Here is a 576,716-nt window from a genome sequence, read left to right on the forward strand (position 1 = left end):
TCCCCAAAGGACAAAGAAGTCGTGATAGGGGAATAAGGCAGGAAAGACACAAACCAACAGTGCAACAACGCTGGATTTCCAATCTGGGGTACCTGTGGAACAAGGGGACCAAGTCCAAAAGTCACAAGTAAGTCGGAGATGGGCAGATGCCCAGGAAATGCCAGCTGCGGGTGCAAAGAAGCTGGACAGAAGAAGCTGCGGTTTCTGCAGGAACGCAAAGGGCTAGAGACTTCCCCTTTGGAGGACGGATCCCTCTCGCCTTGTAGAGTCGTGCAGAAGTGTTTTCCCGCCGAAAGAACGCCAACAAGCCTTGCTAGCTGCAAATCGTGCGGTTAGCGTTTTTGGACGCTGCTGTGGCCCAGGAGGGACCAGGAGGTCGCAAATTGGACCAGGAGGTAGAGGGGACGTCGAGCAAGACAAGGAGCCCTCTTAGCAGCAGGTAGCACCCAGAGAAGTGCCAGAAACAGGCACTACGAGGATGCGTGAAACGGTGCTCACCCGAAGTTACACAAAGGAGTCCCACGTCGCCGGAGACCAACTTAGAAAGTTGTGCAATGCAGGTTAGAGTGCCGTGGACCCAAGCTTGGCTGTGCACAAAGGATTTCCGCCGGAAGTGCACAGGGGCCGGAGTAGCTGCAAAAGTCGTGGTTCCCAGCAATGCAGTCTAGCGAGGTGAGGCAAGGACTTACCTCCACCAAACTTGGACTGAAGAGTCACTGGACTGTGGGGGTCACTTGGACAGAGTTGCTGGATTCGAGGGACCTCGCTCGTCGTGCTGAGAGGAGACGCAAGGGACCGGTAATGCAGCTTTTTGGTGCCTGCGGTTGCAGGGGGACGATTCCGTCGACCCACGGGAGATTTCTTCGGAGCTTCTAGTGCAGAGAGGAGGCAGACTACCCCCACAGCATGCACCACCAGGAAAACAGTCGAGAAGGCGGCAGGATCAGCGTTACAGAGTTGCAGTAGTCGTCTTAGCTACTATGTTGCAGTTTTGCAGGCTTCCAGCGCGGTCAGCAGTCAATTCCTTGGCAGAAGGTGAAGAGAGAGATGCAGAGGAACTCGGATGAGCTCTTGCATTCGTTATCTAAGGAATCCCAAGAGACAGAGACCCTAAATAGCCAGAAAAGAGGGTTTGGCTACCTAGGAGAGAGGATAGGCTAGCAACACCTGAAGGAGCCTATCACAAGGAGTCTCTGACGTCACCTGGTGGCACTGGCCACTCAGAGCAGTCCAGTGTGCCAGCAGCACCTCTGTTTCCAAGATGGCAGAGGTCTGGAGCACACTGGAGGAGCTCTGGGCACCTCCCAGGGGAGGTACAGGTCAGGGGAGTGGTCACTCCCCTTTCCTTTGTCCAGTTTCGTGCCAGAGCAGGGCTAAGGGGTCCCCTGAACCGGTGTAGACTGGCTTATGCAGAATTGGGCACATCTGTGCCCAAGAAAGCATTTCCAGAGGCTGGGGGAGGCTACTCCTCCCCTGCCTTCACACCATTTTCCAAAGGGAGAGGGTGTAACACCCTCTCTCAGAGGAAGTTCTTTGTTCTGCCATCCTGGGCCAGGCCTGGCTGGACCCCAGGAGGGCAGATGCCTGTCTGAGGGGTTGGCAGCAGCAGCAGCTGCAGTGAAACCCCGGGAAAGGCAGTTTGGCAGTACCAGGGTCTGTGCTACAGACCACTGGGATCATGGGATTGTGCCAACTATTCCAGGATGGTATAGAGGGGGCAATTCCATGATCATAGACATATTACATGGCCATATTCGGAGTTACCATGGTGAAGCTACATATAGGTAGTGACCTATATGTAGTGCACGCGTGTAATGGTGTCCCCGCACTCACAAAGTCTGGGGATTTGGCCCTGAACAATGTGGGGGCACCTTGGCTAGTGCCAAGGTGCCCTCACACTAAGTAACTTAGCACCCAACCTTTACCAGGTAAAGGTTAGACATATAGGTGACTTATAAGTTACTTAAGTGCAGTGTAAAATGGCTGTGAAATAACGTGGACGTTATTTCACTCAGGCTGCAGTGGCAGGCCTGTGTAAGAATTGTCAGAGCTCCCTATGGGTGGCAAAAGAAATGCTGCAGCCCATAGGGATCTCCTGGAACCCCAATACCCTGGGTACCTCAGTACCATATACTAGGGAATTATAAGGGTGTTCCAGTAAGCCAATGTAAATTGGTAAAATTGGTCACTAGCCTGTTAGTGACAATTTGTAAAGAGAGAGCCTAACCACTGAGGTTCTGGTTAGCAGAGCCTCAGTGAGACAGTTAGGCACCACACAGGGAACACATACATATAGGCCGCAACCTTTGAGCACTGGGGTCCTGACTAGCAGGGTCCCAGTGACACATAACAAACATACTGAAAACATAGGGTTTTCACTATGAGCACTGGGCCCTGGCTAGCAGGATCCCAGTGAGACAGTGAAAACACCCTGACATACACTCACAAATAGGCCAAAAGTGGGGGTAACAAGGCTAGAAAGAGGCTACTTTCTCACACAACCCCCCCCCCCCAAACGAAGGACAATAAGGCTAACCTTGGCCAGTTGAGACTTTATTGTCTAAGTGGTGATAAGTAGAGAGTAGCTCTGCAATAGACTGGTTACTCCCTTTATCATCCACTATATGGTTACTTCCTTGTGGGGATGTAAACCACCCTGTTTGAAGTTTTTTAGCTAAACAACAGTGTGAAGATGTATTTTCAGAGTTTCTATCAGTAAGTTTTAGTTTAGAGCAGTGGGAATTGTCCACTGAACCTATTTGTAATGATGGAAATGCCAGACAGGGATGCGGTCTCAGAAAAGCCATAGCTGGGCAAAAATGTTGTCCATATGGCTGGCAGAGAGAACAGGGATGCTGTTTCTCTTGAGTTGGAGCAGGGCAGGGATGCTGTCCTATGAGCTCCACACTAGGGCAGGGATGCTGTCCTAAGTGTTGTGAGGCAGTGCAGGTTTTCTGCACTAAAGTTTCTCTGGGAGGGTTGGAGGGATGCTCCATGTTAACTAAAATGGTGCTCTTTTTCTCACCAATGTTAGTTATCCCACAGAGAGGTACTTCTACCTCAGGGAGTACAGTTTTGCCAACTGATGATTCCCTTGGAACAGGTGCCACCCCAGGAGAGGTTTCTCCCACCACAGGAATGGTATCCTGAATGGTAGGGTGGTTAGGGGATACTGTGATACCCCTTTTACCTGTTGTTGGAGAGGGATCCTGAGTTTTCAGGCGTTCTCTCCTTTGCTTTTTCATTTCAGTAGAAATGAGAGGGAACAATTCCTCTGGGATGCCCAGCATGGCTGCATGGGCATAAAACTCTACATCAGCCCAACCTGAGGCCTCTAGGTCATTACCTAAGAGACAGTCTACAGGTAAGCTAGGTGATACCACCACCTGCTTAGGGCCAGTAACTCCACCCCAACTAAACTGAATTATAGCTAAGGGAAGAAACTTAGTGGAGTTATGGACATCAATAATCTTATATTGTTGTCCAATGATGTGTTGATCAGGGTGCACTAGGTTTTCAGTCACCAAAGTGATACTGGCACCTGTGTCCCTGTAGGCCAAGGCCTCAACACCATTTATTGAAACTGTCTGCCTGTACTTATCCATTGTAAGGGGACAAGCAGCCAGTGTGGCAAGGCCAATGCCACTAGGTGTGACAGAAACTGTCTTGGGACTGACTACCCCAGTTTCTACTATGGACCCATAAGTGAACCCAACTACACCCTTAACTTGACTGTTGCCAGCAGTCCCACCACTAGTACCACTACTGCTAGGGGCACTAGAGCTTGATGTATTAGTGGTGGTAGGCTCAGGGGGTTTACCTGGACAGGACTTATCCCCTGGCCTATGGCCTCTATTTTTACACACAAAGCACCAAGGCTTTTTAAATTGTGTAGGTTGAGAAGAAGAGGAAGAATTTGTTTTATCCCCACCCCCTGAAGAGTGTTTAAGATTTGAAGTGGGATCTTTGGTTTTACCCTTATCCCCATGCTTATCTTGAGATTTTTCACCATCTTTCTTCTTATTGTTCTCTTTGTCACCACCTGTATGAACTTTTCTGTTCACCCTTGTTCTGACCCATTTGTCTGCCTTCTTTCCCAATTCTTGGGGAGAGGTCAGATCAGAGTCCACCAAGTACTGGTGCAACAAATCAGACACATAATTATTAAGAATATGCTCTCTCAGGATCAAGTTATACAGGCTGTCATAATCAGTAACTTTACTGCCATGTAACCACCCCTCCAAGGCCTTCACTGAATGGTCAATGAAATCAACCCAGTCTTGTGAAGACTCCTTTTTGGTCTCTCTGAACTTTATCCTGTATTGTTCAGTGGTTAAGCCATAACCATCCAGGAGTGCATTCTTAAGAACTTTGTAATCATTAGCTTCATTTTCTTTTACAGTAAGGAGCCTATCCCTACCTTTTCCACTAAATGATAGCCATAGGATAGCAGCCCACTGCCTTTGAGGGACATCCTGTACAGCACAGGCCCTCTCAAGTGCAGCAAACCACTTGTTAATGTCATCCCCCTCCTTATAAGGGGGAACTATCTTATGCAGATTCCTGGAATCATGCTCTTTTGCAGGATGACTATGGGGAATACTGCTGCTGCCACCATGGGTTTCTAAACCCAGTTTCTGTCTCTCCTTCTCTACTTCTAAAGTCTGTCTATCCAAATCCAGCTGTTGCTTCTTGAGCTTCAGTCTGGTTTGTTCCACTCTCAATCTATTGAGTTCCCTTTCTAACAATCTGTCATCAGGGTGGGTGGGAGGGACATGCCTTGAAACAGAAGTATGGTGAGAATGGACAGAAGGAGACCTGTCCCTTACAGAGGGCACCCTAACAGCTTGGCTAACAGAAACATCAGTACCACTGTGGTGAAAATAAATGCTTTTGCTATGATGTGAGACAACACTATTTGTATGGTGTGGCTCTTCATCATTACCAACTATGCTAGACTGTCTAGTAATGGGCAGGCTAGGAAGTTTCTTTCCTGAATCTTTTCCTGGGGGAGTCCCTGGATCAGATTGGGAACCATTAGCTACTTTTTCTACAGATGGGGCACTTCTAGCCTTATCCTGTTCTCTAAGCATGTTAAGTAACAGTTCCAAGGAAGGATTCTTCCCTACACTCAAACCTCTCTCTATGCAGAGACTCCTTGCTCCTTTCCAGCTAAGGTGATCATATGCAAGTTTGGACAGATCAACATTTTGGCCTGTGCCAGATATTTTTAGAGAGAGTTAAAGTGATAGAAAAAGAGAAAAAAGTTTGTCAGAGCTTTTAGATAGACAGAGAAAAAAACTTTTTAAACTTTTTAGAACTTTTTAGAAAGTTAGAAGTACTTTTCAGCACTTAGAAAAGAGTGAAAAGAGGAAATGCAAAACTTTTTGGTTATGTGTATATACACTGAACTTGTTTTGTATATTTTTCTCTTATGAAAAGTACAATGACAAGAGTGGTAAGTAGTCTCAAAGCACTTATCCCACCGCTGCACAACCAATGTAGGAGGCTGGACTGGCTTGTAGTGAGTACCTAGGGGTACTTGCACCTTGCACCAGTCCCAGTTATCCCTTATTAGTGTATAGGGTGTCTAGCAGCTTAGGCTGATAGATAATGGTAGCTTAGCAGAGCAGCTCAGGCTGAACTAGGAGACGTGTGAAGCTACTACAGTACCACTTAGTGTCATATGCACAATATCATAAGAAAACACAATACACAGTTATACTAAAAATAAAGGTACTTTATTTTTATGACAATATGCCAAAGTATCTCAGAGTGTACCCTCAGTGAGAGGATAGGAAATATACACAAGATATATATACACAATACCAGAAATATGCAGTATAGTCTTAGAAAACAGTGCAAACAATGTATAGTTACAATAGGATGCAATGGGGGCACATAGGGATAGGGGCAACACAAACCATATACTCCAAAAGTGGAATGCGAACCACGAATGGACCCCAAACCTATGTGACCTTGTAGAGGGTCGCTGGGACTATTAGAAAATAGTGAGGGTTAGAAAAATAGCCCACCCCAAGACCCTGAAAAGTGAGTGCAAAGTGCACTAAAGTTCCCCAAAGGACAAAGAAGTTGTGATAGGGGAATAAGGCAGGAAAGACACAAACCAACAGTGCAACAATGCTGGATTTCCAATCTGGGGTACCTGTGGAACAAGGGGACCAAGTCCAAAAGTCACAAGTAAGTCGGAGATGGGCAGATGCCCAGGAAATGCCAGCTGCGGGTGCAAAGAAGCTTCTACTGGACAGAAGAAGCTGCGGTTTCTGCAGGAACGCAAAGGGCTAGAGACTTCCCCTTTGGAGGACGGATCCCTCTCGCCTTGTAGAGTCGTGCAGAAGTGTTTTCCCGCCGAAAGAACGCAAACAAGCCTTGCTAGCTGCAAATCGTGCGGTTAGCGTTTTTGGACGCTGCTGTGGCCCAGGAGGGACCAGGAGGTCGCAAATTGGACCAGGAGGTAGAGGGGACATCGAGCAAGACAAGGAGCCCTCTTAGCAGCAGGTAGCACCCGGAGAAGTGCCAGAAACAGGCACTACGAGAATGCGTGAAACGGTGCTCACCCGAAGTTACACAAAGGAGTCCCACGTTGCCGGAGACCACCTTAGAAAGTTGTGCAATGCAGGTTAGAGTGCCGTGGACCCAGGCTTGGCTGTGCACAAAGGATTTCCGCCGGAAGTGCACAGGGGCCGGAGTAGCTGCAAAAGTCGCGGTTCCCAGCAATGCAGTCTAGCGAGGTGAGGCAAGGACTTACCTCCACCAAACTTGGACTGAAGAGTCACTGGACTGTGGGGGTCACTTGGACAGAGTTGCTGGATTCGAGGGACCTCGCTCGTCGTGCTGAGAGGAGACCCAAGGGACTGGTAATGCAGCTTTTTGGTGCCTGCGGTTGCAGGGGGACGATTCCGTCGACCCACGGGAGATTTCTTCGGAGCTTCTAGTGCAGAGAGGAGGCAGACTACCCCCACAGCATGCACCACCAGGAAAACAGTTGAGAAGGCGGCAGGATCAGCGTTACAGAGTTGCAGTAGTCGTCTTAGCTACTATGTTGCAGTTTTGCAGGCTTCCAGCGCGGTCAGCAGTTGATTCCTTGGCAGAAGGTGAAGAGAGAGATGCAGAGGAACTCGGATGAGCTCTTGCATTCGTTATCTAAGGAATCCTAAGAGACAGAGACCCTAAATAGCCAGAAAAGAGGGTTTGGCTACCTAGGAGAGAGGATAGGCTAGCAACACCTGAAGGAGCCTATCACAAGGAGTCTCTGACGTCACCTGGTGGCACTGGCCACTCAGAGCAGTCCAGTGTGCCAGCAGCACCTCTGTTTCCAAGATGGCAGAGGTCTGGAGCACACTGGAGGAGCTCTGGGCACCTCCCAGGGGAGGTACAGGTCAGGGGAGTGGTCACTCCCCTTTCCTTTGTCCAGTTTTGCGCCAGAGCAGGGCTAAGGGGTCCCCTGAACCGGTGTAGACTGGCTTATGCAGAATTGGGCACATCTGTGCCCAAGAAAGCATTTCCAGAGGCTGGGGGAGGCTACTCCTCCCCTGCCTTCACACCATTTTCCAAAGGGAGAGGGTGTAACACCCTCTCTCAGAGGAAGTTCTTTGTTCTGCCATCCTGGGCCAGGCCTGGCTGGACCCCAGGAGGGCAGATGCCTGTCTGAGGGGTTGGCAGCAGCTGCAGTGAAACCCCGGGAAAGGCAGTTTGGCAGTACCAGGGTCTGTGCTACAGACCACTGGGATCATGGGATTGTGCCAACTATGCCAGGATGGTATAGAGGGGGTAATTCCATGATCATAGACATATTACATGGCCATATTCTGAGTTACCATGGTGAAGCTACATATAGGTAGTGACCTATATGTAGTGCACGCGTGTAATGGTGTCCCCGCACTCACAAAGTCTGGGGATTTGGCCCTGAACAATGTGGGGGCACCTTGGCTAGTGCCAGGGTGCCCTCACACTAAGTAACTTAGCACCCAACCTTTACCAGGTAAAGGTTAGACATATAGGTGACTTATAAGTTACTTAAGTGCAGTGTAAAATGGCTGTGAAATAACGTGGACGTTATTTCACTCAAGCTGCAGTGGCAGGCCTGTGTAAGAATTGTCAGAGATCCCTATGGGTGGCAAAAGAAATGCTGCAGCCCATAGGGATCTCCTGGAACCCCAATACCCTGGGTACCTCAGTACCATATACTAGGGAATTATAAGGGTGTTACAGTAAGCCAATGTAAATTGGTAAAATTGGTCACTAGCCTGTTAGTGACAATTTGTAAAGAGAGAGCATAACCACTGAGGTTCTGGTTAGCAGAGCCTCAGTGAGACAGTTAGGCACCACACAGGGAACACATACATATAGGCCACAACCTTATGAGCACTGGGGTCCTGACTAGCAGGGTCCCAGTGACACATAACAAACATACTGAAAACATAGGGTTTTCACTATGAGCACTGGGCCCTGGCTAGCAGGATCCCAGTGAGACAGTGAAAACACCCTGACATACACTCACAAACAGGCCAAAAGTGGGGGTAACAAGGCTAGAAAGAGGCTACTTTCTCACACTTTGTAAAAGTGGTATTTTCAGAATTGTAATTTAAAATCTGACTTTACCATTAAAGAAGGTTTTAAATTACAATTTCTCAGACACCAAACATGAAATGTTTACCTGTTCTCAATCAAAAGTTAGCAACCCAATGTTATCCTTTGGGAGAGATAGAACTCACAGTAGTGAAAAACAAATGTAGGAGTTTTTTATTACCAGGACTTGTAAAACGTAAAGGTACAAGCCCAAATTTTAATTACAATGCACCCTGCCCCATAGGCTACCTCAGGTCTAACTTATGGGTGACTTATATGTAATAAACGGGATGATTAAGACTTAGCAAGGGGGTTATATTGCCAACTAGAATTTGCAGTTTAAAATTGCATTCAGGCTGCAATGGCAGACCTGGGACATGTTTTAAGTATCTACTTCAGTGAGTGGCACAAAATGTTTTGCAGGCCAACTAGCAGCTTTTCATATGTATGCAAATGTATTAGGGACTTAAGTTAATTAAATATTCCAATCAGGTGAAGCTAATTGTATCATGTTTTAGAAAGTAAGCACACACACACTTTAGCACTGGTTAGCAGTGATAAAGTGCACAAATAAAAAGGAATTCAGCAAAATAGAAGAGTGAAGAGAAAAGGTTTGGGAGAAGGCCACCCTAAAGCTAACTGGTCTAATAGGAACCCATTGAGGTTCCTCTGCCCACCCATCTCTATTTCCACCTAGATAAAGTTGAAGGCTCTTTTGGTCCTCTTATCACCCTTTTTCATGACTATAAGGGATGTAGCAACAGAAGGATGAATATGGATGTTGGTCTATCCCCTGATGTCTCAGGAAGAGGTGATTCTGCCCATTTATGTTGCTCACTATTACAGAACATCTTGGACCTTCTGTGGAGCCTAGGTTAGGCTATACCCTCCACTCTGGGGAGGTGGCTGAGTTAGGCACACAGCTCAAGGGTAATTTACTGCAGTGCAGCTTACTGCTCCCTCTGCCCAAAAGCAGCACTGTTCACTGCTTGTGGCTGAAAAGAAGCCACATGACACAGATCATGATAAAGGCATAGCTGTATTCACAAAAGCAGGGAATAACTGTTGGAGGCAGACATGTTACAGTTCTGTCATCTGTCTGCTACTTATAATGATTTTGCAGTGTTTAAGCAAACAACAGCACAGGGCAGTACCGAGTGAAGCTTTTAATTTGTGCATCACAGGAGTGTACAAAGCATGCCCAGTGTCTTGAAATTGACCATTGTCATGTATTATGCACCTTCTCATTTAGTATGATTCTTCAGTCCAAGCACATAATGCTCCTTCCTTATCACATCTCTTCAGCTACAGGATGGTGACCGAGCAGCTAAAAGCCAGTCAAAGGTTTTTATGGCTTCCTTGGCATTAATTTTCTCAGCACCTTGACACCCTCACCGGTGATTTGTTGCACTTTACAAATACTGTATTTATTTACTGTAGTTCATTTAAACGTTTCTAACATTTATTGCACATACAGTATATCAGATATGTCATACAATATGTCTTACTGTAACATTCACTTTGGGTACACGTGCGTGGTTGAATAATTGGCTGATTCTAAGTATACATGTGCTCCATATAAGACAAAAAAATCAAAATAGGTGATAAAATGGTGGAGAGAGCACAACAGATGTTTGTGCATAGAAGATTCACAAAGGATGATACCCACTTATGAAGCAGCTCCATCTGTCACAATTAATGATATACACTGCTTAGAATGTTTTATGCATATGCACAAGACGCTTTACACTCCAACATGTCAAATGGGAAAATAGCTCACATTCATCACACCGGTGTCCCACTGTGCAAGAGAAAAGTGGGATGAAGCATGCACTATATGATTACGCATATTGAATGTTCAGATGGCTAAATATATGTGTGAGGGATCAGGAGTAACAGAGCAGGCAGAGGGGTCAGAGGTTGACTTACCAGACATTTATCGTTGGGCAACACCATCACCAGCACCTAAAAAAGATGCAGTTAGAATAAAAGAAAGACAAAAGCAAGAAGCAACATATGTAAAAACAAAGAAAGAACGTTTCTTCCAACAGAGGAGAGGGTCGAATTCAGAGGTGTAACAGAGGCCGGGCCACCTCAGCCCCTGCGGTGTGGGGTCCCCCAGCTTACCTATACTGGAGTGGGCCCCTCTGCCCCTAATGGTGTGAGGGTGGGGGGTCTTCAGCATATCTTGCAGGGGGTCCCTCACATATTGTTACACCACTGATCAACACCGAAAGGGAAGAAGGATGACAAGAGTAGGAGATGAGACCTTGTGAGGCGTGAGAAGAAGAAGCAACCAGCAATCAAGGAGAGGAGCGCGAGTCACCAAGGAATGCTGTCGGAAGAAGACACAACCCCAGGGCGACCACCATAATCGAACTGCAGGAGATCTCCATGAATACTGAAAGATCTCTTGAGAATGGATCCCTCAGGAGCCGCCCTCGGTCCTGACACACCTACGGAGGAGAGTGGCTAGCCCAGGTGAGTGTCCCGGGGCAAGTGCTGCAGGAACCAGGGGCACAGCTAGCATCAAATACGAAGGGAAGAGGAGGGAAACAAGGACTCCCCTCTAAAATGCAAACTACCTGAAGCTGAAGGGAAAGTTCTTTAATAGACAGGAGCCCAAAGAAAAGAGTAAGGGTTTATGATAAGAGAAAGCCCTGACGCCGCTAATTAAGCTTCTCGGGCTCCATAATTTGTGTTTTTTTATTCCAGGTTTTTTTTTTGTTTAATTTATTTTCCTTTCCTTCACTTACTGTATGTAGAAAAGGCACTCAAAGAGAGAGGACAAAAGGATACATATAAAGACTTAACGGAGAGGACAGAGAGGTGTGATGAATGCCGAAAGGGAACGAAATGCAAGAAGGAAGGAAGACAGTGCGTGAAAGAATACCCTAGCAACTGATCAGACATAGGAGTAGAATAGAGAGTCCAACTGTAGATAGATTTTGGTACAAAGTACTTACCGGTACGTCACATTTTTACTGAGGGTCTCTGGGCATATATTCTCCAACCAATTACATAAAGGAAAAGAAAAGGACAGTGAAGAAAAGTAGGCACTAGGTTGAGTGTATGATTTAAGACTGTTCTCAGATATCCACAAAATTAAGGAGATAAGAGACAGAGGGCCATACGTACGTAGCTTTTTTCGGTTGCCGTTTGCAATTAAAAAAAACTCATTTTCCTATGTACAAAACCCTATTTTGCGATTCGGTGACCTATTACTGAATCGCGAAATAGGTTTGTGACTCGCCATTAGGAAGGCGGAGTGCCAATCAATCAATCAATCAAGGAATTTATATCGCGCACTGCTCACCCGGAAGGGTCTCAAGGCGCTTGGGGGAGGGGGTCTGCTACTGCTCGAACAGCCAGGTCTTGAGCTGTTTCCTGAAGGCGAGGTGGTCCTGGGTCAGCCGTAGGTGGGCGGGCAGGGAGTTCCATGTCTTAGCCGCCAGGTAGGAGAAGGATCTTCCTCCGGCGGTGGCTCTTTTGATGCGAGGGACGACGGCGAGGGCGAGGTTCGCGGAACGTAGCTGGCGGGTGGGCGAGTAGAAGGTCAGGCGGTCGTTGAGGTACCTTGGGCCCAGGTCGTGGAGGGATTTGTGTGCGTGGGTGAGGAGTCTGAACGTGATCCTCTTGTTGACAGGGAGCCAGTGCAGGTCTCTCAGGTGGCTTGAGATGTGGCTGCGTCGGGGGACGTCCAGGACGAGTCGGGCGGAGGCGTTCTGGATACGCTGAAGTCTTTTCTGAAGCTTGGCTGTTGTACCGGCGTAGAGGGTGTTTCCGTAGTCTAGTCTGCTGGTGACGAGGGCCTGGGTGACCGTCTTCCTGGTCTCGGTCGGGATCCATCGGAAGATCTTACGGAGCATGCGGAGGTTGTGGAAGCAAGCTGAGGAGACGGCGTTGACTTGTCTGGTCATCGAGAGGGAGGAGTCCAGGATGACGCCCAAGTTGCGTGCGTGGTCCGTTGGCTTGGGAGCGGTGCCTAGGGCCGGGGGCCACCAAGAGTCGTCCCATGCGGAGGGCGACGGTCCCAGGATGAGAACTTCTGTCTTGTCCATGTTCAATTTCAGGCGGCTGATGTCCATCCATTTGGCGACGTCTTTCATCCCTTCGTGTAGGCTGGTTTTGGCGGTGTCGGGGTCTCTGGTGAGTGAGAGGATCAGCTGGGTGTCATCGGCGTAGGAGATGATGTTGAAGTTGTGTTGGCGTGCGATGGCAGCGAGGTGTTTCATGTAGATGTTGAAGAGAGTGGGGCTGAGCGATGATCCTTGCGGGACGCCGCAGATGACTTCGGTGGCCTCCGAGAGGAATGGAGGGAGGCGTACTCTCTGTGTTCTGCCGGAGAGGTATGAGATGATCCATTCCAGGGCCTTCCCTTGGATGCCGGTGTCGTTGAGGCGTTGGACTAGGGTGCGGTGGCAGACAGTGTCAAATGCTGCGGAGAGGTCTAGGAGGATGAGTGCCGCTGTTTCACCGTTGTCGAGCAGGGCTCGGATGTCGTCGGTGGCTGCGATGAGGGCGGTCTCGGTGCTGTGGTTGGCTCTGAATCCGGACTGCGATGGGTCGAGGGATCCGTTCGTCTCGAGGAAGGCGGACAGTTGCTTGTTGACGACCTTCTCGATGACTTTGGCAGGGAAGGGAAGGAGCGAGATGGGGCGGAAGTTCTTGAGGTCGGTCGGGTCCGCTGTTGGTTTCTTCAGCAGTGCGCTGAGCTCGGCGTGCTTCCAGCTCTTCGGGAAGGTGGCTGTGTCGAAGGAGGTGTTGATGATGTCTCGGAGGTGGGGTGCGATGGTAGAGGCGGCCTTGTTGAAGACATGGTGGGGGCACGGGTCTGTCGGCGATCCGGAGTGGATGGTGTTCATCATGCGTGTTGTGTCTTCGGGGGTCACCTCAGTCCATGTCTGGAGGATGGCGGCGAGGTGCGTGGGTTCGACCGATGGGTGCGGGGGTGGAACGCCAAAGCTGTTGTGGATGTTGGCGATCTTGCAGTGGAAGTACGAGGCGAGGGAGTCGCAGAGGTCCTGTGAGGGAGTGATGTAGTTGTTGCCAGTGCTGGGGTTGGAGAACTCCTTGACGATGTTGAAGAGCTCCTTGCTGTCATGGGCGTTCTTGTCCAGTCGTTCCTTCAGAGATTTCTTCTTGGTTGTGCGGATGAGCTGATGATGTCTGCGGGTGGCGAGTTTGAGGGCGGTCATGTTGTCGGCGGTCTTGTCAAGGAGCCAGGCCTTCTCGAGGGTGCGGCAGGCCTTCTTGGAGTTTTTGAGTTCGTCGGTGAACCAGGGGGCCTTCTTGCTTCTGGGCCTGGTGAGTGGGTTCTTCAGTGGGGCGAGGTCGTCGGCACAGGAGGTCAGCCACTGCGTGAGGTCGAGGGCTGCTGTGTTAGGGTCCGTTGTCCTGACAGGTGGGTTCTGGCTGAGGGAGGTGGCGAGCTGGTCGACGGTGATCTTGCTCCAGTTTCTGTGGGGAACCTGCTTCGGGTGGTGGTGGACCGTGTTCTTTTTGAAGCTGAAGTGGACGCAGCTGTGGTCAGTCCAGTGAAGTCCGGTGGAGTGGCTGAAGGTGACGTGCTTGCTGGATGAGAAGAGGGGGTCGAGCGTGTGGCCGGCGTAGTGGGTGGGGGTGTTGACCAGTTGCTTTAGTCCGAGGTTGGCGAGGTTGTCCAGCAGGGCGGTGGTGTTGCGGTCGTTGTTGTTCTCCAGGTGGAAGTTGAGGTCCCCGAGGAGGATGTAGTCGGCGGAGGGGAGGGCGTGGGGGCTGATGAAGTCTGTGATGTCTTCGCAGAACTGTGCCCGTGGTCCCGGGGGTCTGTAGATGAGGGTGCCTCTGAGGGTGGTCTTGGGGTCGGTGTGGATCTGGAAGTGCAGGTATTCGGCGGCGTTGAAAGCGTCGATGGAGTCAGTCGAGATGCGAATGGTGCTTTTGTGAACGATGGCGATGCCCCCTCCGGTCTGGTTGACGCGATCTTTCCTGATGATCTTGTAGCCGTCCGGGATGGCTATGGCGATGTCGGGGGCTGAGGAGGCGTTCATCCAGGTTTCCGTGAGGAAGGCGACGTCTGGAGATGTGGTGTCGAGGAAGTTCCAGAGTTCCACGGCGTGTCTGTGGACGGAGCGGGTGTTGATCAGGATGCACTTGAGGTGGTTGCTGTTGCCCGTCTTGATGGGTGCGGTGCCGGTTCGGAGGTAGGAGAAGTTGCAGGATCGGCAGGCGAAGGGTCCATGGGTGCGTCGCGGGGATGCTCGGTAGCACCTGGGGGCTCGGGCGGTGTTGAGTGCGATGAGTGTGGCGGCATCGTAGGTCCTGCGGGGGGGTTGGCGGACGCGGGGGCCAGGGGTTCTGGCGCTGGGCGCGGTTCAGGCGCGGACGGGCGCAGACGGGCTTACCTTTGGCGCACCTTCGGCGCTCAATCGGTGCTCCCGCTGTGCGCGTCCGCTGCGCGGTCGCTGGGTGGGCGTCATAAGTAAGGAGCCGGGAGGGAGGGTCAGCTGGGAGGCGGGAGGCTGGGTGGCCAATGGGCAGGGGGGAGAGGCGGGACTGCGGGGTCAGCGGCGGGAAACCAGGAAGGAGAGTGACCGGGGCAGCGGCGGCGGAGAGAAGGCGAGGAGAGTGGACAGCAGCAGCAGGCAGAGAGCAGCGAGCGGAGGGCGGTACCTCCGAGATGCAGAGGTCAGCGCTGGTGAGGAGGAAGCGGCGACAGCGGGATCAGCAGCGGCAGGCAGGCGTCAGGCAGCAGCAGTGAGAGAGGAGCGACCGCCTGTGGGGGCACGGCCAAGGGCATCCCTTCCTAATAGTGACTTGCAGGGGAATATTTGATTGTTTTGCAACCAGGAATACGGTTACAAAACAATTTCAGTTACCACCAATTTTAAATTAGTGGTAACTCATTTGCAGACAGAAACGGGCCCCAAGGGACTCTTTCCCATTTGTGAATGTGGGCACCAACATTTTTTCAGAGCTGCCTGCTATGAAATAGTGAAAAGGAAACTTTTCATTTATTTTTGTAATGCATCCCATACAGGCTGTATTTTTTTTTAAACTGCTTTATTTAAAAAGCAGTCACAGACATGGAGGTCTGCTGACCCCAGCAGGCTACCAGCCCTGTGAGTGCAGCCATTCCGAAATGGGTCGCAAATTGCAACCTACCTCATGAGTATTAATCAGGGCAAATTGCAAATAGTGTCTGAGACTTTTGCGACTTGCAAATTGTGAGTTGCTAGAAATCACAGTTTGCAAGTCGCAAAAGCTGACCATCGTACATCTGGCCCTTAGGGGCATAAGAACAAACACATTTTCCCTTAGACACAGAATAGGTAAAACCCTTCAATACATCTGGCCTTTTGTTCTCCCCTTCCCCCTCCCCGTTGCACCTGAAAGGAAAAGAAACAAACGCTTATTAAACCATCACAAACGGAATCCATTTTCGTGTTGTTATTTGATGACCCAGATAACCCCGCCAACACTGTGGCAACAGATTGACGCAAAAGCAGACTAAGGTGTCTAAGGATCTTACATGAGGATGGAGTGAAATCCCCCATTTGATCACTGACTCAACACTCTTTTTCTACCTTAGTACAACAATGAATCACGTGCTCAGGTAAAGGATGAAACCTCTTGCTGTTTGTACACATGCAGACTTTGACCACTCAGCACTAGCCAGCTTAGGGACCTCGATGGGACTATAGTGCTAGTTATTGCTTTATGTGTACGACCTGGCAGAAGAAACATTGTGCAACATGCAATGGTGATCCGGCACACTATTTCACAAGAGTACAGCAGCATGCCAAGGTGTGATCAAGGTATCTGAATTGTAATTTGGGGATGCAAAATGTGCACTCCACGATGCCTTTGGACACTGTGGGGGTCATTCTGACCCTGACGGGCGGCGGAGGCCGCCCGCCAGAGTTCCCCCCTCCGAAATACCGCTCCGCGGTCGAAAGACCGCGGAGGGTATTCTAAGTTTTTCCCTGGGCTGGCGGGCGGTCGCCAAAAGACCGCCCGCCAGCCCAGGGAAAAACTCCCTTCCCACGAGGATGCCGGCTCGTAATCGAGCCGGCGGAGTGGGAAGGTGCGACGGGTGCTGTTGCACCCGTCGCGTATTTCACTGTCTGCCAAGCAGACAGTGAAATACTCGTAGGGGCCCTCTTACGGGGGCCCCTGCAGTGCCCATGCCAGTGGCATGGGTACTGCAGGGGCCCCCAGGGGCCCCGCGACCCCCCCTACCGCCATCCGGTTCCCGGCGGTCCGGATGGCGGTAGGGGGGGTCAGAATCCCATCTGGGGCGCAGCGAGCTGCGCCGCCTTGGAGGATTCAAAAGGGCGGCGGTACACTGGCGGGAGACCGCCAGTGTTGCCGGTCTGACCGCGGCTTTACCGCCGCGGTCAGAATGCCCTGCGGGGCACCGCCGGCCTGTCGGCGGTGCTCCCGCCGACCCTGGCCCCGGCGGTCTAAGACCGCCGGGGTCAGAATGACCCCCTGTGTGTGCTCAGTTATATCGCTGTTGAGGTACAATGGTTAAAATGCCTGCGACAATGGCGTGGATAGTGGACAAATGGATTTGTTGCTCTTCGTTTATATTTCTTCACATTTCTCTTCCTTATATCAGTAGTCATGAAGTGAAGAATGTTGTGAGGGGGGATGGGTGAAAAAATGCTGAATTGTGAAACAAGCAGTATGTATCCTATTCTCAATCTGTTTATGGTGTGAGGTTGAGCTATAAAAAAATGTGCGAATCCGCTCTGCAGTTGAGTCAGCGAAATGTGGGGATTTGGGTGGGGGTAATTCTGTTTATGTGCTTATTCCAAGCAAAATAATGTCCAGGGCTAAACAAACGATTCACAAAAACTGCCCAGGAACTGGGCACTTCAGGGATCATCCCAGAATCAGCAATTGCCTTCCACATTATTTTCAATCTATGTAATTCGAAAGTGTATGAGCAACATTTCACATATTTGCACCAAATTCTGCTTACCATAAATGTTTTTCTTCCTGAGCCCTATTCATAAGGTATGCCATACATTATCATGCCCCAAGTGAGCGTGCACTTTCTGTCAGTGTTTTTTGTAATCAGTAAACAAATGTCTATGTAATCCCCTGCAACCACCTGATATGCAATTGCTGACTGATGTAGAATAAAGTATTCGCGTGTAGCACCAGGAAAGGTGGCACAGACTGGTATGAGGCAGTCCCTGACATCGTTGACAGCTTGCACTAGAGATGCTGATTGTACTAATGGTTCTCTGTCTGCTCAGTGGATCGAAGTGCCACATGTGTGCAGTGGATGGTTTCTAGCACACGGTGGAAATAGTCTATTGCACTGAATTCCTGTACCACCCATTGGGTGACTGGCAAGAACTGTGATGTGGTGATGGAGCTATATTTGAATGGTGATACCTGGAGCAGGAATGATCCAGTAGCCAGGAAGCCACGTGCAGTCAGCACCTCGGCATTGGCAATGATGGCATAACAACAAGTGGTTGAAGAAGTGAGCTCTTGTTCCTATACTGCATCCACATTTGGGGTCACATCTGTACTAAAGTGATAGCTCCCTAAATCCTCTTCCTCGGACATTGCAAACTGCATAATCTGCCTTCGGTATACCTCCTGTCTCCTTCTCAAGCATTTGTTTCTCAGGGAAGGAGCTGTCCAACAACAACTGATGCCAACAATGAGAAGAATATGTGTAAGTAGCTGGCATACATATGGCGCGTGTAGTCGGTAGGTTGATAACGGGCAGCTGAAGAGTGGTGTGGTGTAGGTCATGGCATTGCCTCCCTTTCCCCTTGATTGGCCAAACACGTGTAAGTAGTTTGAGATATGCATTGTCTGCTTTTTATTCTGTGTACATTTTGAAGTTTGCTTATGTGTACCAATGTTTTTTTCTGTTGTGTCTTGATATGGCCACTGCCTGTGTTAATTCCACTGCAGTTCCAGTCAGTGTTATGTGCGTGCAGTGCGTGACTTACTTCAAAACTTCAGCGGTTGTTACTTTAGGCTGGGCGGCCTGTAGTACTGCTTGAGTGATGTTGAGTCTAACTTTAGTGATTTTGCCCGACTTCAACTTGTGGTTTTGCATGTCCCTTTTTGCAGTCTTCACTAATTTCACATTTCCCACTCCCACCGTGGAGGAGCTTTGCTCTTTTTATAGGTCCTCCCTCAGCCACACTCACATTTACTCCTGAGTATTATGATTTTGTGTAAATAATATACTCCAACCAAGTGGCAGAATACACTAAATATGGTAGACATGGTAACTCAGATGGGCTTTGTGGTTTGCCATTTTGTGTACAGGGTGCACACACATCATACTATTCTTCACGTACAGAAGTATCTCTTTGAATTGAGACTATAGTATCGGTGCATAGCTATGTCTATTACTTTAACACAACTATGCCTTTTACTTTAACATATTGACATGGGCGCTGGAATCTCAAGACGCGGGGCGGAAGCGGGGTGTCTGCTGCAGCACCCCCAAAATTACCATACTCGAATTCAAAAGATGAATAGGCAACACAGATGACTTTAGCTTGTCTTTTATCTTGTCACATTTGCTGTGAGTTTTTAAGACAGTCGATCCTCAGGTTATGGATTCTGACAAATTTCAGATTGATGTTTACTTTATCTGACTGTAAAGGGAGAGGATTTTCCAAAGTGGACTAATTGGGTAAAGGTAGAGTGAAAGAAAAAGCTGCAGAATGTAAAAATGCTTCTAGCACAAAACAACATTAACTGTAAAACTATTTCAGAACATATCAGAAGTTAGAAAATCACAAATGAAACACGTTCTTGTAATTCTAAAGAGTGATGGAAACTAGCAGTTAGTAGAATCAAAACAAATCAAGATACATTACCAGGTGATGTGTCAATGATAAACATTTGCTGAAACCCAATTGCACAAATCACTGCTGTATAGTTTAATAATCAAACTGCCAGTCTGTACAAATATGGAGCCATTTCAATGGAATGTGTGCAGTCCTTAAATGACACTGCTCTACTGCCTCATGCTTTACTAATATATTTGCAGCAGTGTGCTCCATTATACACTGTCAGCTATATACCACATCCTTCCCACTCTCCTGAATAGGCGTGGCCCATTTGCTATACCTGTTCTTTGTATGATGGTTACATTTTTCACAGTCCCTCAGACTTCAGTTGTGTAACACTGATGGAAGCACCCTCACTCTACAAATTGTTCCAGCACCACTGAATTGAGTTTTCCTATTAGCTGAACAGACAAAAATCGAACTCCTTAGTGCCCTCATGGTGCAACGTAAATGAGCAATTAGCTATGAAGAAAACTAGTGACCTTTCAGAGTTCTTTATCCACTCGGGGCACTATCTTACGTCAGCCCTCATGACCTTACTGGCAATGACCCACTCAATCATCTAGGCCATGGATATCAATTTTCTCAGGTCCATGTGTGATGTGCTGCTCCAGTCCAGATTTTCTTCTTCAAATTCTGGGATGTGTGCTCCTGTTTTTAATGGAATAAACAAAAGTACAATTCCCAGAATTCAAAGAAAAAACCTGGACTGAAGTAGCACATCACGCACGGACCTGGGAAACTTGGCAGGGCTGCTAGGGCACGTGCATAATGTATCCAGTCACTGGCCGTATAGACACATAGGTCCTGATTCACAAACATATTTATAGGTAGTAAAGTTATGACTGCAGAGTCGCCGCACTCGAGCACAATCGCCGCACTGAGAACTGCAGTGCAGAGGTTTCTGTTGTATCCTTACTACACGTGAATACCTCTGTGAATCAGACCCATAGTCTCCCTGTCCAAGGTGTAAAAGACCCTCTTTTTCCAGAATCTTGTCAACTGTCTCTAAAAAGTCCCTTATGACTGCCACCCCATTGCACCTTACAGAGCAAGGAGAGGCAGGCAGCCAGTCCATTTGCCACTCCCCAAACACAATCATTCCTGCAGAGCTAGCCACCATTCAGGCCTCAAAGACGCCAGGGGCTAAATTAGTGCTGTAATCTGTCCAAACCTGCAGAAGACTTCCGTATCCAAGTTCCTTTACTAAAACAGTACTGAATCGCACAGCACCAGTGGGAAGAGGCCAAAATTCCTCAAACCGCTACCCTTAGCTAATGACACCAGTACTTAATACCTTATGACCAAGGCTAATAGAATTATGCAATTGGGCATCTACGGCGATTTTCGCTTAATTATACATTTGCCACATAATCCATCACCTGAGGCATAATCTGCAGATTTGTAACACCCTCCCCCCCCAAAAAAAACAAAATTGTCTCAATCTCAAACGGTTCAAAAGTTGCTTGATATGTAATTATACGTGTTGCAACGCATTGGAAGGCACTTTGCGAAGACTGGTCACCTTCCTATTGCTTATAGCTATTTTGGGGTTTTAAACTGATACTAATGAAAAGCAACCAATGTCCAGTCAGTATAGCAAGTTAAAAAATGACCAAATAATACAGTAATACTGTTACAAAATGCGCCGTATTATGCGCATAATTTCCTTTTCCTTGCCGCATAATTTACACAATCCTGCTGCAATATGTGATCCTCTCCGAACACATAATTCCAGTTGCCCTGTTTATGACGCGCAACTGACTCGGCCCCTCTGACATGCTAAATACAGGGCCTACTGTGCTAAATAAAACAAAAAAGGGTCCCATACAGGCCTTTCCGCATCCCTAAGGGACTACCTTACCCTATCTTTGACTCAAACCGCGCCTCTTTCCATAATACGATTATGTCACGTCTGCTCATAAATCGTAAGGTGGACAGCCCTGTTCTGCAAAAAAAGTGTGGGCAAACCTGCTCACATGTCGTGCCTTCTCCTGAGTTTGGGCACAGTCAGTGCTGTGCTTGTGCCAAGATCTGCCTGCTCATCAGCTCACACTCGATGGAGCAGCTCTGCCTGCCGAACCAAGAAAAGGGATTTAGGTTGCGGAGGTTGGGGTAGGCTGCAGGCAGCCACGAAGTGGTCAATCCTAGGTGATGACGCAGGAACCCCAAAGCCGACGAGAGGCCTGCAGCAGGCGTCGGCGTAAAATGGGGCAGACTAAAGCTTTAAAGGGATTTACCGCTTCATTCCAGCTGTTTGTCATTTATCTGGGACACCATCATAACTTCGCAGGGCGCGCTGCGCCCCAGATTACAGAGGAAGCGTAGTGCACGGCATCAGATTGATTGTTCTTGCAGCCGGCGCCGTCCCCAGAGGGTGCAGCGGCACCAGCTGGCTCGTGCACAGCTGAGGTGAGGCCGCGCTGCCAATCTCCATCTGGCGCATTAATAGAGGCTTCCGCAGGCTTCAGTTTTTATTAACACCTGGCGGCTCGCGCCAGTCCCCGTCCCATCCATCCCGGCCTACTCGCATTGTCTGCGCATAACATCGAGGACCTGCCTCTTTACAAAAAAATAGCCTTGATTTTACACCAATCCAACAGCGCAACCTAGACCCGCCCACGACAGCGACGCTACAACCCCTTCTCCGACCCGCCCACCCTAATCAACCTGTACCCCACACTCATCTCCCTCCTTCCCTACATCGCCATCCCTTAATATTTAATGTTCTTTTCCCCAAAGCTCTTAGGTTTTTTTTTATTTGCTTGCTTTGCATCTGTTACTATAAAATGTAAAACTGGTTAATATAAAATCTGTGGTGCATAAAAAAAAAAAAACATAAATACATTAAATGAAATCGTCGGTATTTCTGGTATTTTCTCGTGTGATATCGTTTATTCATTAAAGTATATTTGAAGGATGTGGCCTGGTCTAAAAGGCATTATTACTCCCTATCACTCTACTTCAATTTTTAGACCTCCTACTTTCCTCTCTAACCAATCCATTCAGAGCTGTAAAGCTCACTGACACCTACGGGCAGCGTGGCGCTATAGAAGAAAGTTAAAGAGTGAAAGAAACCAAGACAACTCAATAAGCGATCACACCAGATACACGAACAGATTCAGCAGTTAGTTCAGATGTTTTAACAGTGAATACTTCAACATGCGGGCGGAGCAGCACAAACCTTATGCTCCATAATCTTTATTAGTCATATTTGAATCTGTGTGCAAACGAGTGCTCCAATGAGGCCACAATCTATACAACAAAGTATAATCACTAACTTGTTATAAACTCATGCCAACTGATAATTTTAAGTTGTCCTGTGACTAGGCCTCTGAGTCCTAAAGATTTCGTTGCTGATTTAAAGTTGTTTTCCAAATGTGCTTTCACATTTCTCTTTCCATTGCAGGAATGTGATAACATTGAATAGCTAAGAAGAGTAGCTTTTTGTTTTGCTTGTAGGAAAGTTAGTTTAACTGATAGCCTAATGCAGTAGCGGCCGGTAATTTTAGGAGGGGGTGGCGGGCAGCACACTCACACTCATTCATTCACACACGCAGGCATATCCATTCACAACACTCATCAACATTCAAACATACACGGACGCACCAAACATTCATTCAAAAAACACACACACTTAGCTTCACACACACACACACTTACCTTCAGCCTCGGAGGTCCCAGGAGGGTTGGGACTGCTGCCTTCCCTCACTGGCTAACCTTAGGTCAGCCAATCAGGGAAGGCAACAGTCCCTACTTCGTCACAGAGTGGGATGTGGTCAGTGAGACTGCTGACCCCTCCCCGCTCTGTGACGAGGTGTCACTGATTGACACTCGCCCTGGGCGCTTCAGGGCTTAAACCTGAAGCGCCCAGGTCGAAGTCAATGGGTGACGCTTCCCCTCGTCACCAAAGGAAAGGGCCTCGAGGCACCTCTGCTGAGCTGAGGAGTCAAGCCCATAGGAGCTGTGACCTCTTCAGCCCAGCAAAGTTCCGCTCAGGCAGCCAGGATTCTGCGCAAATTGTGCATGTCTCACTCCTGGCTGCCTGATCTGAACATGAAGAGTGTCTGTCAGGCTGACCCTTGCTCAGCCTGACAGGGACTCTTCATGAGGGGCAAAAGGGTGGCTGTGGCCCCTCCACCCTAAAGGACGGGCCGTGGCTGGCCTAATCTGCTTTGCACCGTGCATATGGATGAGAAGATCCTCCTGCACTGGGCAGTCTGGGCTGTGGTTACCTCCAAGGCCGTGCAGCTGTGTGCGCCTTTGTACAATAATGGTACAGAGGGAGTTTTACTTTCACCAAGAAGACAGCACGACATGATTGGACCTATGTTTGGGGAGCACATAGGAAAGAGCTCTTAATGAATTGTATTATTTTAACTTTGTGTCTTAGTTTAGTAATATAAGATCCTAATCTGACTTCGCTGAGGGAAGAACTTTCCCCATATTCCTAAATTCTCGAGTTAAAGTCTTGAACATTTCTGCCTTTTACCCTGAACCTTAACTTGGTTCATTTCAGGCCGACACCTTCTTCTATGATTTCCCATTTGCTACTTTCAGATGTTTTATTCAAACTAGGGCAGTTCCTTTATGGAACCAATACATCCTCACTTTTACATTCTGTACTTTATAATGATTTGCAGTGTCCTTCAATTGACATATCTAGGAGGACTGATTAATAATGCTGAATTTTATGCCTAGTTGGTTGATGCATTACTGAAAGAATAAAAGCCTGTAACCTTTACTAATTTGCTAATAAATGTTTATGTTGGAAACCATCCTGTCTGTCAATCTTGTGGAGACAAATTGGTTTCACTGTAATCTGAAATTGAGGATCTGATGTTAGCTACCAGGGTACACTTTCTGCTAATAATCAATGGTCCACACGACCAATGGTGCAAACTTGTTGACAACTGCACCAGGGCTAGAAGGTATGGAAAATTGCACTGCATCAATTGGTATTGAAAAGGGATAGTATATTACTGAAGCATAGGAAGCTAGAAAATAGCCCATCAATAATTAGAATTTGCCCAATCCCAGCCCACGTCCCTGAAGTCCATGGCCCAGTTCGTAGTTTTATCTGTGTTCTGGTGTATCTGAAAGAAGTTGCAGGTTATGCATTGCTAATTGTGTGCTGTCAACCTTTGCGACGTGTGTGCTGACACTGTGTGACTTGTAGTGACTAATTGTTTTTTTTGAGTATATCCCTTTTTGGTTATCCGACTTAGGCCCTCATTCTGACCTTGGCGGGCGGCGGAGGCCGCCCGCCAAAGTCCCGCCGTCAGGTTACCGTTCCGCGGTCGAAAGACCGCGGCGGTAATTCTGACTTTCCCGCTGGGCTGGCGGGCGGTCGCCTTCAGACCGCCAGCCAGCCCAGCGGGAAAGAGGCTTCCACGATGAAGCCAGCTCGGAATCGAGCCGGCGGAGTGGAAGCTGTGCGACGGGTGCAGTTGCACCCGTCGCGTATTTCACTGTCTGCGCAGCAGACAGTGAAATACATGTAGGGGCCCTCTTACGGGGGCCCCTGCAATGCCCATGCCAGTGGCATGGGCACTGCAGGGGCCCCCAGGGGCCCCTCGACCCCCCCTACCGCCATCCGGATCTCGGCGGTCCGACCGCCGGGATCTGGATGGCGGTAGGGGGGGTCGGAATCCCCGCGGCGGTGCAGCAAGCTGCGCCGCCGCGGAGGATTCAATGGGGCGGCGGTACACTGGCGGGACCCCGCCAGTGGTGCCGGTCCGACCGCGGCTTTACCGCCGCGGTCGGAATCCCCATTGGAGCACCGCCGGCCTGTCGGCGGTGCTCCCGCGGTCCTCCGCCCTGGCGGTCAAAGACCGCCAGGGTCAGAATGACCACCTTAATGTAGTCTAAGATATTGGGATAGATAATAAGTATATTGTGGCTTAACTTCTCATTTTAGGTTTGTAGTGTTGGTCCCTGAGGTACTACTGGCAGCACAGTTAAGATAAGGAACAACTACACTACTGTTGTGAGAGTGCACTACTAGCGATTGGTGTTGGTACATCCTTTTGCACAGAGAAGCTACACTAGTCAGGGTGATTTCTAACTGGTCGAGATTTCACTTGTGTGCATGACAACATCTGGACGGCATTATTACCTGTTTATCCCCTTGTGTGATTGATAACTTTAAAATATTGCTTGTGCGAAGCTAATTTTGAAGAGCAGAGAGTCACTGTAACATCGTGCAAGCCACATAAGGTTCAACACTGGTATTGGTCACAGTGTGCATACTGCACTGGGATTGGTCAACACATCAGCAGGTGCAGCGCTGTGAGAGGTCAGTCCAGAGTGTGCAGCGCTGAGACCTTATACTGCTGCTGATATGTATTACATTGTGATTTGCTAAAAATTACTGATGGGTTTTGAGACACCAAAACAAATAATAAAAAATAAAGGCCCATATTTATACTTTTTTAGCGCCGCATTTGCGTCACTTTTTGACGCACAAACGGCACAAACTTGCAAAATACAATTGTATTTTGTAAGTTTGCGAGGTGTTTGCATAAAAAAGCGGCGCAAATGCGGGGCTAAAAATGTATAAATATGGGCCAAAATGTTTTAGCACTTTGAAATTTCTTTAAGAATAATGTAAGTTGGGCCTGTCGGTGAAAGCAAGGAAGCTCTTCCTGAGGGCACGCCAGGTCATTACATGGCCATAAATGTCAGTCTTCATACATGTATTTGGCTTCAACAATGGAACAAGCTCACAGAAAAAGAAGGGTCCTTGCAATATCCTGAATATGGTACCTTTAACCTAAATATAATAAAAGATTTGTGGCGAGTATTTTTTTACATGAAGCACCCGACTAGACCAGCACAGTTTGAGGCTTTGGATGCATGAGAGTGTGCTGCACATGCAAAACATAAAACAAATATCTGGCTTGAGCTAAAATAACAGTTCATAGTTGAATGAATGTAAAGGGGGATGCTGAATAACAGATACAGAGGAGTGATATGATTGATGGAGTTAAGATGTATCCTGTGTTAATGATGGATAAAACAGAAAATAAGGCACAAAGGGGGGTGATGCAGTCCAAGGCAAGCATTGATACCAAGTCTAGTGATCACTTCTTGGAGGATTTACTATCTTCCCCACCACCTCCGTATAATGTAGTTCAGTCAGCTGGAGGGAATCAACCAGTAGGTGGTAATAATGTGACTGCACCTACAAGTCAGATCAAACCCAAATAGGAGGAGCACCTCCTGTTGCCCCAGCCACGACAGTGAGAGCACCAGCAATCACTACCGTTATTACAGCACCTGGTTCACAAGCAGTTGTATGGGTCCCAAGTACACAAGGAGGTGCTATGCACCAGGTGCATTTGTAGTATTCGCAATGCATGGTACCTCAGGTGTTACTGGATTTATAGATATAGGAGCCTGCATGTGGGAGTGAAACCACTAAGGACGTCTTTGATAATCCGAGAATGCAAGCTCTCCCAAGGCCCCTAGATGTTGTTATATTAAGTGTAGCATTGAATGAATTTTTCAAAGGAAACCTGGATGAGGGATATGCAGATGGATATCATGCTGAGAAGCTTTGGTTCCTGGGTAAGGGGATTACCAGACATGCCGTTGAAGCCTATGCAATATTAGATAGAGCATCTGTGAATTTAATGCTGATATGACCAAGAGTTAGACCCTGCAAAAGAATGTTAGAGTACACATAATAGATGACACACTAAATGGCATGAGAACATCTGCATTGAAGGCTCATCTGAGGGCGCTAGTGCTCAGTATATGGGAATGGAGTAATATGGAGAAGATTCAGGAGAAGTGGTCTCAAAGAGCAAAGAGAAAGAAAAAGAGGCATGATTTAGGATGGACACTGACAAGGGTTAATCAGAGTGCTCTGGAGTTCGTGCTTACACCCCTGACAGAAGTGCATGGATGAGGTTATGTGCATGTGCCCTGGAGTCACAAAGATCTTGCTATATTTACAGATCAATTTCCAAATTGAGAGAGAATCCGGATTTGTGATATAAACAGGTTACGCAGTTTGTGAAGATTTCCAAGGTGTTGTGGGAAGATGTGAATACCTTTTGACAATGTGGTTCCCAGTGATTTATGGGCTTAATCTAAGGTGCCAGAACAGTGGCCAAACGCAGAACCTTGAGGATGATTATAAAATAGTTCCATCTTTGAGGGTATGTGGAAATACAAGCAGGTGATAAACATTCTGAAGACAAGGGTCCTGCAGAAAGAAATTGATTGGTTGAAGATAAATCAAACTACGCAAGAAGCTAAGAAGTCAGTGCAAAACCATTACGAATGGCTCATGCAACAAAGCAGTGACTAAAATCCAGAGAGAAGTGGATTGAGCAATTTTGGGCCTCAGTTTGTTCTTAGGTTGTGTCTGAAGTTTACTTCAATTATTCAACAAAATGTCATCTGTTGGCAGAGTAAAACATTGGATGAGATACTTTGGTACGAAAAAATACTTTAGTGATGAATTGGTGTTGAAGTATTGTCACAGACAAAGTTAGCACAGAAGGGATTCCAGGATGATCAGACATAGGAAACACTGGTTACAATCAAGATGTTAGTGGTGGACTAAAAGGAGTTGGGTTTCAAGGTGGAGGACAGGTGACAAATGGCCTTCCTCACGGTAGAGGTCGTGGTGTGTCGATTGATCTGAATACTAGAATAGATGTGACAACTCTCAAAAGGACTAGTTGTGCCATTACTGTAATAAGTTGGGCCACTGGAAGAGAGAGTATAGCCTAATTCAAACAGAATGCCCGGTGATCTGAAATGAAAATTATTAATTTGATGCCCGTACATAGCATGTAAATGCAGAGGCCTCATAACACTAACATGTCCGAAGCTCCAGAGATGCAGATATCCTGAACCCTAATGGAGCCAAAGAATCTAGCAATTACAAGGTTTAAAAATAACTCATGACAGTTTCCAACAGTTTCCAGTCTTCTATACTTACGGGAGCTATGGGTCTGATCATTCACAATGATGGTGCCTGAGAAGGGAGGGAAATTATGTACTTGCTGCAGACTTGGAGGTAGACCAGAGGGCCCTTTTGTAGATGGTTAGGTCAATAGCCACCAGATGTCATTTTTGATCGACACCTGTGCTACCTGTTGTACTGTCAGAACAGTGGAAGCCCTAAACCTACCTCTCTCGGGAAACAAAGTCCAAGTTGTAGGTGTTGCTAATAATCATATCGTAAACACTGTGTAAGAAAAGGTCCCTGTGAAGATAAGTTCCTTCAAATAGGAAAATCAATATGCGTGTGTAATTCAAGTCCTGTTAATCTGTTGGGCAGGGATTGACTATTTAAGCTAAACTGAACAATATATTGTACAACAGAGGCTCTGAGTTCCAGGTTCATGATGAAGATGTAGATTTTAAATTGGTCAAACAGGTAAACATAGTTGGGCTATTTCCCATGATGACTATAGATGATTTGCCCTTTGATTTGAATTTAAATCCAAAGTCTGGGACTTTTCTGGCGAGACAGGGTAGTCCCCAGAGTCAGTAGCTGGAATTACGCTGTGATTGAGTCCATGACAGAGCAAGGGATCTTGAAAGGGATCTTGGGGAGTCCATATAATTCCCCACTTTTGAGCTTTCAGAAAGTTAATGGGAAGTACTGCATAGTTCAGGATTTAAGAAAGATCAATAGTATTATTACTCCATGTTGTCCCGCAGTACAGAATCCTGACATCATACTGTTTCAGATACATTGAGATGTTGAGTGGGTTACAGTGATTGATTTGTGTCAAGCTTTCGTTTCCATCATACTGCACGAAGGGAGACAGTTTCTCTTCGAGGTTTGGATCCAAAATAGAAATCTGTCATGGGTCAAGTTACACGGGTGTGCACAGAAAGCCCCTCTATCTTTAATCAGATCATGAAAAAGAATCTGGAGACCCTTACTGTCTAACTGACTGTATGACATTGCAACACATGCATTTACCATGCAATGCCTTCACCATGCACATACCTTTACCACACATGCATTTACAAAGTATTGTAAGTATATATAAGGAAGATAAGCGAACCCCCCCTACTTTTTTTAAATGAATATATATATATATATATATATATATATATATATATGATTTTTTTTATTTATTTTTTTTTATTGAGAAACACCACTCAAAACCTCCAATTTTAAATTTTATAAAAAAAACTATTTATTTTTTTGGGGGGGAAACCAACCCAAGCCCCTTTTTTTGTTACCTTATAGCCTATTCCCTTGAACTACCCTTACCATCCTATCCCCCTAGCACTCCAAACCCTATAAACACCCTTACAACCCAATGCCCCTATCGACCCCATACCCTAAAAATACCCTTACCACCTTGTATTCTTACCCTCCCCAAACCATAAAAACACCCTTACCTTTCTACACCCTAAACCCTAAAAACACTCTTGCTGCCCTTTGCCCTTGTTCACCCCTAAACCGTAATTTAAATAAATCAATCAATCTATCTATCTATCTATTTACTTAAAGAAAACAAAGGTTACAGGGACGTTATAGTTAGGCTCACATTTTAAATGTACAAAATCATAGAAATTCACCTGTTATACTTAAAGTTATCTCAAGTAACTACAACATGTGCCCTAAGGTAATTTGTGGAGTAATTAGCAGTGCACAACATGTGGTTAGCTGCATGTGAGAGGGTGGCCACAGGGCTGTGCATGACCGATGGCCCTTTGCAGTGTAGGGTTGGTTGCCTTTATGCCCATGAAAAATCACAAAGGTTAAAGTTAGGTGAATTTGGCAGTGCCAACATTAACGTTTTGAACAAAAAAAAACACAGAAATTCACCAGCTATAATTAGCACAGCTAACTGTAACTTGTGCCCTTGCCATGCACTGAGTTTGACCTCACATATTACATCATTAATGACATGTTCTATGACATCATTTATGACATCACTGATGATGACATTATCAGTGATGACAAACATCACCGGACACATGCTCAACGTCATTTTGTCCACCAGCAACAACATCACCGTCAACAGCACTTCCATACTGCACTGGACTGACCACCACTGCATCCATTTCACCATCATCTCACCAACCATCCACCTCCACACACTCCGAGCCCCAAGCAGAAAGTGGAACTAGATCACTGAGGAACAGCTCTCCAACACCCTCAGCAAGTTTTCCCCACCCCTCACCGCAGACGCTAACATCTCAGCACACACCTACAGATGGTTAGAGAAAAGATGAAGGAACAGCAAGTCCCTGGAAGACTTTGAGTCTTTCCAAGCTGCCACCAAATCCTGCCACCACCTCATCAGAGTCACCAGGAAAGCTGCCCTACAGGCCTGATTAGCGTCAGTGCTCACACCACCAAAGAGCTCTTCGCTGTGGTCAAAGAGTTTGCCAAACCCCAATCAGAAAATGCAAGCATCCCTCCATCTCAAGACCTCTGCGATACGCTAGCCAACTTCTTCCACCGGAAAATCAAGGACATATACAACAGATTTGGATCCCAAGACCCTCAGAGCAGTCCAACAACCCCCAGATCTGTCCGATCAAACTACCACAAACCCTGCACCGCTGAACCACCCTCACGACAGACAAGACCCGCACCATCATGAGCAGCACCCACTCCAGAGCCCCTATGTACCCCAGACCTCACCACATTTTCAACAAGGTCAACACATCCATCGCACCCGAGCTCCGACACACCCTCATCTGTACCATAGAGACAGCCACCTTCCCAGAGGACTGGAAGCTAGCCGAGATCCACCTGCTCTAGAAGAAGCCCACAGCGACCCCCTGGACCTCAAGAATTACTGCCCCATCTCTCTGTTGCTTTTCCCAGCCAAGGTCGACGAAAAGGCCATCAACGTCCCAGCTTCATAAGCACATCGAGGACAACAACATCCTGGATACCTCTCAATCAGACTTTATGAGCAATCACAGCACGGAGTCCGCCCTCCTCACTGCAACAGAGGACATCCGCTCACTCCTCGACTGCGGTCATGCAGCAGCCCTAATCCTACTGGACCTATTGGCTGCCTTTGACAGGATCTCACACTGCAACCTCTTCTCCAGGCTCCACACAGCCGGCATCCACGGAAAGGCCCTACAATGGATACGCTCCTTCCTGTCTGGCAGAACACAGAGAGTCAGACTCCCGCCTTACCTGTAAGAACCTATGACGATCAGCTGCGGAGTTCCACAGGGCTCCTCCCTGAGCCCCACACACTTCAACGTCTACATGGCCCGCTCGCATCCTTCATCAGGGACTACAGACTGAACATCATCTCCTATGCTGATGATACCCAGCTGATCATCTTGCTGACTGAAAACCCCACTGCTGCCAAGAAGAATTTACACACCGAAATGGGAGCCGTTGCCACCTGGATGAAGGACAGCTGCCTTAAACTCAACTCTGACAAGACAGAGATCCTCTTCCTGGGACCATCCACATCAGCCTGGGATGACTCCTGGTGGCCATCGACCATCGGCAGTCTCCACAACAAACAACGCACACAACCTTGGCTTCATTCTGGACTCATCGCTTACCATGACCCGCCAAGTCAATTCAGTCACATCCTCCTGCTTTCACACACTCCGACTTCTCTGGAAGATCTACAAATGGTTCCCAAAGGACTGCTGCAAAACCATAACCCATGCCCTGGTTACCAGCAGACTCGACTATGGCAATGCCCTCTAAACTGGTATCCCACAAAAGAAACTACAGCACATCCAAAACGCATCTGCCAGGCTCATCCTGGACATTCCCCACCGTGCACATATCTCCACTCATCTAAGAGACCTCCACTGGCTTCCTAACAAGAAAAGAATTAACTTCAAGCTCCTCGTCCACACTTACAAGGCCCTGCACAACCTAGGACCCACCTACCTCAACCTCTGCTCAACAAACACTAGCCACTGTACTCCGCATATGGAAGATCTTGGTAGTGGAAGATCCTTTGCCTACCTCGCAGCAAAGAGCTGGAACACCCTTCCCCTGCATCTCAGGCAGTCACCATTGCTACCTCAATTCAGGAAGGACCTTAAAACCTTGCTCTTCAACTGAAGCTCAGAGGACAATCCCCCCTAGCACCATCAGACCCTTAGGGGTGAGTAGTTGCGCTTTATAAACCCTGATTTGATGACATCTCAAATGACATCACTAATGACATCATCCAAGCTTCTTTCGTACACATTGCCCTATAAATGTTTTTAGCATTAGAGATCTGAAAGTAAGTACAAAATAGATCAGAAGACCATGAAGCATGATTAATGCCTTCACAGAAACAACTCCCTTAGGTGTTAAAAGTATGGTTATGTACCACATTGACCCTATACAAAGGGTCCCCAACCTTTTTTGTAATGAGAGCCTCTTATGTTCAATGAATACCATCATGTGCTACTTATATTGTTAGTTTTGTAATAGTGACCACCTAAGACAAGGTTTTGTTAGTGGCCACCATATGCAGGATTACAAGCATTGGTCACCTCAGTGCATCAGACAGGGTTGCCAGCAGTAATGTAAAAATGCTTTATTAATGTGGAATACTTCCACATAGATAATTCATGAATGAATAAAAAGAAATTTAGAGAGCACATAACTACTCCAGGGAATGTCCCGGCAGTGTAATGCATTATAGCATTAGCTGCATTGCCCCAATATCAAGTAAATACCATTAGTAATAGTTCTACCCAATGTCACATGATTTATCACTCACCTATCAGCATTAAACATATTTTGGAAATTCAACCATTTTCTCTAAACATCAGGTTATGAGTTCTGAAGATACACATATTTTTGTCTCAAATACACAGTTTTTAATTTTAATGTACACATATCAATTCAACCAAGCAAAAGCTTCTAATTTAGCAGGCTGGCCTGCTACTTCCAAGTAGGTGGAGAGATACCAGTCGCTCACGGGCTACTTGTTGGAGAAGCCTTCCCCATACCATACACTTCATGGGTAGTGTAGTTCACATTAACAATCAACCACAGATATATGGGACACCTTCATGCATATGGTGTTCAATATGTATACAACTGCTCAGAGAAAGACAACTCCCTAAAACTCCCTGACAGTTACTAAATCTACATTGAGAAATGAAGTTGATATGGGTAGAGAATTGGGTACTGTAAACGGTATTCACTCTATGGAGAGAGTTTACCCTGTACCACATAGTTTGCAGACATTGAAACTCTCATGTGAAATACACGACAGAGTATTACAAAGAATCTACTATGATCAGTGCACACTTGGCAAAAAAAGATACTGTTCACTTCAAATAAGCAACATCGTAAGGAACTAAAGATTATGTTATCTGCAGCCGTCAAACTGTGACTGAAAACTTTACAGATTGCTCATCTTTTAGAGCACATAGGGGGTCATTCTAACTCTGACGGGCGGCGGAGGCCGCCCACCAGAGTTCCCCCCTCCAGAACACCGCTCCGCGGTCATAAGACCGCTGCAGTGATTCTAGGTTTCCCACTGGGCTGGCGGGCGACCGCCAAAAGGCCGCCCGCCAGCCCAGTGGGAAACACCCCTCCATGAGGATGCCGGCTCCGAATGGAGCCGGCGGAGTGGAGGATGTGCGACGGGTGCAGTTGCACCCGTCGCGAATTTCAGTGTCTGCTCAGCAGACACTGAAATTCTTTGTGGGGCCCTCTTACGGGGGCCCCTGCAGTGCCCATGCCATTGGCATGGGCACTGCAGGGGCCCCCAGGGGCCCCACGACACCCCAAACCGCCATCCTGTTCCTGGCGGGCGACCCGCCAGGAACAGGATGGCGGTATGGGGTGTCAGAATCCCCATGGCGGCGCAGCAAGCTGCGCCGCCATGGAGGATTCTGCAGGACAGCGGAAAACCGGCAGGAGACCGCCGGTTTTCCTGTTCTGACCGCGGCTGAACCGCCGCGGTCAGAATGTCCTGAGGAGCACCGCCAGCCTGTTGGCGGTGCTCCCGCCGACCCTGGCCCCGGCGGTCCGTGACCGCCGGGGTCAGAATCAGGCCCATAGTCTTCTATGAAATTGTCATGCTGAGATGACTCTGTCTAATAACTCAAGGCTGCTTACAATGCTAAGGCTCATATTTACTAGATTCTCACGAAGCACAGTGCACCTGCCAAAAAATCTTGGCTGCATGAGGAGAAAGTTGGAGAGCGCCATGTTTACAGAAATATTGTTCTATCCTACACTCTATCTAGGGCTGGCGCAGAAATCTGCTGTCATGCGCCACGCACACATAGTGCAAGGGTGTGTGTGTGTGAGTCTAGCACAGGTTTTGTACTGGAAAGGTACCCTTACAGTACAAAATAATGTGCGTAGACTCACTCGAAAACTTTTCCTACGTTGCATTTGTACTGCACAGTGCAGGGCGCATGCAAAGCTGGAAAAGAAAGGAGAAATGAAAACATTTCTCCTTTTAATACCTGCTTTCACATGACTTTAACTTTTGGTGCAAAACCCTGTCTTCTATTGTTTGTAGATACGGTTTTGCATCAAAAGGCATGGGTGGTTGCATGTGAATGCCCATGTACCACCTATGTAACACCCCCTTGGTGCTAAGTAATGCAGACCAATGCTTTGCGCTGCTTTGTATTACTTTCAGGGTAATTTCCAGCTGAAAACAAGTTTTGCACTAGAAAGTAAATAGGTAAAAAAAGATTGCACGTCGATTTGCGTCACATTTCTGTTGCAATCTCGACATAAAATCTTAGTAAATATACCCCTTAGTATGCTGTATGTAGATTCTTTGTCCTGTTGTAAATTGTTCTGCAGAGTCTAGAAACTTGTGTGGAACATAATGGACACATGTTGTCAACTGCCACCTGCACACAGGGTTATTTATAACGTGTTCTATACCCCTACACCCTTATGATGCATTAGAAGAACAGTTACACCCATTAGCTGGACACAGGCTGTACAAAATGAGGTAGAAAAGTTATATGGTAGCTACCCTCCCCTATGTAAACTGTAAAATGAACTAGCACATTCGTTGGATGATGTAATCAGTGATGTCATCAATGATGTCATTTGAGATGTCATAAATGATGTCATAGAACATGTCATGAGTGATATAATATGTAAGGTCATAAGCAGTGCATGGCAGGAGCGCTAGTTGTAGTTAGCTTTGCTAACTATAACTCGTGAATTTTTTTTTTTTTGTTAAAATCATTAAGGTAGTCACTGACAAATTCACCTAATTATAACGTTATTTTAACCTTTGGTTCTTTCAGTGACTATATAAAGCCTGCATGGTAAAGGCATATATTGGTAAATGCATATTCGTGGTTAAGGCATATTGTGGTAAAGGATGCATGGTAAAGGCATACCATTGTAAAGACCGTGTTGTAAAGGCTGTCTCCCATATAATTCTGTCCTAGTTCATTACATTGATGACCTGTTAGTGCCGTTGATGTCACCAGAAGCAAGCAAGACATTAATACCTGTTGAATTATTTGGCCGAAAGTGGACATAAAGTGTCCCCAAGCAAATTGCAATACTGTCAGAAAGAAGTCCTGTTTCTGGGACATTATATTGAGAAAGGAGCAAGAAGGTGTACGCATCTGCTTTTCTGAAAGTGAACCCTCCAACAACCACAATCTAAACCTGGCGTTGGCACCCTCTCTATGGCACCCTTGGCCAAAAAAGCCACCACTTCCTGGCAGAGTAAGAAGAGGTGGTCCTCCATGGTTGGAGGCTGAACTAATTAGGTTTGGAGGCTACAGATGCTGGGGGGAAGTTGGTTGGCTGGCCCGACCTCAGACTGCCTGACCCACAGGGTCTGGGGCTACCGTGCCCTCATCAGTGCAAAGGCTGGGGAGCTTGCATGCCCTTGGGGGCTGTATGGTAAATACGTGGCTGGATGCCCCTTCTATGGCTACAAAAGGAGCAAAAAGCAGACTGGTTTTGTTGCGGTGCTATGGAAAGGCCAAGCACCTGGCCATCACTCTGCTATTCCTAAAGTGCCCTTGGGCTGAGTCTGGGTTGCCTCCAAAGAAACAGTAGCCATCAAAGGGCATAACCATCAGCGAAGATTGTACATCCCCTGAAAAGCCAGTTGACGAAGAAAACCCTCTGCTTAGCGAGTGGGTCTTGTCCAGCCTACATCGGATTGTGAACTTAGCTGCAAGTCTCCTGTCTGCCACAGCTTGGGAGAGTATAGCCCAGGCTTTCTCTGGGACCATGGGTAGCATCTGCCCAACCGAATCCCAAAGTGCATGGAGTAACAGCCAAACAGCCATGCGGTGTTCAAGAACCACAGAGCTAGGCTAGCCGAAAAAAACATTTTCTTGCCTAAGGGTGCCCAGCCTCTTGGATTCACTATTCAGTGGGATGGTAGAGAATGCACCAAGATTTCCATGGGACATGGAGGCTTGGGCAGCAAGCTCTCCCAGGTAGGGTATTGTGTGAGAAAAATGGGGCCCCTGGGACTGGACGATGGAGGCGGGCGATTGTCTTGGTCATTGGGACCCCTTGTGCAGGGCTTAGACCAAGCCCCAATCAGGATGCCCATAAGGGCTTCATTAAAAGGGAGAAGTGGTTCTGAGGGGATAACTCGCAACTGACCCACAACGGTCGAGGCACTGGACCTCAGCTGCCCTTCTTACCATGATAGCAAAAGAGGCTCCCTCCTTGTAGGAAGGTAGACTCTTTCTAGCCTTGTTACCCCCACTTTTGGCCTGTTTGTGAGTATATATTAGGGTGTTTTTACTGTCTCACTGGGATCCTGCTAGCCTGGACCTGAGTGCTTATAGTGGAAACCCTATTTGTCAGTTTGTTTGATATGTGTCACTGGGACCATGCTAGCCAGGACCCCAGTGCTCATAGTTTGTGGCCTATATGTGTTCCCTGCGTGGTAAAGGAAGGGGACCAAGTCAAAGAGTCACGCAAGTGTCCGGGGGGGGGGCAGGAGCCCACTAAACCACAGATGAAGGTGCAAAAGGGCTGCCTCTGGGTGGAAGAAGTGGAAGATTCTGCAACAACGGAAGGTGCTAGGAACTTCTCCTTGGTCAGAAGATGTCCCACGGCGTGCTGGAGGATGCAGAGTTGTTTCCACGCAGAAAGACTGCAAACAAGCCTTGCTAGCTGCAAGAGTCACGGTTGAAGATAAAGAAGTGGGGTTAACAAGGCTAGAAAGAGGCTACCTTCCTACACTCCTCTATAGCTGCGGTAGGAGGAGAGACCATGGCAGTATCTGGGGAGGTGTCCAGTCCACTGGCATATGCAATTTCTTCACACCAGTCCATTCCAGTGGCCCCTCCCAATCTTCGCCAAGTCTCAGCCCAAAGAAATAAGGTACAGGCTCAGGTCTGAAGGGACAGACTCCAGTCAGCACCAGATGACACCCCTCTGACTTTGATGGATGGGGTGAAGTTGAAGACCTCTTTAACTTCTTACTTTTCTTCTTGTGGGGCTTACCGGTGTGGGACGACTTTGACTGAAGATGATCAATGGCTCCAGGACCTATACGGGGACCCTCCTCTCGATCAGGATCGAGACCGTTGCGGCATTGCACGTCGAGCAGCAAGGAGCTTGAAGGATCACTCTCACAAGGCCTTGAAGTGCATGGTACGACAATCGATGTAGGTCTTGGCATTGAGGTTGCGTGAAAGGCACCAGAGGCAGATGAGGAGTGGGTTTGTCATCAACATTTGCAATTGCCAGGCACCACAGGGCCTGAATCAAGCCTTCCTCGTTGACATTCCTGCCATACCAGGAGGAAACTCTTGAAAAAACTTTGACAAATGTTGAAAAAAGGCCAGTCAAAAAGTTTTTGACTGGGGGGTAGCTGTCTCGAGATCTGCGCTAACTGGCACAGAAAGAAAAGAACTGAGGCCAGCGCACTGGGGTGGTACCTATACAGGCACCTGCATGTCACTTCCAGCTCAGATGACGCAGGCAATACAAAGTGCAGCAGAATGATGACTCTTATTGGCATGTAGGGTTACTGCTCATGAAAAATTTTCCAGATCCAGTCTGACGCCCAGGGATAATTCTAATGTAAGGTATCTGCAGCAAGATGTCTCTATCAGTTATAAAGAAATTGAAGCCTTAGAAACTGAACTGGGGAGACGGGAGAGGGAGTATGTTAATGCTCCTGATCCCTTTGATGATGGGACAAATAGAGCTGATTAGAGAATGCTACAGGCAAGTGGTAGAGGACGAGGCGCAAAAACATTACCAGGCCCAGCAACACCGAATTTATGATTTCGGCAATAAGGCGGGAATAATACTAGAGTGGCTAGCAAGCAAGGATGAGGGCCAAAGACGGGTGCAAAACATTCATCAGGAGACAGGGGAGATGGTACATACTATGGAGGAAATAGCAGAGGTGTTTTTGAAGCACTACTACAGCGTCAAGTTGCAAATAGACACAGAGGGGAGGCAGGGTTTCATAAGGAATGTCCCTACCCTGTGCTTGATGGAGAGGACAGGGCACAACTAGATCAGGAGATAGAGGAAAGAGAGTTGGGACAGGCAATTGCCCAAATGAGGAGTACAAAAACCACGGTTCCCACCTTTAGTCTTCAAATGTCTGAAGGGGAAAATAACAAAGCCTATGCTAGCAATGTTTACAGATGCCGAACAAATGGGGTGTCTACCGGAAGTTCTCAAGACAGTGGCAATAGCCGTCATATATAAAGGTGGGAAACCTAGGGATGACTGCGAGTCTTCGAGGCCAATCTCCTTGGTTAAACTGGAGGTTAAGGTGTTTGCTAAGATACCAGCAAACTGTCTGAGCATGATTATCCACAAATTGGTGAACCCAGACCAGTTCAGGGTTCTGCACAAGAGAGCCACAAGACATAACCTAAGACAACTTTTAAAAAGTCTGGTCAGACACCAGGCGAAACCTGGTCAGGAACTATTTTACTTGCACTTGATGCCAACAGGGCATTTGATACCCTGGAATGGCCCTAATCACATCCTGCATAAGGTGGGGTTTGGCCCGGAATTTTTGGCCTGAGTGTGGCTATTCTGATGGCCCGAGTTAAGGCTAATGGCACTCATTCAGCCGGCTTCACACTAGGTCAGAGAACAGGATAGGGGTGCCCACTCTCCCCACTCCTCTTCGTAGTTGCCCTTAAGCTAATGGAAGAGTGGGTAAGAAGGGAGGCACTAATAGAAAGTATCTATTGGACCCCCACATTGCAAGACATAATATCCCTATATGGGGATGATATCCTAATATATTTGACAAATACAGAAAGGTCCCCCACCGTGTGCTGGAATTCCTCACCATATTTGGGAAACACAAGGGCATTCATATTACCTGGTTTAAATCAGCGATCTACCCAATCATCCCCTGGAGGACTTGGGGGAAGAGATCCCAATGGTGCGAACCCGAGGGATTCTGATATCTAAATATCTGGGTACCTATGTTACCATCGACCCACTATAATTCCATAGACACAACTTGGGGAAGAAACAGAAGGAATTTAGGAAAGATCTGTCCTGTTAGAGAAAATTGCATATATCTCTGCTAGGCAGAGCAACACTATACAAAAGGATAAAAACTTCCGAAATTCCTCTATATATTTAAAACTACTCCGTATTAGGGACGGGCTGCCTTCTTCAGGGCAGTGGAATCCACCGCATGCATGCTGCCATGGGATGGCGAGGCACTGCTATCCCAAATCCACAGTACTATTACAAGACGACCCAGCTGCTTTTGAGAATCAAATGAGCTTTTGCTTTTCAAATGGAGTCGTCACTGATGGTCAAGAGAGAGGCAATGGGTAGCTTGAGCTTCCTCAACCTATTGTACGGGGGGTGACATCCAAGTACTCCTGACACCAAAGCCAAGATCCTCAATTTATTGAGGGCGGCAGCGAGAGCCATGGGATGGGTGACGAAGCCGACGTTAGAAACTCCACTGTGGGAAACCAATATACAAGATAAGTTGCAGTGGCTTAAAGTGTTCCCCTTTGGGAGGCATAGGCCTGTCCAAAATTGGGGTTCCATGGGGGGAGGGGCGGATTATACCATTTGTTGAACTGAAAACAAGATACAAATTGGTTGACGAGCAATGCCTGAAATACCTCCAAGTGAAACAGACAATGAAAAAATACAGTCTTACTGGCAAACATGGGGGAAGAAACTCCATTGGAGTTTCGGATCATGACAGTGCCATTAAACAAGCATGCGATCTCACACATGTACCAAACACTTCTGACTTGTACTCACTAGACAAGTGGAAAACTAAGTGGGAACAAGACGTGAGAGTCTGGAGGATGCAGACTGGGCAGATGCATGTCGATACGCAAGGGGGTTTGCCTGGTACAATTTAAGATTTTACATAGAGCGTACTATAGCGCAATGCGACTGCACCAGATGGGTAGAGTCAGCGAGGACCAGTGCCTCAGGGGGTGGGGTCCCAGAGACTTTGCCCCCGATTGCAGACATTCTGGGAGGGTGTTGAATACTACCTATCATGTGTTGTGGAGGATGCGATAACACACACAACCTTTAGCACTACTAGGATTGTGGGAGATGTTACACTATCCAAGTACAATCTACTGTGTCCTAACATGGCCCTGGTGGTAGCCAAAAGGGATATTTTACGGCGATGGGGGAGCTAAAATGGTACAGAGCATGGTCAAATGGGTCACTAACATGAACTGGTGCATGTAGGAGGAAGGCACAGACTGTAAGACGAGAGAATATCCCTTGAAATTTGACAAGACATGGGCCAAAAGAAGAGCTATACAAGACAACACTCAGAGAAGCTGACGGAGGAGAGGCATGGATGGGGAATGGGAGAAACATATGAAAAAACGACAAGGGGCACAGCACACTGCAGACGACATGGCTGGGCGGGACCCCTGGGGCGACCAAAATGAATGGTAAGATGCTGCTGATCGCTATTCCCTGTAAGTGTGGAAATACTTATGGTGCACCCATAACTGTCAGCTATGATGTCACATGCTGGTGATCCCCCACCAATGGTTGTACATTTTTTGGAAAAAATAATAAAAAGAGTTACAAAAAAAGAAAATGTAAACAAGCCAAAGGGTTACTCTGCAGAAGGCAATGGATAATACCATTTGGGCAAGGCACCATTAATTTATTGCCAAAGCTGGCAGTGTTTAGGAGTGACTTCTGTCACCATTCTGACTCAGAGGCAAGAATCAAGGAATTATTAAAGTGTTTTAATGAAAAAATGAGAAACATTAAACTTGACTTTGCATTTCCCACCCAAATCTAACAGTCTGAGGCCTTAACTAGGAAATCATCATCTTAACAGCTTTCTTTTGATTAGAAAGCATCACATGGACCACTGTTGGTCTTAATCCATACAGTAAATTCACCAACCTTATTCTCTTTCATGTATTGGGCATTACATACCACCAATATGCTCACAATTCTCACCTGTATTTCAAATTCTCCTAGCAGCAGTACGTCTCTCTGCCCTTTTAAATATCTACTCCTGGATGACATTATAATCTAAATCTCAGCCCATAGCAGCGTTAATGCTCTTCCCGCCTCTCACTGCCCTGCGTTAGTTCGATTTCTTCACCATCATTGTATCCAAGCCTGTCCTCACTGTCTCCACCAAATCCCACAGGACCACCCTGGTTGTAAGGCTTAGTGCCCGTACCCATATAAACATTCTGGCCAAAAACAGTCAATTACAACATCAGGCTTCTGAGGTATAAGGAAGCCTACATCAAGGAGAGGATTTTATGACAGTGATGCAGTGCTTGGCGGAGGTGAGGTTAGATTATAGAAATTCTAATCTGATTGGGCTAACAAAGGGACATTTTATGATCCTCATGGCTGTGCTGCATGCAGCAACTGGTCTCATTTCAGGCAGCCATTGTGCCACATCACCCAGGAATGGCTATATATCCATGCAAAGTGCATCTGGATATTTGCAGAGCTGTGAGATATGTCTACTGGAGACACCAGCTTGCAAGAAGCTCTGTACACAAGGTGAATCCTTCTAAGGCTGGGGCCGTGCTGGGCTCTGAGAATCTGGAATCCTCTTCATGAGCTCAGGGTTCCATTAGAGTGCTGTGAAGACAACTGACACACACTTTGTTTGACACATTTCCTTCCTTTGGATTCTCTTAATACATTCCTAAGGTAATGTAGTCAACCAACTTCTCCCTCTCTTCTCTTTGGTTCTACTGCTCTTATCTTTTACTGTCATGCGTTTATTCACTCTATACAGGTTTTCCTTCTGAATTGAAGATGAACTCTCCCTAATAATGAGAAAAATATGAGTGTACTGTCACCTGGAAGGGTATCCTGGCACTGAGCAGGAGTGAGTCTAGCTAAATCTATGGCCTACAAGGACTGCTCGAAAAGCCAAGTTATGCGTAGCAGCAGGTTGTTCCATGCTGTAGAAGCGACGTAGCAGAAGGCTAGACCATTGGATCTGGTTTTCCTTATACATGGGATGCGTGCAAGTAGGAGCCTGGATGAGCGTAGGTGTCTGAAAGGTTTTGGGAAGCAGATGAGATTGTTGAGGTATGCTGGGCCGTGTTATGTAGAACCCTGAAAGTATGGGTGACGAGTCTGAATTGTGCTTGTTTGTGTAGGGAAGCCAGTGGAGATTCTTCAGGTGTGAAGTGAATGTGGCATGGGAGGTTGACAGTGATTCTGACCACCAAGTTCTGAATGGTCTGCAGTCATTTAGTGTCTATTTGATGCCTGTGTTGAACTTGGCACTCTCTACAGGGCACCCACAAACATGTTTTGCGTTCACCCCTCCTGTTTTGCTGAATTTGTTTTTCCCAGCCTTAGGGCTCTGTACACTTTACGGTCAAGTCAAGTCTGCTGCTGATGACTATCCCAAGGTTCTTGGCGTGGGGTTGGGTGTCAGTCCTAGCTCTGTTGGCCACTAGGTGGAGTCCCATGGTAAACCTCTCTTCCTGAGTTGATCTCAATCCAGTGGATGATTTCAGTCATGCAGGCATTGAATTTGATCATGATACGGGGTATCTTGTTCATGAGGGAGAAAATGAGCTGGGTGTCATCAGTGTAAAAGAGGACATTGATGCAGTAAAAAGCAGTTGATGATGGCTAGAGGGATCATGTATGTGTTGAAGAGGGTAGAGCTCAGGTGGGATTTTGCAGAACTCCACAGATGAGGGTGTGGGTGTCTGCAGTGTATGGTGCTGGACTAACTGACTGGTTAGGAAGAACCAGATCCATCGGATTGTGTGTCCTTGGATTCTAATGTGTAAGTGTTGGATGAGCATGGAGTGTGAGACCATGTCAAACACTGCAGAGAGGTCCAGGATTAGGAGGGCCGGCGTGTTTTCTCTGTACAGAGCCATGCAGATGTTATCCGTGGGAGGTGATGAGAGCAGTTTCCATTCTGTGTTTGGGTCTGAAACCAGACTGAGTGATGTCAAGGAGGTGTTTGTCATTGTGTTATTCGGTGAGGCGTCTGTTGGTTATTTTCTTGAAGATCTTGGCTGGGAATGGTAGCAGGGATATCAGTCTGTAGTTGCGTGTTGAAGTTCCTGTAAATGCTGGTGATATTGTTGCTGAAGAGTTGAGAGAGACTGTTGTAGAGGTCCTGTGATGAGTTGATAATTTTGGAGTCAGTCACTGGTGAGCTGAAATCTTTTGCAATGGCAAAGTTTCTTAGCTTCTGTTGATGCTGGCATTGGTGCAGTGTGCCAGAATGACACGTGTGGTGCTCCGGATCACTTTGTGGTAGCATCTCAAGGAGGATTTGAAAGTGCTCCTGCGTGCATTTTCCTGGCTTACTCTCCATTTAGACTCCGGTTGTTTGCAGTGGTGTTTCATCAGTCTGAATTCCTGGCAGGGGGTCCAGATCGTGTTGTATTGCCATGTTTCAGAGGGGCCAGGGATTCAGCACAAGAAGGGGTCCACTTGTTGAAATATTTGTTGTTTTTAGAAAAGATGTTGATGTGTTTGGGTCGGTGGGTGTTGAGAGCAGTGTTCGAGTCCTTGTCAGTGATGCTGCTCCAGTTTTGACAAGCTGGTCTGGCAGTGGGGTATGTGCACTGGATCAGGACTAGAATTCTAAACTTTGAAGGTATGGTCGGTACATGAGACTGATGTGAGCTCTTTGACTTGGATGCTGCCAAAAGTGGTGAAAATTAAGTCCAGGAGGTGTCCAGTGACATGGATAGGTCCCTTTTCTCTATGGGTGAAGCTCCAATATCTACGAGGAGTGCTTTTGAGTTGGGGTACACATATTCTTTCAGGCAGAAGTGCAAGTATCCAAGTAGGATATAATTGATAGTGTTGAGGGCGAATGGTGCGACAAAGTCTGTGATGGTTCTCCATGAACTTGCTGCACGGTCCAGGTGGTCTGTGGATGAGAATGCTAATTGAGTGAAGTTTGCTGTGTGGCTGTGGCGCTTGAATGACAGGTTTTCAAATTTGGAAATCCAGTGATGTCACTTCCTTTGCAGATAGGTGATGGGGAATCCAGTGATGTCACTTCCTGTGCAAATGGATGATGAAAATCAGCATGCAACTGGAGTTGCCTTGTGACCTCTGCAAAAGTGATTTGACACTCACCAGGCCTAGTTGGGGCCACAGAATGCTCCATAGAAATGAAAGCTGAGATTTGTTGATTTCTTTACGGTACAGTAATAGGGCACCTTAAAGCTTATGTAATACTTGTCTGCTTCTCCTGGGATTTTATTAGCCAAGACCGTAGTGGTCAGCCAGTGCTCCAGGAATAACTCCATGCTTGGAGCCTCCGTCTTCTCATGAAAGCCAATTAGGCAGCAATTTTTGTGCCAAGAGCGTTCCCACAGAGTCCTCCCCCCGCATCTTAAGCTCGCTCTCTGCCTGTAATGTCTTCATCTGTGCCTCCATGGTCACCATTGTAGGCTGCACGGACGTGAATGAGGATTCAGCGTTGTTCAGTTTTAGCTGCAGTGCTGCAATCACTCGCTCTGCCCTCTGCCTTACAATCCTGAGCTCACTGTGGCTGCTACATGGATTGGAGGCATGGCAGCACACCCTCTTTAGCGAAGGCAGTGCAGCTCAGGGGGGAGCTCCTCATTGTGTGCGTCTAGATTCCAGCACCAGGGAGTGAAGTGGGCCGTCAAATTATCAAGGGCTATGCCACAAACTAGGGTGTGGGACACTGCACACACGATCATCAGTACTGGCTCCCTCACTGTAATCTGTCCCAGGGGCGGCTCCTCCATGAGGGCGGAGGAGCCTCTACCCCCCGCCAGCAGCGACAGCTGCAAAACTTTTACCAAACAACAATATTAAACTGTGTTTCACCCCCTTGTGGTGTGTTCACCTGAGGCTTTTTCAAGGCATTGGCGTTGTACATCTGAGAGAATCCATTTCTAAATACAGATGGTCTTATTTATGGCGAGGTGTTCCTTGGTTTAGTCCTAAAGTCATTTTCACGGCGTTCTAGGCAGGCGCCATATTGAGTTGGGAAAACACGTGTCGGATGTTTCTTTTTGTATTTCCTGAACTAATTACCATATATGGGACAAAAAATGCACTTAAACTGAACACGCAGACTCAATGGATCATTGCTTGAATGTGATCTGAAATGTCATAATAACTTTGATTCTTTGAATGTGGGTTTTTGATTCTTTTTGATCTACATTTTAATGTGCTTTAGTGTTGAATCTTGCAGCTCAGAGAATAGGGCTCTCAAAAAGGAGGTTCTAAGGAGCATGTCGAATGTGCTTTTTTGTCAACATGCTACTTTTTGTAGTTTCTAATTATGTTCCTTTGGTGGATGTAAAATAATATAACAAAATAATATATTTTTATCTGTTTTCTGATGTAAAAAATTAAGGTTTTTTTCTGTATGTTCAAGTATCATTCCTAGTTGGGTCTCAGCAAAATATGAACTATGCTGCTGAAATTCACATAATTCCTGAATTTCGTGTTTTGGGAAATTTCTCAAAACGGTGCATTACGCAAAGTTGCATATTTTTTGCATGAAGCATGTAGTGGTGCTGGAACAATTTTCAGAGGGGGAGGGGTGTTGCCATTAATGTTATGTCACTGAAGTCATAGGGAGTGTGAAAAATCTAGTGTCACAAAAAAATACAATTGTAGCAAATGTTCCACACCCATTCAGCAGGAGAGTGGCAAGGATGTGGTAGATAGCTGGTGGTACCTTTTGGAGCACTGGTGTGTTTGCCACTGATATTTACAGACAGTGCATTTTCTGTTGAAATGGCCACTAAATTTGTAAAGCGGTGCAGTTTTACTGTTAAAACTATGTAGCACAAACACAATACTGTGTGGAAATCGGGTTTCAGTGAATATTTATCATTTTTGCATCACCAAGTAAAGAGTCTTGATTTGTGTTGACCAAACTAAAATCTTTGTTTCCATCACTCTTCAGAATTACAAAAAAAGTGCTTCATTTGTGCTTTCATAATTGCTGATACAATTTGAAATATGCATATAATTAATTTCCTGATATTTAAATCTTGCATGTTAGAAATTAAACTGACATCGTACAGCATTTCCATTTGTTTCCTGTACTTCAGGAGGATTGTCACCCAGATCACTTTTGCAAAATGCTCTCACTTTGCAGTCAGAGAAATGAAGGTATACTCCAGTTTCCAAATAAGCAGAAATTTGACAGAAGATATAGCCTGACATTTGACCTTTGTCTTTAAATGCAGCAAATGTGACAAGATAAACACAAAAATTAAAGGTGTCTTTATTGCTCATTCACCTTTTGAATTCCAGCATGATTATTATTCCTCGGGGTCCTGCAGCATCCCTACTTCCAGTGCCTATGGAGAGGAGACTTGTTTGTGTGGAAAATGCCTTATCTAGAGACATTTTCTACTTAAACCAGTCTCCTGCTGGTATGTCATAAGACATTTTTTATGAGAAGTGCACACTCCTCTGAAAAATGTAACGTGAGACATCAGCAAACCACATTTTGTTCCAAAAGTATACATTTTAGAATTTCCTATGGAATTTTGTTAACTTTTTGTGAAAAAAATCATGTGAATTCACAACAAAAAAACTACACGATTTCACACACACCCCTAAGTCCTTTATGTTTATATAAGTGCATTACAAACACAAATATTGTGAAATATGTTTGGTTCAATGGCAGCCAAGTGTTTCACTCGTGGTGTAGCAAGCCCTAGGAGCATTCTTACGCCTGGTATGAAGAAAAAACAGAAGAGCAATGCACAACATATATTGAGAAAGATCAAAAATAGCAATGAAAACACTAATATGTATGTTTTTTCATCTCACAAAAAATAAGGACCACCCCTTTTACTGACGGTGCAAACTGTGCCCTGTGCCAACGACTTTGTGTACATTGATGTCTACTTTATGCCTACCAGTATTGGTGCTGTATATGGCCACAGAATACAACTCGCATTGTTCCTCAGACTAAGAAGCACACATACATATTAGTTGACTCAAAATGTGGATTACTATAAATAAGACTGATATCACAAACGTAACACTTTATTCTATTTAAGGATGCAAATATGCGTTTATTCACATTTAGTTTTGCGTACTTTTAGATTGAACCTAAGAATGTGCTATGAAATCTTTGTTCTGTGGTTCCAAATTTGTTGATTATTACAAAAGCATAATATATAACTGTATTGCTGATTTGTGGCCTACATTTACTGTTGCAACTTTTAGAAATTAACATCTCAGTTGAAATTACGAAAGCTAAGAGTGTCAAAATGTAGAAGGCGGGTTGTCATTACCTTTGTGGCTGTGGGCCTTTTCCAGTATATCCTTGTTTCTAACTTGCTGCCAAAATTCTCATCCTAATATGACTGACAACATACAAGAATATTGTTTCTTGCTAGAAATAAACATATGGTGCAAGTCTCTATCAATGAGAACTATGTTGAGAGCAAAGTATTTAAAAAAGTAGTGTTAACTAGGTCTATTGAGTGTGCCCTTGCTTAAAGATTTCCTCAATAATTGTCTAATAACTCCTGGGGCAATAAGATCTATGAATATATGTCGGCGTCATTTTAATAGCTCAGTTATTCGGACTATTGTAAGGGCTTATGATTGTTTTTCACTTAATATTTTATTTCATATCCACAACAAAAGCGCACTAGTGGTCCATCTTCCCACCCACTTTTTCCCAGATTTGGAGCAACTCACTCATGTGGTCCCACAGGGTCCTTCCCTTAGTTCTTTCTCTATAATCTTTATATTTCCCTTCTCAGCAGGGCTGGACCGGACAGAACATAGGTGTGGTTAGCAAATTAAAAGTGCTCTCATTAGCAAATCAGATAACTAAAAAATGCCCCACATTTACAAACGAGGGCAGCTTTAAACTTGTAAAGGCAAGCTATATAGGTGTTTTGGAAGGTATGGAAGGCTATGCATTTCTTCTTGTTGCAGGCAATGTTTTTGATAATATCTGAGAAATCAATAGTAAAAGCAGACCCACAAGCAGAAAAAGAAAAACAGCCCACACATTGATTGGTCAGACCAGCCCTTCACGCACTGCCTGACTGCCCTATAGCCCAGTCGGACTGCCCCTGGGTCGTTTGGTTTTCACCTAATGTGTTATGCAGATAATAACTAATTCTAGTCATTCTCAATGAACAAATTGCTGCAGCCAAGGGAAAATTTCCAAAGTGTATTCACGACATCGTCCCTCAACTCAACACCGATAAAAAAAACGAGATCCTGATTGTGAATGGCCAACACAAACTCACCCTTGGCCCTTTGAATTCTGACCTTCTCAACTCAGCACCTTCTTGCTTCCAGCAACTTCCATTCACAATCTTGGGGTCCACTTTGGCCAATACCTTTCCCTTAACACCAAGGTCAACTGGATTTCCTTCTCGTGCTTTTAGGGTGAAGCCTACCAGAAAGTGCAGCTGACTGGTTGCGAAAAGACTTCTTGTGGACATTCTGAACTTTGCTTACGATTGGCTTTGCAATTTGTAACTCACATTTTCTGCCTTTCCGTTTGCTGGCTTAAATTTGTTTCAGGCTGTCCAGCATGTCTTCTTCGCAAACCTTGTCCACCATCGCTCCTTGTATTTTCCACAAATTCTATCCTTCGATAAACAGTCCTTTAAATTTTGTTTTCATCTTGTGACATTTGCTGTGCATTCAAATACAGCGGTCAAATGTCAGGCTCCGCCTTAAGCGGGAGCTTGGTGTTTACTTTTCTCTTTCTAACTTCAAAGTGAGAGGATTAATGTGACAATCTTGTTGGGTATAGGTAAAGAAAAGGTTTTCTTGTAGCACACAACAAAATTGAAATTTCTCTAAATGAACTTCAGCAATATTAATAGAATATATCCGAATTATGAAAGCACAAATAAAGCACATTTGTGTGTAATTTGTAAGTGCAGTGGAACCAAATATTTTAACACAATCAAAACAAATCAGTACCCTAGGTGCTGCCATTTCCACACAGTTTGTTTGACGTATAGTTTATCACTTAAACTATATGTGCAAATGCAATTGTCATTTCAATTGAAAATGTGTAGCCTGTAATGGCAGTGTGCTATCACAACAAGCATAATCCACACCACGCCACTCCACTCTATGACACTCTACCCCACGACATGGCACGAAACTCCACCACACTCCATGTCACTTCGCACTAGGTCACTGTACTCCACTCTATGACACTTTACTTCACTCTACGATACTTTACTCTACTCTACGTCCCTCTTCTCTGTGACTCTCAACTTAACTCCACTCTACGTCCCTCACTATATGCCCCCAACTCTATGACACTCTACTTTACTCCATTCTACTACACTCCACTCTACACCAATCCACACCATGACTCTACTCCATTCTATGCCAGTCTCCTCTTTGACTGTCTCCTCTACGCTACTAATGTTTAGCCATGTTGAACAGCAGCACTCATTGTGCCAACCACTACTATGGCAGAGTAAAGCATGTCTCTAGGCTTATCACTGTAGCCTGGCTCTGCAGGTTTTAAACTGCCAGTGCCATCTGTCAGAATAAACACTTTTAACCGGCCTAAACTTTCCTTTTAATTAAATATTTATAAGTCACCCCTAAGTAGATCTTATTTCCCATAAAGGCAGGGTGTACGGTATTTACGATAGAGCATGCAAATGTTTAATGTTAAACACGCCCTTACAGTGAAAAGGCTCAAAATGATATCTTCACTGTAGCAGGGTTAGCTGTTTCGTAGGCGAGGACTAGGGTACAATATTAAATTTAATAAATGGCATCCTTGTCTAGGAAACAGCTAGAGAAGTATTTCACTGACTCATTTTAATAGTTAAAATCCAATTTAATGGTAAAGTTGAATGTTATCTAACAATTAATTGTAATGTTCATTACCTGTTGCCTGGCTATAACATCTAAGACCTTTCAATGCCTTTCAACTGTCACCTGGCAGCTGATGGCTCCCATGTGTTGAAGTGTGAACAGTTCAGAGGAGCAAACAAATGGCAAACCTGAATGGGCACAGATGACTCATCTGAACCTGACAGAATATGCAGGGGAATCCGGGAGGATCCTCTTTGATATGAAAGCGTGAAGTCCTACTTGAAGGCCACATCCCACGTGACAGGTCTGCTGGGGTTTTTGACATGACACGTGGGGTGCTTTTCAAACATACCTCACCTGTCATAGGCAAATGTTAGCTGTTACTTCGGCAGGTACATTCTTTTGTCAAGTCAGTCAGTCAGGCCCCAATCACAGTGGGACTCTCTTGGAAATTTCAGTGGTACAGCCTGATTGACAGGTCTGCTGGGTTTACATATAACATTTGGGATGCACTTGAAAAGAGGGAAACAGAATGCAAAAACACTTTGTGTGTATCCACTGTCTTATTGCTGAAAGCTCAGCTTTGATTGTACCAGACTACTGTCTCTCTGAGTTTGTTGGGGGTTCAGGGACTGCCTAAAACTTGATTTGGTGTTCGATGTGGGAAAACAACAGGATTACTATAGTACACTCCCCGCACACAACCAACCCTCAGAGCCAAGGTTTGGTGTGATCGAATACTTTGACCACACCAAAGTGCACAGGGTCAGCCCCAGGAACCTTTACTCCATTGGTTAGGGCATCCCCAGAGGTCATTCTCAACAGCTAGCTTGTGCCAGGCACAAAAGTAAAACTTCCAAGCACCCACTGGAGAACACTCCTGGACTTGAGGAAAATCTTAAGAGGACTGAACCTGCCGTCTGCAACCTGAGCAAAGCCCTGGAGGACTCAATTGCTCTCTCTCCTGTACCCAAGACAAAGACAGGGACTCAAAGGGTGATAAAATTGACCTCTTGTTAAAGCTACAGGGACACAACAAGAGATATTTTCCTGCAACTGACCAGTGATAACTGGATCTGGACTGGACTCTCCTGCTAGACTGTGAAAAACAACCCCGTGTGTCTCCAAGTTCCTCCTCTGAGGTCCGGGGGGAGTTGTGCTTTAGAAGTGTACTCCTGGGGGGGATTGAGACTGAAAGAAGTAAAGCCAAAAGGTAAAATCTTCGACCAGGACGAGCCTGGTTAGTGTATCCGACACGCATTCCATCGTGGTCAATTGCACCTAGGTCCTACCGGAACAACTGACTATCAGTTTTTGTGTGCTTCTTGCACTCTTTCTACTTAAAACTTTAAAAATTAATATCTCCGGTCCCTCCCTTAATGGATTTTTGTAATGTTGCTGCCATTTTGTTTATTAAATGTTAGTCTATTTTTCTAATTAGTTTTGTGATTTTTATTGTTTGCACTGCAACTTTATTTCTGGTTTAGTACTGCATAAATACTTACACCTTGCCTCTAAGTTAAGCTTGTCTGATCTGTGCCAGGGGATTGAGGTCACGTTTATTTAGTGATTTTAAGGGTTCACCCTAACAAGGGTTATGATTATTACTCGAGGTGAAACTTACCCCCTCAACTAATAACCCAGTTTCTTGCAAGAATGATTGCAGCAACAGCACAACACAACAAAGTGATAACCAGGAGTGGCTTGCAGAACTTTGTAGGGGAGGGGTGGCGCGCGGGTGGGAGAGAGAGGGATTAATAAAAAATAAAAAAACACTTACCTGCATCGTCGCCACCGCCTCTGCTGCAGGCACAGGCTCCCAGCCGGCCCTGCGGCCATCATTGATGCTGCTCAGAGACCAGGGTGCTCCCAGGCAGACTGGGAGCCAGTGCCTGCTCTTTCCAGCCCAGCAACACAATGCCGGGCTGGAGAGAGCCCAGTGCACATTGTGTGTTTAGCGACCCAAGCCTGCCGGCCAAACATACATGCACACTGAAGGGAGTGCTCTTTGCACTCCCCTCCATGACTGTCATCCCCAATGCCCGCCCCTTTTACTACAAAACGATAATAAACAGCGGAAAAGCCGCGCCTGGTGATAACTACAGGGAAGAGGTTGGCTGCAGCATGCTACAGTCCTGAAAGAAGGATGAGGAAGCATCGACCATCCAGGCTGCGGAGCAATTTCAGACATTAACTTTGTGCCATTGTTTCTGCAGCGATGCCTTTTTTAAGAAAGAAAGTAGACAGCTCCTTTTTTAAGAAAGAAAGTAGACAGCTCCGGCTTTTGAGATAGCAGAATGGCAACTCCATCCAGTGACAAAACACTGTAATATGTGAAACATTTGGGTATTTGGATTATTTTCAGAGGTTGCTAACTCTGACTTCAACTCTTTGTCGTCGCAGCGTGTACGTAGTTTGAAAAAACGAATATCTAAATATAACTACTGCTCTACGTTTTAATTAGTTTCATAATGTAACATATTGCCCAGCGCTGGAAACTCCATTGTATGCACTTTACTTGAAAGAAATAAGAAGCCCGCATAACAAGTTCTGGTCAGGCGTTAGCACCGTCGGTAGGTCGAGCAGAGAGCTCCCTCTAGTGGCTACTGTTGAGGCTAACAAGAGAAGCTAGACCCACACGAGGGAGAAATACAACTAAATTTGCGTTAATTAATTTGCTTAATTGGCTCATGAAGAGCTTCCGAAAAAGCTGTACATCGGTTTCCGAGCACAATAGCAAAAATAACAAAAAGCAGAAATCTTAGAAAAGCGAATAAAAGGAAGAGAAAATAAGAGGGTGCTACTCTAAGCGTTTGCATTTCGATACAATTATCAAATATAAAGGAAACATGAGCGCGTTTATAGCTGTCACTCAATCCTGCTGTCGTAAAGCACAAACGTACTAGGGTTGACTGGTGACCACTCTAGAGTTTCAGAGGGAAGACATACAATATGCCACATAAACAAGTGATGGGACCACCTACCAAAGGTGGTTATGAAGAGTAGCAGTATTATACCCAGAAGGCCTCTTTGATTGGCTACCATGAAGGATAAGCGGTCTTTATAAAGCAGACTTTAAGATCTACAGCTTTACAAAACTAATTCTGATACTTCAGTCGTTTTAGGAGTCCTTGTTTAGAAGATCATATTTAATATTTAATGTTTTAATCATTTCCTAATTTTGCATATCTATATTGATTGGAATTTGAAAAGTATAAAAATCTGTGGTGGTTTTAATTAACTGAAACAATACATTATTCTAATGGAGTAGATACTACAAAGTTATACGGCTCTGTTAAATCACACACTTTGTTGATTTGAGTACTGGCCCTGAACTCAACAGAGTTATGAGCTTACATCATCACGAGCATGTGGAAATGGCAAAACATCTGAGTGCAGGAAGAAAAGATGAAGTGGCTAGAGAGGCTTACACCAACTTGCTATGTGGGGAGGTCTACCCCAATCGGAGAGGCCTAAGATGGTTCAGTGAAGGCTGTTAATCTCTCCGCACATGTCAATCAATCAATCAATCACATTTATAAAGCGCGCTACTCACCCATAAGGGTCTCAAGGCGCTGGGGGGGAGGGGGTCAGTGCTCGAAGAGCCAGGTCTTGAGCTGCCTTCTGAAGGGGAGGTGTTCGGGCAGGGAGTTCCAGGTCTTCGCTGCCAGAAAAGAGAAGGATTTTCCTCCGGCGGTGGTTTTGCGGATGCGGGGAACGGCTGCCAAGGCCTGACCGGTGGAGCGCAGAGTGCGCAGAGGAGTGTAGAAGGAGACGCGGGAGTTGATGAGTTTGGGTCCGAGGTTGTAGAGGGCTTTGTGTGCGTGGGTGAGGAGTCTGAAGGTGATCCTCTTGTTGACCGGTAGCCAATGGAGTTTTCTCAGGTGTCCGGAGATGTGGTGGTGGCGAGGTATGTCCAGGATGAGTCGTGCTGCGGCGTTCTGGATCCGTTGAAGTTTCCTCTGCAGCTTGGTGGTGATGCCGGCGTACAGAGTGTTCCCGTAGTCCAGGCGGCTGGTGACGAGGGCGTGGGTGACGGTCTTCCTGGTGTCGATGGGGATCCAGCGGAAGATCTTGCGGAGCATGCGGAGGGTGTTGAAGCACGCTGAGGTCACCGAGTTGACCTGTGACACCTGTGCAACAGGATAAATGCAATAAACACAGACAAATCCAGCCTGTTCTCACTGACATAAGGTCTGAAGCTGATGTGAATATACCTCATTGACACTAGAGACAGTACACCTGTGACGACGAGCATTCACAGGGTGGCATATGAGGTCTAATACTGCATTAGGGAGGAGCGAACAAGACACCTGAGTTCCAAGTCACAGTGAAAGCAGAGGGTTCATCGGTTAGTCTAGTAGTGCTTGTTGAGTAGGTACCACTAGCCTGAGGCTTTGTTCTGATCACTGTTGTCTCAAAGAGACGGACATGGTCAATGCAAGCTCAATTTTGAAGACTTTCTGAGCACTTCCAGTCTAATCACTAGCTAATGGAGTTTACGGCTACCCAGGGCAATAAGAATATGATATATCGGAACAGAATGGGATTTTAACAGATTCAGGCCATGCTGTTTGGGCTGACGTGCACCAATCACCTTTAAAAGGGTGGGAAGTGGTATAATCACTGGCCTGGAAGATATTTGTGTTGCATACTTAGATCAGATAGTGGTTTTCTACATAAGTGGGCGAGGCTATCTGAAGAGGGTTCTGCACGCACTGCAGAGAGCAAGCACAAAATCAAATCATGCATGCATGTGTCATACTGGTCAGATCTAGCTGTTCTACGCTGGGCACCAGGTAGGAGGAGAGAAGATTCCTCTAGAATATAAAGTCCAAGTTCAGTTAGACTGGGAGATCCATAAGACGCACAACCAGATGAGGGTCTTTCAAGGACTCACTGGGCATTACTGCAACTTTGCTGAGAACTATGGAGCCATAATTGCTTCACTGACTGATATTATTTTGAAGAAAACATCCAAATAGGGGCTGAACCTGAACCTCATGTTATGAGGCCTTTGACAAGCTCAAGACGGCTCTGAGTGAAGCCCCTGTACTTCAGGCTCCCAACTGTGTTAGGACATTTATAGTTTGACAGATGCTTGTAACAAAGGTGTTAGTAAATTTTTAGCACAATGGAAAAAAGTTGGCAAAATGCATCTCATTGTTTTCATTATTCGTCTCCTACCCAGAGAGGAAGACCTGGGCTCCACTGACTTGTAATAAGCACTCCACAGTAATAATCACCCTGTGTGTTGTACTTCATGGATCAGCAGTTCTTGGCTTGACGGCTTTACCATTCTTTCCAAATTCATGAGAATTGATGATCCAATGCTAATAAGATCATTGTCCATGCACCACCAAGAAAGAACACTAGCTCATGAAGATTCCCATGAAGGAGAATACAAGTAAGTAACTTTTTCTTCTGCTCCTCAATGGAAAGTTCATAGTCACAAACACTGAACAGAATAGCAAGCACATCCTTAAGAAGGTGTGGGAGACAAGTTAGGAAGAAAACACATTTCTCAAACAGCTTTCTCAACGAGATTCTCCTTCTTCAGCCCTGGAATCTGGTTCAAGACAATAGTGATATGTCAAAATATGAACAAGACTTCCAGGTGGTAACTTTATAGATGTGTGCTATGGGGATGCTTCCCAACAGAACAATACTAGTAACCTTAAAGCTAGTGGGGTGGGACCTACATGTACTGGACAAAAGCCTACTAGCATTTGGAAACAATGAAGAGGACAGAAATATATCCATCTATTTTGTGGTAGCTCATCTCATCCAAACAGGACAATAATTGGCCAAAAGGTGATTCATTTTTTGAGGTCTCTTCTCCAATGTATAAACATTTAAGTATTTTTGCAATATCTAGGGGGTGAAGAAATGTATCTGCAGCGGAAGAACAATTCTGAAATAATATATTTTTTATAAAGTAATTATATATAGTAATTGTTTGGTTAATAGGGAAGTCTGAAACAACCTTGAATAAAAGAACCAGAAAGTGTACCTATCACAATTGTAGTCTTGTAAAAAAACGTGCAAGGACTGTGATAGCACTAGGGCAGAGTTCACTAAATCGCCGTACTGGAGTAATAGCTATTAGGAAATAATTCTTTTAAGTTGAATAATGTAATGAGGTTTAGTTTTGTGAGTTTAAAAAACATAAGGGTCCTTAAGCTTAGAAAAAAAAATAGATTTAGGAGAAAAGATTTAGGGGGTCATTACGACCTCAGCAGTCTTTTCGCAAGACCGCCGAGGTACCGCCGTGCTGAAGACCGCCAGTGGTGGCGGTCTTCCGCTCTGCGTAGTATGACCGTTGGCAGCCCGCCGTCCTTGTTCCGACGGAGAGCCGCCAACAGCCATACTGGCGGGAGGTGGGGAAGTGGAGGTTGCTCCACCTCCACCGCCACACCAACAGAACACCGCCCAGCGAATCACGTCCTGTGCTTCACTGTGGCGGTGTTCTGTTGGCGGTGTGGTGTCGGCGGAGCTGCCCCCATGGCTCCCATCCCCTCCTGGAGGATTGTCGGACCAGGTAAGTCGATCGTCCGTGAGGGGAGGGGGATGGGAGGGTGTTGTGTGTTGTGTGGGTGCATGGGGGTGTGCGTGTGAGTATGTAGAGGGGGTGTGTGAGTGCCTGTATGTCTGTGGGTATGTCTGTATGGATGTGTGCGTGTATGTTTGAATGTGGGTGTGCGTGTATGACTGTGTGTGTGGATGTAGGCATGTATGTCGGCGTGTGTGCGTGTAAGTATGTAAGTATGTAGGTGGTGCCTGCGTGCGTGTCGTGTGGGTATGGGTGAAGTGATGTTGGGGGTCGGGTGGGGAGGGAGGCCCTGCCACCTTTGGGGGGTGGCAGGGGTGGTGCGGGGGTAGGGGAGGGAGTCGGGGTGGGGGTGGGGGGTGGTTGAGACCCCTATCAGTGCCAGGGAAGGAATTCCCTGGCACTGATAGTGCTTACCGCCATTGTTTTCATAGCGGTTCAGACTGCTGGAAAACCGCGGTGGTAAGCCGGGTCAAAATACCGCCGGAGGTATAGTGACGGACGCCGGGCTGGAGACCCATGTCTCCAGCCCGGCGGGCGGAACGGAGAACTGGCGGATGACCATGGCGGTAACCGCCATGGTCATAATACGCTGGGGAAAGACCGCCAGCCTGTTGGCGGTCTTACCGCCGGTTCTCCACCTTCCGCCAGGGTTGTAATGACCCCCTTAGGGTCCAGAACCTGGCTGTAAATGTGCACAAGTGACCCACTCAGCAGGACAGTCTCGTTTGAGGTTTTTCTTCCAGGTATAACAGATGAATGCACCATAAACCTCTAGATTCCTGCTAGTTATCCTCCTTAGATAGAGTGTCTCTATTGTATTGCATATAAAGTTTTAAAATTAGTCATTTCTTAACATTGATAGTAATCTATCTCTTTTTCACGGTTATCTTTAGGGCCAAAGTACCATAAAACCATAAATACTGAAAAGAGTTGAATCCAGTGCTTAATTTGTGCTTGTTGTTTCCGGTGCTGAGCACCAGCACTTATTTTTGAGGGCCGGGGCTTACTCTTCTGCCTGTAACATTTGCTGCGAGTAAAAGACACATATGGGAAAGACGGAGGAAGAGAACAACGAACAAGCGTCACAAAGGAATAAAGCACAAAGCTGCAAGAGTGAGCTTAAGGGGCAGGGAGTGGCTTTAAATAGATTGTAGAGGCCCGAGATGGCTTCGGGATTACACTGCCTCAGTATTCCCTGCTCGCACATTTAAATGCAGCAGCCACGTGTTTAAGAGGAGGGCTTTGGGCACCGGCACGTTTTTATGTACAAATTAAGCACTGGTTGAATTCACAGTGAATCCGGTTTGCAGCAGCTCGCTCGGCAGCAGCCCCCACATGGAGCGCAATTGAATTGCAATTGTGAATTGAAATTGTGACTTGCCAGCCTCCATCTAGTGATGTTATTGACCGTTCTACGGCTGACTGCCCTTGAGCAGCAGTGATGTCTCATGCCCCACCCAGCTTGTGGTAGAATCCTTTAAACTGCTTGGGAACAAGGTTTTGCGCTGGTTACACTTTAAATTGGACTTTCCCTTTCTAAACACCCAGGACATTTTAGTGGTGCGCAGGATAAGATGGGTGGGCGCGGTAGAGAAAAACATAGAAGGAGATTGTGTGATAATCAACTTTATGCATCCGAGGCTAGTCGAGATTCTTCTTTCAAAAACACGGTCAAGTTAATAAACAGAAGTGTGGCATAAAGTGATTACCTATAAGCTATTTCTACCACCATCATCAACCCACGTTTCTGAATAATTGTCATAGGAAGGATTTTATAACCACTCCGTTTCACATTTTCACTGCCAATAGGTTTGCACCACTTGCAACTCTGAATGAATGACTGACTGTCTCCTGAGGGTAGAGAATTTACCCTGGGATTTAGCTCTTGGTCTTGACTTGAATTCTTTGGTCTTGCAAAACCAAAGAATTTAAGTCAAGCACTCCACCGTTAATGAAGCGAAACTAGTTCTCCCCTTACCAGAATCTAACAACTGGGCCATAAATATTACCTGACCCTTCAATGGTCAAGCCATCTCTGCTGCTTGAGACACCTCACGTGCACAGGGTACACTGGCTGACACACCTGGCGGGGAACTGCCAACTAGTGAAGGAGGGTCAAATATTCCTTTCTCTATGACACGCAACTTGGCACCAGAGTTAGCTAGAGTTGAACCTGAGTTGGCCACTCCCATCCCCATCCAGACAAGGTCTATTCCTGATAGAGCGGTCCGTACTAATAATTTACTTGTATTCGGACGCTCTTTAGGCCAATGAATCTTTTGACTAAGTGGGACTCTCCGTACTCTATATCGGTTAATTTTAATCAAATCAATAATCAATAACGAACATAAGCAATACCTTGATCAACATAACACTTGACAATTAATCCAGAATACATTTCGGCGAACCCTGACCTTTCAGTCAGGAATAACCACACCAGTTTATTCAAAGTTAGTGAATTTATTTCCCTATATTAACAAAGCTAGCACAATATAGATGTGTCTCAACACCAAATGATAAACATAAATGAACATTAATAGCTGTCCATAACGGCGAAACAAGTGCAATCTATGTAGCATTTGAATAACAAGGCACCCGATAATAGCAATGCAAATCACTAATACGATAATCTGTAATGAACTAATTGCATACATTTAGTCAGCATAACAAGGTCTCAAATTGCATCGTGCAACAAAAGGAATCCTCATCTAACCTCAAATTAGCATCGGCATGTGGGACTTCATGCAAAAACAATTTAGCAACATTAATTTGGAAAACTCCTAACTAGGGATCTTATCAAAATCAGCAGTTGGTTACCTAAAAGAAACACAATGCAATTTTACAATTTCCTTTCATATTTACCAATTACGATCAGCATACAAGGAAGTCTTTGTCTCACAGGTACCGTTTCTCGATCAGCATGGGTACCGTTTCGATCGGCGTGGGACGGGGCAAAGGGGCACGGGTGGACGGGGCAATTGCCTCACAGCGGCAAAGTAAAACTACTACTTCATGCAAAGGGATCAAAGTTAAAGTCTCTAGGGCAAGAATCATTTAAGTCTCTTTCTCTCGATTAGAGAAAGCATCAGAGTCTCTCAAAATGGCGTCGCAGCAAAGTGGGCCATAATAGCTACGAAGTCTGCAAAATGGCGGGATGTCCAATAATGGCTACTTTCTTCTCGTGCATCTGGGTTTTATAGACAACAGTTCAAATCCAGTAGGGTCTTCCATTGGAGGGTTCATAGGTTAGCTTCAAATTGTCCAATCAAAAACGACAGTTCTCAAGCTTTTACTTAAGCATACATTATCCTTGCAGATGGGTACACAAGTTGCAACATTTTATACCAATTAGCTCACTTTCAGAGCCTCCATTGTCCGCACCTGCAGATCGACCTTGGAGTAAAGAGAAAAATGCCAAGCTGGCACGAAACTTTAAGATAAGCATGTGAACGATCTCAGTGGAAAAGTACAGCTTCAAGCAAAAATACACGTTTATTAGCACATTGGAAAAATACGAGTATCTAAACCGTGAGACCAGGCAACTAGGCCGAAGCCTGCACTAAAGTAATGCTAAGCTAAAACATTTCAAACAAGCAAATCGTAGCACACGTTTATGATTATGTTGGATTAATGCAATTCTAATACACCACGTTATATAAAGCACGCTTATAAATGTTGGTAAACTACTCTAAGGGCACATTTTGTCCCCGTACAATCTTTATTAGTTCGGTTAAAGTCACACATGATTATTGCAGCACTACGTTTAAGCGCTAATAAATGAAAACCTTCATTTTCTGCTTCATCAATCCCTCCTCTGATGACTACTTGTCATCACACCAAACCATGCCCACAAATTTTATTCCATTAAAATTCTGTCAGTTCTCTTTTCCTTTTAATTCCCCTAGTTTTCGCTTTGTATTCTTCTGCCATTCTTTTCATTCTTTTCTCTTCCTTTCTTCTTTTAATTCTTTCCATAATCATTATTATTCCCCTTTTTATTCCCCAAATTCCAAATATACAAATCAGTACAATTAATATTCCCTGTATTATTTTCAGTAATATCCCATTCCAAACTCCCCCAATCCAATTTCCCACTGAAGCAAGTCCTTTTCCAACCTTCTCCCACACTCCTGGTTCTTTCAGTTCCTTCAAATCTGCACTCTCTTTTGTTAGATTAGCAAGCATAGTTTTAATTTTCACACTATTGTCGGGAATATACGTACAACAGTGTCGTGCACCAAGCATTTTGCAAACGCCGCCATCCTTTGCTAAAAGAATGTCTAAGGCCAGCCTATTTTGAAGAGTCATAGCTCTTTCCGCTGCAAGTTCAGCATCTATCTGGATTATAGCACCTGAAAACTTTGTCAACATGTTATCCACTATAGTAGACAACTTTCTTATTTTGATGGAATTCAGCACAACTCCCAATGAAGGAATCATGGCTCCAAATATATCTCCTACTACAGCAGCTGCGGTCTCTCTTTTCTGGATACGATGGGATCCAGATGTCTTTTGAATCATCGATAGGTCATCCAGTTGATAAACCTTTGGGAACACTATACCCAAATAACATCTCCCCCACCATCCCTTTGGAAGACGATAATAGGCATTATACCCACAAATGTAATATACACCTGGAATGACAGGGTCAAGTCCGTTCATCATGAATGTCCATTTGGCCTTAAAGATAAACGTATGTTTACACTCACTCGCTCCTACAAAAATGTTATCATAATAAGATTCACCTCGATATATACAAAATTTCCCTACATGCCAAGCATCTAAAGCTATTCTCCCTTGTGTCTTTATTGCGGCAAAATCATAATTATCTACTGAAGTCCTTTTATGTAGCTCTTTTTCTAATTTCGCATTCATTTGTGCTCTTCTATCATCTGTGCGATCTAAAAAGCTTATTTCTACTGCAGAGAGCGAGCAGGTAAGGTTTTCCCTATGAGCGTGAGCCGTTTCAAAAGGTAGCATTGGCTCGAAAAATTCCCTCATTATTTTAGCATCCCAATCTTTAGCAATCTGGCTTAGCTGCGCTATTATAGGAACATATGCAAAGGTAACATCATAATTTGAGTAAAAATACTGTATGTTAGTTTGACCATAAAATCTAGACATTACTATACTACATGTGATCCCATACGTAAGAGGCATGTGGTGATAAGTCACCCCTTCCTTTACTGATGTCGGTATCTGTGTACACACATAACAATCTTTCGCATCCATAGTCTCAACATATTCTGTTAGCAAGCGATAGAAAACGTTATACGAAAGCTCTTTCTTATCATGCAAGAGTCTCTCATCCAATTCTAGTCTTTTCAATGCGGTTAGTTCAGTGACAGTAACAGAAGCAAGAGTAGAAGCATCAATTCTCTCATTCTCACCCTTTCCATGCATTGCAAGCACTATTGCCATTATTATTAGTACACATGCAATTACCAAGCCTATACACACATATTTACAATATTTCTTTCTACTGTTTTGCGTCATGATCTGTATAGAATCAGAGAGCTAGAAGCACCTATAAATGAAACTATTTAGCAATTCAGTTACAAAGCTGAACGAGCGCAATGTTCACACAGTCTTCTTCAAGAGGCCAGTCACTTATCGGTTAGCAGCATTTGTCTCAATTCGGCAATAACTCAGTCTTTATCGGTTTAGCAAATGTCTCATCCGGTTTAGCAATGTCTCAGCTGATTTTATCACTTTATATTGTAGCAGGCAATGTCATTTATCACCCTTTCAATCAACAGAGTCTATAAAACTTTTCTTTTCTATTGGTATCTCTTCTTCTTCGTTCTCGATGCTTAGAGATACAAACTCGTCAGTCCAATCGTCATTGACTACATATGCCCATTCTGGACCGGAATATCTCCTGTTTGGTATCCTTTTCCTTTTCAATTTTGCTTCTCTTTTCGATTCTGCCTCGCTGGTACTTTCCTCTTTTGTCAAGTCTTTTTCTTCATTCGGGGATGGTACCACGACAGACACTTCTTTTCTTTTCTCTTTCACTTTTGGCCTTTCTCCGTCGTTCAAACCTTCTTTAGTCCTTTCTTTTATTGGTGATATACTTAGTCTTCTCTTTGCACCGTGTCCATTTGATGGACCTGCGATCTTTTCTGTAGAAGTTTGAACTGTTTCGTTCTGTTCTGCCTTGTCCCCTCCTTCTGGGGAATCGATCACGTTCTCTTTTTCTTTTTCTGTATCGTCTGCTTCTGGGAAAGCCCTCCTCTGATCAGGCTCTCCTGCTTTTTCACCTTTTTCGAGCCCTTCGTCACCGTTACTTTCGTCAGGCTCTGTATCACTTTCAGCTGCTTCAGGTTCCTTGTCACCCTCAGCTGCTTCAGGCTTTTTGCTACCCTCAGCTGCTTCAGGTTCTTTGTCACCTTCAGCTGCTTCGTCGCTGTCTGAACTTTCTCCTTGGTCTTCCCCAAGTGAGTTAGTCTCTTCGTCCTCCAAGAATATTTCTCTCTCTTCCGTTTGTGCCTGTCCGTTTTCAGTTCGGTTTTGTTCTGTCTCAGCACTCAGCACTGTTTTATCAGGCACTGGCAGTTTTAGCGCTTCAACTTCCTCATCCGTGGGACACAACACCTTCTTTGTGTGACTGGCGTGAATCCAGTTGGGAACCCCCGCACACTTCACAGCGGTAGTTGTCGTCAGGATCACTTGGAAAGGGCCTTTCCAACGGGGTTCCAGACACGACTTCCTCACGTGCTTCTTTACCACGACCCAGTCACCTGCTTTCAGTGCGTGTCCTGGACCTTGGATCGGTGGCAAGGTGGTTGCTTCCACCTGGTGAGAGAAAGAGCGAACCACGTCAGCCAGACCCTTGCAGTAGTCTAACACCATATCATCTGTAATATTCAAAAGCGCGTTTGCGGGAACTGCAGGAAGTCTCATAGCCCTGCCCATGAGAATTTCGTGCGGAGACAATCCAGTCTTTCTATCAGGGGTGTTTCTCATTGACATTAGCACCAAGGGCAATGCGTCAGGCCATTTCAAATTTCTCGATGCACATATTTTCGCCATTCTTGATTTCAGTGTACCATTCATCTGCTCCACCAGTCCTGATGCTTCAGGGCGATAGCTACAATGCAGTTTTTGCTCAATGTTCAGCGCTTCGCAAAGTAACTTTATCACCTTGTTATTGAAGTGACTTCCCCTATCTGATTCTAAAGAGATCGGGAATCCGAAACGTGGTATTAACTCTCTCAACAATAGCTTTGCAACTGTAAGGCTGTCATTTCTACGTGTGGGGTATGCCTCAATCCAGTGACTAAAAATGCACACAATCACCAACACATACTTCAGACCTCCATGCACAGGCATCTCAATGAAGTCTATCTGCATTCGACTAAACGGGCCGCTGGCCCTGCCAATATGGCTCGCGTTCACAACTGTTCCCTTTCCTGGGTTCATCTGCTGGCAAGTGACACATCGATGGCAAACTGCTTCTGCAGCTTGACGAAATCTGGGGTTAAACCAATCAGTTTTGAACAATCTTATCATGGCATCTCTCCCTAGGTGAGCTTGCCCATGATAGAACCGCGCAAGCTGTGATAAGAGACTGTTTGGCAAAACAAATTTTCCCTCATTTGAAACCCATAACTCATCTGGTCTTTTTATACATTGTGATTTAATCCAGGAATCTCTCTCATCCTCCCTGACTTTATTCTGCAATGCTTTTAGTTCATCTATTGTATCTACGACCTTTAAGGCAAATGCTTCAGCTGGTTCGAGTTCTGGCTCGCTTATCGAATTCCATTCATCCCTGAGTAATATACAATTCAAGGCACAAAATCTTGCGACTTGATCCGCATATGCATTTCCCAGAGAAACATAGTCCTGTCCTTTTGTATGAGCACTACACTTTACCACTGCAACTTCGGCTGGCATTTGAATAGCGTGTAACAATTCCCTTATCCTTTCCCCATTTTTCACTGGGGATCCTGAAGAAGTCAGGAACCCTCTCTGTGACCATAGTTGTCCAAAGTCATGCACAATCCCAAACCCGTACTGACTATCAGTGTAAATGGTGACTTTCATCAATGCAGACAGTTGACATGCTCTTGTAAGGGCTACAAGTTCTGCTACTTGTGCAGAATAGACTCCTTGGAGCCAGCCCGCTTCCAAGACACCTGTTACAGTACATACAGCATATCCTGCTTTCAAAATCCCCATCCCATCTCTTAGACATGAACCATCAACAAAAACAATTTGGTCATTTTCATCAAGTTTAGTATTCTTAATGTCAGGTCGAGGTTTTGTGCAAAATTCAGTCACCTGAAGGCAGTCATGCTCGACGTCTTCAGCGTTCTCAACTTCAGCATTTTCACCAGGGAGCAAGGTTGCAGGATTCAACGTAGTGCACCTTTTCAGCTGCACATTCGGTGAGCCCAGAATTATCGTTTCATACCTTGTGAGTCTTGCTCCAGTCATGTGTTGCGTTCGGGAGCGGGTCAAAAGTATCTCAACTGAGTGGGGGACCATGACTGTTACTGGGTGTCCCATCACTATTCCTTCACTCTGAGTGAGGCTGATACCAACTGCTGCTACGGCGCGCAAACACCCTGGAAGTGCTGCTGCGACCGGATCCAAAGTAGCTGAAAAATACGCTACTGGTCTGTTTACGCCACCATGGGCTTGGGTCAAGACAGACAAAGAACATGCATCACGTTCATGGCAAAACAATGTGAAAGGCTTTGTGTAATCAGGCATACCTAAAGCTGGAGCCCTGCACATGCATTCTTTCAATTCAACAAAAGCGTCCATCTCATCTCCTTTCAGTTCAATTTGATCCAAGGCATCCTTCTGGGTCAGTTTCAATAAAGGCTTTGCTAGAGTCGAGAAGTTGGGAATCCACTGGCGACAGTAGCCCACCATTCCCAAAAACTTCCTCACCTCCCTCCTTGTCTTTGGTGGACTCATTTGAAGTACACTCGTTATTCTTTCCTTCATTATTTTCCTTGACCCTTTCTCTATCTGGTGACCCAAGTATTTCACTTTCTTCTGACAGAACTGTAATTTGGAAGGAGACACCTTGTGTCCATTCCTTCCCAAATGGTTCAACAGAGCAATGGTATCGGCTGTGCAGCCACTTTCTGTCTTTGATGCAACCAGTAAGTCATCAATGTACTGTACTAGGGTTGACTCGAATGGCAATTCTAATGCTTCCAAATCTTTCTTTAGAATCTGATTGAATATTGACGGTGACTCAGAAAACCCTTGAGGAATTCGACACCAACTGTACACTCTGTCTAAGAATTTTAAACAAAAGAGAAATTGGCTGTCCTCATGAAGAGGCACCGAGAAGAATGCTTGTGACAAGTCGATGACTGAGAACCACTCGGCATCGCAAGGGACTTGAAACATTATCACAGCTGGATTTGGTACGACAGGGCAACACTTGACTATGATGTCATTTATTTTCCTCAAGTCCTGCACAAGTCGGACCTTTCCACTTGGCTTTATTAGTCCCATGATTGGTGAATTACATGGACTGCTCAACACTTCTTTCAGTACCCCCTGTTTTACAAATTCGTCAATAAGTTGGGCAACTTTCATGAGGGTGTCCTGTGCCATGTGGTATTGTGGGGTCTGGGGAAAGATCGCATTGGGCTTTACAGTCACTTTCACTGGTTCCACTCCTTTCATCAATCCCACCTCTTTCCCTGTCATATCCCACACTTCCTTTCCGACTGTCTCCCGTAATTCAGCTGGAATATCTTCTTCGGTTATCATCGGGAAAAGACAAATCAGAGGATAGTCTTCATCGACAGTTTCCATCTCATCCTCCTCTACACTGTCCTCTTCTTCCCCATCACTGCTCGTCTGGATTGTTATTCCTTCGTTCGAACACATAATCGAACAACCCAATTTGCACAATAGGTCTCTCCCCAACAGTGCTATCGGGCTTGAGTCACATATCACAAACTGATGTACCCCTTGATAGTTACCGATGCTGACTGGTACTGGATCTGTTATTGGGTTCGTCAGGTGCCTGTTTGTTACTCCCACCACTTGAACTGTCCTCCGTGAGAGTGCCAAATTTGGCACTTCACTGCTCTTAACAGTTGAACGTGTGGCTCCTGTGTCAACCAAGAATGAAACACGATGACCCATTACTCTTCCCTCTACGTACGGACCCTTTTGATCAACTTCCAAGGAGGCTACAAGCACACAATCTCCTTCCTCTTCTGAGCTTTCACTCTCCCATACATTGTTTATTCCACTCTCACTGTGTAGTGGGAACTGTTGTACGGTGCCATTTGTACTCAGTACCTGAACCGAGACCTGTGGAGGAACCATCACTTGCTGCTGACTCATTGGTGCCAAGGGTATTTGCATTTGCTGATTAGGTACCATGGGTAACTGCTGTTGCATTGGCTGCATTTGCGTCATCTGCATACGAGGCATCTGCATCTGCTGCGGCTGCATAGGTTGTAATCCCTGCAACTGATTTACGGTCTGAAAATTTGGGTTTGGACCTCTCATTTTCGGTCCCCTCATTGTCTGAAATGCATTGACATCATTGTTTTGCTGACCAACACCTGCACCTGCACCTGCACCTTCCTGCACCACCATCGGGCACTCGCGTTTCCAATGACCGACAATTCCGCACACGTGACACGGAATCACCTTCTTCATTGCCTGCACACCAGTCACAACAGTGTTCAAATCCGGACCATTATTCGCAAAACCTCCTCTGCCTCTGCCTCTGGCCTGTGGCTGAAACGCCATATTTCCCTGCAACTGCGGCTGCAGTTGCGGTACCTGTTGTTGGAACCCTTGCATCCCTTGCAAACCTTGCAGACCTGTCTGAGCTGCCTTAAGCTGCATCATCATCACCTTCTCTTTCAACCTTTTCTGTTTCACTTCAATTTCGTCGCTACAGTATTTCGCATAGTTTAACACCTCATCAATAGGTTTCGACTGCCAACAAATCAAATGCGACTTTATCATCTGACTTATTTCTGGTCTCAGCCCTTCCACAAATCTAAATACAAAATGAAGCATGTCCTTCGCCTCTATTGTCTCCGTGCCACTGTAGTTCTTGAACGCCTTCAACAACCTCTCATAGTAACTATGAATCGACTCTTTAGCCTCTTGGGCCGTTCGATCGATCTTCTGCCAATCCACATTTTTCGCGGCAACTTTCGTCTTCAAATGCTCAATCACCTTGTAGTACAAGCTCATCACCATAGATGATGGTGCACCCGTCTCCCTGTCTCTCTCTGGTTCACTTGTCGGCCAACCTACAGCTCTTTTGCAATCCTCCCACAAATCTGCCGGAACCACAATCTCAAAGAGGGTGTTCAGGTCTTCCCAGAGACATTTTGCAAGCTTCACAAACCTATCAGTCTGTTGATACCATTCAATCGGCTTCTCTCTCAGTTTGGGAAAATCATCCGTGAATGACTGAATGTCGCTTCTGTGCCATGGTACATGTATTAATTTTCCCCCTGCTGTCTCCCTCATTGGTAACATAGTTACTGCCTCGCTACTCTGTGGTCTTTTCTCATTGAGCTCTGTAGCACTGTCCCTCCTCTTTTCCTTTCTCTTTACCCACCTGCTTTCCCACTTGTCTAAGCATCTCCACACTTGTGCACTCTGCAGCAATTCTCTAAGGTGCGCCTTCATGCCTGCTGACCTCATGTGCTCAAAGTCTGTGGTCCCAAAATCCAATCTGTAGCTTCTGCTCAAGTGTTTTGTCTTGTCTATATCAACCCCGTTTTTGTCAGCTATTTCCTGCAAGCTTTTATGTACCTTATTCACTTCCTTCGTAATCCTGTGACATAGATATCTCAGCTCTTCTTCCGAGTAGGACTCTAACCTATTCACACCCATAGTCCCTTCCACCAATTCTTGTGCTTCCATGTTCAACCTGACCCTATTCATATAATCTTCTCCCTTCCCACTGGCTGAGCTTTGTGTGGAATTTAGACTGTTGAACCACTGTGTCAGCTGTTGCGCATTTAACCCCATCAGTGTAGCGTTCACATCGACTGCCATTGATGGTTGCGGCAACTTTTCAGTGTTCGATGTTAGAGGTATTATCAGTGGGGGGCTCGACCTCACCAGCGTTGACTGAGCATATATGGGACTAAACCCCATCAGGGTCCCAGATCCATTTGGCTGAGCCGCTATCGGAGTTATCCCTGGAGTGTTTTCTATGCACCTTCTTTCTGTCCCATTCTGCAGCAGTGATCCTTGACTGCTCATACCTAAGTTAGGCTGGCTGTACAAAGGTACCGGTGGACCTACAGTAATGGGTAGTGATATCGCGTCTGGGTTCTGTCCATTTCCCATGTTCTGAGGCACGTTCATTCCCACACTATGGGTCATCATTGCCGGCATGCCCATCTGACTCCCCGTCATCTGAGCATGTGCTGTCCCCCCCTGCATCTGCTTCTGAGGCATCAAAAACTGAGTTGATTCAGCTTGTGCCATGGTTGGATTGTGACCATTCTGTACTCCCCTTACGGTTGGATCTAGAATCATTCCTGCACTGTGGTCACTGCTGTAGTACCCTGGGATCTGCGGCTGATAATTTTCTGCTGGTTTCAACATGGGCACATCTGGATATATTCTCCTAACCTGCTGTATCTGCGGGGTGAACAGTAAATTCGGGTCCTTAGACCCCGATGATGCTCCTGAACTCTGAGTTTCACTGTTCTGTACCGGTGCCGGAGGGGCAGAACTGGTACTTGGACCTTGTCCACTCTCCGCATAAGGTGGTGGACGGTCGTTCAGCAATTGCATGATTAACTCCTCATCCTCTAACTCCTCTTCTCTTCTCAACTTTTCCTCGTCCTCTCTATCCTTGGAACACCTTCTGTTTGTCTTACAGGTAGCTTTCTTACCTGTCTCCTCTTCTTCCTTAGTAATTGCGGGGAACAATTTTATCCCCTGCAATATATCTGACCTCCACACCTTCTGTGCATTATCCCACCTAGCGTCCGCTAGTGTCTTTTCTACCTTCCTTATCCTAGTCTCGAACTTCTTTTGCTGCTGCTGTCTAGCTATTAGTTCCCAAATCGCTAGAGCCTCAAACTGTGCTGGCCTTGGAGGTACCTTCATGTCGTACATCGTGAATCTCAAATTCTCTAAAATCCTTATATTGAACGTCCCATGGATCGGGAATGCTACGCTCCCATGTTTCTCTGTCAGCTTGTGCCATTGCTTTAGCCAAAGGCACGGAGCTACCCCCTTTTCCTCCATTACAATGTAAGCTGGTGTACCCTCGGGCGGCGTCTCCTCTCCTACGCTCGCTTTAATGTAAGACTCCCCCTTCATCGCACTCCTTAATGCTTTAAAGAATTTCATTTTCTCGTCTTTTATTTCACAAAGTTTGTAATCAATAGGTGACTTTAATTCCCGGAATACTCTTCGCTTGCCTTTCCCCTTCCAATCGAGCCCCACGGACTGCGTCCAATCCGTGCGCGACCCTTCCCTGCAACCAACCTATCCCAGCGCGGCTCCTAGTGACGTCACACTCACACACACTGCGGCTGACAAAGCCTCGCGGCTAGTCTTCCTTCACTCAGCTCCTCTCGTAACAACTTCTTGCATGTATCGCGAGCTACCAAAAAATAAAACACATCTGTCGGTTTACTACAGGAAGGGTAACACAGTCGCTTCAGGACCTTAGGGATTTTTCACTAGCCTCGGCAGTTATTCCATCTTTCTCGGTCCCCACGTTCGCAAGCAAATCTGACCCGCAGACCTACTCTCAACTTGTCAATGATCTATTCTAGTGCACTTAGAATCTTGTCAAAGCCCGAAGTCGAAGTTTCTTTCACTCCCTTTACACACGTACCGACTCGTTGACCACGCCCGATCAACCTACTAAACCGCCCAGACCACAACATAAAACAACATACTCCAGAGTCTCTTGACCTCGCAGGGCCCGTCTCAACAACAACAACCACGTGGACCTTTTTATGCACAAAGCGCCACACGCACATGAAGTTCGACGACTTCCCTACTCTCACACTCGGAGTCGCACCTCCGCTATTTTCTATGAAGTTCGACGACTTCTCTACTTCTACACTCGGAGTCGCACCTCCGCTATTCTCAAAAAAGAAAAATCCTCGCAACCTTTTCACACACCCTGCGGCAATAAGCTGTGCAAGCGCAAAACCCTATCTTCACTCATACCATCACTAGTACCGCCAACGCTGATTCCACACCTCCATTCTCTCCATTCGCAAGCTTCCGAGATCCCGGGAAAGTCGCGGTGGACCTAGCCCATCATCATTCTGTCAATCTATTTTACCCAAGAAAAATCTAATTCAACTTCTCGAATGGGGTCTCAAAGGGCGTAACCGTTAATTCAACACCATGTACTTTAAGAGTACGGGGTCCCAAAAGACGAAACCGTCCTCTGCTACCATCTACTGATAGAGCGGTCCGTACTAATAATTTACTTGTATTCGGACGCTCTTTAGGCCGATGAATCTTTTGACTAAGTGGGACTCTCCGTACTCTATATCGGTTAATTTTAATCAAATCAATAATCAATAACGAACATAAGCAATACCTTGATCAACATAACACTTGACAATTAATCCAGAATACATTTCGGCGAACCCTGACCTTTCAGTCAGGAATAACCACGCCAGTTTATTCAAAGTTAGTGAATTTATTTCCCTATATTAACAAAGCTAGCACAATATAGATGTGTCTCAACACCAAATGATAAACATAAATGAACATTAATAGCTGTCCATAACGGCGAAACAAGTGCAATCTATGTAGCATTTGAATAACAAGGCACTCGATAATAGCAATGCAAATCACTAATACGATAATCTGTAATGAACTAATTGCATACATTTAGTCAGCATAACAAGGTCTCAAATTGCATCGTGCAACAAAAGGAATCCTCATCTAACCTCAAATTAGCATCGGCATGTGGGACTTCATGCAAAAACAATTTAGCAACATTAATTTGGAAAACTCCTAACTAGGGATCTTATCAAAATCAGCAGTTGGTTACCTAAAAGAAACACAATGCAATTTTACAATTTCCTTTCATATTTACCAATTACGATCAGCATACAAGGAAGTCTTCATCTCACAGGTACCGTTTCTCGATCAGCATGGGTACCGTTTCGATCGGCATGGGACGGGGCAAAGGGGCACGGGTGGACGGGGCAATTGCCTCACGGCGGCAAAGTAAAACTACTACTTCATGCAAAGGGATCAAAGTTAAAGTCTCTAGGGCAAGAATCATTTAAGTCTCTTTCTCTCGATTAGAGAAAGCATCAGAGTCTCTCAAAATGGCGTCGCAGCAAAGTGGGCCATAATAGCTACGAAGTCTGCAAAATGGCGGGATGTCCAATAATGGCTACTTTCTTCTCGTGCACCGGGGTTTTATAGACAACAGTTCAAATCCAGTAGGGTCTTCCATTGGAGGGTTCATAGGTTAGCTTCAAATTGTCCAATCAAAAACGACAGTTCTCAAGCTTTTACTTAAGCATACATTATCCTTGGAGATGGGTACGCAAGTTGCAACATTTTATACCAATTAGCTCACTTTCAGAGCCTCCATTGTCCGCACCTGCAGATCGACCTTGGAGTAAAGAGAAAAATGCCAAGCTGGCACGAAACTTTAAGATAAGCATGTGAACGATCTCAGTGGAAAAGTACAGCTTCAAGCAAAAATACACGTTTATTAGCACATTGGAAAAATACGAGTATCTAAACCGTGAGACCAGGCAACTAGGCCAAAGCCTGCACTAAAGTAATGCTAAGCTAAAACATTTCAAACAAGCAAATCGTAGCACACGTTTATGATTATGTTGGATTAATGCAATTCTAATACACCACGTTATATAAAGCACGCTTATAAATGTTGGTAAACTACTCTAAGGGCACATTTTGTCCCCGTACAATCTTTATTAGTTCGGTTAAAGTCACACATGATTATTGCAGCACTACGTTTAAGCGCTAATAAATGAAAACCTTCATTTTCTGCTTCATCATTCCTTCCTTCCCATCTATACAAAGCACCACAAGGCCCGTAGGATCTTTCCATAATCCTTTTCCAACTAGTAATTTCGTTTCCCCCTCTGCTACACTACTACCCTTGGGATCTTATCCTAACCAGAACACGTTAACACCATTGTTAAGGTGGACCGTGGCAAGGATCAAGACCAAACTCGAGGACACTCAGAGGGGGGAAGTTTATTGATGATCACGGGGTTTGTCTCTTCCAAGAGGCATGGGCAGTGGAAAATGTTTACAGAAATGGTTAAAAGTTTTTTCACACCTGCAATTACTTCACCTTAGGGAAGTTATTTAATATTAACATTATTAACCAGTTTTATTAATTGGGTTATTACATGCTTAACATAATAAGATATATGAATTAGTTAGCCTCAGAAGCTGCTAACTTTTGTGCTTCCTGGCCGGTGTTGCTCCCGCTTTGATTATGTTTTTTATGCCACCTGCAGGAATTTTAAAACTGATGACTGAATGTGTAGTCTTTTACCATGCTTTTCTGTGTTCTGTTCTTTTATGACCTAATAAGGCTGAATAAAGATGTTTTCGAATTTGAATTAGTTCACCTGCAGGGAGATCCTCAAGGGGGGTTTATTAATACGGGTGAACAGCACACTGAAGTATTCTATCACAGAGTTGTTGATTCCTTCCCCTGACGTGCAGGGGCTTCTTATAACACAATCCACAAGGACACCCGTTCTGTGAATTACCATCTGCAACAGAAGCACGGGTGAGCAGAAAGAATCAAGAACTATTGCATTATTGCACACAATATTATCCTCTTATGCAGCCACCCACAATGTCATTATTGCATTGGACATAAATTCAACTTTGGAACCCAATCATTTAGTACAATTGTGTTTATCAGGATAATGTGACTTAGGATATACCTGAGTTAACGACCCCCTCCGAGAGCTTTTTGTCTAGGGCTGTTCTGCAAATGGTGGGCCTCACTCTTGCCCATGGACTACGTGCTTTTAATGGTCATTCAGTTTCGGTTCCAAAACCTGCTCCAACATTTAATTGAAGCAATTACTCTAGTTTCATAGACTCTATCCTCTTTGACCTACACATTTGGAGAATCATCGTGGATATGGTGGTCAGGTATAGACTCAAGAGCGACCACTACCATTTGGTATAAACAGTTTGTAACTCTTTGTCTTTTACCTTTATGGAGGGTCCAACATCTAGTGGCCAATAATCGAAGGACCGTCAAATGGAAGACAATCTGTTCCACAGAGGATATGATCACCCTGATTTATGAGAAAGTGGCTATCCACATCAGGAAGATGCTTGAGAACTGGGATTGCCCAGATTGCATCCCTAAGGAACAGTCATCTATTTTTAACCTTAAAGATTACTTCACAAAGGATTTCAAACAGGCTGTCAAGAACCCAAAATCCCAGGAGTGGTTCTCGGTTATCTGTAGGGAGGTTAGGCACAGCTTAGTAACAACACTAGAGTTAGGTAACAGTGCAGTAACCAAGGAGTCTAGAAAAGTATATAGGGAGACCATCAAACCGGCCAAAGTAATGTGGGAACCATCTATTTGTGGAGATCTTTTAGAGGCCTCACTCAAAGACTCAAAAACATTTGATCAGATAGTGAGTCAAGGAGCCAAAGACCGGATCAAACAAACCAAATCTTTTTTCAGCCAAGGTAATGGGAAAAACACTTTAAATTGTTGTACAGCAACTCTGCCCAGCTGCCCAAACAATGCCCACACTTTCCTGAGGGCCACACAGCAGCTCCGCACCTTGAAAGCCCACCACTAAGCTTTACCCTTGAGGAAACGTTGTTTGCAATTTGGTCCTAAAAATAGGAAAAGGCCCCCGGACTAGATAAAATTCTCTCTAATATATTCCGCTCAAACCTTTCAATCTGAGCGCCCTACATTAATATTGTTTCCAGCACAATAGCTGTAGGCACACTCATTCCATCTACATGGAAAGGTGCAGAAATCTCCCGAATCCAAAAAAAAGGGTATAGTAACCTCCCAAGTAACTACCTCCCCTATAAGCTTATTAGACGACCTATAGAAAACCTTCTGCAAGTAAGTCTTGGGCCATTTACCAACTTGGATGGAGGATATGAAGGCCATCAGGACAGGCAGGATTTAGCCCACAAATTGGAACTATTGACCAGGACTTCAGGTTCCTTAGGACTAAATGGAAGACAGTTGACATTTAAGGTAGTTCACTTTTCGTTGGATTCATTGATTGGCGAACAGCATTTCACTTGGTCCGTAGAGTGAAATTGTGGGAGATCTTAGTTGACATGATACTACCAGACAACTTACTGAATATAATAATGTGCTTGCATGAGGAGGATTATGCTAGGATCCAGTGGGAAACTGAGGGACCAGAAAGACATAGCAAAAGTTGTTCTCCAATGCTGCGTTTTGGCCCCTACTCTTTTTCTCTTGTGTAGAAACAAAAGTATAGATTACCGGTTAAATTGTGTCAATGACTCCATCCCCTGGCCAACAAATGGTGCTGGCTTTGTTTTTTGCCGATGACACTTTGCTGCTTTCTAAAACATGCAAGGGTCTCCAGACACTTATGGATATGTTCTTACATTTTTGTGACACATATGTGATAGTGTTAAATGCTCTAAAGACCAAATTCATGGCTTACTCTAAAGGGAAGTGAATGGGCGGCACTGATTGATCAGGTTGTGCTTCTTTCGAGACAGTATTGGCATTCAACTATTTGGGGATCAGACTGTCAAATAAGGAGTCCTGGGGACACCAAATCCAAAGGAGGCCCTCACTAATCAAGCATTTGCCAACTTGTGGTTAGCCAAAAGAACTTCATCCTACCCGATTTCCCATGTGACACTAATTTACAAAGCCCAAGTCAGGAGCACTGCATTGTACGAGCTGAGCTGTGGAGTCATTGCAACTGCTCACATCTTGGAGTGGGTGAAAACAACTTTATAAAAGTTGACGCCTATCTGGGGTGCAGGATTCCACTACTGCATCTCAGACTAGACCTCGCCCTTAAGCCAATTATGGAAGAGGAGGGATTGTTACCCGTATTGGATTGAGGTATGATCAATAGAGGTCTAAAAGCTGTACGAGAAACCCTAAGCAAGGGCATTGCCTTTAAAGGTTCACATAAAATCCCCTGGCTGGTGTATGTCAAACAGAACCTTAAAAGTCTAGAATTGGGTAGCCTGTGGAGTGCCCCCACGGCCATTAACATCAATGCTAAAGGCATTGTCAAGCAGGAATACTTGGCAAATTTCATTACACTTAGTGAGTCCTCTGACTCCACAGGTAGCAGGACTAAAGCCTTTCTCACACACAAAAATGTATTTCAACTTGAGCACTTCCCAGATTACATCAATCCGCCCCGGGCACATTACCTTCATATGCAGTTTCATGATGGTACCCTCCCACTGGCCAACTACACCTCACAATGGGCTTCATCAATCAATAAGTCAATTCCTCGCCTGGTCTGCTGTTCTATGGACAAGTTGGAGTAGAACCTAGTATTTTTTGCAGTGCATAATCCAGTCTGAGGCTTAGGTGGATTGCCCTAATGTGTCAGGCTTTTGGTCTAACTGATCGTATTAACTCACTAAGGATATGTTAACGTGACACGAGGGGGGTTGGCACCTTTGCAGTGGCTAAATTCATGAAGTCTGCATGGCAGAAGCGCCAGAAGATTTTAGATTCTATTAGAGCCTAGTGTTTGTAGCAGGAGAGGTAGCTTTTTAAGGGGCTTTGTTTGTAATTTGAGTTTTCATCAGAAGGATATTGCTGAGTTGAACCCTGCTAATATTTTATTTTTAATTGTTTTTAGCTTGATAATATATGCAGATGATTGTATTTTATGGGAATGTTTTAACTTTTGCACTTTGTTGATTATTTTTTTAATTCGTTCTGACAATAAATTTGAAACTTGAATTCAATCCAAAGTTTTAGAAAATATATAACTTTTATTTACTTTTATATAGAATAGACACCTTCAAAAATTAATAACTATGCCATATTTAATTATTGAGGTTATAAATATTCGCCCACCCATAGTCAATAATTAATTGGGACACTATCATCAATGGCGTAGTCTCATGTATTGCTGGAGTCTCACAATTCTAAAAATCACTCCCATAAAGATTTTCTTATTTCAGTTTAGGAGGACAAAAATTAATTCATCAAAATGTCCTCTGTTGCATTCTGATTAACATTTCAGGACTTCTTTGAGTTAAGAGTTTCCTTCTTCAGGAAATTTTTTTCTACCTCAAGATTGTGACAAAAGAGCCTTATTTACAAGTGGTACAAACAAAAGGAAATTCCAAATTGTAAAATCAGATAAAAACAGAATATCAATATTTACAATTGCATCTAGACTATATACATTTATTCCCCCTTTACCTTGACCACCATTGCTTCATTCAAATTCACTCTTCACACAAGCATTTTCCAGGACTGCCTTTTCATCTTTAAGTTGACCAATTTGCTTTGCAAAATGCTTGACTTTCCTGCAATCAGTTGTATAATATTCCATGTTATACCAGACTGTTTTGTTCGTTACTCCTTCTCTATGACGTATTTCTTTGGGTATATTAACAATGTCTCATAGCAAAATAATACTATATCCGGTCCAAGACTGATCAATTGATAGGGGTGCTGCCCATATTCAATTCACAGTAACAATAAATCTTCACCGTACATTGTTTCCTGTCAAACACAGTCAGGAAGGTTTCCCAAGTTCTAAAATTATTGCTTCCTCTGTGGTTATCTTGCCTATGGTTAACTTGCTTAGATAAAAAGATCACAATTAGCCTACATTTCCTGCAAGGGTAGTCCCTGGAGGCTGTAATTAAGGCGTTTGTTACATGGACATGTCATAAATGGGGAGGGGTGGGTGAGACGGTGGACATACGGCAAGCCGTATGCTGATCAATGTATGTTGCGGTGCTCTAGATGGTGTGTTGTTCTTATGTTGTATTGTGTATTATTATTGGTGTTTGTACGGTAGGGTTCGGGGCCCCACTGGCTTGTGTGGTAACAGTGCCTACCTGCTGCCTACTTTTATTATTCTGTACATCTGTCTAAAATTCAATAAAATGTTTCAGATAAAAAAAGATTCGCCATCATTTAATAAATGGTACAACCATTATTTAAGCTTCATTATCCAGGTCTAAGGGAGAAGGGTGGTATTTATTATAAATTAAGTGAAATGATGTTCACCAGAGCCTGTCAAATTGCAGAACTGGAAAAGAAGCTCACCAAAACTAAGCCTTGGGTGATGCCAAAAACTGGAAAAAAATAGAAAAAAGCTTAAGCATTAAAAACAAAACCTTGAATAAAAAGAGTGATATGCTGAATAAAGATATAAAAAACTAACAATGAAGAAGTCTTACCCTATTTAAAGCAAGAACATTATCTGAAAAAAATCAAGCAAAAGAAATACAATCCACAATGAAGAGTATTTACATTTTCACATATAGAATACTCTGGGTAAAGTGGCGAGACACTATCTACACCCTCCAGACAATTTAATACCAGTATTTAAGATCAAGGTTACAAAAAAGGTACAACACTAGGAGCTGGAGTAATCGGGTAAATACTTATAACTTTGTTCTTTACCCTGGGACGATCAGAGAGACCAAAACTGGGGATTAAGAAAAGGTACAGGGACATGGGCAAATGAGGAAGTCAGAGCTAAAATGAGTTGATAAAGAATAATAAAGACAACAATGACAAACTAGACAGTGAAGCGGTAATAAAAGATCACCATGATCCTAATAGTGTACCCATTTTCAAATTATATATTTAAAAATTAACTGTCCAAAGATAGCAGTGTTGAATAAGGGTCTAGGTTTTGTACTTTCCCCAAAAACAGATTTGTTTCAAATTGATATGGATATAGATAGACTTTTCCAGAAAATAAAATTTGAAAGATTTTTCCACAACATAGTTGAAAGACATTTGGATACAACTAGTCTTCGTGGACTATCTTACTATAATCTCTCATTAGTGCAAATGGGACCAGAATTTGCAGTCTTTGAGAAAATAATTTCAAAAGGTATGCCGATAATTAACAAAAAAAAAAATTCAAGGTCAACATGAGTGTCTCTGAAACCAGGGCACTAGAATACTGAAGAATAAATCAAACATCATAAGTAAGCCAGCAGATAAAAGGGGTGATATGCTTTGGGTCAGAAAAGTTGTTCATGTTCAGCAGTTTCTGAAACTATTCCAGGTTGAACAATACTGTACCACCCTGGACAAAGATTCAACTAATGATCTCAGAAACGTAATTACAGATCTATCAGACAGTGATCTTGAGAACAAATTGTTATCTATAAAGTAATTGTGTTTTTAAATAACTCAATACCATCAACTCCCATAATGTATGGGTTGCCAAAATAATCCACTGTGTAGGCTGACTGTCTCAGGTATCAAGATTTTATTGGAGTTGTTGTGTAAGTAAGTAGGCATTTTTTCTAAGACACATAGGGCTAGATTACGAGTCTGGATTCAAGACCGCCAGACTCGCGGTGGGGATCGGACCGCGTGGCTGTGGCAGTCCGACCATTGCGGCTGTGGCGGCCTGACTGCCATATTACAAGTCTGGCGGTTGGACTGCCAAAAGACTGCTGTGTCCACCAGGATCTCTGATCCCTATGGGCTGACGATGGTCATGGTTGTGATCATCCAGGGCGGCGCTGACAGTGCGCGTTCCGAGGGTGCTAGGGAGGCCCCCTGTGTGATGGCATTAGACTCGGTTCCATGTGGAGCCAAGTCCAAAGCCGCTGCACGTTTTCCACTGGGTTGACAAGGTTTCTGCGGTCAGCCCAGTGGAAAACTCCTAATAAAGCAGATAGGGAGACCGCCAACTCCACGGCGGTCTCCTCACCACAGGTCTGGCAGTCAGGTTTTCCGATCGCCAAACTCGAAATCAGGTCCATAGTCATTAAGACACCGTCCCATCTACAGGATACAAGTCCTATTATAAATCTGATTAAAGGGGTTTCCAACAACAGAGGTGTGGAATATCTTGTGACTTAAGATGTAGAATTTCTCTTTGCAAATATTCCCCAAGAAGACACTCTGTGAGTAGTAACTGTAACTTAGAAACAGTAGAGCATCAGTGTAAGATTCTGAGCGAGTTTATACCCTATTTACCTGTAATTGCTCTGACTTTTTCAAATCGAAAATGTTTTTCATCTGCAGAAACATGGTGCCAGTGAAGGGGTTACTTTTGCTCCAAGGTTAGCCATGCTGTATGTGGACGATTCTTGGAAGAGATTTTTTCTCAATGAGATGATGCCATATTTTGAGTCAGAATATCAGCAGCACTTCCTCATTTGGTAAAGTACAGAGCCAGAACAAATAGAATATGTCCAATGTTGTATATTGTTAACTGTGGTGGACGTTTAAGGTTTGTCACGCTGATAAAGATCAAATACCATTTTTGAATGTGTGAATTAAACAAATAGATGGGAAATTATATATATTGATTTGTAAGCAAAATAATCAGATAGAAATTTCCTATTACATTATAAAAGTGCCTGCCCAGATTTCCTCAACCGATATCCTCCCACTTTTTACACACTTTTCTGAATGACTATAATGAACACGCTATGATGTTACAAAAAAGAGGTTTGGAGACGTTGTGTCATGATTGCAGGAACATCAACACTACTGCCAAATTATGCATTAGAAGAGGAAAGGAAGAAATGTTTTGTCAAACAGTGTCACAGAGACAAATAGACAGAAATGGCATAATAATATCAGGAAAGATGGAAGGGGTGCACTAAAAATATGTTCACACCAGCATAGAGGCTGTGGCTAGGGCAGGCTTGGAAATATCAATATAGTTTCAAACCTTAAGAAGCATCTGCATTAAACAGGTAAGCAGGAATATTGCCCAGCATGTCTCCTTTTAGACGTGCTGATTACCTGTCCAGCACACGTTTAACAATTTAAGTACATCAGTCCATGAAGCATTCTCCAAGAGGTGAACACAATACCATCATTTTTTTAAATAAAAAGTCCTTTTTATTCAAGAATGTCAATAAATCTTGATTTTCATAATTTCTTAGATGTTTATAATTTCTAAACATATGTTCACACCAGCATATAGGCTGTGGCCTAGGGATAGCTTGGAAATTCCAATATAGTTTCAGACCTCAACTTACTCTCTATTTAGACAAGTAAACAAATGGAGAGTATGAGTCATCACACAGCATCCGCACAGCTCTCTGAAAATAAAACAATTTAGACATCTTCAAGAGGATAAGCAATACCCAATTTAACACTATAGGCACTTCCTGATATATAAGCACCTTGGAGACAGAAACATTGTTTACTTCCCAAAGATGCAACTGGTTCCATTTCCTGCTGTTTTTCTTCAAAATGTGAAAGTATTTCATTTTGTTTCACTTCTTTTCTAATCTGAGGAAATATGTATTTGACATGTATTCTAGAGTAAGTTGCAGAATATCTATTAAGTTATGCATGCTTAAGCAAATATTTTAAGATCTGAGGCAAGTTGTCCAATAATTCTCTTTTTCTGAGGATTTTGTTTTTAAACTTTGTCAAAGATTTACACACATACCTGGAAAATTGTATGTATAGCCACTGGAAAAAACAGAGGTTACAGTGACATTATAAGGTCATTCCAGATGTCATTAGTGATGTTAGCAATCATGTTACAGAATAAGTCATGAGTGATGTGTTATGTGAGGTCATAAGCATTGCAGTAATTTACAGTAGTTTCTTTAATGCTATGTGGCCAAACAATCTATACGTTGCAAGTGACAATGGTATCTCATGTGGCAGGCTAAGATGTATGTTAATGTTTATCTTGCAGCTTTAATAGTGATTGTAATGTCATGCCTCACTTGAAATGACTACATCAATGTACTCCCTCTAGCACAAATACTTCTTCTTTTTATGTTTAAATTATGAACGCTTTTTAGCAGTTACTGAATCAGGGAATTGGGCGATGCTCGTCATGGCACATGTTTTATGTAGTCCTGAAGCAAGGAGGTAAAATTATTATTTTATCATTTATTGATGGGGTTAATATTGCACTCTTTTTGTCTTATCCAATTAATTATGGACATGATAAAGATTTTTATGGAGGAAACAAAAATTTCAGAACTTGGGAGAACTTTAAGGGTAAGTCAAATAATATTCTCTTACTGCGTAAAATAAACTAGTTTAAGAAGTAAAGAATAGCTTTATAATTCAGCTATAATTTTCAGTGAGGGATTTGGCATTCCTAATAATAATAATAATAAGCACCACACACTATATTACCTGCAACTGATATATCACTCCAAGACAACACAAAATAGAGACAAATCAAGGAACTGTTCAAGTAAAGTCAATGACAAGGTGTCCATTTATATGTAACCACTGGACACAATAGAGGGGAGAGATCCATCGATGGTGTGATTTTGATAGATGACACTGTTATAATCTGTTGTACAACATTTAGGTTTTTTAAAGCTGAGACCTTGTTACTATACCCAAAAAGTCACAAAAAGCAGTAATGTAATGTAAAGAACAGTCTAGTATAACAGGACATAGCATATAATTGCAGGAAATGAAAATACTTTGCAAAGCAAATTGTTAAATGGCAAAATGAAAAGGCAGAAATTAAAAAAAAGCTTTTACTTGACTACAGGGCATCGAAAAGGGGGAAACTTTATCATAGGCTTCATGCTATTGTATATTTTAATGTGTTAGTTTCAAGCTTTTTAACAATTTGAATTAGCATTTTCTCGTTGAGCTTGTAAAGAAGATGCCTTTTTCATATTGGATATTTCCAAAAACATTGTGTTGTACTGAGGAAGGAGACTCTTAATTAAATGAAGTTCCAAAACGACTAGAACATCTAGTAAGGATAGATGTATTTTTGGCCTCCTCAATTGTAATATAAAATCTTTATGTGAGTAAATTGTGAGTTTAGCAATACATGACCCACTAAGGCAGTGTTAATAATGTTACTATTGTTTGTTGTGTGACTATGATTTAAAGGAAATTTACACCGTCAATAATGAACTAAAATGTCCATTTGTTTAGAACATGAATAAAGATTATTTAGTTCTACAACTCTGGTTTAAACCTTTTAATACTTGTGGTACAGTGGCCATTACATGGGCAAAAGGATCATGCTGGCTTTGGATGATCAGAGACGGACTCGTGGGACACAGATAAAAGATGTAGTGACATTTCCTGACCAACTTTTAAAAACGATATTCATTCTGTGCCTGTCTGGTAACATTGGAATGTGAAATCTGCATAGCTTTTTGTTGTTTGAGTGTGCAAAGAGCTCTATTTGCTTTCAAACTTATACACAGATTTTAATTAGAACTTTTTAATTTAAGATCCATTCATGGTTATCTTGAAATGTGCTGCTGAGGTAATCCATTTGATCATTTTGCATATGAGGAAACTGGCTGTGCTATTTGTACATTTACAGCTGTCGGATACTTCCAGACCGTTTGCGCATAAGGAAACAGTTAATTTGATTCTCATTCCAGCCATTTGTTCAGATAATATATTTTACTGTATTGTCGGTCTCAACTAAAGCAGATCTTGGCTTGAATGCTGGAATGAAAATACTTAAGACACTTGGGTAGGTCGCTTCCCCGCCACTGCAGCTCCGCCTGCCCAGGCCCCTGCCACGTTTTTCTTGCGTTTTTCCTCCATTTGGCGCTCTCCTCCTTGATTTCATTTTTCTTTGCACTTCTTTCCCGCCGCTGCCACCCGTGCGGCCCCGCCCCCCCAGCTCCCATTTGCTGTCCCTCCCTCCCGCCTCCCAGCTGACCCCTCCTCCCCCCCTTCCTTCTAATGGCCACCGCTGTGCGGCCGCGCCGCTGGCGCGCCCATCTGCGCCTGGACCGCACCCAGCGCCATAACCCTTGGCCCCCACCGTACTCAAAGCACCCGACTAAAATACGATGCCACCTCCCTCAACGCCCTCAACACCGGCCGAACAGCCTCCTGCTACCAAGCCAGCCCTAAATGAACCCATGGACCCTTCACCTGTCAAGCCTGCAAATACACATTCCTCTGATCCTGCAGACCACCCACCGACCCTCGCAACAACAACCACCTCAAGTGCATCCTCCTCAACACACCACTGAGGAAGCAAGAGGACGAGACGGCGTTGACTTGCTTGGTCATGGTGAGAAGGGGGTTCCGGATGAATCCGAGGTTGCGTGCGTGGTCTGAGGGGGTCGGTGCGGTGCCCAGGACCGTGGGCCACCAGGAATTGTCCCAGGCGGACGGGGAGTTTCCGAGGATGAGGACTTCCGTCTTGTCTGAGTTCAGCTTCAGGCGGCTGAGTTTCATCCATTCTGCGATGGAATAAGCAGCTGACCACTTTTCTCGAGGCTAACAACTCGCTCGACCCATCCCAATCTGGATTCCAAGCCAACCACAGCACAGAAACCGCCCTCATCGCAGTCACCGACGACATCAGGACTCTGATGGACAACAGAGAAACAACCGCCCTCATCCTCCTGGACCTCTCGGCTGCCTTCGACACCGTGTGCCATCGAACCCTAATAACCCGCCTCCGCACCACTGGAATCCTAGGACAGGCCCTAGACTGGATCATCTTGTTCCTCTCCGACAGAACCCAGAGAGTCCACCTCCCTCCCTTCCGCTCAGAACCCACCGAGATCATCTGCGGCGTACCCCAAGGATCCTCGCTCAGCCCAACCCTCTTCAATATCTACATGAGCCCCCTCGCCACCACCGCACGCAAACACAACATCAACATCATCTCCTACGCCAAGGACACCCCGCTGATACTCTCCCTCACCAAAGACCCAACCACCGCCAAAACCAACCTACAGGAAGGAATGAAAGAAGTCGCGGAATGGATGAAGCTCAGCCGCCTAAAACTGAACTCAGACAAGACGGAGGTCCTCATCCTTGGACAATCCCCATCCGCCTGGGACGACTCCTGGTGGCCCACGGCGCTGTGCACCGCACCAAAGCCCTCAGATCACGCACGCAACCTCGGATTCATCCTGGACCCCCTCCTCACAATGACCAAGCAAGTCAACGCCGTCTCGTCATCTTGCATCAACACCCTACGCATGCTCCGAAAAATCTTCTGATGGATCCCCGCCGAAACCAGAAAGATAGTTACCCATGCCCTCGTCACAAGCCGACTAGACTACGGAAACACCCTATACGCAGGCACCACCGCAAAGCTTCAGAAACTTCTACAACGCATACAGAACGCCTCCGTGCGCCTCATCCTCGACATCCCTCGCCACGACCACATATCCGCCCACCTGAAACACCTGCACTGGCTCCCCGTCAACAAAAGGATCACCTTCAGGCTCCTCACCGACGCACACAAAGCACTCCACAACATGGGCCCCGAATACCTCAACAGCCGCCTCTCGTTCTACACGCCCACCCGGCAGCTCCGCTCAGCCAGCCTCGCCTTCGCCACCATCCCACGGATCTGCAGAACCACCGCCGGAGGAAGATCATTCACTTATCTGGCAGCCAAAGCATGGAACTCCCTCCCTGCACACCTAAGAACTACCCAGGACCATCTCGCCTTCAGGAAACTCCTCAAGACATGGCTTTTCGAGCAGCAGTAACTCCCCCGCCCCCCTCCAGCGCCTTGAGACCCTCTCGGGTGAGTAGCGCGCTCTATAAATGTACTGATTGATTAAGAGGAATGTGGAATGCTCTGAGTTCCTGAAAACTGGTGCCAAGTTTACCCCTTCTGCATGTGACCATCTATCCTGGATCTGAAGGTGATGCATATGCACTCTCCATCCCACAACGAAAACATATGACTATCGTCTTTTCTGAATTTCCCTGGTAAAAATGAGAGCTTATCAGTGTGTCCTCAGCCACAGGAGCAATTGGATTGCAAAATTGGGAAAGGTCTATTTGTCTTCCCAATTCCTAGAGAACTGTTACCATTGGCCATCTATGTGCTGGTGTAGATGTCTCATATAAAAAGATTTGTGAGGTATTAGGAATGGTGCTAAAGAACAAACAAGAGACAACCTTTAGTATGTTGATGGCTGATTGGTTTTCAGAAGAGTGTAAAATTTCAAACAGATAGATGCGGCTCTCACATCCAGAGAACACAGTCTTACTTTTGGAGGGCTCAACACCACTCAAGGTTAATGGGTGGTTTGAGCTCAGTTGCATGTTGCAAGGTTGACATGTAGCCCTGATTACTATGGAATGCAGACTGTTAATTGGTTTAGCTGTGAGGTCTGCTGGGAAGGCAAAGCTGTGTTCAACCATTATTGGAGCTATAGACAAACATTCTGTTGCTCCTCAGACGAGAGACTACCATTGTCATACAGAAGGAAATGTCCTTGGAAAATTCTGCTCTGGGAATACATAATCTCTGCTTTGCACACTGTATCACATGAAAAACAAACTACCCCATCATTCTCCAGCGGCAGGACATCTTTACTCGTTGATTATATCTTTATTTACCGAGCAGACTGAAAGCAGTATTCAGATGCCAAGCTATTTTGCAGGTTGACGAAATCATAACTCACTGACTCTCTCACAGAGTCTGAGTCTCCTCTGCTCTGTGCAGGTCTGTCTTGGAAGCCCTACTATCCCCGAAATTCAATATAGCCTCAGAGTAAAATGAAGAACATTTGACATAGAAGGCCTAAAAGAGCGGATACATTTACCAGAACTTACCATGGTAAGAGATCAATTCCTTAGTAAAGATAAGTTAATAAACCCACAGCATCTGGAGGAAACAAAGATACAGTATTTGTCCTCTTCAAGGAATTAACAGAAACTTTCTCCCAGTAACATCAAAAACCAGGGGACAAATGAAACACAAAACAACTAATAGGCGAGCTTGGATAGTTACCACATTTGACGAAGAATTCACTCTAACAACTAAGGTAGTTTCTAATAGAACAAAAATCCGCCCAAGAGATGCTGAGCTAGAGGAAAAATATAAGTTTCTAATAGAAAAGACAAAAACTGAATTCTACCAAAGGAAGAGGGAAGAACTCCACCTAGCACCAACAACCAGTGGCTCAAAACACTTCTGAAGGGTAGTGTTGTGGGGATTTTCAGAAAAGAAATCATCTCTAGACCACAAAAATCCCAGAGTGAATGAGTCAAGTACTTTCAAAATATCTTTCAAAACAACCTGCTCCCAGAATTTCAAAACAGCACTGGTGTCTCATAAATCACACATTCAAACCACGAAGAAATTGTCAAAAAGCATGAATGCAAGGAAGAAATAAAAAACACTGGTTTTCTCATGAATAAATAGAGATAGCAGTCTCAATGCTAAAAAATGCAAAGTCTCTAAACCCAAATGTCATCCTAAATGAACTTTTCAAATAAATTCCAAACCAGTGAGAAAAAAGTTTGCACTTGACACTTTTCCACTGTTGCAATGAAACTTGCACTTTCCCAGACCCATGGCAGAACAGCATCATAGGCCTATTACAAGAAAGGCAAAATGTGTCAGACCCAAAATCATACAAGACCACCACCAACAACAAGACCACCACCACCAAGACAACCACTACAAAGACCATCACCACCAAGACCCCCACCAAGACCACCACCACAACTACCACCACCAAGAGCACCACTAATACCACCACCATCAACACTACCACCTGCACCAAGACCACAAACACCAAGACTACCACCGCCACCAAGACCACCACCAACACCAAGCCCATCACCACCAAGCCCACCAACACAAAGACCAGCACAACCAAGACCACCACCACCAAGACCACCACCACGACCAATACCACTGTCTACGTCACCCACGGTTGGTTACCTCCCCCACTCCCAGACAAAACAAGGAAGTCTGCATCTTTATTTTGACACTTGTATGACTCTCGACATACGCTCTCTACAAAAAATGCAAAGTTCTTGACTAACAGGGAGTTGTTGAAATGATCATAAGATGCATGGAATGGCCTGGAGGGCAGCAAAATATAAGAGGAAATCATGAAGCCCATCAAGAGCATGACACCTGGAACAACAGGGTAAGAATACTGCTTCAACAGTGACCATTACAAAATCGACATTTTTTTGTGAAGGTTATTCAAAGATGCAAGAACTGAGGTGCATTAACTTTAAACTCAGGCCAAACTCACTCCTGAATATGGACATAAAGGTCCTTGCCCAGGTTGTGGCCAACTGTTTACAGACTGATATCTGCTTCATCTATCATTCACAGACTGCCACTGTGGAGGGTATAGTAAGGCCACTGTACCTGTTCCCACAGTTTAGGAATAATGAAATCACAAATTAGCCAGACCTTTTGATGCAGAAAATCTACTTGGGTTGGGAGTACTGCTTCAGGATTAAGAAGAGTCACTGAGCATAATTTTAGATAAAAAGTATGCTGACTTCACTAAAACCTCATGGCATGATTGAATTGCACTGGATTTATGTCTGAACTTTGCAATGAGAAGATGTACCAGACAAGGACGTCTGCTGCCTCTGCTGCTTTTGCTCCCCATTGAAGGACCCATAGTGGCAACAATAAGGCAATCTAACCCCATGCAAGGTATTGATACACCTGTTGACTCGCAAAATCATGTTTTAAGTGGATGACATGCTACTCACCCATTCATGCCCTGAAATCCCTAATTTATTGTATCTAGTAGATTCTTGTTTTCCAAAATTAAAAAAAAAATACTAGGAAAACATCTCAGGAGTCATCCATTCACAGGGATCCTTAAAGAGGCATCTTGGTGAACCAGAGGTGACAAACATTGTGAATGATACCTTGAATCCCTAATGAGCAGAACTGTTGAGTTGCTCCACTAATTCAAATTTCACTTGTCACTTTGTAGGAGGTGGTACTGAGAGAGCGTAGCTTATATAATCTATATTACCATGAAATGTTTATGAATTAAGGTGTGACGCTGTCACATAGAAACCATAATAATAGTAATTATGCTTAGATGTGCGCTTGAATTGTGACCACGATGAGTGGCCACCAATGTACACATAGACTAATAATAATGATCAAAGTGATTATATTATGTTTAAATAAGTTTACACTAACATTTGCGTTATTAAATCTGTACTGAAAAACCTCATAGGTCTTAAGTTAGCATGAGCCGAAGCTTAGCTGCCTGGCTCTGATATTAAATGCATTTTTTTCTATTTTCCAGTGTGCTGACTCACAAGGGGCCATGACCCTGTTTATTTATTTCTTCGACTTGGAAGATGAATGTAACCATGTTAGATCCGTTCTCACCATCTCCCCTCGTCCACAGACTAAATGTTAAAAGTGAAATGAAACAATGTAGATTAATGTAATGTACAAGGTCATTCAAACCGGTGAAGACAATGGAACTGCTGACCAAAAGATGTGCAAGCAATTACAGAAGGATGAAATCACACCAGACGTAACACCTCTGAAGACGTCAATTACGAAGACCAATCAAAAACCCGTAAAATAATATGGGGTGAAGAGTTAGATTACCTAATGTGCTTTATGATAGGTTAAAGATAGTGGGGTATAGCAAATGTCCAATAGAATTTTGGGGGAATGTGCATCGAAAAAGGGATAAAAACCCATGTCACGGGAAGTCAGGAAGAATTAGGTAGGGAATGCTGTTGATTTTATCCAGAAACTCTGTCACTCTGCTTGGTGACTTGGTGGTTTGCTTAAAACCATTCTCGCCCTTAGATTGTCCATTTTTATACTTTACCTCCTTATGAGGGAAGTGCCCATTTGTCCCAGAGCTGAGTTCTGACTGATGGCGATTTGACTGATGTCCTGAAGACGAAGACTGAACCTGTGCGCTGACCTAATCCTTGGAGGGTAATTATGACAATGCAAATGTAATTTGTCTATTTGCTTTTCCTTTCTAGGTACCAACTGCTTGCTTTTGACAGAGACTTTAGCTAGGTGTTTTCCAAATTGGTGTTCTAAATTGTTTTGCATGAAGCCCAACATGCGAATGCTAATCAGTGGTTAGGATAGGTGTTCATCAAACTGACGCAAATAGACAAACGACCAAAACTATGCTTTGTTGAACTGACGTGTTATTGACACTCTGCTAAAATTGATCTATGTTCACGCTGTGTTATGTTCTGATGTTTGTGATTCTTGCCTTCATGAAAGCTTATCAAAGTTGCCATATTGTGACTATGCTATTATGTTTCTTGATGTTGAGATTAACGCATTTGCTATTAGACTGTAATTAATAGGGAATAAAACTCATAAAATTCTACTAAATAAGGTGTGGTTATTCATGGCTGAAAGGTCATGGTAGTGTCTTTGAATTGATTAATGACTCTGACTAAAGTGAAATGCATTGTCGTGATAAATATTGATGACATTATTGATGTACTGATTGATATATTGATTAGCTATCACGTCCTAAGGTGTCTCTCAACTGGGTCAAAAGATTCATTGGCCTAAAACAAGTCCTGATGTGTAATAAAATATCATATTGGGACGCGTTAACAGTACCAATGATACCATGGTTAAACTACATAGTACAAACCCATGAAATTATCCCAGATGCTTTCATCTCAAAAGTTGGAGAATCAGAATATTGCTTAGGAGGTCTGTAAAACTCAAATGAAATCCTAGAATAATATGCAATTCATGTATGGTTTGTGTGTTTGTCGCTCATGGATTCCTAATACAAAGCACATCAATTGGCATGTCACCTTTTGTTATTCCAACCAGTACGTAGAAACCCACCTGTTTAAGTCCAGAGCTGAATATTTTGTTGTCCATGAGTGATTTTGATGTTCTCCACTTCAAGGATAAATTGGTATACATCCAGATCGCTCACTCCACATCTCATGTCTCGCCCTGTATTCACAAAGATCTGGAGATTTGTAGCTATAGGCACATCAGTGTGCCATTGTGGCAGAATATGAAACTGCTTATTGGCGGCTGGGCATTTTACAGATTGGTCACAGCCTACCTGATTCAATGATTCTTGCCTATTTTCAATACTGAGGCCAATTCAGTGGGATGATAATTAAAGCATACCTTTCATAATCGACAGCTGCCTTGATTAAAGGCGGATGGCAGGAGTACCTGTCCAGACAGTCACATACAAAAAATTGTGTTATCGCCTGTTGCACCATGACAAAGTTGTCAGAGAAGCATGTCTTCGAAGGATGTGCTTCCTTGGAGGAAATGTTTCAGACACCTGCATGTCAGATACGTTTCTGATGAAACGATGAATTGTTGTCACATAACCTTCTCACATTGCCTTGTATTAGGTGGAAAGATATATATATATATACCGGATTGAAATTTGCATATTTTAGCAAACTGCTCCAACTGACCATTGTTCTAACATAAGGACTGGTCAGTGACAATGATAATTGTCTGATATTTTTCCTTTGCTGTCTGCTATTTTGCATTACACACTATTTGGACTTGGGCTTCTTTAAGTGTTGTGTTTAATTTTCTACAGATCCTGTCTTAACTTGTTACTGTGTTGTTTGCAAATCTGGTTGACCAAGAAAGTGTCATGTGGATATAATTTTGCCTCTATGGCTGCTTTGATCATTCTACCAGATGCCTGAAATATATCAGACGTGACAAATCATTGGTGGCAATCAGGGCCGGCTTTAGCGCTGGTGGCTCCCTGTGCAGCAGTTTTTTTTGGCACCCCCACCCCATGACCAACTCCTCAGATTCACTCACTACCACCCGGCAAATGTGCCCCTCATCTCTCCATAGCCCCCTTTCACATACATTCATTTGTTTTAAAGCACTTGTGAAGAATGGCTTTACAAAGCCACTCAGCTGTCCACATAACATATAGTTCTGTTCTTTGCATCAGGCATAATAACCCTCCATGCTACTGTAAGGCGAGTCAATGCTGCTGCTAGACAAAACTCCCATCTTACTCTCTCCCTAGCAAGAACATTAATCACAAGAGGTATCTTCACATTTTAATTGTTTCTTGAAGGCTGGACGCATAAGGAACTTCTCAGCAGGAGCATTTAAATCACAAGTTTTGTAAGTTATTGCTAAACTAAGCGCCCCATGAGGCCAGCGCCCCTCAATCCATAGCAGCACCACGGTGCAGCAGCACCGCTCACATCTCCCTAAAGCCGGCCCTGGTTCTCCACATCGTTGAGTCAAGAACATATGTATCCTGAGATGGATGCAGCATCATCACACTATAATTAGCTAAAAGAACTAATGACCAAAAGTAAGTTCCCGCAGTTAGAGAGTTTGTTGCTGTGTGAGTGCTGTAAAAGCTCTATCTATATTTTTTTAACTGAAATATTCCTTTCCATTTAGAGGAAGCAGACAATAGCAGTTTAGAGAAACGCTAACTGAGTTTTTGGGCCCAAGATTTGCTGTAGGCTGTGCTGCTTGGGATAGGTCGGGGGTTGATGAGAGCTGCACAGTGATTGGTTGACCTTTGCCCTGCTTGCACTGGGATTAGCAGACAGGAAGTAGAGGCTGTGTTGTGTGTGTGCATGTTGTCTTGATTGTGAGAGGCTAGCGTGAAGATTTGGGCAACTCGAGAGTTTGTTGATGATTGACAAAACATGTGAATCTTTCAATAAAAGTCTCAAATACTTTGATCAAAGAAAAGAAAGTACCTTCGGAGGGAACCCCTGCTAGGGAGATGGCAGCAAAGAAAGGGTTGTATACATGTGTCTGGCTCAAACAATGGCATCAGTATACAGATAAAGAATGTGATGTGCAATTTCAGTTATGCAGGACTTTCCCCATGGTGAAACTTAATAATCTGAGAAACAGAATGTATGAGATGAAGCCCAAACCTAGGCTCTTGCAATTTGAGGCTTTTGAACCTATGGGAACAGGTAGTGAACAAAAAGAAAAACAATAAATATAATATTCAGACCCGAAATCTGCTCATGGTTAAGATTTAGAATGATGTCAGGCAAAAGATCTGGCACGAGAATGTAGTTGAGACAGTGAGTGCTTACCACGCAATAGTGAATGAGGCCTCAAAAAAAGAAGAAATCCCCCACTAAAAAGAAGTCAGAGAATGATGGAGGCCCACAGACCTCAGTTAACACATGAATCCCTTTACTGTCCAGGATTCTGGCAGAAGAATCTACCAATTCACCTGCCACTGGAGAGGCTGCAACTCTAGAATCTCACACCCCCTACAGAAATGTCCCTCAGAAATTAAATGTCACTGAGTTAAAAACTGAGTTTGAGTAGATTGTAAGGGGAAACTTGGGACTGGAGTTTTTGAGACACAATAGCAAGCACAAAGTGACGTACATAAGCAAAGAGGCTGCACGAGTGGCACATGAGATGCATGCAAAGATGGAAATTATGACAAATTAATTTAGATTTGATTTGACACAAAGAAAAAATTTGTGAAAGAATTTCATAAACAACTGGGGCGCAAAGGAGATGAAGCTGCAAGAGTTAAAAAAAAACATGTTAGGGAATCGATAGCATTTAGCAGAGAATGGGATGATTTAGAAAAGTTTAGAGAGCAGTGGTGTAAAAAAAAGATCAAAGTTCAAAAGGAAGGTGACAGGGGGTGAAAAGAGTGAAGATAATGAGGCAGCAGCAAGGGAATACCCTTTGAGAGGGGTGCCGGGAGGAACACATCTGCATAATCCATGGACTCAAGCAGACCTTTTTCAATCCCCCAAAGTTGAGACAGAACAAAGATAAATGGTACACCCTTGTAAATCATATTGTGACTATTTCAAAGGTTATATGGGAAGATCTAGACATATTCTTTGAGGTAGTGGTTTGCAAAGATTGGTGGGCTGACTGGAAGCGAGTTGTAGTCTTGCCAACACAAGAGCCCCCAGGGTACTAAACACAAATACCCCTTCACCCGTGGTAAAACCCCCCTTATTTATACTTTTTTAGCGCGGCATTTGCGCCGCTTTTTGACGCAAAAACGGCGCATACTTACAATATACAATTGTGTTTTGTAAGTTTGTGCCGTTTTTGCGTCAAAAAGCGGCGCAAACGCGGCGCTAAAAAAGTATAAATAAGGGCAAGTATGATGCAGTTATTGCTAATTTAAAAATGAAAATTCCACAGAAGAAAGTGAATTGGTACATGATTTTCAGAACGATGCAGGAACCAAAGGAGTCAGTGCACGCTTCCTTTAAGAGACTGATGCAGGTATACAGGGAACATTGCGGTACGAATGATCCACTGGGTGCGAACATGGAAGGGTTCATTTCCTTGTTTGTCTTTGAGTTGCGTCTGGAGAGTTGTTCTCAGATACAAGAAAATGTAATTTGTTGCCAAACAAAACCACTTGACAAATTGCTCCATTACACAAAGTATCGTAGGGACACTTCTCAAGGGAACCAGAAGAGATTGAAGGAGAAGTTCATGATTGCGCAGACCAAGTTGGCATAGAATGGTGACGTGAAAGATTTGGTTATAATAGATTCAGGCTTGGATCTTGCTGTTGGCGCAGGTGTAAACATGCAGGGAATTGCCATACATCACACACAAGGAAAGAATGTGATCCATATAGGAGAGGTAGAGGAAGTATTTGTGGTACAAATATTGGTTCTCTGAAAAACATTACCTCTTTTCACAAGGTAGCACACTGGAAGAGAGAGAATACAGGTATAACCTTGAGTGAATGCAAATTGAGGCTCAAACATAGAACGTAATGACCCAAAAAGGAGTAAAGCCAATACCCCATCTTCTATGATAAACCACAAGAGTGCAAGGCCAAATGTCTCTCAGCCTTCCATGGTGCAGTCACAGATGCAGAACAGAGGTTCGGACTTCCAGGCCTGTCCAAGATTTCATCAGAACCCGCTTCCAGGTCACATGCTGCAGATTCCTATGATGTTCGAGAGCACCGTCAGACTCTATCAATCACAATCACAGTGCCTCAGGGGGAAGGAGGATTACGTAATTGGTGCAGTTCTGGAAGTGGATCATAGTGGCCAATACATGGAACATTAAGTAAATGGTCACCTCAAATGATTTTTGATTGATACCGGAACCACTCGCTCAACTGTCAGGACAGTTGAGATCCCAAACCTAGGCCTCTCAAGAAGAGAAATCCAAGTTGTAGACATCACGAATCAGCAGCGAGCAAATTAAGTTTCAGCCCTAGTTCTAGTAAAAAGAGACTCTGTTAGGGAGAATCACCAGTTTGTGAGTTGTGATTCAAGTCCTGTTAACATGTTAGGAAGGGATTTGCTTTGCAAAGTCCCAAGTGTGATCTACTGCATGCCAGAAGGTGTAGAGATGAAGAGACAGGCAGCTTATGCAGAATTCAAATTGTAGACCCAAGAACCCTTAATTGCGTTGTACGCTCTCCTTAATAAAGAAGATTTGCCCCTTGATATAAAAGAGACAGTGAAGGAGGAAGTGTGGGATTTTACAGGGAAAAATTGGTTTGATCAAAGATGCAAAACCACTCAAGGTTACCCTAAGAACAGATGCAGTTTTCCCTCAGACGCCACCTATAGAGACTCCCTCCGAAAGCAATAGCTGGCATAACATCAATCATTGAGAGTACTATAGAACAGGGCATTCTGAAAGACGTCATCAGGAGTCCATAGAACTCTTCAATTAAGACTTTGCTGAAACCAAACAAAGAATGGAGAATAGCACACAACCTTGGAAAAATTAACAAAATAGTAATTCTGTACTATCTAGTGGTACCAAACGTTGCTACAATCCATTTTAAAACTTCTTCAAAAACAGGATAGTTGACGTTTATTGACTTGTGTCAGGGATTCTTTTCTATTTCCCTCCCCAAAGAGAGCCAGTATCTCTTCACATTCAGATTTTAATTTTAGACTCTCATATGGCGTCACGTTCCTTAATAGAATACCGAAAGTCTTAATACTTTAACCTGATACTGAAAAAGAACTTGGAGACCCTAAAGTTGCCTTGCAATTTGACATTGGTGCAATACATCGATGATCTGCTAGTGGCATCTGTGACAAAAAAAGGCATGCTGACGGAACACATTCATCTTACTCAACCACTTTGTTGAGAAAGGGCACAATGTTTTCCCTGATAAATATCAGTATTGTCAGAGAGAAGTCAGGTACCTAGGATGCCAAATTGAGAAAGGGACTAGGAGAGTGTCACATGACAACAGTCTTAAAGATTAATTGCCCTATCACTTAGCAGTAAGTGCGAACGTTCTTGGGATTGGTTGCCACTACTGTCAATTGATTCCCAACTTTTGCCTTGTGGCAAAGCCCCTACAGAGGCTCATGCACAATGATGCCAATGGGCAAGTACTAATGGGATGATGAATAAGTGGAAGCATTACAAGAGCTCAAACTTTTACTCTGTAGTGCTTCCGCTCCTCGAATGCAAGACTAAAACAGAGTTCATGCTGTTTTGCCGTAACCACGATGGGTGAGTGCAGTCTGTTTTGGTTCAGCCACATGGGGAGGCAGAGTCCAGGGCCTTAGTTTTCAGCCACACTTTTTCCTTTAGCTGCTGCACTCCCTGGTTTCATCAAATTGGTTGCAGCTGATAGTTTGAGCATGCAGCAAAGTAATAGCATTGAACACCCCTTACTCTCCTGGTCCCTTATTCAAGTGAGATTCTTATGACACACGCCTGTATTACGTTGCTAACAAATACATTATGAAAACAGTCATAAGGTTGAAGTTTAAAACAATGTATTGATATCCAAAAACTGAATACATTTTCATTGACATTTGTAATAGTGAGTAGTGAGACAAACTTGATGTGGTGGTGTGCTCAGGAAACTAAAGTGATATGAGGAACTTAAAAGTGTATTATGTATGTCACAATCTAAGTAATGGCAATACAGCCCAACAAATTTCCAATATTTTTTTTACACAAAGTTAGGGTCTGCATGCAAAGTCAAGGGCGTGTCAACCCTTTGCAGATATTAGGATCATCATCAGTAGCCCCTGATAGGGGTTCCTACTACTGTTGACAAGCAGTGGGGCACCTAAAGTTAAGGAGGCAGAGGAGGCATTAGCTATTTCCAGTCTGCGACAGTACTTCAGTATGTCAATTTTTTTCCTTCTGCGCACAAAGGCGATATGCACTAGCAACGAAGAAAACAGGTTTAGGTACTGACCTCAGCACCATGACCATAAATAAGATGAAAAATGTATTTAGGAACAGAGGGGGGAGGATTTCCAGGAGTAGGGGGCAGAGAGGTCCTTTCATTTGGGACCAGTTTGAGATACTAGGTGGAAGAGGTGAGGCTGTAGTTGACTCTGGGGAGGGAACCAAAGTAAGAACCCAGGAAGAGAGCAGTGTGTACTCAGGCTCTAGCATCCCACTAACACAGATATATCCCAGACTCATGCCCAGTGTGTTCCCTAATGTCTTTTCCAGATTATCATCAAAACACTTACCAGCTTTAGTTTCTAGAATACCTTAGGTGTGTACACCACATCGAATTCCTAGGGTACCACTGTCACCAATTCCAGGTGTAAATCCCGTGGGTGGGTTGAGTCTAGGAGAGGCTGAGAACCTGGGTATCATGTACCACTGTAATTAATGTATGAAATCCTTTCTTTAGAACCCTATAAAAGAGTATGATTTCTTACCACGAGAGAGAGCGCAACTTTCCCTTACCATTGAAGGCAACTTTATGCTGGTTTTCGCACTCACTTAATGCTCTGTGTTTTACTAATCTGAACTTTACTGAGTTCTTTATTTGTCCTCTAGTTTAATTGAGCTTGTATTCTGTTAGTTGACTAAATGATTTTGACTACATTGACTTCTGTATGCCTAACATCCTTAAAACAATTTTTTTAAGGTTGAGACTTTAGTATCTGTCATTCTTGTAGGACAGAAATGCATTCTACATTTCTGGTACTTGAAATTTTAATGTTTGAATCCTTAAAATTGAGAGGAGTCCATCAGGAAGCACCAAAGTCCATCTAAGCATTCCACCTCTCCCGGATACGCACATAGCAGGCTTTCAGTGCATTCTCAAGCCTAGCACGAAATTTACACAACCCCCTGTGGATTTTCAAGGACTAGCAAGATGCTGTCAGAACTCTGGTGCTTTCCAGGGCTCAGGGAAGCACATTCCAGGGCACCCTGTCCCTAACAAAGAGAAGAGAACTCTCCCTGGGACACCCACCAGCTTCTCTGGTATCGTTTAAATTACCACACTGGATGCAGTAAGAGTGGCCACCTCCACCACTCCGGGTTCGGGGATCTGAGCCAGACTCACTTTTGACTGGCCGACGGCAACGAAGACCATTGCCCATCCCTTTCAAACAGCGCCAATCTCCTAGGACAGACTCAACCCAAGTTCAACTGCTGTTCATATCAGACCCTTCTGCAGTTCGACCATTAAAGTTCTTGTTTGAATATTTGTGATCGTCGCCAAGATCTGCACCTGTGGCATCTCCACCAGGGCTCTCACTCCAGGCCTCCAGGCACAATGCAGCGGCCTTCCTACTCATGACAGCTTAGTCCCATGGCTCTCAGCACCAGTGATGGCCAGGTATGGGCCCAACGCTCCAGAACTATCCATTTTCATGGGCTAGCTGATTAAGCAGGTGAGTTGTTACATACACCATCCTGATTCCAACTTCTAGGGCCACTGTCCTGCTGTCTACATTGACTAACACCTTTTCTGAGGTCTGATAAGTGCCAGCATTGGGTTCCTTTACCAGGCATTCGTTTCATCCTGCAGCACCTGTTCTGCTTATCAAAAGTGGCCCATTAGGCAGACTGATTCATTGGTCTGCTCCACGTCACCAAACCGTGCTTTTAACCCATTTTAAGTTTGAGAATAGGTTGAGATCTTTTCTGTCACTAGACCTTTAAGCATGCACTTTACTACCTAAAACTGGGGGTTCCAAACACCAGCCTTCCTAAGGAGAACTTCAAAGGGAACCTGCTACTGTATGGTTAGATTAGTCTTTCATCCCAATACCCCGGACGGATGACCAATTTGCACGTCAGAACCACTACTGACCTCCACCTGAGTTTCCTATGGCTGCGCCCTGTGCAGACACAGTTCACCATCTTTCAGGCCCTTTCACACACTCTCATCTACTCCTACCCAACAGGGCAGGTGAGAAAGGCTAGTGGTGTGCTTGCCATGAGCGGATTCCACCTCAGCCGGCACACATATGACTTCACGTTCATTAACGTTTTGATCAACCCTCCGACTTGTGCATATGTTAGACTCCTATGTTTGTGTTTGGAGACGTCAGGTAAGTAATCGACATTGCTGCAGACCCCTGGTGCAGGTCTCCTCGCTGGGCAGAACAACACATTCGGGGAGCACTGAATACAGTCTTCTACAGTCAACAGACATGCTGGGAGCAGGGGCCCCCTGTCCTCCTTTCCTGACACACCCTGAGAGGGGCCGGGGCTTTTGCCAGGTGAGGGCATGGAGGTGGTCAATCTCTCCCTTAACCCCACAGACAGTGAAGATGTTGCCAATGGGACTGTAACTATCTCTGCCACAGCAGAGAAACACCTGCCACCCAAAGCCTTCCCCGCCCACCCAAAGCTGGTCACGGTGCACCACCTCTGAGGAAATGCAACCTGCGGGAATGGGTGCAACCAATCAGTGGTTACATTGAGGGGAGATCTGCCCTCCCAGGTGATCAATCTTCCCACTATGTTGAATCCTTCGAGAGGACTGCAATTATACATCTGTTTCTCTCGCCGATTACAAGCCTTCATGAACTCTCTCTTCTTTTGAACTTTTCCTTAAGTAGCTTGGTGGTTATCAGTCTAGCGCCGTATTTAGACTTAGATGGAGTGCACCAACCATTCTGGGCTGTATTACCAAGCAACCCAACTCTGAGATGGCCTGAATCACAGTGCACTATGCCACTACTGATATATAATACCGTCCTTGGGGTGAGCCTAGATCAGAAGCGCTTGGGCCCACTGAGCAACACAGGGGAGTCTGTCTTCCATTCCTTATATTTCCTGTGCCTGTTGCTAGGCAGAGATTTGGCACTGGGCTCTTCCCTCTTCACTCGACATTACTGACGGAATCCGGGTAGGTTTATTTTCCTCCACTTACAAATAAGCTAAAAATAAGGGGGTCGAGGTCATAGTTGGATGCTGAAGCGTGGTGGAGCCGGACCAATACCGGCAGCACCAAAAGATCGGACCATCTCTCGTATGTAGGTGAGGGGGGCAGGTTAGTCAGCAGGAAAACCGCCCCCTGCAGGCAAGGTGGGTACGTTCCCGGCCCCAGCCACGTAAGTGGGCACCCAAGGTGGTGCACGCAGGCAACCGTGGGAGACTACAGACAGCCAAGTGCATAACACAGCCAGGCACCCTGGATTTTTCAGGCCGAATAGGACTGGACACCTACCCACCCAACCAAGGCTGCCCAGCAGGCCATGGGAATAACTGCACTGTATAGCTAGTTATTCGCATTGTTTATGGTCAGAACTACAACAGTATCTGCTAATATTCGAACCTCCGAACTTCGTTCTTGATTGATGCAAACATTCTTGGCAAATGCGCTCACTTTGGGCCGGTCTAAGAATTTAACCTCCAGCGGCACAATACAAATGCACATCGTCCCTCTTAATCATGGTCTCAGTTCTGAAAACTAATAAAATAGAACCAGTTGTATTCTATTATTCCCAGCTGAAGTATTAAAGCGACCAGTCTACTTTGAACACTCTAATTTCTTCAAAGTAAACACTTTGAATCCTCAGTACACTCAGTCAAGTGCTTCAAGGCGTCAGAGAGAGAGAGAGAGAGAGGGGCTGGAACAGTCAGTTGCTGGCCTCGTGGTGGACAGCCAGCTTGATCGCAAGATACAACTATGAGTTTTTTGGCTGCTGCAATTTTACCATAAACTACTGGAGCTGGAATTACAACAGCTGCTGGCACCAGACTCACCCTCCAATGGATCCTTGTTAAAGGATATAAAGTGTGTCCATTCCTCGGAAGAGCCCTGTATTGTTATTTTTATTCAGTACCTCCCCAAGTAGGGAGTGAGTAATTTGCGCACATGCTGCCTTCCTTGGATGTGGCAGCCATTTTTCAGTCTCCCTCTCTGGAACTGAACCCAGATTCCCCATTACCCTTGGAGACCACGGCAGGCACAGAAAGTACCACTGAAAGTTGATAGGACAGACATTGAATGTACGTCGCAGTTTCAGGGATGTGCTATCAGCTCCAGGATATCTAGGGCAACTAATGCGCCCAGATGAGCCTGGACTGGTCTTTATCTAAATAAATGCACCCATCCCGGGAGGTAAGCACTACAATTACCAGTTATCAAAGTAACAGATGGCGCGATCAAAGGAACTATAACTGATTTAATGAGCCAATCACAGTTGAACTGTGTGGGCTTGGAGAATTTAAAGATCCATCATCAGGACGTCGAGGTCAGTCCGTCCATCACACTCACAGTACAGTGCTACCTAAAATGCCCATGGCCATGCCGCCATGCACAGGGATCATATCCCTGCCTGTTCTCCAGAAAAAGCAAGCTTTGAAAGATAGGCCCATCTGCCAGGGCTGGAAAGTAGCTGCAGAGTCAGGCTCCTATGGGCCCCTCAAGGCCCTCGCAGCACACGGGTGAGAATGACCAGACAACAATGGGGTCCAAGATACCCTGTCCCTACTAATCCAGATCAAGTCTACCCACCTTTCTTGAAATCTGTGCACACCGAGTGACAGAGGAGGCAGTGGAGAGAATGCACTCAACCTCCTGGAGCCTTGCTGGGAACAAGGATGTCAAATGTGCCGTCATTCCAGGGCAGCCTGGCCATCTGTGTACAGCATAGGAATGCATGGTGCGTCACTAGATGTCCAGGACTCGGAGCAACCAGATTCCTTGACTCGAAGGATGGCCATCTGGTCAAGCCATGACTTCTAAAAAGGGATTCTGCTGGCCCTTGGAGTAAACAGGGACTCCAAGGCCTGGGTTTTTGAAACCCAAGCTGGTTATCAGGCAAGGGGCAATAGGGGGGTTACGGAGCTCTACCCCAGGGCATGGTCAAAACATCTGAACCCAGTCAAGTAGGGCAACCTTCAGTGTCTGGCAGGACCTCCTCCTGTGCACTTTATGACACGGTGGGCAGAAGAAGGAAACCCAGGTCAGTCAAGGCTCTAACCAGGGAAGGCCTCTCTTGGTTTGTGGGTCGTTATCTATGGTCTTTTAAGACTTCCAATGATTCACAATTGGTGACTGAGCCAACAGAAAAATCTGCACTTAACACTATTCCTTATTATTACAATAAAAAAGGGAAGTGATCACACAAACTGAAAGCGAGTGCACAAGTATGGGAGTCTAGTAACAATATACTCCCTAACAGGAAGTACAATCCAGATTTCCTGAATCAGTACAAAATTATCCAGCACTCAGATCAATCAAAACTTTCTCATCATACGTAATGTCAATTTGAATCAGTCCAATGTCAACCCATGCATAATGTATAATATTTATCCTTGTATAGGAAGAATACAAATTAGATCAGATTGCAAAGCATGCTCCATTCTTTATTTTTCAATCTTTTCCTGAAATAGGTAAAATCCAATTGTAGCCAAAGTAAACCGTTTTCGTCCACTTAGAACTTCTTCAGGGCTCATAGCTGCATAATATGTAATAAGTGGTACATTATCATATCACCAAAGTAGTCAGATGCTTAACAGTCAAACTGTCTCCATTCAATCCGTTAGTATCTATATGTTCAGTCTGTCAACTAGAAAACTCGGGCAGCGTGTTCTCAGCAGGCAATTCAAGACCTGGCAGGCCAGAAAACAGAGCCCACGATGAAGAGGGCTTCCACCCCAGAGCAAGACAGCGCTCTGAGAGCCGGTCAGAGTTTCTGAACCTAGAAAAGCAGGATAGACCTCCATGGGCCTGCGGACCCGATCCTGGGCTCTTTGCAACAGCAGTCAAAGCTTTGGAGTCTGGATAAGCAGGAGGGACCTCCCAAGGCCTGCAGAACCCAGGCAAAGGCACTTTGCAACAGAGTAGGTCGGAGAAGGGAGCACAGCATAAGGAGCTTCCAAACCCTGGCCAGCAGGAACTCTACCCGGGGCCTGGTCAGAGCTTCCTTAGGGCAAGCAGGGGAGGCCTCACCAGTCCTGCAGGTCTCAATCCCGGACATAGTCAGGGCTGGAAAAATCTACTGTCCACTAGCTATGCTGAGTCATTGTTTATGGGGTTGAGCTATTTGTAGAAACTACTTGACCCCTCTGGCAGTGGAAAAAGAACAGGTGTTCTGTTCAGACAGAAACTGAATTAGCAATTAAGATGTCTTTAAATATTATTCTTGTCACATTTGCTCTGTGTTCAGAGACAGAGGTCAAAAGTCAGTTTTTCTTCTTGCAATGCAAATACTTTTCCTTTTGGCTTCAGAGTTCCATGATTTTGTAAGGTGAACTGTCTTACCTGTGTGAAATGAAAGGCTGTGGGTATCAGGTCTTTCCTAACACACAACATTTGTATAACTAAGTCAACTTAACAAACATTTCAAAATATATTTCAGTAGCTGTGAAAGACCATTTTTTTGTACATGTGTGATGAAAAAAATATTTTAATAGCATGAAACAAAACTCAGAACACTTTACTTGGTGATGTGCAAATGATAAATATTTTTTCTGAAACCTAATTTTCACAGATTATTGTTAATACATTATACAGTTTTATCATTAAAGCTGCAAGTTAGTGGGAAGGGTTTTGGATATTTCTTGGAAATGTACTGACTGTAAATGACAGTGTGGTACCCCATCATGCTTTAGTAATACACTTAATAAAAGTGAGTGTTTAAACCTAAACTGAGAAATACTCCTGCCTTGATGGCAAAGCTATTAGTAAACTGAGGGGCAAGTCATGCATGGATCATGCGTACCCTATAAGTGGGCTAGATTTATTATACATAGAGCAAACGTTTAGTGTATTTAATCAAACAAAAGAGGACTTTTTACAGCAGAAGTGCTGAACTCGCATATTTAAAAGTGCACTCATATGTGAGAATGAAGAAAAAGGTGACTCTAAACTGTAAAATACAATAGTTGCATAGGATCACACAATTTGAGACCCGTTTCCGGGTCAAATACATTACAGTTAGGTAGAGTAAATTGTTCACACTACTCAACCTGCAGGTCTAGTAAAATTTTTATGATTTTTCTAGGCCTGAGTTAGTTTATGGAATCCAAGTCCCTAGGTTCCTCACCCTGGGCCCAGAGCACTTCTTTTTAAAACTGTTTTTATGAGCATTTTTCCAAACAACAAACATTGTGAGTTTACAACATGACACAAAGTAAAATCAGTATGTTTTTCCATTTTGTGTGTGTGTGTGTATATATATATATATATATATATATATATATATATATATATATATATATTCAGGAGATGGCTAGCTGGCATGATCAGAACAGGTCCCTGGGGCTCCTTCCTTATGTAAGAAAGATGGGCCCTTTCCAGTCCCAGGAATGTTTTACAGTTCCCACCTTCCCTGTGGTGATGCCACTATTCCAATCAAGTAGTAACCATAAGTGGCATTAGGGCCCCATTGCAACATTTCCGTGTGTGTGGCTTTGCTGGTCGATAAACGCCAATACTTGGTATTCTCTCCACATATCCCAACCCAAACTTCCTAGGACACCTCCTGGCTTAACATACAACTTTTCCCACCCCCATACAAGCATCCATCCCAACAAGCCACTGACTCCTAGATGGCAGTGTGGGCGACCCACAATTCTGAGCGATACCTCCCATCCCCACTACTAAACCAAGTGTGCAGAATATCAGTTCTGTCCTCTGGAGCTCAATATCCCTGGGACACCTAGAACTATGAATTGGGGATGGTGCAGTAACTCTGCCTTCAGAGCGGCACCAAGTTCCTGCATGATCATATCCCACTATCTCTGGAACTCTTGGCATCCCCACAGATTGTGACAGAACAAGCCCTCAGTGCCCCAGCATCTGAGACAGTTGGAGGAAGGGTATCATCCCCATTTTATGAAGTTTATCCCTGTCCAGGTAGACACTGTGTAGGATCTAAAGTTGAATCAGACAGAAGGCAGCCCTATAGTCACTTTCTGGGGATTCATTGGGGCGTTTTCTCAGTCCATGTCCTCCATCTCAGATGTTGTTAACGATGACCTTGTAAAGTGTGGAAACTGTCCCTTTGCTTAATAGGCCTGCAACAAGAGGTTCCCTGGTTTGGGGGGGGGGGGGTGGGACTGCCTCAGGCACGTCTTCCCAGTCAGCCCCCTGAGCATGGATAGCATTTCTGAACTGGGTGTATTTGTATAGCTGTGTATTTGAAAGGTCGTATTCTACTTGACTCTCAAATGACCAGACAGTTCCACCTTTCAGAATATCCTGCACTTTAGAGATCCAGAGTAAAACCTGTTGCCTGGGCACCTCTTTTACTAGTGACCCCACCCATAGGGGTGTTTCATTCAGGATTCTCCCTTTCCACCCTTTATGGGCACGCACCTTAAACCAGCGTAAACTGGTTCGGGGCAGACAAGATTCTCCTGTCCTTACCACCATAAAAGTAGTGCTACCATTTGGGATCGACCATGGCGTATCTGTCCAGTCGAACCACTGTGTCTTTGACTTGGGCATGGGCTCAGTCAATAAAGGTTTGTAGCCAGGCAGCCCAGTAGTACGCCCGGAGGTGTGGTAGAGCAACCCCGCCATTAAACACAGATAGACGGTTTTTAGGGCTATCCACCAGGGCTGTCCCACCCACAGCTATAGTCCCACCTCTCTATCTAACCTAAGGAAGTAGGATTTAGCAATCAGGTAATGCATATTCAGCATGACATACAGCAGTTTTGGAAGAGAGATCATTTTGAAGATGTCTTTCTGCCAAAAAGCCATGAAATGCCCACGGCCATTGCACCATCTGGATATTTTGTCTTGTAGTTCGACTAATGGCATTGCCGATTTGGCAGTCATGACCAGTTCTGGATTTGTGGTGACAAAGATCCCTAAGTATCGTAAACAGTCATCTACCACCCACAGGAAGGCCTTGACAAGGTTTTTATGATCCCAGTTCCCCAAATGATATAACACTGATTTGTGCCAGTTGATTCTATAGCCAAAGGGTCCTGAAGATCCTCAGGAGAAAGTTATTTCGCAGTTTGTGGTCTGGTATGTATCGGAGGACAACATCGGCAAATAGGAAGATTGTCTCCTCCTTCCAATCCGCTGTGGCGCCACTCCAACAGAGTCCTACTCAGCTCTGACCCAGACTACCAAGGGTTCAATGCACAAGATAGAGAAGAGGAGTAGAGGGGGCATCCCTGTTTGGTCCTTCCCACCAGTGGGAAGGTCTTGGATACTTCCCTATTTACAAGTATCACCCCGTGGGTTTTGTATATAGCAGGGCTACCCAGCTGAGGATGTGGGGTCCAAACCCAAAGCATTTTAAAACCAGGGCCAGATATGGCCAGTGGATGGAATCAAAAGCTTTCTTAACAACGGCAGAGACTATGACCAGGGGAGTTTCCATCTCTTTCACTTCATAGAGCCAGTTAAACAGCCTCTTCGAATTCAGTTAGGGTAGATTTAGGGGGCATGAAACCATTCTGGTAATAAATGATGAGCAACGTGATAACTTTATTGAGCCTATGAGTCAGCATGGCTGCTAGTAATTTAGTCTCGACATTGAGGAGCGAGATTAGAAGGCAAGGCCCACAGTCCATTCTAGGGTTTTCATCTTTCCATATTACCGCAATTAGTGAGTGTGATACATTGGGCAGTAGCTGTCCCTGCATACATGCCTCTTTAAACATTTATAGTAACTGTGGACCTACCAGCCCTGCCAGCCTCTTGAACAGCTCCACGGTTGGTCTGTTGGGCCCAGCCGCCTTACCACTCTGCATTGTGGTGAGTGCCTCTACAAGTTCCTCAAGCAAAAAGTCACCATCTAACATTTTTACTTTAACCTGTGACAGGGTCAGAAGGCACAATATTCCCAGTAATCGTTCTGATTCTTGGTTGTTTGCCTACAGCTGTACCTAGTAGGGTACACAGTAGTGTCTGGTGAATTCTCGTGCTATCTCTCTGTTGTTAGTGAGTGTCTCCCCTGTCTGGGGAATAATTTCCCCTCACCCATCTTGCCTCCTCTTCTCTATGATTCAGACAGGCAAGTAAGGGTCCAGCCTGGTCTCCTACGTTGTACAACACCCTTTGAGCTGTCAGGCAGTGACTGCAGACTGCGTCCTCTGGTGTGTTGCGGTATTGTACCCTAGCATTGTTTAAATACAGAAGGGTACTTGCCTCAGTCAGCGTTGTAGATCACTTCTCTAGTGCTATGACACAGCTTTCAAGGTTGACCAGTTGGTCAGCCCTGGCATGATTTTTTATTTTCGACCGTTTCTACTTGCAGGACTGCTTTATATGCTCCCTACATGATGGTGGGGAGTCTACTGAGTCTTTATATTCCTCAAACTACATTTCTGAGCCCAATCGTAACAGTTTGACAGTGTATGGGTCCCAGAGTTCCCAGACATTAAATTTCCACTGTCCCTTTCCTTGCCGTCCTCCACTGTATAGGGTGACCAGCAAACGGCGAGTGGTCATAAATGCCTCTTGAAAGATATTGGGCCTACTCTGAAGCCGAGTATTTTCCCATGGGGCAAATAAGTAGTCAAACCTAGGAAACGTTCCTCTAGCTCTGGAGACAAATTAATATGCCCTCGTCACAGGGTGTTTGAGTCTCCATAGTACCAAGGCAAACTGGGATAGTAGGGTGTATTGCAGGTCACTGTAAGACTGTGCCCATGCCCTTTCTAAATCTGTATCATGATGTAATTTAAGTCGCCCGCCCACTAGCAGTAATGTGCTGCCCACTTTCAAAATTATTGCGCCTATTTTCTTCTATTTATCCCACTGTAAGCTGGAGCAGCATAAACATTGTCAGGGGTATAACCCTGTGCGACTCTCGTCCACTGTATCCCAAGGATGGCCCCAGTTGGATCCGTCCAGACCTTGGTGGTTGTGAAGGGAGGGATTTATTTCCCCATTCTGGCCACTCCCCTGGATCCCCTGGAGGACCCCACATGTCCAAGGGACACATGTCCCCGACTCCTGCAGAAACATGATATCCGGGGCCACTCATTTGATATACTGCCACACCACTCCACATGTGATTTTGTTCTCCAGGCCGTTACCTTCCAAGTGAGGATTTTAAAACCACCCAATGCTTGGTCAGCTATGGTCCATGAACATTTTGCCTGCCACCCGGTATTCTCTGCTCGGTTCCCACCTTCAAATCCCCCACTTCGGCATCCACCCCATGCTCTTGCATCTACTCACTGAGTGAATAACCACTGCTGTAACTATCCCATCCCTTTTCCCACGTTTCTTGAACATAAGCAAACATTGCTTACCCTCCAACGTTAGGAAATGTCTGTCGCCCGCGACCTCAATCTCCCTAGATTCTAGGGCCTAGAAACAAGATTCAAACAAAAATGCAACAGTTAGTTATGAGTTTATTTTGAACAGGACTTAAAGTGTTTGTGGTGGAGGCTCCTGCTCCCAACTGCCAGCATGTGGTCCCTTACTTTATCGGGCCAGCCTGCAACTCCATACTCCTTAATCTGTGAGATGGGCCAGGCCAACGGCTCTGACACACGGGTAACATCTCAGCCCACCATGTCTGGTGTCATCAGAGTTACAACTGCCCCCTGTTAGAGAAGCAGTTCTGCATCAGTATCTAGTAAATCCAGATCATTGTGGGCGTGCTCTGAGTTATTGTGACTGTCTCCTGCGAATCTTCATTGTTTGCTATCTGCGTCACTAGCCATGGCCTCTCTGTTTCCACCCCGTGTTTTGGCGGTTTTCCAGACAGCTTGTTAGCAATGTGCTGTCCTTCTGCACCACTGACCAGTCGTCTGGTTCCATTCTTGGTATGCCATCTTGTTCCAGCCACTGCCAGACCTACTCCTGTGTCATGATGAAAAGAGAGGTATAGTCCTTTTTCACGTGTAGCTGTGTGGGGTAAAGAAGTGCATAGTGTTAGTCCAATTGGTGGAGCTTTGCTTTGACTTGGAGAAATGAGCTTCTCTTTCTTTGAAACAGGATTGTGAAGTCTGGTAACAGGCTGACTTGTGATCCTATATTGTCCATGGCCCATGTGCCCAGGCAGCATAAAGAATGCTTTCCCTGACTCTATAATTCAGGAGCCTCGATACCATAGGCCTAGATGGAGACCATGGAGCTGGGGGATGTGCGTTGACCCGATGCACCCTCTCGACTGTGAAAAAAGATGGGGGGTTGCCCTCGTAGATGTGTTGTATGAGGCATAGCTCAAAGAACTGTTCTGTACTTTGCCCCTCAACGTTTTCTGGAAGACCTACGATCCAAATAGTATTTAGAGAAGAGTACTTTCAGCATCCTCCACCTGCTCTCATAGATGGGTCACTGCTTCGATCAAATCTTGGAATCGTGCCTTCATGTCCTCAATAGCTAGATCCATTTGTGCAATCACCTCCACCGTGGCCACCCTGTCCATTAGTTTCCTGTGATCAATTTAGAGGAGACCCACGTCCACAGCCATTCTTTCAATCTTGGCTTCCAGATTGCATTTCAGTTCTGAGTTCGCCCCCAGTATTTTGCCAAACTATGTCATCTGTCAGTGGAGGGCAGCCTCTAGCAACCTAAGAGTAGGTTCTGCCAGGTGTCCCCTAGGTGTGGTAGGTAGCATGGTTTGGTAGACTACATGATTTCATCTGCTCTAGGCTTCCCCCTAGCCTGGTTAAAGACAGTGGCCCTGCCCAGTGCTTGGAACCTTGTCCTACAGGGATTGGGGCTCCCAGAAAAAAGCCATGGCAATAGGTTTTCAGCTCGCAGGAGACACCCCATTACAACACCAGCCTGCCCCAGAATCTCCTTTGTGGCTGGGCCTTCACATTGGGTCCTGTCTTCATTCCACACCCTGGAGGGACACAAGAGTCCTCCTAATTCAACAGTCACCATGCCGTGGGAAAGAACTATCATTCCAGTCCATCGTGTAAGGGTGCTGTGGATCGGTGCCTTCCATCTTCCTGGGGTCCAAGCCAGAGGAACTAAGGAGGGTTAAGCCCCAAGCCAACCCCCCCCCTCCCGTTGGCCCTGCCTGGAAAGTAATTTTTCCTACACAAAAGTCAGATATAGCTGCTACTGCCAGGCAGCCGGTCAGTCAATCTCTGACAGTTTATCAGGTTGGCCAGCCACAACCCAGTCACCTGGTCATGCCTGCCTAGCAACCAGATGGCTTGGGCCGACCTACTGACTAGAGTACCCACTCATCAGCCAACAACGAGGCCAGTGCTTAGAAGTCTCCTTCCTCGAGACACAGACCAGCTTCTTGCCTTCCAGGCGACTACGCTGGTGTCTGCTCCGGCCATCTGGTCACCCAGCTGACTTGTGAGGGATCATGCTTCCATCCCTGCACTCAGTGGCACAGAGTAGAAAGGGAATGCTCCTTCGCACTGAATATGGTGGAGATAGCCTCCCACTAGCCTAGCAGCAGAGGAACCACAGGCATCGGCACCCAAGGGTGGAGACAAAACCTTGGCTCAGAGGAGGACTTTAAATAGACAGCAGCAAGGTAGCTGCTCTACTACTCACGAACCCTGAAATAGAATCAGGCCATCTACAATGTCAGGTGCCCCAAACCCATGCATTATCCTAATGGTGATGGAGGAGCCCACCTTCTGTCTGAACTCCAGTTCCCAAGCGAGAGGCTCTAAGCAACGGGATGAAGGGTGGCTACCTTAGAAAAAACAAGGGTCCACAGCACTCTATCTGGTATGATTACGTTTTTTTGGGGGGGGATTTCTGACTTAGAAATGTTTTGTCGTAATCCCTTAGATGGTAGCTCAACCCCACTGGCTTTTCAGTCAAGCACACACAACCAATTTGAGCAAGAGAAAGTCACCCAACACTCAAATATGATATTGCCAAACAAGGACTGAATAAAGACGCAACACTGCATTACTGTTTTTTATAAAATGGCATAGAATTAATTAAAATTGGATAAGGACTATATGGATATCAACTAGGAACCCAGGAATGCAGCCTCACCTTCGACAATGACACTGAATATTGTGGGACTCAAATGTTCAACTGAAAGATGTGAAATTACTCTAACACTTTTGCCTATATTAATATTCGTCTTTCCACTATGGCTTCAATGGTTATGACTATTAGGTATTATGTATGCAACTTTGTTATCTGTATGTTATACTATATATATTTTGAAAACATTTAGAAATAGTAAACAACAGAGTATGCATGATGAATGGCCACAGATAAAAGAATGATTAGACCTGTCACCTAAATCATTGACAGAGGTGCCCATCCAACAAACGACTCAATGGATCACCACCAATAAATTAACATGTAAAAAAACGGAGTCTTAGATGAGAAAATCATTATTAGTCCCCACTACTTCTCTAGAAACAAATCTTTAGCTTTAAATAAGACACCACTTCATGCAGAAAAGGTTGGAGACTATATGGGGCATTGTTATAAAGTTCTCTTTCATCAAATCAGATGGAAAAAACGTTTTATAACATAGAATGTCTAACAGCTGGACATTCAAATACAGTACTTACTAACACATCTTCAGGAAATCATTTAATAATTAACACAATTTCTGCAACTGCCGTACAGTTAACAATATACCAATACAGTGCTTACTAACACATCTCCAGGAAATCCATTGGTATATAACAGCATTTCTACTATTGCCATAAAAATAGACTACCTGGTGCATGCATAACTTATTCTCACATCAAGTGACATTGCAGCCGACATTACAATATGGCGACTGCCTAGGCACATAGAAGTTAGCCTAGACATATAGGAGGGATAAAGTATTTCTCTGCGCTCTAAAATGGCGATTCCTTGGCATATAGCACTTAGCATTTAGCCTAGACATAGAAGAGAGACAACGTTTTCTCAGCATTCAAAAATGGCACCAATCGAGGACGCCACTTTACACATGATTGGGTGAGACAGAACTACGCAGGGGATTGAGCCTGATAAGGGTTAGGCTTAATGTCTGAATATATATCTTATCATAATCATTCAAATAGCTAGTGCATAGCCTTGTTACACTGTATAATTAAAATGGCACAAACTAATGTATTTATACTAATTAGACAGATGTTGGCAAAACTGGAATAATCGTATGTGTATACTATATCAGACATATTCATAAATCAACTTAACATACAAACTAATGTTCTTGTATTGATGGTATAAGTACCGAGGAGACAAGACTGAAATAACCACAGGCATATATTTATCCTATTTCGAATATAACTACTGTACCAGATTGTAATACGATAATGGCCCTCGTTCTGTCAAATCTGATGTATACAACTAAACGGTAAAGGCTTTTAGCAACAATGACGGTATCAACCAATAACTGCATGGGCTTCATGTGAGTATGAGTTGCAAGAAATGTTTGAACCACAGATTATGTATAACTGGAGGATTAAACCATATGATTATGTGAGGTAAGCCTACTACTGCTTCCCAAAAATTTTACAAATTTTCACACAATTTTACACTAATACTTGGGATAAATATGTAATATAATGCTCATATACCATTGCCTGAGAAAATTAAGGTAGACAAATCTTAACTTCTAATCTGAACATGATAACAATAGTAGTATGATAAAACACAATGATGAGATAATAAGAACGCCACATTGGTGCTGTCACTCTAAATATGTTCACTATAAGGGATATACATGAAGGGTATCAGAAAAGGTATCACAAGGAGAAAACACTCCTTCACTCGTGGAGGTGGATATATAATATAACAGATACGTTTGTATTCATGATCTCCTAAATATCTCACCCTTGAAAAAAAAAACGGCTTCATAGCCATATAGGGGGTGAAACACGAGCTGGTACAACCTGAATTTAACTGACACAACTTGCAAAACATGTCAGTGAACCAACACTGGAATTCATTGTGAAATATGTCACAAAGTCATCATTGTTCAATGAAAGTGATGTAACTTATGAGAACAATTGAGGAGCACAAAATAAATCTTTTGAAAAAAGAAAAAGGACCAACTTATCAATTTTATTCACGAAATAACCTTCTACGTGACTGCACAAGAGTTTTATTAGACTTTGAATTTTGGGTAGGTACACTCTACACTCACCTGTTAACATACACCCAATGTCTGAACCAAAGGTTCATTTCGTAGGGAGTAGGATTACTATTGCAACAATACAGCATACGTAATATAAAACTAACCTGTCTCACGAAGATTTAATCTCAGTTCACATTCCACTGCTTGGTGATGTCAGCTTATCAATGAGAGGAAGAGCCAACATCTAAGGATCAAAAAGTGATGTTGCTATGAACACTTGGCCATCTCAAGCCAGTTAGCCCTGTGGTAACCTTTTTGACACCTCCAGCTTGAAACCTGTTAGATCTGTCAGCCTTGAGATGTCTTCTCCCAAACGTTTTGCCTTCCTACATTTTTTTACCCCGTTTTTGCTGGCATTAGGACTATGAGCACTTTACCTCTGCCGACCAGTGCTAAAGTGCTTGAGGCTTCTCCTCTAAACATGATAGTATTGGCTTATCCCCATATAGCATAGTTCATTTGCTTATATGTCCCTAGAAAAGTAGTAATATGTGTACCCAAGGTCTGTAAGTTAAATGCTACTATTAGGCCTCTAGCACAGGTTGTGTCAGCCTCTTAAGGAGCCCTGTGACCATGTTTCAGGCCTGCCATTCCAGAGCCTGTGTGTGCCTTTTTAAACTGCCATTTCGGCCTGGCAAAATAAACCTTTTGCAGGCTCAAACCTTCCTTTTTAATACATATAAATCACCCCCAGGATAAGCCCTGGACAGGGTGCAATGTATTTAAAAAGTAGAAAAAGTACTTTTAAGTTTTACATGTCCTGTTGGTGACAAACCCTTAAACTCCTTTTTCACTATTTTAAGGCCTATTTCTCTCATAAGAAGACACCAGAATTGCCTTATTATATTTTATAAGCGTGATTTAAAAATGGCAAGAGATAATTCCTTTAAGTTTGGTGTCTCTGGAATCACAATTTAAAATCCTACCTTTTAGTGAAGTGAGATTTTAAATTTCTGAAACTGCCACTTTAAGAAAGTTGGCATTTTCTTGCCTTAGTCATTTAGGGCCTGCAGCCTGCTCCTGGTCCCATGACCAGGTGTACTTAGCAGCTGGACGTTGTGTATTACCCCTAGACAGCCACACACAATGGGTGTACAGATGTGACTTGATGGGCCATTCTGGGCAGGATGTGAGGGAGGAGCTGGACCCAGCTGCACTTACAGCTGAACAGGCTGTGTCCTCTACCCAAAAGGCTGCATACCCCCTGTAGGCAGTCTGGATCCAGGGCAAGGAGGACAGGACATCTGTGCATTTTAAAGGCATGTCTCTGGAGTCTTCCGCATGTTCAAGGCACCACAAGGAATAAATACTGGACCTCAGACACTACCACTTCAGTACACTTCTAAACCTGTGGACACTCGGTCAGAAAGAGGGACTGCTGCGCTACTGAAGGACTGCCACCCTGCTGAACTGCTCTCTGCTGGACTCTTGCTTGCTATGCTGACCTGCTGCCTTCTGCCTGGGTGAGAAGGACTGGACCTGCATCACTTGAACCCAGAACTGAGAATGATCCAAGGGCTTGTCCACTGGCCTCCTGATCTGAAGTCTCAGGGACATAAAATACTTCCAACCACCCAGCTCCTGCTCCTGCACCTGGATGCTGCCATCGGTGAGTCAACCCTGCCAAGCAGTTCCACCCGAGGCCTGGACCCTTGGAAGTGGGCCTAAGGTGCTTGCCAGCAGAACTGATGCATCCTCTCTGGTGAGTGACTCATACCTGAGCAGAACCAACACATCTACTTGGCTGAACGGTACATCCTCCAGCAAAACTGCTGCACTGCCGCTACTGTGTGGAGTGGGCCTGTTGCAAAACACTTGCATTGCTGCAGCAACCTGCATCCTATGACCAACGCTTCACTTTCTGAACCACCGCTGTGCAAGGTTTTCCTCGGCACAGATTCTTGCATCCCTCAACAGCAGCCTCGACAACGAAACTCCAAATCACAGCTCATTGGAACAGACACATCATCTCTACTGCGCAACGCAACCCTGGCACCTGCCTTTGCATCGCAAGTCCCATTGACTGGATCCTCAATGTCCAGGCAACAGGACTTCAGACTGCAGCCTGGCAGCATATCAGAACTGATGCTTTGCCTCAGCTGTGCAACACATCTTTGATGCTGATTGCCGCAACTTCTACAACCAGGATTTAAGGTACTTTGTTCAGTGGGCTTAACTGGATCCCTGTGGCTGGCCTGCATTCAACATCTGCCAGTCTGAACTTGTGACTTAGTCTTGGGCTGGCACTACCAAATATCCCCAATAGCAATTTGTGCTTCTTGGCGCTATTTTTACTTAAAATTATAATATCTTCGCTTCTACTATTCGATTTGTTTTGTTTTGGTCTTGTTTGTATTTATTTATTTATAAAAATCTAATACATTTTCCTGACTCAGTTATGGGCACCTTTTGTGGTGTACTTTCACAGTTTTACTGTTTGAAGGGTTGCCCAAATACTTTACACATTGCCTCTAAGTTAAGCCTGACTTCTCTGTGTCGAACTATCAGGGGCTGAGCACAGGTTAATTTGGGGTTTGCTTGTGTTTTACCCTGAAAAGGACCCTGGTTTCTGTTTGACTAGGACTCACACCCCAGTCAACCAACAACCCAATTTCTTTAAAAAAAAAAAACATTAAAGTCAGAAGGATCATGAGGCCCCGCATTTACAATCTGTATTTATAGTCAAAATCGAGATCAAGCAACCCTTCACTCTTCTGCTCTGTGGGAGGTTTCTGTCATCCCTGAGCTTGTTTTACAACATTTGCATTACTGTTTGACAGGTATAAGACTGAGGCAAACTCTCCACCTCCCACCATCCCAGAGTGGGTCACACCATGGGGCTTACCCCTGCCCACCTCAGCAGAAAAGCGGAAAAAACATTAACAGTAGTGGCATTACACAGGTGGCCCAGGGGATTCCCGCTTATCCTATACTTCTTATGTCCCTTCACAATGCCGGACTAGAGTCAAGCTCAAAGGCACTTCTTTCTCTCCTGATTCTACCATGGCTATTCACTTGGTTGTGGTTTCTCTAGGTAGTAGGTAGGACAGCAGGATTCTTGTTCATCCCATCCATGTGCATCACTAATTAGATGACAAGGCATTTGACCACCTTAAGAGAGTCATAGTTACTCCCTCCATTTATCTGCACTTCATCGAATTTCTTTACTTTAACATTTAGAGCACTGGGCAGAAATCACATCACCACCCGCATCTGGCCTTCATGATGCTTTGTTTTAATTCAACAGTCTGATTCATTTGGTCCACACTATTCTAAGTCAGCTGCTAGGCGTCGGCTGAGCCATAAAGCCACTATCATGCCCCTTAGAGAGGTACAGGGAGAGGCAAACACCACAGTTGGGATGATTCACTGGAAGCACTGGTTTGAATCCAGAGTCTCCGGTGTCCCAGAGGACGACACCAGGTCCAGCTGTGGCGCATGCCCAGGCCACCCAGCCCAGCTTCCCACCCCAGCCCTTCAAGCCCATCCTTATCCCAATGTTAAAAATATCACGCACCAACTTCCCTTCCCAACACTGTTCCAAAATGCTAGTGTCTGTTCACTTTGGATACCTGCTCCTGATATGAGAACAGCCCAGTGCGAGATTTACCTCATCTCTCCTGGATTTTCAAGCACCAGCGAAAGCTCACCAGAAGCTACCAGAACCGCAAAGCTTACTACGGGTCGGGCCCCTCTATTGGGGGGAACCCATTCCCGGGTGCCTTGCTCTACACAAAGAAAAGAGAACTTTACCTGGTGCTTCCATTTCCACCACTTTAGTTTCAGGTATCTGAACTTCACTCCCTTATGATCGGCTGAGGGCAACAGAGACAATAGCCAGTCACGCCCCCCTAGCCCACCAGCCAGCAGCAGCTGCAAATCCTTTAAAAAACGAAACAATAATAAACCATGTTTATTAATGTTTCATTTGTTTAAGGGGCGGGCATTGGGGATGACGAGATGAGGTGAGTGCACAGTGCACTGTGCACTCCCCTCACTGCGCAAGTACATGCGCAGTAGGCTCTCTCCAGCCAAGCAACTCAGTGAGCTGGTGCCTGCCTGCAGCGACTGGAGAGGAGCAGTGCGGTGGCGGAGAAGCGGGTAAGTGATTTTTTATTTTTTATTAACTCATCCCCTCCACCCCTTGTCCCCCCCACGTACCCTCCCGCGCTGTGCCACTCTGGCCCAACAAAGCCCCGCAAGCTGCTCCTGGCCATAGCCCACATCCCATTCCTTCCGAACAGCCCACGCCCATTTCTTAGGACCGCCCCACCCATGAACTGCTGTTCAAATGGAACCCTTTTCCACTTCGGCCTTCAAAGTTCTCGTTTGAATATTTGCTACCACCAAGATCTGCATCTGTGGTAGCTCCATCTAGGCCCTCGCCCAGGACTTGTGTGTGCACCTCAGTGGCCCTCCTACTCGTTTCAGCTTAGCACATGTCGCTCCCAGCACTGGGTGTAGGTCCAACACTCCAGCGCCATCCATTTGCAGGGCATGCTGATTCAGCATGTGAGTTGCTACACATTCCTTAGCGGATTCTGACTTCCATGGCCCCATTCTTGCTGTCTATATCATACAACACTTTTCTTGGGGTCTGATAAGCATCGGCATCAGGCAGCTTAACCTGGCATTCAGCCCACCCCACAGCAGCAGTTCTGATTACCAAAAGTGGCCTACTCGGCACTCTCTTTCGATGCCTGGCTCCAAATCAGCAAGACGGGCTTCTTATTCATTTAAAGTTTGAGAATAGGTTGAGATTGTTTCAGCCCCAGACCGCTATTCATTTGCTTTACCACATTAAACTGGGGTTTCCAAGTGCCAGGTACCCTAGTGGAACCTTCAGAGTAAGCCAGCTGCTGTTCTATTAGTCTTTTTCCCCTGTACACAGGAGGGATGATCGATTCGCGGGTCAGGACTGCTATAGACTTCCACCAGAGTTTCCTCTGGAATGGTGCTGCCTAGGCATAGTTCACCATTTTTTGGGTCCTATCAAATGCTCCACCTCCCTGACAGAGTGGGCTGAGTTGGTGCAGGGATTTGGTGCTGGACTCTTCCTTCTTCATTCACCATAACTGAGGGAATCCTGGTTGATTTATTTTCCTCTGAGTAGTAATGCTTATATTCTGAGGGTTGGCACATTTGATCTAAGACTGTAGTTCCATTCCAAACCAAGGGGGGCCCGGCAGAACACTCTTTCCCAGATCACTCGATCGGAGACCCCAAAAGATGCAGGAGCCAGCATGGAAACTGGCAGGCTTGGGACTTTCCCAGTCACATTGGTATGTGCCCAAGGAGGTGCATGTGGGCAGTTGTGGGGCACTACAAACTGCCACATGCAGCACACAGCCAGCTATCTTGGGGGTTTCAGGCACAAGGTGGACTGGGCACCTACTCACCGCACCAAGGAGGGGAAGGCCAGGTACACCAGCAGCATTCCTCTGTAGTAAGACTGGGGGGGTCCCTGCGGTGTGCGATCAGTGAGCTGCATTCTTCACTGACGCACAAGCCGAGTGATCCACTGTCAAGAGTCACAGGCAATTTTCACCCCTCAGCAGGCCACTGCTCAGTCACTTGAAACGCGGACAGGCCAAGATCGGGCTTGAGAGGGTCCAGGTAGCAGGGCCTTCTGGGTGTCCAAGCACAGGGAGGCACTGTAATTTGGTTATCCCCAGATGTATGTGGGGTGTGCACGGGTTCTCTCTTGGGAGAGCTATCTCTCATACTGTGCCCACCCCAGAGGGCTCACGCAAGCGCTTAGCAGCCACGGAGCATCCATCAGCTAGGACATACAAGGGGATGACCGGGTGGTGTGCCTGGTCTTCCGTCTGGGAAATGTCAAAGGGGTCAGGCTGTCACTGGCAGTTGCTCAGGACACTCCACCGTTAATGATCCTTCTGCACTCCACCATTAATGATCCTTCTGCTGGTTCACCTACGGAAAACTTGTTATGACTTTACTTCTTCTAGATATTCAAGTTTGATCGTCTTGCTGGCACTCTACCAGAGCCATTGCTGACCCTGGTGGGCCGATCCAAGGACCTCACTGAACCATCAAATAAATAGTAGTGACAGGAGTACGAAGGGCAGGGACTTAATCAATGCAAACCTATGACCCACATTTACATTTACATTTACTGGGAACTCCTTGCTTTTGGGAAATAATTGTAATTCTCAATCCAGATCACGAAGGGGGTTAGGCAGGTTACCAACACTTGTCGTCAAGTGGTAAACACATACTGATCTGTTTATTGTAGCACGCATTCAGCACCGGACAGCTAAGGACATCACAAAACAGTTTGTGCTCGACCTCCTGTGGGTGAACACCACCTGTCCCTCTAAGACGTTGAACACCAACTGCTTAGGGTCACATATCTAGTAAGCATGTAGGAGTCTCGTTCGTTATCGGAATTAACCAGAAATGTTGCTTCACCAACTAAGAATGGCCAGCACCACTGCCCACAGAATCTAGAAAGACCTATCATCTGTCAATCCTTTCTGTGTTTGGGCTGGGTCAAATTAACCCATAGGTTCCCCCTTCTGGTGGTACCTTTCCTCAACCCCTCTAAGTTTCAGCTTTGCAATCATACTCCACCCAGAACCAAAAGACTTTGGTTTTCTGGAAGCTGCTCAGCACGTCATGGGAATAATGGCTCGGGACCGCTTGTTAGCATTGTTTAAGGTCAGATCAATGACCGTATCTGATACTCTTCGAACCTCTGGCTTTCGTTCTTGATTATTGAATACAGTATTGGGGTAAAATGCTTTTACTTTGGTTTGCCTTGCGCTGGTCGAAGAATTTTACCTATAGAGGCACACCATGAACTCTCAAGGTTGTACCTTTTAATCATGGACCCAGGTCTGAAAACCAACAAAATAGAACTGGAGCCCTATTCCAGTATTCCTAGTTGAAGTATTCCTGCGACTGGCCACCTTTGAACACACTAATTATTTCATACCAAACACTTTGGACCCCCAAGACATCCAGTCAAGAGCATAAATGGGGCACTGAGAGGCATGGGCTGGGAAAAGTGGTAGGTTGCCTCGCTGCAGACTGCCACCTTAATCCCAAGATCCACATATGAGCATTTTAACTGCAGCAATTTTAATATAGGCTATAGGAGCTGGAATTACAGTGGTAGCTGGCATCAGACTTGCCCTTCAATGGATCCTTCTAAAAGTACTTAAAGTGTTAAGTACTTAAACTCATTCCAATGGCAGGGCTTCGAAGTGGGTAATTTGCAAATCTTCTGCCTTCGTTTGATGTGGTATCCGTTTATCAGGCCCCTTCTTCAGAATCAAACCCTGATTACCCATTACTCCTGCGAGGCACAGAAAGGCACCATTGCCCATGGCAGGCACAGATAATACCATCAAAAGTTGATAGGGCAGACATCCATATGTATCGTCGCAATCACAGATGTGCAATCCGACCAAGGATATCTAGAGACACCAAAGCGGCCAGGGAAGCCAGGATTGTTCTTGGTCACATAAATGCACACATCCCTGGAGGTCAGTGCTCATCAGCATGTATTACCTCTGGAATTACCAGAGTAATCCAAGAAACAGATACAGTGATTGGTGTGAAGCCTCTATGGTCTGACTCCATTTTAAGTAGGACCGGACTCCATCTTTGATAAAGCGAGTTGCAATTTTCTTAATTTTAGGCAATGGGAGTCGGCATTTTCTTCAATTTATGCAGAATCATTGTCAAGTCTGCAATTGATGCAGATGTTGTCTGACCTCATCATTTCATTACTGTGAAAGTGTCAAGTCATTCAGACAATGACACTGATATAACACAAAATGAGACACCAGTCTGGGACAAATGTCTTGTTATCCCAATGCCAAGGTCAAATAATAGTCAAAACAATGTAGTCTGAATGTGCGTCCATTTACCTTATATGATCATTAGCATATGTCTGGGACAAACACCCTGATACAAATAATCTATGTCAAAAATTCCTGAACTTTTGTCAGAAATTCCAATCCCCGATAAGAGATAGTATAAAAGGGGTGCCACTTGGCCACTTGTCAGCAGAGGTCCTTCGTCCAGATTATTACACAACATACTGCAGGAGAGGTCTTGACTACTTACAGCGCACCAAGGTGGTGCTACATTGCACTCCATGCGGATAACAAGCAGAGTCCAACAGAAAGGACACTGCTGTGATGTGGGTTTTCATTTTGCAGAACTCTGCCTTCCTGTCTGTCTGATAACCACAGCTTTTGCGGTCAACAAGGTGTGCAGTGAGTTGTTTTTATTAAGAAAGTCTAGATTGTAAGTTTTACTTTCCACACTCTCCTAGTGTAGTGCATATTTGTAGGTTCAGGTTTTTAGTTTTTAAATTACATTTTAACTATGTGAGAAATCTGCATTTTATTCTTGTTTTTATGATATCCTGCGCGGTTGTTTTAGATGTACTGAGAAACAGTTTCACCCTGTTGCTGTAAGTGCTTTTAGTTAAAAGTGTCTATTCTTCGTACCATTTGTGAGTGCGATAATGTAAAAGAGTGAAATTAGTTTGTTTCCCCTACCACAGTGCCCTAGATCCTGGTTTAGGGATTGTTAGTAATCCAAAAGCAATGACTCCACTTCAAAAATGTACTGGTTGGCGTTCTGCAGGGCTCCTATGACCTATCTTTCGCATTCAGTGCCGCTGCATTGAAGCAAGTTCACACGTATCACCCGTGGGTGGGAAAGCAAACCGTGTAGAACCACACGAGAGTTGTAGTTTATGCAGCCTGACCACAGAAGCCATAATTGATTTAATTAGCCACTTGGAGTTTCACTGTAGCATCCATGTGTACTTATACATATATGCCTTAATCTTTGAGACAAGAATATGCTACTGGCGGGATCAACCAGATAGCTGCACCTGCTGGATGGGAGGAGGCGTCGGGTGCCTGTCCTGGACGGACTATAACACCCCTCAAACGTTGTCTTTGGGAGCCTTTGCTTGCCTGCAGTGTTTTGGGGGGTTTGCATTCCAGTCACAGGGTCACAGCAGGCCCCTTTTGAGCAAGACAGGGGGGCTGTTTGGGCAGCTGCGTCTACCCCAGGGGTCAACCGTTCCGAACTGCTGCAGAAATGCACTGGATAGGGAAGAGCAAAGGACAGGAAGGTCCTGGACCACCAGGCAGCATCCGGGACCAGCACCACCTGACCCCATCCACTCTGGTCAGACTACTTCTCAAGCTACCAGACTCCTTAATCTCTGCTTTTCTGAGTGCCCTCCACAAAAGGCAGAAACCTCAAGTCGGACATTACAGGGGGATGGAAGATTTTTGCTTGAAACAGCTGAGGCCAGCCACGCAATCTGTCCCTAAAGAGACCAAGGCCCTCATTCTGACCTTGGCGGGCGGCGGAGGCCGCCCGCCAAAGTCCCGCCGTCAGATTACCGTTCCGCGGTCGAAAGACCGCCGCGGTAATTCTGACTTTCCCGCTGGGCTGGCGGGCGGTCGCCTTCAGACCGCCCGCCAGCCCAGCGGGAAAGAGGCTTCCACGATGAAGCCGGTTCGGAATCGAGCCGGCGGAGTGGAAGCTGTGCGACGGGTGCAGTTGCACCCGTCGCGTATTTCACTGTCTGCGCAGCAGACAGTGAAATACATGTAGGGGCCCTCTTACGGGGGCCCCTGCAATGCCCATGCCAGTGGCATGGGCACTGCAGGGGCCCCCAGGGGCCCCGCGACCCCCCCTACCGCCATCCGGATCCCGGCGGTCGGACCGCCGGGATCTGGATGGCGGTAGGGGGGGTCGGAATCCCCGCGGCGGTGCAGCAAGCTGCGCCGCCGTGGAGGATTCAATGGGGCGGCGGTACACTGGCGGGAGCCCGTCAGTGGTGCCGGTCCGACCGCGGCTTTACCGCCGCGGTCGGAATCCCCATTGGAGCACCGCCGGCCTGTCGGCGGTGCTCCCGCGGTCCTCCGCCCTGGCGGTCAAAGACCGCCAGGGTCAGAATGACCACCCAAGTGTGCTCAATCAGAGTACAGTGTTGGCTAAACCACCCGCCCCAACCAGGCCACCCTGCATGGGGACGTCAACTTTGCATCCTTGTATGCTCTTTGGGAAGGAAGGTTAGGATGAAAGGCAAATGGGACAGGGCTGGAATGTGGCCATAGACCCAGGCCTGCGGACCAATTTACAACACAGGTGGCTGAGGAGGAAGCCCAGGGCTTTCACTTTGAGGCCCACCGGGCCTCTGACCCAGGGCTCAGTCACATCTTCTGAACCTGGAAAAGTAGGCAACACTTCTTGGTGCCTGCAGGATCCAGTCTCGGACATATTGAGACAAAGCACAATGAAGAAGAGAGCCCACCACTGGGGGCTTCCAAACCTGGGGCAGCCAGAGCTCAGACCAGAGGCCCTGTCAGAGCTTCTTATCCCAGGGAAGCAGCAGAGGCCACTCCGGGCCTGCTAGTTTATGTCCTGGGCTCAAAGAGATACAGTGGGTGACTGAAAGAAGCCCAAACCTGGGGGATTCCACCCACCTGAAACTCTTATCCCAGGCAAGTAGGGAGGCGTACCTTGGCCTGCGGGTCCATATCCCAGGCACTTTGGAACACAGGGCACAGAAACCAAGTACCCAGGGTCATCACCCAGAGCAGGGCCCAGAGCAGTACCCATTCTTGTGATCCATGCACACTGAGTGACAGAAGGAGATATTCAAGACAATTTATATAGCCTGCTGAAGCTCTGACTGGGCTTTAAGCTTCGAACACGCCCTCACTGGGACTTCCAGTGCAGATTGGAATTCCGAACACTGAGTCATGTGAAGGAAATTACACATTTTGGTTAGTTAAGTACAAAATGTCACCAGTGATGCTGGCAAAGTCCATTTGCACCACCCATGTAGGCAGAGTAAAGGATTCCTAACTTAAATCATACCCATGCCTAGTTACAAGGCCTCATCACAAGGCCTAGCTGTAAGGTCTCCCCCAGGGCATGAGTAAATCAAAGTCAGATCTTCCTGCAGAGCTCCTCATGGGCTCCTCTTCCATGGACAGGGCCACATTCCAGCCCTGTCCCATGCAGACAGGTTTGGTGGCTTAGTGGACTAATGCGTCCACAGTAGGGGCCTGTGTTTGATCTCATGGTCACAGGTTCAAATCCCGGCGGGTCCACTTAGCCTTTCATCCAAGTTCTGAGGTTGATTAAATGAGTACCATTGAATTGGATAACAATAAACATCTGTTATTCAGCACCAAGAGGCCTATGGGTGAACATGCGCTTTAAAAATACACGCTATATTATTTGTGAAAGGGAATCTCAAGAGCCCCTCCTCAGCAGGCAGTGAGCTCTTTCCCCCAAGCTGGCCTCAAGGCAGCTCTCCCTGGCAGTTTGCAAAACTTTCAGATTCCTGATCCCAAACCTGGAGAAGTGGAGTTTGCAATCAGCAACCCTAACCCTTGAGCAAGCAAGATATTTCCCAGTTTCCCCTACTTATGGACTCCTGGCACTAGTCAATAAGAAATCCAAGCACACCAACTGGTGGTTTATGCTTCATGGATATACCAAGCTTATAAACAGGGTCTGTACAAACCATAGGTTCAGCTCCTTTAACGCAGTCCTAACTAATTGGGCCACTGTTTTTATTTTCTAGTGTCAGACAGTTTGGCATGCATAGTAGCTCCATTTCAGAGGTGGACCCCAAAAAAATTGAACAAAAAATATAAAGGTTTCCCCACTCAACTACCTCTCAATATTTTAGGGTTAACACTTATAGGCAAGAATGGAAGGGCAAAAGAGATGCCCATAAACCTTAAAGGGGATCTATGTTTCCTACCTGGCTCAATACTGAGAACATCAGGAAAGGTTTTGGGAAGCTATGCAATTCACATTGCTTTCTGGAAGGATCTTTTCAACTTCCGTCTTAAGGACCTCTTACAAAAAGGAAATCAAAAATGGATGCTGGGCTTCAACAGTCAAGCACAGCATCTGCTCCATGCTCATCCTGTTAGTTGAATTTGCAAATACATATTCATGGTTAAGTGAAAAGTCTTGAAAATCTACATCTCCGGAACCCTCTGGTGGATCCTTTTCTCTTTAGTGTTCATAAATTCATGAAAATAAAAAATATTTATATAAATTGGCATCATATTTCTTGAGAGCCGCATTTCTTTCTTTAATTCTTTTGGCACTTTTCCCAATACTGTACACTTGGCCTTTGTTGAAGTCTGGCTGATTGAAGCAACAGCTTCCCAGGGTTGAGCTAAGGTTTGACAAACAAAACCTGACTGGTCCTAGAAGGGTTGGTAGTGTATTACACAGTGATCTCGCACAACCACCCATATAATACACCCCATTTACTCACATTGGGCTTAGTGGTGGAAATCCAGAAGTGGGTTAGTCAGTACCATAAGATTAACAGAGTTTGAAACTAGCAAGAAGCCGCCCAGCGCAGACACCAAAAAAAAAGTCCTTGTGTTTTCCACAGCAGTCACATTGTGTAGCTTTCAGAGCCAGTGTCTTCAACAGTTGCTTAACTTTTAAAAAGTTTTAATAGTTGTGACAAAGTTTCCAACAAGCTTCAAAGGTTTCTGTAAAGTTTCCAGAAAGTTTGATAAGTCACTTCTAAGCAAGGAAAATATGGAGGGAGCTTGACCAAGCCAATCTGTTCTTCCTCAAAAGAGATGAGCTGAGGGCACTATTCAGGGAAAGACAGATCACTATGGGGGCTCGACCATGAAAGGATGATCTGATCAGTGCTTTTAAAGCTTGGGAGAAAGCCCACAGGTCTCCACCAATGTTGGAGAAGGAAATACCCCTAAGTAGTGGGGAAGAAGAGGAAAAGGAGGATGGCAGGACTATCATCAAAGATGGGGAATGGCTGCCTCGCACCCAACACCAGGCCAAGGGTGCCAAGCTCCTTCAGTAGTAGGAAATCGCTGGAAGAGGAGATGGCAGTCCTGGAGCTGGAAGAAAGTGTCTTGGCCCTAGAAGAAAAGCGACTGTCCTTGATGAAAGGAGGGCCAAATTGGGCCCGAGGCCCAGAGAGAATGGTGTCAGCAACAAGGTGACAGAAGTATCTGATAGGGGTGCCCAGGAGGTCAGGTTACCCACAGGATATGTTCTTAATTATGTCCAGGGGGATGACATAGATAAGTGGCTGGCATCCTATGAAAGAGCTCTTGAATGAGAAAGTAGAGAACACAGCATAGGGAGGCACTACTCTGGGAGTTAGTGCCAGTGGCTGGCAGAGATAGGTTGCTTACACTGTAAGATGGGATAGCAGAATTCTACAACTACACAAAGGCAGCAGTTACAAAACTGTTTGGTCTCACTTCTGATGAGTGCAGACAGAACCTAAGGAACACACACAAAGAAGCAACACATGCATGGGTGGACTTTAGAGATACCTCAGTAACAAGATAGGATGGCTGGCAAGCTGCAAACTGAGTGGACACTTATGAAGGGCTTTAGAATTTGACAGTCATGGAGTACATACTAACTGTTCCTCAGAGAAGTTGCACAAGCACCTAGTGGATTCCAAGCTGCCTAACCCGAGGTGACTGGGCAAAATAGCAAATAATTGGTTTTGTACCCGGGTCCCTTAAAAGCCCCAGTGTGGTGACTAGAATAAAGGAGGGCAGGACCCCTCCAGGGGCAAGAGGGGGGTAGGATAAATAGAAAGACACTCCCAACTAGTCCCTAAAAGATACCAAAGTGAAGACATAGAGCCAGATCCCATTCCAAAGGGAAGGAGTACCTCGGAAAAAGGTTTGACCATTTCAAGGCTGGGGTATGCTTTGACTGTAGTCAGCTACAACACAAGAGAGGAGAAGCAGTTTGCACCAAACAGGCATCCACTGGTCACCATTCTAAAGGCATGACTAAAATGGGATGGGGTAGAAGTTGTCCCAGCCTCTTGAAACAGATTTATCTTGGTGGTAGTGAACCATGTCACAGGATACCTGGAAGCCATTCCCCTTAGGGCACTCACTGCTCCTGCAGTGGCTAGAGTCCTCCTTGGAATCTTCACCAGGGTTGGGTTTCCTAAGTAGGTCATATGAGATAGACGGACATAACAATAGTACACCTATATGAAAGCAATGTGGAAAAATTGTGGCGTTACCTATAATTCACTACCCCCAGCTATCCCCAAGGAAACAGCCTTGTATAAAGATTCAACAAGACTATGAAGGACAGGAGCATAGGTTTGTCTGAAAAATTAAGGACGAGATGGGGTGTTCTCCTCCCATGCCTATTGTGTGCCTAAAGGGAAGTTCCTCAAAAAGGAGTAAGCTTCACTCTCTTGCGCTTCTCCTTGGACACCCTGTGAGGGATTTCTTAACTTTGGTTACACAGGGTTTGGAGATACCCCTTAAGGAGCCCAAATATAAAATTGTGGACTACATACTAGGCTTTCATTCCAGAATGGATTAGCTCACAAGAAAGGCAAACAATAATGTTGAGGCCAGCAAGGAGCTTGTAAATTACTGTTATGGCCAGAAGCCTTCAAATGTGGAATACCAACCAGGACAGTTGGTGTGGGATTTAGGGCATGTAGCTCCCGAGCACTTCAAGACAAGTGAACTGGGCCTTATCCTACCTCAGAAAACAAAGGAGAAGTCACCTATCTGGTAGACCTGGGAACCCTCATAGGGTCATCCATGTCAACAGGCTCGAAATGCACAATGCTTCTGGTGACAGATCGAGCGGAGGAAGAGAAGAGTGAGCCTCCCCCTAACCTACTGTCAAATGCCCGGTACAGGGGACAGAGTAGTTCTCTTCTCAACCCTCACAAACCAGCAACAAAGGGACTGTGATCAGTTACTGAAGCAGTTTGCTGGCTTGTTCTCACTGACCTCTTGGTGTACCCATGATGTGGACAACGGTGTCAGTTCGCCTGACAAGAGTGAGATTTACAGATTGCCAGAGGCAAGAGTTGGGGATGATAGAGCCCTCTACTAGTCCTTGGGCCAGCCCAGTGGTACTGGAGCCCAAACCAAAGCCCAAAGGAGGAAAGTGTAACATGAGGTTCTGTGTGGACTACATAGACCTCACACCCAAAGCAAAGGAGAAGTCTGCCTTTACTACATATAAAGGCCCCTTTCAATTAACATTAATGCCTTTTGGGTTCAAAAATACACCTGCCACCTTCCAGAGGTTGGTGAACAAAGTAATTTCAGGCTTGAAAAGTTTCAGTGCTGCATATGTGGATGATACTACTGTATACAGTTCACCTGGGAGGGTCACCTAGTCCACATCAAGAAGTAATTCTGGCCATGCAACAGGCAGGTCTGACTACGGCGGCATGTAACTGCCAGATAAAGCAAGGATCTGTTGTGTACTACACCATCAAGTAGGTGGAGACCCTATACATCCTCTTTGACTCAAACCCCAGACAAATCTAGTCTGGGAGGCTCCTAAGGCTCAGACCTAAGTCAGGACCTTTCTTGGCCTGACTGAGTATTATGGAAGGTTGGTTAAGGGTTATGGTACCACAGTGGCACCACTAACAGAACTGACCTTTAAGAAGCAACCAAGAAAAGTTAACTGGACTGAGCAGTGTCAAAATGCTTTCAACATCCTCAAGGAAGCTTTGTGCTCATCACCTGTCCTAAAGACACCCGATTTCAGCAAGGAGTTCATAATGCAGACAGATGTTTCATGGGGTTAGGGCAGTGTTGTCACAAATGAATGATTTGGGCCAGAATCAACCAGGTGCCTTTATCAGTAAGCGACTCATCCCCGGAGATCAGAGCTGGAGTGCCACAGAGAGGAATACCTTTGCTGAGATCTGGTGCCTGAAGAAGCCAAAACCTTACGTCTTTGGCACTTACTTCAGATTTCAAACTAACAACAGGATTCTCAGTCAGCTGATGCAGGTGCGAGAAAAGAACTCAACACTATTGACGTGGTCCATTTGCCTACAGGGTACAGTCATAACAGCGGAAAACAGACCCGGGACTGCCCAGGCCAAGGCAGATGGCCTTTCCTAGTTCTTCCACTTAGGTGATGAGAACTACCAGGATATGAGATGGTTGCCTATCACTTTTTATCTGGAGGAGGGCCATGCAAGGAAATGCTTCTTTTTGGATGGCCACTCCCAAATGTTTGGAGTGATGCAGCTGGTTTTCGACTTGTTGTAACAAAGCCTGCTAACCAGACCTCAGTGCCAGTGCCCTGACCCTTAAAAGTGTATGTTTGATTGCCCTATACCAGATTGGCATAGGCTGACTTACTTTTATGTCCCTAGTATCTGGTATCAGCGTTTGTGGTGCCACCTTGAGTTGGACATAGTAAAGCATGACTCCCAGCCTGCCACTGCTGACTGCCTGGTAGAACTGCTGGATCTACTTTGCCATTTTAAGCAATAGTAAAGCCCAAATACCATTTATAATGTGTGTAATTCACCCCTAGAGTAGGCCTATCAAGTCCTAAAGCAGCATATTGAAAAGCAGGACATTTGTTTAGTATGTTCTGACAGTAAAAACCTGCCTTTCTAATTTTTACTGTCAGAGAGACTGGTAGCCCCATTAGCATGTACAGTTACATGCTGACAACTCAGCTGTGCTAACCTCTGAAGTGGACTACCAAAGTTGGTACTTCAAGGTATCAAACAACTTCTTACATCAAGCCAGACTTGGGGCCAAAGTATAAATTAATGTAACCTGTTGCCATGTGCAACTTTCAAAAACTTGCCACACTCTTGCCCACGTTTTCCAGTGGCCATTTGCTGAGGCTGGCTACAAGACAGTCTTATGCCTGCATGGGGAGACGTGCTAACAGACCTCAGGACAGGTAACAATGGAGGTCTGCCATTGGACTAGTTACCTCCTCCTGGAAGCCACACTAGGTGCTAGCCCAAAAGTTGAGCTTCGAAGGGGAATAGCCTTTTAAGGGTAAATGATGAACACAATCAAGACGGGCTGCTCTTCTGGCAGGTTGGCATCGGAGATGGAGAGGGCGGAAACACTGACCAAACCCATTTTTCCATGGGCATGTAGCCCCCAGGAAGCTACACCTCTAGGGCAGGCTACCAAACCAAACATACTAAGAGTGGTTCGGTCATCTTGGATGTGGGCAGAAGAGAGCACTCTGGGAAAGCTAGATGCCACATTCCACATACATTTGTCGTCCGGTGGAAGGGAACGAAGTACCCTATTGGCTAGTGACAACGACCTCTTCTAAGAGCACTTTCTGGAGATAAAAAGGGAACCTCTGACACCCATAACTCAGGTCCAGCTTGGACTGGAGAAGAGAACCAAAGAAGCACTGCTCTGCTGACCCTGGAATCAGCAAAGAAGAGGTTGCACCAAAGTTGGACTGCACCTGCTGCTCCTTGGGCTAGCGAAGGAAAGGACTGTGCCTGCTGTGTCGTACTCCGGGGAAAGTCATGCCTCGAGACCAGCAGAAGTAGAGACTTCAAGAGTCAACTGGCTGTTGCTTTTTTTTTTTTTTTTTGCTCTAATAGCATTGCCTTCAAACATATAAGATCCTGTAAGATGGTTTATTATTTTATCTCTCAACTTTTTTTCATAAAAAGTCAAGCTCAATAGTATCAAATCAAGTTAAGAGGTGGTCTATCTGCATCATAGAGGTCTGATGATGGATAGAGACTGCTTGGGAAACATGGATATCAGGTGAGGACATCGGTCTTTGAAATGCCCACCCAAGACCACTGACTGATTGTTGTTAGATGTTATCATTTGCTACCCTCGTCTTAACAGTCTTTGCTCTTCACTATACTGTCTTGGGTATTGGTCATGATTCAGGTCACACAAATCTTTTGATTTAACAAGATGTTGATGGCAACCATGTTTTGCAGCCTGGGGTCCAACTCTGTCTGTAGAGCAGGGATATCCAACTGGTGGATTGCGAGCTACCAGTAGCTCACCAAGACCCCCTTAGTAGCTCACGCCAGTAGTGTCTGAATTTAGTAGCCCATTAACATATAGGTCTTTTTTCTTTAGGCGATTTTGCCTGCCCTCATCCAAACCAGCTGCTCAGATTGGCTTAACTGAGCTTATCTGGGGCGGGGAAGGCCAAAGAGGATGACATTATTACTCCTGGCATCTCCATCTCTGCGCCACCTGCCTTTCACACCCTAGCACTGCACTTTTCATCTTGTACGAGAGTGCTGGTGCGGAGTAGCAGGTGTGGAAGAAAGGAGTGGCCGGAGGAAAGTGGTGCAAGCAGTATTGAACTGTTACCAGGACCTGCGCACCTGCCCTGTTTAGTCTGCCACCGATTGGAGCAGCAGGTAAGAGCCCTGTGCTGCCCAGATCAGCGCAACATCCGTAGTGAGCCTCGGTCCTGGCCTAAAGTTTAATCTGTAGAGACAGCTCATTTCTAATTAATGCCGCTAATGCTTAGAAGAGATATAAACAATTCTGGCACGAAAAAAAACCCATTTTTTGAGGCCCTGGCATGCGGCGTTACAATAATGATTATTGTGACGCCGCATGCCAGGGCCAGAAAAAGTGTTTTTTTTTTATATATGCGTGACTCATTTATATCTCCTCTAAACATCAGCAGCAGTGGGGCCAGTATTTCACAGGGATTATTGTCACTCATGGTGTGCCAATAATTCATATGAAATACTGGCCCTACTGTTGCCGATGCTTACAGGAGATAAACACCCCTAAACATCAGCACCATTGGGGCCAGGATTTCATATGGACTGTCACACATGCCATGACAATAATTCATATGAAATACTGGCCCCACCTCTGCTGATGCTTACAGCAGATAAACTCCTGCAAGCATCAGCAGCATTGCGGTCAGTATTTCTTGTGAATTATTGTCACGTGTGCCAGTGTTACAAAGAGTGTTTGCTCCCTTGTGACCCTCACCCACCCACTCCTTCCCTCACAAACCCTCCTCGTGCCTGGCCTCTTTTGCCCTTTCCTGAAGTGCCAACACCCTGGGCTCTTAACTCCAGCCGTCACCTGCCACTCCTGTACCTCCTTCCCCCTTCTTGCAGGGGCATAGCTTGGTCAGTAAGACTCGGGGGTGTGGGCTTCAGATTTCCCAACAATCAAGCTGGGGCATAATTTTGAAATATATTCTACGATAAGCATGGTGCACAAGAGTGGCTTAGGGGCAAAGTAAAGGGAGACGAATGCAGATTGGTAGGGGCATTAAGTGAGAGAAAGCACATTACTTTGTGGGGAAAAAAAACATTTATTAAGTATTCCCAAACAGAGTGAGGTAGAGAATGTGTGTGTGGTTTTGGGTGTGTAAAATTCATGGTGAAACCCGAAAGACGCCTCACCATACCAGATGAAAAGCCCATGTACCCAACTATGTATCACAATCTACATTTGTTTTGGGGGTGTTTCACCCCCCCGAAGCTACGCCGCAGTTGTTGGGACAACTCCGGTCCCCTTCCCTCCTCCCTTCCTCGTAGAGAAATCATCACTCTGCCCGGTCTGTGTGACAGAGGCCAAGCAGAGGTGAGAGGGCCCGGGCCTGGTGCTGCTGCTAGCTGCTCAGAGGGTCTGGGTGTACTTCAGAGCCATTCTGTGCCCTGCTGGAAGTGAGGAGCCAGAGGTGTAGCTTATCTAGGGAACTTTGAGTATTTTGTTCAAATCACAGTATGGCCTCTGAAGAAATTAAAATTAAAGTCAATGAAGCTGGGCGCGGGTTGTATCTAGGAAAAATGCGCGAGTTGCTTGGCCTTTAGTAGCTCACAATGATTTTCACCTACCAGAAGTAGCTCTCACTACAGAAAAGGTTGGAGGCCTCTGCTGTAGAGATACAAATTAAGGGCCTGATTCTAACTTTGGAGGACGGTGTTAAACCGTCCCAAAAGTGGCGGATATACCACCTACCGTATTACGAGTCCATTATATCCTATGGAACTCGTAATACGGTAGGTGGTATATCCGCCACTTTTGGGACGGTTTAACACCGTCCTCCAAAGTTAGAATCAGGCCCCAAGTCTTTATCAGTACTGCTCCAATCTGTCTAAACAGTCTCTCTTGCAGTTTAGAAGTGCAGCTGCCTTGGCCAGGATGCTTGTGGCCTACGCACCTCACCATGGTGACTTTTCTGACTGATAATAGGCGGCACAGGCAGGCTGGTGGAAAATAGGAGCCAGGCACAGGAGAGCTTAGGACAGGAAGTCACTATTGATTTTCTCCTACGTGTCCCACTCGTGGACAGACCAGAAGCCGGGAACTAACTTGGCAGTGGGTTATTTTTCAGTCTTAACCAGTTACTCTTAAAAAATAAAATGCTCATGAGAGATTCAGGGGTCATACCCTATTGATAGTGAGATGAGTCTCAGTATTTCAGGTGTTTTGAATGCGACACTGTTAAACGTAGGCTTCCACGCAAATCAGCGTGTCTGATAACTAGTATCCATGTGTTGCACCGCCGGGATGTGCGGCGCCGTCGGGTCGGGTCGCGGCGGGGGCCACAGTTCATTTTACGGGCCACGGGGCCCGCCGTGCCCCCTTTTTCTGGCCTCGCATCGTCCTCGTCACTGCAGCGGGGACGGGATCCCAGACTTGGGCTTTGGTTCTCACCGCACATTTTGCAAGGCGTGCTGAAATTAAGTAAAGGCCCTCAGGCCCCCTCCCCCTCGGCCTTTCACTTACCTGGGATTCCCTCTTGGGCTTTCTCTTTCTTCTCACCTTGTGGGAAGCCATTTTTTCTGCTATCCCATCATACCTTTCCCTTCTCTGGTTCCATGCATGCACCAGTTTCCTTTCTTCCTATTGCATTTTTTCCTATTTTGGTCTATTACCCCTTACCAATCCAAGATGCCAGTTTTTCCTGTTCATCACTTCCTGTTTAGGGGTATATAAGGGCATTGATTTCTTTTCTCCTTGCGTTGCAACACTGCTCGGTGGTGGTTACGCTCCAGCTGGTCTTCTCATTTTGATGTCCAGTTCTTGCTCCTGTTTTTTCCTGTTCTCCCTGTGTTTCAAGATTTTGATTTTTCCTTGTGTCCTCCTTTCTTCCAGGGAGTTCCTGTCTAGGGGTTTTTTCCCAACTGTTTGTTTTTCCCAGGGACTCCTTCTGGAGGGCACGGACTGTAGTGGCGTATAACTGTCAACAGCACTGTGGCTACTGGAAGGGGTCGCCCCTACCTTGGCCAGAGCCGGCCCTGCAAGAACCAAGGCCGTACCCCATCTCCCTCTGGTCTGGACAGTAAGCCAAAGACAAAGTTTGACACCATGCTACTGTACTATGATGTATTATCAATCGATGCTTGATGTGTCTCAAGACTGGCATCCTGCTGTTTGAGCATGAACATTGCCACAGAAAGGAAAATGTTACTTCTTAGCATGTGCTGTAGATTCACATGCTCTGCATACTCCTGACAACTAGTGATGGGCTTATACACTTGCAATTTATTTTGCTTTGAAATAGCCTCTAGAATGACAGGATACACTGCGACTTCACCATTTTTGGGCAATGCGTGCGAGGACTGACTTCATTTTAGATTGTTTTAGCACAGTAGGCAAGATCGAGTATGAAGTGGAGAGTCAACTTAGTATGGTGCACTGTGTGTACTGTTGAAGTAAGTTTAAGTGATAAAATAACGGGGGAGGGCGATCTTCCATCTCACAGAGATGGCTGCCTACATGGGAAGCTTCTCTGGCTGTACACATATTTTAAAGGAGATCGAGATATTGGGCAACCCTGTCCGCGGATATATAATGTCGGAGGGACTGGAGAAGTGGGGCAGTGGTAAAGCACAAGTCTAGTGGCTCAAATACGCTGGGAGGTTCTGCATTGAAAGGTCTGGTGTGTGTACAAGATGATGGCCTGAGTCCTCTGCGACAGAGTAAGTCCTGGTGTGGAGCGGAAACCTGGCGCAGTGTGCTGCTGTGCGAGGCCCTTGCAGGGGCGGAGCGATGTTGGAGCACTCTGGTGAACAGCTGTGCAATGGGGCCTATTCTTGGGCCTGGCGCCTAACAGTGCTGCAGTACCACAGTGTTGGCGGCATGGCCCAGGACCTACAGTTCACAAAGATGCCCATCTGGAGCCATCAACGTTGGCACCAAACTTGTGATAGACTGCTGGCTGTGGCGCTGGGCACACCGCTAAGCTGCAGGCTGCATGGGACTTTAAGGTGGGCACCTGGGTCCCTGCTTTACGGGAGGGACTCATTTACTGGTTTGGGCCCCATCTGCTTGCTCTACGCTCACTGTGCCAAGCCTTATAAGCTGTGCTCAGAGCAGCGGCTGGACCTTCTGGGACTCTTGAACATGAACATGGGCTGTTAAGCATTCAGTGAATTCCTGGCCTACTGGGTCTAAATGTTTTGGTGCCTCTCTTGTATGCAGTGGTTCATAGTGATCTGCCAATGGATATGAGGAGATGCTAACACGGTAGTCACAGTGGGATTGAGCCCTATGACTTCTCTGCATGCCCCATCCACTCACATCGGACCATGGTCATTGCACTCACATGCAGTCTATACTGTAATACTTGGAAATAATGACAAAACACAGCCCATTGTCCTTTGACCCTAGATGGGCTATGTAGAAAAGTACCATCTTTCTTGGCATGTTACCCCCACATTTCGACCTGTTTGTCAGTATGTTTTGCCTGTCTCACTGGGATCCTGCTAGCCAGGACCCCAGTGCCCATAATTTGTGGTCTAATGTGTGGGTTGTCAGCAGTGCTTAATCGTGTCACTGAAGTTCTGCAAACCAAAACTCCAGTGCTTATGCTCTCTCCACTTCCAAGTTAGTCACTATAGTTTAGTGACGTCATATTCCAATTGGCACACTGGACCCTTCTTATAAGTCCCTAGTATATGGTACCGAGGGCATTGGGATTCCAGGAGATCCTTATGGGCTGCAGCATTTCTTTTGCCACCCTAAAGGAGCTCAGACAAACCTTTCTTCCGGTCTGCCACTGCAGCCTGAGTGAAATAGTGCCCACACTATTTCACAGCCATTTTCAGTACACATAAGTAACTTATAGGTCACCTATATGTCTAACCTTCATTTAATGAAGGATAGGTGCAAAGTTACTATGTGTGAGGGCACCCTTGCACTAGCAAAGGTGCCCCCACACTGCCCATGGCCAATTCCCCGGACGTCAGTGCGGGGATACCATTACACGCATGCAATGCATATAGGTCAATACCTATATGTAGCTTCACAATGGTAAATCTGAATATGGCCATGTGAGGTGTCTAAGATCATGGAATTGTCCTCCCATTCCAAATCTGGTAATGGGGAGCCAATCCCATGCATCCTGGGGGCTCCACCATGGACCCCCTGTATTGCCAAACCAGCTCTATGAGGGTTCCACTGCAGCTCCAGCTGCTACCACCTCACAGACGGGTTTCTGCCCTCCTGGGATCTGAGCAGCTCAGTCCCAGGAAGGCATAACAATGCATTTCCTTTGGGAGGAGGGTGTTACATCCTCTCCCTTTGGAAATAGGTGTTACAAGCTTGGGAGGGATAGCCTCCTAGAGCCTCTGGAAATGCTTTGAAGGACACAGATGGTGCCCTCTTTGCATAAGCCAGTCTACACTGGTTCAGGGACACCCAGTCCCTCCTCTGGCACAAAACTGGACAAAGGAAAGGGGAGTGACCACTCCCCTGTCCATCACCACCCTAAGGGTAGTGCCCAGAGCTTCCTCCAGTGTGTCCCTGGCGTTAGCCATCTTGTTTTCCAAGGTGTGGGGACACTCTGGAGATCTCTGAGTGACTGGTGCCAGCGGGTAACGTCAGAGACCCCTCCTGATAGGAGCATACCTGGCGTAGGTAGCCAGTCCCCCTCTCAGGGCTATTTAGGGGCTCTCCTCTGGGTGTTTCCTCAGATTCAGCTTGAAAGACTCCTCCAGGAATCGTCTGCATCAGCTTCTGACCGTCACGTCAACCCCAGACTGCTCCAGGAACCGCTGTAACTGCAACAAAGTATCCAGGACAAGAAAACAAGTCACTTACCTGTAACTACAGTTATCCAGTATTGGTATCTTTCATAAATTCACATGCTTGAATCATCCCCATCGAAGTGGGAGTCCCAGAGTACATAAAATAGCAATAATTAACAAATATATATATATTTTTTTGCCATAGGCTATAATGGAAATAGTAATTGCTCATTTAGCCTATCCATGTCCTTTTGTGAAAGGGACCCAAACCTGCCTGCTGACCAATCAGGCACCAGCACCCTCTAGAACACTCTCCAGAGAAGCTCCTTCCCTCAGATTTTCCAGCACAAGAGTGAAAGATTATAACCTGAGAGGAAATGCTAGCGTCAAAGGGGAGGAGGGTGGGTCGCATGTGAATCGCATGTGAATTTATGAAAGATACCAATACTGGATAACTGTAGTTACAGGCAAGTAACTTGTTTTCTTATCCAGTATTGGATCTTTCATAAATTCACATGCTTAAATCTGAATAGTCAGCAGTACTGTTGATAAACATTATACTCGCAGTGGATGGAGGGTGCGAGCATGAAAATCCTTTATAACCAATATAAAATAGTTAGCTCATAAATCTTGCATTATGAACTTCTGAGAAATATAGATACTTCTAAGTACATATACACATATACTGAACATTCGTGTTATAAATACACATATATATTTATATATATAACTAAATACATACTTATATAGAAGCATGTCAAAGTATATATGATGGAAATCACGGCTATTTGCATATCAAACCATTTCTATATAACCAAGGAAAGGTTTCACCTTAATGAAAGAGATGAAGTAGAACAGCTTGTCCTACTAGAGAGTCGGTTCTCTGCGATGACTCCAAACAATTGCGTAAAGGAGTGCGTAGTTTTCCATGTCGCAGCTTGACATATTTTATCCTGGGCAATACCCTGAAACAAAGCAGCCGATGTGGAGACTGCTCTCGTGGAGTGGGCTCTCGGGAGCCTAGTCAACGGTTTTCCTGCCTTGGTATGACAGAACTGGATTGTCGAGGAAATCCACTGGGCTATAGTGGCCTTGGTGACTCCTGCTCCCTGTCGTCCAAGAGAATAAGATACCAAGAGTTGATCTGATTTCCTGATTTGTTTGTTACTTTGAAGATAAAATTTGAGGCATTGTTTGATGTCCAAAGAATGTAGAGTTTTTTCTGCGATTGTAGTTGGGTTTGGAAAAAATGTTTGTAGTATCACGGGCTCATTGAGATGGAATAAAGATGGCACCTTGGGAATGTATCTGGGGTTGGTTCTGAGCATAACAAAGTCATCAGAAAAAACTAAAAAAGGTTCTTTAGTAGTGAACGCCTGTATATCACTGACTCTCCTGGTAGAAGTGAGAGCAAGCAAGGTTGCCACTTTCCATGTGATGTACTTGAGTTCCGCCCTATGAATGGGTTCGAAAGGAGCTTTCATGAGCTGAGACAGGACTATATTAAGGTGCCACTCTGGCGGAGGTAGCCGCACCGGAGGGAAAGTGCGGAAGAGTCTGTTCGTAAACTGCTTAATGATTCTGGATGAGCCGATTGAGGGCATCTCAGCCGATCGCCTATAGGAGGCTATAGCTGCTAGGTGAATCTTGACTGATGCATGGCAAAGACCAGCCTTGGAGAGTGAAAGAAGGTACGAAAGAATTTGTTCAGGCTTAATTTGTAACAGGTGGAAGTTGTTCTGAGAGCACCAAACACAAAACCTCTTTCACTTGAGTTTGTACATCTTATTTGTGCTCTCTGCTCGTGCCCTAGATAATATCAGTCTACATTCCTGATCGATGTTCATACCGTGAAACTCTCTGTACTCAGGAGCCAAGCATGCAATTGCAGAGAAGCTGGATCGGGATGAAGGATGAGACCCTGATTCTTTGTGAGAAGGTTGTGGTTGCAAGGAAGGCGGACTGGATTGGCCACGGACCGGAGTAGGAGCTCCGTGTACCAGTACTGTCTGGGCCATCTGGGAGCCATGAGAATGATCTTGCAGCATTCGGACTTCATTTTCCTGAGGAGCCTGGGAATCAGAGGGATGGGGAAAAAGCGTAGGCAAAGATCCCGGACCATCTCATCAAAAGAGCATTTCCCCACGACCCCAGGAGTGGGTATCGACTGGCGTAGAACTGGCATTTGGCGTTCAGGTTGGTGGCAAAAAAGTCTAAGATCGGCTGACCCCATCGTTGGAAGATGCCGTCGAGTATGTTCTGTTTGAGTTCCCACTCGTGGCAGTTGTTGTCCATCCTGCTGAGAGAGTCAGCTAGGGCGTTGTTGACCCCTGGCAGGTGCTGCACCCTGAGGCGAACATTGTGCAGTTTGAGCCAGTCCCATAGAGACTGAGCTTCCCTTGAGAGGGAGAGGGATCTTGTTCCTCCATGCTTGTTGATATAAAACATACTTGTTGTGTTGCCCGTCCTGACCAACACTGAGGATCCTGCGATGCGTGGAAGAAAAGCCTTGAGCGTGAGATGGATCACCTTCAGTTCTAGCAGGTTTATGTGCATTCCTTTCTGGAGATTGGACCATCTTCCCTGAATGCGCATGTCTTGCAAATGGCCTCCCCAGCCTTCCAAGGAAGCGTCTGTGGTGATGACAAAGTCCGTTATTGGTGCTAGAAATGTAAGACCTTGGGAGAGGTGGTTGGTCTGAGACCACCACTTCAACGCCTGCCGAATTTTTGGTGTGATAGTTATTAAGTCGGCAAAGGACCCTTGCGACTGGGTCCATTGGAGTTGTAGTTCTTCTTGCAATGGTCTCATTCTCAGCCTTGCTAGTCGAACTAGGACGATGGCCGGGGAAATCATGCCCAGAAGCGACTTGAACAGTCGTACTGAAACAAACTCTTTTGTGGAGATTCTGACAGCTAAGTGGGTTAGCTTCTACTGCCGTGCCAGAGTGAGATATTCTTTGTTCTGGATGGTGTCTAATTCTGCACCCAGGAAGACTTTTCTGCATGAGGGAAGTGTGACCGACTTCTGTAGATTCACTGTTAGCCCAAAACTGTGGAATAATTTTAAGCAAGCGTTTGTCGCTTTGGAGGCTAGTAGCGTAGACGGAGCTTTTATGAGCCAGTCGTCCAGGTATGGAAACACCTGGAAACCCTTGCTGCGGAGGAAACCTGCGACTGGGGCAAGGCATTTTGTGAAGATTCTTGGAGCTGATCTCAGCCCGAATGGTAGGACTTTGAACTGATAATGGGCCCCGGCTATAGTAAAGCAGAGATATTTTCGATGTTTCTGATGTATTGGTATGTGGAAATAGGCATCCTGGAGATCCAAAGTTGTCATAAAATCTCCAGGATTGAGGAGGTGCAGGATATCTGACAGTGTGATCATCCGCAAAGATTGCTTCCGAAGGAACTTGTTGAGTTTCCTGAGATCTATTCCCCTGACTTTTTCTTTATTAGGAAGAAACAGGAGTAGAATCTGAGACCTCGTAGCTGAACTGGAACTGTTTCTATAACTCCCTTGGCAAGCATAATGAATAACTCCTGTTGAAGCAGACGAAGATGGAGAGGTCTGCCTGTTCTTGGTGGATGATGTGGTGGTTTTTGTATGAATTCTAGGGTATGACCTCTTGCCACTATATTCACCACCCATTTGTCTGATGTTATTTTCTTCTACTATTGGATGTAGTTGGAAATGTTTGCTCCTATTTGTTGATGGTGTGAACATTGGGGAAGCATAGCCAGTGCCTGGAGAAGATCATTGCTTTCTGGGTTGATCTCTGCTTTGTGAACCCTGTCTTCTCTTTCCTCCCTGTCTGGCGTAGGAAGCCGTAGATGGTTGCTTGTACTGTTGTTGGTAGGAAGGCCTATATTGGGGTTGCTGGTACTGCCTGTGAAAGGAACCTTGAAATGAGGTAAAACCTCTTCCTCTAGCACCCCGAAAGGGCTGTTTCCGGTACTGCAGGGTACCTAGGGACTTGGCAGTGTCCGTGTCGGTCTTGATGGCTTGGAGCGCGTCATCTACGTGCTTTCCAAAGAGAGATTCGCCATCGTAGGGCATGTCGAGCATTCTGGACTGCACTTCCGGCCTGAAAGATGTGGCTTTGAGACAATCTTGGCGGCATAAGACAGCAGCACCAGCTAGCTGACGAAAGTCAGTGGAGGCTATATCAAGAGCGCAGTCGATTATTTCTTCCGACGTACGCTCACCTTCTTGGAGGATCTTCCGTGCCTCTGCTTGCTTGCTTTCAGGGATGAGGTCCAAGAAAGGTTGCATATCAGACCACATTTGCTGCTCTGACAGTGATTGCTGACATGGAGGAGAACTTTTGCCCACATTAACCAATCTCTTTCCTTCTCTGTCTGGAAGAGTAGAGATAGGCATCAATGGGTTATTAGAACGCCTTTGAGCAGCTTGTGAAATAACCGAGTCAGGCTTTGGGTGGCCAGTAAGACATGCCGGAGAATTTTGGGTTGCCTTGTATTTCTTGTCCAGTTTTTGCGGGACTGGTGGGACTGTTGCCGGGTTGCGCATAATCTTTGTACCCTCGCTCCATATAAAATCAATAATTGGAATGGACCGTACAGACTTCCTTGACTGCTCCTTAAAATCATGCAGGAAACATTCTGACTGGGAGACAGATGTTGGAAGATGGAAGCGTGCGGCAGCTCTGTCCATAAGATTGTGGAAACCACCTATATCCTCGGGTGGAGAATCAGAAGGGTGAGGAGGTGGTGGAGAATGAGTGGGGGCCAAGTAGTCATCCCATTCCTCAGTAGGATGTTGCGGGGTAGAAATCTCTCCTTCTTCCTCTTCTTCCCCTGAAGTGGAACCTTCATCTCTAGGGGGTGCAGCTAACACAGAGTGGGGTGTCATTCTTGGAGTAGCTGGAGGAGGAGGGACATTAGTTGGTGTAGCAGGAAAAACTGGCGGTGGTGGCTGATCTTCTGCTGCCACTGGGAACCTTCTATAATCCTGTAGCATAGATTGTAAGTCCTGGATTAAGGAGGAAGGCATCAGTATAGAGTCTCTTGGCTGAGGCTCTCTTGGTTGGTAATAGTGCTCTTGATGTGAGTAGTATGGTTGGTATTGGTCATATGCATCATCATCATCATCTTCTTGATATTTAACGTGGAGCTGTGATGGGCTGTGTGCATCTCCGAATAGACCCTCATCAGATTCCTCCCAGTCAAGTAGATGACAGGGTACTAAAGTTGACACTTTGCTTGGAGACGTGTCTATGGGATAAATGTCTGATCTGGGCAGAGATGTGATCCTGACCATGGCTCGGAGATTTGGAGACCTGGAAGAGGTAGGAGTAGCCTCTATCTGTCTGACAGGCACCAGTGATGTAGTAGATAGTGTCAGAGTTGAAGATGCCATGGTCGGTACTGTGGCCAGTGATGATTTTTCCATCAACGACGGTCTCGTCGCCGATGGTCTCGTCGACGACGGCTTCTTCGATGGTGTCATCGTCGACGGTGAGACAGCCGATGACGCTGTCGTCGGTGATATTATAGTCGACGGGGCTGTTGTCGATGGTGTTATAAGGAACGATGTCGTCGTCAATGATGTTAACGACGCACTCCGTTCTGGAGTCCTCGTAGACGGAGGTTTGATTGAGGGGATAGAAGCCCTTACCGTTGACATCAAAGTAGTCATCGCTGACGATGGTCTAGTCGACGATGTAGTGGAGACGTTAGCTGGAAATACCGCCGTCGTCGTCACGGTGGTGTCGTCCATTTGTTTTTAATAGTTACCTTTCTAGAGGTAGAAGGCTCTGAGGAAGGAGAAAGACAGTAGGACTCCTTCTTTTGAAGAGGAGACGATGGCTCAGAGGAAATTGAATTCTGTAAGCCCTTTCCATGATGTAATTTCTGCCTCTTTCTAGATTTTTCTGTCTGGCCCAGGTTCTCAGATTTGGACCTTTTGTGTGGCCTCTCTGACCCACTCTCCTCACCTGAAGTACAGGATTTTGCCTGTAACCATGTCAGGAGTCTACCCTCACGGTCTCTGAGGGTTTCTGTGGAGAAAGTACGACATATCTTGCAGTCTTTCACCTGATGTTGTGGGTAGAGACAATACAAGCAGTCTTTATGTGGATCATTCACATGGAGCCTTTTCTTTCCACAGGTCTTGCAAGGGCGGAAAAGACCTTTTCTAGAAGAATCCGACATTTTTAAAAAAAAATTGAGAGAAAAAAGCTTCTGAAGAAGTAGAAAACTGAGCAGAGCTCAGGGAGACTCCCTTCACACGACGTGCGGTAGAAAATCTGAGGGAAGGAGCTTCTCTGGAGAGTGTTCTAGAGGGTGCTGGTGCCTGATTGGTCAGCAGGCAGATTTGGGCCCTTTTCACAAAAGGACATGGACAGGCTATATGAGTGGTTACTATTTCCATTATAGCCTATGGCAAAAAAATAATGTATTTGTTAATTATTGCTATTTTATGTACCGTGGGACTCCCACTTCGACGACGGGGATGATTCAAGCATGTGAATTTATGAAAGATCCAATACTGGATAACTCCTGTGACCTGCAACTTCAGCTCCAGCCAGCATTTGCAACAGTTTCCAAGGTGTGCACGCTCTGAGGACTTCCTGTCTTCACCCTGCACCAGAAGAACCGAAGTAATCTCCCGTGGAGTGACGGAGTCACTTCCCTGCTTCAGCAGGCACCTTCTGCAACGATGACCGGTTCTCTGGGACTCCTCTCCTGATGACAAGCATACTCCCTGGAACACAGGTGGTGGACAAACACAACCCAGATTGTCCTAAGGTCCAGCTGTCTAATTTTGGTGGAGGTAAGAGCTTGAGTTCCCGGTTTGCAACAAAACCCCTGTGAACCGCGTCACCTCCAGCTTCTTAAGCTTCTGTGCACTTCTTCCAAGAATCCTTTGTGCACAGTGTAGCCCAGGTCCCCAGCACTCCATCCTGCGACGCACAACTCGCTGAGTTGTTCTCCGCAGCGTGGGACCTTCTTTTCTTGTGCTGCACCAACTGCACTTTGCATCTTCTTTCTCCCCGTGTCCTGGGACTCCTGTGGGTGCTTCCTGGTCTTCTGTGGGCTCTCTCCAGTGTTGGGAGCCCCCTCTGCCTCCTCAGTCCGAGTTGAGGCCCCCAGGTTCCTCCTGGGTCCAGGCAGCGCCATTTTGACACTAACCGCGACCTTGCTTTAACCAAGGCTTGTTGGACGAATCCAGCGACGCAAACGGCCTTGCATCCAACATCTCGACATGGGACATCTCCTGCACCACGCAGGAGCCTGCAGCCATCTTCTTTGGTGCTCTTCTGCAAACTTTTTCTAACTGGGGAATTCACTTTTGCACCATCTTCTAGTTTGGCAGGGGCTCCTGTCCTTCCTGGAATCTTCTGCGACTTCTGGACTTGGTCTCCTCTCTTCACAGGTCTTCAGGACCAGGAATCCACCATTTGTTGATTGCAGTCTTGCTTGGTTCTTGCAATATCTCTAATCACGACATGTAGTGAGCCCTGAGGAAACTTGCAGTACTTCACTCCTACTTCCCTGGGCTCTGCGGTGGGGTACTTTACTTACCTTTGGTGTTTTCTTACACTCCCAGCACCCTTCTACACACTACACTTGCCTAGGGGGGAATTTGTGATTCACATTCCACTTTCTCAGTATATGGTTTGTGTTGCCCCTAGGCCTAGTGCATTCTATTGTATTTGCTACTGTTTGCACTATTCTATGACTATTTACTTACCTGATTTTGGTCTCTAGTGTATATTGTGAATAATACCTCCAGGAGGAGTATTGCCTCTAAGATATTTTTGGCCCTGTGCCACTAAGTACCTTTATTTTTGGTAACGCGGAGTATTGTCTTTTATTGTTTATAAGTACTGTGTAACTATAGTGGTATTGCAGTAGCTTTGCATGTCTATGCTACAGCTACCTCTAGATAGCCTAAGTAGCTAGAACACTACCTACATTTCAATATTAAGGGAATATTGGACCTTGTATAAGGTGTAAGTACCTTAGGTACCCACTACAATCCAGGCCAGCCTCCTACAGTCTACCCATCAGCAACAGGACAAGTGTAATGTGTTACGGGTAGGTAGCCAATACCACATGACCAATAGAGAACATAAAACCTGTGCTTAAAGATAAGCATCACAGTCCACACACAATAGATGAAAAAATAGATGCACTAATATACCAGACTGACAGGATGACGGGAAAGCTAAATAGGAAAAAGGCCAGGAATGTCTCGATGGGTGGAGCATTTCAATCAATCAATCAGAAGATTTGTAGAGTGCTACTAGTCACCCCTGAGGGTATCCAGGTGCAGGCAGGGTCCAGTTGATTAGTCAGTCTTCAGGGACTTTCGTAGCTCTGAATGAGATGGGGAGGTCCACAGATGAAAGGGTAGCTTGTTCAATGTTTTCACTGCTGAGTAGAAGGAACGACTTCCCCATCTGCTACGCTGGATGTGGGACGTGAGGGTTAGAAAAAGGGACACAGAGCGGAGGTGTCTGGTGGGATGATAGACGTTCAGGTGGTGGTTCAAGTAGGCAGGTTCACAGTTGTGTAGGGCATTATATGCATGGGTCAGGAGCTTGAACAGGCATCTTTTCTGTAGTGGAACCCAGTGGAGTTCCCGAGGTAGGGGGTAATGTGGATTCGTCTATGGAGATGCAGGATGAGTCTGGCTGCAGCGTTCTGTATGGTCAGTTGCCGTCAGACGTGAGGTGCGATCCCTGTGTAGAGAGCATTTAGAGGATGAGATCAGTGAAGTCAAGGATAAGATCTCAGCAGTAAAGTCATGTCGGAATAAGTTGGAAAAACACTGGCTGCCATCTAAGCCAAGACTGAGCTCCGGAGGCGTGTTTACGGCAAAACAATATGGGTGTTCCTCAAACAAAATTCACAGGAAACATGAATCAGTTTGCAGAAAAAGTACAGATTGTTGAGCCAGGACACCTTCTCATGTCTTCATAGTGGAAGGAGCTCATTGGTCTCAAGCACCAAGATCGGGTCTGGGGGCAACAACAAGGACTGCAATGCAGCATTGAGGAAAGCAAGAGAAGTGAAGTCTCTACAAGCAGTGAGGCGATATTGTGGTTTCCGGACTTTATGCTGCAAATTTGGGAAGTCCAGAGATCTTTCCTGCCAGCCAAAAGGAAACTAAAGGACAGGGGGGGAAGCTACTAGACACAATTTATTTTTTTAATGAAATTGGCATAAGTGGAGTGACCCCTTTGGCAAGGGTCGCGCCCCAGGAAGTAATTCTTTTTATTAGGCCTTTTCAGCTCCTTCCCCCCCCCCGGGGGCAAATTGGCCTATATTAATTAGTACGTTCTGCCCCCAGGGGGAAGCAGGTGCCACTAGACACCAGGGATTTTTTTGTTGTTGTTTACATTGATAAGGGGAGCAACCCCTTAGGCTAGGGTCACTCCCCGGGAGAAGGGGTGCAGTGGCAAATTGTTTTTAGGCGGGCAGAAACCACTAGACATCAGGGATTTTTGTAATTTATTTTTAGGTCAGTTTCACGCCAGGGGTGCGACCCCTTAGGCAAAAGTATGGGCATGGTTATCATGGTCATGCCCCTACCCCAACTGAAGGGGATAGCTCTCCCCTGTACACTAAAACATCTTATCCACACAAAGCAAGAGGACATTTGATTATTTTGGGTTTTGGTTTTACATTTGGGCCAGGAGTGCTTGGCTAACTCTCAAAACTGTCCCATTTGGAATGGGGAGGGCTTCACTTTTTGGACTTTGGGACGCTGCCATAGAAAAATCCACAAGACCTAGACACATCTGAAAAATAAACATCTGGGTGAGTCCAGGGTGGTGAGCTTTAAATGCACCCGCACCACATTCTTACTCACAATGCCCTGCAAACCTGCAATTTTGCTGCAAATCACACATTTTCCCCACATTTTCATGATGGAACTTTCCAGAATCTGCAGGAATCCACAAAATTCCTACCACCCAGCATTGTCACATCTATACCGATTAACTTTCTGCCTCACTTGTCAGCCTAAAAATATATTTTTTTTCAAACTGCCCTTTTGGATCCGCTTTGGTTCCCCCTTAATTTCAACATGTTTTTGGCTCTTCCCGGTCACAGGCACTTGGCCCACCTACACAGGTGAGGTATAATTTTTACAGTGAGACTGAGGGGAACATTGGGTGGTAGGAAATCTGTCCCGGTGTGGTGATCCCACACAGAAATGTGGGGAAAATGTGATTTTTTTTATTTTAGTTAAATTTGAGGTTTGCTGAGGATTCTGGGTAAGAAAACCCTGGGGGATCCACGCAAGTCACACCTCCCTGGACTCCCTTGGTTGTCTAGTTTTCAGAAATGTTTGGGTTTGATAGGTTTCCCATTATGGCTGCTGAGCTCAAGACCAAAAACGCAGGTGCCACCCCCCTAAAAACAGGTAGTTTGTATTTGATAATTTTTATGTGTCCAGATAGTGTTTGAGGGCATTTCCTTCTGCGGGCACTAGGTCTAGCCACACAAGAGAGGTACCATTTTAATCGGGAGGCTTGGGGGAATGCTGGGTGGGAGGAAATTTGTGGCTCCTCTCAGATTCCAGAACTTTCTGTCACAGAAATGTGAGGAAAAGGTGTTTTTTGGCCAATTTTTGAGGTTTGCAAAGAATTCTGGGTAACTGAACATTGTGTGAGCCCCACAATTCACCCCATCTTGGATTCCCCTCGGTGTCTAGTTTTAAAAAATGCACAGGTTTGGTAGGTTTCCCTAGGTGCCCGCTGAGCTAGAGGCCAAAATTCACAGCTAGGTACTTTGCAAAAAACAGCTCTGTTTTCTTAGGGAAAATGTGATGTGTTGTGTTGGGTTTTGGGGCATTTCTTGTCGTGGGCACTAGGCCTACCCACATAACTGAGGCACCATTTTTATCAGGAGACTTTGGGGAACACAGGGTGGAAAGAAATTTGTGGCTCCTTTCTGATTCCACCACTTTCTGTCACCGAAATATGAGGAAAAAGTGGTTTTATTTGGCCAAATTTTGAGGTTTGCAAAGGATTCTGGGTAACAGAACCAGGTGAGAGACCTACAAATCACCCTATCTTGGATTCCCCTAGGTGTCTAGTTTTTTAAAATTGACAGGTTTGGTAGGTTTCCCTAGGTGCCGGCTGAGCTAAAGGCCAAAATCCACAGCTAGGCACTTGGCAAAAAAGCAGCTCTGTTTTCTTTAGGGTGTTGGAGCATTTGGAGATCCATTGGTGGGAGTTCCATGCTGATTGAGAGTTCTGTCGGTCCTCTCTGCCACGTCTCGGGTACTGATAAATCTAATGTATCAGGAGAAACTTATGTACTTCTGGCAGCAGCACCATGCTGACAGGGCGGAATACACAGCCTATCCAGCTGTACATACCACGCGCTCCTGCATAGAATACTGGTTAGCGTTGGGAGACATTGTTCTCTCTGTACAAGCATGTGAATAATCCACCATGCACATATTCTGATTAGTTCCATGCAGTTATGGAGTTGGAGACTTCTTATACACATCACATTGGCTTTGCATGGTGATTTCCCTCTGTGACTCTATTCCATGCCTAGTTTGCAACTGCACCAGAGGAGTACTTTAAGCATAATGTGAGATTGGTAGAAAGCTTTGAGAAAGTCTGCAAAGCATCTAAGGTTTATATTCGAGTGTGTCCATTTCTAAACATGCAGAGTGCTAAAAACAATAAGTAATCATTTATTTAGCTTGGAAACCGAACTGGCAGAGCTAGAATGATAACATGAAACAACGAAGTACTAAAGTATCCTGGGCAACATTCATATACATTTGGGAGAATACCAAGAGTTCACAGACAGGAAGGTGAAACATATGGGAAAATATGCAGTGACCAGGATGTTGGGAGAAGAGATAACTGGCACTACTCTGGCATATATAATGTGCCCCAGGCGGGCAGATGACTACCGCCAGTGTATGTGGGGACGATGGTGAGATACTATATGACACTCAACAAATAACAGACAAGATCTAGGTACAGTATGCAGCTATACAGTTCCAGTAGTAGCCCCACAGCCCGAGAAACAGATGACTACGTGGTTTACCTCACCATGGTGTGGCTTGAAAGCAAAAACAGATACGTTTTACAGGCTCACCTCATAGCAGCAGAGGTATCAGTGCCAGGCAGCAAAACGTCAGGCACAGTTGAGCTTACCAAAGACTTTTATGAAGAACGTTCAGCACAGCTGTTCCCTCTCATAATAATATTATTTGAGGAGGTGGTGAAGGCTGGTAGGGTGAAGGCTGGTAGCCTGCCACCCACACGGAGATAGGTCCTTATACTTAGGATTCTGAAACCTGGCAAGCCAACCAACAAGAGCTCATCGTACCTGCCTGTATCACTACTAAACACACATGCTACAATACTTCTGAAAATACTGCTGAATTGTATTGGGCCAATGATCCCTGGCCTATTAATGCTGGAAACAGCAGATTTTAAACCTGGGAGGTCAACACTTTTAATATTAGAACATTGTTTGGTGCGGTGTTCCAGCTTGACCCCACGGTGAATGACGTAGATGTGTTTCTTGATGCTGAAAAAAACATTTGATTCCGTAGAGTGGGATTTTTTGTTTGTTGTGCTGGCTAGGATTGGGGTGGAGGAAGTATTGTTTGAAGTTGGAATATCTACTATATACTTGCCCCGTTGCCCGTATTCTAATAAATGGGATAATAATGGACCCAACACAAACAGAAAGAGGATCACAGGAGGGATGTCCACTTTCGCTATTCATATACGACTTCGCTGCTGAGCCACTTGCAGGTATGCTGAATGAGTACAATGCAGACAGACACCTGAGATTCTCGGGGTATAAACTGACTCTCCCGAGGCTCTCCATAAAGGTTTTGATTACTGAAATATGGAAGAGGGAGAAGTGTTCCGCGTTTTGTATATATGCAGCAATGGCAGCTAGATGTATGTGACTAGAAATGTCAGCGAGATCTGATTTTTCTGGATGGTGAAGATAACAAATGATGTCCTAATGTTAGGCTTAAGAGGTTTCAAGTGATAGGACGTGCAATAGAGGATGACACTTTTTTTTTTTTTTACTTGGCAGCCTAGCAGGTCCATGTGGTAGGCCTACAAGATTCACGCAGATGTCCATATCCTCCTGTGTGAAACTCCGGTGGACAAAGTCTAGGATTGCAATTGTGAGTTGGCTACTATTGAGCTGCCTGAGATCTGGATGTGCACTCTGGCCTTGCTTCCATGTAAAAAGGTCCAGCTTGTTGTGGGACTGCTCGTGGTGGCTGATGGACCTCAAGAAGAGTGTTGTGTACTAGGGCTGTCGGGCACATCTGAATACTACTGGGATGAGCATTAGGGATATTTCACACATCTTCTGTACCATTTAAGGAAGCAGTGGGAAAGACAGAAAAGCATGGGCATAAATCCCAGACCAATTCATCCATGGCGCATTGCCCATACCCTCTGGGAATCTAGAAGCAATGTTTGGGCTTTTTGCAGTTTCAGGAGTAGAAAACATGTATGAGGGGAGGCCACAAGGTTTGCAGTAATTTAGTACGACTTGGTTAGAGTTCCCACTCATGGACTTTTTGACGTGTCCTGCGGACTACTTCTGCCATATAGGAAGGTACCCCATCAGAAGGTGTACACAGTGTGGGAATAGCCCAGACAGGTCTCCTGCGCTAAGGCTGAGAAGAGGGGGGGGGGGAGGAGTAGTGCAACCCGCCCTGTTCCTAAAGGTAATACACAGTGGTGATGTTGTCTCTCCTAATTAGGGCTCCCTTGCCCCGAAAGACAAAGCTCGAGGTAGTTGACGTGTCCCCACCTCCCCCCAGGGTCCAAGATTGGCCTTAGGGAGCTGCCCTTCTCGTGGAGAAGGAAGTAAAGAAACTAAATGCCCATGGCCCGGCGGTGAGGGGCATTGTTTCGCAGTCTCCCTTACAGAGGAGCACCCAGAACTCTTCTTCTAAAAGACTGATGGTCTCTGCTAAAGGTATGTGGGTGGGATGTTGCAAGAGGCAGTGAGAAGCTTTATGTAGTAGACATGGTGAACCTGGAAACACTGCAATCTACCACTCCCCATTCCCAATAGGTGACATGAAATTGGGAGGAGGTGGGGCAAGTCAGTGCCTCAAGATGGAGGCCTCTTTGCCATACCCACCCCTCCCCTTGTTGTGGTTGCCCACATGGGCACCCCTAAACCATTACTGTACACCCTACCCGTCTGCTGATGGAAAGACTTCTGCTGTCTCTGGTGTGAGTTAGTGTGATCGGGAAGTGGCCTCTGCATGTCCTCTGAGCTGCTGCCTCCGAAAGAAGCATCTGGAAGGCAGAGCATGCTGCACACCCGCTGAATATGTGATATTGGTGTTCTTTATCTTCTCTAGCATCTCATCAACCATAGGCCCGAATAGGTACTCCCCACCGAAGGGCAGGTTGAAAAGAAAATGGTGACCCTATCGCCTAAACCTTAAGGAACAAGTTACTTTTCTTCGGTAACTAATTATCTGGTAGAGACATATTCTAGGTGCAGATTCCTTACCTTAGAATACACCCCAGCACGCTGATGTCAATGTCTTCTCATGACTTTCCACACCAGAAGCGTGGAGCCATGAAGAACACGGACTCTGGGGAGTGGGCAGGTTTGGTGGGTTGGTAAGGAATCTGCAATTAGATTATGTCTCTACTAGGTACCAAAAGTATGTAACTTGTTCATCTGATAGAGACTTCTAGTTGCAGATTCCTTACCTTAGAATAGATACCATAGCAATATCATTCCCGGAGGCGGGTCTACGAACCAAGATCATTCTAGGAAGTCCTGCAGGCCCAAACTGGCAACGTACCCATCCCTTTTGATGCCCACGTTGCTGCCTGCAAGATGTCCAGGACTGGAACTCCACCTGCTAACGCAGTGGTTATAGCTGTTCCTCTGGTAGAATGAGCGCTCAAGCCCTCTGAGGGTTGATTTTTAGCCAATGCATTGGACATTTTAATGCAAAAGGACTACCCATCTAGAGATGGTTCTCTTCTGCACTGCCCAACCTTTCTTTGCACCCACATAACCCACAGAGTTGATCATCCACCTGGAACTCTTTCGTACAATCAAGATAGAATGCCAATGCCCTTTTTGTGTACACATAGTTGAGTCTCTCCTCTTCCTTAGAAGGATGTTGTGGCACATAAGAAGTAGGCAAGGTGACTGACTGGCCTAAAAGAAAGGGCATGGCCACTTGAGGCAGGAAAAAAAGGCCTAGTACAAAGCACCACCGTGTCGGGGTGCATAGTGATGAAAGGTGGCTTAGGAAAAAAAGAGCCTACAGCTCACTCACTTTGCGGGCAGAGGTGATAGCTACAAGGAAGACTGTTTTCCGAGTAAGCAGGAAACGTGGGCAGTTGTGAAGCGGCTCAAAGAAAGTGCCCATTAAAAAGGTAAAAACTAAGTTTAAATCCCATTGGGGCCTTATTAACCGGAAAGGAAGAAAGAGATGGATAAGGCCCTTAAGAAATCGTCCAAGAATGGGAGATTTGAATAAGGAGGGTTGGTCAGGCAATCGGAGGAAAGCAGAGATTGCAGACAAAATACCTTCTAGGGTGCCCAGGGCAGAGTCCTGCTGGGCCAAACAAAGAATAAACAAAAGAACCTCAGAAAGAGGGGTAGATAGTGGTCAAAAGACTTCTCTGTACACCGTGCCACAAATTTGTTCCAATGTCAGGCGTACACTGTATCAGAGGAGGGACGCTTGGCTGCCAGGATAACGTTAAAGACTTCGGGCGGGAGGTCAAAAACTGTCAGGAGACGGGACAGGTTTGGGTAGAAAACCATCCCCTGCTGCTGCGACAGATGATCCTCCCGAAGGGGCAGTGTGATCAGAGGATTGATGGCCATGTTCAAGAGCTCGGGATCCCATACTCTTCGTGTCCAGTTCAGAGCTTCAAGAATGAATCGGCCCGGTCGTTCTTGATCTTCTTGAGAACTCTGGGCAGAAGTGGTATTGGTGTAAAGGAGGCCTGAGTTCCACTTGAGAGGAAAAGAGTCAGCAAGCAAATGCCGCCTTGGAAATTCCAACGTGCAGAACAGCTGACAATGCGCATTCTCTGCAGAGGCAAACATATCTAACCAAGGCTCTCCCCACTGCTGAAAGAGACCTTGTGCCACCTCCGGATAGAGGTGCCATTTGTGATCGACCAGGCATTGACGGCTGAGTTTGCCTGCGCTGAAGCTCAGAGAGCCCTCTAGATGTTGTACCACCAGGGATATGCCCTGATGTTCCAGCCATGTCCATAGGCAGAGAGCCTCCTGACAGAGTCCACGACCCCACCCCACCTTACTTGTTGCTGTACCACATGGCGGTGATGTTGACCATGAGCACATGCACCTTTCCTTTTGGAGAGGGAAGAAATGCTTTCAATGCTAACCTGATCGCCCTGAGCTCTAAAAGGTTGATTTGGAGCTAGGACTCCGCCAGAGACCAGACACCGCTGATCTCTGCCTCTCCCATGTGGCCATCCCAGGAGTGCTGCATCTGTCAATACGATCAGATCTGGCAAGGAAAGGGATAGGGAGCTGCCTCTGACCCAATCACAGTTCAAAAGCCACCACTACAGATTTTGTGCAACCCCCTTCAAGATTTGAACCATGCCGGAAAGATTCCAGTGATGCTGTGCCCACTGGAACTTCAGGTCCCTCTGCAGAGCCCGCATAAACCATCTGGCATGTGCCACCAACAGGATGCAGGAGTCCATGAGGCCTAGCAGACTCCGAGTCATTCTCACCGAAATCAAGGATAGAGGCTGAAACATCGGTATCATAGCCTGAATATCCTGGTCTCGCCACTTGGGAGGATAGGCCCGAACTGAACTGTGTCCAGAACAGCTCAGATGAAAGGGAGCGTCTGAGAGGGAGTCAGGTGTGACTTCGGCACGTTTATAGTGAACCCCAGCAAATGCAGGAGGTCCTCCGTAGTCTGGGGGTGGGAGACGACAGCCTGGGGCTAGCCCACCTTTAACAGCCAGTTGTCGAGGTAGAAGAAGACTGAAAAACCTAACCTACGCAGATGAGCTGCTACCACCTTCAACATTTTGGTGAACACCTGAGGGACCCTGGTAAGTCCAAAGGGGAGCACAGTGAATTGAAAATGCTTGTGACGTACCACAAACAGCAAGTAACGTCTGTGGGCAGGGGGGGCAGGAATATGAAAATAAGCGTCCTGCAAGTCCAAGGCTACCATTCAGTTTCCTGGGTCCAGGGCAGATAGGACCTGAGCCAGAGTGAGCATTTTGAACTTTTTCTTGAGGAAGAGATTGAGGGTTCGGAGGTCGAGGACAGGGCGGAGAACCTAATCCTTTTAGGGCACCAGAAAGTAGCAGGAATAACTACGACCTACTTCTGACACAGGGAACATCTCTATGGCTCCCTTGGCCAAGACAGCAGTAACCTCCTCACGGGTAAGTGCCAGGTGATCCTCCAACATCAGATCATAGGATAGTTGCATGGAGGGAGAAGTAGTCTCGAAGGAGAGGAAGCAGCCCCTTCGGACTATTTGCAAAACCCACCTGTCTGACGTGATGGTGTTCTAGCAGGGCAGGTGATGGCGAATCCTGCCGCTGTCTGATTCCTGGTGGGGAAGTGCCAGACTACGAAGGTTTGTTGTCTGCAGAGGGCAGGGTGCAGGGGAGTGGCTAGACCGCTGGCTCCCTGATTTACATGGACGCTGGATCCTACGTCCCTGGCCACAGGGAGGCTAAGCAGCAAGCGCAGTAGGTGGTGGGGAATGGACGTGACAGGGGCAAAAAGCAGCCGGGGGGGATGGGGGGAATTGTGAAGGGCAGCTACAAAGCAGAGGGACCGGGCTATAGCCTGGGACTCCTTAAAGTGTTTGGGTGCAGAGTCTTCTTTGTCCCAGAAGAGATGGGTGCCATCAAAGGGTATGTCGCTCAAAGTAGATTGGACAGCCCCTGAAAAGCCAGATGTCCTTAACCCGGCGTGGCGCCTCAAGGCCACAGTTGAAGCAACCGATCTGCCCACAGAGTTGGTCGTATCCAGCCTACATCTGATTGGGAACTTGGCTGCTTCTCTCCCATCAGCAACAGCCTGGGTTAGAATGGCCTAGGCCTTCTCCTGGACCTGTGGCAGCACTTGCGCAAACATGTATCATAAGCTATGGGTGCAGCGGCCCAAAAGGCATGCAGTGTTCACGGAACAAAATGCCAGGCTAAAGGAAAAAAGAAAAAAAAGCTTCTTCCCAAGGTGGTCCTGCCTCTTTGAGCCCCGATCCAGGGGAGCAGAAGGGAACGCGCCATGGGACGTTAAGGCTTGGATGACCAAGCTTCTCGGGGGAAGGGTGATGGGTCAGGAAAGCTGTGTCGTTATGCGCAGGCCTTTGGCGGCGGGATAGTGGTCTATTAACAAGAGTCCCTCTGCTGGATTTGGACCAGGTCCCCAGCAGGACATCCGTGAGGGCTTCATTGAAGGGCAAAAGGGTTTCTGACATGGAAGGCCCAGACTGAAACACCTCAGTCAGGAGATTGGCCCCAACAGCCACCGAAGGAAGCTCGAGGCCCAAGACCTCAGCCGCTCTCCCCACCACCATGGAGTAAGAAGCCCCCTCCTCCTCCTCCTCCTCCGTAGCCACGGTAGAGGAAAAAAGCATATCCCAGCGTCATGAGAGGTATCCAGACTGCTGGCTTCCCCCAGTTCCTTAGCCCAGTCCTGGCAGCAGTTGACGGTTTTTGACCTTCCGCCCGAAGTCTGTAACGTTATCCTGGCAGCCAAGCGTCCCTCCACCGAAACAGTGTACGCCTGACATTGGAACAAATTTGTTGCACTGTGTACAGAGAAGTCTGTTGACCACTATCTACCCCTCTTTCTGAGGTTCTTTTGTTTGGCCCAGCAGGACTCTGCCCTGGGCACCCTAAAAGGTATTTTGTCTGCAATCTCGGCTTTCCTCCAATTAGCCCAGTCTTCAAGCTGGAGTTCTAAAGGGTCAAGTGACCCATCTATACTCTCACTGAACTCATGCCCTTAAGAATAAGGGTCAGGATCCCATCTAGGGACCAAGGTCCCTACCAAAGTCGGAATCTGCATTGAGCGACACCACTCCGGCTCTATAGGATTGATGGGCCCTGGCAACGTAGGGAGCGTAGATACCAGAACTGCCGTCGGGGAAGGTCGACCGATGTCAGTTCAGATGCGAAAGCAGATCCCTGGGTGCCCCTCTGAGCCGAAGCCACAAGAGTGGAACCCAAAGGGGCCCCTTCCAACCCTGCAGGGCCCAAAGGTTGCCCAACAGGGCCAGACTACCCAAAGATGTGGCACATGGCCTAGTGAAATTCCTTTAATTGGGCATGGGTGTCTTCAGCGCCTGGAAACTCAGGAAGGCCGGAGCCAACCCAAAAATAGGCTCTGAAGACAGAGACTTATTTATGGACGCTCCTTTTCCCACTTCTCGTTGTCCGACCGACAGGGTGAAGTCGAAGATTGATTCTGCTTCTTCAACTTCTTACCCAAATGTCCCGTTGATTTTGAATGGGATGAGGAGGTGTGGTGATGGCTCGGCATGCGGTCTCAGGATGTTCCTCTCAACCAAGACCAGGAGCGATGCGGAGCCAGACGCTGGGCTGCAAGTAGCTTTATGGACAGCCTTCGGGTTCATGGCCCAGCAGTCACAGCACGACTTTGGGTAATTTAGGACCTGGTGTCTATGGAAGCTTCTGCTTCGAATTGTGTCAAAGCTTGTTATGGCTTTGGGGCTTGACTGCTGGAAGGGGGCAATGCCCTTGAACAGGTCTTTTTTTTTTGGGGGGGGGGGGGGGGGGGGGGGGGAGTCAGAGCCCAAAAGTGGCAGAGGACCTGGAGGCTGTGATGTTTTGTACAAAGGGCGCAACACCGACTCAATCAGAAGAAGTGCTCTACCTCAACATGCAGTGGAGAAGTGTGGCTCAATGGTTAGAGCGGCAGACCCTGAAGCAGAGATCTGGCTCAAGACCAGGGTTCAAGTCCTGCTTCGGCAGGTCTTGGGCTCAATTCCCCTTGACCAGATAATTCTCGCCTCGGTGCCTAATCTAATTCATGGGTCCCACTCTGCAACTCTGGGCAATAGCTTGCTCAATCTCCACAATGGCCCCAACAGCGCTTGGATGCCTGGCTTCACCCTGGGGGTGCTCAGGAGTGGGCGCCTCACAGGGAAAAGCCAGGAGGGGTTCCATAGCGGTATGAGTACAGCGCCTTGAGACCCTAACGGGTGAGTAGTGCGCTATACAAGTGCTAATTTAAAAATGTTTACAGGCTTGGGTTGTGTGTCGAAGATGACAATACTTACGCTGGCTGCTGGTCTTGGTGGTCTGTGGAAGCTTCTCTTCTTCCTCAGGGATAGAGACACTGGCGCTAACGGCCTCTGAGCTGGACAACGGCAGATGCAGTGAGATGCCCGATAAAAGACAGCTTCACCACCCTCAGAGAAGGTGGTGTCTTGTTCGCAGAGAATGTTGCACTTGTTGGCAGCTTACTGTTGATGCATCTTTTGGTGCGTCCAGTGCCTCCCCCCTTTTGGTGCCGTAAGGTTTTATTCAACTGGAAGGTGAGGCAATGTTTATATAAGGCGGCATTGTCGGGGGAGAGGCAGAGGTTACAAACATTGTGGTGATCCAACCACAGGTACTTTGCAAGTCAACAGGGGCAAGTAATGAAAGGTCTGTTCAGTTATCCTGTGGAGATCTGTATTCTCCAGTGTGCAACATAAATGAAAGGGGATAGGCGCCTTAAGACTAGCATGAGAGCCGTGGAGTTTTGGGGGGGGGGGGGGGGGGGGGGGGCACACCACTTTTGGGCACTAGCCTCCAGAGAGTGTCATCTACAGAAAACAGGAATGACAAAGGTTTTTCCACCTCTGGGTGTTGAAGATCCACTGTGCGAGACCGAAGAAAATCGAAGAACATGTAGAGTCTCAAAGCCCACACCGAGTCATCATGCATATGTATTGCTCACTGACAGAGAAGCACAGTGCATCTCGTCACTCAAAGCCTTCCTCATAGAAGAAACAACATCAAATATCCAAGCTGATCACTCGATAAACATATGCAGATTATGCATATCTAATCCAACATGATACAAACATAAGATTAATATCAAACAGGAGTGAGGATGTATCTGCCGATGTTGCACAGTCTCTGACTTGCAATGTTCTCTGAATAGTTTATAGAGTTTAAGCTGATTAAAATTTCCCAAAATCAGAATTTGTTGCACCTTAAAAATGAAGAACAACTGTTTCTCTAGGTGCCAAATGAGAATTTGCCATAGCGGAGTCTCCACAATGGACAATTTGAAGCTGAAATGATCTTGCACCCACTATCCCAGGCTGAAGGACAGTATTTATTCATTACTATTGCATTATAAGAAATTAAGGCAGAATGAACGAATGTATGCATTATAGATCCGTAGCAGACAGGTTCTTTTTAAGACTGTTGTCTTAACTAGTTTTTCTGATTTTTTATGTACATTTCAACTGCACTCCATAGGATGCACTGCGTCAAGTAACGTGGGCACCAAATTATGGACAGTTATAGGGTTTTTGTTTGCCATTTATACATTGGAATATGAACATGCAAATAAAACAATACCATGTAGGTTTCATATTTTAAGTGCCTTTAATTTATTGACAGATATTTCTTGCTTAGGTTACAGATGACGTTGCATTATCCTGACAAATAATCAATCTTAACAAATAATTAAATCCTTGGGAACAAATTTTCTCTGCATGCATCAAAGTATGTGACTGCTTCTATAAAATCAGGATGTTGTCTATTTAGACCTTTGCAAGGACTAGAAGGTCATGAAATGAGTGAATAGGAAGGTGGTTAGCACATTTACATACGGTGGAGGAACACTGTCTGGAATTATCTATTTGCAAGGTCATGAGGAGGGAACCTGCTCTACTTCACTTCAGACTCTTCTCTCTGCAGACCAGGCCCAGAGGACTGCATATGCTGGTAGTGGGCAGCAGGTGATTCAACATTAGAATGCTGGTCAAAGGGAAGTGGTCGCTTCTCACCCTCTCTTGGACTCCTTCCATGTCCCTGGCCATGAGGGACTGAAGGTTCATGTTCACACCCATGGGTGCAGAGCACTGCAAAGTAGCATCAACGACTTGACAGGTCTGGGATCAGAGCAGACTGCAGTTACCAAGATTGCTACAAATTCTTTTGTCAGAAATAGGCCTTCTATTGTAAAATCTTGTACCTGTTCTCCTAGGCCTGGCTCAATGCTCTATGTTTACAGCAATAGTAGGAGGCATGATATACTGCAAAAGAATATAAATATATGAATCACCTATGTGCAGTACGACCCGCTTGATTTTACAGCTGTATTTTCCACCCAAAGGCTATAAACGACTCCTAACTCCTAAGCTAAATCCACTAAGGTGACTACCAGAAATCAAGCTGAAAGGTGATTTAAAGGTTGAGCACTCCTACTCACCTTGTGCAGGAGAAGCTAGGCTTCCTACAGCAGGGATTTATCACCAGTGCTAGAGGTACCTTACATAACATACAGCTTTCTCCCGAGGAGGGGAGCCTATTCGAAGCACTTCTAGTCATAACAAACAAGTTACCTTGTCTGGCAGAGACTGTCTAGACACAGATTCCTTACCTTAGAATTATCCCCAGACATCAGAGTGGATCCGGAAAACTTTCAAGCAGTACCCCCGCACATCGGTAGGTCGAGTCGCTTGGCTCCGTGTGGCGTCTCCCGTAACAGAAGTGGCATGCGTGGTACCTATATAGGTGACATCTCTGCACAGTGAAGTTACTTTCTAGACTTTTCACATCAAGAGCGCAGAGCCACGATGAGCACTGACCAGGGTGTGACAAACTAAGGCCCTTGAAAGGATGTTCCCTATACCGTAATTGTTTCCCTGAGCAGGGAAGATCAGTAAGAACATCTGCGACTAGATACAGTCTTGCCTAGATAAGGTGTTACTGAAGTTAAGTAACTTGTTCATCTGCTAGAGACTTCTAGCCACAGGTTTCTTACCTTAGAATAGATAAGGAAGCAAAACACCCCCAGAGGTGGGATTATGAAACCATTAGATTGGAAAATGCTGCAGAACAGGATGGGCAAAGTGCCTGTCATGACAGACCTGACTGTCCAGGCAGTAGGGTTTGGTGAAACATTTGCAAAGGAACCCACGTTGCAGCCCATGTAAAATGTCCAGAAACAAGAAGCTGCACACCAACACAGTGGTTGCAGTCTTGGCTCTGGTAGAGTAGAGGCCACAAGCCCTTAGGGGCTGTTTCTTGGCCAATGCATAGCAGAATCTAATGCACAGGACAATCCATCACGCAATGGTTCTCTTATTTACTGCCTTTCCTTTTTCTTTTTTACTCCAAATAATCCCAAAAAGGAGTTGATCGCCCACCCTGAATTTTCTTGCACGTTCAAGGTAAAACAACAATGCTCTTTTTGGATCCAGACAGTGGAATCCCTCCTACTCTTTGGAGAGCTGAGATGTAGTAAAGTAAATGGATAAGGTGATAAAATGGTCTACATGGGATGGAGTCACAACCTTCAGAAGAAAGGAGGCAGGTGAGCTCCACTCAAGATGAAAAGCATCTCCGACCGAGCGTCTTTGAAACTACAGCACGCAAAATTGCTGATATTGCGTGTTCGACTGTGGCAAGCCGATCTAACCAAGGCTCTCTTCACTGCTGAAAAAAACCTTGCATCACCTCCGGATGGAGAGGCCGTTTGTGATCGGCTAGGCATCTGTGGCTGAGTTTGACCACTTTGGCATTCAAAAAGCGTGCTAGGTGCTGAACCACCAGGGAAACGCCCAGACGCTCCAGCCATGTCCAGAGACTCAGAGTATCTTGTCAAAGTGTCCATAACCCCACCCTGCCCTTTTAATTGTAATACAACAGGGTGGTGGTGTTGTCCGTGAACACCTGAGCCAGTCTTCTCTTGATCAAAGGGAGAAAGGCTTTCAGTGCCAAGGAAATTGCCCAGCGCTCCAAAGGGTTGATGTGGGGATTGAGGCCAGAGGCCTCCAATATCCACCTTTCCCAGGTGAAGGCGCCAACTCTGGAGTGATGCATCTGTCACTACAGTCAGCTCTGGATGGGGAAGGGGGAGGTGTCTGCCACAGACCCAGTCATGGTTCATTAGCCACAGCTGAAGATGTTTTGCGGTTTCCTCCAAGATGTGAACTATGTCGGAGAGATTTCCCTGATAATGTGCCCACTGGGACTTCAGGTTCATAAAGTCACCGGGGGTAAGCACGTGGACAAGTGTGAACATTTTGAATTTCTCTTTCCTCAAAAAGAGGTTGAGAAGGAGCAGATCTAGGATAGGACAAAGACCCCCATCCACCTTTGGCACCCGAAAGTAGCGGGAATGACAAGCCACAACCTATTTCTGATGTAGGCACCCTCTCTATGGCTCCCTTGGCCAAGAGAGCATGCACCTCTTGACAGAGCTAGGGGAGATGGTCCTCCATCAGCCAATCATATGCAGGTGGCATGGATGGTCACAAAGAGGAGGGAGTAGCCCCTTTGGACGATCTGGAGAACCTAGTGGACAGGTGTCACCGACAGCCAGTTGAGCAGATGATGACATGTCTTGCCTCCCAATGGATGGTCGGCAAACTAAAGACTTTTGGACGCAGAGGTTGCCAAGGGAGTGGTGAACTGACTTGATGCTTGCCATCTGTCCCACACTGTTTGTGGGACCCGCATCCAGGGCCACGAAACGGCTGGGAAGCCTGTTGGCTGTGGTGGCTGGGAGGGTAAGGGCACAGCTGGAGATCCCTCCTGTGGCTACGAAATGAGCAGAAGGGGCCAAAGACAAGCCCAAGGACGCAGCTCTGCTGTCTTTAAAGTGCTTCACCGATAAATCTACTTTTGCTTCAAAGGGGTGAGAGCCATTGAAGGGCATGTCCAAGAGGGAGGTGTGGACATACCTTGAAAAAAATAGTTCTCAGCCAGCCATGGCACCGCTAGCCATTGACAAGGAAATCGCTCGGCCAAGTGATTCAGTCAAGCTGAGCCCACACCTTACAGTGAACTTTTCTGCATCTCGACCATTAGCAATAGCTTGCGTGAGTATGGTTTGGGCCTCCTCCAAGACCATAGGCAGCAGTTGCGCAACAGAGTCCCATATTGGATGGGAATAACAGTCCAAATGGCACACAGTAGTCACTGACCACAGTGCTAGGCTGGCAGAAGAGAACTTTCTCTTGCCAAAGGTGCCCAGCCTTTTAGATTTCTGATCTGGTAGAGTGGTAGAGAACGGGATGTGAAGCATTGGACCACCAAGGTCTCGGGGTGCTGGAGTGAGGAAACTGGGACCCCTAGGGCAGGCGAAGGCAGTGGGCAATGGCCCTATGCACACAAGCCCCTGTGCAGACCTTGTGTAGGGCCCCAAGTAGGGCAGCTGTAACAGCTTCACTGAATCGAAGAAGGGATTCAGAAGGGGAAAAAAACGCAACTTTGTCAAGATGCTTGTCTTCACTGCCACTGCAGGTTTCAAAACCAAAACTGCCCTACACACCACTATAAAATAAATAGGCCTCCTTCTCCATAGCCACAGTAGGAAGAGAGACCAAGCCAGTGTTGGGTGAGAAGTCTAACCCTCTGGCCTCCGCTAGTTCCTCGTACCAGTTGTCCTGGTCTTCTTCAGGGAACTGGTAACAATAACAATCCATAGATCGCTCTCATTCATCTCTGTCTCTCCAGGGCTATAAAGTAAATAAGGCACTGTCTCTGCTTTGGGAAGCAAGGATCTGGCGTGCGCTGGAGTCGCCCAAGGGTTGACACTGCCCATGTCAGAGTTGGGAATAACAATGGGGTGATGCCACCAGGGGCGTGGGGAAGAAATCGCCAAAGGAGTGGGTGTCAAGGAAGGTCTCGGTCTCACGGACTGCTCTGATCTGGACCTAGCAAGGCACCCATGGGGCCCGACTTGGCACCGAGAGCAAACCTGCTGGTGTTGAGCCGGTAGGGGCCTGTCCTGTGCTCATGGGACCCAAAGGTGCTTTAGAGGGACCGAGCTGCCCAAATATGAGGCACATAGCCTCATAAAACTCTTTCAGCTGGATGTGGGTCAATCCAGCTCAATTGGGGAGGCGCGGAGCAGACCCATATTCAGGTTACATCAACTCGCAGGGCCTTAAGTGCCAATGGTACTGTGCCACGTCCAGAAGACTTTGATGGACACTGAAGTCGAAGGTCTCTTTTTCTTCTTAGCCTTCTTGGGTTGTGTAACTTACCTGACTTACCTAACTATTCTGAGTGCGACAACGACTGTCTGGATGGGCTCTGCAAACAGTCCCGGGACTTTCTGAGCAAATGCAATCGAGTGTTGTGGATTCAACCAGCGTCGGGTGGGGAGGACCTTAAGGGCCCGCTCCCTCAGCACCTTTGGGTGCATGGCATGGCAGTCCTTGCAGGCCTTGGTGTCGTGGTTCTGCTCCATGCACTATAAACACACCAAATGGGGGTTGGTCACGGACATCTGTCGGTAACAGGCCCCACATGGCTTGAAACCAGCTGGTTTCTTAGATTACACGCCGACACACCAGGAGAAATCTCAGAAATGTTTTTTAAAAGTTGCAAAAAGCCACTCCGAAAGTGAACGAGGGGTAGCTCAGGCCGGATCAATGCTATCTGGTGCAGAAAGGAAAGAACTGACGTTAGCGTTACGAGGTGGCGCCTATATAGGTACCGCATGATACTTCTGGCGTGGGCGCCGCCACACAAAGCCAAACTATGCCACATACTGGCACACAGGAGTACTGCTTGCATTTCTAGATCCACTGTGATGCCCTGGGATAATTCTAAGGTAAGGAATCTGCAGCTAGAGGTCTATCAGATGCTCTATACTGAGACCCAGTGACACTGAACAAGTCAAACTTTTCTTGCATGGCAAATATTGATAGCTGCACTGCTAGCGTCTGTGGCCATCAGCTTCAGGCACAAACTGAATATTGTTGCTAAGTATAAGTACGTGAATGTGCCGACTTTAAGCACGCACAGTTGAGACTTGATGACTGCAATCTCTTCAACTAGCAGTTCAAAAGAAAATAAGTTCTCAAAGGTTCTTAGCGTAACCAATTCCTATATTGATCTGTATTTCTTTCTTACAATTTTGTGACCAAATGATTTCTCTCAAAATGTAAGAATTTAGGAAGAATGCAGTATTTGTCTAATGAAGAAGTTACTTACCTTCGGTAAGGCTTTATCTGGTAGAGAGCTAATCTAACAGCAGATTCCTTACCTTAGAATATCCCCAGACGTCACACTGGATCTGGAAATATCTGAGAAATTCCCCATGAGCACAAATAGGTGGTGTTGTCCGCACTGGTTGTGATGTGCACTGTGGCTACAGAGGCCCCACCCCGGCACAATGACCTCAGTTCTTTACTATTTTCCACACCAGAAGCATTGAGCCAAGCTAAAGATCAGTGACTGGTGTGCCAAAAGTGAGGTTCAAAAAGATCTCATAAGAGAATACAGTCCAAAAATGGTGAGAATGGGAAGGTTGGTACCCATGACTGGGAGTCCCTCTAGCTAACATACGGGCCGCAGTTTTAGTTCTGGTTTCTTGGCTACTGCGTAGCTGATTTTAATGGAGAGAATGATCAATATGAGATGGTTTTCTCTTGAAATGCCTTCCCTTTCTTTGCCCCTGCAATTCCAAAGAGTTAATAGCCCACCCGGAAATCTTTGGAACGATCAAAGTAGAACTATAACACTCTTTTTTTAAACCCTGTGGTGGAGTCTCTCTTCATCTTTAGAACACATTGGGTCATGTTCTGACAGTTGTCAAAAAAAGGTGTCACTACCATTGGTAAGAAGGATGCCCGAGGTCTTAACACCAGTTTGTCTAGGAAAAATGGCATGTAGGGATGGTAAACGAAAAGCACTTGTAATTTGCTAATCCTCTGAACATATGTTATAGCCACAAGGAAGACAGTCTTAATTGTGAGGAGCCTTTTTTTTTAGGGAGAGGCAGGGATGGGAGGGTAAGTGGGGGCTGCGGGGGGGAGGGGTGGGGGGGGGGGGGAAAGGAGCAGCTGTGTATTTGCTCCAAAGGTGGGCACATGAGAAAATTCAAGTCTCATTTGGGCACAACGAAGGGCGTGGCTAGAAATGTATGTCGCAAGCCTTTAAGGAATCTAGTCACTAATGGGGACTAAAAAAGGTATGGTTGATGCAGCAGCCATGGAAAAGCAGAAATGGTGGACAGCCTTGCTGGGCCAAGGATAAACAAAGAGAAGGACTTTAGACAAGGGTGCAGACCTAGATACAACAAATTTAGATGTGCTGCATGACACACTTGTCCCACCAGCAGACGTAGATGATGTTTGTAGAAGAATGCCTGGCTGCCAGATGATGTCACATACTTCAGGAGAGTCATCGAACACCCTCAACTGTTGCCATTCAGTCTCCATGCATGAAGGTGGAGAGTGGACAGGTTTGGTTTCAGTACAGTGCTCTGTTGCTGCAATAGTAGGTACTCCAGAAGGGTAAGCCTGATTGGAGGAGAGATGCTCATCCTCAGGAGCTTGGGATTCCATACTCTCTATGCACAGTCCGGAGCCACTAAAATGACTTGCACCCGGACAATCTTGATCTTCTTTGAGAACTTTGGACAGGAGTGGTACCAGTAGAAAGGTCTTAGGAGTTCTGAACCCCACTCGAGACAAAATGCATCTCTGAGCAACAGCCGTCTTGGAAACTCCAGCATAAGGAAGTGCTAACACTGCACGTTCTCGGCAGTGGCAAGCAGATCTAACCAAGGTTCTCCCCAATCTTGGAACAGGCTTTGCACCACCTGTGGGTGGAGATGCCATCTGTGATCTGCTAGGCATCCACAGCTGAGTTCATATGCTCTGGCGTCCAGAGAGCCCGCCAGAGGTTTTACCTCCAGGAATATGTCCTTGATGTTCCAGCCACACCAAAGCTGTAGGGTCATGACCACACCCCACCCCGTTTGCTGAAATACCACATGGCGGTTGTGTTGTCCGTGAACACCGGAACTAGCTTTCCCTTGATGGAAAGAAGAAACACTTACATTACTAGGTGGATCGCTCTTAGTTCCAACAGACTGATGTGGAGCTAAGACTCGCCTAGAGATCAGAGGCCTATGATGGCCACCTCTCCCAGGGCCAACCCAATCCAAAAGTGAAGCATCTGTCACTACTATGAGCTTTAGGTGAGGGACAGAGAAAGGTCTAACACTAAGCCCACTGAGTTCCTCGATCCACCAGTGGAGGTCTTTAGCTGTTTCCTCCAAAATCAGGACCAGGTCAGAGATATTCCTCTGATGCTGGGCCCACTGGTTATTCAAGCCCCACTCAAGAGCCCACATGTGCAAACGGGAATGTTTCACCAATACAATGCAGAGGTCACTAAGATTCAGCAGCCTCAATCAGTCTCACCGAAATCCAGGATAGAGGCTAAAACATAATCATAGCCAAGTATCCTGGACACGCTATTCTGGAGAACAAGCTAGAAACTGCACTGTTTCCAGAACAGCTCAGATGGAAGGGCACCTCTGAGATGGAGTCAGGTGTGACTTCGACACATTGATAGTGAACCCCGGCTAATGCAGGAAGTTTGTGGTACTTTGGAGGAGGGAAACAACTGTCTAGGACGAGCCGCCTTCAACAGCTAATCGATGAGGTAATGGAAGACTGGAACCCCAAACCTCAACAGCTTTGCTGCAACCACCGCCATCACCTTGGTGAACAACCGAGGGGCACCAGTAAAGTGAAAGGGGAGCCCCACAAATTGGTAATGCTCCTGGCCCCCCTTGAACTGCAAGTAAATCTGCCGGCCGGCAGGACAGTGTTGTGAAAATAAGGATACTGAAAGTCGAATCTCCAGTGTCGAGGGTAGATGAGACCTGAACCGGGTGGAGCATTTTGAAGTTTTCTTTTTTCAAAAACTAGTTGAGAGCACTGACTGAGAACATGACATAGGCCTCCATTAACCACTGGTACCAGAAAGTAGTGGGAATAGCAAGCACGTCCTGCTTCTGATGCTGGTACCTTCTCAAAGGCATTTTTGGCCAGAAGAGCAAGTACTTCCTGTCGCAAGAGTACAAGGTGGTCCTCTGTCAGCCGATCTAGGAATGGAGGGATTGGCACTGGGATTTGTTGCAATGGGAGGGAATTACCATGTTGGACAATCTGAAGCACCCATTTGTCTGATGTTATGTCCCTCTGGTGGATGTGGTGCCAGACTCTGCTGCCAGCCGAATACCCATGATGGATTGAGGGCATACAAAAGGCTTTCAGTGTGCAGCTGCTGGACAATGAGTGGGGCTTTGGGTCCAACAAGGCTTGTGGGAGCAATGTCCATGCAAGGACTGAGCATGCTGGCTGTGGTGGCTACATGGGAAAGGACAAAGCTGAGAGCCCCTTCTGTAACCACAGAAGGGGCCTGAGGCGGAATGCGGCTCCCAGCATATAAAGAGAGCCCAAATCACCTAGCAATGAACCTACTGTCATTAAATCATATCAAGGCCGAATAAGCCTGGTCTCCGAAGAGACAGGTTCCGTCAAAGGGCATGATCATAACCGAGGCTTGGGTATTCCCTGAAAAGGCAGTTTTCCACAACCAGGGGGACACCTCCGCAGCACCAAAGAAGCAACAGCACTGCCGAGCGAGTTGGACGTAATCCAATCCGCATCATATTGTGATCTTTGTAGTTTCTTGCCCATCAGCAATAGCTTGGGAAAGAACAGCCTAGGCCTTTTCAAAGACCATTGGCAGCACTTGCACACCTGTATCCCCCAGAGTCAGAATAATGGCCCAATAAGCATGCCGTATTCACCGACAACAGTGGCAAGCTAGTGGAAGAAAGTATTCTCTTTCCGAAAGTGTTCAGCCTCTTGGATTCCGTATCCAGTGGAGCAGTAGGGAATGCACCAGGATTAATCTGGGAAGTTAAGGACTGGACCACTAGGTGCTATTGGGAAGGGTGATGGTGGTGAGTAATCGTCCTGTGCACAGAAGTGCTTGTACAGGGTGTAGCCCAGGCCCCACGCAGGATATCTGCGACAGCTTCACTGAGGGGTAGTATGGGTTCTGATGGGGTTACCTCCCAGTTGAAGCACCCAAGTCAAAACGTTTGTTTAGACTTGAACGCTAGGTCCAGGACCTCAGCCACCCTCTGGACCACCATCGCGAAGGAAGCCCCTTCCTCCAAAGCCAATTTGGGAGGAGAGAGGTATCCAGACCACTGGCATCGCCTAAGTCCTCAAACCAGTTATCAGCCATGGACTCTGCTAGATGGTTGGACTAGGAAAAGGGATCATCAGATTCCCTCCATTCCTGTTCCTCAGTGAACCCTTCAATATAGTAGGGCTGTCTCCAATTCAAGTCATGTGGGCCTGGTCGATGGCGGTCCAGTTCCCTATCAGAGTCAGGAATGAAAATGGATTAGGCAGTGCTGGTAACAACGCGACTGGAACAGTACCCAGAGGAGGTCCCAGCTGATTCTGATCAACCAACAGACCCCAAGGGGTCAACTGGCACGGAGGGCGAACCCGCTGGAAGAGCTTCAGTCCAGTTGTTGCAAACCTGTGGACCCGAAGGTGCTCCATAGTGATTCGACCAAGCAAAAATGAGGCTCAGGGCTTCATAAAATTCAGCGTTGGGTGGGGTTTGCCAAGGCTCATTCAAGGAAGCACGGAAAGGACCCAGTATCTGACACCGGCTGCACAGGAATCACCTGTGAGCAGGGTCAGGACGTGTGGCGTTCCCTCACAAGATCAGAAGAGTGGGAGTGAGGCAGAGAAATAAAAGAGTGTTTTAACTACTTGGACGTGTTCCTGTGGGATTATTAGAAGTAGTCCAGGAGCAGGACGAGGAACGATGCAAGTAACTCTAGGAGCAGTCCTGAGACCTCCCACGTAAACATGACCTGGAGTCCGTGATGAATGGCCAAAAGCTTCAGGCCCGCTCTGTGATGGCCTTCAGGTTCCGGTTCTGCACTCCACAAACAATGTGGAGTCGTGGTCCTTTTCAGGGCACCACAAACAGACAAAGGGGGAATTTAGGAAACAGGCTTTTTGCAGGTTTACCCCCCCACTTGGCCTATTGGGTACGGAATCTAAAATGCCCCAGGTCCTGCTAAACAGGACTCTGTGCATGTGCTCTGACCCTTAAGATGGTGCATATTTAATTGGCTTGTCCTCAACTGGCATAGACTAACTTACTTGTAAGTCCCTAGTATTCAGTACCAGTGGCGCCCAAAGCCTGTAAGTTATAGTGTCCCCCCAGGGACTGCAGCACTTGCTGTGCCACCTTGAGTGGGACAAGGTAAAACATGGCTCCTAGTCTGTCACTCGAAGGACAGTTTTGCACTGCTTACTCGACTTTGGCATTTAAGGGTAATGGCTAAGCCTAAACTTCACTTTTTAATATATACAAGTCTCTCCAAAGGTAGGTCTAATAAGCTCTAAGGCAGGGTGTTGTATTTAAAAATGTGGAATGGGCATGTACCCCTCTTGGTAGCTAGGGAGCTATGGAGGCCGAAAGAGAGGTTAGGCCATCTTGGGAGTGGGCAGAATGGTGCATCCTGGTATAACCAGATGCCGCACTTCCCAGGAGGTGGTCATCAGGAGGTAGGGTACCTGGCAGCCCATTGGCTACCAAATGCACTCTATCCTGAGGGAATTATCTATACACAATTAGGGCATCCCTGACACCCAAAACTCAGATCTTGACAGTACTGGAAGACAGACCAAAGAAGGACCGCCCTGCTGCACTGTGAAACTCTCAAAGAGACCTACTTTGTCGTGAACTGCACCTGCTGATTAGCAAAGGAGAGGGACTGTGTCTGTCATATCCTTCTCAAGGAGAAGTCGTCTCCAGAGCCCAACCAAAGCCAAGAAACTCTAAGGGCCAGCTGACTGGTCTCCTATTCGCAGCAGAGGGACACACATCAGCTGGATACGCCTGCTGGGTCAAGTTGGTAACCTAAAGTTGTCTACCTTCCGCTAACCACTACCGTGCAGCACTAGGGACTAGGACCCAAAACACAAAGTTGCACCCAGCTTTGCAGAGCCCTGAATTGCCAGAGTGCAGTTGGGACCCCCTGTGGACAAGATATTGACCCAGGAAGGTCCGGTGACCGCGATACAGAGCAACTGAACTTCTGTTGGCACGGAGAGAAATTCAATGGACGTCAACACTGTGACCACAATATCCTCACCCCCTTCATGGACAGAGGATTAGTTGCAGCATGACCTTGGTCTACTGCACTGCATTCACTGGGTCCTTGAACATCTACAGCCTTCTTCAACCTTTCCATTAGGATCACTCACATTAGAAAACTCTAAACAGGATATAGAAGTACCTGGAAGTGACTGAAGACTGCTTCACCTGCTGGGGGTAACTGTTTCTGAGGATCTTGCTGTTCTCCCTGACTGGCTCCCCACTAGAGTTGGTCACCCAGAGTGATTAAGTGACCGCAATACAACTAGCCCAACTTTTTGGAGAAAAATAAATTGTGTCAAATTTGCAGAATTTGCCAGTGCTTGTTCACGGTTGAGTGAAATGCTTTTATTTACTATACCTTGTAAATTCTGTAACTCTGGACCCTCACATGGATCTTTTACATTTTGAGGTCTCAAAAATACACTCTATTTTTATAAATGTGTCAGATTTCTTTAGTGTCTTGTTGATTTTTTTCTTCAATTGTACTGGTACTGTTTAAATGCTTTACGCTTGTTTCTTTGGGTAAGCCTTGCTGCTCAGAGCCACAGCTAATCAGGGTTGAACTAAAGGTTTGACAAATGAAATCTAAGGGTCCTAAAGGGGTTGGTAAGTGTATTATACTGTAAAGTCACACAACCGCACTATATAATACACCCCATTTCTTCAGAGGGGGTCTGTCACCGACACCTGTCAATGTCAGGCTCCACAAAGATACTACTGTTATTAAAAAATAAAAATAAATGTTTAAGCGCACACCACTCGCCTACAAAATGGTCAAAGCCAGTCAAACAAGTACTGGCAAATGCATTAGGTTTCGCCTGTGGGATTAATAATAAATTAAGAGGTGTGGGAGCTGTGTAAGAGTGCAAGGAGAATGGTATGAGTGCTCTCTGTGCAGAGTGAGTGGTGCATGAATGAAGGTTGATAAGTGTTCTTAATGCTTCTAAAACCCTCGAAGAGTGGGCTGAATTAAGCAATGTAAAATAATTGTACACTTGCGTCCTCATTTTGTTAGGCAGACCATTACCACGGCTTTCAGTTCCACGATTACTGCCTCATTCGGCAAGGAAATGTTATGTGGGAGATAAGTGTTCCAGTGTGATCCATGCCTACAACAATGGCCAAATCACCTTCTTTGAGCAGGCAAAGTATCGGAGTCAAAAAGCCTCAGGATATTTTGGATGTTTTTAGTGTTACCCAGGTATCCAGGAAGCACAATATTCGGATATTGTGATTCTGGTGAGACCGGTAACTTGTTTTCTCAGCCCCATTGGGTACCAGGGTCAATTGAAAGGTGTGTGAAGAAGAAATAAAATGGCAGTCTTGCGCACGCAGCAGTCACATAAAACATGACTATTTCGATAATCTAGTGGCCATCACATTCTCACACGAGTTAAAGACTCCATCAAAACAGTTAAAAATGCCATATCTTTCAAAGCAACTGATTCCATATTTTAAAAATAGAGATTCTGTATTCGTTGCTTGTTACTAACTGTTGTTGGCTATTTACAAAGGCGATTACCATCATGTTGGAGTCACATTAGAGCTGCAAAGTGCTAGGGAACTTTCCTTGAAATGCTTCTGCAAAGAGAAGATGCTTGGTATTCATGTAGGTGTTGTGTGCATGTAACAGGGACAACGCACGAAAACCCCAATTTATAATTTATAAAGCACCCATCAGGTAGCAGCCAAGTTCAAAAGGCCTGCCAGTGAAATACAATATACTGAATGTTTTGCAAGTGTAATAAAGACCTACAAGCTAGCACAGGGCACTATTACTATATGACATACCTAAAGGTAGTAGGGCGTAGGGGTTCTGAAGATGTATCAATACAGTAAATATGACATACGCAACCAAATGAGAACGAAAAGAAAACCTGCAGAAAAACATTAGCGGGGAAAGTAGGAGCATGATAGTGCCAAACCAAAATAAAAAAAGATGACAATGCACGCTTTCGGAAACCAAACACTAGTATCAACTGTTATATTTTCACTTAATAAACTTATGGATAAGATCGTCGATAGGTGCGTTCAACTCCCCTCGTGTGAAGTATTCTCGGCGTCCTCTCAGTCTGCCATTGCTCAAACTTTTATAAACTCGACCCACGTGGTGCTGCATTGAACCACTAGTCCGTTCACCACATGCAGCCATTTTCATTTCCTCGATCTTAACGTCTAATTTATATGAAATGGTATGAAAAAAAAGGAGTGCTTCCCCCTAGGTGTATATGATTTAATGTCAAACTATAAAACGAGCGGTCATCTTATGTATGTGAGATAGTGGATACTGAAAAAGCAGAACTTATGCGACTGCTGCCTTACTCCAAGATGTCGGCAGTTTCACAAGGGCCAAGACAGGGATGTATTGAGATGGTTGTCATTAAAGTGTTACATGAGAGGAAGCAAAATGGGTGGGAGAACAACATGAGGGACGGAGACGAACTGGAAAGAACGCTGTGTAGACAAAAGCTTAAAAAAAAGTCCCACAAAGAGGATGAATACAGTACTAGGGACACAGGACATTGATAAGCGAAAAACACTAGGATTAACAGGAAATAGTATGCTACAGCCAACAGACACGGAGGAAAAGTAAGTGGCAAGCAACGGAACCAATGAAAAGCCAGGGGGCAGGATATAAGCCCCTTTTAAGATTGATATAAACAATAGATTTCACAAGCACAGTGCAAGCGAAACCTAAAAATGACTGAGAAGAGTGCGATCTGGATCTGTGCTGAAGTTGTGGAAAAGAAGGAACTGAGGTCAGTGCCCTGCGGTTGTGTATATATAAGCGCATCGCAAGTCACAGGACCCAAAAACCACCACCTACCAGCACGCAAGGAGAATTGCTCAGAAATGTCCCTTTCCAATCTGATGCTAGAGAACATTCTAAGGCAGTAGTTTCCTACCTTTTAACTTCTGTGGACCCCCACTTTATTATTACTGGAACTCAGGGTCCCACACTGAATTCTTATTGGAATTCGGCACTTCCCCCCCCTCCCCAGAGAGAACCCCCACCCCCCCCCCCCCCAAAACCCCCAGTTGGGACCCACTGTTCTAAGGTAAGGAACCTGTGGCTAGAAGCCTCTATCAGAGCTATACAATACAGGACCAAGGTATTTTAATATCTCTTCCTATGAAGTCAATGCCTCATGATTTTTCCACACTGTGAATGTTACAGACTACAATATAGACAGTTTTCTCACCATAGGGCTTCAAGAATAAAATGGCTCCCAAAAAATAGAGAGAATGCAAATGTACTTCATATTTCTGGTGTTTTGAAAAAGAACATACTAAACATAGGTTCTACAGTTCAATATCCTATTGCTAGCGGGCAAGAGTTTAGACAGGTTACAAACTCATTCAAAATGAATCAAGAATAGAAAAGTGAGGTAATGACATAACATAAGCCATTTCACTGATATTTAATCAGCATCAGAAAGCTAAACTGCTTGAAATTAATTTTAATGGCGAGTAAATCTATATCGTATTAGCTCCTGGACAAAACACAAGAAATACCTGGGTTTACAGAATACTCCCTAAAGTCAGGGGAAAACACTATATACAAATTGCCATTTTCAGTTCGTGTGGTGAGCCAGTTGACGATACCACCCCCCCTCCCCCCCCCCCCCAAAAAAAAAAATGTTTCTCCCAAATACAAATATGTCAAATAATTTAATTTTATTAATAAACATATTTTAAAGGCCTTTTGCTCAGATTATTTTCTTGCTGCTGTTGACACGAAGTAATTTAGGAGCCACTGCTCAAAGTAGCCTAAATAAGGGCGGTAGTCTGAGAAACACGGACACTACAACACTGACAGTTGCAGAAAGATGGTGCTTACTTATTTTCCAGATATCTTGGTTGATTAAGAATTGAATTATTCCTGTCTTAAAGAATCGTCTAGCCTACATTAAACTGACCCTATAACAAAGACCTAAGCCTTAGTTGCCCAGATTCAGTTTGTTTTTTTAGCAGAAATTTTACATTATGCTCTTTTAATCATTTGAAAAGAAAATACTAAGTATCAAAGGTCTGTTACCTCTGTTTAGCTAACAAAAAAGGTTTTGAAAAAATAAGTCTCTTTCTAATTCATGTGAAGATTCCTTACAAAATTACTGCACATCTAATTTATTACTCCTTTAAGTGGGATCCAAATAATACACCTTTTCTGCCAGATGGATACAGAATACTAATTGTGCAGGAAGGCGGTCACATTTTCGCCCTCAAAATATCATGATATGAATGTGCTGCATCATTCTCTGCACATCTAATTGAGCATTACCTTATGCGGTACAAAAATAGACAGTGCAGCCACAAGCTTTGATTATTAATCTACTGTGCTGTTATCCACAAAGAAAACGCCATCACAAACAATGATGAACTGGATGGGAACATTTAGAAGAAATGACGGTGGATGGATTTAGGGCCTCCACCAAAACTCACAAGGTGGCATTTCAAAACACAAAGTAATGACTGTCTTCTCTGCAAAGGTTATTACTAGAGCGTGGATTAGAGCGATAAGAGTTTTAGAAGGAGCTCAAAATGACCAACTTCAGGCTTCATAAAGATCAGATGAAGGTCAATTGCCACACTTCTTGACTACAAGCGTCCTTATGGCTACTGGGGTAAGGTAGCTGTATGTACTAAAGTAATAGCAGCTTCCTCCTAAAACATGCAACAATCAGCATGGTAGAACTTACACAAGGAAAAGAAGCGAAAACTAAAATGACAAACTGCTATACATGACTCAATAACACAAAAAAGGAATACATAAAGAATATTCGCAAGTTGGGCTGACAGAGAAAATACATTTAGCCCATCAATCCTGATGCACGGTTTCAAAAGTTGACACTTCTGCTTTTGTTTTACATTTATTTTCTCATTTGTTTTATTAGCGCTTTACTTGTATTTTCTTCTTCTGTACCACGAGCCAAGGAATACTCACAGGAGCCACTTTCGAGGCTCGGGTATTAAAGCTGCTCCATCCAAAGAAACTTACCAGTCTCACTTCCTACTCATATTTTGACAGTTAAAGGTTCAAGACAAGAAGTCAAGGTGGAGGCAGTAGAAGTGAGGCTAAGGATACCAATGCCAGCACAAACCACATGGCTCCGATCCAAGTAATGTCAAATATTGCAACATAATTGGCTGGCAGCTTTACACCCGTCTATTCTCAATTGTGCACTCGCTTTGTGGCTTCAGGATTCAATATAGAGCCATGAGAGAAGTAGTAAAAACGCAGTGCCTTAGATTCTTTAAAGTCATTCTGTTAGAACCAAATAGCCAAATTTGCTACAGCGTATATAGGTTCTGTGCTGGCGGTTGTAACTGTTACACTCATGCCGATAGAGATTATAGTTAGAGGTCTAAGCATACAGAATTAATTGTTTTGTAATTTGATTTTTATCCACCAGCCACTAGTGCGCCAGTTTATTTGTGCCATTACCTCAATTGTGTCTCCAGGTGAAAGCTATTTAGCAATGCTCTAAGGTGCAGTTCTGTTGCTGGTTAAAAGATTTCCCTTTCGAGAATGGCCAATCCTGCCATTTCTTCTAAAAAAGAACACACATTGTTTTCCCATAGGGCACAGACATTATTAATTGCTCTTATTCCATTAATTTGAGATACATCATCAATTTAAGAAGCATTTTTCCTACTATTTGGAGTGCTTCGTCTTCTGTGGCAGCTCAAGATGTCCTTGACACCAAGTGCATTCCCCCAATCTGTACGGAAACTAGAACAGGGCTAAAGGGGCCAGACTGACATTCTGCAGCATTCTTTAAAGAAGCCTGCAGGAGAACTCACATTCCAAACGACTCCAGAGACACCTGCAGGATGCCACCGTCAGCAAGGCCGCTCTCTGTTTTTGGGGCACCAGCTGAAAGTGACTCATGAAGCTTGGCCCATGCCTGGGGCAAGCTGCTCTGCATCGCCTCCATTAGGAGTTGCACCTGCTCCTTCAAGAGGTCCAATTCTGCCTGGGTAGCTCGGTTTTGACGGGCCAGCTCCTTGGTTTTCATGGTAATCTCTAACAAACCAGACTTGTGCAGGACATCCAACGTGTTTTGAAAGCGTTTACTTTTGCTCTGTTGGTCTTGTACAGACAGCTCAGAAGAGCTGCAGACTTCTCCTGCTGGAGGCGAGATGTACACTGCCATTTTCGCTACAGATGGCAACTCTTCCTTAGCAGTCTTCGATGTTTGGGATTGCCCAGCTTTGAATATTGGCACAGAATCCATGGGCATGTCAATACTGGCACTGGACAATAGCGTTGGTGCTGGAGAACTGGCAACTGCTGCAGAAGAACTCTGCAACACTGCACCTTTACCAGATTTCTGAGCAGATGTATTAACAGCATCAGCACTATGTGACAGAAGGTCGCTCTTGCTAGGCAAGAGGTGGTTCTTGCATGACAACGAGTCACTGTTAATAGACAGAGTGCTACTTTTCCTGGACAGTGTGCCTGGGACATTAGTCTCATGCTTCTCTACACAGAGGCGTTTTTGCTTGCTGGGGCCATCTGCATTGTTGGTCTCATTCCCATGCAAAACAGAACCTTCCTTGTTAGGTTGAGGGGCGATCTTCGCATAGGAGTTCAAGATGGGCAGATAACCTCGGCGCTCGCTTGAGGTGGGAGGGCTGAGAAGAGTAGGAGCAGCCGATGGAAGGAAGAGGATTTGGGGCTGGGATTGAGAAGTCACTTCAAATGGTGGATGGACAGCCCAAGACTGTGGCACTGAGGCATTTGCCTGGAAGGTAAAAGGACAATCAGAAAATTAATTACCACAGTTGTTCAGTAAATATACAGCACAGTAAGAGTTCAGGAGAACTGTGGAGATTTTGTCAGCATTATCAATAGGGAGAAGCTACTTACATGGAAAAGGGACATCCAAGTGCCTCAAAGAAACAGAAAGAAGGGACAAAAGAGACGAAGAGAGGTAGAGAAAAGAGCATAAGAGAAATAAGACAGTAAAGAGAAACAGAAAAGGCAAAAAAGAGAAGAGGGAGACAAATAGAGAGAGAGGAAAAAAGGGAAGAAAGAATAGTGTGGCAATTAGAGAGGCAAAGGGTGAAGCTCAATGCCACAGAAACGAGTTGTCCGTCTTTTTAAGCCCAGCTTAAGGCATTTGGTGTGTTTGGCATTTAAAAGTACATGCACCCCCTCAAAAGTATGCTCACTGCCCTCAAGATACTGAAAAATGCCCTGCCCGCTTCAAATTCTGAGCAGAACAAGCAGAAAGATAAGGAGAAAGAAAAGTTAGGAAAAAAAACAAATTTTTGCAATATCAGTACAATATTTCAAGTATTCTGTAAGTGGAAATGTCACGTCCACAGTTAAACGTTACTCTTAACAAGTCAATCAATGCTTTACAACCAGAATGTAATTAACATTCAAAGTGACAACGTTTTTTGTTAAATCACTGAAACTGTGCTAAATAAAGTACAATACGTACATTTTCTCGAATTAAACACATAGGTGAAACAGAAATTTAAGCTGAAGGATATCCCACAACCAAAAGAAGATCTGGTTTCTTGAAATTAGAAGTAGGCTCCGACCTGGCTTAGGGACTCCAGAGGATTTTTGTCCAGTACAGAATATTTGGATGCATCGTAAAGAAATGTTCAACAAGAGTTGAAACTGGCTTTGCTGCACCTTGCGTGACCCACAGTGTACTCTAGATAAAAAATAAAGTACATTCTGCAATCTCATTCAAACACAAATTAAATTACACGATTTAACTTCTAGAAGGGCTGCTTGATGTACTAATGTGAAGATGTATTACAGTAAGAACTTGTCACTTATTTAGAATGTGCAGCCAGTGTTTTAGATTTCTAGCAACATACATACTTGGTGCCTGTAATTAAATGATACCAGTTTTCTAGACCTGAGAAAGGTGAGATCACCAAAATGATAACCTGTAACCCACAAATGTCACGCAGATTTCTATAAACACGGCATTAACCCAGGAAGCTACCTCGCAAGTCTGACTCAAAATATTGAGGGCCAGTATTACCACTAAAAGGCCATCGGTAGAGGTTAATGATTAATTTTAACAGAGAAGCCATGGTCAAAAAAGTTGTATTCTGGAAATGTCTCAACAGCTATAAAATATACTGAAGGGTACGGCCTAGCAACATGGCCAATCAGATGCCTTTCCTATGGGCACCGTAACAGCAGCACTAATCCTGCTTAAAGACTAACTTGCACAGACCCATGATTGTGCTGCCAAAGAGCGCTTAGATGCCTCCTGCTAACTGCTCCCACAGCCCGCATACCTGCTATAAGAACCTCCTGAGCCTGATCTAGGAGACAATTAACAGGAGCAACTGTGGACGATCCTGCAGGGTCTGGCCCCTGGGGCGTACTAGGGGTGAGAACTGCTGCAGACAATGGCTTGCTCCTTTAATGTAATGGCACAGTACTGATGTGGCGACCTCCTTTGAAAGATCCTACATGTATGGCAGGGTGCACGAGGGCCCAAACAGTGAACTGGTGTTAGAGGGGAGAGAGACCCACCCGCCAGTGGATGGAACTCTGCTCAGCTGCAGAGCCGACATGGAACACTAGCCTTGCACCTGCAGGACAGAAAACATATTGCTGCTGGCAAGAGGAGCGGTGGCTGCTGCTGTGTTTATCCTCAGGGAGCTGGAGACCCGTGTGCGCTTGAAAGCCTTGTGCGTGCCTTAGTCCTGTTGCTGACCATAGGCCCTAGCTGTAGCAGTGTTGGGGACTAGCAGTACACTGCAATGGCCGCACAGCTGGATGTGCAGTGCTACTTAAGACAACATCTACATGCCATGGCTGTGGGGCCCGGATCATCTTCTCTTATTGCTCTGTCCATCAGGGATCACTTGTGCCCTGCCCTCTCCCTCCCCAAATTGGGAGTGAGCAATGGGTAGAACACAAGGCCTGTGTGGACCTTTGTTGCCAGCACGATGCCTACTGAGAGACCATCATGGGCAAAGACAGAACATCAAAGCTCTCCTAACTGAACTTTTCTTGTCAAATAAATTGGTCAACCCTGCCTCATAATGTTGTGTTGTCCTGCCACATAAGTCCAGGCGACCTGCAAATAACTAAAGCACTTCCATACACCTCCTTCCTCCATCTGCAGCCCAAAATGAAAATGTTGCCGTTTAGCATCCTAATTTTAATATGTCATGCTAAATCCAACAGAATACCACTTTCACTATCAGAGTTGCTGTCTGGCTGATACAATTCCTTAAAAAAGGCACAAGACAGCCATGGAGAAATAATGAGAGAAATAAACTTGAAGGGTCACCCAAACATATCAAGAGTGTTCAAACAGTCACAGTGTAATAAGGATGTTAAGTTGGACTGAATCATGGCCATAACTGCAATAAGGAGAGAAAAATAAAATGTATATAATTATCATGTAAACCCAATAAAAACCTATCAGAAAAACTTTTGGCATTATACTGTTATACCCAGAATAGCCCCTAGAATCACCACAGTGAAACTAGCATTTGTAAGAAACATGATCATGTAACCATATAGTTAGCCTCTAGAGGGCATAACTACATGAAAAGAAAATGGCAGAAAGTAATGCACTGTAGCCATATGTTTAGCCCCTAGAGGGCACAGAACGTTACACGTTTTTAGGGCTAGTTTACGTACTACAATGAAGTTACAAACACGGCCTTTAAAACACAAACTACTTCCAGTTGTAAAACAAAAGTTACAACCATGAAAGCGTTTAAAAAAAAAAACACTGAATGGTGGGAGGGGTTATTTTTGGAGTCACCACTAAACTAATATGGGGACCCAGAGATCGTGTAAATAGAAAGAGCACGTCGCAATGAACGTTTTGAAGGAGGCCCCATTATCCTAGGACCACCAAATGCTTAGTTATGAGCAAAAATGTTCTTTGAAAGTATTTGTATGCAAAGCATTACGGGGTAAGGTTCCATGCCGCGAACATTGTACTTTATTGATATGTTGACTATCATGCTTAGAATAGCCCCTAGAGGGCACCACAATGAATATAGCATTTGTAAGAAACGTGGTCATGTAACCATATAGTTTGCCCCTAGAGGGCATAACCACATGAAAAGAAAATGGCAGAAAGTAATGCGGCGTAACCATATATTTAGCCTCTAGAGAGCATAGTACCTCACACGTTTTCTGAGCTAACAGGCCTACTGCAATGATACTACAAACAAGGCCATTAAAATACAAACTACTCCCAGCTGTAAAACAAAAGTTCCAGCGATGAGAGATCTTAAAAAGACACTGAACGGGGGCGAGGTTATTACTTTGGGGTCCCCACTAAACTAATGTGGGGACCCAGAGATGATATAGACAGAAAAATCATATTGTTGTTGACATTGTGGTGGTTGTGGTCCCAGTGTCCTAGGAACACTACAGGCCGAGTTACGAGCAAAATTGTTTTCTGAAAGCATTGGTCTGCAAAGCATTATGGGATGAGTTTCCCAGGGTGAAGGGAATATTGTAGTATTGGCTCTCCTGCTGTGTGAGGACAGCAGCTTTGAGGATTTCTGTGTTTTTTAGGTAAAGCATTTATCAATTACAAGTGTTTTGTGAAAGATATGGAGCGTGAAGGGCAGACCCAAAAGAAATGACTCTGATTAGCTAAAAGTGTGAACAATGTGACCAGTGCTTCAGTACCACTGATGGAGTTTGCGCTGTTCGTGCTGTGAGTACCATGGGGCACGAAGGGGAGAGACAAAAGAAAAAAAATTGTTAACCCACGCTCCCGTACAATATTCTATGTAACAAGGTCATCCTGCAAGGCAGTATCAAAACCGTCCCAAGGCGGGACAAACGTAAAGCATTTACCAATGACATCAAGGGTTTTTTGAAAGGCAAGCCGACCAATGAGTGAAAGCGATTGGAGTGGTTAGATGTCCACAGAATACTTACAACAGGTAGAAAAGCACTTTCGCTCAACTTAAAAATCATTAACTATGTTGCTCCCCGGGGGCGGAGACGGTGTGCTAAACTCTGAACCAGCATGAGGTTACAGCACAGTTTTTCACCACACTGGGAACCACGTAGGCTAGATGGAGGCGGTGGCAGGGGTTAATTGGCTCGTAGAGAGGAGAGGCTGGAGAGGTGGACTGAACTCTCCATAGCGAGGCAGACATGGCCCCCGTCGTAGGTGAAGAACATAGAGATGATCTGGTCGAGTCGTGGTGCAGAGCCACGGAATGCTGAGGGGTGCTGGGGGATTTGGATAAAGATAGATCGCCATCTGTCAGTTCTTCTGGTCCAGGCCCTGCAATGGCCCGTGCTGATGAGAAGGAACTCAAATACTGGTATAGCAATTGAGGATAAGTTTGATCAGATCCTCAATTAAGTTATGGCTGTTACTAATGCAATTATTTAATGAGGCTTAACTACACACTGACTTGTGGTTGGATGGGGTGAGCATACCCATCCTCCTACGGTTCACTTGGAGGAAGTCCCATGGCCTCCTTGACTAAAGCAATTGCTATTCACCCCCCGGGGAATGGTGGTGGTCGTCCCCCTTTACTGCTATGATGGGAAAACTGGAAGAGAAAACCATTTACAACCTTTTGGGCATGCCTCCTGGGATGGGTGGGTGCCTATGCAATGTGTTGGGAGTCTTGTGTGAGGTGTGCTGAAAGATGTATATCTCAGGTTTGCACTAGTCCACCCACCACAAGTGGGATGGGATGGGATGTGATGCAGGTGACTGGGAAATAGACCGCCACAGTTTAATCAGATGATTTGGAGTTTTTGTACCTGAAGATGGGTTTGTTCACTGATGTTTTCTATACCCTTTTCCTTTGAAGCACCTAAGATCGCCAGATGTTTTGAAATGCTACTTTGGGGTGGGTGCAGGGAGCTAGGATGTTTCACTGTTTTATATCCAAAGTCAGCATAGGTCGTATCATGTTCTCCTTAGACTAGCTACTAGGGAGTGTCACATGTAATGGGGGACAGCTGGCGTCAGCCGCACTGAGATACATGCTAGTTTAAAAAAAGATCAATGTTGTGACATGGGAAGCACTTACCTAATGTTAATGTGGAATATCTGTGGGCTTAATAATTAATCCTGTGGTGCTTTGAAAAATTGTTATCTTGAGACAATATGGGGTCAGCATAGCCCTTCTGCAAGAAACACACATCTGCAGGGATGACATATCCAAGATCAGTGAAAAATTGAGGGGGCAGGTATATGAGACATCCTACTCCAGATATGCTTGGAGGGTGCTGACCTGGGTGGGCCCTGATGTTCATTTCAACCGAAAGACACTGTCGGATACGGAAGGTAGATACTTAGCACAGGATGTGTGCATGGTGAGCCTGTATGACAGAATATTTTACTGGGCTTCTCCGGGAGCTAAATGAGAAAAAATAATAATAATAGTAAATATATATATATATATATATATATATATATACACACACACACACACACACACACACACACACACACACACATATACATACATACCAGAAAGAGTTGTCCTGAACAAAAGCGCACTCACAACAGGTCATTATGGAATGTAGCAAGGTCAGCAACTTACAGAGAATTATTTTGCATTTTCATTATTTCAGGCCTTATGTTCTCAGCGGACAGTGCTCTGTGTGACTATATGGATGGTTACGTTTAGAGCAGCAGGTTGAAACACTGGCAGCAAAAACGATTTTATTACTTTGAATTAGCCCACTGGGGTAATGAACTGTGTTTTATTATTTAGTTTGGCTTCAGCAACCCACTTGGGATCTAATTTTAAAATGTGCAGGACTACCCTTACCAGGACGCACTTTGCATCTCACTTGAGGTCCACTGGGACAGAACTGGTATTTAACTGATATCAGGTGCCTGCAATTAACTCTACTGAGCAGCCAGGCAGTTGGCCTTTGAAAAAGGAAGGAAATGCTTGTTCTCCATGCTTTGCGTAAGTCCGCCATCTAGTGTTGGGCTTGGGGTGTTACAAGTTGTTTTTCTTCGAAGAAGCTTTTTCGAGTCACAAGATTGAGTGACTCCTCCTCTCAGTGATAGTGCGCATTGGCATCAAGTCCTTTGTTAGATTGTTTTCCCGCAAGAGGGTGAAGTAAGGAGTGAGGAAGTGTACACATATATGGTAAAAAAAGAAGATGTTCATGCCAATTATATACATATTTACATAATGAAATTACTACAACGGCTATAGGCTTCCGGGGAGGAGGGAGGGCACATGTGAATCTGCAGCACTACATGCCACAAACAGATGTACACTGGTTAAGTGACATTTTCCGTGTGATGGCATATGTAGCTGCAGATATACATGCTTTGCATAGACTGAAAAGCAGTCCCTTCCTAAAATAAGCGGTGACTAGCCTGTAGGAGTTTGAAATAGTGGTTTAAGCACTGCTTGACCAACATTTGCTTGTTGGCAAGATAGCACATCCACACAGTAGCGTTTAGTAAATGTGTGTGGTGTGGACCATGTGGCTGCTTTGCATGTATCTGCCATTTGTATATTTCCTAAGAATGCCATTGAAGCTCCTTTCTTTCTAGTTGAGTGTCCTTTAGGAGTTACTAATAGTTGCCTTTTAGCTTTAAGAAAGCAAGTTTGAATACACTTTACTATCCATCTCACCAATCCTTGTTTTGAAATAGGATTATCCTTGTGAGGCTGTTGAAAAGCCACAAAAAGTTGTTTAGATTTTCTAAAATCTTTTGTTCTGCCTAAATAATACATGAGAGCTCTTTCGAGATCAAGAGTGTGGAAAGCTCTTTCAGCAACTGAATCTGGCTGTGGAAAAAGTATGGCAATTCCCCTGACTGATATGAAATGGTGAAACCACTTTGGGAAGAAGCTTTGGATGTGTCCTAAGTACTATTTTGTGTTTGTGAATTTGGAAGAAAAGCATTTACTTTAGAAGAAGAGCCTAAGTAGTTAGTGAAATTCAAGGAAGCACCTGCTACCAGGAAAGCAACTTTCCATGAGAGAAATTGAAGAGCGCAAGAATGTATGTGTTCAAATGGTGGACCCATAAGTCTTGTGAGCTGGTGGAGCTCTAGGTGGAATAACTCTTTTAAGGCTTTCCATAAAAGCTTTTATGACAGGAATTCTAAACCGAGAATTATGCTGTCTGTTTTGGAGGTAGGCTGCTATTGCTGTTAAATTAATTTTAATAGATGAATATGCACGATTGCCTTTTTTGTAAGTAAAGCAAATAACATACAATACCCTGTACTGATGTTTTAAGTGGATCAAAGCTTTTGGGTTGACAGTAATACACAAAACGTTTCCATTTAGCTGCATAGCACTGCCTGGTTGTAGGTTTAAGTGCTTCCTTTAGAATGCCCACACATTCTGATGGAAGCAATAGATATCCAAACTCTTTGACTTTAGGAGCCAAATCGCCAGGTTGAGTACGCTGGGATTTGGATGCCTGATTGGACCTTTGTTTTGAGTCAATAGGTCTGTGATGTGGTACTACAGGTGGAGCCAATAGTGTTGTGTACCAGTGTTGACGTGCCCACGTGGGAGCTCTGAGTATCATAGTGTGGAACGTGTAACGGATCATGTTGGCTAAAAACTGAATTAGTGGGGGAGAGGGGGGAAAAACATAAGCAAATATCCCTGACCGATTGATCCATAGAGCATTGCCCTTGGATCGAGGGTGTGGGTACCTGGATACGAAGTTTGGATATTTTGCGTTTTCGCTGGTTGCGAAAAGGTGCATGTTTGGTGTTCCCCACATGTGAAGGTATTGTTGAATTACTTGAGGGTGAATCTCTCATTCGTGTATTGGTTGCTGCATCCTGCATAAGAGGTCTGCTACTTAGTTCTGTTTCCCTGGAATATACTCGAAGGTGAATATGATTGTGAATTGCCCACTTCCAAATTGTCTGTGCTAGAAGGGACAATTGTGATGAGTGTGCCCCCCCCCCCCCTGTTTTTGCAGATAATACATTGTTGTCAGTTCTTATTAACACTGTCTTATGTGTGATCTGTGGTTGGAATGCTCTGAGTGCTAAGAACACTGCCAGCAATTCCAAGTGGTTTATGTGGTAAGTCTGCTGGATTGAATCCCCTTCTCTCTGTATAGTAAGATTGTTGAGATGGGCTCCCCAACTTTTCATTCATGCATTTTTGGTGACTATGGTATGTGGCCCAGGGTCCTGAAATGGCTGCCCTTTTGATAAGTTCATGTCATTCCACCATTGCAGAGAGTTGTGAGACTGGTGGTCCAACAACAGTAGATCGTGAAGCTGCCCTGTGCCTGATACCATTGTTGAGAAAGACACTGTTGTAGGGGTCTCATGTTTAGACGTGCATTGGGCACTACTGATATGCACAATCCCATCATTCCCAATAGTTTTATAATAAACATTTCTGTGTAAGTTTGATTGTATTGTATCTGAGAAATGAGCCTTGTGGAACGCTTAAATTCTTAGAGGGTTTGGGTAAGCTAATGCTGACTGTGTGTTCGGAATTGCTCCCAGATATGGTTGTATTTGCGCTGGCTGATGAGATTTCTGGTACTGGACTGTGAACCCTAGACTGTGTAGGGTATCTATTGTGTGTGTTGTTGACAGGTTGGAATGGTGCTGGCTTTTATGAGCCAGTCGTCCCTATAAGGAAAGAAAGGTATATACTGTCTTTTGAGGTATGCTGCAACCACTGCTAGGCATTTGGTAAATACCCTTGGTGCTGTTGTTACTCCAAACGGTATCACTTTGAATTGGTAGTGATTGCCTGCTATCAAAAACCTTAAGTATTTGCGGTGTGCTGGATGTATGGGAATATGGAAGTAAGCATCTTTTACGTATAATGCTGTTATGTAGTCTTGTTTTTGTAGTAAAGGAATGACATGCCGAAGAGTGACCATGTGAAAATGCGCTAAGAGAATGTATTGATTGAGGGGTCTGAGATCGAGGATTGGTCCGAGAGTGCCAACCTTCTTTGGTATGAGGAAGTATAGAGGCTATAGTCCTGTCCCTTGTTGAGTTATAGGTACTACCTTTATTGCACCTTTGAGGAGAAGTGATTGTATCTCTTGTTTTAGCAGAACAAGGTGTTCTGGAGAAAGCCTGTGTGAGCAAGGGGAAATATTTGGTGGAGTGGAGCTGAGGTCTAGACAATAACCATTGTGGATAATTGACAGTACCCACTGATCGGATGTAATGTGGTGCCATTGATGGTAGAAATGTTGCAGTCTTCCCCCCACAGGTGATGTGTCCTGTGTGGAGATGCTGAAAAAGTCACTGCTTTGAGGAGGTGGAGGTACCTCTTGTGGCAGTGGATTTCCCCCTACCTCTCAAGTTGTGTCCTCTATAGGATCCTTTGAAAGATCCTCTACGGTAATATTGTTGTCCCTGCTTTAGTTGGGACGTAGAGACCTCTGATGTTTGGGGTTTAAAACCCTCTCTGAATTGGGGCCTGTGAAAAGTACCTCAAACAGGTGTTGCGTAAAGGGCACCCATGGCCTTAGCTGTGTCAGAGTTTTTTTTTTCTTTTTTTTTTTTTTTCGATGGTGGTATCCACCTCTGGTCCAAATAACTGTTGTATGTTAAACAGCATATTAAGGACTGATTGCTGTATCTCAGGTTTGAATCCTGAGGATCGCAACCAAGCATGCCTCCTGATTATTACACTAGTGTTTATACTCCTAGCTGCAGTGTCTGCTGCATGTAGGGCGGATCTAATCTAGTTATTGGAGATAGCCTGTCCTTCTGCAACTACCTGCTGTGCCCTTTTTTGGTGTTCTGGTGGGGAACATTGCAGAAACTTTTGCATCTCATCCGAATGGGCCCTATCGTACTTGGCTAAAAGACCCTGGGAGTTGGCAATTCTCCATAGATTTGCAGCTTGAGTTGCCACTCTTTTCCCTGCTGCATCGAATTTCCGGCTTTCCTTATCGGGGGAGGAGCATCCCCGTGGATTGACTATTTGCCCTCTTTCTTGCTGCAATCACAACAATGGAATCAGGTGGCAACTGTTGAGTGATAAAGAGTGGATCTGATGGTGCAGCTTTATATTTTTCGTCCACTCTTGATTTGAGTACCCTAGCATTTAATGGCTCTTTTAAAAATGTCATCAGCATGTTTTAGCAAGCCTGGAATCATTGGTAAGGAAAATGTCACTTACCCAGTGTACATCTGTTCGTGGCATTAGTCGCTGCAGATTCACATGCTGTGCATAGTCCGCCGTCTGGTGTTGGGTCGGAGTGTTACAAGTTGTTTTTCTTCGAAGAAGACTTTTTGAGTCACGAGACCGAGTGACTCCTCCCACTTCGGTTCCATTGCGCATGGGCGTCGACTCCATCTTAGATTGTTTTCCCCGCAGAGGGTGAGGTAGGAGTTGTGTATGCTAATAATAGTGCCCATGCAATGGAATAAATACGTATGTACAAAATGAAGGTTTAATGTAATATATTTACAAATGTACAAATGTTCAAGATCTACTTCTAAACGGCTACAGGCTCCCGGGGAGGAGGGTGGGCGCATGTGAATCTGCAGCGACTAATGCCACGAACAGATGTACACTGGGTAAGTGACATTTTCCGTTCAGTGGCATGTGTAGCTGCAGATACACATGCTGTGCATAGACTAGTAAGCAGTTATCTCCCCAAAAGCGGTGGTTCAGCCTGTAGGAGTGGAAGTAGTTTGAAATAAAGTTCTTAGTACGGCTTGACCTACTGTGGCCTGTTGTGCAGATAACACATCTACACAGTAGTGTTTAGTAAATGTATGAGGCGTAGACCATGTTGCTGCCTTACATATTTTGGTCATTGGAATATTTCCTAGAAAGGCCATAGTAGCACCTTTCTTTCTGGTGGAGTGTGCCTTTGGTGTAATAGGCAGTTCTCTCTTTGCTTTAAGATAGCAGGTTTGGATGCACTTTACTATCCATCTGGCGATACCTTGTTTTGAAATTGGATTTCCTGTATGAGGTTTTTGGAAGGCAATAAATAGTTTTTTTGTCTTCCTAATTTCTTTTGTCCTGTCAATGTAGTACATTAGCGCTCTCTTGATGTCTAATGTATGTAGTGCTCTTTCAGCTATTGAATCTGGCTGTGGGAAGAACTGTTTGGTTTAAGTGGAACAGTGAGATAACCTTTGGTAAGAATTTTGGATTTGTTCTTAGAACGACCTTATTTTTGTGTATTTGAATAAATGGTTCTTGTATGGTAAACGCCTGTATTTCACTTACTCTTCTTAGAGATGTGATGGCAATGAGAAATGCAACTTTCCACGTTAAGTATTGCATTTCACAAGAATGCATGGGTTCGAAAGGTGGACCCATGAGCCTTGTCAAGACAATGTTGAGGTTCCATGAAGGAATAGGTGGTGTCCTTGGTGGTATAATTCTCTTTAGGCCCTCCATAAACGCTTTAATGACAGGTATTCTAAATAGGGAAGTTGAATGAGTAATCTGCAGGTAAGCAGATATTGCTGCGAGATGTATTTTTATGGAAGAGAAAGCTAGATTTGATTTTTGTAAATGTAGTAAATATCCTACTACATCTTTTGGAGATGCATGCAATGGTTGGACTTGATTATTATGGCAGTAACAAACAAATCTTTTCCATTTACTTGCATAGCAGTGTCTAGTGGATGGTCTTCTAGCTTGTTTTATGACCTCCATACACTCTTGTGTGAGGTTCAAGTGTCCAAATTCTAGGATTTCAGGAGCCAAATTGCTAGATTCAGCGATGCTGGGTTTGGATGCCTGATCTGTTGTTTGTGTTGTGTTAACAGATCTGGCCTGTTGGGTAGTTTGACATGAGGTACTACTGACAGGTCTAGTAGTGTGGTATACCAAGGTTGTCTTGCCCATGTTGGTGCTATTAGTATGAGTTTGAGTTTGTTTTGACTCAATCTGTTTACTAGATATGGAAGGAGAGGGGGAAAAGCGTACGCAAATATCCCTGACCAATTCATCCATAGAGCATTGCCTTGAGATTGCCGGTGTGGGTACCTGGATGCGAAGTTTTGGCATTTTGCGTTTTCTTTTGTTGCAAATAGATCTATTTGAGGTGTTCCCCAAATTTGGAAGTAAGTGTTCAGGATTTGGGGGTGAATTTCCCATTCGTGGACCTGTTGGTGATCCTGAGAGAGATTGTCTGCTAGCTGGTTCTGGATCCCTGGAATAAACTGTGCTATTAGGCGAATGTGGTTGTGAATTGCCCAATGCCATATTTTTTGTGTTAGGAGACACAACTGTGTCGAGTGTGTTCCCCCCCGTTTGTTTAAATAATACATTGTCGTCATGTTGTCTGTTTTGACAAGAATGTATTTGTGGGTTATCATTGGTTGGAATGCTTTCAACGCTAGAAATACTGCTAACAATTCTAGGTGATTTATATGAAACTTTCTTTGATGTACGTCCCATTGTCCTTGGATGCTGTGTTGATTGAGGTGTGCTCCCCACCCTGTCATGGAAGCATCTGTTGTTATCACGTATTGTGGCACTGGGTCTTGGAAAGGCCGCCCTTTGTTTAAATTTGTACTGTTCCACCATAGAAGCAAGATGTATGTTTGGCGGTCTATCAACACCAGATCTAGAAGTTGACCCTGTGCATGTGACCATTGTGATGCTAGGCACTGTTGTAAGGGCCGCATGTGCAATCTTGCGTTTGGGACAATGGCTACGCATGAGGACATCATGCCTAGGAGTTTTAATACCATCTTTGCGTGTATCTTTTGTGTTGGATACATAGCTTGTATCACCTTGTGAAAATGTTGAACCCTTCATGGACTTGGAGTGGCTATCCCTTTTGTTGTGTTGATTGTCGCTCCTAAGTATTGCTGTGTTTGACACGGCAAAAGGTGTGACTTTGCATAGTTGATGTAGAAACCCAGTTTGTAAAGGGTTTGTATAACATAATCTGTGTGGTGTGAACACTGTTAGCGAGTTGGTTTTGATTAACCAATCGTCTAGGTACGGGAACACGTGTATTTGCTGCCTCCTGATATGTGCAGCTACTACTGCTAGACATTTTGTAAAGACTCTTGGTGCTGTTGTTATTCCGAATGGCAACACTTTGAATTGGTAATGTATTCCTTTGAATACAAACCTTAGGTATTTCCTGTGCGAGGGATGTATCGGTATATGGAAATACGCGTCTTTTAGATCTAACGTTGTCATGTAGTCTTGCTGTTTCAGTAGTGGTATTACGTCTTGTAACGTAACCATGTGAAAGTGGTCTGATTTGATGTAGGTGTTTAGTGTTCTGAGATCTAATATTGGTCTCAGACTTTTGTCCTTTTTCGGTATTAGAAAGTACAGTGAGTAAACTCCTGTGTTCTTTTGTGTTTTTGGTACTAATTCTATTGCGTCTTTTTGCAGTAATGCTTGAACTTCTAGTCCTAGAAGGTCTATATGCTGTTTTGACATATTGTGTGTTTTCGGCGGGACGTTTGGAGGGAGTTGGAGAAATTCTATGCAATAACCATGTTGGATAATTGCTAAGACCCAAGTGTCTGTTGTTATTTCCTCCCATGATTTGTGGAACTGGCTTAGTCTTCCCCCCACTGGTGTTGTGTGAAGGGGTTGTGTGACCTGTGAGTCACTGTTTATTTTGAGGGGTTTTGGGACCCTGAAACTTTCCCCGGTTTCTTGGGAATTGGCCCCCTCTGTATTGGCCTCGAAAGCCACCCCTTTGATATTGTCCCTGGTAGGTAGGTGGTCTTGTTTGTGAGGTGCTGGCTTCTGTGGCTTGACCTCGAAACCCTCCTCTGAAAGTTGTTTTGCGAAATGTGCCAAATGTGCCTCTGCCCTGCGGGGAATAGAGTGCGCCCATGGCTTTGGCTGTGTCAGTGTCCTTCTTTAATTTTTCAATTGCAGTGTCCACTTCTGGGCCAAACAATTGCTGTTCATTGAACGGCATATTGAGCACTGCCTGTTGTATCTCAGGTTTGAAGCCAGATGTGCGCAGCCATGCGTGCCTCCTTATTGTCACAGCAGTATTTATTGTTCTTGCAGCTGTATCTGCTGCATCCATAGAAGAACGTATTTGGTTGTTGGAGATATTTTGCCCCTCTTCAACCACTTGTTTCGCTCGTTTCTGGAATTCTTTGGGGAGGTGCTCGATGAGATGCTGCATCTCGTCCAAATGGGCCCTGTCGTATCGCGCTAGGAGTGCTTGCGAGTTGGCGATGCGCCACTGATTTGCAGCTTGTGCTGCAACCCTTTTCCCAGCTGCATCAAACTTGCGGCTCTCCTTGTCCGGAGGTGGTGCGTCGCCTGATGTCTGCGGGTTGGCTCTTTTACGAGCTGCTCCTACGACTACTGAATCTGGTGTCAGTTGTGATGTAATAAAAGCAGGGTCTGTGGGCGGTGCCTTGTATTTTTTCTCCACCCTTGGAGTTATTGCTCTGCTTTTAACAGGCTCCTTGAAAATCTGTTTAGCGTGCCTTAGCATTCCCGGGAGCATGGGAAGGCTTTGATAATGACTGTGGGTGGAGGACAGGATGTTAAAGAGGAAGTCATCCTCAATAGGCTCCGAATGTAGAGATACATTATGAAATTCGGCTGCCCTAGCTACCACCTGTGCATATGCTGTACTGTCCTCAGGTGGTGAGGGTTTAGTTGGGTACGACTCTAGACTATTGTCCGATACTGGAGCATCATAGAGGTCCCATGCTGCCTGATCATCCTGGCTCATGGTGGTATGAGCTGGTGATTGTGGTGGAGTCTGTGCCGGTGATACATGAGTTGACTGTGGTGAAGAGGGTGGTGGAGTTACCCTTTTTACCACCTTTGCTTGTGGTGGCTTGTCTTGTTGCTGGAAGTCAAGTTTCCTTTTCCTTCTGATTGGGGGAAGAGTGCTGATTTTCCCTGTACCCCTTTGGATAAAGATCCGCTTTTGCGTGTGATCTACCTCTGTAGTTTGTAATTCCTCCTCAAATCTGTGTCTTTTTAGTTGGGAGGACAGTGATTGTTCCTCTGAGTAGGAACTGGTTTTTGGTTCGGTTGCCAGGTGTTTTGGCACCGAAACCGTGTCTTTAGTTGTTTTCGGCTCCGACAAGATCTTTCTCTTTTTCGGTGTCTTGGCCTCTCGGTGCCGACCATCTTCGGTGCCGCTATCTCTGTGCCGAGCAGCTTCGGTGCCGCTGTCTCTGTGTCGAGTAGCTTCAGTGCCGCTATCTCGGTGTCGAGCCTTTTCTGCACGACTCTCTCGGTCCCGAGAGTGTTGCGTGCCTGTGTCTCGACCGGAGTCGGACGACTTCGGCACCAGCTCGCCCTTTTTCGGTGCCAATGGACGGTCACCTACTTTATGGGTTATGCCATGGCCCGTTGGCAGTGGCGTCCCCTGGGCTTTGTCTGTTTTCTCATGTGATCTTTCTTTCGACGTCTTACTCACGGTTGGTTGATCGTCGACGTCGAATTCTTCGGAATCCGATTCGCGGATGGAGAAAGTTTCTTCTTCTTCCTCCTCCTCGAACCCTTGTTGTCCTGTCGGCGTGCAAGCCATCTGCAACCTCCTGGCTCTTCGGTCCCTGAGCGTTTTTCTCGACCGAAACGCGCAACAGGCCTCACACGACTCTTCCTTGTGCTCGGGGGACAGGCACAAGTTACAGACCAAATGTTGGTCTGTATAAGGATATTTACTGTGGCATTTAGGACAGAATCGGAACGGGGTCCGTTCCATCAGTGTCGATGTTGCACGCGGTCGGGCCGACCAGGCCCCGACGGGGGATCGAAAATACCCCAAAGGGTTACCGGAGCTCTTTAAGGCTCAGTGTCGATTTGCCCTAACTATCCCGATACCGAACGAAACAATACCGACGAATTTTCTGTTGATTCTGACTAACTTTCCGACCCGAAACACGGAGCGAAAAGGAACACGTCCAAACCCGATGGCGGAAAAAAACCAATCTAAGATGGAGTCGACGCCCATGCGCAATGGAACCGAAGTGGGAGGAGTCCCTCGGTCTCGTGACTCGAAAAGACTTCTTCGAAGAAAAACAACTTGTAACACTCCGACCCAACACCAGACGGCGGACTATGCACAGCATGTGTATCTGCAGCTACACATGCCACCGAACACATTAGTACTCTTTGTGTGTTGAGGATAGTGTGTTGAATAAAAAAATCATCCTCTATGGGATCAGAGTGCAGCTGCACATTGTGGTATGTGGCTGCTCTAGCAATAACCGGATTATAGGCCGTGGTGTCTTCAGGTGGAGCTGGCCTAGTGGGATTTAGATCAGGGTCATTAGATGGGATAGGGTCTGGGTCATACAAATCCCATGGGTCTACAGTATAAGTATTGTCACCCATGTAATCCCCAAGTGAGGAGGCAGGAGATTGCATAGATAACTGTGTAGCTGAAGGTGGTGGTGGAGTATGAGGTGGTGGAGAAGTGGAAAGCAAAGGACAATGCAGTAGTGAAGGCTGATGTACTTCCTTTGGTTTCTCCTTGTGTTTGAAGATTTTGGCAGGTGAAGGCCCAGCTTCCAAACTCTTGGAAAGAGCGTTACCTTTTGGTTATAGAAGGAGGAGAGGCAATATTTTTCCAGTATTCTTATGTATTTGGATCTTTTGTTGTTTATAGACCATCATTTCAAGTATGGGCCTAATGTCTGTTGATTCCTCTACAGTTGGAGCATATTTCTTTGAGCTCCGAAAGCTTGGTAACCGACTGCTTTAATTGGACCGAAAATGTAAACTATGAAGCAGATGGAAGTTTTTTTGGCTCCGAAGATAAGCTTGGGTGTTTCGGCTCAAGAGGTGGTAGACAAATTCTTCGGTTCTGAAGTGGAAGCCTCTACTTTCCGACTCGATCCCGAAACAGGCATGGTAGTCTGTTCGGTCAAATGCATTTTTGTCTTTTTCAACGCTGGACTCGAGGGACAGTCATCAAGATGTAACTTTTAGGTCTGACCATGGCCGGCAAGCAATGGTGGACCCAAGACCAACTGTGATGACTTTTTGGAATGTTTTTGTTGATGGGAAGGGGATGGCGGGTCGGAATCAGAGTCTGCGCTTGTTCCTCACCGAACATGTTGGGCATTTATTCGGTTGAATTCGATGCCATCTCTAGCCGACGTGCTCTCCGATCACGCAGAGTCCTCTTGGAGCAGAATGATCGACACGCCTCACAGGTTTCTTCCTTGTGATCGGGAAAGAGGCAGAGGATGCGCACTGAGTGTTGGTCGGTGTAGGGGAACTTGGCGTGGTACTGAGGGCAGAATCGAAACGGAGTCCGATCCATGAGCAGTAGGCCAGAAAAGGGAGCTGTTGCGAAAAGGGCATTTAATCAATCCCGACAATACAATCGGATAGAGTGTAGTTAGAAAAACGTGTTCCAAAACGATACCAACGTTTAAAGAAAAGATAGAAAAGTTCAGATAGTGCCGAACAGTGATTTAGCGGAGCGAGACGGAACACGTCCGAACACGACGGTGGAAAGAAATCAATCTAACAAAGGACTCGATGCCCATGCACACTATCACCGAGAGGAGGAGTTACTCAATCTTGTGACTTGAAAAAGCTTAATCGAAGAAAAACAACTTTTAACACCCAGAGCCCAACACTAGAAGACAGACTTATGTAAAGCATGTGTATCTGCAGTTACACATGCCATCGAACACACATTATATATATATATATATAGTCACATAACCAGTGTACATCTGTTCGTGGCATGTTGTGCTGCAGATTCTCATGCTATGCATATCGATTCAGACATCTAGTGTTGGGCTCTGAGTATTACAAGTTGTTTTTCTTTGAAGAAGTCTTTTAGAGTTACGGTATCGAGGGACTCCTCTCGGTTCCATTGCGCATGGTCATCGACTCCATTGTTAGATTGTTTTCCTGCAGAGGGTGACGAAAGGCGTGATAAAGTATACAAGAGAAAAAGAGATGTCCATGCAAATTTAAATATATATACATATGTACAAATGTGTTAACTTAAATGACTACAGGCTTCCGGGGAGGAGGGAGGGTGAATGTGAATCTGCAGGACAACACGCCATGAACAGATGGTCACTGGGCAAGTGACATTTTCCGTTCGGTAGCACGTGTAGCTGCGGATACACATGCTATGCATGGGCTACAAAGCAGTTAGTCCTCCCAAAAAAACAGCGGTGGCTAGCCTGCAGGAGTTGAAGTTGTCTGAAATAATGTCCTTAGGACAGCTTGTCCTACAGAGGCTTATTGTTGTGATAAAACATCAACACAGTAGTGTTTAGTAAATGTATGAGGTGTTAACCATGTAGCTGCTTTACATATATCAGTCATTGGTATGTTTCCTAAAAAAAGCCATTGCTGCACCTTTCTTTCTTGTAGAATGTGCTTTAGGAGTGACTAAAAATTGTCTTTTTGCTTTGATATAACATGTTTGTATACATCTAACAATCCATCTTGCTAAACCTTGTTTTGATATAGGATTGCCTGTATGTGGTTGCTGAAACACTACAAAAAGTTGTTTTGTTTTTCCAAACTGTTTAGTTCTGTCTATGTAATATATTAGAGCTCTTTTAAGATCTAGTGTATGCAGAGCTCTTTCTGCCACAGAATCTGGCCGTGGAAAGAAGAATGGCAATTCCACTGCTTGATTGATGTGAAATGGTGAGACTACTTTTGGTAAGAATTTTGGATTTGGTCTTAGTACAACCTTGTGTTTGTGTGCTTGGAAAAACGGTTCTTCAAGAGTGAAAGCTTGTATTTCACTTACTCTTCTTTAAGAAGTAATTGCCACCAGGAGGGCAACTTTCCATGTTAAAAACTGAATTTGGAAAGAGTGCTTGGGTTCAAAAGGTGGTCCCATAAGTCTTGTAAGCACTATATTTAAATTCAAAGATGGAACTGGTGGTGTTCTTGGTGGAATGATGAGTTTTAACCCTTCCATTAAAGCCTTAATAACAGGAACTCTAAATAAACAACTATGTTGAATGCAGTAAGGTGTACTTTTATGGAGGAAAAAGCTAAATTTGATTTTTGCAAATGAAGTAAGTAACATACAATGTCTTGTATTGATGCTTTAAGAGGATCTATAGTTTGAAACTGACAATAATGGCTAAATCTTTTCCACTTGTTTGCGTAGCTCTGTCTAGTAGTGGGTTTTCGTGCTTGTTTAATGACTTCGATACATTCGGATATGAGTTTTAAATATCCAAATTCTATGACCTCAGGAACCAAATCGCTAGATTGAGGGCTTTGGGGTCTGGATGTCTGATTTGACCTTTGTTTTGTGTTGGCAAATCTGGTCTGCCTGGGAGTTTGGAATGAGGTACTACAGATAGATCTAGTAGTGTTGTGTACTAGGTTGACGTGCCCATGTTGGTGCTATGAGTATCATGCTGAGTGAAGTTTGATGCAACTTGTTGACTAGAAATGGAAGGAGTGGGAGGGGGGAAAAGCGTAAGCAAATATTCCTGACCAATTGGTCCATAGAGCATTGTATCTGGATAGAGGATCTGGGTGTCTGGATGCAAATTTTTGGCATTTTGTATTTTCGCTTGTTGCAAATAGATCTATGTCTGGTGTTCCCCAACTTTGAAAGTACTTTTGAAGTACTTGAGGGTGAGTCTCCTATTCGTGTGTTTGTTGGTGATTTCTGCTGAGGACATCTGCCAATTGATTGTCTATCCCTGGAATGTACTGTGCTAATAGATTAATCTGACTGCGAATTGGCCATTTCCAAATTGTTTGAGCTAGAAGGGACAGTTGAGATGAATGTGTCCCTCACTGTTTCATGAGATAATACATGGTTGTCATGTTGTCTGTCTTTATAAGAACATTCTTCTGTTTGAGAAGAGGTTGAAAAGCTTTTAGGGCAAGAAACACAGCTAATAATTCTAAATGGTTTATGTGTAGCTGTTTCTGTTTGACATCCCACTCCCCTTGAATATTGTGATTGTTTAGGTGAGCTCCCCAACCACTCATTGATGCATGCAGGTTGCAAACCAAATGCTGGTCTGTGTATGGATACTTGGTGTGGCACCGAGGGCAGAATCGTAATGGAGTCCGATCCATCAGGCTTTCCATACAGTTGGCCCGAATAGGCCCAAGTTGGGCGCGCGTGCCCCGAAGGGCGAACAAAGGGGTTTCCCAATGGTACTACTTGTTCCATGTTAGTTCGATAACGCGTTCGAGACAATACCAACTAAAAGAAAGGTTTTCTAAAGTTTTCCGAATTGAAATCTCGGAGCGAGAGGGAAACACGTCCGAACCCGATGGCGGAAAGAAAACAATCTAACAATGGAGTCTATGACCATGTGCAATGGAACCGAGAGGAGGAGTCACTCGATCCTGTGACTCTAAAGGACTTCTTCAAAGGAAAACAACTTGTAACACTCCGAGCCCAACACTAGATGTCGGAATCGATATGCATAGCATGTGTATCTGCAGCTGCACATGCCATCATATTATATATATATATATATATATACACATACATACACACACACACACACACACACACACACACACACACACACACACACACACACAGTCTTTGTGCTGGCAGCTTAAACTGTATATTACAAAGAGAGCTAGACAGACACCCACCACAAAAGAAGGCCAAACTGAACCTGACAAAAAGCCTTGTTGGGATGATTAAGGGGATGGGCTTAATAGATCTGAAGAGAACCCAACATCTAGGGTGTACTCCTACTATATGCCAGCTATGGCCAAATATAGCAGGTTAGATTATCTTCTCGTTTAATTCTGTCACAGTAAGAATTTTTAAGGGGCAACACACTTGGTCAGGTACTTCTCGCACCACTATCCACTCACTGTTACTTACATTGAAACAGATGTTCCGCCAAAGTTTTGCCATGGAGCTGAAATGTGAAACCCTTGGCAGATTAAACATTTTCACAATGACAAGTAGACATGCTCTCTGATTACTTCACTACTGAATCAAACATGGCAAGTAGGTTGTTAGTGTGGGAAGCGATGAACGTGGTGGTACGAGGAGAATGCAGGTCCCAAACATAAGGGGTGAAAAAAAAAAAACTGAAACAAAGACTGAAGGCACAGGAAAAGTAATTGAAAGAAATAAAATTATCTCTGCCTACCAGCCTACAGAACTTTCCTGCATGGGTGACACTCAAAAACTCAGACACACGGTGCAGATTGAAAAGGTTGACTGCTAAGACACCAACTGCAATTGTATACGGAAGGGGAAAAAATATGGCAGATTGGTGACCTGGTTGATTAAAACGGAGACCTCACATACTTCTATATTGAGACTCCTGGATAAGATCGAGCAATTGTCAAACAAAATTATTCTTAAATCACATGCACAACTTATACATGTAGCCACGTTGAGAGAACAGTCACAGGATTACCTAATTTATAACTAGCCTCCCGCTATGCCGGCTGTCCCCTGAACAACGAGAAACCTTAGCTGCCCCTCTAAGTAAGGAGGAAACTACAGCAGCCATTCCTGATATGCTGAAAGCCACAAACCCCAGCATTACGGTCTGTTGATCGAGTTCTACCTGCAGAACACAGGCCTACAATCAACTAACAGTTGTTAATTTACAAGGAGGCTTACAAGACCTGTTGCCTGCCTCCATGAGGGAGGCACAGATTGTATTTATTCCCAATCTGGGCAGTGATTCAGAGAGAATCTTATTGTATACCCCCCTCCACCACCTATGTTATATATGGATGTTAAAATCCTCAGTAAAGTCCTGGTGAACAGTCTCTCAATATCATTTTGACTCTTGTATAAGAGGACCAATGCACATTCGCACTGCACAGGAACACTCTACATAACATACATAGGTTGACCCATGTCCTACACATGGTGGGTACAACAGAGGATGAATACACGTTTGCCCTACTTGATATTGAGCAGGCATCTGACTCGGTCTACTGGGCCTACACATGGGAAGTCTTGCAGGCAATGGGCCTTAGACAGGCATATATTAGATGGGTCCAGTTGCTGTATACCAAACCACCGGCCAGCGCTCATCAGGCTGTCTAGGTTTGGAACAATTATAAATGGAACACAGACACATCAAGGCTGCTCACTGTCACCACTGCTTTTTGAGCAGGTGATAGAGCCGCTGGTCACCAGATTGCAGAGTGTGCTTAACCTTTGGGACAAAAAGAGTTTGGGCCTCCACTCACATAATGTCTTTATATGCTAACACCCTAGTGTATCTCAGACTGCCGAATTACTCAGTGCACTTTAAAAATAAAAAAATAAAAAAAATAAAAGGACCTCCTGAAAAAAAAAAAAAACTGTTGTGTGAGGCCATGTAAATGTTATATTTGCAATTTTCTTTTGAAATCAAAGAAGAGAGCTGTTCAATCTGTCTTCTGAGATGTTGATCACAGCAATGCCGAAGACTACATGGACCATGCTGATTTGCAATTCCAATTCCCACAGAACCATTGACAATTGTCAGAGCTGGGGGTAGTAGGTGACCCTTGTTTTTTAAACCGGGTATTGGTGTTATCTGAGTGACTCATCAACAACGTGGATCTCACGGCTGGCATGAAGGCTGTCAGAAAGGGACGGGCACAAAAGGAGAGGGCTTGTGAACACTGGCATGGGCTCTGGACAGAACTGCCATGTTCAGAGATTCCAACAGGAATTCCTGTTTTTCAGACCAAGGCCTGTCAGAGAAGATGAGGGGCACAAACATCCCTAAGAGCCATTGCAACTGGGTATCCAGGGAGATAGGGGACAGTGCCTCTCAATGCGGCTGCTTTATTCCTATGCCTCCTTTGTTCGAGTTGGTCTGGTCTGGCATCATGAATGTGTACCTGAACAATGAGGTAGGCTTACCGGTTGTGCTTTTTATAATCACAATATGCTTCTTAATCGCCACCTTCTCAGATCAGAAGGTGCAGGGAACAGAGAAGGAGTCAGATGATGGGCCTTCCTAACTAAGCTGGGGCTACGAAAGAGACCACCCACAAGTGTAACTGGGCCTTACTACTAGGTACAAGTTTTTTCAATCACTGGAACAAATTGTGACCGAAACTTCCGGGGTCGTCTTGACCTTGGTGGAAGGTCCATCGCCCAGCCAGGTAAGTGGAGGACTCATTCAAGTTTAGAGATACCCACTAGGCAAGTAATGACCTCTGTGCCTTCAATAGACTATGGTTGCTCCATTTAAAGCACTGATTTTGACATCAGGGATCAGTTTGATTTCCCTGCCTGGAACCACAATGCCTTGCATAGTGGTCCCCGGAAGGGACATCTAGCGATGTGACCCCACTCATAAAAGGGATAGACAACCATCAATATGACCCAGCAGCCCAGTGGCGGACAAGCTACCAGGTAAAGAGGGAGAGGCAGCTAAGGCTGTTCCAACACATATCAAGCAGTTTAAGACAGTGCACATGTTCTGCCAAACTCACTATGATCCTCAAGGTCTGCTTTAACCCGTCAAGGTAAGAGGCCTGCAGTATGAGCCCCCCGCAAAAAAAAAAAAAAAAAAGACTACCTCAGCCTTTTACTGCAATAGCATCATAAGACTTATGTATTTAAACAAGAAGCTGGGATCAATTCAGTGGTGCAACAGAATCTCTGGATCATGTTTGATCCACAAAGTGCACTCTGTTCTTGGCACATCACATGAGTACCATGTACAATTGCAGCAGGAATGGGTCATAACAGGTTGTCAGGTATGTCTAAAAATTGTGAGCAGTGTGATCGGGTGGTTCAATGAGGACACGAAGTCAGCGGATTGCTGGTTCAGGTGAGTTTTATTTTATTTTTGCTTGGTGTGCAAGATAAGTATTCAATAGTGTCCAGTCCTGGTCTGGTAACCACTACGCTTCAGTTCTCCTTTCCGTTTCTTCTTCCACGGCTCCCGGGAGGCACATGTGAGGAAACACAAGATAGAGCACCGGTAAGTTGCTTATCCTATTTATCTCGTTCCTCCCTCTTTCTGCCTTCCCTTTTCCATTTTGGTCTATCTTCCGCTTTTTCCTTACTTTTCCTGTCCTTGCTTTCTTGTGGGATTAGATTCGTCCCCCCCCCCCTTTTCTCCTCTTTCCTTTGTTCTTTCCTTGTTGCCCGCTTCCAGGTTACTCCCCTGTAACCTCTTGCTCTCTTTTCCAGTCTTCCTGTGCTCCTGTTTTGTGCCTCTTCTGTACCGCTTTAGGTATTCTTCGTAGCTACATTTATCTGATCCCTCTCTTTCTCTCGGTCAGCCTTCTTTTTAGTGTTCTCTGCCTTTCGTTTTGTTTTCTTTGTATTTCCTGTTTTGGTTTTTCTTTTCTCTATTGTATTACCCGTCCTGCTGTTGGGTGTACCGCGTTTCTCCCTTCCTTCTTCCCTCCTCCTCCTCCTGCTATTCCTCCCTCTAGTTCTGTCCCGCAACCTCCTCCCAGCCACCCTTGCCTTTCCCCACCCCGCAGAGAGGACGCACCCGGAATGGCCACGCTTCTCCTGAAGCGTGGCTGGAAAGTTCGCAGGGCGCCTCCTGCGCCGCTGACACCACCTTGGATTCCTCCAGGCCACTATCCAATTGCTCCTCAAGTCCGCTTGGCTCCCGGTTGTTCTCTTGTCGCTGCTCGACTCCACTCGTTTCTCTTGCTCCTCTTTCTCCTCCTTCCATGGACGCCCGCGCTCTCATCTTTTGTATCGTCCGGAAGGCGCGCCGTGTCTGCCGCTGCTCCTTTGGCCCCGGAAGTCGAAGGGGATTGGTTACCGAACCGTCCCCTTCCTGGTTAGAGGTGGCAGTGTCAGCCCGTGCCGCCTCCTCGGACGGGTCTGTTGTCAACAGCCAGTCATAGACACTGCCTCTAGCGAGAGGCTGATAGAGCCGCTCCGTAACAGGGTACCGAGAAAGATAATCGGCATTGACCATGCAGGATCCAGGAGAATGACGAACCTGGAATGAAAAAGGCTGAAGTGAGAGGAACCACCGGAGCACCCGAGCATTGGTGTCTTTATGTTGAGCAAGCCATGTTAACGAAGCATGGTCTACCTTCCAAATAATACCGTAGTGATTCCACTGCCCATTTTATTGCCAAGCACTCCTTTTCAAGGGTGGGGTAGTGTTGCTCCCGGGGTAGCAATTTGCGACTAATGTAGACAATGGGATGTAAAGCCCCGTCCCAGTCTGTCTGGGATAATACAGCCCCCAGGCCCACATCCGAGGCATCGGTTTGAACCACAAAAGGCTTCAAGAAGTGAAGACTGGTTCAGAAGTCAGGAGGCGTTTTAAGGTCTCGAAACTCTTCACTTCCGCATCAGAGAGGGCAGTTAACCGGTTGGGGCATGTTTGTTTTTTAGTAAATCCGTAAGGGGTCCTGCTATGGTGGAAAAACGGGGTATGAACCGACGATAGTAGCCTACCATAGCAGCCTACCATGCCTAAGAAGGCGTGTACGTCTTTTTTTGTTCGGGGAAAGGGTATTTGTCTGATAGCCTGGATTTTCTCTATTTGGGGCCTCACCTGCCCTTCCCCTAGTACATAGCCCAGGTATTTGATGACTTTGTGGCCTAACTTACATTTCTCCGGGTCAGCAGTTAGATTGGCTTCCCTCAGGGCCTATATTATGTATCTAGGCGTTCATCCCAATTAGCACTATAGACCACTATATCATCCAGATATACCTGTGAAATGGTCGGAGGATCCTGTCAATAAGCCATTGGAAGTTGGCCGGAGCCCCATGTAGGCCAAAACGAGAGAACCGTGAATTGATAAAGGCCGGATGGAGTAGCAAAGGTGGTCTTTTCCTTGTCTTCGGGTCGCAGAGAAATCTGCCAATATCCTTTCGTTAAGTCCAGGGTGGACATATAACGGGCTTGGCTTAAGCGGTCAAGGAGTTCATCTATTCGTGGCATCGGGTAGGAGTCAAAAAGTGATAAAGCATTGACTTGTCTAAAGTCAACACAGAATCTGGTGCTTCTGTCTGGTTTTGGTACTAGTACTACCGGGGAACACCAAGGGCTGGCAGATGGTTCGATTATACCTGCTTTCAACATAGCTTCCACCTCTTGCTCTATTATCTTCTTTTTAGCCTCGGGGATTCTATATAGTCGTTGCCGGGCTACTGCATCCGTACTGGTGTGAATGGCATGTTGAACCAATGGAGTCCGTCCCGGTATTTTAGAAAATACAGCGAGACTTCTATCGACTAAGGATTGGAGCTGGCTAAGTTGGGTTTCAGAGAGAGCAGTATTTATCTGAGGTAGGGGGGTCTCAGATACAGAACTATTCGGGATTGAGTGGATGGATATGTCCTGTTCAAAGTCTTTAGTAATGTACAGGACAGGGTGCTCATCTGTTGACTCATACCGTTTTTGAAGAAGATTAATATGATATATTTGTTATCTGCCTGTACCCGGAGGTATCTCAAGTTTATAGGTGATTGGACTGATTTGTTCCATTACCTCATATGGTCCTTGCCATTGGGCGAGCAGTTTGTTTTCAAAGGTAGGTAATAACACCAGCGCCTTGTCCCCCACCCTCAGACTCCAGGGTGTGCTGTTTGAATCATAGTGTTATTTCTGCTTACTTAGGGCATCTCTTAATGCGTAGTGGGCTTCTTCCCACAATGTGTGCAGGTCCTCTCTCCTCTCTTAGCTCTTTGGTGTATGTAAGGATATCCTTGACCTCCTCCTGATACTTCCCAATGTTCTGCTAACACTTCTAACAGTGTGCAGAGTGGTCGTCCGAAAAGTAATTCAAAAGGGCTGTGTCCCGTGGAAGATTGGACATGGGTGCGTATGGCATACAGGACTTCGGGTAGCTTCTTTTACCAGTCCTTGCCCACCTCGGTGATGACTTTTCAGAGCAGTGTTTTAATGGTTTTGTTGTACCTTTCCATTAAACCATCCGTTTGTGGATGGTATACCGAGGTCCGTATCTGACTGACCGCCAGGGAGTGACATGTCTCGGCCATAAGCCGGGACATAAAAGGGGCTCCCTGGTCTGCAAGTATTTCTTTTGGAAAACCGACCCAGGAAAAGAACTCAATCATGGCCTGGGATATTGTTTTAGTATGCATACTGGAAAGGGGAATAGCCTCGCGTTATCGGGTCGCGTAGTCAACTAGTACAAGGATATACCGGCGTCCTTTTACTGACGGGGTTAAGGGTCCCACTATATCTAAGCTGACTCGAGAAAAGGGGGTGTCTATAATAGGTAAAGGCTGTAGAGGTGCCACCCCATGAGAGGATGGATTAATTAGTTGACACTTTGGGCATTCTTCACAGTGTTTCCTAATGTCCCCGTAGACACCTGGCCAATAAAACCGCCTTAAGATCGCTGCCTCGTTTTTTTCTCTTCCCATATGTCCCTCCCCGTTATCCCCATGCGCCAAGTGTAGGACCTGTTGCCTATGGGTTTGGGGTACCACTAGTTGCGGGGATCTCCGAGGAGTGTTGGGACTAGATCTATACAATATGTTATTTTCTACGGTAAAGGTGGGACCTACCGATCTTCCGTCCAGGTTGAAGGCCTGCTGCCATGCGTTTTTTAGGGCGGGTCCTCTCGTTGGGCTTGTCTGAAGCTCCCTACGATCGTTAATACCGTGGCGACTTGTGGGCCGGGTTTGAAAAAGCCCGTAGCCGGGGTGGCATGGTAATACTGCTGTTGTTCCCACTTTTGTTTTCTAGTGAGCTTTAGTCTCAAGGGCTCTCTTCTGCCTCTGCCTTCCGATACGGGGTTTCCTCCCACCAGGTGTTGGTTACATAATCCTGGCTGGCCTTTGCTAATAAAGGGGTGAAGTTCTCATTATCAGTGCCAATGATTAGATCCTCTCCCAGGGCAAGGATCATTCCTACTGTGATCTGCTCCCCGACTCCTCTCCAATTGAGAAGGACCGTTGCTACTGGGTATAGTCGTTGATCTCCATGGACACATGTGATCAAGACTTTGGTGTGAGGAGTCCATTGTTCTGGCTTCACCAGGTCTTGTCTGACCACACTTTGACTGCACCCGGAATCTACCAATGCTTTTCTTTCTGTGCCGTTAAAACATACGGTTATGGCATATTTTGCTTTCTTATTGCCAAACCATAGTGCTCGACCCTTCATCATTCCTATCAGGGTCTCGTGGGGCTGGGGGAATAGGTAGGATTGGCCCGGTCTGAACCATGTGGCATCATGGTCCTTGGATGTATGGGTTTCATCGGACCCACCCGAGATGCAGTGGAAGTTGTTGGTTTAAGCTGACTTCCCTGGAAATCTGGGGCTCAATGGAATGCACAAGCGAGGTCTATGGCTGTGTGGTTGGTTAAGCCAGGGTGTTGTCGGACCCAATTCGGAGTGTTGAGAGGGAGGGCTTCCAAATACTGCTCTAGAATGATGGCATCAAACATATGTTCTTTTGTGGTTTCAGTGGGATGCAACCATTTTAACCCAGCATGGGTTTACCGCCTGATAGGCTGCTTGTAGATGACCAGTCAATAAGGGAGCTATGTACTGTCCCCATTTGTCCTCAGGCCAGTTAATGGTGCTTGCCACCTGCTCGAAATTTGTAAACAACGCGTTGGGGTCCTCTTGTTCTTGGTATTTCTGAAGGATGCTGGTTGGCAAGTTGGGGTGTACTTTGGTGTGCGCGATAGTGTTGGTTAATTTTCCCAAAAGCATTCTCATGGACCAGTTGGTTATTAGCCATGATGGTGGCCTGGCTTTTCCGCGCGGTCTGTAGTGCCTCTCGCTCTTCTTTGGCTTCCATGAGCTGTTGCTCCCAGACCAACTGTAAATGACGCTGACCCTCGGCCAGCTGTGCTATCATGTCCGCAAGTGTGGGTTTCTCCTCCATGGCGTCTGGTTTCACTAAATCCCCCTTCTGACACCACTTGTGATCAGGTGGTTCATTGAGGACACGAAGTCAGCGGATTGCTGGTTTAGGTGAGTTTTATTTTATTTTTGCTTGGTGTGCAAGTTAAGTATTCAATAGTGTCCAGTCCTGTTCTGGTAACCGCTACGCTTCAGTTCTCCTTTCTGTTTCTCTCTTCTTCGAGGGCTACCGGGAGGCGCATGTGAGGAAACACAACATAAAGCACTGGTAAGTTGCTTATCCTATTTATCTCGTTCCTCCCTCTTTCTGTCTTCCCTTTTCCCTTTTGGTCTATCTTCCTCTTTTTCCTTACTTTTCCTGTCCTTGCTTTCTTGTGGGGTTAAATTTGTCTCCCCCCCCCCCCCCTTTCCTCCTGTTTCCTTTATTCTTTTTGTGTTGCCTGTTTCCGGGTTACTCCCATGTAACCTCTCTCTCTCTCTTTTCCAGTCTTCCTGTGCTCCTGTTTTGTGCCTCTTCTGTACCGCTTTGGGTATTCTTAGTAGCTACCTTTATCTGATCCCTCTCTTTCTCTCTGTCAGCCTTCTTTTTAGTGTTCTCTGCCTTTCGTTTTGTTTTCTGTGTATTTCCTGTTTTTTTTTTTTTCTTTATTGTGTTACCCATCCTGCTGTTGGGCGTACTGCGTTTCTCCCTTCCTTGTTCCCTCCTCCCGCTATTCCCCCCTCTAGTTCTGTCCCGCAACCTCCTCCCAGCCACCCTTGCCTTTCCCCACCCCGCAGAGTGGAATGGGCACGCTTCTCCTGAAGCGTGGCTGGAAAGTTTGCAGGGCAATTCCCGCGCCGCTGGCACCACCGAGGATTCCTCCTGGCCACTATCCGATTGCTCATCATGTCTGCTTGGCTCCCGGTCGTTCTCTTGTCGCTGCTCGATTCCTCTGTCGACTACACTTGTTTCTCCTGCTCCTCCTTCCATGGACGCCCGCGCTCTCATCTTTTGTATCGTCTGGAAGGCGCACCATGTCTGCCGCTGCTCCTTTGGCCCCGAAAGTCCCCTTCTGGATTAAAGGTTGCAATGTCACCCCGTGCCGCCACCTCGGACGGGTCTGTTGACAACAGCCTGTCACAACCAGGTACTTTCACCTTTCATGAGGTTATCTGCACCACTGAAGTCTAGAGGAGTTGGCTTCCATGTGGGATGGGGAGGGTGGGGGATCACTAGGGTGATGCCTTGTTACGTTATTATTAGAGGGTGTTTCTTAATGTAACAAGCACTGGCAAAGCCAATAGGTGTGGCATAGGCAAGACTTATTGGCTTTGCCCATGTGTTTTAGACATGTTCTACACCAGTGTGGCGGTTGGAAGGATGACTAAAAGTTAGTGGTGTGGAAGAAAATGGCGTGGAGTAAAGTGGCGTAGAGTGGAGTGGCGTAGAGTGGAGTGGCGTAGAGTGGAGTGGCGTAGAGTGGAGTGGCGTAGAGTGGAGTGGCGTAGAGTGGAGTGGCGTAGAGTGGAGTGGCGTAGAGTGGAGTGGCGTAGAGTGGAGTGGCGTAGAGTGGAGTGGCGTAGAGTGGAGTGGCGTAGAGTGGAGTGGCGTAGAGTGGAGTGGCGTAGAAGTGAGTTAGGTGGTAGATGGGAAGTAGAGGGGAGTATTGTGGAGGGTCAGAGTGGAGAGGAGGGGCATGGAGCAGAGTGTATAAGAGTATAGGAGCATCATAGAGCAGAGTGTTATGGAGTAGAGCAGCTTACAGCAGAGTGGAGAGCTGTGGAGTAGAGCAGCTTAGAACAGAGTAGAGTGGCATGGAGTGTTGGGGAGGAAAAGACAGTGACATTGTCCCCAGATGTGTCAACCTTCTAAACATCACAGATGAAATACGGCTTGATCCCTCAAGGTAACCGAAAAGTTCTCTAAATAAAGAGCAAACAAAAGGGGCTAAGGAGAATTCTTTTCTTCCATCCCGAAAAATATCAAATTATATAGTGCTCCTCCCTGTACAAACCACTATTGCGACCAGACCACCATAGCACATGTTAGGCTAGGATAGGCTACGGCATTTTCATCATTCAACAGTATCATCTCAGTTCTTACTCCGCTTAACTCAGCTATATCAAAAATTGTAGCAGGCATTCCAGAATGGGCCATCACACGACGATAGGGAAAATCATTCTAGAAAGGAAAAAATTTAAAATGTATTAATTTAGCAAAAAGCCTGGCCAATATGGACACCAAAGAATATTTTCAGATCCATGTTATAACAGAAATTGGATGATAAAAACTGCATATTTCCGAAGTGTTTTCAGGGACAGGAAGCCAGAACCCATTGGTTTAGAAAAAGGTGCTAAAGCAGATGGTCAAGAGCAGGTTGTGGATATTCTTTAGCAAAATGTTTTATTTGGCAGGAGATATGTGGTAAAGTGGCCACGGCAAAACTAATCATTTATTTTTATTGTTTTGTTTATGCGTCCCTGCTTTTACAAAATAAGTACAATGTATTACAAAAGAAAGAATTGCATATTTCAGGGTCTAGTTTTTCTAAAGAAAAACAACAATGTTCATTTCTTTCCACAAAGGAAGAGTATTAATCCTAGCATTAACATGATTCATGCTCAGCACGGCCACTGTTTTAAGAACGTTTAGTTTTTATTTTGAGGGAGCAGAACCAGTCTCTGCAGTTTGTCACCCAAGAGGCCTTTTGATTTTATTAACAACCTTTTCCCTTGTAAGGGAAGCTGCGGAGCTGATCCCTCTTTTGAGTCCAAAGAAGGCCTATCCTCGAATGGCCACTAGTTTTCCAGTAAACTAATGGAGCTCCAGAGACCTCCCGATTAGAAATTAGAGTAGCATTAACAAAATACCTTAAGAATGGCAGAAGGTTTCTAACCCCTCTGTGTCTTACACACCTATCATATATGTGGAGACCTGTTTTTCCAATGTGAGTGTTAGTTTATCCAAATCTTCACTATTTTCAAATATTTGTAGTCCGTATTTTTTAAATGCTTTAGCAGCTTTATTTTAGAGGATATGAGGAACAAGGGTAATACTGTATGAAGGCATATTCTGTAAGAATATTACATCGTAAGAAGCATCAAAAATCGTATGTGGGGAAATAATGTGAACATATTGGGCATTCTGAAAGCAGCAGAGGGAGATGCCATACAAGCGTTCATAGGCCAACTGGATCATAAGGCCATTCTGCATTTTAGTAACTGAGACACTGAATCCTTATCAAACTTGTGCACTGCTTCCCTTTCAGAAACCCAAAGGCCAAAGAAAAGCCCCCCCATTGAGGGTTATCTTGATACATGTGGACAACTTTTTTCTGGGGCAAGCAATATATCAGGCTGCCAGGCTCTCTCAATGACCAACATTGGGTTGTTTAATTTTTCGCACAATCCAACTTCCGTCATTCTAAGGTAGAACATTGGTGAAAGTTCAGACGGTTGACCATTATAGGCTGGCGGGGCCACTGTCTTTCTACAGGATCCACTGAGGCTTAAGATAGTATGCAATGATCCTACTTTTTTGTATTTCACAGAACAAAATGCAAGCATTAATAAGGTCCTAGTCCCAGGGAGGGGTCTTTCTAATTTGCTGCACAATAATTAAGTAGTGAGTGTCACCCAGCCGTTTAAAAACCTCAGTTCTTTGGTGAAGGACAGCAGGCAGTGAACCAGAGATTTATGCTTTTGTTCCAAATACAACAATTAGTTACACAATACTTAGTCTCTAATAAATCTGAAGATATTCCCCTACACAGAGCTTTGGGGATTACCCATACAATGTTCAGTGAACAGGATATGACATTAACGGAGATAAATTCTTGTTGTGTCTTCTAGTTAGACTTTAGTACCAATGATCAATCAGAGATCCATATTTTGGACTGAGAGGCAAACCGAGTAGATACTCCATCAAGATCAAATGGGATTGGGTAATGGTCTAAAATAGTCTTAGAATGTTTACACTTGTGCGCTTTGCAACAACCTGGAGTCACATAATATTATTATATTTATAGATGAACAGAGATGGTACGTGGAAGAAGGATTATGTTACTTATTCTGTAATCATCTGTTTGTGGCATGTATAGCGGTAGATTCACATGCTCTGCAAACTCCTGCCATCTAGTGTTGGGTCTAGATTTGTGCAAAATGTTTTTCTTCGAAGAAGTTTAGAGTCACGAGGTAAAGTGACTCCTCCTCTCAGTGATTATGCGCATGGACATAAACTAAATTTTTAGATTGCTTTCCCGCAGCCACGTGAGAATACAGTCTGAGCAAGTGTTAAAAAAATACATTTAAAAAAAAAAAAGAGATGTCCATGCACTGGAAAGTATCAAAAGATACTGGTCATAGGTGAATGGGGAAGGGTGGGGTGCATGTGAATCTACAGCACTACACACCACAAACAGATGCTTAGAGGGTAAGTAACATAATACGTTCGATGGCATGTTTGGCTTTAGATACACATGCTCTGCATATACTGTAAAGCAGTGCCCTTCAGGAAGCAGTGGCTAACCTGTGAGTGTTGCAGTTGTTTGAAAAGGGGTACATAGCACTTACCTGTCCTACATTTGCTTGTTGGCGTGCTAATACATCCACACAATAATGTTTCGTGAAAGTGTGTGGAGTTTACCATGTGGCTGCTTTACAAATTTAATCCACTGTTTGGTATATAGCCCAGGAAAGCCATATATTGATCCTATCTTGCATGTAGAATGTGCTCTAAGAGTGTGGGCAAAGTTCTTTTAGCTTTGGCATAAGATGTCTGAATGCATTTAAACATCCATCTTGAAATGTCCGATTTAGATATGGGCATCCCAGTGTGCAGGGGTGAAAAAGCAATAAAGAGTTGCTTGGTTTTACAAAACTCTTTAGCTCTCTTAATATAATGCATTAAAGTTATTTTTACATTTAGTGTATGTAGGGCCCTTCCTGCAACTGAATCAGGTTCTGGAAAGAAGACCGGCATTTAAACCGATTGGTTTAGGTGGGAGATAAAAACCACCTTTGGAATGAATTTTGGGTTAGCTCGAAGGACTACCCCATCTCTGTTTAGTTGGAAGATTGCAGTTCCTCCAATAGTAGTGCCTAGAGCTCACTGGCGCATCTGATTGAAGTGATTTCTGCTAAAAAGGCTATCTTCCAAGATAGGAACTGAAGAGGGCAGTTATTCAAAGGTTCAAATGGTGGACCCATAAGTCTAGTAAGAAAAAATGGTAAGCTTCCAAAGCAGGTGCAGGGTGAACCCTGGGTGGAATTACTTTTTTAACACCCCAACCACCCCCCCACCCCTGGTTTTGTAGATAAAATATGACTTGTGTTGTCCATCTGGACCAAGACAACCTTGCCTATCAGGTGAAGTAGGAACGCTTTTAATGCCAGATGAATAGCTTGAAGCTCTAGGTAGCTGATATGTATGACTTTACGTTTGGAGCCCCAGAGTCCCTGGAATGCTAGGTCCTGTAGGTGAGCACCCCATCCTTTGAGGGCAGTGTCCACTGTGAGAAAGATCTGGGGAACAGGGTCGAGGAATGGCAGCTCCCTTTTATAGGTTTTGTGTGTTCCACCACTGCAGAGAGTGATGAGTGCAGCTGTCTACCAACACTACATCTTGTAACTGACCCCATGATTGAGATCAGCGACTCTCCAGACAATCCTGCAGCGTACACGTGTAGTCTCGCATTTGGTACTATTGCAAAGCAAGATGCCATCATGCCTAAGAGTTACTGAACTGTTCTGAATGCTATGCGTTGATTGGGATGAAACTGTTGCAGCAATGTTGTGATATTCTGAATCCTGACTGGATTCAGCAGGGCTAAACCTGGCGGTGTGTTGGAGATAGCCCCTAGACATGTCTGAATCTGTGAAGGTTGAAGGTGTGACTTTTGTATGTCGATGGTAAACCCCAGTTGATGGAGAAGGTGTAGAGTGGTTCGAGTGTGTTGTAGGCACAATCAATGCGTACTGGCTTTGATGGGCCGGTCGTGGAGCTATGGGAAGCCATGGATGCTCTGTCTGCGCAGATGTGCTGCGACTACCGCCAGACATTTGGTGAACACACTGGGTGTGGTAGTGACTCCAAATGGGAGCACTTTGAACTGGTAATGTTTTTTCCTTCTATAACAAACCTGAGGTATTTGCAGGGAGCTGGATGGATTGGAATGTGAAAGTAAGAATCCTTTAAATCTAGTGCGTCCATTAAGTCACACTGTTGTAGCAGAGGGATAATGTCACCATATGGAAGTGTTCTGATAAGGTGTAACAATTTAGAGGCTCACTCGGCCGGAATGCTTTGGGAGGCCTTTAAAGTGTTTATTCGAGGGGTGTGTCTTTCTAAGCAGCATGGTGTGTTTTGTGAATTGGCTGAGCTGGAGTCTCAGATAGTGAAGTTGGAGGCGAACTTAGCGACGGACTGGGCTGGAGGGACGTTGGCGGCTTTACGGGATGCAATTTCCAGATATGAAGAGGCATCGGATCGTGAGGTGTGTTTTTTGGAGAAATATGCCCGGGCCCTGCGTTATGGGGAGGGAGACAGGGTTGGTCGCACCTTGGCAAATATGCTGCGCAAGCCTTGGGCGAGTGGGTATGTCACTGAGATAGACGGGCGGGGAGGACAGCGGGTAACAGGAACGGCGGGGATTATGCAGGTCTTTGCACGATATTTTGAGGATCTGTATTTGGCCCCTGCTGTGTCAAATCTTGATGTGGTGCAGGCTTACTTCGATGACATTAGTCTGCTTTTGTTTGATGACAAGCAGAGCCTATTTTGATGAGCCCTTCTCAGTGGAGGAGGTAAAGGCAGTAATTAGTGGACTGCCTGGTGGTAAGGCTCCGGTTCTTGATGGCTTGACCCCTGCCTTCTATAAGGAGTACTCTGATATTCTGGCTCCCTACTTGTTGGAGGTTTATGCTGAGGCGTTGGATGCGGGCTCTCTCCCCGCCTCTCTGCGGGAGGCGTTGGTCGTTACAATACTTAAGCCAGGCAAGGATCCTTGCAGCTGCGATTCGTACCGCCCGCTTTCCATGATTAATGTTGACAATAAGATATTGGCTAAGTTGATTGCGCTTCGGTTGCAGCCGTTGATGTCGCAGCTGGTGCTCCCGATCAGTCTGGCTTTGTGCAGGGGCACTCGACTGCGCCCAACTTAAGCACGTTTTTCGCAGTGTTGGGCAGCCTCACGGCGGAGGATGAGGCCGCTGCAGTTTTTTTGGACGCGACAAAGGCGTTTGATTTCCTGTTCTGGCCCTACTTATTCGCGCTGTTGGGTAAGGTTGGTATGACCGTGTGCTTTATAGGGTTGATTTGCTTGCTCTATACGGATCCGGTTGCTCGGCTGCGGTAAAATGGATGTATATCGGAGCCCTTTCCGGTGGCCCGGGGAACCCGGCAGGGATTCCCTCTGTCCCCGCTCCTTTTCACTATTGCGATGTAGCCGTTGGCGGCCTATCTGCGTCAGCATCATAACCATAGGGAGCTGCAGTTTAGGCAGCGCCTGATTTTGGTCTCTATGTACGCGGACGATATTGCGCTGTATATATGCGGGAGCAGAGTAGGAGCTTGGATATATTGCTCACTGAGGTTGTCCGCTTCGGTACCTTCTCTGGCATAGTGATGAACTGGTCTAAGTCAGAGGTGCTTCCTCTTTCTTGTCGTACGGCACGCATCCTGATGCGATATCCTGTTGAGTGGGCAGAGGTCCCAGTCCGCTATCTGGGCGTATGGCTCAGCTGTGATGTTGAGACCCTTTGGCCTGCCAATTATGGCAGGCTGGTGGCCTGGCTGGAAATGTGGCACTCCTTACCACTTTTGCTGATTGGGCGCATTGGCATTGTTAAGATGATTGTTTTGCCTAAGTTCCTGTATCTTTTTGTTAATCTTCTGCTGATGCTGCCCCGGAGCTTTCTGCTGAGACTTCGTTCGGCTTTGGTGCGGTTGGTGTGAGCTGCCCAGGATCGCGTGGGAGAAGCCGACGTTGCCATTTGAGTTGGGTGGGCTTGCTGCCCCAGATCTGGAGTTGTACTATTACTGTGCTCAGGCCCACATTGCGTATTTCTGGATCCGCCCGGTGTGATATTTGCCTCATCTTGCGGTAGAGAGTGATGGGGTATGGCCGGACCGGCTGCCGAGAGTGCTCGGATGTATGACTTGGACTCGCCCTAGGGGTGCGAACACTGTTGTGTGCACGTCCGAGGCTTGGGCTGCTCTGTTGCGTCGGTCGGGTGGATGTGAGCCCTTTGCCCCCACGATGCCGGTGTTGGAGGTTGCGGACCAGAGAATGTCCAGTGATGTGCGACTGCAGGACTTTTTCTGCTTCTGGGCTGTCCTTGCTGGGAGACTGGTTTGTGAATGAGCGTCTACGGTCGCCTGAGGAGGCGCTTAGCGATGAGGTTGATAATGCGCTGTATAGGCTGTACTTGTTAAGGGTATACGCACTGCTCCAGGCGCGATACACCCAGGAGCAGTAACAGGTGGTGGTGGTGGAGGCTGCGAGAGTCAAATGGGAGAGGGATGCTGGGATGGAGATCACTGATGCTATGTGGAGAAGCTGCTGTGCGCACATGAGAGCATTGTTGCCCAATTATAGACTGCGGCTTATACACTTCAAATTCTTGCATCGCTTGTATCATACCCCCCTCAGTCTACGGGCTATGGAGTTGCGTGAGGATGCGTGTTGTGGGCGATGCCATGCCCCGGTCGCTGATTTTCTGCACTTGGCGTGGACTTATGAGGCAGTCTGCGTCTTTTGGGGTAAAGTGATGCGGGTGATAACTGGCGTGACTGGCTTGGATCTGCCCTTCTCTCCTGTGGTGGCGTTGCTGGGCCTGCTGAATGGGGTGCCGTCGGAGTGGAGACGCCTTGTGGGTATGTTGCTCTTGTTGGCGAAGAGAAGAGTGGCGGTCTGCTGGGGGAGGGGCAGGGCTCCGGGGAGGGACGATTGGCTGCGGGGTGCTGTTTTTTGTCAGGAGCAGCTGTCCATCTTCTGGGAGTTGGCCCCGGTGCGTTCTCGTCCTAGAGACATCTGGGCGCCTTTTCGCTCATTTGTGGAAGGCACTTGTTAAGATTGAGAGAATCCTTGCGATGGGTGTGAGGTTGTGTGCACAACTGTTTGGACCGGATGTTGCTCGCATGTGTGGGAAATGATGCTTGTTGGACGTTCCTGCTGTGTGGATCTGTTCGGCCGCCTCCTTCCTTTTGATGTTATGATTGTTCTTGGTTTAATGCCCCAAATGCTTCTGTATCTAGATTCCTCCTGGGGCTGTGCTTCTTGCAGCTCTTGTTGGCATGTATATGGGATGGTAATTGAACTGAGGGCTTCGACCCTGCTGAGTACATTGTTTCATTGGACTTCATCTTGTTATCCTGGCTTGTTCTGTGCACACGCTTGTGGACTCCTTGCGGTCTCTTTGGAATGCTCGGGGCTGTTGTTGTTGGTATTATGCTAATTTGTATAAATAAATAAATAAAAATAAACAAACAATTTAGAGGCTCAAGGTCCAAAATAGGCCGAAGAGATGTGTCTTTTTTGGGAATTAGAAAGTATAGGGAGTAAACTCCTGAGCTTTTGTACTGAAGAGGGGCAGTCTTTATTGCCCCTTTGTGAAGGAAAGCCTGTACTTCTTGTTTTTATAAAGTTTAAATGTTCTATGATGAGTTTGTGTTTGTGAGATGGGATGTTTGGAGGTGTTTTGAGGAGCTCCAGACAATAACCATGTTGAATAAAGTCCAACACCCACTGGTCTGTTTTTATGTTTTTCCACGTTGGGAAGAAGTGTTGGAGTCTTCCCCCCTACAGGTGTTAACTGACCAGGGTTATGAGGAAAAAGTCATTGTTTGAAGGTAGAGGGCGTGGTGGGAAAGGAGGCACCCTTTCCACAACCCTTGGAATTGTTTCCTCTATATGTGCCTCTGAAATAGCTTCTTGAAGGGGAGGTCTGATGCTGTTGCTTGTAGAAGGAGTTTGAGGGTTTTGATGGTGTGGTTTTGGTGCCTTGTTTGTATGTGGGATACTGATAAGGAACCAAAAGGAGTGGGGCTTGTAGCCCTCCTGTTGACCTAGCAACATTTGTGTTCATTTTAATCTTTTCTAATGTTTGGTCCCTGCGAGGACCAAACAGATGTTGCTGGTCAAAAGGTATATTGAGGAGCATCTGTTGTAAATCTGGCTTGAAGCCAGATATGCATAGCAAAGCATGACTATGCAGCAGTATGCAGATACTGATGCGTCTGGCAGCTGTATCCACTGAAGCAAGGGCACACCTGATGGAAGTATGTGTAGTTAGTTTGCCCTCCTGAACAATTTGGTGACCTCTTTTTTTGTACTACTCAGGGAGATGTTGGAGGAGTTCCTCCACTTCATCCCAGTGAGCCCTGCTGTACCTTGGAAACAACCCTTGTGTGTTAGCAATTGGGCTGTAGTTTGCTGCTTGTGCTGCTACTCCTTTCCCTGATGCATCAATGAGTTTTGATTCCTTATCCGGTGGAGGGGCATGCACAATTGTCTGAATTGGCTCTCTTACGGGCATTGGATAATACCGAGCCTGGGGAAAGCTGACCCTTGATGTAAGGTGGATCTGAGGGTGCAGCTTTATACCCGTTATCCACCCTTGGTGTAAGAATGTGTGCACACACTGGATTTTTTAAAATATCCTCCGAGGGACTCAGCATTGCATTTAACATAGGCAGATATTGACAGGACTTAGTTGTAGTGGAGAGCGTCTCGGAGAAAATCATCTTCAATGGGAATTTTATGTAAAGGGACCTGGTGATATGCAGATGCCCTTGTGATGAGTTCTTGGAATGATTTTACATCATCTGGAGAAGGCTTAGCTGGGTAGAGATCTGGCTCGGTATACCCTGGAGTGAGGGGGGGTTTGAGTGGCATCAATGTCATCGCTGTCCCAAGGAAATGTGAGCTGTTGATCTCGGTCATCTCCCCCTCCCTGATCCCCTGTGTAAGACTGTGGGGAGCCCTGCGGAGTAATGTCGCCTATATCACTAAGTGAGTGATGTGGTGAAGGAGGTAGTGGTGGTGAGGGAGGTTGAGAAGGTGGTAGAGGAGCAGCAGGCAAAGGTGGCTGTAGAGGACTAGTGACAATGTTCTTTTTAGGAGATGCAGGTAGATCAATGGCCTCCTCAAAAGAAAGCCGAACCTTCAATGGTATAGGCGCCGACTGCACTGCCTTTGCTTAAATCTATCAGTAGAAGGCTGGATGTGAATTTTCTTTTGCTTCGGATCGACCCTAACATTCAGTGTCTAGGATTGGTTCTGGTGCCAAAATTGAAGGTTCTGGGCAGCAGCATGGGGATTACAGTTTGGCTTTCATGCCCGAAGCCCAAAGGCAGAGCATCCTCAGCAAGTGTACGGTGCCTATCTCAGCGTGTCAGCAGTGGTGGCCCGGGAGCAGTAATTTAGGTCGGAACCAAATTTCTTAGTAGGCTGGGCAGGGGCACAGGTACTCACTGCGTGCTGTCCTGAAAGGTCTTGCATCTGCATGCCGAACTCCATTTCGGGGTTCGGATTCAGAGTCTGGAATGGAAAATGCCTCTTCTTCTTCTGCTGCTGAGGCTTCATGCAGTTTTTCCTCTTGTTCGACGTACTCATGATCGAAGATGTCGATGTCTCTTCCAGGTGTTTGCGCTGTATTTCTTTCTGCCGCCCTTGACGATACCGCAATGTTTTCTTCGACCAAACATTTTCTTCGACCTCACAGTTTTCCTTGCTGTGGTCAGGAGACAGACACAGGTTGAGAATCTGATGGAGGTCGGTGTGCAGGTATTTGGCTTGGCAGCTGGGACAGAACCGTAATAGAGTTCAATCCATTAGCAGTCCAACACTGGTTGAATCAGATGAGACGAGAAAAGGCCCGAAAGGGTGAGGTCCAAAGGCCACGATTGAAAAAACGATGAATCAGCGGCTGACGGTGTTCTTCTGTTTTCGAAGGACGAGTGTGAAACAGGAATGAAAACAATACTAACCCGTGTGTAAGTGAACAAAGGACTGAAGGGAGCCCGAAAACTGTCTCGAACCAGAGCGCCGAAGAACTTGTCCGAACCCGAGGGCGAAAAGAAAACAGATTAACAATGGAGTCGATGGCTATGAGCATTATGACCGAGAGGAGGAGTCACTTTACCCTGTGACTTGAGAAACTTCTTCGAAGAAAAACAACTTGCACACATTTGGACCAAACACTAGATGGCAGGAGTATGCAAAGCATGTGTATCTACAGCCACACTTGCCACTGAACTAAGATATATATCCGCATGTAGTGCTGCAGATTCACATGCTATGCATATCTCTTCTGAAATCTAGTGTTGGGCTTGGAGTGTTACAAGTTGTTTTTCTTCGAAGAAGTCTTTTCGGAGTCACAAGATCGAGTGACTCCTCCTCTTGGTTACAGTGCGCATGGGCATCGACTCCATTGTAAGACTGTTTTCCGCAAAGGGTGAAGGAAGGAGTGATAGAGTATAATAATATAAAGAGATGTCCATGCAAGTGTAAATGTATCTACATATGTACAAATGTTAAACTTGGACTACAGGCTTCTGGGAAGGAGGGAGGGTGCATGTGAATCTGCAGCACTACATGCCACGAACAGATGAACACTGGGTAAAGTGAAATTTTCAGTTCGATGGCATGTGTAGCTGCAGATACACATGCTATGCATAGACTACAAAGCAGTTAGTTGAAGGAGTTGAAGTTGTTTGAAATAGTGTTCTTAAGACAGCTTGGCCTACAGTGGCCTGTTGCTGTGAGAAGACATCAACACAATAGTATTTAGTAAAGGTATGAGGAGTAGACTATGTGGCAGCTTTGCATATAGCAGCCATTGGTATGCATCCTAAAAATGCCATTGACACACCTTTCTTCCTTGTAGAATGTGCTCTAGGAGTGGATAAAAGTTGTCTTTTTGCTTTTATGTAGCATGTTTGTATGCATTTAACAATCCATCTTGGTAAGCCTTTTTTAGATATGGGATAGCCTTTATGTGTTTGTTGAAAAGCAACGAAAAGTTGTTTTGTTTTTATTACATACTGAGTGTGTTGTTAGCATTGTGTAAAATTGCTCGATTTTGTTAGCCAATTTTTTTAGATATGGCAAGACGTGAATGTGTTGTCTTCTTAAGTAGGCTGCTACTACTGCTAGACATTTTGTGAACTGCAAAACTTTGAGCTGGTAATGTTTTCCTGCTATGACGAACCTGAGGTATTTTCTGTGAGCTAGATGGTCTGGTATATTGAAATACGCATCTTTGAGGTCTAAAGCAGTGATGTAATCCTGTTTTTGTATTAGTGGAATTACGTCTTGCAGGGTTACCATATGAAAACGTTCTGACAGGATGTATAGATTGAGAGGCCCTAGGTCTAGGAGAGGCCTTAGAGTGCCATCTTTTTGGGGATGAGGACGTATAGTGAGTATACTCCAGTTCCTTGCTACAAACGTGGGACCAATTCTATTGCTTGTTTTATTAGTAGGGATTGCACCTCCTGTTGCAACAGGACGTTGTGTTCTTGGGACAGTTTTTGGTATTGTGGTGGAATGTTTCGAGGGGTGAAGATTAATTCTAGGCAATAGCCACTGCAGATAATTGATAACACCCAATTGTCTGTGGTGATATTTTGCCAATGAGAGTGGAATTGCTCTAGTCTTCCCCCCACAGGAGATGTGTGTGGTGGAGGGATGGGAAAGAAGTCACTGTTCGGATGGTGTAGTGGATTGTTTTGAGGCTCGGAACCTGCCTCGGTTTCTGAAATATTGTCCTCTATAGGACCTTCTAAACCCCCCTCTTTGATATTGTTGTTGTCCCTGTTTTGCCTGAGAGGTAGAAGCTTCAGAGGATTGCGGTTTAAGTCCTCATCTAAACTGTGACCTGCAAAAGGAGCCTCTATATGGTGTGGTATATAATGCTCCCATTGCTTTGGCAGTATCAGAGTCTTTTCTTAGTTTTTCCATAGTGGTATCTACTTCAGGTCCAAATAAGTGTTTTTTTTTTTTTTGTTTTTTTTTAAATCAAAAGGCATGTTAAGTACTGCCTGTTGAATTTCTGGTTTAAAACCAGATGAGCGTAACCATGCATGCCTTCTTACTGTAATGGAAGTATTTACACTCCTTGCAGCTGTATCAGCATTGAGGGCAGACCTTATCTGGTTGTTACTTATGGCTTGTCCCTCTTTTACAACTTTTTGTGCTCTCTTTTGATGATCTTTGGGGTGGTGCTGTATGATTTCTTGCATCTCATCTCAGTGGGCTTTATCATATCTGGCAAGAAGTGCTTGCGAATTTGCAATATGCCATTGGTTGGCCGCTTGTGCGGCTACTCTCTTGCCAACAGCATCAAAATTTCTACTTTCTTTTTCTGGTGGAGGTGCATCCCCTGATGATTAGCTGTTGGCTCTTTTCCTAGCCGCACTCACCACTACCGAATCTGGAGGGACTTGGTGAGTGATGTAGTCTGGGTCTGTAGGAGCAGGTTTATATTTTTTGTCAATTCTGGGACTAATTACTCTAGCTTTGGCCGGCTCACTAAAAATTTGGTCTGCGTGTTGGACCATTCCAGGCAACATGGGAAGGCACTGTTATCTAGAGTGGGTGGAAGGGACAGTGTTGAATAAGAAATCCTCTTCTAAGGGCTCAGTATGTATAAACACCCCATGATAGGCAGCTGCCCTAGAGACTACCTGAGTGTAGGCAGTAGGGTCTTCTGGTGGAGAGGGTTTGGAAGGATATAGGTCAGGATCAATGTCTGGAATAGGATCCGGGTCATATAGATCCCAAGGATCCACTGTATCTCCATGAGAATATAGAGAGTGTGTTGGAGAAGGCAATGGTGGTGGACTATTTTGTGGAGGTGAAAAATAAAGCTGTAGAGAATGAGGAGAAGAAGTAGGGACAGGTGGTGGTTTCTCCTTTTGCGTATGGACTTTTGCTGGTGGTTGGGCAGAGTCTAATTCCTCTTGAAAAGCCAGATTTCTTTTAGTCTTTAAAAAAGAGGTGCAGTAAAAATTCTGCCAGTTTCTTTATGAATATGGATTCTAGATTGTCTTTCATCTATAACCTCCAATATTGGCTGAATCTCAGTGTCCTCATCGGATGACTTGTAAGATTCTTGCATCGGCTTCAAGATTTGTTTCAGTTTGCTCGAAAGTCCTTGTTCCTCTGTATGAGGACTTTTTCGGTTCCAAAGTTTGAATCTTTTTCAGTCCAGAAAATGTAGTCAGCTGTTTCGGCTCCGAAGCAGGGCATCGAATCTTCGACTGAGGAGTGAGGACGTTGACTGGAGTCCGAAGTGGAACTTTTAACTGACTTGCTCAACTCCGAAGTGGACGGAGGAGTGGCCTTTTTCGGCGCAGAACCCCAGGTCGGTCAACAACAGTCTTTTTTTGGGTCTAACCATGGCCTTCCGGCAGTGGTGTACCCAAGTCCTTCAATAGTATTTTTATATATGGGCATAGGGGCAGACGTACTCATGTGCTGGCCAGCAGTTATAGGTGTATCTTCTTCCGATTCTTGCTCGGAGTCGGTATCTAGGATGGAGACTGTTGTCTGCACCTGCTCTTCTTCCATGACGTCGAGATGTTCTGTACTTTTCAACGCCATGTCTAATCTTCTGGTTCTGCGATCTCTTAAGGTCTTCTTAGATCGAAACGATTGACAGGCCTCGCAATCTACTTCTAGGTGGTCTGGAGAAAGGCACAAATTACAAACCAGGTGTTGGTCTGTATTTGGGAACTTTGCGTGGCACCGAGGGCAGAATCGAAATGGAGTCCGATCATTCAAGCTTCCACATGGTAGACCAAACACGCCCGAGTCGGGTGCACGCGCCCAAAAGGGCGGTACTATCGGTTTGATGCTAAATGGTAAACGCGATCGAAAAACAATACCGACAATTAAATAGGTTTTCCGATTGAAAAGCTCAGAGCGAGAGGAAACACGTCCGAACCGGACAGCCGAAAGAAAACAATCTAACAATGGACTCGATGCCCATGCGCACTGTAACCGGGAGGAGGAGTCACTCGATTCTGTGACTCTGAAAAGACTTCTTCAGAAGAAAAAAAAGACTTGTAACTCTCCGAGCCCAACACTAGATGTCAGAAGAGATACGCATAGCATGTGTATCTGCAGCTACACATGCCATCGAACATTATTATACGCACACACACAGCCTGAGGCATTATCTTGAATGGATGCTCATCTGTCTCTCAAGAGGAACGTAGTACCATTTGTAGCAACACAGCAAAGGCCTACGCCAGATCATACGACTCAAAGGTCAAGTGGCCTATCTGTTGCACAAAAACAATGGCAATAATCACATGCCTGAAAACTGGTGCAGTGCGGTATACACAGTTGACGAAGAAAAGATTGGAAGGAAAAAAACTGCAGAAAACATCTAAAGTAAACGAAGAGTAGGAAGGAAAGTCCAGCATTAGGAATTCACAGAGTACAAGAGAAGCAAGTTCTGATCCACAACTTTTGGCAGAAAAAAAGGTAAAGGTTAGGGTGTGTATTGGCATAGGAGCATGTGGCTTATGATACAATCACGATGTTGCATTACAAAGCTTTGTTTAAAAAGTCATAAAAACATAGTTGGATCTTGCTAGTAGGTAGTGGTCTAACAACAAGGAAGAGAATGGTAACAAATCAAGATATAACAGTATATCCTTATTCTGACAACATAGTGTTATACATGTAACAATCCATTTTGAAATCAACTGCAATTGACTGTTTAGTAGCAGCTAGTCCCCCAATAGACAAAGAGCTGTTATACTTACCCACTGTCCTTTGTTATTTTTAAATAGTAACACACTATTCTTACGTTCAATAAATGAAGCAATGCCACTGCTACAGAGGCTGCGTTTCGAAAAAGTGTTTATGGAAAAGTTTTGCTTATGCAAAAATATGAAAGCACTATTGGTAGATATGGTTTCAAAAAAAGGGAATCTATTTGGAAAGGACTACATTAAGCTCTCAATGAGGAAGAAGGCAGCATCGAGGGAAAACAAATATGATACCTTCCAGAAATTTTTTAAACATTATGCTCAATGTATCCGTTTCAACTTTCTCAACACCAGAACTGCTGGGGATGACAGATTGCAAAAAAACACCCACTGTAAAGCAGCATGGGGTGCGAGTGATGATAGTCTTTGGCCTCTTTAGGTGCTACATGGCTGCGGTGTTCACACAGTGTACAAGAACTGAATGTTTGTTAATGATGTCAGGATTTATTTCATTGTAAGGTGCGCCGTCCCGCATGGTCCTCGTGATATGTTGTGTTATTTAGAGACTGTACACCATGGTTGACAGAGACTAATGTGCTGTAGAACCCATCAGGGATAGATCACCACAGTCCATGATGGAAGCGTCTGACGAAACAGTGGTTCTTCCATAAAATTCCTTGAAAACCATCGCTACACGAGTAATTTGTTCTAAGGCTTGGGTATGTGTGGCTTAGCCTCACAGTTTTTGGACATTTGACACGAATTACCAGCTGGGTACCGTTGTAAAAGTCTTATGAGGAGCCTTGTGTTCAGTATTAAAAGCGGTATTATGCCAATAAGCCCATCTAAGGCAAGATATGATGGGCAGTGGGATGAAGATGGATCAAAACGTCTTTCTTAAAGTGTGCACTATTACTAATACAGTATTTAATATATTTTTTTAGTAAGAAGATAAGTCACTTACCAGTAACTGTAGTACTCCAGTTTTGGCATCCTTCATAGATTCACATGCTTGAATCATTTCCTTTCGAAGTGGGAGTTCCACGGTACAATAGAAAAAGCTGTACAGTTAACACATGGCCCACAAGAGCTAAAATAGTCATTTTAGTAACTTATTCACCTTATTCGTCAAGAATCAACCTCCAGCAAATCAGGCAACAGCACCCTCAGAATATTCCCCAGAGAGGCTTCACTCCCACAGATTTTTAAGCACTACTGAGAATATTATTCATATCAGGATAAGAAGAGTCTCGAAGGGTGGGCTGCGTGTGAATCTATGAAAGATGTCAATACAGGAGAATGAAAATGTCACTTACCCAGTGTACATCTGTTCGTGGCATCAGTCGCTGAGATTCACATGGTATGCATGAGCTCGCCATCTGGTGTTGGGTCGGAGTGTTACAAGTTGTTTTTCTTCGAAGAAGTGTTTTCGAGTCACGGGGCCGAGTGACTCCACCTTCTGTGCTCATTGCGCATGGGCGTCGACTCCATCTTCGATTGTTTTCCCCGCAGAGGGTGAGGTAGGAGTTGTACTATAGTAATAGTGCCCGCGCAATGAAAAAATGTAAGTATGTATCTATTAAAGGATTAAGTAATATATATACAAATGTACAAAATTGAAGGTAACTTCTGAACTGCTACAGGCTTCCGGGGAGGTGGGTGGGTCCATGTGAATCTCAGCGACTGATGCCACGAACAGATGTACACTGGGTAAGTGACATTTTCAGTTCGATGGCATCTGTCGCTGTAGATACACATGGTATGCATAGACTAGTAAGCAGTTAGTTCCCCATAAGCGGTGGTTTAGCCTGTAGGAGTAGAAGTTGTCTGAAATAGAGTTCTTAATACAGCTTGACCTACTGTAGCTTGTTGTGCGGATAGCACATCTATACAGTAGTGTTTGGTGAATGTGTGAGGCGTAGACCAAGTGGCTGCCTTACATATTTCTTGCATTGGGATGTTTCCTAAAAAGGCCATTGAAGCACCTTTTTTCCTTGTTGAATGTGCCCTGGGAGTAATGGGCAGTTGTCTTTTTGCTTTAAGGTAGCAGATTTGGATGCATTTAACTATCCATCTGGCTATACCTTGTTTTGATATTGGGTTACCTGCATGAGGTTTTTGGAATGCAATAAATAGCTGTTTAGTTTTTCTGATGTTCTTCGTTCTGTCAATGTAGTACATTAATGCTCTTTTGACATCTAATGTATGTAGTGCTCTTTCAGCCACAGAATCTGGCTGTGGGAAGAATACTGGTAGTTCTACCGTTTGATTTAGATGGAATGGAGAAATAACTTTTGGTAAAAATTTTGGATTAGGTCGTAGGACGACCTTATTTTTATGTATTTGTATAAAAGGCTCTTGTGTTGTGAACGCTTGAATTTCACTTACTCTTCTTAGAGATGTAATGGCGATGAGAAAGGCAACTTTCCAGGTGAGGAATTGTATTCCGCAAGAGTGCATGGGTTCGAAAGGTGGGCCCATGAGTCTTGTTAGAACCACGTTTAGGTTCCATGAAGGAACAGGTGGTGTTCTTGGTGGTATAATTCTTTTAAGCCCTTCTATGAATGCTTTGATAACTGGTATCCTATACAAGGAAGTTGAATATGTAGTTTGCAGGTATGCAGATATTGCTGCAAGATGTATTTTAATAGAAGAGAAGGCTAGCTTTGCTTTTTGTAAATGGAGCAAGTAATTTACTATATGTTTTGGAGTTGCCTCTAGTGGTTGTATCTGATTATGATGGCAGTACCAAACAAATCTTTTCCACTTACTTGCGTAGCAGTGTCTAGTGGATGGCCTTCTGGCCTGCTTTATGACTTCCATACACTCTTGGCTAAGTTGTAAGTGTCCGAATTCTAGGATTTCAGGAGCCAGATTGCTAGATTCAGCGATGCTGGGTCCGGGTGTCTGATCTGTTGGTTGTGTTGCGTTAACAGATCTGGTTTGTTGGGCAGTTTGATGTGTGGTACTACAGACAGATCTAGCAGTGTTGTGTACCAGGGTTGTCTTGCCCACGTTGGTGCTATTAAAATGAGTTTGAGTTTGTTTTGACTCAATTTGTTTACTAGGTAAGGAAGGAGAGGGAGAGGAGGAAAAGCGTAAGCAAATATTCCTGACCAGTTCATCCATAGGGCATTGCCTTGGGATTGCTTGTGTGGGTATCTGGACGCGAAGTTTTGGCATTTTGCGTTCTCTTTTGTTGCAAATAAGTCTATTTGTGGTGTTCCCCAGAGTGTGAAGTAGGTGTTCAGAATTTGTGGGTGGATTTCCCATTCGTGGACTTGCTGGTGATCTCGAGAGAGATTGTCTGCCAGCTGATTCTGGATCCCCGGAATAAACTGTGCTATTAGACCAATTTGATGGTGGATTGCCCACTTCCATATTTGTTGAGCTAACAAGCTTAACTGCGTTGAATGTGTTCCTCCTTGTTTGTTTAGATAATACATCGTTGTCATGTTGTCTGTTTTGACAAGGATGTATTTGTGGGTTATGATTGGTTGGAAAGCTTTTAGTGCTTGAAAAACTGCTAATAATTCTAGATGATTTATATGCAGTTTTGTTTGATGTATGTTCCATTGTCCTCTTATGTTGTGTTGATTGAGATGTGCTCCCCACCCTGTCATGGAAGCATCTGTTGTTATTACGTACTGTGGCACTGGGTCTTTGAAAGGCCGCCCTATGTTTAAATTTATACTGTTCCACCATAGAAGCGATAGGTAAGTTTGGCGGTCTAGCAACACCAGATCTAGAAGGTGACCCTGTGCTTGAGACCACTGTGAGGCTAGGCACTGTTGTAAGGGCCTCATGTGCAGTCTTGCGTTTGGGACAATGGCTATGCATGAGGACATCATGCCTAGGAGCTGTAGTATTGTTCTTGCTTGTATTGTTTGGTTTGGAGACATGTGTTGAATGACCCTGTTGAAATTGTGGATCCTTTGTGGAGTTGGCGTTGCTACTCCTTTTGTCGTGTCTATTATGGCTCCTAGATATTGCTGTACTTTGCTTGGCAGAATGTTTGATTTTGCAAAGTTGACGGTGAACCCTAGATTGTAGAGGGTTTGTATGACTTGATTTGTGTGGTTTGAGCATTGTGTGAGCGAACTGGTTTTGATTAGCCAGTCGTCTAGATACGGGAACACATGTATTTGCTGCCTTCTGATGTGTGCAGCGACTACTGCTAGGCATTTTGTGAATACTCTTGGAGCGGTTGTTAAACCAAAAGGCAATACTTTGAATTGGTAATGTATTCCTTTGAATACAAACCTTAGATATTTCCTGTGTGATTGATGTATTGGTATATGGAAATATGCGTCCTTGAGGTCTAGGGTTGTCATGTAGTCGTGTTTTCTGAGCAATGGTAACACTTCTTGTAGTGTGACCATGTGAAAGTGGTCTGATTTGATGAATGTGTTTACTACCCTGAGGTCTAGAATTGGTCTCAGTGTTTCGTCCTTTTTTGGTATCAAGAAGTACAGTGAATAAACTCCTGTGTTTATTTGTGTGCTTGGTACTAATTCTATTGCATTTTTTTGCAGTAGTGCTTGAACTTCTATCTCTAGAAGCTGTGAATGGTATTTTGATAAATTTTGTGATTTTGGTGGTATGTCTGGAGGGAATTGCATGAATTCTATGCAATATCCATGTTGGATAATTGCTAGGACCCATGTGTCTGTAGTTATTTTGTCCCATGCTTCGTAATATTGATGTATCCTCCCCCCCACTGGTGTTGAGTGGGAGGGGTGAGTGACGTGTGAGTCACTGCTTGTTGGTAGTGGTTTTGGGGCTTTGAAATCTTCCTCTATTCCTAGGAAATTGCCCCCCTCTATACTGGCCCCGAAAACCTCCCCTGTACTGTCCCTGGTAGGTGGGCGGTGCGGACTGTGAGGTGCTAGCTTGTGTGGCCTGACCCCGAAACCCTCCTCTAAAAGGTGTTTTGCGGAAGGTGTTATAAGATCCTCTGCTCTGCGGGGAGTAGAGTGCGCCCATGGCCTTGGCAGTGTCAGTGTCCTTCTTGAGCTTTTCTATGGCTGTGTCGACCTCCGGACCGAACAGAAGTTTCTCGTTTACTGGCATGTTAAGCACTGCCTGCTGAATTTCTGGCTTGAATCCAGACGTTCTGAGCCATGCGTGCCTACGGATGGTAACCGACGTATTAATGGTTCTTGCGGCCGTGTCTGCTGCATCCATGGAGGAGCGTATTTGATTGTTGGAAATGTTTTGACCCTCCTCAACAACCTGTTTTGCTCTTTTTTGCAGATCTTTTGGGAGATGTTCAATGAGATGCTGCATCTCATCCCAGTGGGCTCTGTCGTATCGCGCTAGCAGCGCTTGTGAATTTGCGATGCGCCACTGGTTTGCTGCTTGGACAGCAACCCTCTTCCCGGCTGCATCGAACTTCCTACTTTCTTTATCTGGGGGAGGTGCATCCCCAGAAGTGTGTGAGTTTGCCCGTTTTCTGGCAGCCCCTACCACCACAGAGTCTGGTGGCAGCTGAGAGGTGATGAATACGGGGTCCGTAGGAGGCGCCTTATACTTTTTGTCCACCCTAGGCGTCACTGCCCTACTTTTAACTGGCTCCTTGAAAATGTCCCTTGCATGGCGTAGCATGCCTGGGAGCATCGGCAGGCTTTGGTAGGAGCTGTGGGTTGAGGAGAGGGTGTTAAATAAAAAATCATCCTCTACTTGTTCCGAGTGTAGTTCCACATTATGGAATAGTGCTGCTCTAGCCACCACTTGTGAGTAGGCTGTGCTGTCTTCCGGTGGTGATGGCCTAGTTGGGTATGTGTCTGGGCTGTTATCAGACACTGGTGCGTCGTACAAGTCCCACGCATCCTGATCTTGGTCATCGTGGCTTATGGCGGTGTGAGCTGGCGAATGTGACGGGGTGTAAGTTACAGGTGGAGGCGAGGGAGGAGGTGTTACCTTTTGTGCTGTTTGTTGCTGAGGAGTAAACTGAAGCGTTCTCTTTCGTTTGACAGGTGGAAGGGTACTGATCCTCCCAGTCCCCTGCTGAATAAAGATACGCTTTTGCGTGTGATCCACGTCAGTGGATTGCAGTTCTTGTTCAAATCTATGTTTCTTCATTTGAGAAGACATAGAATGCTCTTCAGTGTAGGAGCCAGAAACAGGGTCTGATGTCGCTTTTTTCGGCTCCGAAAACCCTGTCGATTGTTTTTTCGGCTCCGAGGTAACCTTCCTCTTTTTCTGTGCCGAAAATTCTGGGCCTCTATGGTCTTCGGCGCCACTGTCTCGGCGTCGATCCGTGTCGACACCGAACTCTCGGTGTCGATGCTTCTGTTTAGCACTCTCTCGGTCTCGAGGAGGCTGCGTGCCGGTGTCTCGACCGGAGTCGGACGATCTCGACACTGAATGGGCCTTTTTCGGTGTTGATTGTTGGTCACCGAGAATTTGGGTGGAGCCATGGCCGGTTGGCAGTGGCGTCCCCTGGGCCTTCTTTCCTTTTTTAAGGTTTGATCTCGACGTCTTACTCACAGTTCTTGTAGAGTGTAGCTCGTCGGAGTCTGAATCCTGGATGGAAAAGGATTCCTCCTGTTCCTCTTCTGTCTCGAACTGTCGACGCTCTTTTGGCGTGGACGCCATCTGCAGTCTTCTCGCTCGACGGTCGCGCAGAGTTTTTCGGGACCGGAACGCCCGACAGGCCTCACAGGATTCTTCGCTGTGCTCGGGTGACAGGCACAGATTACAGACCGAGTGTAGGTCCGTATAAGGATATTTGTTGTGGCATTCGGGGCAGAATCGAAACGGGGTCCGTTCCATCGGCGTTGTCCTCCACGCGGTCGGGCCGACTAGGCCCCGACGGGGTGCCGAAATCTACCCCGAAGGGCACCGAAGCGCTTCGATGTTCAACGCGTCGTCGTATGTGTCTATCTCTAACCGGATCGCAACGATACCGTCGAAAATCTTCCGTCTTCAGCTATCTTTCCGTTCCGAAACTCGGAGCGACAGGAACACGTCCGAACCCGATGGCGGAAAGAAAACAATCGAAGATGGAGTCGACGCCCATGCGCAATGAGCACAGAAGGTGGAGTCACTCGGCCCCGTGACTCGAAAACACTTCTTCGAAGAAAAACAACTTGTAACACTCCGACCCAACACCAGATGGCGAGCTCATGCATACCATGTGTATCTACAGCGACAGATGCCATCGAACCTAGGGTTACAGGTAAGTAACTTTTATCTCCTTCTCCAGTATTGGATCGGTCATAGATTCACATGCTTGAATCAGAAGAGCTAACAGCTTAAGAAAAGGCACAATAATCAACATGCACACAAAGTAGCAGATAGGGAGATAAAATGATAAAGTAAGGCTCACTTTATTGGAATAGATGATGTACTACTGCTAGTCCCACTGTCCTGTCTCTCTGCACTGAAGAATCCAGACAGTAGTGCTGTGTAAAAGTGGGTCTGCTCTTCCAAGCAGCAGCTCTACAAAGGTCTAGCAACAACATTCCAGCATAAAAAGCGGTTGACGTAGAGATGCTTCTTGTAGAGTGCGCTCATACATTGTTGAAAAGAGGTTTACCAGCCTTCTGATTACAAAACTGGATAGCAGCAGCAATCAGACCTGCAATACTTTGTAAAATAGAAATCCTTTCTGAGGTTTATCATAAGCAACCAGCAACTGGTCGAATTTCTTTAATTGCTGCATACGATGTAAACAGAATTTTAGACATCTTTTAATGTCTAATGTGTACTACGTTCTTTCCACTATCTCCAAAGATTAAAGTCTTTTGGCACCTTTGGAATTAATCCAGCACTAGTTCGTAATATCACTTTGTCCTCTCTGAATTGTAGAAAGGATTCTTTAACTGTGAAAGCCTTGACTTGACACATGCAAGGAGAGTATTAGTACACTTTTCATGAAAGAAATTTCAGTTCAGCTTTTGTGTAAGGGTTTAAATGGAGCCACCCTCCATTGTGAAAGGACCAAATTAAGTTGCAAAGATGGAGTAGCCTGCTTTACTGCAGGAAAGGCTTGGAAAGCTTTTAAAGAAACTCCTTGATAATTCTATTTGACCATACAGATGTCGAACCAGATGATCTAAATCTGAATTCAGCTGCTAAGTGCACTTTAATCAAAGTATGAGCCAGACCTGTTTTGAACAGATGTAGCAAATAGGACAGACTATTTTCTGGTGTAGCTGAAAAAAGATGAATCTGTGATTTGTGACTCCACAAAAAAAGCGTTTGCATTTAAGCAGATACTTTTTGTTAGTAGAATTAGCTCTGGCTCTAGGAAGCATTTCCTTACAGTCCTGTGGGATATTCAGGCTCACAAGATCATTGTGCTCAGAAGCCATGCTGAGAAGTATAATGATGCTGCACACAGATGACATTTTTGGCTGGGGCCCATTGTCAAAGCTGGAAAGGCTTTCAGGTAAATATGATGTTTCTCCAAAAGCAGGATCAGTTCGGTGAACCAATAATGTCTGGCCCATTTTGGAGCTATCAAAATTATCCTGCATGGTTCTTGTATCCATCTTGTTTGAAAGATTGGATAAACTGGATCGGGGGAAAAAGCATAAGCAAAGATCCCTCACCATCTTTCCAAAAATGCATTCCCCCACAATCCCAGCAGTGGAGCTCACCTTGTGTAAACAAGCCATTTTCGATTATGATAAGTATCAAACAGGTCTAAATTTGGTCTGTCCAAAAGATCAAAGGTATTGTCTGTGCCATCTTGGTTGAGCTCCAAATCATGGCAGTTGCTTAGTACTGCTTAACGTGTCCCCTATAACGTTCTTTATTCCTGGAACGTGCTCTGCCATTAACAGCATCTCATGTTTCAGTGGCCACTCCCAAATCTTTTGTAGTTCTTGAGACAGCGCTTGGTGCCTCCCTGTTTGCTGATGTAATGCATAGCGGTGGAAGTGTCCGTACGTATCAGCACTGATGATCTTTTTACTCTAGGAGAAAAGGCTGTAGAATCAATGTTCTGTTTTGAGTCACAACAGATTTATGTGAAGACTTTGGTGTGTAGACTCCTTTCCAATGATATTTAAATCTTGAAGATAAGCATCCCATTCATTTTGGATGGCATCTCTTGTCACCACAAAATCCGGTAGTAGACTTAATCCTACGGAAAAATGTTTGTCTCGAGTCCACCACAGGATAGATTCCTTCACGACTGGAGCGATCTGGAGCACGTCCTCCAAAGAGCCTTGAATTGGCAGCCATAATTTGTTTAACTCCTCCTGTAGAGTTCGCATTTGAAGTTGGCAAAAAGCCACCAGAGGAAAGCATAATGGCATTGTGCCCAGGAGGGATTTGAAGAAGCAAACTGAAATGCACTTTCTTTGATCAGCTTTTCAACTAACAGCTTGAGTCTGGTTAGTATGTCCTCTGTTAGATATGTTGAGTCCTTAATGGTGTCTAATATGGCTCACAAAAGTGTTATGGTTCTTGATTGATGAAACAACGATTTTTGTGGGTTGAGAGTTAAGCCTAATTTTCTGACTAAAGTTAGATATGCCATTGTTCCTTTGGCAACCTCCTGACAAAACAGTCATCCAGGTATGGGGCTCTTTGATAGCCCTCCAGTCTTAAATGAGCTGCCACTGGAGCTAGAGAGTTTGTGGAAATGTGTGGGGCAATTTGAGTTCAAATGGGAGGACTCTGAACTGATTATGAATGCTGGCTACTCTGCATTTTAAGAACGGACTATGCTTTGGGTGAATGGGGAGGATGTGAAAATAGGCATCCTGGAGATCTAGAGTTGTCATGTAGTCTCTGTGGTTTAGGAGCTGGAGGTTGTCCTCACGTAAAGCCCCTAAGGTCCGACTCCATTTTATGTAGGCCCTGACTCAATCTTAGAAAATCGAGGTTGCCATCTTCTCAATCTTAGACAATGAAAGTCACCATCTTTCCTGATTTATGTAGCATCATCCCGATATCTGCCAATTGACGCAGTTGTTCTCTGACCTTATCTTTCTCAGAACAATGCAAGTGTCAAGTAATTTGAGTAATCACATAGCTATAACACTTAATGCAACATTAGTTGGAGTTAAATATCTACTTTTTGCCATGTCAAGGTTAAATAGGAACAAAGACACACATATAGCTGAAATAGTGCACTGTGAAACAGTCCTTTTACCTTATATGTTCATATAAAAAATATGTCTGGGCGTGCACCTTAATGCACATTATCTATGTGAGACACTCCTAAACATATATACTAAATCTTATCAGAAATTGGAATTTCTGACATAAAGACGGCCACCTGACCACTTCTCAGGAGAGGTCCTTCACCCAGATTATCAAAAGAGATTCTGCCACAGACTCTCTCACCTATCGCCAGGACATTTTGCCCTTCACATATGCTATATTCCTCCTGAAGCCAATAAAGCGGAGTCTGCTACAGCAGCTTGTGTTTGCCCTTCGCAGGGAACACGGTCTTCCCACTTCCACTAATAAAGATAGCCTTTGCTGTCAGCAAGGCACACAGTGTGTCAGTTCTGCCTAAGAAACTCTAGACTGCAACTTGCTCAGCTTTCCATGCTCTCTTAGGGTCACGCATAGAAGTAGACGTTAGCGTGTTAGGTTCTAGATGACATTTTAACCATGCTAAAAATGTTCATTTTATTCTCATGGTTTATAACATGCCTTCGTGTTATTTATTATTATTCTACATAGTTGTTTTAGATGTACTCAAAAGCAGCTTGTTCCTGTAGTAATACATACTTTTAACTTAAAAGTGTTCATTCTTCTTAATTCAGTGGATGTGTAATACTGTGAATAATGAAATAGGTTTGTTACTGTTACCACAGTACCCATAATCCTTTCATAGGGAGTTAGTTACCCAAAAGCCATGCCTCGATTTCCATAATATATTAAGTAGCTGTAGATAAGTCCCCTATTTGGCATGGTTACCCCCATGTTTTGCCTGCTGTCAGTAGGAGGAACCCAGCATTGCTCCTACCAGTCTTCTGGGGTTTTCCGGGCAGCCCGCGCTGCTGCCACCCCTCAGACAGGTTTCTACCCCCCCCCGCTGCTTGACCAGCTCAGGCAGAGGAAGACAGAACAAAGTATTTCATGTGTGAGAGGGAGTTAACACCCTCACCCTTTTTGTGCCCTCCTTGCATAAACCGGTTTGCACCAGCATGTGGACCATCGGTCCAAGCTCTGGCATGAAACTGGACAAAGGAAAGGGGAGTGACCACTCCCCTGTCCTTCACCACCCCAGGGGTGGCGCCCAGAGCTCCTTCAGGTGGCCACTCGATTCTCCCATCTTGAATCCAAGATGGGCAAAGGCCCATGGGAGCATCCGAGTGGCTAGGTCAGGCAGGTGACGTCACAGCCCCATCCTGATAAGTGGTCACCTTACAGGTGACCAAACCCCTTTTTAGGGCTATTCAGAGCCTCCCTTTTGGGTGGGTCCTCAGATTCGACACACAAGATTCCACCAGGACTCCTCTGCATCATTTCCTTCATCTTCTAGCCACTGGAACCGCAACTGGACTCTTCAGGAACCAACAATCTGCAATTTCAGTGACGACTCTGCTTTGCAACATTGTTTCGCAAGCTCCTTCCAGCAACTGCAACATTTCCCCGGTTGTGTATCCTTTGAGGTTGGCGAGACGTCAGCCTGCACCAAGAACTAAGAATGGATCTCCCGTGGAGTGAAGGAGTCACTCCCCTGCAACTGCAGGCACCAACTGCAAAGACGACCAGCTGCGTGGATCTACTCTCCTCTGGAATTGCATGGATCCTGCATCACAGGTGGTGGTCTGGAGTAATCCCCTTGGTACTCTCTGCTAGCTGTCCAACTTGGGAGACAGTAAGTCCATGCCTCTCCTTGCAGGGCAGTACCCCTGTGCATTGCAACTCTTGCAGCTACCAAGGCTGGTTTGCTCCAAGGGATCTTCAGGTTCTGTGTAGCCCCGGCCCCCAGCAGTTCTTCCTGCCAAGCACAGTCTCCACTCTGCTGCTTCAGCGATGTGGGACTCTTCAGGTGTGCTGACTGGGCCTCACTACGACTTGTCATGCCTGCTGCCAGTGGGTTGCCTGTGGGGGCTGCGACTGCTTCCGTTAGCTCTCCTGACTGCTGACGGTCACCTCGGACTCCCCTCCAAGGGTCGAATCCCCTGGGCCTTGCTGGTCCTCTTCAGCCTTTCAACTCTTCTTTTTCATTTGCCAAGGCCTGTAGGTGGTTTTCCAGCACCATGACCCACTGCAACCGGACAGTCAATGTGGGACACCATCTGCATCGCTTCAGGGACTCTTCTTCATCTCCAGCACGGCACAGCAGGTCTTCTTCTTCCCCCGAGAGGGTGAGTAGTGGCTCCTGCTACGAACGGACACTCCATCACAAACTGGACTTGGTCCCTTTCCTTTGCAGGTCCTCTTCTGTCAGAATCCATCTCTGGGTTCTTCCAGTCTGGTCTGGGTGTTGCACAATCCTTTTCCTAAGTCCTCCTGTTGGTTTTGGGGAAAACCAGGTACTTACCTCTGCTCTCCTGGTCGCTGGCGGTCACCTGGTACTCACCTCTTGGGGTTCCTAGTTCTTCCTGCTCCCCTATTCCGATATCACATCCTTAGGTGGGGGGCTGGAGCTTGCATTCCATTTTCTTAGTATATGATTTAGCCCTCACTATTTTGCCAATGCTGGTTGCTTTTATGCTCCTTACCGATTGCTATTGTGTATATAATTAGTGCGTTTACTTACCTCCACTTGGGGGGACTGCCTATTAGTATTCTAGTATTTGTGTTACCATAATAAAGTACCTTTATTTTTGTAACACTGTGTGGTTCTTTCAGGTGTGATACTGCTGTGTAACTATAGTGGTATTGCATAAGCTTTGCACCTCTCCTCGATACATTTTGGCTGCTCAACCACAGCTACCTCTTGACAGCCCTGGCTTCCTAGACACTGCCTACACTTCACTAATAGAAGATACCTATATATGGTGACAACAACATGGGTGTCCACCACACACTTGGTCAGCTTCCTACAGTAGTGTGCTGCAGGGGCTACAATAACCTGCGTTTTCACATTTACCGCTGATGCACTGATCCAAGTTCACACGTCATCAGTGGGTGGGGAAAGCACACCTTGTAGAGCTACGCTAGAGTCATAGTTTATGCAACAGTCTCGGAGAGTAACCATATGAAATTATTGTTTCCTTAGGTATCTGTCTAACCTCCGCAGGTACAAAATGGATCTCAATTATTTTATTCCCAAGTCTTTTTCTTGATTAAAAAGCAGAATAGAACGTCTTCCTTTCCGGCTGGAGAGCAATCTTACGGTCACACCTTTGGTGAGCACGGTAAACATTTTCTATTGTAGTTCTTGAAGACGATTTGGGAGTGACCTTGTCAGAAGTACATGGGTGGCCTTTTTATGAATTCCAAGGTATGGCCATAGGAGATTAGGTCTAAAACCTACTTATTCAATATGTCAATATGAACTTTCAATGCTCCAAATAGTTTGTTATTCGGCCACCAATTGCTTCTGGAATTAGCTTGCGAGTAGCTGGCACCTCCATTTTGTCACTGATTTCTACTTGTGTTGTCTCTCTTCTATGGAAAGTTTGCTTCCTCCTTGCTGTTTTCTTGTTTTAATAGAAACATTTAATTTTTAGTAGAGAACAGTACAACCAGTTGCTCTTCTGGCATATATCCCATCAGCATGCCCACCCTCCCCCATCTTATTCCATGAATTAACTAATTCACTTTAAACCCCTCAATTGTCAACCATCAGGTCCATGATTTGACCACCATGTCCTCCAGACCTTCTTGTATTTATGGGGGCATCCCCTGTCCTTGTTTATTATCTCTTCCATTTTGGCACACCAGTCCACACCATTTGGCCAAGCCACTATCGTAGGGGCCATAGGTGAGTGGCACTGCCTGGCTATGTTCCTTTTCGCTACTTTTGTGGGGTCGGGGTGGAAATATCAGCATCCCGCCAGTTGGCCTCGTCTAAGGCTCCCACCCATCCCTCCCATCGCTCTTGTAATGAGCTAAGCAGCTCGGAAGAGTGCGTCACCAAGGTCTTATAAATATGTGAGATTCTACCTTACTCTATGGGACCCATAAGCAAGCATCCTCTGAGTGGGCTATACCCTGGGACAGCAACCAACTCTTTTGTGTTCCAGTAAAACATGTCAGAGCTGTAAATAGCAACAAAACTGAGAGGTGGGCATTTGAAAATCTTCAGAAATATCCTGAAAGGACTCAATATGGTGCAAGTCCTACACATCTCTCAGGTGAGATATTACTATACAATCCCATCCCCGTAAACCCTCCAGGAACATAATTTGCACTAGTCGATGGCCCTCCCATAATGGGGTCTCAAGCCTCTTCATCTCAGCGCTGCCCTCCACACTCAGAATACCACCCGAGTTAGTTCTGGAAGGGTTGTAGGAATGGGTAACCCATAAAGGATCCCCACCACCCGACTCAGGTCTAGGAGAAACAGCTCTCCTTCGCACGGATATCTCCATCCCCCATGTAACCAGTCATTAACAGTCAGGAGTTGAGCTGCCCAGCTACAGAGGTGATCATTTGTCATTGTTAGTCCTCCTCGTGCACAGGGCAGACAGACTTTTAAAAGGCCATACTCTAGGGCCGTTGCACCCAAATAAACTGTTGTGTCATGGACGCAAGGGAGTTGAGCCAGGCCTGCGGAATGTGGAAGGGATAATTCTGAAGAATGTAGAGTAGCCTCAGAAGGATCATCATTTTAAAAAGGGCTATTCTACCTATAATGTTTAGGGGGAGCCTGTCCACGGGGACATATATCTTTCCGTGCCACGATTGAGACTCCAGATAAGTCCTGGTTCCCAGGAGATGTAGATGCCCTGGTATAAGAAGCTTAGACTGAGTATGGGGATCCTGGGTGCCAATTTTTGACCTGGCAGTCTCACCGTATGGGCATCAGAAGGGATTTATCCCAATTAACCTTCAGACCTGAAGCGGCAAAGAAGGTATTTAGGATCTGGATCAAGCGGGGATGCAGGACAAGAGAGGAACAGGAACACATTGACTTATAATGCTAGCCGGTCATCATCCCCAAGGCCCAGTCAAACCCCCATACCTGTGCATCACAGTGGAACTAGACTGCCAGAGGTTCAATAGCTAATGCAAATAGGAGGGGGGGGGGGGGGGTGTGAGGGGAGCCCTGTCTGATAGGGAATCTAGAGGTCATAAACCAGTTGATCCGCACCCAGCTTGTGGAGCGATGTAGAGGACCCTAGCATACGCCAGGTATCTGGGCCCAATCCCCATCTTTGCAAGGGTTTCATACAGGAACGACCGACCGCTCAGGTGTCTGCAGAATAATGTATCTCCATCTTACTTTGGACGTCAAGCCTAAAGGAAGTAGCCTTTGCCACTCCTGCCTGCAGAGCACAGCAGCACCAACCAATTTTCAAAAGCCTGTAGAAACAATATCCATTGCACAATCCTGAAGAACATTCCTTGCCTCAGACTTCACATCTTCAGGTAGTCAAACTAAGAAAGAAGCAAAGCCTGACCACATTTGTCAGTCGTTTTTGCCAAGGATTCCAGAGAATTGGTCACTGACTGCAGTAGCTGACACTGTGGAAAAACTCTTTCCTACGTTATTAAAATGCCTACCCTCCCTACCAGGTAGCACGGAGATGGGCGTAGAGGGGCCCTTGGACCGGCGCCGAGTTGCTTGTGTTATGATGTAATTTTTCTTGGGATGTCCTATGAGAGAAGCTGGCGATATTCCTGGTGCCTTATATTTCTTATCCAATCTGGGTATATTTTCACACCTTCCTCCCAGGTAGAATCCGCAACCGGTATAGCTCGAATGGATTTTCTAGATAACTCCTTAAAGTCATAAAGAAGATTATCGGATTGCTTTACTGGCATTGGTAATTCAAATCATTTTGCTGCTCGCTCTATTACAGTATGAAAACCTCCACTATCATAAGGAGAGGAATCTACCAGATGAATAGCTGGGAGTGATGGTGCTGGTAGAAGGTAGTCGTCCTATTCATTAGTTGTACTGTGGTCTTCTTGTACTTCACCTTCTTTTCTCATCGGAAGACATTACATCATCTGCAGGCAGAACTGCAATGCTTGATGCTGGTCTTCTTTTCCTGGCATTGCGTACACCAAAATTATCCAGTGTGCGCATTTTAGGGGGATGCACTGAGGACATTTGTGGAGAATTGGTTGTGGTGGCGATGTAGCCTTGGAGAATTCCAGAAACCTCTTGTAATAGCCCTGCAACCTGCTCTGCAAGCCATGAACCAAAGCCCTTGTTACCTGCTCCACACCCTCTTGAGGCGGATGATGCTTATAGGGGTTTTGTTTTTAATGCGCCATGTGTGGAATAGGCTTATCCATGCCCTTGAAGCACAGTAGTCCTCCTCAAGATATTCCTCAGTCTCTTCCTAATATTTTATGTTTCATTCTGAAGGACTATGTGCCGCTCCGAAAGATCCATCATCTGAATCTTCCTCAGCAAACAAATGAGTTGATGAAAGCTGTAAAATGTATTTGGAGAAGTGTGCTTTGACATTAGTAAAGCTGACAGATAACGTTGTCGACAATAGCATCAAAACATTCTCAGTGTTTCTGTCATGATCGATGATGTTGGTATCATGGCTGTCAGCGATGCCGCCATCATCTTTACCACCATTGTCCATCGTGTTGTCTTCACCTCGGTCTTGGATTTTGTCAGCAGTTTTTTTGCCAAAGTGGATTTTTCCGTTGATGGCACTGAGGAGGGTTTCTTGAAATGCAATTACAACTTTGGAGTGGGTGGTGTAGGTCCAGATTTAAAAAATGTGAGGAGACATCCTCTTTAGTATGCTTATGCAAGCATTCAGTTGATGAAATGTTCTCTTTAGCTCATCCATGAGTGTTTTATTAGAGCTTTTGTAGGTGGTTCATGAGGCATTTGGCCTTCAGATCTTTCTCTTTTCTGAAGCCTTTTGGTCTCTGAAGAATTGTCATCCTCCTCCTCAGAATAAAGATTGTCACTGGCTTTAAGTTCTTGAAGCCATAACAAAAGCATCCACAAAAGTGTCTTTGAAGAGAAAGTACATCAAACTGTACAGTCTTTTACGTTATGAGAGGGGTCGGCAGTAAATGCAGTGTGTAGGGATCCTCTGAGTGAACCTTTTTTGCCACAGTTCCCACAAGGTCTGAAAAGTGCTTTTTTTGCAAGAATCTGACAGTTTGGTTAGTCAGGTGTGAATAGCAGATGGTGCTGGTCTGAAAAGGAAAATGTCACTTACCAAGTGTACATCTGCTCGTGGCATGAGTCGCTGCAGATTCACATGCTTTGCACATCCCGCCATCTAGTGTTGGGCTCGGAGTGTTACAAGTTGTTTTTCTTTGAAGAAGTCTTTTCGAGTCACGTGATCGAGGGACTCCTCCCATTTCGGCTCCATTGCGCATGGGCGTCGTTTCCATGTTAGATTGTTTTCCCCGCAGAGGGTGAGGTAGGAGTTGTGTATTATAGTAATAGTGCCCCTGCAATGGAGTGAATATGTATGTACATAATGTAGTTTAAAGTGATATATTTAAAAATTTACAAATGTTCAAGATCAACTTCGAAACGGCTAGAAGCTCCTGGGGAGGCGGGTGGGCGCATGTGAATCTGCAGCGACTCATGCCACGAACAGATGTACACTGGGTAAGTGACATTTTCCGTTCGATGGCATGTGTAGCTGCAGATACACATGCTTTGCATAGACTAGTAAGCAGTTATCTCCCTAAAAGCGGTGGTTCAGCCTGTAGGAGTTGAAGTTGTTTGAAACAAAGTTTGTAGTACTGCTTGGCCTACTGTGGCTTGTTGTGCTGTTAACACATCCACGCAGTAGTGTTTGGTAAATGTATGAGGCGTAGACCATGTGGCTGCCTTACATATTTCAGTCATTGGAATATTTCCTAGAAAGGCCATGGTAGCAACTTTCTTTATAGTCGAGTGTGCCTTTGGTGTAATAGGCAGTTCTCTTTTTGCTTTGAGATAACAAGTTTGAATGCACTTAACTATCCATCTAGAAATGCCTTGTTTTGAAATTGGATTTCCTGTATGAGGTTTTTGGAAAGCAATAAATAATTGTTTTGTTTTCCGAATTTGTTTTGTTCTGTCAATGTGGTACATTAACGCTCTTTTGATGTCTAATGTATGTAGTGCTCTTTCAGCTACCGAATCTGGCTGTGGGAAGAACACTGGTAGTTCTACTGTTTGTTTCACCCTCACCATGTCCAAACAGGTCAACGCAGTCTCATCCTCCTGTTTTAACACCCTCCGAATGCTCCGCAGGATCTTCAAGTGGATTCCAACAGGAACCAGAAAGACAGTGACCCAAGCCCTCGTCAGTAGCAGACTCGACTACGGCAACGCACTCTACACAGGCATCCCAACAAAAGACATCAAACGCCTACCTGAACACCAAACTCAACTTCTACGTTCCCTCACGAACACTACGCTCTGCCAACCTTGCCCTCGCCATCGTCCCCCGAATCCAACGCAAGACCTCTGGCGGCAGATCCTTCTCCTACCTCGCCGCCAAAACCTGGAACTCACTCCCGACCTCACTGCGCCAGACCCAGGATCTCCTCACCTTCAGGAGACTCCTCAAGACATGGCTCTTCGAACGATAGCAGCACGCCCCCCCCCCCCCCCCTAGCGCCTCGAAACCCTAACGGGTACATAGCGTGCTTTATAAATTATTGATTGATTGATTGAACGGTGATCTGACTTTTGGTAAGAATTTAGGATTTGTTCATAAGACTTTACTTTACTTTATGCTTGTGTATCTGAATAAATGGTTCTTGTATGGTAAATGCTTGTATCTCACTTACTCTTCTTAGAGATGTAATAGCAATTAGAAATGCAACTTTCCATGTTAAGTATTGCATTTCACATGAGTGCATAGGTTTGAAAGGTTCAGACAATGTTGAGGTTCCACGAAGGAACTGGTGGTATTATTCTTTTTAGGCCTTCCATAAACGCTTTTATGACTGGTATCCTAAATAATGAAGTGGAGTGCGTAATTTGCAGATAAGCTGAAATTGCGGTAAGATGTATTTTAATGGATGAAAAAGGTAGCTTTGACTTTTGCAAATGTAGTAAGTAGCTTACAATGTCTTTAGCAGATACGTTTAATGTCTGAATTTGATTATTATGGCAATAATAAACTAATCTTTTCCACTTATTTGCATAGCAATGTCTAGTGGTTGGTTTCCTAGCTTGTTTTATGACCTCCATACATTCCTGTGTAAGGTCTAAGTGTCCGAATTCTAAGACTTCAGGAGCCAAATTGCTAGATTCAGCGATGCTGGATTTGGGTGTCTGATCTGTTGTTTGTGTTGAGTTAACAGATCTGGTTTGTTTGGTAGTTTGACATGAGGCACTACTGAGAGGTCTACTAGTGTTGTGTACCAAGGTTGTCTTGCCCAAGTTGGTGCTATTAGTATGAGTTTGAGTTTGTTTTGACTCAATTTGTTTTACCAGATATTGAAGGAGTGGGAGAGGGGGAAAAGCGTATGCAAATATCCCTGACCAACTCATCCATAACGCATTGCCCAGAGACTGATCCTGTGGGTATCTGGATGCGAAGTTTTGGCATTTTGCGTTTTCTTTTGTTGCAAATAGGTCTATTTGTGGTGTTCTCCATCTTTGGAAGTAAGTGTTTAGTATTTGGGGGTGAATCTCCCATTCGTGGATCTGTTGGTGATCCCGAGAAAGATTGTCTGCTAACGGATTCTGAATCCCTGGAATAAACTGTGCTATTAGGCGAATGTGGTTGTGAATCGCCCAATGCCATATTCTCTGTGCCAGGAGACACAACTGTGTTGAATGTGTTCCTCCCCGTTTGTTCAGATAATACATCGTTGTCATGTTGTCTGTTTTGACAAGGATGTGTTTGTGGCTTATTATGGGTTGAAATGATTTCAACGCTAGAAATACTGCCAGTAGTTTTAAGTGATTTATGTGAAACTGTCTTTGCTGAGTGTCCCATTGTCCCTGGATGCTGTGTTGATTGAGGTGTGCTCCCCACCCTATCATGGAGGCATCTGTAGTTATTACGTATTGAGGCACTGGGTCTTGGAAAGGCCGCCCTTGGTTTAAATTTATATTGTTCCACCATAGAAGCGTGGTGTATGTTTGGCGGTCTATCAACACTAGATCTGGAAGTTGACCCTGTGCGTGTGACCATTGTGATGCTAGGCACTGTTCTAAGGGCCGCATGTGCAATCTGGCGTTTGGGACAATGGCTATGCATGAGGACATCATGCCTAGTAGTTTCATCACCATCTTGACCTGTATTCTTTGTTTTGGATACATGGTTTGTATTACAATGCTTGTACCCTTTGTGGACTTGGAGTGACAACCCCTTTAGTTGATTGTTGCCCCCAAGTATTGCTGTGTTTGACACGGCTGAAGGTGTGACTTTGTGTAGTTGAGTGAGAAACCTAGTTTGTGGAGGGTTTCGATGACATACTTTGTGTGTTGTGAACACCGTTCTTGCGTGTTGGTTTTGATTAACCAATCGTCTAGGTACGGGAACACGTGTATTTGCTGTCTTCTGATATGCGCAGCTACTACTGCCAGGCATTTTGTAAAAACTCTTGGCGCAGTTGTTATCCCAAATGGCAACACTTTGAATTGGTAATGTACCCCTTGGAATACAAACCTTAGGTACTTTCTGTGTGAAGGATGTATCGGTATATGGAAGTATGCATCCTTTAGGTCTAGTGTTGTCATATAGTCTTGTTGTTTGAGCAATGGGATTACGTCCTGTAATGTCACCATGTGAAAGTGATCTGATTTGATGTATGTATTTAACTTTCTGAGATCTAATATAGGTCTTAGAGTTTTGTCCTTTTTGGGTATGAGAAAGTACAGAGAGTAAACTCCTGTTCCTTTCTGATGAATTGGTACTAATTCTATTGCTTCTTTTTGTAACAACGCTTGGACCTCCAGTTGTAGAAGATCCATGTGTTGTTTTGACATATTGTGTGTTTTCGGTGGGACATTTGGAGGCAAATTGAGAAATTCTATGCAATAACCATGCTGGATAATTGCTAGGACCCAAATATCTGTTGTTATTTCCTCCCATTGTTTGTAGAATTTGGTTAGCCTCCCCCCCCACAGGTGTTGTGTTGGGGATTTGTGACGTGTAAGTCACTGCTTGTTTTGTGGAGTTTTGGGACTTTGGAACTTCCCTCTACTTTTTTGGAATTGTCCCCCTCTATATTGTCCCCGAAAACTTCCCCGCTGATATTGGCTCTGATAAGTGGGCCTGGTTTGTGAGGTTGTGGGTTCCGTGCTTTGTCCTTGAAACTGTGTTTTATGAAATGTGCCTCTGCTCTGTGGGGAGTAGAGTGCGCCCATGGCTTTGGCCGTATCCGTGTCCTTTTTAAGCTTTTCGATGGCAGTGTCCACCTCCGGCCCAAACAACTGCTGTCCGTTAAATGGCATATTCAGCACGGCTTGTTGTATTTCCGGCTTGAATCCTGATGTACGCAGCCATGCATGTCTCCTTATGGTCACTGCTGTGTTTACAGTTCTAGCAGCTGTGTCTGCAGCATCCATTGCTGACCGTATCTGATTGTTTGAGATACTTTGTCCTTTTTCCACCACTTGCTGTGCTCTTTTTTGGAACTCCTTGGGCAAATGTTCTATAAAGTGTTGCATTTTGTCCCAACGAGCCCTATTGTATCTGGCCAACAAAGCCTGTGAGTTAGCAATACGCCACTGGTTTGCTGCCTGTGCCGCCACCCTTTTCCCTGCCGAACTTAAGACTCTCTTTATCTGGAGGTGGTGCATCTCCTGAAGTGTGTGAGTTTGCCCTCTTGCAAGCTGCCCCTACTACCACTGAGTCTGGTGTTAACTGTTGTGTGATGTACATGGGGTCTGTTGGTGGCGGTTTATATTTTTTTCTCCACTCTTGGAGTAATGGCCCTTCCTTTTACAGGCTCCTCAAACACTTGTTTGGAGTGTTTTAGCATTCCAGGTAGCATGGGGAGACTCTGGTACTGGCTGTGTGTGGACGACAGTGTATTAAATAGAAAGTAGTCTTCAATTGGCTCTGCATGCAGGCTGACATTATGAAACGCCGCTGCCCTTGCCACCACCTGTGCGTAGGCTGTACTATCTTCTGGTAGTGACGGTCTAGCTGGATAACAGTCAGGACTGTTATCTGACACTGGCCCATCATAAAGATCCCACGCGTCTGGATGAGCTGGGGATTGCATCATTGGTGGAGTGGCTACCGGTGATGGTTGCGGAGAGCGTTGTGGAGACGGTGGCGGGGTTACTTGTTTAGCCACCTTTGCCTGTGGCTGCCTGTCTTTCTCTTGGAAGGCAAGTTTGCATTTCATTCGAATCGGAGGGAGAGTGCTGATCTTCCCCGTTTCCTTTTGGATGTGGAGCCTTCTTTGGGTGTAGTCTGGCTCCATTGTCTCCAGTTCCTGTCCAAATCTATGTGTTTTCATTTGTGAGGACAGGCCTTGTTCCTCTGTGTAGGAACTTGATTTCAGTTTGGAGGCCGGATGTTTCGGTATCGAAACCTTTTTGGCTGCTTTTTTTGGTTCCGACAACACTTTTTTGTTCTTCGGCGTACAGATTTCTCGGTGCCGACTTGGTTCGGTGCCACTCTCTCAGTGCCGAGATTGCTCTGACCCGGTGTCTCGGGTCGAGTTTGCTCTGTGCCGGTATCTCGACCAGAGTCGGAGGACTTCGACACATGCATGCCCTTTTTCGGTGCCGATGCCCGGTCACCTATTTTTCGGGTTAAGCCATGGCCTGTTGGCAGTGGCGTCCCCTGGGCTTTACTGGTTTTTACGCGAGTCTTGTGTATCGACATCTTACTCACGGTTTTCGGCGTCTGTTCAGGATCGACCTCTTCAGAGTCCGAATCCTCAATGGAGAAGGCTTCCTCTTCTTCCTCCATGTGTTTTTGTCCTGTCGGCACCGACGCCATCTGTAATCTTCTTGCTCTTCGGTCCCTAAAAGTCTTTCTGGACCGAAATGCTCGACAGGCCTCACAGGTATCCTCTTTGTGTTCTGGCGACAAACACAAATTACAGACCAGATGCTGATCTGCGTAAGGATACTTGTTGTGGCATTCGGCGCAGAAGCGGAATGGGGTCCGATCCATTAGCCTTGAAGACTCACGCGGTCGGGCCGACCATGCCCCGGAGGGGAATCGAAAACCCCGAAGGGTCCCCGGAGCTCTTCAGAATTCAGTGTCGATCTGTTGTAGCTAACCCGATACCGAACGCAAACAATACCGTTGAATTTTCCGAGTTTTTCACTAACTTTCCGAACCGAAGCGCGGAGTGAAAAGGAACACGTCCGAACCCAATGGCGGAAAGAAAACAATCTAAGATGGAGTCAACGCCCATGCGCAATGGAGCCGAAATGGGAGGAGTCCCTCGATCTCGTGACTCGAAAAGACTTCTTCGAAGAAAAACAACTTGTAACACTCAGAGCCCAACACTAGATGGCGGGATGTGCAAAGCATGTGTATCTGCAGCTACACATGCCATCGAACATATAGATATATCTTTTTCTATCTGAAAATCCTGGATAACTGAGTGGTGTTCAGGGAGATTCCCTTGACATGACATGCAGTAGAATGCTTAAGGAAGTGAAGCCTCTGTGGGGAATGCTCTGAAGGTGCTGTTGCCTGATTTGTTGGATTTTGGTTCTTTCATAATGATGTGACTAGGTTTTTAGCCCTTCTGGACTATGTGTGAACTATACTGCTTTTGCCACTGTACTGTGGGAATCCCACATGTGAATCTATGAAAGGTTCAGTACAGGGGAATTCATGATTTTACTGAAGTCTGTGTTGATTTGCGAAGGTTTATCAGGATCTCAAATTCCGAAGAGGGAGACACTTGCCTGAAAATTCTTACGTTAAAAGGTAAATGCGTAGGATGAGTCTTGGGACTAGTCGAGGTGGTGCTGCATGAACCCAAAGAAGATATTCTTCTATTATTGAGTGACCATTGAGTCTGATGGAGGAGTCATTCACAGGAGAACACGATCCGGATGCAGTTTTGTAACATGTAAGATGGGCAACATAGAAGGAGGTGTGGGAGATGAGGCTGGAGAGTAAAATGTGCCACCAGGATTCTGGATCTCTCTTCGTCTCATGTATGTTGTGTTCGTGAGAAGTTTTGTGTCCTTGGAGCAAGAAATCTCATTTAATGTACTGTTATTGTGTGCAACAAGAATTTTTGGTTAGCCTTAAACAATCTGATGTGCTTGAACTGCTGTGTAGGTCTTAAACAGGCATAACATTGTTTAGTTCGGAGGGAGGCATAGTGTTCCATGTCTGCACTGTATCAGAGAATGTCTAGAGCGGTACACAATTTCAGATATTTTCTTGCAAAAGTGTTGGGTATGCCAGCTGGACAGTAACATGCCACAAGAGAGATAAATGGGTGCTGCAGCTGCATATTACATGCTATTAGAGAAAACTATATAAAATGGAAAAGAGGTGTAAGTAACCCAAATATACAATTATTGCTTCTTTCTTACCTGTCTGAAGAATACATTCTTCATCATAAGCACAGGTGATAGGCCAGTGAAAGAACTATTCTTTGTACCAGGGTTCTGGACAGTTCCATCCTTGGCACTCCAGCATAAGACACTCCTCACGTCCTCTGAATCCACCAGCTCCAAGGAGCTCTGGCAGTCTGAAGCCCCATCTAAGAGAAGCAAAACTCTGTTAGCAGGGGTTCTGGAAAGAGTTGTGATCTGTCGTGCAAGATCAATTTACCAATAACTATGTTAACAGAGCAAAACATAAACACATGTTAAGATATCATCTTTCATGTTCAATAAATAGCTTACAAGAATGAAGTGCCTGTTTGGAGGAAGCGATGTAAGAGATATTATCCCACTATTGATTAAAAGAGGGTACTAATACTGAACTCTGTCAAGTACTCCCTTATAACGGGCTCACCAGACAAGCACCTGTTAACTAGAAGATCAGGAAAAGAAGTCTCTTGCTATCGCTAAAACACACTAGCATCAAAGACCTGTTGAAAGGCAGTTCAGTAAGAGCTAGTCTCCAACTGTGGTCAGCTTAAGAGAAGCAAGTAGCTCCTAATAGTGAGCTCTGTAAAATGATTTCTTCTAGTCACTAACTTATTTCAAGAAGCTGTTGATTATAAGATGTGTAAGTGAAGGTCTTGATCTCTCAACATCTAGTTTACTACAGGAAACGCAACCTATAGGAGGCTTGGTACTCTTAATATTAAAGACCAGTTTACAGGAAGGAGTCTGTTGAAAGAGTGCTTAAAAAAAGCAAAGGCCTGTTATTAGAGTGATCTGTAACACGTGGTCTATCTCTCATCCAATCTGCGATCAGCAAGAGTCAGACATTTGTGAACAGCAAGAATCAGTGAATGTGGGTTCTGTGCGTAGATTGCATTATTTAACCAGCATTTAAGTATTTATTATAAGTATATAGCCCATTCGCTAAAACACAGAACCACAAAAGTGATACCAAAAAAAAAAAAAAAAAAAAAAACACAGAACTACTTTAGGATAACGAATGGGAGCATAAAAGCAGGTGAAATCATGGTGTAGACAATAGATGCTTATTCAAAATGGGGACAGCACCTCCTCCCTACCACCACCACCACCACCTCACTCCCACTTTCTCGAGATGCAAAACGTTTATAACAATTTGTTTCTGCACACTTTGGGGATGAGTAGTATATCAAGCCAGAGGGTGCCCCAGGAAATGCTAAAAAGTCTGAGGAGATGGTTTGGTACACTATGGAACTGATAGAGACGGCAAGGGCCCACCCAGAACCATCTCTCTCTCTGAAATAAACACTATTACCAGTTGGCGCTGTGGGAAAGGAAGATGAAGGTATAGGAGAAGAATCCCAGAACAGGTCAGGAGACATGGGTCCCCGCCTTCTGTGTTAGAACTTGATGGCGTACGTGCCTCTGAGGGTGAAATACTGGAACCTGTTTTTCAATAACAGCTGGGTTATTGGTGATGTTGCCATTGTATTATCAATGGACAGTTGTGTTTTAACTTAAAAAGCATAACAAAATATTTTTTTTTCTTTAGAAATCAGATGAAATACGTTGTTTTACAAGAGAGAGCAAGGAATTTAAAGTGGTTGCACAGTAAATAGCAAGCGGGCAGGAATATAAAATGTCCTACCTTTCTTAGCGTAAAGTTTTAAGTCTATTAAGTACAGGAAGGAAAGGGTTATGCTCCACTTTCTTCACTTTTTATTTAACAGCAGCCTTCAAAACAAGCAAAAAAAGTCCTTTCCCATGAGTACCTGGGAAGGCGTCAAAGAGAAAACACATCCCTCCTTCACTGTTTTACTCCATCAGCTCTTACTATGCCTCCTCTTTCTTTGTGAGACAGTTGCCTCTAGTTCTGGGTGCCTCTGTCTTGCTCAAATACCTCATTTCCTACAACCAAAAAGTAGATAATCAGTAGTCCATCTGAACTAAGGCTGTTATCCTTAAATTCAGGAATACAGGTGACACATTCCTATTATAAAGCATCTTCAACAGAAGAAAAAAATAAAAAATAAAAAATAATCCGCATCTCATCCTTAAACTTGCAAAGAACACATTTATTCCTTATGGATGCTTGGCTTCCACAACCAACTCGGCTTTTGTTTGCAGTCATAAGGTTGGGACAGAGTCACTCTGCATTGGGATAGAATAATCCCAGCCTCCCTGTCCTTAACAGAAATTAAATTTTCTGTTACAAAAGCTAGGACTATGCTAGTTCGAAGTTTACTCACCACCAATATAGCCATGTTGACTATTGGTTTAAAGTAAAACTTACTGAACGTAGAAACCGAAGACCAGTCCGCCGCAATCAAAATACTCTCTAATCTAGCTCTCAAAGAGAAAGCTTTGGAAGCCATGGCTCCCCTCTCCTAATGTTTCCCAAAGATGGATGTATCAATCCCTGCATATTGCATGATCCCTCTCAACCACATGGCTGTGACAGAAGAAACCACCTTAAATGTTTTGCATAATAAAATTAGGAGCTAGTGTTCCCTAGGCAGGCCCACCTCCTCAGTCCTGGCTTTGTAAGCCTTAATGCATCTCACCATACATAATTTTGATAACGCACGGAAAGCAGGATAGGAGTCCAACCTAGAATTCCATTTAGTTCTACAGGGGATACGAGAAGTGACCTCGTACAGGGAGAATACGCCAGCTGCAATAACGAGGGCTCTCATGTCTGACACCTCGGACACGAGATAAGACACAGTAATAGACAATTTACCTTGTAATTCTTTTTAGTTAGTTATCTGTGTTGCCATGAAAGAGGCTGAGTACCTTCTTTGCGTTCCAAAGAATGGAATACCTGGGTTTGGGGGAGGGAGAGGGGGTGGGGGGGGTGGGGGGGGGGGAGGAGAACCTTATACCCCTCATTTTCCTAACAAGGGGATGCTCACCAACAAAAACTCAATTCATTCGGAGATGGACCTCAGAGGTGGCAGGCCGGAAGGTGTTCACAAGACCTGCATGCCAATCCTTTCATGGAAAAGGTAAAAAAATAAAAAATAAAAAAATAAAGAAAGAAAAGTACCATGCCACATAGGATGCCACCCTATCACTAGGAGACCACTTGGAATACTGGCGGTGTAACAAATCCATCAGATCAAACATGCCTGTCACCAGGTTCGCAGTCTGGGGTTCAGGGCTTGATCAGGGTTGAGAGATATCGTCCAAAGATGGACGCCTCAGTCTGGAAGAACTAGCCTCGCCATCTGAGTCGCACTGCGACTCATCATCTCCAATGGGGCTAAGGGTGGCAGGGGTCAAGGGTGAGGGTTGCAAGTTTGTAAAATGGAGCATAAAATTGGAATGTGGCAAGAAGGTCTTCTTGAGCCACTCAAAGTCATCAAGTCAACCCCCTGCTCATGTTGTCTCTTAGGAGCCATGAGGTGAGGTAAGCCTACGGACCTGGAGTGTTTCCCCTGCCAAGAAGTGAGGTTCACGGCACGTAGCTCCAATTAGTTTATTTTCCTCTCCGGGGACTCTAGAGCCAAGGTCACACCGAGGTGTATGAAGGCATCCACAGCCTCACAAAACTTAGCATTGAGGAAAAAAAAGGAGGGCAATTCCTCCTCTACATAAGCATTGTCAGAATCTTGCACCCTGCAGGAATGCCAACACCTTTTGGAAGGTGTATCCAGAGGCTGATGTGGTGCTAGGGGACCTATCAATGACAAACAAATGAGAGACTACAGGGCAGGTGGTCTGCGACCAAATCACTCTTTACTCTAAGGGTTAACAGCCTGGGCAGTCCCCATGGTGCGAAGAACACAAGTGATAGAATTGATTAAAATACTGAACTGATCAAGCGGCCGTAGCAGCCACTGCTTATGAAAGAAATGAAGGAAGACCTTCAAACATACAGACCCCTAAGGGTGTCAAGTTCTAGGCTGCATCGGTGGAACAATAGACATGGAGAGGCCAAGACTCCACAGCGCTCATATAGGCCTTCATGCTGTCAAGGGAGAGGGAAGAGCGCAGCAGCCGTGGAACTGGAGGTATGCCTTAATGGTATTACGAGTGCCCTCTAGTGAACAGCGTTCACCACTACACTCTTGTGACTGACTGAAAACAAACCTAAGTCTGGGTCAGGAGTGCCGATATGCAGTCCCGCAGACCTCTGTAAATGAAAAGAAAAATCAAACAGAAATTTGTTTTAAACAAGTAATAGGACCCAGTGCACCCCCAAAAGCAAGGAGAAAACTGAGCCACACCTGTCTGGCCTCTAGAGCAGCGAAGAAAGAGGGGGCACAGAGAATGTTGATGGACTAGAACAGTGAAGGAGGACTGTGATTGGCTGATGTTTTGTTTTTGAAACCTTCCCTAGGGTTCATGGAGAAGAAAGATATTTTTTGCTTATTCTGAAGTTTGCTGCTGAATAAAAAGTGAAGAAAGTAGAGGATAGCCCTCACCTCCGGTCCGGACATAAAATTCCAATGTCTGGTACCAGTCAAAAGAGCAAAGAAGTGGAAACACATGGAAGATGTGATGCTTCGGGCTCAGGGCCGAGGGGGAGACCCCAAGTTACAACTAGGGAAATAATTGAAGACGAGTGCAAGATCAGAAGCAACTCAATTGAGTTTGTAACAGAAAAGGACATGAAAATCAGAGGAAAGTCAACAAACAAATATGGAATTGAGAAAAGTGTGCAGTACGAGGTAGTGAACAGAAGAATAAACAGAATTCAAAGTGGACTGAAAAGGTGTCACCAGATAAATCGGAAGTCAAAGAGAATGAAACAGAAGTAAACATGGAAACAGGTAAGAAACTGCAGAAATATAAGAAACACAAAGTATGTGGGCAACTGTTACACCGACAAGGCACACAGAATAGGACAGAGGATTAAAAGCTGTGGTAAATGAAATAGGCAGCTGAAATGAGACATAAGGTGAAGAAACCGTGAACAAAAGAATTACATTTTGGGAACGAGAAAGAAGGGGTTTAGTTAGCAGAGTAAGGGGTAGGACTGAAGAATGGAAAGGAATGTGGATAAGATATTTATAAGGAGTCTCAATTGGATGGTGGTTTCTCTGTAAAAAGTAGCCCTCTCTCTCAATCAATAGCTCATAGGAAGCAAGTGTCTGTTAGTATAAGGTTCTGTAAAACGTGCTCTCTCTTTTAACAACTAGTTTATCAAAAGAAAATCTACTGAAATAAAGAGCACTTATTACTGAACTTATTATAATGCATGTTAGAAGCAAGAAGGGCAGTGTAAAGCAGTACTCTTTCTGTATAATAAGACAGTGTGTGTTTGCAAATGGCGGTTCTGCTAGAGTGGTCCCTCTTTGACAAACCAGTTCACTAGAGGCCAGAGCCCAATAGGAGGCAGTTCGATAAAGATAAAGCTTCCTATTTCAACCCGTAGTTTACCAGAAATACTGCTCTTATTAAGGTGCTTTGAAAAAAGTGTTCTTTCTACTGCAACACCTTATTACCAGGAAGGCTATTAATGGGGGCTCTGGAAGAAGCAGACTCCCTTCAAATAGAATACTACACCTTTGCTGCTAGGTCTTTTCTCCCCTGTGGTAAAAAAATTTTTTTTGGGTGACTGGAGGTAGTTCCCTCTTAGGTCCCCATAACTTTTTGTCCACATAAGCTATCCATGCCAGATTTGTGTTCTTTGTTTCCAAACATCGTAGGAATTCTATTGGCACCCAGGGTTGGTGGATTGCCCTGGAGGAAACCAAGAAATTAGCCAAAATATGGATTCATTTTATTTTTGGGCAGAAAATACAACAACAACAAAAACAAACAAAAAAAAAGCTGCTGTTTTTTCCCTGCAAATGGCATCAACGAAAAGCTTGTGGTGGTAAAATCATCACTTTCCCAGCTTTCAGAGACAGGCAGACTTGATTCAGAAAATCAAATTTTTAACACAGTTTTGACATTTTACTGGGAGATAGCCTATTTTTGCTATTTTGTGTGCTTTCACCCTCCTTCTAATTTGTGGGGGAAATGGGTGCGAAACCCATGGTGGATCCCAGAGAGCTATACATTTCTGAAAAATAGACAACATTCTGAATTCAGAAAGGGGTCATTTGTGTAGATCCTTCAAGGGTTTCTCAAAGAAACCAGGTGTTGAAGAAGAACAATACTGAACATTAGTAGGAAAATATAGGACAATGTTTTCATTTGTAACTTATCATGATGGCCAATTCAGAAAAGCTATATACCATTACATCTTCTCGAATCTTCTGGTTGTGGGGTATGTAGGGATGGGTTTTCCAAGAACTCGAGGTACCACAGCCAATAAATGAGCTGACAGGAACTTATCACACCAAGGACAATGGGAGCACTTGCGCAGGGCCTCCTATTGATAGCGGGTGGATCCCTTCCTGTCGCTGGCACTAGGCCCAAACACAAGTCGCACAATGCTTTTTATCAGCAGAAGTAGGGCAATGCTAGGCGGATTCCTGGGGTTCTGGAAGCTTCCCCCCTAGAAATCTGAGAAGAAAAAGGGTGTTTTAGTCAACATTTGAGGTTTGTAGGGCATTGTGGGTAGGAAAATGGTGTGGGAAAGATGCGAAGCACACCACCCTGGACTCCCCAAGATGTCTAGGTTTCATAACTGTCTGGGTCTGGTAGGTTGCCCAGGGAGTCCAGCTGCAGAGGCGACTTGGCTGTTCTTGGTGCTGAATGGTCCACAGTGGCTGGTACGTTTTGCACTCCATTGCAAAACAGGACTTGGGGGTGGATGCACACACTACCCTTTCGATGTAGAGGTCTTTGGGGGAGCCAGGAACAGGAATAGACAGTTGATCTTCACCACTTCGTCTGACGGCTCCAGGTGCAGAGGTGACTTCTAGCTGTCAATCACGGGGCTGACTGTGCCAAAGATGCTTTGCTGCTCCAGTCGAAGTCACTTCCTTCAGGCTGTAAACCCACAGGAGAGAGATCGCTGGTGACGTCTGTCTCTATGCTGGTGGGGTGGAGATGTCTGGAGTCGGTGAACATCTTGTGGCCATCGGTTTCCAGGCTGGCGGCCGACAAGCCATGGTTGCTGCAAGAGTGGTCCACCGGCTTTCTGGCAGCTAGAGGTCTTTTTGCAGGGAGTAGAGGCTTGAAACTTGGCACAGGCCTCACTGCCACTCTTTAGATGCTGGGCACCGACTTTATTTAGGCTCGGGCACACTGAGCCTGTCGGCTCGCAGTTCTTCGATCTCAGCCTGCCTTTATTCCTGCAAGCTACAGGGGACTGGTACCACCGGTCAGGTGAGTCTTCCTTAAAGTCTCGGCATCCACTTGGGTCCCTCTTGCTGGGACCAACATGTCTTCACCTCGGGCACACGCTGGCACTCAGCTCCAGTACTGTCTTCTTAGGTCACACTGTGTCCTCTCTTTGTGCTGGGGTTGGAATCTAGGTCCTGTTGTCAGTGCAGACGTCTTTTTTTGCTTCTTTCTTCCTTTTCAGATAAGATCCGAGTTCTGCTGCCAGAGGAGCCCCTTAAATCCTGGTTTAGGGGGCGTTTGAGGGTGTGAGGGACAGTGGCTAATGGGCTACTAGTCTCTGCGGCTAATCCGCCCCTGAAGTGACAACTATTCTTAGGGTTTGTCAAAATGGCAGAGCCCTTTCCCAGCTGTGCAGAACTCCAAGCCCACCTTAAAGGTGTGTCTAGTCTTTTGGAGGTGTACGCTTCCTGCATTGCTATTTTGCCTCCTGCCTCGCCGGGCAGGGCAGGGCAGGAAGGGCTTTGTCATCCACTGGGGGGGACAGCTACTTACACATCAAAGTCTGGGGGAAGCCTTTGAGGCTCAACGCCCTGATGCCTTTTCCACTAACTAGCCAGCCTGGGAGGGAGGAGGTGTGACCTCCTTCCTGCTCAGGCCCTTTGTCGTTTGTTCTGCCAAGGTGCTAGCACCACCAGCAGGAGGAAGTCAGACTCTTGTCTGTGGTGGCAGAGGCTCTGGAGAGCCCGCCAAAACAGTACAGGACTCGATAACTTGGTGGGCACCCTCTAAGGTAATAATTCTACCCCACTTGTCAGCCTAAAAACGTTTATTCCAAACTGTTATTTTGGACCTGCTTTGGTTCCCTCTCAATTTTGACATGTTTTTGGCCATTCCCTGTCATAGGCACTTGGCCCACCTACACAAGTGAAGTATCATTTTTATCGGGAGACTGAGGGGAACGTTGGCGTTTAGGAAATTTGTGCTGATACGGTGATCCCACACAGAAATCTGAGGAAAATTTGATTTGTTTGCTAAATTTGAGGTGTGCTGAGGATTCTGGGTAAGAAAACACTGGGGGATCCACGCAAGTCACATCTCCCCAGACTCCCTCAGGTGTTTAGTTTTCAGAAATGTCTGGGCTTGGTAGGTTTCCGTAGATGGCTACTGAGCCCAGGCCCAAAAACGCAGGTGACCCCCTTGCAAAACCAGGTTGTTTTTAATAGATAATTTTGATGTGTCCATGTTGTGCTTTGGGGCATTTCCTGTTGGGGGCACTATGCCTACCCACACAAGTGAGGTACCATTTTTATTGGAGACTTGGGAGAACGCTGGGCTGAAGGAAATTTGTGGCTCCTCTCAGATTCCAGAACTTTCTATCGCCGAAATGTGTGGAAAAAGTGGTTTTTATTGCCAAATTTTGAGGTGTGCAAAGGATTTTGGGTAACAGAACCTGGTCCGAGCGCCACAAGTTACCTCTTCGTGGGTTCCCCTGGTGTCTAGTCTTCAAAAATGCATAGGTTTGGTCGGTTTTCCTAGGTGCCGTCTGAGCTAGAGGCTGAAATCCACAGCTAGGCACTTTCCCAAACACACGTCAGTTTTCAATGTAAAAATGTGATGTGTCCATGTTGCATTTTGGGGCGTTTCCTGTCGCGGGCACTAGGCTTACCAACACAAGTGAGGTACCATTTATATCACGAGGCTTGGGGGAATGCTGGGTGGGAGGAAGTTTTTGGCTCCTCTCAGATTCCAGAACTTTGCAGCACCAAAGTATGAGGGAAATGTGTTTTTCTTTAGACAACTGAGGTATGCAAAGGATTCTGGGTGCCAGAACATGGTGAGAGCCCCACAAGTCACCCCATTCTGAATTCCCCTAGGTGTCTAATATTAACAAATGTATAGGTTTGCTAGGTTTCCCTAGGTGCCGGTGGAGCTAGAAGCCAAAATCCACAGCTAGGCTCTTTGCAAAAAACAGGTCAGTTTTCTTTGGGAAAACGTGATGTGTCCACGTTGTGTTTTGGGGGATTTCCTGTTGCGGGCACTAGGCCTACCCACACCAGTGAGGTACCATTTTTTAATCAGGAGAATTGGGTGAACACAGAATAGAAGAACAAGTGTTACTGCCTCCTGTCTTTCGCTACATTTTTTCCCTTCCAAATTTAAGACAGTGTGTTAAAAAGATTTCTATTCGAGAAATGCCCTGTAATTCACATGCTAGTATGGGGACCCCGGAATTCAGAGATGTGCAAATAACCACTGCTTCTCAACACCTTATCTTGTGCCCATTTTGGAAATACAAAGGTTTCCTTGATACCTATTTTTCACTCTTTATATTTCACCAAAATTTATTGTTCTATCCCTGGTATACAATGAAAACCTATTGCAAGGTGAAGCTCATTTATTGGCAAGGGTACCTACGGTTCTTGATGAACCTACAAGCCCTATACACCCCTGCTACTAGAAGATTTCATTAGATGTAACGGTATATTACATTAAAAAATATGCCATAGCTGGAAATAGTTATAGAAGAAAACGTGGACAGAAATGGCTTTTTTTTTTACCTCAATTTCAATATTTGTTATTCTAACTAACTTTCTGTAGGAAAACCTTGAAGCATATAAACAAATGACCCCTTGCTGAATTCAGAATTTTGTCTACTTTTCAGAAATGTTTAGCTGTCCGGGATCCAGCATTGGTTTCACACCCATTTCTGTCACTAACTGGAAGGAGGCTGAAGGCACAAAAAATAGTTAAGATGGGGCAAGTCCCAGTGAAATGCCAAAATTGTGTTGAAAAAGTGGTTTTCTGATTCAAGTTAGCCTGTTCCTGAAAGATGGGAAGATGTTGATTTTAGCACCGCAAACCCTTTGTTGATGCCATTTTCAGGGGGGGAAAAAACACATGCTTTCTTCTGCAGCACTTTTTCCCCATTTTTGTGAAAAAACGACTGTTTTGGCTAATTTCTATGTCTCCTCTGGGGGAACCCACAAACTCTGGTTACCTTTAGAATCCCTAGGATGTTGGGGGAAAAAAAAAAAAGGGATGCAAATTTGGTGTGGATAGCTTATGTGGACAAAAATGTTATGTAGGCCTAATTCGAACTACCCCAAATAGCCAAAAAAAGGCTTGCCACCTGAGGGGGAGGAAAGGCCTGGATTCCTAAGGAGGACTGTATTTTCATATGATAAGACTCTTATGGAATGTTTTAGCACTAATTGATTTGTCAACACTCGAAGACACTTCTTTGGACTTCTTCAGCACTCCCTTTTGTGTATGGATTATTGTTGGATGTATGGTCTCTGAGCAGTTGGACCATTACGAGTAACAGTGCTGTTTTCATAAACTCTAAGCACTCACACCTGTTCCGCAACTTGGTGGCCAATACTGTTCTTCCAGTGGTTTTTGGTTACATAGCACATGGACAACAGGAAGACTCAAGGCTGCATCTGGATACTACAATGTAAACGGTTCTAGAGCAAAGTAGTGTGATGGGAAATAATCTCAATATCCAAGCACTTGTCACTAGGGGAAAGAAGAGACTGGATGAGTAAAAGATTATTTACATCAAACGCAGTCTCAACTGCTTGTGTCTCAACACTTTTCAACTAAGTAAGTATTTGAGAGGTCACGTTGTTGCTTGGGAACTCACCATACCATGTTAATATTTATGGAAGCCAGCAGCTAGCATGTTAGGAAACAAGATGGCAATAGTCCAAACTCACCCTGTACCCCACTCCCAATCTCTCGCAATATACCTAATTAGGGGGTTTTATGTTCTTTTGCAGATTTCCACTCATGGGCTTTTGTCCAATAGATTAGATGAAATGCAACCAGGGCAGGTTAATGGATTCACTAATAATAATACAAATAAAAGGTTGCCAATTTTATACCAAAACAGACACACAGATATGACCCAGCAATACAACTGTTTCTCATTGCACCTTCAGTGAATGCCACCAAAGTTGCAGACGTAGAGGATGCCTTAAAAGCTGGCATTGGCACCCAAGACCTCTAATGACAGTCTGCCCACTCATACGATACCTCTGGCAAAAAGATTGAATTGCTTTAATGTTACCTCCTTGCTTATCTAAAAATACTGTAAATAAAAAGGGGGAAGGAAGACAGACACTGCTAATTGCAATAAAGCATTCAATCTAAATACTGACTAAACTTTGAGGGGGTACACTGTCTCTCAGTATATAATTACTGAGAATGTATTATCATTGTTAAGCTATATAGGTGCGCATGTCTCATAGAATATTCAGCAATATATTTGTTAATGCCTCTGCTTAGAGCTTAGCACTATATGGTGTTTCAGTATTAATTCCCATACAGTAGCCATTAATCAAGTTCTGGAAATCTGATGCATTCAAGGGAAAGTAGGGAAAATGGCCAACTGTCAGAGAAAGCAAGGCAGTTTGATGACAAGGCACCAATTATATGCCTAAATCCTCTATCAGAATAATCCCAGTGCATTTGAGAAAACAGTAAACACCAAAGGTGGTCATTCCGACTTTGGTGGTCTTTTCCTTAGACCGCCGAAGTCGCGGGCGCCAGAAGACCGCCACATTACGAGTGCTGAAGGATTTCCACCACAGTTTAGGCAAAAATCCTCCAGTAGTCGTGCTGGTGGGCAGAGGCGCAGAGGCGGTTCCACCAACGGACCACCCTGCCAAAAGTACTCTGCCAGCCATATTACGACCTATAATACGGCCTGGCGGTGTCCTGATGGTGGGGTGTTGCCGGTGGTGGGAGTGCTGGTTCCTGTCCCCTCAGGGAGGAGCACCTAATCAGACCAGTTAAGTGTCCTCCGCAAGGGAAGCGGGTGGGGTGTGTGAATGGATTATGTGCAAGTATGTGTATCAAAAAGTGTGGGTGGGAGGGGAGTGTCTGTGCCTGTGTGTCTGTAAATGTGGTGATGGTGATGCATGTGTGGGTGAATGCTGGGTTGGGGTTGTGTGTGTATGTATGTATGCTGAGGAAAGGAGAGGGTTGTGAATGGAGTGAGTATACGTGTCTGTGGGGGTGAATGTAGTGAGTGCATGTGTGTGTGTGTGGGGTTGTTGTGCATGGATTTGGATTTGGGGGGGTTGCATGTGTGTTTGTGCATGTGTCAGGGTGTTGTGAGTGTCGGGGTGTGAGTGTCGGGGTGTGAGTGTCGGGATGTGCGTGTCTGTGGGAGTAAGTACGGGGATTGGGAGGGGTGGTGGGTCACTAATTGGAGCAGGGGTTACTAGGGGTTGGGGAGGGAATATTGTTAGGGAAGAGGGGGTTGGGGTCACTACTGTGGGTGTGGGGTTACTGGGGGTTCGGGGAGGTGGGAATGTTGTATGAGAAGTGGGGGTGGGGGGGTTACTGGCAGATATTAGGTGGGGGAAATCCCTGGCGGAAAGGAGACCCGTGATACCGCCGGCGGTCTTGGGTGGACCACCGGGTCGGAGATGCTAGTCTCTGGCCCGGTGGGTCCAACAGCTCTGGAGGTAGGAACCGGTAAGTGGAGGTTTGGCACAGGCCAAACCGCATATACTTGTAATCTGGCGGTCTTCACCGCTGACCGCCAGTCAAAGACCGTCAAATTCAAAATGACCACCCAAGTGTTCAAAGCAAGGACCAGGTCATTAGGAAAGACTAAAATAATTCTGAACGGCCTCTGGGATATTAATGTTGTTTACTGCACTACTTAAATCTTGCCATGAGGTCAAGGTTTGCTTTTATTTTATTAAAAACAAATAGGCTGTTGGAACAATCCTTGATGAGGAGTAAAATTCAGAATACCTAGGGAAAGGTTCTGCTTTTCACCTCAATGAAATCGCAACAAGAACACAAGTTACTTACTTTTAGCAACAATGTTTGTGGGGGATACATTATATCCCCACAGATTCCTATCCTGAGGACTGTCCACTAGGTGGATCTATAAATATTTTTGCTGAGTTGACCCTCAACTAACTAACTCTCACTGAGGCTTAAAGCTTCAGGATATGCCATCAAGATACTGGCACAGGCAACACTGAATAAGTTTTTCAGTTCACCTAACAATACAGTGACATGATTTACAATACTAGCAGAGTAAGATTCTATGGAAATCTTTCCCCATTACACTGAACAACAAGAACAAAAAATTAATGTACCATGAATAAATGGCAACAAACCGTGCGTACAGAGAAAAATTGCAAATGGCAAGGAACATAGCATATATAATATAAATACAGAACAAAATGCGATAGTTGGGATTGGGACAAAAGAACACAGTTCAGAGAACATTCGTACCAACATTCTTGGTTCCATAAAGAACAGAGTCCTTGAAATTGACTGCTTTCTCCTTACCATTGCCCACCACAACTCTTTCTGGATAACACAATATCTTAACCTGTCCACTGTCCTTACGCTAAGGACACCCCAGTGGCGTGCAAGTCTGAATCCAAAGGTAGACTTGAGGATGAAAGGTCAATAGTGCAGAGAGCTAGTGTGGAAACCGTAAAACCAACTCTAGGTAGTACTAGGTATGCAAAATGTTAGGAAGCGCATCTTCTATAGCTGCTTAATCTTCCAAGCCCTCTCTCACAAAGGGTCTAAACATTTCTCAGCCCTGTTTAACTGGTATATCCCTGGCAGGTCACTCAGAACCACTTCTGGTAGGCAAGTCAGTATTCCTAGATTTCAAAAAGCTAGATGGGGCGGGGGGTCCAACTCCGGTACACCTGCTGCCAGGCTCTGGAATTCTCTGCCTACCCATATTACCGATTTGGATTTGTTTACTCTGTTTAAAAAGTCCTTGAATACTTGGCTTTTTTCATCTTAATTCTCCTAGGTCTGCTGTGGTTGAGCTCCGTTTCTGCTATAGCACTTTAATACCCTCAGGTTTAATGTGCTTTATACGTTTTTAATTTCATTTTATAGATAGACATCAACAACCAAAGTGCTACAAGTATGGCAGCTAGGGGAACCAGTCCAGCAGCCTGAATTTTTATGCCCATAATTCTATTTGCAGAAAGTGTGGTAAATGTGGCCATTTTGGAAGGGTGTGCAAGGTGGCCCTTTGTTTGTACAGGCAGAATGCCAACAGAGAGGGATATATTGAGAGCCTTTGTCTGACTCTATACTATCAAGCAGGCCATGTAGATGGAAAATGTCAGTTAAGAATCGTTTGACCATACTGGTTGTAAGAGACCGAAAAAGTGAAAAAAGTGCCAGCTTGGAAAAAAACATTTATCGTGACTCAGATAACCAGGGAACCATCAGAGGGGTAAAACAATGATAGGATTAGTTGAAATTGTGTTCCAGGTGAAACCGATAGTGGCAGTAAAGTATACCAGTCATAGGAGGTCTTTGCTTGGGAACAAAGAGGACAGGACTTGACATACAGTTCTACACTTTGACCGACAGTTTGCCAGCCTGCAACTTTAAAAAAGCTCTGGTGTACATTTAACTCAATGCCCTGCAAATACCTCACGGAGTCATGACACACCGTCAAGACTTCAGTTTGCAATTCTTTAGAGGAGATAAATAGAGCTTGCTGAAAAAAGAAAAGATTTTGGCGACTTACCAATGGATCATTTTGTTTTGAGGCATTAAAATATTCCTGTGATAGCTCGGTTTAGTACTTTCTAACCCACTGTAGAAAGGACTGATCTAAACTGAATACCCTTTCTGGCAGTATAAGAGCAGGGCCCTCTGAGTTTGCAAAGGAAGACTATTGTCAAGACAGGGTATCTGCTACTAGATTTGGAAAGCCAGGAATGTAAGTTACATAGAATTCTTTTTTCTTTTTTTTTTTTTGCAGAATGATCAAAGAGCTTGTCAGCTACTTATACAATATGTGTTTTGGAAGAACTGCAGATTTCTGTGATCAGGTAGTACTTCAAATGGCTCTGCTGCTTCCATTAAAAGAAGTCTCCATTGTGTTAAAATATGGTTCATATCCAACAATTCACCTTAGAGTACCTTTGCTCACAAGGATTCAAAACATGGGATAGGTGGAAAATTGGTTATTCCAAAATGTCTTTGGAAAGTAACTGCAATAAAACTGCTCCAACTGCCTTCCATGAGGTATCAGCCTCTATTTTTGTATTTTTTTTTGTGATGGGTCGGGATGCCTAAGGAGGGGAGCCTGTAGGAAGCTGGCTCTTTATCTAGTGGACCCAAACAAGGTACACTGTGCAAAGAGTCCAAGCAATCCCCAGAGGAATTACAGAGGCACAAATGACACCCCAAATGCTCTCTTTTGTGGTAGTGTGAATGAGCAGTAAGGCATATCAGATGGTAGTGCTAAGCATGTATTGCACACACAAAGGCAGTGAGCGAAACACACTCAAACAAATCAGACACCAATTTATCAAAATAACACGCACTTTTATATAAATTTTGACACCACGGTCATCGGAATGAGGTGAGTTCTGTTCGAGTTATGAATTATTACAGTCTTCAAAAGTTTATGGTCCTTTTTTCAGAGGTGGCAATGTTATCTTCTGGAGGAAAAACAAATACTGCATACTGGTATTGTACAGCGACTTCGGGGACCAATCTCCTGGACTTAAGGAGATTGTGGGGTGAGGTCCAAGACAGCATTAGCAGTTCAACTTGGGCGCACTGGGGTTGCCAGGTGCAGAGGTGCTTTTCAGCATTGGGTACCCAATGTTAACCTATGGGAGAAAACATTTACTGCATTCGGTCACTCCACAGCCACTTACGGGACCAATCTCCTGGACTTAAGGAAAGTATAGGGCAAGGTCAAAGGCCACACTAACAGGTCACACCTGGCGGCACTGGGTTGGCCGTGTGCAGAGGTGCAATACAGTGTCGGTGCCCAATGTTAGTCAATGGGGATCGGTCCTGTCAAAAAGAGGCTGTAGGTTTGGACTGGGAGGTGGTCAGGATGAACCAGCAAGTGGGTTCAATTGTCAGAATGATCGGGGACACCTTAGGACCTCTTCGCCAAAGGTGAGGGGTGCAGAGGTGTCTGGAGGCGTTGGATTTTCTTCACCAAGAGCACTTGCAGTCGAGGGGGCCTGAAAAGAGAGGGTGCAGGCAGCCGTGAGTCTCAAGTGGACAAGTCCAAGGTGGGCTGTGTCTCTGTAGGGCCGGGGGACCTCGCTGGCACTGTGGGTCCTCTTCAACTCTGACTAGGTGGCAAGGTTGCAGTGGTGCTTTCCGGTGTCGGATTTTGGTTGTCCAGAGTCCTCTCAGGTCTCCTGGGGTGCCTGCAGGATGCAGGGAAGCAGCTATGCTGCTCCATAGGAGTTCCTGGGTCTTTGCTGAAGGCAGACAGTCCTCCCAGGCTTTTGGAGGCACAACAACTTGCAGGGCGAGAGGACTTTTGTGCAATTTGGGAGGAACAGCAGACAGGCAGTCAGGGCTGGTGCCAAGTCAGTTGCTCCTTCCTCAGTCTTTGCTTTCGCAGCTCGAGTGTCCTTTGTAGGTCAGCAAGAATCTGAGGTCCTAGTATGAGGGGGTCCCCTAAATACTCAATTTAAGGACATTACGAGAAGTAAGGGGTATTAGCAAATGGACTACTTATCCCTGGGGCCACTACACCCCCTAGATGACCACTTCTTTTGGGGCGTGGGCATCACCCTGTTCCGGAATTCCTAATTCTACGACACACAAGATGATGGCATTCCTAAGGCTGTGTTAATTTCAGGCTGGTCACCCTAAAGGTGTGTCCAGCCTGAAAACGAAACTCGTCGGTTGGTGGCAGGAGTGGTGGAAACTAGTCAGCCAGCCGACCAACAGTTGATAGGTTTTCAGGGGAACCTACATGGTGCCCCCAGGGTGCATGTATTAATACATCCATCACTGGAATCAGCAAGGGCTTTCAGTGATGCCATCATGTAGCTGGGAAACTCATATTGACCAGTGTCCATCACTTTCACTTAAAATTGCTTATCTGATCACTTACTATGTCCAAGAATCGGCAAAGACAGTAGGGACATATTTGTTCATGCATGTAATATAATGCACCCTGCCTTAGTGTTGTAAGGCCTGGTGTAGAGGTGAATTACACACATTACAGGCAGTGTTAGGGGCATGGCACACAAGTGTGCCGTGTTGAGTTTTCACTTTTTAGAGCACCTTGTAAAGTAGCCTGTAGTGGCAGTCTGAGTTTGGTGCTGGGTCTCTTAGAGTGGCACAAGCTGTGCTGCAGCTCTTGGGGGATACTCTTTAGTACCCATGCCCCAGGTATCAGAGGCACCATTTACAAGGAACTTACAAAGGTGGTGGGGAGGATGGCTACTTGAGGATCAAGTGACTAGGTTCTTGTGCTGGGGAAGGAACACTGGCACTGGGAAGCTGGGAAGCAGAAACCCAGTGCACTTGAGTCAAAGCTGCATCAAAAACCAAGCAAAAAGTGGGGGGCTTCTGCAACCAGAACCCACTTGAATAAAAACATGTTTTTACATTTTGAAAATCTTCCTCTGCACTTTAAGTCCACTGAAATCCTTTAGACAGGTTCTCTTTAGAGTTTGTGAAATGTGAATACTCATACTTGCAAAATCTCTGATAAACTGGTGGTAGACACTGGAATTAAGTGAAGGCCCATCAAGAATAGTAGAGTTTTTGTGAGTATTAACAGACAACCCTTGACCAGAGCTGTGATCACTCCCCACTCTTTTTTCCTCTCCCTTCCCGTTCCAGGCATTGCTTACTCATTTCAACACGAGACACAGACATACAGGAACACAGTTTAAAGTTAAATGTAATAAGGAATGTTTTCTTGTTATTGTTACTATAGCATATGGCTCTCCTGACATTATGACAGCTTCCTTACTCTCTAGGAGTAGCAAGCAATACCTAATTCCTGATGTATCCTCAAATCTTCTGTTAATAACAGGCATGCTCAGAAAAAAACATTTGTGGCTGTAGTTACTAGAATATCTTTCCCTGAAATGATCTACGAACCCAGAACACTGTACTGTTGTAATTATTGACATATCAACATTCAAAAGTGTGTATATCTATCTATCTATCAGATGTGCAGTCTTCTGGCTTGCATGAATGATGGATCCGTCTGAAATGAAGCAGTACCAAACTTACGTGTCTTTGATGTTCATGTAGAGTCTTAGAAGAAGTCAAGAGGTCATCCAAGTAAACTACTATATCTATACTACATATAGATTTAGAAGATCACAAATTATGCTGTTGATAAAAATTTGAAAGATGGCCGGGGTGTTGCATAGTTCAGAGGGCATTACTCAATACCCGTTGTGGCTAAAAAAAGGATACAAAAGGCTGTTTTCCACTCATCCTCATTTCTGACTTGGAAAAGGGTGAACCGCCACGAACACCTAGCTTAGTTAAATAAAAATAAAAAATTGTGGCTACCCTCATGAGTGGATAACGTCCCTAATGGTTACCCTGTTTAGACATCAACAGGCCCAAGTTTTAGAGACTTCTTGGGCACAAAAAACAGATAACCCAGTGAGAGAGGTACAGTGCACGGCACAACTAACCCATTCTGAATATTTTCTTCTAAAACTGCTTGTGATCTTTCTTTTCTTGCTCTCATAGGAAGTGAACACTTCCGGAGTTGAAATCCTCCAAATGCAACTGCTGGCAACTAGAAAGAAGTGGCATACTATTGAAAAGACAGAAGGCTATACCACCTTCAAAACAGCACTCAACCAGTACTCACCCCCTCCTGAGAAAAACAAATAAGATCGATCGAGCAGACCGCATAGACGTCAGCACAAACCACAGCAAGGAGCTCTTCGTTATCATGAAGGAGTTCTCCAACCTCACGGCCACTGGAAAGGACATCACCCCCTCCCAAGAAATGTGTGACAGACTTCAACGCCATGATATCAGCCATTTACCAGAACTTCAAACCTCAAAACCCTGCCGGAGACAGCATCAGCCTACTCACACCCACAAACAAAAAACCTCAAACATCTGCTCACCCATTGGGACCCTCTCACAAATCATGCCACAATCTCCGTCATGAACTCTGTATACTGGGGAGCACCCACGGACTCATGTCCCCACCACATCTTTAACCTCAGTAGTAAGACTATTGGCAATGAGCTGAAGAAAGTCCTGACCGCCTCCATCACCACTGCCTCCTTCCCTAAGGACTGGAAACACGCTGAAGCAATGGCCCCACTGAAAAAACAAAAACAAAATCTGCTGACCCAGCATATCCCAAAAACTACCGGCCCATCTCCCTGCTCCACTTTCCAGCAAAGGTTCTCGAAAAGGTATTCAACCATCAACTAAAATACTTGGAAGACTAGCACCTTCTGGACCCCTCGAAATCCAAATTCTGAGTCAGCCACTGCACAGAGCCAGCCCTGATTGCAGCCACTGATGGCACCAGGGCCCTCCTAGACTGCGGGGAAACAACAGCCCTCATCCTCCTGGACTTGCTTGGCTGCCTTCTACACTGTTTCCCACCACATCTTGATCAACAGACTCCACCAAATCAGAATCCAGGGAGATGCCCTCAAATGGATCACCTCATACTTTACCAGAAAAACCCAGAGAATCAGTCTCCCACCATTCACCCTGGAACCCAAGAAGATCATCTGCAGCATCCCACAGGGATCATCCCTCTTTAACACGTACAGCAACATTGTTATCTTGGACAGCAAATTATCTATGCAGAAACAAGCAAATGCAGTTTCGTCCGCCTGATATCACACCCTACACATGCTTTGTAAGCTCTTCAGGTCTTAATCAACACCAGAAGAACTGTCACTCATGCCCTTGTCACTAGCAGGCTGGACAACGGTAACACTCTTTAGGTAGGATTCAATGCACACCTCCAGAAGAGACTACAGACAGACCATACAAAACCCAGCTGCAAGAATCATCCTGGACTTCCCCAGACAGACTCACATCACCCTGCACTTCAAGAAGCTACACTGGCTCAAGACCCAGAAGAGAAGTCAGTTCTAGATGCTGACCCATGCACAACGAAGGACCAGCAAACATCAACAAATGAATGACCTTTCACCAACCTAGCAGACACCTTTGATCTGCCTCCCTCTTCCTCGCAGACACCCCCGATCTGCAGATCCAACAGCGGAGGATGCTGCTTCTCTCACCTGGCAGCCAAAGCCTGGAACAACCTTCCCCTGTACCTCAGGAAAAACAGATTGCTCCGAAGATTTTAAACAGGACCCAAGATATGGCTATTCAAATTAAGAGTACTGCGAAGCAGCTACCAACTCCAGAGCTTTGAGACAATCATGGGTGATTTGCTGTGCTTTATAAGTCCTGATCGAATGATTAGACATAATGGCTCTTACCACAATTCAAATAGCATAGTCTGGATTCCTTTAGAAGGCTAATGAGATTGATGTTTGCTTCTGAAAGACATTTAGGAATTTGGGATGTCTGAGGTACAGAAGATATAGGTGTTATTAAAGGAATGAATATTGATTCACTAAATTTTCCTTCCATTTGCATCCAATACGTTCCATCAGAGTAGCAGGGGCCTCTGCAAAATTGTGACGACAATAATATAGCCTAAGTGGCCAAAAAATGTGGGGATTATGTTGTTCCAATAATGTAAATCCAAACATTACATAGTTGGGTAACGCTATACAACCAAAGGCTACCAACTACATAGGATTGCCTAAAATGTGTATAACATTATTGTAATTAAATCTACAATGCCAGAAGATAAAGAGAGATCCATCAACAGTCTGAACTTGTTCTGAGGTTTTTTTTTTTGCTATACAAGTGGGAATCTGCAATCTTTGAGCCAGATTTAAAACTATGTATGGAGCCCTAGATACAAAGTCCAGCAGCACTGGCACCGAGATAGCCTCTCTATACCCAAGGCAAAGAGGATTCTGCTGAATGAATAATTGGGATTTTGAACTTTTGGAGGAGTTGAAGAAACCTAGGCAATGACATAAGAGCTACCTGTCCTTTCCCCCCCATTATGTAGGAAATGCCTTTGCTTGTCAAAAATCCCATCCTAGTCTTATTATAAAATCTTTAACCAACTGCCGTGAGTCAGTACATAGTCCAGGCCCTCTAATAAAACTTTGTTAAAAAAAAAAATATATATATATAATAATAATAATAATAATAATTGTTCAGAGATTTTCATTTTTGAATCATTAGAGAAGTAATTAAGCTTGGGTAGACATTGCTAATTGCAGCCAATTTTTTCTGGATGGGATTCTTAAGACCGCTGGTGTAATGCAGTGATGTAATATTTCAGGAACCATGAGACCTATATACTTCTTTTTTTTTTATGTCAAAACGTGGGTTTTGAGGGTCAAGTAGTCTTCTAGAGACTAGAAAAACTAAAGAGAACAACCCCTCCTCCATTTTTCAAAATGGCGGTTCTATAATGATATGCATTAGCCATCAAATTGGTAATTTATTTTAATATTCTTTTTGTTTCATGTTTTCCGTTGATTCAAATTCGTAAACATGTGCGAAGCAGGTGGTAGCAGAGGATCTTTAACTCCTGACAGAGTGTTGCTAACTACAAAATCTGAGGACTCATTCAACAAAGAAAAATGTGTCATATGACAAACTAATCCGAAAGAAGAGCCAACATCAACTGCGCTGTACAGAAGAGAGTTAGAGATGCTGCAGAAATATAGCAAGACGAAGCACAAAAAAAAGATTTAAACTGATGGGTGAAGAGGATCAAATATGTTATCATTGTAACAAGTGCTACAAGTCGTATACAATGGAAAAAAAGCCTGGAAAAAAATTGACAAAAAAAATTGCACAAATCAGTGAATCACCACAAGAATCCAACTCTTCAGAGAAAGCGATGACAACCAAACCCATTGCCCATACACCTAACCAATGACTACTCCTTATCCACCAACAACTGATCAGAAAGGAGAGGGTCTTCAATGTGTTATCTGTGGTTCAGCCAGGACAAGGGCCAAAGGGATTAACGAAAGAACGAAGTACAGAGTATGCGAGTCTCAAAGGGCAAACATGTTTTTATCTGCAGCTAGTTTCCTCCAAAATTAAGTTTTCAGCCAAGCAGCTGATCTAAACAGCAAAGTGAATGTATTTGCAGCAGATTTGTATCCCCACCCGAACTGCATGGGTGCATGCATTTGAAAATATGAGTGTATAATGGGCTCTCAGCAGCAACGCAACTACCAGCCGTCAGATAAGCTTGCACTCTTTGAAAAAATAAATTAAGTTTTACAGCCATTCTTGAGCGCTGGCTACGAGTTCACACTCAGTAATATCAGAGAAATAATGGTCAGCATTGATAAAACTGTATTGATCCATAAAGATAAAATTACGATTTTTCTGGTGAGAATGTAGAATGACAGAATTCGTTTTTATTCGTCTAACAAAAAGAATGAGTCACTTATGGTGTTCTCAGTTGATCTGAGTCCTGAAGTTCTTGCTGCCAAAATAAGATCTCAGGATGCAGTAAAATCAGCAGGAACCATTTTAAGAAACGTCCTGAAAGATTTAGATTTTGGACTTAATGACCAATTTTGTGATGGCCCAGAGCTCTGCAAATCATGGGACTCAAAATGAATGCCTGATTTTGTCTTACCAGTTTTTACATCATTGTTTATGATCAGAAAAGCAAAACTGTTATAAATTAAGGCTCTTGAGTTCTGAAGAGAAGCCAACAACATTGATGATGGTTTCGAAAATATAAGCGAAGAAGTGGCAGACAATCCCATGAACAGAAAGGCTTATGCTGTGCAAATGTAGTCTTTTTCAAGTCATTTTTTAAAGAAATTACATCATGGCAAAAAGAAAACTCTGCTACACATGGTGACTGCCTATGCATCTATGACAAGTGCAAAAGTAGAGCGCTAATCACTTCAATGAATAGGATTGGTGCATCAAAAAGTTATAATGAAATAGTACGGAGCTGGAACTTGTTAGCAGCTCATGCTGTAAAATCTTGTAAATCCTACAGCACACCACTTCCAAATCACTTTACTAGGAAAGGATTTACAATTGCTGCTCTTGATAATTTTGACTTCTGAAGACAGCTCCTCTTCGTCTGGAACATCTAACACATGATAAGACTATGGTGCTTTTTCAAGACTGTACTAATGAAGTAGCAGCAGGAGAACAATCTGTGTCAGCTGTAGGCATAAACAAACAAAGCTGCAGACTTATAACCCAACTCCCTTGCCAACGTGTGCAAAAATCACTACAAGCCATCAACACATCCCGGTCTACTCGAAAGTTTCAAAGTGGCTGAGAACATGGATCCTATTCTACCTGATGCTGAGGTCCCCAAAGCCCAAATCGGTGCAGACTGAAGGATGAAGAAAAGCCAGGTCCTCAGTGGGCTGGAATCCATGCCCTGATCTCCCAGAATACTGTCCCACTGAAGACGTTTGGGTTTTTACCAGTAACACAATCTACAGTCACAAACTACGCAACAGTATACACAGCTCTAAAAAAAAATTCTAATTGTGCGTGCTCAGCTTGAAGATCAGCCTATCATGGCAATTTTCTGTGATAAAGGTGTTTTCTGTACTGTAGATTACATTTTTATGAGCAATCCAGTAGAACTGAATGATCTTTATCCAATGACAGACGTTTTCCACATGACAAAAGTTGAATTGTGCAGGAAGTTGTCTCAGTAATTGTGACATAGACTATGCACTTGTTAAGACAGAAATCTTTGGAAGCAAAACTGTCCAGTCAGTATGTAGCAGAACTCATTATGTTTGTTTGTTTCAAGGTATGCTCATCATATCTGAGGTTATAGAAACATTGCGTTGGAATGCATTCTGGAACAAGACTGACGAATTAGGTTTTGCATGGCTTATCTCAGAAGTGAACAAGGCACAGGGAGCACTTCATTCAAAAGACATAATGCAAAGCCAGGCAACATTCAATAGACATTTCAAAATCAGAAAACAAAGTTTATAGAGTTTGTCAAAGATTGCGAAGAAAAATCATAACTTTGCAAGTACTGTGGAAATATTTTACACATCATAGCTCTAGTGAAAAACTTGGTACATGCTGTTTGGGAAGGTGATTGGGAGCTGCACGTGAAGACTGTGGAGTCACTGATTGTGTTTCATGAATTTGATTGCATGAACAACCTGAGCTATGGGGTCCTAGTAATTGGAAAGAGTGAAGAAGCTAGAGGTGGAAAAACCATACCTCTACAGAAAATTCATCCAAAGACGTTTTGTGGTGAAAGACAGTTAGGGAAGATTCAATGCTGTGGCTCCAGAAATAGAACTGGAACAGGCGATCCAGAGATCACAGAAAATGGAATTGTTGGTCAGATACATAAAAGTGAATATGTTGCTCAATGGGCGATGATCTACCATGAAGTCCTTTTTTTTATTTTCAATGTTTTCGGAGAGATGACGAATTAAAAATTAATGGATCATTTCACCATAAACTTGTGGGAAAGAGAGGGGGAACGTTTTGATAAACATGTTGACAACCTTCATTTCATGCAGCAGCAAGGAAACCCCTTTGAAATGACAGTGCCTGTGCGACTGCACAACTCCATGACCAACCAATATGTGGATAACGATATAAAGACACGTCTACTAAATGTCCTGGAACACAGTTCAAAGCTATACGCAGAACAGGTTTGTATTAGAAGAGAAAAAGCTGTTTGACAATCATGAAAGCTAAACTTTGACGCTTTAATTGCCACTGTAAGAGTTTCATCCAGCCAGTCACTACAAAACTTGTTACAAAAAACAGCTTTCGCAAGCACAGGAGATGAATGTAGCAAACAAAAGGGGTGAATTTATCAAGGACATTCTGTCACATGATCTTCTTCCAACAAATGCATTATTTGATGGAGATGCTGCAAGCAAACCAGTGCAGGACAAACCTGTACAAGAGCTCGAAAAAAAACTTTCCCCTGAAGAATTTCAGTTCGAAAATGTGTCCTCATTGAAAACTGCTGTTGTGGACTTTATTTCATAATTATGAATGGTGAAGATTTCATTCATGCAAAACTTCGGAGAGGTCGTTCAGACTGTTCTACAGATATCAAAGTCAGTGCGCAACTTGCAAGAACTGCACATTGTCTTTGACAGTTATCTTGAACTATCTATCAAATAAGGTGAGCGAATCAGACGAATGTCTGCAAGTGGAACAATTGACCTTGCCTGCATCAAACATTTAACACCTATACACGTGCAACTTGATAAACTCTGGTCATCAACATAGAACAAGATGAACTTGGAGATATTAACTCGCCAAAACATTGCTGATGCTTCAGTGAACACTGAATTTCCAATTATTGCAAGTGGAATGATTGTCAATGAGGAGTTGGTCCCTGCAGAGAGATATTCAAAAGGTACGGGCCATACTGTTTAAGAACTTAGGGTCAGCTGTAGCAAAGCGTTTTTCCCATTCTGTGTCAATGGGAAAATGTGTTCGTACATATGGCCCTTAATAGCCAACCTTCATCTTGTGCCACATGTTGAGTGGGTTGTTTGAAATGGTTCCAAACGAGTCGTTGTACTGTCAAATGACACCGATATTATTGTGCTTCTTAGATTTGTTGCAATGTCCACATGTCAAGGATTGTCAGAGTTACGCATACGTTATGGAACAGGCCAGGAAAGACACTTAATCCCACTTCATATTGTGTACAATAAACTTGACCCAGAGGTGCCCAGTGTTTTTTTTTTTTTACACATCAAGGCACAAATTCCTACAGGCGATGACATTGAGCAAACTTGGAACTTTAACTGTAGAACCTGTGAAGTTTCTAAAAGGAGTTGCTGAGACAGAAGTGTCGCCCACACTCACTAGTTTTTTCTTAGGTCCAGTGAGTCCTAGTTGAGTAGGAGGTGAGGGACTTGTTACGCTAAGGAGCTATCGCCCAGTCTTCTCTCCAACCCAGGGTTTTTTCTAAGCAACATCTTTCTGGTACAGAAACGAAATGGAGGCCATCACCTGGAGATCAACCTCGGGGATTTCAATGGATGACTAGTTCACAGTTATTGCAAGATGGAGGGCATCCATCTCCTTAGCGACCTCCAGAAGATTGAAAGGTTCACCTCGACCTCAAGGACACGTATTTAATTGCTTCCATCTTGGCGCCTCATCGCAGATTTCTGAAATCCTGTGGAGCAGTCAAGTATTCGAGCTCCAAATTCTTCTTTCTTGCGCCAGCACTGTGGTGCTTCACCAAGGTGTTCATTGCAGCAATAGAGACCCTTCGAGCTCAGGGCTGCCACTTTATTATCTACTTGGATTATCTTCTCCTAATGAACCACTGCCCGCTCCAGCTGGCGGAACAGCTGCAGACAACAATCCATTTACTGGAAAACTTGGAGTTTGCAATAAACAAGCAAGTCCCTTCTGACCCCGTCCAAACAGACAAGGTTTTTGGGTTTGGTCATCAATTACTCAGACAGAACCCAGAATCTGCCCTCACAGAAGATGGCAAAAATTTGAAGAGAGCTGAAGCACACCCTATCTCGTCCATCAACGCCCCTGCGCAAGGTGGCTCGGGTGGTAGGACTCCTACTGTTGTCCATGCAAACGATCTTCCCACGTCCCCTGCAATAGAAAGCCCTTCAGAGATTCAAAACATTTGAATTCCGCAAGGGCGTCCAATACCCAGTGAAGGTTTCTCTGACGGAGGTTTGGGAAGAGATGCTTTGTTGCCTCACCTACATGGAGGCGTGGAATTGCAGAGCCATTTTCGGTTCCGATCCGGATATAATCACAGAGTCAGACGCCAACAAATCCGGATGGGAGGCTAGATGTGGGAACTCCTTCGCAGGAGGAAAGTGGTCTGAGGCAGAACAGAAACTCCCAATCAAGTGCCTGGAATTAACAGCAGGTTGTATTGCAGTCTGATGCTGGACCAAGGAAAAAGGTGAATTGCTGTGCCCTCCTAAAGATAGACAATATGTTGGTGGTCAAAAATATCAATCATCTGGGAGGCCCCAGATCGAAATTTCTGGAGGACGTGGCCAAGGACTTTTTTGTCTATGCCGCAACATATTGGTCACGGCGGAGAACCTTCCTGGGGTCTCCAAACGAAGTGGCGGACCGGTCCCCAAGAGAATGGTCAGACACGAGCCAGTGGCAATTAGACCAGCAAGTCTTCCACCAGATCAGCAACTGGTGGGGTACGTTCAAGGTGGACCTCTTTGCATCACGCTTTGACCAGCAGGTGGAACGCTTCTTCAGCTGGAAGCTGGATGCACTGGCGATGGACACTTTCTTACAGGATTGGACAGGGGTGCGAGGGTACGTCTTCCCTCCATTTGCGATGATCATGAAATTGTCAACTCTGGTGAGGCGTCAGCAGGTATGAGTAGCCCTCATCACACCCTACTGGGAGGTCATAAGTTTAGTTGAAAGGTCTTCTAGAACTTTATTGGGATTTTGCAATCAGTCTACCCCATGCTCCAGATATCCTTAAGGGTCCTCTAGGAAATCCTCACCCATTAGTCTTTCAAGGCCGACTACCACTCATGTCATTGAGGATTACAGGGAAAGATAGTGTCCCAAGAATTTCAGGAGAGGCTGACAGGATGTTGGCCACAGCATGGACAGACAGTAACAGTAAACAATATAAATCGGCATGGTTGAGATAGGCTAGTTGGTGTGTACAAAAATGTTGTGATACCTTGGGGTCTGACACTGTCCAGATCTTGAATTTTTTGGCATACCTTGCTTTGCAAGGACTGGCTTATGGGACGGTGAACACCTTCAGGTCAGTTATTTTAGCAGATTATATCTCAATCCAGGTCTATCAGGTCGGAGAACATCCCTTGGTTTGCAAACTGTTGAAAGGTGTCCGTCTCTCCTTGCACGAGAACCAAGAAAATCTGCTTTATGGGATGTTAACTAGGTCTTGCACCACTTTGAAATAATTGGCCAAGAAACGATTTTCTCTCTTGTTAACAGATCTCTGCTAAACTGGCTATGCTATTATGTCTTATTTCCCATTGTAGAGTTTTGGATGAACCAGCCTTTGATCGGACAGGATAGGTGTTCGCCCAGAGGGCATGACTTTCCATATTTCCCGCCAGACAAAATCCAATTCACGGACGACTTCCTACCTGGCTTTTGTTATGTTGCCTACGTTGTGATTGGAAAAAAAGTGCTTGGAAACCTGCAAGAGCAGGACGATAGAGTTTAGGCCTCAAGGCAAAACAACTGTTGATATCGCTTAAAGAAACCTTTCATAGGGGTGTCTTCTCCAACAATTGTGAAATGGATCTGAAATATCATGCAAGAAGCTGCATTGAAGTGTCACAATTTGGCACTCATTCAGTGAGAGATGCCATGGCTTCCAAGGAATTAAATGTGGATGCCCGCTTGGCAGATATTCTTAATGCAGCTGATTGATCCATGTTCAAACGGTTTTACCTCAAACTGGTCTTGGATATGGAGTCTTTAGTGACTGACAAGCTTTGAACAAGCATAGTCATCGCATCCAGTCCAGACATAGAATGAAACATTTCTGATCATTCCTAACAGAAAGTTTCAATTCTATTAAGGACACGGAAGGGAGGACTATTCCCACCCATGGTTTCTGGGGCTACTGCCCACCTTGTGTGACCATACTCAGCTCACGATGCCTTCAGTCCAGAAGCAGGTTTCATTGTAAGGTAGAAGTATCAAGTGTTTTTTCTGTTGGTTACAGAGGTGGGATTTTCATCTGTTTTTCTGCTTGGAGATTTTTTCTCCCAGGGGTGTGGATACAAAAAAAAAAAAAAAAAAAAAAAACAGCGCGACCAAATACTATAGAAATCCATGTGTCCTCTAAAATAATATACTTGTCCAACTTTCTACTTAATTATATGAGATAGGCAAGGTGAAAAAAAACAGTTTTGTCTTCTCACTCGACTTGCCACTTCTAGTTTCACTGCTCTTCCTCCAGTTTTTCACAAAATAGGCCCCATTCCTTATAGCGCTCCATTTTTCTTTCTACAGGTTTCATATGCCTTTCTTCTCCACTCTCCTATGACGGGCTAATCCTATGCCCCACTCTCCACTGTCTCACCAAGGGCTCCATGCTGGTCTCCAACTCCTCCACTTTTCCACCATCATCTGCATGCCCCTTTTCTACCCACTCTCACAATGTGTTCTACCCCTTTCTGAACTTGTTAGCTGCCCACTCTCTTGGTTTCCAGTCTCTCGCAACAGGCTGCGTGATTCTTCTCATGCACTCTCACCACAGGCTCCATATCACTAGCCATTCCACACACTGATCACATGACCTTTAGCAGCCGGTGAGATGTCCTTGGTCAGTGTAAACGGTGTGTGCAGTGCCCAACTTCCTCATCCAGTAGGCCTATAGACTTAGTCTCACTGACGTCCCTGCAGCGTTGTATTGTGCTGTACAATTGATGCCAGACATATACACTTCTACTAAATTGTACAAATGAAGTAAATTAAAGACTACAGCCAAACGTCCATGTTTGTACTTGAAACATATTAATGCTAAAACAAAAATGTGTACAGTAATGCTGCTCTATTTTTTTTGGGACTATGCACTCTTAAAGCAAAATGTAATGCATATTACTGTCTGTGCTCTACAAAAAAAACTGTGCATGGTTAATTAGGCTTTGTTTCCTAGTCTCATTCTGCATTGCATTTCCCACTGACTGTGCTATTGTGAGAGAGCCATGGCCACTGGAATTATGTGGCAGAAAAAGACCAAATTATGCAGCAAGAAAGGGTAAACTATGTGTCATAAAGCAGCACGTTTTGAAGCAGAATTGTTCTAGTAGTTTGCCATGTTTACGTATTTTAATGCTGTGAGGGCAAAGGCTTCACCACATTAATATTAGATCAAAGTACAGTAATCAGCAACTAAAAGGTGACCTGCCTCTGCGCGACAAAAGGCCTGCCAATGCATGACAGCAAGTGGTTAACGTTTTAGTAACTGTGGATCCGTTTCACCAAGATATTTTTGGTGAACATATGCACACTATGTAGTTCAGCTCATTCGGAATTATGAGGATGTGTCACAGAATCACTTAATTCTGGTAGTCCTTGAGACATCCAATGGGTCTTATTTTTAAAGTTCAGACTAAAAAAGTAGTTGAAGGTTGCTCTTCGAAAAGTTAAGGGCCAGTAATGAACACACAATTTCCTCTGAAATTAACGAGCAGCCACGAACAGTGACAGCTTATATTATGAGTTGGGGAATGATACTCTAGCCTTCCCCAGGTTAGCTCTTGGGAACATTTCTATTTCTGTATAATGAGACAGGCAGTTGTAGCCGTGTGCCCCCGTTTACCAAGAAATTTACTTGGGCGAGGGGTACATTATCTATTTCAATTAGCTTGTGATACCAAAAGCTGACTTGAACGTAAAGGTGTGATTTGAGAGCAGTGTTCAATGTCTGTGTATGTGTTTACAAAGAGAAGGCTTGCATGGCTGCCATGTTTACCAGGTGCATGAGTGACTAGTGAGTCCTGTCCCAGTTTTTTCTTAGAATGCTGTCACTTGTAGTCCTACTTTTAAACTGGGTGAAATAAGACTACAAGTCCCAGGATTCTAAGAAAGCAACGGTCTTGCATGCATCTGGGAAACTCCGAAACTATGAACTTGTATAGTGCGTGCAGTCAGATTAACTGAGGAGGCCCGTTGCGGTAAAGGAAGAATTGGGGGTATTTCTAATAGCTCAAAGAAGTTATTTTCAGCATGCAGAAGTAATGTGTTTGGCTCTGCATTACATCAAACAGGCCTCTCTGATTACCATTTGATTTTTGTTATTTTGGTTGCTGCAATGCAACTGTTGATTTATGTATTCTTGGATATTTCCTCAGCCTCATTCGCTCCTTTCTATCAAACAGCCCTAGAAACACAGACCAATAGAAAGTTCTCACCTGATGTGTGAAAAAAAGGAGTTGCGTTATGAAGGAGTCCAAATGTAAGTTTGGTGAGCTGCAGTGATGTCGAGACCGTGTGATGTACATCTCTGGAATAGTGTACCTCTTTTCCGTGCTCGTCGTTTTAGGTCATTCAGACAGGAATGGGGTGTTTCTGTTATTACTCTACACAGCCATTGGCAGACAGCACCCCCTACTGAGCCCATCCTGCTTCAAGTGTTTCTCCAGGTAATATTTGCTAATATGAACTAATGTTTTACCTGTGCAAGGATTCCTTCTCGCACCGCCATACCACACTTTGCGGCCGTGACGAACGATGTGAGATTCTAAGAGCACAGGATTCATTCAGGAAATTGCGTCTGCCTTCAGTCCCTGGCTACCAACCAATCAAAAACATTTCCTAGTATTCACAAGACCTTTTTTGACATCTGTGTTTGGCTGCGAGCATAACGGTGACGATCTCACCCCGTTTACCATAATTACGGTTAAGAAAAAGTTTTTTAAAAATCCCACATCAAAAACGAAGGGAAAAAGAATGTCTACTTGTCCACTGGACAAACAGACATTAAAAGCTCTTGTCCCTGACCCCAATGAATTTGTCCTGGGCGTCATGCAATATACATTCCTTAACCCTGTTCTCCTTTCAGATGCTCATGTAGAAGACTGAGACTGCTATGACCTCTTTCATGTCATTATCTGGGTTTCCCTATGTTAGGATACCTATCTCAGTAAGTGTCTTGTATTTCAGGTTCGAACATTAATAAAGGAGAATAAGAAACCTACAAGGACTGCCTCATGTTGCAGGAATGAAAAAGGAGGAGTGGCTCATTATAATGGACTATTGAGACTGTGATTGGTTAAAAATGTGTAGTTTCATTCCTGTGGTTTGGTGAGAAAGGTTGTAGTATTCATGTTGAAGTCTACTGGAGATAAATAAAGGTTGGAAAGTTCAGCATAATCGTAGCCTCCATGTCCTTAACAGGACAGAAAATGTCCGTTATGAATGCTAGGAAATGTTTCATTCCAGGAGTCACACAGAAGGTAGAGCAGGCAGTGTACCCTTCCCCGCTGCTGCCTGATGAACCATACTCTTGGACGGCTGCTGTGAGCACAATCCTTCCTGCCAAGCCATCGATCGTCACACACAGCCGGGCCACTGGAGTCATAAAAGGAATAAAAATCTTTTTCTCATAGGTACCACTTCTACAGTCCCATTGTTCAGCAGGGCATCAACACTACTCTCCAAAAGAGAGGCATGTGCCAAAGAGCACGTCCCATTAAAGGAGGACAGTAAGGGTACGGCATTGATCCTGCAGACTAGCTGGAAGCCTCAGTGATCAGTCATAATCGTCTCCCTATATTTCAAACAAGCATTTGCAATGTAATGGGTCTCGCGTATGCTCGAGTTAGAGCTATTAGCATTGTAAACGCTTTACTGGGCTTTTCTTGCCACATAAATTGAAAATGAAAAGTAAAACAGTTGATATAAGCAAGCCGATTCAAAGCGCCACGGCCATCACGAGCTTGAAGCAACACAAAAGGAAAAATAAGTTCACTCGCAGTCAAACTTATCGGCAAACGTGCAATTATCCATGTAACAAGGTCAAATGCCAAGGCGGTAACAAAACTGCCCCAAGGAGGGACAAATGCAAAGCATTTATCAATGATAACAAAGGATTTTTGAAAGGCAAGCCCGTGATAGTGATGGGCATGTTTAAAAGCCCACAGATAGATTACAACACGTCAGAGCGCTTGCGCGCTCAACCTAAAAGGGTCAAATGACTCAAAGAGTTCTTCCATCTGGGCTAACTGCTGGACCCTAGGAAGAGGACCTTCTCAACGCTTTTCATCAAAACATGGGCTAAGCTTCTCTTTTCCCACCCAGATGACATCAGATGACTTTAAATGCTTTGAACTAGGCTTCTCCAATGAGTAGCTAGTGAGCTACAGGTAGCTCTCCAGCTGCCTGCAAGTAGTTATCCTGTGTCCAGCCCAGTCAGATAAATTAGAAACTTATATATGTATGAATATATGTATAGCACAATTTAAGAGTGTGTATTTGAAATTAAAATGTGTGTATTTTCAGAATTCATATTCTGAGGTTCAGAGTAAACAAGGTTGGAATTCCAGTAAATATGCAACACTGGCATTTGAGTGATAATAATCAAACCGTGTGAGGGAAACTTTTACTAGTGTTATTAACTTGGCAAAAGGGGAACTGCAGCTGGGGCCGTTATGTTGCGGCATTCCACATTGACCATGCATATTTACGTTACTGCTAGCACCCTTGCCTGATGCACAGAGGTTTTCACTACTGGTAGTCTTGCATATGGTGGGCACTAATACAATCTTCTCTAATGTGGTTACTATTACATTTCTAATAATGTTAGTAGTTCAGGAAAAATTTCATTGAACACAAGTAGCTCTTACTGCCGAAAAGGTTGGAGCCCTCTGCTATGAACGCAATGCAGAAGTAGCTCCGAGAACGGAGTCTGAGTCAGCGTCACAGATGTCACAGACCAGAGGGAGCTGCTTCTTAGATGCCGAGCTGAGCATCTCGACCCTTAGTCAGAACCACCAGTCACTATATCCGCAGCAGCAGCTCGCCTTTGGACAATAACCGAGAGGGTACCAGAGCTGTCCTGAGCAAACCCAGCATGGAAAGCCGAAAGTCCTTGATCTGCACAGGATCACCCATGCAGTCATAAGTTCTGGTTTCATCTGTTTCAATGTCAGGATTTTCCCTGATGATGAGGAAGAGTCCAGCCATCGGGGAATGTTGTCTAAAAAGGAACAGATCTGGAAATAGACCATTTCCTCAAGAGAAAAGACGACATTTCCGAATTCACTTTTTATGTTTTCAGAGGGACATCCTCTAGGAAACCTTTCCAGCTCAGGAGACTTACCTAAAGGAGAACACAGAACTATTTGGCCTGTTCCTGAGACAAATGATGAAAAACAGCGTGTATTCCCACTCATTGATTGACACTGGATAAAAGAATGTAAGTCTCAGGCCAACGGATCCTGACTGGATTTGAGACTGCACATGCAGATGCCATGTGGGTCTGACAAGGGCATCTTCTTGAGGCATCTGCAACAGTGATTAAACCCTGAAATTTTAGGAGATATTTGTCCTACAGGACCAAAGCAATAAAAGGAACATATTGAGTGCCTTTTGGCAGCCAGTATACCCCGATGTCGTCACATCCAGCAGATGGAGTCACTGCTAAATCCGAATGGCACCACATGGCAACAGTGAAGCACTATCCTGGGGGATAAGTTTCCAGACCACTCTGGAGGATATCCATAAGAACAATTTTAAAATTGCCTACATACTTTAAATCAACAGAGTGCGTACATTGTTTTTTTTTTTTTTTAAAGAGATGTGCTACTGATCTTTTCATACTGAAACCAGTTCTAGTGCTCTTATACTCCATAAAGAAACATTTAACCAAGTGTAGGGGCACTTGATGCTTTGACTTTCCACACTGTACACGATGTTGCATTTTAGAAGCAGCCTAGGATTTTTCAGACCAAGTAACAGGTTATTAAATTTGCTTTTAAGGTTTGTCCAGAGAATTTGGTTTACCATTACAACTATTTTTAGATGCACCGGTGATTTGTTTCCATTATGCAGATGAGTCAATAGAACTCTCATTTTTAAGTCTATTTCTTCCAAAAGGCTGGTTTGACTTTACGCATTAGGATTGAGTAATCATGTAGAAATCATGGGGCCTTTATAAAGTGAAATGAACATGCGTAACTTATATAATTACTTGGCTGCACGTGCATGACTTAGATACTCCTCTCTCTCCACAAAGGTACTTCACCAGACTTGCACACTAGTCGACACAAGCTCTAGATACCAGGGTGTACAAGAAAATGCAGGCAAATCCTTTCAAGCTGCAGTGCAACAGGAAACAGGCTCCAGGGGTACCAGGTTCGCTGAATTTATCCATGTACCGAATGCATTCTTTATGGAAGGTAATATTAAATAGGCTAAAAGCTAGTTCTTATATATAAATGATTTACTTCTTAACTCTGGAGATGTTCAAATGTTTGCATTTACCTGTTTCTGAATTATTCTGCAGACCTCAAACAAACCAAAGGAGACTCTGAAAATAGCAGTAACTCAGCGGAGGGACTAGTCAAACATGGCAAACACCCTTTCAACAAAACAGAAATACACTGCATATCCCACATCGGCCCCCACATACAACAACTTGTATCAGTGAACATGAAGAAACACAAATATTTATTGGTTTAGCGTCATTAACCTGAAAACCCAGAGTCCTTGTCTGATTCAGCGGTTGCCATTCCAAGATAAAGTGCTCGCTGCTTCATCCTTGGAAGCCTGCTCAGCCTGCTCTGTGCACTCTTATGACCTCCCGCGGCGAGTTGCTCTCCCTCCATGGCTCAGTGGAAAAACACCTTAGACAAGCAGCTCACATCCTCACGATTGCTTTGAAAGAGAAAATGATATCACTGATTAGTGCGAACATTGAGTACCTGAATGAGCCCAGGTGAGTGGCTGGGCGGTCATGAAATACAAATCAAGAGGTGAGCCATACAGACATAAGAATATTTGGTTACATCTAAGCCCTTCTTGTGGTTTCACTGTGTGGCTTTGTCTCCGTCACGTGTGCTCAAAGGCACATGTTCTGAAAACATACTGGTGCATAATCTGGCAGCCAACAGTGTGCATGAGCAAAAGAGGTTTGGTTCACCACAAAAAACAAGAAAAGAAAAAGAAAAGAAAACCGTGAGCAGGAAATTGGTATGGAACAAAAACACCACTTAATAGGTATGTTAACAGCAGGTAAGAAGTTTGAACAAGACAACCAGGCCATTCAGTGGCCTTGGCAGTACTCTATGTACAGAAGCACTGACCCACTCTGCTAATGGGCGAGATTCACAAAAGGTGGGACGTCAAATAAACATACTCTTACTTTAATATATATATTTTTTTTAATTAAAATAATTCCAAAGGACTCATGGAAGCTGCGACTTTTGCAAATGCACACAAATATGCAAAACCATTCATGCATAAAGAAAAACAGGCGAAAAATGATTTGAGCTTTGTTAATTTTAGTTTCCTTAGGGAGAACATTCATCCCAGCAATTACACCATTTGACCTACACTTCCAACAATATTGGGGCGGCTCTCTATCCATTATATTCACCCAACAACGTGCACGTTTGTGGATGTTTACCAAATCTAAACCCACACAGTATACCAGTCACGATTATGAGACTCAGGAATCTGAACTTGTCTCCTAACCTAAGGTGCCTGCAAACCAAAGCAAAACCTACCTGCACAAATAGCTATGTGAATCGTGAGCCTGTATGTCCACACTGCCTGGCTGCCCTCTTTATATTACCGCAAGGCCTAGTACTGCTTCTTATGTTTATGTACTACCTGTACCTGCTCCTTAGGCCTTTGTACATTCAGTGCTGTTTACTTCCCTTCTGGGTCCTCCTAAGATCGCAATTCCTTTTCACACTAATCAATACTAAAGTCCCCTACAAACATGCAGTGTTGCACATGCTTCCTTTTGCATATTCATGCCTCTTGCTCGCTTGACACACAGCTGGTTAACATCCCCTTCGCGCACAAACTGCTGCCTATGTAACTGCAGCAAACTCAGTAGAGCTATACTGCCTTTATACATACACTTTGCCCAAGTTACCAATGCAAGCTGACTGCAGAGAATGTACCTGTGTGCACACTGCCTGCTCCAGTGCACCACTGCTGTCCATGAATCATCTTGCACACTCGCTGTTGTCTGTCACTTTTTGCCTAGCAAATTTTTGAATGGGTTTTATATTAAAATATAAGTCGCCTATTAATTAAAAGTTCCAACTTCTATAAAATCACCAATTACATTTAAGCACACCTCCTAGTGTATTGCATTCATTAAGAAAGGCAATATCCCTTATACACCATGGGCCCTCTACAGTATAGATTTCATCATGTGTACATTCTCAACTACGCCTAGTAGTAGCTTTACATTTTTTTGTTGTTTACCATTTCCGAGAGTAAAGGTAATCCAAGGTGAAGACGTACATGTGTCCACCAACTAGTAGTTATAGTTAGGACCTAGATTCTATAGAAAAAGTGTTTTTTGGACTTGCATATATCTTTGGCGCCGTTTGACAAATCTCCAAGAAATGTGCCCCAAAAATGTGACAGTCACCTCAGCTGCTGTCTGGAAAGTTTTGGGGTAATCCGTCAAGCAGGGGAACCGAGAAAAAGGTCCAAAAAATAAAGTGCGTTTCCAATGTTAATTCCCATAAGGATTTTGAACAGGTCTACAGCCCAGACCACTGTACCGAATTACACCAAATTTGGCAGAAAGGTAGCTCTTGGTCCAGAAAGCGTCCTTTTTTGTTATTTGGAGTAAATCCGTTGAGTAGCTTTGGAGAAATTAAAGAAAACCCAAATTTGTGTAGAATAGATAGATAGATAGATAGATAGATAGATAGATAGATAGATAGAGGCTCTGGGAACCATCCTGATCTTGTGCTGAGATCTGATTGTTTGCCAACACTTCAGCACAGAAGTGCTGGCAGCCATGTTGGGACTCTACTTCAGCCAAGTCCCTGAAACAAAAAACAAACAAAAAAACAAAAAAACAAAAAAACACAAATAAACAATTGTGGAAAAACAACAACAACAAGCATTTGTAATGCAATACGTCTCGCATTTGCTCGAGTTGGAGCTACTGGTATTGTAAATTCATAATTGGACTTCTCTTGCCACATAAATTGGTCAACACTGCCTCATTACTATAACCACATATTTAATCCCCAGAGGGAGCAGTGCGTTATATGTTTTCAGAGCTGTCAGGTCTGCTGCAACAATATTAGAAACAAGGCCCTTAAAACATTAACTACTCTCAGCTGTAAAACAAAAGTTCCAGCCATAAGAGCTTAAAAAGACATTGAATGGTGGGATGGGTTATTATTTTAGGGTCCCCAATAACCTAGTATGGAGACCCAGAGATGACCTAGACAGAAAGAGTGTCATGCTGCACGTTTTTGTGGTGGTCCTATTGTCCTAGGACCACCACAGGCTGAGTTATAAGCAAAAATGATTTGCAAAAGTAATGCCCTGCAAAGCATTATGAGGCGATTTTTCAGAGTGAAGTGACTATTGTAGTATCGGCTCTCCCGGGAGGATTTCTGTTTTACATAAAGTATTTACCATTTTAACCAGTTCTGTGCCTTGGACGAGGTGACCTCGTCCAAGGCTACAGTTCCCGTGTGCCTAACTTATTTTAGGCCATTTCTGCCCCCCCCCGGGGGCAGAAACCTCTAGGCGCCAGGGCACATTTTTTTGTTTGTTTGTTTTTTTAGAGATGGGGAGCGACCCATCAGGCAAGGGTCACTGCCCTGGGGGGCAAATTGTATTTAGACCATTTCTGCCCCCCTTGGGGGCAGATTGGCCGATTTTAGGTCAATCTGCCCCCAAGGGGGCAGAAACCACTAGGCACCGGGGATTTGTTTTTTGGCGCCAATGTCACGCAGGGGGAGGGACCCCGTAGGCAAGGGTCGCTCCCGGGCGGGGGGGGGGTCAAATTTATTTTAGGGCATTTCTGCCCCCCCCCCCCCGGGGCCAGCTGAGCTATAGGCCAAAATCCACAGGTAGGCACTTTGCAAAAAACACCTCTGTTTTCTGGGAAAAAATATGTTGTGTCCACGTTGTGTTTTGGACCATTTCCTTTCGTGGGCGCTAGGCCTACCCACAGAAGTGAGGTACCATTTTTATCGAGAGACTTAGGGGAACGCTGGGTGGAAGGAAATTTGTGGCTCCTCTCAGATTCCAGAACTTTCTGTCACCAAAATGTGAGGAAAATTTGTTTTTTTAGCCAAACTTTGAGGTTTGCAAAGGATTCTGGGTAACAAAACCTGGTCAGAGCCCCACAAGTCACCCCATCTTGGATTCCCCTGGGTTTCTAGTTTTAAAAAATGCGCTGGTTTGCTAGGTTTTCCCAGGTGCCGGCTGAGCTACAGGCCAAAATCCACAGGTAGGCACTGTTTTATATAAAAAATTTGATGTGTCCACGTTGTGTTTTGGGCCATTTCCTTTTGTGGGCGCTAGGCCTACCCACAGAAGTGAGGTACCATTTTTATCGAGAGACTTAGGGGAACGCTGGGTGGAAGGAAATTTGTGCCTCCTCTCAGATTCCAGAACTTTCTGCCACAGAAATGTGAGGAACATGTGTTTTTTTTAGCCAAATTTTGAGGTTCGCAAAGGATTCTGGGTAACAGAACCTGGTCCGAGCCCCACAAGTCACCCCATCTTGGATTCCCCTAGGTCTCTAGTTTTCAGAAATGCACAGGTTTGTAGGTTTCCCTAGGTGCCGGCTGAGCTAGAGGCCAAAATCTACAGGTAGGCACCTTGCAAAAAACACCTCTGTTTTCAGTCAAAAAATGGGATGTGTCCACGTTGTGCTTTGGGGCGTTTCCTGTCGCGGGCACTAGGCCTATCCACACAAGTGAGGTATCATTTTTATCGGGAGACTTGGGGGAACATAGATTAGCAAAACAAGCGTTATTGCCCCTTGTCTTTCTCTACATTTTTTCCTTCCAAATATAGGAGAGTGTGTAAAAACGACATCTATTTGAGAAATGCCCTGTAATTCACATGCTAGTGTGGTCACCCCGGAATTGAGAGATGTACAAATAACCACTGCTCCTCAACACCTTATCTTGTGCCCTTTTTGGAAATACAAAGGAATTCTTGATAGCTATTTTTTACTCTTTATATTTCAGCAAATGAATTGCTGTATACCCAGTATAGAATGAAAACACACTGCAGGGTGCAGCTCATTTATTGGCCCTGGGTACCTAGGGTTCTTGATGAACCTATAAGCCCTATATATCACCGCAACCAGAGGAGTCCAGCAGACGTAACAGTATATTGCTTTCGATAATCTGACATTGCAGGGAAAAGTTGCAGAGTAAAACGTAGAGAAAAATTGATGTTTTTTTTCACCTCAATTTCAATATTTTTCTTTTTCAGTTGTTATTTTCTGTAGGAAACCTTTGTAGGATCTACACAAATGACCCCTTGCTGAATTCAGAATTTTGTCTACTTTTTAGAAATGTTTCGGTTTCTGGGATCCAGCATTGGTTTCATGCCCATTTCTGTCACTGACTGAAAGGAGGCTGAAAGCACCACAAATTGCAAAAATGGGGTATGTCCCAGTAAAATGCCAAAATTGTGTTGAAAAATTGGGTTTTCTGATTCAAGTCTGCCTGTTCCTGAAAGCTGGGAAGCTGCTGAGTTTAGCACCGCAAACCCTTTGTTGATGCCATTTACAGGGGAAAAACCACAAGCCTTCTTCTGCAGCCACTTTTTCCCATCTTTTTGAAAAAAACGAACTTTTCACTGTATTTTGGCTAATTTCTTGGCCTCCTTCAGGGGAACCCACAAAGTCTTGGTACCTCTAGAATCCCTAGGATGTTGGAAAAAAAGGACGCAAATTTGGCTTGGTTAGCTCATGTGGACAAAAAGTTATGAGGGCCTAAGCGCGAACTGCCCCAAATAGGCAAAAAAAAGGCCTGGCACAGGAGGGGAAAAGGCCTGGCAGCGAAGGGGTTAAAGTGTTTTAAGGGGAGAGCCACAAGAAATGACTGATTGGGTATCTGAATATTATGACCAGCGCTCCAATACCACAGATCGATTTTATGCTGTTTTGCTTGTTCGTGACATGGCCGTCATGCAGCACGAAGGGGAGAGACAAAAGAGAAAAAAAAAATAGTTTGTCCACGCTGAAGTTAATCAGCAATCATGCAATAATCCATGTAAAAGGGCCAGTATGCAAGGGCATGACAAAAACAGCCTCAAGGTGGGACAAACGTAAAGCAACGACATCAAGTGATTTTTGAAAGGCAAGGCCAGGAACGAACATGAAAGTGATGTGCGCGAGACGGGCGTGGTTAAAAGTCCACAATACTTACAACAGATGAAAGCTCTTGGGTGCTCAACCTAAAGGGGCCAGGGTAGAGTTATCCTGACCCTTTAACTCTGGTGCTGAGGTTCCAAAGGGACCCCCCCAGGGCTTACAAAAGAAAAATATATATTTTTTAACACTTTTGACACGGATCCACCATAAAGTTGATTTAAAATAAAAAATAAAAAGTGTGAGCTCCCACGCTTGTTCTTTTAACAGCCCCCAGGTGGGGTCACGTCCCAGGAGGATAAAAACTGTTAATTGGGGTTGGGGGTGGGAGAGTAGCCCCACAACCCGCCACCTCCCAAAGGCACAAATTAAAATTCAATGCGTTTGAGTGGGGGGGGGGGGGGGGGGGGGGGGGGGGGGGGAAACAACGTAGCCTCAGGGACCGCCACCTCCCCGGGGCAGAACTTTAAATGGAATGTGGGGAAGGGCGCTCTGCTCCCCCCCCGCAGCCCCAGGGACCGCCATATCCCTGGGGTACAAATTTAAATTGAATGCAGGGGGAGAGGGGCTGCCCCCCCCCCCCCCACCACAGCCCCAGGGACCACCATCTCCCTGAGGCTCATTTTAAAGAAGACAGTGGGCCATTTCGGATCCCCGAGCCCCAGGGAGCACCACCTCCCGAGGGCTATTCGTTGGAAGCAGGCCACGAGGCCCCCCTCGAGGAGCCAAAGATGGCCCTGGGGACCACCACCAGCCAGGGCGGGCTCCTGCTATGTCCCAGGGAGCCCACCCCGGGACATAACCGTTTGCTCTGGAAGCTCCCACCAATTCAGAGCAAAAACTGTGCTTGCAGTAAGTGAAACATGTCAACCAGCTCTCACTTGGTGCGAGCTGGGGTTTTCTCTGTTTTTCTGCCCACTGAGATACAGGCAGTGAAACAGAGGAAACATTGCTACTTTAGTAGCTGCAGCTCCCTCTCTGGGACAGCAATGCTGGCTACCACAGGAGGTGGGGAGCTGGCTGAGACCATGGGGACCTTCAGGCTTCCCCCTCGTTCCCAAAAATTGTGACTGGGTGCCCTGGGGGCACCCAGTTTACACAGCTGGGCCCCGTGGGATGGAGTCCTCGGGCTGAGATTGGCCCTTGGGGAGAGGGGCTGTGTGGACCTGCAGCCAACCCCCACTGCAGGATTGGGTGGCTATAGGGGTTGGCTGCAGGGCCAGGCCCTTCAGCCAACCCCCAATGCGCACGGCCTTTGGCCCGCGACCGGAAAATCCCCGATGCCCACAGCCAAAGACCATGCGCAGGGTTAGGTTGTTATAGGGGAAATAACATGTTAATTTCTATGGTTTTATATGTGTAAAATGTGTGCCTAACTATAATGCCCCTATAACCTTTGTTTTTTTAAATTAATTTCTATGTTTTTTTAAATTCTATTTCCCAAGTACAGCATCCCTGTAACCTTTGGTTTTTTCAGTTGGGTAGTTATAGGGGTTAGCCACAGGCCAGGCCCTGCAGCCAGCCCAGATGCGCACAGTTGGGTTGTTATACGGGTTGGCTTCAGGGCTTGGTTGGGTTAACGTAAAGAAAATTACTTTGTGTTAAAAAATAAAAAGAGTTACAGGTATGTTTTACACAAACAATCATACATATTCACATGTTACAGTTAAGAGTTATTTTAGCTACCCCTCCTAAATATGGATTACAAGATCCTAGGAAAGGTCATTGTGAATAGACTCCTAGCCTGCCCCTCCCCACTGTTCCACCAAGACCAGAATGGCTTCATCCCAGGAAGAAACAAAAATCTGAATCTAAGCCACCTCTTCCAGCTGATGGAAGAAAACCTGCAAGTGACGCAATCATGCCCAGCTCTCTTGATATCGAGAAGCCCTTTGACACTCCAAGTTGGTCTGACTTGATACAAGTGCTGAAGAAAATGAGATTGGGCCAGGAACTATTGCATTGGATAGTGCTGCTCAATACCATGCAGCTAGTTTGACTACTTACAGGCAGAGTAATCTATGAAGCGTTTGAGATACACAGGAGCACAGCGGCAGGGGTGCCCACTGTTGCTTGTCATTTTCGCTCTGGCTATGAAGTCTCTTGCAGGGTATTTCGCCTTCAGGACCCCTAGGGGGCAATCCTGGGTTATAACTCCTGGGAAGTCATCTTGCTACATGCCAACAATGCCCTAGTGTATCTTAGTGATGCAAGTCAAGACCTCCCATGAGTAATGGAGGCAGTAGATGACTTTAAAGTGTCAGGTCTGCAGCTGAACTGGGCAAAAACCTGGTTGTTCTACATGCGAAAACTCATGCAGGCAGAGCAGGAAACAATGCCTAACTTGGCAATGGAAAGGCATCCTGATATCTTTAGATACCTGGGCGAACATATCTGTCACTCTGAGGATGACCTTATACAACAAAACCTGGGGGTGGTTTTAGCCGGCATACGCAGCTCTTCAGTGTTCTGGAGCTCCCTGCTGCTACCCCCACGCAGGGTGGCAATAGACAAAATGCTGGCAGCTGCCTAGGTAGACTATTGTATCACTTCTTATACCTTCTGGTCAACTTCACCAGCACTTCTTCAGAAATTTAGTATCTCTCCGTTTCAGCTTGAATTGGGGGGTCCTGACAGAAGAAGGTGGCACTTAAGAAATTATACACCCCCTGAAACGAGGTTGGTTTGGGGTAAGGGTGCCAAAATACAAGCTCTTTGTAAGCAGCGGCCGAACTGCAGTAGCTGATGGGATGGCTCTCAGATGCCCAAGCAGAGGACTGTGAAAGAAGACTTCAGCAGCGGTCTAATAATAAACTGTCTGATGGATCCCAGGCAGGCTGCTTTCCGCCCCCGCCTGCTGACCGGGCCAGTCAAAGCTGCACTCTGGAGCTTGATCCTTCCCAGCCCCTGCATAACCATGAGACTACCAGGCAGGCTATCATAGTGCTGTATAAAGCACTACCAGACATCCACATTACGAATGTAACCACTTCTAAGGAAAGATGGGCCTCCACAACAGGCCAAGACCTCACAGATCGACAATGGGCCTCAGCACTTGAGCATGTAGGCAAAGTATCTAGGAACGCATGATTGAAGTACACTCAACTACTTTCATCACACCTACCTTCCACCCTTACGTGTCCGTCGCACGTTCCGACTATAGCATCTTGGTGACCACGATGCCGCCATCAAGGGGCAGACTTTTACCATATGGTGTGGACGTGGCTTATCATTGGGCAATTCTGGAGAGTGGTAATGTCGACTGACAGACATTACTGGGCATACACTGACCACTGACCCTCTACCGTGTTTACTAGGGATCACACCGCATGTGCACAAGAACAAGTTTGCCATAAAATGTCTCAGCTTGGCATATGTGTTAACAAAACGCCGTACAACCAAGGCCTGGAAATCCCCAGATGCACTTTTGGATCCAGGATCGGTTTGGCAACAGTGGAAGCCACAACCTAGCGCTCGTTAACTACAAAAACAAGCATTTGCAATGCAATGGTTCTTGCGTTTGCTCGAGTTAGAGCTATTTGCGTTTTAAACTCCTAACCTGACTTTTCTTGCCACATAAACTGAAAAGTAAAACAGTTTCACATGAGAGCCCACGGCCACCATGAAGCGTGACGGAGATACACAAAAGGAAACAGAAGTTTTCTCGCAGTGAAACATATCTGCAAAAGTACAATTATCCGTAGTCATATAACAGGTAAAAGTGCAATTAGGCATGTAACAGGGTCAATGTCATGCAAAGCGCTTGACTACTCCCCAGCGAGATTGCGCTGCCTGAGAAATAAAGAGAAAAATGTAGTCCAGAAACCATACGGAAAACATGGGAGACTCGTATGTTTTCAGTAGTAGGCCGTTGTGCTCAAGGAGGGCTAAACACCGGGAAAGGCATGACGTATGCATGCCTTTCTCTAATGAAATGAAGTGAGTTTTGAAAGGCAAGCCCACAAACCAGCCAAACTGATGGGCATGGTTAAAAGCCCATAGAGAGATTACACCAGGGACATAGCGCTTTGATCTCGACCTTAAAAAGAGACCCACCACAAGGCGACACTTGGGACATATACTTGCAACGGCTGACAGCTAAAACAGATCACAATCTAACCGAACCCACCCCTCTCCACACCCTGCTCCCCACAATAGAGTCGTCATCCCAGTGACATTACCCCTCCCAATTCACATAGGGGCCAGGTACACGCCTATTAGTTCCTGGTCCCTGCCTCCCCATGTCCCTCTTGATTACAGGAAGCAGTGATGACTGCTCACACTGCAGACAACGTAAGGTTATTTAAACGAAGACACGGTTTAATAGCTTGTGCCCCCGCCTGGCACATTTCAGACATTAACAGCAAGGGGTTATTGCAATGAACAAGTGAACTCTGATCTCTCCATGGGGGAACCAATGATCTTAGCATGGTTACTGACTGCCCCTGGTGTGTATCAAATTTATTTTTGTACCAATGTTGACCCCTCCCCCCGGGATACTTAAGTACGTAGGTGTCCAATACCTCTGTTCGAAGGTATATTTTATCTGCCTTTGCACTGCATGTGTGCAAAACAAATAAATAAAACAGAAGAATATATTTTAAACGTTGAAATAATGTTAGCTAGGTAATTTTAACTCAGATTGGATGTTATTTTATTTCCCTGCCTCTCCGTTTTTTTAGGAGTATCGTTGTATATGTGATTGGCCACGTGCGGTGCTGGAGTAAATTTATAACTGTTTCAGGACCTTTTTCGCTACAGTAACTTTGGAAGATGTGCAGCATGTTAAAATCAATGGGCTGAGTCTTTTGAGGCTCGGTGTTTGCATTTGCATGTCCCTGCCAACGCCCTCCTTATCCGTTGCTAAGCACCCTCCCGTTTAGGTGCATTTCCCATTTTCTGCACTCCTAGCCATCCCTCCCACATTTCCTACTAAAACACAGGTCTTTGTGTGCGGCAATCTCTAGACATGAGGTGGAGACGTCCAGAAAGAAAAGAGGAGCGTGGCGGAAGTGGAGGCCTCCTCAGGTTAGTGATTAAAAAGTCACAGTACTTGAGTAATACTACTGTAGTACTATCTCACATGAATGTAGTTTATGAATCGGTCTCTAACTGCATTGTTTAGCTATCGCAATAATTCAATAAAAAACAGTGTTAATGTTTCAAGGTGCACCATTAAAAATATGATAAGATGATATCCGTTTTCAAATGACATATGGTAAACAGTAACTAAAAGGTTTTAATATCCAAGGAACAAACCATATCCAGCACAGGACGTTGTAGGAAGCACAAAGGGCCTCATTCCTCCGCCGCCCGCCAAAGTACCGCCGTCAGAATACCGCTGCGCGGTCAAAAGATCGCTGCGGTAATTCTGAGTTTCCCGCTGGGCTGGCTGGCGACCGCCAGAAGGCCGCCCGCCAGCCCAGCGGGAAACCCCCTTCCATGAGGATGCCGGCTCCGAATGGAGCCGGCGGAGTGGAAGGGGTGCGACGGGTGCAGTTGCACCTGTCGCGATTTTCAGTGTCTGCTTGGCAGACACTGAAAATATCGGTGGGGCCCTGTTAGGGGGCCCCTGCAGTGACCATGCCAGTGGGGCCCCACGACACCCGTTACCGCCAGCCAGGTTCTGGCGGTCAAAACCGCCAGAGCCAGGCTGGCGGTAAGGGGGTCGGAATCCCCATGGCGGCGCTGCCTGCAGGATTCCCCAGGGCAGCGGGAAACCGGCGGGACACCGCCGGTTTTCCGTTTCTGACTGCGGCAGAATGCCCATGGATGCACCGCCAGCCTGTTGGCGGTGCATCCGCGGTCGTTGGCCTGGCGGTAGCCCCCCAAAATCTGTCTAATTTTAAAACTGTGCATTTCCATGTCACTTTGGGCATCGCAAAGCAGAACTCCGTCAACGCAACATTAAACGATCATCCAACTAAATGCTAAATAACAGCCCTAACTATCCTCGGGCTAAGATTGTGTTAAAACAAAAAAGGACTTGAGCGGTTTACTAAAATTCAGGCGATTGGGTTTGGAACACAGAGACAAAGGTAAAGAGTTTCAGGGCTTCGATGTCACAATTGTCAGGGAGTAGTAGCCCCTTGTCCAGATGTCCTCAATCTGGAGATCTTAACTAAATAAATATTTTCATCCTAGGTAGCACAGTAGCTTTTATGAGGAGAAAAATGATACCTTGCAAGTTGCCTATCTTGTATTATAAAGAGTCTTGTGACACAGACACAAAGCCTTGAAGTAGAGCCTGTTATGCACTGGAAGACAACCAAGTGTTTGGAGATGCTGGGAGAAGTGTGCTTCTCCTTAATCCCAAAATCATCCACTGCATTTTGAAGCAGCTGGAAGCGATGGATACAATCGTTAGGTAGGCCTACAAACAAGGCATTAGAATAAGTCATTCTGGATATGATAAGTGTTTGCATCAGGTCCTTTCTAGCGGAAACTGGTATAAAGGTGAGATCTTCCTAATATATAGGAGGCGAAAACCTGTGGCACAGGTATACTGGACATGTTCTGTGTAAGTCAGATCTTTGTAAATCACTACTCCCAAGTTAGGATCATGAGACAAAGGAGAAGGCAAGGTTTCCAGAATCTCAAGCCATCAATCAGTGGTCCAATTTGTGACCAGATCGAAAACTATGATCACAGATTTGTCCCCATTTAGGGACAGGGAGTAAAGGTTCCTCCAGCTGACAACTTCCTAAAGACAATCTCTGAAATTATCAACGTGCACAGCAGATTCCTCATCTAGTCCAACGATTATCATCTGGGTGTCACTAGGATAAGTGACAAATGAAATGCCAAAAGAATCAATTAATGATGTTAAAGGGTCCACGTACAGATTGTACAGACTAGGGCTCAGTACAGAGCCATGGCGGACTCCAGACGTAACCCGTTTGAAGGAGGATCTATTGTCGACAATAGCCAAAGTTTGGGCCCAACCCTATTAAATGAGGTCCCATCAAGTCCTCTGCCTGAGATCCCAGCTTCGCTAACTGCCTGCCAAGAGAGGAGTGTGACATAGTATTGAAGGCTGCACATTGGCCTAATAACATCAAGGTCACCGCTCCACCATTGTCCATAATGTTTCTACTATTACCGGTTGTTTTGGTTAAGACCATTTTGGTGTGTAAGCCCTTACAAAAACCCAACTGAGCCTTGGGCAACAGTCAGTTTGATTCAACAAAACTATACCCATCTGTGCTCCATTGGCACATATACTATAGCGTGCTACATAAATAATAAATATGAGTTACTCAGTCATCATCAAAGAGCGCAGAAAGTGCTATACAATAAATACAACACCGAGGCCCATTATATTTTCAACACTTACAGCTGCCTGAGCTATTCTGCACATGTACTGCTCGATACTGATCTTTTACGTACATAATACCTCTATCTTTGTTGCATGCTGTGCTACACATACAACACTCAAGACTTAATAGTACCAAATTCATCACGGTTCATTCAATGCGACTCTTATATTGCCTAAACTTACTGCATTACCTTGAAGTACACATCTTCGATCCATGTTAACTGACTTCCCACTGCAGCACATATGAGTTTGAACATCCACTGCAGGAGCGGTAACTTTGCACTAATTGATTCTATTGCGCCAACTGAAGTGTAACCACTGTATCCCTCTGAAGGCCCAAGATCTGTCATAAAATCTGTATAAATAACTAGGCGAAGTTCAGGAGCCACTAGAACATCGCAATGAACAACTGGCCAACAAAATAGTCATAACACTAAATTTATGCTTGGCACAAAGATGGACGGTAAGAACATATTCTTCAACTGCAGAATGAGCAATTGGCCAAAAAAAGAAAACTAAATTCAATGTAGACTTAACTCATCAATGGCCAGAATTAGATATTCATAATACCTAAGTGGTGCATGGAAAGAAAGTTGGTTTCCACTTGGATTGTTTTATGCACGATAAATGAAAAACACCTTAAAAATTAGGTTTAGTAGTCAGTCAGTCAAACTACACGTTTATTTAGACTTGAGTCTTTAAAACAGAAATTCTTAAAAACACACAAGTAATAAAGGAAATCAAAGGTTAAAATTAACAATACTCCTGTTAAAACTCCATAAAACCACAGTTCAGCCAATCTTCTATAAATCTACTTATCCTAAAACTACAAAACCAATAAACCGCTGCACCCAGGAATCTCGTTTATGCAAGTAATTTAATTGCTTTCTTCCGGTCATTAATATCATATTTAATAAAAATAGATTTTAGTAGGGACCTTCGCTGATCTCGGAGCCACAGTCAGTTCGCATGGGTGTGTATTAAATCTCCCTTCGTGTTGAGGCCACATTTACATATGCTATCGTCATCAAGTAGGATTTTGCGCACATCAGAACTTGGTTTACCTCACAACTTAATCTCAAAAGAATTAGACACGTTTGAATGTTAGGAAGTCTCTCAAGGTAGGGAAAGGTTTCATCTCATCTATGATTCCATCAACTTGGAAACAGATTTCTCATTCTTTAAATATACAAGGTCCTCCTCTCTGAAGACCTGTTTTACTACTCTCCGCTCACCCCTATCTGGTCAATACCATTTGCTGTTTTTATTTTTTAATTCCTACAGCAGTTGAGGATACCCTCTGTAACTCCTCTGGGCCCAGATTAATTCACTTTGTAATATTTCCCTTTAACGTAGTTGCAAACGTTTTGAGATCTCCTCACAACTATTGGTAGCCAGAATTTTATTATTTCTGCATCTGCTATATGCGTCCATCCTGTCAGGCCCGTCTCAACTCTGACTGCACCATTGTAGATAATGTAAGAGAAAGTAATGATTTTATGCACCTTCCGTCTTCAACGTCCCAGGGTTTTTTTTAACCTCCAATGCCAACCACCTCGGCGCCATACTGGAACTGCTGCTTTATCATACCCTGGTAGGGCCGACGCAGGTCGTAGGGAGGGCCTACCATAATGATTATTAAATTGCTTCAGACCACCCACACAAGTGAGTGCCTTAGCTTGTATAGAAGCTAAGTGATGCTTCCAACGTAGATTATGAGAGTACGAGAGAGAGAGAGAGAGAGTACGAGAGAGAGAGAGAGAGTACGAGAGAGAGAGAGAGAGAGAGAGAGAGAGAGAGAGAGAGCTAGCTCTAGTTCCACTTGAGCCCTGTTATCCCTGTGGAGTTCTTGTAAGATTAATAACAAGAAGCCATTTGGAATTTTCAAATTCTTTAATACTTTCCATAATGAACCTCAATCCACAGACTCAAAAATCCAGTAATCCACACTGCTCCGCTGATTTATTAGCAATGGCCTATGAACTAAAACAGTGATTGATTTTCGAGTCCTACCCCTTGAAACCTCCTTGCTCTTGAGGGATGGTAGTATTTGATTATGCCCAGTCCCTCAGCATATCCAGAAGGGTTTTTGAGTAGACCTTTCCGCTTACTTATTGCAGATTTATTTGTCGATAATTTCCTGGGAGGGAATACTCGATTTTCTTATAAAGGGGTTTGATTATTGCCCCCTTCCAACTATCCAGAAATCTTCCTGTCAGCAGGATTTCCTGGAAAAGGAGATAAAACAAACTGATCCACCACGCTATGTTAGTTTTTATTATTACTGCCGGCAAGTTATCTGGACCTGCTGCCCTTGTGAGTTTTAACATTTCAATTGTTTCCCCAATTGTTAGTGCTGAGAACCTCTCCTTTGTTTCTTCCTTTATGAGGAATCTTATTGGGTGATGGGTTAGGGTAGCATATTTATTATAGGTCTCCTCTGGGAATTCTACCCAAGCATCCTCACCCACCGAGCCTGTCACTTTTCCCCAGGGATTTCCTATCCCACTCTGTACTAAACTCAAAAATGTCTATATATTTTTGGACTCAATTGTCTCAATCATTACACCCCAACATTTTGCTTGAAAATTCCTGCTTCTTACTGGTCACCAGACTTTTACATTCCTTCCTTAGATTATGAAGAGGTAACATGCCCATTTTGTTTCTAGGATGGCTCGTATCCTTCAAACTTCCTTATTTTCCATTTTACAAATATGCATTCATTGTCAAACCATCTATTACTGCAGTTCTTCACATTCGATACTGGTTATTATTAAAGACCATCAGTTCGTATGTTAGGCATGCTACTAACTCTGTTGTTATTTCCTAATACCATGATAAAAAGTCAGAGGTTAATTCTCCAGATGTAAGATTCCTGCACTTGTATAGAAGGGCCTCAATAAGTTTAAATGCTTCTTAGAAATTCTCGTTCTTAGGCGCTTTGAATATCTGATCTTCATACCTAGATCCACCTTTCAAGCACTCCACTCCACACTGGGGTCCTTTATTAGAAATAATGGCCGCCACCAAGTAGCACTTCAAAAATTACAGCTACCCATAAGGAAGTGTGGACTAGGCGCTTCTAACCTGGCAGCGCAGCTGCAGTAGCCCACATACTTGTTGGCGGGTTGCCGTACTGAGGAGTTGGCCCCCTAAGTCTGGCACGGGTACAAGTGGAGCTGCAACGTGCATTCCTGCCCCAAGCACCTCCACCACCTTGGGCAAATAGCTTGCTACAGGTCGCATTTAACAGCTTTCATAGTAGCCTGAAGCTCGTACCAAAAATGCCACTTTACTCACTGGATATCCCCCTGAGGTCGATAACCAGTTTTCTCAGCATAATGGGAGAGATGTGAATGAACACATGGTTGGAGACCAGAATGGACACACCAGGGGCACTTTTTCGGGAGGGCTTGCTCCCAATGTACGAGCAGCTACAAGAAGAATATGGGCTGCCTGAGGGACATTTCCCTGGAGCATGCTCATGTATTAGTGGAGGTGGTCCGCTCTGGGGCATCGTGGACAAGAAGCCAGACCCACATCCACTCGTACACATATTATACACAATGGGCGAGGGTCGTAAACTAATAACATGGTTAGCTCGTGCATTTGCTCATGCCGAACAGGATCCACTGATGACAACCCGCAAATATGGGAGGGAGACTTAAGCAGGGAGATTACCATGAAAGATTAGTAGAAAGTTACTGAATACCCTAGGCAAGTGTCCCGCAACGCAAAGTTTCAATATAGCCAACATAATATATTACACACAGCGTACCTCACACCCGCCTCTCTTTCCCGCACGTTTGGCTCTCCATCGACATGTCCACGAAGCCAACAAATAGAAGCTGATATTAAACATGTTCTGGGACTGCCCGGCTGTTTATTGGACCCGGATATTAAACGAAATAAAAAAGGCAACGGGTTGTACGGAGCTACGCACGATGGAGGGGACACTACTTGGCCTCTTCCGCAGGTCGCTGGTTGCAAAGGCTTGCAATAGGTTTATTGACCTGGCATTGCTCTTGGCCCTCAGATTTATTGCAATGTACTGGAAATCACAGACATTGTCCAACATGGCACACTGACGGTGGTGGCACTTAAATGGGGCCGAGCGGAGGCAGTAGCCTTGAGGCGCGAAGAAATTAAGGGTCTGCAGAAATACCCTATAGCAATGGATTGGGAAACACTATTTCTGGCCTTACACTCATACTCTGAGGGCCATGATATCCCTCAAGACAACCTCTGAGACCTGCTAAATACCCTCTCTCTTCACATTAATGCAAGTGTATGCACCCCTCAATTAGTGAGGCACCTCAGACAAAGTTAACATAACGCCCACGACCCAAAGTTAAGATACAGACCAACTCAGCCCATATTTATCTACACACAACTGACATATTTAGTGCATCACATGATGGTTTTATTTGTTGTTACTTTATATACACGTCAATATATTAACTGTTTGCTCTTGTAATGCTGCTGGCGTTTCATATGCTATACATGATGTGATGTGTAAATGCACCTATTGGCAATGCTACCAGTTTGCTTTTTTGTACTGAACTGTACGTTTGTCTTCTCAATAAATATGGAGAAAGAAAGAAATAAAGAGCTGTACAAGAATATTCAGAAGTCTCAGTAGAAGCTAGAAGCAAATATAGTAGATAATCAGACTCAACAGCAGTTGTGGCACCACACAAGGCTATGACTTTTTTTTGTTTTTAAAGTGCACGCTCCCTGGGGGCCGAATGCCATCAAACCTCAATTAACATAACTGTATTAAATCCAAGACAGGGGAAAGCAAATTCAATATCTCATCTTCTATTCAAACAAAAGTCCATCCATGAATCATGTACTGATGGTCAATAATTTGTTAAAATGAATGAAATGTCTGTGCAAAAAAAAATGTTAACTTCTCTATACATCCCTCTTAAATATTCCATATTGTGGATTTAATACAAAACATTTCAATGGACCAGCCAACTCGTTTTGTCCCTATCATGGGACTTCACAGGGGTAATAATTACTGATGAGATTTCAATGGAAAAACAAAGTTCCAAACATTCCTATGGTATCCATTCATATTCAAACGGTTTTAGGCAGGACCACATGCTCGCTCATTCTACCAGCAGCACTCAGAAGCAAAAATAGTAGTAAGAAGCTGAAGAACACACCACCTTTCTCCTGAACAGGTGTATTCACTGGTAAACTCTCAGCACAGATGAAACACTACCTATGCCCAATCCACTACTACCAATGGCCAATTTGTACATTCATTTTTTGCCTGTCTCTCCTCTGTACAGTCATATTAGCACATGCCACCACAGCACACTCAATACTCTGTTAGACACTAACTGCTGCCATTGTAACCTGCACATCACCTTTACAAATGTTACAGTGTAGACAGGGGCTGACTGGAATTTAAAAAAAAAAAAAAAAAAAAAAAAAAAAAAAAGGGAGGATAGACCTGGGCACCAAAATAAAGTGCCCCACATTAGTGAAGTATATAGTTTTAAAAAAAATGTAATATATAGCACATAAATAGTAAAATCCGGCCCACAAGGCAATAAAATCAGCATACGCACTGTTCTGTCAGGCCAGCCCATGGGGCACTGCGTGAATGACCTATGGACCTTGGCTATAGAGACACTGAGCACTCCCTACCACCATCAGGCTCATTCTTCACTAATGTCATATGCTATGTACAATCAAGGCTACCCATGTCTTACTTATCAACATCAATGTACTTTGCACATTACACTGCTCCCCATCCTTAGAGCAGTCACTGTTGACAATGACACTTTTACACATCCCTGCTACTTACGTACTCGCAGCTCTAACATCAACCATCCCCCCTTTTTTTTTTTAAATTCAAAATCATGTTTATCATTTTTTATAGGTATATTGGCCTTACAACATAGGACGAGCATCACAGTATAGAAGCATACTCAACATTTTACAACATAGACGTTCAATGCCAACGTAACCCTGCATATCAAGATGGTAAACTGCTTCGAAACATGAACATAAGAACCATAACTCTGATCCTAACTCCTTCTCACGTGTCATTTCCGCATAATTAACAGTGGCCTCTTAATGGTTTTTGTCCATTGCATATTATACACTACGGCCAGGTTCTTAGGCACATTTACGTTTGTGGCCATTTATCACACTCTTTGCAGTCCAGGACCAATTCCTGCAGATGGCATGTTCTTTTTCAACATTCACAAGTGACCACATGATTCTTGCATAATTAGTGGGAGATCCTTCACATACTAATCAGCGTCTAAACGAAGGTCAAACAAGTCATTCCGTGAAAGCACTATTATTACAGGGAGCTTCAGACTCGCTCCGAGATGAAAATAATAATGCTGCGTAGCAGCGTAGAGAGTAAACGAGAAGACCAAGACGCTACAAGGCCATCGAATGATAGACCATGCATTATACCAACACCCATACCTTTTCAGAATTACTTACAGGCGTGTTGTTCAACACCTACTGTTGCGTGGGAGACCTTGACGTGCTCGCTATGCCGCATCGCATTTGTGCCCTCAATCATGAAAATGCCATTGACCCTGTCAACGTACTCGTTGCACTATAACTGAAGCAAACGTTTTTCCCACACTTACGTCTCCCAATCTTTTACTTGTTGGCATAAGTGCAGTCATTTAACAACTGACTGCTGAAACTGCGTAGCTGCCAAGTGGCCCATACCATGTCTGACTGCTTCAGCCATTCCCGTGTTTTCAGTCACTGGCACTATTCATTCTGGGATTTTGCAGTCCATACTGTCAGGGTAAAAAGCGAAGAAAAATCAAATCCCTGAATACAATGTACGGTAGGTCAAAAAGGGCAGGGATGACCGAAAACGTCCTCGCAGTGTGGTTATTTGGCATGTACGCATAATATCTCAATAGCAACCTGGCAGCTTCTCTCTCCACTGTGGGGACCCGGCTACGGACGAACCCCTAGAACAGAAAAATTCCTCTGCAATATTCCGGCAGTAGTCCGCTACCACTCGTATTCCCGTGGCCCACTTGCGCACTATTTTAGCCCAAGCCCACCTCGCACTTACTACGACCCTCGCTATGCTGCATCGCCTCGTTCTCTTCTTTGCTCCATCGTGACCCATCCATTCACACGTCATGCCTTTTGCCTCTCAGACCCGGTGCTCACGCATCACTCACACCTCACCGGCACTTACCTCCAGCATTACCGACCCGTTATCTGAAGACTGATGCTCTGAGCGATGCTAGGACATCTTAACGTCACAAGTCACGTGCTCCTATCCGGTACACGTGAGGAGAAACACTAGAGGGAGGGGTACCATAGAGAATAGAACATCGGCTAGAAAGCTCTTTGACGTAACTTCCGGCTTCCGTGCGCGGTCCGATAGGCAGTTTCCGTGGTAACTGGCTCCTGAGGTGAGCTCAGGCGGCGTTTTCCGACTCGGCGAATAGTATTGAAAAGTGCAATGTCTGATGGTTTCGTCTCTCGACTTACAGTTTTATGGTCTAATCGGGTGCCTGCTTCCAGTTTGTGCTCTTGGCATGGTGTCTATCCATATACCAGAGGTTACTTTCTTTATGCGGTATCACCAAGTCAAATGGATCCATATCATTCAGATAATTCAGGCGTTCTGGGGCTTTCTTGTAATTGACCTTTTAATCACTCTCCCAAAATCTTTAATCGTTTCTCAGGGAACCACCAAAATATGGTAGTCCATCGCTTCATAAGCACGGAAGCCGTTTGTAGTCTTGTGGTTTTAGCATATGTCATTGTCTTGAAACTTATTAGACTATTTAAGTCAATTGAGGCAAACCAATACCCTAAAAATATTAGGTTATCGAATCTCAGACCAGGATTGTAAACTGTACCCGTGAGTCAGGTGGCCACGCTCATCTAAAATCTGTAGCCTCCTCCTTCTTGAAGACTGACGAATTTGAAAGGGATAGTTCCCATGCGCACTATCGGTCACATAGTACCTTGCTTCCCCTACTGACTCGCCTGTGCAGCAGTGTGCTACTACCATCCCTGTTTTACAGTGCCACGAGACAGTGTCGGACCTGCTTATGTCGATTTGGCTTTTCTGGACTTTGGTCCCCTCCCACAAGCTCTAAATTCTCAATTTTAGCATGGTATCTCCATTCTTACTACATTGCCTACAGTAATGTGTTTCCACCTCAGTCCATTCCTGGAGCATGGATTCCTAACCTGCCCTGCCATACCATCATAGTGCCCTTATTAAAGTTCCTTCCATCCCGTCATACAGTCTCCTTGAGCAGGGTACTGATGTTGGGTGGACAGAGTCACTATATATGTGTGTGTATATATATGTATATATATATATATATATATATATACACATAAATATTTCTGAAGGATACATCTACCTGTGGATTCCACACCTTTTGACTACTTCAGAGTGTGCTAGCATTCAACGGAAATCTTTTCTGTGTAACGCTCCACATCATAATGGAATGGCTCCATGCGTGACTCCATCTGACATTATCGGAGCCATAAGAAGTCCTCGTCGGCGTGTTGATGTCAGTTACCTTATTCCCGCGCCTTCAACGCTAGCGTTTTTTCTACCTCGCCAGGTGTTAAACTGTATAGAGGGAGCTTTTTGTGGAGTTTTCTTTGTGCTACAATGTCTCCGCCGAAGAAGTCTGGCTTTAAGCCTTGTAGGGAGTATGGTGGGCATATGTCAGTCACTGACCCGTACGAATATTGCCTCTGGCGCCTGAGTTCTGATCACTACTACGGGGTATGCTCTTCTTGCCAGAGTATGAACCCAAAGGCACTGAAGGAAAGAGAGGCAAAGCTGTTCATGGCAAAGGCGAAAAAGGAGAAGCAGGGCCGTCAAAGATCCAGACATAGAGAAGAGTCATCTTCCCATAGATCTTCGAAATCACATAGGAAGCGGCGTCGCCACAGCTCTCGGCATCGCTCTTCCCGAGATGCTAGCCCAAGGTCCTTACATCGAAGTCTCAATGCCGTTTGATCTGCGAAGGGAGCCCCACTGTTTTTCTTCTGCAACCGAAATTGCCAAAGTCATCACCAGTGCTGTCCTTGGTTGAAATCTCTGAGTCGCCTTCACGTCCTGTGACGCAGTTCTCTCCTGTTACTCCACAAGAGGTGAAGGAGCGAAACTCGTCTCAGGTCTAGCCTCAACAAGAATATCCGACCTTCCAGACTCCGGCGGCGGATCCTTCTGCCTTTTTAAATGCTATGTTAAACATTTTCAACAGGGAGATGCCGCCCACTGGTGCGCCTGCGGACCCCACAGGCCCATTAGCCTTCAATCTAGTCTTCCTTGCACCATATAAATAGGCTCCTTTTATGTCCTTTTGCCCACGGCTCCATCACCATCAGGGATGCTGCTGATGCTGACGTTGGATAATGTTTGTCCAGTGTTGAGTCACTCAACTTCTTCCCGGAGTAAAATGCTGATGCCAGCTCTAGCTTTACCAGCGCCACAGCTAACCTCCTTGACATCGGTATACTGATTATTGATGCTGCATTAGGAGTCCAGGCTAAGATCTAGAAGGGAGGCATTGAGGCTTCTAGAGGAGCTGCAGTATTTGAGGAGCAACAGAATTTAGAGGAAGGAGAGATCCTTTTACATTCTGATAGGCTTGAGGATATTGAAGTGGCAAGCAGATTGGACACCTCTTCTCAGTGGGAGTTACTGTCACCTGAGAGTATTCCACCTCCGGAAGTTAACATTTATCATGGGATGATTAGGAAGGCTGCCGACGTTCTGGAATTGCCGTTACCCACATCATAGCTGAAGTCCAAAATCCTCACCAATGTTCTCCACTCCTCCTCTACTACATTTTAACCTTTGCTGTTGTTTAACAAGACTTTGTCGGAGCCCATTCTGGATCTGTGATTGAAGCCTGTGTCTACACCTACTGTTTCCAAAGTAATTGCCAGAAGGTATAGGGCTGCGCTGTGTAACCCCCTGCTCCTTAGTCAGCATCCATCGCCTGAGAATCTGGTAGTAGAGGCTTTTTGTTCTTCTAAAACGGCTCCTGGTTCCTTCCCTATGACGCTTGGGTATAGGGAAATTGAAATGCATGGAACAATCTGCTAAGAAGGTCTTTTCACCATGTAGCATGGCCTTGAAATCAGTTAATGCTACTTGTGTGTTGGGCAGATATATCCATGCACTGATGGACTCAGCTAAGGAGGTGGTTCCTAAGCTACCGCAAGATATGCAGAAACATTTTAAGCAGCTGCTGCAGGACAGTCAGGCGGCTGCTAAACAGGTCATCCAATTTGGCCTGGACATGGTGGACTCTGTTGCCAGAGCCATGGGACATCAGCGGCTAGCAGGTGACATGCATGGCATAGGGGATGGGGGGTTCTCTCCTGACGTACAATCCACCTTGACGGACCTCCCGTTTGACGGGTCTAAACTGGAGAGGAAGCGGACTCATCGCTTGAAATGTTTAAGGAGAACAAAGCCACAGCTAACTCTTTAGGTCTTTAGTCACTCTCCTTGACCTATAGACATTTCTGGAGGTTTAAGGGGTGTGGCCGCAGCTCCTCCTTTCGTTGAAGGCAACAGTTCCGGGGTCAACAGTCTGCCAACCCCCTTTGTAGGTCATATAGAGGTCGGGGGAGACTTGGGCAACGTCGTGCCATCCAGCAGCTTTCTTCCTCTTAATCCGCTGGGAACCTTTCAGGAAAGCAGCCCTAGTTCTCTCCCCTTTCAGCAGCATGTGTTTGCTCATAGGGGGAAAGTTTATTCATTTTCTTCAAGTGTGGGAGTCAATAACATCAGACTCATGGGTGTTGAGCATTGTAGGAAATGGGTATGCCCTTCCCTTTCGGAAGATTCCCCCTCTCTTCCTTTCCCAGCATTCTTTATGTTTAGAGGATCACCTGTTCAACTTCAGCAAGAGTTTCAAAATCTGCTGCTAAAGGGTGCAGTGGAGTTGGTTCTGGAGCAGGAAAGGGATCAGGGATGTTATTCAAGATATTTCCTGATGCCCAAGAAAGATGGTTGTTTGAGGCCCATCCTAGACATGAGGATTTTGAATTGGTACCTCAAGCAGGAGAACATCAAAATGCTGACCATAGCTCAGGTGCTTCTAGCGCTGGACAAGAAAGACTGGATGGTTTCCATCACCTGACAGGAGGCATATTTTCATATACCCATTCTGCAGTTGCACAGGAAGTATCTCCGGTTCATGGTAATGTCGCAGCACTACCAGTTTGCGGTCCTTCCTTTTGGTATTACTTCTTCACCTTGAGTCTTCACAAAGGTGATGGCAGTGTTTGAAGCTCATCTCAGAAGGAGGGGAATATTGGTATTCCCTTACCTGTGTGATTGGCTGTTCAAAGCCAAGTCTCCAGCGTTGGTGCTGCACCATCTGCAGATGACAACCCAGTTGTTGTTCAACCTGGGCTTTTCGTTGAACGTGCCCAAATTTCACCTGGAGCCCTCTCAGAGCCTCCTATTCATAGGGGCAGTACTGGACACATCATTGAATCATGCCTTACCCCCTCCTCAAAGGATTTAGGACATTCAGGCTATGATTCCAATGTTTCAGGATGGAGCGGTTGTTCCTGCCCTAAAGGCCCTACACCTGCTCAGTCTGTTTGCTTCCTGTATTCTGCTGGTCACTCACGCATGTTGGCACATGAGGGCTCTCTAGTGGTGCCTCCGCAAGCAGTGGTTTCAACACAACCGATTTCTCAAGGAGTCTGTAACAATCTCCAGAGACACTGCAGCGGATCTTCCGTGGTGGAGTGTGGAAGGCAACCTATCACAAAGGAGGCCATTTTGTCTTCCATCTCCGGTGACCACAGTCATAACGAAGTCTTCCACTCTAGGGTGGGGAGCACATCTGTGGGATCTGGAGATCAAAGGTCTTTGTGCTCCAGTGGAACAGATGTTTCATATAAATCTGTTGGAGTTACGGGCAGTACGTCTGGCTCTGAAGGCCTTCCTTCTATTCGCTGTCCATTTGTTCAAGTCTTGACAGACAACACTACCGCAGTGTGGTACATCAACAAACAGGGAGGTGTAGGGTCGTATTGTCTTTGCAGAGAGGCTCTATTACTCTGGTCCTGGGCTTAGGACTATCAGATTTACATAGTAGCAAACCATTTGGCTGGAGTTCTCAACATACATGCGGACAGTCTCAGTCGGCACTTTTCAGCCGACCACGAGTGTCTGCTCCATCCAGCAGTAGTTCTTCACATCTTCCAGTTATGGGGGACTCCTCAGATAGACCTGTTTGCCACTCACGAGAACACGCACTGCCCGTCGTTCTGCAGCCTCCCGTATCTAATGCAGGGAGCATTGGGGGGTGCGTTTCTGTTGTGCCGGGTCAACTGGCTACTTTACACATTTCACCCATACCCTTGATTCCTCGGGTTCTGAGGAAGATTCACCAAGACCGGGCCACAAGTCATATTAATGGCCCCATACACAGGGATAAGTACAATCTGCGCAATTCTGTCTCCAGACTGTATTATCAAGCCAGTGTCGCCACTATTAAAAAGAATGGTTTTGATTTCTCCTTGGTAGTCGGCATTGATCACTCCCCCAAAATCTGAATACCTTTGAGTGCAAACCCAGATCTGGGAGCAATCAATCCGAAATGCTCCAGGAGAATCTGGATTCCAACACCTGTTTCACAGAGTTCCACGTCTCTCGGTTTCAATGTGTACGCTTTTAAAGCATGTAGATCAAGACCTGCAGATTCTGGTGTGGCTCCTTGTTTTAGTTCCCATTACATGATGGTGTTGGTTGCCACATGAGGTTGTATCCGTAATGCAGGGGTTAGCATCCTCATGAAGGGAGTCTCCGCATTTGTTAGTGGTCTGTTGTTTGGAATTTAGAGGGCTTCATTTAAATGCTCTCCCCAGTTTTTCAAGGTTCCATCTGACAATTGGCTTTCAGCAAGCTGTTCATTCTCTCAATCAGTCACGAGGCTTGTGGATAATATAGAATGTGATAAATCTATTCAGTGTTGTATGGAACACAGAAATCTTGTACCAAGTTTCCTTTCAAGTGTGACCCATTATCACTCTGGACCTGGAGTGGGACTCCATAATATAACATAAACAGGTCCAGAATTTTAATGATATTGTACTGAGTGGCCCGTGACAGCAGTCAGGTAACCAGGATAGGTGTCCACTACTGTGCAAGCGTATTGACACATCGGACTAATCAGTTGTTGCCCAATCTAATTAATTTGCATATCTGTCCTGGTAACGTCCCCCTCCCCAGCTGACCTTTGACAGTTTGTGGGACAGATCTCTGTTGTGTGTGTTGACAAATAGGACATTGCAAGATCACAGTTTTTATCAAATCAAGGGGGATGTGCATCCCTCTAATCTGTGCCCATCTGTAAGTTGCTTTCTTTCCCAGGAGCATCTACAAGATACACAGTAACAGTATTTTGTTCAAGCATTTCCCAAATTTCCTGCCAGAATTCTTTGCCCCACACCTCCTTGGAATGAATTTTCCAGTTGTGTGCATGCTATGTGGGAAGTCATGTGGCTAACCCATTGGCAGTGGACCAAGAATCATAAATGTGACAAGTTCCAGGCACTTCTTGTTTCAGTGCCCAATACACAGCATACAATTCTGCATATTGACTACTCTTCCCTTTTCCTGAAGTGGTCAAGAGCTTTTTGGTGACTGGGTTATATGAACCTGCTTTCCAACGTCTTTTGGACCCCACACATTTAGCTGAACTATCGGTAAACCATGCATACTTCCTATCCTCAGGGGACAAGGATTCAAATGTCTCACCCCATCTCACTGCTGACTTTTATTTGCAGTACCTCCTGCACCCTCTCCTCATCCTGCACTGGGGCTTGTGACACCAGTTCATGTAGAACTGCTGTGCCTGCTGGTCCAACTCGGGGCCCTGTCTTGTATGTACCATTTCCAACATATGATACTAGCTTCTTGTGCATGTCCTATCCGGTGAGTTTTAGGTGAACTCATCACCCACTGCATTATTGGAATCTCAGGTCTCAAAATCACATTATGACGAATGGTCATTTGCTCAGTATCCACTAGAGCCTAGTAGCATGCAAGTAACAGTTTCTCAAAGGGAGTATATCGCTCCTCAGAATACGGTAACCTTTTAGTCCAGAATTTCAGAGCCACCCTCATTCTTCCCTGTTTATGCCACATGAACCAATTTGCATAGTGCACCTGAACGGTTACATGCAAGTCAATGTCTCCTTTCTGTACTGGCCATATATCTAAAGCCTGTTGAATCACCTCCTTTGCAAATCAAACACACATTGCTGCTGTTCACCCCATTCAAACTCATGCTTCTTTCGTTTCACTTTATACAAAGGGGCTAGGATCTGACTCAAATGAGGAATATGCTGTCTCCAAAAATCAAACCATTCAAGAATCGGTGTGTCTCCTGCTTAGTGCGGGGAGTGGCAAACTCTAAAATCTTATGTTATGCCTGCTGACGCTGAATCCCTAAACATTTCACATTTTGAGGGGGTCTCTGTATCTTGTCTGGATTAATCATCCACCCTTTACTCTGCTAGAGTATCACAACCCACTCTGAGTCTGCACCTGTTCTTGTGTCTCTCCCTGAATCATCATGTCATCAATGTAATAGATCAATTGCACTCATGGAATGACAGATAATTCCTCCAGGTGCTCTGCCACCAGCCGGTGACAGATGGTGGGGCTATGTATATACCCCATAGGCAAGGATAACATTCGGAATAGTCTGCCAGAATGTGAAAAAGCAAATCGTTCTTGACAATCAGAGGCCAATGGTATTGAAAAGAAAACATTAGCATTATCAACGGTTCTGTATTCTTTCAATCAAAGTGACGGTGTCTGGGTCCGCAGCTGTCAATGGTGATGTATGTTTATTCAGCTCGCGGTAATCAATAGTCATTCTATAGCGCCCATCAGATTGGCGCACGGGCCACAGAGGATTGTTACATTCAGTGGTGGTTGGAGCTAATACACCAGCCTCAATCATTTCTTGGATGATTTTACTTATTTCATCATGTCCTCCTGGAATGCGAAACTGCTTCAAGTGGATTACCTTGGTTGCTGGGGGAATCTTCACTGGGGTTATCTTCAGATGACCCACCCTCATAGCTGCCATTGAAATGTATCTCTTTGAGCCAAATTGATGATAACCATCATCCAAATACAAAGTCATCCCCTTTAAAATGTCAATTGCCAGTATATATCCTAAAAGGGGCAAAATCAAAAAAGTGTATTCTCTTTTTTGGCGTTCTCCCTATTTTCAATTGAACAGTAGTCTGCGTGGCAGTGGTTTGTTTTCCACCCAACCATGTGATGGTGTAGTGCTGACCAGTGAACTTTTTGGGATTTCCATAAATTAAAGAGGCCTCCAATCCGGTGTCAACTAATGCTCGGACTTCTTGCACATTTTTGTGTTTTCAGTGTATTTGCAAATTCACATGGGGTTTGTTATCTTTATGAGCCCATCCCTGTACCGGAGCTTGGCCAGTTTCCTTGTTTGATTTAAACCTGTCAACTTTTGCCCAAGTCAGGTCTGGTTATATGCTTTCATATCTGCGAGCAGGCTCTCCTCCTTCCCTCCTTTCAACATTTAACCCCTCGCTGTACCAGCCATTCTCCTCTTTCCCTTGTGAAGAGACATTTTTCTCTCTTTCCTTTAGATTATCCTGCTTCTGTGGCTGACTCTGAGTTACACGTTTATTATCTTGCTTGTGAACCCGCCTGCTCTGTCCAGGCCTGTTATACAGTACATCTCTCACATGTTTTTGGTATGTATCCCATCACTCTGCTCCTTGCTGACACCATCCTTCAGTCATGCCATAAACATGCCTCTCATAGATACTCAGTTATCTGTGCAACCCTCAGACCTCAAGGCTCTCTCTGGTTTATTCCAATCTCCCAGCTCTCCTAGCTCGCGAATTGCCCCAAGCATCTCTTTTATTCTCTGCCCTGTCTGATTAATTAGGAGAGTCATTATTACCTGCTTGTAAGCTGGAGGAGCAAGACAAATGATTTCATTTCATACTGAAATGATCAGTGAAGCCTCTAACAAATTGTGAGCTTCATCTAATAGAATATCAGTTTTCATACTTTCTTCCTTAATTCTTTGCATAGCATCTCCCAGTTAGTACAAAGGCTTATCATTTGGTGGCCAGTCTGATTCAGTATGATATTTTTGATTGCATCCCATGACTCCCAATTATAACAAATTGATCGATTTCTGATTCCCATAACTCCTGAATTGTTCTTGTACTAAGGGGTCAGTGCTAAGAGTATAAAGCTTCCTTGAACCTCCTGAATCTAATGTCACCCCTGAAGCACCTGTGTCAAATAACCTCACCATCCGCGTAAGCAGTGCTTCCCCACTTTTCTGTTTAAATCTGTTCACATCATTAACTTCTTCCATGTATAATCTTCTAAATAATGCATTTCAATTCCTCCCGGGTTCTGTGGACTGCCCTGTATTTTGTGTCTAAATATGGGCTCTGTGCGAATCACTCTGGGCTCATCTAGCTCACACTGGCCCCCGCCTTTGTAACTTCTTCATCACTGAAATTTGAAAATCAGTATTTTCCCATGTATTTGTCCGGATTCCAATCTAATCCTGCTTTGGCAATTGCTAAATGAACTTTCTTTTGATTTAGTTTACCCTTGTGTTTTTGAAATGTGTTCTGCGCAACTTTGACAGCGGCTTTCTCTGTCACAGACTGATAGGTATTGGCCTTATCCTGCAATAGCTTATTCTGACAAGACAACAAAGTTACAGTATTTTTATTTTCAACTAACTGCCTTTCTAATTGCTGATTCTCCTCTTCTAACTGCTTGCATTTCTCATGCATTGTTTTATAGGCAGAGAGCAGTATCCACCCTTATCGCCGTAAAATAGATAAATCACCACTTCGTTCAAAAGGTACCTTTTTTAAACACAGAAGCACATTTTGGGGCTCCAAGGCATTCATCCCAGGACTTTTATCCACCCTGGAATCTCACATGCAATTTTAGGAATAGTTTGTGCAGCTGCTTTTGAGTTCTTTCCAAACATATCTTACTTTTAAATCTTACAGTTTTCAACCCATCCCTCCTTTCTGACTACAGCAAAGTGTTTTGCTATACTTCAGACTGAGAGAAGACAAAATGAAAGGGATGCCAACAATGCAGCACTCTTAGTCTGCGTAATGAATTTAGTAAGGCACTTCTCAAGGTTTGTAGAAGGAAAGCGTGTCAAATGCAGCAACACAAGTACAATTCTGAAAATAATTGAAAATAATCACAGCAGTAGAGTAATAATGATTATAGAACAAACAAAGACAATACGCTACTTCAACCATGGATAATATATCTAGATCTAGTGATTATATATTCATGCACAACGCAAAGATAAGAATAAGAATTAAAAATGCATCACCATGGGGTGTGACATAGACATCATCTCTTTGCCAGCTTCAAGTCGTAAACCCTAATGACTGCGAACAGAGAGAACTACCCACGATGGGCGATGGGATATGAGCAAGGTGTCCCCTCCTGGAAATGAGTTCGGCCTAACCGCGGTCCTCAAGCTTCCTTCTTATATACTGCAAACCAGCTGGAGAGAAGAATTCTAGAAACCCACCCACCCATACAGTAAGTTGTTGTTCAAATGCTGGCTGTCCCAGGTCCATGGTGAAAGAGCACGTTTAGAGATTGGCCACATCCCAAGGTGCATTCCAAAGACCAAACTGTTCTCTGCCATACCATAAACATTCTCTGGTACATCCTTAACTCTCCCTCACACTTCCATGTTATGTCCCTGCCTTGGTGAGAAAGAGAGCAAGAGGAGCGAAAAACATGTTGCATAAGTTGTGCGTGGAAAAATACCTGCACCACCAATATGACATGTTTGAAGCTAAGCTAAGCACAAAATGGAGTCAGTGGTCAAGATTGAGCTGGGGTAAAATACAGATAGCATTACAGCTGTCTAGGTAGAATAAACAAAGCCCAACTGCCAACTACACCCAGTCATGTGACTAGAGACTGGCTGTGTGCACCAAATGACTAAGGTAAGAAAATGCCAGCTTTGTGAAAGTGCCATTTTCAGAATTGCAATTTAAAATCTGACTTCACCATAAGTTAGGATTTTAAATTGTGATTCCAAAGACACCAAACTTGAAGGAATTATCTCTTCCCATTTGGAAATGACGCTTTAAATACATTTCACCTTGCTCTCTGGACTGTCCAGGACCTACCCTAGGGGTGATTTATATGTATTAAAATATATATAGAATGTGATAAATCTATTCAGTGTTGTATGGAACACAGAAATCTTGTACCAAGTTTCCTTTCAAGTGTGACCCATTATCACTCTGGACCTGGAGTGGGACTCCATAATATAACATAAACAGGTCCAGAATTTTAATGATATTGTACTGAGTGGCCCGTGACAGCAGTCAGGTAACCAGGATAGGTGTCCACTACTGTGCAAGCGTATTGACACATCGGACTAATCAGTTGTTGCCCAATCTAATTAATTTGCATATCTGTCCTGGTAACGTCCCCCTCCCCAGCTGACCTTTGACAGTTTGTGGGACAGATCTCTGTTGTGTGTGTTGACAAATAGGACATTGCAAGATCACAGTTTTTATCAAATCAAGGGGGATGTGCATCCCTCTAATCTGTGCCCATCTGTAAGTTGCTTTCTTTCCCAGGAGCATCTACAAGATACACAGTAACAGTATTTTGTTCAAGCATTTCCCAAATTTCCTGCCAGAATTCTTTGCCCCACACCTCCTTGGAATGAATTTTCCAGTTGTGTGCATGCTATGTGGGAAGTCATGTGGCTAACCCATTGGCAGTGGACCAAGAATCATAAATGTGACAAGTTCCAGGCACTTCTTGTTTCAGTGCCCAATACACAGCATACAATTCTGCATATTGACTACTCTTCCCTTTTCCTGAAGTGGTCAAGAGCTTTTTGGTGACTGGGTTATATGAACCTGCTTTCCAACGTCTTTTGGACCCCACACATTTAGCTGAACTATCGGTAAACCATGCATACTTCCTATCCTCAGGGGACAAGGATTCAAATGTCTCACCCCATCTCACTGCTGACTTTTATTTGCAGTACCTCCTGCACCCTCTCCTCATCCTGCACTGGGGCTTGTGACACCAGTTCATGTAGAACTGCTGTGCCTGCTGGTCCAACTCGGGGCCCTGTCTTGTATGTACCATTTCCAACATATGATACTAGCTTCTTGTGCATGTCCTATCCGGTGAGTTTTAGGTGAACTCATCACCCACTGCATTATTGGAATCTCAGGTCTCAAAATCACATTATGACGAATGGTCATTTACTCAGTATCCACTAGAGCCTAGTAGCATGCAAGTAACAGTTTCTCAAAGGGAGTATATCGCTCCTCAGAATACGGTAACCTTTTAGTCCAGAATTTCAGAGCCACCCTCATTCTTCCCTGTTTATGCCACATGATCCAATTTGCATAGTGCACCTGAACGGTTACATGCAAGTCAATGTCTCCTTTCTGTACTGGCCATATATCTAAAGCCTGTTGAATCACCTCCTTTGCAAATCAAACACACATTGCTGCTGTTCACCCCATTCAAACTCATGCTTCTTTCGTTTCACTTTATACAAAGGGGCTAGGATCTGACTCAAATGAGGAATATGCTGTCTCCAAAAATCAAACCATTCAAGAATCGGTGTGTCTCCTGCTTAGTGCGGGGAGTGGCAAACTCTAAAATCTTATGTTATGCCTGCTGACGCTGAATCCCTAAACATTTCACATTTTGAGGGGGTCTCTGTATCTTGTCTGGATTAATCATCCACCCTTTACTCTGCTAGAGTATCACAACCCACTCTGAGTCTGCACCTGTTCTTGTGTCTCTCCCTGAATCATCATGTCATCAATGTAATAGATCAATTGCACTCATGGAATGACAGATAATTCCTCCAGGTGCTCTGCCACCAGCCGGTGACAGATGGTGGGGCTATGTATATACCCCATAGGCAAGGATAACATTCGGAATAGTCTGCCAGAATGTGAAAAAGCAAATCGTTCTTGACAATCAGAGGCCAATGGTATTGAAAAGAAAACATTAGCATTATCAACGGTTCTGTATTCTTTCAATCAAAGTGACGGTGTCTGGGTCCGCAGCTGTCAATGGTGATGTATGTTTATTCAGCTCGCGGTAATCAATAGTCATTCTATAGCGCCCATCAGATTGGCGCACGGGCCACAGAGGATTGTTACATTCAGTGGTGGTTGGAGCTAATACACCAGCCTCAATCATTTCTTGGATGATTTTACTTATTTCATCATGTCCTCCTGGAATGCGAAACTGCTTCAAGTGGATTACCTTGGTTGCTGGGGGAATCTTCACTGGGGTTATCTTCAGATGACCCACCCTCATAGCTGCCATTGAAATGTATCTCTTTGAGCCAAATTGATGATAACCATCATCCAAATACAAAGTCATCCCCTTTAAAATGTCAATTGCCAGTATATATCCTAAAAGGGGCAAAATCAAAAAAGTGTATTCTCTTTTTTGGCGTTCTCCCTATTTTCAATTGAACAGTAGTCTGCGTGGCAGTGGTTTGTTTTCCACCCAACCATGTGATGGTGTAGTGCTGACCAGTGAACTTTTTGGGATTTCCATAAATTAAAGAGGCCTCCAATCCGGTGTCAACTAATGCTCGGACTTCTTGCACATTTTTGTGTTTTCAGTGTATTTGCAAATTCACATGGGGTTTGTTATCTTTATGAGCCCATCCCTGTACCGGAGCTTGGCCAGTTTCCTTGTTTGATTTAAACCTGTCAACTTTTGCCCAAGTCAGGTCTGGTTATATGCTTTCATATCTGCGAGCAGGCTCTCCTCCTTCCCTCCTTTCAACATTTAACCCCTCGCTGTACCAGCCATTCTCCTCTTTCCCTTGTGAAGAGACATTTTTCTCTCTTTCCTTTAGATTATCCTGCTTCTGTGGCTGACTCTGAGTTACACGTTTATTATCTTGCTTGTGAACCCGCCTGCTCTGTCCAGGCCTGTTATACAGTACATCTCTCACATGTTTTTGGTATGTATCCCATCACTCTGCTCCTTGCTGACACCATCCTTCAGTCATGCCATAAACATGCCTCTCATAGATACTCAGTTATCTGTGCAACCCTCAGACCTCAAGGCTCTCTCTGGTTTATTCCAATCTCCCAGCTCTCCTAGCTCGCGAATTGCCCCAAGCATCTCTTTTATTCTCTGCCCTGTCTGATTAATTAGGAGAGTCATTATTACCTGCTTGTAAGCTGGAGGAGCAAGACAAATGATTTCATTTCATACTGAAATGATCAGTGAAGCCTCTAACAAATTGTGAGCTTCATCTAATAGAATATCAGTTTTCATACTTTCTTCCTTAATTCTTTGCATAGCATCTCCCAGTTAGTACAAAGGCTTATCATTTGGTGGCCAGTCTGATTCAGTATGATATTTTTGATTGCATCCCATGACTCCCAATTATAACAAATTGATCGATTTCTGATTCCCATAACTCCTGAATTGTTCTTGTACTAAGGGGTCAGTGCTAAGAGTATAAAGCTTCCTTGAACCTCCTGAATCTAATGTCACCCCTGAAGCACCTGTGTCAAATAACCTCACCATCCGCGTAAGCAGTGCTTCCCCACTTTTCTGTTTAAATCTGTTCACATCATTAACTTCTTCCATGTATAATCTTCTAAATAATGCATTTCAATTCCTCCCGGGTTCTGTGGACTGCCCTGTATTTTGTGTCTAAATATGGGCTCTGTGCGAATCACTCTGGGCTCATCTAGCTCACACTGGCCCCCGCCTTTGTAACTTCTTCATCACTGAAATTTGAAAATCAGTATTTTCCCATGTATTTGTCCGGATTCCAATCTAATCCTGCTTTGGCAATTGCTAAATGAACTTTCTTTTGATTTAGTTTACCCTTGTGTTTTTGAAATGTGTTCTGCGCAACTTTGACAGCGGCTTTCTCTGTCACAGACTGATAGGTATTGGCCTTATCCTGCAATAGCTTATTCTGACAAGACAACAAAGTTACAGTATTTTTATTTTCAACTAACTGCCTTTCTAATTGCTGATTCTCCTCTTCTAACTGCTTGCATTTCTCATGCATTGTTTTATAGGCAGAGAGCAGTATCCACCCTTATCGCCGTAAAATAGATAAATCACCACTTCGTTCAAAAGGTACCTTTTTTAAACACAGAAGCACATTTTGGGGCTCCAAGGCATTCATCCCAGGACTTTTATCCACCCTGGAATCTCACATGCAATTTTAGGAATAGTTTGTGCAGCTGCTTTTGAGTTCTTTCCAAACATATCTTACTTTTAAATCTTACAGTTTTCAACCCATCCCTCCTTTCTGACTACAGCAAAGTGTTTTGCTATACTTCAGACTGAGAGAAGACAAAATGAAAGGGATGCCAACAATGCAGCACTCTTAGTCTGCGTAATGAATTTAGTAAGGCACTTCTCAAGGTTTGTAGAAGGAAAGCGTGTCAAATGCAGCAACACAAGTACAATTCTGAAAATAATTGAAAATAATCACAGCAGTAGAGTAATAATGATTATAGAACAAACAAAGACAATACGCTACTTCAACCATGGATAATATATCTAGATCTAGTGATTATATATTCATGCACAACGCAAAGATAAGAATAAGAATTAAAAATGCATCACCATGGGGTGTGACATAGACATCATCTCTTTGCCAGCTTCAAGTCGTAAACCCTAATGACTGCGAACAGAGAGAACTACCCACGATGGGCGATGGGATATGAGCAAGGTGTCCCCTCCTGGAAATGAGTTCGGCCTAACCGCGGTCCTCAAGCTTCCTTCTTATATACTGCAAACCAGCTGGAGAGAAGAATTCTAGAAACCCACCCACCCATACAGTAAGTTGTTGTTCAAATGCTGGCTGTCCCAGGTCCATGGTGAAAGAGCACGTTTAGAGATTGGCCACATCCCAAGGTGCATTCCAAAGACCAAACTGTTCTCTGCCATACCATAAACATTCTCTGGTACATCCTTAACTCTCCCTCACACTTCCATGTTATGTCCCTGCCTTGGTGAGAAAGAGAGCAAGAGGAGCGAAAAACATGTTGCATAAGTTGTGCGTGGAAAAATACCTGCACCACCAATATGACATGTTTGAAGCTAAGCTAAGCACAAAATGGAGTCAGTGGTCAAGATTGAGCTGGGGTAAAATACAGATAGCATTACAGCTGTCTAGGTAGAATAAACAAAGCCCAACTGCCAACTACACCCAGTCATGTGACTAGAGACTGGCTGTGTGCACCAAATGACTAAGGTAAGAAAATGCCAGCTTTGTGAAAGTGCCATTTTCAGAATTGCAATTTAAAATCTGACTTCACCATAAGTTAGGATTTTAAATTGTGATTCCAAAGACACCAAACTTGAAGGAATTATCTCTTCCCATTTGGAAATGACGCTTTAAATACATTTCACCTTGCTCTCTGGACTGTCCAGGACCTACCCTAGGGGTGATTTATATGTATTAAAAAGGAAGATTTGGGCTTGGCACAATGGCTATTTTTCCAGGTTGAAATGGCAATTTAAAACGGAACATGGAGGCTTTGCCATGGCAGGTTTGAGAAATGTTTAAAGCGCTACTTAAGTGGGTGGCACATTCGGTGCTGCAGGCCCGCTAATATTATTTAATTTACGGACCCTGGGCACATGTAGTACAGTTTACTAGGGACTTATGGATTAAATATACCAATTGAGGATAAGCCAATATTACCATGTAAAAGAGGAGGAGCACAAACACTTCAGCAGTGGTTAGCCGTTGTAAAGCGCAAATAGTCTTAATGCCAGCAAAAATGAGGTCACAAAAATGGAGGAGTTAGGCAAAAAGTTGAGGGGAACACCACCCTAAGACTGACAAGTCTAAGAATCACCAAAACAATACTGTATTACTATACGTTTTTAGACCTTAGACCGAAAACAATTCCACCCCCCCCCCCAGAAATAGAGATTGTATAAGCAATAATAAATTAAAGCAATTTCACTCAACTGTGAGCAAGCCTTGGCAAAGCCAATGAATTGACACCTAGAAACTTTTTTAAGGTAAGTGTCATTGAGGTCAGTTTGAAGTACTTGGGGTGACCAACTCTGACACGGATCTAGTAATGGGACCAGCAAGGTCCTCCAGTTAAACCTTCACAGAAGAAGCAGTCCCAGGCACTTTATCCAAGTTGCAATGGATTCCTACGGAGTGTTCCTGATGCAGAGGATGAAGGATGCTGAAGATGCTCCAAGGATGCTGTTGCTGTGATATGGTCAACGGGACTGCAGGGATTCCTCCGTCCACAAAGATGGTGAGAGAGTCCTGGTTGCAGGCTCGCCGTCCACAAAGTCCTCTCCGGTCTTGCTGAAGTCCAGTTGCCACTGGACTATCAGTTGCCTCTTCTGGTCACAGGCCAATCCTTCCTTGGTCGATAACTCTCCTGAGGGTCCTAGCAACTCTCCAACAGCAGTCCACTGCTCAGGGAACTCGAGTACAACTCTGTGCATCTGGTCTCTGTCCTCGTGTGGCACAGTAGCAGTGATAGCTCCTTGAAGACTTTGGCCTACCAGCTTGTCCCAGCAGGACTTTTCAGCTATTGTGTCCATATGCTGCGAACAGGAGGGCAATTCAGCTGGCCCTTGGGCTTCTCTTGGCTTAACTGAGCTCTGGAGACAGCTTCCCCTTGAACATGACATGTCATGCACAGTCCCTCTCTTCGCTAGCCACCAGTTGCAGTCTTGGACTGTGCATCCTCTCTTTGCTGGCCCCTCGGTGCAACAGGGAAGTCCTTTTTCAAGTCTGTTGAGATCTGGGTGCTATGGGTGCCCCTTTATGCTTGGAATGGGCCCACAGGGCATGAGGAGGTCGGTATCCAATAGACTATTAGGTTCCCCCTCCACCTGGTGACTACTTCATGTGGATTATGGCATCAGGTGATCCCAAGATGCAGTATACTGCCCATTTCCAAGATGGTCAGAGTCAAAAACCAGCAACTTCAGTCATAAAAGTTAGAGGTGACCATACAAAAAGAGGCATTTACTTAAACAAATTAATGCAATATCCAGAGAATCTTGAGAAAAGACTGATCAGGGTCACCAACTATTTTTGCTGATTTCTGGAGCGCAAAGAATTTATTTTTTTTTGGTCTCTTGCAGGCGTCCTTAAATCTGTGATATCTCCTTTATGGCATATTAGTCACCCCATTTGTTTTAGTGCAAGAAGAAACAGCAGCAGAGATGAGAGGCATCTCTTTTGGGTTCCACGTACTACAGGTAATTAGGGAGATGTAATGCCCCCAGTACTGATCACTACTACTGGGTCTCGATACCTACCTTGCACCCAGGTCTGGAACTTGAGGCCAAAACCTGTCTGCACTATGGTACGAACAAGGTACCCCCTCTCCTCTCTATTAAAAGCCTTCTTGGCATCTAGGTAGAGGAGTACCTTCTGGTCCCTATTACCCTTAACCTGACATTCCATTTGTCTCCAACCAGGACCTTGGTCTTTCCGAAGGACACCAGTAGTCTGGCAAATGTAGAAAAGAAGGCAAATTTGTTGCCTCCTGTTGCATAAACAGACCCTACAACTATGTGAGCGTCCTGCACCTTTACAGATATATATCTGCTGTCTTTGTCCAGGTGTTATGCAACCTTTATGGGAGGTCCTTATGAAGGAGTATCGCAACCCATCTGGTAGACTGTAACTAAGAGGAGTGCTCTGTGTCGAGGCTGTTAATGTGTGGGGGCATGCATAAATTCCCCAACCCACCCAGTCGCTGCATAATTTGTCACACACTTGCGTTGTCAAATGGCTTTCCTGGATAAGTTAATTGTCAGGTTTCTTGTGGCCAATGAAGGAAAGCACTTTTTTCTTCTTCACGTAGTTTGTCAGGCATAGCAGCTTGAGCAAGTTCACAGCGCCAGGCATCCCAGGTGTGCGCCCAAGAAGAAGCAACTATAAATTGAACTGGCCCATTGTTGGCACATGGGTTAGTTAAAGCCTGAACGTTGGTGCATACAGTGGCATCTAGCGTCTTTTAGGCCCAGCCTTGATTTGCTAGACTCACCACAAGGCAAGCCAAGATTATTATTCCCCCTCGACATCGATAATGCCAGACACCATTGTATGCCATAGGATCACCACAGTGGACCCAGCCCACCTACAGCTTTCTTAAGTGAATATGCTGGCCTGAAACCCTAATGGTCTATTTAGAATAAGGTACCCAAGCCCTGCTGAGAGGGTCTCAATTCCAGGCCCTGCCTTTCGTAACAAAGTGTTAGTGAATCAGCCATCAAACACAAATGGTTCATATTTAGCTATTTCTTCCTCACCTCTCGCTGCGTCTGGAGCTATGCTGCACCATCTCCACTAGTTTGGAAATTTCAAGAAACCCGTACCCGACATTATGACAAACTGACCTAGTCCTAGAAGTTGGGTGCCTTTTAAACTTCATTAGTAGGCGTAATGGAAAAAAAGCCCTACTGTCTAGGGACAAATCTCTAACCTCATTCTTGGTGTGTGAAAGCAAGTTGAACTAAATAGACAGCTGAGGGAGATAGCTATTATGCTATTAAAATATGTGGACAATTTTGTGCAATTCCATTGCAGAGAAATGATAATTTTCAATCTCCAGAAAATTACCCATTGGTATAGGTCTATACCATCTCCGATCTCAAACCAGATGCAGCTTCTGAACTGAGATTACAGAAGTTAAAAGGCTTTTGATGACAAGTCAGAAGCATGTGCATCTCCCACTCAGTACATGCACGGGAGCATATTGCAGTACACAGAATAGATTCTAACCAAAATGTTGAGTACATCAGAATACATTGTTGAATCAATTTGGGAATAAACCGTATACCCAAATGAATATTTTATACAAATGACATAAGATGTCAATTAATTATTATTAATTCTAATGTAGCATTTAATTAAGATTAGAATAGTTTGTTCTGCCGCTTAAGGTAACAAGATGTTTTTTAGCATTAGATTGTATATTTGATCTTTTGAAAGAAGGAGCACATGCAAGAGTAGTGCTATAATCATGTAGTTCCTCTCTTTGGCATCCTAATTCTGTTTATTTAGGTATAGTTTCAGATATAAATTCACATTGTTATTCATTGCAGCGTGATAATTAGGCCTGCTTCAATATATTTGTGTTTTTATCTGGTTTAAGTTTTTTTTTTCCAGCGCTTTTAAATAGTGAACTAGGTTTAATAGAAGCTCCTAACTTTATTTCTTGTTTATTGTTTTCAACCAGTGGGCGAGGTTTTGCAGAATGTAGGTAAGCAAAGGCTTAGAGAGCTTTTACTGCTAATTGTCTATTCTGAAAATGTTCAACAGCATTGGGATACACCATATGAACTAAAAACAGAGTGTAAGGTGATAGATAGGAACTTCAAACCAAGGAATCAAGACTGAGAGTCATAAAGAGCTGTGATCGCTTTCCTTTGCTAAAGGCTATGGAGACGGCAGATCCAAACTTCACTCGGTGGGCTTATCTACCAGATGCAGACTCATTACTGAACATTGGAATCAGGAGAACTTTGCAGATGTGACCCATCTCTGGAATTTGAAATAGGCCACTTTTGGTGCTACACTTAGCTTAGTCAGCCGAGAGGAGGGTGGGATTGGAAATTGTTATAAAGACGCTTTATGATATCTTTCCAATGTTACAATATTTAGTGTACTTCACTCTCCTCACAAATATCATGGTCACTATTTAGCTTGTTTTTATAATTTTTACTATTTATGTTGTATGCAATAGGATCAGATTTTTATTATAAATAAATGTTTTCCTGGTTTCCTAGTGTTCTCAAGTGGCCCTTTCTACGATGAAAGTTTTTTTTTGTTCTATTAACTATCCCTGTAGACTCTCACAGGCTTGAACGTTACCTAGAACACATCTCACTCAAGTAATGCTCAGTGGGTTTTAGCCCATCGCATTCTCTGCTTCAGTTTGGCATATTGACTAAGTCATTGGTGCCAGAGAGAGTAGAAAACTCTCTTTAGACCATTTTCTGGAAAGATATCCAGAAAGCATATCTGTGGTAACCTATGAGAAGACATATTGAACACTGGGAAACCAGAAACATGCAGAAAGATATTAATTAAAGTAATCTCCAGGAGTGAATATGTTGCACCTGTTAATATTTACCTGTTCAGTTGATTAATAATAAAACATGTTTTCTTGATACGTACAGAGCCACTCAGCCATTTCAAAATGTTAGATTTGTGACTCTAGTCCCCAATAAGGCTTACATGCCCAAAAGCTCACAGGGGAGTTAGAAAGATAGTAATATTGGACTCACAAGAGTAGTCACACTAGATAAAAGGACATCCAGGAACCGAGAAATGAGGACCACACCATCAAGAGAAGGTACATGGTACATATCTTCCTACACAAAACCTACAAAGCAGGGGGGGGTTATGCTGAATTGCACATGGCTTGGGACAAAATACCCTGCTCAACTTCTAGCCATTCATTTTTGTGCTTTAAAGATTTTGGAGACTGAAAGCCCAGAGGTAAGATAAAATGGATACTGTATGTACTGTGCAGTGATTAACTTTTTAACTGACCATCTCATGGGTTCTGTCTGCTCTCATATAAAGCGTAGGGGCTTTGATTTGAAAAGCCTCTTAACTCTCCTGGTAATGATTACATTAGCATCATGTAACTAATTATACAATACTGAATACCCTCTTGGCTGATTTGTCTGCTATACAAATCAATATAACATAACAATTAAAGCAAGCATGTTCCATTTCCAGGACAACTGGGAGATGTTCAATCTTCACCTAGCAGTATCCTCTCTACTGCACAGAGCAAGAATTGTTGGCAAGTTTGGTTTTGTTATTTTATGTTCTCAAGCGATAATTAAAAGGAGCAAAATGTATAATTCTTTGCTTTTTATACTCTTATCTAATTGGTTCCTGTTTTCACAAATCTCAAAACAGATAGAAACTTCACAGGCAATTTAAGTTCATTTCAGTTTTTATTTATGAAAAATCACTTGTAATGTGCATTGTGTTATTAGTGCAGAAAAACTGCACAGAAAAATATTGTTTTTCAAGATAAACATCATAAACTAATATTTTGATATAAATAATTTGACATATTTTTATTATACACTCACAATTTGTGATTGCTAGAAATGGGGTCTCTAGTTGGCAGTCAGTTTGCACCCTGTCCAAGAAGAGACCCTCACTCTAGTCAGTAAGGGAGATTCCTGTTCATGTAACCCCTGTTCACCCCCTTGGTAGCCTGGCACGAGCAGTCAGGCTTATCCCAGAAGCAATGTGTAAAGCATTTGCACATAATACACAGTGATAAGTGAAAAGTGAAAACACTACAAAAGGACACCACACCAGTTTTAGAAAAATAGCCAATATTTATCTGTGTAAAACAAGACTAAAACAATAAAATTCCAACATACAGTGTTAAACATATGAATTTTGCAAGATTTACTAAAAAATAGAGTTCCTTGAAGTCGATAGCTCCACCTCGGGCTATCCTGGTGCCGTGATCAACAAAACCAACAGTTCAGGCTGGCCATGGCATTGCTGGCCAGTTACATTGTCAGGGGAGACCCTCAAACAGTACCTTTGGAATTGCAGGGTGTTGTGATCCTCGCAGTGAGCTCCCGAGAGCGGCGTTGCTGGCGTTGTGGTGGTTCTGGAGTCGGCACAGGAGGTCATCGAGCCCTTGAAGTCACAGTCGTTGCAGATCAAACTCCGGGCTGATGAAGTCAGGAGCACTGGCGTGGATGGCGTCAGCGCTGCGGTGCAAAGCAGGACAATGCGATGTGCGGTGCCCACAGGTCACGGTGCAGGCAGCGGCTCGGGCAGGAAGGGAGAAGGGGCTTACACTTACATTTCAAAGGCCGGTGGCCTGCCTTCACACAAAGGACTGATAACCCCCCACAGGAATAATGGCAGACAGGAGTGGGCTAAAAGGGGAGCTTGTGCACTTCAAAACCACTCTTTGAAGTTTCCCTCACTTCAAAGGCATTTTTAGGTATATAAACTGGATCTCTGACCACACCAAATCAGACACTTCGGTTCTACATCTGAACTGTCAGAGGAGCTGCCTGGCTGCCTAAAGGACTCGCCTGGACTGCTTTGCTGAGAGTGACTGCTGCCTTGCTTGTTGCCCTGCTGCCCTCTGACTTTGTTGGAAGGACTCTGCCTTCCCCAAAAGTGCTTTCCAAGGGCTTTGATTGAGCTTGCCTCTTGTTTTGAAGTCTCAGGGACAGCAAAGACTTCACCAACTAGTTTTTTGAAAACTTTTGCCTGCAGATCGTTATTTGATGAAGTGGGTTTGCGGTACAGGGTGGTCTGAATTTTTTTAATTCTCAATGTATATCTGGGTATGTTACATTTTCCTTACGTATTTCATGAGTGAAAGTCAAATACTCCTTGTTGTCCAAAATTTGACGATAATGCTCAAATTCCTCTTTGGGAATACCCTAAATGATCAAAAGACCATCATTAAACCTTAACCAAATGACTTTCTTATGTTACTGGTTGTGGCAGAGAGTTGCTGTTGGCATGAAGAGCATCTCACTGGTGCTTTGTATTGGTGATCGTCATAGGAGATAGAGTTTCAGTGTCAACAGGCCACTCATTCACGGTCACAAGGAACCCAAACATTAGGATTTTTTCTCCTAGAAGGAACTCCCATTAATGCCAGCCAAGGATCCATGACCTGGGGCAGGCATTTCTTGGGGATCAGGGCTCACTGTAGCAGAGGCCAGCAGCAGGGCTCAGGCAGGCCCAGTTGCAGCTGGGCAGTTGCAGGAAGGCTTCTGAAGGTAGTTGTAGCATTGGAGCTCACACAGGAGCTCAGCCAGCTGACTTTGAAGTTACTTTGATTAGCCTTGGAGAAAGACAGGCAGGTCCAGTCTTACTTTTCAGACTCAACACAGTCCATCAAGCACAAGGGCAGACCACTGACAGCAGAAAGGTCTTTCTGAATCTTCCACAGGTCCAGAATTGTTCTGATGAACAGCTCTGGAGGTTCAGTGTTTGTATCTGGTGCCAGCTTTTGTGTTGTGGGACTCCCTGTCCTACCCCCAACAACTTGGGCAGGCCAGAACTGGTGTCAGGTTCCTTTCTGTGTGCACTAGGCAAATCCCTTTGAATTGGAGGTGGGGCTGAGTACAGCCCTTCCTAGCTACCTTATCAGGATGGCCCACCTATGCCCCCTTTGTGTCACTATCTGGAAGTGAGACACAAACCCCAACAGCAGAGCCATTCACAGTCAAGTGACCCAGGACACTGACAGAAAGCACAGTTGGTTAGGACAAGAAAATGACAACTTTCTTAAATTGGCATTTCCGGACTTGTGACTTAAAGTCAGACTTCATCATTAAAGAGGATTTTTTATTATAATTCATCTGAGTGTAAGCAAAATATTTATCTTCTCCCAATCTAAAGTTAGTATTTATTACATGTTATAAGGTAACCCAGCGTTAGTCAATGGTTTTTCACTGTCAGGACATGTAAAACATAAGTACACATGTCCTAAGTTTTAAATACAATGCACCCTGTCCTATGACCCTTTTGGCCCTATGTTAAAGGTGGCTTACCAGTAATAAAATGGAAATATTTTGTCTGGCAAAAGTTTTTTTTTGCCAGGTGGAAATGGCAGTTTATAAGTTAACTACAGTCTGCAGCGGTGGTGCGTGGCCAAAATGGCGACCGGAGCGGGCGTCTAATCTGACTCCGCTCCAGGCCCTTTCGAGATCCTGAACTAATCACCTCAACCCTGCAGCTTAATTGAGTGCAGTGTGGCCTCCACTACCGGCTCTACATGCAAGCTGGCAGGTGAGAAGCCAAAGGGGCGGGCTGCGCCGCTGTGGCCAAAGAACTGGGCCTACCAGCACGCACAAGGCAACGGAGAGGGCCGGCTGGCCCCACGATCGGTTCGCGTAGAGAGCCGCGATCACTAACCTTCGCCCCCGAGGGAGGACCCTGAGCGCCTCCAGCACACGGGAGTGCGCTTGCGAAGGGCAGAGGCGGACAGCAATGAGGAGACAGCGACCGCCCCAGTGAGGGCACGGGCGCTGAGGAGCCACACTTGGGACACGGCCTATTGATTGAGGGAGGAGGCCGCTCCAGGTGAGACCTGGACGGCGAGAATTGGTTGCACACATAAGGAAGGAGGGCCCTCCCCCTGGAGAAATCAGAGAAGCCTGCCGGGCCAAAACATCTGGGCGGGGGGAGCAGCCGGAGGACTTGTTGGGTTGCTGCTCTCCCCGCTCCTACCGCCTTAGGCCCTGAGACTAGCTCCAGGGGCAGCTCAAGTCGGTCCTTGGCATAAAGTAAGGAGGATAAATGTGGGGGGGGCTGCAGTGCTCCTCGCCAAACAGCTGCGTTACTAGTTCCCCCGCTTTGTAGCACTGAATGTGGCACTTGGGCACCATAGAAAGTACAGAAGTCCTACCGTGCAGACTGCCGTACTCCGAACATTAACTGGTTGCTTGGATCTGCGCTGGCTACGTTGGACTGATAATAAACCTCTCATGCCATGTGTGGACACGCATGGCGAAACGGATATGGGTTGCAACAGAACAGACAAGCCCTGGGCAATTGGCTCACGAACGCGTGAGTTGGTCGAGCCGGGAGAACGCAGGAACTCCCTGGGTGCCTCACTGGCGGCCACATTGGCAGAGCACTCTCAGAGATTTAGTGACATACTAAGTGTGGTGCTTGACATTAAGGCTACCTTGGAACCCATGATCATCGCATTGCGCATAGACATGGGTCACCAGCGGGAAGATTATAAGAAGTTGAAGGACCGCTTGGAAGCCATGGAAAACACGGTATCTGACATACAACCATCAGTGACAGATGCTACCTCACATATTAGGGCTTTACAAAAGGAAGTGCTGCACCTGCAACAGCGGGTAGAGGACCAGGACATGTGGTATTCTGTCCATTTTGAGAGGCAGGGTTGTTATTTCTATCCCAAGGGCTGAGCACTATTATTGTATGCGATACTACAACACTCACCGCTGTTTGGCCAACCACGCAACCCACCCACTTACACCACGGTGTATTCAATGTTGAACAGTAGTTAGTTTTCGTACATATAAGCATTACAGTTCTAATGGCTGATCACCAGTTGGCGTCACAGCTCGGGATGGGGAGTTTACTGTCATACCTATGTTATGATAGGGGGTTTGTTTTAATGGTTACTAACAGTTTCAAATGGTTGCGCATATCGGGGTACATGGAAGGGGGCTGGCGCAATAGAGGGTGGGGGCGATCGAAGTGAGATTGGAACTCCCAGTAAGTCTGCCTTATGGCACACAGGTCATAGGTGACCTAATATCTAATTGGATATATGGCACAGTATTCTTTTTTGACTTGGAATGTTAGGGGGTTGGCGGGCTATGTTAAAAGATATAAGGTATACCAGTTTCTACAACGACGATGCAAAATACATGTGGCGTTGTTGCAGGAAACGCACCTTACCGCACTAGACCTGGAACGGGTGTGCAAACGTTAGCGGGTCACATTAGTAGGGTCCACATACTCTAGGTACGCCAGGGGGACACTTATCTGGGTGACACGAGGCGTGCCTTAGAGAGGTGCCACCCACCAGAGTAGACTCAGAGGGACGATATGTAACATTAGAAGGGAATCTAGAGGGGGCACAAATATCCGTAATCTCTCTCTACGCCTCCAATGCTAATCACGCCACATTCCTGCAATCACTCACTGCAATTTTAATTCACAAACCAGAGGCGCCATGCTACTGGGGTGGAGACTATAGTAGCATCCTGGACATAGAGCTGGATCGATCCCGCCCGCCGGTGCCAGGTGCCCAATCTGTAACAATAGCATAACATTTACGCCAATGGGCAACACACAACCAATTACATGACGCATGGCAGCGCCTACACCCCACTGAAAGCGGATATTCCTATTACTCAGGGTTGCATGATCTGCACACTAGGATAGACCTCATAAACTGTAATTTGGAGGCTCTATGAAAAATTACTAACGCCAAGTATCTCGGTCGCACATTTTCAGACCATTCACCCCTACGGATCTGGTTACAGTGGAACTGCACCCCTCCGAGTGTACCCACATGGAGAATGCCCGTATTAGCCTTGCAGGATGCAGCATACAGGGATTCCCTCAGAGGGCATATTAACACTTATTTTGAGATAAATTAGGGCATGGCATCAGATGCGGGGATTGAATGGGACGCCTCTAAGGTGGTACTCAAGGGACATGCAATAAAAACTATTTTTTGTGCCGAGCTGGTCCTGCGCAGGGGGCTCCAGGAGCTTGCATCCAAAATGCGATATTATGCACAACTCCTACCCATAGATGACACTGCGGCCGCGCCACTGGCAAGAATACGCATTACACATAAGAAAGCACTTGATAGGCTTTCCCAACTGAATTACAGGGAATACCAGACCTAAAAGCAGGTGGAGGGGATGAAAGGGGGCAGGCTTCTGGCCTGCCTTTTAAGATCTGTGGCTGTCCAAACACCAATTACCGCTATAAGAGATAGGGACGGGCAGCTGATGAACACGCAGGCGATATTAATGCAGCATTCCATGCATATTACTTCACATTATACACCGCCCCGGAGACGGGTATGAAAAATGACGAACTGGAAACATTCCTGGGTGCCATGCACATGCCATGTATGGCTCCGGAAGATAGAGAGGTGCTAGAGACTCTACTACAAATATCGGAAATAGAAGAGGCAATCAAACAAACACACGGCACAGGGCAAAACTCTGGGCACAGACGGTTGGCCGATCAAATTTTATGCCACATACCAGACAGTACTCGCCCCTAAAGTATTAACGACTTATAACGCTTCATATGCTAAGGGGATCCAACCCACTTTCATGTGGGAAGCGATGTTGTTGTTTTTACCCAAACCATGCAGGGATCCACTAATGATAGGGTCGTACAGACCGCTGTCATGACTTAACTCGGACAACAAAATACTCATTTGTATACTGGCGAATAGGCTCTTACCCATAATTACAGGGCTATTACATTTGGACCGAATAGATTAATCCTGGGCAGAAGCAAGTTTCTGAACCTCCGGCGCTTGTTCCCAATAATGTACTGGGCGCGCACTGTGGGGTAGTAGGGGCATGGGTGGCATCACTCGAGATAGAAAAAGCATTTAACACATTGAGGTGGGGCTACTTGATGAGGGTGTAAAAAAAAAAATGGGCCTGGGTCCTAATTTCCATAGATGGATCGCCCTTCCCCATCAGGCGTTGTTAGCGCGGGGGTGGACGGGCAACCTAATCTCTGACCCTTTTGTTATGCATCATGTGTATCCTTTATTTGGCTGGAATTGTATTATATCAATATAGAGAAAACCTTTAGAGCCTGATTTAGATTTTGGCAGATGGGTTACTCCGTCACAATGGTGACAGATATCCTGTCCGCCTAAATAAAAATCCCATAGGAAATAATGGGATTTATATTTCAGTGGATGGGATGGGATATCTGCCACCGTTGTGACAGATATCCTGTCCGCCAAAATCTAAATTGGGCCTTTAGGCTATTAAATCACACAAGATAGTTTTTTATACAGCAGACTTGCTGAACTCATTTAATTGAAGGTGTTCTATTATGTGATAATGAAGAAATTGGTGACTCAGTAAATGATGATATTTGCCCAGAATCGCATAATTTGAAACTAGTTTATGGGTCAAGAGCATTACAGTTAGGTCTAGTAGATTATTTAAGTCACTAGACCTGCAGATCTGGTAACATTTTAGTGATTTTTCAAGGCCTCTAAAGTGCTATTTAAGTTGGTGGCACAGTGACTGCTGCAGGCCCAATAGTAACATTTAATTTAGAGGCCCACGTTACAGGTAGTACCATTTATTTAGAACTACATTAATGTGCCAGTTAGGTATAGGCTAATTTTACCATGTTTGAAGGAAAGAGCAACTGTAGCACTGGTTAGCAGTAGTAAAAGTGCACAGACAGAGCCCTAAACTCAAGAATAACTAATTCAAAAAAATGTTTGAGAGAATACCACATATAGGATGTCAGGTCAACAGTTAGGACCTAGTTACGATAGGAAATTAATTTTTCGGTTTGCTAATAACTTTAGCGCAGTTTGACAAATATTCACAAAACTGTCAAATAAAAAGTTCATCCACTTCTGCTGCTTTCGGGAAAGTTTTGGGGATGATTCATTATGCAGGGGCCAAAAAAAAGAGGAGGGCTCAAAGCACAATTTCCCCATGCAGTTTCCAGAATGATTTTAAATAGTGCAATATCCAAGCGGCTGAACGGAAATTAGACTAAATTTGGTAGCAAACTAGATATTTATCCAGAAAGCTTGCTTTTTCTGATTTGGTGTAAATCCATTTAATTTTTTTTGATGAATTATGGTTCGCAAGTCAAGTATATCTGGACGATTGCATTGAAAAACTTTTGCACGCAACTTCAAATAACAGATTTATAGGGTTTGCCGATAGGGCTTTTTCCCAACAGTTTACTTGCATCCATGAGTTCCGTGGGAGCTTGCTCTCTGATTGAGTGGCCGCAACATGAAGAGACACGTTGTGGCAGTCCTTAAAGAATTCCAGGTACTCTGTCTCTCTGTCCTGAAAATGAAAAGAAAATAAGGTATGATGGGGCAAGATAGGATACCATGACCCCTGGACCTTTGGGGGAGGGGGAATCCCAAAGGGATAAACCCGATGTTCACATTTTAAAAAAAAAATGTTTTCTTTTTGGGACAATCCCTTGGGAGTCCTGCAAGAGCCACCCACGCCTCTCGTCTCTCATGGGAGTGATCGCGGTCCCCTTGTTCCCACAAGAGTACCTCAGCATCAGGAAAACAATTGAAAAAAAGAAGGGGTGAGTGTCAATTTCAGGCAGAGCACAGCCAAAGATTGTCATAGTTTCATATGGTAATACAATTTTACTAAATGTTTAAAAACTCTAGAAATCCACTGAAAACCCCCAAAAAACAAAGACGAAAGACATTACATTATAGTTAGTTATGGTAGTAATATCTTAATTTACATTTAAAAAAAATAACCTTTGTAAATCATTGGAAAAACAAAGGTTAAATTGACATTTTAGTTAGGTTTAAACTAAACATTTACAGAGAAGAGCATTGTCTCCAGTTGAGGTAATATTTGTGCACATATGTTAATGCTGGTAGAACTTGTATTTATGGTTTATTAACGCAAAGCCTTTATTATTAGCGTTAGCGGTGTAAGGAAATATTGTAAGCCTCGGACTGCACTACTGACAGTGGTATACAAAAATTTACAACGTTTAACAATATGATGCTATGTATGTTCCCATAATGCATTCTGATGAGATGCAAAGATTTGCAGAATTTTTAAAGCAAGATTCATGATTCTTTGTTCTCAAAAAATGCAATTAGGGAAAAATGTTTTGCTAAACTACTGTGAAATATTTGCTTCTATTTCTTTGAAGCATCAGTTAATACAATGTGTTGACGCATGGTAGTACATCCAAAAATATTCATAATGAAAAGCCAAAAGTATTGACATTGGTGGTCAGCCTTTTGGTTCTGTCAATACGTATCTTGTTTTGACATGGTTTTTGTTCAACGTTATAGCTGTGGCAGCTGTTGGTCCCTCACCATTATAACAAACATTGACAAACATAAAATTATGTTTTTGTTCTCAACAAACACACATGGCCATAACGCTCCTGGCAATGATTAAAACTACTTTGTGTGCTGATGTGCTCCATGTGAAAGAGAAGAATGCCATCACTCTGTAAAGCCAGTCTTTAAATAGACTGAGAAAGAGACATCATTTTAATAAGAACCAAAGGTCTTGGTTAACGCCAGACTTAATTAGCGGCCCAGTTCTTGAAGAGAGTCACAAAAGTGCACCCATGGTATATGTTCCTGTATTAGTGCAGATTTACGACTTTCATGAATTCACAAGAATTTACAAAAGGAGACCGGGAAATTGTACTCCTAGAAAATATTTGTGAACTCCATTTGAGCACAAGCAAATATGCCTGTGTAGATTTGCTGATGCATAAATCTTTTGAGTTTTTACAAGTTCATTTTCTCTCCCACCACTTTTTGCCTCAACCCTAGAAGAAATGTTACTACTGTCCTTGTTAGGAGTAGATTTCCAACCAAAAAATGCAAATTAGTAGGTTTGCACAGACTCAAAAGGACATTCCAACCCTTGAACTATTAGTTACCCCTACTTCCAGGCCCAGTATGTAGATCTGCAGAAAGGTGACAACATAAGGGAATTGCTAGTATTCAAACCCTACTATATTATGAGCCCTGGCATAATTAGATAGGTTATAATCAGAGCTCTTATATAATTAAACTGCTGCCATAATTTGTCACCACCCTAAGCGGTACCAAAGAGACAAGTGGATGTTTTGCAGGGCAAGTAGATTTATGAAGCAACCTGTCCCATGGACAATTAGATATTTTATAAAATTCCACACCTCTGCTAACTAAAACATCACTTTAACCATTGTTTTTTCTGTGTGTATGTATGTATATGTATATATATATATATATATATATATATCACTGAAAAAACCCAAACGTTACAGGGATGTTATAATTAGGTTCTGAATTTGCTTGTACAAAACCATAGAAATTCAGCAGTTAGAGTTCTTTCAAGTAACTGTAACTCGCACCCTAAGATAACTATGACTCATGTCCCCGCAATGCACAGGTTTAAAAAAAAAATGTTTAAACTAATGTTTCAATATATGTAATATATGTTTATTTATTAAGAAGGTCATATCTTATGCCAGACTTCTAATTAAGGAGACAGTTTGTCAGAAAGTCTCAAAATTGTATCCCAGGTATATGTCTGTGCATTAGTACAGACTTACAACTTCCATGAATTCTAAAGAATTTACAGAGTTAGGCCTAAAAACTGTATACCTAGAAAAAGTTTATAAATTGCATGAGGTGGCACATTATACAGGATTGTGTTTTAACACCCTCTGGCCGGAACCTCCATCTCAGGATCCATAAAAGTGTACTTCCTTCCCTTGCTTCAGGTTTCTGATGGAAGAGTTTGTCAGGATACTGCTTGTATGGATTCTGTTTTACTTGTTTCAAGGTGCTTTGTTCACAGAAAATGAATGCCTGCACACTTCCAGGCAGAAAAGAATTGTTGGTGCACTTTAGGGGTGTCCTGAGGACCTTCTCTGTGTTGCTCTGGCTTTTTCCACTCTCTGGGGATTACTTTTATCACCCCAGGAACTTCCATTGCCTGAAAGTGAGCACGTCCTGGAGTTTTGTGCATGTGCTATTTATTGGGTGCAGTATTTACCACGTGCTGTAAATAGTACACATTCAGTATTTAACTTATGGGGTACGATGTAAAAAGTCATAGTCAGTGTTATTTCATTTGTGTTAATTAATGAACCCTGCAGAATCAGTATTTACAAAATGTGCAAGCTTGGTGTTTTTCCCCACCAAACTTGTAGTTTAGGCCTTCGTCAGGAAATTAAAGTTTTATAAACAGGAAAGCGTAGCGTGAATGTGATAGATGTTCTGTGATGCACTTAGGTACCCACTGTGAAGCAACTATTATAATTGTGAACATACATCACCTTCCCCACTTGTAGGCAAGATCCTCCATGTAATACAGGCACTGATCTGGGAAGCTCCTGAATGGCTACTTTTTTGGAGTGAAACCTTAATGAGTAATGGTCCTACAATTGGATAGATAGTCCAGTTCAGCATTCTCTTATGAGATGGCATTGAGGGAATTCTTGTGTGATAAGAATACAGGATAGAACAAATATGCCTTTTTGATATCACATGTATCTTTCTCAAGTCTCTATTAATGTGTTATAGTAGCACTCCATTGCCACAGGAACAATAGGGTTCTGAATTGTTGCCCATCACACTGTCTGATCATTCTTCCTTGAAGGTGAAGGTTAAAGGAAGGGAGGAATGTCAGAAAAGGCATGTTCAAGAGGGGTTCTTGAGATGAAAGCCTCAGAGTACAACACCCGATTACAAGACATATGGAGTGACCATTTCAACTCACTCTTGCACACAAGACATTCATACTCTCATAGTTGAACATATGGCGACAGAGCTGCTAATCCTGCTCTGTAACAACAAGTTCAGACTTAGTAGGCCCTTTTCACAGGAAAGAGAATGATTACATTAAACTGGCAATGTTTAACTTAAAAAAAAAAATATGAACTTGTCAAGCGAATGTTGGAGGATGAACCTAACAGTTAGTAGTCAATCCCAGTGATGTACTTTCAGAAGTGGAATTTATTAAAGCAAAAAGTCCTTTTAACATGAAGACCTACTTGTCAATCTCTAGCCTCATCAGTGAAGAAAACTAGTGAAGCCCATTAGTGATGGTTAAAGAGAATCACTCCAAAACCAACTGAGTTCTAAACCAAATTAATTCACCTGTTAATAACAGTGATGGTTAAATAACCTTAACATCCTATATGCAAACTGAAGGAGAGTGTTTACTTCCGATTGGCAAGCAGCAATCCAAAAACACCACACTGTGCAGTAATCACAATTCAATCATGCTCATTAAAACATGGTTTTACAAGCACCTCCTGGCTAAAACATCTACTCCCGGTGATAGTAACATTTCTAACACTGTAAAAAAAAATGTCATCCATGCACAGATGAAGAAGCCTTGCAAGGTGTACCATACAACTTAACTAAACATCTTGTCCCATTTTTCTGTGGTTGTGAACACTGTTCTAAAACTTCTTCCTCAGTTACGGACAAAAACAAGTCAGTTATGCACCTCAATTAAATTATCACCTTCAAGATCAAAATAGATTACATATTCTACGGCTATATGTTGTATTTCTAGCCAAAAGACAGCGGAGCGCTGTACATGGACAAAGGCAACCTTAACGCCTGCGAGTAATAGGAGAGAAAAAGCTGAGTTGTGAACGGTTAATCCATTGTGATGCGTTCTTCAAAAGGGTGAGTCTACAACTCTTTTCTAAATTGGAGTAGCATTGGGGAAATCCTGATGGATACCGGGATGTTGCTCCAGATCCTTGATGCATGGTAAAGACATGTGGTATTTTTTTTTTCATTTTTGCACTTCGTTTTCTGGAGTCAATGGTGTCCTTCCTATTTGCTGAGAACCACCATAGGTGGTGAACTCATCTGCAGGATCAGCCGGTGCTCTTCTGATTTTTTTCAACCCCGAGATGCGTGTGCTGTGACATGTAGGATGCCTTTTTGGGTAAAACTGAGCCAGGAGGCCATGGAGTAGGGCATTACCACCATCCAGATTCAAGAGTACAAGGGTTTGAGCAGCAGTTCTGAAGTTGTTTTCTGGAAGAAACGGGTTGCCTTCCTTGTGTTTTTTTGGCTGAACCTTGAGGCAGAGGTTGGTGTCCAGGGTGAAACCAAGTGATTTGGCATTTGGTGAGAGCTGGCGTTTGAATCTGTCAAGGTTCATGTCATCGAGCTAGTTTTGAACTGTATCTTGTTTGTTGTTCTTGGCAAATGATGGAAATCCTGTCTTGGTTGTGTTGAACTTCAGGTAGGAGCTGGATGGACATCCTGATATGAATGATATAAACAGTGTTTGGTGAGGTGTATGTCTGATACAGAAGAGACATTCAAGTAGAATCGTGTATAATCTGCATATTGGTGAATCTTTATGCTGTTATCAAACTCGCCAACCCATATTTTCTCAACAAAATAACATAGCAAATACCAATCAACTCGGCAGATGGCAATGCAGACGAAAATTAACTTAGAGAGTGTAAATCATTTACAAACTCTTACAAGAGTTCTAGCGCGGGAAGTAAAAGACAGTCATTTAACATATACTGTGTACTCTGTTGAATAAAGACAAACAAAAGAACACTGTAAGTTTAGGAGTAGATAATACTGAGGATGTCTGACCCAACGAAAGTAGATCCTTAGGCAAAACAACTGCTGTGGTGTAAGTAGAATCAACAAACACAAGATACACAGTTTATGTCTCCTTAGTTCCTACATAGTATTTCGAGGGCTCATTCCCACAGTGAAGTTGTGATTCCATAAATCCTGCATTTGATGTCATCCAAACACTTGACCTGGAAATCCATCACTACTTGGGACCTTTTAACTTCAAAAAAGGATCCTAATGACCGTGATCCTTCAACACTAACCTGGTTTCAGATCTTTCCAAATGACCCACAGTTCCCCTTCTACACACAAGTACATGCTATCATTTGCCTCCACTATGACTCACACCGCCAACCATCCAAATAACATTGGAGTGCCAGTCACCACAATTGAGAACTGTAGACATGAGGCCAGTTTAAAATACTGTAACAGGAACATGAGCTTTAAAAACCAATTCAGATTACTTCAAACAATAAAGAAGCGCGTAACCACACTGTTCAGTGAGAGAAAAATAACCACTGAAACCCAAAACTTAATCTCAACATCCTCATACAAATAAAATCCCTATCCTCAGAAACAACATCATTTATTACTGAACTGTATGTTGCACAATTTCAGATCAGCCTCAGCTTACACAGTTAAAATGAGAGATACTGTAAACTGCAAGGGCTTTCGCCTAATGGTTGCTGAAACGCAGCTCAAAAGGCATCGTAAATTGGTCTTTTGTTACCTCCAGGGTATGCTAGCATCCGAATGTATATAGTAGCGAGAACCGAAGGAGTTGAACCCTTTAGTCACCAACACCCTTAAATGCAAGCCTATTCAGGAGCAAAACATTCCATATTTTGGTGGTCTTGTAAAGGAAATTAACCCTAACATCACAACGTCTGTCATTTCCAATATCATTTATCATAGCCCTTGCCACATTAGCGTCTTTCGAATAGAAGGCTTGGGTTGTATTCTCTGTAAGAATCTGGAAAAATATGACAATAATATTATATGACAATACCAATGATGTGGCTAAGAACTGATAACTTTTTCTGTAGGATAAACATGTGCAGTTGCAATTCTATTTTTGCAAAATTTCTTTCATTTGTTTTGAAGCTGTACATAAGATAGGATATAACAACAGTAGACTTCATGGGGTGGGGGGGGCATGTTCCTGCTTAACAGTCCAGGTGGCTAAACCACGTGTCACTACCAGAGAAGTTTTAAGGAGTGGGCTCTGGCAAAGGGCCCCAGCCTTTCAGGGAGCCCCTAGATACAGATAGCTCTGTTCTACAGACCTTGAATAATTCTTGCACATATTGTTTTAAATACCGTTTTTTCATTTACTTTTAATGTGCGTGATGTGTGAGTCTGTTACATTTGCAGAGAAAAGTTGTGTTGTGTCTCGTGGAACATCCATAAAAAATATTTCAGATCACAATAGGACCTCACTTATAACAAATGGGGAGGTGTCACAAAGATGATTTGCAGTAATATTAGTGAGCTGCTGCTGTGTTACTATATTGAAAAATACCTCACCATCCCAGAATATGAGATTGAAACACTTAGAATTTGGAGGAGAGTACCTGTGCACTATGAGTGACCTGGCCAACAAGGGCACGAAAGAGCTGAAATTGGATCATAAATTCAAAGCTGTTCCAAACAGGAATCCCCAAGTTACGTTTGGCCCAGGGCCCCAAAATCCTTAATATGTCCCTGGTCGCTGCCAGTGTATAAAGGACGGTGGAACATAAAACAAGAATAGCAGTATTAAAGGATTACCCCTGCATGGGGGTGAATCTAGTTCCCACCGCCATGCGGGTGCGAACAATGGAGTGGTCTCTAGAGTACCCAGTGACTAAATGAAACAGATGTGGGGACGAAGGGGTGAGGAAAGGGGAAATGAAGGGGCGCACAGAGGAATAACAGGACACAAATAATAGAGTCAGACATAGCAACATACTCAAGAATTAGAATCACAGTACTCTGCAGTAACCAGTGATAACCATAGCCAGTCCCAGACGATTGCTTACATTGCGGTGTTAGGATGGGCTAAAAGCTGTAATCCATTCACAGATATATCCAAAGCCATGTTAAAGAACAACAGGCTGTGAGAATAGGGACAGATACATTCCAAATCCCTCAAACTCAGAAAAATCCATTAAGGGCCAAAGGGAGAGTGGGGCATGAACTGTGAGGGGACGGTCAGTATGCAAGGCATAATGCCATCTGCAAGACATAGAGGGGATATCCTGTAGGAGAAGGAGGAGGGGAACACCTCTAGGAAGCTTTGACAAGGACAAAGGTATATCAGAGCCTAGGTAAATGAGTAATGAACAGGCAGTCCCTATCCTACAAAGGGGGAATCGTCAGGTAATTGTGTAAGAGAACAAAGCAGTAGTAATGCATAGGTATGCAGAAGATAGGGAAGCACTGCAGTGAAGTCAGTCTCTGAGAGGTCCTTCAACAATAGGTCTCTGGCAATAAAAAGAAGATAGGACCAAACGGCAGATAGAGTCAGTAGAGGGTTTACGTCAGTGGATCACCGCCTTTAATGAAGATGCCTCTTTTGCGTCAAAGAAGGACCCCTGTACAGTATCATAGGTGCCCATCTTGTCATTCAGTGTATAGGTAGTACTATGGAGCTCAGCAATCTACTCTCAGAGAGCAGGGCATGAAGGTTCTCAACAGTGACATAGGATACACAGTTTGGCCACTGCCAGGGAGGTAGCCAACCAGCAGTGCACATGGATATGGATATGTGCACATGGATATGTGCAGGATGTCGGATACAAAAGTTAGAAGTGCTAGATGGAAGGATGGACAGACATAGTGACTATGGTAGTATTTCAGATGAGCCCATACCTCTGCTGGGTACTGTTGCATAGCCAGACATGATCGGAGAATGTGGCACAGGTTGCAGTCCTCAGCCCGGCATCGCCAGCAGCAGCTATGTGGTATCTGTCATGGCCGGCTTAAGCCTCAGTGGGGATCAATACCACTCATGGAGGTCCTTGCAGTATACAAATTTCAAGCAGGGTTCCTGAAGAATCTTTTCATGGTCAATGAGAAGGGTCGCCCAATCACCATGGGAGTTTTCCCTGCTCCAAGTAATATGCCACTGGCTTCTAGTAAGATGGATGGTAGGACCCAGTGGAGAGCCTTGATAAGGACTCCATATAAGTCTGAGACCACACACGTATTACCACCCTAAATACTAAAGTACTAAAGGATGGGGGATGTCAGCAGGGATTCAGGAAGGGGACCCAATGTCACCCTGACACTGCACTAGCTGGTGATATCTCCAATGGTATGTCGCATGGAGGCTGAATTCCTTCCTGAGGGCCGAGGAGGGCTGAATCCTTCCCTCATTGTGGAGCTGGACTATTGTGCTAGTACCTATACCTATGCCAAGACTCTCAGTAAAAAAGTTTATCAGCTATGCGCAGGGCTGCATTATGCTGTAGTGGAACTCTACAACATAAGTGGGCAGGAATACTCATCATCTTATGTGCCGTCCTCTAGGCTTTGGCAAAGAGAATAGGGTTCCCACTCCAGGATTAGTGTGTAGGTGTAAGGTAACATGGCTGGACATGTCAGGGAGATCCGTGAGATACCATTTAATTGGAAACCATGTCGGCATGTCCCTGGGGCCACCCAGGTATGGTGGCAGCTGGGACAGGTAGTAGGCCAGGCCATAGGAAGAAAAATGTGGGGAACGAAGATCGACCCCCACCCGCCCCTCCCCATTGGCTGTATCCGCCCACTGTGTGGTGGCTCTGAGCCAGAGTCTATGGCCTAACCATATCTAGGATCGAAAGTCTGCTTCAGTCCATCTCAACCTAATCCAGAGAACCCTGAAGAATAGCATGCCACACACATAGTTGTATTGAGGTGCTGCCTTCATCTTGACCATTTTGATTTGCCTCAGAGGGAGCGATTATATTGCATTTGAGGAAATCCTGCCTGGAGCGTGTCAGAAGGGGGAGGAATTATCCTCTACGAAGCTTGTTGGACCCCGATTGATGCGGGTTTCAAGGTGCTGTAGTCCTGCAGACACCCACTTCATAACAAAATTGTAAATGTAATCTCTAGAGCTTCTCGTTGACACTCGGAGTGTCTCAGATTTGGTCCAGTTAATCTTGTAACTGCAGAGTTGTGAGAAGTGGTCAGTAATGGACATCACTGCAGTGAGGGACCTGGCAGAGTGCGACAGAAGAAGCGGATATTGTCTGCATATAAAAGCACCTTTACCGCCAACCCACCTATTTGAATCCCTTGGACATTCGCAGAGGAGCAGGTAGCGATAAACAAGGGCTCCAGTGCCGAGAGAAAGAGGTGCAGGGACAGAGGGAAGCCCTGGCGGGAGCCACTGCTTATCAATAAGGACACTGACTGGAAACCTCTGTAATTGATATCTGATGAGAGAAGACCATAAAGAAGACAAACCTTTTCCACAAAATCCTCACCTAAGCCCATTATATGAATCAGCGAAAAAGATACGCAATTCTACACGACCAAATGACTTCTCAAAATTGAGAGAAAGCACCAGTCTGCCCTCTGAGTTGTTCCTTACATGCTACCTTATGTGAGCAGGAGTTCAGTGGTGGTTCTGGGAACTGCCACCCGGGACAAACCTGGCCTGAGATTTGTGAATCTATTGGGGGGATGTCTCTGCTCAACCTTTTCGCCAAGATCTTAACCAGCATTTCGAGGTCAACATTCATTACCAAGATCTTGCAATAACATGAGCAGTCCAGTGGGTCCTTATTTTCTTTGGGTATTATAGTGATAGTAGCTCTATCAGGGATTGCCCGAAGTGACCCCGATTCCACAGTCTCCTGATGAGGCCCTTGTCAAGGGGAGGGCGACTAGGGGGTTTGCCCGTCTTAAAGAACTCCCTAGGGAAGCCATCATGGCCAGTGGTTCTGGTTGACAGCGCCGAGCTGGACCACTTCGTCTTCCATGATATCGACCTCCAGGTATGCCCGACCTTCTGCAGTGAAAGAGGGGATGTGCAGAGGCACCAGAAAATCGTCATTCGGGTCTGAAGTGGCTAGTGAGATATATAGGTAGGAGTAAAACTAGGCAAAGCAATTTGTCATGTCTAGTGGGTGCGTTAATGAGGAACATGTGGTGTCTTGGATGGCTGATACGGCTATCTGAAATTTTCTGTGACGTAATTGATCTGCCAACAATCTGCCCCCTTTTTCCCCTTGGTCGTATCCACATCATTTAAATTTGACCATTGGCTTTTTGGCAGTGTCGGTCAAAAATGTGTTGAAGCACAATTTAGCGAAGGGCAGTTCTCTCCTGTAGGTGTCCATAGGGATAGTATGATAGCAGCACTGGAGGTCACCCACCCTTGCCTCAGTCAGTTGTAAATCTGAACGATCCCTGTGCTTTGTGGTCGATGAGTCTTGCATCAAAGCCATGGATGTCATTTAGGGGTCGCAGCTGTGACCCTTGGCTTGCACCTTGCGATGCCTAGCACTATCTTTGCGACCCGTGGCCTCCAAGGTGGCAAAATAAGTGCAAGGAACACAGGTGCAGCTCGTTTGGTGCTCTACTCTGTTCGGCCTGATCTCTGAGGTGTTGTCCTCACCCAGGATCAGATTGGGCAGAGAGGGACCTTGTTGACAGCCTAGCCACACAAATTTGAAGTATGCTTTCTGCAAGAGCTTGACTGTAGTTCAGATGCGGGCAGAAGCCAGAGGCACAGGCCAAGTCATAAGAAACTTTTCACAGCTCCACAACATGACTTTTTCATCAATTTGTTTATTACACTGATAATGAATAATTACGTTAGTCACTATTAGTGTAATGAAAATGAAGTCCAATTAGCTGGACTATGACCTTCCCTAGCAGCCGAGGTAAGTAAAAAAAATGCTTTTAAATGTATGTTGTGAGTGTTCTTGCTGGGTAGAATGTGTTTATGTGAGAGAGATGTGTGAATGTGTACGCGTGTGTGTGTGTGTGTGTGTGAGTGAAGGGGAAGGCCAATGGGCGTGTAATGTCACTTTCTAGTACCCCTGGCATTTTGGTGAATTGACGTCATTGGTCAAAGATCCCCTCCGAGTTGCTTTCCTACCCACCTATATAGGCTGATAGGAAGACACTGAGCCCTCATTATACTGTTAGAAAGGCTTGGATATACTGTCAGAGGTGTTCTTGCTGTTTGGGCAGTATATAGGCAAATGTTTTCATGCGCCACCTAGTCGGGGGACGTGGATAACCCCAGGTCTAATTCCAGACTGACCTGGCTGGGATCAGTGGACTTCAAGTATATTTCGCAGCGGACTGTGGAGGCGAGCAATGGTCCATGTATTAGGAAGAAGTCTATGGGCTATTGGGTACGGTGAGGGCAGTAGAGGTAAGTATATTCTCTGTCCTCTGGGTGAAGACGACGCCACACATCAGACAGTACGTGGTTCCTTCCTTCCTGTTGTGGGGATCATATCGACCTTTCCGATCAAGAATCAGTTCCAATCACCACCAACCAGTAGTGGGGAGCATCTGGCTTTAGTAAGGGCCTGGGAGATGTGGGTTAAGACGTGTGTGTCTTAGCAGCATTGGGGTGTAAACAGAACCTGTGGTTCTCTCGTAGGGGATTTCCATGCATAGTCATAAGCGTAGAATAATTCCCCGCACGCCTGCGGGGACCCCGGAGCACTTTTTGCAATATCACTTCTTAAGTGTCCCTATTCGCCTCCCTTCAGGAAGGCCTGTCAAGACACTTAAGAATGTTCCCATGCAGCCTATAGGAAGGGCTACAGTGTTCAAGTTCCTGCCTTCAGATTAGCCTGGAAGTAAAAATATTAAATGTTTGCCACATAAAAATCATTTTCCAAACCAGCTATTTCCAAAAACTTCTTTTATTTTCACAAAACCCCTATAAAGGAGTGCAGAACAGTGTAGTCCATAGGCTGCCATTAGAATTGAAGAAAAGGGATACTGTGCCTTTAAGAACAGCCAGTCCTCCAGTATCCCATCATGCCTAGAGAGAGGCTGTTACCTCAGTTCTTTTTTCCGGCACCTGCTGACAGGACCCTGGAGCATTGAACTCAACCTTTTCAAGTTTTTTCCTTCAAAATTTCAGAGAAAAGTTCTGAAAAAAAGGCTTAGTTCAACGTCTTTTGTCTTTCTCTACTGCATTTTGAAGTTTTTTGACTGAACTTTAAGACTTTTTTCAACAAAATGCCTTCCTTGTTTGACAAGTGCCCTAAATGTGGCAGAAAAAAGGCTAAAACAGATCCTCATGAGCTCTGTATTGTTTGTCTACCCTCATCTCACATTCCTGCCTCCTGCAGCATCTGCAAGACGTTCTCCATGCACACTTTGCGTGACGGAGAGAAAATTCACCTTCAAGGGAGAGTAGAGATAAGAAGACAAGGAAACAGAGGGAAGACAACATCGGTCCCGGCCGACGTCGAGAAGGTCGACGTCGAGAGGTGGTACGGCACCGACATGTTCGCCGTCAAAGTCCGGTTCGACATCGTTCAGAAGCCACCGGTCGGTGTCAAGGCATCATACGACATCGAAGACCCCTAGACGCATGACGTCGAGGAGCAGATCGGCGACGTCGACGTGGACATGGCTCGTCGCCACACACAGCGTCAATGTCGAGACGGAGAGGTAGATCAACGTCAAGACTCCGTCAACGTTGAGGAGGACGTCGAGGGGTCACAAGAGGCAGAGAATTTACTCCTCATCGGAGCGATCTTCCTCGGTGGTGCTGCTGCCTTCCTCTCCTTCTTTTCGCCCATCTCCGCCTCGGTCCCCTCCTCCAGAGCTTCCGGTAACGCCGCCGCAGTCAACTGGCCAGGAGGCGCCGCAACCAACGCCACTTCCGGCACCTCAGGATCCGGTTAGTGTACCGGCTAGACCATGCTCAGCTTCGCACCATCGTTCACGCCGTGAATGGGAGTCCTCCAGATCAAGGTCACACCGCCGTTTGAGGCGTAGATCAAGTTCACGAGAGCGTGATAGAGACTCTTGGTCCTCCACCAGAGACTATTCACCTACGTTGTCGGACTCTCCTCCTCCTCGGTCTTCTCCGGTGGATGATATTAATACCTTTCATGAGGTTCTAGTCAGAGGGGCGTTGAAGCTAAGTATACCAATGGCTGCTCCTACGCCATCGACATTGGTCATTTTTAAGATGCTTCAACAGCGGTCAGCAGCTAGGCCATTGCTCCCTCTAGTACTGGGCCTCCTGGAGCCCGCTATGGAGGTCTTCCTCACACCGGCAGTGACAAGGCCAGCACCGTCCAGGCTGCAAAAGAAGTACCGCCCTCCGGAGCAAGATCCGCTCTTCTTGCGTTCTGATCCGCCACCGGACTCAGTCGTTATTTTGGCGGCACGCAAGGCCCACGCAACTTCTCCATCCTCCACTTCTCCTCCAGATAAGGAGAGTAGGCGAGTGGACTCGACAGGTCGTAAGGTCTGTGGCTCGGCAGCGTCCATGATGAAAACGGCGAGCGCCAAAGCCCTGTTGGGCCGGTACGATCGCTCCCTGTGGGACTCCATCTTGCAGTTTGCAGATCATCTCCCAAGAGACTACAGAGAGGACTTTTAGAAGCTGCCAAGGAGGGCGCTATTGTCTCCAACCCAATAATAAGCGCGGCAGCGGACGCTTCGCTGCTATGCGTACTGTCATGGGGTAATGCTCAGGAGGCACTCATGGTTGCGACTCATGTCGTTAAAACCGGATGCGCAGCAAAGACTTTTAAATCTGCCATTTTCAGGATCCACGTTATTTGGATCGCACGCAGACGACGAAATGGCACGAATGAAAGCGGAGGTGGACACATTAAAGGCGGTAGGACTGGACAAGTCTAAAGAACAACGTAGGTCCTTCCGTCCTTTTCATCGCCGCTACACCACGCAGAGGGTTTAAGCCCCTCAATGGGCCTCTACGAGGCCTCACCAGTACCAGCGGCCCTACCAGCAACAGCGTAAGGCACAGAGGGGACAATCAACTCATCAGTCCGCTCAGAGCACCCGACAGCCCACCGCCTCAAAGCCCTGAGGATTTCCTCCCCCCAACTTCGTTATCCACTCCGGTGGGGGGAAGCGTCACCAATTGCCCAGTAGCGTGGCAAAAGATCACAACAGACGCTTGGGTCTTAGACGTTGTACAGAATGGATATTGTCTCAAATTTTCTTCACCACCTCCGGCCATCCCGCCAAAGCTGACGACTGCAAACCTAGATCTCCTAAAGGCGGAAGTTTCCATCCTCCTCGAAAAGAAAGCAGTGGAGTCGGTTTCACTCAACCAACAGGGGAAAGGTATCTACTCAAAATACTTTCTCATCCCAAAAAAGGACAAAGATGAAGTCAGACCCATTTTAGACCTCAAAACGGCCAACAAATGGATCCGAAAAGAGAAGTTCAGGATGCTATCCTTACACCAGATATACCCTCAGATTCGGCAAGGAGAATGGCTTTGCTCAGTGGATCTACGCGATGCATATTTCCACATCCCCATTGCAAAGAAACATCGAAGTTCCTGAGGTTTTTGGTAGGTCAGGAACACTTCCAGTACACAGTCCTGCCGTTCGGTCTCAAGTCTGCGCCCAGGTCCTTTTCCAAGTGCATGGCGGTGGTGGCAGCTCACCTCCGAAGGAAACGGATCTTCATCTACCCGTATCTCGACGACTGGTTGATCAAAGCGTCCACGTATGCAGAAGCAAAACGGCATTTCCAACTGACCTGCGACCTTCTGTACCGGTTAGGGCTTCATATCAACTTTCAAAAGTCAACCGTAGTACCAGTCCAGAGACTACATTACTTAGGAGCTACCATAGACACACTGCAGGCAAAAGTGTGTCCTTAGGAGGAACGATGCTTATCTAGTCTTCAGAAGTGTCAGAATCTCCAGACAACGAGTCGCCCAACAGTGCGGACAGTCTCCTCACTCCTCGGATCCATGGCATCCTGCATTTACCTGACACCCAATGCTCGCCTCCACTTGCGTCCGCTTCAGGAATGCCTGGAGGACCAGTGGGATCAGTGCTCGGGGAGCTGGGAAGATCGCATTTGCCTCTCAACTCATGCTCTCAGATCTCTAACTTGGTGGTGCTGCCCATCCAACATCCTAAAGGGGATGCCATTCAAAGCGCAGCCTCCAACACAGACTATTGTGACAGATGCCTCTCTCCTGGGGTGGGAAGCTCATATGGATCACCTGCAGATTCAGGGCCGACGGTCACAGAAGGAATCGTTATACCAAATCAATCTCCTAGAGCTCCAAGCGGTACACCTAGCTCTCAAGGCGTTCCTACCCTCAATCACGGCACACAACCTGCTGGTGAAGACGGACAATACCACCACTATGTTCTACCTGAACAAACAAGGGGGCACCAGATCCAGAATCCTGTCTCAGGCGTCCCAGACAATTTGGCACTGGCTCCTGGCTAGAAGCTTGAACATAGTAGCTACCCATCTGCCAGGCGTTCAGAACAGTCAAGCGGATGCCCTCAGCAGAGTTCTCGAAGAGAACCATGAGTGGGTGCTCAACGAAGACGTCACTCGAGACATTTTCTGCTTGTGGGGCACACCTTCTATTGATCTATTTGCCACAGAAGAAAACAAGAAATGCTGCAACTTCGCCGCCAGATTTTACCACCTACTGTCGCAGGGCAATGCTCTGTGGATAGACTGGTCCAACAGATTTCTGTACGCTTTTCCACCGATTCCGCTAATCCCAGCAGTCCTCCTCAAACTATCCATGACAGCAGCCATGATGATCCTCATTGCACCGGAGTGGCCGAGGCAGTGGTGGTTCCCGGATCTTCTTCAGAGATCACGCCAACCACATCTCAAGCTACCTTGCAGGCCGGACCTCCTGACGAAGTTCGGCAGACAAATGAGGCATCCCAATCTCTCATCTTTGAATTTGGCGGCATGGCTCCTGAGCTAGTCCAGTATGGTCATCTCACCCTGCCACAGGATTGTATGGACATTTTAAAGGAAGCGAAGAGGCCATCTACGCAGTCAGCGTATTCCTTTAAGTGGAAACGATTCTGCATTTGGTGTTCCTCTAAAGGGATAGATCCTACATCTTGCGAAGAAGATGTTGTTGTACCTTACTTGTTGTATCTACCACGATCGGGACTCCAGCTTTCCTCCATTAAAGTGCATTTAGCAGCATTAACTGCTTATAGAAAGACTCCTTCACAGACCTCTTTCTTCAGAATTCCAGTGATCAAAGATTTTCTAGAAGGGTTAAAGAAGGTATTTCCCCCAATTAGACGCCCCTCACCACCATGGGAACTTAATGTGGTCCTTTCACGTTTGATGCAGTCCCCATTTGAACCCATACACAAGGCATCCCTCCAACACCTCACTTGGAAGACAGCCTTTCTAGTAGCAATCACTTCAGCACGAAGGGTCAGCGAAATCCAGGCCTTCTGTGCTCATGAACCTTACACAATATTTCATTCTTCCAAGGTAGTCTTACGGACACATCCAAAATTTCTTCCTACGGTCATATCCGACTTCCACATTAACCAGTGGATTGCCTTGCCCACATTCTTTCCAAACCCTTCCACTCCAGCTGAGAGGGCTCTCCATTCCCTAGATGTTAAGAGAGTACTAAAGTTCTATCTAGATAAGACCACTCCTCTTCGGAGAACTACACAACTGTTTGTTAATTACGGACCTGTTCGGACTGGCTAAGCCACCTCCAAGCAATCAATAGCGAGATGGATAGTCTCTTGTATTTTATTGTGTTATCAACTAGCTAAGAAAACCTTACAGGGTAGGCCTAGAGCCCATTCCACCAGAGGAAAAGCGGCTACCACTGCTCTATTGCGCAATGTTCCTTTAGCAGAAATTTGTAAAGCTGCGACGTGAAAATCAGTTCACACATTTACTAAACATTATTGTTTAGATTCGGATGCTAGAACAGATGCTCGTGTAGGCCAGGCTTCACTGAGAAACCTGTTTGCTTGAGTACGTATGTATGGTTTGCTCTAACTGTTCCTCCGCTGGCGTGGGGGATAGGCTTGGTATTCTATTCTATGCTTATGACTATACATGGAAATCCCCTACGAGACAAGGAATAGTTTCTTACCTGTAACTCCAGTTCTCTCGTAGGGGTATTTCCATGATAGTCATAAGCAACCCTCCCTCCTCCCCGGGCGAACAGTTAGAGGTCTTGATACGTTTATTCTGATTGTCAGTCAGTAACTACCTGCAAAAAGAACTGAGGTAACAGCCTCTCTCTAGGCATGATGGGATACTGGAGGACTGGCTGTTCTTAAAGGCACAGTATCCCTTTTCTTCAATTCTAATGGCAGCTTATGGACTACACTGTTCTGCACTCCTTTATAGGGGCTTTGTTAAAATAAAAGAAGTTTTTGGAAGTAGCTGGTTTGGAAAATGATTTTTATGTGGCAAACATTTAATATTTTTACTTCCAGGCTAATCTGAAGGCAGGAGCTTGAACACTGTAGCCCTTCCTATAGGCTGCATGGGAACATTCTTAAGTGTCTTGACAGGCCTTCCTGAAGGGAGGGCGACAGGGACACTTAAGAAGTGATATTGCAAAAAGTGCTCCGGGGTCACCGCAGGTGGGAGGGGAATTATTCTATGCTTATGACTATCATGGAAATACCCCTACGAGAGAACTGGAGTTACAGGTAAGAAACTATTCCTTCTGGTCAAAAAGCGTGTTTTTGCAAACTCAGCGACTACCAGTGTCCGTCCACATTTTAAGTCCCCTACAGGGAAAGTTGCTGCCTATAAGACTGGTAACTGCATTTCTTTTATGACGGGTGAGGACTCGCCATCACAAGCCTCTGGCCTGCTTCTGCTCACTATAGTGCCTACCCGATCACGTTTGAGCTTCTAGGATTCTTCTGGCGGCAAATATGTTTCCTGGAGGAGTGCAATGTTGGCATGTCCTGTGCGCAAATAGCGCAATACCGTCCTTCACTTTATGTAGTGGCCATTGATGTTTAACGTGACCAAGGATGTGTCCTGATGTCATTTGATAGGGACCACCAGTATTGATGTGGGCAAGAATGTATCTGTTTGGATGCACCGGTAAGGGAAATTGAGAGGGTGGCAGTCTCAACCACTTAAGGGCCAGAGTGTGCTCAGGAAGTTACTGTGGGGTAGAAAGGAAACAAGGGAGCCACAGTAACTAAAGGAAGAGGATAATGAGAGTGAAACCTTTGAGTCTTCAAGCTAACGCCTGCGCCTGAAGGTGCGGACTCACCACCTAGATCTACTGAACAGGAAAAAGGGGGGGGGGCATATGTGCTGGTGAGGGAGGGTGTAAAATCTACCCCTGCCAATACCAGGCAACAGAGCAAAACAAGACAGGCGGGGAGGGAGACAGTGCAAGATGCCCTAAACGGGCCCTGGGCTCCAGCACAGTTGTGTGACAGTGAGAGCTGGGAGTTGGGTAGGTGTGTTGTGCAACTGTGGCCCTAGGAATGGGGTTGCGCTCCAATGACCATCCATATACCAGCGGGCCCAGGGTGCCTGACAAAATGTAGAAGAAGACCAAAACTTAAACAATACCGTGTTTGAGCCAAAAGTAGGGGACTTTCAGGGATCAGGTGTCACAAACAGGATGTTCTATGGTGCAGGTTTGAGTGACGATCTGGACTTGTCTCTTTTTCTACTCTTGTTAAGAGTCTCCACCTCCTGGTTAGGAGCTGCTAGGTCTGATTCCCTGCTCTGTGAGATCTGTGAGTGTTATCGTCTCAGGAAATTTCAGAACGGAGGCCAATCTGTATCCTCGGTGGCCGACAAGGAAGAACAAGGTACGTCCGAGAAGGAAGGCGTATCTGTAGACGAGCATCCATGAAGTCTGGCAAGCCTTCCAGGGCATCCGGTTCAAATAAGTCTTTAGATTTGCCCTCATTGTTAACAACCATGAATGCAGGGATGAACAAGTCATATTTAAGGTCCCATTTGTGGAGCGAAGGGCAAGGATTTTGTGCACTTGATATTGATAGTCGCAGAGTAGTCAGCCGCAAAGGAGGTACGGTGGCCCTCAAACAGCAATAGTGTTGGAGAGCGCCTCGCCACCTGCAGGTCAGTCCTCATGTGTTGGTGTTGTAGAGCTCAGATGATGATGATTGGGTGAGGAGAATGCGGTTGGGCAAAAGTGCGAGCCCAGGGCTGGTTCAGAAAGATGGAAATCCAGTAACTTAGGTAGGAGATGGTTCAGAAAACCCAACATGTTGCTCTGTTCCACCTCTTCTGGGACTCCATAGATATGAAAATTCTTTCCAGTTCAGTGACATTACCCCAAAGGAGGTTGATGTCTCTGTCACAATCTGGCAACGCGTCTTAGAGGGCTTCGACCTGGTCCAACCACTGATCTACAGGGTCAATGCAGATCTGGAGGGAAATCACCTCCTGCCTTATGGATCTGACTTGCATCAGGTCAGTTATCTTACTTTCCATTACAGCAAACGTGGATTCTGTAGCTGAGAATTCTTTCAAAAGTGCATCCCTTTCTGAGGGTGAAGGGTTTGAAGATGCAGAGTTCTGCATTGATCGAGATTTTGGATGGGCGACGACCTCTGAAAAAAGCAGTTGATGAACTGCAGGTTTAGTACTATGCATGAAGAGGAAGAGGCAACATGGGGCTCCACGGGCTGAGGTGCTAGAGGAGAGCAAGGAAGAGTTGGGGGGTAATGTCTCAAGATGCACAATAAGGTGACTGATGCATGGTCCAGACAGATGCAGTCTCTCAGGTATCACATACGGCAAGCTGCCTCCCAGCCAGACTCTGGTGAAATGCTCCAGAGATACTACCAGCATAGAGGCTGGTTAAGACAGCTTAAGACCCAAGAATCCCTTGTCACCACACAGACACTTCCCATCTCCAGTAGGGGTGTGTAGGATAGAATAGAGTGAGGGGGTCCCCTGTGTTTTGCCACAGGAAGGGTATGGGGGGTGTATGGTGTATGACCCACTTGCAGGACGAATTAAGTGTCTCTAGAAAGTCAATACTTGGTGAAAGATGTGTGGGAATGAGATGCCAGTCTAGGGGGACCCCCTTCAGTCCAGGGTACCAATGATCCACAGATGGGATGAGATGAATGGGCCAATGTAGGGCAGTGGCCAGAGAGTACATGCCAAGGCAGTTTCAAACCACCAACTCAGATGAGATGTGCTGGCTCCTGGAAAGGAATCCAGAAAGTTCTCTGGGACCACCTATTTAATTACTGAGCGATCCAATGGGTGATGTCCCTAGAGCCGTGTAGTGTACTCTGTATAGTGTCTGTATGGCCAGAACATCCACTTCTGGACATGCAGGCCGCGGGCATGAGTTGTCTCATAAAGTGGACCCACCTCCGCCTAGCGGGCCAGGAAATCCAAGGCTCCTGAAGGCCAGGTTGGGCTATACTGGGAAGTCGGGGCTCTGCCATGAAGTTCATCAAAGACAGGCTGGTCACCCCAACCCTGGGAACAGCAAGGCAGAACAGGCATGCCACGGCTGGGAAGATCGTCTCACAGAAGCAAGCTAGGTTCCTCTAATCCATCCGTTGTGGTGTTAGTCCAGTCAAAGGGTGTGGGGGGAGGGCAGACGTCTCCAGCTGCCCAATCAAGGTGATAACATGGACCCTGGGAAGTAGAGGGGAATGCCCTTTACTCAGGGTTGATGGCCACCGAGACAGCCCCTGTTCTGCCTGATCTCTGAGGAGTTATCCTCACCCAGGATCAGATTTGGCAGAGAGGGACCTTGTTGACAGCCTAGCCACACAGATTTGAAGTATGCTTTCTGCAAGAGCTTGGCTGTAGTTCAGATGCGGGGCTGAAGCCAGAGGCACAGGCCAAGTCATAAGAAACTTTTCACAGCTCCACTGAGAAGTGTCACGTAGAGGCAATAAAGGCGGCACCTTTTCCAAGGTCAACAGTCTAAGTGCCAGTGGGTGTGGCTGGCTGTAGGTGGTCCGTAGCGTCTCCTCTTCCGTAGTAAGTGATGAGGACCAGTGGATCAGACCCCAGACAGCTGAGTTGGGCCTGGGAAATCAGCACCATACAGGACCTTTAGCAGAAGGGGACCATCACAGTTGGCGCCAAGCTCCACCTCTGCTGCTGCAATTTTCTTTTAACCACCCCATGTACAACAGAGGCACCACCTTAGACCTAATAGCCAAAGATGGACAAGTAGTTGTTGAGATGCCTATTAGGGATGAATGATCAGACCATCATCTGATTCATTTTGAGCTACCACCCTCCAAAACAGTACTAAGATGACAACCCTTGCACTAGGTTATCAAATGCAGAATTATGAAAGATATTGATTTGGGCAAACTTGGTGAAAAGGTTACAACAAATCTAGCCTCCCTCGTATCCAACATCTCCAGCAATGAGTATCTCAACTAACAATTAATTGCACTATCATAGCAACTAACACGGCAAATGTAGTGTCTTCCTTTCACTTAAAATGGGGACAGACAAAGCAATCTACACCTTGGCTCGCCAAAGACTTGAATACAGATAAGTCATTGATTAGGTCTGAAAGGGAAATGGTGCAAAAAGCAAATCCAGCTTGTAAGAAATCAGGTTATTTTTGCAGCAGACAATCAGTAATAAAGTGAAAATACAATTCAAGGAAACTCCCAAACTAAGTGAGAAAAACAGAGTAAAGATTAATGAATAAAATGAAACCAAAAGAAATGAAATCAATCAGTAGAACCAGTGCAAAATAGCACATATAAGATCAAAGAGCTGACTACAGATATCTGGTCACAGGAGACCAGGGCAAAGTCAACAGTTAAGGGAGACCACAATGGAGTGTGGGTCAGATGCAAGGGTTGGATTGGGCCCAGTCTCGACTTACTCCAGGAGTCAGAAGAAATTTTGAAGAAATGTTCCAGAGAATGTAGACTTCAGCAGGGCAAGGCAGAAGATTTCTACCTTTAAACTCATTCACTTTTTTAGAACTTGATAATTTCCAGCAGGACGAAACTGCAGGTTGTAGCTGACGAGTCATCCATGAGGCCAGATACCTTTGCAGAGAGGTCCTGCTGAACAAGAATTTCTGCTGAGGAGATGAACTTAGTTTGTAATGTCAGACCGAACTGTGACGCACCTTGAACAAAACAGCTGGCATGCAGGTCTTGGTCTTCTGTCAGTTCTTTGGGTACTTTTTGGTGTAGAATGTTCTAAGCCCTCAGTTTTAGGGTTAGGCAAGATCAGCACCTCTAACATCACTTCCAAGGGTCCAGGACCCGGGGGAGGGGGTACCACTTGGGAAGGGGGAAGGACTCACTCCAACAGAGGCCAGGAGCAGGGTTAAAGGTCTGTTGAGCTTGATATGTACCTGTCGTTATGTCCCTGTAGATCACACAGGCCAGCTTACTAGCCCTTTGAATCACTTCTGGTGGTCCTGGGTTCAGGAGGATGCACTAGTTTTCCTTCATGCAGCAAGGCAGTCCTCTTGGAGCATCAGGGCAGATCTATGGAGTTCCAGGCAGGTCTGAAGTTTTTCACAGGTCCAGGAGTGTACTAAAGAGCTGTCTAAGTGGGGGGAGGGCAACCTGGGCAACCCCCACACCTGGTTCTGGAAAGGTATTCCATTCCCCTGCCAAGGCTCTAAGAAGCCTGTGGTAGGTGGGGGCATCCTGGGCGGTCACAGCCGCCAGGAACAGGATGGCGGTGAGGGGGTCGGAATCCCCATGGAGGATTCCACAGGGCAGCGGAAAACCGGCGGGAGACTGCCGGTTTTCCCTTTCTGACCGCGGCCATACCGCCGCGGTCAGAATGCCCTTGGGAGCACCGCCAGCCTGTTGGCGGTGCTCCCGCGGTCCCCAACCCTGGCGGTCTCAGACCGCCAGGGTTGGAATGACCGCCTATATGTTATAACGCCTACAGGTATGCGTCTATTATACGGGGTATCAGTGGTCTAGGAGTGTTAGAAAGAAAGCAACGCATGCATATATTGGAATCATAGGGCATTAAGGCTTAACCTTCAGGAGAGAAGTGTGAGGAATTATAAGTTCCATTCTGGCTCATGGCGTTTATTTCAGAGTCTGAAATGTCTATTTGTGATCACCCATTGGTTAACAGTGTTGAGTCAACCTTTTGTATAAAAGGCTTTTTAATGTCTTTCATAGTTCCAAATCCCATTCAGGTAGTCCCCTTTATTGTTTAATTCAGGATAATCATTTCTTTGAGTATAATGCAGGCTTGGAATAGGGTTTATTTGCCCTGCACTTGCCAGTATCTGATTGCTCAAATACTTTTCTTGCAAATATTTTATTTCTAATACTCCTATATCTGTTTGGCAAAATCTTGATTAAATTCCCCTGAATAAATCAGCCTTTTGGTAGTTATTGTGGACATTGTGAAAAATAGAAAGATGAAGGAAGAGATATGTCCTCATTCTGAAAATAAGGACATCTCTTTAAAATATTTGGGTGACTATTTAGGGGTGGAACTTCACAATACTCCAGACTGTGTGTGATTGTATATTGCTCTGGGATAGCTAGTTCAATGTATGTAATACAGTGCATGATGATGAAAACAATACATTTCTTTCTAATTTAATGCTTTCAAATAAGTATCTTCATTGTCCACAGTTGTATATGCCCATAAATGAGACATCATGTGTTTCACAGTCTCAGTGTCCCAATCATCTGGAATAGAACCAAGAATAAAGTAGAGCGACTGGGGAGTGTACTGAAAAGTAATCTGTGCAAAACTCAGCTTCATTCTCATTAAGGGTTGTTTCTCGAAAAGGCATTATTAGTCATTGTTGACATATGCCGGGATTCTACCCACAGCGTTTATTGAAACATTTGCAACTGTAGTAATGTAGTGTTGGATGGAACAATGAATCAGCTGTTTGATGTAAGCAGGAGAAATGGTAGGCTTGAATATCCCCAGCTGGGTACTCATGCTGGTGATGTTACTGTATTCTTAAATGGGTATTTCATTCAGAGTAGGAAGAGGCTGAAAGGCTCTACTCTGAATCCTTTTTTATGTCCCTGAGGGTCTGCTGTACAGAATTGGCCACATGGTGCTTCTTAGTTTGGTCAACAGACACCTGTCTTTTCATTTTTGAACCAGACAATGAAGGTAAGATTACACTTCATTTGCATTTTATCCCAAGAACTGGAACAGGTGGACTGTAGAATGGCCTGAAGTTTTGTTTATCCTGGATCTTTTCTCAAAGTAGATCACCTACTTGGGGGACCTACCCATCAGCAGCAGTTGACAAATTCTCTTTGCTGGTAGTGGCTTCGGAATGCTTCGAGATAGATAATTTGTCTTTGACCTCTTGGACACTCTGTAAGATACTTAAGTATTGGTTCAGGTAAATTTTGTTTCTTCCGCCATTGTTCCAAGCTTATCTAGGTCAGATATACAGTATAAGATATTGGTATATACTCTGAAGAGTACTTTGTATTGAGTGCAGCTTTCCAGTACTCTTCTATGCAAGTGATTTCATGCTTCCCGAACTCCACACAGGTCATTGTACTAACTAAGACCTGAACAGAGCACCCTAGTGGTCAGGGCTTGTTTAAGCACCCCATTAGCTCGCTCTACTAAAATGCTACTCTTGTAACGAAAAGGATTGCTGAATTGGAGACATTCTCCCAGATCACACATAGCATACATGTAAGCCTTCAAGGCGAACGCAAGACCATTGTCTTAATGACATATATGGACTGCTCCTATGACTATAAGACACTGCAAATCCTTTATCCTACTCGAGCACCTACATTTTTCTGTGGCCACCCTAATTGAGCAAATGGATCAGTTGTCACTAATATGTGCTTATATTGGCTATCAGAATTTATTGGCCCAACGTGATCTAAATATAAAATCCTAAATGGTGGCTTGGAAAGTGAGAGTGAAGTCTGCTTGGGTCTTCTTACACTAACAGCTTTAATCTGTTGACAAACATAACGCAGTCGAACATAATCTCCTGACTTGTTCAGTGACCACCAGTATCTTTGCTGTAGCATTGCCCCAGTTGTATTTATCCCAGCATGAGCAAATGCCAACCCTTCATGAGATGCTTTAATTAAGTATAATCTAGACAATTGAACAGGAATTATCCTATCTCCCACTCCGGGTATAGTAACTACAGGAGTGTTATCTGACTTGAGAGTGTAAGATTATTGAAGAAGAAAGCCCACTGGAGGCTTTTCAGTCTTTACATTTGCTTGATTTCATCTCTGTCTGAGATCTGGCTAGGACTGCTAATTTAATAGTCTGTAGTGCAGCTAAGTATATTTGTGTTGATCTCTGTCTGAGATCTGGCTAGGACAGCTAATTTAACAGTCGGTACTGGAGCTAAGTCAGCTGCAGAGTTTCCTTTAGTGTGAATCCTGTCACACCGATGGCCCAAAGTGTGCGTCACATGGACTTGCAGAAGCCTGACAAGTGTATTCTTAATCAGTTTCTCTTTTGAATCTATTTAGGCACCAGTTTTTTAAACCTACATTGTAAACTACATGCAGAAGAATGAATTGGACACCATTTTTATAGCTATTGATGGGTCTGCCTTCTGCAGTGCAAGTACCAAGCCATGAATGTTTGCATGTTACGTGGTACGGTCACCTAGGATTCTGGTGAGGGTGTGCTGCGGTTGGAATTCACCATCTTTAACTATACCTTGCACTGCTGCGTAGGCTTCGGAGTACTTTTGTTTAGTCCCAACCACAAGTTGTACAGAGCCTTCTGTATAAAACACACTCTGATATGACTAAGTGTTTAAAGCTTACATCAACCGTACTTAGCAAGGAGGCCCAATGCATCCCTCTTGAGTGTAGAGATCGAGCATTGGGAATGCCTGCCTTAGTGCCTTAGTGCCCACTTCTTGAGGAGGAACAGCAGAAATAACAAGCATTAGTTTTCCCTGCACCAACAAGTGCTTTTTTTTAAATGGCTGTCTGCAGAGCTGCAAGGTTTTTTTCTGTGGAAGCAAAACATGCTTCAGCTGGAGAATACCAGTGTAATTTGTATGCCATAGGAATTGTGTCCCATATCGTAGATATATTTGCCCTGAGTAGCTTGGTACAATTGTTAATACTAGGTTTCTTTTGTTATCCCTAGTCTGTAAATATTTTGTCTCTAGCATAGCTGCTTCCAGTGCCCGCAAGATATGTGTGTTTGTTCATCCATTGTTTTGCAGAAAACATGGGAAAAATTAAATCGTACAAGAGTTTTACTTGCTCATTTTAGTGCTGCAAATGCTCGAAGATAAGACACACCAACAGGGAATTAACTCTTTTGGTGTGTTAAGAGCTTGCATGGTAGTTAATTTCGGAAGGAATCAAGGGCAAGTCCCTTGCCCCATTGGATAATTATTATCCAAGAAAAGTCACAGTCAGGTAAGCAACTTTAGACCTTTTAAAGTTAGTTTTGTAACCGTGTGATGCTTGAGTAGTCACTATTCCGTCAGCCCTAGTTAAGTGTGCAGCTAAGTTGTTATCTGTGAGGTAAATGTCATCAATCTATGATAGCGCCTCGGTATCTGGTTGTAAGATCTACATTATGCATGCTGAGACTAGCCCAGGGCAATTCTTAAACCCTATAGTTAATCTTTTGAAGAAATATTGAACTCCATTGAAGCTGAAGGTGGTTATATACTCAGTTTGTAGTACACTGTTTTGATTGAAAAACTGATTAGACATTTCCAAGGTAGTTCTATATTTTTTCCCTACTAGGTTTGTCATTAAACCCATGGTGTGCATTTTGAACCATGTATGCCAGTGTGTGTTTAGATTTCTATAATCTCAAACAATTCTATATGATGGGTCTCGTTTTAACACAGGGGAAATGAGGAGCATTCATTGTTGAAAGGTAAGGCGCTATAATGCTCTGATATTGCAGTTTTTTAAAATATTGCTTTTAAGCTGTGTTTGCTTCTGGCTTCATGGGATATTGATATTGAGCTATGCTTGGGGCTCACTGCTTAAGGGAATGACATTGAATAGAGTGTTTATCTCAGTCAGCGTCGTTTCTGTACAGTGCTGGGGCTTGTCTGACAGCCCACTCTTTTGCATACATTTCCCTAATATCCTCTGGTACTACATAGAAAAAGGCTACTCATGTTACCTCCTCTCCTCAGGGTGCTTCCCTAATGAAGACCGAAGGCCTGTCATATTCTTCTAGCAATGTTTCATAATTTTCAGATAAATGAAGCCCATATACTGCTTTAATTATATCCCCCTCTATTTGTATATCCACATTATAAACCCTTTCTGGAGGATTTACATGTTTTTCTGGAGTCTTAATCCGTATACAATCATCAGTTGGGTTAATCACCAGAAACCCCTGGTGAGTCTGAAGCTCTATTGTTACTTCTTCTGCGTTGTCTAGAAACGCCCTTGCCAAAGTTCCATTGTGCCAAAGTATCAGTTGCTGGCAAGGCATGTTTCGTAGAAAATCCCACCACTTTCTTCTTTTTGACTTGACTTGTAGGGTCCAAACATTTTTCTTCTCCCTTTACACTGACCTCAGTCTTTTGTTCTGATTCCTTTTTCAGCTTGGTATATTCTTCTCTTCTTCTGTATTTAATCCAACCCATTCTTAGGAGTGTAGCAAATGCTGGTGCTTCCCCATTGATGTTTCTTTGGATAATTGAGAAAACTGTACAAAAATCTCCAATTCATTTCATGCCTGTCGTAGGTTGACCGATATCAAGCACACAGGACTAGTAGAATCTATAGGTAAGTAGTGTTTATTTTGTTTTACAGAACACTTTATGGTGAGTAAGTCTGTGGTAGTTGGTTTTGGACGCCTCCTCCAGTCTGGGTAGACTAATCTCGTCTTCTTCTTTCTGCTTTCTCCATAGGCCTCGTGGGAAGCATGTGAGGACAGAAGAAGAATAGGCACGGTAAGTGGTTGAGTAAATCGCTCTTTTCTTCTCTTCTCTTCTCTTACTCTCTCTCTCTCTCTCTCTCTTTTCCTGTTCCCTTGTTTCTGCTCTTTCCTTTCTTTTCCTATCTTCTGCTCTTTTCTTCTCTTCTCTTACTCTCTCTCTTTCTCTCTCTTCCTTGTCCCTTGTTTCTGCTCTTTCCTTTCTTTTCCCGTCTTCTGTCTTACTCAGATCTGTCTGTTTGTATTTGATTCTAACTTTTTCTCTCTTACTTATGCTGTATGTTCTTTTCTTTTTCTGTTTTCCTTATTCTCCTGAGTCTTCTTCCTTATAATTGGGTCTTCTTTCCTGCCAGTACCTGAACCCTGTTTCCTTCCTGATAGTCATCTATTTTGTGCTTGCCGTGCTCCCCTTTCTCGACTTCCTACCTCTTTATCAATGTACCTCCTGCCCCGGTGACCGTGCCCGTGATATCTATATATTTATATCCTCCCTCCCGTCCTCCCTAACCCTACCCATCCCCAGCCCCGTACCTGACTTGGCCACGCTTCTCCTGAAGCGTGGCGGTCCTAAGGTTCTGCTTCCCGGGGCCGGCTGTCTTCGTCCCGGGTTGGGACCGCGATGATTCCTTGTTCTGGTCTTAATCTGTTCTCGGGGTTTGCCGACGGTCCTAGGAGTCTCCTCGTCCTCTGGGTCCCCTCGAGTCTTAGGGTTGGGTCCTCTGACGCTTTCTGTATGAAACCTCTCCGACCATCCACACCTCCATCTAACTCCACGACCTGGCCTTTTAATTCCCCAGGTTTCCGCGGAGAGAGTCCTGAACCTATCGGAAGGGTTGACCTTGGGGTTACTTCCGGGTTGTCCCAGGCAGTGTCAGCACCAGTCGCGATTGTGTGCGGGTCGTTCCGATCCGACCCGTCACAATGCCCAAGCCCAAAGCCAGTGGAACTCTGTGCTCATTTTGTACTTGTTTTACTACTTTGGTGGAACTGCTAGTGAGAGTGTTCCATGTGTGTTAGTGTAAATGCATGCAAATATACTTCCCCAGGTGCTGCACTATTCCTCAAAATAGGCCCGCCATACTCACGGGGGCCGTCTGACTGCCGCCAAAGAGGTGGTCGGACCGCCAATTTATGACCGTGTGGGTTCGGCCACGGTCGGACCGCCCGCACCACCAGTTTCCCTCCACTGGAGGGACTTGCGGTGCTGGCGGCCCTAATCTGCCAGGACAGCGCCACATGCAGCGCTGCCCTGGGGATTATGACCACCCTCACCCACAACTCTTAAAAGCTGGTGGAGACGGTGTGCAGGGGATCCCATGGAGGCATGGGCAGTGCAGGGGCCCCCATGGACAGCCCGTCGCGCTTTTCACTTTCTGCTTAGCAGACAGTGAAAAGCGCAAAGGATGCTGTTGCACCGTAACAATGTTGTGGGCTGTTTCCTGCTGGGCCAGCAGGTGAAAACTCTGTTTCCGCCTGCCGACCCAGCAGCAAACTCATAATGGGAGCCGTGGGAAGGTCACCACACTGGCGGTTACATGCCCACAGGAGTTTGGCGGGCTGCCTTTTCCGCCCGCCAAACTCCTAATGAGGGCCATAGTCTTTATTCTATGTGTATCTTGAGGGCTTGTGTGAGGGTAAACCACTTCCAATTAGTTAGTCTTATGAACCATCCGGAAGGCAATTTCCTCACACTTCATTGGTATCTTTCCCATGATAATGTTTATTGTCTGTAGACTGATTGTTTAAGCAGCAGTGGTCTAGTTCATGATTCTTAGCACATATTATACAAATTTCTTGTATAAGAAGCTTGTATAATGTGAGATTCCAACAACATCAGTGATTGGTATGGTTTCAGGATGTCGAAATGGTGTATATCCAGCCAATAGTGGCCATGTTGCCCCTTTCTTACTCAGGAGACCCAATTTAACATTGAGGTGTGTGGTAGTTCACAGCCAACCAGTTGTTCTTGGTAAGTCAAAGGGATTTCCAGATACTGGTATGCTTTATAGTATGCAGGTGGTGCTGCTGGTTCATAAGCCTGAAACTGCCCTGAGGCAGTATCTATAGCCTCACACTCCACCCATGAGTAAAATGTTTCAACATCATACGCCGTGTGCAGCTAATACAAGTGCAACTGACCCCCTCCACCCCCGGCATGGGGGACACCTGTATTCTTGTAAAGTTGAGTGACTGCCTCTGTAATGTATTGCTATAATTATTGGAGGAGCTGCCATTTTAATTGAACTGATTCAATTAAACGAGATTCAAGAACATACAGAACCACAGATGGGGACTAACCTTTCAAGATTCAAACTTGACCAACCTACAGGAAATAGGTGCTTCTTTATTTCTGTAGGAGTAACAATGAGTACTACAGATGTCTCTTTATACTTGTAATAATGGTTCTTTTGAGTGTGCGTATTCAAAGTCTACATAAAGTTCCAAAAAAACTCAATGCTGACTTTTGGGTGCCATGTTGCGTAACCTGGAACACTGGCCTTGTTCTGCAAGGCTTGGCTTTCCCACCTACGGGTGCCTGGACTGAGTTTAATACACCATCGCTTGAGCGGGGATGTCCAGGTTATTGTAGCCACATACAATCTCACTGAGCATACCTGCTGGTATGGTGTCCTTGTTTTCCGGGCTATGTACCGTCCTATAAATGAATCAGAGATGAAGTGGTAAGTAAACCCCAACTTTGTTATTTAGAATAGGACACTCAAGCACTGCACTAAGAAAAGGCATATTTATGTTTAAGCGTATATATTTCAACAGTCTTATTCTGTTACTTACTACGTGAGTAATAACCACATGGAATGTAATTAAAACAGCACTAATGCATGTTGCTAACAGCGAGAATAAGAGGAACAGTTCAAACATGAGTTGAATGATCCTAGCACCCTAAGACTACCTCTAAGTGCCACACTGTGAGCGCATGGAGCAGCTAACTTGCCTCAGGAGTTTTTGGGGGCCCACTACACTACATACCTGTTCACAGCGGATCAACTGTGGTTATCAGACTTCAGCCAGGAGAGTGTTCCCTCTGTAGGAAAACATAGATCAACTGGCCAAACCTCCTCTCTTCATTGACTTTCTGCATAAGAGTAGATGCTGCGGTAGTCTGGCAGGACCTCTCATGCTAACCAGTTACAAAGGCCTCTCTAGTTCAGGAGTCAATTCATGGGCTTTATATAGTGTTGGCCACTGATTTTTACATTACAACAGAGGACTTCCCACTAATCCATGACATAACCGGTGTGAACCAGCATGATGAAAGTACGTCAACTCAGACTACATGTTTATTTTACACATCCACTGTCAGACCTTGAAATGTAAATATCATGTACCTTGTAGCAAACTTGTGTCACCTTATGCATTAACAAAGTAATTTTTAGATGAATTCTCACTTTCACAAGTTCTTCAAAAGATAATGACATGCTGAATGTAGACCAAAGGCAGGCAGGCTAACTTAACACGCTCAAAATGGAGATATAAAAAACATTACCCTCCCTGATTTAAACCAATCGGGTGTCTGAGAAAGTCACTTGACAATGCCCTGGAAATCATTAACAAAGGAGAAGCCTATATCCCAGCTGTCCTGGATCTTAACAACAGCTTTTGATACTTCCTTTGACATACTTTTCAAAATTAGATGGGGATTGACAGGAATGTCGTAAACTTACCTAGACCATATCAGAATGTCAGATTGATTCCATTTAAAACTAGGAAACATTTGTCATTTCCTCCCTCTCCCTCTGGAGTCCCACAATCTTCTGTCCTGGTCCCCTCACATTTCTACCTCTAACTTCAACCCCAAGACCTGAAGATCATCACTACACTGAATGTTTTATTAAAAATCTTTTATTTTGAAATATTTTTCTGTGTATTTTAGCAAATAGGATCATAGTAAGACAACACAGGAAAGTATGAATGATTCATTGTCTTTGCTGATCATTAGTTTGTAGTCTTCTTATTTGATATTTTGAAAAAAAAGACACAGCATTTTTCAGGAAGCCATAAGCAGCTTTATGCAACTTCTAAAGAACAAGAAGGGTTTGTTTACAATCATCTTTCAATGCGAGGATATATTTAAATAGATTTGGCTTTGAATGTAACCAAAAGCGAGAGAGAGCAGAGTCATTTTTAAAAGGTTACAGTCATATTCTGCAAAGTTTCTTCCCAGAGGCCTTGAGCTAAGTTTCTTCAGTGACATTGTCGTTGAATTAATATGTATTTGGCATTTCCAATGGTTTACAGACACATTGTTGCATAGTGAATCATTTTGATTCTGTTTTCCTTTAAAGTTCACCAATAATTCATCCCATCCCTAGGTCTTTATTACCTTGTTTGCTCATGTTCATTTTGTATGTAAAATCATACTCTTGATTTCAGCTCATTTCTGGACATCTCTCACCCAACACCTTACTTTAGTTGATCTCTGGCTCATTGCAGTGCTTCCTTAGTCAAAATGGATAAAAACAAATGCAAAAACAAATAAAATGGTACAAAACGTTATTTTTCGTGGGCGAGAGTTAGATGGAGGAGGAGGAGGAGGAAGAGTAGGGGGGGGGGATCTGGCCTGATAGGCATAGTTCTGTCCTTGAAAAAATCTTGACTGTTGTGGTTTCTGTTAAGGGTTCAGTCACCTCTACCCCAAAAAATACTATTTTACTAACAGGCTATAAACCATTTGATTTAATCCTGCATCCGGGGTTTCTCTTATGTAGTGGTTGAGAATGCATTAGGATTCATTTGTTAATCTTCACAGGTGCAACATACATCCTGGGCAAATAATTATAGTGGGCGAGTTTAAAACTAAAGTTTTTTCAGATGTTATAGGTGCAGCTTAGTGTTAATTTCCAGTATCTTCCTCTAATTCCTTACCCAAATGAGTGGTCCGTTAATTTTTAAAAAAATATCTGAATTTGTTCCCTAGGGTTGTGGTGACGCACATTAGGGCCCTGTAAGACTTGTCAGCTCTTGGTGTGGTTTCCCCTTTCTTTTTGCTTCTGACCTCCTGGTTTTGACTGTGTGCTGCATTTTGTTTGTTCTGGTTTTAGTACTCTGGGCACTTACCACTGCTGACCAGTGCTTAAGTGCAAGTGCTGCCTGTGTGCGTTGTATTGGTGATTGGATTCTCTATAACTGGCACGTTCGATTCACTAATAAGTCCCTAGTAAAGTGCACCGTGTGTGCCCAGGGCCTGTATATCAAATGTTACTAGTGGGCCTGCAGCACTGATTGTGCCACCCACATGAGTAGCCCTGTGAACATGTCTCAGACCTGTCACTGCAGTGTCTGTGTGTGCAGTTTTAAACTGCTGTTTCGACCTGGCAAGTGCACATACTGGGGGTGAGTGTTTGACAATGTTCAGCATTCCGTCCATCACTTGTTGTTTTTGCTTTGTCGCCCTAAGTGGGAAGGGTATGCCCAGACGTGGGTCCCGTGCTTCCCATGCCACTGGATTCAAGCTAGCCTGGCTGATGAGGGGTGAAACCCCAAAACCGGTCCCAGGATGCTTGTTTCCGGTCCAGTGAGGACCTGGCTTGGCAGTTCGGTCTGGACTGTTCCCATGAGGAACAGGGTCAAGACTGATTTGCATATGGCTGGGTCCAAACTGGGGTGGCATGGTGAGCAAAAGAACGATGGATTAAACCCAGATCTATGACTGGGGGTGAGTGTTTGACAATGTTCAGCATTCCGTCCATCACTTGTTGTTTTTGCTTTGTCGCCCTAAGTGGAAAGGGTATGCCCAGACGTGGGTCCCGTGCTTCCCATGCCACTGGATTCAAGCTAGCCTGGCTGATGAGGGGTGAAACCCCGAAACCGGTCCCAGGATGCTTGTTTCCGGTCCAGTGAGGACCTGGCTTGGCAGTTCGGTCTGGACTGTTCCCATGAGGAACAGGGTCAAGACTGATTTGCATATGGCTGGGTCCAAACTGGGGTGGCATGGTGAGCAAAAGAACGATGGATTAAACCCAGATCTATGACTGGGGGTGAGTGTTTGACAATGTTCAGCATTCCGTCCATGACTTGTTGTTTTCGCTTTGTCGCCCTAAGTGGGAAGGGTATGCCCAGACGTGGGTCCCGTGCTTCCCATGCCACTGGATTCAAGCTAGCCTGGCTGATGAGGGGTGAAACCCCGAAACCGGTCCCAGGATGCTTGTTTCCGGTCCAGTGAGGACCTGGCTTGGCAGTTCGGTCTGGACTGTTCCCATGAGGAACAGGGTCAAGACTGATTTGCATATGGCTGGGTCCAAACTGGGGTGGCATGGTGAGCAAAAGAACGATGGATTAAACCCAGATCTATGACTGGGGGTGAGTGTTTGACAATGTTCAGCATTCCGTCCATCACTTGTTGTTTTTGCTTTGTCGCCCTAAGTGGGAAGGGTATGCCCAGACGTGGGTGTCCTGCCATTTGATAAAGTTTGTTTTGACCAATGACTTTGTGTTTCACCACTGCGCATATTAGTTGCTCAATGTTCACCAGTAGCACATGGTATGTTTTGTTCAGTTGAGCCGCCTATTGGCTTTGACATGGCATTAGCCATTGCTTTCTGTATTCAGTTTAGCCGCCTATGGGCTTTGACATTGCATTAGTCAGTTGAGCCGCCTATGGGCTTTGACATTGCATTAGCCATTACATTCTGTATTCTGCCTATTGGCTTTGACATGCTGTATCCAGTCTAGCCGCCTATTGGCTTTGACATTGCATGCCTATTGACTTTGACATGATGTATTCAGTTTAGCTGCCTATTGACTTTGACATGCTATTAGATATTCTGCCTATTGGCTTTGACATGATATTCAGCTCCGCTGCCTATTGGCTTTGACATGATATTATACATTGCATTTTGTATTCAGCTCAGCTGCCTATGGGCTTTGACATGATATAAGACATTGCATTTTGTATTCAGCTTAGATGCCTATTGGCTTTGACATGACACTAGACATTGCATTTGATATTTAGGTTAGCTGCCCATTGCCTTTAACGTGGAGTTAGACATTGCAGTTGAGAATAGTTCTGTATTTTTCCAAGCTGTGTTTTTGCACCAGATGAACCAAGATGTTTTGCTCTCACAGTAGACTAGACCTGATAAGAGAGGGTACATGGGCGTTGTTTTTCCTCGCTTGAGCTTGGGAACAGGAGTAGTCTTGGAGACCTGGCCAGTCTCCAAAAGGCTTGCTCAGTTTCCCAGGTCTGAGAGGAGGGGGCACACCTTTGTAACGAATGTAACAGGCTGCAGAGAGTCAGATTCGAATCTGCCGGACCTCGTGCTGGAGCTTGGCGCCAGCTGCCAGCATCCCGTGTGGGTAGATGACACTCTTTCTCGCGGCTGACAGGGGTCATCAGCTTGCAGACCTTAGAAAGATGTAGCTGTAAATAGTTCCTACACGATGAAGTATTTGTTTTGCTTTGCATTCAATATCTTATAAATATAACCTGCTGTGTATATTGCAAACTGATATATTTTGTTTGATTAACGCGGACTTGAAAGCTACTAATTCGTCATTCATTCATAAACATTGTGGTTGGGGAAGAATAAAATAACAATAAAAGTCTTCTTTGACCTCAGAAGTGCATTTCTGTTGTGTTATGTTAGTGCTTAGAAACTAAATAAGAGGAAAGCACTACAATTGGTACCTGGAGTCGTGGGGTCGGTCATTAAGAGGTGATTAAAGGGTTTGACGAGTTAGTAGATTTCTAAGTGCACACTTTAAAAGTGTAATTGTTTTTTGTTGTTTGGAGAATTACAGAAATTGTTTTCTGTTTGGAGAATCACAGTAGCACGGCAGACCATGTCTGAGAATACATGTGTTGATGAACTGCCTGATGGTGCTAAGAAAAACTGTGAATTGTTTTCTGTTTGGGGAATTACAGAAGAAAATGCATGTGTAGCTAAAAGGCCTGATAATGTTTTGAGAAATAATTCCCGTTGTATATATGTAGAAAAAGTGTGTTTTGGAAGTAATGATGACAGAAAGGTCTGGATACCTTTATCTGCTTACAGAGAAATGCAGGAGAAATGTAGGAAGTTGGAACATGAAAATAGGAATTTACGTGAGCAAATTAGCCAGGATACAATAATTCAAAATAATGCTGAAAGTTATAAAAATGAAGAATCTTTCTTGTCCCATTCCAGTAATGAGGGGGTTAAGACAGCTCCGAGCTGCACTGAGTTTCCGTGTGAGCCAGGGTTTTTGGCAGCCAAAATGCATTCCTTAACTGATAACAGGGAGGAGAGAGACCAGAATGTGATTTACGAGTTACCGTTGCAAAATGCACAAGTAAAACGAAGGATTTTAGAGCAAGACACCGCGAGTTTCATTAGCTTGTTTGATTTTTGGAAAAAGAATAGCCCTCATTTGAGTGAAATCCTAACACTTTTGTATATGGTCACTGTGAAAAATTATATGCAGCTGCGCGCTTGTGATTTGGCAAATGAAATAATGCAGACTTCAGGTTTCTGCGCAGTGCAAGAAGGAAAAACTGATGTACATTTAAATCATGAACAAGGAAAGAAAATAGTGCCCCTAGCTAGAATCATACAATGGATCTGGTACTTGCAAGACAGGGCTAGAGTACCACAGATAAAAGAATTATCAATGAAGTTGTGTGCACCATTTGAATTCGTCTACTGAAGATAAAAAGCATGTTTGTTTTACTAATGATTCATTGACTGAAATGTTGTTTTCTGGCACAGGAGAAGGAACAGCGTTGTATAATGTGTGTCAGATTTTAAAGCAAGAGCTACGTGAGATGTGTCATTTTTATGCTGATTTTTGGTTCTTTGATAATGTTTTAGCCACATGGCTTGTACCTAACTGGTTCAATTACCTTGCAGATGTTAATGAGAAAAATGCAGAGAGAGAAGTGTTCACCCAGAATTCTGCCTTAGTGGGGATGGCTATGTGGGTGCCCCAGAAATGTGAAAAGGCCACTTACAGGTGGGCAGAGATGAGAGAGATGCACATTCCCCTAGATTTGATAAAAACTGTGCAGCACGCACAAAAGCAATCTGTCATGCAAGCAGTCACAGAGCAGTTGGGGAGAGGAAAGTTACCAGAACAGAAATGGCAAATTGATCAGGTTTTAGGGAGAGTGATTGCTGCAAATTACCAAGGAAAAATCGAAATTATGCTGATACCTAGAAAAGAATCTGATTCATTCATACAAATTGGAGACAGAATGGCCCAAATTGACAAAAGTGCAGTGAATGGAGGTTTGGTAAAGAATGAGTCTGCCCCAGCCCTTCTGACAGTGCAAGAAAAAGGAAGCTGTGGCGCAGCAGATAAAAACCTCAGTACTGATGTGTGGGCTGAAGCCCCAAGTGACCCTCCAGAACCTGCAGAAAATATAACAAAGGGCCCCAAAAACGTCCTGCTGATTATAAAACAGGGAAAGAAAGAGGAAGGGTGCAGTTTAAATGAAAAATGTTATTTGCAAGAAAAGTCATACTTGTTTCTTTTGCAGATCCTACCACGTTTCGCCACTGTCCCTGAGTGCGCTGTGTGGTCCCCCTTCCGGTGTGTGCGTGTGGGGTCGGGGAAGGGACCGAATCCCCAACCTGAACCTGGCTGAGTAAAGTGCCAGCACCATGGATCCATTTTGCGCAAACTGCGCCTTCAGTTCAAGTTCAACTTGTTTGCAGTGTTTTTTTTTTTTTCCCTCTCGTATGGAACTCTGACTTTTGCTTATCTTCCAGCAAACCTTTCAAGTGGACCGTGCATCTTTACATGAGTAGAACTCATGCCACATCAAATTGCTAACACTGTTGAATTAGAGACTCATTCAGAAAAAAAAAAAAAAAAAAAATTGCCCAGTCTTTTCTATGTAGATGTATCTGATGTGAAAGGTTATGAGATCAATGTGTTAATTCACTTCTATTGCTTTACAGGGATTGCTTTGATCATTGAAATTTGATTTGATCATAATGTTTTTTTTTGTGCTGATGTTTTTTTTTTTGTTTGTTTGAAATATGAGATATGTGAAACAAAAATTCATTGGTCAAAGGGCGGAATGTCCTGCCATTTGATAAAGTTTGTTTTGACCAATGACTTTGTGTTTCACCACTGCGCATATTAGTTGCTCAATGTTCACCAGTAGCACATGGTATGTTTTGTTCAGTTGAGCCGCCTATTGGCTTTGACATGGCATTAGCCATTGCTTTCTGTATTCAGTTTAGCCGCCTATGGGCTTTGACATTGCATTAGTCAGTTGAGCCGCCTATGGGCTTTGACATTGCATTAGCCATTACATTCTGTATTCTGCCTATTGGCTTTGACATGCTGTATCCAGTCTAGCCGCCTATTGGCTTTGACATTGCATGCCTATTGACTTTGACATGATGTATTCAGTTTAGCTGCCTATTGACTTTGACATGCTATTAGATATTCTGCCTATTGGCTTTGACATGATATTCAGCTCCGCTGCCTATTGGCTTTGACATGATATTATACATTGCATTTTGTATTCAGCTCAGCTGCCTATGGGCTTTGACATGATATAAGACATTGCATTTTGTATTCAGCTTAGATGCCTATTGGCTTTGACATGACACTAGACATTGCATTTGATATTTAGGTTAGCTGCCCATTGCCTTTAACGTGGAGTTAGACATTGCAGTTGAGAATAGTTCTGTATTTTTCCAAGCTGTGTTTTTGCACCAGATGAACCAAGATGTTTTGCTCTCACAGTAGACTAGACCTGATAAGAGAGGGTACATGGGCGTTGTTTTTCCTCGCTTGAGCTTGGGAACAGGAGTAGTCTTGGAGACCTGGCCAGTCTCCAAAAGGCTTGCTCAGTTTCCCAGGTCTGAGAGGAGGGGGCACACCTTTGTAACGAATGTAACAGGCTGCAGAGAGTCAGATTCGAATCTGCCGGACCTCGTGCTGGAGCTTGGCGCCAGCTGCCAGCATCCCGTGTGGGTAGATGACACTCTTTCTCGCGGCTGACAGGGGTCATCAGCTTGCAGACCTTAGAAAGATGTAGCTGTAAATAGTTCCTACACGGTGAAGTATTTGTTTTGCTTTGCATTCAATATCTTATAAATATAACCTGCTGTGTATATTGCAAACTGATATATTTTGTTTGATTAACGCGGACTTGAAAGCTACTAATTCGTCATTCATTCATAAACATTGTGGTTGGGGAAGAATAAAATAACAATAAAAGTCTTCTTTGACCTCAGAAGTGCATTTCTGTTGTGTTATGTTAGTGCTTAGAAACTAAATAAGAGGAAAGCACTACAGTGGGTCCCGTGCTTCCCATGCCACTGGATTCAAGCTAGCCTGGCTGATGAGGGGTGAAACCCCGAAACCGGTCCCAGGATGCTTGTTTCCGGTCCAGTGAGGACCTGGCTTGGCAGTTCGGTCTGGACTGTTCCCATGAGGAACAGGGTCAAGACTGATTTGCATATGGCTGGGTCCAAACTGGGGTGGCATGGTGAGCAAAAGAACGATGGATTAAACCCAGATCTATGACTGGGGGTGAGTGTTTGACAATGTTCAGCATTCCGTCCATCACTTGTTGTTTTTGCCAAGTGCACATACTTGCCAGGCCCAAATCTTTCCTTTTGCTCCATGAGTCACCCCTACGGTAGGCCCAAGGCAGCCCCATGGGCAGGGTGCGGTGTATTTAAAAGGTAGGACATGTACTGGTATGCTCTACGTGTCCTGCTAGTGAAATACTGCTAAGTTTGTTTTTCACTATTGCAAGGCATGTCTCTCCCATAGGGTAAAATGGTTATTGCCTTGAAATATCCTTTAAGTGTAATTTCCCATTTGGAGCGCATAGAGATATGGAGTTTGGGAGTCTCTGGACTCACAGTTTAAAAATACTTCGTTTGGTGAAGATGGTTTTTGAACTGTGAGTTTGAAAATGGCATTTTTAGAAAGTGGGCATTTTCTTGTTTAACTATTCTGTACCTCTCCCTGTCTGTGGAGTACACTTCTGGGTCAGGTACACAGTTGGGCTTTTGTGCATTTTCCCTAGACAGTCACACAAAGAGAGCTGAGGTGTGCCCTGCATATCCTGATGGCCCATCACCAGGCTGATAGGTCTTCATGAGCTAGAGTGGTGGGGGGTGTGGGGGAGCTGACACTTGAACCTGAGTAGGGCTGTGCCTGTCCTCACTCAAGCAGTCTCCAACCCCCTGATGTGTGTCTAGGGCCAGGACAGGGAAAGGCAGGATCTTGCACATTACAACAACTTCTCTTTGAGGTTTGCCTACTTTAAAGACAGAAATGGGCATAAGTACTGAACCTCTGACCCCACATAGTTAGAACACTTCTGGACTGAGGACATTCTGCCAGGAAGAAGAGCTGGATGCTGTAGGAGGGACTGCCACTATGCCTGTTGCTTTGATGTGCTAGCCTGCTGTTTGCTGCTTCTGTCCTGGGATTGAAAGGACTGGACTTGGCTTTCTACATCCTGCATTCAAATGTTCTTCAAGGGCTTGAGATGAGCTTGCCTCCTGTTACGAAGTCCCAGGGCCATTAAAGACTTCACCTGCCAGTGCCTCAGCTCTCTTGCTGAGAATCCTTACTTGCCAAGTGGTGCCAAATCAAGTTCCAGGGCTCTCGGAAGTGAGCTCTGGTGCAACGAAGAGGAAACAAAGCACATCGACTCCACATTGACTTCGGAATCTGCGCCATTCTCCGACTCAGCGCCGCTGCCTGCATCTAAGCAATGGTCCCTGCTGAGGGCAAAGACCACGACCTTCATGGCAGGCCCGACGCTGCCACCCCACCTCCAAAGTCCTGGCACAGCGAGTCCAGAGTGCCGTGCCCCTGCCATCCATGGCACTCAACTCCTCTGCAGTACCTGTGGCCCCATGGTGTGAGTGCAACACTGCAAATTTAACACCTCACATCTTGACCTGCTGGATTCATCGACCCTGCCTTGCCACAAGGAACCAATGCATTGCCACCAACACCGCATCACCTCCCCTGCAACCATTAGGAACCAACACCTCCCCTTCCCTCCCTAGCAGTAAGGAACCAACCCCTCACCTCTTCAGTGGCAGTAACGAACTGACGCCACACCAGCTCCTGTGATGCCTCACCTCCCCGACTCTGTGTAAAGTCTTTGTTTCCTTATTGATTTTCAAGGTACTGTACCCGGGGTTCGTGCGACTCCGTGACTGGCACACACTCCCTCCTGAGTGGTGTTGGACTGTTGGAGATGACTCCATCAAGGCACCGTGACAGCCCCAGTTGGAGCTATTGTGTTTCTAAGCGCTTTACTAAGATTTAATTTTTGAAAATGTGTATCTTTACTCATGTATGTTGGATTTTGGTCGTGTTACTCAGATGAATGTTGGCTGTTTTACTAAACTGCTGTGGAGTACTTATCTGGTGTTTTCACTGTTGCTGTGTGTGTACAAATACTTTACACATTGCCTCTAAGATAAGCCTGACTGCTTGAGCCAAGCTATCATGGGGGTGAGCAGGGGCTATCTTAGCTGTGTGACACCCTTACCCTGACTAGAGTGAGGGTCTCTACTTAGACAGGGTGCAAACCACTGCCAACCAGAGACCCCATTTCTAACAGGCCCGGTCTGACTGTCCATTTTAGATTGCACATTTTAGCTTGACATCTTTTTGTGATGGGGACTTTTTACATGTTTTACACTTATGCGACAATGTACTGAGAAGACACTGTACCTTCAGCTTATTCCTAGTAAGCGTTGCTGCTGTTTAGTCTGTACCCTTGTTTCAAAGATAGGCACACAGAACATGATGCCCTTGTAATATGATTATCCATTGGAGACAGCTCTGGGCCTCCAGACAAACCATTGCATCAGCTCTGCACCTTTGACACAGTGGAATATGAACAGTGTTTTTATTATATCAACTGCCTCTGTGCTATGCTCGGCAGAGGAGCACCTCTGCTGGAATTATCCTGGAACACGTGGCACTGTGACTGAGATGCAGCCCTGCTGCCTCTGACCTCCATGCTGCAAAGGACGATAGCATGCACTACTTCAGACTAGCTTCCTTACTCATCTTAGCCAGGTATGGGGGTTAGGCCATCCCAATAGATCTGGTAAAGGGTACTGCCAGTATGCTCTCAATAGTATAGGTAGTAATAGATAGGAGAGTAACAATGTAGTAACATTACCAAGGGTGAATTGTTTATCTTTTTTACCATTCTTTTAATGCTGGTTACCATGTTTTGTTTCCTCTGCCTAATAATCGCAGCTCATGCTTACTATATAAGATTGCAGTTGTTTCAATAAATATTCAAAAAGTCATTTTCGTATCTTTCTTGTGTCTTACCTTGGGCATTCAAAGTAACAATGAAAGGGTAGATCTGTTTCCATTATTTCATTGGAAATCAGGGTGGTCATGTTTGAGGTTGCTGACACTATCTGGTACCCCTGGTAAGGTTAGGGGTTCAGATGCATAACTATGAGCTAAATAGGATTGTTAACTCTGAAGTGCTTAGGTTTAGTTCCCAATATCAGTCCCTCTATTAGGAACTGCAGTCTCTGAGTTCCTTTAGTCTTTATCTAGTGTGTTTTGTTTAGCGCCTCTTGTTGCTTTTGGGCACTCAGCCTCTCAACACCGTTCATCTTGGGCTGCAGCACAGTCAATGCCATTCATACCATTCACACAGCCAACCACATGTCCCTATCTTGCCCACTCGCTCCCATTCAGTGTCTCATGGTACCAAACCTTACCACTCTTCACTCAGTGATGTCGAGCCAAACACGTCCCTCCCGCTACCATTCTTCTCGCTGTTAATAAGCAAAGTTATGAAGTGCCTCAATCTTTGAGAGTGTTTCACTCACCACATGAGTTCTAGTGGTCCAGGTGACACTAAGGCCTAGAGTGCAATTTGAAGCAGCTGCAAGGCTCAGTGTCAAAACCAGTGCTGACCCTCCACCCTGGGCTTCCACGTCAAACCTGGCTTCCATTCTTAATAACTGGGTGATCTGCCGCCTCGAAAGAGTCTCACATGTTCATTCCAAGGTCTCGCTCTGTAATGGCCAGTTAATATTCGATTCACATTGTGATATCTTGCAGGGTTGTCTGTCTCAGGACGCTGTTGATAAGCAAAGTTATGAAGTGCCTCAATCTTTGAGAGTGTTTCACTCACCACATGAGTTCTAGTGGTCCAGGTCACACTAAGGCCTAGAGTGCAATTGGAAGCAGCTGCAAGGCTCAGTGTCAAAACCAGTACTGACCCTCCACCCTGGGCTTCCACGTCAAACCTGGCTTCCATTCTTAACAACTGGGTGATCTGCCGCCTCGAAAGAGTCTCACATGTTCATTCCAAGGTCTCGCTCTGTAATGGCCAGTCAATATTCGATTCACATTGTGATAACTTGCAGGGTTGTCTGTCTCAGGACTCAGCTCATCATCAAAGTTGGACCGCAATCAGCGAGAATTCAGAATCATCAACGAAGGTTAAACTGAGATTGACCAGCTAGGAGCTTGGTCCCATAAGCTTTAGCCCAGTCAGTTAGCCACCTTTACCAAAGGTACAATAAAAATAAGCTTTACACTAGGCACTGACCTATTAATGCTAGCATTCGTGCAGATGTGGTTCTCAGCCTACTTTCTAAAACAAAACCTGCACAAAACAGAGTTCTTGCTTATAGCTTCTTGAAACAATTACACTTGTGCTCATAACTTGGCCCTGGATTCAAGGCCTTAAGGATCTAAGCAGGCTATTTTAAATCATGCAACATGTTTAGGCTTCCTTATATACATCAGTTGGTCTTTGAAAGATCACATAAGATAAACAGCCAAGTATGCAAGATGGTAACCTCAGTGTGCATAATATAAAATACTCAATGAGACAATAGTTCTGCCATTAGATCTTTCACGACGGGACCACAGGATTGCTATTCTCACAGGTGCTGCTAAGTTGAGCATTTCTGTTTGTTAGACCTGTCAGGCCTAGGGTGGTCTTCCTCCGCAACTTTTTGCCTAGCTCTCACACTTTTCGGACCTCATTTTGGCTGACTTTAGGACCTTGTGCACTTTACCACTGCCAACCAGTGCTAAAGTGCTTGTGCTCTTTCCCCTAAACATGGTTACATTGGCTTATCCTCAATTGGCATATTTAATTTACTTATAAGTCCTTAGTAAAGTGCACAACATGTGCCCAGGGCCTGTAAATGAAATACTGCTTGTGGGCCTATAACACTTATTGTTCAGCCCACTTAAGTAGCCCTTTAACCATGTCTCAGCCCTGCCATTGCAGAGCCTGTATGTACAGTTTCACACTGCCATGTCGACCTGGCAAAATAACCCTTTTTGCTAGGTCCAAACCACCCCTTTTTATACATATATCACCCCTAAAGTAGGCCCTGAACAACCAAGAGTGCGGGGTGCAATGTATTTAAAAGGCAGAACATGTACCTAGTTGAGTTTTTCACTACCCGGACATGTAAACCTTAAAAGTCGAATTTCACTACAGCAAGGTCTATGTCTCCCATAGGACAACATTGGGATTACCTTGTTACATCCTATAAGTGTAATTCACAATCAGGAAGAGATAAACTTTTCGAGTTTGGTGTCTCTGAAATCACAATTTAAAATCGCAACTTATGGTGAAGTCGAATTTGAAATTTCAGGCAGTCAAATGCATCATCAATCAACGTTGGGAGCTATTAGAAAATGAGCCAGATTTCAAGGGACTTTTCCAACATAAGCATATTTTTGCCTCTCAACTAACAAGCAATTTACTGGCCTCAAAAAATCTTTGACAACAGCAACAGATGTTGGTACCAGAAAATGTCAGAACTGCATACATTGCAATAATGTGACAGCATTGTTCACATGAAAACAGGACAACCTATTTAGTTAATGCACGCATCTGACTGCAACACACAGAATGTCATCTACAGGACCAAGTGTGCATGCGATTTGATGTATGCTGGCAAAAATGAAAGGAAGATAAAGGTATGCATAACCAAACATAGAAGCATGACACGCAGTAAGCACAAGCCACTGGATTCAAGCTAGCCTGGCTGATGAGGGGTGAAACCCCGAAACCGGTCCCAGGATGCTTGTTTCCGGTCCAGTGAGGACCTGGTTTGGCAGTTCGGTCTGGACTGTTCCCATGAGGAACAGGGTCAAGACTGATTTGCATATGGCCAGGTCCAAGCTGGGGTGGCATGGTGAGCAAAAAAATGATGGATTAAACCCAGATCTATGACTGGGGGTGAGTGTTTGACAATGTTCAGCATTCCGTCCATCACTTGTTGTTTTTGCTTTGTCGCCCTAAGTGGGAAGGGTATGCCCAGACGTGGGTCCCGTGCTTCCCATGCCACTGGATTCAAGCTAGCCTGGCTGATGAGGGGTGAAACCCCAAAACCGGTCCCAGGATGCTTGTTTCCGGTCCAGTGAGGACCTGGTTTGGCAGTTCGGTCTGGACTGTTCCCATGAGGAACAGGGTCAAGACTGATTTGCATATGGCCAGGTCCAAGCTGGGGTGGCATGGTGAGAAAAAAAATGATGGATTAAACCCAGATCTATGACTGGGGGTGAGTGTTTGACAATGTTCAGCATTCCGTCCATCACTTGTTGTTTTTGCTCAAAAAATCTTTGACAACAGCAACAGATGTTGGTACCAGAAAATGTCAGAACTGCATACATTGCAATAATGTGACAGCATTGTTCACATGAAAACAGGACAACCTATTTAGTTAATGCACGCATCTGACTGCAACACACAGAATGTCATCTACAGGACCAAGTGTGCATGCGATTTGATGTATGCTGGCAAAAATGAAAGGAAGATAAAGGTATGCATAACCAAACATAGAAGCATGACACGCAGTAAGCACAAAAATTCTAGTCTTGTCACACATTGGCTCGAACAAAACACAATATAACACAATTGCGTTTTCAAGTTCTGGAGGTGATTAAACCAAAACCTGAAATCAACACACAAAAAATCTTATCATAACGAGAAACCTATTGGATTAAGAAATATGATATCCTCTTACCCCAGGGTTTAAACGTCAAACTGGAAATGTTCTGTTTTTTTTAAAAGTGTAACATATGACTGGAATATACAATTCCGACGCCACATGCACATGATGTTTAATCATTTTTCCATTTGTATAGCATTGTTGACCACACATAGTTCTCATCCCTGAGGCAGTATCTCCTATTCACATACAGTTGATGGTATATACTTTCAGAGACACATCGCACTGATGTAACTCTTGTATATTAACATTTAGGCAAAGCAAGTTACATCTGTGCACATGCCTTAAACTATAGAGGTCAGTGATTGATGAACATTGGGAGACACTGTGTTTTTAAATTGTTATTATGTACAATTTTTTGTTATTGTTTGTTGCATTATAATTTTCAATACCCAGGATCATGTAAGAAATGGCACCTTTGGTAATTCAACCATGTATGAGATCACCATAGGATCACCTTAATAAAGGGGACATTTTTGTCATTTTAGATTCATTCATTTTAGATTCACTGTAACACGTTTCTGCAATTGTGTTTTTTATTGTTACCAATATTAACTCGATGTTCGCATGATATGCCATTCTGACATCATTGACATGATACTTTTGTGTCATTTAATAACTGTGATGCATAGATAGGTTTAAGCAGGGCCAGCTTTAGGACTGGTGGCACCCTGTGCGACAATTTATTGTGGCGCCCCCCACCCTATGACCTCCTCCTCGGTTTTACTCACTACCACCCGGCAAATGTGCTCCTCATCTCTCCATCGCTCCACTTTCACATACATTCATGTGTTTTAAAGCACTTGTAAAGGCTGGCTTTAATAATCCACTCAGCTAGTTAAGAGCACCTAGCACCACTTTGTAAAGCCTTTGCACTACATTATGCCTGCGCCAGGCATAATGTATGCAAAGGGGGCATCCCCCGTTAGGGGGGGACAAAAAAATGACACAAAGAAATCTGTCAGATTTCTTTGTGTCATTTTTTTCCGGCACTTTTAACGCCTGCTCAGAGCGGGCATTAAAAGGAGGCTTCCATTGATTACAATGGGCCTCTGGGTGCTTTGCAAGATTAGCAGCAACATTTTTTACGCTAATCCTGCAAAGCACCGGACTAGCATAATAAATTCTGACGCTATTCCCCTAACTACCGCCATGGTGCGCCGTATTTTAAATATGACGCACACATGGTGGCGTTGGGGGGGGCGCTAAGGGGCACAAGAAAAGTGGCACAGCACTGTCTCCAGCGCCCCTTTTTTCAAATATGCCCCAAAGGGGCATATTTAAGAGCCCCTAGTGCCATTCTAATGCCACATTAGTGACATTTTGTTTAAGCTAATGTGGCATTAGAAAGCCAATAACGCTGCGCCATATTTACAAAGTGATACAATGCATGCATTGCACCACTTTGTAACCCTTTGCGCTACATTATGCCTGCGTCATGCATAATGTATGCACAGGTGGCATCCCCCGTTATGGGGGCGAAAACAATAGCGCAAAGAAATCTGACAGATTTCTTTGCCTCATTTTCTTCCCGCCACTTTTAACGCCTGCTCACAGCAGGCATTAAAAGGAGGCTACCATTGGTTACAATGGGCCTCTGGGTGCTTTGCAGGATTAGCGTCAACATTTTTTATGCTAATCCTGTAAAGCACCGGACTAGCATTAAAAATTCTGACGCTAGTCCCCTAACTACCGCCATGGTGCGCCGTATTTTAAATATGACGCACCCATGGTGGCGTTAGGGGGACGCTAGTGGGTGCAAGAAAAGTGGCACAGCACTGTGTGCAGCGCCACTTTTTTCAAATATGCCCCATAGGGCAGTGCTTAATTTGTAAATAAAAAGGTGCTGGTGCCAAAGCCCTCCACTTAAACATGTGGCTGCTGCAGTTAAATGTGTGAACGTGGAATTCAGAGGCAGCGTAATCCTGAAGCCATTTCGGTCCTCTCCAATCAATTTACAGGCACTCCCTGCCCCTTCAGCTCACTCTTGCGGATTTCTGCTTTTTCCCATTGTGACGCTATTTCGTTTTTCTCTCCCTCCGTGTTTCCCATAGGTGTCTTTTTCTTGCAGTAAATGCTTGAGGTAGAAAAATAACACGCGGCCCTCAAAAATAAGTGCTGGTGCACTGCACCGGAAACAACAAGCACAAATTAAGTACTGCCATAGGGCATATTTAAGAACCCCTAGTGCCATTCTAACACCATATTAGTGTCATTTTTTACACTAATGTGGCGTTAGAAGGCCAAAAACGCTTTTGTAAACCCTTTGCACTATGTCATGCCGGCGCCAGGCATAATGTATGCAAAGGGGGCATCCCCCGTTAGGGGGGGCCAAAAAAATGACGCAAAGAAATCTATCAGATATCTTTGTGTCATTTTTTTCTGCCACTTTTAACGCCTGCTCAGAGCAGGCATTAAAAGGAGGCTTCCATTGGTTACAATGGGCCTCTGGGTGCTTTGCAAGATTAACGGCAAACATTTTTACGCTAATCCTGCAAAGCGCCAGACTTCCATAAAAAATTCTGACACTAGTCCACTAACTACCGCCACAGTGCGCCATATTTGAAATAGGACACACACATGGTGGCGTTGGGGGGGGGCGCTACAGTACAGCGCCACTTTTCTTAAATATGCCACATTGTTCTGTTTTTTGCAGCAGGCATATTAACCCTCTATGCTACTTTCTGTTGAGTCAAAGCTGCCACTAGGCAAAACTCCCATCTCTCTCTCTCTAGCAGGAACATTAATCACAAGAGGTATCTTGACATTTTGTTTCTTGAAAGCTAAACGCACAAGGAACTTTTCAGCAGCTGCTCTTAAATAGCAAGTGTCGAAAGTTATTGCTAAACACAGCGCCCCCTTGAGGTAAGCGCCCCGTGCGGTCGCACCGCCCAAAAGCCGGCTCTGGGTTTATAATAAGTGACACGTAAACGTTTAGTTGATACTAGATTTATTGAGCAAAACGGAGATATACAAATTGCGCATTTCACACTCTTGATTCTTAGATTCTTTCCACTATTCCTTTCTATTTACTTAACAATCTTTGCACATAGCTGATTGTCTGTTGTTTATATTCACCTTCTACTCGTAGCGGCGTCCGGGTCACATGACGTCTGCTTACTTTGTGCCGCGTTTAAAAAGCGTCCGCATTTTTAGTTATGTTTTCAGAGAATGTTAATTGTGGCACCTTTGGGAGAAGGAGTATGTTAATTGTGGCACCTTTGGGAGAAGACAGCGATACACTTTGCAAGGTAAACTTCCTACCTGTCATTTTGTGTAACCCTGATAGCCCGTTTGGATCATATAGCATTATTGCCTAGATTTAACTCATGCTATCGAACATTCATGACTCCGGGTACAACGGGCTGCACAGCAGACCAGCATGCTGAGCGCGCCTCTGGCTTCGCCTGGGATTATACACAAATCTTTCGGGTGTACCGTCTTCTCGCTCCTTTATGTTTGTGTTGGGATTACACATAATCGTCGAGTGGTGTTTTCAGTAATATTTCTACCACAAAGGGGCCGTCAGACGTTTGCTGTATTAGAAAATGGGCACTGCATGCACACTAAGCAACTCAGCTCGTTGAGATTTTACCTCATCATATTTGTGAGTACAATAGCATCTAGGGGTTCCCATTTATTTTGTAGTCCATTGTAATGCATCTTGCATCCGGTATGTCACTCCAGTCCACGTGGATTCTATTTCACAAACAGACTCGAGGTATGCAAAAGGCACTTGGTAGATCGATATGTATTCAAGGTTTCGTCAACTGCTGGGTTTTTACATTTCACTGATAAATGACTTCCAGCACGGGTTGAGTTTGCATGGCACGTGGTTGGGCGAATAGTCACTCTTTGTGGGTATTTGTTGCATGGACGTTTATCGTTAACGCTTTCAACATGAAAGCCTCTCATGAGTACCTTTTTAAAGTATGGAGGAGCATTAATACTTCCGGGACGTCGGCCGCCGGGTAGGTCTTCGGCGCGGACAACGTTAGTACATGCAACGTTAGTCAAAAGGTCCGTTCAGTCCCAAGGAACCTGATCTCTAACGTGGGAGGGTTCATCTATGTAGACTGTAAGATAGTAGAGCTTACTATGTAAGTAGTTCTTTTTCTTTTCCAACCTTATTTAGGTGTAAATCAAAGCTTAGGAGTTATTTTTTGGACCTGACGAAGTGCTGCACGATCTGTTAAGACATTTTGGGTGCGAAACATGTTGACCATATGTTTCAGCTAAAGGGGGGATTTCCTTGTTTAGTCTGGTGTTGTTTATAGAGTGGTGGAACCTCATTCTTGCTCCACTGTCCTCGGTTTTTAATATTGACCTACAGCTTCCACACCAATTAAAATGAGTTGTCCGGAGGCCCAAGAGCCAATTTTAATTTTCTTCTTCTCCTGCTTTTTCTCGAGGGTAGGTTTGAATAGATTCCTACTGCTATCACGGCACACACTCTTGATTAAAAGATCTCCGGCAAAGTGCCCCCCTGTGGGGCCCGTCAGGCATGCAGTGCCGGCCTGACGAGGAGCTGGCCCTATGATGAAGCATGACATCCACTGGATGTGTGAGGGCTTTTGCTTCTAACCAAAGAAGTGTCTCACTTAGAACCTGTACAACTTTTAGAGGAACAGTGTACTCTTTTTTTGTATTGGGTAATATTTAGAGAGGCCGTACACTGGACCTTGTAATCTCCCCGTCCCTCTTGATATTGGAAGCATTAATACACCTGAGTGTTGCATGCGATACGATGTTGCAATCACACCATTTTTCATTTCCCTATGAACTGTCCTAATTAGACCTTTATATCACATATTTATTTTATAGTTACTCCTGATGAAGGGTTTTCCCGAAATGCATTGGGGTTTGGACATGACTGCTTAAATAAGAAGACTGTTATATTGTCAGATTCTGGTTTCACAAGTGTGGAGCAACATTTAGTTTGAATCATGAACATTGACATAATCTTTCCTCAAAAAAGTAATTGGAGGACCAAAGAGCATCAACTTTGATTTTTAATGAATTGTAAAATTACTGTTGAATGCTGCTAACTTTGGAAGCCTGAGAGCCATAAAGTTGTGCACTTTCGGTCTGTTTCACCTCTGTTGACCAGGTATTCGCCTCGGGCACGGCTTGCACCATTGTTGCACACTAAAATTTAATTTACATTATAGCGTTTGTTGACTGTATGATTACTTTATGTGTATATTCTGAGTGCATTCTAAAACATTTGTTAATTAAAATAACCATTTTCCCGTCCCAGTCCTTCCCTTTTTATACATATGTCACCCTTAAGTAGGCCCTAGAGGACAAGGTGCAATGTATTTAAAAGGCAGGACATGTACTTTGGAAGTTTTTCACTACCAGGACGTGTAATCCTTAAAAGTTCTTTTTTTTTCACTACCACAGGATAACATTGGGATTACCTTATTACATCTTATTAGTGTAATTCACAATCAGGAAGAGATCAACTTTCAGAGGATGGTGTCTCTGGAATCACAATTTAAAATCACAAATTATGGTGAAGTCAGATTTATATAGCAATTCTGAAAATGCAACTTCTGGAAGGTTGGCTTTTTCTTACTTCAGGCATTGGGTGTCTTCTGCCTGTCTCTGATCACTTTTCTGGGGTGGGTGACAGCTGGCTTTGAATATTCCCCCTAGACAGCTGAACACAATGGAAGCTTAGTTGTGACTTGGTGGGCCTTGATGGGCTGTCTTGGCAGGATGGGAGGGAGGAGTTGGCTGCAGCTTCATTCACACCTGAATAGGCTTTGTCTTTTCCTCACACAAAAGGGCTGCTTAACCCCCAAAGCTAGTCTGGAACCAAGGCAGGAAGAGCAGGACCTTGGTGCACTTCAAAGACATGTCCTTGAAGTCTTTCCCACTTCAAAGACCCAACTAGGTATAAGTACTGGACCTCTGACACTACCAATTCAGTAAACTTCGGAAACTGTTAATACTCGGCCAGGGAGAAGGTCTGCTGTGCTGTTGAAGGACTTTCCCTCTGCTGGACTGCTGCTTTTCTGGATCCCCGCCTTGCTGTGCTCCCCTGCTGCCTGATGTTTCCCACCCTGTGCATTACTTGAACCCAGAGTGACTCCAAGGGCTAGCTGGCTTGCCTCCTGATCTGAAGTCTCAGGGAAATAAAGGACTTCCAACCACCGTGCCAAAACCTTATGTTGACTAAGATTGTGGTTGCTGCTTGACCAGGGCTCATACCCGTAGTCAACCAACTACCCAATTTCTAACACTCCTCTAAAAGCTGTCCTAAATTTAGCAGCTAGGCTTATCTCCAACACAAAAATATGGAGCGCGTTGCTCTAGTTCTAAATCTCTCAACTGGATCTCAGTGGAAAATAGATGCTTTCTTAAAAGTGCTTGTATCACTTACAAGAACCTCCATCACAACATGCCATGTTTTCTAGCTCAGAAATAAAAAATTCTAGGAAAAAAACAAAAAAATCACAAAAAAGAAATGCTGTGTCTGGAAATGTCCACCTTCAAGGAAAAAAAAACCTTAAACAGTTATTTTTGAGATCTCATCCAAAAATGTGGAACATAATCCCATCAGCATTATGAATAGCTACCTCTTACAATGTCTATGAGATGGGGATGGAAGAGCTGTTACCAGATACTGTATCCATCAACAAAAGTAACAACAATAGAAAGGATAAAACAATACTTTACATAAGATTATTGAGGGTGGCATAGGCTATTAGAACAATATGGTAGACATGATGTGAAAATTCTCCTCTTATAATTTGTCACAATCGAATTCACACTTCTGCCAAAGCTATGTGAAGAGATGCTCATTGTGTATGTAATATTGATGTCATTGTTTATTACGCATGTTGCTCTGATTGGTATTATACATTTATGTAAATCTTTTTAAGAGATAAAGTACCCCGTCGTACACTATAAAGATATTGCAAGTAACTGAGGAGTTCCATAACCAACAAGGCTGAAGGTCGAGTTACTTTATAAGTTTATGGAACTCCGAGGAGACTTAGAATATCCTTATCATGTACTCCAGATGGTACTTTATCCCATATAATACGTGATCACAGCATCATCTTTCCCACAAATCACTTAAAACCTTGGTGCGTAACTCTTTCATATGAAAGGATGAGCATGTGTGCAAACATGAAGAATAAAAATAAAACCGCTAGTGCAAAATTAAACTACTCAAAAACCTGTGAGATATTTGTTGCAAACAGATATTAGAAACAGTTCAATACAAGTTAGTTAAAAAAAAGCTGCAGCAGCTTGGACTATGTAGAAAGATGCAGAAGGATTCTAGCTTTTCTCTATCTAGGGAGTGCAAAAATAAGCATATTCTTTCTGCATGGCATTGTAAGCTATTAAAATAGAGCTAACAAAAGAAAAGCAACATTCTGTTTTTGTTGCTTTAAACAGATGCTCCATTTATGTTCTGTGACCTGATCTGCCTTTTTTCCTTGGCTGCTGGCTGTGGCAGCAGGCATTGTGACATCAGAACTCGATTGTAATAACCTTGCAATAGTTGAGCTCTGACTTCTTCATAATCGGCTATAGCTATTTGTGAATGATAATTATATCTAAGTCTCTACTTTCCTTTGTAAAGTGCTCCCTTGTTATGATTGGGGTTAATGTGATACTTGACATTTAAAAAAAAAATATATATATATATATATCTAAGGCAGAGGCAAAAGTCATTTGAGGTGAGTTTGTACTTGAGGATACATTCTTCAAAGCTGAGTAGGCTCAGAGAAAGCAAGAGAGGATAGATTGAGAAGGACACATAAAGCCACTGCCCCAGGCAGTTTAAGAAAGCTAGACAGTGCCAATTGTCCTAATAAATAGGTGTTGTAAAAGATTTTTTTGTAAACACTGCTCATTTAGAGCTCATTGCATTTCCAAAACAGGAGGCAGAATTTATGAGCATGATATTTCTCCTGACAATCCTGGTATATCTCATTGACCTCCTACTGGTCTGCATCCAGTCCATTATACCAGCTCTGTTCCATTACTGATCGCTCCAACAACCAAAGTCCAGTCATCTTAAAAAGAGTTATTTTTATTCGGATCCGATTTCCTTGGATGATGTGTCTCGTTCAGTGCTTCATCTGTGTGTAACGAAAATGGAGGCCTGGTACTCCAAGGCAATCTGTCATTCTGCCCGTCATTGATTCCCACGAGAGCAGGTCAAGCAGTGGCAGGGGCAGGCTGAATTGCGGTCTTGTCTAGTTTTCGTGCCAAGAAAATCCAAGATTGTATTAAAGATAAGGAATCACGTTATAATTTACTTCCCACCGTGTTCAGCAGGTGGTCTAGATGGTATGTTTTTCTTGTCATGCAACAGTGTTTTGATTCTTATCATTTGTATTTCACATACCTATTTCTTGTTTGCTCGTCTTTCTCCAGAAACCTTCATAGTTCCCATGTTTTACATTCTTTCCTAGCAGATTCCTATGAGTCGCTGGTCGGTTCTTCAGTCTTTCTCATGTTTCTATTTGAAGCTAGATTAACTTTCCGTAGCTGCGTTTGCTTTTGTTTTCTTTCTTACTAATCCGTGCAGGGCAATAAAGAGGCTGTAACTGAGAAGCTGGCATATTTTTTTTTTACAGATGTGGCCAGTGAAAATGTGTTTGGTTTATTGCTGCTGAGAGAGCATTAAATAGATTTGCATATGAAACTAGCTTTCTTCTCTTTAATCAACGGTCGATCTAGGAATAGCCATGTTCACAAATAAATTTACAGTGTAAATCAGGGGATGTGCGAAGATTTTACAATGCAAGAACATTCTTGAGTATATTGTGACTATAAGCAACACAAAAGGATGACGGACAAAATGCTGAAACTTTTCAAACACTCACCCCCAGTCACAGATCTAGGTTAAATCTCTTGTCGTTTTGCTCACCATGCCATGCCAGTTTGGGCCCAACCTATATGCAAATCAGTCTTGAACATGCTCCCCAAGGGAACAGCCCAGCCCGAACTGCCAGTCCAGGCCAGGTCCTCCCTGGACCGAAAACAAGCATCCTAGGTCCGGTTTCAGGGTATCACCCCTCATCAGCAAGGCTCTCTTAAATCCAGTGGCAAGGTGAGCACGTGACTCATGTCTGTGCATACCCTGGCCACTAGGGTGACTTTAGCAACACAAAAGGATGATAAATGTAGTGCTGAAACTTTTCAAACACCCCCCCAGTCACAGATCTGAGTTAAATCCACTGTTCGTTTGCTCACCGTGCCAATTTGGACCCAGCTGTATGCACATCAGACTTGACCCTGCTCCCCCTGGGAACAGTCCAGCCCAGCCTAGCAAGGGCAGAGGACGGGGTAGGTCTCTGACAAGACGCTCTACGGGACTCAAGCGAGACGTACTAGTGGTGTCCCCTCTGCCACTCGATTTAACTTTGTACGTGATCAAGTTGGTCAGCTACTTACAGAATAGGTAGACACTGCACACCTATTTTGCAAGGGGTGGATTACATAGGAATATCCATTAAACACAACTCCCCCGAGAGTAGGTTAGGTTTCTGGTCCTGAGGAATTGTAGTGATCCATGTGGACATTAAATAGGAAAGAAACATTTCAACCGTATTCCATTCATACACCTGAGTCAGAAGGATCATTGCTCCCATTACTGAATTGCTCTGTTGCATTAAATCATCACAGGGGCTCCTACACAATAAGCTGATTTTGGATCTGCCCTTGTCATTTTTAATTTACCTTTCCTGCACTAATCTACTCACTCTCATAACACCACACCGCTACAGCACCTCATCATTCATATCGGCAACCATAAAGATCTCGGGCAAAGAGCCCCCAGTGGGGCCCGTTGGGCATTGCTGCGCCGGCTCAGCGTGGAGCTGCCCGATGATGAAGCTTGCCATCCCTTGGAGTGTTTGACGTCCTGAAAGGGTCTCCCCTATGTGAGGTTCTGACCTGCACGCAGTGTTTTTGGTTTTTGTGGGAACTGCATACTTACTAGATCTTTAATGGCCCTCTGTCACTGTTTCTTGGAAAATAAACCTTTTGCCAGTTCCAAACCTTCCCTTTCAATACATAGAATTCTTCCCTAGGGTAGGCCTTGAACAACCCAGAGGGAATGGCACACTGTATTTAAAAAGTAGGACATCTACTTTTAAGTTTTCTATGTCCTGGTAGTGAAAAACTCTTAAGTTTATTTTTCACTACTGCAAGGCCTACCTCTCTCATAGAGAAAAATTGGAGATACCTTAATACTTGTAATACACTGTAATTTCCAAATGAGAGCAGGAAACTAGTTCATGTTTGGTGTCTCTGGAATTTTAATGAGAAATCCTAACTTATGGTGAAGTCTGAATTTAAATTACAATTTTGAAAATGCCACTTTTAAAAAGTCTTTTTTATAGTTAGACATTCACAATAGAGAGCTTATGTATGCCTGGAATGGATCATCACTGGCAGGATGGGAGGGCGGAGCTTGACCCAGCCCTACTTCACTTGAATGGGCTGCGTCCTCCCTCTGTAGTTAGTCTAGAGCCAGGCCAGGGAAGGCAGGATGCCTGGGGACTTCAAAGGGAATATCTAGAAGCTTTCTCCACTTTACAGAGGAAGGGTACCAGGTTTAAATATTGGGCCTCAGACACAACCAATTCAGTACACTTCTGGACCTGTGAATACTCTGCCAGGAAGAGGGACTGCTGTGCTTCTGAAAGGACTGCCGCTCTGCTGGGCTGTACTGCTCTGGAGGAACTGGTGCCCTGCTGTGCTGACCTTCTGCCTTCTACTTTCTTGCTTGGGTGAGAGAGAACTAGAACTACAGCTTCACCCTTGCACTCAAAACACCGCAGTGACTCCAAGGTTTAGTCTGCTGGCCTCCTTATTTGAGCCTCAGGGACATAAAGGCTCCCCAGCAACCTGCACTAGCCCCTGGGCACAGGGGCTGTGTGTTTCTGATCTCCAAGAGGTGCCCCTTAGGTCCTGGTCCCTTGGTGTGGCTTAGAGAGGTTTATATTTAAGTTTGTGGGCTCTCTGCGACCACAAATGGGGCTGTTTGCAGCAAGACTTCAACACTTGCACCACGATTCAGTTAGAAGCTCCAGCAACTGCGTCTTCGCACTAATGCAGCGATTGCTGATAAGAACCTCCAACATGAATTTCCAGCAGTGCCTGTATGTGACGACTTCTGGATCTTTGTACTATGCCAGCTGCTTCCTGTGACACTTACCCTACTCCTAGCAGCCCCCTCCCCCATGAACCGGACTCTTGGCATCTTGACATGGATTTGAGGAGGTAAACTTCAGCGTGCCCAACCTGGTGACAGTATCTGAACCCATACCTGACTTGGACTCCATCGCAGCCAGCCTGAAAGTGTGACTATCACCTGATCTAGCGCGTTCAGATGTCCTGGGTTGGTGCTTTATGCTTTTTGGATCTATTTTCACTAAAATCATTAAAAATTCATATCTCTGGTTCTACTGATTGGATTTTTGTCATTTTAAACTTATTTTATTTGGTACATTTTGCTCTAGTTTTCTAAACTGTTTGGGAATCCTTTTGTGGTGTGTTTTCACAGTGTCACTGTTTTAAGTGTTGCACAAGACTTTATGCTTCGCCTCCAGGTTAGGTATGACTGCTCGGTGCCAAGTTAACAGATGGTTGAACACAGATTAATTTGGGATTTGCTTGTGATTTAACCCTGACAAGGATTGTTGTTTTTGCTTGACCAGGGCTTACACCCCAGTCAACCAACAAACCAATTCCTTACATTCCTGACACATTATTGCTTGTCACTGGGTGAAGGGGATAGATGTTCATAGTCCGTCAAGAAATTGTTTTTTGTGTCAGTATTGTTAGCAGTGAACAGTAAAGCACTCATCAGTAACACACCCAGAACTTAAATACTTATTTTTCCTTTTGTTTTAGATTGATAGCTGATGCCTGTGTTTTATCATTAGAAATTAGATCCCTGGCTGCAAATATATGATTGTCAGTTTCATTTTGTTGATTACTAGTTTCCTATATTTAATGTTAACTTTTGCCATATGTCTATTTCTGCTAATGTCAGAAATATCTTTCCAAGATATTATCTTCTAACAAGAGAAATTATTTAAAGAGGTTGCGATATGTTCTTTGTAACATGCTATACACACACAAAAATATTGTAGCTGTTGGACCTGGCCCTTTTTGTAGGGTCATCCCCAAACTTTTTGCCTTCTTCCACCTATTTTTCCTGAACAGTTTTTGTTGGCTTTAGTACTCTAGGCCTTTTACCACTGCTAACCAGTGCTAAGTGCATATGCGCTCTGTGTAAATTGTATTGTTGATTCGTTTATCCATGATTGGCATATTTGATTTACTAGTAAGTCCCTAGGAAAGTGCACTAGAGGTGCCCAGGGCCTTTAAATCAAATGCTACTAGTGGGCCTGCAGCAATGGTTGTGCCACTCAAATAGCTCTGTAAACATGGCTCAGACCTTCCACTGCAGTGTCTGTGTGTGCAGTTTTAAACTGCCAATCCAACCTGGCAAGTTTACCCACATGCCAGACCCAAACCTTCCCTTTTTTGTACATGTAAGGCACCCATAAGGTAGACCCTAGGTAGCACCATGGGCAGGCTGGATTGTATGTTAAAAGGGGGACATATACTGATGTGTTTTACATGTCCTAACAGTGAAATACTGCCAAATTCATTTTTCACTGTTGCAAGGCCTATCTCTCTCATATGTTAACATGGGGGCTGCCTTTAAATGTTCTTAAAGTGCAGATTCCCTTTGAGAGTAGATATAAATTTAGAGTTTGGTGTCTCTGAACTCACAATGTAAAAATACATCTTTTAGTAAAGTTGGTTGTTAAATTGTTTGAAAATGGCCCTTTTAGAAAGTGGGCATTTTCTTGCTTAACCCATTCTGTGACTCTGCCTGCTTGAGTATTCCCTGTCTGGGTCAGACTGGCAGTTGGGCAGTTTCTGAATCCCCTATAGACAGTGGGGCAAAGGCATCTGGTGTATAGCCTGCATATCCTGATGGGCTTTCTGAGCTAGAGTAGAGGGAGGAGTGGTCACTTACACCTGAATGGGCTGTGCCTGCCCTCACACAATGCAGTCTCCACCCCCCTGGTGTATGCCTGGGGCCAGGCCTGGGCAAGACAGAATCCTGTGAACAACAGAGACTTTCCTTTGAAGTTTGCCTACTTCAAAGGCAGAAAGGGGTATAAGTAGTGGACGCAAAACCCTAGATTTTTAGACTGCTTCTGGAATCAAGAGGAACCTCTGCCTGGGCAGAAAAAGTCATGGTGAACCTGCGCGGATCCAAGGTGCCCTGTCTGGAAATCGATGCATCGCTGTCTTGCGAAGGAGAAAAACAATGCATTGCCTACCCGACTGGAGAAGAAACGACGTACGTCCTCACTCGCGAGTAAGGAATTGACGCATCAATGACTTTTCCAATGCATGCTCACCCGTGCTGCCTTATTTTTGATGCAAACAAGGTACTTTGTGTAAAATCAAATTTTCCATTGATTTCTATGGAGTATGACTTATTCTTTTGAAAATTCATATCTTGATCTGTGTATGTTGGATTTTTGTCGTTTTGGTCTTGTTTGATTTAGATAAATATTACCTATTTTTCTAAACTGGTGTGGTGTCCATTTTGTAGTGTTTTCACTGTATTACTGTGTGTGTGGGTACAAATACCTTATATATTGCCTCTGGGTCAAACCTTTCTGCTCGTGCCAAGCTACCAGGGGGTGAGTGGGGGTTAACCAACTGTGTTTCTCCTTTGCCCTGACTAGAGTGAGGGTCCTTGTTTGGACAGGGGTGACCTGACTACCAACCAAAGACCCCATTTCCAACAGTAGCCTCTAGGTTTCTTTTAAAGAAGTGGCCTTAACGTGCCTTGTATAAATGATACTAGGTCTGCATCTTTACTCTGCCTTAATGCCAGGAAAAAGATGATAAGCCCTCAGTCACTTCATGTGGCATGCCTTATTATTGGTTTGCTCCTCACTATGGTTAAGCTCTTGTGATCATAGTGTGTTTTAGAGTCTTGGGTACATCCTTATTAAATTACTATTCTTTTGTGGAAATACCACCCTGTGTTAGTATTGAAGCCTTTCTCATCTAGCCATATGTGCAGTAATACACACACCAGTACTTAGTTCTATCGTAGCTTCCAGTGATTAAACTAAAATTGTGTAACAGTAGGAAAACATTACAGTTGTATTCTTGTCTCTGTACCACCAAATGCAACATGTGAATTTGTTTCTGTCTATAGTAATGTCCACATTAAATCAGAGGCATTCATTTGGGCATGTGGATAGCTTATTGCAAAAGATTGCATGATGTTGATGGTTATTTATTCACCAGAACTTTGTTGTTGGTTAGAGAGGCCTCTCTCGAACTTTGACTGCTACATATGTCTGTCTCTCGGAAAGAGCCATAGTGCTTTTTAAAATCCATTCTTACTTCTTAAGCCGGTATAATGTTTGAGGGTTTCAGTGCAGTTCTGTATTTGGTATTTGACTTTAATGGGGGGAGGCTGTTCTTGTCCATCAGAACGTGTTTTAGCTTGGTCTCTTGTGGGAGATTGATAATTAAAGATGGCTAATGCTCTAGATTCGGCTTGGTTGCCTAAAGAGATCACTTTCTCTTGCTTGGCCTTGCAGATCCTCCAGTGGTTAAGGGAATAAATTAGCGTGTACTCTTAAGGTCAGTACACTGTGACCTGGCTAATGTGATTCACCAGGGATGGATTATTTTGTGAGTTTGAGATCTTGAACTTGCATCTGAATTTTCTCATGTTCTCATTAGTGGACAGCACTGCATCATTAAGGTCCCAAACCTCTTCAGGACCTCTGATTGCTTGCTGAATAATTAATGTTGCAGGGTACTCAATACTCTCAGCAAATCTTAACCTGATGTCCGTGAAGTCTGTTCAAAGGATTGAGGCTGTTTAGTAAATTAAATATTAACACATAAGTAAAAAACATAACTGAAATTTGTAACTGCTCAAATGCACCATAAATGTGAAGGAACTGAATTCTCAAAATTAAGTTGGTATCATTATCTTGACTTGTGGGAACAGCACAAGTAGAGCAAAAGAAATCTAGTACATACTGCTCTGCCTTTGTAGAGCAGACAGGATTCACATAGGGCAATGTGTAAAGTGCTGACGCAGTATCAAAAACCAAGAAAGTAAAAATGCAAAACCAAAGAAGTGCCAAACCAAATCAGAAACCTAGACAAAAATGTAATAAACAAAATGACACCAACATGACAAATCCAATAAGGGAAATCAGAAAGATGATTAAAAAATATTTAACTAGAAATAGCACCAAAAAGCACAAAGTACCTATGATAGTCAATGGTCTCATTAGAGCCGGATTTAGGCACAATTTGACGTTGACTGCGATGGAGTAGGGCCAGACCCACCAACCAGGCTTATCCTGGTCAAAGAGCTTACCTTCTAATTTAGTCCCTAGTCCAGGTCCAGTTGCCACTGGTTAGCTGGATGATTCCAGGAAAAGACCTTTTGCAACCTAGTGTCTACCTGTACCCACACAGGAGGTCAGCCAGCTGACTCTTGGAGACCACAAATGTCTCCTGGGTTCAAGAGAGAGCAGGTCCAGTCTTTCAGGGCTTCTCTCAGGTCACAGACACCAGGTTCAGTCCTCTTTTGATTCCACAGGCCCAGACTTTGTACTTAAGTGGGTACCTGGAGATGCCTGATTTATGCCTGACAGTAGCTGGTGGGTGGGAATGTCACCTGGTCACGCCCTAACCAATGGGTTAAAAGTTCCCTTGGCCAGTCCTACCCACTTTGAGCATTTCAAGATGGCGAATGTCTTTGGCAGAACTAAACTCGGGCTCTGAGGTCTGGAGGTGTGAATGGAGAGTGCACTATGGTAATTCAAGTGTTCTCTCACATGTAACGCTAAAATTCAGTTTGAGGCAGCCACTGTACCCACAACAAACCCAGAAATGGATGTCTTGTAGGACAAACACAGAGCCCTTTAGCAACCAAACAGTGGATCCACAATAATAGTCTTGGCAATCTGTTCCCTGCCTTTTTATGTGTAACCCTATAGACAGAAGACAGGTTGGGCAAAAGCAGAGTCCTTCAACAACCAGACAGTGGATCAACAAGAATTGTAGTGCCAACCTGTTCTCTCCCATTTCAGTTGTGTCCTATGTGTTATTTGTGATCTCAACAGGTCTGGCAATCGGGATCAGACAGCATAGTGGCAAAAAGAAATCCTATAGCCCCTTGTTATAGGGTTTTCCAGGGAGGTCACCTGGTTTCTGTTTATCCCAAAAACAATTGGCCCACCAGGGATTACTATTTAAACAGTCTTTATTGAAATTCCCAAACAGATTCCTGTTCAGTCGAGATAGATGTGCATATATATATCTGTAAGTATATTCCTTCTCTTCTTCTCCCCTTGGTGTTATAGTTTCCTTTGTTCTTTTATGCCCTTAGGTAGTCAGGATTTTTCTGGTATCCAGTGCTCAGGTAGCCAGAGAGAGGAGGGGAAAAACAAGAACAACAAGCTGTTGTCAGGTAAGTGTTTTTAACTGGGTTTCTTCTTAATTTTATCTGCATGCAAATAGGGGAGGGGTTGTGCAGGAGTCCCGCTGTGAAGCACAACTATACACACGGGATAGGTGCTGCAAAGGTGCCAAAGGAAAGGGAGGGGGGTGAAAAAGAAAAGTCATTGATCCTCTGTGCTTTTATTGGGTGGGATTACTTCTTTTATTTTCCCATTCTTTTTCTTTTTCTATTTTGTTGTTTGTGTGTTTTTCACCATGCTTAGATTTTAACCAAGTAAGGGCCCAGGGCTTCAGTCACATGCTTTATAATTTGTGGTTTGCAACATGCCTCGAGATACAAATTTTAGGTGCAGCAGGGCTTCCCTTTACTTTGCTGCCCGCCCTCTCGCTCCCTGTTTCCTCCCAACTTCCCCACCAGTTTTGTGAGCTGACTGCATAAGCGGTCACGTACCTGATGTACCGCGTCCCTCCGGGAACATGGCTGGCTTCTCCGCTTCCCCCAATCCTCTCCGCTGCTCCTCAGGTCTCATTCTCTGGTCCGCTGCTGTTTCAGGATTGTCCTCTCTCCCCTGAGTCCTCGTTTGTCTCCTTGCTTCCTCATCCATCTTCTTCTTCTCCTGTGTTTCCCCTTTCCTCTTCCCGTTGCCTACTGATGTCCGCACACTCCTCTGTGCATTCTGCTCTTATTCTCGTTAGAGTCCCCCCTGAGGGACTCAAACATCGGCCTGTGCTGTTATCGTTGTTGTTTCCTGTCACATTCGCTCTTCCCAGAGAGTGGCTGTTGTAGCCACGAGTCTGCAGGATGCCTTGATAAATAGTCTGCGTGGATCAATAAGGAGCCAGGGATATGTCACACCTGAAACATAAATGGTTGGAGGGACAAGAACCATCTAAGAACCCTCGCATTCGTATCTTTAATGCGAGCCATCCATGTTAACGGGGCATGATCAGTGAAGCACAAAAGGCCTTCTTAGCAGGTAATATTGTAGGGCCTCAACAGCCCATTTTATAGCTAAACATTCCTTTTCCAGGGTGGGGTAGTTTTTCTCCCTTGGTAATACTTTCCTGCTAATGTATACTATAGTGTGAGGGTGTCCTTCCTCATCGTCCTGTGAAAGGACAGTCCCTAGTCCTTGGTCGGAGGCATCTGTCTGTAGTGTAAAAGATTTGTTGAAGTTGGGACACTGTAACTCGGGCTCTTTTATTATCCGATAGCTGCGGTATTGTTTTTCTGTTAATTGGGTTATCTTGTTTGGTCGGTTCTCCTCTAAAAGGTCTGTCATTGGTGCAGCATGGGTGGAATAGTGTGGTACGAATCATCTGTAATAATCCACCATCCCTAGAAAGGCCTGTATGTTGAGTTTGCTTTTGGGGACTGGTATTTGTCTAATAGGTTTGATTTTATCCATTTGGGGTTAATCTGCCCTCTCTCAATGACGTAGCCAAGATAGTTGATGGAGTTCCTGGTTACATTTTTCCACATTCATGGTCAATCCTGCCTCTTGTACTGCTTGTAGAACCTTGGATAGTTGTTCCTATTGTTGGTCCCAGGTGCGACTATATATAACAATGTTTTAGGTGTTAAAAAGGGTGCTCCATGAAGTACGAAAGGCAACACTGTGAATTGATATAGTCCGGAAGGAGTAGAGAAGGCTGTGTTTTACTTATCAGGTGGGTTCAGAGGTGCCTTTTGTTAGGTCTAGGGTTGTTAGATATTGGGCCTGGCCTAATCGTTAGATTAGTTCGTCAACCCTGGGCATGGGATAGGTGTCGAAACGAGAAATAGCATTGAGTGGGCGAAAGTCAATGCAAAAACATATACTCCCATTTGGTTTTGGAACCAAAACTACTGGGGAACACCATGGACTATTGGATGGTTCTATAATACCCGCCTTTAGCATGGCCCTTACTTCTTTTTCTACTAAATATCGTCGGACTTCGTTAAGTCGATATAGTTTCTGTATAGTGATCTTTCCTTCCTCTGTCTGATTTGGTGTTGAATTAAACTAGTTACCGGGTAACTTTCAAAATAGTCTTTTGTTTCTTGGAATTACTGTCTTAATTTGAGTTCTTTGTTCTTTGGTTAACTCTGAGCTAAGAGAGGGTTCTATTTCCTTATCGTCTTCTGACACAGGGAGTAGAGGTATTTCTAGGGGTTTCCTTTTCGTAATTAGTGGGGTCGCATTATTGTTAGGGTTTGGAGTTTCATTCTCTTCCCATGTTTTAAGCAAATTAACATGATGTATCTGACTTTTCCTAGATTCTTCTGGGATGTCTATCCTATATGTCACTGGGGTTACTTTTTCCATAACTCTATATGGCCCCTGCCATTTGGCCAGAAGCTTGTTGTCGGTAGTAGGTAAGAGGACCATGACCTTACTGTCTATTGGTAGATCTCTTCGTTTTTTTCCAATATCATATCGTCTCTTTTGTCTTTCCAGACTGTCTTCTAAATGGGACCTTACATCCTTCCATACTGTGTGGAGGTTTTCTTTTAATTCTCAGGTATAGGTTAGTATGTCCCGGGACTCTTCTTCTGTCTCTTCCCACTGTTCGGCGGCCATGTCCAGCAGTGTCCTTGGTTGTCTCCCAAAAAGTAGTTCAAATGGACTGCCTATAGTGGACGCCTGTACATGCGTCTGAATTGCATACAACACAAGAGGTAATTTTTTTGTCCCAGTCTCTCCCTGTTTCTGTTATAGTTTTTCTTAACAGGGTTTTGATTGTTTTATTATACCTCTCTACGAGCCTGTCTGTTTGTGGATGATAAACAGAGGTACGTATTTGCTTTACTCCTAGCGACTGACAGACTTCACCCACCAAGTGTGACATGAACGGGGTTCCTTGATCAGTAAGAATTTCTCTAGGTAAACCCACCCTAGAAAAAAAAAAACAATCATGGCCTGGGCTATGCTCTTGATAGTCATACTAGTGAGTGGTATGGCTTCAGGGTATCTAGTAGCATAAACTACCAAGACCATTATGTACTGGTACCCTTTAGATGAAGCTAGCAGCAGACCCACTAGGTCTATTCCTACTCTGGAAAAAGGGGTTTCAATTATGGGTAAAGGGAACAACGGAGCCTGGGGTCATTGCTGGGGTTAATTAGTTGGCATCTAGGGCATGCTCGACAGTATCTCCTCATATCGCCAAATATACCTGGCCAATAGAAACGGCAGAGCAAGTATTCCTCTGTCTTTTCTCAACCAAAGTGACCTCCTCCCACCTGACCATGTGCTAAATGTAAGACCTGTTCCCGTACATTTGGGGAACGACCAACTGCATTTTCAGGGATCCCTGCTGTTGAACACTCCTATGTATAATAACCCATTTTTAACAAGAAAATAAGGACCCATCTGTCCTGAAGGGTTAACGACAGCCAATGTATAAGCATGCTTAAGGGTAGGATCATTCCTTTGGTATACTCTGAATTCCCCTGAACTAGACAGTACTCTTTTTCTTTCTGGGAAAGAGAGTAATTCATCCATTGTTTTGTTCAGTCGGTATTCTGCCTTTAGTGTCCTTTTTTGGCTTTTGGTCAGTTATTCCTTGTCTTTAGCCAGCTCTGTCTGATTCCAGGAAAAAGGGGCATCTCTCAACCATGATTTCAGGGGATTTTGTGTGATCGTAGTTTCCAACAGGAATGGGAAAGCCGGGTAATCAGTTCCTATAATAATGTCTTCTACTAAGATGGGAATCCTTCTGGTACGGATCTTCTCCTCCCATCCCCTCCAATTTACTGTTACCTGCGGTAGGGGATATACCTTGCTGTCCCTGAGTATGCAGCTCATGACCAACGTCTCTTCTCTTATACATTGATCCCTGGCGACCAGTATTTCATTAACTACACTCTGGCTACACCATGAGTCTATTAGCGCTTGTCTGGTTATTTGGTTTACAGTCAATGTTGTCACATACCGAGGGGCTTGTCCTCCAGCCCATAACACTCTACCTCTAGCCAGACCTATTTCAATTGGTTCAGGGGGTGGATGTTTATGGGGACAACTCTGGGCTATGGCCCTCATTACGACCCCGGCTGTGTTTTTCAAAGACCGCTGAGGAACCGCCGTGCTGAAGACCGCCAGTGCAGGCGGTTTTCCGCGCAGCGTATTATGACTGTTGGCAGCCCTCCGTCCTTTTTCGGACGGAGAGCCGCCAGCAGACATAATGGCGGTCGGCGGGGAAGTGGAGGTTGCTCCACCTCCACCGCCCCGTCACCAGAACACCGCCCACTGAATCACGTCCCATGATTCGGTGTGGCAGTGTTCTGGTGACGGGGTGCTGGCGGTGGAGCAGCCCCCATGGATCCCGTCCCCTCCCGGAGGATCAACGGACAAGTTAAGTTGATCGTCCGTTAGGGGAGGGGGGTGAGGGGGTGTTGTGTGTTGTGTGCGTGCATGGGGGTGTGCGTGTGAGTGTGTAGAGGGGGTGTGTGAGTGCGTGTATGAATGCAGGGGTGTATTGTGTGTATGGGAAATGTGTGCGGGTCGGTCTGTGTGCATGTCTGTTTATATGTGTGCGGGTATATGTTGTTGCAGTGTATGTGTGCGTGTAGGGGTGTGTGTATGTGTATGGTGGGGGTATGAGTGGGGGGGGGTCCTGCCACCTTTGGGGGTGTGGGGGGAGAACTTAGGGGTGGAGGAGGGGTGTGGGGGAGACCCCTATCAGTGCAGGGAAGGAATTCCCTGGCACTGATAGTGCCTACCACCATGGATTTTGTGGCGGTTCCAAACCACCCGAAATCCATGGCGGTATGCAGGGTCGTGATACCACCGGCGGTCTGGTGCCGGCCGAAGTCTGCAGCCCAGCGGTCGTCACCGCCCTTGCGGTTGGAGTGGAGAAGTGGCAGATGACCATGGCGGTAACTGCCATGGTCATAATTCCATTTTTTTTTTCGCCGGCCTGTTGGCGGTAGTACCGCCACTTTTCCCCCGTCCGCCAGGGTTGTAATGAGGGCCTATGTGTCCCCACTCAGCACAAATGTAACATTGAGGAGTTTGGATGGGTTCCTTACCCGGGAAATGTCCGGTAGGTGGTTTCTCCATGGGGAACCCTGTAACGGTCCTTGGGTTTGTAGAAGGATGTAAAACCTTTTGGACCAGAGTTATCCCTCTTCCCTGGGTCACCTGGAAGTCTGGGGCTGTGTGAAATGCGCAGGCTAATTCAATAGCCGTAGTCACTGTAATATCGAGATGTTGTTTGATCCAATTCCAGGTGTTTGCTGGTAGGGCGTCTAAATACTGTTCCAGTAATATGGCCTCTAAGTATTCCTCTTTTGTGATCTCTGTGGGTTTCAACCATCTATGTCCCTCGTCCTGTACTCTGTAGAAGAGAGCCCGGGGATTCTCCCACGGGGTCCACTTAGTTCTATGTAAATGGAGTCGATATCTTTCCTTATCAAACCCTACCCTTTCTAGTACAGCTTTCTTTATATCCCCATATGGTGTCACACCTTCTGGGTTGACGGCTTGGTCCGCTGACTGTAGAGTTCCAGTAAGAAGTGGGGCTAAATACTGTCCCCAACGTTCCTGGAGCCAATTGGCCGAAGTGGCAACCCTCTCATAATTGGTAAAAAATGCATTAGGGTCTGCTCCCTCCTGGTATTTTTGCAAGACTGAGCTTGGTACCGTCGGGTGCACTCTAGTGGTAGCTATCGTTTTGGTAAGTTTCTGTACGGCCGTTTCATGGACCAGCTGGTTATTAGCTATGGATTGCTTGATTTTTCAGTGTATTCAGCAATGTTTCTCCATCTGAGTGAGCCTCCTTAACTTATTCCTCCCATACGAGCTGGTGATGCCGTTGTCTTTCGGCTAATTGAGCAATCATGTCTGCGCAAGTAGGCTTCACCTCCATGGTTCCTTATCCTATGTGAACAATTGCTTTGAAAAATCCCACTTGTGACACTACTGTCATAGGGTTTTCCCAGGGAGGTCACTGGGTTTCTGTTTATCCCCAAGAAATTGGCCAGCCAGGAATTACTATTCAAACGGTCTTTATTGAAATTCCCAAAATGAGTCCTGTTCAGTCGAGATAGATGTGAATATATATCTCTAAGTTAATTCCTTCTCTTCTTCTCCTCTTTCCCCCTTGGTGTTATAGTTTCTTTTGTTCATTTAGGCCCTTTGGTAGTCAGGACTTTTCCGGTATCCGGCGCTTGGGTAGCCAGTGAGAGGAGGGGTAAAATTAGACCAACAAGCTGTTGTCAGGTAAGTGTTTTTAACTGGGTTTCCTCTTAATTTTATCTGCATGCAAATAAGGGAGGGGTTGTGCAGGAGTCCCTCTGTGAAGCACAACTATACACACGGGTTAGGGGCTGCCCAAGTGCCAAAGGAAAAGGAAGGGGGTGAAAAAGAAAAGTCATTGATCCTCTGTGCTTTTGTTGGGTGGGATTACTTCCTTTATTTTCCCTTTATTTTTCTACTTTTGTTGTTTGTGTATTTCACCATGCTTAGATTTTAACCAAGTAAAGTGCCCAGGGCTTCCATTGCGCGTTTTATAGTTTGTGGTTTGCAGCGTGCCTCAAGATACAAATTTTAGGTGCCCCAGGGCTTCCCTTTACTTTCCTGCCCGCCCTCTCACTCCTCGTTCTTTCCCGACCACCCCACCAGTTTTGTAAGCTGACCATGTAAGCAGTCACGTACCTGGTGCAGCCACGTCCCTCCACAAATGTGGCTGGCTTCTCCACTTCCCTGATCCTCTCTGCTGCTCCTCGGGCTTCGTTCTCTGGTCCGCAGCTGTTTCGACGTTGTCCTCTCTCCCCTGAGTCCTCGTTTGTCTCCTTGCTTCCTCGTCTGTCTTCTACTTCTCCTGTGTTTCCCCTTTCCTCTTCCTCTTGCCTGGTGACGTCAGCATGCTCCTCTGTGCGTTCTGCTCTTATTCGCGTTGAAGTCCCCTTGGGGGACTCAAACATCAGCCTGTGCTGTCCTCCTTGTTATTCCCTGTCACACCTCTACCCTTTGTATTTTGTGGAATTCAGAGAAGTCATCTCTGCCCAATCAGGTCAGCCTATTTTTTTGCTCCTGGGAGACATTTGTGATAGCTACTTCTTACCGCAGATTTATCACCCTAGAGTATTACCCAGGTGGCAGACAGTACTTCTGCGCACAGGTAGGTGGCATCAGTGGCACACATCAGAAGTGATGTGCGTGGTGTCTATATAGGTACCACCTCAGCAAGCTAATGTCATTTCCATATCGATCTAGAGAGTTACCTCGGTCACTTTTTGCACATCCTTTTTGATTCTTTTGTCGACCTTTGTTGATCTGTTGCTCAAAGTGTGCTTGGGACATGTCCCTTAACAAACCTACAGGTTTTTAAACCTTATAGGGAATATCACAGGCAGATGTCTGTGTCTGATCCCAACTTGGTCTGTCTTTATTAGCTGGGGTCAGACCACGACTCCAGGGCTTGTGTTGACCGTTGGTCGATGCGCCTGAAGGTGATCCGGGAGAGGACAATGAAGCTCCTAACAGCACGACACAAGAAGGCTGTGTCGTTCCCAGTCCCGATACCAATGGAGATCTTGGGCCCGGTCGTGGAGTTGGTTTCACAATTAGTCGTCTTCAAAGTAGAAGTCTAGTAAGTTGAAGAAGTACAAAAACAAGTCAAAGTATTCTTAGTCTTCCCCCTTTTGACCTTATGCTTCTAGCCCCGCTCCTGCACTCCTCCTGCAGAAGCTAGGTCTGCTACGTGCCTCCCTGGAGTCAGAGTGACCCCTGCCCAAATTAGGGAGTTCTGTGCCGCCATGCACTCCATCTGTGGACCACTAGATCCCTCTGGTGTGCTTTCTGCCCCCTGCAGAGCTGAGAGGTGGCCCTTTTAGGATATTACTAACAGTTACCTTCCCAATGCCAACCCCGGCCTTGAAGCCAACGCCCATGCTGGAATAAGCCCTCTTGATGCCACTGCCCACGTCAGCAGTGCCACCCGACAATGCAGACCCCATTCTCCTGTCCGACTCTGAGAACGCATCACCATGGTGACATTTGACGTCCAGACCAATACAGCTTGGACCTTGGCGGTCCAGCCAAGACACACTGCCTCTGTTCTTTGACAGACCAAGTGCGGATTTGGACTTTGGATGATGATGATGACAATGGCTATGGGTTCCCTGACCCAACGGATGACCTAGGTGCTTCTGACCAGGAAGACAACTGCTATTAGGATCTGGGAAAGTCCAGTGCACTGGACACGTCTCCAGATTCTAGCCTGGTCTCGTTTTGGAACCTGCTACAGCGCAAGCCTCATACTTTGCCATGGTGGTGAGGAAGGTGGTGGAGGTCCCCGACATTCAAATTCCATCGTCACAGTCAAGCCCAATGTCTTGATGCAGGTGCTTCAACTGGGGCTCTACCCTACATAGCCCCTATTTCCCTCTAATGAAGTCCTCATGAACATCCTCCTGGGGGCCTGAAACAAGCCCTGCATAGGCATACCGGGTCACAGGATGATTGCCCATCACGACAGCCCTGCACTGGGATACCAATCTTTCCTCTCCCAGCACACCACCCCGAGAACCAGGTGGTGCAGGTCTCGTCTGCCAGTCAGCCTTAGTCCATTCCCTGCTACTCCACCAGACAGTACGTTCAAGAGGCTGGGCACCTTTGGGAAGATAATTTTGTCTTCTACCAGCCTAGCATTGCTATCAGCGAACACTGCATGCCATGTTGGCACTCTCACACCTTTGGGACTCAGTTGTGCAATGGCTTACCATGGTCCCGGAGGTCAAACTGAACAGGGCCATACGTGATAACTGGGATGCACCAAAGTTCACCATCTGGTTTGGATTAGACACCACCGACTCACTGAGCATGGCCATTGTGTCCACAGTGCCACCACCACAAGTGGTTGGGATCGACCGGCTTGAGCTCCTGCTTTTCTGAACAGATCAACCATCAATTGAAGGGGGAACATGGCAGGTGGCAGGTGGGCCGCGCGCTGAGCGTCCAACCGAGCTCCCCGGAGGACTCTGGGTGCAGTGTGTTTGCCTTCGAGCAAAATGGCGGGAGAGATGGGCTAGAGTGGAGATGGAGCCTTACCGGTGGGCTGATGTGTGGGGGCTTCGGCCCCACGAATATCAGCAGCGGCGCTTCGGCGGGCTGGGCACGTGCCACCCTGGAGCTAAGGAAGAGCCGGCAGGCAGCTACTCGCGTTCCCGTTTGGGGGACCGCAGGCAGAGTCAGCACCAGTCGGGTGGCTGATCATGTGGCGTCCTGCAGGACAGGTTTGCTACAGGAGGATCCCAGCCTGCTTCTCTCTTCCTCCAAGCCGGTAAGAGGATCTGTTTTGGCTAGAGGTAAGAGAGGAGCCCACAAGAAGGAGGGGGCCATTAAAAATAAACTCAATATAAAAAACTTAAGCTTAGGAAGAGAAGGAGATGGTGAAGGAGGTGGGGTGGAAGTTGGATATCAGGCTGGAAGTTCTTTTAAGGAGAAGGTTGGGGTAGAACTTGAGAAGAGCCACCACTGGACAGAAAAAAAGCAAGCATTGGCAATATTAAAATGACTCTGTCTGTGCGGGCATATTTTAGGGCGCTCCCGTCGGTTGTTTCTACTTTTGGTGCCCAGATGGAAAAGGAGGGCCAGGTGGTTTCCTCTTTACAAGATGGAGGTATGGTGAAGCAGGGGACTGTACCCCCCGGACCTGACGAGGACGTCTCTCAGATTGCTTTTTGTGGCGCTAGCCAGGGAGGGGCTACGGTCAGTATGGAGGATATGGAACTATCTACTCGCTCCAACCTGGAGGAGCTTTCGGGGGTGATGGGATCTTCCCCCCATTCAGTGCGACTTGGGGATGGTGGAGCGACCTGATCTCAATAAATTGGATAGCATGTTTTTGGCATTGACAGAAAATATATCTAAAGGGTTTTCAGTTTCAGAAGCAACTCAAGGTGAGATTAGGCCAGCTTGTGAGTCCTTGGAGAAGAAATGTGATCTTTTGGCCCTTAGGACTCAAGCCCTGGAGGAGTCAATGGAGATGGTTAAAGAAGAATTGAGTAAGAACAAGGAGGAAATAAAATTACTAAAGAAAAGGGAATGTAGTTTACAGGATAAATTGGAGCACTTGGAAAATTCCTCGAGTAGGAATAATCTAGGGATTCTAAAGATGCCGGAAGGTGCGGAAGGAGGCAACCTAAAAAAATATGTTGTGTCTCTGATAAAAAAAAAATCAGTGCCTCTGGAAGAAAGTGATGCTGAGATCATAAAAGATATTCAGAGAATTCATAGAGATCCGTTTAGGAAAGATCCTAAAAGAGAGAAGCTGCGGAAGATCTTGGTTAATTTCCAGACTTATCAGTTGAAAGAAAAAATACTGGCGAAGGCATTGGGATTGGGTTCTCTGAAAGTTGAGGAGTTCTCATCTGAGATTAGGTCGGATTTATCTAGCATGACGTTGAATAGGCAGCGGGAGCTGGGAAAACGATTGGAAGAGTTTAAGAAGGTGGGAGCTGTAGTCCAACTCAAATTCCCTGCAACCCTGCGTATAATGTATAAAAATAGGATGTATAATATCAGAGACCCAGCCTTAGCGGATGAATTGTTAGAGGGTATAAAAAAGGCGTCACTGTGCCGGCTATGCCGGGGAGCTCAAAGGGGCTCTAAATGAGACCTAATGATCGGTCAATAGGATGGAGGGTTCCCCCGGGGTGAGTGGGAGGGGAGTGTAAGGTAGTTGTTGTGTGGGGGGGTTGGGGATGGGGTTTGCATGGAGGGTGGGTTGGTTGGGAGGAAGCTATAAAATGTCCTTATGCATCCCGGGTCACTTATGTACCAATGTATAGGGGTTCAGAGGGAGGGGGTAGGTTTATTGCAAATAATGTCGTGGAATGTTAATGGTTTAAGGGTGAAAGCTAGGGCAAGAAAAAATTTGTTGTTACTTAGAGAATGTCCAGCACACATAATAGTTTTGCAAGAGACGCATTTAACCAAGGAAGAGATGGTTAGCTTGTTTTCTAGTCACAAATGGATTCAACACTATGTTTGTACAGATCATAATTTTAACACCAGGGGGTAGCAATTTTAGTTAAGCGTCGGGTAAACGTGTCAGTGATAGGAACTAAAACGGATAAGTCAGGTAGATGGCTGTCAGTTACCCTTCAATTGGGGGGAAGGAAACACACTGGTGGGGTTTTACGGTCCTAATTGTGAGTTTTTTTTTTAATCTCTTGGAGTGTATGGATCCGGTTATTATGGTTGGCGATTTTGATGTGGTTCTGGATAATAAGTTGGATAGGTCAGTCAGTTCTAGGTCAGTGGGTACTCCAAAATCTCAACAATATCTTAAATTAATGATGAATGAGTCCCAATTATGCGACTTATGGAGATTAAGAGTAGGGGAGCTTCGGGAATTTTCTTTTCATGATAGGAAGTATGGCCATGCGTCACAAATAGATTATTTTCTTGTAAATAGACCGGTATGTGCCCTAGTAAAATATATCACTTATTCTCTCGCACATTTGTCTGATCATGCAGCAGTGGTTCTAAGAATGTATTGTCCCCAAGAGACGAGCAGGAGAAGGTGGACTCTCGATAGAACTCTGTTGTTAGAAGAAGATATTATAGGCCGGCTTCGGAAGGACACCGAGGAGTTTTTTAGAATCAATCAGGGTTCTGCTTCTTTAGGTGTTGTGTGGGATACTTATAAGGCAGTAATGAGGGGAACGTTTAAAAGTATCGCTAGTTTCAGAGGAAGGCAGCATAGGGATCAGTTGAAGGGTATCCAGAGGCAAATATGGGTGTGTGATTTGGAGCTAGTGAGGGGGGGTGATGCGGAATTTTGGAACAACAAGAGAAGGGATTTGCAGCAGCAGCTGAGTCGGCCCTACAACTAAAAATTGATAAGAGATGGGGGGTAAATAAGCAGATACAGTTTGAGACTGGACAGAATATGGGGAAGCTATTGGCAAGGAAAATTAAGAAAGACCAGGTTAGGGGCAATATATATGAACTGGTGGATAGTTATTCGGGGGCTAGATTGACATCTCCTGATGAAATAGAAGAGGCCTTTTTAATTTTTTTTCCTCTCTATATAGGGAGGATGGGGAAGCAGAGTTGGTTGCAGCCGAGAATTAGCTGGATATGGATGTGCTTCCCAGGCTCACTCAAGATAAATTGTCATATTTGAGCGGCCCAATTATGGAAGGGAAATAAGGATGGTTTTGAAAAAGAGTAGTAAAGGGAAGGCGGCAGGACCAGATGGTATCCCGGTTGAGTTCTATCAGATATTGGATGACTTTATAATCCCTCAAATGGGTCAATTATTTTCGGAGATTTTTGAGGGGTGCGTTTTACCACCAGCTTCATGGCAGGAAGCTATTATTTCTCTTATTCCAAAACCAGGTAAATACTCAGTGAAGTGTGAATCATATAGACCAGTATCTTTGTTGAACACTGACTATACATTTTTGGTAAGGTCTTAGCGAATAGGCTGAGTGGTGTAATTGGTGAACTAATACATCCAGATCAAAAAGGCTTTATACGGAATAGATTTATGTATGAGCAAACATTTAACCTAATTGGGGCAATAGACTTAGCTACTACGTATCAAGAGCCTTTAGCAGTTATAGTTCTCTTCCAGGGGATCCTCATCAATAGTCATAAACATTGAATATTCCCGCCCTCGTGCGGGGATCCCGGAGCATATATAAAAACACACATGTATAAGTATGAAATATATATATGGAAAAAATAACATTTTTTAGTTGATATTTTCCATACCAGAATCATGTATACATGTGTATAATAGCAATGCAGACTATGTTGATAAACAGGCTAAAATGCTTTATTTCTATGTAGTTTTTTTTTTTTTTTTCTTTAAACACTCTCCCTTATAATTACAAGAAAACTTTCTGAAGCCCAATTGGAGGGCAGAGAAAAAATACCAGCAACACATGTGAAAAGAGAAAAAACTACATTGAAAACAACAGAGCATTAAGGCTGCATGCAAGTTAACACAGCAGAACCACAAAATTTGGCACTGTGCCTTTAAGACCCTGAGCACCTCCAGTATCCCACCATGCCTCAGGGATGAAGGAGAGGTGACAGTTGGTTCACAGTTAGGTCAGTTCTTTTTTCTGGCGTCTTCTGAGAGGATCCTGGAGCATTGAGCTCTCAGTTTTTCTGAGTTTTTCCACCGAAAAATATTCAAAAACCTTGTTTTTTTCTACGTTCACTCAACGTTTTTCACCTTTTTCTGAGTGAGGGGATTTTGTCCTGTTTGGAAAATGCCTTCTCTTTTTGTGAAGTGCCCTTCCTGTAGGAAGAAGAAGGCACAGTCTGATCCACACTCTCTCTGCATTGTGTGTTTGCCTCAGAGCCACTGCCCTGACACATGCAGGCACTGTAAAAACATGTCTAAAAGGACTCTGAAGGGCAGAGAGAAAATCAGACTTCATGGGCTTCATGAGAGGCAGAAAACATCATCCTCTTCTCTTCCCAGGCAGTCAACAAGCCATTCTCATGAGCGACAGGCTAGATCGACGTCAGCTGGTAAGAAAGTACCTGTTTGTTCCCCATCAACGTCATCGCTGCCACCGTCGCATCATCGCTTATCGCCGTCGACGGCGACCCGACCGGCGTCGAAGGATACAATGTCGAAAGCTCATCTCCCTCATCGGGACAGATCTGCATCGACGGCAACCCACCGATCGACGTGGAGCCAGCACCGGCGTGCTCATACGCCGTCGAAGGCATTGCAACCCTCGACGGCACGGAAGACGACGTCGAGACCTGAGCAGCCCACAACACATTCTGGGCCTCCTTCGACGTCGGTACACCGATCGACGTCGAGACAGCTACTGCCTGTCTCTCAAGGAGAAGAGCGTCAGCTACCACCGGCCGACAAGAATCTCACTCCACCAAGTCCAGTGGTCTCCATAAGGAGTGGATCGTCCAGACGGTCAAGGGCCTCATCGTCAGGGCACATCTCGCCCATAAACCTATCGCCTAGGTAGCTGGAGAGCCTTAACAAGGCGCCGGCTTCTCCAGACTCTCAGTACTCACGCATGTACTCACCATCAGCGTCGCTTCCGAGGACACCATCGCCAACGGCGCATGCAGAGCGGGCTCGCTCTACGTCTCGCCAATCTACCACTAGGCTTCGACGCACTACCACAAGATCTCGGAGCAGGTCACGCTCCCAGAGAAGGTCTTGGTCAAGGTTGCGCCATCACAGAATGACCCCTTCTTGGTCCACATCGTCGAGGTCTTCCATAAGAGGTTACTCCCCGACTCTGACAGACTCTCCACCAGCTAGAGTTTCCCCGGTGGACGATATAACATCTTTCAATGAGGTGCTGCTCAGGGGAGCACAAAAGCTTAACATTGATGTCCCGGAACCTTCAACTTCCTCATCAATGATCTTCGAAACCTTGCAACACAGAACGGTTTCAAGGAAGTTGTTACCACTCGTGCCTGGTCTTCTCCAGCCGACCATGGAGACTTTTTTGACGCCATCAAACCTCCGTTCAGCTCCTGCTAGGATCTTGAAAAAGTACAAGGCCCCTGATCAGGATCCTTTGTTTCTCAGGGCTGATCCACCACCAGACTCAGTCATACTAGCCGCAGCCCGCAAGACGCATTCAGTGGCGTCATCCTCATCGGTTCCGCCAGACAAGGAGAGTAGACATCTGGACTCTCTGGGTAGGAAGATGTGTGGCACGGCGGCGGCGATGATGAAGGTCTCCAGTGCCTCAGCACTCCTAGGCAGATATGATCGATCCCTCTGGCACTCGCTGAACAGATTTGCGTAAAAGCTACCTAGGGAGGACAGGCAGGACTTCCAGGAGATCCTTCAAGAGGGAAGTCTGCTGGCCATTCAAATCATCAGTGCAGCCGCAGACGGTGCGGACTTGCTGGCACATGGATAAGCGCATGGGGTTTGCGCAAGAAGATCTTCCTGGCTGAGGCTCACAGGGTTAAAGCAGGAGGCGCAACAGCGCATCATGAATCTTCCGTTCAACGGAAACTCGTCATTTGGAGCCTACACGTATGGTGAGATGGCACGTATGAAGGCGGAGGTCAACACGATGAGGGCAGTTGGTCTGGAAAGAAGAAAAGACTTCAGAAGGAGGTACAGACCTTACGACAGGCGCCCATTCCAACAGAGGGTTCAAACCCCTCATTGGTCCCAGAGACCGCAACAGAAGAAAGGGCATCCTCTCTTCCAGTCTCGCAAGGCCACAAGAGACGGAGGATCAAGCAGACCTCAACAGTCTACCCCCAAAACCCCAGCAAAACAATGAGGGTTCACTTCCCTTAATACCGTCTACCACTCCGGTTGGGGGAAGTATCACAGAGTTCGCTCACCAGTGGCATGGCATAACAAGAGACAAATGGATGCTGAACATTGTAGAGAATGGATACTCTCTTCTTTTCCGACAACCTCCACCTCATTTGCCACCAACCAAGTTGAGGCCTGCTCACATGCACTTACTACGCAAAGAGGTTCGCGCCCTGTTGCAGAAAAGAGCGATAGTAAAGGTGCCAGCCGCCCAAATTGGAAAAGGAGTATACTCCCGATATTTTCTAGTAGCAAAAAAGGGTGGGAAGGAGTCTTCAGACCTATTCTAGACTTGAGGCTGCTCAACAAATTCATACGGAAACAAAAATTCAGAATGCTGGCTCTTCATCAGATTTTCCATCAGCTACATCGGGAGACTGGATGTGCTCCATAGATCTGCAGGATGCGTATTTTCATATCCTGATTGTACCCAAGCATCGAAAATTCCTTCGGTTTGTGATAGCCTCTCAACACTATCAGTTCAAGGTGCTGCCTTTCGGCCTCAAATATGCCCCTTGCGCATTCTCCAAGTGTGTAGCAGCGGTAGAGGCACATTTAAGGAAGCAGAAAATCTTCATTTATCCATACCTAGACGATTGGCTACTGAAAGCCTCCTCTCCGGAACAGGCGAAAAAGCATCTGGACACTGTTCTCAGTGTTTTCCGCTCTCTAGGTCTGCAAGTCAACTTCCAAAAGTCCACTCTCATCCCAATTCAAACCTTCCACTACCTGGGGGCGATACAGAATACAGAGCTAGAAAAAGTGTATCCTTCGGAGGAACGACTATTATCAATAAGGAGGAAGTGTCACGATCTTCTTGGTTCCCCCGTGCCTACGGCCCGTCAGGTGACATCTCTGTTGGGCTCCATGGCCTCTTGCATTTTCATTGTCCCGAACGCCAGATTGCATATGAGACCTCTTCAAGAGGCTATAGAGGAAAACTGGAATCAACACACAGGCCAATGGGAGGACAGGATGCTTCTTCCTGTAGGAGCGCGACAATCATTGCAATGGTGGATGCGCAGACATCACCTGTCAGTAGGAGTTCCGTTTCACCAACCAATCTCTTCCGACACTCTGGTAACGGATGCATCGCTACAGGGCTGGTGAGCTCATCTGGGTTCCCTTCAAGCTCAGGGCTTGTGGTCCAGCAAAGAGAAGACTTACCATATCAACCTGCTGGAGCTCAGAGCGGTTCATCTGGCTCTCAAATCATTTGCACCATTGATTCAGGGAAAGTCTCTGCTGGTGCAGACGGACAATACGACGACAATGTATTATCTGAACAAACAAGGGGGTACGAGATCCCGGCCCCTGTCTCAGGAGTCTCAAACCATTTGGCACTGGCTCATAGCGAGGGGAATGTCTCTTACAGCGATCCACCTCCCAGGGCAGCAAAACGTGGAGGCAGATTCCCTAAGCAGAACCCTCGCGGACGCCCACGACTGGGTTCTTCACGACGAGGCTGTCGCAGACATCTTCGTTAAATGGGATTAGACTCAGTTAGATCTGTTTGCAGACAAAGTAAACAAAAAATACCCAGACTTCGCGTCCAGGTTCTACCGGCCGGGGATTCGAGGGAATGCCCTGTTGATAGACTGGTCAGGGATATTTCTCTGCGCTTTTCCACCGATCCCCTTGATACCAGCGGTGATAAACAAACTCTACAGATCCAACACCAGAATGATTCTCATAGCCCCGCAATGGCCTCGACAGTTCTGGTACACGGATCTTCTCTGGCTGTCAGAACAACCGCACAAGAGGCTGCCGTGCAGACCGGATCTCCTTTGCAGGCTGGGAGGCAAGATTCTTTACCCCAACCTTCCCTCTCTGAGCTTGACGGCATGGCTCCTGAATTATGCAGTATGGGCATCTAGGGCTCTCGCAGGAATGCATGAACATTTTAAAGGAGTCCAGAAGGCCTTCCACGCGGCGCTCTTACGCGTTCAAGTGGAAGAGATTCTACATGTGGTGTCGACAACAGGGTCAGAATCCTATTCTGGCTCAGGAGGAGGTCATATTGTCTTACCTGCTCCATCTGGCGAAATCAGGTCTGCAGTTGTCTTCTGTTAAGGTACATTTATCTGCCATTACAGCTTATCGTAAGTCACCTTCTCAGAAATCCCTCTTAACCATGCCAGTAGTCAAGGATTTCCTAGAAGGTTTAAAGAAGGTTTTTCCACCCATTCGATAACCCTCGCCTCCATGGGAGCTGAACATAGTGTTATCTAAACTCATGGGCCCTCCTTTCGAGCCTATTCACAGAGCTTCTTTGCAACACCTTATGTGGAAGACAGCTTTTCTCGTAGCCATTACTTCGGCTAGGAGGGTCAGTGAGATTCAGGCTTTGTCCTCCAGGGAACCGTATACGGTTTTTCATGAGAATAGAGTTGTTCTAAGAACTCATCCATCATTCTTACTGAAGGTGGTGTCGGATTTTCACAGCAATCAGACTATATCACGCCCAACTTTTTTCCCCAATCCAGATACTCCGGCGGAGAAAGCCTTGCACTCCCTGGATCTGAAAAGAGTGCTAAAATTTTACCTGGATAAGACCAAATTGATTAGACGATCTCACCACCTGTTTGTAAATTATGGATATATGAGAGCAGGCAATGCGGCCTCTAAACAAACTATTTCTAGATGGATAGTCTCATGTATTGTAACTGCATATCAATTGGCTAACAAACAGTTATTGGCTAGGCATAAGGCTCATTCGACAAGAGGAAAAGCGGCTACTGCTGCTCTTCTTAACAATGTTCCAATCTTGGAGATCTGTAAGGCCGCTACATGGAGATCTGTACATACGTTTACTAGGCATTACTGTTTAGATTCAGATGCCAAAGCAGACGCACAAGTTGGTCAAGCGTCTCTGAGAAATTTGTTTGCATAGTGTATGTCTTTTTCCTGCACTTCTATTAGACAGTCCGCAGAGATAAGGGATGGGCTTGCTAATCTATTCAATGTTTATGACTATTGATGAGGATCCCCTGGAAGAGAAGGATAAGTTACTTACCTGTAAATCCTAGTTCTCTCGTAGGGGATTTCCATGTATAGTCATAAGCACTGAATAGTTCCGCGCGCCTGCGGGGACCCCGGAGCACTGATGTGAAGTATATTCTTAAGTGCAAATACCAGCCCTTTGAAAAAGGTCTGTCAAAACCACTTAAGAATAACACTGTGCAGCCTATGTGAACAGCTACACAGACCAAATTGTTGAAAAGAAAAAACAGCTGTAGTGTAAATTCACGTTCAAATACCTATTTATTCTAGAACTGTAATAAAAAATACATTCTCATACTTTATTTACACCTCTCATGAGAATAAAACAATGCAGGGCAGTGTAGCCCATAGGCTGCCATTATACAGATTGTAAATAGAGCTGTGCCTTTAAGAAAGTAAAGTCTTCCTGTATCCCATCATGCACAGCAAAAGACAGTTGCCTCAGTTCTTTTTTCCGGCTCCTTTCTGACAGGACCCTGAAGCATTGAGCTCTACCTCACAAAGCGTTTTTTGACAGAAATTCAATTAAAATCTTTTGAATTTCAATTTCACTCTACGGTTTTAATATTGAGTGAACATTTTCTAACCTTTTCTGTCAAATTCTGACAGAAATTTAAGGTTTTTCTATTTAGAAATGCCTTCACTTTTTGACAAATGTCCTTCTTGTGGCAGAAAAAAGGCTAAAACAGATCCACACCGGGTCTGTATAATTTGCCTTCCATCCAGCCACAAACCTGATTCCTGTGACATCTGTAGAACTTTCTCCAGAAGGACTCTTCGTGATAGGGAGAAAATTCGACTTCAGGCTAGAGAGGACAGGAGAAGAAGTGGTCAATCTGCCACAGAGTGAGGAGAAGGTCAGTCTTCTACCAGGGCTCACCCTGTTTTATCTGCAACTTCTGCCAGACCTGCTCAGAAACAGCATAGCTCTCCGACGACGTCGAGGGCATCGTCGTCGAGACCAGGAACGGCACCAACATGCTCGCCGTCGAGAACCGGTTCACTGGCGAGAAAGAAACATCGTTCGACGTCGGCAGCCGTTTCGCCGTCGAGACAGCGTAGACGCTCGCCGTCGAGAAGGTCTGGGTCACAGTCGACGCGATGAGGACGGTCAACGTCGAGAAGATCTGGTCCGGTTCGCCGTCGACGCGGCGAGGACGATCAGCGTCGACAGAGAGTGCTCGCCGTCGGAGACGGTCGCCGTCATCGCATCGACGGCGGGGAAGGTCGTCGTCGAGAGGATCTCAGCGACGAGGGGAATCGACGTCAGGAGGCACCCGCCGTCACCGTACTTCGACGTCGAGGCGTGTGTCCCAACCAAGGAGATCGTATTGGATTGCTCCTCGATGAATCCGGAAACCTGCCCCGTGCCGCGCATTCATCGAGGAGCAATCCAATACGATCTCCTTGGTTGATGCTAGCGCAGACCTAGGGAGCCCAATCTCTAATATGGGATGGGCGACTGTACTGACCAACTGACTTAGACATACACTGTCTTCTATTCTGTAAGTGACTTTTTGTGCACTTGATTAATTGTTGTTACACAGGAGAAGTAGTTTAATAACAAGTTTTTTTCGTGGGTCCTGAAGAAGCGTCATAGGATCACTTTGTGACCGATCGTAGACGCGAAACATGTTGACCATATAGGACTAGGTAAACTACCTTCCCTAATTAGAGAGTGTAATGGTACATTATTTCCAGTAACACTCCTATATTCCTGTTTTTAATCTTGGCCTGGACCTAGTTTCTAACACATTAAACTAATGGTTTAGGTTCAGAGCTAATTTTAAGCGTGTTGTCTCTTCTTCATACTCTCCGTTTCTTAGTCAGTCTCTTTCCCAGACCTTCTTTTGTTAGCAATTTAACAACGGTTGAGTGCCACCCAGAATGCTGGGTGGCCCGCCAGGCATTGCAGCACCAGTCTGGCGAGGAGCAAGCCCAATGATGATACCTGTCACCCTAGTGGGTGCTTGAGGGCTCTCCTAAAACACCCTGTATAGTTTCGTCTTTGCTGAATAGAACTTAATTAGTTCTCCTGTCTTCTCTCTCTTTTGTGGAACAGTGCACTTATATTGATATTACATATACATGGAAATCCCCTACGAGAGAAGGAATGGTTTCTTACCTGTAACTCCAGTTCTCTCGTAGGGGTATTTCCATGATAGTCATAAGCAACCCTCCCTCCTCCCCGGTGGAGTTGACATAGAAAAGGTTGCCATAATAGTATCGATGTTGGTACTCCAACGAGTGTTTTGTTCCTTCATGTCAGGTTACAAGCCTTCAAAAAGAACTGAGGCAACTGCCTTTTGCTGTGCATGATGGGATACAGGATGACTTTACTTTCTTATAGGCACAGCTCTATTTACATTCTGTATAATGGCAGCCTATGGGCTACACTGCCCTGCATTGTTTTATTCTCATGAGAGGTGTAAATAAAGTATGGGAATGTATTTTTTAATTACAGTTCTAGAATAAATAGGTATTTGAACGTGAATTTACACTACAGCTGTTTTTTCTTTTCAACAATTTGGTCTGTGTAGCTGTTCACATAGGCTGCACAGTGTTATTCTTAAGTGGTTTTGACAGACCTTTTTCAAAGGGCTGTTATTTGCACTTAAGAATATACGTCACATCAGTGCTCCGGGGTCCCCGCAGGCGCCCGGAACTATTCAGTGCTTATGACTATCATGGAAATACCCCTACGAGAGAACTGGAGTTACAGGTAAGAAACCATTCCTTCTCTTCCAGGGGTATGCTCATCAAAGTCATAAACAACCCACCCTCCTCCCCGGACGCAAGTCTCCTAGAAGTGCAGTACAGACCATCTATCTAATCTGTTGGATTCTTTGTCACCGTAAAAAAGTACTGACCTAACTGTGAAGCAACTGTCACCTCTCCTTCACCCCTGAGGCATGGTGGGATACTGGAGGTGCTCAGGGTCTTAAAGGCACGGTGCCAAATTTTGTGGTTCTGCTGTATTAACTTGCATGCAGCCTATTGGCTAATAATGCTCTGTTGTTTTCAATGTCGTTTTTTCTCTTTTCACATGTGTTGCTGGTATTTTTTCTGTGCCCTCCAACTGGGCTTCAGAAAGTTTTCTTGTAATTATAAGGAAGAGTGTTAAAAAAAAAAAACTCCATAGAAATAAAGCATTTTAGCCTGTTTATCAACATAGTCTGCATTGCTATTATACACATGTATACATGATTCTGGTATGGAAATTATCAACAAAAAAATGTTATTTTTTCCATATATATATTTCATACTTATAGATGTGTGTTTTTATATATGCTCCGGGATCCCCGCACGAGGGCGGGAATATTCAATGTTTATGACTTTGATGAGGATACCCCTGGAAGATAACTAGGATTTACAAGTAAGTAACTTATCCCTTTGGATGCTATGAAAACGTTTGATAGGGTTACATGGAACTACCTAAATTTAGTTCTTCAACTGTATAATTTGGGTACTAAATTTTGCCGAGCAATTCAGTTGATTTATCAGGCACCAGAAGCGAGGGTGTTGGTGAATAGGGGACCTACGGATTCATTTGTGATTACTAGAGGTACTAGACAGGGCTGTCCTCTTTCTCCTTTGTTGTTTGATTTGTATATTGAGCCCTTTGCAAGAAGGATTAGGCAAGATCCAAGAATTTCTCCCTTTAGTAGAAAAAGGATGGGTGAAGAAGGTTGCTTTATTTGCTGATGACCTCTTGGTCTACACTTCAAATTTATCTGACTCTTTCCCGGCATCATTGAGTTTAGCGTAGGATTTTGGGAGGGTTTCTGGTTATCGTATTAATCCAGATAAAACAGAAATTATGATATGGATCCTGAGGGCTGACAATTGCCATACGACAAAATCGAAAGATACTTAGGTTTGATAATAGACCAGGAGGTGGAGCGAATTGCAGAGGTTAATTTTAGGGCGGTAGCAGTAGAATGTAATAAGTTAATGTTAGGATGGGTACATCTGCCTCTTACATTGATTGGGAGGGGAAATTTGGTCAAAATGATAATTCAGCCTAAGCTGAATTTTCCTTTTAACTCCATCCCGTTATTAATGGATAGTAAGCTCTTGAGTTAATTTCAACAAAAGGTCAATTCGTTTATTTGGGCACAGAAGGGGTCTAGGATTGCATGGAAGAAACTGCGTAGAAGGAAGGAGAAAGGAGGCCTTACACTTCCTGAATTACAATATTACGCATGGACATTCCATTTGAGGAATGTAAGAGAGTTATTTAGTGATCCAGACTATGCTGCGGTTGGAGAAATGCTTAATTGTATGTTAACAACAGTTAAAAGCGCAGCTATCTATTTTTTGCATAAGTTCGGAGATCCCAAGTTTTTTAAGAAAGTGAGGCTTAAGATACTGCAGGATGCGGCTAAAGTGTGGTATAGGGTGCGGCAATTGGCAGGTATTGAGTATTATAATTTTTTGGGCACTGGTTTGGGAGTCCCCAGGGACGCTGGAATGTCTCACTTATGTGCTAGCTTTGCCGCTGATGAGAGCGGGGATCCAATACTAGGGGAGCTAGTTGATAGCGGTTTATTATCTTGGGAAGATCTTTCGGAACAGACAGGTCATAGTTTATCAAGGCTGAAATATATACAATTGAGGAATTGGTCTCAGAAGATTATAGCCAAGTTGGGGGCTGAAAACCAGTTCTTAGACAATTTAATAAATAACCATGCAAGTTTAGCAAAGGTTTCTAGTTGTTATTGGGCCCTGGTGGAGGTGCAGGATGGAGACTTCAACTTGCTGCACTCTCTTTGGGGGGAAGTTATGCCTGTAGATCAAATATAAAGATGGGGGGGAGACTCAATGTGTATTGCATGTAAAGAAGTTAAGTTAGCATCACTATAAGGAAATGGCTCCCTGTTGCAATTACCCCTCACGTTTTGCCTTATACTGATGCTGACTTGACTGAGAAGTGTGCTGGGACCCTGCTAACCAGGCCCCAGCACCAGTGTTCTTTCACCTAAAATGTACCATTGTCTCCACAATTGGCACAACCCTGGCACCCAGGGTAAGTCCCTTGTAACTGGTACCCCTGGTACCAAGGGCCCCGATTCCAGAGAAGGTCTCTAAGGGCTGCAGCATATCTTATGCCACCCTAGGGACCCCTCACTCAGCACAGACACACTGCTTGCCAGCTTGTGTGTGCTGGTGGGGAGAAAATGACCAAGTCGACATGGCACTCCCCTCAGGGTGCCATGCCAACCTCACACTGCCTATGGCATAGGTAAGTCACCCCTCTAGCAGGCCTTACAGCCCTAAGGCAGGGTGCACTATACCACAGGTGAGGGCATAGGTGCATAAGCACTATGCCCCTACAGTGTCTAAGCAAAACCTTAGACATTTTAAGTGCAGGGTAGCCATAAGAGTATATGGTCTGGGAGTCTATCAAAAACTAACTCCACAGCTCCATAATGGCTATACTGAATACTGGGAAGTTTGGTATCAAACTTCTCAGAATAATAAGCCCACACTGATGCCATTGTTGGATTTATAACAAAATGCACACACGGGGCATCTTAGAGATGCCCCCTGTATTTTACCCAATTGTTCAGAGCAGGACTGACTGGTCTGTGCCAGCCTGCTGCTGAGAGACGAGTTTCTGACCCCATGTGGTGAGGGCCTTTGTGCTCTCTGAGGACAGAAACAAAAGCCTGCTCTGGGTGGAGGTGCTTCACACCTCCCCCTGCAGGAACTGTAACACCTAGCAGTGAGCCTCAAAGGCTCAGGCTTCGTGTTACAATGCCCCAGGGCACTCCAGCTAGTGGAGATGCCCACCCCCTGGACACAGCCCCCACTTTTGGCGGCAAGTCCAAGGGAGATAATGAGAAAAACAAGGAGGAGTCACCCACCAGTCTGGACAGCCTCTAAGGTGTCCTGTGCTGAGGTGACCCTGCCTTTAGAAATCCTCCATCTTGATTTTGGAGGATTCCCCCAATAGGAATAGGGATGTGCCCCCCTCCCCTCAGGGAGGAGGCACAAAGAGGGTGTAGCCACCCTCAAGGACATTAGCCATTGGCTACTGCCCTCCCAGACCTAAACACACCCCTAAATTCAGTATTTAGGGGCTCCCCAGAACCTAGGAACTAGATTCCTGCAACCTAAGACAAAGAAGGACTGCTGACCTGAAAGCCCTGCAGAGAAGACGGAGACACCAACTGCTTTGGTCCCAGCTCTACCCCCACTTCAAGAAAAACTGCAACAGCGATGTGTTCCACAGGGTCCAGCAACCGCTGAAGCCTCAGAGGACTACCCTGCATCTAAAAGGACCAAGAACTCCAGAGGACAGCGGCCCTGTTCCAAAGAAACTGCAACTTTGCAACAAAGAAACAACTTTTAAAGAACACACGTTTCCCGCCGGAAGCGTGAGACTTTGCACTTGGTACCCGACGCCCCCGGCTCGACTTGTGGAGAACCAACACTACAGGGAGGACTCCCCGGCGACTGCGAGCCTGTGAGTAGCCAGAGTTGACCCCCCTGAGCCCCCACAGCGATGCCTGCAGAGGGAATACAGAGGCTCCCCCTGACCGCGACTGCCTGCTTCAAAGAACCCGATGCCTGGTAAAGACACTGCACCCGCAGCCCCCAGGACCTGAAGGATCCGACCTCCAGTGCCGAAGCGACCCCGAGGTGGCCCTCTCCCTTGCCCAGGTGGTGGCTTCCCCGAGGACCCCCCCCTTGCCTGCCTGCTTCGCTGAAGAGACCCCTGGGTCTCCCATTGAACTCCATTGCAAACCCGACGCCTGTTTGCACTCTGCACCCGACCGCCCGTGCCGCTGAGGGTGTACTTTTTGTGCTGACTTGTGTCCCCCCCGGTGCCCTACAAACCCTCCTGGTCTGCCCTCCGAAGACGCGGGTACTTACCTGCTGGCAGACTGGAACCGGGGCACCCCCTTCTCCATTGAAGCCTATGTGTTTTGGGCACCACTTTGACCTCTGCACCTGACCGGCCCTGAGCTGCTGGTGTGGTAACTTTGGGGTTGCTCTGAACCCCCAACGGTGGGCTACCTTGGACCCATCTTTGAACCCTGTAGGTGGTTTACTTACCTGCAAAACTAACAAACACTTACCTCCCCCAGGAACTGTTGAAAATTGCACTCTGTCTAGTTTTAAAATAGCTTACTGCCATTTGTGTGAAAACTGTATATGCTATTTTGCTAATTCAAAGTTCCTAAGTGAAATACCTTTCATTTGAAGTATTACTTGTAAATCTTGAACCTGTGGTTCTTAAAATAAACTAAGAAAATATATTTTTCTATCCAAAAACCTATTGGCCTGGAATTGTCTTTGAGTGTGTGTTCCTCATTTATTGCCTGTGTGTGTACAACAAATGCTTAACACTACCCTCTGATAAGCCTACTGCTCGACCACACTACCACAAAATAGAGCATTAGAATTATCTCTTTTCACAACTATCTTACCTCTAAGGGGAACCCTTGGACTCTGTGCATGCTATTTCTTACTTTGAAATAGTACATACAGAGCCAACTTCCTACAATCACTATTGAGGAACCACCTTTTTACCTTGCATAGGGTCTTTTCTACACCAGCGAAGCTATCAAAGATGAGAGGAGGTGACCCATTTAACTGTGCAAAATGTGGTTTATTGAGAGCATCAGACATCCATATGTTCTGGGATTGCCCATTGGTACAAAGCTTTTGGGTAAAAGTGTGTAAGGTTATTACGAAGGTTGTACAACAACTGATTGTGCCAAGTCTTCCTTTAGTGATTTTTAGTGTCCCGAATGAAGGAGAAGTTAAGAGTAGGCTGAAGAAGAGAGTAATTTGTTTTGCGATAATTCTGGCTAGGCGGGAAATATGTTGTAAGTGGACTTCCTCTCTCCCTCCGTCATATACGGATTGGTTGGGGGCACTTAAGGGGATTTCTAGGCGGGAGGTAATAATTAGGGATGCGAATAGGGAGGGGAAGGTGGAGGTATGGTCACGTTTATGGGCCATTGTTGTACAGGACAGCACTGTTTAATAGATATTTTCATAAATGTAAGTCTTGTCCGATGATTAAAGGCAAGGTTAATTGAACTCTCAAGTGATCTGTTATTGAGATCAAATGAGAGAAACCCAAGCCCCCCTTTCTTGGCGCCATGGATTTATATGTAAGTGAGATCATTTACTTGTTTTGACAACATGAAGCTGATCCAATTAGGGGTGTATGAGGACAATGATAAAAAAAGAAAAGGGTTGGGATCAACCCGCTTCTCAGTGGATGTCCAGTCAACACTGATGGACATCCCTTTAATGACTTCCACCTGGTTGCCAATGATACAGCCCTCAAGGTCCTCAAAGAGTATGGTCATAGCCAGGTCATTGGGAACTCCCTGGTGCTGTGCCAACAGCACTAATCCTTTCGTCCAATTCTGCATCTGTGGTTGGGGCCCCCAGCTGCATCCTGAATATCAGCAGTACTCCGAAGGTCATCAGGCTTCCCAGCCATTTCATGAGCGTGGATGTGGTTCCTACAGAGTTCTTCCTAATGAAAAGGAAGACAGGTCAATGAAGGTTGATATTGGATCTCAGAGAGCGGAACAAGTTTCTAAAGTTTTGGATGCTTACTGTGCAAGAAGTACTCCTGATGGATTGAGAAGGGGACTTTTTACCTTCTAGAACCTTTGGAATGCTTACTTCCACATACCTAATCATCACAAACACAGGAAGTACCTTTGATTTCCAGTAGCGGTCAGTATTACCAGTTCAAGGCACTCCCTTATGGGCTCAAATCACCACCAAGAATATTCACTAAAAGTCTTGCTCCAGTTGCCGCTTTTCTCAGGAAAGAAGCTTGCCATGTGTTTCAGTACCTAGATGACAGGTCAGTCAAACTACCATCCAGATAAAAAAGCAAAAGCCTCCGCGAAAGCTTGCATCAGTCTTTCCCAGAGATTAGGCCTCACTTTGATCAGGGAGAAATCATTGTTGGTTCCCCAAACAACAATCCAATTTCTGGGAGCAATACTCAATACTAGGTTGGTGAAAGCCTTTCTTTTGGTAGAAAGAGTTAGAAAGTTACAGACAATGTCAAAGACTTGCTGGAAAGCAAATAATGAAAATGAGGCAATACAGGTCCCTGATATGTGTGTTGGCATCATGTATAGGTCTCATTCCGTTTTGCAGTATGGATTTGCAATGGAAACAGGTGGAAGGCTTATGGGGGAGGTCAATCAAACTCACACTGACTTGCAATTTCTCTCCTATTCCCATACCTTGAAGACTGACCTCTGAAGGTGAGGTCACCGTAGCCAGTTGTGGACCACTTGGGGGGGCAGTGGTGGAACTTTTTACATCTCGGATTTCACCAGAAGTCCCACCTAACTTCCTCACAAAGGCTTTCATTCACTGCCGCGGGGGCGATCCTGGACACAGTGAAGTTCAGGGCTTTTCTTCTGCAGCGAGTCCAGGACATTTTGCCTATGTTCCCGATATTTCAGGCTTGCTCCAGGTGAGTGTCGTTCTGAGGCTTTTTGGCCTCTTAGACCAAACCAAGTACATGTAAGTCCTGCTGTGGAACCTGAAATCTCAGTGGGCCCAGCATCAAGGTGCCTTTCTGATCCCATCTGGGTCTTGAAGAAGATGGCTTCATACCTGTAGTGGAGGCTGACTAATCACAATTTGGCCTGCGGTAGGTCACTCCCCCTCCCCACACAAAGCAGACAGTAGTGATGGGCGTACCACTACTGTGTGGAGTAGGGGGAGGGTCATCACTTGGGGAAGGTGAAGTTCAGATGGCGCTGGTCTCCAGTGGAAGGCCGACTTCACCTCAAATCTAGAGATACATGCTGATTAGCAAGCCTTGAAAGCCTACTTTCAGTTCATCAAGGAGAAGCTGTTATTGGTTCTCTCAGGCAACACCTCTACCCTGTGGCACTGTAACAAACACAGTAGAATACTGCTATGTGTCCTTTGCCAGGAGGCTCTGCCCCTTTAGAGGTCACTAGAGAACCAGAACATTTTTTTGACTGCCATTTGTCTGTCAGGGTCTGTAAATGCCACTGCGGACAAATTAAGATGATGTCACCTGGCAGATCACAAGTGGCATCTACATCCCTAAGTGGTGTAGGGCATCTTTCGCCAGTGGGAGTGGGGTATGGCTAGCTGTATCGTCCACCATTGCAAACGTGCAGAATCAACCATTTTACATCCTGGAGTTTCCACAAGAACGCTCATTAGGTGGCTCATTCCTGCTGGACTGGAACAAAGGATCCTGTTCGGCTTTCTGCCACTAGTTTCACTGGTGGTTCTGACTGGACAAGAAAGGAGTGGTATCTGGAGCACCTCAGCAAGAGCATCAGTCCTTTAATCAGGCTACCACTTCTGGAGGACCTTTGATCACAGCAGTAGGGTAGAGTCCACCACCCAGATCATTGCAACTTACACCTACATAAGTGGCAATCAGGTGGCGACAGTTAACTAACTTCAATCTGCTGCCTGAAGCATCAGCGCCAGACTCTCCTTCACGTAATTCTTCTATGCTGGGCACTAGAGCAACTTTTAAACCTGGTGTGGTGCCCAGGAGATGGACCCCTTACAAATAAATCTGTCAGATGTTTGTTTGTTTGTTTTGTCTTTAGCCGAGCAAGGGTTGGCAGTGGGCAATGGACAATGTTATTTGTTGTCTTTTTTGGCTTTCCTACATTTGCCAGTATGACCCTCCTTGGTCTAATTCCTGATGAGATTTATTAAATCATTGCCACACATGTTCCCTCCTAAAAAGTTTGTGATGCCTCTGTAGGACATTATCCTAGTCTTGGGAATCCTCATGTGTATGCCGTTCTTGCAGCTAAGGCTGCTTTCTGCGTCTCGTGACCTTGAAGACGTTTTCCTCATTACGATTACATCACTTCATTGCATGAGTGAACTACACACACTGTCAGTGCATACAGCTTTCAGTGCATACAGCCCTACACCACACCACTTCTTACCAAACGTTGTGACTCCCTTCCACATTGCACAATCCATCACTTTCTATGTGTTCTCTGCCTTCCCTGTCCCTTGAAAAGAGGATGAGAGAGACTATTGGCTGGACCCCAAATGGGCTTTAAGCTTTTACAGAGATCAATCCAAGAACCATTGAGGTGACTATCAACCTTTTATGGGGTTCTGCAAAGTAAAGAAAGGGAAGGTGGTTCAGAAGAGGACCCTCTGAATGTGGACAGTCCTCAGCATTAAAACCTACTATGCACTAGCCAAGAAGCAGCCCTAGAATTTCCAAGACCCAATTATACCAGGGCAAAGGCACTACCGCTGCGGAGCTGTGTGTGTGTGCCTGTTTTCTTAATATCTGTCAGGTTGAAACATGGTCATCAGTAAATATGTTCACAAACCACTTCTGTCTTGATGACCAGTTCCAACTGTAGGAACACTTTGCCAGCTTGGTTCCGTAACACCTTTTGGTCTAAGCGCACTTCACTGATCCACCATCTTGAAGAGGTGCTGTGTTGGTACCTATTCTAAAGTGAGGAATCTGAAGTTAGAAGTATCTATCAAAAGAACATGTTACTCACCTTTGATAATGGTCTTTTATGTAGATACTCTATCTAATCACAGATTACCCTCTCCTCTTTCACCACCCCACAGGTCTCTTTGTTTAACATCTAAAAGGTCTCAAGTTGGTGATCAGCACGCTGTTACCAGCAATTTAGTTTTTTACGCTCTGTGTTTGAAGGCGCAGAAAGCGAAAAGACAAACTGATGTAAACGTAGTTCTCTCGTAGGGGATTTCCATGTATAGTCATAAGCATTGAATATTCCCCGCCCACCTGCGGGGACACCGGAACACTTTTTCCAATATAACTTCTTAAGTGTCCATGTTCGCCTTAGTTCAGAAAGGCCTGCCAAGTCACTTAAGAATGTTCCCCTGCAGCCTATAGGAAGGGCTACAGTGTTCAAAGTTCTTCATTCAGATTGTCCTTGAAGTAAATGCATTAAATTGCCTGAACAAATGGATATAATTTTTCAGAAAAATTCCTTCACAAACCTTTTTATATCAGAAAACCCCTATGAAGGAGTGCAGAGAAGTGAAGCCCATAGGCTTCCATTAGTAATGAAGAGAAAAGGAGACTGTGCCTTTAAGAACAGCCAGTCCTCCAGTATCCCATCATGCCTAGAGAGAGGCAGTTACCTCAGTTCTTTTTCCCGGCACCTGCTGACAGGACCCTGGAGCATTGAGCTCGACCTTTTTAGTTTTTTTTCTTCAAACATATAGAGAAACTTTGAGAGAAAAGGCGTCATTCAACGTCTTTTGTCATTCTCTCTTGGATTTTGAAATTTTCTGACAAGATTTAAGGTTTTTTTACACAAAAAATGCTTCCTTGTTTGACAAATGCCCAAAATGTGGCAGAAAAAAGGCCAAAACAGACCCTCATGAGGTCTGCATCATTTGTCTGCCGTCCTCACATATACCTGCCTCCTGTAAAATCTCCAAGACATTCTCCAGGCGCACATTGCGTGACAGAGAGAAGATTCGCCTTCAAGGGAGAGCAGAGAGAAAACGTCAAGGAACCAGTGGGACTTCTGAGCGAGGGGAAGGTCAGTCTTCCACCAGGGCTCATAACTTGGCCTCAGTGGTCGTGGAAGGTCTGAGAGGCGTTCCACAGGGCGAAAACGCTATCGGTCCCGGTCGACGTCGAGAAGATCGACCTCGAGAGGAGGTACGGCGCCGACATGCTCGCCGTCGAAGTCCGGCTCGACGTCATATAGGAGTCGCCATTCGACGTCAAGGCACCACACGACATCGAAGACCCCACGACACACCACGTCGAGGAGCAGATCGGCGTCGTTGGAATCGACGGCGAGAGGTAAATGTAGACATCATGGGTCGAGGTCCCACACAGCGTTGACGTCGAGACGTAGAGGAAGATCAACGTCAAGGAGACCATCGACGTCGAGGAGACACAAGCAAAGAAGAATTTATTCTTCCTCAGAGCGTTCTAGTTCAGTAGTGCTGCATCCCTCGTCGCTTTCTACTCGTGCATCTCCTCATGCATCTCCTCATGCCACTTCTCCACCAGATCTGCTGCCAACTTCACCTCAGGCACAGACACTGTGGCCTACGGGTCATGAGTTACCACAACCAGCACCGCTTCCAGTGCCTCAAGTACTAATTACTGTCCCAACAAGACCACGCTCTGCATCGTGCCACCGTTCACGTCACGGCCATGATTCATCCCGCTCAAGATCTCACCACAGATCTAGACATAGATCAAGTTCAAGGGGTCATGAGAGAGAGTCTTGGTCTTCTACCAGAGACTACTCCCCTACCTTATTGGACCCACCCCCACCTCGGTCCGCGCCGGTTGATGATATTAACACCTTCCATGAAGTGCTGGTCCGAGGTGCGTCTAAACTAAACATTCCGATGGTCGCCCCTACACCATCTACGTCAGTCATCTTTGAAACTCTATAACAACGTACAGCTGCCAGACCTTTACTACCCCTAGTACCTGGCCTATTAGAGCCTGCCATGGAAGTTTTCCTCACACCGGCTACGACAAGACCTGCACCATCTAGACTGCAGGAAAAGTATCGCCCTCCTGAGCAACATCCTGTGTTTTTGCGTTCCGACCCTCCACCGGACTCCGTGGTCATATTAGCTGCACGCAAAGCTCACGCTACCTCTCCGTCATCCACCTCTCCCCCAGATAAGGAGAGTAAAAGACTGGATTCAACAGGCCGTAAAGTCTGCAGTTCGGCTGCATCATCTATGAAGACTGCAAGCGCCACAGCCCTTTTGGGGAGGTACGATAGATCTTTGTGGGATTCAATATTACAGTTCAAAGAGCATCTCCCAAGAGATCACAGAGAGTATTTCCTAGAAATAGCCAAGGAGGGTGCTATGGTCCCCAATCAGATCATCAGTGCGGTGGCGAACGCGTCTTTACTCTCAGCACATTCTTACTGCCATGGTGTAACACCGAGAAGAAATTAGTGGCTGCGGCTTACGTCATTGAAGCCGGATGCTCAGCAACGAATTATCAATCTGCCAACTTCAGGATCCACCTTATTAGGATCTCATGCAGATGATGAAATGGCAAGGATGAAGGCTGAGGTGGACACATTAAAAGCAGTGGGTCTTGACAAACCTAAGGAGCAACGTTGGTCCTTCCGTCCTTTCCACTGCCGCTACACGACACAGAGGGTTCAAACCTCTCAATGGGTCCCTACAAGAGCTCACTAACAATACCAACGAGCCTATCAGCCTCAGCATAAATCACAGAGGGGACGATCAACCCATCAGTCCACTCAGAGTACCCGACAACCTACCACCTCAAAACCCTGAGAATTTCCTCCCCCCAATTTCGTTAACCACTCCGGTGGGGCGAAGCATCACCAATTGCCTGGTAGAGTGGCAAAGAATTACATCAGACGCTTGGGTCTTAAACATTGTACAGAATGGATATTGTCTCAGGTTTTCCACACCGCCTCCGGCCATTCCGCCGAAACCCTCAACCGCGCACCTCGACCTCTTAAAGGCGGAAGTCTCCATCCTCTTCGAAAAGAGAGCAGTGGAATCGGTTCACCTCAACCAACGGGGGAAGGGTATTTACTCCAAATACTTCCTCATCCCAAAGAAGGACAAGAGGGAATTCAGACCCATTCTAGACCTCAAAATTGCCAACAAATGGGTCCAAAAGGAAAAGTTCAGAATGCTATACCTACACCAGACATATCCTCAGATTCAGCAAGGTGACTGGCTTTGCTCAGTGGATCTACACGATGCGTATTTCCACATCCCCATTGCGAAGAAGCATCGGAAATTCCTGAGGTTTGTGATGGTCAAGATCACTTCCAATACACTGTCCTACCATTCGGTCTCAGGTCTGCACCCAGAACCTTTTCCAAGTGCATGGCGGTGGTGGCAGCTCACCTCAGGAAAAATCAAATTTTCATATACCCGTATTTGGACGACTGGTTAATCAAAGCATCCACTTATGCAGAAGCCAAACTGCATTTCCAGATGACCTGCGAGCTCCTGTATCGGCTAGGCCTTCATATCAACTTTCACAAGTCAACGACAGTTCCTGTCCAGAAGTTACAATACTTAGGAGCTACCATAGACACTCTGCAGGCAAAAGTGTGTCCTTCGGAGGACAACGCTTATCCATTATTCGGAAGTGTTGGGCTCTCCAATCAATGCGTCACCCAACAGTGCAAATAGTCTCCTCACTTCTAGGCTTCTTGGCATCCTGCATCACCCAACGCTCACCTCCACATGCGACCGCTTCAGGAATGCCTGGAGGACCAATGGAATCTCTTGTCGGGGAACTGGGAAGACCGAATTCATCTGTCCACCCATGCAATCAGATCTCTAACTTGGTGGTGCTCTCCAGCCAATCTCCTAAAGGGGATGCCATTCCGTGCACAGCCTCCAACGCAGACTATTGTGACAGATGCCTCTCTCCTCAGATGGGGAGCTCATATGGATCACCTGCAAATACAAGGTTGATGGTCTCACAAGGAATCATTGTACCACATCAATCTCCTAGAGCTACAGGCGGTACACCTAGCTCTCAAGGCATTTCTACCCTCAATCACCACCGACAACTTGCTGGTACAGACAGACAATTTCACTACTATGTACTATCTGGACAAGCAAGGGGGCACCAGATCCAGAGTCTTGTCTCAAGAGTCCCAGTCAATATGGCACTGGCTCCTAGCCAGGAAATTGAGCATAGTGGCAACCCACCTTCCATGGGTTCAGAATATGCAAGCGGATGCCCTCAGCAGAGTTCTAGAAGAAAACCACGAGTGGGTACTCAACGAAGATGTCACTCAAGACATTTTCCGTTTGAGGGGCACACCTTCTATCAACCTCTTTGCCACAGAAGAAAACAGGAAATGCCACAACTTCGCCGCCAGGTTTTACCACCCAAAATTGCTGGGGAATGCTCTGTGGATAGACTGGTCCAACAAATTTCTGTACGCCTTTCCACCAATTCCGCTGATCCCAGCAGTGCTCCTCAAACTCTCGATGACGTCAGCCACGATGATCCTCATTGCACCAGAGTGGCCGAGACAGTGGTGGTTCCCGGATCTCCTACACCGATCACTCCGGCCACATCTCAGGCTAACCTGCAGACCAGACCTCCTGACGAAGTTCGAAGGACAAATGAAACATCCCAATCTCTCCTCCTTGAATTTGGCAGCATGGCTCCTGAGTTAGTCCAGTATGGTCATCTAAACCTTCCACAGGATTGTATGGAAATCCTAAAGGAGGCGAAGCGGCCATCTACTCGTTCAGCATACTCTTTCAAGTGGAAAAGATTCTGCATCTGGTGTTCCTTTAAGGGGATAGACCCTACTTCTTTCAAGGAAGATGTCATTCTCCCTTATTTGTTACAATTGGCAAGATCTGGCCTGCAACTTTCTTCAATAAAAGTTCATTTAGCAGCTTTAACTGCGTATAGGAAAACTCCTTCGCAAACCCCTTTCTTTAGAATTCCACTTAGCAAAGATTTCCCAGAGGGGTTAAAGAAGGTCTTTCCTCCAGTTAGGCGCCCTTCTCCACCATGGGAACTTAATGTGGTCCTTTCACGTCTAATAGCCATTCGAACCCATACACAAGGCATCTCTCCAAAACCTCACTTGGAAGACGGCCTTTCTAGTGGCAATCCCTTCAACACGAAGGGTTAGCTAAATCCAGGCCCTCTGTACCCACGAGCCTTACACAGTATTTCACTCCTCTAAAGTAGTCCTACGAACACATCCTAAATTTCTATCCAAGGTTATATCTGACTTTCACATCAACCAGTCGATTTCCCTTCCTACTTTCTTTCCAAACCCTTCTACTCCAGCAGAGAGAGCTCTCCATTCTCTAGATGTTAAGAGGGTGTTGAAATTTTATCTAGATAAGACCAATCCCCTACGGAGAACTTCACAACTGTTTGTTAATTATGGTACAGTCCGTACCGGTTTAGCCACCTCTAAGCAACCGATATCGAGATGGATAGTCTCCTGTATTTTATTTTGCTATCAACTAGCTAAGAAAACCCTACAGGGTAAACCAAAAGCACATTCCACCAGAGACAAGTCAGCAACGACTGCTTTATTGCGGAATGTTCCATTAGCAGAAATTTGTAAAGCTGCGACTTGGAGATCGGTTCACACCTTTACTAAACATTATTGCCTCGACTCAGATGCTAGGGCAGATGCTCAAGTAGGACAGGCTTCTCTTAGGAACCTCTTTGCTTGCGTGGAAATCCACTATGAGAGAACTGGAGTTACAGGTAAGAAACTATACCTTCTCTTGTAGTGGATTTCCATGTATAGTCATAAACGTTGAATAGAATAGCAAGCCCATCCCATAACACACGGAGGAGCAGATAGAGTAGTCAGAGAATATTCTCTCAAGCAAAGAGGTTCCTAAGAGAAGCCTGTCATACTTGAGCATCATAGGGGTATTTCCATGATAGTCATAAGCAACCCTCCCACCTCCCCGGGGGAGCAGATAGATTGCTTTATTAGGTGAATGTTTATTATCAGCTAATAACTGCCTGCAAAAAGAACTGAGGTAACTGCCTCTCTCTAGGCATGATGGAATACTGGAGGACTGGCTGTTCTTAAAGGCACAGTCTCCTTTTTTCTTCATTACTAATGGCAGCCTATGGGCTACACTGCTCTGCACTCCTTCATAGGGATTTTCTGATATAAAAAGGTTTGTGAAGGAATTTTTCTGAAAAATTATATCCATTTGTTCAGGCAATTTAATGCATTTACTTCCAGGACAATCTGAATGAAGAACTTTGAACACTGTAGCCCTTCCTATAGGCTGCATGGGAACATTCTTCAGTGACTTGGCAGGCCTTTCTGAAGTAAGGCGAACATGGACACTTAAGAGGTTATATTGGAAAACGTGCTCCGGGGTCCCCGCAGGCAGGCGGGGAATATACAACGCTTATGGCTATCATGGAAATACCCCTACGAGAGAACTGGAGTTACAGGTAAGAAACTATACCTTATACAGCTTGACTGTCACTTCTTGGGCACTGTTGAGTCAGCATGGAGCTTCACAATGCTCCTAGCGGGGGGTAGAAGCACTGCTACAAAGAATTCTCAGGACAAATTGGCACCTGGTGGATATTCTAATGTGAAGAATCTTTCATTACACAGATTATCTGTCAGAAAAGCATTACCACAGGTAAATACCTTGCTCTTTCTTTTTGTGTGCCCGGGCTATATGCTCTTTCTTCTTCTCAAAAAGAGTACCTTAGTGAGGATTTAAGGATGAGGTGCCACCTCTTTGCCTCCCAAGCTCAACATGATGCATGCGGCCTTGTTTCGGCAGGGGGGCTTTGCTTATCCCTGGTCTGCCACGGTTATGATGCAAAAGATATTGTATGTATTTCTTAACATCCCATCCTTTATCTCTTCCTCAGCTGTCCCCCTATTTGAGTATTGATCCCCTTAAATTGATTCTCTAGATCTTCTAGCTTAAGCTACAGTTCTGTTTTCAGTTACTAAAGTGAGTGTGCCACACCACAGTTGGTGTTGTTCTTCAGAGTGCATGTTCACCTTTCTCTCCAAGTGATCTAATCAGGATCTCAAGAACGTACAGACAGCTCTTAATGCTCAAAAGCAGGCCTTAATTTTACTCCCTTCAAAAGGCGACAGATTAAAGGATGTTCTCCGATTGGATTGCCATTAATATGACAGTGATGCATGGAAATAGCTGATCTGTAGAGATTTATAGGTATGTAAGACTTACCTGAACTTGCCTGGGCCGCTAAAAAGTTAATGATTAAGTTTAGATCTGTTGAAAAGGGATTGACACATTTCCCACACACCAGCCTGACCAAAGAGACCAGGCTGATCTGTAGGCTTTCTTTGTGCCGGGAGCCCAGGCGTTACTAATGAGTTCTGAAGCCTCTGCTGAAATAGGAGTCGTTTTTTGGGCCATCCCGGGACTCTCCAAGCTGAAAGAGGTAACTAATTGCTGAGAATTAGATTGTGGGGAGATCCTGATGGATCTAGGAGGAGAGATGGGAAAAAGGGTGAAGTAAAGGAAAGTATGTCGATAATTCGAGAAGAGGAGGGAACCAAACCTGGGACTGCCAGAAGGGAACCACAATGACCAGAGAAGCTTTTTGACGTCTGATTTGGGCCAGAACTCTGTTGATTAAAATGAAAGGAGGAAAGGCATAGTTGAACGAATGGGACCAATCCTGAAGAAAAGCGTTTGTTGACATAGCTAGCGGATCGGGGCGCCAACTGAAAAAGAGAGGAAGTTGGGAATTGAATCGCGAAGCAAAGAGGTCAATGCGAAAGGGACCCCATTTGTTTAGAAGCTTTTGAAAGACTGACGGATGCAGTTTCCAATCGCTGGTATCTTTATGATGGCGGGAGTGCCAATCTGCTATAGAATTCTGTGAGCCTGGAAGATATTCTGCTAGAAGGGAAAATTTGTGGGATACGCAGAACTCCCAAAGACTTTTGGCTAGAAGAGCCAAAGGTTTGGATCTGGTTCCTCCAAGGTGATTTATGTAACGGACTGCCGATATGTTGTCCATGCGAAGAAGGATAGAGCACTGAGCCTTGTTTTTTGTAAAACTTTGGATCGCAAAGGAGCCTGCAAGAAGCTCTAAACAGTTTATGTGCAATTTGGACTCCTCTGTGGACCATATACCGCCAGTCGATATTGGTCCACAGCGGGCACCCCAGCCCATGAGACTTGTATCTGATTCTAACAAAAGATCAGGTGCAGAGGGGGAAGATAGTTCTGCGTTCCCAGCATCTAAATGGGATATCCACCATTGAATTTCTATCCGAGATACTGCATCTAGAGATATGAGGTCGGAAAAAGCAAGACCTTTCCGAAGGTTTAAGATTTTTAGGCGTTGAAGAGTGCATTAATGAAGAGGGCCTGGAAAAATGGCCTGAATTGAGGAAGAAAGAAGACCTACCACTCATGCAAGAGATCTGGGTGAAATTAGATCTTTTTGGAGCATTAGCAAAAGCTCTTTTTTGATCACAGAAACCTTTGAGGGAGGAAGGTGGAGAGTAGCAGAAACAGAAGCTATTTGAAATCCTAAAAACTCTAATTGTTGAGAAGGGACCACCATGGATTTTTCTGGTTTTATAAGAAAGCCGAGATCCATGAGAAGCGAACTTGTGGTATGAAGGTGTGAAAGGAGAGAAGACACATTCTGATGCATGCTGAGAATGCCGTCCAGGTAAATTATGAGTCTGATACCTAGAGATCTTAGAAGAGCCACTACCGGTTTCAAGAGCTTTGTGAAACACCAGGGAGCAGAAGAGAGGCCGAAGGGAAGGGAGGAAAACTGATAAGTTTTTGAGAGCCATTGAAATTGTAAGAATTTCCTGTGAGACGTATGAATAGGAATGGTCAAATAGGCATCTTGAAGGTCTAGTCTGACTAGCCAGTCGTTTTGAAGTAAAATGTCCCCGAGATGAACTATAGTTTCCATTTTGAAATGGCGATATTCCACCAATTGGTTGAATGATTTGAGATTGATTACTGGTCTTAGTTTTTTGTTCTTTTTGTGAACAAGAAAAAGGGAGCTGATGAATCTCGACGGATCGGGAATGGAAGGTTGGATAGCGTGTTTGTCTAAAAGCGACTGAACCTCTGAGGTAATGAGAGAGGACATTAGATGAGAGAATTTTGGAGGAGAAGGGAGAAAGGACTGAAAAGGAGGGGACTATATTTCGATACGATAATCCTGGACTGTATCTAGAATCCAAGGGTCTTAGTAAATTAAATGCCATTTTGGGACGAAATATTTTAAACGCCCTCCCACAGGAAGGGCAGAAGACCGGCTTGCCTTGTGAATTATTGGATCATGAATAACGTTGTCCACGATTGCGGAAGCCTCTGGTCCTTTGAGGGTAGAATTGTGGTTTGTATTCCTGATTGTTAGAGTTATAGGAGCCTCTTGTACCTTGGGTTCGGTAAGTGCGGCTGGTAAAGCGGGTTAGGGGACCCAAAACATCAAGGAGTTTGTCCTTGCAAGTTGTCCAGGCCTTGTCAACCCCTTTACGGAGATCCTTACCGAATTTGGTAAAGGAAGTTATCAGTGACTGATCTATGGAGGGGTAACAGTAATGTTGGAAGATGGGGAAGGTCTTGGACACTCCGATTTAAGTTTTGCACGGGTTTGTTTGTCCAGAGGGTGGCGAAGACAGGACAAAATATATTCACCCACATGAGCAGAAGGAAGCCATTCGTGGAACTGGGGGGGATGGATCAGTGTGGGGTCAAACATCAGGATGCCATCAGAATCCACAATAGTAGAAGAAGCATCAAACAGAGAGAGTTTAAGACGTTTAGATGGAATGAAGAGTAGAAGAGGTATTAAGATTTTTTTATGTATTCCCCTCCTTAATCGGAGGCCTGGGAGGAACCAAGTCCTCAATCTGTTGTGAGGCAACCTCACTGTTCATTTCAGTGCGGTTAGAAGTTCTCTTTAGAGACTGCTTACGTTTTCTGCTTTCCCCGCAGAATGGGCCAGAGAATTGGACACCATGGATTGACAGTATTTTCAATATTTGTTGACATTTTTTCCATAGAAGCTTGTAAAGCAAGTTTAACCGATGACTGAATAAAAATATTCAAATCTTATTTGAGAACCTCCTTGTCCTCGTTTAATTCAGGCATGACAGGAGAACTGTCTGAATCCATGTATGAAAAACTGAAAATAGGAAAAAAATATCTTTGTGGTGTTGTTAGAAATCAAACCCTTGAAAAAAGGGGTAGTCCGTTGTACCAAAAGTGCTAGAGCTTGTCAAATGGCTGAAAACTCTTGGCCAGTAAAGGGTTAAGGAGAAAGAAACTCCTCAGCAGGGCAAAAAACACTCCCCTCAGGGGAGGGGCCAACAGGACCATAACTGGGGAAAAAACGCGGAAGAAGGCAAAGAAACCGCGCCCCCAAATGAAGACTACAACAACCGCAGCGTTACAACGCGGTTGGACGGCAATTCGGGAGGAGCGCGCTCCAAAATGAAAGATTTCCTGACACAGAGCGGTACAACGCGGCAAGAATAAAGAGCGTGAAGCGCGCTGAAGCGCAGCCCTCAGAAACAAATAAAACGTAGAACGCGCAACGGTTGAAAACAGAACCGTTAAGAAGGCCGCAAGCAGCATGCCTGAGTCAAAGGTGAGGGAACGGAAATAAACAGCGTCGGGAATGAAAACCTGAGTTGCCGGAGAACACGTTAGGGTAGAAGCAAAAACAAACTTCAAATTATTGAGTATATCAAATATCAAACAATATAATAAGGAACACAATAATGAAGAGTGAAAATGAGAGTACTTATCTTACTTAGCAAGAAAAGAGGGCTGCTTGCAGTCAAGGGTGTACTCTATGGTCCTTGGTGGCTCCCTAGTGGTCCAATACGTGACTACCTTTTTGCTCCCATTGGCTAGCCTGTTGCTGAGCCTTTTGGGAGCTGTAGTTCTTGACTGCTGCTATTCTAAATAAAGTAAGAAAAGAATACATAATACTCGCCTCCATTTCTTTAATAAAATTAAGACTTTCCGTCATAAATTACTAGGAAAATCTACATTATTTTCCACATCTGCTTTAATTTTGCTGAGTGGTTTCTTTAAAATGTAATGTTGCATGATTAACCATCCTTCACAGTGTCACTTTGCTGCACATCTCCTCCAATCAACACCAGAGGACAGTCTGCACCCTCTAGTCTAGAGTGGACAGCCTGTTTTTGTCTCTTATGATGAGAGGTAGGCAAGTGACACTATATGAAGCCTCCAGACTGCTCAGGAGGCTCATCTCCACAGGCATCCAACAGTTAATGGCTTTCACCATGAGGTGTCCCAGCCTTCGGCCCCTTTCCCCTTCTGCTTTGATCTTGGAGGGACATCAGGAACCCCATCACCAACAATGCCATCTCACAAGCCCAGTAGAGACTGAATTTGAATCTCCAAAATTGAATTGAATCTCCCAAAAGGAAGAACTGCTCTCCGGTTGGTGGCCCCAATCAGGTGTGAGTTTGTTGGTGGGTCCTCCCCGGCAGTCTTCACCACTGCACCCCTGGTAGCTTTACTTCACTGTGGGCCCTTGGCATGCCATAAATGCTCCTGTCGGACCAAGCTCCCAGGTCAACCAGGCACTGTCTCAGAGGGTTGGGGTTCTGGTCCACCATCATTTTAATGACAACACCTTTTGGAGATATTGAGGACCCAGTATGTGGGGACATGTTCTGAATTCAGTAGATATCTAGTGTGGCCTAGATAAGATAATTCAACCTTGTGAATATGGCATCCTCTGATATGTAGGTGTGTTAGGTGTGGAAAAAGCATTACATAAATATTATGTAAGTGTCTTGGACATGGGAATAGTTCTCTGTGAACATTATTAATAATTCTAAAATTATTTCATTTCAGCATCTTTCTCAAGACAACTATCGAATTCTATCTTATGTCGCTTTCATCCCAATTGAGTGGTGCCATAACACATTGCAAATGTATATACAGTACTAATTACTAATCCGTCATAGTGCTAATTGCCAAAGGTGGTTCCAAGATGTCTTGGCACACGAGGCAGGAAATCCCTCTGCTGTCTACAAAAGAGGGATTTCCTTCTTTTTTTCAGCCTTGGAAGTTGGGGAAGAGCTTCCTCAGCAGCCAGGGGCATTTCGTTTATCAATGTAATGACGATTGGTGCGCATGGCGCTCCTACGTAATTACATTGAAAGTGAAAAAGTGAAATGAGCTGATTGGCTCATTTCACTTTCACTGCTTTGGTGCTCAGGGGCATATCTCATGCCTCTGAGCACCGAAGCACACAGGAGAGGTATTACTGGAAAGGGGAGAGGCTCCACTTTCCAATGTACCTTTCCCTAGTCGATCCCTGCTTGGGCATTGTGGCAGGAGGACAATCCCCAAGTAGCAATCCACCCACTAGACACCAGGGAATGGGGAATCGCCCCCCCTTGGACAAGGGCTTGTGCTCCCCTGCCTAAAAATGTAAATCTTAGTCTTTCTGCAACCCCGGAGGTAAATGGGGTCAATTACCCCCATTGCCTAGGGAGGAAGCCCACTAGACACCAGGAATTATTTTTTTAATTGTAGAGGTGGGGGCTGCCCCCACTCCCATAAAAATGGGGAAACAGTCTTTCTGCCCTCCCCGTGGAACAGAAGTGGGGCAATTACCAGATCTGCCTACTGGGGGGCAGAAAGCCCACTAGACACCAGGGATTATTTTTTTTTTAATTGGAGGGGTGGGGCTGCTCAGTATGGGCAAGGCCATTCCTCCACCCCACAGAAATGGAGAAGCAGTCTTTCTGCCACCCCCACCCCACCCAACCGTGGGCAGTAAGTCAACTACACACAATGGATTCCTTTTTTTTATTGTAGAGGTGGGGATGCCCAATATGGCCATTCCCTCATCCTATATAAATGGGAAACAGTATTTCTGCCCCCCCCCCCATCCTCCTCCGGGGGCAGATAGGGTAATTACCCTCAATCTGCTCCCCAGGTGGGGCAGAAAGTCCACTATATAGCAGCAATATATTTTTTAATAAAATAATGGGGTGGGTCTTTCCCAGCCTAACATCAGACCTCACCCTCACACCTAAAACCTCAACAGTTTTCTGCTCTCCTGCAGAATAAACTGTAAGCACACACTGTTCATGGAGGAATCATTTACATACAAATATTTCAGTGATAACAAATATTATTAGTGTTGTAATTAACCATAAATCAAATTCCATAAATGATTAAATATTCAAACAGCCAGTATAAAGAAAGAACGATGTCATTTCACCACAGATACATAAACTCCCACTGGGCTCGAATCAATCATAAAGCTTTTCCGAAACGTCAACTTTATACCCTCATGATGCAACTCATTGCAAGAGCTGCTGGAGTCCATTAGGAGTGATTTCTGATTGTTTAAAAGACTGCATATAGGACTCAAAACTTTTGTGGTTGGAGAGTCAGGAGGGTTGGTGCTCTCCATTTCTCCCTTGGATGTAAAGGGATTGTGGACTAGAGGGGTCACCAGTGCATTTGTATAAAAACACTAAAAATTATCTTTGTTGCTTTGCTATATTGATGAATATATTATTAGTGAGTATATAAAAATTCTTAATTTTTCCACTAAATATAGATATAAATAATTATATCTATATAGATATATTTTTTTCCCACATGTTGTATAAGTAGACTTCCTGGTGGTGACATTCACTTGGAAAATTTATGCCAAGCTTTCGTTCTGACCAAGCAACTTAAAGTATATGAGTAGCCTCTAAGACTACAAACAGACCGTACATGTAAAGTGCAAAGTGAATGTAAACTAAAACAGGCATTTTCAATGCAACGGGGCTCGCGTTTGCTCGAGTTAGGGCTATTTGCGTTGTAAACTCCTAACCGGACTTTTCTTGACACAAATTAAAAGAAAAAAAACACAGCACGATCGTGCTATGTAAAATGCAGCGCAATCGCGCTGAAATTGAAAACGTAAAAACGGCGCACGATCGCGCTGCGGGGAAAAAAACAGATAAAGTAGTCTGGAAACCCGGGCTGAAAACATCGAGCCTCTAATGGTTTCAGTACTTTACCGGTGCTGTGTAGGTGGGGTAAACACTGGAAAAGGCATGATGTATGCATGCCTTTAACAAATGAAAGCAAGCAGATTTTAAAGAGCAAGCCCAGGAACCAATGAAAGTGACTGACGTGACCTGGGCGTGGTTTCAAGCCCAAAGAGAGATTACATCATGGACGGATGCGCTCGCCCATAAAAACAGGTAAAATACAAACGTTCAAAATAGTAGGAGGATATTAACGATGATCAGGTGCGCTTACGCTGTATTCCAGCAGATGGCACAAATTTGCAAATATGAAATTGAGTGGATTCCTGCATCGCGAAAGAAACATTGTCTTAAAAGTAGATGTTAAAAAACAATAAAACCATCCGTAACCCCATCTCTGCTGGGAACTAATGCTGTGCTGCCATCGTGTGCGATGTTAAAAAACAATAAAACCATCCGTAACCCCATCTCTGCTGGGAACTAATGCTGTGCTGCCATCGTGTGCGAGGATGCCTTCTGCACACGATGGCAGCACAGCATTAGTTCCCAGCAGAGATGGGGTTACGGATGGTTTTATTGTTTTTTAACATCATGACCAAGGAAGCAAGCATGAGTAAGAGCTTAGTCAGTGAGGTTTGTAGGTGTATATCTCAAATGTCCCACCTTGATAAAAACAGTGGGCTGCAGGTTGGAGGGTTGGGATGACCAAGGTTAAGGATGGACCGTTTCTATGAGGTACACGTTCAGTACAAATTAGCATTAGGTCGTCTTCTCTCTAGAGTGACACAGTGGGTGAAAAAAGATGAGTTGGAATGCTCCCACAAGCAATTCACACTGGTTAGACTATTTTCAAGCTTTCATCCACCCATTACCTTTTTTTTCCTTTTTTTTTTTTCCAAATATATTTTTATTTAACTGTTTGCTGTTTTACATTTGTAGGTCATTTTACAGTAACGTTTTGTCATTATTATACACATCTCTTAAGTTGTCCGCACCACTGTTTTGCTTTGTTTGCATTGTGTTTCACAATTACTTGCTCAATTCAGTAGTTTAATAATACTTGTGTAATATTGCTCCCATCACTTAATCAATCCGACTTTATGGAGACAGTACTTACAGTGCCCCTCGTTACTTTTAATATTGGTGACCTGATAACAGACTTAACTCCACTACAAACTGTATATAGGCTTAATGGCTCATGTGGGTGTGGCTGCTTAACTTCAGAGAGGGGGGGTTGACATAGAGTTTCATACTATGTAGGAGCGGTCTATCTACTATTCCCCTCCCTCCTTCGTTCTTTTAGTTATTGCGTCCTGTCCTCTGTACTCGCTCCCTCTGCGCCCGGGCCAGCGGGGCTCCTGATGTTCCTCCCATCCTGTTTTCTGGAACTTTCGCTTACAAGCACATCAGGTGACCCTCTCAAGTGGTTCCTCCCATCCCCTCAGGTACCATTAGTCCCTTCGTTAGGCCGTCCCACCTTATCACTAGGTTTTCCCACTCCGGGGCGATGGGTGTCTGGCGGGCTCCCCTGGCCTCCTCGGCCTTAAGGACCTGTAGTTCAGCTCTGGACCATCTTGTGACATCGCCTCTCCATTCTGTCAATGAAGGGGGTGCATTCGATTTCCAACCCTTCGTAATCAGCCTTTTGTAAAGGGCCAGGGACAGGTCAAGGAAGCGACTCTCTACCCTGCTCCATTTGGCACTAGCTCTGAGGCCCAATAGACAAATGTCGGGGGTTGGCCGGAGTTCCGTACCGAACAGCTCCATGAGATTAGTCGTCATCGCCGTCCATCCCCTCTGGAGCATCGTGCATCCCCACATCATATGATCAAAGTCGGGTTCCCCGTCTCCACATCTGGGGCAAGTCCTGGGCTCCCCCCCGTATATGCGGTGCAGTCGTTGAGGAGTAAGGTATGTTCTGTGTAGATAGTTGTATTGTATGTATCTCAGCCTAGTGTTGCGTGAGATCACCCCAGGGTAAGCAAGTGCTCTAGTCCACTCTGACTCGGTCAGGTCCCGCCCAATTGTCTTCACCCATTTTTCTCTTAGGGGTCGCAGGGGATCCACTGCTACCTCTATCTGGGCCCTGTATATTTTTGCTATTAGGTGAGTTTCCTCTCCCTCTGTCAGCAGGAGGTGCAACACTCCGTGGGGAGCGGGTTCTGCATTGACCGTGGTCCAATGCTCCTTCAGGGTATGCACCAGCCTTCCAAAGAGTAAAAACTGTCCTATTGGGACCCCCCCCTCTACTACATCAGCAAAGCTCCTCAGCACCCCCTCCCTGAATAGCTCCCCCACTGTCTCTATCCCTGCTCTCGTCCAAGGCCCCAAACCCAGTCCCCCTGGCCCCTCCGCCCTCACGTCCAGAGCGACGGCCGCCAGCGGCAGAGCGGGAGAGTATGGTGGCCCCACTCCAGTCCTCCTCTCACATTGTTTCCAGCATCTCATCGCCACATTGTACATTATGTTGCCTCTAATGGGGGCCATCTTCCTGCCCGCCATATTTGCTGCAATCTGAGCTATGTCAATTTCACCGTTCGCGGTGGCCAGGTCCAGCCGCCCCCTACCCGCTAGCCAGCCGGCCACCCATTGTAACTGAGATGCCAGGTAATAGCCTACGAAATCTGGGGCGCCCAGGCCTCCCAACCTCGTCGGCCTACAGATGGTCGAGAGCGCAGTTCTTCTGCGGCCCTCATCCCATATTAGTTCTCTGAGCAAGGCGTTCAACTCTCGGAACCATGCCGCGGGGATCTGTAGTGGTAAGTTAGCAAAATAGTAGAGGAGGCGTGGTAGCATGACCATTTTTGAGAGCGCCACCCTGGCCATGATTGTTAGTTTTAATGATCTCCAAAACCCCACCGAGGAGCGCAATGATCTAAGCGTCCTGCCGAGGTTACCGTCCCTAAGATCGTTTAATTCGTGAAATATCTGTATGCCCAAGTATTTAAATGTCCGCGGGGCCCAATTTACGTCAGCTGGGCACGCATCTGGGCGTGCACTGTCTGACATCACGGGGAATACATATGTTTTCCTCCGATTAAGTCGGAGTCCCGATAGGCCCCCGAAGTCTTCCAGTATTCCCAATGCCCACGTGAGTCCTCTTGACGCGTCCCTCATGTAAATAAGTATATCATCTGCATACAGGGAGACTATATGTTCGGACGGACCCCAGATAATTCCCTTGCCCACGCCTTCACATCGCAGCTGCGATGCCAGGGGTTCGATTGCCAGGGCAAACAGTAGCGGGGACAAGGGGCAGCCCTGCCTAGTTCCCCTGTATACTGGGTATGCACTGGAGATCATCCTTCCGGTTTTAACTCTTGCTAACGGGGATGAGTACAGCAAGTCCACCCATTTTACCCAGTTCTCCCCCAGCCCCATTTTAAGCATCACAGTCCTTAAATAATCCCATCTGATGGAATCGAAGGCCTTCTCGAAATCCACCGCGAGTAAGGCTCCCTCTGGCGGTCTCTGATCCCTGGGCATGTGCAAGATCGTAAACACCCTTCTCAGGTTCAGGGAGGTACTACGGCCGGGGACAAAACCATTCTGGTCAGCGTGCACTAACTTTGTCATGAGAGGGAGCAACCGGGCAGCCATTATCTTACTAAGTATTTTGAAGTCGCTGTTTAACATAGATAAAGGCCTAAAGTCCGTCACCGGAGCTTCCCTGTCTTTTGTCTTGGGGAGCGGTACCACTAAAGCCTCCCGCATTGTCTGTGGTAGTTCTCCATATTGCAGCGCCTCCGCGTACAACCCTGTCAATTGGGGGGCCAGCAGCAATTTGTATTTTTTATAGAAATCCATGGGGAGACCGTCTGTCCCTGGGGTCTTTCCGGGTGCTAACTGTACTATAGCTTCATTTACTTCCTCTAGCGTTACTGGTCCCCCCAGGCTGTCTCTCTCATCTGCGCTCAGTGTTGGTAGTGGGATTTGCTGTAGGTATCTATTGAAAGATTCCATCTGCAATTCGCTGGGTTTCCCGTACAACTGCGAGTAATACTCTCTGAACGCATCGTTTATGGAGCCCGGTCTGAGTCTGCGAGACCCCTCCCCGTCTATTACACATGTGATGGGCTCACCCTGCTCTCCCGGGCGGACCAGCCACGCCAGTAGTCTCCCCGATCTACCCTCTTCCGCATGTAGGGATGCTAGATATTTTTGCCTGTCGTGGCACCGGAGTTGCTCTTCAATGCGGGAGTGTTCCCTACAAGCTCGGTTATATTCTTCATTCTCCTGCGCTGTCTTCCCTTGACCCAACTCCCTCTCGTGCATATCCTTCTCCAGGTCATTCAATTCTTTTTCAAGTGTACGCCTCACCCCCACCGACTGCCCCAGGCAGAAGCCCCTTGTCACTACCTTAAGCGCCTCCCATTCTAAGGCCCTAGAAGGAGTAGACCCCTTATTCGTCTCAATATATTCTGCCAAGTGGCCGCGTAGGGCCTCTCTGTACGCCTGGTCCTCAAGTGCCGAGGGAGAAAGCCTCCATGATGGTATAAGGGGTCTATCCTCCGACATCCTCATCGTTATTAACAAGGGATTATGATCAGACAAAGTGCGGGCTAAGTATTCTGAGCGTGTCATATTACTTATCAGGCCTGCTGTGCAGACTACTCTGTCAATTCTGGTATGCACTCGGTGGAGACCCGAGTAGTATGAATATTCACTAGACGTTGGGTGGTGCATTCGCCAGACGTCCGACAACCCCCACATGTCCAGCCACTCACTCAGCCTTCTGGCTGTTTTGATTGTCGCTGCCCCATGCAGAGGCGGGGTGGACCTGTCCAGATTTGTGTCTAGTACTGCATTGAAGTCCCCCCCTACTAATAGCTCCCCAGCGCTTTGGCGTGTGAGGTGTCTCGATAGGCTCGTCATAAAGGGGACCTGGTCTTGGTTGGGGGCGTATATGCAGCTTAAGACTATTGGGATACCTTGTAGCTTCCCTTCCAATATCACGAATCTTCCCTCCCGGTCTATATTGGAAGAGGTCAATATGAAGGGGACCCCCGCTCTGATCCATACTAAAGCGCCCCTTGCATAAGCTGAGTATTCTGTTGCAAACACCTGCCCCCTCCACCTGCGCCTTAGCTTCTCTCCCTCTCCAGACGCCAGGTGTGTTTCCTGTAGTAATGCCAACTGTACTCCCCTTCTCTTTAAGTAAGAGAGTATTTTATGCCTTTTAGCTGGAGTGCCCATCCCCCTAACGTTCCAGGTCAATAAATTATAGTCCGCCATTTCATGATTTCATTCTGGTGACAATACCCCCGCTTCTCCCCAGTCGCAAGGATATTTTCCCACATCATCATGTCTTTGCCGCAGTCAAATTCCGCCACCCACATTGCCATATTAACTTGTAACTGTGTATCCCAACTCCCCATCCCCAGGGCACCTCCTAACCTGTAGGCTGCCCAGTAAACTATGCAACCGTGCAACTCGTTCAACTTTTGATCAGCGGTACTCGCCATTTTGAATGGGCGAGGTTCTGTTCCGGGGGGTGGCCAAGTCCGGAGGGGCCGCCATTACGCTTGACATGCCCAGTCCCCGGCGCCTTCCGCAGGCCCTGGCTAGCCAAGTTCGTCAGCTGTTTGTGGGGTCACCTTCGGGGCTCGGGCTGAATGCTCCAGGTCTTCCGCAGAGGACACCAACGTGTCGTCCGTTTCATTCCCAGAACCTTCCTGAGGGGATGCCTCCCCACCCATGCGTGCTGCCGCTTCCAGTGCTTCCTTCCTGCCTTTCTCTTTCTGTGTTTGTGTGGGCGCCAGTCGTCTGCGGTCTCTGGTCTTCCTTCCCTTCAGGGCTCGGCGAGCATTGCCACCGGTCGGGCCCTCTCCAACGGGACCCCCCGCCTGAGGGCCACGTGACACAAGCCATTCCCATGCCTCCTCAGGGGATTGGAGGAATGTTGTCTTCCCTTCCAGCATCACTCTCAATCTAGCTGGGTAGAGTAGCGAATACTGGATTCCCTCCTCTCTTAGGGCTCTCTTAACTGCCAGAAACGAAGACCGCTTGTTTTGCACCTCCAGGGTAAAGTCCGGGAACAGTGTCACCTCCCCATTTGCGACTTTAAATGGGCCCGTCTCCCTGGCCATTTGCAGGAGGGAGTCCCTGTCTCTGTAGTGTAAGAGTTTAGCTATCACGGCCCGGGGGGGTCTCCCCGGGGCAAGGGGCCTCGCCGGCACCCGATGTGCTCGTTCCAGCGTGTAGAATGGGGTCAAGCGCCCCGGCGCCACTGAGGTACTGAACCATTTCTCCAGAAATTCAACAATGTTCTCCCCCTCAGCCCCCTCCGGGAGGCCCACCACGCGCACATTGTTCCTTCTGTTCCTCCCCTCCGCATCTTCAGCTCTTTTTTCGAGTCGCGCCACTCTGTCGGCCAGGGAGGTCACTTCAGCCCTCAGGTCTTTCTGCTTTGGTGCTATCTCGGCCAGTACAGTTTCTGTCTCTTTGACTCTGTCTGCCAGTTTATGGTGGTCCGCTCTCAGTAGGCTCACCTCCACAGCTACTTGACTGATCTCCCGTTGCAACGTTGTTTTGGTGTCTTCGATCGCCCCGTGTATTTTATCTAAAGTATCCTGGACTTTGATCTGCATGTGGCCCTGTGGGTCCGAGTCATCGCTCCCGGACTGAGCTGCAGCGGCCATGGTTCTGTTCTTGTGGCGGCTCCTGGGGGGCATCTGATCAACAGCGGACCTCGCCCCGACAGCTGCCCCAGCTGTTTCAGTTGTTCCGCTTCGGAATGCTTCTCCCCAGGCGCTCTACGTTTAAGCGCTATCCATCTCAGCTCCAGGTCCTTTAGCCCGTCATGGACTCTCAACTGTCACTCTTCATCGTGGCACTAAATTTCCTCCCGCTTGTCTCCCTCGTTGCACCAGGGACACTTCTGTGCTCAGTCCTACTCCTTTATGGATCTCCAGTACTCCAATGCGCCCGGGGGAGTCCACGGTTCAACCTTTTAGGCAATCCGCCCCTCGCCCCCGGGGGCGCGATCCGCCATCCGCCAGCTTCATCAGTCGGCCCTTTTTCCTCGCTTGCTTGATCCTATCTTCTGGGTTCCTCAGCCCCGGGTACTCATTCAACCCCCATGGGTCACGGGCCACCTCCGTCCGGGGCCACCCCGATCCGGCCCCCGGCTCGGTCAAACCAGCCACCATGCATCTAGCTCACCGGTGTCTGCAGGGGTCCACCAGGTCCCGTTATCCCTCGTTCTCTCCGCTTCTTCGGTGTGTACCAGGGCCCAAAGGCCCACCTCAAGTCAAGCAGCCCCGCAGTTTGACCCCGGGTCACGTCGCTACCTCGAAATCGTTCCACACTGCCTCTCTCTCGCTCTTGGCCTCGCTTCGTCCCCAATCCTTCCTAGGGGCCTCGTCCGTGGCCCAGAGCAGCACCACTTCACCACCCGTCAGAGTGCGACTTCCGCTGGGCCACCAGAACCCAAATGGCATCTCCACCCCAGCTCGTAGTCTCCGCCGGCAACCCCCGCTTTCTTCAGCCTCCGGGTCGCCTCAACCTGCAGCCCTGCCCGTGGCCGCGGCCCCGATCTCGGGCCTGCCCCCTGTGTTCTTCTGGGGTCACCCGTATCCAGTGTCTCAGTCTCCGTGCGCCTCCACAGTGCGCGATCTCACCTGGGCCCTCACCACTTCGGCCCCCAGGGCCGCCGCAGGGGCCCACACACGCTCGGCCCTCTCCTCTGGTCCACGCAAGGCCTCCGGGCCGCCTCAACCTACGGCCCCGCCCAAGGCCGCGACCTCGATCCCGTTCCTGCCCCCTCTGTTATTCCGGGGCCGCGCGCTTCCAGTGGCACAGTCTCTGTGCGCTTCAGCTGTGCGCGATCTCACCTGGGCCCCCTGGCCCCCGCCAGCACCTCCGCCGCTGCCGGAGAGCCTGCTCGGCGCCTCCCGCTGTTCTGTGCCGTCCGTGCACTCACCACTTCGGCTCTCGGCACCACGCAAGGCCGCGGCCTCTGTCACGTGCTCAGGCCCGCAGACTCCGAAGTCCCCGACGGGCAGATTCGGCACCCCCGGGGTCGCCGCAGGGGCCCACACACGCTCGGCCCCCTCCTCTGGTCTCGCCCCGCAGCCTGGACCTCATTCGGCCCGGGGAAGGCACGATTTTGACTTTCTATTCGCCGGCCCCTCCGGAGCTAAGAGTTCAGGCGTGCGCCATCTCCGGGTCCTTGGCCACGCCCCCATCCACCCATTACCTTTTAGTGTTTGACTGCAGTTTGTGTTCCTGGAAACTTTTGACTAGTGGGGCTTCCCAAGCCTAATACTTCCAATGTTTGTGGATTCCAAAAAAGTAGTACATTTGCACCTATTCAAGGAGTACCTCTATTGGTGCAGGTTTACTATTTTTTGGTACACCAGTCACTACATATCTATTTACGTTTTCACTCCAAAAAAGATTGAATGTTCTTAGTGATCAAAAACGTTGAGGAAAAACTGACAAAACATAGCAGATTCAACTCAGGGCTCTCAGACCTAACTACCAAGCAAATAATTTTTTAACGCACCCCAAACACCGGCCTGAAGCTGTACGCCTGTCTGTACGACCTGGGCCTGGTAGTTCTACCTGGGAACTCATGACTACAGTCACGTACAGTACAACGGCCTGGAATCCCTGTGCTGGAATCACTTATTTTACATGAATGTCACTGAACACACCCATCTGTGTCTCTGCTATAAGAAGCCTTAGTGGTAGAATTGTCAGATTGGAGCATGTAGGCAGGGCTCAGTTTTTCCATTATCACCTTGTATAACTCATGTTCTCCAGTGACTGCTGGCACCGTGTTCTAAAACGAAGTTGCAAATTGAGGTGTGTGCACCAACAAATTAATAGGGCGAGCCAAGCCAAGGGTATGGCTTGGCTCTAAGACTCCATGCACAAGTCAGGCCATACAAACATTTGGCATGTTTATCGTGCAACAAACATATTGTAAAAATATGATACCATTTTTGGAATTTTGAATAGGTGTATTTCTTTAACATGGAGAAGCGTTTCAACTTAGTACATCAGACTATATCACTGCATATACAAATATTTTTTATGATGGTTTGCCACCCGCCCATCAAAAATGCCATTAGTGAACTAAGAGGCAACTCAATAGAGGCAATACCTTCTTTGGGTCTAGTTCGCACTATTTTAAACTGCAAAAACAATACATGTAAAGCCATTTAAGTGGCTAAATTTTGCTATTGATCTGTAGCCGTCTCTGCGAGTAGTACAAATTTCCATTTCACAATTTAAAAAATACAAGGAGTATATATTATTTACTCAGTGTTAGTGAAATGTGCACATATTAAATCTCCTGGCCAAGAGTACCTCCTGTTACTCAATAATTCCAAGATGTGCAATAGAGAGTTTACAACAGGTGGAAATTACGTCTAAATGTTCTCTCCTTAAAATGTTACCAACAGTATTTGTTCATAGTATATAACCGTCCAGCAGTGAGGAGGCGGCATCACGGCGCCAATACGATGTACCATTTGTAATAACATGACATTGCCTTTCCTTCATTGCCTTAATTTGTGTTCAGTCATTGCATGGCATGTATACTCGCAGGCATACAGGAGGTGGGTGTGAAGGCGACTTTCAGAGACAGTTTGGTGTTATGGACAAAGCTGCCCCCGTTGGCACTGGGAAACCAGGTTTGAGTCTTGGTGTTGACTCAACATCCTCTGATTCTGAGCAACTCACTTAATCTCCTCGGCCTGAAAAATAAATGTGAACTTGTATAATGTCATTGGTGCTCATGTAAGGCGTTTGGTTCCAGTTTGCGCTATATAAAACAAGGATGTGTGAAAGGGCATGTTTAGGACAGCTTAAAGTTTAGAGCTGGTCCAACTTGTTCCAGGTTTTTTGAGATATGCCCTGGATAAATGAGGGAGTAATGGAAGAAAAGAAAGATATATTACCAGAGACCGGTGCCTCTAGACAGCTGGTAGCGTTGGTAGTGAACTTAGGGGCTTATTTGCAAGCCCCTTGCACCGCCGGTGCGTCATTTTTTATGACACTCCAGTGGCGCAAAGTGCAGACTCATATATATGAGGCCATGCAAAGCCATTTTGCACAGCTTTTCATGGCCTCACAGATATGGTGTAAGATAACGCAGAGCAGGTCACTGCATTGTCTTACACGGCGTCAGGGGGGAGAGTTCCATAGGCGTTGCATTGGTTTTCCCCACACAACACCCACAGGTTTTAACGCATTCGTAGATTTATAAATATCTGTAAACCTGGGAATGTGTGAAAACAGGTGAGGCAAAAGAGGAGAAATATATTTACATTCTGCAGCACACATAGAAAGATGAAAGAGCCTCCATGGATTGTTTTCATGCAGGAAGGTGTCACTTCCTGCACAAAAATAATCCTGCCAACAACGTAGACGTCCTTGCACCATGGTGCAAGGATGCCTTTGTTGGCGCTAGTAAGCAAATTGTGAGCCGGCCGAAAGGACAGGAATGCACCATATCCCGTAAATACGGTGCATTCCTACCCTTTCGAATTGATGTAGGGCAGCACAGAAAAAATACATGCAGCGCTGCCCTGTGCCAATTCATTGTAAATATGCCTTCTAGTCCTTACAAAGGGACCAGCCTGAGGAGAAAGGTTAAACTAGGCAAGGGTAACCATCAGTGAGGAAAACCAAACAGTCTGGTACTGGGCGGTGAATAAGGCTAATACAGTTACTATTCACCTTTCAGAGGCACTACCCTGAGGAAGGGGTGGAAGTGCTCTTTAAACTGGATTTGGACTGGATTGTAAGAAGGATGAGGTGGTTCAGTTTTATTCTGTACAAGTTGGGAACACAGTGTTAGAGGAATAGGAGGCCAGTGACCTAAATTCTATTAGAACATTGGAATGCTGGGGGCTCCATTGAAAACAATGGAGTGCTGCGGGCTTTTACTGGCCGGTAAAAGCCCGCAGCGCCAACATTCCAATGTTCGCTTTGTTCACAGCAACAGCTGTGAACAAAGCCTCACGGAGCCCGAGTGGAATTTAATCCTATTCACTGTGCACAAGTGGAATTTAATCCCATTCCCAGTGCACTGTGCACTCCCCTCAGTGCGCATGTGTGTTTGGCCGGCTGGCTCAGGATGGCCAAACACGCATGCACACTGTGCTCTCTCTAGCTCGGCTCTGTGTTGCCGGGCTGGGGAGATCAGGCACGTGAGGGCCCTGGCTGGGCGCCCAGGCAAATCCTAATGCTGCTTTCATGCAGCGTTATGATTGGCTGCAGGCTGAGAGCCTGTGCCTCCTGAGACCAGGAAGAAGGAGCAGTGGTGCGGCAGCAGCTAGGCAGGTAAGTTTTTATTTTTACTATTTTTTAAATTTTATTATTAACCCCCCCCCCCAGCCACACACCGCCCTGTCCCTTTTAACTCCTGCAAGCCGCGACTGGAGATAAAGCTAGGAAAACCGTGACACAGGGAGAAAGTAGGAATGAAGAGAACCAGCGGGAGTGAGGTAAAGAGACAGGAAGTGAGGGATGTTGAAGAACTGGGCTTGACGTGAAAGCAACACTAGGCCGTCTTAGTATTCGGCCTCCCTGGCATTTATACTCCATCAATGACAGTGGCGAGCTCGGCAGAAAAAATCATGCCTTTACACTGTTTTTTTTTTTTTTTTTTTACAAATTAATCATTGCCCACACCACTAGAAATGATTGGAGATGCCTTTGGCAGTTTTTTGCTGCTGGGGGAGGTTAGCAGTAATGTCCAACAGAAGCAATGTTTCGGCTTGCTATGTCCCAAAAACGTAAATATGCTCGAATGTCACTCCTGGCAACGCTCATAACTTACCAGATGTTTTAAAGATGCTTAAAGCAATGTTCGAAAGCTGATGTTTAAATAAGAGCCATATTTTAGCCCTGCAGTGAAACTAGCATCTCAGAGTTGCATGATGCCAGAAAAGCAATCAAACCTTTTAAGAAGAAAAAGGAAAAAGGCAGCCTAGAAAGGATGGGAGACTTTGAAACAAGTTAATGCTGAAAACGCAGCCCTTTCCAGCTCCCCCACAGGCCGCTTTAGCTGTCTTTGTTGTCTGTTTATTGGGCCTTTCCTGATAATTCGTTGCCAAAATAGATTGCAGCGTATGTATGGATTTTGTATTTGCTTCCTTGGATTTTATTTACTCACCATTGCTAAGCCTGAATGGCGGGAAGTTCCATAAGGTAGTTTAAGGCGGCACTGACAAGCTGCAAGAAAAATTTACTTTTCATTAGGTGGACGGGAGTGCTCCAAGTGTAAACTGTTCTTTTGCTTAGAACGCTGAAAATGGTTGCCTCCCACATGTAATCCGGTTGTAATTTTTTAAATCTGTTTGTATTGTTTTAGGTAAATACAGTGCTTAAGTTGAGCTGATGGTTTCCGGTGCTCAGCACCGACACTTAATTGCCAACACCGGCACTTGACAGCTGCCGCATGGTGGTGCTGTGTTTTATAATTTAAAGATGAGCAGAATAACAGCTGTTTATTAATGCAATATACATTGTAAACAACTAATACCTGTCACCCAAGCCATTATGATACCATTGAGTTGTGTAGGTAGTGCCATTGACAGCCCTGACAGTGACAATATGTGGTGCTAGTTGCAATGGCCTCCTGGAGAGGGCCCCGGCACTTATTGTTTTGTAAATTAAGCACTGCATAAACAGCAAAAACAACTTAGGCGAAGAGGCGTTGAGGCAAGGGAAGGGCAGAGGGAGAGCCCTGCATCCAATGTGAGGACCATTAAACAGGATACGTGCAAAGAGATAAATGCATGCACAAAGTACATAATTCAATCCACATAAAGCGGACACAGTAATATTAAATGTATTGTGTGAGGCTGTGGTAGGGTGAACCCTGAGTATATGCATGTGGGAGGGAGGAAGAGCAGCACCCTCTTTCTAGGGAGACGCAGGTGGTGTTAGCGGTGTAGAGGCAGTCATATCACAGTGCCCCTGTCCGAGTCCGTTGCATAGTCAGATTTGTGGACCAAGTATTATAGTGGGCCTAATGTACCCCGTGTTGCCAGATAAGGGTTGGTGTATATGGTTGACAGCAGAATGATATGTGGTTGCCCCTTCTTGGTGGTCAGGTGTTGTTTTTGGCTTCAGTATTCACTACAAACATGTGCCATTGTTCGCTGCTTGTGCGGGCTAAACCTCTGTCCCTTAGGGAGTGCAGCTTACTTGCCTCCGCCTGTGCCGATCGTAACAAAGTTTGGAGCCATTTAGAGGTGTCGGTCGTCACAGATGCCTTCCACTGCATTGCTATTAGCCTCTTGAACAATACAAATGCCAGGTCAATAAACTTACGCAAGTGTTTATCGCACTTGGCTTTAGTGCGTAGCCCTAGAAGATAGGATTCGGGGTGGGGGATAGTGGGCGACTGGCCAGATCCACTGTCGTGGCTGTTACCTCTTGCCAAATGCTTTGCGGGGTGGGGCAGTCCCACACCATATGAATGAGCCATGCTTCGAGTAATCCATAGCCCGGGCATTCCGGCATTGTTGTAGGGAACATGCGCTTGAGGCCATCGGGGGATAAATGTGCCTGCTGGTGATAGTTGGGATTCCGAGAGACTTCCTTCACTTGTTGAAGGGCACTCCTCCACATCTTTGGGAGCAGTGGTTGTGGAAGGACTGCATTCCAGTGGTAAAATGCACCTGCCATTCCTGTGGAGGCGCCTGCATTTAAGGTTTCGTATAGGAAGGAAATAGCATGTCTCTGAATAATCCCAAGCATTAGCGCATGAAGGATGCCAAATAATGGTGGTTCGGTGGTGTCACCACCCCAGGTGTCACGCACTAGTTGACATGGTGAGGTATGTCAGGAAGTGTCCTGGTCCCATAGAATAGGTGTCCACGATGTCCTCATAAGTCATAAAGGACCCATCTTTGAAAAAATCCCCAAAATTCACCAGGTGTGGTCCACTGAGTCATGTGGTGCGCAGTCAATGTAACACCTGCTGGCATCTGGGCCACCAGTATCAAGGAGGAGTAAGGGAGGGATGTGAATTTGGCATGGACAAATCGGCGCCAGCACACTCTGGCCGTAGTCATCAGGTTAGATCCTTTAAGCGGAGGGCACGTGCGATCCGTCAACCAGGTGTACACACCCATCGGATCCAGGCTCACACATAAGGACGTTTGTCCGTGCTGGAGGAGTCTCTAAGCCAATGTAAAGGACATTCAGTTGAGCTGCATCATAGTAGAGCTCAAGGGTGGACATGCTCAGGCTCTTTTCAATAAGCGGTCGTTGTGTCACAGCAAGGGCCATGCGGAGCAGTTCAGTTCACGAAAGAAGAGTCTAGGTAGCATGATCGGTCAGGCTGCAAAATAATACAGCAGCCGGGAAGAATTATCATCTTGGCTATCTCTACTGTCCACCAATTGGGAAAAGGGCAGAGCGGACCAGAAAGGGATCGATCCCCGTATGGAATGTAAAGCACAGCCCAGGTTGCCCTCCTTAAGGTTCTTATTGGAGTGATATATCTGTACCGCCAAATACTTTAATGAACTGTGGCACCATTGTAGGTGATGCTTTGGGAGCACAGCTCTGAGATGGACTGGAACCTGTGCGAGGGGGACCAGACAAGACTTCACTCAGTTCACCTGAAGTACAGATATAGCTCCAGAGGTATCTAATAGGGCCATCACTTCTGGTAGAACGGCCCCTCGTTTACACAGAAATATCAATGCATCATCAGCATAAAGAGACACAATATGATAGGTATTTAGTTGAAAGCGAATAACCCTGTCTGGTGCCCCTGCCTATCGGGAAAGCATCAGATATCACTTGGCCCATCTTGACTCCGGCCAGCGGATTTGAATACAAGGTACGGATCCAATTCATAAGTCCTGTGCCGAAACGCATGTGGTGTAGGGTCACGAGCAGGAATTCCCACCTAAGAGCATTGAAAGCTTTTTCGATGTCTAGAAAGACTGCACCCTATTATACTCGTTCCCAGTGTGTTGTGGAGAATCCGCAAGAGGCATCTGATATTAAGAAAAGTACTGCATCTCAGAATTAATCCAGACTGATCCTCATGGATTAATGTGCCCATCAGGGGAAGAATCCTATTTGCAGATACTTTGCTCAGTACCTTGCAGTCAAGGTTAAGGAGGGATAGTGGTCTGTAGGGGCGCACACGGAGTGGGTCGGATCCCAGTTTGGGCAAGACTACTGTCAATGCTTTGCGCTGGGAGTCCGGGAACTGACCTCTGGACTACGTTTATGTAATCTGGTTGTAATCAAGCATCAAACACCACACACTGTTGACCTCTGCTTTAGCCTCTTTTTCATATAGACATTTAACTGGGCTTTTCGAGAATTGCTGTTTAGTTCTTCCTGTCTTCTTCAACATAACAAGCAGAGTAAACAAAGACCCACATAAGAAAACACCCACCTTATGGTGAACCCTGTTTTATTGATTCTGCTATTCCACAAAGACACCCGTGCTGCAATGCGATCCTGTACAGTTTTTTTTTGACAGATGCAATTTCAGCGTCATTAGGGAGTTAAGCTCGGTTAACCATTTGCCCATTTACTTTTCAATAAAGCAAAAAAGTAGTGAAGATGCACTTAAGCAAACCACTTCTCTAATTTTTCATGTGTGATCCTTGAGGCACGGCAGGTGTGGTCTTTCCATTACATCATCTCAAGCTCAGAGTTCTGGCACATTAAAAAGTAGTTTCCTGGCACATGTTTCGCTTCTATGAAAGTTCATTAGAGGAATTCAGCAATTGGTGCTGGTGTATGCAACAACTGTACAGGTGAGTACCAGCGTACTGCTGCACAGAAGTAATCCTCCAGTATGTAACCATCCGAATTACAGCCCTTCAATCATAGTAGCTAAAAGTAGCATGTTTGCACTCCAGCAAAACACCCCTCCTATTTGCAGGGGTTAGGTGAAGGAGGTTTGGTCTTTTAATCTCAGATGTAATGTTGCGCTGAGCGCTTTCATCACAAATGGGGCACACCATTTCAAAAGTGCTGCCTCACAAGCCACACGAAGAATCCTCTAACCCTTCCAACCCCGATCTTGCTCCATTGACTCTTTAGCCTAGGTCAGTCTTCATAAAACTCTTTTTAATAAATGTGGCCGCCTTCTGGGCTATGCCTCTTGCAGTTGAATTGTTGGTGGCAGTATGTTTCTCCAAGATGATATCAAGTTTCCCTTGAAAGTTGCTCCTAATATTGGTTAGCATTTGTAAGATTTAACGTAATCAATTGATTAGCATTTGTGAATTTTAACTTGATCAATTGATTAGCATTTGCAAGATTTAACTTAATGCAGAAGTAGAAACCCCAAGATTAATATTCCCTCTTAGCTTGTAAGTCAAAATATTGAGGAAAAAATAGTGTGTGGCCAAAATATTGTGGCCTAAATATTGAGAACTAAAAAACTGTGAAAGTAAGTTCTTGTAGATAACTATAGATTTACTGTTATTAACCCCGCTTCTACATTAACATCTTTTTAACCCAAAGTTGCTAGATTTGGCTCCGAACCTGTGGAGTGGGGAAACGGAGACCTGTCACCTACAACGTGTTACAAAAAATGAGACACGCTGTGTGTTGTGACAGGAAGGGGAATGTGTGCTGTGTATCACAACAGAAGAGCCATACTGCGTGTTGAGGGGCAAAGAAACTGAGACATGATTTGTCTCATGCCTGAAAGACATGTTTTGCCCTGACAGAACAGACAGACATGCGTCCTGTAGCAAACAAAGTAGGACATGGTGTATGTCATGACAGAAAACAAGCATTTGCAAAGCAGTAGGTCTCGCATTTGCTTGAGTTAGAGCTATTGACATTGTAAATTCATAGCTGGACTTTTCTTGCCACGTGAAGTGGTCAAACCTGACTCATAATTTTGTCTTTTCCTGCCATATAATTCCAGTGGCCCTGCACATAACTAAAGCACTTCCATTTACCTTCTTCCTCTACCTACAGCAAAAAAGTTAAAATGTTGTCATTTAGCATCCTAAGTTAAATCTGCCATGCTACTTCCAATAGAATACCACTTTCTTTCACCACCCCACCATCAGAGTTGCTGGCTAACACAGTTCCCCCAAAAAAGACACAAGACAGCCACAGAGGAGAAATACACTAGAAGGGTCAACCAAACATCTCAAGAGTGTTCAAACAGTCATAGTGTAATAAGGTTGTTAAGTTGGCCGGAATCATGGTTATCATTGTAATAAGGAGAGATTATTAAAACATATACAATATAAACCTTTATCAGAAATAAACTTTTGGCATTACAGGGGCATCTTCTCTGCTAAGGCGGAGGAGTACTGCCCCACTAGATGTGGGCAAAGGAAAAATAAAATGATAATAACGTTACATTATTATCATTTTATTTTTCCTGGGAGAAGGGACGGGGCTGGGCTGGGCTGGAGGGAGGGGTCCAGAGGAGGGCTATGTGCATGTCTGTTTCACTGGCTGTGTTGGGCCGGCCAAAAATACATGCGCACTTTGCATGTTCTCTACCTGGCTGTATAGCACACCCGAGTAGAGAACATGCCCAGGCTCCCATTCCTAGTCCGAGTGGCGAAGCAGGCTCCTCAGACCAATCATGATGCTGATGTTGCTGGTGAAAGGAGCATTGTGATTGGCTGGGAGCCTGGGAACAGGAAGAGGATGAGGACGGAGGGGAGACAAACGTGTCTCCCCACAGGTAAGCTTTTTAAAAAAAACAAAATGTCACCCTGTTCCCTCCCCCCATCCCCGCTCCCACACACCCACTGAGTGGCAGCCACCATTGGGCATTAGACTGTAATGCTCAAAACAGCCCCTAGTGGGCACTATAACAAAAATATAATTTGTAAGAAATTAGATAATGTAACAATATTGTTAGTCCCTAGAGGGCATAACATAACCCCATGAAAAAATTGGAGAAAGTAATGCAGTGTAATCATATACTTAGCCCCTGGAGGACCTTTTTAGGGCTACCAGGCCTACCACAATGATATTGCAAATAAGGCCTTTAAAACAAAACTTTCCCAGCTGTAAAGTTAAAAAGTTCTAGCTATGAGAAAGCTTAAAAAACATTGAATAGTGGGAAGGGTTATTATTTTGCAGTCTTCACTAACCTAGTGTGGGGACCCAGAGATGATGTAGACAGAGCATTTTGAAGGTGTTCCCATTGTCTTAGGACCACCGCAGGCTGAGTTATGAGCAAAAATGTTTTGTAAACATAATGCCGTGCAAAGCGTAATGGGGACAGTTTTCGTGCCACGAATATTATAGTATGCTGACTGCAATGCTCAGAACAGCCCCTGGAGGACACCACAATATAAATAGCACTTAGATTAAACATGGCCATGTAATTTTACAGTCAGCCATTAGAGAGCATAACCAGATGACAAAAATATGAGAAAATAATGCAATGTAACCATATATGTAGCCTCGAGGTCATATTGCATTACAAATTTTCAAAGGTAGCAGGGCATATTACAAACAAGGCCTATAAAACATAACTTCTCCCATCTGTAAAACAAGAGTTCCAACCATTAGAGAGCTTAAAAAGATAATGAATGGTGGTAGGGTTATTATTTTGGAGCCCCACTAACATAGTGTGGGGAGCCAGTGATGATGTAGACAGAAAGAGCGCGTCATAATGAATGTTTTGAGGGTTGTCCCATTGTCCTAGGACCTAGGTTCTGAGCAAAAATATTTTGTAAAAGTAATGCCCTGCAAAGCATTATGGGGAAAGTGCCTCTGCCACAAATATGTTATTATGTTGACATGACTATAATGCTAGAACAGCTCCTAGAGGACACCACAGCAGAAAAGCATTTGTAAGAAACATGGTCATGTAACTATATAGTTAGCGCCCTAGAGGGCATAACCACACAAAAAATAGCAATAAAATAATGCAGTGTAACCATATATTTAGCCCCTAGTGGGCGTAGTGATTTACACATTTTCAGAGATAGGAGACCTATAGCAATGATATCACAAACAAGGCCCTTAAAACACAAGCTGTTCCCAGTTGTAAAACAAAAGTTCCAGCCATAAGAACACTTTAAAAAAAAACTGAATGGTGGGAGGGCTTACTATTATTATTTTGGGGTCCCCACTAACCTAGTGTGGGGACCCAGAGATGACCTACACAGAAAGAGTGTGTTGTGCTGAGCGTTTTGGTGGTGGTCCCATTGTCCTAGGCCCACCAGAGAATGAGTTATGAGCAAAAAAGTTTTTAAAAAAGTAATGCCCTGCAAAGCATTATGGGCCGATTTTCCTGAGTGCAATGAATATTGTAATATCGGCTCTCCCGCGATGCCTGGAGAGCCACCTCCTCTTTGATTATTTCTGTTTTACAAAAAACATTTACCAATTACAAGTGTTTTAAGGGGAGAGCCACAAGAAATGACTCTGATTAGGTAACTGTGAACAATGTGACAAGCGCTCCAATACCGCCAATCGAGTTCACGCTGTTGTGCCTGTTGGCGCTGTGAGAGCCATGATCGCCATGCAGCATGAAGGGGAGAGACAAAAGAAAAAATTGTTTGCCTGCGCTGAAGTATATCAGCAATACTGCAAAAATCCATGTAACAGGGCTGTCAACATCAGGGCAGTGCGCGTTCTACGGGCGACTAGAATGCAAAAACCTAACAATTTCAAGCTAACATAATTTATGCATTGTGCTGATATGATGTTGTTTAAGCAGATCGTGAATTATTAGACTTACGACAAGGGAATCAGGACTTAGGGGGTCATTCCAACCCTGGCGGTCATTGACCGCCAGGGTGGATGACCACGGAAGCACCGCCAACAGGCTGGCGGTGCTTCCCTGCCCATTCTGACCGCGGCGGTAAAGCCGCGGTCAGAAAAGGGGATCCGGCGGTTTCCCCTGTATGGGCAAGCAGCGCTGCCATGGAGATTCCGACCCCCTTCCCGCCACCCTGTTTCTGGCGGTTTTTACCGCCAGGAACACGATGGTGGAAACGGGATGTCGTGGGGCCCCTGGGGGCCCAGCATGATTTTCACTGTCTGCTTTGCAGACAGTGAAAATCGCAACGGGTGCAACTGCACCCGTCGCACCCCTGCAACACCGCCGGCTCCATTCGGAGCCGGCTTCTGGGTTGCAGGGCCTTTCCCGCCGGCCCAGCGGGAAAGCCAGAATGGCCTCCGCGGTCTTTTGACCGCGGATCGGCCAATTGGCAGTTTCCGCTGGGCGCCCGCCAATATTGGAATGACCCCCTTAGTGTCATATTTAGCCAACTTTAATTGGCTGGTCGCCGAGATATCCTGGCCTGAAGAAAAACAAGCGGCCTTGTTCTACAAGGGACTCAAAGAGGAGCTAAAAGATATTCTAGCTCAAATACACCCGCAGCCTACAGACTGTCAAGAGTTGAAAAACCTTGTCTTGAGGCTGGATCATCGTTTATCAGAACGAAAAGGAACACGCAAAAAGACTGAAAAATATTCCTGGCGTGTTCACGATAATAGAGACTCAAGATCTCCAAAAGAAAGAACGCCGGAACCGATGGAAATTGGAACCCTCAGGAGGCCTTTGACCGAAGACGAAAAGGACCTACGTCGAAAGAAGGGGCAATGTCTCTATTGTGGGCACAAAGGTCATTTGGCCAAAGAATGTCCAATCAAACCAAAGAGCAAACGAGGTCCGGTTCAGAAGGTTGCAGCCAATGCACAAGTCAAGTCGGAAAAACTAAAGCACACAAGATGCAGAGAAGGGTTGCTCTTGAGTGTCACCGTGGACCCTTCACAATCTAGACATCTCAAACTGGGTAGAAAAGTTCAGGTAAAGAAAAAGACCTATTTCAAGAAGGCTCTAGTCGATTCTGGGGCTACCGGGAACTTTGTTGACGCCCAAATGGTTCATGCATGGGGGATCCCATGCACTGAAAAAAAGACCCCAGAAATCATCCAGGCAGTCGATGGAAAACTCTTGACTGGAGGTCCGGTAACTCTTCAGACTGTCCCCTTGTCGGTGATTTGTGAAGATAAGAATCAAAGAAAGAGACATAAAGAGAAAATCCTCCTTGACGTGATCCATGCTCCCCAGTATGGAATTATCCTTGGCTTACCCTGGTTAACTCATCACAATCCAGAGATTAATTGGGCAGAACGAAAGGTCGTGTTTTCATCTGCGCTATGTAAAGAACAATGTCTCCAAAAGTTTAAAGTATCAAAAGTTTGCAACTCTTACATAGCCACTGCCGCAGAGAAAGAAGTTAAATTGCCCAAACAGTATTCATCTTACGAAGATGTATTCAATGAGAAAGAAGCAGAGAACTTACCTCCTCATAGATCTTATGACTGTCAAATTGATCTAGTTCCAGGTGCGATACTTCCCATTTGTCGTGTATATGCCCTGTCAGAACATGAAAATCAACATTTACGAAAGTATCTAGATCAATTCTTGGAAAATGGTTTCATTCGCCCTTCTAAGTCTCCTGCAGCTTCTCCTATGTTTTTTGTCCCGAAGGTGAATGGAGAACTTCAAACTTTTATCGACTATAGGGGTTTGAACAAAGTCACCATCAAGAATAAATATCCTTTGCCCCTAATTCCGGTCTTGCTGGAACTAGTAAAGAAAGCAAAAATCTACACGAAGCTTGATCTTCGAGGTGCTTATCATTTGGTCAGAATGAGAGAGGGCGACAAATGGAAAACAGCGTTCAAGACTAGATATGGCCTCTTTGAATACACCGTCATGCCTTTTGGTCTGTGTAATCCTCCAGCAGCATTTAAATTTTTCTTGAATGACGTTCTTAGAGAGTACCCCGACATATTTGCCTTAGTCTACATCGATGACATTTTGATCTACTCAGACAATGAAAATGAACATGTCCAACATGTCAAGAAAATTCTTGCAGCCCTTCGAAAGCACCATTTATATTGCAAACTAACCAAGTGTGAGTTTCATGTTACCACAGTTGAGTTTTTAGGGGTTATCCTTACCCCTCAAGGTATGGTGATGGCAGAAAATAAAGTAAAGGCCGTATCTGATTGGCCCACCCCAAAGACTGTTTGTGATGTACAATTTTTCCTGGGGGTTGCAAATTTTTACCGGAGGTTCATAAATCATTTCTCTCAGACAGTGGCTCCAATCACTAAGCTATTAAGAAAGAAGGAAAAATATGTATGGTCCCCAGAAGCTGGCCAAGCCTTTTTAACTTTGAAGGAAGCTTTCTCCACTGCCCCAGTCTTGACTCATCCTGATGCGGATCGACCCTTCATAGTGGAAGCTGATGCTTCAGATCTGGCAATAGGAGCAGTCTTGTTGCAACGAAACAAAGACACTGGTCAACTTCATCCTGTAGCTTACATGTCTCGAAAGTTGAACGAAGCCGAACAGAACTATGTCATTGCTGAAAAAGAGCTTCTGGTGATTCGTGACGCCTTTAAAGAATGGAGACATCATTTGTTGGGTGCCAAATACACTGTCACAGTATATACTGATCATCGCAATCTTCAGTTCATGAGTTCCGCCAGACTTTTGACTCCTCGGTAATTACGCTGGATGCTGTTTTTTGCCAAATTTGATTTTGTGGTAACTTTCCGGCCTGGTAAAGACAATCGCAAAGCTGACGCCTTGTCCCGCCAAGAGTCTACTACGTTGCCTGCAGTTCAAACCTCCAGAGCTATCACTGCTCCAGACAAAGTCCTATGTATCATAAAAACTGAAGATTTCTTTGAAGACATCCATAATTCTTTCACTGTGGAGAAATGGCAGACATGGGTTCAAGCAGATCCCAAAAGGTCAATAAAGCAAGGATTACCTTTTCATGACGCTCGTTTGTTCGTGCCCACTACCAAACTTCGCAAGATAGTGTTTCATTGGTTGCATGTTATACCTACGGCAGGTCATCCAGGTACTCCTAAAACTCTTGAATTAATCCAACGCTATTTTTGGTGGCCTATCCTAACAAAAGATGTAAAAACTATGGTAAACAACTGCGAAGTCCTTTTCAAAAGGCCAGGGCACTCGTATGAAATAAGATAAGAGTTTGTGCAGTTAGGTTCTTGGTCTTCGGAGAATCAATATATAATCCAAACAGAGTTAAAGTTCAGTGTCTTTATTCTTGTGCGAGGTTTTCATACATATGTTCATCACATCAGAAAGATTCCATATGTGGTCATCACAACAACTTCCAACAGCCAACACGTGTTTCGTCTCCGAGAAATAATCTCATTGACTTCCTCAGGGCTGTAAGAAACATAATAATGAGCTTGGTCATAATATATAGTTATACATGATTTGGCCATGATTTTAATACCTGGCATTAAAATCGTGGCCAAGTCCTTCACCAGTATAGCGTGACTGTCTAAAATCATCAAGTGACATTACCAAATGGAGCCACAGAGAAAAAACTGTGATTACAGTCTACCACAAGTGATAAACTTGTTATTATTATAAATATCACCAAAAGTTTGATGTGCACGTGAAACGAAGTAGAAATTGAGAATTAGAAATAGGGATAAAGACTCCCACTAGATATGTGGCAATGAGAAAGGGAAACTAAGGTTGAGAAATGTACTCTTAATGACAGGGTGTCATTAGGAAAAAAGGAAACAGAAAGGCGTCATAACACCTAGGAAATTGGTGAGTGAGTGTGCTAAATTAAGCATTTGCAAGTGTGTCTGAATAAAGAAAAACGTACCAAAGTATAAGTAAGGTGTTAACATGAATAAATGGCTTATCCTAATCAAGTAAAACTCTTCAAGATAATGTACGATCTGAAATAAAATGATTGTAAGTCATTAGGAGGAAGATAATGAGTAAGCTGAATTTAAAAGGAGCTAACAAAAGGACTATCACGTATCAATAGAGAAAGAGTAGTGGGAATCACGTGACGGGGGCAAAACACTATTATCCCCGAGTCTTCGTGAGGGAGTACTCATAAGTCAGCACGTATGGATCCAAAATCTTTTACGGTGGGATCTAGAAGAGAAGATCGCTATACTAAGGAAGTAGTGACTAGCATAAGCAATATGGCATAATTCTAAAAGTAAAAGGTCACGTACCTATAAACAAAACAGTTCTTTTGGTTAAATTCTTGTGTTGGGGGTGCTATGTCTTGCTCCCCGATAATTAAGCTGGCGTGTATGTAGAGAAAAAGGACATGTAAGCCCTCCGTCTCATCTAAAACCGATGTAACAAAGATTATAATCATATGTTGCGTCTAAGTTGAGCAACCAGACTCAGCCCCCTCAAAATAAAGTGCAAAATACATAAGGTAACACTAATGTCACCTACCTAGAAGTATAAGGTATAGAAGAGACACAGAGTAAGGTCTCAGGAGTGTGTGTGAAACTCCTCGGCATGACGGGCAGTATGTTTGTTTGGTCCTTTTTTTATTCGATGATGAGAATCATCGGCTGGTCCGAAATAGAAAAAGGATAGAGTGTTGAAAGAAAAAGTGGGCGCCATCTTGGAGGGTGAAAGACACAACTAAAAGACAGTGTGCAGCTGGGTGTATGTAATTGCTAAGCATTATCTAATACGAATAATCTTAGGCGCTTACACAAATTGATAGAAAGACACCGAATAAGGTCTTACACGACACAGAGTAAGGTCTCAGGAGTGTGTATAAAATTCTTCGGCATGACGGGCGGTATGTTTGTTTGGTCCTTCTTTTAATCGATGATGAGAATCATCGGCTGGCCCGAAACAGAAAAAGGACAGAGTGTTAAAAGAAAAAATGGGCGCCATCTTGAAATTGCTATGCATTAGTTAATGCGAACAGCCTTAGGCGCTTAAAAAATTGATAGAAAGACACCGAATAAGGTGTCACACGACACAGAGTAAGGTCTCAGGAGTGTGTATAAAATTCTTCGGCATGATGGGCAGTACGTTTATTTGGTCCTTCTTTTAATCGATGAGGAGAATAATGTAACTTAGAAGTAATTTATTCGAAGGGTCCCGAGAATAAGAGATGATACAAAATAGTAAAAACAAAGTGTAATCAGCCAAGTAATCCTAAGTAGTCATCGTCCTAATTATTCGTTTCACGTGATCATCAAAGATTGGTGCTACTTACCAATAAAGTGTGAATTCATATGTAATGTAAATACTGTAATAATAGTAACACTTCACATTTGAACAGAGTTCACCATCTTAGCACCAGAATTGAACTGGGCTCATTCGTCCATATTAGGTAGTGTTGTATACTATGTTGATAGAGTTTGACAGTAATAATTAAATTCATACTTGGACATACAGTGTACAAATTATACGTTATTATGATAGTAAAATTAATCACCTAGCAAGTACTCCATTTCATAATTTGTGTTAAGACCTTCCTCCACTGCTCTTAATTTGAGGATCCAAGTACATTCACATCTTCTAAGGTATCATTCTCTATTCCCTCCTCGTGGGTGTTTGGATATATTCTCAAACCCATAAAATTCAAAGCTTTTGGTTAGGCCCTGGGCCAGGCATTGATTGATGTGTATTGCCACAGGATACCGACTGTCATTTTGTCTCACTGCTCGATAGTGTTCGCTTATTCTTATTTTGAGGGTTCTGATAGTGCTGCGTACATAGTATTTGCTGCACTTGCAAATGATCATGCAAATTACGTAATTGCTGTTACATGTAATGTGAGAGGTGATGGGAAATCAATCACCAATCTGATTATGAAAGGTAGAGATCCCCGTTCTTGCCCATCTACACATTCCACATTGCCCACATTTATAGAATCCCTTATTGCGGCTAGTGAGCCAATCTTCGTGGTGTTGTTTACTAGGGTAGCTCGGACATAATGTATTCTTAAGAGTTCTGCCACAACGGAATGTAAGAAGTGGAGTATCTGAAATAAAACTTCTTAGAGTTGTATCCGCTCGTAATATCGGCCAATGCCTTTTCATACATTTGCGTGGTATTGAGGTGGCTTGTGAATAGTCAGCTACACAACGAATGTTACTATTAAATGTTCTACATTTTTGTTTGAGAGTGTCACTTCTTGAAATGTTTAAAATCCTATTACGGGCTTGCTTAAGATACATGGTTTGTATCCCCGTTGCTTAAATCTGTGCTCCATATCATTGATGCATTCAAAGAAATCAGTGTCCAAGCTACAGTTGCGTCTAGCTCGGACTGTTTCACCAAACGGAATCGCATCAATCTGATGCCTGGGATGTGAGCTCGTTGCATGTAGTATTGCATTGCATGCCGTGCTTTTTCTATAAAGACGGCTTTCGATCTTGTTATTGTGGATGAATAATTCAACATCAAGAAAGGGAATACTCTTATTACTGTGCTCCCAAGTAAAAGCAATGTTGAGGTCATTAGAGTTAAGGTATTCTATAAAACTGTTCAGTTTGGGTATGTCCCCCGTCCACATCATAATACAGTCATCAATGTAGCGACCCCAATATAATATGTCGTTTTTTTTTACGTTGATCATATCCTTGGTCACATTTTCTGAGACTACTTGTTTCGTGATCTGGTCTGCATCCCTTTTCTGGTTTCTAAGCTTCCCTCCTCTCCTGCCCCTCCTTGTTTTACAGGTATTTCTTTCCGTCGGTTTGTCTCCCAATGTCCCTGTCTGATCCTCTGAATCTCTGCTAAAAAAGAAGGGGTTCCGTGTTGCAATGTTAAATCTTGTCTTGTTATGTTACTACTAGTAGTTGATTAATTACTACTCACTGAAGTGACACTAAGTGAAGATTGTGAGCCCATCTCCTCTGTTCGTATTTGTTCCCCTCTTTTGATTAAGTGGTCGTATTTTTGGGAAAAGGTGAATACTCTACCATTTTTATAGTCAATTTCATCTCGTTTGAGTTTACGAGCTTTCCTTTGTGTAACCTCATTCTGGTGTTGGTTGATAATTTCATTTAGAATTGCATAGTTTTTTGTAGTTGCTGCTTCTAAATTCAGACTATGAATTCCTGCCTCTAGGGTGGCAATTTCTGCCTGTAACTTTGATACCTTTCTGTCTGCATTTTCTATCAAAATGTTTATCAGTTTAAATGAGCTGGAAATTAGTTCTTGTTTCCAGCAATCCAAAAGATCTTGTTCTAAATTGTCGAAAGTAGGAAAGATATGCGATCTCAGCCCTCTTGGTATTCTTTTTAGTTTGATATCTTGTTTGAGTGTGGCTCCGTCCCACCATCTGGAAACCTTCTGTTTTTTAAACTTTTCGAATTTAAATAAGTCTGTGCTCGCCCTAAAACAAGTAATTCAAAACCGAAAGGGTTGTTGCATCCACTCCCAACTCTAAGTCGTCCTTGGGAGCACATTTCTTTAGACTTCATTACAGGTCTACCAGTGGTTCAACAATATTCAGTAATCCTGGTGGTAGTAGATAGTCTCACGAAATATGGACATTTCATTGCCTGTAAGAAATTGCCCACCTCCAGTGAACTGGCTGAATAGAGTGGTTCGTTATCATGGACTGCCGAAAATGATCCTCTCCGATCGAGGGTCGCAATTTGCCTCAAATTTCTGGAAGACATGGTGTAAAACACTCCAAGTGACATCTACACTATCTACTAGCCACCATCCTCAAACAGATGGTCAAACGGAGAGACTGAATCAGACTTTGAAGCAATACCTACGTGCTTACGCTGAAAAAGTACTTCATTCTTGGACATCAATGCTCTGGTTAGCTGAGTTAGCCTACAATAACTTATTCCACACTTCTACTGGCGTTACACCTTTTTAGGCTTGTTTGGCTATCATCCTGACACCTTGCCCATCACAATCCTTCAAGAAAGTTCTCTTACTCCAGCTGTGTCAGAAACCATTCAACATCTGCACCAAACCCAGATATTTGATTCAACAGCATTTAGAAAAGGCCAAACAAAAATACAAAAAGCATTATGATAAGAAACATTGTGAGGGACCGCAGTATCAACCAGGTGATAAAGTGTGGCTTTCCACAAAACATATAGACTTCAAGAAGAAGCACATGTTCAACCCCAAATTCATAGGTCCTTACACTGTCCTTCAGCAAATCAATCCTGTGACCTATAAACTACAATTGCCAAGATCATACGGATTCATCCAGTGTTCCACACTTCCCTATTGAAAAAGCCAGTCCAGAAGGTCCGCCCTCATCCAGCTCCAGTTCTAGTACAGGGGGAAGTAGAATACGAAGTCAAGAAAGTGTTGGATTCTAAACTGAGAGGGCGTAACCTATGGTATTTAATCTCATGGAAAGGTTATTGCCCTGAAAGTAACTCATGGGTTTCTGCATCTGATGTCCATGCTCCAGTACTTGTGAGGCGCTTTCATCATCTCAATCCAGACAAACCAGGCCCTAGAGCGCGTCTGGGAGAGGGGAGTACTGTCAACATCAGGGCAGTGCACGCTCTACAGGCGACTAGAATTCAAAAACCTAACAATTTCAAGCTAACATAATTTATGCATTGTGCTGATATGATGTTGTTTAACCTTTTGCATTGCAGAGTTTAATCCTGAAGACTTATATTCAGCATGCACATAAATACTGTTCACATGTAATGCACTGCTGCAGGCTTCCAGACTGTGTCAGGGTGTGGTCCCCTTCCAGGGCCTTCTAGAAGCTTTCCCTGCAGCATGCCTGGGTGTGGTTGGTGGGCTGGGCTGAGAGTCTATAAAAGGGAGCCAGCCCAGCTCCAAGTGCTCAGTATTCAGAGGTCCCGGTGCAGAGCAGCAGCAACTTCCTGAGCTCTTGTTCCGGTGGCCTACTTTGATCTTCCAGGCCTTTGCCCATCATTTACATTGGTGATCCTTGATCAGGGCGTTAAGACGGAGGTCGGGCTGGGCCCCCAATCCCGTTTTCGAAGGCATCCGAGTTCTTGGGCCTACTTTTCATGTTGAGAGATTTTACCTTGTGTGTGTGAATGTGCTCTGGGTTCTTTCTGGCATTTACATGGTAGCATTCGAATCAGCAAGACACGCGATTCATTTCTCGTGCTTTAACCCTTGATATTCATTGTGCGCTACCATTTCTTGGCAGTTACATGGTGGCATTCAAATCGGCAAGACGCGCGATTAATTTCTCGTGCTTTAACCCTTGATATTCATTGTGCGCTACCATTTCTTGGCAGTTACATGGTGGCATTCGAATCTGCAAGACGCGCAATTCATTTCTCGTGCTTTAACCCTTGATATTAATTGTGCGCTAACATTTCTTGGCAGTTACATGGTGGCATTCGAATCGGCAAGACGCGCGATTCATTTCTTGTGTGTAATTCATGTTATTCATTGTACGCTACCATTTCCTAACATTCATATGATGGCATTCGAATCGGCAAAACGCGCGATTCATTTCTCGTGCTTTAACCCTTGATATTGATTGTGCGCTACCATTTCTTGGCAGTTACATGGTGGCATTTGAATCGGCAAGACACGCGATTCATTTCTTGTGTGTAATTCATGTTATTCATTGTACGCTACCATTTCCTGACATTCATATGATGACATTCGAATCGGCAAGACGCGCGATTCCTTTTCTTGTGCCTAATTCATGATATTCATTGTGTGTGATCATTTCATGACATTTATTGGCTGACATTCGAATCGGCAGAACGCGCGATTCATTACTTATGTTGAATTCATGTTATTTAGCAAGCGTTACCATTTCATGGCATTTACTTGGGGGTGCTCGAATCGGCAATACGCCCGATTCATTTCTTGTGTTTAAAATCACGGTGTTCATTATGCGCTACCACTGCATGGCATTTATTTGGTGGCTTTCGAGTTGGCAAGACGCGTGATTTATTTCTCAAATCTATTTTATGTTATTCATGGTGCACAATCATTCCATGGTATTTACAAACGTTGTGAAAATCTGCAATGTGCGCAATTCATGTTCCGGCAATTTTGAGAAAACAAAAATGCTAGAGTTCCAGATGTAATGTTGTATGTACATAAAACGTTTCTCAAATACGATTCATATGATGGTTTAGCAATCATTCAGATTATTTCCTGATCCTCATGCAAAAGATAATGCCTGAATTTGAAAGTTGCATTTAACCTTTCTTGCTTCCCTCACAGGTATCCAGTCATCTTGAAGCCTAGTTATTTAAGTCTGTGTTTAGGTTGTCCATGTTTTTTCAGAATGACAAAGCTTAGAGCCATAGCCTAGGACTGATTAATGTGATATAATTTTGATGTTGTGTGTTTTAACCTTTTTGCTTCCTACAGGTCTCCTTCCCAGCTGTTCCCTTCCTAATCCCCTTTTCCCCACTTGGACTCTCTTAGACTCTGTGACAATTCTAATCAGAGTATTGGAGCTGTCTTGTGGTGGAAGTGTTGGGAACGTGCACAGACCCCGAGGATCTGGTGACTCTGACAAGGGCAGTCTGTAAAGCATGACAAAAACATCCTCAAGGCGGGACAAACTTGAAGCATTTAGCAATGACATCAAGGTATTTTTGAAAGGTAAGCCCAGGAGGAAATTAAAGTGATAGGCATGAGATGGGCATGGTTATAATCCCACAGTACTTAAAACAGGTCAAGCTTGCACGCTCAACCTAAAAAGTTTCAGTTTTCAGTGGAAAAATAAGATGTGTCGATATTGCGTTTTGGGGCCTTTCCTATCGTGGATACTAGCCTACCCACACAAGTGAGGTACCATTTTTACTTAGGGAAACACAGAAGAGTAGAACAAGTTTTATTACCAATTGTATTTCTCTGCAGTTGTGCTGTAACAGGTTAAGTAATAATGGAGGCTTGCAGGCATATTGTATGGGTTTAATATTAATACGGTTTCTTTTATTGCTTTCTTTCCACACTTTGTTTTCCTTCTTGTTTATTTTATTATTCTCTGACCTATTGTCTGGAACTCTTCTCTGGTCTTTTCTGTTTCTTGACTTTACTTCTTCTTTCTTTACTTTCAGGTGGGCATCTCAGAGTTCAGCTGCGGAGGTTACATGGGAGAAGAAGAAAAGAAGAAGCCGGTTAGAAGGTACGTTTATCCTCTCTTTTGTCTTTTTCTGTTTTTAACTGTCCTCTTTTCCTTTTCTGTATCTCTCTCTTCTGTCTCCTGTTTCTCCTTTCTCCCTTCTCTCTTTTTTTGGTCTGTTTTAGATTTTTTTTCCTTACTCTTCTTTCTTGCCTGAGGTCTCTCTCCTTTCTTTCCTGCTCTGGGTTATGGTTTGATATAGCCTTTTTCTTTCTCTGCGGTCTGCTTTTGTTTCTGTCTCCTTATCTGTTACCTTTATTTATTCATAAAGAAGAATATTTTCTCCCTCCTTCCCCGTGCCTTTCTTACTTTCTATGACCTCCGATTGTGACTTCTATATTATCGTGCCTGGTGCTCAAATTTGTTTTGCAATCATTCATGCTTCACTTTTTCTCAGCCCACCGCCTTATCTCTCTCTAGCCCTCCTCCCCGTATCCCGTTGATGAAGAACTCCGTACCTGAACTGGCCACGTTCTTCCCAGAACGTGGCCGGCCTCTGCGCGTCTTCTCCCTCCTTAGTCAAATGAAACCTCCGGGCCACCGTCCTCCTCCGGACCTTTTCTCCTCGAGCCTCCAGGGTTTTGTCTTCGTCCCGTGCTTGTTTGTCTCCACACGCCGCCGTCCCTCGGTTCGCTTCCTCTCCTGCCGGAACGTCTTTTGCCATTACTGACGGGACTTAAACCCCCCACCATTTCCGCGTTTGCATGGCAGCTTCCGCTCCACTGTGGTTCTGCCTCTTCTGTCTCAGCGTCCTTGCTCGGCGAAGGGCTCCCGGGGTACTTCCACTCCAGTGCCGATCTCGGCGCACTGTCACATTCACTCCCCCTAGAGAGTGGCTTTGGAGCCACTTATTGGATGGATATCGAGACAAATAGTCAACATTGGAAAGCAGGGATCCAGGGGAATGTTGTATCTGGAATGAGAAAGATTGCAGGGATAAGAACCATCGAAGTATACGAGCATTCTTGTCCCTATGTTTTGATAGCCAGGTTAAGGGAGTGTGACCCGTAAGAAGAGTAAAGGATCGTCCTGATAGATAGTATCGAAGAGATTCAATGGCCCATTTTATTGCGAGACATTCCTTTTCCACTGTGGGATAATACCTTTCCCGGGGTAAGAGTTTTCTGCTGATATACACAATGGGATGATAATTTCCCTCATCCCCTACTTAGGACAAGACAGCTCCTAACCCCTGATCAGAAGCATTGGTTTGGACTTGGAAGGGTCTGTGAAAATCCGGGCAACGCAAAATGGGTTTTCTATTTAGAGAAAGAACGTTTCCTACAGTTAAAAACCCTACTAAGTCAGTAAGTTGGTGTATTTGATTTGGTTGTTATTTCTCGAGTAGGGCAGTAAGAGGGGCTGCGATGTCGGAAAATGGGGAATAAACCGTCTTTAATAACCCACCATGCCCAGGAAAGCTCTGATATCTTTTTTTGTCTTTGGAACAGGGATTTGTGTAATAGCATCCACCTTTTCCACTTGTGGATTCAGGGTTCCGTGTCCTATCACATACCCTAAATAATTGATGGTATCCTGCCCTAGTTTGCACTTTTCTGGGTTGGCCGTTTATCCCGTCTGTTGAAGCACTTTTAATATGCTGGACAAGTGTGATATATGATCCTCCCATGTTTCACTGTATATGACGATATCGTCTAAATATGCGGCCACATAGTCTTCAAAGGGTCGTAACACCATATCAATTAATCTCTGGAAAGTGGTAGGTCCCCCATCTAAGACAAAAGGCAGTACTGTGAACTGATATAAACCCGAGGGCGTTGCAAAGGCTGTTTTCTCTTTATCACTCTCATCTAGTGGAATCTGCCAATATCCTTTCGTTAAGTCCAAAGTAGTCATGTATTTTGCCTACCCTAATCGTTCTAGGAGATCATCTTTTCGAGGCATGGGATATGTATCGTAACAGGAAAGGGAATTCACTTGTCTAAATTAGATGCAAAACCGGATAGAGCCATCTGGTTTGGGGACTAAGACTATAGGGGAACACCAGGGACTAGATGAAGGTTCAATGACCCCCACTTTTAACATCTCCATAACTTCCTTCTCGACCAACTGTTTTCTGGATTCTGGTATACGGTAAGGTCTTTGCCGAGACACCCGTCCATCTAGGGTATGGATATGATGTTTTATAAGATGGGTCCTACCGGGTATTTTAAAAAACACTTCAGGATTAGTATGCACTATTTCTTCCAGTTGAGAACATTGAGCAGTAGTGAGATTATTACCAAAATGAGGCATATTCTTTTGTTCGGGTTTCGGTACCATAGGGAACATGGGTATTTCTGTCTCAGAACAGGTCATAATGTACAAAATACTATTCTGTGCTTCTTTTTCATGCCATACCTTCAAAAGATTAATATGATAAATCTGGCTTCTACCCGACCCTGCTGGTATCTGTATTCTGTATGTTATGGGAGTTACTTTTTGCATTACTGTATAGGGTCCCTGCATACGGGCCAATAATTTATTCTCAGTAGTTGGTAAAAGAATCAACACCTGTTGCCCTACTGTTAACTCATGCATTTTACTTTTCGCATCATAATACGTTTTCTCTCTCAGTTGGGCTTCTTTTAATTGTTTATGGACCTTCTCCCATATGGTATGTAAACTATCCTTTAAATCACTAGTATATGTAAGTATGTCCTTTATTTCCTCTTCTGTTTCCTCCGATTTTTCAGCTAGCATCTCCAACAGGGTGCGTGGTTGTCTTCCAAGCAGGAGTTCAAACGGACTATGTCCAGTGGAAGACTGTATGTAGGTTCTTAGGGCATATAATACCAATGGTAATTTATTCTCCCAATTCTTAGCAGACTTGTTAATGACTTTACGATTTTTGATAGTTTTATTATACCGTTCAACTAGACCATCTGTCTGGGGATGATAACCCGATATCCGTATTTGTTGGACTCCTAGAGTCTGACAGACCTCGGACATTAACGGGGACATAAAAGGGGTTCCCTGATCAGTTAGGGGTTCTTTTGGGATTCCAACTCGCGAAAAGAACTCAATCATGGCTTGAGCCACAGTTTTAGTAGTTATACTCGCCAGTGGAATAGCTTCTGGGTATCTAGTTGCATAATCTACAAGAACTAAGAAGTATTGGTGACCTGTGGAGTATGGTTTCAGGGGTCCAGATCCATACCCACCCAGGTGAAGGGCGTCTCTATGGTTGGTAAGGGAAGGAGGGGATTCTTGGGATCCTTGGAAGGATTAACCAACTGACATTTCGGACATTGTTGACAATGTCTCCGTATATCACCATAGACCCCAGGCCAGTAAAATCTCCTTGTTACGGATTCCTCCGTCTTATCTCTTCCTAGATGACCTTCTACGGTGTCACCATGTGCTAGGGTAAGTACTTTCTCTCTGTAGTCTTGGGGAACTACTAACTGGGGTTTAATGCTACCTGATGAAGGACACACTCGATATAACATGCCATCCTGCTGTGATTGCTGGAACTGTCCTGCAACTGACAGAATCAGTTTCCTCAAATTCATTTCAGGGGTATTTTCTTGCGTATTGTCCCTGTAATAAGCTTTCTTATGCCCTCGTTTTTGTGATCTGGTTAGTTTTTCCTTTGGTATATGGTTCTCTATTTCTGAGGATACAAACGGTGCCTCACTCCACCAGGAGTCAGTTTGATTATTATGATTTAAGGTATCTAAGAGTTCAGGAAATTATCTATAATCGGTTCCCAGAACAAGTTCTTCACCAAGGTCTGGGATGACTCCTATGAGAAGAGATTCTTCCTTTCCTCGACAATTTATTTGTGTGATAGCGACGGGGTATGTTTTGCTATCCCCATGAACGCATGTGATCAGCACCTTTTCATCTGTTACACATTGGTCTGTCCGGACGTATGACTGATTAATGACACTCTGACTACAACCAGAATCTATCAAGTTTTCCTTTTCTTTTGATTCCCCAGAAAGAAGGTGGAATACCGAGTCATTGTCTTCCCTAACCACAATACCTTTCCCCTGGTCATTCCAATCTCCATTGGTTCTCCTTGGTCCCCTTTTAGAGGACAAAATTGCGCAATGTGCCCCCATTCTGCACAGTGAAAACATTGAGGGCCCATTGTGGGTTCCTTGGAGGGGGTTCTATAGGGACCGGGTTTTTCTGTGCTTAAACTCAGTATTGGTTTAGAAGGGAAGGATTTGAGTGGAATTGACCTTGACGGTGGCGGCTTTGCATTGGAGCCCCGGAAGTCTGGAGCTCGGTGATAGGCACAGGCCAGTTCCACGGCGGTGGTATTATTTAAACCAGGATGCTGGCGAATCCAATTACTTGTAGAGGTGGGTAATGCATCTAGATATTGTTTTAGTACTATCACCTCGAACATTTCTTCTTTGGTGGTATCGGTGGGGTTTAGCCATTTGCTGGCTTCATGATGGACCCTGTAATAAAGCGTACGGGGATTTTCTTGACTCACCTATTTTGTATGTCGGAAGTGAAGGCGATAATTTTCCTGGTCTAGACCTACCCGTTCCAGAATTGCTTTTTTAATTTCTGCATAGGGTGGTAAACCTCCTGGATTCACTGCCTGATATGCTGCCTGAAGAGTCCCCGTCAGGAGTGGAGCAATATATTGACCCCATCTTTCGGTAGGTCAGTTAGCAGAACTGGCTACCCGTTCAAAGTTTGTGAAGAACGCGTCAGGATCCTCATTCTCCTGATATTTCTGTAGAACAGCGCTAGGTACATTCGGGTGAGCTCTAGTTGTTGCTATCGTTTCAGTCAGTTTCCCGATGGCAGTCTGATGCACTAACTGATTATTGGCAATAATAGTTGCCTGACTTTTCAAGCCAGTTTGTAAAGCTTTGCGTTCTTCTTTTGTCTCTTTTAACTGTTCTTCCCAGACAAGTTACAAATGTCTTTGGCCCTCAGCTAACTGGGCGATCATATCTGCTAGGGTAGGTTTCTCCTCCATTGTCCTTAACCTTTCCTCCAACGGAAGTGAATCCCACTTCTGACACCACTGTAACAGGCTAACTAATAATGGAGGCTTGCAGGCGTATTGTATGGGTATAATCCGGTTTCTTTTATTGCTTTCTTTCCACACTTTGTTTTCCTTCTTGTTTATTTTATTATTCTCTGACCTATTGTCTGGAACTCTTCCCGGGTCTTTTCTGGTTCTTTACTTTTCTTCTTCTTTCTTTCCTTTCAGGTGGGCATCTCAGAATTCAGCCGCGGAGGTTACATGGGAGAACAAGAAAAGAAGAAGCGGGTTAGAAGGTACGTTTATCCTCTTTTTTGTCTTTTTATTTTTTTTACTGTCCTGTTTTCCTTTTCTGTATCTCTCTCTTCTGTCTCCTGTTTCTTCTACCTCTCTGCTCTCTTTTCTGGTCTGTTTTAGAATTCTTTTCCTTACTCTTCTTTCTTGCCTGAGGTCTCTCTCCTTTCTTTCTGGCTCTGGGTTGTGGTTTGATATAGCCCTTTTCTTTCTCTGCGGTCTGCTTTTGTTTCTGTCTTCTTATCCGTTGCTTTTATTTATTCGTAAAGAAGAATATTTCCTCATCTTTCTCCCTCCTTCCCCGTGCCTTTCTTACTTTCTATGACCTCCGATTGTGACTTCCATATTAATATGCCCAGTGCTCAAATTTGTTTTACAATCATTTGTGCTTCACCTTTTCTCAGCCCCCTCCCCCCTTATCTCTCTCTAGCCCTCCTCCCCATATCCCGTTGATGAAGAACTCCGTACCTGAACTGGCCACGTTCTTCCCAGAACGTGGCTGGCCTCTGCGCATCTTCTCCCTCCCTAGTCGAATGAAACCTCTGGGCCGGCGTCCTCCGACGAACCTTCTCCTCCTCGAACCTCCACCGATTTGTCCTCGTCCCGTGCTTGTTTGTCTCCACACGCCGCTGTCCCTCGGTTTGCTTCCTCTCCTGCTGGACGTCTTTTGCCATTACTGACGGGGCTTAAAAGCCCCACCATTTCCGCGTTTGCCTGGAGGCTTCCGCTCCACTGTGGTTCCGCCTCTTCTGTCACAGCGTCCTTGCTCGGCGACGTGCCCACGGGGTACTTCCACTCCAGCGCCGATCTCGGCACACTATCACATTTGCCCTCCAAATGTAAGCCAGTGTGTAAGAAAGAAGACATTTTGAGAACTGCCCTCTAATTCACATACTATTATGGGTACCCACAAATTCAGAGATGTGCAAATAACCACTGCTTTTGAACTCCTTATTTTGTGCTCCGTTCTGAAATACATGGATTTCCTTGATACCTATTTTTCACTATTTATATTTTACCATAATGAATTGCTCTATACTCAGTGCACAATGAAAAACCATTGCAAGTTGCAGCTCAGTTATTGGCTTTGTTTACCTCAAGTTCTTGGAAAACTCACAAACTCTATATATCCCTGCAACCAGAAGGGTCTAGCAGATGTAATGGTATATTGCTTTTGTAAAACGGGCATGGTGATGAGAAGTTACAAATGGAAACGTTGTCAAAAATAGTTGTTTTTTCTACTAATCTTCAATATTTTTTTATTTCAACACTTATGGCCTGATTACGACCTCGATGGATGGGATACCCGTCGCAAACGTGACGGATATCCTGTCTGCCATATTGCAAGTTCCATTGTATCCGATGGAACTTGTAAAACAGCGGGAGGGATATCCGTCACTTTTGTAATGAAATATCCTACCTGCCAAGGTCGTAATCGGGCCCTTAATGTCTTTGGAAAACCTTCTACATAAATGAATCCTTGCTGAATTAATGTAAAGGCCTAGCAGTGAAAGGGTTAAAAAGTGAACATTGTTTATGATTTTGGAAAGTGGTATTATTTCTCATGTGTAGAAACTGTCTCTTTTAAGCGCTCCGCGATTTTAAATTGTGAAATGCATTTCAATTGTTTGTTATACAGCAGACTGTTTGTCTCATTTTCTGTTAAAACATTGATTTTGAAACATGAATCATCAACCCAAGTTAATTTTCTTCGTGTCATGCACTTACAGGATTATCCCTGTTCTACCACCATTTAGAAACCCCAAAATGTGTGTGATTCCAATTGCTTGGCTTTTCTCTAAGGTGCATTGTACATTGTATAAATCTGTCTTTTTAACGTCTAACTTCCAGAAAGCTGAAACTGCATGAATCATTGCCAGAATTGTTTCGTTCTGTGTCTGGTGCAACCCCTCATACAGGTAAGTCATAATTTAAGGCCTCAATTCCAAATTTGTTTAATTGACGGAAGTTTGTGTATATCTATCCACAATGTTTTGTTGCATTTTGCTTCTACAGTTGATCTATATTTAGCTAATGGTCCTTTTTGTTGTCACATGTAATTGTAGTGTTCTACACTTTTGGTTGGTTCTCTTTACCTGATTTTCTTTAATAAGTAGGCCATTTTATGCATTAGCTTACTTTTCTTATTTGAAGAACATGTATATCAGCTTGTTAACAGCTGTACCTTGCAACGCCACAGTAAAGCAACTAAGCCACATTTACGATCTGCTTTGAGTGATTGTTTCTAACAGAAGAATGCATTGAGCAAAAAGAATAGCATACAAATATAATATTTGCTATTCATCGTCATGTGGCACAAGTGTGTTCCAAGCTATCCATTGAAATGTCCCACAGCATAGAGGTAACTTAATCCATCCCCAGACCCTGCTGGTCCAGCAGTGGATACTAACTGGCTGTGAAGACCAGTACACAATCAGATATGATAAGTTGAGGAACTTAGGCCGGAGAGCTGGCGTGGCAGTGCAGCAGTGAGCTTTTGCTTAAGTTGAGTCCTGTTGAGCTAGATGCGGAGTTCCGTAATACTCTACAGATTGGGCTCCCCTCCCGACTGCTTACTACTTTCAGGCAGTACATGGGCTGTGTACCTGACCTACTACAATATCGCGTTTGGGGACCATGTGGTTACTATTTCCCAAGCTATAACTAAATCTGCGATATTATTACCCTCATATTAGTTGTTGACTCTTTGTTTAAGTTATGAGGTTTTTGTTTGCTTTTCTGGTATTGGTTCTATACCTGATCTGGTACTGGGGAGAGAGTTGCGTTTGCTTCAGGGAAGTCAGAATGCAATTTATAATGGGATGTTCTTTGTTATGTCCAGTATCATGCCCCACTAGGTGACATGGTTGCGTTAACACATAAAATCCCCCACAGTACATGCCATGGATACATGAAATGGAGCATACGGGGTTAAGGGTCAGCAAACAGGAGGTATAAGTTGTTAAGTTAGGAAGGTGAGCGTTCAAATTGTGTTTCTTCAAGAAGTGCACATGACTGAGAGGGAGTGTAGTAAATTAAAATGTAAAGGGAAGGATTGATGCACGCACCCACATCCGAGACCTCCACTGGTTCCTCATATACAAACGTGTACAGTTAGTATTACTACCACTCACATACAAAGCACTACACAATGTTTAGGCCCCACTGATGTGAACATCCAATCCAGCTTCCACAACCCCACTAGACATCTCCCCCCGCTAACCTCCTCTCCACTGTTCCTCGCATCCGAAGAGCCAGAGTCAACAGCCACGCCTTCTCGTTCCTTGCTTGCACTTCCCTGGTGTGCCATTTAAATCTGAAAGGGTGCAGTTGGATCGGGATGGGAGATATGCAGTGGTCAGGGGTTGACCAGAATTGAGCCCCATAGACCTGGGAAGCATATACTTGCCAGCGTAGGTAGGCCCAAGCTCCTAGCAAACCTGTCACTGAAAGTAGCTGATTGGATTGCCATTCCCTAGGTATTGGGAGGGGGCTTCATCTGTGTTCTCCATGTTACCCTAGACCGCTCCCACTCCTTAGCGAGCCGGCCACCCGCAATGCAAAAGCATTGCATCTGTGCGAATGGTAATTGGCTGACTCATGGCGGTGTAGAAATGAGAGGATGTGACAGTACTCCTGTTCCGCTTCACATGACGTGCACTCCAGATCAGACTGAGTGGTGTGCTCAGAAACACTGCAGTTGCACGTATATCATGCAGGGTGCTTAGGTAGAACGCTGTCAGATCATAACCCACTGGAGTTGGGGGTTTCCCTGGTGAAGGGTCCCCACCCCTTTACCTACCTGGAAATTCCAGCTGACATGACTGAAGGATGCTGTAGTCAGGGAATTGTTGAGTATTGCGATTCTTAACTATTTTCAAGACAGTGAGGGTCCTTGTTCCCCGCTCCTACAGAAACGAGAAGCATTTGAGGTGCTGTTAAGATGCACTTGAATTCATAGTGCAATAGGTGCCCGGGAGGCAGCTGAATGCGCACATTATAGACTAGAAGGCATTATTCAAAACCTAGAGAGAGCCACAGCTTTAGATCCTGCACTGAGTGCCTGTGTGAAGGCGGAGGGAGGCATGCAGGACTTCTGGAGTGTCTTTGGTGCGTTGACTGAGCAGCATTTGCAGAGAGAATGCATTCAGAGGGTGGTAAAGCCAGAAAACTCCTGTTGTGGATTCTTAGACCTAGGCATTCACATACTACCGTATTGTCCATTGTAGATCAGAATATGAAGATAAATAAATCCTTTAAGGACTGTTATGTGAAATTATATTCTAACTCGAGAGATCCTACTGTTGAATGCCTAAACACCTTTTTGGGTGGCACCGTTATGAGCCAGATATCACCTGCCACACATAAAACAAATAGGGTGGTAACAAATACTTTTGTCATATAGTCTAGAGGGGAGTTGAATCCACCGTCAAGATAAATCCCATTTAGTGATTCAGTCCTACACAGGGTGTATAATGACACACACAAAGGGAGTCATAAAGAATGTTTATGTTTTTGCTTCTCAATTACAAAAGCAGTGGCCTGTGAGGTGGTGAGTTAAATATACTCACTTTGCATGCAAAGTAGGGTTGCATGTCAGACAAAAAAGTCCGATGTACCTTACTGATGCATTGTATGTAGAGTACGTCCTGGTGAAAGCCCTGGACCAAAGTAGCCATAGGATAGGGGCTGTAACATGTAGATGATGAACAGAGGGTCAAAGGACCATTATATCATAAGGAACCCTAGAAAGGCAGTTTCTATCTCTAACCCCCCCCCCTCCCCCCCCGACCATCGTTAAGGGATCCCTAGGTCTGGTGAAGATATTTTTAGTTTTGTGTTTCCCCTGTTACATACTATATCCAAAGTGCTCAATGAGATATGGTTGAGCTCATCCTGGCTTTTAGGGGACGGGATGGGACCCGATGATAAATCATGCCACTACTACACTACTAGAGTAGGTGAGGGTCTTATATAAAAAAAGAAAAAGATGTATTTTTCTTCTTTTGAGTGACAGGGCATTCACATGGAATTAGGTTCTTGTAGTGCAAGGAATACCCTATAATTAAGGGCTATGTTCTTGTTAAAGACTAGGATGTTGGTACCTGTTCCATTAAGAGGAATTCCCAACACAGGTCCCAACATCACAATCTTTAACAAGAACCCCAGATAATACTGACAGGATCACAACCAAAGTGGTTGCCGCTGACAGATTTAGGTTATTTTTTCCACACCCTTTGTGTATACTGCTTTTGAAGCGTACTCCTGTGGTGGAGGGGGGCTTAAAGGGCTTAAGTAAGAAGGCAAAACCTTTGGGTAGGACAAACATGGCTAGTTTATCTGACCCGTGCTCCATCGCAATCACTGTGCCTAGGTCCCAGTCTATCGCGGCCATTGGCTGCCATTCTCATTATGCTTCTTGCTGCTAATTATACTCAAAACATTAACAATTAATATCTCCAGTTCCTCTTACTGGATTTTTGTCCTTGTGTTTTTTTAAAGTTTACTCTATTTTTCTAATTGGATTTGGTATTTTTATTGTTTTGCATATCATAATTTTTACTGTTTTGGTACAGCATGTATCCTTTACACATTGCCTCTAAGTTAAGCCTGTCTGATCTATGCCACAGCTACCAGGTGGTTGAGCTCAGGTTTAATTAATAATTTTAGGGTTCACCCCAGCAAGGGATGTGATTGTTCCTTGAGGTGGGTAGTCACACCCCCACTTCCCCTCACTCCACCCCCAAGTCATCTAATTTCTTACAGTAGGCTTATGGCCGAAAATGTCTTCATTTATAACTCTGGGAAAGGGTCAGAGTTTTACTCCAGGAAGAGGCTACAGTGACTTAACTTCCTGTCAGTGTGAAAGTGAACAGATCACCTCCGAACATGGAGGGGACAAAGGAAGTGGGTTTCCCACAGAATTTCTTTTTTTAATATGTGAAGAAAAAGTTGTATTTGCACAGCGGAGTGTAATTCCCCTTTGCATAATGGTGCACCTACGTATAATCACTCATTCACTGTGGAAATGAGAGCAAGGTGACTAGGGCTTGATTTAGAGGTTGGTGGAGGGGTTCATTTGTTACAACAGTGAGGGATATCCCGTCCACCGAAATGTATGCTGCAAATATGTGGTAATTGCAAATAAGTGTAAAAATATGTTTAAAGTGAATGTGATTCTCCAACTACTTTTAAGCTTTTTATTTTGAAGTTGGCCCTCTGAGAATTGTACTGGAAAGAGAAAGATTCCAGGATTGTTATAGCATTCAGCCACAAGATGGCAGCAGATCACTGTCCTTCTCAAGAAGGAAAGTCGCTGCTTTACGTCAAACGGTTCTTCACTTATTTTTGTACGTTATCCTTTAAAAAAAAAAAAATATATATATATATATATATAGATATATATATATATATTGCTTCATTTATTTCGATCCTTCTTTCTCTGGCTCTTATTTCTGTTTCTCCATTTTTTCCTTACTATCATTTCATTCGCTGCTTTTGCACTCTTTCCTTACTGCTCTTTTATGAACATTTATTTTCTCTCTCTCTTTTGTCTCTGTTTGGTTTAGACTCTTTATCTGATGTCTTCCTTTTTATCTGCTTTCTCTTTTATTTCTCACTTTACTTGTGTTCCTTCTGTAACTTTATTTCATATTTTTATATAGCATGTACTGGGCCCTAGAGCATCAAAGCGCTTTACAAGTAACTGCAGAGAGAATAAAAAAGCAATGAAACCAAAGAAAAAGTGGGAGATCGATGAGGAGAATTAAAAAATGCACTGAAGAGCAAAAGGCAGAATATAATACCGGTTAACAAATGCATAAGTAAGTGAACAACCTCAGTAAGAGTTTTTTTAAGCTTGAAGTGCGGCTGTAGTTTATATGTTGAGAGGTAGTGGGTTACAGATTTGAAGGGTGAAGATTCTGTGTCACCATTTTCCTGACTGCAGGGACTTTGGAAATAAGTTAGTTTGGTACTTTGAAGTTGATGGGCCACAAGCTTGTTTTTGGGGGCTAGATAGTGAGAAAAGTCAGTGTGGATAATTTTGTGAACAATACAGGCAACTTTCTACACGGATCTCCCTTCAATAGGAAGCCAAGCTAACGACTATGGGTGATGCGGTTGAAACGTGCAGTTACCATGGCCAGGAAGGCAGCTGCGTTCGATGAGGCTTTTATGGGGGTTACATGAGTTTTTGGAATCCCAGGTAGAACAGCGTTCACATAGTACAGTCTAGAAAAGGGCACTGCTTGAATGACTCCCTTGAGGTCTTCCTCAGGAAGGAATGATTTGGTCCCACGGATAAGTTTAAGTTTGTTGCTTGCATTTTTCACTGCAAGTTTGATGTGGTCAGTGATGTACAGCATACTATCCATTATGAAACCAAGTGATTTGGCATTCTCGACATGCGAAGGAGCGCAATCAAAGAGGTTTGTGGGACATAGACATGCTTGAATAGGCAGAAAATCATATGGCAAAAAGGATTAAATTTGAGATGCTGTTTTGTCATCCAGGACTGAAATTTGTTTACAGCTGTAGCAAAGAGTGATATATCAGTGAGAAATTAAACTTTCATGTAAAGCAGAGGTGGGTGTAACTGACGTAATTCCCTCTAGTAAAGTTACTAGTAATTACATCAAAATTACTCGTAATTATATGTAATTACATGAGAAGCGTAATCCAGCATTCTGCGCTGTATTAGTGCAGAATGTACCCTTGTGTCTAAAATGGCCCCTAGGATACATTATGCACTAAGAAAATAGCACTAAATGCTACAGGACATAAACAGCAGTAGCGAGAAGTCACGCGTTCTCTCTCAGTTCATTTTTCATGTGCTCCTGAGGTGGGATTTTTGCCCGTCTTAGTCTTAGTTACTCAACCCGTGGAATTGCGTAAATTTGTTAATCCCAAGTGTACTGTGTAATTACTGAAATTACTCTGATTACTCAGGCATAATTAAAATTACACCCAGGCCTAATTTAAAGCTGGGTATCCTCAGCGTATTGGTGGTATGAGATTTACAAGTCTGTTATGAGAGTGCCCAAAATTTCAAGGTAGAGATTGAACAGGGTGGGAGATGTCACAGAGCCTTGTGGGTGCCTCTTGATAGAATGCTACAGGGTGTGAAAGAACATGACCCACTGTCACCAGATGTGATCGGTTTTCAAGGTAGGAGGTAAACTAATTCCCTACTGTTGCACTGAAGCCCATGCAGTCTTTCAGGGTAGGGAGGAGGATGAATTGGTTGACAGTCCCAAAAGCTGCCAAGAGATCAAGAAGGATAAGGAGGCAAATGTTAGCATTGTCCATTAATTGGATTTTGTTCCATTTCTTTGAATTGCTTTATCTTATTTTCTCTCGCTTTACCCTTTCATTTCGTTTCTATTTATATATCTTTGCTCTTTCATTCTCGGTCTGTTTGTTTCTTTTATTTGGTCTCTTGAAGAGTGAGCATAGACTTGAGCATAAGCAATTCCTTCACGGTATTTCCCACTTTCTGCTTCCTATGTTGCTTCCTTTGTCTGCCTCACCTTCCCTCACCCTTGCTTTGTACATTTTCTTTGTTACAGATCTTCCGTTTACAGCAACTCCTCATTTTTGCATTTCTCACTCTCTTGATCGGTCTCTTTTGTCTTGTCTCTCGACTTTCTTCTCTTTTCTCATTCTTTTTCCTCTCTTCTCCTGTTACTGCCATGGTTTTATTTTTCAGCTCAGTTCTTCTGCAGGCTTTTATATCTTATTTTTTTCTCCTTTTCTCAAATTTCCTCCTCACTTCTTTACACGCCCGCATGTTTTTTCAAAGTGTCTATTTTTGTGTTTCCTCTTTCGGCATCCTCTTCAGTGTACTCTTCTCTCTGTGTCCTCCAACCTATATTTCCGCACGCTAGTGAGAGGCTTAAAGATTGCCCAGCCTGTCCTACGGGCCTCAGGTGTCTGAGAAGAAATTGGGGTGAGGGTGGGGGCATAAACGAGGGACAATAGTAGGAACCCTACACACAGAAGGCATCAACTCCGGTTTCATACACGCCCCGTGACAGGCCTTCCAGGGGCCCAGGACCAGCATTTGTAAACGCAGACGTTTACGGGGATGAAGGTCGCAACCTTTTCCCCCGGTAACGTCATTAGCTTGATCCTGCTGACTCGGTCTTTGGCACGAGGCGGTGGGATAATACACCCAGCCACATGAGGATAATAGGATGAAGGATTGGGTAATATGACCCGACATTCCCATATATTTTTGTCGGATTATTCCATACCCCTGCAGACGTTCACTTCCACCTACCAGAGAAATACAATCATCCTCATTAACGCACGTTCCCCCCCAGGGCCGCCGCTGCTCCAGGGAAACAGTATCGAGCTCTCGGATCAGGCCTCGTTCTCCGTAGGACGTCAGTCACATGCTCGCGTAATTGTCCCAGGGCCATCTCGTTGCATCAGCTGGCAGGAATGCACAAATGCCCCTACAGTAAAATGTACAAATCAGACATTAGGTCTCTAAAAAATTAAAAATTAAAACTCTGAAAGAAACAAAGGATTGATTCACAAAAACAATCATAAATTAAGACATACGTATTTTGTGGCAACACGCATGTGCACAATCAGGAACTGGGTGTTCGCAAACACTTCCACCACAGTCAAGAGTGTATTATGTTTGTCTGCAGAACTGCGAGGTATTCACAAAGATAAGCAATTTATAGTCGCCTTCTTAACAGTAGATGTGTGTTGAGTCCTATTTGTGTACATGGCATGTTTCAAAGGTCAGGCAAATCACAATTACACAATTTGTTTTCTAGTAACATTTTTTTCCTTACAAATCTATTACTGTCCCATACACTCCACTCTTTCGTGTATAGATCCCGAAAAAGCTTGCACAGTGCACTTTACTGCAATCTTTGCTCCACTCATTTTGATGCAGGTTGTGGGGGGCTTAGATAAGTGTTGCAAAACGTCACCAGAAGTTATGCAATACTCTAAAAGTTGCTACTTAGTGGACATTTGTCTAATTCACGTCCCATCGCCCCGAACACTGTAACATCTGAAAGCATGACGCCTAGTTCACAGAGGTAAACTTACACTTTTGTCTAAGTTTACAATATTTTTGCAATTCACAAAGCAATTTTACAAGCAGTATATTTACTACTTTATGTGCAGAGTCACTGCAGTCATAGAGATACTACTCGTAAAATTGTTTTGTGATTTGGGAAAAATCGTAAACTTACACAAAAGTGTAAGTTTACCTTTGTGAATCAGGCCCATGGTGTATAGGTCATCGACTACTGGAATCTCGAATTCAAAAAAACATCTTCCCACAAAAATTGGTTCTGCGACTCACTATCAAACACCTAACTACAAACAATCTGAAATTAGAATGATAGATTAAACCAGACATAAAATACATATGAAATTAGTGTACTGAATGCTGAGAATAAATAATGGTCAGAATCAAAAACTTTGACTGGAACAATCTCCAACAAGACCTTATCACAATAGCAATCATGTCACCTCTGACAACTAACATCCTCACCCTTCTCAAATCTCTAAACCCCACTCTGAAAACCAATGTGACAACAATACTCAAATGAAAGCACAATTACTCTAAACAAAGCCCACTGCACCATGTTTTTCACAATTTCACCATAAGCAAGCATGCCATCCATAAAGAACTTAAATGGCAAGAGCCCAAGCCACAAGATCACCTAACACAGCCAAAGGTTCTTTGTTCCACTAGCAGACTCCTTAACACAACCAAAGAAACCTGATACAAAGCAAGCATCCCAAAAATCATACCCATGGTGTGGGAAATGGGCATGTGCCCATGCCCTTAGTGATCAGACTGCGTGTGAGAATGCTATCCTGACTTATTATTGACCGACCTAGCCCAGGTAATCCAGGAGGTAACCACTTAGCCCTGGTAATCCAGGTGGTGCGCTAAATCCAAAGGCTAACCTATTCTGTGATATTGAGGGGTGCACCAAACATTGACATGCGGATGTGATGACAGCATATCAATTTGTTTTGTCAAAGTCTTTGTAAGGAAATGCCTCCTTGGCATGGTTACCCCCTGACTTTTTGCCTTTGCTGATGCCAAGTTATGATTTGAAAGTGTGCTGAGGCCTGCTAACCAGGCCCCAGCACCAGTGTTCTTTCCCTAACCTGTACCTTTGTTTCCACAATTGGCACACCCTGGCATCCAGGTAAGTCCCTTGTAACTGGTACCCCTGGTACCAAGGGCCCTGATGCCAGGGAAGGTCTCTAAGGGCTGCAGCATGTCTTATGTCACCCTGGAGACCCCTCACTCAGCACAGACACACTGCTTGCCAGCTGGTGTGTGCAGGTGGGGATAAAATGACTAAGTCGACATGGCACTCCCCTCAGGGTGCCATGCCAACCTCACACTGCCTATAGGTATAGATAAGTCACCCCTCTAGCAGGCCTTACAGCCCTAAGGGTGCACTATACCATAGGTGAGGGCATAGGTGCATGAGCACTATGCCCCTACAGTGTCTAAGCCAAACCTTAGACATTGTAAGTGCAGGGTAGCCATAAGAGTATATGGTCTGGGAGTCTGTCATACACAAACTCCACAGCACCATAATGGCTACACTGAAAACTGGGAAGTTTGGTATCAAACTTCTCAGCACAATAAATGCACACTGATGCCAGTGTACATTTTATTGTGAAATACACCCCAGAGGGCATCTTAGAGATGCCCTCTGAAACCATACCCGGCTTCCAGTGTGGGCTGACTAGTTTTAGCAGCCTGCCACACACCAGACATGTTGCTGGCCACATGGGGAGAGTGCCTTTGTCAGTCTGTGGCTAGTAACAAAGCCTGTACTGGGTGTAGGTGCTTCTCACCTCCCCCTGTAGGAACTGTAACACCTGGCGGTGAGCCTCAAAGGCTCACCCCCTTTGTTACAGCACCCCAGGGCACTCCAGCTAGTGGAGTTGCCCGCCCCCTCCGGCCACGGCCCCACTTTTGGCGGCAAAGCCAGAGGAGATAATGAGAAAAACAAGGAGGAGTCACTGGCCAGTCAGGACAGCCCCTAAGGTGTCCTGAGCTGAGGTGACTCTGACTTTTAGAAATCCTCCATCTTGCAGATGGAGGATTCCCCCAAAAGGATTAGGGATGTGCCCCCCTCCCCTCAGGGAGGAGGCGCATAGAGGGAGTAGCCACCCTCAGGGCTAGTAGCCATTGGCTACTAACCCCCCAGACCTAAACACCCCCCTAAATTGATTATTTAGGGGCACCCAAAAACTAGCAAGATAGATTCCTGCAACCTAAGACGAAGAAGGACTGCTGAGCTGAAAAACCTGCAGAGAAGACGGAGACACCAACTGCTTTGGCCCCAGCTCTACCGGCCTGTCTCCCCACTTCAAGAGAACTGCAACAGCGACGCGTTCCACAGGGTCCAGCGACCTCTGAAGCCTCAGAGGACTACCCTGCATCTAAAAGGACCAAGAACTCCTGAGGACAGCGGCTCTGCTCCAAAGAAGAAACATCTTTGCAACAAAGAAGCAAGTTTGAAAGAACACACGTTTCCCACGGGAAGCGTGAGACTTTGCACTCTGCACCCGACGCCCCCGGCTCGACTTGTGGAGAACCAACACTACAGGGAGGACTCCCCAGCGACTGCGAGCCCGTGAGTAGCCAGAGTTGACCCCCCTGAGCCCCCACAGCGACGCCTGCAGAGGGAATCGAGAGGCTCCCCCTGACCGCGACTGCCTGCTTCTAAGAACCCGACGCCTGGTAAGGACATTGCACCCGCAGCCCCCAGGACCTGAAGGATCCGACCTCCAGTGCAGGAGCGACCCCCAGGTGGCCCTCTCCCTTGCCCAGGTGGTGGCTACCCCGAGGAGCACCCCCCCTTGCCTGCCTGCATCGCTGAAGAGACCACTGGGTCTCCCATTGAACTACATTGCAAACCCGACGCCTGTTTGCACACTGCACCCGGCCGCCCCCATGCCGCTGAGGGTGTACTTTTTGTGCTGACTTGTGTCCCCCCCTGTGCCCTACAAAACCCCCCTGGTCTGCCCTCCGAAGACGCGGGTACTTACCTGCTGGCAGACTTGAACCGGGGCACCCCCTTCTCCATTGAAGCCTATGTGTTTTAGGCACCACTTTGACCTCTGCATCTGACCAGCCCTGAGCTGCTGGTGTTGTAACTTTGGGGTTGCTCTGAACCCCAACGGTGGGCTACCTTGGACCCAACTTTGAACCCTGTAGGTGGTTTACTACCTGCAAAACTAGCAAACACTTACCTCCCCCAGGAACTGTTGAAAATTGCACTGTGTCCAATTTTAAAATAGCTTATTGCCATTTGTGTGAAAACTGTATATGCTATTTTGCTAATTCAAAGTTCCTAAAGTTCCTAAGTGAAATACCTTTCATTTAAAGTAATGTTTGTAAATCTTGAACCTGTGGTTCTTAAAATAAACTAACAAAAGTTATTTTTCTATATAAAAACCTATTGGCCTGGAATTATCTTTGAGTGTGTGTTCCCCATTTATTGCCTGTGTGTGAACAACAAATGCTTAACAGTACCCTCTGATAAGCCTACTGCTCGACCACACTACCACAAAATAGAGCATTAGAATTATCTCTTTTTGCCACTATCTTACCACTAAGGAGAACCCTTGGACTCTGTGCACGTTATTTCTTACTTTGAAATAGTACATACAGAGCCAACTTACTACAGTCTTGAAATTACTTTTTTCTGTTTCAAAGAGAGTGTGGTCTAATAGAAGTGTTCCGCCCTCATGTAATGTTCCACTGAGATCCAACACCTATAGCTTTGTCCTGACATTTCGTATGTGGTGAGTTATGTATGCATGTTGGATGTGTGGCACTTGTGTGGTTCCAAGACTAAATGTGTGGTGACAGTATGATTGCTTGGACCAGTGGGATCCATTTTGGATTACCTTGGTTTAGCAATGCACACAATGAAGGTTAGATACATCTTCCACAGACAGTGGAAGCATATTGCCTGTCCGCCCCTATTTTCGCTGGCGGTTCAGACACTGAAGTGAGGAGTATGGAGTTAGGGATAACTTTAGAAATTCCATGAAGACTTTTTAGCAAGGGGCTACTGACTAGGTACTCCTAAGCACTGCCATTTGGTTGATGGTAGGCATGAGGGGGTGGGAATGCAGCTTCTGTTGTTCAAGGTGAGTGTGTTTCTAGGGTGAGAGCGCCCTTTTATCTTTTCTCAGTTGCTAATTCAGGAACTCTGGTAAAAGCCAAGTGCAGAAGGCTTCATAATTCATTATGCTCATGTTTTGGAACCAGCACCATCACTACCTACTGTAAGAGCATCACCCTCCATAAAGGCTATCCTACAGACAGAAAATGGTATTTGAAATGGAACATCCTGAAACAAGATCCAAGACATCAGACAATGGATCCACATCCCCAATATGAAAAATGATTATAAAAGTGTGACCCAGTCCTCCCTCCACCAACTTTGTTCCAATTCCAAGTTCTTCTTGACTAAAGAAGGGAACGTTCTCTAACATGCTGAAAGAGCTGCTGTGAGACCAGAGCTGTTGTCTGTTGGACAGCCAATCTCTCAGAGATGAGGGCTCATCACTTGAAGTGTGTATAATTTGCTAGAGAAGCTGTGGGCCTGTGTGGAGCCCAGAACCCTGCCTGTCTATTGAGACAGAAAGAGAGTGCATGGCTGTCCAGAAATGGAGAACCCCAGCTGTGTTTCGCGGAACACCCAGAGGTAGTCCACTTGCATTCAGGAGTGTGCCCTCGGCCAACCCAAATTTGAGAGTTTTTACCCTGCCTCCTTATTTGGTTCATTTAGTGAACTACATGAGGTGACATCAACTTTAAGTCCAACATCTCTGCCTTAACCTGAGGGGCCTGCCTGCCACCATTGCCGAGTGGTGCACCCAGAAATCAATGCGGCTGCACCCAGGGACATAAGTGGCTGCCAGAGGTCACAACTGGCAAGGAAAAGATGAGCACTAACTTCTGGCCTGCTGTGCTGCAAGTCTGCCGTGAGCCGAGAGGCCGGGTCGCCACCGCAACCCTACAGACAGACTCTGCTGTGTGACCACAAAGGGGGCAGCAGACTGCAGCAATGCTGAGCACTGCTCCAAACGGACCGGTAGCAGGTGGCAAAATTTGAAAGACTGAGAGACTGTCTCTTCCCCAGAAACTGGATATTGATATCAAACACTTAGTGCCACCGTGAATTCTTTGGCAAGATACAATTTGCATTGACCTAAGGATCCCCCATGATCACCCATAAACCCAAGATGTTTCTTACCTGAGAGTCCCCAGAGTAACATGTCAACTTAGATGGGTAGGGGCTAGAACCATAATACTGTAGTCAGGACAGAAACAGCACCCCTATTCTAGAACACTGGGTTGGGGTGAAAGTTCCATGATTGATTATAATCAGCTGAGGTGAAAGAACACTAACTGAATCCCATTTCTGCATGCAGTATTCTGTTTTGCGTGGAGTTAAATTAATTGTCTTTTTACAAAAACAATGGGGTGGACAGCAAAATATTGTGTCTGGTGGTTAACTGTTGCAATAAAAGTTCTTGCATTCCAGACTTCCTCCTAAGAAGCCTTTGACTACTTGTTCCCTCTGCAGTGAGAGTTAAGTGTGGAAGGGATGTAACTGGCTCAGTTTGCAGTTGTAGAATAGGACACCCCAAGGGCACAATAGGCAACCGATCCTAACCCCCACTGCTGTGGCACAGTAGCCCCTATCTAATCTTTGTCTGACAATTGGCCATGAGCGTTGTAGGATGGAATGATCCTTATAATTCGTTGAATGGCCATTTGCAAATCGACCTAATAGGACATAAATGTATCAACATTTCACTCAAATGAGAATTAAATATTACGTAAGAACTGACTTTATTCAGATAGTCATACATTTAGCTGGTTATGTCAAAATACAAACTAAGGGCCTGATTTAGAATTTGGCGGACGGGTTACTCTGTCACAAACGTGATGGATATCCTGTCCGCCATATTACGATCTCCATAGGCTATTATGGGATCGTAATACAGCGGACAGGATATTCGTCACGTTTGTGACAGAGTCATCCCCTCCGCCAAACTCTAAATCAAGGCCAAAGTGTTTTATGATTGTTAAAACCATTTGTATTCCTGAAAAAGGTGCATCGAGGCATGGGCCTAGTGTTAATACATTAAGAGAAGATCATCTGTTCTGAAATTAGAATCTATCTATTATTCTGCAATCTTCTGGTGACCAAAAATCCTCAAAAATATTTTAAAAAAATTATATGTTTTACACTAGAAGTGTTAACAGTTTAATCATAACAATTTGATCCATGTTTATTTTGAATGTGTTCATTCATCACATTAGAGAGATGGCATTTTGCTTTCAGCTTGACATATTTTCAAGACGTTTTCCATAACAAAATGCAAGGGCTTCTTGCTCAAAAACAATTATTGTACTCTACAGCCAAATCAGAGTACCAGACTGTAAGAATGTGTAGGTAGCTGATTTTTTGTAAAATAATAAAATATTAATTAAAGACTCTAATAATTATTGTACTAGTTTACCTAACCACTAGGGAGAGAAGCTGAATGGTGCAGTTTATATTTGAACATTTTATCAATGTGTTTACAATTTAAGGCATAGAATATTCAAAAGGACGATACATTCATGTTATTGCTCGTAGGTTCACTGACTGAATACCGTGTTACCTGATCTCTAAATTAAGGGCTGTAGATACAATTTAAATTGTGCTGCTTGAAGTGTAGACATGTTGATAAAACGTGAACTGTAGCATTAATTTCTTATAACTTGCCGGTAGCCTCTGCAGGTACTCCTGATTCATTGACTGACTACCAGCCATGGCAGTTCTGAGTATTGACTTAAAAGACTTTGTGCAATCTGTACTTCCCGCCACAGCAAGTACCTCAGTCAGGTCAGGAAAACTATGTTCTGCATCGTAGGAATCCTCACTAAAGTAATGAACGTAGAATATTCCCCCCAGTGTGCAATGATCCAGGAATACTACTTTTCGTCAGTGGAGCATGACAACAGCTTGAGGTGGACATGGGTCAGATTTTACTGAATATTTCTCTGGAATAGTCAAGTTAAAACAATAGAAAGTCTGCTTTGCGGTAGGTCTCTGAAAAATATATCACATTAGTAACAGGAACCACTACACCCTTGCATTGCAGAAGATAAAAATTATGGAACAGGATGCCTGCTAGGTCGAGTGCGTAAGGGTAAAAAATATAAACTTTAAGGAGCCAGCTTCTTTTGTCTCCCTACATGTACTTTACTGGTATTTACCACACAGCCTCTGTTCTTTCTTCTGGCTCACAAAACGTTGGGGTTTTTTAAGGACATTTCTTCAGAATTACTTTTTGGTCACTTTCATAGGACATTCTACATCTAGGAAGCATATCTCTTGTCTATATTTTGGGGGGAATTTTGTTCACAATGCTTGTACATTTTGTGAAGATCCCCTCGCATGGGAGGAAAAAGGATGCCAAAGATCCACATCCTGACAGTGTGCTTTGTTTAACCTCTTTGTACTCTGTCAAAGACTGGCAGTTTTGTCAGAAAATATCAAAAGAGAATTAAAAGACAGAGAAGGTATCTGCCTGAGGGGAAAACTTGAAGACCTCAGCACAGGAAAGGAGAGGAAGAAACAATGGAAGCAGGCCAGAGAGCAGGATCCTTCTGAAACTACATTTTTTTCTGAAAAGGACTTCCAAAGAACAAGTTCCAGGGTTAAGAAACACCAACAGCATCACAGTCACACCAGGCACTCCCAGGAGCACCAGTCAACATTGAAGCACGGCTCAGTGCCAACATGCTCCCTGTCAAAGGCCAGTTTGGGCAGCAAGGTGGATGCTTGCAGGAGAAGTACCAGAAGGCACCTCCACTGTTCCAACCCAACTGATAACGATACTATTGATGTTGAGCCTGTCTCTGTTGATCCTCTCATCAATGTCAGAGCACACACAATGCTGAAACACTACCCATCAAAATATATTCAAGAGCGACTTCGAACATTCACCATCAAAGATGCCTGCTTTTCTAATATATCTATTTTCATTGAGTGGTCCAGTACACTTCTTGGACACCCTAGCCCCCAAAAAGGAGAAGATCTGCATCCGTCTCTCCAGCATCAGTGCATCATTCTAGAGACTCATACTCTTCATATACAATCACTTCACTAGCAGCCATCTCAGTGCAAACCTCCCCTGTGAACGACGTCACTGCATTTCAGGACATTTTCATTAAAGGAGAAATAAAGAAAACATACAAGTAGAGAAGTAGAGGTTCTCCAGTTCTCTCTCTCTCAAGGCCATTACTAACGTTGGTCTTGGGTTTTGATGAGCTTGTAGAAGAGATTTTTCCCCAGTGAAAAATAAGACGTTGAATTCCAGCCTGTTGAATAAATACAAACCTTCAGAACAAGGCCCTCTATGCCTTCAGAAGAACCATACGTCAGACTCCGTCATTGTCTCTGTGGTCAGAAAGAGACACTCCTCTGCTCCGTAAATGTCAGTACCTCTTGACAGCGAAAGTATGCATACTGATGCTGCTGAATGCGAAGTGTGTTTGCGGCATCAGCTTTCAAGATAGTGAGTGCCTTTGCCTAATTGGAACAGTATGACAGGGCCTTTTGAGTTAAGTAGCAGCCATTGCAGACAACCTTTTGAGAGAATTGAGGCAGGAAATTCTTCTGGAAGGTCAATTGGTTTCAAACCAGGTCATTAGTGTGGCCGTTGTCATTGCAGGTTTAGCTGTCATGAGGTTTTGCCATGGCATGACCCTCTGCCATGCGTTCTGGTAATGTTTAACACTGTTGAACCAGAATACACAGTTGAAGGCACTAAACATTCCTTTCACTGGTTAAACCTTCGGATATCATGCTGACTATGGGATAGAGCATGGGAAGGAGGAATCTAAACCCTTGAAGGCAGCTGGTTTAGGAGACAAAAAGAGGTTTTCACAGATGCAGACACCAAAGATATCAACAGAGACAGAGTAGTCCTATCACCAACAGCCACAAGGACAATAACCCCAGTCCTTTTACATAACATGACCAAGCAGAGGACGAGGACAACAGCAGCAACAGCGACCCTCCTCTTCAGGAACATCTAAGTCACAAGCTAAGCAATGACCCACTTCCTCTCCTCTGTTCAGCACTGTGGTGGGAGGAAATGTCTCCAATCATTTTGCAGAGTGGAGGCTATTAACCACCAACAAATGGGCTCTACAGATCATTCAAAATGGACACACCCTTCATTTAAAACCCCCCTCCTTCAATTCCTTAAAAAAAAAAGATTTGGTCCTCATATCCCTTGGGATGTGCAAGTTGATACTTAGAACTGAATATCTCATAACCATCTTCACAAATGTCCTTGTATTTCCGTTGTACATCTGATTCAGTTGGTCAAATATTTATATGTAGTGTGGTCCCCACATTTCAAATGTTCAAAAAAAGTGTAATCATCCGACTTCATCGTTATGAGATAACCAACTTTGCAATGGCTCCCAAAATGGAACTTTTTGTCATTTGAGCATTGCATATCTAAAGTATATATATGTATCTATATAATTAGGGATTTGAACCATTCAGAAGAGTAGGAGTTCCTACCTGAGACCATTTTATGCAAATCTCTCTTCTTGCTAATATCATTGGATAAAACAACAACTTGGGGTGATTTGATGACAATTAATGTATTTTTGCCTCTTCTCTCCATGTACCAAAAACTATGAGGGAGGAGCTTACCCCATTAGTCCATGCAAGGATCTCAGATACAGATTGTCTGGGCCTGAGCAACCAAATTATTTGCACCCAGTCTCTTAATGTTTTCTGAACTTGGCTAATTTAATGGGGTTCAGTATACACCATGGAGAGTACAGAAATAATTCCTTCTAAGTGCAGCAGAAGTAACCATTCTGAAAAAGAAAGTTAAGCAATGTTTGCCATAATTGTGCAAGCTTCTTTGTGGCAAGTTCCCTTCTGATACCTTCTATGGAGGTTTCAGACTTCGATCTGTAGGATCCAATAGATGTTGGTACCATATTGGTACTTCTAGTTTTCTAGAACAAATGTCTTTCAGTTGCATTTCATGTAGCTCCTTTTCAGGCCAACCTTATGTCATTAGCCAAGTACACAGTTGGCAATATTTTGATATTGTTCCTTTTGTTTTCGTTTTCCAGTATTTCCACTGAAATGGCTTATCCTCATCAACCAAATACCCGATTTATTTATTCCACTTGTCTTCAAGGATTCAAGAGTAAATACTTCATACATTCTGGGGTTCGTGGGGAATTCCAATTTGGGGCTAGTATACTAAAATTAAGGATAGCTATTCTTTATCATACTTCATTCCACAGTTTAGCTGCATTACAAACGTCCATAACCATGTTTTCAACTCATCTCTCCAGTGGGTAATAACTTCTGAAGAAACTTCTTGAAAAAAGCCTTGTCAATCTCTTGATGTGTGACCTTGACACTTAATCTACAACGTCTGTAATGTTGCTACTATTAGGATCTATTTTAATTTTCCATGCCACTTCCAATTGCTTCCCTATTTTCTCTTCTAAGTAAGTTGTAAATACAGGGCGAAGATCCACTAGGGATTGTTCTAATGCTTGCCTCACGTTCTCCTACAAATTAGATGCTTTTAAAGTTGTTGCCAGGTCAGAAATCTCATTTTCTAACTGTGTTTTGTATATATCTCGTTTTTATTTAAATTCTAGAAGATGTTATCTATCTTACCCTTCAGAAAGGCCTTATAAATGTCCAAAAATATACATATTGGAGTTGACCCTAAATTTAATTTGAAAAACTTCATTGTGGTCTTTTATACATCCAGTGCAGTTTCCTGTCGAAGGAGGATATTATAGTTCTGTGTACATCTTGTACTAATTCTTGGAGTAAGCCAACTAATCACAAATACACCACAGCGCGATCAAATAAGTGAATGGGCAAATGCTTTACCATTTTGATTTTATTCAGTTCCTTCCTCCCCAGTAAGAGAAAATCCAACCTAGAATAGTGGCTATACTTTTTAATGTAGATGGTAGAATCTCTTCAAGTGCCTTCTTTCATATGCCATACATAACATAACCCTAAATCATTGATCATAGAAAGAAGTTGTGCCTGTGATTTGGTGAATTAATGAGAGAGCGTTGCGATGATCTATCAAAACTGTTATCCAATAGAATTTTACAGTCTCCTCTGATGATCTCTGGGGAATTGTATCTGAGAAGAGCAGAGAACCTATTGCTCAAAGCAACAGGGTCATCTGTATTGGGACCATAAAAACCTGCAATTGTAAAACAATTCTGTTGAGCTTTAATTTTCACAACCATCCATCGCCCTCCCTCATCTGACTTATAATTAGCAATTTCAAGTCCTGTATTAGCGCTAATCATGATGGCAATTCCTTTTGTGCAAAGTGCATTCTCCATGGAGGCAACTTGCTGGACACATCTGTGTTTCACCATATGAGCCTTACGTTCACCTCTTAATAAATGTGTTTCTTGTAAAATTATCATCTGCACACCGCTCTACCTCAAGTACTCTAGGTTCAAGCATTGCTTACATTTTACGCAAAGACCATTTACATTCTATAAGAATATTGAGAGAAGCTGATTTATATTTTTATTTATCACTCATTTTACCAGCCTGTTAGTTTAAACGTAATTTTAATCGAGGTCTTAACTATTCACTACCTTATTTTTTTCCCTTTTTCCCCAAATACTTCCCACCTAGTGTCACCCTACAATACCTACTGCCCTGCAATCCCTACTGCCTCTATCACAAACCCCCAACCTCCTCACATGGAATCTTCTGTACTCTTTTTTTCCCTGAACATATGCATAATGCCCTATTTGAGTTAAACCCCGGGGTCTGTTTCCAAATCCAAACAATTCTATTTCTCCCTAACTTATGATGTTCCAGACTTTATATGTTGTATGGGTCACTCACATCTACTTCTCTCTGTGAGATTGTGCATTTTATTGTCCCACACGATCTTAAGCATGGCCTGAACTTTAAATTGCACTGTAGCTCCATATTTTTTCAATTCCTCAATGCACCTTCCTATCTCCCTTTGTCTATCTACAGTGGACTGAAAATGATTAGCTCTAAAGGGAAATATAGCATTGTGTCCTTGTAGCATTCTTAATTTCAGAGTAGAGCCCCTAAGATTTGTTTTTTTACAGAGAATGACAAAAATCACTAATATTTCTGTATGTTTTTTCTAATTATGATTTAACTTGAGTAGATCTCTGTGTTTCCTTTGAATTTCTTTCATGAGATCTGCCGAAGTATCAATATCAGATGACACCTCTTTTAACACATTTACCATATGTAACCTTGGATCGTTTCCTTCAGCAACCCCCACAGTATTTAAAACTCTGATGTTATTTTGTCTTGTATTGTTTTCAAGACTTTCCATTTTGTCTGAAATTTCTTTATCTCTTTACTTTCGGCGTTTGATTTCTAATGTGTTAGTAGTTGTACTGGTTCTAAGATCCTAGACAGTCTTATCTAAGGCCTTGGTGCGCAATGTTAAAAAGTCCATCTTTTTTCCAACTTAATGGAGGCTTCAGATATCTCTTTTTGATTAATCTCTGAGGTTGCAGATATGTTTTAATTACAGTCGGTAAGTCTAACAACATTTTTGAACACTCTCAACAGCCATTGTGGCTCTTTCTTTACTTCTATTCTTATTTTCAGCCCTAACCTCCGGTTATCTCCCTGCCTTTCCGCTCCAGAATTTTGGTGTATTGTCTTTGGTAGTCATGTAGTTCATCTACATTATGGTTTTCAAATCTATTTGGTAGTACCTTTTGAGGGTCAACATACTGTCTTTGAATCAACCTTTCTGCATATTCACCAACTGAGCCTTTTTTACTTTTCACACCCTTATCATTGTTTTCTTCCATACTTCATGCTTGTTCTGCCTTTTCAGTTTCCTTAGTTTTACAGCCTGTTTGTACTTTAATGAAGATCTCAATAAAGGAATGATTATGTTTTTTTAGTAGATCTATTTACTGTTTTCTTTTTCTTCTCCTAGTTGTTCCCATATATTAAAGGCCATACATATACACTTCAGCACATATCTCTTGGTATACGCTTTGTTAATATGGATTTTCTATTCTCTCACCCTTTTTTTTATTTCCCTGATTTCTCCTGGATTCTATATTATCCATATCAGCAACAATCCCAGGAGCTTAATGTGTTCCTCCCCCTACTGGGTAAATTACATTTCATTGTGGATCCCCCCGCCCACCACCTGAAGTTTGTGTATTAAAACACTATGGGATGAGTCACTTACTGCTTTTGGTCCAATGCTTCCCTTTTTCCATAGAGCAATATTCTTCCTTCTGTCCATGTTCTTTCTCCAACTTTCTTTTAGTCTCAAGTGTTTCACGATTGCCACATCATAACCTCCCTTCATCATATTTTTGCGACCAACTCTTCTTTTTCACATCTGGCGCCTCCAGCAAGTACAATGAGTCAGAGAGTACCCCACCTATCGACACCTCTCATCTCATGGCGACTGTGCTGACTCTGTCACTGTTGTGCCAGTAAGGAACCTGCAGTGGAACCTGACGATCCTTCTGAGATCTAATACCGCTCGGGGCCAAAAAGCTGTTGTTCCAAGGTACGGATATATGTATTATTAATTTTCACTTCTGCTCTGTATGTCTACTTTGTGACTGAACAAAAAAAAGAACTCATAGACTCAAGCAGTCAAGTTCACAGCTGGTGCTGTAGCTGGCTGCCATGTTCCCTGCCTCACTCCACGCTTACTCCTACACTTCCAACAAACCCTACACCAAAACACTGACTGCATTTGTTGTGAAGTGAAGTAACATCTCTTCTGCAAAAGTAAGTAATAGAATCACTTCTTCCATCTCTGCAAGGAATAAGCATCTATTCCAATTGTCTTGGTCCTCAAAAGAGGTTCCAAGAAGGAATCATGACTGATTATTGATGATAGGCAACTCAGGAAAATACACCAAAAGACAAAAGTTCAGAAGGTTGGCCTTGCATCAAATGTATCCACATTAATGAAAGGGGATTGGGTATGCCGGTTGGATTTATAAGATGCTAATTTTCACATCCCAGTGACAAAGAAAGACAGGATGTTCCTGAGATTTTGCAGAAAAGCTATCAGTTTCTGCTAACACCTAGGCTTGCATCAGGTCACGTCCATGTTGGAGGCAATGATCTCTTGTATGTGTTTGCATGTCTCCACATTAGATCTCCTGTGCAAGGAAGATGGGTGGTCTAAGTGGGGAGATAACTGGGAAGACTCTGGCCAAGGCATTAATCAAATGGAGATGCAAAAGAGACAGATCCTGTAAGGGAATCTCATTTTGCCAAGTCCTAGCTTTTCAAATAATTGTAACAGATGCCTCTCTTAGGAGATGGGGAGACCATTTTCAAGATCTGTGTATTCAATTAATTATTGTTTTGTGGATGAAATCAGCACATCTGGCTCTGAGGCCATTCGTACCATCCTTAACAATGGACAGATATCTCATCCAGACAGAAAACAGAACTACAGTGCACTACCTAAAGAAGCTGGTTGGCACCAGATCCATGGTTCTATTTCTAGAGGCTCAAGTAACTTGGCAGTGGCTCCTAGCAAGGAAGATATTCATTCACGTAGTACACCTCCCAGGTCTTTTTAATTGATAAGCAGATCTACCAAGCTGATAGTTTGTCAACAACACAAATATTCATTAACCCCTCAATTGCTGGAGTTCTCCCCCTTGCTGAGTCCTTTTTTGGCTATTTGGTTTAGTTTGCTCCATAACTTCTTTTTGCACATAGGGTGTCTATGTCAAATGTTCATCCTTTGTTTTCCAACATCCTGGAGATTCTAAAGATATCTAGGGATTTTGGATTCCCAGGAAGAGACAAAGAAAATACCTAAAATGTAGCTACATTTTGAGTTTTGGGGAAAATGGGAAAAAGTGCACTGAATAAGTGTATTTTTTTTTTTTTTTTTATTGCATCAACAAACAGCTTGCTGTGCTAAAGTAACCATCTTCCAGGCTTTTATGAACAAGCAGTGCTAAATAAAAAATAAACATTTTTACCACAGTTTTGGCATTTTCTTTAAAGAGGTAGCCCATGTTTCTTATTTTGTGTGCTTTCAGCTTATATCCAGTTTGTGATGGGTGATCCAGGAAAGCTGGATATGAGCTGAAAGTTAGCCAAAATTCTGAATTCAGCAAGGGGTCTTGTGTACGTTGCTCAAGATTTCGTCAACTAAATGAACTATTGAAATAAAGCGTTAGTGAAAATGAGCGGGAAAAAATGGCCCAGCCTTTTCCGTTAACATTTTCATCTGTAACTGTCATGATTGGAAGTTTATAAAAGCAATACACCATTACGTCCATGAGACCCTTTTGGTTGCAAGGTTTTATAGGGTGTAGTTTTTGCAAGAACCCTGTATTACCCAGAGCCAACAACTGAGCTGCACCTTACAGTGGTTTTTCATTGGGTACCTGGTATAGACCAATTCATGTGGCGAAATATGCAGGGTGAAAAATGGGTATCAAGGAAAGTTATGAATTTCTGACATGGGCACAAGATATAGAGTTTAGGAGTAGTGGTTATTTGTACATCTCTGAATGTTTGTGTTCCCATACTAGCATGTGATTCGGGGGGTATTTTTCAAAATGTTGTCTTTCATACATACTGGCTTATATTTGGAAAGCACAAATGTAATCCCAAATGTTCTATAATTGTGTGTTCCGACAGCGAGGTAAAAATGGTACCTCGCTGGTTTGGGTAGTCCTAGTACCCGTGACTGGAAATAGTCCAAAATTCACTGTGGTCGCATCACATTGTTCCACTGAAAACTAACCCTGTTTCACCAGTGTAGGTAGCTGTGTATATTGTGTCATAGCCCAGGCGGCACCCAGGGAAACCTAGCAAACTTGTACATTTTTTAAAACTGGACACCTATGGGAATCCAGGGTGGGGTGAGTTGTGTAACTCTCACCAGACTTTTTTTTAACCAGAACCTCTTGCACCACAAACTTCCTTCCACCAGCATTCCGCCAAATCTCCCAATACAAATGCTACCTCACTTGTGTGGGTAGGCCTAGTGCTTGTGACAGGAAATAGGCCAAAACGCAAAATGGATACATCACATTTTCTCCTGAAAATTTACTTTTTCTTTTTTTTTTACAAAGTGGGTAGCTGTGGATTTTGGGCCCTAGCTCAGCTGCACCCATAGAAACCTAGCAAACATGCACATTTTTGAAAACTAGACACCTGGGGGAATCCAGGATGGGGTGATTTGCTTGGCTCTCCCCAGTTTTTTTAACCTAGAATTCCTCGCAAACCACAAACTTTGACTAAAAAAAACGAATTCTTCTTACATTTCTGTGATGTAAAGTTCTGGAATCTGGGGGAGCTACAAACCTCTTTTCACCCAGCATTCCTCCAAGTCTCTAAATAAAAATGGTACCTCACTTGTTTGGGTAGCTCTAGTGCCCGCAACAGGAAAGGGAACAAAACGCAGCTTGGATACATCAAATTTCTTGACTCAAAACTGGCCCTTTTTTTGAAAAGTGGGTAGCTGTGGATTTTAGGGTCTAGCTCAGCTGGCACCTAGGTAAACCTAACAAACCTGCACAATTTTGAAAACTAGAGAACTGGGGGAATCCAGGGTGGGGTGACTTGTGTCGCTTCCACCAGGTTTTTCTTACACAGAATTGTTTTCAAACCTTGACTAAAAAGACATATTTTCCTTACATTTCTGTGCACGAAAATTCCGGAATCTGTAGGGATTACAAATTTCGTACCACCCAGAGTTCTCACATATCTCCTGATAACAACTGTACCCCCACTTTTATGGATGGGCCAAGAGAGCACCACGCAAAAGACCCTAAAGCTCTATGTGGAGAAATCAACGATAGAGGTAACTTCTGTATTTGGAGCCGTGCTGGGCTGCCACCCATGGAAAAATACAAACTGCAGACATTTAGAAAAACCGACACCCAGGAAATTACACAATGGTGTGCCTTGCATAAATCCCACAAGGTCTTCTCATCCACAATGCCCAGAAAATTCTGGCGCTAGAATCACATATTTTCTTTTCATTTCTGTGATGGAAACTTCCAGAATGAGGAGGAATCAGCAAAATCCCTAACTTTCTCTCCTTGTCCCAATAAAATGCTGCCCCACTTGTGTGACTGGGCATAAAGCTCTCCCCAGTTTCCAAGATCGATGGGAGTTCCACTGTGGGACTTCATTGACCCTGATTTGATCCATTCCTGTTGTGGTCACTAGGCCCAGGCACACAAGTGGGATAGCGTTTTTATCAAGAAAAGTGGGGGAATGCCAAGTGGTTGGATTTTTGTGGAGCCCAGTGGATTCCCGAAGATTATGTCTCATAAGGGCAAGGAAAAATTGTGATTTTAGGCAAAGTTTGAGGTTTGCAAGGCATTGTGGGTACGAAAACACCATTCTAGGCCTACCAACCTGGACTCTCCTCAATGTCAAGTTTTCTGAAATGTCTGGGTTTCTCCAGGTGGTGGCCCACTGAAGCCCATAAAATGCAGCTATTCACAATGGCAAATGTAACGATATTGGGATCTAGCCACACTCTCCTGGCCAATATGTAAAAACAACACCTAAAAGAACCAGATTGCCGCCAAGAGGATGGGATGTTTTAATCTGTAGGGGAGCAGAAAGACTGTTGAGGCTTTAGTGGGGAGGGTGAGACCTGATGTCAGGATGGGCCAGACCCATCCCATTATTTTAATTAAAAAAAACAATAGCCCTGTCATCCAGTGGGCTTTCTGCTCCTTGGGGCAAATTGGAGACAAACTCCCTCTCTACTCTTCCAAGTGGTCAAAATACTTGTTTGTCGCCTTTGGAGTGGGAGTATAGCCTTATGTCAGAGCGTGACGCCCGCACCCTTTTCTTTTGCCACAAATGTAAAATCCCTGGCGTTTAGTGAGCTTTCTACATCCCAGAGGGAAGATTTGGGTCAGTCTCCTCAAAAGGGACAAGCTTGTATCTGTCTCCAGGGGGGTAGAAAGACACTCAGGAGTTTGGCTCAGTGCCAGGGTAGGCCACCCCATCCTTTGGTTTGAGGCCATTTTGAAATCCCTGTTGTCTAGTGGGCTTTCTGCCCACTGGGTGGGGGCAACCTGTGGGTGAATCCATGCCCAGGAGGGAACTCCCTCCCAAAAGAATATTGCATTATTACGGACTCTAGTGCCAAGTGGACTTTCTGCCCTCCTTAGGGTGCACATTAGGGGTAATTACTCCACCTCCCACCTCAGGGTCAGAAAGACTATCTGCATTTGTTTGGGGGGTGGGGGCATAGCCATGTCATTGTGGGCAGTCCCCAAACCTATATCTTTTTATAAAGTTTCCCTGGTGTGTAGTGGACTTTCTGCCCTCCTGAGGGGGCAGATTGTGGGTAATCATCCCCATCTACCCCCTGAAGGGGCAGAAAGACTGCTGCCCTTCCTTCTCCCCCAGAGGGGCAGATTGGGGATAGTCACCCCCTCCTGCCCCCCTGGGACGGGAGAAAGGCTGTATTGTTTTTAGGTGGCAGCCCAACCCATTTACATTTTTTAACATTTTCCTGGTGTCTAGTGGGATTTCTGCCCTATGGGGTGCAGATTGGAAGTAATCACCCCTATCCACCCCTGAGGGGGCAAAAAGACTGAAATTTTAGGGTTGGTGGGGGGGGGGGGGGATCCCAAGCTCTTGCCTAAGGGGCCACTTACTCATGTCCCGGGGGACTAGTGGGTGGATCCCTTCATTGGGGGATCATTCTCCTGTGCGATCCCTAATCAGGGATTCACTGGGCAGAGATATCATTGCAAAGGGGAGATTTTCCCCTTTCCAGTGATACCTTTTTCCAAAGCAATCAGTGCTTGGGGGCTGAGATATGCCCCCAAAGCACTGACTCAGGGAAAGTAAAACAAGCCCCTTGGCCTGTTTTACTTCACTTTATTGTAATGACATCCGCACCCCCTGCTCGCTGATTGTCATTGCAGTAGTAACAACAGAAAAAAATACTCTGACTGCTTGGGAAGCTGTTCCTGGGCATTCAGAGCTAAATATAATATAAAGGAATCCCTCTAATACAAAGCATCAGCTGGGCCTTAATACCCTTCCCCATTGTCGCCCCACAGATGCACTGGGCAGGAAATGCAGGTGTCAGCCATTGGCTGACACCCTCTCTTAGGAGGTTAAACAACAAAATCTTGCAGGATATTTTTCTAAACTATAGTTTTCCTCAAACAGACTGTTTTGCCACCAGTTTTCAAGTGCAAAATGCCTAGGCTTTGTCTCAGGGCTATGGGAACCAAAATGTGTAGACTATGTTGGTTCAATAGTTTCCGTTACTCTTTTCTGTTGTCATCTTTGATCCTGTAAGTGCTGTTAGTGACCAGAGTGGCTGATACTGTGGTCATTATTTAGAACGGCTTCAACTGTCAATAAAACCTCATGAGAGATTGCCGTGCAGACTTTGGGGGTCATTATGACCCCGGCGGACGGCGTTAATATCGAGGCTGGTGGTATTTTTCTCCATATTAAGACATTGGCGGTTTGGCTAAACAATTTCTCTGCTGGTATTTTTTAGCGCCACCTTACTGCCATCCTCCAGCATGGCCACAGCCATATTTCCGCCATCATTCTGGCAGAAATCGGGCTGTGGTCAAAATCCGACTGACAGCTGGTAGCCGCAGCGATGGTCTATTGGTGTTCATCACTGCAGCGGTAGGCGGTTTTTCCTGCTAGGGTTGTAATGAGCCCCAAAATCTTCTGTTAAAAACACAATGACAGTTTCTTTACCCCAACGTAGATCGGGCAGCAAAGCTCCTGAGGTTGTACAAGTTGATCACCTATATTTCTCTTAGGGTTGCATTAATATTCTCAGAGAAGCCAAACGTCCCTCTATTAGAAGCTCTTACTCCTTTAAATAGCAGAGCTGTGCAACAAGGTGTCTTCAAAGTGATCATGAACCTGACCTGCAAATAGGATGTCATTATTCCCTATCTTCTGCATTTGACAAGATCAAACCTTCAATTTCCTGCCATAATATCAAGCCTGACTGCCATCATAGCTTACGGAAAAGGACCAAACTGGAGATCCTTCTTAACAATTACACTTCAAAGACTTGGAAGGTTTAACAAAAACATTTCCTCTAAGACGGCAACCTTTTTTTCCCATTGGTATTCAATTTGGCTCTCCCCAAATTAATAACTCCTCCCTTTGATCTTATACATAGTGCTTCATTGCAGCACCTTTCCTGGAATGAAGCGTTTATATGAACAATTAAATCAGCTAGTAGGGTCAGTCAACTTAACATGTTCTAAGCAGTAAAACCATGCAAGTCTTCCACCACAATAGAGTATCGTTGAGCACACATCCAAATTTTCTACCTAAAGTTGTCCTAATATTTCATAGAAACAAAACAATTTCTCTGCTGGTATTTTCTAGTCACCCTGCAACTCCAGCAGAGAGATCTTTCCACTTACGTGATGTCAGGGGGATCTAGATATTTTACTTAGAAAGGACAAAAGACATTGGTGGTCATTCTGACCCTGGCGGTCTTTGACCGCCAGGGCGGAGGACCGCGGGAGCACCGCCGACAGGCCGGCGGTGCTCCAATGGGGATTCCGACCGCGGCGGTAAAGCCGCGGTCGGACCGGCACCACTGGCGGGGTCCCGCCAGTGTACCGCGGCCCCATTGAATCCTCCGCGGCGGCGCAGCTTGCTGCACTGCCGCGGGGATTCCGACCCCCCCTACCGCCATCCAGATCCCGGCGGTCGGACCGCCGAGATCCGGATGGCGGTAGGGGGGGTCGCGGGGCTCCTGGGGGCCCCTGCAGTGCCCATGCCACTGGCATGGGCATTGCAGGGGCCCCCGTAAGAGGGCCCCTACATGTATTTCACTGTCTGCTGCGCAGACAGTGAAATACGCGACGGGTGCAACTGCACCCGTCGCACAGCTTCCACTCCGCCGGCTCGATTCCGAGCCGGCTTCATCGTGGAAGCCTCTTTCCCGCTGGGCTGGCTGGCGGTCTGAAGGCGACCGCCCGCCAGCCCAGCGGGAAAGTCAGAATTACCGCCGCGGTCTTTCGACCGCGGAACGGTAACCTGACGGCGGGACTTTGGCGGGCGGCCTCCGCCGCCCGCCAAGGTCAGAATGAGGGCCATTGTGACATCTTTTCATCTAGTATGGACCCCAACGTACATGAATGTCTTCCTTGAAAAACACTATATCTAGATGGATAGTTTCCTGCATAGCCTTTTGTTACCAATTAGTAACAAACCAATGCATGTTAGACAGAGAGCACATTGTACCCGAGGAAAGGCGGCTACTGCTGCCTCGTTGAGTAATGGTCCTCTGTTTAGATTAAGATGCCAGAGCTGACTCAGAGATTGCCAGAAGCGTTAAAGAACCTTGTTGGTTGATGCGGCTTTAAACCTGCATCTTTAACAACTTTTCTGTCTTTGCTGTTGATTATTGACATGCCCACTATTGATGGATAATCTTCCTATTCTTTTCTACATTTATGGTTATCATTGAGGATCATCCAATGCATAAGAAGATGTTACTTACTTGTAATCCTAGTTCTGTTTCATATGCATTCTTATTGTAGTCATAAATAATCCTCTCTCCTCCATGGCAGCCACTAATTCCAACAACAGTCGCTCTTAAACGATTTAGAACTGAGGCTGTGAACCAAACTGCCAAGACAGTGAATGCTGGGAGATGGAAGCTGCTGGCTCTTGGAAGAAGCAGTGTATCTTTGTTTTCATATTATGCACTCTTGACCTAGCAGACACCCATTTCCTTTATTTTTAGGTCTTGCCTGAAACACTGCATGCACTGTTGCAACAATCAGTTGTTTCTTAAAAAACATTGAAACTCTAAAAAGGGATCATTAGCCATCGCATGATTTACAATTGCTTGGCTTCAATGTCACTCTTATTTTTTTCCTTTTCATTGGTGAGCGCTTGCCAGCTTCACTTTGTCTTCCTCTTGGAGCATGGACCAAGTATTGACTGATTTCTTGATTGTGTTCTTCCACGCTGCTTGCCATCAGATTGTGGTGCTTTTTGTTTATTTATTTGCTTTTGCTTGCAAGACAACTTGAAACCATGAAAGTTAAAATTCAGCGGTATTTTTAAAAGCTAAGTCCAAATAACTAGCAATAAGGAAACTTTGTCCCAATTAACCGAAGTTCAAAACATACAATTTGGATTCCTGTCAATGTAATTGATGATGAAGCTATAAACCCACTTCGTTCGTTTAAGAGTGTTAGCATCCCATATGTGTTTTTCTGAATTAAAGTTTCCCACTATGTCACATGTACTTATTTGTTGGATAACTCTTTCATGATTCAGAGGCTGTTTTATTCATCATCAATCATGCAGGGTATACAAAAGGTTTACCTCTTCCCACCTTCAAACCCTAAAATCACTCTTACCGCCCTTTACCTTTACCCATCCCAAACCCTAAAGTCACCTTTACCTCTACCCACCGCTGAAACCTTGCATCACCCTTATCTCCCATGACGTCTGTCCACTACCAAATCCTTAACTCACCCTTACTTTCCATAACCTCTACTCACTCCTGAATTCTTAAGTCACTCTTACCTCCCGTTACCTCTGCTGAACCCTATAATTACCCTTACTCACTTTACCTGTACTCACTCTGAACCTTAAGTAGCCCTTACCTCCCTTTACCTTTACTCACAGCCAAACCCTAAAATCACCATTATCTCCCTTTACAAGTACCCACCTCCCAACCCTGAAATCAATCATGCGTCTCTTTGCCTTTACTTATGCCTGAATCCTAAAATCACCTTTACCTCCCCTTACCCAATGCTGAACCCTAAAATCATCCATACCTCCCTTTACCTCTAGCTACTCTTGAACCTTAAAATCACCTTTACTTCCCTTTATTTCTACCCACTTCCGAACACTTACCACCATTTACCTCTACCCATCACTGAACCCTAAAAAACACCCTTACCTCCCTTTATTTTTATCCACCTCCGAACCCCAAATTCACCCATACCTCCCTTCCCCTATAGCCACTCCATAATCATAAAATAAATCTATACTTTGCTTTACTTCTACCCACTCCAAACCCTGAAATACCATTACCTCCCTTTAACTCTATCCATCCCAATCCATAAAACCAACCTTACCTCCAATTACCTCTACCCGCATCCGAACTTTAAAATCACCCTCACCTCACTTTACCTCTACCCACTCTTCAATCCTAAATTCACCTTTACCTTTACCCACCCCATAACCCTAAAATCAACTTTACCCCCTTTACCTATGCCCACCCGAATGCTAAAATTGTGTTTACCACCCTTTACCTCTACCCACCGAACCCTAAATTTAATGTTACCTCTTTCCACCCCATAACCATAAAATCGCCCTTACCTCTTTACCTCTACCAACACCGAAACCTTGAAATGACCCTTACCTGCCTTTACCTATAACCCACCCTTCACATTTACCTCTACCCACCCCTAGACCCTAAAATCACCTTTACCTCCCTTTACTGCTACCCACCACTGAACCCTAAACTGTCCCCTAACTCTACCCACCCCAAAACCCTAAAATCACCCTTACCTCCATTTACCGCTACCCATCTGTAAACACTAAAATCCCTTGTGTGTGAAGTACTGAGTGGTAAAGGGACAAATACTTACGTAAATGTTACTCATCTACGTGATAAAGATCCTGCATGATAAAGTCTGCGTGGTAAAGGCTGTTTCCCATCAAGCAGGACACATATGCACCCTCTCTTAAAAACATTCCTGCCTTCACCCGAGCTTCCCTAAATGTTGCTGGTGCACTGTTAATTGTTTTATGCCCTTCTGTATGTTTGTTTAGCACCATCACCTCTTTGGTAGTTTGCCCCTCCCTCCCAACACCCTATACTTTACTTCTCTTCTGATACAACGCATGTGCTGTCACTTGTAAGACCTTTTGTTGACTTACAGGGGGCTTAGGGTCCACTCATTACTTGCCATTGGTTAGTTTAATCGTCACTCTGATTTCTTTGCCTCACTTTGGTCAGCGTGTTCCAGCTTCACTTACTCTTCTTTGTTTGTCCCTACACTGGAGCATGGCCTAAGTACTGCTTCCCTTGGTCAGTATGGTTCCACTGCTCACTGCTTTCAAAGGTACCTTCTTATCCTTTTACTTGCACACCCTTTGCTCTGACCCCCACCTCCATATTGCGTTGTTGCTTGTTCGGTCTGCCCTGCTCTCTCCTCCGTTGCTGCTTGTCATGTCAGTCTCAAGTTCCTCCTTCTCCCCCTTCATTGCCTACTTTCTCCCATCCAGCCAGAAAAAAAAGAGCACCCAAAAGTCACGCCAATGAGTTTCAAGACGCAATAGAAATGTAGATGGTACTAAAAACGCAGACATTGCTGCAGTTCCTGCTCTGCATGGGCTTTTTAGTGCTGTCTTCATGCAGGGCCAACACAGCAAACCTCAGCCCAGAGGTATGATAATTATACAAGTGAGTTTGTTATTCCTTGAATTACTTTAATTAATTTTTGAGTTTTAGACCTCGCAGGGATGCCATGATTCTTCTCACTTTTGACACTTCAGACAGCCTTAAGTAAATTGTAGCCCACGCACCCGTTTATGGATATCAGTAATCACTGCTGTACATCATGGCTAAAAGAGGTTGACAAATTCCATAGCTCTTGCGCATACAAGAGGTTTTGGCTTTGCTGATGCTTGTTCTTTTCTGTAATGCAAGGATCTAGATGTTGATGTTACTAATGTGAGCTGTTTTTCAGCTAGGTGCCACAATGAAGCCCATCTATTGTTTCAAATTGCCTATTCCAGACAGAAAAGATAGATAGAAAAAAAAAATCAGTAAAACCTGGCCTGCTTTTTCAGTAGGCAGGTAACACCTATTTTTAGAAGTTTGAAGTGTCCACCTCCAGTTGTTTTCAGATTACATGGACGAAAGAAACTTTCTGGGGTACTCACATGCTGGTGGTAATATTCTACGCTTGCATCTTCAGTGAGACTATATAAAAGGATTAAATATAAGCAAAATGCCCTTCCCTGATGCACTACAAATTTGTGATTAACTACGAACTGAGCATACTGGGCCCTATGTTAGCATTGGTCACTCATTGTAAATTATTTTTTGTCCTGAATAAGGCAACATCAAGTTTAACTTTATCGAAATGGTCATTAAATTCCTCTGGTGTAGCCTTGCTAAATTTACTGTGTCTTTCCTGCCTAAAGGACTTGGGGCTTAATTTAGTGTATTACAGAAACATTATTCTGTAACAAACTAGACAGATATCCAAGCGGTCCATGTAATCAGGCGGATGGGATCTCCATCATGTTATGATGGAATACCCATCCACAAACTCAGGTCCTTAGTGTGTCAAGGTGGTTGGGCTTATTGGCCATTCGGGTTAAGGCAGGCCCTAGCCTCTGCCACACTCATGGAGGAGAGGACCGCCCTCCACATTTAGCATTCCTCAGCACCAGGGTAGGGTTCTAAATTTGTCCTCCACATTGGAGGATGAACTTGTGTTAAAGCTCATGCTGAAGTGTTTTCCATATTTTTTTGTTCCCCTTCATTTTATTTTGCTTTTGAGAAATAAACTCCCAAAGCTAGTGGTCGTTTCTGAAAAGCTAAATAAAAGTGCCACTGAGACACATAGGTTTTTGCCGGTTGTCTGTTTTCTCCCTCCTGGGTCTGCCTTGTCTGCCATGATGGGCTCAGGCATGAAGAATCAGTGGTTGACCTTTTTCTCAGTAGGGTGTGGCAACCATCACTGAGACCAGTGGCCCAGAGGCAGACCTGCTCGTTGGCCGCCTCTAAATGGGGTGGAGGGATCCCGATTTTGGTGCGACTGGAGCTCTATACGTCATGGCGGAGCTCCTGCTCTGCTGAACTCTAAATAAGCCTCTTACGTGTGTCTATTGGTGTTGATCCCACCTCTGTTTTTTCTTGGAAAACTATGTATGAATATTCATTTCTGCTCAAGAAATACCGAAACTTAATTAACCGTTTTACCCAAAGCTACCCCTTTGTCCTAATATATTTAATTATCCCAGATGCTCTGCCTGGGTTTAAAGGATTGCCATATGTTTGGACTAAATGCACGTAGTATTATGCAAGCAGTTCTGCACCTCAGCTCAAGCTACATTTGCAGACTGCTTGCCCTATATAAACCTCTGTATGCAGTATGCACACATCATCAAAATGTATGCACGTAGTCTAGCATCATCTTCACACAATTTATCTCATGCTATGCATGCAGTCTACACAATGCAACAACGTTATGTATGCAGTCCAGTAATGCATCAGAGGCTTTGCATGCAACCCATCACCTAATCTAATGCCTAGCAAGCAGTTCTGTGCCTCATCTGATGCTGTTTGTAACTCGGACAGTTCATCTGACCCTATGGACTCACTATACAAACATAGAGTCAAGTGCAATGTGTGCAGTCTGGGTACCTCTTGTACGGCTATGCATAACATTTAAGTAAATAACATTCCTTATTACGTAAAGTGTCCTATTGTTCCTGTCTCTGCCGCACACACCCCTAAATGAGTGCACCTGGCATAGACTGGGTGCATGCGCCATATTCTGAACAGTAAACAGTGTCCCGAGTTCAAGCATCTGAACTAGGTAAAGTCAGCACTGATAGGGGACCGGTAGTTCAAAACCACTGGTCTGTCTTTCAGTGCATACTCGGGTCCACCTTTCAGTGCACAGCGATGAGAAGCATGTAAGAAGACTGAGATCACCCACAAGGAGGGTGCCTGAGGTTTCTCCAAGACCACCTACCTTCCATCAAGGGACTCATCAAGGCCCCTTATGGGGGAGAGTGAGGGTGTTGAGGGGCACTGGCTTTGCTCCTTCTGACAGTTCGTTTTCCATGTGCCCATATCTGTAATACGGCTAGGGGGCAGGAGCAAAGGCATTGCCTCATTTTTGTCCTGCAGTATCCCAGTGCACACAAGGGAACGCCAATTTAAGATCACGTGGCCACTAAAAATGCTGTTGCATGAGCCATATTACAGAAGGGCGCATGCCTACTGGCTGCTTCCTGTAACACCCCCTCCCCCGAACTGATGCTACATAGCAATTAGGACACCTTACCTGATGCTATGCAGCTTTGCTACATAATCTTAGCCTATGCATGCAGCCTAGAAATGTAGTAAATCCAAAGTGATGCTCCTTCTATCATATCTTCACCATGCCTAGACCTTGACACGATTATCAGTTAGCACTAGCTGATGACTGTCGTGTGGTGTAATAATTTCTAACTGAAACCCACTGACAAAGGATGCATACTGCCGCACTCTGTTTTTAGACATAATTCAACTCTCTTATAGCCCCCTAACTTTGGAAGAAAAGAGCAGGAGAGTGTGCACAGCATGGGGGAGGTGTATATGATGGTCTGGAGTCCCCTAGTGTATGTGTCACCCAAGAAGGCAGTTGCCATGAAGAGACTCCATAGTGCAAAGATTGCTCGCTACTCTGTTCCCCTGTTTGTCTTTGCATGGCTCAGTGCTCTTCTCAGATTGGATCAGGGAGGATATTTGTGCTAGTCACGCTGGTTTACATCATTTGACACAGTTATGTCTGAGACCTGGAAAGAAAAATCACCTTTACAAAGACGTGACCGAGGATCTTCCCAGAGCATCATTGAACAAAGACAATGACTAAAAGCCCATCCTCACCCCCTTAGGTCAACTCAGGAAGAAGGAGGCATCGGGTTTACAAGCCGTACCTAATTGGTTGAAGAACTGTATGAGTTGAATACACTAAACATGATGATATTATGGAATGCCTTTCATCATCATCATATAAAATGGATTGTTGCACCTTGAGAGCATTAAAGGTTGTTACTTTTTAGGAGCTTGACTTCCCAATTAGGCAAGAAATGACAATTTAGGTAGTGCCCCAGTTCTGAGCGGTTGGCCGGGTGCCACCTGCTGCCACTCTTTGATATCATAATCTGGTTCTCTGAGCCAGGAAATCTTTACTTCCAGTGGAAGGTCTACATCCAGCCAGAGAATAGTTCTACTAGAGACAGGTAGATTAGCAGACCGCCCATCTCGAAACGGGACCAAACCTGAAAGACTGCAGAGGCGCTTGGGTTTGAGTACTGAGAAGGAGGAAGTTACTTGCATTCTCAGAACATGTCTTTCCAGTCCTAGGACGCACCATCCAGCTTACTCCAAAAGTGTGGAATGTGGCAAAACGAGGAGAACCCTGCCGTTGCCCAGCCAGACATAAGAAGACGTTTAGAGAGGGAGCACTTTCATTGTCACTTGCAACCAGGAGAGAAAGTGAAGGAAAAGATACTGCCCAGGTGAACTGCTGTTGCCCAATGTATTCTTCCTCTCCAAAGAGTGACGTGTAGTTTTGTGTGTAGTGATGGAGACATTGCTTCAAACCAGGTGCGTGCCTTGAACGCTCCCTTGCTGAAAATGAAAGTGACTTTACACCTTTAAGGCCTGTACATCTGTGTATTGGTCATTCAAGATGCACAACATTGTGGAGTGTCCTGCAGGGATGAATCAAGGTAACAGGAGGGCCCTCCGAGGCCAAGCTGCACCCCACGCTACGCGTTCCACCTGCATGCCAATTGCCACTTGTGAAAGAACTTGGCCTTGTGTATTAGAAACACATATTCCACCTGTTCAGCTCTTGCCCGCTTCAATGAGCAGCACATCGGACATTTTACCGCAAGTGTTAGAAGCACCTCTGTTCCCTGAGATACCAGCTATGCTGCCTTGTGCCCATGTAGGAGAGCTGTAAGACTGATAATAATTGCTCTTAGAGACCTATGACTTTGCCTGCAGATTAGACATTGCGCCTGTAAAACATGCTATTTCACTTGAGATTAATGCAAGTTAGGCTGGCTTCCTATGTGGTGTGTTTTTTTGTTATATCTGGTTCCTGAGATTTCGTGAACAAAATGGCAAGATTTCTGCTGATGATATTTTATTTTATAATTAGGGCTATCGGTTATATGATATTTATGTATTTAACATTTCCGACTACATTTATCCATATTTATTTTTTGGCCGTCAAATTGGAATGTATCCCAATTGATGTGTTTTGCGAATTAATGGAGTTGTAAAATGGTATATTTCCATATTTATTTAACTGTTAAACATGCACTCACACTACGATGCCCGTCACATTTTAGCAAATTAAGCAGCCAAATATAATAAAACACTAAACCCGCAGATAAAAATTAGCTTTATTCACAAATATATGGACACCATGGAGAGCCTCTCACAAAAGGACAATTTTCTGTCTTTTCCACTTTTAAAAATAAATGCAGACAGTAAGCACATTGTTTTCTGTATGTATTTATCTGTGAAAATCAGTGAAAATGGAAAACTAGGAGATGATTTATAATCCATCTGCATGGGATAAGGAAAATAGGCAGTGGGGTAGCTGTAATCTACAAAAAGCTCAATTATAATGCAAGAGTCTAAAACGTGGCCAAGCCTCTAACTTCCAAACGTCATATCTTCTACCACCCACCTTGTGGCGACAAAACATCTGTTGAACTCTTCAAAGAATGCTTCATCATTTTGGCTAACAATATTTTCATGGGGACTTCAGCCTCCATTGGTGAGAACAAAAATAAGCAAATGCAGCGCTTCTGTTCTCCCTCTTACTCAACAGTAACCTCACTCAATTATGTGTGACACCATCACACTCAAAAGGATCCACTCTGGGTCCCCTTATTATGAAGGGGGATTAAGATGGATAACCTAATCCCTTTGACTTGTCTGACTACTTCGTCATACCCTTTTCCCCCACTACATAACCTAAGGAACTCAAACATTGATTTGTCAATGCAAGCCTCTGATGTAACACGTTTCACAGTACCTCCCTCCTGAGCAAGAGGTCAATAGGCTCACAACTCAATATACAGAAAACATGAAAGAATTTCAAATGCATGTGCACCCATCATACTTAAGGGACAAACAAATCAAAATATTGGCACACTGGTGTGCTCTTCTGGGTGGAGGAAGGAAATCTCTAAGAACCTAAGAATGAGTTTGGCATTGAAATCTCTGCCCTGAGAGTTTGGTACATTTCATCTTTGAATTGAAATAAATCACTACAAAAACCTATCTTCAAAATCAAATCTTCCTATATCAGGATGGACGTAGACTAAGAAAAGAATGCCTGAAAAATATATTCACCATTAGGAAACAATCCACTCTCCCTACATCAAAAGAGTTCACTCTTATCTCCAAATTAAGGTGTTTGGAGTACTTTACCTCCTTTGTAGATAAGGTGAAAATAAATCAGACTTTGACTTGCACAATATTTGAAAGTTCAGAACAATAATAAGACAATTCATAAATCCAAGGTCCCATGATCTTTTTTCAGAGAACCCCTCCTTATGGGTTTGCTCTATACAATTGCCAGCAACAAACCTTCTTATTTCTCAGATCCATTCCGATTACCTCCTCGTGGTGAAATGGAAGAAATTTACTCTGTGGTCTCATAATTTGGGAGCAGAAAGGGGGGAAGTAAATAGAAGTCTGACGGTCAACATACACACTTAGGCCCTCATTACAACCTTGGCGGTCGGTGTTAAAGTGGCGGTAGCACCGCCCACAGGCTGTCGGGAAAAAAAATCGAATCATGACCATGGCGGAAACCGCCAACACATACAGCCACTTTAACACTCCATCCGCCACAGCGGTAGCAACAAACACCGCAGCGGTAACACAAAAATTGTCCGTGGCCCACTGGGACAAAACATATATGCCAAGCCCACACTTGACTCCTGCCTCAATACGGAGCGAACACTGCAGGGGCATCAGGTTGAAAACACACAGGTACCTCAGGGGGATGGGGAAGGGAGGGGGCACCTCAACCAGAAGATCGTACAGCGCCACTGCTCCTGGAGGGGGGCTACATGCCCACTGCTTGGTCCTGGGGAGTGCAAGGCCACAGTCTCTCAAGTGGGTGGTTTGCCCACTGCTTGGTCCTGGGGAGTGCAAAGTCACAGTCTTTCAAGTGGGTGGTTTGCCCACTGTTTGCTCCTGGGGAATGCAAGGTCAGTCTCTCAAGTGGATGCCTTCTTCCACTGGTTCTGGAGGGGGCTTGGTGCCCAGTGTGCTTCATCCTGCCAAGGATAGGGTGAGTGAAAGTCTTCTTCCGCTGGTTCTTGAGGGGGCTGGTTGCCCAGTGTGCTTCATCCTGCCAAGGATAGGGTGAGTGGATGCCTTCTTCCACTGGTTCTGGAGGGGATTTGTGCCCAGTGTGCTTCATCCTGCCAAGGATAGGGTGAGTGGATGCCGTCTTCCACTGGTTCTGGAGGGGGCTGTGTACCCAGTGATGCAGCACTTAGGAAGTGCCAGGTCACAGTCCCTCACCTGGGTGTCAGAACCACAAGATTTCTAATGGGAAGGATGCATGACACTCCATGGAGGCAGGACTACAGTCCATCTGCCGGTGGCTATGGCTAAACAGTGGTGGTAGTGCCGGTGCTGGTGGGGGTGCTGGCAGTGGTGGGAGGAGGCTCCAACACTTCCCCTGCAGCCTCGGACGGCTGCCCACTGGGGCTGTTGCTGCTGGCAGTGGTGCTACTTGCGGCGGTGCAGGTGGTGGTGCTGGCTGGGGTGCAGGTGCTGGTGCTGCCAGTGGTGGGGGGAGGCTCCAGCCCTTCCCCTGCAGCCTCGGACGGCTGCCCACTGGGGCTGCTGGCAGTGGTGCTACTTACGGCGGTGCAGGTGGCGGTGCTGGCAGTTGTGCTGGTAGCCACCAGGCCTTCAACTGCAGCCTTTGACGGCTGAAGTGCCCTGGCTGGTGTTCTGTGCCCCTTCCTGCCCTTGGCAGATGGTGGTGCCTCCTTGGGTCTGCCAGCTGGAGTCTTTGACGTAGCCTTGCTGGGTGGTTGTGACTCCTTCTCCTTGCTGGATGCTGTCCCCTTCTTGCCCTTGCCGGGTGGCGGAACATTCTTGGCCTTGGCAGGTATTGGTGGCACACTGGCTGGGCTGACGGGTGCCTCCTTAGAGGCTCTGACAGCTGCAGAAACCACAGCGGAAGTGGACTTGGTGGCTGAGGTGCTGGGATGGGTTCTGGCCACCCTGGCATGAGGTGAAGGACAGGGGGAGGAGGGTAAGGAAGAGGTCAGTGTTGGCTAGGAAAAGCTTCTTAGGGACATTGGGGCGAGAAGAGGGTGAAGGTTTGGGAGTGGAGGAAGAGGGAGTGTTTGGAGGAGGTGTCAGTCTGCCGTGTTTGGGTGCAGGTGCATGAGCTGGATGCTGTTGTGAGGTGGATGGCTGTTGGGTGGGTGTGTGCTTGCATTTGTGTACTTTGGGAGGAGGGGTCACAGACACAGTGGGAGAGGACACAGGAGACGTGTGCATGGATGTGGGGTGGTGACTACCAGTGAGGGGCGTGTGGTGATAGGCGTGCTGGTGATGGAGGTAGTGGCTGAGGATGTAGTGCATGCAGGTGTGAGTGGAGACGCAACTGGGAGGGAGGTGGACGACGACGAGGAGGGGGACACAGTGGAGGCAGTGGATGTTGGTGTGTCTGAATGGGGATGGTACTTGTGTGAGTGCCTGTGAGATGAAGTGTGGTGCTTTTGTGTTTGTCTGAGCCACTTCTGTGTGTTGATTTGGGTGAAAGCTGGTCTGAAGGTGTGCTTGGGATAGGTTGGGGTTGAGGGGATTGGGACTGGGTAGAGGAAGTTGGAGGGGGAGGCTGGAGACAGGGACAATGGCTGCCATCAGTGCGGAGGGCAGAGCCTGAAATGCTCTCTGTTGAGCCGTGACGCCAGGGTGAATGCCCTCCAGGTATGCATGTGTTTGTTGCAAATGCCTTTCGACACCCTGGATAGCATTCAGTATGGTTGACTGCCCAACAGTGAGGGATCTCAGGAGGTCAATAGCCTCCTCACTGGGGGCAGCAGGGCTGACTGGGGCAGGGTCTGAGGTGCCTGGAGTGAAGGAGATGCCCACCTTCCTGGGTAAGGGGCACGGGAAACACGCTGAGGGGCTTCTGGGAGGGCAGTGTTGTTATGGGGTGGCGGCTGTACCTGTTGTTGGGGTTGGCATAGACATGTCCACCACCGCCAGGGAGCTTCCATCAGAGGAGGAGTCGCTGTCTGTAGTGTCCCCTCCTGTCTCCGTCGTGGTGCTCCCCTCACCCTCCGTCCCACTGGTGCCCTCACCGTCGGTGGATTTGGCCTCCAGGCCCATGTGGGATGCAGCTCCCTCCGTCGCCGGTGCCTCTGCTCCTCCGCCAGATGTTGCTAATGCACACAAGGACAGGGTGAAAAACAAGTAAGGGGGGGAGCGAGACACAGGATACACTTGGTCAATGCGAGCAATAACACTACCGTTGGCGTACACAACACACAGGGATCAGCCCTAAGTACTAGGCCATGGACTACTAGTTACAAAGCTAGTCACCAGCCCATGGGGTACATTGCCTAACGCCATCAGCTGCACACCTGAAACCAACAGGACCCTGCCCAGTAGTAGATGGCCACTAACACTATTGTGGTTGGAGTGCTTCAGAGCCTGACCAACAAGGGACCTACCCTGCCATGTTCGCCCTGGCCTAGGGACACCCACAGCCCACATTCCCCACCCAGGTAAAACCTTAACATGCGCAAAGTCATGATTCTGAATCTGTACTCACTCCCTTGTGGCTGCTGTGATGCCTTCTGGCGCCCATCCAACTCCGGATAGGCCACCGCCAGGATGCAGAACATCATGGGGGTCAGGGTATGACGGGCACCCCTTCCTCGTTTGGAGGCCAGCCCCAGCTGGGCCTCTGCCGTCTTCCTTGCGCAGCGGCGCAGGTCCTCCCACCGTTTGCTGCAGTGGGTGCTCTGCCAGTCAAAGACCCCCATGGTCCCCACCTCCTTGGCGATGGCACACCAAATACCCTTTTTCTGATGGGCGCTGACCTGCAGGAAAAAAACAGCAGAAAAGGGATTAGTCATACCGTCCAGACTATCATACTCATGGCCCACCATATCCCTCCCATCCCCTTACGCACATACACTGACCACATACATGCAGCACTCTGCCCAGGAACCCTCAGCCCCCCACTCCACATGAGGCTTACACACACAGCACTCCATACATTCATGGCCCACCCATCATGCTCACAGTGTACTCACCTGTTTGTCTGGAGGACTATAGAGTAAAGTGTACTGGGGTAAGACCCCATTCACCAGTCTCTCCAACTACTCCGAAGTGAAGGCAGGGGCCCTTTCCCCAGACAATTGAGCCATTGTCACTTCCAGACACAGGTCACAGCAGCACTTGCAATGCAGGTACTCTCCTGTTGAAGGTCAGGTAGCAAGTGAGTGAGCAGATAGAAAATGTCGGTCACGTCCGCGGCAGAGCGAACCGTCACCGCTGGCGTACATCACCATTGGCTCCTGGAACCCATAGGGCCCAATGCTACCCAATGCGAAGTTGCGCGGCGGTCGTTGACCGCCGACTGCTACAGTGTACAACGCCAGCGGAATTACCTCATTTCCACTTGTCTCTCCTCAGAGGTCAGGCAGCCGCCATTTTAGGAGGGCACAGGCCATGGCACCTAAAAGCGTCACAGCAGACATTGGCACATCAACTGACTCTCGAATTCACATACTGTTTCTGTAAAGGAAGAAATGCCTTTATATTACAACATATGTGTGAATTTGACCCTCTGCTCACCGTTTTTCTCCCTAGACTTCAATCGCCGAGGATGAATAGGAGATGGAGACATCCCCCCGTGTACAGAACCCTGCTGACCTGGCGACAATGGAGGACAGACACATTATCCTGACCTACAGACTTGATAGGGCCACAATCCACGAACTGTGTGCCCAGTTGGAGCCAGACCTGATTTCAGCTATCCGCCAGCCCACCGGTATCCCCCCTCTTGTGAAGGTCCTGTCAGTGCTCCATTTCCTGGCAAGTGGTTCCTTCCAAGCGACAGTGGCCATGGCATCAGGCATGTCACAGCCTATGTTCTCAAACATGTTGACCAGAGTGTTGTCTGCCCTGCTGAAACACATGCGCAGCTACATCGTATTCCCCCAGGTGGAGGATTTGGCCACAGTGAAAGCTGACTTCTATGCCCTGGGACATATCCCCAACATCATTGGTGCCATTGATGGTACACATATAGCATTTGTACCCCCTCTCCCCCGGCAATAGGAAAAGCTTTCAGTCTCTGAATGTGCAGATGATGTGTTTGGCAAACCAGTACATCTCCCAGGTGAATGCCAAGTATCCTGGGTCTGTGCATGATGCCTTTATCTTGAGGAATAGCAGCATTCCATTTGTGATGTCTCAACTCCAGAGGCACCGGGTGTGACTAATAGGTGAGCCCATGGTCCCCACCCAGTTGATGTAGGTATATGGGTGTGGGGTTGTCCCTAAGGGTGAGTGTCTGTCTAACAGGTATCCCTCGAATATTTGCAGGTGATTCTGGTTACCCCAACCTCTCATGGCTACTGACCCCAGTGAGGAATGCCAGGACAAGGGCAGAGGAACGTTACAATGAGGCACATGGGCGAACAAGGAGGGTTATTGAAAGAACCTTTGGCATCCTGAAGGCCAGATTCCGGTGCCTCCATCTGACAGGTGGATCCCTGTACTAATCACCCAAGAAGGTGTGCCAGATCATGATTGCATGTTGCATAACCTGGCCTTGAGACGCCAGGCGCCTTTTCTGCAGGAAGATGAGCCTGGGGGAGGTCTTGTGGCAGCGGTGGAGCCTGTGGACAGTAAGGAAGAGGAGGCAGAGGAAGAAGATGTGGACAACAGAAGTTCACTCATTCAACAGTACTTCCAGTGACACACAGGTAAGACACTGTAACTTCACTTTCCATTCCAGTTTTGTGTTGGACATTGTACATGGCAGCCTGATTTTCCATATTCTCTGGCCACTTACTGTACCCTTCGGCATCTCTATTTTCAGATCTCTGTGCCCCACTCTGGCTCCTGGTGTGTTTACTGCTGCCCACTACAGGTTATACTTATGTATACATGACTGTACAGTTGAATTGCAATGTTTACAGCTTGTTAAACAAATACATAGTTGAATCAGTTGACAGACTCCATACTTGTATTTGTTCCAAAGGTGTTTATTTATGTGCTAATAAGTGGAGGGGGTATTGCAATGGATTGGGTTGATGATGGAGGATAGTACAGGGTAGAGTCCAGTCTATTGGTATCACAGGTGCATTGTCCAATGGGGCATAGGAAGTGGAGCAATAGCAGTTCAAGGTGGACAGGGTAACAGAGTGGGACAGAAGGGTGACAATCAGGAGAGTCTTATTTCCTGGCAGGGTCTTGGCAATGTTCTCTGTCTTCTGCCTGGATCGCAGGGACCATTCGCGTGGTGGTTCTCCTTCCGCAGGGGGTGGGGTGCTGGTGGCCTGTTGTTCCTGTGGCGGGGCCTCCTGTCCACTAGCGGCGGCAGGGGTGGAGGGCTGTTCTTCGGTTGGCTAGTGACAGGGGCCTGTTGGTGTGCCATAGCCTCCCTCATGGTGTTGACCATGTCTCCCAGCACCCCTGCAATGGTGACCAGGGTGGTGTGGATGTGTTTGACGTCCTCCCTGATCCCCAGGTACTGTCTCTCCTGCAGCCGCTTGTTCTCCTGCATCTTATCCAGTATCTGGCCGATCGTCTCCTGGGAATGTTGATATGCTCCCAGGATCCCGGTGAGTGCCTCTAGGAGAGTCGGTTCCCTGGGCCTGTCCTCCCCCTGTCGCACAGCAGTCCTCCCAGCTTCCCTGTTGTCCTGTGCCTCTGTCCCTGAACCGTGTGCCCACTGCCACTGACCCCAGGTCTCTGATTGTCCTGGGTTTGTGGGGTTGCCTGGGGTCCATGTAGTGGTGGACACACTGCTGATTGACGTGTCCTGGGGACAGAGGTATTGGCCCGCAGGGTGGGTGCTGTGCTGGTGTTTCCTGAGGGGGGAGGTTCTGTGGAGGGTTGGGACTGTGGCAGGGTAACCGACTGTCCAGAGGTCCCTGATGGGCCAGGTTGGTCATTGTGATCCAGGCGTGCAGAGCTGTGGGCCTCTTCTGGGGGGGGGGGGACTGGATGTTGGTGGCACCTCCTCTCCGGTGATGTTGAGTGGGGGTCCTGTGGGGATGAAATGCAGTGTTATTGCATCTGCGTGTGCCATCTTGTGCATGGGTATGTTTCCCTCTATGGTTGTTATTAGCAAGGCAGCTTTGGCTTGTGTGAGTTGTGATTCGGTTGGCTAAGTGATGGTCACTAGTGTGAATGCTGCGGTGATGGGTGTCCATGCAGGTCTGTGATGGGTGTCCATGCATTGTTGTTGCATGCAGGGCTTGGTATTAGGATGGGTGGGTTGTGATAGTGGGGTATGTGTTAGGTGGTGGAGTGATGGGGGTGAGGGTAGGGGTAGGAATTTGTGATGGCATGCATGTAGGGTGGGGGATATAGTAGTAAAGAATTGACTTACCAGAGTCCAGTCTTTCTGCTACCTCCTGCGAGGCCCTCAGGATGCATGATCGCCGAGACTTGCTCCTCCCATGTTGTTAGTTGTGGGGGTCCACCGCCAGTCCTCTGTATGGCTACCAGGTGTCTTGCAACCCCCGAACACACCTCCCCCCGTAGGTCATTCCACCTCTTTCTGATGTCATCCCTTGTTCTTGGCTGCTGTCCCACGGTATTGACCCTGTCCACGACTCCGCCATAGCTCCATCTTCCCTGCAATGGACGTCTGCTGCACCTGTGATCCGAATAGCTGTGGCACTACCTGAAGGATTTCCTCCACCATGACCCTTAGCTCCTCCTCTGAAAACCTGGGGTGTCTTTGTGGTGCCATGGGTGTAGTGTGAGTGCTATGTGTGAGGGTGTGTGGGGTGATGTGTTGGGGTGTGTGCTGTGAGGTGCGTGGATGGTGTATGGGTGATGGTGTTATGTGGCTCAGATTAAGTGGGTGCTCCTGGCTTGTCTCTCTCTCAGTTGGCAATATATTTTTTTCGTCATGAAGGGTTGTGGGTAATGTGAGTGGGTGTTTTATATTGGATTGGGTGTATGGGTGTGGTGTGTGTATATGTGTCAGGTGTGTATAGTTTGAATTGTCCAATGTGGTGTAGTTTTGTTTAGTGTGTGTGTGTATTTTGAGCGCGGCGGTGTGTACCACCAATGGTTTACGGCGGTTGAATGACCGCCGCAGTGATTGGTGGGTCCTGATGCTTTGGGCGGATTTCTGTTGGCGTAACGGTGTGGGTTTTGGTACTGCCAGTTTATCACTGACCTTTGGTCTGGCGGACTTTTGTGGGTGTCTGTACAGTGGCGGATTTCTCTGTGTGGGTCATAATACCTGTAACGGTATACCGCCGCGGTCACGGTATGTTGGCCGCTGTCAGCACGGCGGTCGGCGGCATTTACCGCTAGAGTTGTAATGAGGGTCTTATTTTTTAGAAACTCTGTCCCAAAGAACTTGTCAACAAGTACAAATATGACAGTAAATCAGTTCTGTCTTACTTAAATGGTCACAGACAAGCTGCATTTTAAAATGTCTAATGTGGTTTAGGCACCTGCTGCAGAGATCAACACTGTATGATGGGAGGCAGACAGGGCACTTTGCCATACTCCCCGCTACTTAAGAAGGTCCTGTAAGGTGATACTGTGTGTGGTTTGGGAACATGTGAAATGTTACACAGCACAGGTTACTGTACCCATTGCACACGCTATGAAACAGACAGGGTGCACACTTACAAGCCATGCTAGCAGCTGAATGTGTATGGGCAATGGGTGCATACTGTATATGGGTAACAGGTGCTCATTGACGTTGAGGCCACGTGCCCAACACCCAAAGATCTCCACTTCTCTTCCAGGGGATCCTCATCAATAGTCATAAACATTGAATATTCCCGCCCTTGTGCGGGGACCCCAGAGCATATATAAAATACACACATATTATACATGTGTAAAACAGCAATGCAGGCTATAATGTTAAAAAACAGGCTAAAATGCTTTATTTCAATATTTTTTTTTTTTTTTTTTATATTATAAAATTACAATAGAGAATAAGTATCTACCCAAGCCCCCAAAACTGGGCTTAGGGAAGTAAGCAGCAGTAAACTCTAGAGAAAAAAAGAAAAAACTGCATTGAAAAACAATGGAGCATTCTTAGCCAATAGGCTGCATGCAGGTTAACACAGGAGAACCATAAAAACTTTGGCACCGTGCCTTTAAGACCCTGAGCACCTCCAGTATCCCACCATGCCTCTGGGGTGAAGGAAAGGTGACAGTTGGTTCACAGTTAGGTCAGTTCTTTTTTCCGGCTTCTTCTGAGAGGATCCTGGAGCATTGAGCTCTCAGTTTTTCTGAGTTTTTCTCAGAAAAATCCTTTAAAAAAAGCGTTTTTTCCTTTTTCATTCGACAGATAACATCTTTGTCTGAGCTTGGCAGTTTTTTCCTGACAGAAAAATGCCTTCACTTTTTGTCAAATGCCCTGCTTGTGGGAAGAAGAAGGCCCAGTCAGACCCACACTCTCTGTGCATAGTGTGCCTGCCTCAGAGTCACTGCCCTGACACTTGTAAGCACTGCAAGAATATGTCAAAGAGGACTCTGAAGGACAGAGAAAAGATCAGACTACATGGGCTTCAGGAGAGGCAGAAAACATCGTCCTCTTCACTTCCCAGACAACCAGCAGGCCATTCTCAGTAGAGAATGGCTAGGTTGACGTCAGCAGGTAGGAAAGTGCCTGTTTGTTCCCCGTCGACGTCGTCGCTACCACCGTCTCACCGGCATAGATCGCCGTCGACGGCGACACACCCGACGTCGAAGGAGACGGCGTCGAGGGAACACCATCGCAGGGGCAGGTCTCCGTCGACGGCAGCCCGCCGATCGACGTCGAGCCATCGCCGGCGTGCCCGGTCGCCGCCAAAGGCTGTGCGCCCCCCGACGTCAAGAGACACGACGTCGAAATCGCCACGACGGCATGAGAAACATCCGCCGTCGGCTTCCCACCGCACCACGTCGAGGCACACGACGGCGAGCAGGTCGAGGTCCAGAGATCGCCGTTCGACGTCGCGACACTCAACGCCGAGACACTCAACGTCGAGACACTCAACGTCGAGGCAAGAGCAACCGGTGGGGCGCCCTTCGACGTCGACACAGCCGTCGACGTCGACGCAGGTTTTACCTGTCCCTGAGAGTAGAACGTCGCCCCACGCCAGACAAGGCCGCACCATCTCCAGTGGTCTCCATACCGAGCGGCTCATCTCATTCAAGAGCGGCATCATCTGGGCATGTCTCGCCCATCAATCTCTCTCCAAGATGGCTAGAGAGCCTTAACAGACCAGCGGCCTCCCCAGATTCGCAATATTCGCGAATGTACTCGCCTACTGCATCCCTGCCAAGAACGCCATCACCGACAGCAAGGGCAGGACGGGCTCGTTCCGCTCCTCGTCAACCGGCCGCGAGGCCTGGGCGCCCTGCTACAGTGTCTCGCAGCAGGTCTCGTTCTCAACGACGATCCAGGTCTCGTTCACGAAGAAGATCACCCTCTTGGTCGTCGTCTTGATCATCTGTCGGGCGTTACTCCCCCACCCTAACAGATTCTCCACCTGTTAGGGTCTCACCGGTGGATGACATGACCACGTTTAACGAGGTGCTGTTAAGAGGAGCGCATAAACTAAACATAGAGGTCCCAGAGCCATCTACCTCCTCGTCAATCATCTTTGAAACTCTGCAACAGAGATCAGCATCAAAAAAGCTGCTGCCTCTAGTGCCTGGTTTGTTGCAGCCAACCATGGACACTTTTCTGGCCCCAGCCTCGCTCAAATCTGCCCCGGCTAGAATTCTCAAGAAATACAAGGCTCCCGAACAGGACCCTTTGTTCCTCAGGAAGGATCCGCCACCGGACTCGGTAATATTAGCCGCAGCCCGAAAGACCCACTCGGTGGCATCATCATCCACTGTCCCCCCGGATAAAGAGAGCAGGCATCTAGACTCTCTGGGGAGAAAGATGTGCGGGACGGCGGCTTCGGCAATGAAAGTCTCCAGTGCTTCTGCACTCCTGGGCAGGTATGATCGTTCTCTGTGGGACTCTCTCAATAGATTCACAGAGAAATTGCCCAGAGAGGACAGACAAGATTTTCAAGAGATCCTGCAAGAAGGATGCCTGGTATCCAACCAGGTTATCAGCGCAGCAGCAGATGGGGCGGATTTAGCTGCACATGGGTACGCGCATGGAATCTGTGCAAGGAGGTCTTCCTGGCTGAGGCTCACTGGTTTAAAGCAGGAAGCACAGCAACGCATCCTGAATCTCCCATTCGCCGGGAACTCTCTATTTGGTGCCCATGCAGACGAGGAAATGGCCCGCATGAAGACCGAGGTGGATACCATGAGGGCAGTTGGCCTGGAAAGAAAGAAAGATTTCAGGCGGAGGTATAGGCCTTATGACAGGCGCCCTTTCCAGCAGAGGGTTCAAACCCCTCACTGGTCCCAAAGGTCACAGCAACGGCAGGGACGCCCTCTGTTTCAGCGAAGGAACACAAGGGAGCGAGGGTCAAGTAGACCTCAACAGTCCACTCCGAAAGCGCCGACCAAACAATGAGATCTCGCTTCCCTCGACACTGTACACCACTCCGGTGGGGGGAAGTATTACAGCTTATCTTCACGAGTGGCACTCTATCACAAGAGACAAATGGGTGCTCAATATTGTCGAACATGGCTACTCTCTTCTTTTCAAACAGCCTCCACCACACTTGCCACCAGCCAAAGGCAATCCATCTCATCTCAGCCTGCTGCGCAAAGAGGCTCTCGCCCTCCTACAAAAGAATGCCATAGAAAAGGTTCCACCTGCGCACAGAGGAAAGGGGGTTTACTCCCATTATTTTCTGGTGGCGAAGAAGGGTCGAGAGGGTGTTTTCAGGCCAATTCTGGACCTACGGCTGCTGAACAAATACATAAGGAAACAGAAGTTCAGGATGCTAGCGCTTCACCAGATTTTCCCTCAGCTACATCAGGGAGACTGGATGTGCTCCATCGACCTGCAGGATGCATATTTTCACATCCCAATAGCTCCCAAACATCGAAAATTCCTGCGCTTCCAAGTAGCGTTACAGCATTACCAGTTCAGAGTTCTACCATTTGGCCTGAAATCTGCCCCACGCGTCTTCTCGAAATGTATGGCAGTGGTAGCGGCGCATCTTCGAAAACAAAAGATATTCATATATCCATACCTAGACGACTGGTTACTGAAGGCTTCTTCTCCGGAGCAGGCGAGAAGCCATCGGGACATTGTGCTCGGAGTTTGCGAGTCTCTAGGTCTTCAGGTCAATTACCAAAAGTCAACCTTGATTCCAACACAGAACCTTCACTACCTGGGAGCTATCATAGACACAGAACTCCAAAGAGTGTATCCTTCGGAGGAACGACTATCCTCAATAGACAGGAAGTGTCAGGACCTGTTGAGAGCCAACGCACCTACGGCACGTCAGGTGACATCGCTGCTGGGCTCCATGGCATCATGCATTTTTATTGTCCCAAATGCCATACTCCACATGAGGCCCCTCCAAGAGGCATTGGAGAGCAACTGGAGCCAAAGGACAGGTCGCTGGGAGGACAGAGTGCGACTACCGGCAGTAGCACTTCAGTCATTGAGATGGTGGATGCACAGACCTCACCTGTCAGTGGGTGCTCCGTTTCACCAGGTAATTCCATCCGACACTCTGGTAACGGATGCGTCTCTTCAGGGATGGGGGGCTCATCTGGGTCCCTTTCAAGCTCAGGGCCTGTGGTCAGAAAATGAAAAGCAGTACCACATCAATCTGCTAGAACTCAGAGCGGTCCATCTGGCTCTCAAGTCTTTCATACCACTAATTCAGGGGAAAACTCTCCTAATACAAACGGACAATACAACCACGATGTATTATTTGAACAAACAGGGGGGAACGAGATCCCTACCCCTATCTCGAGAGTCCCAAGCGATATGGCATTGGCTCCTGGCCAGAGGAATGTCATTACAGCGGTTCACCTGCCAGGTCAACAAAACGTGGAAGCAGATTTTCTGAGCAGACACCTAGAGGACGCTCACGATTGGGTCCTACACGGCGAAGTCGCAGAATACATCTTCGCTCAATGAGGTCGGCCTCAACTGGATCTCTTCGCAGACGAAGTAAACAAGAAATGCCCAGACTTCGCATCCAGGTTCTACCGTCCGGGGTCTCGAGGGAATTCCCTGTTGATTGACTGGTCAGGGATATTTCTCTACGCTTTTCCGCCGATTCCCCTCATACCGGCAGTGATCAACAAACTTTACAGATCCAGAACCAGAATGATTCTCGTAGCGCCACAATGGCCCCGTCAATTCTGGTACACAGATCTCTTCAACCTATCGGAAAAACCTCACAGGAGGCTGCCGTGCAGACCGGATCTTCTGAGCAGAATGGAGGGCAGGATTCTACATCCCAACCTACCCTCTCTGAGCTTAACAGCATGGCTCCTGAATTCCTGCAGTATGGGCACCTAGGGCTCTCACAGGAGTGCATGAACATCTTGAAAGAGTCCAAACGGCCTTCCACGCGGCGTTCTTACGCTTTTAAGTGGAAGAGATTCTACATATGGTGCTGTCAACAAGGTCAGAATCCCATACGGGCTCAGGAGGATGTCATACTGTCCTATTTGCTTCATCTGGCAAAGTCCGGTCTGCAGGTATCATCTATTAAGGTACATTTGTCTGCTATTACAGCCTATCGCAAGTCACCTTCTCAGGAATCCTTCTTTACGAAACCTGTAGTCAAGGATTTCTTAGAAGGTTTGAAAAAAGTTTTTCCGCCCATTCGGAGACCTTCTCCTCCATGGGAACTGAACATAGTATTGGCAAAACTTATGGGCCCTCCTTTTGAACCTATACATAAGGCCTCTTTACAACACCTTACGTGGAAGACGGCTGTTTTAGTGGCCATTACTTCAGCGAGGAGGGTCAGCGAAATCCAGGCTTTGTCTTCCAAAGAACCGTACACGGTTTTTCATGGCAATAGAGTGGTTCTGCGAACTCACCCATCTTTCCTTCCGAAGGTGGTGTCAGAATTCCATATCAATCAGACTATATCTTTACCGACTTTCTTTCCCAATCCGGAGACTCCGGCAGAGAAAGCATTGCACTCCTTAGACTTGAAAAGAGTGCTGAAATTTTATCTGGATAAGACAAAATCGATTAGACACTCTAACCGCTTGTTTGTAAATTATGGTCATTTGAGGACAGGAGAGGCAGCATCTAAACGAACGATATCAAGATGGATAGTTTCTTGTATTGTTAATACTTACCAGCTGGCTAATAAGCAATTACTAGCGAGGCCTAAAGCGCATTCCACAAGGTGAAAAGCGGCTACTGCTGCCCTCCTTAACAATGTTCCAATATCTGAGATTTGTAAGGCTGCTACATGGAAGTCTGTGCATACGTTTACTAGACATTACTGTTTAGACTCAGATGCAAGAGCGGATGCCCAAGTGGGGCAGGCCTCGCTGAGAAATGTATTTGCATAATACGTATCTATTCCTGCACTTCTATCGGACAGTCCGCAGAGTTTAGGGATGGGCTTGCTAATCTATTCAATGTTTATGACTATTGATGAGGATCCCCTGGAAGAGAAGGATAAGTTACTTACCTGTAAATCCTAGTTCTCTTCCAGGGGTATCCTCATCAAAGTCATAAACAACCCACCCTCCTCCCCGGACGCACGTCTCCTAGAAGTGCAGGACAGACTGTATTTTGAATCAGTTACACAGATTGTCACCGTAAAAAAGAACTGACCTAACTGTGAACCAACTGTCACCTTTCCTTCACCCCTGAGGCATGGTGGGATACTGGAGGTGCTCAGGGTCTTAAAGGCACGGTGCCAAAGTTTTTATGGTTCTCCTGTGTTAACCTGCATGCAGCCTATTGGCTAAGAATGCTCCATTGTTTTTCAATGCAGTTTTTTCTTTTTTTCTCTAGAGTTTACTGCTGCTTACTTCCCTAAGCCCAGTTTTGGGGGCTTGGGTAGATACTTATTCTCTATTGTAATTTTATAATATAAAAAAATAAAAATAAAAAATAAAAAATGTATTGAAATAAAGCATTTTAGCCTGTTTTTTAACATTATAGCCTGCATTGCTGTTTTACACATGTATAATATGTGTGTATTTTATATATGCTCCGGGGTCCCCGCACAAGGGCGGGAATATTCAATGTTTATGACTTTGATGAGGATACCCCTGGAAGAGAACTAGGATTTACAGGTAGGTAACTTATCCTTCTCTACCAGCACCTATAGGACAGAGAGAGGTGAGGTGGTTACAGCCATGCCCCATAAATCTCCGAGGCCCTGTGTATGTTGCATCATGTATGGAAGAGCAGAGCTATAGAGGTTGAAGAGAACAGGTCTTAGCTCAGCCTGAACCCCCCCACTACTGCAAGTGTCACTGATTGCCACTTTATTTATAGCTGACATTCAAACTTTGAAATTAAAAAATGTGTATTCTAGATTGTTTGAGTATATAACATTAAATTATTTGTTTGCACTAAGTGGCTTTCAATCGAGTTAGTGGACCACGTCCCTTCTCCTCTGACAATTTATTAATGACTGAAGCTGTAATTTGTAGTTTTGTTTTTCCTATCTAAGTTTTTATTGTTGTAGATGGTGGAACATTATGATGTATTTTTCATATAAAGAGATATTTTTGTACAGTACACATTCTGAACGCAATTGTTTCAAGGTGCTCTGAAATGTGATGACTATTGAAAAGGAGGCACACTGAAGAAAAATAATTGCCTAGTGTCAAGCAGTTAGTCATGTTGGGTAGTGCGGATTGAAACCACCTTCTCCTGGTCAAGGACCCTGGACTAGTTGTTGCAACAGGCCCCAAAGAAGATTCTTATTGGCCTGGAAATGTGTCCAGCACTTTCCAGGGTATAATAAGAGTAAAGTTACTCTGGTGGTTAATAAACTTTCGGGAGATATCGATGTGCAGACTAGCCAAATATTTGACCTCATCATAAAGCAGCATGCAGGGTTAATGTGCCTGCTGCAAGGCACAACTGAACAAGCAGGTCACTGATTTGTATTTTATGTAGACAGCTCTGTGGGTTACTGTTTTTGTCACAGAGATTCTTGTGTTACCCATAAGTCATAAGTTACAATCCTTGTTAATTAGAACTGTGAGTTATGCCCGGCATGGAGGGACTGCATGCAAACTGTCAGAACCGTATTGGGTTAATTCAATTTCTTGTTATTTTAAGACTGCTAAAACGGGTTCTTTTGGGTAGTGACAAAGCGTTATTAGTAAAGAGAATCCCAAGACTTCGTTCTGCAGACCCCACAAATGATATCCTGACTATGTTGTTTCTCTAAAATAAGTTCTCTTGGCATCTAACACTTCTTAGCATGGATAATATGTGACTTGTACACATTGTATCCCTCATTGTCATATATAATATTTCCTGTATATTGACATTAACTCTTGTATAATTCATTGCCTCTGGGTGATGTAAATCATTTTGACACCCTACATTGGGATGACTAGTGCTATAAATTAAAGAAGCAAAAGCATATTAGTAAGTGTTACATAAATGGATATTAGTGGATTTACTCTGGAAGGAAAGGCCTCTTTTTGCATGATCACTGGACTGATGCAGCTGGTTTTTCGACTCAGAGTGCTTGAGGCCTGCAGACCTGACCTCAGTGCAAGTCCCCCGACGGTTAAAGGTGTATGTTTAATTGGCTTGTGCCTAATTGGCATAAGTTAACTTACTTATAAGTCCTTAGTATACGTTACACAGAGGTACCAAGGACCTATAAGGTAAAGTGTACCTTGTGGACTGCAGCACTTATTGTGGCACCAGAAGTGTGACAAAGTAAAACATGTTTCCCAGCCTGTTACTGCTAAATCGACTTTCCCATTTAAACTAATGACCAAGTCTAGACCTTCCTTTTTATTATTATTTAGAAATCATCCCTAAGGTGTACGTGTCGAACCCTAAGGCTGGGTGTTGTGTATTAAAAAGTAGGGGCCAGAAGTATCAAGCTCTAGGTTTGCATTTCTTAAATAGCGAATTTTAAGAAATTGCTATTTTAAAAATGCAAAATGGGATGTACCAAAATTGCAAGTCGGTATTTTCTTAATATTTCCAAACGCAATTTGTGATTAGCAAATACCGAATCGCAAATCATTTGCGAGTCAGTATCTGAAAATCGCAAATTGCGAAAACGGCAACCCAGAACAGCCTGATGACATCACAACCAGAAAGTGAGTCAGCCCATGCTGTTTCCAGGAGCCACACCCACGGGAGCAGGCAGAGAGACACAGCCCAGCACCAGGGAGCCAGCCTTGTGATCCAGCCAGGACCAAATTGCAACATGGCCACTGATGGGAAGGTGAAGGACAAGGGAGACAGGGAGTGGAAGCTCAATTCAGTGAGCAATAATTGGAGGTGCTCACTGAGGAGATTGTCAGGAACCATGACAAACTCTTTGGGAAAAACTCACTACAGGTCCCTGAAAGTGAGAAAAGGAACCTGTGGTTAGAAATCCAGACAAAAATCTGTACAGTGGGTGTTGCGCAGTGCTCTGTGGAGGAAATACGCAAGAGATGGTATGACCTGTGTTCCCGTGCCAAAGAAAGGGTAGCCAGGAGGCTAACGGAGGCAAAGAGCACCAGAGGAGGACTACCCACCCAGACACCGTCCACACCAATAGAAGACATGGTGGAGTCCACAGTGCTTCCAGAAGCCGTCAGTGGTGTCACTGACATTGACACCTCAGGGACACCGGCACCAGCAAAGGTAAGGGCAGTAATGATGCGTATCCCCATATGTGCATGTACAAATGTCCCCTAGAAGTAGCTATTAGCTTGGTGCAACGTGCTAAGTAGTTCATGCAACATCTTACGTACAACGCAACAATGCCTTATGGGAGTGATAGTCCACAATCCTAAGGTCAATAAACCACATTAAAAACAACTTGGCGTTCAGCCACATAGAGAAACAACACACACAAGTCACAGTATTACGATGTCAGAGTACAAAATTTACTATTTTGCTACTTATTGTGAGATATAAATAAATTACATGCTGCACACTGTCGTTGCAGATGTCCCGGCCCTGCTGCAGCAGAAGGTGGAAATGTGGGGGATGTTGAAACACAGCCATAGTCCGACTCCAACCCAAGTGAGTCTCTCAGTATTGCACCAGCCAGACGCAGGGCAAGGATGTTACCTCTCCCAGAGTACAGCCTGGACTTAGATGAGATGCCAGATGAACTCCCCACACCATCCCCAGAAGATAGATCCTCAGAAACACAGCAGTCCCTGCCCCAGCATCAGTCAACTCCCCTCAGGAGGCGTCACAATGCAGGCAGACAGTGCACAGAGGAAGGAGAGGGCCCATCAATCTTTGGCAGCCTTGAAACTTCCATGCTAAAGTGCAGCACCAGCAATGCAAACACATGAGGTCAATGCACAGGCAGTTGGTGTCATTCAATCAGAACATGGGCGCAATGAACAAGCAGTTGGAGTCACTGAATGAGGGACAGCAAACAGCAGCCGAAGACACAAAGGACCTGACAAATGCCATTAGGGACCTCTGCACTGAGATTCAGCAGGAGCGTGTCTGCCACCGAAGGCGCCGTCACCAATTTATGAGAACGTTTGATGGGTTCTGCAGACCGGTCAATTGGCTTGCTAGCTCAACTGTCATGATGTCACGGCGTGCTGTGGGTATACAGGTGGAGATGGCACACTGCAGTCGGGATGTTACACAGGGCTTGGTGCAAATAACCAATGTCCTAGATGCAATGCAGACAGCACGCAGTGCTACAAACAGCGAACTGGGTGGTGGAGATAGTGAGGTGTTCTCTAACCTCAGCAGTCTTACAGCCCCTGTGATGGATCCTAGGCGTCACAGTACCAGAAACAGTACTGCCAGTGAACCCGCTACAAGAGGTGCCGGTGAAGTCACTGAACACTCAAGTGGAGTGCGTGGACGTAGGAAGTAATTTTAAGCCCTACAGGGGACTACTGTAACATGTAGCTGTACAGTTATACTATGATGCTAATAGTGTGTGTAGGAAAGTACCATCTTATCTGGCATGTTCCCCCCATTTTCACTGTATGTATGTTTGTTTTTGCCCATGTGTCACTGGGATCCTGCTAGGCAGGACCCCAGTGCTCATAATGTATGCCCTGTATGTGTTCCCTGTGTGGTGTCTAACTGTATCACTGAGGCTCTGCTAACCTGAGGCTCTGCTAACCAGAACCTCAGGGTTTATGCTCTCTCTGCTTTCTAAAATTGTCACTGCAGGCTAGTGACTAATTTTACCAATTCTCATTGGCACACTGTAACACCCTTATAATTCCCTTGTATATGGTACCTAGGTACCCAGGGTATTGGGGTTCCAGGAGATCCCTATGGGCTGCAGCATTTCTTTTGCCACCCATAGGGAGCTCAGACAATTCTTACACAGGACTGTCACTGCAGCCTGAGTGAAATAACGTCCACGTTATTTCACAGCCATTTTTCACTGCACATAAGTAACTTATAAGTCACCTATATGTCTAACCCTCACTTGGTTAAGGTTAGGTGCCAAGTTACTTAGGCCCTCATTACGACCCTGGCGGTATAGAACCGCCAGGGCCGCGGCACGCGGGAGCACCGGCGACAGGCCGGCGGTGCCCCGCGGGGCATTCTGACCGCGGCGGCTTAGCCGCGGTCAGAGAAGGGAAACCGGCGGTCTCCCGCCGGTTTCCCGATGCCCCCAAGGAATCCTCCAAGCCGGCGCAGCTTGCTGCGCCGGCTTGGGGATTCCGACTCCCCCTCCCGCCATCCAGTTCCTGGTGGTTCTCCCGCCGGGAACCGGATGGCGGGAGGGGGAGTCGCAGGGCCCGTAAGAGGGCCCCAAAATTTATTTCACTGTCTGCCTTGCAGACAGTGAAATACGCGACGGGTGCAACAGCACCCGTCGCACCTTCCCACTCCGCCGGCTCGATTACGAGCCGGCATCCTCGTGGGAAGGGAGTTTTTCCCTGGGCTGGCGGGCGGTCTTTTGAAGACCGCCCGCCAGCCCAGGGAAAAACTCATAATACCCTCCGCGGTCTTTTGACCGCGGAGCGGTATTATGGAGGGCTGAATTCTGGCGGGCGGCCTCCGCCGCCCGCCAGAATCAGAATGAGGGCCTTAGTGTGTGGGCACCCTGGCACTAGCCAAGGTGCCCCCACATTGTTCAGGGCAAATTTCCTGGACTTTGTGAGTGCGGGGACACCATTACACACGTGCACTACATATAGGTCACTACCTATATGTAGCGGCACAATGGTAACTCCGAACATGGCCGTGTAACATGTCTAGGATCATGGAATTGTCCCCCCAATACCATTCTGGTATTGGGGGGACAATTCCATGCATCCCCGGGTCTCTAGCACAGAACACGGGTACTGCCAAACTGCCTTTCCAGGGTTCCACTGCAGCTGCTGCCAACTCCTCAGACAGGTTTCTGCCCCCTGGGGTCTGGGCAGCCCAGTCCCAGGAAGGCAGAACAAAGGATTTCCTCTGAGAGAGGGTGTTACACCCTCTCCCTTTGGAAATAGGTGTGAAGGGCTGGGGAGAGTAGCCTCCCCTAGCCTCTGGAAATGCTTTGATGGGCACAGATGGTGCTCATCTCTGCATAAGCCAGTCTACACCGGTTCAGGGATCCCCCAGCCCTGCTCTGGTGCGAAACTGGACAAAGGAAAGGGGAGTAGCCACCCCCCCTGACCAGTACCTCCCTGGGGAGGTACCCAGAGCTCCTCCAGTGTGTCCCAGACCTCGGCCATCTTGGATTCAGAGGTGTTGGGGCACAATGGACTGCTCTGAATGGCCAGTGCCAGCAGGTGACGTCAGAGACCCCTCCTGATAGGTGCTTACCTCTTTCAGTAGCCAAGCCTCCTTTCTCAGTAGCCAAACCTCCTTTTCTGGCTATTTAGGGTCTCTTCTCTGGGCTATTCCTCAGATAACGAATGCAAGAGCTCATCGGAGTTCCTCTGGACTTCCCTCTTTGATTTCTGCCAAGGATTGACCGCTGACTGCTCCAGGTTGCCTGCAAAACCGCAACAAAGTAGCAAGACGCCTACCAGCAACATTGTAGCGCCTCATCCTGCCGGCTTTCTCGACTGTTTCCTGGTGGTGCATGCTCTGAGGGCTGTCTGCCTTCACCCTGCACTAAAAGCCAAGAAGAAATCGCCTGTGGGTCGATGGAATCTCCCCCCTGCCAACGCAGGCACCAAACTTCTGCATCACCGGTCCTCTGGGTCCCCTCTCATCCTGATGAACGTGGTCCCTGGAACACAGGAGCTGGGTCCAAGTGTCTCCCACAGCCCAGTGGCCCTTCTGTCCAAATTTGGTGGAGGTAACTCTTTGTCTCTCCACGCCAGACAGTAGTCCTGTGTACTGCGTGATCTGCAGCTCCTCCGGCTTCTGTGCACTTTTCCAAGGATTACTTTGTGCACAGCCTAGCCTAGGACCCAAGCACTCCGTCCTGCATTGCCCAACTTGCTGAGTTGGACTCCGACGTCGCGGGACCCTCCTTTGTGACTCTGAGTCGACCGCTGTCCTCAGATCTTCTAAGTGCCTGTTCTGGTACTTCTGAGGGGGCTGTCTGCTTCTGCAGGGGCTCTCTGAGTTGCTGAGCACCCCCTCTGTCTCCTCCTCCGAGGGGCGTCGTCCTGGTCCTTCCTGGTCCCCAGCAGCACCCAAAACCCTCAATTGCGACTCTTGCAGCTAGCAAGGCTTGTTTGCGGTATTTCTGTGTGGAAACACTTCTGCAACCTCCAGCACGCCGTGGGACATCTTCTCACCAAAGGGGAAGTTCCTGGCACCTTCCGTTGTTGCAGAATCTTCGGCTTCTTCCACCCGGAGGCAGCCCTTTTGCACCTTCATCCGGGGTTTTGTGGGCTCCTGCCCCCCCTGGACACTTGCGTGACTCTTGGACTTGGTCCCCTTCCTTTACAGGTCCTCAGGTCCAGGAATCCGTCTTCAGTGTTTTGCTGGTGCTTGTGGTTCTTGCAGAATCCCCTATCACGACTATTCTGTCTCTCTGGGGTAATAGGATAACTTTATTCCTACTTTTCATGGTCTTGGGGTGGGGTATCTTGAACACTCTTACTGTTTTCTTACAGTCCCAGCAACCCTCTACAACCTCCCATAGGTCTGAGGTCCATTCGTGATTCGCATTCCACTTTTGGAGTATATGGTTTGTGTTGCCCCAAGACCTATGTCTACCTATTGCATCCTATTGTGATTCTACATTGTTTGCACTACTTTTCTTACTGTTACTTACTTGTTTTGGGTTTGTGTACATATAATTTGTGTATATTACTTACCTCCTAAGTGAGGGTATCCTCTGAGATACTTTTGGCATATTGTCACTAAAATAAAGTACCTTTATTTTTAGTAACTCTGAGTATTGTGTTTTCTTATGATATTGTACTATGTGATATAAGTGGTATTGTAGGAGCTTTGCATGTCTCCTAGTTCAGCCTAAGCTGCTTTGCCATAGCTACCTCTATCAGCCTAAGCTGCTAGAAACACCTCTATTCTACTAATAAGGGATAACTGGACCCGGCACAGGTGTAAGTACCACAAGGTACCAACTATAAGCCAGGCCAGCCTCCTACAGTGTGACACTGTTATTTACAAAGGGTAGCCTATGGTTCATGGCTATGTCCTATTGACACATACGTTACCTGAGGTCAAGGTAATAAAGTTGCTGACTACAGAAATAGATAAAATTGTAGTGGTGTTGTCATTACTTACATCAGAAATGGTTGTGCGTGATGTCAGCACGTCTATGCCTGCCCTCTGCTGCACTGGTCCTGTTTACTGGGTGATGGGGTGGTAAGGGATCACCATCTTCATCTGAGTCCGGCTCCATTGGTTCAACAGGTATGCCCCTTCTTGTTGCAATGTTGTGCAACATTGCACATGCGGGCACAATTTTACAGGTTGTCTCTGGGCTGTACTGTAGTGCCCCTCCCCTGTTATGGATGCACCTGAAGGGGCTCTTCAGGAGACCGAAAGTCCGCTCCATCACACTGCGGGTTGCCCTGTGTGCAGCATTGAACCTCCTCTCTGCAGGCGTTGCAAGATTCAGGTAGGGCATCAGTATATAGGTGCACGCTGCATAGGCACTGTCTCCTGGAATGAACAGAGGGTAAAATGAGTAATGTTGGAATCTGCAGTCACTATAACTTCAATGCAACATAGTCTTCTATTACTTTACCCAGTAGGTATCCTTTGCCAAACTCCACAGCTAGCAGTCTTGTGTGAATCCCGCTGTGGCGAAAGATGTACGAGTCATGTGTGCTACGTGGGTATCTGGCCACAAGATCAGTAATGATGTTAGAGGCATTGCTACTCACCTGTATGTTCATGGAATTATGTTTTATACGGTTGTGATAAACATACTTGGTGGCCGATGGTGGACAGCTACTTGTGTCCCATCGATGGCACCTATGACATGTGTGAATTGTGCAATTTGATAAAAATTGATTTTCATTTGTTGTGATTCCTGTGGGGTGTTGGGGAATCTTATGTGCTCTTGTATTTTGCTCAGCATGGCATTTAGAAATGCTTTGAAGAATCGTGAGAGAGCACTCTATGAGACCCTCCGTGCTGCTGCTATGACCTCTTGATAGCTCCCTGAGGCTAATAGGTGCAGGGAGCATAATAGCTGCACATGGGTGGGTATGCTATTGGTCCGGTGTGTGTTGCGCTGCATTAGGGGTTGTAGATCTGCTATCAGGTCAACTATCATGGGTGAGCTTCACCTGTACTTCTCATAGATGTCCTCCTCTGTCTGGTCAAAAAGTGTTCTGCTCACTCTGAAAATGTGCTTCTGTTTCCTCCTCCCTCTCCTCAAACCTGCCAAGATCCTCATTCTCCTCGCCATCACATAGAGTGCAGCCATTGTGGAAGAGCGGCTGTCATTCTGGGCCTCTTTACATAGGTTGCACCTGGTTACCACCTGATTTCAATTTGTGGTAAATTGCATGTGCAAAAGGCCATTCTGTGTATTTTCGCTAAATGCAAATTTTTTATGTATCCCATTGCGACATGGGTTTGCGTGTCACAATCTGCGTATCGCAAATTGCGCCAGGATTTTGAGGATCGCTATCTGCGATTCACTAAACTGTGTCGCACTTTGCGTCTCACAAATAGCGATTCGGTATTTCATGTCAATATTTGCGATACGCTGATAGCGACACACAAAATCATGTCATATTCGCTAAAAATCGCAATTTTTGCGATTCCATATTTTCACACTGTGAATGCTTTTCATACATCGACAGGGACCATTTTTGTATTCACAAACAGCCGATTTTGCAATTCGCACCGTTTGCTCATGCACAAAAGTTTGAAACATCTGGCCCCAAGAGGTGTGTTTATATGTCCTAACAGTAAAAACCTCAGATTGCCATTTTTACTGTAGAAAGGCTAGTAGCCCTATTGGCAAACAAAGGATTACACGCTAACCACTCAGCAGTGCTAACTTCTGAATGGGACTACTAAATTTGGTACTTCAAGGTATGAAAACAATTGTTGCATTAAACCCGACTTGAAGCCCAAGTCAAATTTAATGTAACTTTAAAACGAAAGGCAACTTTATAAAGTTGCCACTCTGTCACTCAGTTTTTCTAGTAGCCAGTTATGATTGCTCGACAAGAGACACAATTCTGGCCTCCTGTGGAGACGTGTGAATGGCTCCCTGGAAAGGACACAATAGAGGCCTGCCATTGGACTAAGTGTTGCCTCTCCTGGCAGAAAGTCAAACAGTGTATGAACCCAAAAGGTGAGCTTCAAAGGGGAAGCTGCCTTTGAAAGGCAAATGGTGACATACACGAGAGGGGCTAAACTTTTGTTCTGGTAGACAGGTTGGTGTTACCAAACCATTTTCCAGTGGGTGCGTAGCCCTCAAGTAGCCACATCTCTAGGGTGGGCTACCAAGCTTTACACACCAAGAGAAGGGTACTGCCATCTTGGTAGTGGGCAGAATATTACACTCTGGCACAATTAGATGCCACACTCTACAGGAATGTGTCATCCAGTGGGAGGGGACATGGTAGCCCATTGGCTAGTAGTCATCGCATCCCCTGAGGACAAGTAGTGTGCGTAAAATTGGCACCCAGGCCTCAGACCACATCTGTCCTGGAGAGAGAACCAGCAATCAACTGCCCTGCTAGTAGCTGAACCTAGCAAAGAGAAGCTGCATTAAAGACTGAACTGCACCTGCTGATCCTTGGGCAAGCAAAGAGAGGACTGTGTCTGTGGTGCCCTGCTTGAGGAAAGTTTATCCTTGGCCCTAGATAAAAGAGGTGAACTCCAACAGACAGTCGCCTGATGTCATTTACAGGTCCAGGGACACACAAGCTGAAGAAGCCTGCCTGGGCGAGTTGGCCTATAAAATTGCTTGACCTCCGCGGACTCCTGAAGCACATCCTGGGAGACTGGGTCTTGAAATTCAAAAGTTGCACCCAAGTTTGCTGGACCCAGGAGAGTCATTGGAGTGCAGGTTGGCCACCCAAGACGGACACTAGCATCAGTTAAAAATATCTGCTGGTTTTGCTGTTACCTGAAGCCAGTAGACCAGTGGCAACTGGTCTTTTGTTAGACTTCACGCAGACTGCGAGGGACATTGATCTCTGTGGCCAAAGTGGCCCCACTGTGTTCATGGGCCAAAGGGTGGCCTCAAGAAGACCCCTGTTAACTCTACCAGCATCAACAACATCCTTCAGCATCCTGTATCTCTTGCATTAAGAGCTCACAAATACGGACTAACCCCCCCCCCCCAATCTGTGAAGGGGATAGAGTTATTAACAACTAACCAACAAAACAATTTCCTTTCCACTTTGCAAATAAACCGATGTGTCATATAGGTCTGCCTCAAATATTAAATATCCCTTGATTGTATTTTATAAAACTGCATGCCACAAGATAATAATTGTATTTCCTTGTAAAGAAAAAATATATTGTTAATAATTTGTTTATTCATACAATAAAAAAACAATTTTTACAATATTTTTGTCATAAGACACAAAACTTAACTACAGTCCCCACATTATACAAAATACAATCCCTTATCCCAACCTTATCAAAAACATTATTGGCACACATAAAATTGTCACTTAATTTCAGACTAATTATAAACTGACATAGTGTTTCAGTGAATTAATTGGTCTACACCATCTTCTTCAGGACATAAACCAATAAAATCGTTTTGATTAGCATATTATCAAAGGAGTGGCGTAAGTACTGTAGCTCTCTTATTCGGTTCCTATTCCACCGTATGAGGCCTTAAACTCCTCAACCCCTTTTTAAATATATTTCCTTTTGGAGCGTAGTCCAATCAACATAAAACCTTTAAAACATGCAGTAGGCCATACTTCAAGTACACCTCTCTATCTTCAAAGGGCCATGCCAGATCATTACCCTCTCTATGTCATAATCTCTCTGATATCAGAGTGCAGTCTTAACAGTCCTCTTTGAAATACGTTCTGTGGTAAGGTGGTTTTACATATCTTCCACACAGCGTATTTTCTTAGGTCACAGTCCCATTAGTGCTAAACTGAGCATAGTAGGTGCAACACGAACGAGGGCTCGGGTCTGACTATCCCACCCACACTTGTTCCGTAAAGCATTCAGCATCTAAAATGCAGCATAAGGGCTATGTAAATGCTGTCAAATAAATAAATACATTGAAAACCGTGAACGCATCTTCAATAATCCATTTGAAACTGTGTATGTAGTCTGGGCTTCTAATCAAAGTGCACGCTTTCAGTCTAGAAACCCCATCACAGGGCGTGCTTGCAGTTTGGATATCCCATCAGAGTATCTTTCATAGATTCACATGCTTGACTTATTCTTCTGTCATCAGACTAGGAACCCACGGTAATCAGTGTTAGTATAGCAGTGTACCATCACACTCACAAAATAGAAATAGCCATAGACTACATACAGCGCGTGTGCATCTTTATATGTGACACAAGCATCTTCCAATTAGCTGCCTGGACTCATAACTCTTCCCCTGAAATAGGATCCCAGCTGTCTGATTTTCTATTGCACGCTTACTGAGAGTAACCCGATAGAAGTTCCTTCATTTTAACAATTGAAGAGTTTTTGTCAACCTATTAAAAGTTGTTTTCCTTCACAACTTAGCACCAGGAGAGTATTTTCACCACAGTTGTTCTTGTAACTGCCATAGGCAACAAGACCTTCGACTTGGCAGATGGTTCAGAGAAGAAATATCTGTTCAAGGCACGTAAAGCTTGTAGAAGCAGAGAGATCAACATGACTGCCATACCAAATGTCACTACTGCCTGGTCACAACCCTGAAAGGTGTGACAATTACAACACAATAAATATGCTCAAAGACAGGGAGAGAAGATTGGCTCTGGTGATTTTTGAGGATTGGAAAGGAGCATCCACCTCTGGGCTTCAAAATCCACTACAGAAGAGGCTAAGACTGTTCCGACCCGGCTTATGGACCCTCTGACTCTGCCACTAAGGGTCAGAAATCTGGTCTGTTCCTGTTACTGAAGCCAAGCAGATGATGAAGGATGTGCCAAAAAAGTATATGCTCAAAACTAAGATGTCAAGGTCTCTAGGTTAGAAATAGCACAAAACCAATTAAAGATGTCTTCAGAATCAATCTGGCCATCTACCAAGCCATCAACAATGGAGCTAATGACAATGATGTCTTCAATAAAGTCCTCAAAGACCCAGGCATGTCCCCCCTTCCTCCCCTTTGGCAAGACTAACACCATCTCAGAAAAGACCCTAGTCGACGAATAGTACTATCTCAATGGCACACCAGACAATTGTCACAACATCATGAACAAAAACACTGTTGTTGATCACTTCTTGGTAATTGACAAAAAAGGAGGGTCTTTTTGTATACACCATACACCTTTTCAATAGCAGATCGGCAGTTGCCAACAATACTGCAGTCAATGATATTTCCATTGACAATGGATTTTCTGCACCCCCTTCAGCACCTGCATACCAGCACCATCTCTACTTTCTTTGTAATCATCATCTACAATTTCTCCCCTTTCATTTGAGACACCTCTGTAGTCTCTGATGGTTTTCCCTGTGCCACTGCATCCTCAAAAGAAGACTCTGCAATATGCATTTTCAGGTCAGGAAAACAACGACAAGACCTAGACCAAATTGGGGCTTTCTTTTGTGAGGATAAAGACCAAATAGAAGAATTAGAAGCAACAACACCATCAGACTTACCTATACATTATGTGGATTCTGAAGATTAGGTCAAACATGAAATGATATATCTGGCTAAACGTAGATGCCAATTTGAAGCACTTCCAGTAATATCTCACTGTGATAAGTATGATTAGTTTGGACCACTTTCAATGCCAATAGTGCAAGTGCTTCTTGATCTACTGACCACATTATAGAGTATGTTTAAGGTTATCGAAGATTACCTGTTGTTTCCCCAACACATCCACATTTAAAAACAAAGACACCCTCCATTTTTACATCCTATTCTAGTGAATTCACAAACTCAGAATGTTTCTCAGGAACATCTACAGGAAGAGGTGTAATCAGCTACTTTAAAACCCTCCCCGAAAATGATTTAAATTTATAGTAATGGGGATCATCAGGTTTAAATGATGGTGGTCAAAGTGAAGGAGATTTAGTTATTGATAAGGATGATGATGGCTGTAAAGCGGAAGGTTTTAATGAGGATTATGTTGATGTGGGTGCTTCTGCAGACAACTGTCCAGATTCATGGAGTAAATATGCTAAGTGGATACAATTTATTATACTGCATGAGGCAAGTCCAGAACCAGCACCAAGTGATTCACTGCTCTACGACAAAAAATTCTATGCCCTGGTAGAAAATGCCTCTTAGCATTTTAATGTCCCTATTTAGACCATGGAAAACCATGGTTCCTCTTTGAATTTAAAGAGAAGTCACATAGGAATGGAAGTCAGTTCCCATACTTGATCATGTACGGGAGGAGGTCTTCTAATGATGCAGAATCTGACTATAGCTGCAGTGAACCTATCTAGATTTGTAAAAAAGTACACAGGTACAGACTCTACTCTGGCCTGTATTCTGAACCAGGTTAAACATGAATCAGTTGTCTCACCTAGTGCAGATCAGTGAATCCTTTGGCGCCTTGTGCAGCTCCTCCAGACAAAGAAGGGCAAAAATGGGATTGCATGGCAAAGCGCGTAAATGTGCAAGCAGTGGGTGCAATTAACATAGCAGGTGCATCTACAGTGCTAGCCAGATTTGTCAATTCTGGAATGATATAACTCCATTCATATATAAACTGCATGAGGTATGTAGAGTAAACTTGAGAGCACTCTTGAAAAGTGGAGAGCAAGCGTCGGCCACTCTGATGTGGCTATGGATGCCTCATTATACTGTATAGTTTTTGCCATTGTGGGATTGACAACAGTCATGAGGCGTTATGAGGTCCAGTCAAAAATCCTGGACAAAATCTTTTGACAGCCATAGCATCTTTGGAAAGAAAGTGGACGAGACTCTTCAAATCATCAAAGTAGATAGTGATGCAGCACAATCATTGGGATCCCTACAGAGTGGACAACCTTATACAAACTACAGATATCAGAATCAAAGACCATTTTGGTCTGTTATTTGCCAGGGAAGCCAATATGTTAGCTACAGAATGCAGTGCTGCCCTCTTAGTCGCACCAGCAGAGATGTCAGTCTAGCAAGCAGGGCTAAAAGGGCCAGAGGTAACCAACAAATTTGTCAGCAAAAGAATTAGAGCCTGGCTTCGCCAAGGTCTCATCATCCATCTTGACTGCTGCACGGAAGCAGACAGGGTGAGCTATTTCTTAAAGGAATGATAGAAAGTAATACGAGCATAGTCTAGCATGGTCATAGTCTAGAATTGTTAGATACCAATCTTTCAAGAGTAGAGAACCAAAGACACCTAAAAGAGCTACACTAGGAGCTTAAATCATCAAAGAAATGAGTGATAGAAAAAGTGCCACTCTAAGAACAGGGGCTGGGATTTCATTCAAGGTTCGTAATTACACTGAAAAGTTCTGGCAATTGGGTACCTGTGTTGGATTTAAGGATCCTCAACTAATATCTTATGAAACAATTTTTTTGCATGAACGAACGTCATCAACCACTTCTGTTCCTCAAAGAAGGACAATTTCTAGCATCATTAGATGTGGGAGATACATATTCTAATTCAAGACAAAACACACGAAATTCCTTCTTTTCAAGGTAGCAGATCCCCAATACCAGTTCAGAGAGCTTCTGCTCGGCCTAAAATCAGCACAGTGCATAACCAGCTAAAGTAGGGCTCGACTTGTAGCTTGTGTGAGAAGAAAGGGATATGTAATCTATTCTTATCTAGACGTCTGGCCGATAATACCAGCAAAAAACCTCGAATATGATCAGATTCACAATATAAACACATTCGAGCTTCACCTATCAGCATGTAGAAATCAACTTTTAACACCAGCCAAGGGCTTGGTGATTTTGGGAGCCAGAATTTGCACATAAAAGAAAGGCAACAAGCTAGTTCGCAAAGTGTCTTTCTTAAAGATAAAACAGACAGTGATGTTAAAGACTGTCAAGATTCTCTGTGGAAGCATGCTGTCTTGCATCCCCCTGCTGCCTCAATGTCACCTCTGTACGAGAAAGACTGAAGAGCAACTACATCTGCAGTGGCAGCAGATAAGTGCAGGTTGGGTCGATGCAATTATCATAACCTCCCAAATGAAGCAGGTCTTATAATGGTGGTTAAAGAATGACAATGTATTTAATGGTCAAACTTTGTTGCCAGCCACTCTTGCCAGCCTACTTCACAACGTATGCCTCTTTGTTGGGTGAGATGCACATATTCATGAATTGCAAGACAATGGTCCAAGACAGTCGCTGCTCCATATCTTCGACCTCAGAGCAGTCATATTGCCTCTCAGAGCCTTTATTCCTACACTGCAGGGCTCTCAAGTCATGCTTTGTATAGACTATACCACAACCATGTATAAATCCACACTTAGAACGGAACAATATCATTCCTGTTATCAAAGGAAGAGCAGAAGCTATGGATAAGGGCCATCAAGCACAATGTAGATCGCCCAGCATAACACATTACAGGAATTCAAAGTGATGTGTCCGACAGTTTGAGGAGGTAATACTCAGCCAGCTACGAAAGGGCGCAAGACTGCAAGAAATAAGTCTGATATTTCAAAGATGGGGTACTCTCTGGTGAGGCACGTTTGCAGCAGGCCGGAACTCCAAATCGTAGCCACAGTTTACAAACAGATGGTACTGCCCGGCATCTTAAAGTGGAGCTTTCCCAACAAACTGGACCAGAACTTTTGCGTACATATTTCTGCGTATTCCTATTGTTCAAGGTCAGAAGAGAGCAAAACAAGGTAGTCATAGTGGCTGCAGCATGGCCGTGTCAAAATTGATATTAGGAATTATGGAGCATATCCATCCAAGCATCAATAAGGTTTTAGACAGGCATGCAACTACTTTCAAGGAACAGTGGCAGATACTTCTCAAACCACAATCCTTAGTTGACAGCTTGACTCATTAAGATTTAGAGTTTGGACATTTGATCATTCTTATGCGCTGCAGGCAGGTTCTTGGAGTGGCTCAAGCAGCATACAAATTAAGAACTAAACATTCTGCTTTATGGGCAAGGAAAGAAAAACCGAACCCTCGCAGTATATCCCCATGCTGGTTCCAGCCATAACTATTGAAATTAGCCAGTTCAGCACTCAGTAATGCCTCAATGAAAGTACATCTTGCAGCTGTCTCAAGGTGCCTAAGGACACCTATTAGAACTGTCTATTTTCAGAAATGCTCTGTAGGGAATTACCCAGTACACAAAGTGTATTTTCCAATTGAATATACTATTCAATATATCAAAAAAGTATTTATTCAAATCTCTTCTCAGTATTAACCAAAACTTCTAAAGGTATTCTCTATTAAAGTCTATGTACTGAGCAGCTTGTCTCAAATTTACTCTAGTTTTTAAAGGTTATATCATGAAAGTTCAAGGGTTTCTGATGCGGTTTGGTTGTCCTCCTCCTCTAGGAGACGGTAGCTATGGGTGACCTTACCGACAGTCTCATTCTAGTTTGCCTGCCTCCTCTGGGAATGTTGATATCACAGCTTTGTTGTTTGTATGTTAGGTTGGTCAGTACCCTATGGCATTTAAAGTAGTTGTTTAGGCCATTAACGTTCAATGATATGACATTTACAGATGAGCTGGGGACAATTTTTTTAGACACTCCTCCTCAGAGGTCAGTTGGACTATTTGGACAATTGGAGTATTTGGGGAGGTCCTCTTCAGGACGATTGTGGTATGTGGCATTAAGGCAGGTGAGCAATGTAGTGAAGTGAGCATAGGTGTCTGTTCTGAATAGATGTCCTGCAGTATAGAGGTGTTGGGGCGAAACGAAACCTAACAATACGGTTTGGGTAGTGCAAGACGGATTGTGTCCTCAAGTCGTTCTATTGAAATGTGTTATACCCCTCTTTACTTATTAAACCTTCTTTTTTAACGGTGAGCCATGCTCCCCATGCTCACCAACTGGGGAAGCCATCTGCAGGTCTCGCTGTGGAGAGTCTGAGGAAGAAAAAGAATCCCGTGCCAAGTGAATAGTCCTAGAGCTGTACTGGATCGGTGTATGAGAAGCAAATGCAGAGGTGATAACTCTCCCCCTGGAGTGGAGACGGGATAGTCGCAGATGACCTCACTGTATGTGAGCCTCAGGAAACTCAAGGTGGGGGTAGCATACAACCTAACAGGTAACACCCTAACATTTCTAGCGTAGGCATAAGAAAGTAATGAGCATCTAGATGCAAAATCAAACAGGTATAGTAAGTACAAAGTGTTGTTAATGTTAAGTGTGCTCCTTAAAGAATACAGTAGGCAATCAGTCATTCATCCTGTTCCTCTGTCCCATCACATTTCATGTCTTTTGGGGAGGAACATGATTGGTCTGTCTTGTGAAAGTGCCTCCACTACCTTGTTTAGTCCCACTCTATCCGAATTCCTGTGAGTTACTCACAGTAGCTTATTGCATTGTTCTAAGACCCTTGCATGGTGGTCCTCTCTTCCTGCCATTGCGGAATTTGCTTCCGGTGTTTATTTATTTAACTCTGACCCCATTGGTGATATGACCTCCTAGTCTAGGAAGGCAGAGAGTTCATCTGGTCCCTAGAATTCCAACCTTCTGCTATTAATGGTTATGAGCATTCAGTGAGACTTTTGCTGACTGAGGAGCCCACTTGGGCACACCCAGCAGCAACTGGGGGCTTCTATCATATATCGACCTCCCTCGGCTACAACCACAACTGCCCTCGTGGGCTGTGAGATGGAGAAGCTGCACCCCAGTGACAAGGTACCTAGGAGCAGTCACACAGCCTGCATGGGCTCGGAGTGAGACTGGGGCTGCAATGCGCCAGAGGTGAATGTGGCGGCCTCAAAAGATTTATATATCTCCATGGGTCCAGTGCTCATGCATGGGGAAGATTTTGGAACGAAGGCCGGTAAACAAGAATGTGGACCCATATTCCTGCAGCCATTTCAAGCTGCTCACCTTTGTACACCACTTGATGAGGAGGTCATGATCCATTAGTGCTGCCCCGGCAGGTTTGAGACCGGCACACAAAGTAGCCCATCCTACATGCCCCTTTTCAAGTTTATTTCAGCAGCCGTGCATTACAACACTTGTGGTTCATGAGCCAACCTTGGCTCCATGTGAATGAGCCAATGCCTAAGAACAAGGCCTGCCTTGTCTGACCAGAAAATGACAAAGGTCCGAGCAAGACTAGACACAACGCCGCACTGAAGGGGACAGCAGCAGGCCTGAAAGTTAGTAGACAGTAGAAGCCAGAGATCTAGGAGCAACCATATGACTACCTTGAACTACTTTGCCAATGGCCTCTAAGCCTTACTGCTTAGAAGCAACATATAAGGAAGGGGACACTGCTTCCATTTGGCTTACCCTACAGATGCAAGGTAGGTGACCTGAGTCACAACATCAGATCAGTCCAAATACACACTTGGCCTGCCACAGGTTCCCCACATCTGGGACACTGCAAAGAACTTGCTTAGTGGCCACCAAAAGCCAAATGCCTTCAACAAGAACCTCAAAAACCTTGAGGCAGCAGTCCTTCTCTGAGGCAGTAGCAGGAGCTAAACAGGGAACAACTTAGAAGCAAAGTGAAATGGCAAACATGGCACTGGACACAATTCTTGCAGAAATCACAGCCCTGGCCATGAAAATGACTAGTTCTTTGCAGAAAGCTCTATGCTCTCTGACTTTGCCTCATACATTAGTGGGTGGATGCGATGGGCCACAGACTGGTGGAACTCCAGCGACAGGTGAACACACAACCAGACTGGGGGTCAAAAATCTGGTGACTCAAACACAAAGAAACAGACCTAGAAGACCGCTGCCAGCGGAACAATATCCACCTTTACAGGGTACCAGAGGGGGACAACACTGACATCTTCCTACAATCTCTATTGCGGAAACTCTTGAACTCTCAGATTTCTGCCACATAGAAATACAGCAAGCACACAGATTGCTCCCTCGCCATGCTCAAGCGTCATCCCAACCAAAGGCAATCACAGCATTTCTTCTATGATATAATCAAGTGAGGATAATCATGCAAGTGGCCAAGAACTGTGCAGATCCCTTTTTTTCATGAGGAGTATTGGAGCCATATCACTGTGGGCTATTTCCATGACACAGTGATAAAACACACTAAATTTCAAGCCCTAGGCTTCATCTTTGACTCCCCCAGTTGCTGGTGTGTGTGCCCAAGTGGCCTCCTCAGTCAGCAAAGGTCTCACTGAATGGCCACCTTTTGTGTGTTTAATGTACCATCTTAAGTGGTATGCCTGGGGGCGTAGGTCACGTGGTCACTGTTTGACGTGGTCAAACTAAACTTATTGACGAGTCCTGATCGGGCAAAACCAGTCTTGGGTTGCTTGTATTCCGGTCCGGGGAGGGCCTGGCCTAGCAGGTCAAGCTGCACTCTTCCTATCGGAACAGGGTCGGGACTGATTTGCCTATTGGCTGTTCCAAATTGAGGTGGCATGGTAGACAAAAAAACATGGGCTAGAATATTACCCAAGTGATTTCCAGTAGTAAGACTTATTGCAAGTATTCCTCCCATCAAGTTTTTGTGGATGTGTGCAGTAAAATTAGTGTCTGAGTATGAAATTGGACGGGGGTGCCATTCTCTGTACTTCCTTGATCCTAAGAAGATTGTCAGTCTTTGTCTGATCCTAGACATCAAAAATAGATGTAAGTACACATTGTTCACTAAAGCATAGTGCTAATTGCTGAATTTGCATTTCAGGTCATTTTCCCACCATTTTGCATAATTATGAGAATTTCACACAACCTTAGTTCTTTTGGCACTTAATGCATAGATATGCAAGCTGCATATATCCACGTCCAAATCCTACAGCCACACAGGAGGTTCATGCATTTCATGGTGGGGTGCACACACTACAAATTCACCTTCCTCTCTTTTGGTCTAACATCAACACCTCAAGTCTTTACAATGTTTTTGGCATTGGTTACAGCCGATGTCAGAAGGTTGGGGATCCTAATACTTCCATTTTGGAATGACTGGGTGGTGAAAGCCGCCCTCCGCAGATGATGATGTACCACAAGAAGTCAACCACGTCCCTAAAATTCATTTTGGGTTTTCCATCATTGTGTCCAGATCTCACCTGGAGCCCTTTCAGCACCACCTATTCCAAGGGGCAGTACTGGGCACAGTATCACTATGGGACAGTACCCCCTACTCAGTGTGGATGCAGGGCATTGAGGATTTGATTCAGATGTTTCAGGAAGAGGCTTTGATTCCATTTCTGGAGGTCTTAGACCCGCTAGGTTTTATTGGCTTCTTGCATCCTCCTGGTCACGCATGCACACTGGCACAAGAGGACTCTTGTGGTAATTCCACATGCACTGGTTCTGGCATGGGGGGATTTTTCTGACACTATTGTGATCTCCCAGGAAGCTGCAGCAGATCTGGCCTGGTGGGGTGTGGAGGAGAATCTTGAAGCAGATATTTCCTTCCACCCTCCACCACCAGCTGCAGCCAACGTGGTATCAGATGCATCTACTCCAGGGTGGGGTACTCATCTGGAGGAGGTGGACATTAGAGGCCTCTGGTCTCCATTAAAGAAGATTCTTCACATCAACCTACTCAAGCTAGGGGCTATTCAGTTTGCACTCAAGGCACTCCTCCCTTCCCTGAATAGTCTGTCCTCCCAGATATTAATAGACAATCAGACTTTGGTGTGTTATGTCAGGTAAACACAGAGTAGTGTATCAGTTTCTCTGTCTGAAAGTGCTGTGACTCAGAACTTGTGCTCACCAACACAGAGTTTGGCTGATAGTGAACCATCTGGGAGTCTCACTGAACAGTAGATCAGTCGGCGTCATTTTGCCAGTGAGTGGCATCTCCATTCAGAGGTAGTCCAGTACATCTTTGCCCAGTGGGGCATTTCTCTGGTGGATTATTTGCACCTGACAACACATATTGCCTGCAGTACATTGACCTCCAGTAACTTTTGCAAGGATCCTTGGGGGATGCATTACGATTGAAGTAGAATTTTCCACTTCATTATGCATTTCCTCCCATACCCATGATTCCTCTGGTTCTGAGAAAGATCCTTCAAGACGGGCCAAAGCCATTTTCATTGCCCCTGTTTGGCGAAGAAGGAACTGGTACTCGGACATCTTGCACTTCTCCTGGTGTCCCCCTCTTTTTTCTTACTCTCAGGGTGCACTCTCTCTCCCAGTCAGAAGGGTAGGATCAACACCCCAACCTACAGAACCTACACCTTCATGGCTGGAGATTAAGAGGGGACACCTGGCTTCTTTCCCGGTGCCAGCGGAAGTGGTTGATGATGTTCTGTCTGCTCACAGTGACTCCACTAAAACAGTGTACTCTGGAAGGTGGAACTGGTTTGTTGCTTAATGTGCTGACAATAATGTGTATCCTTTGAAGTTCTGGTTATCGGATTTCTAAAGTTTGCACTCTCACTAGCTCAGGATGGCTCTGCTGCAGGAACTGTCAAAGGTTACATGACAGCCTTGTCTGCACTTGAAGACCAGACCAGCCAGCTTGATTTAAGTCACCTTTCTGAAGTTTAGTTTGGATTTTGATGTGGTCTTCTTTTGAGCCTCTTCATAGTTATCAACTGAGAATACTGACTTTCAAAACTGTGTTTTTGGATGCCATTACTTCAGATGAGATGCATAATTGAATTGCAAGTGCTGACCATATGTCCTCCTTTTACTTGTTTTTTTTCTCAGTGACCAGCTTTATGTAAAGTTTGTAGGCAATAGGCCACCTAGAAAAGGACCTTATTGTGGTGGATTATATTATACACCAAGATGCGCTGTACCCTCGCACTCAAAGAACCGACGGATGATATCAGGGCTCATTACAGCAGAGCCAAGTCTTGTACCTCAGCAATGGCCATGGACGTTCCTGTGGCCGAAATCTGTAGAGTGGCAAAAGGGATTTAATGCATACTTTTGCTAAGTACTACTGCTTTAATTTTGAAGTACAACAGGATGGGCATTTTGCTCATTCTATCCTCCAGGACTTCCTTGTTGGACCATCCTTTTCAGCACCCCTTCCCTGTGGTGTACTGTATGGTAACCTGTTCAAAAGGCGGGAAATCAGTAGGCAGATGGATCGATCAGAAGAAAAAGTTACTTACTGCCAGTAATGATCTTCTACCTATCCTCATATTTCCTCACTGATCCCACCCATCTTGAAGGATAGTCATAGGCCATGTTATTAATGTCCTAACTCAATTGCTGAATTGTGTCCTTGATGTCATTCTCGACCTTTTGCTTCTTTGGTGTAGAGAAAATGGATGGGAAACTGGCATCAGGCTACCAGGATAGGTGCTTTATGGCTCCAATGATGACATAAGAGGATCACTTGTTGTGCCATATAGAGCCAGCGCTCTCTACCAATATGGAAGAGCTATGAAAACTTTCTGGATCCATTGTGGCGCCTGGGATATTCAAAAGGTAAGGAATCTGTAGCTATATTGAATATCCACCTGAACAAATTAGTAACGAAGATAAGTAACTTTTTCTTCTGCCATGTTCCCTGTTGTGTGTTTTTTAGTCTAGCTTCCTTGTCAGATATCTGCCTTACTAGCAGTTCAGAATTACCACAATTTTTGGCCCCTTCATTTCTCCGCCCTCCATGCAAGTTAGGATTGTGTCCCCGGTTCCTTTCTGGTTTTTACTTTGCCAAATTGCTTCTTTCTGATGGGGACTCCCTTTCAACCCGTTTAGAGCCACCCTACAGAAAACAGGAGCCTCCGCCTCTCTCTAGGCAGCTGCTGTTGAGGTGGCTTCCTGTTCTCTTGCTATGTACCTTTGCACGTTTCCTTAAAGGTTCATTAAGACATTCATGAAAGCTTTTTCAGGTCCTTTCCTCCAGAAACAAAGCTGTTGCCAATTTGGGAATTAAATACCGTTTTAACAGTGTTAATGAGACTATTCTTCCAACCAATTCGTACAACTATTCAACACCTTTCAGGATAAACTGCATTCTTACCGGTAATAACCAGTGCTTTATTTTTAAAACAAAAAGTAAATAAATAAGTGTTAGGCCTCAACATATTTCTCAGGAGGCCACAACTGCTTGCACCACCCACGGTTCCTGCCAGCGCTGCCAAGTGCCTGTACCATCGCTACATACTAACCCTCAAACTTTTACATATGTGACAAATCAACCTATTCCAAATCGGCCAAAGCTGTAAAAATGGCCTGGATGTGCTGGTAATATTATTTTTAACGTCTAATAAATTGTTAACATTCTGCTAATCTTATCTGTGGAAAAACGACTATGCCACTATGAGGTGGACTGTCAGAAAGCACGGGGCTCCCCCATCTTAGGGGGGTGGGAGTCCTGCATATGGCGACTACACAGGGCCGGAAGCACCTCATTGGGGGGCAGGGGTGCAACGTGCCCCCAACCCCCAAGTAAGGGTCTTGATCATTGGAGGAGGCATTGCGCGGCCCCAGGAACGCTTCTAGTGCTTCCGGGCCACGCACAGGAATGACACACGTCAACCCCACCCATAATAGGGGCCACAATCCACGAGCAACTCTTTCACTCTCCCTTGCCGACTGCTCCTGGATCCGCCGCTGCAGGAAAGAAGTCTTTAGACTTCATCAGCTGTTTTTTCCTTTTCTTCTGGTCTCCCTTCTTTATTTAGATGGAGCAGCTGTTTGGGCCTCAAAGACAGGAGCACGCACCACTCATGCTCTGCATTTCAATGACTGCATCCCACAGCAGGAGCCCAGCACGCCTTGCCGGAGCCGCATGGGTTCAAACCCTGCTCACCTGACCCAAGCAGGTGCAGGCTTAACTTCAGTTTGTGCCCACAGTTGCGCTGGCCCGTTCCCCAGGTATCACGCTGGTTTCCAGTGGAATTGACCAGGAGGCTGTCCGGGATACTGCCCCAAATGTCTCGGGGTGGCGGTGACTGCTAGTGTGGGGCATGCTGTGGTTTCTAGAGGGGATACAGGGGCTACTCCTGCAGGAAGTTTAGCACAGGATTTGGTAGATAATTTGCCATCCTTTTTGCCTTGGCTTTTTGAGGTAGACATGCTGTCTGGCCCTGTAGTGGGGGGTGCCCTGCGGGTACTTTGGAAGGGGATTTTATGGAAAGGGCTTGGCACTGATCTCTCATTTAGGTGCTGCAAACGGTGCTCAGAGGATGCAAGGGAGCACAGTAGGGCCAGGCCTAGCGGGAGTGGAAAAGACTGATCTCGTCAAGCCTAGTAAAAACTCAGGCTGCCACCACAGCAGTGGCCCCTGCGCAGCTCTTGGGTCGAGCGCCAGCAAGTACTGCAGTGAGCATTGCCGGCCCAGTTGGAGCAGTGGCTATATTGGTGTATTCTCCTGCCCCGGGAACGGAAATTTCAGTTTCTGGACTGTCTTGGTCCCCTATGGGCCTAGGAGATATCCACTCTGAACATGAGTGCCCAGGCGTGCATGTGCCATTGGAAGTGTAGGAAAAGATATGGAAACGGGCTTACATTTCTACTTTGGATCTGCTTGTTGATAAATCTGACAAAGAGAAGGTTAAGTGCTCTAAGGAATGCGCGCACTCTACTTATAAGAAGAAGAAGGTTGAGGAGTCTTTGGCCAACTGGGTGAGAGCTTTATCGACATATCAGGCCATTCTGGCAGAACGTTTCAATGATATGGGGGCTCAGCTTGCCTATTATCAAAACAGAATTGTGAGTGCACATGATGAGTCTGGTGGCACGGCATGGAAGGACTACAAAAAAGAGTTTAGGAGGATCAAGGCCAAATTGATGTGATCACATTGCTGCAATATATGAACTGCCCACAGGGTCCGGGCGGGCAGCCCTTTCGGTCAGGGGCAGGCTCTGCCTCGGGTGTGGTGGGGGAACAGCGAGGAAAGGGGCCTGCTGGTATTTTAATCAGCACACATGCTCCATACCTCCTGGGACTTTTAAATGCAAACATTGCTGTTCATTCTGTGGTCAGACCTCCCACCCCCAAATCCAAGTTCTTTAAAAAATCAAGAGATAAGGTTAGCAAGAAACAGGATTAATGACTGTTTTTGGCAAGGCTTCCTCCCCGGTTAACGTATTGGCTATGGTCCCCTGGCTAAATATGTACACCAACCATGCAGGTGCACAGGTATTGTAAGAATGCTCTAAGAAAGGTTCCGGATCCCAGCTCCAGGCTTTGTGGGCTCACCCCATTGTAGGAACCAGCAGCCTCTTAGATCCAACCCTGGGGTGGCTAAAGATCGTATAGCTGGCCCTTTGATCTAGTCCCCTTGGAAGGTTTGGTCTGTTCCCCACTGGAGGTCGTTCCTAAGAAGGATCGGGGGATTCAGATTGATCCATACCCTGTAAGCGCAAGGCGGCCATTCTGTAAAGAAAGCTATTGACTGGGCATTATGCTCAGTCAAGTATTCCTCCCTTGATCAGGCAAGTCAGATGCTGCGGGAGCTGGGGCCTGGGGTTATGATGGCAAAATCAGATATTAAATCTGTCTTCCTGATGATGCCTGTCCATTCAGATAACTTCCATGTCTTTAGTTTCCAGTTTGAGGGGGGCTTACTATTTTGACAAGTGTATACCAATGGGCTGCTCAGTGTCTTGTTCCTATTTTGAGAAATTTAGCAAGTTTCTGGAATGGGTTTTTAGGAACGAGTCGCGGCACCAGTCTGTGCTTCACTACCTTGATGATTTTCTGCTCCCTAACCCCCGCCCCCAGCTCTGAGTGGTGGGCATAAGCTTTGGGAATCGTTCAGACCCTGAAGGGCGAGTTTGGGGTCCCTTTAGCGCAGGGCAAGACAGTAGGCACCTCCACTATGATTGAGTTCCTCGGTATTGAATTAGATTCTGTGGAGGGGGTGTCCAGGTTTCTAATGGGTAAGGTTGACGCCTTCTCAAAGACCTTACGAGCATGCCGAGGGGTAGGAAGGTCACACTCCATCAGTTGTAAGGCCTGGCTGGGCAACTTAATTTCACTCTGCGGATCATTCCTATGGGGTGCTCTTCTCGCAATTGATTGCTCAGGCCATGTCAGGCTTGAAAGTAAAACATCACCACATCAGGCTGTCCAGTGAGGTCAAGCAGGATATGAGGGTTTGGGAGTCATTCCTGCGTGACTTTAATGGGATGGTTGTGTGGCCAAGTCAGCCAAGGTCCATTGAAGAGCTAAAGCTGTTCACAGATGCAGAGGGCAGTGAAGGTTTTGGTGACATTTTGGTGCGGCTTGGTGTGTGCAGAGCTGGCCCGGGGAGTGACTACAGTCTGGACTGGTAGAAAATATTGGTTTTCTGGAACTGTTCCTGATCCTCGTAGTTTTGTCAGTGTGGCCCAAGCGTTTTCACAATGAGTCTGTGATTTTCTGGTCAGATAACATGGCCGTGGTTGAGTGTATCAATCAACAAGCCACAAAGTGCAGGATGAGTCTGAGGCTGGTGAAAGAAATTGTGCTTCTGTGTCTGGGGTTGAATGTCTTGTTTAGATCTAAGCATGTGCGCAATGTTTTGAACAATGCCACTGATGCCCTGTCCCGTTTTAAGATGCAGGTTTTCAGGTCCTACCACCCAGGTGTGGAGGGTTTCCCAAAGCATCTGTGGCGGGTTGATGCCCAAGATTAGCAGACCTTGTGGCAGCCAGTTTAGCACCTTGGACCAGGAGGGCCTATGAACGGGGCCTTCTCGACCCCTTCCGATTTCCATAGGCATGCAGGGTTGTCTAACTGTTCTGATGCATCGTCAGTTATGACATTCTTGGGGGCCCTTCAGGAGGAGGGAAGGTGGGTTGCATGCGCTAGGTGCCACACTGCTGCCATATCTTTCTTTGCTCAACTGAGGGGGCACACCTGATGGGGCACACCTGAGGAGGACACCAAGTTAATGGGACCCTCCAAGGGGTGCTGGCTGGGAATTGAAGACGACATCCAGGAGCACGGGAGTAGCGAGCGATCCCTGGCACCTGGTCCCTAGGACCAACCACTGGTGCATGTGCAAAAATCTTGAGGCTAGCACTGGTCCTTGGGGGTGGGGATGAAGTCTGAGGGTGGAGGGGACGCCCGAGGTAGGTATCCTGGCGAGCAGGCAGGCTACTTGCACAGGAATTGCATCTAAGAAGATCTGAAATGGGGTAGGATGCTCCCATATGGAGGGCCTACCTTAGGGCCACATAGCTATAGGGTGGAGCAAGGACTGGTGTGTCTCCTTAGGAATCAGTCATGGTCTCATTCGCAGTCACTGCAGTGGATATGCAGGAACTGGCTTTAGATGATGATAGGAATTTTGATGTATTAACATACTCTGTTAAGGCTAGACATCTACAAATGTAAACTAATATGTAAAATATTGGGGTTACTGTGTAAAATGTAGTTGATTGATTGGTTTATGATTTTGTTGTAAATAAAATAAGGCCAGGAGTTTACAAACCCTAACCCAAAGAGTTTTGATTTATTTTCCAAAGGTGTTGTTGGGTCACATGGAAGAGTGGACTTTGGGGGTTAGGCGGGAGATCTTGGTGGTACCTGGCCATGTTATGTGCTGAATGTTTGGGAATAAGCGGCGGTACCACCAAAAATCAAGCACTGCCAATAACCTTAGCTAGAAGACCAAGGGAAGTGCAAGCTGTATATTGTAAGGGGCCATATTTGTGTTTCTCCAGTGACAAGACCACGTTATTTATGAATTCTAGGTTGATACTTAAGGTTGTGATGGCCATTCATTTAAATTAGAATATCTTTCTGCCAATATTTTTCACAACCCCATCACAGCAGCATAAAGAGCTCTGCACTTGCTGGACATTAAATATGCATCACTTTCATCTTGATAGTACTAAATATTTTTGTCAAACAGCAGTTAGCAATCTTTAACCAGATGGATTGTGTAAAGCTGGCTAATGTCTCTATGAACAGACCAATTTCCAGAATAGCAACGGACCACTCAACAGTGACTGCTCTCTTTGCGGGAATCCCACAATAGGAAATGTGTAAAGCAGCGATGTAGAGAACAACACAAGTTTTCAAAAGACATTACTGCATTGATATCTAGGGAACAAAAGAAGCGGCAGGAGGCTGAGCAGTGCTTAGCAACCTCTTTTCATAAGGTGTGACTCATTCCTGCCTTTCTCACTTTATTGTACTGCTCTGATAATTTTAATTCAAACGTGAATCTATTTAAGATCCAGTGCTGGAAAAAAACGGAGTTTCTTTACCAGTAACTCTGGTCCTCCAGCACTGGTGTCTTTCATAGATTCACATGCTACCCACCCGCCTTCCCTTTCACAAGGCTGGAGCGTGATTAAGGTAAGCTGTATGAGCTTAAAAATCTGTCATTTGGACATATCTTCCAGAGGAAGATCTTTGCATCCTACAGCTCATTGGCTGAACTTCAGGTCACATATACAGGTTTGGATCAATCAATCATAGCATTTGTAAAGCGCAGCTCTATCACCCGTAAGGGTATCTGGGTGCTGAGGGTACCGTGTCGCAATTGAAAAGCCACATCTTGAGTCTCCTTCTGAAGTCCACCAGTGAGGGAGCTGTTCGGAGGTGGAGGGGGAGACTTTTTCAGGACTTGGCTGCTGTGTAGGAGAAGGAGCGGCCTCCACTGTGGCTGCGATGGATACGGGTGTGTGTGTGCGAGGTTTAGCGAGGCAGAGCATAGTTGTCTTGCTGGGGGTAGGAGCTCAGTTGATGGTTGATGTAGGACGGCCCTAGGTTGTGGAGAGCCTTGTATGCGAGTGTGAGAATTTTGAATTGGCATCTCTTCTGGACGGGGAGCCAGTGGAGGTTCCAGAGGTGTGGGGTGATGCTTGAGTGCTTGGGGAGGTTGAGGATGAGTCTGACTGCGGTGTTCTGTAGAGTCTGGAGTCTTTTATGTAGCTGGGACGACACTGCGGCATACAGAGCGTTGCCATAGTTGAGGCGGCTGGTGACCAAGGCGTCTTTCCATTTGGAGATTCAGCATAGCATATGGAGGATGTAGAAGCAGGAGGAGGCGACTGAGTCTACTTGTCCATTTATGGATAGTTGGCAGTCGAGGATGATGCAGAGGTTTGTACATGGTCTGACGGACAGGGTGTTAGTCCTAGTTTTGATGGCCCATCAGCTGTGGTCACGTATGGAGGTGTTTTTCCCGAAGATCAGGACTTCCGTTTTGTCGGTGTTTAGTTTGAGGCAGCAGTTTTTCATCCATATTGCTATGTTGGTCATGGTGTTGCGGAAGTTGGCTTTGACATTGTAGGGGTCTTCTGTGAAAGAGAGGATTAGTTGAGTGTTGTAGGCGTAGGAGTCTATATTGAGTCCATAGGATCTGACGATGTCTGCGAGGGAGGTCATGTAGATATTGAGCAGGATTGGGCTGAGGGAGGAAACTTGGGGAACGCCACAGGTGATGTTCTTGGGTGTAGTAGTGAAGGGAAGAAGACAGATGCTCTGTGTGCAGCCCGAGAGAAAAGAGGCGACCCACTTAAGGGCATTTTGTTGAATGCCTATGTTGTGGAGTCTGTTGAGGAGAGTGTGGTGGGAGTCTGTTTCAAATGCTGCAGACAGATCCAGAATGATCAGAGCTGCTGACTCTCCTCTGTTGAGGAGGTTCCTGATGGATCGCCTGTAAGAGGTCTAAGGCTCTTTCAGTGTTGTGGGTTTAATGGTATGCTGCTATATTAACATTGGTTCCCAGCCTGCAAAGAGGTAATAATTCACACATGTGACTATGAAAGATAGCAATGCTGGAAAACTGCAGTTACAGCCAAGCAATTATTTTCTTGTGTGTGTCACCCCTTCAAGTGCAGTCTGAAAATAAATCCCATTGCAGAAAAGGCTTCCAATATTGGTATCCTATTAGAGTATATATGTGCAGTCTGGAAACCCCATTTGATGCAGTTGATTTGTCTGGAAAAAAACTCGACTAGAGAATATGATTAGAATATTGATATCCACAAAAGCTTATATCCGTAGCCTAGAAATCACATGAAATGCTGTTTATGCAGTCTAGACATCCCTTACAGGGCTAAATACAGAGTTTCGAAACACAACCCAAAAACAGAGTAAAATATAGACCACAGTTCTTGACATGACTTCAAATACTTGTGAAGAGAAGAATCTTCACAAGCAACCAGATAACCCCAAAATGCAGAAAATGGGACATTTTATTAAATTTATGTTACAAAAAACACTAATCGGGATAACATTACATGTAAATTTACAAAATAACCAATAACGCTAACGCAGAGTTAACCAACCGCAAAGTAACCTCCAGTGAATACAGACCGTAAGGGTATGGGTAGGTGGGTAAAATTGCAGGTCTGTTTGTAGGAGGCAGTAGATCAAGCAGGGTGTCCCTTTGTCCCACTCGGCTCCCATGCCCCCCTGCTGCTGCCGCTCGACATTGGGAAGTCCAAATCACAGTCTATGCGTCTATTGTAGCAGTAGTCAGTGCTTAATTCGAGGGCGTAATTTCATGTTTTCGGCACCGGCACTTAATTGACAACACCAGCACTTATGACAGCTGCCAAAGATGACACAGTTTGTGTAATTTAGAGATGAGGAGTAGTATAGTTGTTTATTCATTCAATATACATTAAAAACAACTAATACTTGCCACCCAAACCATTCGTATAGCTTTGGGGCCTCGAACGGTTTGAATTGTCACACTAAGATGCTTAGTGGTTGTGTAGGTAGAGTCACTGGCAGCGCCGGGAGCAGCAGTGGATGGTACAAGTTGCAGTGATCGTCTGACTAAAGCCCTGGCCCTTATTTTTGTTTACAAATTAAACACCGGCAATAGTGTTGCAGGCCTTCCCGGTGTTTGCTGTGTAGGCACGGTATCAGAGTGAGCCTGTCTCTAATCTTCACGCTTTTCAGGAGGGATATGCAAGCCTGCTTTCTGGAGCTGCAGCAAGATGTGCAGTCATCGAGATCTAGTTGACAGCAAGGCATGCTGTCTGACCACCCTTGGACCGCCATGTCTGCAGTCTAGACATCCCTTTTGAAGCTACGATTGGAAAAGTCGCAGGGCTACTGGTATAGTCTGGGCACTCCGTATCTGGGCTATGCACGAAGTCTGAACAACCTTTGACTATTTGCCATGCGGTCTGGGCAATCCAGATGACTCCATCCGTGCAGTCTGGGTAGACTATCACCAGCAATGCATGGGAGGCCCCAGTAGTGGATATTCGCTCTCCATCTATTCAGACTGAACCAGTGTGGCTGTGAAGCAAAGGCGTTAATACTGTCTTCCGTGGCCGCTGGATGGCACTGTTGCACAGTAAGAGGGAAATGGTTCTGTCTCGCTTCAGCAACCTACTCGGTAGGCACCTCTGGGGCCCACAGGAAAAAACATAACAGACACACCACGGGTATTCAGGGGAGAATGGAGGCTCCAGCAAGATATTGCGCCCATGCTCCTTCCCTATGAATCTGGATGACTGTGACCTCTCTAGGAACCTAAGCTTGCACATATTAAAAGCTTCCGGACAAAATGTCGTGCAAACAGAGTGTACTTTTGCATAAACTCTGCCGGTGTCCGATTTGTGTATTATTAATCCACTGACTACTCAAGCACAATCAGTGCTGGAATTTGAAAAATATACTACGGGGAACTATAAATTGGGAGTCGAGGTGTCTAAAGGGAAGTGGTAGAGTCACAAAGGGCGGAGCTTGAAAAGCGAAGTCTGACAGTCAATTTATACATTTATTTTAAAAAATCTGCTGCATGGAAATTGCTAACAAGGACACCTGACAGTAAATTTGTTCTAGCTTGCTTAATTGGTCACTAGGAGGCTGCATTTTAAAATATCTTACACTGTTAAGACACCTGCTGCAGCGACCTTTGTGTGCCCGGCAATTTTGAGGGATTATAATACCGGTTTGATAGTAATTAATACAGTGCTGGGAGAGCGCTGTGTTTTCTCCAGTCACAGCTTTGAGCCACGGACACATAGAGAGTTAATTAGTAACATGCAGATCACTGATTTTTATTTTACATAGATTGGTAAACTGGTTATCAGTTCTATTTACCAACATCAAAGAGCTGCATTCAAAGTGTAAATTGTGGATTTAGATACTTAGGGGCATATTTATGAGAGGCGTGCGCCGCCTTTGTGTCACTTTTAGTGATGTAGTGGCGGCTCCAATCTCTCAACCATATCTGTGAGGCCACACAAAGCCAATTTATGTGGCTTTAAAAGGCCTCATAGATATGGAGTAAGGCGAGACAGTGCAAATCACTGCGTTACCTTACTCTGCGTTAGGAAGGTATTCCATGAGCGTTGCGGGGGATGTTCCCATGCAACACCCATGGATTTTGACGCATCCCTAGATTTAAAAGGGCATGTAAGTGTGAGGATGCATCAAAACCTCCCGCCTCCCCACGGGAATGCTCATGGAGGAATAATACCTTTATTTCTCCTTGTTTTTTCCTCCTTCTATGTGTGCTGCAATGCAGACACCCTTGCACCATGTGGCACCAGCACAGGCGAAAAGTACGGGAATGCCATAGATCTGGCACATTCCTGACCTTTCACTTTGATCCAAATCCCCATAAATGTTGTCCTTATTTTTTTTTCTCCATCTGCTCTTATTCTATGATTGCAAAGATGTGCTCCTTGGGAATTAATAAAGTCTTGTAAGTAAGACAACCACAATCACTGTATTAGGTTTTATATCCAGACTTTGTATTTCTTACGACCAATCACAGTTAACATATAATGTCTACAAGTATGGACGATATGTCATTCCTACACCTCACAACCCTCATTGTGTTATGTAACATTTCCTGTACATTGATTTACACACGTGTGGTTTTTACTGTATCTCTGTGTGTGATATAAAGCTCTAAAATCCTATGCTGGGATGAGTAGTGCTGTAAAAGAGCCAAATAAAAGATAAATTAGTAGGTGACATTTAAGTTCTTATTAGTGCAGTTATTCAGACACACAGCTAAATCTTGTATCTTACAGTGCATGCACATCCCTTACATGGGGCGACTGAACAAAGTTAAAAACCTGCCTCCTAGTCATAGTGTCTGTGAAATACTTGTAAAGTTATTTGCTATATGCATTTGTTTCCTACGATTACATTGCCATCTAGGTGTTAGGTGTTACAGTCCAGATGGCTCCCTGTCAGGATGATAACTGAACAATAGAAGGGCTGATGGGCCTTTAAATCAGGCCTTTTATGCATGCACAGCTGGAAGTGAGAATAAGAAAGCCCCCTCTCTGCCTGCAGGTTGGCGCACCCTACAGAATGCAGACAACATGCAGGTGGTAGTGAATTGTGTCCTGGTGTTGGACAAATTCAGCATATATCCCTTGATCAGCCGGATCCGACATCTGGCCCAGAAAGAGCTGCCTGAGCCGGGACATGCTGAGGCTTACAGGGCAATACTAAAAGAATGAATTTCCACATCATGTGGAATGGTGTATTCGCACATCGTGTTTCTATGATCTGGTTACAATTATTGGTATGCATTATTTACATTGACCGGGTTTACATTTTCCTGGAATATGTTATAGGTCAAAATGTTATAGAAATTTTGCAACTTGAATTCTGTTTTCAGTACTTATTATTGATACTCGTGGTAGAAAAGTGGTAGATTTCTTCTGTGGTACTACGTTTTTACGGGCCCGGATGATAGTGTGTGTAGAATGTCTTTGTAGGCCTGGGTTTGAACACACTGGGGGTCATTCTGACTCCCGCCGGGCGCGGTCACCGCGCGCCCGGCGGGAGCCGTCAAAATACCGTACCGCGGTCGGAAGACCGCGGCGGGTATTTTGAGTTTTCCCCTGGGCTGGCGGGCGGCCTTCAAAAGGCCGCCCGCCAGCCCAGGGGAAAACGACCTTCCCACCATGAAGCCGGCTCGTAATCGAGCCGGCGGAGTGGGAAGGTGCGACGGGTGCTACTGCACCCGTCGCGTATTTCACTGTCTGCTATGCAGACAGTGAAATACAAGCGGGGCCCTCTTACGGGGGCCCCTGCAGTGCCCATGCCATTGGCATGGGCACTGCAGGGGCCCCCAGGGGCCCCGCGACACCCCCTACCGCCATCCTGTTCCTGGCGGGCGAACCGCCAGGAACAGGATGGCGGTAGGGGGTGTCAGAATCCCCAAGGCGGCGCAGCATGCTGCGCCGCCTTGGAGGATTCTGACGGGCAGCGGAAAACCGGCGGGAGACCGCCGGTTTTCCTGCACTGACCGCGGCCAAAGCGCCGCGGTCAGAATGCCCTGCGGGGCACCGCCGGTCTGTCGGCGGTGCTCCCGCCGACCCTGGCCCCGGCGGTCTGAGACCGCCGGGGTCAGAATGACCCCCACTGTCTTTTCTATTATTATTTTGCTGCACCGTGAGACTGGACTTTGCCCAGTGTTTGTTTGATCATGCTAAAAACATACACTGGCGTTCCTAAACCAACAATATGAGCTATATTTAGTTATAAGTAACATTAACATATATCTATATAAGTGTGGCAGCAAGTGTTATCAAAGTTAAAATTCATTATTTGTTCTTCTTCAGGTTCTTAGCAGTTAGCGCCTAACCTTCAATAAATACAGTGCTTAGAAACAACAAATTGATATCCGGCGCATTAAAATGTCCAGCTGTTCGTTCGTAGGGACTAGCCCTCTGGCGCGCTAAAGGCTCGAATAAGCTACCGGGTGCTCCCCATCTTGTGGCTTATACCTTCAGCCAGTTCTGGTATTTAGCCAACAAGTAGCATGCTGGGACTTGTAGGCCTTGCCTGTGATGTGAAAAACAGCTCACAAGTCTCTGCATGCAGAATGCGGATTACGAGTGAGGCAAGATTAGAAAGGTTCCACTCGTGACGTGGCTGCACACAATAAGTGCAGTGTTTAAGCACTCTTCCATGAGGCCTGTAGGCAGACTACTTCTGCCCTCATTGCGAGCCCCCTCCTTCTGGGCTCCCCTCCCCTCCTCTGTGGCCTGGCCTTCAGAGAGCGGCCATGAATAGGACTTTTGAAACCTCACTCAACATTCGCCGTATATTTTGCATTCCTTGATTGCTCTGGAGCTTGGGGTTTGTGCCAGGAACACCCTCTCCTTCCCTGCAGCGCAGACTGCAAACAGTGATATCACTAGGGCAGGGCGGTAAACGGAAGAAAGGCCTGCTGCAGGGGACAGAGGAAGTCGCTGGCTGCGGGGGGGGGCGGGGTCGGGGGAGCACTAAAGAGATGGGCACAATAGTGTGTTTTTAAAGGGGAAGCTGCAGAAAACCACCATGACACATAGATTAGCGAGCCTGACTCACCCAACGGCAGGTACACTAGAGAACAGGACTTCCGGTCTCAGGGGCCAGGGGCGGCCCCGTGGAAGCGCAGCCGCCTGTGCGCTGAGGAGGAATCTCAGGCGCTCCCGCCCCGGGACACCACTGGCCCGCATTTCAGCAACATGCCGTTCTTTGTTTGGAGGGAGTAAACAGAGTAGTAAATAATTAAAAAATATGCTTTTCCAGTTGAAAGGATAACGTTAATCGTCATTTGTAAAGCGCGACATCTGACAATAGTGTGGCATAAGGTTACCAGTGGACTCCCTGATACTGCGAACGCCATTTTCCATTTCTGGGTTTGTCTAACAACGTAATGCTTCTTGGGAGATGCGGTCTTGGTTCATTTCAGTCGAACCACTTGGCCTACGCTATCTTAATAGCGATGATTTGTAAAAAAAAAAAAAAAAGAACTTCGAACCGGTTTCCTCTGTGGCATGGGGTCATCTGGTAACCTCAGTGAGGCATTACACCCACTTCAGTGGACCGATGCCCGATTTTGAAAACGGTTCCCAGCTTTCCATCACAGACCAGTAACCCGCCTTGTTTGTTAAGTTGTGCAGTTAGTTGGGTGTGGCGATGTGCCTTTGTTAAATGAATGTGTCCGCCTTAGTTGTGGGTTGGAAGGGTCAGGGCACAGGGAGGGTGACCAGATGGCTCCACGTCACCTGGGCACCAGTTTTTGTTTTCTGAACTTTACTTTTACATCACTTAAGTCTTTAATTTTGGTTAATTTTGATTGACCTAGTTGGATCCACACATCTGACAACAATGATATATAAAAGCAAAGTCCAGGAATGGAAAAATGGTGTCCTGGTGACATGGAGCCATCTAGTCAAACTAAACAAAGTCTGTACCAGGCCTACAACATGTGATGCATATGTTTATTAGCTGACTGCTTGTTTCCAGGCTAATCATATTTCTGTCCAGTTACAGCTTTGAGCGAGTACTTTAGGCTAATGTGTTCAACTGAGATGATCTGAGACCTCATCTCCTAGAATGCATTGTGTTGGAATAGAAGCAAAAACATTTGGTGCACTAAAGCGATTAGTTCTCCAGTTCCTCCTCTAAGTACGTATAAGTATGATTGTACAGCAATTCAGGAGCATTTACCTTGAAACTCCTGCCCTTACCAGTTTCTCTTTATTGGATTGTATTCATTTCTAAAAGATTGGTGTGATAGCGAGTGCCCCCTCCAGGCATTTCTGTGTTGTGAATTATCTTTTAGAAATGAAGCATTCCCCTACATTTCTGCCACTCCTTTTGCATCTCTCGTATTGCCATCATTAGGGAGGACCTGGATGCTTGTTTCCGGTCCAGGGAGGACCTGGATTGGAAGTTCGATCTGGACTGTTCCAATGGGGAGCAGGGTCAAGACTGATTTGCATATGGCTGGGTCCAAACTAGGGTGATGTAGTGTGCAAAATAACGATGGATTAAACCCAGATCTGTGACTTGGGGGGTGAGTGTTTGAAAAGTTTCAACTGTCAGGTCCATCATTTTATTTGGTGGTGTTACATCATTAGGAGTGGCCTAGAGAATGGTGCTGTGATTAGCACCTAGTATGATATTTTCTCGAATAATGTGGAATAACATGGATTATCCAGGCCACATGTATGAGGGCCTGTGTCTGATTGTAATAGGAGCTGGTACTTTAGTTGCCCAGACTCTTAAGACTGCTTACAAGTGCCCTGATGTCGGGAGAGGCGTGTTCTTCATTCATCTGGTGTGTTAATTATCGCCTGTTCAGAGTTTTACCCTGAAAATGGGCCATACCATGCAGATCTTGCTGTGCCAAAATTCGCAAATCTCAGTATTTAGCTGGCATGTTTTGCCCATTGAACGCTTAGCCTTTCGAAATGTAAGGCAACTTAAATGCGCACTATAATTATCACAATCGAATGGGAAACTCGTGAGAATGCCATAAGGAGGAACTAACAGATGGACTCGCCAAGTTCTGCTTGCTAGCTTGTATATGTGAAAAGATGGTAGGGCCAGTGCCAGTCGCATGCCTGGCATGTGGCTGTCTTTACCCCAAGCGCCGTCTCATCTCAAAACCGGTCCGGAAGCCTTCAGATTTCAGTGCAGACCACTGCCCGTCCGGACAGCTGGTGGCCGAAGGGCCGCCTAGCTCTAAGGCAAGTGGCGTGTATAATCACGCCGTGATTGGCACTTACGGCCGGCATGTAGCAGTTTATTTGAATTTCTCTATTGCCCTTTCTTTTAATCAGCTAAATTGCAGTTGCCGCAGCCTGTTTACTTGACAGGGCTTTACCAGCCAGAAAGCGATACTTTTCACAAACACGCCTCTTGTCACAGGGGCCCTGATATAAAGCAGGCCAGCCTGTCTCTGAAGCGGTGCTGTGGCCTTTGTGTACCTGAATTGTAAGCAACACCTCCCTCGGATAGGCATATGTAAAGAGACTGACAGTGAAAAGACCCCCTCCCAAGGCCTATTTCCTAACTGAGGCACATGGCACCCTTGTGACTTTCACGTGTTGCCCTGGATTCAGACTTCTCTTTGTGCAAACCAGACTTTTTTGAAATCCTATCATCTTGTTTAGCACCCCTTGCTGGCTGTTTTGTGTAATCAGTAGTTGGCGGGGGTGGGGCTGTCTCCAATTACAAAAAGCACATTAACGTCTCACACGTTCCAATGTAACATTCGGGTTTTGCCTCCTGCTCCTTGACTCGTCCCCCCCACCCCCCGGCTAAATTTGGAGCTGGGACCAAGGCCAAAGTTCACACTGTGCCTCTTGTGCATGCATGACCGTCTTTGTGACCCTGACAGATTTACTGCCTGTCTCCCCCTCTCTGGATCGACATTTTGTGCAGTGGCGTAACGCAAAACAACGGGACCCCATGCAGAATGTGACGAGGGGCCCCTGCGCCCCCCATAGCTCACAGATTTATTGGCTCTGGGGTGAACAGGGGCTCCTTGAAGGTGGAGCCCCTCCTGCTCCGCAGGGTCCTGTCTTACACTCCTGACTCTGTGAACATGTTACTGATGCCAGCAGGCGCCCAGCCCTGGGGACAGCACTGCCTGGCCGGTCCTTGGTCTGCATGTGTGCAGGTCTCAGCCATTTTCCCTAGCCTCCCGCCGTGCCCCATCATCGTTCTACTCCCAACTCTGGCAGGGAAACGAGCTGGACCACAGATATTGCACCCTCTACCCCGCTCACGGCTCCTTGTGCATTCTTGCAGTGCTCGCGAGAGTAGGTATCACGATATATCAAACTACCGAGAAGACAAGGGGAGAGCTGGAGACCAGATTGGTCCTGCGCTCTCTTCCTACATACAGGGATACGGGCGCACAAACTGGGTTTAGCAATCCATGGTTGCCCTGATATCCTGGGTTACTTTATTTAGTTTACTGGTTTTGTTTGGAGAACGTTCAGTGGCACTTTGGAGTCGTTTCAAAGCGCTAATGGGGCACGGTGGGGTTTGTGTGCAAACAGGAAGAAGCAGGGCAGGCCAAATGGAAGCAGACAGCCTGTCTTGGTTGCACATATAGCCTGGCACACAGCCTAGGCCCATTAAGGTGTGTTAAAACCTATTGCTTTCTGGAACAATGTTTTCAGGCCTTTTCCAAGTTTCAAGAAATGTTTGTCAAGGTATGAGTTTGATGCAACCTGCGTTCCAGGAAGTAGAGCCTCGATAATGGGCCACTTTTGTAAACGCTTCACTTAGCAGTTTTGCACGACGCAAACAAAAAACCAGTACAATGTGATGGGGGAGATGATTTTACTTATAAACGTGTAGTATCCGTAGCAAAGAAAGAGAAATGGATTTCATGCAACGAAGAAAATAAAATAGCAAAACAACGTATTGAGCAACTTCTGAAACATGTCATTGTTCAGTTTGGTAAATCAGAATCCGCCCTGTTTCAACCAGTCTGGAATCTCACACTTTAGTCTGCTGGGGGGGTTACTGCCAAACCCATTGGCCCCAGAGACTACAACGGGGTCTCACACCAGGAAATGCTAATTGTTCTGTCAAATATAGCACCCTTCAGTCCACATCCTCCGAGTTTCACAATGAGGGGCATTTGACGAGTCAGTTTACAGTAGAAAAAACTCCTCTGTGTGGGGCGGCGGCCGGGAGAACCCATGAGGAATGAGGATGGGGTGCAGGGTGAGATGGGGTCTGTTACTGAATTCCAAGAACTGACCTAGGAACGGAGAATCTGCACATGAGAAACTGGGAGCACTCTAAGGTGGAGGAAGGAAAACAGCAGGGCGTTCTATATTCAGGGAAATGGCTTGGACACGTCTGATGCCCCCTACGGGGAGGAAGTGACCTGGTCGAGCCTATTGTGGGCCCAGTAAAATGGAAATTCCTGCAGCGTGCGCTCTTCCTCTCCCACAGCCCCCACTAGACCACAATTCAGTGCGTTCGTGGAGATGGTGAGAACCCCGAGGATTGTGGCTGTTAGCAGAGGACTCCCCGTGGTTGCCCATATGTGATTGTTGTGAGCGAGTGCCCTGTGATTGTGGTGAAGTGCGTGTCCCTGCAATTGTGTCTAAGTGAGGATTCTGATATTGTGATGAAGCGAGGGCCTCTGTAATTATGGTGAAGTGAAGACACAAGGGGTTGTGGTGCAGTGAGCCGCGTGGCATTGTCGCATTATTTATTTACTTACTGCTTGCAATTTTATATAGCGCGGACATGACCCGAAGACATCAGAGCGCTATACAACACACAGAATGCAGGGTTACAGCAGGTTACATTATCAGTAGTTGAACTCAGACATTTGCATCAGTGTATCTATATAGGAATAACCCCAAGAGACAGCTACAACAAAAGGACAGAGGACATGAGCAGTTAAACAAAGGCAGATCAGGGTGCACTGAAGAAAGTAAAGTCTGGTCGAAGGTGAATTAACTAGAATGTCTGTCAAATAGGAGGAGCTTGAGGTCCTTTTTAAAGGTTGCTAGGCAGGTAGTTAGACAGACTGAGGGACCAGAGTTCCAGATTCTAATGGTGCTGTCAGAGAAGGACTGATTTATGAATCGTTCTTGCGTGAAAGTGTTGGGGGGGGTTCCAGTAGCAGGGATTGGACATTTCTGGAACCCCTGTTTGCTCCAGAGATTTTCAGTTTAGATAGGAGGGTGAGGAGAAGTGCAGCGCTTTGAATTGGGCCCGCGCTTCAATGGAGAGCCATTGGAGGGTTAGCAGGGCAGGGGAAATGTGGTCAAATTTCTTGAGACCTAAGATGAAGCACACTGCAGCATATAGTGTTGCTCTCAGTGGGCCTAGCTGAACTTTGGGAATGCCTGAGAGAAAGGCAATTACATAGTCTAGAGAGAATGAGAGACTGCACCATTGTTTTGAGCTCTTGTTCCGGAATCAGTCGTCTTATGCCCCAAAGCTGCCTAAGTTGGTGTCGTGTGCTGTTGGCCAAGGCTGCAATGTGGCTCTGAAGATTGAGACGATTGTCCAGGGTGATGCAGTGTGATCTGGCACTCGTGACAATGGCTGGCAGCCTATGAAGGCGGGAAAGTTGGCAATCCATTCTTGTACAGGCATTTTTGCTTTTGGAGGAAGAGATCAAAAGAAAATCTGTTTTAGTTGGGTTGAGTTTTAATGGTGGTTGGACATCTAGGTTTAAATCTTTAGGAGTGTATTTGAAAGCATGGCAATGTCCTCCGGGGAGTAGATTTTCAAGTATATTTAGGTATCGGTGTAGAGGTGGAAGAGAATCCCAGAGTTTCTGAGAATTACACATAGTGGTGTAAGCTAGTGCCCTGTGATTGTGGTGGTTAGCAGTGATTGGTGTTTGGAGTACTGCCCTGTCATCGTTCTAGAGGGAAGGCCCTTGTAATTGTGGTGAAGCGAGGGCACCTACGGTTGTGGTGAAGCGAGGGCACCTACGGTTGTGGTGAAGCGACGGCCCCTACGATTGCGCTGCAGCGAAGGCCCTTACGGTTGTGGTGAAACGAGGGCCCTTTTGATTGTGGTGAAGCAAGGGCCCCCTTGAGTGTGGTGGTGCGAGGGCCCCTTTGATTGTTGTGAAGCAAGGGCCCATTAGATTGTGGTGAAGTGAGGGCCTTCTCGATTGTGGTGAAGTGAGGGCCCCTTTGATTGTGGTGAGTGGAGGGCCCCTTCACTTGTGAACAGGGAGCACTTTTGAAGCCACGACTGTTAGTAAAATGTGAGGTGACCAGATTTTGAGAAGCAAACACGGGACAGGTCAGACATAAATGCAGGACTAATGCCTTTGGTGTTTCTTTTATGTCTGGTCTGGCCTGTTTTTTTTGTGTGTGTGCGTGCGTGTGTGTGTCTGTACAAACACATTTACAAGGCTATGTTTATATAACGTTATCTATTGCAGGATCTTCACCTCAAGCCCCCTGCCCGCCTTACCACTTTGTCTCCCCTCTGCAGTGAGCTTGCCACCGAACCCTCCTTCCAGGCCCCTGCCTGAACGAAACAGATAATTACTTAAATCCCTTTAGGCTTTGAGGCACCTGTGGAAAGGAGACCACAGTTTCATTTCTGCTTTGCAGAGTGACTTGTCCTTTGACTAAAAAACTGGGCATGTATTGAAAATTAAGAACAGGGTCGAGATGCTGGGACAGTCATCTGAACTGTCCCGGGATATTTCTGAATATGGTGTAGTGTGGTCTCTGTGGGAGTGGAGAAGTACGCATGTCCGTTAGAAATGTTAGCCACCAATACCATAGTCTTTTAAAACATACAATAATATAGGATACATCTGTAGTGTAGAGATGTGTAAGGATTATGGGTAGGCATTTCTTGCCTGTAATTGGTCAGCTCCAATCTGTGTATCGCAGCCGGTTTCCATGCAACCCCCCACCTTTCCCAGCAGAATGCTCAGTCAATATTCTCCCCCCTGCCAGAGATAGGACAGGACAGATAAATTGATTCTTTGCTTTGCTGTTATTGTGAGTTGTCATAGTTACACAATCAAACTCACAAAACCGCACTGGATACTGCAGCTACACTGGCCTAACCCATACAAAATATTCCAGACGCTATCACTAATAGTGATGAAAGTACATGTTGGCCGACGTCTTGTAGCACCGCGCATAAATATGTGATGGTCTTTGTGAATTGTATACAAAAGGCTGTTCTAAACATTTTTAGTCAGTGCTGAAAATGGGAAATATTTTCACAGGGATCCTTTACATTTAGGGTAGAGCGATTGCAGTAGAAAGGGACCGAGACACGAGGGTCTGAGTTATGAGGAGCAGAGTTTTGCACTCAATGTATTTATTTTTCCAAAAGCTCTGCCCCAAATAAATTGGCAACATGGATAGATGTGACAGTAAGTCAGCCATGAATACTGAAGTCGTACAAATAGATTCCATTTATAATATCGTACATGATTAAGGCACCTGCTGCCTAGATCTTTGTGTACATAGCAAGTTCCAGGGTATTATAGCAGTAAGATGCACTTTCTGTGGAGATCTGTGTGCAGTCCAGTCATAGGTTTGATCCATCATAAAAAAACATAGAACATTAGTATGCCTGCAGCAAAGCACAGCCCTTAACATGCACTCACAGATTTGTATTACTTGTAGACTTTCAGATACTTTGCTCGCAAACCCCTGTCCCCTAAACACCTCACCACACCAAAACTACGTTCATGCCTGAAGCCTAAAGGCCCTTTTTACCCCAAAAATCCACCATCCCTGTGCCATAAATCCTCACTACTCCTAACTTCATCCATTCATGAACCTAAAACCTCTTTCTACGCCTAAAGCCCACCCATTTCCATGCCTCTTAGCACACCCAAACTTCACCCACCTCTGAACCTTAAAAGACCTTCCCCACCCTTGAAAGACCCTCCCCACCCTTAAACACCAGCCGTCCATGACCTGTAAGCACTTCTCATCCCTGGACCCTAAAAATCCCTTTCTACCTCTAAACACCACCCATCCCTGAATCCTTAAAACCTCTCACCACCTTAAACTACACCCTATCCTAAACCCGAAAAACTCTTCACCACTCCAACTGCTACCCATAATTGAACCTTTAAAACCCTCACCAGCCCTAAATTTCACCCAATCCATGAACCCTAAAACCCCTACACTCCAACTTGACTTTGCACCCTAAAAGTCCCTCTCCACCCCTATATTACACCTATCTCTGAACCCTAGAACCCCTTTCTATGCCCGAACTCCATTTATACTTGACCCCTAAAACCTCATCACCCTAAACATTACTCACCCCTGAACCAAAAAAAACACAGTAGTCCTAAACTCCACCCAAGTTTAATGTATCTTTAGAATTTTCCTTAGAATAATTTTTCCTTTAAAATGTTTCCTTTTATTTTTTTTTGTATTTCATTAAAATTGTCTTTCCTTAAAATTGTTTTTGCAGTGTGGTTTCTAAGTTTACACACACCACTCAAAATGCCCTTTTTAAAGTGCCTTATATTTAATTATGCGGACAGATGCATCTGACATTGTGTGCATATTGTTGCATATAAATCTTCAAAAAGTAAAACAACTCCCTACAAATCACAATCTATCGATTAAGCACTTGTGAAGTGACAAGGTGAGTGTCCTTGTTTCCTCAAATATTCGCATCAAAGGGTTAGGCATCAGCTAGTTCCCAGCCAGAATGGCACTTGAACAGAATGAGTGCTGCTGATCCTTTGAGTGGGGCATTTGTATTGGGCTAGCTGAAACTGAAAATAAAAGGTCCCTCTTACACCCTACAGCATGCTGCTCTCAACATAAAGCATGCAAAGTGCAGGCACTGCTGAATGTGTCTCTGTGGCAGCAAACTGCACTGGGGCACATTCAACAAGTTTCACTGGTAAAGGCCCATATCTCAGATCCAGCTAAAAAAATAATTGTCAAGTCTGTGACCAGCCTGGATGCCCTTCTCTCAAAGGATTAAATTCAATCAGGACTCAAAAAACAAGCCAAACCTATTGGCTTTGCCAATGCTTGTTTCAATATCGGTAACATAAATGCTTGTTTACGCTCTTGGCGGATACTGTCTCTGGCACATCTCAGGTACCATGATGAAAGCAACTTTTGAAATGGGGATTATGGAGGGGAAACAGATTTAAACAGGTCACTTTTAGCGATTTATTCCTTAACATTGTTAAAAAAAAAATCAAGTTATCTACGAATCTGCATCGGTGAAGAGATGTCTGCTACAGGCCATACTAAACACTGGGGCATAATGTTCTAATGTTAGTGATTGAATGGCCACTTTGAAACCACATTCAAGAGAAACCAAAGAAAAACACTGGTCCACGAAGCTCTACCATTAAGCAGCCATCTTGAAACCTCATTCAAGAGAAATCAGAAAAAAACAGCATTGGATAAGCAAATAGGTCTGGCGTTGGCTGCCAGCCTTTTGACTTTAATGCCTGTTTTGTTTTCTCATTTAAAAAAACGTTATGGTTGTAGAGCTGCTGGGCCCTTGATATTGTAATTAGAAAAATGACTGAAAGGCAAATGTTTTTGTGTCCCAGAAATTAAACATTGCCATAGTAGTGTCTGGCACGGGAGAGTACTCCAGTGTTTGTCAATATGTGCTCCTTGTGAAAGAGCAGAGTGGCATCACTCACAATGAAATTAGCCAATGGCTGAAGTGGTCTGTACCATTTCCCCAGGCTGTATGGGTTGTTTGGCATATTTCTGAGTGTCCTAAAAATCATCCTTAAATAACTCTTATTTATTTTCTGTTGATAACTTTTTCTGTTTTACTGAGGGCCCTCCTCAACTTTAAGCACTGATTGTACAAACGAAACTACATAATTCAATAAAGTTACTACAGTTTATCTTATCTGGCAGTTTGTCTTTATTAGTTTACCAACGAGCCTTCAAAAATGTACTATTTATATTAGTTTAAGATGAACTAATACCAGTAAAATGTGTAATCGTGATTAGAATAATTTTAAATCAGATGAGGTAGAGTAATTAAATACTAAGATATTTTTTGTGAACACTGAGCAACATTATGTACACAATTACTTGGGAAGCCAAAGATCATTCTAATTTTGTTTGTATGACATAGGTTGTTATCTCATAAAATATTATTTTATTTACTTGTGGCCAGTTTTTTACTCAAATTAACAGATTCAAGTGGTAGGAGCAACTTGGCAAAACTGGAGTACACCGTGTCACAAATTTCTCTGATGTACTTTCAGCACCTGCTTGTTGTAATACAATTCTGATTGTAAGATCTTTTAAATGCATAAACGCCACCAAAACAGGCTGTTACAATCATGCCACATAGTGGTTTTAATACTTGGTTGGCGTGATACCTGCTATAAAGCTATAAACCAATCAGTGCATATGTTTGGGACAGAAAGCACTCCAGATTGCCTGCACCGGTAGCAGAGTGTTTTTCAAAATGTATAGTATATAGCTCCATAAGAATTTGCTCATTGATTCATTAATCAGCTCAACAAATTGTGTTGGCTGCTAGCAGATATATGTAAGAATTTCTAAATTAATGATGGGTGAATATCAGTTTTGCTGAAGTTCATTTTCTCCTGAGCAACCATTTTCAATCAAAACAACCATTTTCATGTAGAATCAAGATTACATTTCAATAATATCGATTTGGCTCAACTACCTTGAATGATAGATTTTTCCATGACTGACGAAAGACCCAGGCAAGAACTGTATATTTTTTGGATATCTTCTTGAAAACACACTCCACCTTTTGTGGACATTTTCAGAATTTAACGAGGATAGACTTTGCTCCTAAATCAGACCATTGTTCAACTCTCTGAAAATAAGAATTTGCTGCCATGCAATGACTGCTGGCTTAGAAGGCTTTAACGTATAACTGGGCTGCCGATTCTCCAAATAGTTTATGGAAGAAGAAAATAGCTAATAACTATACTATCCCGTATCAAACCCTCAAACACTAAAATCAGCTATGTGGTAATTCCACAACTCTAGCCTGTAAAGCTTGAATTCTTCCAGCTAAGCATTGAGCCACCATATTTTATGATTGTACAAAAGGAAACACTCAGAAAACCCACTGGTTAGCTATACGGATCAGGCCTCACTCCTAGCTCCGCTGTGGTCCGAGGGCTAAGAGGCTTATAGGATCGCAAGACAGATACTGAGAGCTCCTATTAAAAAATCTCAACAGTTAAGTAAGAAAAAATATTTCAAACGTAATTTGCAGGAAATCAAACCTTACACTGTGTATGTCAACTCTACTAGAAAGTAATTTTAACTTCATTATTTTAACTTTTGATTCCTGTTTTGATAATTTGAACGTATTTTATACAGTGTTTGTGAAATATAAATTTATTGAACAGATTTTGATTAATCCAACCATAGAACATTTTCTACCTTCCTTTTCTCCATTGATGAAAGTTATGTGAAGCCTCATAGAAAGGTGTTTAGGTTGCAGCCTCAAAGCATGGTACTCCAGTAGCCTGTTCACACATCTTGGCTCACATGGTAACACACTTGTCTGTATCCACCTCAAGGAATGTGCCCAACTTTATTGCT

General features: G+C 45.1%; 1 protein-coding gene and 2 long non-coding RNA genes across 7 annotated transcripts; 1 reads left to right on the forward strand and 2 right to left on the reverse strand.

The window, feature by feature from the left end:
* Positions 1-158,586: 158,586 nt before the first annotated feature.
* CIPC (CLOCK interacting pacemaker) lies at positions 158,587-401,193 on the reverse strand. Of its 4 annotated transcripts, none has more exons than XM_069208432.1 (4): positions 302,408-302,507; positions 282,252-282,436; positions 247,034-247,203; positions 158,587-176,934 (listed from the first exon to the last, which is right to left on the reverse strand). In XM_069208432.1, the coding sequence occupies exons 2-4, from the start codon at positions 282,385-282,387 to the stop codon at positions 175,987-175,989; spliced, it is 1,254 nt and encodes a 417-aa protein (XP_069064533.1). In that variant the 5' UTR covers positions 282,388-282,436; positions 302,408-302,507; the 3' UTR covers positions 158,587-175,986. The 4 variants fall into 4 exon arrangements, with proteins under 4 accessions (XP_069064533.1, XP_069064531.1, XP_069064530.1 ...); XM_069208430.1 differs by lacking the exon at positions 302,408-302,507 and adding an exon at positions 401,057-401,193 and having other exon boundaries at positions 173,847-176,934; XM_069208429.1 differs by lacking the exon at positions 302,408-302,507 and adding an exon at positions 302,279-302,391 and having other exon boundaries at positions 173,847-176,934.
* Positions 359,941-469,040, forward strand: LOC138260185 (uncharacterized). Its single transcript, XR_011198830.1, has 3 exons — positions 359,941-359,962; positions 394,345-394,425; positions 469,022-469,040. It is a non-coding gene; the product is annotated as an uncharacterized lncRNA (long non-coding RNA).
* On the reverse strand, positions 468,880-475,173 carry LOC138260184 (uncharacterized). Of its 2 annotated transcripts, none has more exons than XR_011198828.1 (3): positions 474,809-475,173; positions 469,545-469,999; positions 468,880-469,041 (listed from the first exon to the last, which is right to left on the reverse strand). It is a non-coding gene; the product is annotated as an uncharacterized lncRNA (long non-coding RNA). The 2 variants fall into 2 exon arrangements; XR_011198829.1 differs by lacking the exon at positions 474,809-475,173 and adding an exon at positions 474,207-474,758.
* Between the last annotated feature and the right edge of the window lie 101,543 nt (positions 475,174-576,716).

Source organism: Pleurodeles waltl, chromosome 9 (genome assembly GCF_031143425.1).
Source record: "Pleurodeles waltl isolate 20211129_DDA chromosome 9, aPleWal1.hap1.20221129, whole genome shotgun sequence".
Classification (NCBI taxonomy): Eukaryota; Metazoa; Chordata; class Amphibia; order Caudata; family Salamandridae; genus Pleurodeles; species Pleurodeles waltl.

Coding starts and splice junctions, on each gene's coding strand:
- CIPC (XM_069208432.1), bottom strand. CDS start 282,387: ATGGAGGGAGAGCAACTCGCCGCGGGAGGTCATAAGAGTGCACAGAGC. Junction 247,204..282,251: donor CAAGGACTCTGGGTTTTCAG/GTTAATGACGCT, acceptor TGCTTCTCTTAG/ATGGGGCTTCAGACTGCCAG. Junction 176,935..247,033: donor AGAATGTATTCTTCAGACAG/GTAAGAAAGAAG, acceptor TTTACCTTCCAG/GCAAATGCCTCAGTGCCACA.